This window comes from Wyeomyia smithii, chromosome 2 (genome assembly GCF_029784165.1).
Source record: "Wyeomyia smithii strain HCP4-BCI-WySm-NY-G18 chromosome 2, ASM2978416v1, whole genome shotgun sequence".
Taxonomy (NCBI): Eukaryota; Metazoa; Arthropoda; class Insecta; order Diptera; family Culicidae; genus Wyeomyia; species Wyeomyia smithii.
In genome coordinates, this window is record NC_073695.1 from 11,882,736 (window position 1) to 12,401,363 (window position 518,628).

General features: G+C 38.8%; 6 protein-coding genes and 1 pseudogene across 9 annotated transcripts; 3 read left to right on the top strand and 4 right to left on the bottom strand.

Annotated features, from left to right (window-relative positions):
* Positions 1–35,859: 35,859 nt before the first annotated feature.
* Positions 35,860–42,810, bottom strand: LOC129720967 (uncharacterized). The gene is made up of 4 exons (XM_055672938.1): positions 41,022–42,810; positions 40,762–40,960; positions 40,498–40,689; positions 35,860–36,472 (listed from the first exon to the last, which is right to left on the bottom strand). The coding sequence occupies exons 1-4, from the start codon at positions 41,185–41,187 to the stop codon at positions 36,469–36,471; spliced, it is 561 nt and encodes a 186-aa protein (XP_055528913.1). The 5' UTR covers positions 41,188–42,810; the 3' UTR covers positions 35,860–36,468.
* A 9,903-nt stretch (positions 42,811–52,713) lies between these two features.
* LOC129720966 (uncharacterized) lies at positions 52,714–54,912 on the bottom strand. The gene is made up of 5 exons (XM_055672937.1): positions 54,088–54,912; positions 53,819–54,026; positions 53,555–53,746; positions 53,085–53,489; positions 52,714–53,020 (listed from the first exon to the last, which is right to left on the bottom strand). Exons 1-4 carry the CDS (start codon positions 54,137–54,139, stop codon positions 53,339–53,341), a joined length of 603 nt encoding a protein of 200 aa, XP_055528912.1. The 5' UTR covers positions 54,140–54,912; the 3' UTR covers positions 52,714–53,020; positions 53,085–53,338.
* Positions 54,913–63,579: 8,667 nt separating this feature from the next.
* Positions 63,580–64,689, bottom strand: LOC129720963 (uncharacterized). Its single transcript, XM_055672932.1, has 5 exons — positions 64,532–64,689; positions 64,239–64,473; positions 64,018–64,178; positions 63,827–63,953; positions 63,580–63,768 (listed from the first exon to the last, which is right to left on the bottom strand). The coding sequence occupies exons 1-5, from the start codon at positions 64,581–64,583 to the stop codon at positions 63,648–63,650; spliced, it is 696 nt and encodes a 231-aa protein (XP_055528907.1). The 5' UTR covers positions 64,584–64,689; the 3' UTR covers positions 63,580–63,647.
* Positions 64,690–64,870: 181 nt separating this feature from the next.
* On the top strand, positions 64,871–80,533 carry LOC129720964 (uncharacterized). Of its 4 annotated transcripts, none has more exons than XM_055672933.1 (6): positions 64,871–65,004; positions 65,253–65,388; positions 65,439–65,592; positions 65,649–65,806; positions 80,135–80,261; positions 80,320–80,533. In XM_055672933.1, exons 2-6 carry the CDS (start codon positions 65,334–65,336, stop codon positions 80,462–80,464), a joined length of 639 nt encoding a protein of 212 aa, XP_055528908.1. In that variant the 5' UTR covers positions 64,871–65,004; positions 65,253–65,333; the 3' UTR covers positions 80,465–80,533. The 4 variants fall into 4 exon arrangements, with proteins under 4 accessions (XP_055528908.1, XP_055528911.1, XP_055528909.1 ...); XM_055672934.1 differs by having other exon boundaries at positions 64,905–65,046; positions 65,125–65,388; XM_055672935.1 differs by having other exon boundaries at positions 64,915–65,004; positions 65,320–65,388.
* Positions 80,534–179,148: 98,615 nt separating this feature from the next.
* On the bottom strand, positions 179,149–486,738 carry LOC129720961 (ecdysone-induced protein 74EF-like). The gene is made up of 6 exons (XM_055672930.1): positions 485,195–486,738; positions 325,612–325,679; positions 287,880–288,887; positions 287,644–287,814; positions 287,101–287,584; positions 179,149–180,589 (listed from the first exon to the last, which is right to left on the bottom strand). Exons 3-6 carry the CDS (start codon positions 287,955–287,957, stop codon positions 180,531–180,533), a joined length of 792 nt encoding a protein of 263 aa, XP_055528905.1. The 5' UTR covers positions 287,958–288,887; positions 325,612–325,679; positions 485,195–486,738; the 3' UTR covers positions 179,149–180,530.
* On the top strand, positions 290,415–291,438 carry LOC129720962 (U7 snRNA-associated Sm-like protein LSm11). Its single transcript, XM_055672931.1, has 2 exons — positions 290,415–290,830; positions 290,891–291,438. Exons 1-2 carry the CDS (start codon positions 290,524–290,526, stop codon positions 291,352–291,354), a joined length of 771 nt encoding a protein of 256 aa, XP_055528906.1. The 5' UTR covers positions 290,415–290,523; the 3' UTR covers positions 291,355–291,438.
* On the top strand, positions 463,828–463,921 carry LOC129726211 (U6 spliceosomal RNA; annotated as a pseudogene).
* Positions 486,739–518,628: the final 31,890 nt, after the last annotated feature.

The following is a 518,628-nucleotide window of genomic DNA, read 5'->3' on the forward strand; positions in this document are numbered from 1 at the left end:
TAAGTGTTCAACTGTCCTCCTGAATAAATTTATCATTTTCAAATTTGAACACTTTCCACCCATCGGGTCGTGGAAACTTGCTAACGGAATGATTCATTTTTATTGCCTCAACCAAGCCCTATAAACATCACGCTCATTTTCCGGTTACGGCGGTCTCGTTCTTTTGCTGGCAGCCGGAAAAAGACTTTCCCACGCACACGAGCTTGCCGCAGGGGGTTGAGCTTTTCCACCTCCTTCCTTGCCTACCGTTTGGCCTCGAAGAAGATGAAACAGAAAATACCATGACTGACCGGCCGGCCGGCCGGCAAAAAAAAAAGAACTAAAGAATTGTGCGAAACGTCAATCCATCAGGCAGGCAAACTTTCTTCACCGTTCCGGTTTGACCGAAAAAGGTTCTTTCGCAATGGTCTATGCCAATTGCCTATGGGGCTGGCCGAAAAGCGAGTGTTCTTTACCACCCCCAGCGCCATCCCCCTCCCTGTTCCGGGTGGGTGGTCTTGGATAATTTGTAAATTGGAGAAAATTTCATTTCCTCACGACCTTGATTATGGGGTGGTGGCGGCAGTTGAAAAAACACTTTTTCAGGCATCCCGGGACGTTCGAACCATTGCGGCCACGTTGTGTCTACGGTGTCCTTTCCAACTGCGCTCGCACACAAATTGTTGGCTGTGCGAGGGAGTGCGAACATTGTGAGAAATGGGAAAAATATGAACAGGCCAGGTTTCTCAGTAGGTGATGAATAGTGGGCAATGTATTTGGTTTTGATTAATATTAATTGAATAATGATATAATTTTCAGTACTTACAGTTTTTCATTAGGTTGTTAGATATTTACCTGTAATAAAGAAATTTCAGTTAATTATTTGTAGAAAGTACTTATACAAGATGCTCCGTGGAATCAAAAATGGGACGCAAAAAGGAACACATTTTTGTCCGTTTTTCGAAGTGGGAGGGAAATTTAAAGAAAAATAGGAACAGAACAGAAAAGAAGTATTGTTTGAAACAATATTTTATCGCAGTTTCTCTCAGCACCCGGAGAACGACGGCGTTTCCTGGCCCCAGTTTCGTGCGATACAGATCTTAGCACAGGTGAGATTGCCGGAATCATAAACTAAAAACGAAAGAAATTGAAGCAAAAAAAAAACACAGCACACAATTTCCAGGTTATTCAAGCCGCGGGGCCACGGAGAACATGAAGGCAACCAGCAGCGTACATGGAAGCTTATTTAATATTCAATTACAAATGGTATTCTGGGTTCCAGGCTATTTTGGCCAACTGGCACGCATCTTTTTACTAGCTCTTGGTCGGCCCCTGGTGGAACGAGCAGCTGGTGGATTTTTGTTACATTATGGCTTATCTGGAATTGGCTGAAACCGAAGTTTGCCATTGAACACGCACGAAACTTCTTGTTTGGAATCGATTGCTACAAGGAGCCTTGCTGGCACTGTACAAGGTACTTGAGAGTGACGGGTATGAAAGACGTAATAAATTTTTATGCCTTTCGTATAGATTAATTGATATTTATTTGCATTGGTCGAAGTTTTACTTTCACCTTCCCACCCATTTTTTTTTTGGGGATTCAACAAACAGAAGGCAATAAAATCTTGGCACTGTTTCATTAATTAATAATTTTATTAATACAAACAAAGCAAACAGCTTGAACATGAACAGATTAGCTTGAAATACATGAAATATATCAAGACGCTATAAACAAAGAAGTTATTAAACTTTTTAACAGGTCAATCAGGTAATCATCATCACTGATAATGCAATGCTAGTAATATTGGATTACAGATAAAAACAAAATCAAATCGACTATTGGATTGTTTGAAATTTCTGTAATAATAAAATTTTTAGTGTATTTTTTTAATTATCAGGTGCAATTTTCTTACACTCTGATGCTTTTTTGTTGATATTCAAATATCTGATTTTTATCATTTCGATGAATTCTAAAAAAAAAACTGTTAATCTTCGATTGTTATCATCAAGTGAAATTGGATTTATGAATTCAATTGGATTAATTGTTTGTGGCTATAATTCTGCTCACGAGCTTACGTGATTGTTCAATTGCAGATTTTTATTAATGTTATCAACTTCAGAGCGGTATACTAAAGTATTTTTCATAGCAGTTTTTTTTCACGTGGATTACGGAAATCACGTATTTTTTATGCGGATTACGAAAATTCTGTGGTTTTTCACAATATTTCTCAATAATATTCTTACGTGGGAAGTTTTTATTTTACCTCGTTCATTCAGTGCGTTAGCTAAATCTCTAATATCCACTTCCCAAATGTGCACTAATTTTTTTTACCCTTTTCGAGTATAAAAATGCCAATTTTAAAATATTTTCGCGAATCAAAATTAAAAAAAAATTAACAAAACATTGTCAAATGGAGTTTTAAACAATGATTTCAGAATTTTGCGAGTGTCTCACGCAAATTAGGAATTTACGAGGATTTTGAAATTTGCGCGATTTTTTGATTAGTTGCCTGATAAAATCCTGATAAAATTTAAAATTTGATTTATTGTAAGCGGTCTTATAAGTTTGGGAAATTTTTGTTGTCATTTTTTTAGTTGGAATTCGAAAATAACTGAACAGTATTTCAACTCCAATGAAAGCTGTAAAATTTAAAAAAGTAAGTTTGTGGAAATTAAGACCAATACAAATTAGAAATTGTTTCTATGTCCAAGGTTATCAAAGTTAGCCAAGGAGGAGTCAAATATTGAATTGAACCCAGAAGAAAAATAGGAACATCTTCAATAAAAACAAACGTCGTAACTTGCTTGAAAATGATTGTTGAAAAAGTAACACATTACTATTATTATTGATAATAATCATTTGGCTTGCCTTTTGAAGACACTCTCACTTTCAGTAAACTTGTTTATTGCTGAATTGAGCACATATGGTGTCGAAAAATACAATAATATTAATAAAACCACTGCATTGTTATTTTTCCGTTTCAATTTTTAACATTCCTAAAAAGGGAAAGGGGGGGGGGTCAAAAAAGGGAATAAACAAAAAAAATCCGGCAAGACTACTACCCCCCCCCCCCCCTTGGCTGGCAATAGCGTATAACGCACAGTGGAGCACTTAGAACATCAAACATGGACAAAATTGTTTTAAAAGATTTTTGGATTGGACACGTATCACAGATTGAAAATATAGTATAATAAATAATTGTGACTAAAAGTTTCATGGAACAACTCACCTTTGAGTGATTTGTTACTTTTCTGATTATGTAGTTCGGATTCAATGGTAGTTTCTTTTCTACAATAAATGACTGAGCCTTGATGAATGAATCGTATAATATTTTTAGATCAGTGAGGTTCGGGCGTAAGACTGTTTTATTTATTAATCAGTTTGAGCACTCAGAAAAATCTGAAGAGTCTCTAGTATTATTATCATTGTCCGTGTACGAACATTTCACTCGCAACATTTGCATTGCTTCGGACGAAAAAGCTTGACCGTTTTTTTGGATTTTGGCCTAGAGCTCATAATCGAAGGATCCGAAATCAATAGAAACCTGTTGAGAATATCTCAGAACATTCATTCATTACATGGCAGAGGCATGTTATTGGAACTAAGGCAACAACACTGCCGGAAGCTGAAAAGTTGAAATTTTTCGATGATTTTCACAATGATGTTACTCACGAGTTCGGATTGGTTCGGATAATCTAATACCATCAGTTAAACCAGAAACATACAGGCTTTGACTGTTTACATTGAAACTCATTGATACTTAACTTACTTCATATAATATGACATATGAAAAAACACATTTACAGAATTTTTGTGTTTATAAAAATGTTCCCTGGAATATCTAGACTATTTATAAGTCTTCTACGTTTACAGATTGATTAAACTAACCTTCTTTGACCATCTCCATAGTTGGTTTGATGATAAATCACTACGTTGCACTTGATTGTTTAGAAAAACAGTGAACAGTACGAGAGCATCAAATGCAACAACAGAAAGCTAAAATTTTAACGAGTTCAACCAGCTGTAACAAAGGTTAACAATACTTCTGGATGCTCATGAGCTGTCAAAAGCTTCAGTAGGCATCACACTTCAAAATTAGACTGTGCAGAACATGGTTGATAAACTTTTGCTTTTTTGACTTTTGATCAGGTTTTTACTTGATTTACTCCTATGTGTAACGGTCAGACGCTGTTGTGAGCCGCCCCTAACCTTCTCTTGGTTCTTGCTCAAATTTCCTTTTCTACCTGTCAAACGCCTTGGAGAACTAGACTTTCTCTCACACAGAGTGAGAAATAATCCACATTTAGGCGTAGAATATTTCAGTTGCAGAGTTTCTTTACACTCTAAATCATCATGTGTTAGGGGTAAACATTTGTTTGCTCTCTCAGTTTAAGAGGGAGTAGTTTTCGTTAGCTTCTCCTTCACTAGAAGAGAAGTTATCCAAAGAACAAAACATTTAGGTTCACATTGAAGCTACATCTTAACCGTTTTCGAATTTTATATTATAGGAAAATTCATAACTCACCATGGGTGCGTATTCTGCAGAAGGTTCATTTTTATACTGTTTTGCCGCACCCCAGAGCGATGAGAACGGTAACACAACTCTCATTTGATCGCCGAGCAATTTATTTCTTGCTTGCACGGATGAGGAATTCAAGCTTCACTGGACTTTTGCTTTGTCAAATTTTAAGCGTTTTTTCGTTATAGAAACCCTTACTCCGCGCTCTCTCTATATCAGATGGTGTGATGCACATTGAATGTAAGCTCACAGTTGTTGAGAGGGAAGAAAACTGTTTTCTTTTTAAGATGAAGATGAGAAAAACGAAGCCTGTTGCTATGTAGAATACAGCGTACCACAATGGGGTCTATTTTAGGCCTGCAAGTACACGTACAAGTACTGATGTTACGCACTGTCCAGCCATTTACCTACCAGTTGGAGCTACTGGGCTAGAATATTGGTATTCTACCCAGCAACTCATGTCCCTACCTCCTCATGGTACCAGTCGAGATACGAGTAACCAAGAAAAGGTTAGGGGCGGTGCACAACAGCGTCTGACCGTTACACGCTATAGCCAAGATTGCAGCCTCATCACGAGACTCAGTAGCGTGGTCCTAGTAAGGCAACCTACCTAAATAACTACCTCAGGCACAATCAAGAAAACATAACTCGGAAGATTCGGTAGGATCTTGACAACGAAAAACGGACCACGAGTGGAAACTCGGTACTTAAATTTGCTGCTGATTGAGCAGTTAGAACCCTGCAAAATTGGCATCGTGGCTCTGCAGGAGATCTGTCGCAAACATGAGAAGGTGTGGAAAGTCCGTGGTGACTAGGCCCAGTTCTACCAGCGCGTTGGGAGCAACCAACGAGCTGGGAACAGGTTTTTGAGTGCTATGCAGCATTTAGAATCGCGTGATCAACTGGAATACGATCAACGCGAGGATGTGTTTGTTGAGGATTAAAGGCCGTTTCTTCGACTACAGCATTGTGTTTTGAACCACCATACTAAAAATAAATGAACCTACTGTCGTGCTTGTCCCGTTTGTCCGTCATTTTCTGCGTCCGTCTTTGTCAAACTTAACCAACTGAATGAAGAAAGGAATCACTCTTTCTCCGAAGTCCTTCTCACCCATTAGTTGTCTGGCATGCATCCTCTCATCAAAGGTATACGATCATACTCACACTCATACCGAATTTCTTGTTGCGTATAGCCTACAGACTGTACACTACCAAGATCGTTCTCTTTCGCTCGCACCCGTTCTCTCCCAGTTTATTCAAGCCAGACTTGTCTCATTCTCGTTATCACGAAGACATGTAACTCGCGCTTCGAACCGTTCTTTTCAGTGCTCGAATCTTGATTTCCAACAAAATAGGGTTGTGCGGTATTCGTCAGGAATGTTGCCAACATTCGCACTCCTATTAGGATTTGTGGAATAACTCACACAATAACTCTGTCCACCACACCTACCTCATGAAAATCACGTTTGAGATAAATAATGAACATTAAAATAATTTACATCTGGTCTGGAACGAGCTGTGAGTCATTTTAGAAACCTGTTTTAAAATATTCCATATTAGGCCTCCGGTTGCTCAAAAAACGGCTAAGTCCCAGAAGGACGATTTTCGGTCAAAAAAGTTTTTTGTCACGAATTTTCAGGTGATCAATTTCACCCCATTCCACAGTGCTAAATGACAAGGTTACGAAAAAATAAACTAAATGCCCGACGTACTGTACGGATACGCCCTGTCTTCGTTACTACTCAGAGTCATTTTCAATTGAAAATCGTCAGGGGACAGTGACACTGTTAACCGTTATGTGCTTGTCAGGGTACCCGAGTGCTCTATCTGACTTTATTGCTTAAAAAAAAAACAAGGTTGTCCTCAGCTCGGCCAGCTGAAACTCATAGAATGCTCCTAACTAGTGGGAATGAACCATTTTACATCATCACACTGCAGGGAGGGGACATGGTTCAAAGGAAAGGACTCTGAATTTTTTTTACCCCATAACGGCTCGGCAGATTACCCGAGTACCCACCCAAATGACATGTTTCTAACTTTTTCAATTATTGACCGATTCTGGATTTTGGCCTGTCAACAGATTAGAAAATTTGTTTATTTTTAGTATCCGGGACTAACAGGAAGCTGAGACTACATCTGGTTCCTGTAAATCCGGATCTTCGGGAATATGTTTCGGAGGAACAAAAAAGCGGTATGGTAACTGATCTTGGTGCAAGAGCAGAAGACATCAGAATTCCAGCCCCCGATCTTCTGGAGGTGGAGGAGGAGATTGGTCGGCTGAAAAACAACAAAGCTGCTGGAGTGGACCAACTTCCCAGCGAGCTATTGAAATACGGTGGAGAAACACTGGCTAGAGCCGTGCACTTGGTCATTGTCAAGGTTTGGGAGGAAGAACGAGTACCGGAGGAGTGGATGGAGGGTATTGTGTGTCCCATCTACAAAAAGGGCGACAAACTGGAGTGCTGCAATTATCGGGCAATCACTCTGTTGAACGCCGTCTACAAGGTACTCTCCCAAATACTTTGCCGTCGACTATCACCATTTGCGAAGCAGTTCATGGGGCATTACCAGGCGGGATTTATGGGTGCCCGCGCCACCACGGATCAGATATTCGCGGTTCGGCAGGTTATGCAGAAATGCCGCGAATATAACGTGCCTACACATCATTTGTTCATCGATTTCAAATCGGCGTACGACACAATCGATCGGGACAAGCTATGGCAAATTATGCACGACTACGGGTTTCCGGACAAACTGACGCGGTTGGTCAAAGCGACGATGGATCGAGTGATGTGTGCACTCTCGAGCCTCTTCGAAACCCGAAGAGGGCTGAGGCAAGGTGATGGTCTCTCGTGCCTACTGTTCAACATTGCCCTGGAAGGTGTCATTAGAAGAACGGGGATTAACACGAGTGGCACGATTCTCCAAAAGTCGATTCAACTGTTTGGTTTCGCCGACGACATCGACATTGTGGCTCGGACCTTTGTGAAGATGGCGGATACGTACATCGGATTAAAGGCTGAAGCCAAAAAGATTGGACTGGTCATCAATGCATCGAGGACGAAGTACATGAAAGGAAGGGGTTCACGTGAAGACAGTAACAGTATCAGTAACCTCCCACCTCGAGTACAAATTGGTGGTAATGAAATCGAGGTGGTCGATGAGTTCGTGTACCTGGGCTCACTGGTAACTGCCGACAACGATACCAGCAGAGAAATTCAACGGCGCATTATGGCAGGAAATCGTGCATACTTTGGTCTCCGGAGGACGCTTCGATCGAGTAGAATTCGCCGCCGCACCAAGTTAACCATCTACAAGACGCTGATCAGACCGGTAGTCCTCTACGGGCATGAGACATGGACTATGCTTGTGGAGGACCAACGCGCTCTTGCGGTGTTCGAGCGGAAGGTGCTGCGTACCATTTTCGGTGGACTGCAGATGGAAAACGGAGTGTGGAGAAGGCGAATGAACCACGAACTGCAGGAGCTGCTTGGGGAGCCATCTATCGTCCACACCGCTAAGATAGGCAGGCTGCGGTGGGCTGGGCATGTTGTAAGGATGTCAGACGACAGCCTGGTAAAGATGGTTCTTGAAACCAATCCGTCAGGGACGAGACGGAGAGGTGCACAGCGGGCAAGGTGGATCGATCAGGTGGAAGACGACCTGCGGACCCTACGCAGACTGCAGAGCTGGCGAACTGCAGCCATGGACCGAGTGGAATGGAGACGACTCTTACGTACCGCAAAGGCCACACCACGGCTTGGGACTGTTTGGTAAGGTAAGGTAAGGAACGAAAAAGTACAATTGTCAATAAAACCGAACCACATTGGCTTGATGCCATATCATAAGTTGAAGCATGTTCAGATTGGAATAGGAGGCAGATTTCCAATCTTGAACAGATTCGGATTTACGGGACCATGTGGAGCCAACGGTTCTTTAGGTTTTGTATAATAAAAGTAGACAAATTTTTCACCTTTTTGATGAAAAATCTGTCAAGAATTGAAAAAGTTAGGAGTACTTCATTTTGGTGAGTACCTGGGTATCCTGCCGAGCACTTACGGGTGTTCAAATTGCCGATTACATAAAAGCTAATTTTCGCTTTTCAAATAAAAATTATTTATTTCCTTTCCGAGACTTTCAGTAGTCAAAACCATTGCATTAGAATAGTTTTCATGTGACTTACAAAGTGCTCGAAAATGTAAGAATGAACTTCAACTGCAAGTGAAGATAAGCAGCGTCACTATCGCCTGGCGATTTTCTATTGAAAATGACCTTGTAGATCCTGCTTTTGAATCTGACAAACTTCTGGTTAAATTTTCCACCCAAAAATTTCTGTTAAAAGCTCTAATCTAATGATACTGATCGTATAACATTGAATGATGTTTACGCGTCCTCAAGCACAACTTTTACTTTTTTCAACTTGTATTGAACATTCACGTACCCGTTTCAGTTAACCCTTGAATGCCCGTTATAATATGATTGTTCTCAAACAATCGTGATCGAACAAAGGTTTAAAAATGCCAACAATTTATTGAATTCAAAATTCAAGTAAGTCTTTATATCGGAAGATAAGCTTTCCAAAATTTTCATAAAGTTCAAACAGTTCATTATCTACCGAAGACTGTACCACTTATGTTACTACTCGATTTACTATGAAACTTCAAAAACTGTTAGTCGTCTCTTTCTTTTGCTCTTTTACAGCAAATTTTATTGAAAGCAAAATCAGTCGTTTCGTAAGCAAGAATAGATTGGTACAGATTAATGAATAGAATTCAACTTACAGTATCACTTTTTGAGAGCAACGACCGCACATTTCGTAGTTGCTTCTCCGTGATCTGAACTAGAGAAGTTGTACGAAAAACCACCGTATAATGGCTGATTAGGGGTTAATTTACCATCTTCAATGTATAACAATTCAAGAGCTTCCACTTTGTATAGATCGATAACGGTGCCGGCTACATCCTTGAGCTCGGTTAGGGAAGGAAGGAAGGAAGTGTTACAATGTTGTTGCCAAAGACTGAGTTTACTTCTGCATCTCTAGCGACCATAACGGAAAGGATAGATACTTTATCTCCGGGGTAAGTTACGGATTTTTATACTTTTATCCTTCCCTCTACATGCTTATATATAGGTCTACTGCTCTTCCCAAGTAACACGGCTAGTCTTTAATAAGTTTAGGTAATTGATGTATAACAAATCTCGTCACTGGTACAATAACCTATAAACTTATGTACAACTTGTTAACCACTCAAAAAGCGCAAGGGGCGGAGCCAATATAACACATATATTAAAATTTAAATGAATTGTTCACACGACTTATATAAAGCAACTTCAAAACGACTATAACCACCACTCTTACATTTCCCAACAAATGGTGGCCTGTTATTAATAGGTCATAAACAAATTGCACAAATGAGTTGAAATTTCACTCACTGATGATTGTTTCTGTTACATACAAAACAGATGACCCACGAAAATAATCATGGCTCTTCATTTGAGAAATTATCAAGACAATTTATTGATAGAATAGAGTGTTGGTATAGTGACTAGATACAATAAATCTACGTGTGATGTCAGATTTGTCGTGAATATTTGCCTTGTACTTCGTTGAAATTGACGCGCTTTGCAAATACCACCATATTTTTTTTTTAAATTTGAAATAAAGAAAAAGTAACAGATGAACTCTAAAGGAATGAGCCTTAGGTATTTATTTTCAATAGGATTATATTATGAATCGTGCCTTTAGAACAGAAAAATGGCGTTGAATATTATTTTAGCTCTCCGCTTGCGCTAACGAGGCAGCCATGTTGATTATTAGCATTCGCTGAATGGATACACCAATTGCCAAAAGATTTTATTCGTATCTATAAAGTTAATTTAGGGAAAAATTACGCAAAATAATTTTAAATACCTAAATTAATCCACCTAGCGGTCAGACCCAGCCTTTCTCATTCAATTTTTTATTTGTAAAAATAGATTTACATGACCGCTTCAATTCAATAAATGTATATTCACTCTTTAGGTTCTAAAATATTGATGTTGTAATCTTTACATATAAAAATGCAGTCAAGTCTGTCTGTCTGATCCATATAGGCCCGAAAACTACCGAACCGATCGACGTGAAAATTTGTATGTAGGGATTTTTGGTGCCGATAAAGGTTCCTATGATAGTTTGAGACTCCTCCCTATTCTGGAAGGGAGGGGTCCCATACAAATGAAACATAAATTTCTGAACAACTCAAGAACAAACCAAGCAAATGAAACCGAATTTGGCATGTGGATGTTTTAAGGGGTAACTAATATGTCCATAATAGTTGGATGAAACACAAATTTGTGCACATCTCGAGAACTAATCAACCAAATGGAAATTTGGCAGGTAAATGTTTTAAGTGGTAACAAATATGTACATAATGGTTTGATACCCGAATCCCTCTTCTATAAGGGAGGGATCCCATGAAAATGAAACACAAATTTCGCACAGCTCAAGAACCAATCAAGAAAATACAACCAAATTTGGTATGTGAATGTTTTAAGTGGTAACAAATATGTCCATGATGGTTTGACGCCCATCCCTCTTCTGGAAGTACATTTTTCTTCACAAATTTTTGCACATCTCGCGAACTAATCAACTAAATGGAACCATATCGGCAGGTGAATGTTCTTAGTAGTAACAGATATGTTCCATAATAGACCTCAGACAACATTTTGGATTGTAAGATGGCAACTTCCGGTTTCTGGAAAATAGCCAAAAATGGCCGATTTCCACCCAATATAATAATATCAGGATCTAGAATAATACACAGGAGCTAAAATCGACCACAGATAGCATTTTAAATTCTAAGATGGCGACTTCCGGTTTCTGAAAATAGCAGAAAATGACCAAATACCACCCAATATGAGTTTTTCTTTAACCAATATGCTGTTCAAAATCCAGAAATTGTCTTCAAATGCCATTATGAAATCCAAAATAGCGACTTCCAGTGTCGGAAAACAGCGGCAAATGACCAAATACCACCCAATATGGGTATTTCCGGAACCGTAATGATGCACTGGAACCACAAATAGACTTCAGACAACATTTTGAATTGTAAGATGGCAACTTACGGTTTCTGGAAAACAGCCTGAAATGGACGATTCCCATTAAATATTAGTATTTCTGGAACCAGAAAGATGCACAGAAGCTAAAAATTGATCACAGACACAATCTTGAATTTTAAGATGGTGTCTTCCGGTGTCTGGCAAATAGCCGGAAATGACCAAATACCATTCAATATGAATGTTTTCGGAACCAGAACTACGCCCAGATGACAGAAATTGATTTCACAGGCAATTTTAAAGTCCAAAATGACGACTTTCGGCTTCTGAAAAACAGTCCAAAGTGACAAAATATCACCCAATATGAGTTTTTCTTTAACCAGTATCCTAAATACAATTTTGAAATCCAAGATGGCGAGAAACAGCCTAAAATAAACAAAAACTATCCAATATGAGTATCTCTGGAACCAGAATGATGCAAGGAGGTAACAATTGACCTCAGGCACCATTTTGAATTGCTAAATGGCAACTTATAGGCAACAGTCGAAAAGGACTGAATAATACTCAATATGGATGTTTCCGTAAACGTTATGATGCATAGAAACCAAACATTGACCCTGGACACCATTTTGAATTTAAAGACGACCACTTTTAGTTTCTGGAAAATAACCAAAAATACCTCCCAATATGGGTATTTCCGGTGTCAGATTGATGCCAGAAAGTCTGCTGAAAATGACAAAATACCACCCAATATGAATATTTTCAGAACTAAGGCGATGTACAGAAGCCAAAAGTTGAGGATATTGTCATTTCGATAAAACCAATCATTTCAAACGGTTTGTTATTTGACTTTGATTATATCCTATGACCGATTCGTCCTGCATTTGCAGACTGTAAACACATTGCAAGGAATCAATGAATTTAGAACGTTCAAATAGTACGATACCACATTTAAATTATGTTGAGGCCACATATAACAATCAAAGCAGGTATAGTTTTAAATAGTCTTTGAATTTCTCTTCTTTCCATAACTTTTGAGCCACATATCAAATTGTTATGAAGTTTGTTATTTGTAAGTTTGAGAGATGACTCGTTCGTATGACACTAGTTATGTTCAAATAAGTCATGTAATCTTTGAGATAATAGACATTCGATGTTTTATTAACAATTTAATATATAATGCTTGCTTAAGTTCGATTATAATCAAATGAAATGGGAACGTGTAGGGCAGCCAAACTTTGAAACCACGTGTTCAATCATAATTCATCAGTTAATCCTTAACTAGCCCGCTCATCTGATAATAATAATCAAATCGGTTGTGTAGTTTCTGAGATAATGAAGTTTCGTGATTTTCACAAGTCGGTACATTACAAATGAAGTTACAGTTCGATTACAGTAAAATTCAATAGGGTCTTCTGAGGCAGCTAGACCATTCATTTGACACTAATTTTGTGGAAATCGGGTATGCCATCTCTGAGATAAGTGAGTGAGTCCAAGTAGTCTACGGAATATGTTCCTTTGCATAGCTGGATTTTACATTTTTAAACATAACAGGCAAAGTAATAGTCCGATTGCAAAACAAATCAATAGGGTTTTATGGGGCAACTATACCTTCCTTTTGACAATGATTTTATGAAAATCGGTACAGCCATCTCTGAGAAACATGAGTGAGATTAAACAGTCTTCAGAACACGTTTCTTTTCATAACTTTTGAACCACATGTTCAATCTTCATGTTCAAAAGTCAAGGGTTTTTTAGGTAGCCCGTTCTTTTGAGACCAATTTTGTTCAAATCGGTTGTGTAGTTTCTGAGATATTGTTGTTTCGTGATTTTCACATTTTTAAACATAACCTCTAAACTAAAAATCCGATTACAATAAAATTCAATAGGGTCTTATGGGGCAATAAGACCTTTCATTTGCAATTAATTTCATGAAAATCGGTCCAGCTATCTCTGAGAAAAGTGAGTGTGATTAAAAATTTGCACATACACACACACACACACACATACAGAAAATGCTCAGCTCGTCAAGCTGAGTCGAGTGATATATGCCATTCGGCCCTTTGGAGCACTTTAATACTTTCGGTTTTGCAAGTGATTGCTATACCTTTCTAGGAGAAAGGCAAAAATGTACATTGAAACATCACCCGTACGAGTAAAAGGTGAACTAAGAAGTTAGGCACTGTGTACTAATTAGTTGAACTTTCTTTTTCTTTTAGCAAACAAAACAAGGAGTAAATTCTGCCACAATTTGGAGATGGAATCGTGAAACCAATTAGGCAAGGTTATATAAAGCTACTACAATCTATAAAAAAAATCCCCGTCACCATCGTGATTATTGTATCAGAGAAAATAATATAAAAATTCTTCAAACTAAACCACGCATTAAGTGGTAATATATTTTGAAATTTAAGAAAAACAGAAATATTCAAACGTTGATCTGAGGTTATTAACGATGTTCAAAATAATAATAATAAAACCTACGATCGTTAAGCAAAATAAAAAAGAGAATTAAAACAAATCATTAAATCAAACGATTTTATTTTTAATGTAAATTGAATGATAAATTTATTGATTATAATTTACTGTCAAATTTATTATTTATGTTTATAAAAATATACATTGTCTGGGTGTTTAGTATTTCATTATAATTTTGACTATTATAACAGTATTTTTGATCTGCCCTGTATTTGATGAAGAAGAAATAGTTCACTCCATCAAATCACATTTACAACTGATTTAAAACTGAATTACTACTTTTGCGGCCAATTTTCAATTTTGTCTCCACTATACGTTTTGCTGTCAAACGCATATTCACTACTGTTGTCTCTTTTACATTCTCAAAATAATAAATCAGTTTTTACAGCAATTCGTAATGTATTTACAACTTCATTATTTCGATTTGAAACATCAATGCGAGTGAATTAAAACCTAATGTTTTCCCGGTAACTTATTTATGACTTATTTATAACTTTTTCCTTTCATTTTTTGCCTTTCTCCTAGAAAGGTATAGCAATCACTTGCAAAACCGAAAGTATAAAAGTGCTCCAAAGGGCCGAATGGCATATATCACTCGACTCAGCTCGACGAGCTGAGCATTTTCTGTATGTGTGTGTGTATGTGTGTGTGTGTGTGTGTGTGTGTGTGTGTGTATGTGTGTGTGTGTGTGTGTGTGTGTGTGTGTGTGTATGTGTGTGTGTGTATGTGCAGATTTTTATTCTCACTCACTTTTCTCAGAGATGGCTTGACCGATTTTCGTGAAATTAATTGCAAATGAAAGGTCTTGTTGTCCCATAAGACCCTATTGAATTTTATTGTAATCGGATTTTTAGTTTAGAGGTTATATATCAAAATGTGAAAATCACGAAACATCATTATCTCGAAAATTACACAACCGATTTGAACAAAATTGATTTCAAATGAACGGGCTACCTTAGAAACCCTTAACTTTCGAATTTTATGAAGATTAAACGTGGTTCAAAAGTTATGAAAAGAAACGTGTTCTGAAGACTGTTTAATCTCACTCATGTTTCTCAGAGATGGCTGAACCGATTTTCATAAAATCAGTGTCAAATGGAAAGTCTAGTTGCCCCATAAGACCCCATTGATTTGTTTTGCAATCGGACTATCACTTTGCCTGTTATGTTTCAAAATGTGAAATCAGGCTATGAAAAGGAACACTACTTGGACTCACTCACTTTTCTCAGAGATGGCTGACCCGATTTCCACAAAATTAGTGTCAAATGAAATGTATGGCTGCCTCATAACACCCTATTGAATTTTACTGTAAGCGGACTGTAACTTCGTCTGTAATGTATCGAAATGTGAAAATCACGAAACTTCATTATCTCAGAAACTACACAACCGATTGGAACAATATTGATATAAAATGAACGAGCTAGTTAAGGGGTAACTTATGAATTATGATTGAACACGTGGTTTAAAAGTTTGGCTGCCCTATACGTTCCCATTTCATTTAGTTATAATCGAATTTAAGCAACCGTTATGTATTAAATTATTAATAAAACAACGGAAGTCTATTATCTCAAAGATTACATGACTTATTTGAACATAACTAGTGTCATACGAACGAGTCATCTCTCGAACTTACAAATAACAAACTTCATAACAATTTGATATGTGGCTCAAAAGTTATGGAAAGTGAAGAAATTCAAAGACTATTTAAAACTATACCTGCTTTGATAGAAATATGTGGCCTCAACATAATTTAAATGTGGTATCGTACTATTTGAACGTTCCAATTTAATTTATTCCTTGCGATGTGTTAAAAGTCTGCAAATGCACGACGAATCGGCCATAGGATAAGATCAAAGTCAAATAACGATTCGTTTGAAATGATTGGGATTATCGAAATGACAATATCCTCGACTTTTGGCTTCTGTACATCGCCCTAAGTCTGAATATATTCATACTGGGTGGTATTCGGTCATTTTTGGCAGATTTTCTGGCATCAATCTGACACCGGAAATACCCATATTGGGAGGTATTTAGTTATTTTGGTTGTTTTCCAGAAACTAAAAGTGGTCGTCTTTAAATTCAAAATGGTGTCCAGGGTCAATGTTTCGTTTCTATGCATCATCTCGATTACAGAAATATTCATCTTGAGTATTATTCGGTCATTTTCGACTGTTTCCTAAAAGTTGCCATTTAGCAATTCAAAATGGTGCCTGAGGTCAATTGTTAGCTCATTGCATAATTCTAGTTCCAGATATACTCATATTGGATGGTATTTGGTTATTTTAGGCTGTTTTTCACAAACCGGAAGTCGCCATCTTGGATTTCAAAATGGTATTTGAGATAATTTCTAGCCTCTGAGCGTCATTCTGGTTGAAGAAACACCCATATTGGGTGTTAATCGATCATGTTCGGCTGTTTCCCAGGAACCGGAAGTCGCCAACCTGGAATCCAAAATGGGATGTGTGGTTGATTTCAGCTGCTGTGTATCATTCTAGATCCGGAGATACTCATGTCAGACGGAAATCGGCCATTTTTGGCTGTTTTCCAAAAACCAGAAGTTGCCATCCTACAATTCATAGTGGTGTTCTTGCAACATTCTGGCTCCGGAGATACTCATATTGGGTGGTATTTGGTCACTTTGGGCTGTTTTTCAGAAACCAAAAGTCGTCATTTTGAACTTCAAAATTGCCTGTGAAATCAATTTCTGTCATCTGGGCGTAATTCTGGTTCCGAAAACATTCATATTGAATGGTATTTGGTCATTTCCGGCTGTTTGCCAGACAGCGGAAGTCACCATCTTAAAATGGCATCCCTCCCTTCCAAAAGAAGGAGGGGTGTCGAAACATTATGGACATATTTTTTACCCCTTAAAACATCTACATGTCAAATTCGGTTTCATTTGCTTGGTTTGTTCTTGAGTTGTGCAGAAATTTATGTTTCATTTGTATGGGACCTCTTCCTTCCAGAAAAGGGAAGGGTCTCAAACTATCATGGGAACCTTTATCGGCACCAAAAACCCTTACTTACAAATTTTCACGCCGATCGGTTTGGTAATTTTCGAGCCTATATGGATCAGACAGACAGACAGACCGGGTTGCATTTTTATATGTATAGATAACAACATCAATACATTTATTGGATTGAAGCGTTTATGTAAATCTATTTTTACAAATAAAAGTTTGAATGAGAAAGGCTGGGTCTGACCGCTAGGTGGATTAATTTAGGTTTTTCGTAGAAGATGTTGCAAGTGTTACTTGGGATCTTTACCGAGTCTCGTTAGCTACCAAATTAAGCTCAGAATGGCCGAAATCGCTTTCTAAAGGCCAGAAAAGGCCAAAAAAGAAAATGATCCCAAATTTAGCTCAGAATGGCCGAAATCGCCTTCTAAAGGCCAAAAAAGGCCAAAAAGAAAATGATCCCAAAATAAGCTCAGAATGGCCGAAATCGCTTTCTAAAGGCCAGAAAAGTCTAAAAAAGAAAATGATCCCAAATTAAGCTCAGAATGACCGAAATCGCCTTCTAAAGGCCAGAAAAGGCCAAAAAAGAAAATGATCCCAAATTAAGCTCAGAATGGCCGAAATCGCCTTCTAAAGGCTAAAAAAGAAAATGATCCCAAATTTAGCTCAGAATGGCCGAAATCGCTTTCTAAAGGCCAGAAAAGGCTAAAAAAGAAAATGATCCCAAATTAAGCTCAGAATGACCGAAATCGCCTTCTAAAGGCCAGAAAAGGCCAAAAAAGAAAATGATCCCAAATTAAGCTCAGAATGGCCGAAATCGCTTTCTAAAGGCCAGAAAAGGCCAAAAAAGAAAATGATCCCAAATTTAGCTCAGAATGGCCGAAATCGCCTTCTAAAGGCCAAAAAAGGCCAAAAAAGAAAATGATCCCAAATTAAGCTCAGAATGGCCGAAATCGCCTTCTAAAGGCCAAAAAAGAAAATGATCCCAAATTTAGCTCAGAATGGCCGAAATCGCTTTCTAAAGGCCAGAAAAGACCAAAAAAGAAAATGATCCCAAATAAGGCTCAGAATGGCCGAAATCGCTTTCTAAAGGCCAGAAAAGGCCAAAAAAGAAAATGATCCCAAATTAAGCTCAGAATGGCCGAAATCGCCTTCTAAAGGCCAGAATAGGCCAAAAAAGAAAATGATCCCAAATTTAGCTCAAAATGGCCGAAATCGCTTTCTAAAGGCCAAAAAGAAAATGATCCCAAAATAAGCTCAGAATGGCCGAAATCGCTTTCTAAAGGCCAGAAAAGGCTAAAAAAGAAAATGATCCCAAATTGAAGAAAGAACAGCAATGGCCACACCACGGTTTGGGACTGTTTGGAGACTGTCTGGTAAGGTAAGTAAGTGACTAGTGTTAAACAAATAGGAACAAATGGAAACAAGACGGATGCTAGCAAACTGAGTGAAAGTCTTACTTTAAGTTACAACATTTGATCAACCTAAGATTGGATAGAAGTTGTTGTGAGAAGGCATAGACTTAACATAGCGACCAGAAAAGGTTGATCTACACTAAAGTCGCTTTTTACGCGGGGGATTTTTTTTTTCTGTGTGGACTCATCACTGCGACCAGAGCTTAGATCTATTGTGATATTGTCCAGGTGTTTTCTGTACTCCGCACTTCATATTATTAGCAGTAACACTATTGAAGTAAGTGATACGCTCCTTTTCATTCATATCAGTGCTTGTGTGTAATTACCTTTCCGTTTCAAGCTTACTGCTCTACTATACCGAGCCTCTGTCCATCCTAACAATATCGCCTAATTAAAATTCCCTGGAGGGAACTTTCATATGTTACTCACACCAGTTTTATTATAATAGGGACTTATTTTTTTAAGGAGGAGAGTCACCAGGGGTACTGTAGAATTCCAGATTGAAGGAAGGGTACGTGGTGGGGAGCCTGAGAATAAACTCATGCTTAAAATCCTTTGACAACCAAAATGGCCTGATTCTACTAAGATTCGAACCCACAACCACCCGCTTACCAAAGCGGACTCTGTAACCTTGCGACTACGGAGCTCCTCGCGGGGGATACGTGCCGCGTAAAAAAACCGCGTAAATTCCGGAATCCGTGTAAAAAAACCGCGTAAATTCCAGAATCCGTGTATCGCTTATTCAGTTGCACCAAAAAACTGCTAATTTTGGTCACTGGGAAATCGATCGTGTGCATCATTTAACGTTCAGTTCAAAAAAGTGCTTGAATTTTGTTGGTATTGATCATTGTGGTAACAATCACTGGAAACTGAACACGTTTATGATTTCTTTCGTTTATTTTTTTGTTAAGCAAAGTGTTTTGTTTTATGACTCGTAAATTGTAGAACATTTTAAGTTTTGGCAACTCAACGCTCCAACGAATTTTCGAAATTTCTGTTCTCAAACGCTGTGTAATAAAATGTAGTAATGCTGTGTTCTTGTATTGCCATATTTCAAGACCTTGGTCTTCCCATATGATTTAATTATGTTCGATAGAGCAATTTTTACTCGAAGTTACTTTGCCACTCCTTTTTGTACCTTGTTTCTTTGAAGAAATGATGGTTGAAAACTTGAGGTTTATTTTTTTCAAAACACTCACTTGCAAGATTTATCATGTGTGGTTTTGCTTAGCTCAGAAACGTTCACTTATGGTCGAAATAATGCAAAATATGAATTTCTTAAAAGCGATTAGCTTGTAGTTGATTTTAGTGGTAAACTTTTAAATTTGAGCCCGGTTAAAAAATCCTCATTGAACCATTTACAATTTTTTATTATTTTTTGATACTTATTTGTGATCTTAAGTAACCGGCATTTCTGGTATTTAAACAAGCAACAGATAAACGTAAAGTATATAGCTTAAACTAAATCACTGAACAAAAAAAAAAAAAAAAACAACATCAAATTGTCAAGATGACAAAACCCCTAAAACTATGTAGAAACATTCGAATCTTTGGGCGGATATGAACAGAACTAGGTTTATGTTTTGCAATTTGGACCGGTTCAACCGAACCAGGCGCAAAATCATCGAACAGGAAACCTTTAATCTTTTCGCATTCCACTGCCCAGCCACAGTTCGCACAAGGCCAAAAGGAAGAAACCCAGAAATCATCACCCCAAATTTCCGTTTCTGGCAGCTTATTTAATATTCAATTACATCCGTTATTCTTACCATTATGGATCACAGTAATTCGGTTGTGTTCGCGTTGCTTGACACGCACTTCCTGCTGCCGGTGACCTGGCCCGCCCCGTCGTGTGGAATAATGAATCGAGCCGATAGTTTAACGCTTGTTTGTCGTTTAGCTCCTGAAGTTCGTGACAAGTAGGGAAATAGAATCTACCAGTCGAATCAACAGAGCCGAGATTTTCTGCTACACATTGTTTACAGGTTCACAGTTCGCACGCACGCTATTTGCATTGAATCGATGACTGTTATCATATTTGGAGCTTGGAAAAGCCCTGTATTCGACCTAATCGATAATCTTCAATTGTATTTTGGGTGTACGGTACTGTAAGTATTTTTAGAGGGTCTGAAATGTTTAATTACCGATAACAAAGCACAGTCGTTTCGAACTCGTGTGGCAATCTCGCTAGGTGTGGCAATCAAGCAAGCAATATTCACCGTTAACATGCGAACGGGTTTGCTAAATCAAAAATAATTGTTATGGAAACATCCGATTTCACTCTGAATGACAATCACTGAGAATTATATTCGTTTGTAATTCGGCGCGACTCCACTCTTCGCTAGTCGTTTCGAAATGTTTCGTTGGTGATATGGGGTAGGCATAAAATATGGTATGATTATTATATAGGGACAAGCGTATTCTTCTGTGCTGATATGTTGTTGATGATTTGTTTTGGATTTGTGTTTGTCAAATAACATACAAAACAGCAAATTGAGTGGAAACGATCTTAGATGGCTTCCTTGGGAAACATTCAAATTGATTAGCATGAATTTTGGCACTTTATTCTAAAACCAAAGACTATTGCTTACAGCTTCTGTATTGAATTTCTTGTTATGAGTCGAAGCAAACATTTGAAACCTCCGTATTTTTATGTACCTAATGGCTTTGATTTATTAATTATTAACTCGTTATTGGAACGACAATATAATCATCTAGGGGAGGAGTACCAGTTATGGCAATACCCAAAAAATGTACCAGTTATGGCATGAACCAGTTATGGCCTATGGAGTTTAAATGGACTATTGCCATAACTGGTACCATTGCGCTTATGCGATATAGCCATAACTGGTGCACTTGCCATAACTGGTTCACCTACCCTAGGTGATTAAACCTTTTTTCATTTTCGGTTGATTTTCAACCAATGAAGCTCCATCCATAGCATAATTGTTCGATATTCGAATCACAACGGTATGCTTTTTTCACTTCAAATCACCAATCGAAGCAACGCCATCACCGCCGCTCGAAGGCACAACTCGTCATAACAACGCAATATCGAAAAGCCAACACCCATTAAAGGACGTACGTCATTCTCCACCCGGTCGGAGAAACACCACGAGCGCTCGTTTCGTTCCGTCTGGGAAGTGCAAACCCATTTCACCGATACAGTCACACAAAAGCCAACCGTGTATATCGCTGCTGCTGCTGCTGCTTCTCTTCCTGTCTGCCGTCACTCCGGTCTCCGACCGGGTGAAAAAAAGCTTCCACCCGTCACGACAGGAAAGAAGCTTTTTCCCGTTTTATATACGAAACCGACGACCCCCATTAACCTCCTCCGGTCGGTACTGCATACCGGCTTCTGCTTCCTCCCCCCCCCCAGATATCCCAGTAGCCGACGGCAGGATCGATGGCGGCGACCCAGACAGAACCTGACGCGTGTCCTTGGTACAACCTTGGGAGCTGGTTTCAAAAGGGAAAGCTTTCGGTTTCGCTCTCGCTCTCGCGTCGTCTTGCGAGGCGTTGACGGTGGGTGGCGTCGGGCTGGATTTCGCTTTCGTGCGCTCAGCGGAAAACTTTCACTGCAACTGGAGAAGACCAATACTGATTCACAGGGCTTTTGGATGGCGGAAAAGTTTTCGTGCCTTGGCGTGCCATTGGGAAACGTTTCGAGCGAGTGAAGGCTAGGGACGGAATGTTCACCCCGTCTCGGGGTGCAACCAAGTTTGATTGAAGGAATGCTTCGAAATGGTGCAGACGGTACCGTTCGTTGTTTCTGCAGGCTGTTGAATAAATAATGCTTCATACTGCAGCACAAGTTTTATGGGTTGTATAGTATAAATTCTAAAGCTATTGGGCGTAAATTAGATGTTGGATCTTAAATTTTGAAGTTGAAACATTCCGAGCAGGTTTAAAAGCGACTCTGACGCATTTTAAATCAAAAACTTAAGAAAAAGCTCTAATTAATTTCCACTTTCAAGTGCGGAACAAAATTCCAACGGAAAATGAAACTGCGCCTGCAAATGGAAGTCATTGCGTAAAAAAGAGTAATCCTGGCCTACCCCAATCAGCGGCCGATTGATGCAGCCACGGGCTACTTCGTTCGGGTGAGACAGGCGTACACAGACACACCACCAAAAGACAGCCGGAGAACGGAAAGAATTGGGTGTGAGGCCGCTCTGGTCGTCATTATCGTGTCTTTCACTCTTACTGTTCCGTAGTACGCACGCCGCCCGTTTGTTCGGCTTGTGCAGTCTTTCTCCTTTCACTCAAAAATTCAGCTTCTGTCGGCGGATCGGCGGAAAAGGATGGCATGACGGCTGATGACGACGGTGTGATTGGGGTTTCGCTGGGGTGTCTATATTTTGGCGACTCGTCTCTTACAACTGTTGGGCCGGGTGTCTTGCCGATGCCTACACTTGCACGCCGTTGGGGAAGGACAGGGGGTAACGTTGTAGTGATGGGTTTAGGGCAGAGAGCGGAGTTTGCACTTTTGGGTGTCCTTCACGATACACTTGCAAGGGGACGATGAACTTTTGTCGGAGCAAATATGATTTTGGAATAGAGATTGGATTATGTAAATTTGCCATCATTTTATGAGACACACGATTGACCAAAACAAAGCTTCAAAAATTATCTGTTTATTAGAACAGCGTTTTCGGGTATAATTTCTAGGAACAACATCGTTTAATTTTGTTAAACAGTTCTACTCAAAATGGGTTGAAAGTATTTAAAATGTCATCCGATAATCTTATATGTGTCAAAACTTTATATGAAAAAATCGCAGATTTACGAAAGCTTATACAAACTCTTTTTTCAAAAATAAACAGAAAATTCTGGTGCCTTAGAGAAAAATACTTTTCGTTTTATATAATAACCCTCTAGTGCCCGGTGCCGCCTTTAGACGGTCTATAGTTGAACCTCTAAAAAGCTTAAATAAAAACATAAAAAGTGTTTATAAAGCTTCATAGTGATTTTTCCGAAGTCCATCTGAAAACTAATTTGGGCACTGGAGGGTTGATGAGGTTTACATTTTTTTTATGAAAGATGACCAATAAAACGACATAAAATATTTAAAATACTACAAGGTATACAGCCGTAGGGGTTGTATGAAATGGTGTCGTAGGACTAAATATATATATATATATATATATATATATATATATATATATATATATATATATATATATATATATATATATATATATATATATATATATATATATATATATATATATATATATATATATATATATATATATATTTATAAGCTGCGATAAACTGTTCATAGGCAACACTACCGTTTATATTTGATGGTCGTTATTGTAAAAAAAACGATGCATGAATACATGAACATTTCACACTAGTAGTAGTTGTCTTATCTGCCCATAATCTTCAGCTCGAAATGCGTGCTACAGAACGCTCATGATCGCACCCTCGGTAGCATTGAATATTTTGCTTGGCCGCGCATAATAAAATTTGTTCTCCGCTGTACGATGGTAACTGTTGCTGCCGTATGCAAAATAAAGGTAACATGTTCCGCAGTGCCTGGAAGTTGAGTCGTATGCAGCTCTCGTTTCTCAATGTCGCGTACCTCTAACAGCTATACTCCACTCGCTATTGTGTGACAAACTAGACTGAAGCTGAATTTTCTACACGCAGTCTTTTGAATTGAGTTCAGCGTAGATTTTTTGCCGAGGGCGTGGCCACTCAATTTCGAGAAAGAGAAACGTAACAAAACACTTTGTTGAGTCAGAATATGTAGGCAGTGGACTTTATTCCGTCCATGCTATTGTTATCCGTGCTCGGGAAGCAAGCCAATAGCGAGGGAAATGTATGACAAAGCTTGACCTTGGAACTTTTCACCTCTTTTCACCATTAAGCAGTAAAGCAACAATTTTAAACATTATATCAAACAATTGTTACACAATTTATCTATCCACCAACATGTGAATGACTAAGATGCATTAAGTCGTTCGCATGCTATAATCGTTTGAAAACTGACGCAAAATTGCCAGTTTCATTTACAATTTCACAAAATGTAATCTAGTATAGAAAACAAAGACGTAGTCCTACGTCAAAATATCATGACATTTATGCGCGAGGAATTATTCCTAATTAATTGCAATTTTAGTCTCGATGTTTCTTGCTTTACGCTGGTTGGTGTTTTGGAATTCATTGTGACGATTTTTGGTCGAATTATTCGGTATGGTTTTCACTCAATAATTAGAGCTTACGTTTATTTTACACAGAAAACTAAATGTCACTCGAATTAGGATACTTATCGCCTCTAGCGAAAGCCGAAAAAGTTTGATCAATTTTATTCCAGAGCAAAATCATTTCAAATCGCCTGGAAATACGCGAAAATTTAATCGACCATTTTTGATTTGAATGAAACTTTGCACACGTATTTGGCTTAGCAAACTGAGCATTTTTCACAGGGGGGAGATTTTTTACACCCATGAGTTACATTCTAAAAGGGCATATGCCTTTTGGCATAGGTTTTATTCGAAGCATTGTAGCCCGGAAACCGTTGGTTGTATAGAAAAACTGTCTGAGAATGAGTTGTAGGGAATAGAAAATGCACCATAAAAAAATATACACTGTACAAAAGAATTTTTTTTTATCAAAAAAAAATTAAAAATAAACATTAAATTTCAATTTAAAAAAAAAAGAGTTGAATTTTTTTTTCAAAGAAACTTGACGTTAATACGCAACTTTAAAAAAAAAAAGTCCAGGATGGAGAAATGAAAAATAATTTTTTTATGGTAGATTAATTTTTTTATGAAGCTTTTAATAAAAACATTTTTCAAAATTTTTGTATTCTGATGATTTTTAAAGATGCAGAGAGTCATTTTGAATCAAAAAGCTCTTGGTAGTAAACATTCTAAAGGCATTGGTTTTCGAGTTATTTCTAATTTAAGCTCGAAAAATTATAATTATTTAGGAAAATACACGTTTCTCCTAATTTGTCTATAAAATATAAGGTGAAACTAGTTCTGTAAAGTATCAATGTCATAAAAAATATGTTCCTAAGATAATAAAACTCGAAAACAAATATTTGATTCTTATATATATTTATTTCACTTAGAACATTTAACTCTTTTCTTGAGAACCGTTCGCCCAATCGTTTTGTTGTCAAAGAATAAATTGTATATTTTTGATGAAGCATCCCAATGAACGTATGGTTTTTGCTGGAGAACCAAGGACAAATTAAACAAACCTAAATTAATCCACCTAGCGGTCAGACCCAGCCTTTCTCATTCAATTTTTTATTTGTGAAAATAGATTCACATGACCGCTTTAATCCAATAAATGTATATTCACTCTTTAGGTTCTAAAATATTGATGTTGTAATCTTTACATATAAAAATGCAGTCAAGTCTGTCTGTCTGTCTGATCCATATAGGCCCGAAAACTACCGAACCGATCGACGTGAAAATTTGTATGTAGGGGTTTTTGGTGCCGATAAAGGTTCCTATGATAGTTTGAGACCCCTCCCTCTTCTGGAAGGGAGGAGTCCCATACAAATGAAACATAAATTTCTGCACAACTCAAGAACAAACCAAGCAAATGAAACCGAATTTGGCATGTGGATGTTTTAAGGGGTAACTAATATGTCCATAATAGTTGGATGAAACACAATATTGTGCACATCTCGAGAACTAATCAACCAAATGGAACAAAATTTGGCAGGTAAATGTTTTAAGTGGTAACAAATATGTACATAATGGTTTGATACCCGACTCCCTCTTCTATAAGGGAGGGATCCCATGAAAATGAAACACAAATTTCGCACAGCTCAAGAACCAATCAAGAAAATACAACCAAATTTGGTATGTGAATGTTTTTAGAGGTAACAAATATGACCATAATGGTTTGACGCCCCTCCCTCTTCTGGAAGTACATGTTTCTTCACAAATTTCTGCACATCTCGCGAACTAATCAACTAAGTGGAACCATATTGGCAGGTGAATGTTTTTAGTGGTAACAGATATGTTCCATAATAGACCTCAGATAACATTTTGAATTGTAAGATGGCAACTTCCGGTTTCTGGAAAATAGCCAAAAATGGCCGATTGCAAAACAAATCAATAGGGTCTTATGGGGCAACTAGACCTTCCATTTGACACTGATTTTATGAAAATCAGTACAGCCATCTCTGAGAAACATGAGTGAGATTAAACAGTCTTCAGAACACGTTTCTTTTCGTAACTTTTGAACCACATGTTCAATCTTCATGAAATTCAAAATTTATGGGTTTTCTAGGCAGCCCGTTCTTTTGAGATCAATTTTGTTCAAATCGGTTGTGTAGTTTCTGAGATATTGTTGTTTCGTGATTTGCACATTTTTAAACATAACCTCTAAACTAAAAATCCGATTACAATAAAGTTCAATAGGGTCTTATGGGGCAACAAGACCTTTCATTTGCAATTAATTTCATGAAAATCGGTCCAGCTATCTCTGAGAAAAGTGAGTGAGAATAAAAATCTGCACATACACACACACACACACATACACACACACATACAGAAAATGCTCAGCTCATCGAGCTGAGTCGAGTGATATATGCCATTCGGCCCTTTGGAGCACTTTTATACTTTCGGTTTTGCAAGTGATGGCTATACCTTTCTAGGAGAAAGGCAAAAACGTGTATTTTCCGAATTACTAATTATTTATTGAGCTTAAATTTAAAATAACTCGAAAACCCATGCCTTTAGAATGTTCACTATCAAGAGCCATATGATTCAAAATGACTCTCTGCATCTTTTAAAATCATCAGAATACAAATATTTTGAAAAATGTTTAAATTAGAATTTTTATAAAAAAATTAATTTACTATGAAAAAATTGTTTTTCATTTCTCCATCCTGGACTTTTTTTTAAAAGTTGCGTATTAACGTCAAGTTTCTTTAAAAAAAAAAAATCAACTTTTTTTTTTAAATTGAAATTTAATGTTTATTTTTAATTTTTTTTGGTCAAAAAAAAATTTTTTTTGTACAGTGTATATTTTTTTTATGGTGCATTTTCAATTCCCTACAACTCATTCTCAGAGAGTTTTTCTATACAACCAACGGTTTCTGGGCTACAATGCTTCGAATAAAACCTATACCAAAAGGCATATGCCCTTTTAGAATGTAACTCATGGGTGTAAAAAATCGCTTCATCTGTGGAAAATGCCCAGTTTGCTAAGCCAAATACGTGTGCAAAGTTTCATTCAAATCAAAAATGGTCGATACTCGACCATCGGTGATTTGGCGCGATCTTGCTCTCCAGTGATTTAGATGGCCTCTCCTTGATTTTATAACAATACTTTGCATGTTCTTTAAGTATATTTTCAAACTTAATTTTAATTTGTTCTAGTGCGGTCGATATACTAATTTTTTAATTGGTTATCAATCTCGTTACGCATTGGTGTTAATTAAAAATTATTTTTCTGCTTTCGAGCATGATATCAATTCTTTTTTTCTCCTTCTTCCTAATTAGCAATCATGTGTCATAATTCAGTCATTTAGAATTTATACCAAAAATTTTGATTTTTTTTTTTTAAATTCAAATATTTTTTTCTCAATATCGGCATGCGCCCAATGCCGCCTTTAGACGGGCTTCAATCAAACCTCTAAAGAGCTTCAATAAATACCTAAAAAATGTTCGTAAAGATTCATAGTGATTTTACCGTAGTCCATCTAAAAACTAACTTGGGCACTAGTGGGTTGAGTGTGCTTCAAGATTTACTTCCTATCTAGTTACTGAATACTTGTTACTTTGCGGGTGTTCTAGAAACGGGTTGCTCATTTCTTTTCGCTCGGGTGCTGTCAGTACGATCAAAGATGGCGTCGGAACAACAAGCACTCCGCGAGCACGTGGTAGGGTTCTTCGAAAGTCAAGTGAAAAAGTTTACAGTGGACCACTTTCAGGACGAAACAATGCCCTTGAGCGCTGTTTACCGGATCCTGGCAGCCGGAACATCGTGCGGAACACTGTTTGTGGCTGGTCGACGAAGATCATGACGCAAAATAAGTAGGAATCTCTAAAAACGCCGTTCGACAACAAGGACGGGGAGCCGAATCTGCTCCACCAGAAGAAGTGCATGGAGAATATTCTGCTTTCTTTCTTGGAGAAGCATCATTCTGATGGGAAGTACGTCTTCTGACCAGACAAGGAGTCTTCCCTTTACGATAAGAAGATGTTGGCGTACCTCGAGGAAAAATAGATAGAACCTTCCCAAGCAACGGAACCCGACCGACCGAGAATTTTTTCGGCTCCTTGAGTGCTCGATAATGTCGTTTTCGTTTTCGCGGTGTAGCTACACTCAAACGACACTTTTGACACCGAAAATGTTTTATTTGACTTTTCGGACTACCCTTTTTCTGTCTCTCCCTACACTTTTTCTATCCCTGACGACACCCGAAAAAAGCAGAGTGTACTGTAGGAAGTTACCAACACATTCACACGTATGTGTCAAAACTGGTTTGTTTTGGTTTTCGTTCCACGTGGTAAAGTGTCAGGTAAATTTTTTCTCAGCACATTTGCGAGATGGACACATGAAATGGAAACGAGACAAAATGACGAATGCGATAATGACCAAAACAAAACGAATTGACAGCTATCCCATTATTACGCATACCAATACAATGACACTGAAAATGTTTTATTTGAAGCTGCAAAGTATAGCACGGAAAAAGTGTAGCTACACCGCGAAAACGAAAACGAGATAAGAACAATTGGTGGCCCATAGACACCAAGCAGCTGACGACGGGAATCCGGAATTGCATGCGGAAGGAGCATGTCAGTGCCGTCCAGTGCTCTTGTGATAGCATCTCCATCAAGTTACTCCGCACTGTTGTCCCTAAATGAAAAAAGGTGGTCAAAAGTCATTTTCTCGAAAACGTTACATTTTAAAGCAATACTGTCTTCAGGAAAATAAAATAGCCCCTCCTTTAGACATTAACAGATCCGTGATGAATCTAATAAGTGAGATTAAAAAAAATCTCAAAAAATCAATATATTCCATCACCGTCTTTGGCAAAGTTTACCAAAATAACATGACAAAAAACTTTGAAGACACTAGGTAGCTATTTCTCAATCTTACCGAGCTATCTGATTATGTTCAATGATGTTTTAAAAAAAAAGGTATTTGACTTTAAAATTCATATTTTTTACCAGTATACCTCTGATATTCTCACTTAAACAACATTAGACCTTCATTTTTTATATCTTACAGCAGACTTTATTTTATGATAATTAGGTTTCTATCAATTTTTCCTTTTTTACACGGTACATTTTAATCGTGTGAAAAATACTTTACTGTACAGAGAAAAAACTGAAAAACTGGTCTTAAAACTAGATTGGTGAAAAATTATAGAAAATTTGAAAAATCCGGATATATATGCTGAGATTAAACTAATTAATGTACAGAAAAGGCATCACTGAGCTGATATAAAACACTCAAGAAGCTCTGAGGGATTGAGAAAAAAAACGCAACTCTGAGATGTAAAAATGAAAAAATTAAAAGTTAGCCTGGGTACAGTGAATAGCATGAGCGCTGCGTGTAGCGATTTTTTGTACGACACTTCTTCCTTCTGCTTTGTGCTGTGTTTTTGCCGCTCGCAGAAAATTATTACACAGCTGAGCGAAACAAAAGTGATGTTGCATTCTAGTAAGCATACACAAAAGTACGCTGCGGTGTACAGTGCTGAGATAAATTCGTTAGCATTCGAAGAGCAAATATGCGTGACGGGCGGCTGAATTTATTTTTCTCCTAGTTTCGAGTTGCAAAGCAAACAACGCAAGCTTCTTTTCTACCTAGTTGCTCACTTATTTGACACATGATTAAAAGACAAACAGTGGAAGCACTGCAGTGACCTCTGTTGGGTAGTAATTGAGCGTAATGTCCTTTCGTGTGAGAATACTCACACAAGTTTTTTATCTGTCTAAGCATATATTTCGGATACTACCGCAGTGTTTTTGCTCACAATCCTCACAATTCGCTCTCTCTTCAAGCAAGTGCGTCGTTTAGCTCGCCATTGTGAGAGCAGTTGTTTCGGCAGTAAAAGATATTCTTCTACACGTTAGTGATTCTCTGAGAAGAAACGGCAATCCTGCAGACGAAATTGTGTTTAAATGGATACGAAAATTAAGAGTAAGAAAAAATCAACCCAAATGGGCCTGACCATGTTTTTGTTTTTTTTTATCATCTCGTCTCAATTTTGTCGTGTCAGACTGCTTTTCATAACTTAATATCATTTGAAAGCTGTGTTTTAATATTGTTTAAATATTGTTTTGATTTCCAATGCTATATTCAGTAGAGGCTATTAAATTAAGAATAATGAATAAGGCATAATCATCGAAAGACCGAAACGTCGGACATAAAAATAGTAGCGGTTTGTTGCACCGTTAAGACTTAAAAAGCCGTATTTTCTTCGGAACAAATAATAATATTAAACTAACATGTGCAGTTTTTTTAGAAAAACAATCATTTTTTTAACACAAGGATATTTTAAGACATTAAATTTCTAATTATATTCTTGTGTTTTTTCGTATTATCTTTTGGCTTTACGGTGTTTATTTTCTCTGGAAGGATAAAGTTATTATCAACAACTTTGCTGAAAACATCCATTCTGGTCTTTTTTTTTTGTTTCAAATTCGAACTTTTTTGTTTCAAATTTTTCAAACAGTCTCGTATTATTTTTAGCCTTACACTTGATATTTAAATTCGTTAGAAACAGAAGTACGAAATATTGATCATTATTCATTGAAATTTAAATAATATTCATTCGAATATAACCAACAATATTAAGAAATTAACATAAAAAAAATATAAAAAAGTCAAAAAAACAAAAAAATAACGAAAACCAGAAGCAAGAAAAAACAGAGAAACATAACAATAATTATACTCGCGAAAAACTAAATGACAAATGTGTCAAAAATTTTAATAATAGAGATAAAAAAGCAAAACATATTTTTCTTTCATTATTTTGGAGCAGAATACTTTAACAAAACAAAAACTAATGAATGAAAAATCAACAAAAATACACAAAAATTGAAAATAAAAAAATAAGAAATTAAAAAGATTTACGAAGATGCGAGACATGAACGAGAACATGCACGAGTTGTGACAAATACTTACAAAAAACTTTAATAAACTAAAAATTTAGATATAAGACAAAAAATGAAATCAGTTCGTGAAGAAACTGAAAATTTAAACGACGTAATAGTCTTGAGAGATTATAATAGAACAAAGCCAGAAGTTTTCTTCTGGAAGGATTTTAAATAAAACAAAACTGGAAGATGAGAAAAAAAATTAAAATAGAAATACAGAATAATAGAAAGAAAGATGAAAAACAACAAAGAAAAGAATAACAGATGGAAGTCTAGCGAATGGGAAAACATAGAATAGTAGCACATTAAAACAGAATAACGAATGGTAGTAACAGAAAAGCAAAATATGGCAGTACAGAAAGACAAAACAACAGAAGAATTACCAAAACAGGAGCAGAAGGTTATAAGAACAGAAGAAATAACCTAAGAATAAAAGAACAGTAGAGAAAGAAGGACAGAAGAACAAGAAGAAAAAAAGAGTAGAATAATTTCAGAAATGCAAAAAAAGGCAGTAGTGAAAAGTAGAATGAAAACAGAAGAATAAGCAAAACATTAAATGAATACTAATAAAGAAGAACAGAAGAATAGGAAAAAAGAAGAACAGTAATAAAAAAGAATAGAAGAAGAAGACAAAGAAAGGACAGAAAAACAGAAAAACAGAAGGATGGAAGAACAGAAGAACAGAGAAACAAAATAGTAAAATAACAACAAAAACTCAAAAAATGACAATACAAAAAGACAAAAAAAAAACAGAAGAATAAGTAAATAGTAAAATAAAAAGAGTAGTAAAAAGAATAGAAGAATAGAAAAACAGAAAAACGAAAGAATAGAAGAACAAAAGAGCAAAAAAACAACAGAAAAGCGAAATAGGACAGTACAGAAAGAGGAAAGAACAGAAGAATAAGCAAACAGTTAAAAAAACAGAAGTAGAGGAGAATAGAGCAACAAAGAAACAGAAGAACGCGAGAACAGAAGATTAGAAATACAGAAAAACAAAACAACAGAAGATTAGAAGAATAGAAAAACAGAAGAATAGAAGAATATAAGAACAGAAAAACAGAGGAACAGAAAATCAGAAAAACAGAAGAACAAAAAGAGAAAAGAACAGAAAAATAAAAGAACAAAAGAATGAAATAACGTCAGAAAACCAAAAAATGACAATACCGTAGAACAAATAAAAATCGGAATAATGAGTAAACAGCAAAAAGAAGAACAGAAGAATACAAGAACAGAATACAAGAAAATAAGAATGGAAGAAGCGAAGCACGTAAAAGTGAAACAATAACAGAAAAGCAACAAAAAGGCAGTACAGAACGACAAAAGATTAGAAAAAAAAGCAAACAGAGAGGAACAGAAGTAAAGAAGAATGAAGTAAATAAGAATAGAAGAACAAGAAAACAGGAGAACTGAAAAACAGAAGAACAGGAGATCAGAAGATTAGAAATACAGTAAAACAAAAGAACAGAACAACAAAAGAACAGGAGAGCACAAGATCAAACGAGTAAAATGACAAATGAAGCTCAATACACTGAAAACTAAAAATGACCCAAGAAAGAAATCTTTGTCTGATTCTGATTCTAATACAGGTCGGACTCGATTATATAGAGACTCAATTATATATTGACTCGATTATATATGTTTCGATTATATATAATATTAGACTCGATTATATATAGAAGCAAAAAAATTCTTGAATTTGAAATATGACTTATCTAGAGCTTATATATCGTTAGAGAATATCTACAAAATACGTAACGCTTGATAAGAAGGGGAAAAATAGAAAAAAAATTAAAAAAAATTTAAATTATGAAAATTGTTTAAAAATATTTGAAATAAAAAAAAACAAAAATACTTGAATAAAAATACCTGAGAAAAAAAGTATTTCAAAAATAAAATAAAATGAAAAATATATTTAAAAAAATTAATTTTTCGAAAATTTGAGAAATTATATACAAACAAGTTGACAAATACTTTTATAATTCTTTCCATATACTTTTATAATTCTTCTAAATAATTTTTCTTTACATTTGACTGCAATTGCACCAGGAATAACTACAAGATATTTTTGTAAGAAATGTGTTTTCTGCCTTTTAGGGGGATGAATCAAAAATAAAATTCTGCTTATTTATTCGAAAACAACAAATCAATTATGAAAAATAAATATAAAACATTTTTTTCTCTGATCCGAATATATATAAAATTCGATTATATATGGTGAAACAAAATCGGAGACTATATATAATCGAGTCCGACCTGTATCTGATCCATTTTGCTATAACAACTCATTGAAATGTTTTTTTAAGACGGATTTCGCACCAACTTGACAAAATTTTAATCCTTTTAGAATTTTTTTTACTTTTTTGACGTTGGACTAACGTCTATATCGAAGTTAGGCACCTGAATTTGAAAATCTAGTAATTCAACCGGGGAAAACCAGGGAAAAGTGGTCAGGTTTTGAGCGCTTATATATCAGTCATTTCTTTTCAGAATTTTGAGGTTTTGGCATCAACCGATCAGAAATTCTTTAACGGTTGAATTTATATAACAAAAATAACCTATTGTTCGAGATACACTATTGAAAAATTGATAAATCACATCGATTGTCTAAATCATAACGAGCAACCAATCACCACCTCTCTTCACAAGCACAGTCGACACTAACGGATACAACCGATCTGACTTTGTAAACAGTCTCACAGCTTTCAACCAATAACGAGCTCGCTTTCGGTAGCTGCAACAGGTGTTTCAACACCGTTTTAAAATGCTTCTTTTATCATTACCACTGAACAGATTCTAAACACCAATGGCTTGATTGATAGGGGAAATATTGCGCAAGATTGTCATATAAAAATTTAAATATGTTTTCGATACTAAACTAGTTAAAAGTTGTGTTAAAAGTCATGCACATTCAACCAATCACAAGCTCGCTTCTTGTTTGCTCGCGGATGGATTTTTGCTTTGGGCTATATAATAGCCTGTGTCGTCTCATAGCAGTCTTCAGTTAACAAGTGAAAGGCCACCAGGCCGGTCTTGTATATTCAGCAGCGGTGGCTGATTCCAGCGGCCAAACTGAGCTGCAGCAGAACCAGAGCGGTGGTATCAGGCAGCAGCGGCGAAGGTAGTGGGAAGCTGCATTTCTTCATTCAGTTCGGTGCTCCTTCGATCTGAGTTGGACCCCACCAGCGGTAATCCAATTCAGATATCGTTGGGTGAAAACGTTGGGTGTGTGTGCAGTGTGCACATATAGCGTATGTGCATCTGTATTGCTATGACATTTGCGATGATAGGGATGGCGCTGTTGCGTGTGTATGGCTAGCTATAGCGTGTGTAAGACACTAGCATGTGTAGCATATTATGGCTATTGCGTGTATATCTTCAGCGTGTGTACGGATAGTTATAGCTTATGTGTGGATAGCTGCTGCGTGTGTAATGATTAGTTATAGCGTATGTATGGATAGTAATAGCACATGGTTGGATAGCTTATGCGTGTGTATAGATAGTTGTATCGGATGTATGGAAAGGAATAGCGTGTGTATGGATAGCTATAGCTACAGCGTGTGTATGAATAGTTTTAACGCGTGTTTAGATAGTTATAGCATGTGTGTGAATAACTAGCGGGTGTTTTTCGAAGATTATTATTGTCATTGAAAATATTAAAACGTCTTAACGAACACAGTTGTGAATTTGATTTTACAGCAGCGATTTTAACTTTTTCAGCCAGTCTTTATTCATCGAGGAAAAATTACTACCTATGAATGATCAACACTTATTTACTAGAAATTTGATTTAGATCAAAACGGGTTCTTTTGAGTATCATAAGTTATTGGTAAAAAAAGTTGCAAGTTTTCTCAATGAGCATTCATTAAATTTTCGTTTTTGTTTCTCGGTGCGCGGTTTTGATTTTGTTTCTCGCACACAGAGAAAGAAACAAACTTGTCGCTATCGTGAAAAATAACAAAACAATTAGAAATGCTCTAAATTACAACTGAAGAAGTTAAGATATTTTCCTGTCACTCGCCCCAACCTTGATAACAACTACCGAAAAACGTGTGATTGAGCTCTTGCTATATTGAGCTATTGAACCAAACGTTTTTTTTTTTTTCAAATACATGAAGTTATATGCTGGGCTGGAACTAACCTAGCATGAGTTTTATCGATTAAATGTCAAACAATTTTCAAATTTAAAATTTTCGGTTGAATCGTTCTGGGCTCCAATTTCAGATAGTTTCGTAAAGTTTGCTTTTTGCTTAGATAGGAAAATTTTAGCAAACAAAGGGTTGATTCGAATATGTATGAAATGACAGCGATTAAATAAAAGATATCCATTCTTTTAGTATATATTATTATTTATAACGTTTTAACGTCTCAGCATCCAGAAATGCACTGTTAGATAAAATTGCAGCAAATACTAGAGTTGCAATTCTCTCTATTATTTGTTTTAATGGAATATAAGAATACCGTAGTCCAACGTCATGCGGTCGTGTCTTGAATACCACCCTCCTACTTTTTTCTTAACAGTGTCTGTTTCAAAATGTTAAGAGAAGTTTTAGACAGTTCAATTGCTTATTAAAAAATCTTGAGTTTGGAAAATTCTGAAATGACCGTTTATCCTAAATCAATTCGTATTTTTTAACTAATTTTGTCAGTGTCGGATCTCAAATCTATTTTCTTTAAATGTATTTAAAAAAAAACTCTTGTCATTATTTGAGTATGGTAATTCAAGAAAAGATTTGAGAACCCGTTATGCTAAATAAATTTTCGAAAAAAAGTGTTCAAAACAGCTTATAACGCCTACACACCCAAAATATTTTATTAAATTCTGAGAGGTAGCTGTTAGACCTCCCCTCGTCACCGCGAAATCCGTCATAGCTAGATGGAGTCCGAGAGCTTATTTGCTTTTCCTAAACAACTTTTCAAACAACATGTGTGACGCACTCAAAACAAACTTGTAACTTACATGGAATCACTTTGCTATCATTTCCAACGCTTACCTAGAAAGAGAAAAACAAACTCTTGGTAAATTTTGGAGTAAAATCAAATACATCATCTAGCAAAGAAAAAGAAAAAGTCAAGGAAAAGACCGATATTTATGTGTCTGGAAACTTTTGCTACAGAATTTCCTTCTCCGTCCAACGAAGATCATACAGAGGTGATTGATGTTTGTTCTCTTGCTCAGGTCAGCCTTTGTTTAGGACAGATTGTCTGTTGTTTCTAATTGACTGATTACTATTAAATCAAAACCCCTGTCCACTAAAAGAAACATCGGTAGGTAATGACAGTAGGGGCGACGACGGTGAAAAATAGGGAACGAGCGCAAAGCCAGTTGCAAAGTTGCGAACATTCACGCAGATTGCGGTATTCATCTGCTGCGCTCTCCGGTAGACGACGACGACGACGTAAATGGGCCGTCAATTCTCGAACGATTAATTCATGCCAATCCCAAACAGTCACAACTTTTGCGTGCGGTGACACGGTAAAGGGGGTTGGTGGTACGCACTCTGCCTGCTCGCTAATAAACATTTCTTCCCAAACAATCCCCAGCGACTGTGGTGCCCTGCTGCTGACGACGCCGTAAGTAGACGGGTGAACGCGTTGGAACCATTGCCAGAGCGGAGATCGGCATCAGCAAAATGACGACGACGACGACAACGCGGCCTATGACCAATTGATATACACCGCAAGTAACGCAACTCAACGCAATGCAACGGGTTCAAGAAGTAGATTGTGTGCCGTTCATATCCACTGCTATTACATAATATCGACACTGTCGATGACCGAACTAAGCTAAAGTCGGTCTCGATCTCGACGGAGACCCTCTAGAAGACCTGCGACCGATTGCGCCTCGCGCAAAAGCTTTTTTTTTGTTTTGTTTTGTCGAACGAAACTTGCGCTGCACCTTCTCCGGAGCAGTACAAAGAGCGTGCTGTCATGTCAGTGGGCACGCAGAATAAGAGAAGTAAATAAAAAAGAATTACTAGAAAAAGTGTAAAGGGGAAAAAACGCGCAAGAGCATGACGGTGCGAAGTGCAGATTGTGAACAAGTTTGTCCTGCCTGAGAGTGGCTCTACACGATCAGAATGTGCGTGATTTCCGTGAATTGCAACTATCTTTCCCTTTGCCTTGAAGTTTTGTACGTTTACGCCGGGTGAGGTAGAGGTGGAAGGCAAAGTGTCTCGTAATGAATAATTGGTAATGTATCTGGTTTTCGCCATAGTAACCACGGGGTACTTTGTGTGATAAGTTTTGCTTATTCGAAATTCTATCTAGTAGAAGTTAGGGGCAAGTCATAAGCTAAAATTGAGAAAGCTTTTGGTTACTTAAATTACTGCAACCATAAAATAAGATGTTCTTAATGCTGCAAGAATGGTTTTTGACTAAACCACCATCTTGAAATCCAGAAAAACTCGGAAAGAAAATAGGATTCAAAAATCGATCTTCTGGACAACTTTGCTGAAGATCACAATCTTTTTGGAAGTAGAAATCGTGCGATAAGTTGAGGACAAAATACGACGAATCCGACACCTGAGCATATCGATTTGTTCACTATCTTTTTCTTTGTCAGCACTTATTTTAGGCTATAAAACCGATTTACAAGCTTGTAGGATAGTCAATTTAAGTTCCCAATCCTAAAAGACTATTTCAATCCCTACGAACGTATTTCAGACAGTTTGCGTGGAGTTTTCTTCAGCACCAGGAAAATGATTACAATTTTGGTTGATTTTTTACGATTGATATTTGTTTGAACATTTTTCTGTGATACACGTTTTTTTGTAAATACGTAAGTCAGCTTCTCGTCGTTAAGACTATCGATATTGAGGAACATTCAGGAGATCGAGGCCTATCTCTCTTCGGCTGATGAAAATAGGGGACTCCTTATTAATCCCCTCTCTCCCCTTCTTATATTAGAACCAAACGGGTTACGTATGTTCGTATTTGAAACAAAACCAAAACGAATTTCATTTTCATTTACATGGTGTTAGACTCACCAAATTCTGATATGTCACGTTGAACACCTTCAGATAGTTATTGTCGCAAGGTTCTATCCTGGGCCCGGTGTTGTGGAATGTCATGTATGACGGAGTGTTGAAACTCAAGTTCCCTGTAGGGGTTGTAATCGTCGGCTTTGCAGACGACATAACGCTGGAGGTTTACGGCGAGTCTATCGAGGAGGTCGAGTTGACGGCCGCGCACTGTATACGCAAGGTCGAGGACTGGATGCGCTCCAGGAAACTGGAGCTCGCGCATCATAAGACGGAGGTCACGGTTGTGAACAACCGTAAATCGGAGCAACAGGCGGTGGTCAGAGTCGGAGACTGCACCATCACCTCGAAGCGATCCCTGAAGCTCTTGGGGGTTATGGTGGACGACAAGCTCACGTTCGGGAGTCACGTCGACTATGCCTGTAAGAGGGCCTCATCGGCTATTGCAGCACTATCTCGTATGATGTCCAATAGCTCAGCGGTTTATGGCAGCAAGCGAAGACTTCTTGCCAGCGTGGTTTCGTCCATACTTAGGTATGGTGGGCCAGTGTGGTCCAGAGCGCTAGGTACTAACAGTTACCGTGGTAAACTGGAAAGTACCTACAGGCTCATGTGCCTGAGAGTTGCGAGTGCGTATCGTACGGTGTCATACGATGCAATCTGTGTCTTGTCCGGCATGATGCCTATCAGCATCGCCATCAAGGAGGACAGAGAGTGTTTCGACCAACGTGACACAAGGGGCATACGAGGTACCAGAAGGTCATTCTCGATGCTCCGCTGGCAGCGGGAATGGTCCAACTCCACAAAGGGCAGATGGACGCACCGACTCATACCGGAGATATCCGGCTGGGTCGGGAGACGACATGGCGAAGTGAACTTCCACCTGACACAAATCCTGTCAGGCCATGGTTGTTTCAGGCAATATCTGCATAGGTTCGGACACGCGGTGTCCCCCATGTGTCCCGAGTGCGTGGAGGAGGAGGAGACTGCTGAGCATGTCTTCTTCGTATGCCCCCGTTTCGCAAGAGCGAGGAGCAACATGATGGCTGTGAGCGGGCCTGGCACTACTCCGGACATTCTAGTCCGGAGGATGTGCGACGACCCGGGCATCTGGAACGCGGTCTGTGCGGCCGCCTCTCAGATTGTTCTGGAGCTGCAACGTGTGTGGCGGGTCAACCACCAACACGCCAGTGGTAGCTAATTACCAGTCTCCAGGTAGTTAGCTAGGAGGTTATAAGAGTAAAGAGGGCGCATCACGCACAAAAGCCACTCCCCGACGTAATACTTAACCGTCGTTCCGGGAAGACCAGGGCTGGAGACTGGAGGGGTTTTAGTGGGTCGGGACAGGGATCAGTAGGTGTCTGGGCGAGTGTAACTATCCCAGCGTCTCTCCCCTAGTCTCATCCCCACACCCTGAGTTCTCTTCTCAGGTGTCTGTTTGCAGATTTCCCCGCCACCTTAAAAAAAAAAAAAAAAAGATAGTTATTGTCTCCACAATACTCGATACTATTTTCGATGCAGTCCCGCACTTCGTAGATTTCGCTAGTGGGTAAATTCAACTTATTTCGAATACGGCGAAAGCAGCAGAATGTCATTTTGAACTTACTTGCACTCAGTAGTTGTGAACTTCTCCAACTCCGTGCCGAAAGCTTTTGCCGAAATCGAGTTCAAGCAGACCCTCACACCAGCGTCAAGCTGTACGGCACACGTTTGGGACATGAAAATGCCTAAAAACAATCACAGCAACAACCCTTGTACCTTTACTGAAATCGATAATCAGAGAATAGAATAAAATAAAAACACAAACCTAACAATGAGGTCGGATTGTTGTTTCAAATCAGACTCAACGCTTCCGGTAGCTTGTCGACAACATTTTGCAACACTGTCTTGGCATTGCTGCTTACTAGCTTAGGTTCGGAGACCCACGGTTTTAATTTATCAATGATGGGATGCAGGGTACGACCGATGCAGGAGAACGTATTCGGCAACAGTCCGCAAACTCTACATGTGATTAAATGAAGTTTGTTCCAACTCACTGCTTCAATTCCAAGGATTGCCTCTGTTTGACCGCACTATTGTTGCAAATCAAACTCGACACTTCCGGTAGTGTATCGACAATTTTCTGCAACTTTTCCACCGCGTTTCTGATAGGATCGTTAACATACGGTTCTAATTTATTGATGATGGGTTCGATGCAGGAGAACAAATTCTGCGATTGTTCGCAAATTCTACATGCGAGTGAACGAAAAAAAAAAACGAATTAGGTTTCACTTTCCGAAGAACAGATTGTTCAAACTTACTCCTTCGGTTTCAATGGTTGGTTGTTCAGCAAAGATGAAGACTGTAGAATTATCGCGCTTACGTGATCATCAAAACATTTTAGAGTATCCTGTTCTACAACACGCCTCAGTTGGTTGAAGGCTTCGTCACTTCCGGTAACACTTCGGCATTCGTTTGCGATCTGCTGCATGATTCTCAACGCTGGTGATTTGGCCGCTCCTAGGATTAAAACGAGGCGTTCGTAAATTGGTCATTGATCTACAAGGAGAAAGGAACGAACCTGCCAGAGAAGCCGCCAACACAATTGTAATTAGTACTTTGTCAAGTGTCATTCTGGGGGCGACACAACTGCTCGAACTAATCAACACCACAGTTCTCGAAGTTCTGCTGAAAGCTTGGAACTCGGAACCCATATATGGTTGAGCATGAAAGCAGTGGTGCGTCATGATATGCGTTTGCTGGTTTAATAGTCCGACGGATCGCGGTTGATGCGTGTTTACGTCAGAAATATAAAAAAAGCACAGTGCAACATTGTTGCTTATCAAAGCAAAGCAAAGTAAAGCAAAGCGAAATGAAATCTTGGTGCTACATTCCGCTACCAGAACTTAACCCTTTGTTTATTCCACCCAGCATACTGATACTAACAGTCTCTCGAGAGCCGGGATTCGAACATATGAGTAGTTGTCATATCAGTATCGTACCAGCTGGGAGGCTATACATATACAACTGGTTTATTTTGGGAATATGTATGGACTGGCCGGAAATATATTTCGATTTGACTCATGCAATTTACTCATTCTTCCGGATCTTCTCACAAATGTTTTCATAGGTTGAATAGGTAATTTTGTGTTATTGGTATTTTTTCTGGTTCAAGGAGTAAATGTAGTAATGGAGATAGACAATTGAATTATTTAACTGAAAATATGATAGTAGAAACTACGAAAAATGTAATTCAGCAGGTGGGACACGAAGCCACAATTTTTTTAAATCAAGACAAATTACTGAAAAGAACTTGCCAGAAAGGTTCGTTTGATTGATGGCTTTAACAAAATTCAGCTAGTAGTTCTGGTAATCCAAAAAATATACGCTGTGAAATTTTCTTTTATTTAAGTAATAAAATCAAAAATATACATTTTATCATTTGCTTAGTTCCGAAGTTCAAATCCAGAAGTCGCACAATATTCATTAGATTTGCTTCAAACTACCAATATAAAAATCGGCAAAGTTTTATGCATAAAAAATCTGCTTGCTAAGTTGTATTGTCTTGGTGTGCCTTCGAACGTTGTCCATTGGTTTGAATCGTATTTGAGCAATCCCTGACTATCTGCTGAACTAGGTTCCGTTCAAGGGACCGTTCACATTCCACGTGGACACAAAAATCAAAAATTTTAAACTCCTCCTCCCCCCTTTTTGTCACGTGGACATTTTGTTCTACAACGTAAAGTCTAAAAATGTTTATTTCTGTGGTTTTATTTAATGATTAAAAAAAGTTAGCAAAAGAATAACAAAAAACAAATTAAAAGCAGCCCAAAGCAACCTAAACCTTTAAAGCCATGAATGAGAAAAATCCCATCGAAATTTAGCCTGAGAGAGCCAAGAAATGCACTAAATAAACACGGAAGGGTAAAGCAAATGCCTATATAATTCAAAAGAAACCCAAAAACAAATAAACACAAATTATGGCCCTATTACCCTATTACAAAAGACGGTGCGAGCGGCGAGTTACTCGTCTGACCAATTTGGTCATGGCGAGTCGGCCGGATTTTGAACGAGTAGCTTGTCTGTCACTCAGCTGTCACCAGCCAAGCTTCACTCGCGTTACCTTATACAACACTTTTAAACGCCAGAAAAAAAACAACACATAGATGTAAAAATCCACTCAAAAAATATTTTGATTCCCGAAATAGTTGTAGACTGTTCGAAAAAAAAAACAATAAGTGACCAAAACAAAACGGATTCAATATGGCGAAAAGCATCTGCAGAAACTGGAAGGATAAAGTGAAAAAAAAATCTGCAGCATGCTGATTAAAAACATTTTACACAGGAAATAAAAAGAAATAAAATATACATAATTTTAGTTTCAGGGAAACAGGTAAATCTTGAAAAAAGCAGAAAACCCGAACAAATTGACCTCAAATATATCTTACGAAAAATCCGTCAACTTGTATCAAAAATGTTTCCAAAAATTAACGTCAAAAAAATCTAAAACGTCTCTAAAAACTAGAAAGAAAGCATGCAAAAGTTTTCATTGGAAAAACATCCCTGATATTCTGAAGAAGCCTAGAAGGAAATAATCCTGAATATAACTTTAAGTGACTTAACATGGTGACGGTAAGAAAAGTTCAGAATTAGAGCAATTATAATTTTTTAAAGCTATTCTAAACAAAAAAAGTTGAAGAGGTTATTTATAAGACACGACCGCAGTGTTACGACAGCCTGTCTTAAGTCAATGTATTTCTTGCAATAGGTTTGGGAATACAATCAATGGGGTTGATCAATTCAATGGTCTCTCTGCTCCAGATGACGTTTACCTATACAGACGGCACCGGTAACGACAATGAACAACAGCAGAAGCTATGTGTAGCTATGCAGTTTACTTGCTGCCGTATCCAAAAACAAGAATAAAATTGAATTTTGAGGCTGTCTTTTGTATCGAATTGCACTGAGATAGCTTAGTTTAGGCAGAGGCTACGAAGAGGTTATAGACTTTGATAGACTTTGACGAGATTTGATTTCGCTTTGAATGTTTTACTGTGCTATTTAAAATCAACATGAGGTGAATTATTTGAAACTATTTCGTCAGTTGAATCCAATACTGGCACAACTCAAAATTTTGCAGTTTTGAGTTATTGATGGCAAACGATGTCATGTCACAAAGACCCGTTTCAAAATTCACAATAATTCCAGATATATAAGTAGAGGTGCACAAATCTGAAATATACCTAAAAGGACGGAAAAATGAGGTTACAACTCTCATTACTTGCTTATTTCATGCACATGATAGACCCAAACAAGTTGAATAAAAATAAGAAGTCTTTAAATTCGAATTTTTCACGAAAATGAAAAAAATAAATTTTTGACGCAAATTTTCAAACGCGTTTTTCTCGAAACTATGAATTTTAAGTTGTGCCAGTATTGAATTCAACTGACGATATATGATAATTTTAATCGCTATACTATTAGCCACACACGCTATATAGCTAGTCACGCAAGCTGTAGATATGCACACACGCTATATATAGCTAGCCAAACACGCTATAGACATGCACACGTTACATAGCTAGCCACGCACGCTATATAGCAAGCCACACACGCTAGACATGCAAGCGCTATATAACACGTTATATATGCGCACACACCCTATATATACATACACGCTGGATGATGGTGGCTTCTCAAACCACCTGACGGTGCGAGTCTCATTAAGTTTCTGGCTGTATTCACCCAACGATATATGAATTGGATTACCCCTGGTGGAGTCCAACTCAGATCGAAGGGGAGCCGAACTGAAAAAGGTAGAACTGCAGCTAACCACTACCACAGCGCTGTTGCCCGCTGCTGCTCCATGCCGCCTTTGCCCACTGCCATCGCTGCTACTGTCCGCCGCTGCTGCCCGCTGCTAGTAAACTGAGATTGATTGATTGACTCCTTTTGAAGGGACTTTAACCCCAAGCGGTCATTCGTCCCTAAGAGCTTGCTTGAGGAGAATCAGTCTCTTATATAGGCCAACGAGTGCATAGGCTAACTAGGTACACCATTCTGTAGTCCTTTTCAGGGAAAGGCAGCAAGCGACCAATCAAAGGTCGACATTTACGTTTCGACAAGGTTCAACAATTTTCAATGATAAAATAGTTCGAACAATTAGAATACAATTTTCTGCATTTGGATAGGTGCTTAGATGATTTTTTAATCGATTGCTGCAAAAATGACGGAAATCGGTTGAAAACTGACTGAGTTTAAAACGTTTGAAATTGGACAACTTTCGTGACGCCCTCGATGTTTTCGGTTTTCGGAATTGGACCGAATTGGTATTGAAGTTGGACCCCAGTACATGTTGCCGTAGGACGTATTCTACGTCGAAGAATCTAAATGTAGTACAAAAAACGAATATTACTTTTAAAAACAGTTGAGTTCAAAACCCAAAATAATATGAAGAATGAAATTTACATGTAATTAACAAAAGGAAATAGATTTTCATTTCCAAAACCCATATCGCACGCATAGGAACAAACCAAAAAAATATGGCTCCAAACGCGACCTAAAAATCATGAAGATAAAATCATCTCAAACGTATCTCCAAATTTAAGAAGTCAGAACGGTCAGAAATTTACATGATCAAATTTCAGCTAAAATGCCTAAAAACTGTAAAACAGCGGAGAGGCCCCAACAGAAATAAATTTTAAATAAAAAAGGAAACTCTAGTTAATGTAGCTTTAAACATCTGGAAACACTTCATTTAAATAGAAAAGATGAGTATTGAAGTTAGTTCAAAGTGAATAAAAAACGTTACTGATCTCTAGAAAAAACCAACAACGGAAATAATGGATTATGACGCTTTATTTGGACAGAAAAGATTGAAGTAAAATATGATCATAAATCAACTAAAAAGGGTCGTAAAATGTTTCGCAGGTAAAGGAAGAACAGAAGAAAAATAATCTCTAATTGTCCTACAGACAGTGGCGTAGCTATGGTTTGATGAGCCTGGTGCAGTAACAAAAATGTGGGGCCCCAATGAAAATGACTGGGCAGTTTTTTCTTTCATGAATGATCTTCATTGATTCTTTCATGAACCGAAAGTATAGAAGTGCTCCAAAGGGCCGAATGGCATATATCACTCGACTCAGCTCGACGAGCTGAGCATTTTCTGTATGTGTGTGTGTGTGTGTATGTGTGTGTGTGTGTGTGTGTGTGTGTGTGTGTGTGTGTGTGTGTGTGTGTGTGTGTATGTGCAGATTTTTATTCTCACTCACTTTTCTCAGAGATGGCTGGACCGATTTTCATGAAATTAATTACAAATGAAAGTTCTCGTTGTCCCATAAGACCTTATTGAATTTAATTGTAATCGGATTTTTGGTTCAGAGGTTAGGTATCAAAATGTAAAAATCATGAAACATCATTATCTCAAAAACTACACAACCGATTTGAACAAAATAGGTTTCAAGTGAACGGGCTACCTAAAATACCCTTAACTTTTGAATTTCAATTTGAATTTGAATTTCATGAAGATTGAAAAGTTATGACAAGAAACGTGACTACTTAATCTCACTCATGTTTCTCAGAGATGGCTGGACGGATTTTCATAAAATCAGTGTCAAATGGAAGGTCTAGTTGCCCCATAAGACCCTATTGATTTGTTTTGCAATCGGACTATCACTTTGCCTGTTATGTTTAAAAATGTGAAATCAGGGAATGAAAAGGAACATATTCCGAAGACTACTTGGACTCACTCACTTTTCTCAAAGATGACTCACCCGATTTCCACAAAATTAGTGTCAAATGAAATGTATGGCTGCCTCATAACACCCTATTGAATTTTACTGTAAGCGGACTGTAACTTCGTCTGTAATGTATCGAAATGTGAAAATCACGAAACTTCAATATCTCAGAAACTACACAACCGATTTGAACAATATTGATATAAAATGAACGAGTTAGTTAAGGGGTAACTTATGAATTATGATTGAACACGTTGGGCTTTGGCTGCCCTATACGTTCCCATTTCATTTAATTATATTCGAACTTAAGCAACCGTTATGTATTAAATTGTTAATAAAACAACGGAAGTCTATTATCTCAAAGATTACATGACTTATTTGAACATAACTAGTGTCATACGAACGAGTCATCTTTCGAACTTACAAATAACAAACTTCATAACAACTTGATATGTGGCTCAAAAGTTATGGAGAGTGAAGAAATTCAATGACTATTTAAAACTATACCTGCTTTGATCGATATATGTGGCCTCAACATAATTGTAATGTGGTATCGTACTATTTGAACGTTCCAATTTAATTGATTCCTTGCGATGTGTTAAAAGTCTGCAAATGCACGACGAATCGGCCATAGGATAAGATCAAAGTCAAATAGCGATTCGTTTGAAATGATTGGGTTTATCGAAATGACAATATCCTCGACTTTTGGCTTCTGTACATCGCCTTAAGTCTGAATATATTCATATTGGGTGGTATTCGGTCATTCTTAGCAGATTTTCTGGCATCAATCTGACACCGGAAATACCCATATTGGGAGGTATTTAGTTATTTTGGTTGTTTTCCAGAAACTAAAAGTGGTCGTCTTTAAATTCAAAATGGTGTCCAGGGTCAATGTTTGGTTTCTATGCATCATCTCGATTACAGAAATATTCATCTTGAGTATTATTCGGTCTTTTCCGACTGTTTCCTAAAAGTTGCCATTTAGCAATTCAAAATGGTGCCTGAGGTCAATTGTTAGCTCATTGCATAATTCTAGTTCCAGATATACTCATATTGGATGGTATTTGGTTATTTTAGGCTGTTTTTCACAAACCGGAAGTCGCCATCTTGGATTTCAAAATGGTATTTGAGATAATTTCTAGCCTCTGAGCGTCATTCTGGTTGAAGATACACCCATATTGGGTGTTATTCGATCATTTCGGTGTTTCCCAGGAACCGGAAGTCGCCAACCTAGAATCCAAAACGGGATGTGTGGTCGATTTCAGCTGCTGTGTATCATTCTAGATCCGGAGATACTTAAGTCAGACGGAAATCGGCCATTTTTGGCTGTTTTCCAAAAACCAGAAGTTGCCATCCTACAATTCATAGTGGTGTTCTTGCAACATTCTGGCTCCGGAGACACTCATATTGGGTGGTATTTGGTCACTTTGGGCTGTTTTTCAGAAACCAAAAGTCGTCATTTTGAACTTCAAAATTGCCTGTGAAATAAATTTCTGTCATCTGGGCGTAATTCTGGCTCCGAAAACATTTATATTGAATGGTATTTGGTCATTTCCGGCTGTTTGCCAGACACCGGAAGTCACCATCTTAAAATTCAAGATTGTGTCTGTGATCAATTTTTAGCTTCTGTGCATCTTTCTGGTTCCGGAGATATTCATATTTAACGGGAATCGTCCATTTTAGGCTGATTTCCAGAAACCGGAAGTTGTTATCATACAATCCAAAATGTTGCCTAAGGTCGATTATGGAACATATTTTTTACCACTAAAACATTCACCTGCCAAATTTGGTTCCATTTAGTTGGTTAGCTCTCGAGAATTGCAGAAATTTGTGTTTCATTTGTATGGCATCCCTCCCTTCCAAAAGAAGGAGGGGTGTCAAAACATTATGGACATATTTTTTACCCCTTAAAACATCTACATGCCAAATTCGGTTTCATTTGCTTGGTTTGTTCTTGAGTTGTGCAGAAATTTATGTTTCATTTGTATGGGACCACTTCCTTCCAGAAAAGGGAAGGGTCTCAAACTATTATGGGAACCTTTATCGGCACCAAAAACTCCTACATACAAATTTTCACGCCGATCGGTTCGGTAATTTTCGAGCCTATATGGATCAGACAGACAGACAGACCGGATTGCATTGTTATATGTATAGATTACAACATCAATATTTTTTAAGAGTGAATATACATTTATTGGATTGAAGCGTTCATGTAAATCTATTTTTACAAATAAAAGTTTGAATGAGAAAGGCTGGGTCTGACCGCTAGGTGGATTAATTAAGGTTTTTATACTTATTTATTCCTTTTTTCGCAAAATCGAAAATAAGGTTAATTTAGATACTCACTTTCCGTGCTTTTTAATTTGCAAAATCAGAAATTATATAGTCACGCACGAACGCGGATTATTTCCCTCGCTCTGTTTTATGTTAGAAACACAGATAGGGGAACTGTTCCATTATTCATCTCAGCCCATAATTATAAAACGAAAACTCAATTGAAAACTAGAAAAAAAACGCATATTTCTAACTAAACCAATCAACTAATCCATGGAATGGATTCTTATTAGTTCATTTTAGAATCCTTAAAAAAAATTATCTAAAATCTCTGAATTTGTTATTATAGTCGGGCATCTACACTGAAAAACTTATTTATTACGATCATCTAACCAGGAAAACGAAATCTACCCATTGCTTTACACGGCTACAACGGGATTCATTCAGCAGCCAACAACATTTTTTTTTCATCATTTGTGAACTACATTCTGTATTAATCACTAAACAAAATCACTCACTACACTAAGAATACTTTCATTTTCAAAATGTTCACCTTAAATTTCCAAAAACAAGCTTTAAAGTTGAATAATTCCGACATAACTGACATAAATCGACAGCACTGCAGTGGATACCTAGACTGTGTACCAATTTGCGCGTAAACAACTACAGCGGATACCTACGACGGTATGCGGATACGATCATTAACAAACTGCCAACAGATCAGACACAGTTGCTTGTGGACTGGTCTTTGACTGCCTATAGCTTCAGAGTTTGTGTTTTGTCAGTGCGTCTTTTAAAGACGAAACCTGAAAGTTATTTTACATCAGTCTTTATCTAGACCACCTACTTTTGAATTTAACATTTTTTTTAAACTTTTTTCGTTTCACCTGAAAGGACAGGGCAAAAAAAAAGAAACAGCGCATCACTACGAGGAAAGAGAGAGATAGAGAGAGCATTCTCTCTTGGACAATTCGAGTGTCTGCAGCGAAAACCGTTTTGATATTTCGCCTGAGCAAGAAGCCGGTGAAATGGAAGTTATTGCTAACGAAACCAAACAAAATGTAAATTCTTTAAAAAAGGAGAACGTTCCGTTAATTGTGGTTACTATTTCTTCGGAATTTAATGTGTATTTCAACGTTTGTTTATGACGTTAAAGTCACCTATCAAATTGGCCGTGGAGGCGAATGCCGCTTATTAGCCGACTCAATAAAGGATCGTGATCGTCTTGTTCAGTATATAACTGACAAGATGTACAAATTTTTTTACCTACGACACCAAGAACGCCAAGCCGTTCAAGGTTGTCTTGAAAGGTCTGACCAACGCACAGTGCAGTGGGGCGACTTCGTACAAAAGGCTGGCCAAGCAAAAAAAGTTTCGATAAATGCGACAGAAACATGGTATTTACCTTTCTCATTTTTCTATGACTATAATGCAAGTCATGCTATTTTTATTTCTATTTCAAGCAGTAAATGTAGAGCTGATGATTGAAAAATGTACTTACTGGGGAAATAGTTATTTAGAAATTTACGAAAAATATAGTCCAGCAGGTGGGTTGTGAAAGAATTAGAAGTTGTGGGTTCGAGTCCCACCTGCTGGACTATATTTTTCGTAAATTTCTAAATAACTATTTCCCCAGTTAGTACATTTTTCAATCGTCAGCTCCATGGTATTTACTTAATTTTGGGGTGCTGAACACGAATCTGGCATCCATTTTTTATTTGAAGCCGTCCATAAAGCGCGTAATTCAATTTTTGATGATTTTTTGCCCCTTTTTTTAAATTTTTTCTTAAATAGTATTATATGATCTTTAACCACAAGCAACGCCGCTGGGCGTCCTCCTCACTGAAAAATATTACGTAGTTTTTGGACGACTCCTCGAATAAACCAAATTTTGATAAAACAAAATGATTTTTGTAATAAAATTTAAAAAAAAAAAGGGAATACAAACTAATTACAAAACAAAGCAATCATCATCTTCGTCTTCTTTTTCTTCATCTTTATAACTGTGTTCAGATTCATCATCAGCTCTCCCTGATTCATAAATTGTTTTCTTCAATAGAAATATGACTTCATCTTTAAGTTTTTTACAAATACTTTTCACCTTTTCAAAATAAGTGTTAACTACTGGATCAGTGGTAAAAATAAGATGATTGAGTATATAATAATTAGAATTTTTTGACTATTTTTGCGAGTGAAATGTTCTCGAGCATATTTAGTTATTTAGTTACGCTTCTCTTGAGCCTCGTCGATCATCCTTCCTGTAGACAGTATTGCGGTTTGATTGATATTGCTGACCTGATTTGGTTTAACCCGATTTTTTTTCTTAGACTGCTTCATACTGTGTTTTCAACCCAGATTTTAATCAGCGCTTAAACCCCAGCCGATATAAAACATAAATCATGCACTCGAAACAACTTATCCAACCATTAAGCGAAAATATTCCGTAATTCGAGCAATTTTCGTTGATTCTATGAAGAGGAATTCAGCCAAATGTTCAAAGAATAGAAGCGTTTTTAAAGAAAAGAGCAATCAGAAAATGATTCCAAATTTAACGAAAAGTGGACTGATAGATGGATGAGACTAAAGACAAAACATATTCCAAATTGAGCTTAGTTGAAAGTACCGCAAAGACCTATGCTAACGAGAGAAAATAGGGGACTAAATGATTTCATAAGAGCACGTAAGCATATTTAGTTTATTTGTTCAATAAATTCGTGAAAATTTGGTGTTTAATCCGTGCATTCTTCGTGAATATCGGCTTGATGCGATGAATAATGGAGCAGTATTCATCTCATTAAGCCGATATTCACGAAGAACGCACGGATTAATCACCAAATTTTCACGAATTCATTGGACAAATAAACTAAATATGCTTACGTGCTCTTATGTAATCGTTTAGCATTATATATTTAGTAAAATTAGCTGGATTTATCTTGAATTTTGTAGAACAAACCATATTTCACAACGCTTCCATATCCATCTCAAAACTTGAATCACTGCTCAATTATTCATCTCACGACGCCCCCATATTCATCACACTGTTAATCATAGATGATTCACACTGTCATGAATGAACGTAGCCGCAGCCCGTCGTAGTAGGATATCCGCTGCAGTTATTTACGCGCAAAATTGGTAACCTAGGTAACCACTACAGTGCTGAAGATTTATGTCAATTATGTCGGAATAATAATAATAATTATTATTATTATTGGTTTATTAATTCAACATATTCAGTATGATTTTTTCGTATTAACAGAAACTGATTTGGCAACTTTTTATTTTCTTCAACGCAGTAAAAACAGATGAAAATACATACAGTTGAAATGTAGTAATTGTAGAAATTATTCTCATATATTTCTGCTAATTCAAGCTTGTTTTAGGAAATTTGAGGTGAACATTTCGAAGATTTACGTATTTTGAGTGTAGTGAGTGATGTTGTTTAGTGTTTAAAATAAAAAGTTGTCCGCTAGTGACGAAAAAAACTTTGGTTGGCTGCTGAACGAGTCCCGTTGCAACCGTATAGAACAATGCGCGGATTATGTTTTCTGAGGTAGGTGATTGAATTAAATGTGTTTTCGAGTGCAGAAGTCCGACTATAATATCAAATTTAGTGCTTTAAGGTGAGTTTTTGAGGGATATACTTTATGAGGAATCTAAAGTGAACTAAAAAGAATCCATTCCATGGATTAGCAGATTGTTTTAAGAAGAAAATATGCGTATAATCTAAAACCAGAACAACTGTAGATTTTTCATCGCAGGGCAATATTTTTTCGGCAGAATTCCATTTTTTGTAAAAATGTGTCCACGTGGACATTATTATTTATCCCTCCCCCCTACCGTGGACAAGCGTGGACATTTTGTACCCCCTTTCTAACAACCGACTGCATCAACTCCAAAAACGACTCCTGCCGTTTCTGCAGCATCACACCGGTTCCGTGCTGTTTGGGCTGGAAAGGTTCTGGAGGGGTATACACCCCAGAGCTTCTCCCGATCGAACAATAATGGGCCATCGTAAAGCGGAACTCACGGAAGACAAGAAATAAGTCGTCGGGAGCGAGCAGCAATCCAAGGTGAACTGACGTGTAGCAGCAGCTGAGAAGGTAGAATACTCTCGCAAATCTAGTTCCGCCGTCTATCACCTTTAATCAGGAGATTCGTGGGCCAGTAACAAGCAGGTTTCATAGGAATCCACTTTTTACTTGTAGTTTGCATCAGTTATGCAGAAGGTTTTCTTCAGCACTCGGAAACTAGCTACAATTCTGGTTGATTTCTTCGATTGATGTTTATTGAAATTTTTTTTGTTATTAACGCTGTTTCATATATTCGTCAGGCAGCGTGTTGATCGGAGTTTAAATTTCCGCCGTTGAGTTTGTCGATATTGAGCAAAGCTCAGGAGTTTGAGGCCCGTCTTACGTTCATTCGTATTGAAAATAAAAATATAACGAATTTCGTTCATTTACAGGGCGTCGGTACATTTTGCTGATAGATCAAATCAAGCAGCTTCAAATAGTTCAAGTCTCCACAAGACTGGATGCTATCTTTGATGCAGTCCCGCACTTCGTAGACTTCTCTAGTGGGTGAATTCAACACAATTCGAATACAGTGAAATAAGGCCAATGTCATTTTGAACTTACTTGCACTCGGTAGTTGTGAACTTCTCCAACTCCGTTCCGACGGTTTTTGCCGAAATCAAATCCAAGCAGTCTCTCACCGCAGAGTCAAGATATACGGCGCAATACTGGGAATGTGCCGTAAGAAACTCTAGAAACGATTACAAGAAGATTACAAGAACAACAACAACAACAATGTTTATCTTTAGTGGAATCAGCATTCAGAGAATAAAATGACAAACTCAAACTTAACAATAAGGCCGCATTGTTGTTGCAAATCAGACCCAACGCGTCCGGTAGCTTGGCGACAAATCCTTGGCATTTTTGCTAATAGGCGTGGGCTCGGAAATCCACGGTTTTAATTTATCAATGATGGGTTGCAGGGTGCGACCGATACAGGAGAATGATCCGGGCAATTGGCCGCAAACTCTACATGTGAGTAAACAAAAAAACAATAAACTTTTCTTGTCCAAAATTAGTTTGTTCTAACTTACTGCTTCGATTCCAAGGATTGCCTCTGTTTGACCGCACTATTGTTGCAAACCAAACTCGACACTTCCGGTAGTGTATCGACAATTTTCTGCAACTTTTCCACAGCATTTCCGATAGGATCATTAACACATACATCTAGTTTATTAATTAGAGGATCGATGCAGGAAAGCGAATTCTGCACTTGTCCGCAAATCCTATATGAGAGTTAACGAAAAGACCGGATAAAGTTTCACTCTCTGAAAAAAAAACAGATTTTTCCAACATACTCCTTCAGTTTCAAGGATTGCTCCTGTTTGCTCAGCTGATTAACGGATGATAGCAGAAAACTCATGTTCACGTTTTGATTGAAACAGTGTAGAATATCTTCTTCCCAATCATGCTTCAGTTGGCGAAAGGCTTCGTCACTTCCGGTGACACTTCGGCACTCGTTTGCGATCTGCTGTATGATTCCCGACGCTGGTGATTTGGAAGCTCCTAGGATTAAAACGAGGCGTTCGTGAATTGGTCATTGATCTACACGGAGTAAGGAACGAACCTGCCAGAGAAGCCGCCAACAAAATTGTAACTAGCACTTTGTCAAGTGTCATTCTGGGGGGACACAACTGCTCGAACTAACTAACACCACAGTTCTCGAAGTCCTGCTTGAAGTTTGGCGCTCGAAATCTCTTTGAGTGTTCTTATATTTGTGAGCAGAAAGGCAGTAGCGCATAATTGTGTGCGTATGTTGGTTTGATAAGGCTGGAGAGGTCAGATTTGTTCACTGTTGTATTTGATAGTGCGGTTAATTCCGGTGAGATAATTTTCAACATCGTTGCTCATCAAGTCAAAGCAAAATCTTGGTGCTACCTACCGCTATCGAAACTCAATATTCTCTTTATTATGTTCAGATTTCGCGGCCAAGAACCGGGATTTAAATATACAGGGTTGTTAGTTCAGCATCATACCTCGAGACCAGTGGAAGGGCAATACAATGTTGCTTATCATGGCTTCAAAAACTAGGTTTTTCCTTGGATTAGGTCGTTGCTACAACTAGATTACGCATCGAATGGTCGAATACAGATTTTGATGTGACTCATGCATTTTTTGGTATTTTTCTACTATTTTGAGCTATCTTCTCCGTAAGGTAAGATATTATGAAACTTGTCCAATTGAGTTTCAAATTAAGATTTACCTATGACAACATCGACAATTCGATGCAGATGGTCAACGCTGTATTTAAACTCAACTATTATTTAGCTATCTGCATATCATGAAAACTCATGAATCATGAACGATACTCCGATATAGTCTGACACATGATAAATAGCGTATGAAGAGTCTGTTTCTCGAGTTTAAGCACAATGACGATTGTTCCTGGTTCTAATCATGAAATATAACGATAGTATCTTCACATTGAACCGTGTCCGTGCTGCAATTAGTGCTCATAAATATATTTTTCACTTTAAAATTCTTCAAAAAATTGCAGCCAATCTTTTCTAGTTTGCACTTCCGATGAACACATCACCCTTTCAGATACATTAGATTTTCATCCTTGTAACAAGCTGTCATACTCCGGTGAGATTTTTCACACACATCGTTCACTATTGCTGAGAATCCAACGAACTGATTTTTTTCGTTCCATTTGGTAAAGCGAAAATGAAAATCCAAAAGTAAATAGCAAGCGTCATCAAATGAAACGTCATGATTGCATCTTTCAGGGTCATATTTTTCCCATCTACCATAAGTCGCGTAATGCCGACTTTACAAAATAACAGTTCACACAACAAAACTCAGGGTAATAAATATTCAGGAAATTAAAAACGGTGAAAATCCCACAAACACGTTATCACTGAGACTGACGCGGCTGACGGATGATTGACTTTTTGTTTTGTTCGTAAATAATGAAAAAACGAAGGACGCGATAATGTACATTGCATGAAAGTGAAATATTTCCTTGTGATGGTATTGAGGATATCGGGGGAATTAGGCTAAGTGGTCTTTTAATTTGGAACAATTATTTGATTCTGTCCAACGTTTCAACACCGGTTGGTGTCTTCATCAGGAAAAAAATAAAAAGGTTCCTCGTCCTATGGCTTTTTAAAGCTTACAACTGTGTGTTTGGTGCAGTTGTGTGGTAGTGACATTGATAATTTGGCTAATGCTATTCTGTTTTGCGATTTAAAAATCTGTGGTTGTTCTAACTGGCTACGTTCACTTTTGGCTATTGGGAATTAATAATTAATTCCCAATTAATAATATTTGTCATCCTGGTGGCTGATGGTTGCGAACCAAGTAGTTGAACCTACGGTTATGGTCTTCCAGAATTCCATCTTTTGCTGGTCGGTTTCATTGAAGCCAAAAACGACAAACCTGTTAATTTGATTTTTTGCGTGACGTAATTTATGGATGTCACCTCGAACAGTTTCCGCGCGGGAACATATTGGTATCTAGCATATGAAGTGAATGAACCCCGTTTTTGTACGACCAGAACATGCTCGGATAGTCTGTAGAAGGGACGTAGTTTACATTTATTTTACTATGAAATTTTAACTGTAATGCGTTACAATTGTGAATACAATCCCGGAAGGAAACCGTTAAGCTACGGAAAAGTTTGAGAAAAGTTGGAAGAGGGTGTGCTTCTTTAAGTTGTTCCGAAAGTGTTATATAGTAAACATGCCATTTTGGGTTATCCACTAAGTAGGTAGGGTAGTAAGGATAGATAATGCTTTGTGTGGTGCCTAATGGAATTCTTCAGCACTGGATTCACGGCTTAAAAATGGTTTGAATTAGAAATTAGAATTCGGGTTACATCGAACTTTATTATTGTTACGTGGGGTGGTGGGCGTAGGGTAATAGAGTCTGAAGTACAGGTTCTTAGCGTTACTTAATATGTGTATGACACTTTAGCTAAATAACTAACATGTCCGGACGAGTTTAGCAATGCTATGCAGTGCTGCGGTCCGCCAGTTGGTTCGTTTGGAACACTGTGGTTGAATGTGCAACTGTCAGCCTTGCTGCGCTAAAATCAAGTACTGCTCTGCCGCGTTAACAATAAAAAAAATCACAATTTTCCGCATTTCGGTGGAGACATAACTAATTTTACAATCGATTGCTGTAAGAATAAAGAAAATCCGTTATAAACTGAATGCGTTTCAAGCAAGTGGATATGCGAAAGAGGACAATATTCATGACGCTCTCAATGATGTCGGTTTCTAAATTAGTTCCGCTTATTTGTCCAATGTCTCAAATAAAGCAAACGGGAAAAACGATTTCAAAGTTATCCAATACTTTTACGTATTGCGTCAGTACGATAAATGCAAATATAGGTTTCATATCCGTTTTACCTTGCAATATACTGTTTTCAATCGATCTAGTTGAATGTTTTTCGATTTACCCCTTCCGGATTTTCAGATTTAACTCTATAATTTTTCAGGAAAATGAATACGCTAATGTTATACTTCTACGCAAGGGACGATAGCTAAGATGAAAGTTCAGTTCAATGCATCTCATGCGTTTTTTTTTGAATGATAATGCATCCAGATGACAATCTAGCCCAAAAGGTTTAAAACATCCCTAACAAAGAAAAAACGGGTCGCATTGAAATAATCAATCAAAATGGTGCTCGGTAAAGAATTTCTGGAGATCTGAAATGTAGCCAAACTTTTTTAAGAAAACTCCATAGTGTTCCGTAGCATTTCTCAAATAGTGAATAATTCTTTTATTAGGGTGTAGGGGGAAAATTTGGAATAGGACATAACTAGTGGGACATATATGCGTATAAAATCATCGATGGAACAAAAAATGGGACTTGGTATTGTTTTTGAAGATTCTCAGAACAAACAATGTTATTATTCAAAGTTATCCAACTTTTTGGTGGAAAAAACGAAAAACTCAAAGTAACATGGGACAACTATGCGTAGATGTTACCGTAATACGTAATTCTACGTAAAACAAATGCCGACTTTCCCTGAGTTTACCTTCAAACGCACTCCCGAAACTACCCATGCAGCATCAATCATAAAAGCAAAGCCTTGGTGCTACATTCCGATTCGAAACTTGACCTTCTGTTTATTTATACACAGACTTCGCAACCAACTGTTAAGTGTACAGGACAATTGCGGGGCTGGTGCTTCGATCCTATTGACACTAACAGTCTCTCCCGAGTCTAGACTCGAACCTACGACGACTGGCTTGTTGGGCCAGCATCGTACCTCGAGACCAGCTGGGAGAGCTAGCATCAATCATAGTAAACCATGAATTAGCAGAAAAAAAATGACAGCTCTCTCAGTCGAACTCTAACCGCGCTGGCGAAAACAGTGAAGCGTTCAGAAGTGTGTACGTTCAAAGTACGGTACTGCATCGAAAACGGACATCGTGCGGCACTTTGTGGACGCCGTATACGCCCGAGCTGGCATCTAGAACATTTTGGCACTATAGGACAACAATCAGAGTATTGCAAGAAAACCCGGTTCCGGACGACCGACGACCCTGAGCGCCAAGAAACTTCAAAGGATGCTGAAGAGGAAGATCGACGGAAAGGTGGCTTGACTGAGGAGTCGGTGCAGTCAACCAAACAGTGTAAAAATACCTGGCGAACATGGACATACAGCGACAGTTCCGTATACTGGAGCTGCAGGCAATGACGCAGCGGCAGCGGCTGAGTAAGATGCTCAAGTTGATTTTCCCGATGAAACGCGATGTGGTGGTAATGATGGACGGCGAAACTTATCTCACCACGGATGGCAACGACTGGCTCCCCCCATAAAGTGTGTGAGCGCAAAGATGAAGTTCATTTCGCACACCATATTCCCCAAGAAGGTGCTCATTTGGCTGACAATCAACTAGAAGGGGATGTCACAGCCGATTTTATTTCGTTTCGAACTGGCCGTGAACGGGAAAAATTATAGTACGAAGTGTTTGCCGCAAGTTGCATCGTTCATCAAAAAATACCATAAGGCCGAAGATGCAGGTGTCAGGCCGGATCTGGCGTCGGCCTATTATGCGAATCATGCGATTATTGTAGGAGATGAAGAGGCTGAATGCGATGTGGTACCCAGGTCGACGAACCCGCAGAAATTTGTGTTTCATTTGTATGGGACCTCTCCCTTCCAGAAGAGAGAAAGGTGTCGAACTAACATGGACATATTTGATGCTTCTAAAACCATCTAAACGCAAAATTTGGTTCCATTTGCATGGTTAGTTCTCGAGATGTGCAGAAATTTGTGTTTCGATTGTATGGGACCCCCCCCCATATTTGCGTTATTTTATAAAGGACTCGAACTTTACCTATTGTTACGTAGGAGAGATGGAGAGAAAGAGTCTCAAATCTAGGTTCTTAGCGTTACGTAATTTGTGTACGACACCTCAGCTAAATTGCCAACATGTCCGGACAAGTTTAGCAATGCTATGTAGTGCTGCAGTCCGCCAGCTGGTTTATGTGGAACACTGTGGTCGAATGAGTCGGCTGCCCAGTAGGGCGTCCCAAAATTGCATCAAGTCTGGAATCCTTTCACTCACCAGCTGATAGAAAATGATGTTACAAACAAACTTTTCTTTGGAGGCAGCTCTAGAAAATAATGTTTTCAACTGGCTCCGATGACTTTTTTCGGTTTTTCCTATGTTAAATCCCAAAAACATATCTAGTCATTTAATTTTACGTGAAACTTAATCCTCTTATATTTTGTGCAAGTTCCTTAGGGTCCAAACAACGAGAAAAAATTGTTTTGGTTTGTTTATCGTCAATTTATTTTTGGCTATCATACCTAATACTGTAAAACTACGTGATTTTTAGTTGTTCGAGATTAACTGTGGAATGAAATGTTGCTTTTTAATGTTTTCCTACATTTGCCTTGTAAGATAGTAATATAAAAGTATAAAAAAAGTTTTTTGAACTCAAAAGCAATAAAAGTACCAATAAGCCAAGAATGTCCCATCTTTTACGATATTTAGTTGGGAATAGCATTCTGCTTGATATCCACTTTTATCGATTGAATGTCAAAATTTACTAGAGAAAAGATTTTTTAGAGGATAGATTATTTTTTTTAGAAAATTAATTGAAGATAAACAAGCCAGAACCATTTTTTCCTTATAGTTTGGGTTCTAAAGAAAAATAAAATGTAAAAAGATCAGGTTTCATGGAAAATTGAACATTTAGACATGTTTTATTTGGATTTAGCATAAGAAAAATCATTTTTTTTTCAAAGAAGTCTTCGGGGCTAGTTTTAAACATCGTTTTCTATAGCTGCTGTTTGTTCAGCTTTGCTGCGCTAAAATCAGTTGCAACTCGATGACAGCGTTGCCAGGTTTATGCTGGATGAAACGTCAAATAGAGACGGTAGCAACGGCCGGTGTGGAAACGGGTGAGTGAGCAAAATAGCCGTGCTGTACACAGATGCCATAGCAATTTAAATAAGATGGATTTAAAAATCCATTTAAAATTGACGGCGTTTCAAGCACTCGAAAGTAGACAATTTTCGTGACGCTCTCGATGTTTTCGGTTTCTCAATTTGTATCGCTACAGAAAGTACCGTAAAACGTAATTCTACGTGAAAAATGCCCATTTTTCATGAGTTTACCTTCACACGCACTGTCGAAAATACCCGTGCAGCATCAATGATAGTAAATCGTAAGTCAGCAGAGAAAAAAATTACAGCTCTATCAGGCGTCGTACACAAATTACGTAACGCATGAAGGGGGGGGGGGGGGAAGGTTGGTTAAGTCTGCGCTACTAATTGTTATATAGGAGGAGGGAGGGTAGTTGAGATCGTTGCGTAACTGTGATGTTTGCCCAAAATTGCAAATTTGGGGGGGGGGGGGCAGCTTGTCCAGCGTTACGTCATTTTAGGGGAGAGAGTCATACCGAACGTTACTTATCGTTACATAGGATGGGAGGGGGTCTCAAAACTAGTTTTTAAGTGTTCCGTAATTTGTGTACGACGCCTCAGTCGAACTCTAACTGTGATAACGAAAAGAGTGAAGCTTTCCGGTCCAAATGAAAGCCGGACGGACGAAGAGCCTGAGCGACAAGAAGCTTCGAAAGATGCTAAAGAGGAAAACCTAGGGAAAAGTGGCTACATCCCTGCATCCGCTTGGCAGGGACGTCGTTGCAACCGGCCAAACAGTGAAAGAGCACCTGGCGACGATGGACATACATGGCAGGAAGCAGCAGTCCCGTCTACTGGTCTCGGAACGGCAGCGGTTCAATAAGGTGGTCAAGTCGATTTGCTCGGTGAATCGCGACGTTTGCGGTGATGATGGACGACTAGACCTATCTCACGCTTAATGGCAACGACTGGCGGGGCACTTCGTATTTTACTGCCCCCACGAAGGCAGTGAGCTCCGAGGTGAAGTTCATTTCACACACCAAGTTCGCCAAGCAGGTGATGCTTGGGCTGATAACCAGCGAGAAGGGGATCTCTTTCGCTCCGGACTGGCTGTGAACGGGGGAATTTATAGTACAAAGTGCATGTCGAAAGGTGCGTCGTTTATCAAGCAATACCATAAGGGTGAAGACACAGTGTTCTAGCCGGATCTGGCGATGCCATACTACTCGAAGTGATCGTTGAAGAAGATGGAGCGACATGCCTACCAAATGCTTTCGTCCGTCATGGCGAATGTTACGGTTAACTGTTGGAAAGCCGGATATTCGCGTTGACGATATTGCTGATATTTGTTTTTTGTTTGGTTTTCGCATACGAGAAAGAAGGAAGGAAATATTTATACTTTTGTCATCCCACACATTTTTAGAATTACATGAGAGTTCGCGTAGATGCGAGCACCGTCAATGCGAAATAAAGTGGCGCCATGTCATTCAAGGTAACGCTGGTAACATTGAACTTCTGTTCTCTTTTTTTCGCACGAATTTACCTAATAGGTTTGTTTGCTCGATCGACATACAAATGGTTTTTGTTTCCTATTTTGACAAAGTCGAAACTCTATATCCAGGCACTCTACGTTAATCGATTTAAAATATGTGAGTGTACCTGGAATTACACGTAGGATGACAGATAAATAATGATCATAATTTATCTCTTCTTCAACTGTCTCCTTTGCTCAATTTTTGAAAATTGGAAGACTTCATGCTGATATTCCAAAATTTCTAAATGGTATTACAGGACTTTTTGAACATATTCTATTTATATAAAAGATAAGCCTTGGGTATATGTGACATAACTTTTGAAAGCCTTAACTGATTTCCACCCAACTTGGCATACGGTTTTAGACGCGTTGGGAAAGAGGAACGGGTCTTAAAGCTTGCTTCATTTAGAATCCGGCAATAGTTGAAGAGTAGCGCTCCTAGTGGTCGGATTTCAAATGTTTTGACAGTTATTAGTTTGGAATCTATTTCGGCGTTGAAAGTTGCATCTTGATACGTGTAGTTTAAAGAAAATTGTGTTAAATGGAAGACGAAAGAAGTAAGTAGAATATTTTTCGTAATACCAGGACTCTTGCTTATGAACCACGAAACATAGATAGATTTTGGACAGCTTCCGGAAATGAAATTATATCGCTTCACAGCACGGCGCGATGTCCCTATCAAGCTCAAGTTTGTTTTCACTGATAAATTTGCACGACAGGAAATTGAAAAAACAAGACGCAAGCAATAGCGCCTCAAAAAGCAAATTGTATCGTTGTTAAAAACACTCAGAGATCCTGTTGAGTTTTGGCCTGATTTAGTGAGCTCGAGAAAGTCCTATCCTGAGAGTACCCGAGAGGTAGTTCAGTGGTACAGTATCAACAACATAGATTTCGTTACAGAGAGTATCAACCTACCTAACCGCTCGGTCGGAAAGAACTGGGCAATAATCAAGAGGAAAATAAAAAAACTGGAAAGGTAGTATGGGATGCTGCACAGATGGCGAGAAAATGGAACAAACTAGCCGAAAAGGTAACCCAAGTGCACACACACACTGAAAATGATGGCACGAATTGCAAAAAGAGTTCGCGATTTCATTCGACGACTGACGAAATAATTTTCTTAAGGTTTTCTATGAAAGTACGATAAAATACCTTCCTTTTGACAATTCAATATGTTTCCTAGGTCAAACCGATCCCAAGATAGAACTTCCGGATACTGAATAAAGCAAGATTTTAATGATAAAGCCAAGATCAAGCCAAGATTTTTCGTACGTACTGATTGAACTCGATGATTTTCAGACCCCCGGTCATGTCTCTAGGCCAGAAGGTGATGTCCAGAGACTGGATAGTATCGGTGTCCAAAGACATTTTAAAATCAAGATGGTGATTTCCGCTTTCAAAAATTCTTCGAAAACTGACTATATACCTTGCCATAGGAATATTGATAAAGTACGTTTGAATACTCCCTAACATTGATATTTCTACAACCCGTAATATATGCAGAAACTAAAAGCTGGTGACCAACGCCATTTTGAAATAGATGATAGCGATTTCTGCCTTCTAAAAATGTTGGGAAAACTAAAGAAAATATTTAGTTGCTTCCTAATACAGTGGAATTTAGATTTTCGAAATTAGTATTTTTCGATAGTTTTCACTGCTATGCAACAAAAAATACTAACCTTCATCATTCCCTTGAACCCAAAGTTTCGCTAGATTAACCAGAAAGTGTTTTTTTGACCGTGATAAAATCGAAATTCCACTGTATTAGTATATCAGAACCGTCAACCCTTAAACTAAAAATTAGTGTCCAAAAGCCAAGCTAGTTGTTTTAATACATTGGAAAATCTGGAAAATTTGAAGCCAAATTTAAAAATGAAAGTATGTACACAATAAGGAAAAGGTCCCCAGTGAAGAGAAAGGGGGTCCTAATTGGTTAGGAAGTCAAGATTTTTCGTGTATTATGGGAACTTTTTGAATGAATTCGATGGTTTTCAGATCTGCGGTCATGTTTGGGAGCCGAAAGTTTTTATCTAGAGACCGGAACATAACGTTCGACGCTAATTTAAAGTTTATGATGGTGAAAAACTGGGATAAACCGAAAAAAAACCTTTTGAATTCAATATGACTGCTTTCATTATCTGGAAATTCGTAAATCGTTCAATCATTTTTTAACAGCCTCGACTTATAAAAATACAACTAATAATTCGGGTTACATTTATTGGTACATACAGCTTGAAACAATATCAAAACACATTTCGCTCATTTACAGGGCGTCAGACTCAACAGATTCCGATAGAACAAGCTAAACAGCTCCAGATAGCTCAGGGCTCCACAATCCCGGATTTGATTGTTGACGCAGTCTCTCATTTTGTAGATTTCGCTGGTGAGTAAATTCAACTCATTTCGAGCAAAAAAATCCAACGTCGTTTTGAACTTACTTGCACTCGGTAATAGTGTACTTCTTCAAATCCGTCTCGATGGTTTTGTTCGAAACAAAATCCATACAGTCACCCAAAGCCGGGGCCAGTTCTATGGCACACGATCGGGAAAGAGGCTCGCGTAGTTCTAGAAGCAATCACAGCTTTGGTGAAATTAATATTCAGAGCACAAAAAACGGAAAAACACAAACTTAACAACATGGCCGCGCTGTTGTTGCAAACCAGACTCAACGCTTCCGGCACCGTATCGACAATTTTCTGCAAAATATCGTCGAGATCGGTAATGCACGGTTCCAGTTTATCTACAATAGGATCGATGCAGGAGAGCGATTTCTGAAATTGGCCACAAACTCTGCACAAGTAAAAACTAATAAACTTCTCTATCCGAATGAAACAGATTATTCCAACTCACTGCTCCAACATTTTAGATTGCTCCTGCTTACTCAGATGATCGACCGATGTTTGCAGAATACTCATGTTCACGTGACCACTGAAACACCGCGGAGTATCATGGTGCAAAACATGCATCAGCTGGTGAAAGGCTTTGTCTCCTCCGGTGGCATTCCGGCATTCACCTGCGATCTCCTGCAGGATTCCCGTTGTCTCCAGGAAATCCGGATGTTCATGTGACGCCGGTGGTTTAGCTTCTAGGATTAAAACAAACCGTTCGTAAATCGGTCATTGACCTACACGGAAAGAACGAACCTGCCAGCGAAGCCGCCACCACAATCGTAATTAGCACTTTGCCCAGTGTCATACTGCGGGGGGACGGACACAACTGATCGAACCAATCAACACCACAGCTCCCGAAGTTCTGCTGAAAGCTTCAGTTTGGAACCCGGAACCCATTCCGTGCGCTTATATTGTTGAGCAATTGCTCGTACGAGCAAAAAGTACACTGGCCCTCTGTAAGCTTTGTTCTCGATCTAGATCAGAGGCGGGTATCCGGGACGACGGTGTACGGGCGTTTGGATTGAGCGGTCAATAATGGAGGCATTTTGTATTGTCAAGTGGAGGAGAATTAAGGTGACAAATTACCACCCATTTGAATTGGCTGCGGTGCGTCATGATGTGCGTTTGTTGGTCTGACAGTCGAAGCTGGATCCGAACCGGGGAAGTACAGTTTTTTTCGCGCAGGTTTTTGCTGTGTCTGATTGTACAGTGATAGCGGAGTTCCGGTGAGATTATTTAGTGGTTAAAAATGCTATCGTTTTGCGGAGGTATTGTTCTGGTTGATAATGAATAACCCAGCGGAACACAGTTGATTATCATGGCCTTGAAATTTAAATTTTTTTAAGGTCGCGGTTTTCTGCAGTCAAATTATTGAAAACAGATGCAGTTTTTTTGTCTTAACAATACAATTATGTGTTTTATATTATTTTGAGCTATGGATGACTCACCAAAGCTAATAAAATTTATATAACAGTTTTTTTGTTAATAATGTGGATCACTTGATTGAATTACCTGGACTAAAAAACGTAAACGTACTTCAGCCTACAAGAAAAAAATGCTGACCTTCCACTATGAACTAGCAGTTTTGTTGTTATGGTTACTCTACGGCTGTAAGTGATTTCTTTCTAAAAATGTTTCGTTTATTAATGTTTTTCTACAGTATCTAGAACCATGCTGAACGAAGAACATTCGTTTCGTAGGAATGGCTTTGTAACATCATGCCAGCCTTCCACGAGTGTTGTGGATCAGACAGCCGATGGAATCACGCTCTGTTTTGCACAGCAGCAATGGGATTCCAGTTTTAGCGAGTATAAGTTAAGGGAGTGTAGAAAAGTTATTTCGTTTCGTTTGAAATTAGAAATCATTACAGGCCCTGTGAAAGTCTACGAGCAGCACTCCAATGCAGTGTGGACTTAGTTCAACACTTGAAAACTTGCTTCCCGGAAAGCGCAACGCTAATAATACTCTCAAATACTCTGGCAGTAGTGGAAAACTCAACATGCAGTGGAGCAAGGAACAACTCTACAAGTAAGATATGTTGTCATAATTAAGGTTTAAAAAGATATAAACAAGCAAAAAGAGTCTCGATGGGTAATCCACTTTCGCTTCTTCCAAGTGCTTTTTTGAAGAATTTTAAAATTTAGAATGGCTACTTACAGTTGCTAGAAATTTCCAAAAATCAGTAAAATGCGCTTTAAGGTGCCAGCGAAAATGGTCATGTAAAGTTTTAAAAACCGACTTTGTATATTGTCGAAGCATAATGACCTGTGCAAATTTAACCTCAATCGGACATGATTCAAAGGAGTCTCAAGCGCTCAGATTTGATTTTTGAGCGTTGAGAATCTTCTAAAACTGACATTAACAAAATCAAATTTAAAATAAAACGACGAGATCTTGTGTTATTCAGGAGAACAAATTTGACCGGAAACGACCTTCTGGGGTTTAGTCGTTTTTTTTGGGCAACCGAGAACTAATTATGAAATATTCCAGAACTGGCTCCCAAAATGACTCACAACTCGCTCTAAACCACACGTAAATCATTTTCTTGGTGTTAGGCATCTTAAACATGATTGTTGTTAGGGTGATTGATTTATTTTCTTACTTAAGGGCCCCGAAAATAATTGAAATAAAATGCAAAGCGTACATGTACTGTAAAAAAATTTGTGGATGCAAACTGCAGCTCGGTTAAAGCGTATCTCTAATGGATAGAATTGCGAACCATTGCGTATTTTAATAAAAGAATTGAAGTAGATCATCAACAACTTTAATACGAATGAAATTTTGGCCTCAAGCCAAAACCGCATGAAAATCATTAACACTAATACATATGCAACGCAGAGGTGTCGTCAGCACCTAAGGAAGGACAACTGGGTTTCGTTGTTTTGATTTATGTTTTTCATGATGTCACCTATTATAATCTATAATATTTTCAAGTGAACATTCAAAATAAAGTACAAAGCGTACAAATACGAGTGTAGTACGAGATCCGACTTGGATCATGACTTATATCGGTTACCAAAAGATCTAAAAGTGCCCAAGGAGTTAATACGGTTTTGCGTGAAGCATAAGAACAGCATACCGCTGCACAATGTCGGAAGTAAATAGTGTAGTGTAAGCTCATTTCTTCCTTTGAATCCGTTCTGGATTAAGTTTGGAACATACCTGTTCAGGCATATTCCTTGTGCGGAGAGTACAATTCAGATGGGTCAATGAATGAATCATAATCATTGATGGATGACACGTTTGATTTTAAGGATATTGAAGATGCAGATTTTCCGATAACCCTCAGACGGTAAAACAATCGCCTGCAGGAGGGATTGTGCATATTGCTGATGAAAAACATTAAAAACATTCAAGTATTTTCCGAGTGAATGGCATCACATATGAAAAATACAACAGGGATCATGGAGGTGGGCGAGGAAGAAGAGTAAGAAGCCAAATATCTTCCCTTAGGTCAGCATATGTTGTTTGTAAGCCCGTACTGACATGATATATTTGCGAGAACTATTGCCAGCCCTGATTTGTTACAAGCATTGTATCGCGTCGAAAGATGATCAGCCGATCGGTGTTTACGAATAACCGATGTCAGGGAATAGGGTGTTGTATCATGATCGGACCAGTCAGAAAATGTACCATGATCGGACCATTTTTTTATATGCGAGATTTCTCAACTATTGAATAATAAAAATGTATCGAATATGTACCCGCATCATCAAAACACTTCTTCTGATGATGTTCAGAAGTTTTCATTCAGATTACTTAAGTATTACTATTATTAAAAAAGTTTTAAAAAATCGTCTATTTTCGAGCACAATTGTTTCCAAGTTTTGGTTTCAAGCAGTGATTTTAAAATCGAATATTTAAAAATTCCAGTATATTTTCCAGTAATATGCTTCTGTAACTTTTAAATTCAATGTAGGAATACTTTTTATATGAAATATTTGCTCTAAAGTTTGAATTATTGGTGAAACGCGAAAGCATGTTTTGTATCATGATCGGACCAGCCTACTTCTGAGACATCACCGTTTCACTTTGCTTGTGCTTGATTTACCCAATGAAGGATTTCACGTTTATTTAATTGGAACAGAATATAAATGATGAAGCTTATTTTCTATAGAATATAACCTCTCAAAAACGATGTAAGGTTCGCAAACTGAAGCAAAACCATTTAAACTTCACTATAAATAGCCCACTATACTTCAAATAGAGGAAATATAACTCAGTGTCAGCCTTATATAGGAAGCACTTTTTAACGCGAATTTTCGAAGTTTTCGAGAGAGTAATGAATTAAAATATATGAAAATTTATATGTGACGTTTTGCGTGGAAATTTTTCACGATTATTTTGAACGGTAAAATGATTTCACGAAGGTGAGAAAGGTTTGAAAATTGATTTGTGATCTTATGATATATATATATATATATATATATATATATATATATATATATATATATATATATATATATATATATATATATATATATATATATATATATATATATATATATATATATATATATATATATATATATATATATATATATATATATATATATATATATATATATATATATATATATATATATATATTTTTTTTTTTTTTTTTTTTTTTTTTGTTTCAGGTGGAGGGGAAATTTGCATCCAAACCCCTGAGGTGACCAACCTCAGGGAGTGTGGGGTTGGTTTGAATCAGTGACCGGACCCACTAAAACCCCTCCAGTCTCCAACCCATAATACTCCCCGGGACCACCGCTAGGTATTGCTTCGGGGAGCGGCTTTTGTGCTCTGTGCACCCTCTTGGTTCTATAGATCTCTTTGCTAACTTAGCTAACTTAGCTAACTAACCTGGAGACTGGCCGTTAGCTAACACTGGCGTGTCGGTGGTCAACCTGTCGCCTGTTTTGCAATTCTAAAACTATTTGAGAGGCGGCTGTACAAACCGCCCTCCAAATGTTTGGGTCTTTACACATCCTCCGAACTAGGTTGTCCGGAGTGGTGTCTGGCCCGCTCACTACCATCATGTCGCTCCGCGCATGCACAAAACGAGGGCACACGAAGAAGACATGCTCAGCAGTTTCTTCCGCATCCGCGCGGTCGGGACACATGGGGGGCCCCGCATGCCCGAATCTGTGTAGATACTGCCTGAAGCAACCATGACCTGACAGAATCTGTGTCAAGTGGAAGTTAACTTCTCCATGGCGCCTCCCGACCCATCCGGATACGTCCGGAATAAGTCGATGCGTCCATCTACCCTTTGCGGAATTGGACCATTCCTGCTGCCATCTGATCATCGAGAATGACCTTCTGGTGCCTCGTATACCCCTTGTGTCACGTTGATCGAAGCATTCTACGTCCTCCTTAATGGCTATGCTGATAGGCATCATGCCGGACAGGACGCAGATTGCGTCGTATGACACTGTACGGTACGCGCTCACAACCCTCAGGCACATGAGCCTGTAGGTACTTTCCAGTTTTCGACGATGACTGTTGGTACCTAACGCTTTGGACCACGCTGGCCCACCATACCTAAGTATGGACGAAACCACGCTGGCAAGAAGTTTACGCTTGCTGCCATATACCGCTGAGCTATTGGACATCATTCGAGATAGTCCTGCAGCGGCCGTTGAAGCCCTCTTACAGGCATAGTCGACGTGACTCTTAAATGTGAGCTTATCGTCAACCATAACCCCCAAGAGCTTCAAGGAACGCCTTGAGGTAATGGTGCAGTCACCGACTCTGACCACCGCCTGTTGCTCTAATTTGCGGTTGTTCACAACCGTAACCTCCGTTTTATGGTGCGCTAACTCCAGTTTCCTAGAGTGCATCCAGTCTTCGACCTTGCGTATGCAGTGCGCGGCCGTCAACTCGACCTCTTCGATCGACTCGCCGTAGACCTCTAGCGTGATGTCGTCTGCGAAACCGACGATCACAACCCCTACAGGGAACTTTAGTTTCAACACCCCGTCATACATGACATTCCACAACACCGGGCCCAGGATGGAACCTTGCGGTACCCCTGCGGTGATTGGGACGCACTCCTGACCCTCCTCCGTGTTGTAAATTAGTACCCGATTCTGGAAATAATTTTCCAAAATCTTGTACAACGACACCGGTACGTGGATGCTCCTAAGCGCGAGCGCTATGGAGTCCCAACTGGCGCTATTGAATGCATTCTTCACGTCAAGCGTGACGATTGCGCAATAGCGAATGCCCCAACTCTTACGCTGGAGTGCTACCTCTGCCGTCTTGGTGACAGAGAGAATAGCATCCAGCGTGGATCTACCTTTCCGGAAGCCGAACTGGTTACTTGCTAGACCGTTTACACCCTCTGTGTACTTCACCAGTCTGTTGAGGATAATCCTCTCAAGCACCTTGCCCGTAGTGTCCAGCAGACAGATAGGTCTGTATGCCGATGGGTCCCCTGGCGGTTTCCCAGCCTTCGGCAACAGCACCAATCTCTGTCGCTTCCACCTGTCCGGAAAGAGGCAGTCATCCAGGCACTTCTGCATGACTGCTCGAAATAGATCGGGGGCCACTTTCATGGCCGTCCTGATGGCCAAGTTCGGGATTCCATCCGGTCCCGGTGCCTTGCTCACCTTTAGGGAGTTGGCGATCACGATGAGTTCCTCATTCGTAACCCTTACCTCCTCCACAACCTCTGCACGGCTGCCGTCTCTCACGGATTGGATGCCCGGCAGGTTGGCCGACCATCCCTGGTCTGTGTCTGAGATACTGGAATGTCGGACGTGAGACTCAGCAACCGGAGGCCAAGGATTTGGCTCGTGTCGTGGAAAGAGTCCCTCGATGATACGCTCCAGCATCGCTGGTGGTCGCTCTGCAGGCGCCAACACGCCTTCGGTCTTCGCCATTACGACACTCTGTAGGCGTTGCCCCACGGATTCGTATTGGCACTCGCGCATAGCCTATCGAAGCAGGCCCTTTTGCTCGCCTTTATCGCACTTTTAAGCGCCGATCTTGCAGATCCGAATACTACACGACGCTCTACCCTCTGTGCATCGGTACGTGCACGTTGCAACATCCGTCTTGCACGGAGGCACGCGCTACGGAGGTCCGCTATCGCGTCGGTCCACCAGTATACCGGTGACTTACCATTCCTAGGTTGGCGGGTCCTAGGCATGGTGGCGTCGCACGCCCGCGATAATGTGGCAACTAATTGGTCAGCACTCGGGCGGAGCCAACTGCCCCCCTCGCGCTCTCTTCTCATTGCTTCTGCAAATACCTCGGCATCGAAATGCGATGTCTTCCACCCGCGGACGGTCGGAGTATTGGCTCTACCCGTCGCCTGCCGCCTCACGTTCTGGACTACGCTATAGCAGACCGACTGGTGGTCACTATAGGTGTAGCCATCGTCTACCCTCCAGTTCACGATCAGTCCTGGGCTGGAGAACGTCACGTCGATGATCGACTCCGCACCATTTCTGCTGAAAGTACACTTGGTTCCAACGTTGGCCAGATCTAGGTTGAGCTTTGCCAAAGCTTCCAACAAGATCTGACCCCTCCGGTTCGTGCGGCGGCTTCCCCACTCAACAGCCCAAGCGTTGAAGTCGCCCGCCACTACTAAGGGTGTTAGTCCCGTCAGCTCCATAGATAACAAATCGACCATCTGGGTGAACCTTTCGATAGACCAACGCGGCGGAGCATAACAACTGCAGTAGAACACTCCGTCCACCTTGGCAACCGCGTATCCTTCATTTGAGGTTGACACAACCTCCTGATCCGGAAACTTGCTGGTCGTGCATATGGCCGCCGTACTGGACTTATCTGCAACCCAATTACCGTTTCCGGGAGGAATGCAGTAGGGGTCCGATACGATTGCGATGTCCGACCGCGACTCAGACGCTGCTTGGTATAGCAGCTGCTGTGCCGCATAGCAATGGTTCAGGTTCAATTGTGTCACCCTCACGCCCGTGGTTTCGTGGCCGCCTTACCGGCTGGGCACCGTGGGCCTCCCATAAAGTGCTTGGCGTCCCGTTTTCCAGTACATACCAAGCACTTGGGAGGCTCCCCGCAGTCTTTAGCTTTATGGCCAGCACCACCACAACGCCTACATAACTGGCTCCTATCGGGCCCCTTGCAGGTCCAGGACTTGTGTCCTCCCTCGAAACACCTGAAGCAAACGTCCGGCTGCTGGAGTATGCTCAGGGGACATACTGACCAGCCAACCTTAAGTTTGGCTGTCTTCAGGGCCAGAGTTGCATCGGCCGATGCAAGCCGGAAAGTGGCCACCTGGGTCCCCGCTGGACCCTTTCGGAGGCGAATTACCTCAGTGGCTACTTCCACTCCGCACTTCTCCTTGAGGGCCTGTGCAATATCGCACCTCTCGGTGATTTCATCCAGGTTTTTGAGCTGGAGAGTCACCTTTGAGGTGAGTGCCCGAATTTGCACATCTTTCCCGAGGACCTGCTCGGCTACCGTCTTGTAGGCAGCGCCCTTGTTTTTAGCATCCTTACGAAGCTCAAGGATCATCTCGCCGGTGCGAGAACGACGGATGGTCCGCACATCCGCTCCCAGATCCTTGAGCTGGGTTTCGCCTCTCATTTTCTTCAAGACTTCGGAGTACTTGGACCCCTCCGTCTTGAGTATGAGGGCGTCGCCCCTGCTTTGCGCCTTCTTTCCCATTTTTGGACGATCTGTCGCCTTCTCGTCGTTGCGCTTGCTGTCTTTTTGGCGCTTCCTTCCTCCCACGGTAACCCAAGGGTTTCCCGTAGCTGCCACTTCGGCAGACTTTTCGGCGGACTTGGAGGCCGTTGGTGTGCTATCTCGCGGGCTTAGCACAACCAACCGTTTCTTGCTGTTCTCGGGGGCTTCCCCCGGAGACTGCCTTGCTCTTTTTGCGGCTGACCCGGAGGCGCAAACCGCTGGAAACATGCAGGTGTCCGTTTGGACCGACTTCGTCGCCCTTCCGGTCACCTCCGTTGCATTCTTCTCTGCAGCCACCGCTCTTGCCTTGAGCTCGGCGTGCTCCTTCTTCGCAGCATCGACGGAGGACCGAAGCATGTAGAGAGCCTGCTTCAGGTACTTCGTCGTGTTGGTGCGACTTTTCGCAAACTCGATTATGGCATCGAGCTGCTCCGACAGCGCTACTACCTTCGGTAGCGTGTCTCGCTGTCTTCCGACCGCCTTTATCAACAGTGCACCAGCCACTGCGATGTTTTGCGTCGATCCGGTAGGCGTACTGCCTTTGCCGTCTTCGCAGGCGTCCTTTACTGCATCCATCTCCGCCTTTCTCGGCGGAGACCTCTGGATGCCTCCTCGTGCAAACGGGTTTTTCAACCCATCTGCGCCCAATTGTTGATCTTCATTATCACTGTTCATTTTTGTTAAGTGGGTCCCCCTTCCAGCCGCTATCCTTATCCATACTGGAGTGGTCGCCTATCTGGTCCCATGGTAGTCTATGCCGAAGCAGTGAGGCCATGGCTAGGGGTGGCTGCCATAGCGCCTTATGAGCAACTATGACACCCCCGACCGGCGCAAGTCAGGAAAGGACATCTGATCCCACTCCTGCCCGGTTCCCACCGGGCAATGAATTTGGAACGTACTGGAAGGCCTGCCAGGTTTTACGGGACGGAGACCCCTGCACCGGTTGTTGTCTCGCCGTTTCAGGCCGTTGTCACACGACCTTACTAAGGGAGCTCGGCGCAGGTGCCAGCCCAGAATCGTGGTACGAAAACGAAATCCGACTCTTATCATATGGCGTTGCGACCAGTTACCGTAATTGGGAACTTACTGGCATCAATCCCAATGGGCGAATTAGTGCATTTGGGTGGTGGGAGCGGCACTATTCGCTCCGTCAGAGCTGCTTCCGGATAATGTGGCTTTTGTGAGAATTCGGCGGCCCAATGCCTGAGTCTCACCACAACCTAGGCTAGCTCTCGCTGATGGTCCGGGACTGCGTTCTTACAGTTAGCACTTCCGTGGCCTACGGTAATCGCCAAATACCGACCCGTGGTGGCATACAGCTCTGCCAATATATATATATATATATATATATATATATATATATATATATATATATATATATATATATATCGAGTAACAAGACTCTTTTTGAGACTAACTGTTTTTTGAGCTGCGGCAAAGGAAACGTAAGGCAAAAACTAATCTTTGAATTTTGTTTAGCAGTAGGGCTTAAAAGTTTCGTCTCTCCGAAAAATATCCTCATACAAAATTTCAACTCAATCGAACTTAAGGAAGTAGTTTCGCCTGATGGCGAAAAGCACAGTTCATGCAATTATCGATAAGGAAATTTTTGTTGATACCAAATATCTTAGACTTGCGAAAAACGCCGAGATCTGGTGTTTTCTCGAAAAAAATAAAAATCGGAAAAAACTCAACTTTCTGGGACTTTCACTCATTTCATTTCACATTCTCATTTTCACTTCACTTTCAATCTCACTTCACGGAGCTAATTTTTGTCACTTCACTTTAGGTGGAATCGGAAACAGGTATCAAAAAATGAAGTGAGCGTGAGAGTGAAATATATTTCACCGTGAGGTAACTCCCGTAACAGGTACCATTGGCTGAATATCGCACTTCAGACATAAAAGTTATAGCATTACCATATTCGGAAATTTGTAGTACTACTTGGGGACTACAAGTTGGTCATACATCGCTTCTCTAAATTGTGCTGGTGGAGTGAGCTATCGGTGAAACGAAACTGCAACCGAAAAAACACCCACAAATTGAGTAAGCAAATTTGCCGTATTGGAAGCTCAAATATAATTCATAACGTTTTCGCAATAATATGAAAAATGTTTGAAAATAATTCTAGAATCACGAAAAAATTTCTAATTTATCAAGCCCAAACCAAACACCGTGCATGTAAAGCCCAGCACGCGAAGCGAACAATCGCTTGAAGTCTCAGGGGCACACTGGTCCGATTATGATACATTTTTTGGTCCGATCATGATACAAATTCTATGGTCAGGAAAACCGATATATTTAAATGAAAATGTGACATGAAAAGCATTATACATTCATACATGATACATTACCCTAATCGTTATCAGAGTCATGCTATAGACATCAAATCCGATTTCACAGTCGCGTTACCAAATTTTATAGCGGTACTACTGACACAGCAAGATACGACAAGCAGTGCTAGTAATGACCATTTTTATTGTAATAATTTACACGGTAATACCTCTCGATATAAGTATTGCACTGTTTATTCAATTGGTCGAGAAAAAAAAGGGTTTCAAGTTGTTTAGTAAATAAGTGACGCCATATTGCATTAAAATATTGGTTACAGGATATTCATTAAACGTCATACAACACAGCATGTAAACAGCATGCAAATAGCAAGCGGTCGTTATAGGCTAACTGTTTGCGTTGAACGAAATATAGTGCAGAAAGAATCGTGCTGAAAGTGTTGCGGTCATACACACACATACGAATGTTTGGATTATCTAGTTGCAAGAAGATTTGAGCCCCGAAATCAAGTGTTGTAAGCAGGTTACCGCCTAGAGGATGGAAATGATGCCTGAGAAATTGATTAGATGTATTGATTATTTAAAGAAAAGTTATCAAAACGTCGCTAATTACCTGGCAACCAGGTCCCCCTTTCTATGTTTATTTTTTTTTGTCCGCGCAACAACGCAACCATCTAAGCAGCCACAGCGCTGTCAGTCGTGTTAACAGAAACAAAAACATTGAAATAGTTCACGCAGTCCAGTATCTTCTGTGATAATGGACGAACCAGTTGGGTAATTATGCACTCTCTGATACAGTGTTCATATGAAAAACGCATTTTACATTGCAGGAACAACGTCTATTCCCCATGTCATTGGCGGCTCAAACAGCGACTGATTAATGAACTATGCAATGCGGTGTTTCGCCACCCAAGAAGGCAGCCCTGTCACGAGACTAGGCATCCTCAGCTCTACTAAGGCAGCAAGTTGGAGAATTGTATACTTCAACTACCTCAACAATAGCTCAAAGCGGTGCTATCATCGGCGGAGAGGCTCGTTGCATCGTCTGTCGAAGACGCCTGGTGCAGGATTTGCTCAGCTATCAAGGAGTCAACAACGGCGACACGATGAGTGGGGGCATTGATCGGCAGAACTGACTGCTGTGACGGGGAATGCGAGGCAGCGTTGAATGAGAAGAACCGGACCTGGGCAGCTTATTAAGAGAGAACAAGGCCAAGTACAAACGGGCGGGGAACGACATGACTATGATTTTCGGATGAAAGAAGCGCCAACAAGAGAAACGTGAACAGGAGGTACTGCCCAGTACCAATTCTGACGGATGCCAGCGAGGTGGTCGACAGGAGGAAGGAGTACTTCAATGAAAATCTAAATGGAGGTACAGCAAGCAGAAGGAACTGACCTAAGAGCACAAACTGCCGATGTATATGAAGCTCGTGAGAACGGAGAGCTGAAGAACAACAAAGGTGCCGGCAAAGATGAAGTGGCGAGCGTTGTAAAGAGGTGCAGATTATCACGCTGCACTGCTTCAATTCCAGGACCTGGAAGAAGGAATAGTTGCCCAGCCGTGTCAAATATACGCCAGACGAGAGTGGAGGGAGTCATCTGCTCTATCTACAAAAAGGCGACAAGCTGGAGTCACGACACACGACACAGTACGAGCCACCACGGCTCTCATTTGATTGGTAAGCTTTATTCGAGGATGATACTCTCGGATGATCGGAGAACACTTAGCTCACAGTAAATGATACCGGTGATTTCATCATCATCAGCAATCATTTTGAGGGGCTAGAAAGACACTGGGCGTTTATGTCTTCGTTTAATCAAATAGTGACAAAAAACTTGAGCCTATCATCAAGCCATTCAACGTAAGCTGCTTTCCTTCCAAAGCCCCGATCGAGTTCTGTTAGAGATGATTGCGCTTTTGTGGATGAATTACGTGTCAAATATTCTCATCTGGATAGTGACTCCCGCATGTTGTGGGCAAATATGATTCTTTCTTCGCAAGACATAACGGAAAATGCTACTGCTCCACCAATCCAACTCTCGTCATACTTTCGATGGGTCACATTCTTTGGACCGTGCAGACTGAAAGTCATACACAGATGAATGATTGTAGCGCAAAATAACAACAACGATGGTTGAGAAAAATTGGCGACGTGAAAAAACTCCTGATGGACTGATACAAAGTATTGGGGGAGCCTAGATCCAAATTCAATCAATTCCATGGAATTTTTTGTTCGACTGGAGGAAAAAGAACTAGAATCTTACTGACGTAACGGGTAACGGATTTCAAAGACGTGAGCCATAAACAATCAATGCGTAGGACAAGTGTCTCATGTTTTTTTCTGGAAGGCTGATTTAATTTGAGTGTTATTTTTCTTCGATAAAATAAGTAAAAACGGTTGCTTCTGATCTATCTACAGCTACAACATTGAAATCTAACCGAGTTATGTCATTCTGGAGATCCAAATTCTTGCACAGATTGTTGTAAGTTTAGCGCATAAGCTATCTTTAAATCCTTGAAAAAGCATGCAGCAAACGGCCGAAACGTCGGATGTAAAAAAATTCCTTCTGGATTGTTTACTGAGACTGCAAATATATGAATATAAAACTGCTTTTTGGGATAGACAGACAGGTTTTACTTTCAACAGGATTCAGCACCAGGCCAGAAGGCATTGATCGTTTAGAGATGGTGTTTCATCAGTTCATTTGAATGTCCTGCATCGTCACTGGATTTGAACCCGCTAGACTTCAGTATCTGGAGATCCATGCAAGGAAAGTTGGACGACGTTGGTCATTTGAGTTGGACACACTGAAAAAACGTTTGGTGGAGAACAAACACAAAGGTGAAAAATTTGAGCTTAACTAAGTACATTGTAATTTTACTCCTGATAGAGGTTATTGAAATCGATTCCGGAGAGAAATAAAAACTCTGAGTTTTATGTTCATCAAGCAGACAGTATGTGCAGTAGGGAAAGCGAAAAATAAGGGAACTGGAAATATGACACAGATTTGGAAAAGTATTTCCAGTTCGCTTATTTTCCGCTTTATCCTACTGCACATACTGTCTGCTTAATGAACTTGTGTGTTAACAGGTAAAAGTCGTTGTTAAAAATAGAAATTTAGTTTGAAAAATTTAGCCCAACGGAGCACCTTCCTGAGTATCATGACATTAAAAAAGTGTATCACGTTGCCACCGTGTAGTCTGCGTGGTTATCTGTTGTGAGCAAACTATCTATACAGTTTTTGTCGTACTGGAAATCATGCTGCAAAATTAAATAAAAATGTAAAATGTATTACACAACGCGTTTGTAGACGATGGCCGAATATTTTGCTACAAGTTTGCCGGCCATCTTTGGCTATTTCTCATAAACCGGAGGTCGATATGACTTTCTAACCCGTTTCAACCGAACAAAATCTCTAGTAGAACAAAAAAAATCTGTAGAAAATTACGACATTACCTGCTTTTCAATCTATTAAACTAAAACATTTGGAATTGGACATGCTTGTGACATAAAAACACAATTTTTTGTTTCTTTGAATTAATTGTTTGATCGTCCTCTGAAGGACAGTTTTATATTGCATTTGAAATCGGATAGTCAGCAATTTTTTAATTTAGCTCTTAATTTACCCTCAGAAGGATAATTTTTTATTCGATTTTAAATCGTATATGATGTTGCTTGCATCACTGTGCTATTCCCGACAGTGGGCATTCTTCTGAAAACACAGTGGAAAGCTGTTTTCAAACTGAAAATTTGAAATGCACCTACCGCTGATGCTACCGCTAGGTATATAATTTTGTCGACCGTGTTAGGGAAAGCATTTATTAAGCAACCAATCGGAGTTTGAAACAAGCCTTGACAATTTTCAATAGTACAGTACAGTGGTTCAAATAATCAAATTATGAATTTATGCATTTTGGCGGATGCATAGAGAATTTTCCAACCGAGTGCTGCAAAAACGAAAGAAATCCATCGAAAACTAATCGACTTATTAGCATTTGAAATTGGACCCATTTTTCATTTTTCCGTTTTTAGGTTTTTATTTTACATCCCTTGTAGCCAAACTTACTGAGAGACGTAGCTCTACGTCAAAAACAGAACACACAATTATATCGTGTCCCATTTCGGTTTCTGGAAACAAGCCATGTTCACAGAGAAATAAAATAGATATCTGCGTTGTTTAATACTATACCATATAATCCTTTACATCGAGCTGGAAATCGCATACCTGAAAGAGAGAAGAAAAAAAGTAATGATTACAAAATGCAATTTGTGTGAAATAATGTTTTAAAACTATAAAAAACTATTCGATTGCACATCGGGAGGACTAAAACAAAGATTTCCCTGTCAACACAGGTGTGGTCCTGGGCTCAGACTAGGAAAAAAAGTAAGATTATAGGTTTTTAGCCATTCCTCTGAATTTTGGTGCCCCCAGCCACCAATTATTTTTTCAAAGACTCGAATGCGTTTTATCTTAACATACCGTTGAGGCAACGAACCCGGCGGGCAATTACCATGCCATACTGTCACGTAGGTTGACGCATTCATACACTGGCTAGAGGCACCAAATTTTACTGGAATGGTTAAAAACTAGAATTTTGCTTGGGCAGCTATTTAAAGTTTTAGGGTAGCATTTTTCCATTTTTGTCGATCAGTATTAATTACAGTAGGCGGATGACTAACATTATCTGCTATAACGTTTACCTAAAGCCACTCGTGTTTTTTTTTTTTTTTTTAAACGACTGCGTTTAACTAAGAATATATGATGGATACATAGATGATTTTCCAATCGATTGCTGCACGAACGAAAGAATAACCGACGTATTAGCATATGGGCATATTTTTCCCTGTTTCCGTTTTCAGATTTTCATTTTTCATCTCTATGTATCCGAACGTCTTGAGAGACGTAGTTCTACGCCAATATTATGCAGTTTAGAGAGTCTTGGTAGAGAATAAGTTCTTTGTTCTAACAAAAACCGTTACAATTCACAGCTTTCAAAGCAGTAGCAAAGGAAACGAAGACAAATACGAAGGATGGGGCGGAAGATAACAAGAGCGAATGATTTCTGCTCTGTTCTTCTCGATTTTATTTCTTTCAGTAGAAGCAGATAATACTGACAGCTTAAAATGGCGGATAGTGACTGCTGAAGCTGAAGGTAACAGAAGCGTCAAAAGGAAGCAACAGAAGTGTTGCTCTTATAGTTCATCCAATCGGTTTTTATTCTACAGCAATGTTTCTTGGTGTAATAAAAATATTAATTTTTTGTCCTACACTTTTATATCAAATTGAATGCCCATTTTTGCTTAGCTAATAATATACCTTTTCTTTGGAAAATGAAAATTATTACAGATCAAAAATCCCCTACGTTTTCACATATTTCAACCGTTCAACTTGTTTTTAGATCTAATGAAACTAACGCAAAACTGGACGTGTAAGTTCCGACCGAACTTCATATTTCAACAATGTTTGTCGAAAATATCACAGATAAAGAGTACCGACTCGGGTCGTTTCACTTTCGCTGAGTGCCAGTAAGTTTTGTTTTATTCCCATTCTGTCTTTTAATCATATGAACCAAATTTCTTCCAGTGACATCCAATCATCAAGAGACTGTTTCAATCACTACGCGCTCAATTGTAAAGCATCTTCCATCGTTGGCTGGCTGAAGTTTGTCTATCGAACCATAATCGCGGGCACCCCTTGTGACATGCCGGAAAATATTAATGAGAAATAAAATGTTTCAATATCTAAAGCGGCCGTAAGTCATGGTAAACCGCAACAAAATTGAGCTCTAAAAACTAAATCCTGAATAATTGCGTCATTTGGTATCACATTCCAAAAGTCGGTTTTACTGCTGTATTACCTATAAATAAATATATAATCTACACTCTGCACCCTTAATGGTTGTTCCGTTTTTTTATTATTAACTCAACCGAATAAACCGAGCCTCTATCAGAAGCAGAACACGGTTCACGTCTTTTTCTCGCGTACCCCACAAGGAACGGAATATCGCGCGGCAAATATGTAACGGAAATCGATAATCACCCTTGCGATCCGGAGACCGGTCCAGAACCAGACCGTAGCGGACATTAAATTTCAATGAAAACCAGTCCGGCGCAAGGAAAGAGCTGTCCGCTGCTGCGTTCGTTGTCCGTTCCGAGTGGGGCAAGGAAGAAAAACGAATTAATAAAAATCAAGCGAAATAGCATCAATTACGCATGCGGTTGCGAGACTTAGCTGGAAGGAACTTGAAGCTCACGGAATAACCGCTCCAAAAACAGCCTGATCAACTTTTCGCCGTCGATTGGTTCGCGGGTGTGTGTGCGGGCTTATGTGAATGTAGTTAATGTACGGGGAACGAACGCACGTCGTAATCGATGTCAAGGTGCACAACACCACTTTTCAAAATAAAGGAAAAAAATCACTTCGAGAGTGTACACCTTTCGGTGCTCCTTTTTCTCGTAGTTCCTTCACTTTACCCTGAGTGAGCCCGCAGACGTGGCCAAGGAGTGTCATCTGGTGTTATTTCGGTGCCGGGCCCTTTCTCGACGCACTTAGCTAGAACCAGGGTTCAAAACCTGCCGTCGTTGCTAAGTCGTTGGAGTTCAATCCTTTTGCGGTGCACTCTACACCCCCGGACTAACAGAAACAACAACAACAACGTCAGTAGCGTTGATAATTGAGGTGAAAAAACTAAACCGTTTAAAAATATGCGTGAGCAACTCTATCTGATCGTAGAGTTTAAGCCCGCGTTGCTTGGGCCAAAGATCGACCGCGCGCTGCGCTGCCTGCACATTTCAGCTTCTAACCCTTTGAGTTTGTACTGAGTAAAACTCCTCGTTTGCCCCATCCACTCCACTATCAGGCGTAACTATGCCAGGTGATCTTTGCACTGTGTGGAATCTTAACCGATCGGATGTGGTTTAAAAGTACACGCGCAATGCGACCGCAAAAATTCTACTGGATTTGTAGTGAACATACAATAAAGTTACCTACTTACTGAAAGTTGAGTGCGTTGGGTTGTTCAGCTAGTTACCGGTGATGCTGGGGCTGACTATTTCCAGAGTAAACATGAGGCCAGGATATATATCGGCGGGTGAAAAACCCAATGTGAATATTTCTTGAGTCGGGATGATGACCACAGGCCAAGAGACTCGATGTAGATTCAATGTGGAAACAAATTTTGACCACCTCCGCAGATTTTTAATATTTTTAATATAACAAATGTTTGTGTTATTGATGCTAATAACAATTCTTTTAAAAACACGAACCGGTTGCTGCATAAATCAGAAAAATGGCACAGAAAATGTATGCGTCAAAATGTAGGTTAACAGCAATCGCAAATTGCTTGTAGTACTTCTCAGTTATTCCGTTATGACTTCAGTCATAAATATTGTGAAATAACCTACGAAAGCAATCTACTTTACGAGCAGATTCTTGAAAAAAAAAAGCAACTACCTTAACGTACAAATAAAACTATTTTTTACAAATATTTCAATTCAAACCCAGCAGTTGTGAGCAAAACCCCCAGTAAAACGATATGAATATAGATAAGAATTATTTTCAATAAATTTAGAAAAAATTGCTTGGGAACAACAGTTCCTACATTATTTCAAAACAAGATTTTCAAAAAAAAAATTTTAGAAAAAAAAGTTGAAGTTTTGTATGAGACACGACCGCAGGATAACGTAGAATTACAACCGATAGTACAAAGTTTTTACCAAACGGAATGTACAAAAGTTAGAATCATACAATCACACTTTTACGCATTTTGGTGAACGCTTCGCTAATTGTTTCATCGACTGATGTAAAAATGAAGTAAATCCGTTTGTATTGAAGTCGTCACGAAAATTTCCCAATTTCAAATGGTTATTAGCATTCATCCGTTTTAAGCGGATATCCTTCTTTTTTTGTAGCAATTTAAATGAAAACCAGCCACGCGTTCACCAAAATGCGAATATATATAATACCTAATCGTAATATTTCTGGAATAAGAGTGATGCCCCGAGTCCGCGAATTGACTTCAGACGCCATTTTGGAATTCAAGGTGGTGATTTCCGGATTCCAGATAACAGCCTAAAATGATCGAATACCTACAACCTAATATGAGTTTTTCTGAAACCGGGATGATAATTAGGTAAATCGTTATTTAAAGTAGTTTTATTTTCACTACAAAATTTCAAGGGAGTTTTTATACGAGAGTTTTTTTCCGAAATGTTTGAAATCCATCCTTATTATAATGGGGCTTCTTTTGTTTTTAAATCTTACGTACGTTTTTATAGGTATTAGTAAGAAATTTTGAGAGCCCTCTTCCCTCCTCCTCTTTTCATTTTGCTTCTTTCTCAGAATGTTGCGGTAGAACGTAACTCTGCGTCAAAATTTGAAAAAGGGTACAACTTTAGTGTGTTTGATCTTCCTTATCTACAATTTTGATTTTGATCAGTTTTTTGACGTAGACAGCGGCATTTTTGAAATATAAGTGCCAAATAAAATACCGAAAACATTCAGAGCGTCACGAAATTTGTCCAAATTCAAATACTTATAACTCAGTCAATTTTAAACGGATTTACTTCATTTTTACATCAGTCGATGAAATAATTAGCTAAGCGTTCACCAAAATGCGTAAAAGTGTGATTTTATGATTCTAACTTTTGTACATTCCGTTTGGTAAAAACTTTGTAGCCTTTTTCTAAAAGTTAAAGCAAGTCCTCGTTTTGTGTTAAAAAAAAAAGAAATAATACAAGTAGTATTTGTATAAATTGGTTGGAAAATGGCTGAATAGAGCGAATCAGCAAGGATACGAGCAGGCAAGAGAAGATCGGTGAACCGGTGGGAACTTGGTCGTATGCTGACAGAGAAGAGGGAGTTGTTTTCCTCGCAGGGCAGCTTGTCCGAGCGTCTGTTCCTCATGCCAGGGGCGTCTCAAACAGCAACTGATCCGTAGCGGACGGCTAAATTATGAAATGCTGTCTCTCGCCAGCTATACATAAGACGGAGATCGGAACAACAGGTAGGAACCCAGGTGAACGAAGAGGGAGGTGGAAGTCGCAGCCATCCAGGAAGTCAGATGAACGAGAGTTCCGAACAGTAGATCCTATCACGGGAACGACTCTCAATTACCACATCAACCACACTTCCGTCCCATTATTGGTGGACACAGCCTCCATGCTACCATGAGAATGGTCTGAGGTTGTTGAACTTCGTGGCAGCCAGAGGAATTGCACATACTTTGCTCGAAAAGATATCAGGAAACATACAAGGCAACACCCTAGTAGCAAAGCCTGCTCTCAATTCGACCATATTTCGGTTGAGGGTCGGCATTTCTCAGATGTCATCGATGTGCGATCCTTCCAAGGCCCAACGTCGACCCAGACCACCATCTCGTGGTAGGAACGATTCGCGTCCGGCTGGCCAACGTATGCAAGACGAGCACTTCAAAAAGGATACGGCTGGACATCTTGAGATTGTCAGCTGACGGAGTTGCTGCTGAATACACTCGGAAAGTTGATAAGCAGATTGGTGATCCGGTTGGAGACCTTAATGAACAGTGGAGGCACATCCACGATACGGTCAGCAATACAGCGCGAGAGGTATTGGGCTCGACCCCAGGAACTAAACACAACACGTGAATCGTTACGAAGTGCAAGAGGTGAGGGACGAGAATACAAAACCCGTGCTCCATCCCTCTAGATGAGGGGTAGTTATCGAGAGGCTAGAGCGGCCGAAAAGAGACTCCATCAACGTAAGAAACGTGAGCACTGCGAACGATCTCTTGTGGAGGCGAAGGCTAGCTTCTCCATTCTTCCATTCCGAGAAGTTTCTATATAGTGGTGAACGGAATCAGGAACCGGACGGTACCAATCCCTGCCCTGTGTAACGACAAAGAAGGGAACCCAACCACCGATGAGACGAGACTGGTGACCATGCGATGGAAACATCAATTCGAGGCGTTGCTGAACGGCGAAGAGGATAGACCCATCATCTGTTCATAGACTTCAAGGCATACGATTGAATTATGGCAGACTATGCTTAAGCAAGGTAACTAATTAAGCTGATTCGTACAACCCTTGACGGTTTTCACTATGCGCTAGCCGTAATTTCGGACCCGTTTGTGGCGTTAGTCTGAAGCAGGGTGACCGCAGATCAGTGGAAGAGGCATTCGTGCCCAAAGCTCTACATTTTCGAAACAAAACAATGAAACTGAATATTTCGCGCTGTCATTTCGAGTCGAACAGTTTCATTTTCACTTGATTGCTTCCGGTTACTGTCATCGAATCACTTCTTTCTCTCTTTCCCGTCTGTTGTTAATCGGATCGTTTCAAGGGAAACTGATGACTATTTCAATTGACGGAGAGAGTAACGGAAAAGAGTCTCTTTCCTTTACTTCAGCGTCTCAATTAAAATTAGCACCGCATCGCATCGTTTGATGATAGTTTTCCAATACCGCAAGCCGTAGTTAGAACGGCAATGGCATCTAATAAATAAGTCACGCAAGTTCCGATCAACATTTCCTCCCTCTTTCCTATTAATGCGTGAAGTACTGCATGGGAGCCTCCTGTCTCCGTCAGCGCTCATTGTCATTTTCAATTGAGATGAGTGATAATCTCCGCTTCCAATTGAAAAGCATGTGTATCAATTTCAAGCCCTTCAGTTGTCAAAATCAAAGCAAGAGCTTTCGACTGAGTTTCATGTGGTTCACGAAGTGCTCGAAAGTGATACAAAAGCTTTGCAATTGAAAGCGACGGTTCAAAGCGTCACTATAACCTGATAATTTTCAATTAAAAAAGACTTTGCCAGGCTCTGTTTGTGCCTTTCAAAAGGGAAGCAGCGATAATTGGACTCACCATCAACTCTACCAAAACAACGGTGGTTGGTGGTGGTATATGGAAATATCTGTGAAGTAGTCGACGAATTTGTGTACTTTGGTACACTCTACGTTAGCCGCGAAGTGAAGCGACGGATAGCAACGGCAAACAGGACCTTTGACGGTTTACGCAGCCAGCTGATATCTCTGAATATCCGCACGAAATTTGCGCTCTACAGGACGCTGGTGCCTATTCTACGTCCATTAGTGATGGTCAATGAAAGATGCCGACCGGCGAACACTTGAAGTCTTTGAGCATAAAATCCTGCGTTCAATACTTAGCGAAAAACTGCAAAATTGAGTGTGGCGCAGGCGCATGAACCACGAGCTGTACCAAGCAGATCAACATGCTGAGATCAGCAAGCTGATAAAAAAACGGCAGGCTACAGTGAGCTGGCCACGTGGCCCGAATGCCGGAGGAGCGACCAGCGAAGACAATATTCAGCAGCGAGCCCGACAGAGGTCGGCGACTCCGTGGTAGACCCTGTACTCGTTGTATGCGTGGTGTGATTGAGGATGCCCGATTGGCGGGGGTTAGGGACGAATGGAGAAGATCGTGAGATGTGGAAATGTATTTTGGATTCAGCAGTGGGTCGCTGACGATCTGTCACCATAAGAGTGAAGTAAGTATTTCTATAAATTTGTATTAATATTTAAGGTTGATTTTATGGCAAATTCAATTTACAACAAAAACTTTGTCTTAATAAATACTGGTCGGCTCCCATTTAAAAAGATATTAGTCACTCTTTTCTGGATTTTTGCTCAATTCTTCTACCTCGTTTTCGAAAGTGATAATACATTTTTTCGCTACATGGGTGCAAAATGAAAATCTGTAAACGGAAAATGGGACAAATCTGGTTCCTTTGTAAATTCCAGTTTACTAACTGGTTAGTCTCTTTCGATCTTGCAGTATTCGACTGGAGAATTATCTACGCATCCATTCAAATACCTAAAATTTTAATTTAATCATGCGATCTATTGTACTATTGAAAATTGGCAGCCTTGTTGAAATGCCGTTTTCTACCTCTGATTGGTCATTTATTTTTTCTTCAACAAGGTCGACAGAATATTGTACCTATTGAGGCGCGGTATGCAGTTGAAAACAAATTTCTTTTCCTATCTCAATCCCATGTATTATTCAGGCAATGAAATTACTTATATGAACAGTACGCAGCTAAAAAGATATTATAAACCGAGAGTGTCAATAAAGTTTTCTTGGTGTAAAGCTGTAAAGCGAAGTGTGGGTTGTTTTACGGTACAGAATAGTGAGTATTCAGGTGGCTGATTGTTTGCTCATGTGATCGTCCCTCAGTCCCAAGATGTTTGAACTTGCAAGGAAAAAAATCGGAAACCAAGTGGAACCGCGCTCACTAACGGTAAATAATCTTACTGTGAAGTATTTAGCTTATAACATTTCGTTTGGTAAAAATGGCAAAACTGCTTGACCTCCTGTTTTTAAAAAAGCAATACCTATCTTAACCCGGGAAAGCACTTTCTGGACTATATAAAAACCTGTTTTTGCTCAAACCAATCATTTTACTATCCGATGCTACGACGGTCGGTCATAATTCAGCAGCGGTAGCGGTATCGACCAACTTTCCGAATCTGCTTCGGTCAAACAAATCAATCTATTAGTGAATAGTAGGACGAACGCTTACTTCCTCCCGTATGTATCCTCACGTAAATTTTAGTCTTCCTCTGTGTTGTCAGAGTATCTTATATCCACTATCACGTAGGTGCGAATATGATCGATTTAAATTGAACAACAAACTGTTCTTTTCAGGACAAAGCAAAATAATAAGTAAGGACTTAGTATTTTCTCAAGAGGTTTTCTCTTTCATTCTTGTTCAGTGAGCCCGTATTTTTCAAGTAAAATAAAATTCGGTAGTACAACACTTCGTTTCGATTTCCAAACCTCTTTCCATCAATGAATGAATAAAACGTTGTTTTGTTATTTTGAACCAATTTGTGGCTTAACTTTGCTACGCATGGTTTTAACGTTTAAGAAACTGGTATTGCACATCAGATTATATACAGGATTTGGGTTTGACTTGGTCATTTTCAACCTTGGATTTTCATCTGTTTCGTGTTTTTGATAAACATTCTTCAACTATTTTTTATCTAACATCTTTAAAATTTTTATCTGCTATAGACATTTTTTCTTCTACGATCCATAAACATGAGAGTGCAAATTTATATATTCTTTATGGTTTTGAAAAAAATATTTTATGATAAAAAGGCCTTATTTTTGGTTCACATTAACAAACTACTCTTTTTAAACTAATAGATCGGTTTTAGAGTTCATTAGGGAACCAGGTAAAGGCCGGCGGCTTCGTGGATGGCCCCACACGCAGGCTGCATGCAGTGGAAGAGAACCTGGAAGCCCTGAACGTTCGGGAGAACTAGAGGAGTATTGCCCAAGACGAAGATGGTGTCCTACGATACGCCCGGCATTGACGTGAGGACATGCTGCAGCTATCAAGGTAAGGTAAGATCGGGTTTAGAGTTGTAAAGCATAAATTGGAATAATCTGCGATCAACTATTCACATCTTTCAGGGCGACTTTTCAACTTGTATTCTGATTTAGATTTGTGGCGTTTGTTGGTTTCTTCCAAAGTATTTTTTGTCGCTGTTGTTTTTTCACTTTTCTTATAAAGATAAACTGTTTTTGTGAAATCACTTAGAATCTCTATTAGCTTTTTTTGTCTGAATTTGAAGTAACTAATGATTATATTTGTACATCTATGATGTTATGCTACGGTTTACGCAAAGCTTATGATGAGTTTTTTTCTGGTAATCGATAAAATGTTTCTGAAAGAAAAATCAGGTCAAAAATGAAAAGTAAAACGCTTCTAAAGGAGTAAAGAATCTCAAGCTAAGGACAGAATTGAAAAAATACCTTCTGAAGACTGAAAGAAAATGAAAACAAATGATAAACTGAACTCAGAATAATGAAAAATTATAAATCCTTGTTTGAAATCAGAGTGGAAAAATGCTTGTGTGCTGGCGAAAAAAATATTCTTAAAGGCTAAAAAAGACTCCAAATTGAATTTAAAACAACAAAAGAATATTCCTATGGACACAAAATGGCAAACGAGTAAAATGTTATCGACTTCCAAATCATTATCTGTTTTCAAACAGATCGTTCAAACAACCCAGAAAAAATACTATTATCATTTCAAAAAACTAAATCCGAGTATTGATGCTCCAAATTGCATTGAATATTTCTGGAAACTCTATTTCATCAGGAAAAAAAATGGGTTATTTACCGGCGTAAAGCTTATGCTTTTAAAGAATTTTATTTCATTTGGGCGCAAAATTCTTAGCTAAACGAGCAGCTGAAAAAAAAACTAACCAAAAAACCTATGCAGCAACCGATAACCATTTCAACAGGTGCTTAATGCTTATTATACAACTTCCACTTAATTCTAATAATGACACTACACAAGCACCATTAGGCGGACACCTTCGTGACAGATTTTCAATCGAGATCCGCCGGTTGCTCCTGCCTGTTGCTGGCCGCCCGACGGCCGACAGTGGACCAGTGGAAAGCTCATTTTGTCAAGTCGACTGTTTTGCATATCGGTCTAAACACATCTCGGCGTTGTTTTTCCTCGCGTCGGACGTGCAAAACGAGCCAAGCGGCCAGTCGGCAAGCCTTGGCAGCAGCTCAGCCCCCGCAAATTGTCTAGTGCGGCCTTAAACATGTGCAATTGAGAAGAGAGAAAAAAAAAACGGTCTTCGATGGCGGTAGTCGAAAGCTTTTTTTGCTACGTGGGCCGTACAGTGGCTTGTGGGGTTCCACCGACCCGTGATGATCCGATCCAATGATCCGCGGGGCGAGAGGTGGTGAGAAAGCATGATGTTATTATTCAAATTGAGAGCCCACGTTACCGTGGGACTAGTGCCGGGTGGCTCACGACAACCGACCAACGACGCGCGCGGTAGTGACAATTTGTCAAAATTAATTTCAGCGTTTTTATTTTGTTTGCTCAGTTACCCGACTGGGTGACATTTTGCGGAAATCGAGTGTGACAATCTGGCGCTGTAAAGCGGCTGCTTGGCAGTAATTAACCACGATTGTTGAGATGCTGAGAACGCTTTTGCAATTCGATTAGTTTTTTTTTGTAGAACACAAATCCTTTCATCACTCCACACGAAAACCGTCGAAAATGATCGAGCTACACGATTTTCATTAAAGTTTTATTTATTCATACCATGGGTAGAAAACAAAATTGTCTCAGTTCGGGCGTTCGCGGCACGCAACCATTTTGCGTTGGTGCGGTCAGCCAGCTTCACCGGACACGCAATAGATGGCAGCAGCTGGTGCAATGTTGTGACAACAATGAATGGTTCGATCGGTTCGGGGCTCCCCTTCTGTTTGCTTTTTATGTTTATGGTGACAGAGAGGTGGCGAGGGTGGAGGCAGCAGCTAGGGCTGGGCTGCCGTGTGCGATCAATGTCGCATGAATTACATGCAGCAGAAATTAATGCGCGCAGATTTGGTGCACTAAGCAATGCATTGGCGGCGGTACCACTTGTGGGGTGTGTTCCAAATACTCACACGCAGGTAGAGCGATTAGGAGGTTCGGAACGCAGTGGACAGGAGGCGGTGGAGTGACTAGACATCGTTAATTTATGTTATTCATAACAAGTGACATAAGCCTAGCTCTAACTAGAGTGCATGCGATCTATTGAGACTGATCAGCCAGCTGTCTGCGGCGGTGTCTGCACCGTGTTGGAAGGTCTCCCCATGAAAGATATGTTTCTTGAAGGGCTCAGCTTTTCGCGCGCGCAAGAGAGCGATTTGGGAAATGATTTATTGGCGGAGGAAATAGCTGACGCCCGGCTTGCGTGCTGCTTGCGCTTTTTTACGTTTGCCAACAAAAAGAGATCGCAGCGTGATCGCTCGGATTTGGAGTGATAACTGGCATTACCATTTCACATGAGCTCGTGTGTGTGATTACAAATTTTATTTCTGCAGTTGAGCTTAAGACTTTGGATTATTTATCTAATCTAAGTCATTGACAGTAATTCAAACAAAAATGGATGTGATGGATGCACAGGGTACCTCATATATGCCCACTTATCTTCAATACAACAATTCAGTAGATTCCGTTTTGTATAGATTGATAACGGCACTATTCACGACCTTACGGTCTCTCAAATGAAGAAGGATATTATAAGGAAGGGGTTGAAGCAGTCGATGTTGTCAAAGATCGAATTTACTTTTGCATCTCCACAACTGTGACGAAAAGGAAGAGTTATGTCACCGTGCTTAGTGACGGAATCAAACGATGTGGCGTGAGACGTTAACCTATTACGAAAAAAAGTTTGTGGTTGATGGACAGCTTAGTGCACAATTCTGCTGCTATGCTTTATATTTTGACCTCAAATTATCTTACGACTCCTACCTGCGAGGAAGTTATGGTCTTCAGCAAAGTTGTTCAGAAGGTTAAGGGCTTCTGTATGCTGAATGTTTTTTTTTGCAGAATTTTACCGATACCGGGAGCTAGTGTGCATGCTATTTCTTGTATTTTGACCTTAACTTATCCTGCGACTTTTGCTTTCTAGAAATGCCAGTGCCTGCCAAAAAAAATTCTCCAAGAGTACGTATCGCACGTTTAACGCAATTGTTCTCATGCTGGGGAGTTCTTGTTCCAAAAGTCTTGTAACTCTACAGAAAAAAACTCTGATCAAAACAGCCTTATCTAATCGATTCTGCAAAAAATATACCATTATTTCTTCTGAGAAATTTGAACCGCTAAATTACTGAATATCAATCCAAGTATTTGAATTCTCGAGATTATTTTCTTTTCATAACAATTGGAAGTAAACGCATGCTAGCGCAACCTTGTGATCTGCATCACAATCAAACTATTCATAAATCAAAAGTTTCTGACGTTCCGAACAATTTTGCTGTTCTGACGTTCCGAACAATTTTTCTAAGTGGTTAAAGTCACAAGATAAATTTTGGAGAAAATTTGGAAAGTTGGAGATTGCTGCACTTTTTGATACAAGATGTGAATTTTGAGGCTTCAATAGGGTAGTTTCTAAATTAAAAAGTTTGAATTATGGATTCGATTTTTAGGTTTACCATTCTGGAAGACGGGGGGGAATGTAGTGTGCCTTCACGTGGTTCTACCTAACAAACAAAAACAATATCTCACACTAGCCTGTGGGGCTATTAGCGGTCTCGATCAACTATATTAGTTGAGAGAATTCGTTATCGATATTGTTTTTGGCACATTTTGCATGTTGTAGGGATAAGTATAACGATACACCATGCCCCAGCGCTGAGTCAAGAATGTTTCTATATCGAAAAGATCCTCGACCTGATCGGGAATCGAACGCGATATCACAGCCGTATCGAAGAGCTAGCCAATCAATATCGCAAACCACAGAACCACGGAGACCACAACTGGTGCCACCTAGATAACGTTATGATTCACCTATAAGAAACGCCATCGGCTAAACTGCAGAATTTACTACATTCTGCCTACAAAGAGCTCTTCTGTTACCTTTTTTACCAGGCTAGTTTTCGAGAGAGACGCTCTACGGAATGAATCTTCCGGGAATACAACCTGCAGACTATTTGTGGATTTTAAAGCGGCATATGACAACGAAACTGGTTAAGCTTATTCGAATGATGTTGAAGGAATCAACATTATGCGTACGAACAGCGGACGAGACATCGGTCGTCTGGGACTCCTTAAAAGATTTTACCACCCACACAGTTGTATGGGTGATTCCCAGTTGTCTTCCGATCCATTAGTCGGACTTTCTGTGATGGTGCGCAAATTTGTCCGGCGACTTTCTTCTTATTTCGATGGCATCTCGAAATATTTAAAAAATAAGCTTATGTAGATAGTTAATTTTTGATAATTTGAACTTTTCATTCTCAAAAAAAAAGGAATAATCCACCTATTGGTGAGACCCAGCCTTTCTCATCGGAACTTATTATTTGTTAAAATAGATCTACACGAACACTCAAATTTTTAGAATAAATACATTTTGATAATTTCTGCTGGATTTATTTTTCACTCTAAATAACACATTTTTGGTAGTCAACAGTGAACCTATATATGAATTTAACTCTATAATCATTTTGAACACGTCTAATGACATACTTCTTGGAAAATTTACTAACGGAGAATCCAATCTAGCGTTTTGTATGAAAAATACGTTTGAGAAAATTGTCGAAGCTGAATTATTGCTGAATAAAAATTTAATCAAGAACATCGATCGATAAGGCGGCATCTAAAATTACGTTACGCTTCTATTGAGGAGTACCGTTGAGGGTTACGAATCGTTACATAAGGGAGGGAAGTTAAACCAAATCATAAAAGTGCATTTTCTATTATTATTCTGCTAATACTATTTTTGTCAATTTATGTATGTTCGTTCACACTTATCCCGTTTTGTTTTTTGTTTTTTGTTCTTGCTTTCTTCTCAATACCTTTTTCATGTTTGTTTATTATTTCTTTGTTTTTCTAATAACTGTTTTCTCGTATCACTATCAAAAACATTTTTTATCACGTTTCCTACTGGTTTTGTCTCGTTTCATCATTTTTCATCCTATTTTTCGGTTTTTTGATTTCCTCGCACTTTTTCCATTTTATTTTATTTTTTTATGTGTTCCTTCTCTGACATGATTTCTAATTAGTTTTTTCGCTATTTTTCATTATGTTTATTCTAGTTTGTTTATTTTCTTACTTATTTTTAGCTCTGTAATTATCGTGTTTATATTTCTTTATACAAATTTATAGTTTTCTGTTTCAATGCTCTTCTGGAGTCTTGTTTTCTGATTATCTGTTTTCCTGTTTTTTTTTTAGTTCTCTGATTTCATCGTTTGACTGTTTTTCTTTTGTTTATCGCATTTCTTGCTGTATTTGTTTCTGTTGTACAAAATATGTTTAATGCTTTATTTCTAACTCTTTTTTCCGGTTTTTCTGTTTTTTCTTGTTTATCTCTTTTTATGTTTAATCTGTTTTTTTTTGCTAATATTTTTTTTTTCAAATTCTGTATGCCTGTCTTAATTTTTTCCATTCTATTTTTTGTTTCTCATTTTTTGTAGGATTTTGCAGTTTTCCTTAGTTCTGCTTTAATTCCAATTATCGGATTTTGTTTCTGGTTCTGATTCGTTTTGTTTCGTATCACTACCTCTTTAGTTGCCTGTTTACAAAAATTGTTTTTTAGTTTTTGGTTTCCATGCTCGTTTTTTCGGTTTTATTGTGTCCTTGATTTATTTTGTTTTGTTTATTACTGAAAATGTTCGATTTACCGTTTGCTTATAACTATTCATTATTTTTTGTATATCTATGTATTTTTTCACATTCTTCTCTGCATTCGTTTTTTTTATTTTCTCGTTTGTTTTCTAGTTTCTCCATTTCTCTGTTTTCTATCTGTTGTTTACTAATTTTTAAATATTTCACATTTTTTGGTGTTTTTTCCGTGACTCTGTTTCAATGTTTTCCGGATCGCGTTTGTTTTGCTTTGCTTTTCATGTTTTGATGGTTCTTATTTTTACTGTGTTTTCCGTAATTTTCTATATTCAGCTTTTTGTTTAATATTTTTACTTTTTTTGTGGGGGGGATAGCTTATAAAAACTTCCGGCCCTCTCTTTTAACTCTCACCACTCTAACGTTTAACGACACAAGTAAATTCGTCTACTGCGTTACGTAACTTTTATGAGGAGGTAGATGGCGGCGTTACATTTTATTACATGTGGGAGAGGGGGTCAAACTTTGTTTTTTGCGTTACGTTCTGTATGGATGTCGCCTAAGAGCTTCTGAAATCTAACTATGTATAAGATCAGGTGAAAAAGTATTACGAAAAGTAAGTGATGGGGAGAGAGAAGGTGGAAAAAATAGTGCGAGGTTTTGATGAAAAAAGAGGTGATGGAATTAGTTGATTGAGCTGAGCGAATAAAACAAAGAAAACAAAAAAGAAAAAAATAGAAAGAGAAGAATAGAAAAACAAAAACAGAAAGAAAAACGATTAAAACCTAATTCCGGGAAAAACTAGCAGAGAGATGGAAAAGGATTTGGTAATTATTTGCCAAAGGTGAAATTCTTTCACATTTATATTTCTTAACAAACCTTGCAATGCGATTCAATAGAGACAAGGAACATCAATTTTCGAGTTTAACCAGTCCTCAGTAACTTCTAATCCATCATAATAACGAGAGCTAATATTATATCCCGAACAAGATCGAGTATTCAGCTAGTTTAGAATAGAAACAAAATTTTTGAATGATACAAACTTTTTCGCATTTGCCATTTTGAAAGCTTGTAGAGATTTGCGATTGTAAGCTTAGATGTGAATATTTGTTATTTAAATTTCCTAAATATTTGCGATCATCTAATTAATCTGTAAGTTGCATTTTTCATTATCGTCAATTAATGAATGTTTTTTCGTTCGTCTTTTTAGATGAATTGCTCTTACAGATAAACAATGAACATACTTCAAGTTGAAGGTTACTTTGAAAAAATTTAATATGTTTATTTTCGGCGATTTAATCTTCAATTAGCAATCCAAAGCTTCAAACAGAATCAAGGCCTTAAGAGGAATTTATTTGCCTTGCGTGGCCTTCTGAATCCGTTTCGGGAATTTTTTTATTTAATTATTAGATATTATATTTCCTTTCGCAAAAACCGTTTTAATATTTTCAGCCTTCATTTAAGTTTGTTGCCATTATTTGGTATCTAATTAAATAAATCTGAGAAATAATCCAATCTGAGATCTTTCTACTTCTCAACTTCTGTGGCAGCTTAGATTGATTCTGGTGAATCTGATATTGTGTGTTTCTAGGACTTTTCAGCGATCTTAGGACTAATGTTAGGGGACATTTCTTCCTAGCCCAAGATATGCCCACATACTTTTTACAGCGTGCTATCCTGCTAAAATTAGACGTTTTTCTGCTTTTGTAACAGCTTTCCAGCATTTTCAGTCATTATTTCTACTAGCAAATTTAAAATTTTAACGATCACAAATGTTTCATTGTAGAGTAAAATTCGAAAATTTTAAACTTTGAACATCTGTCGAAATCGCTCTGATATTATGTTTTAAGTACCATTACTGGTTTTGAGTCTTCTTCACGGGTTTTGATTTCCGTCTCTCGACTCATAATTGTTTTATTCATTTTGGACCAACCTCTCCCTAACCAAAACTTGATATGCTAATGCAAGCCTCCATCAAAACATTATCATTTTTTGACGATGGCGGTATCCAAGCTGCTCTCGAATCAGTGTTTCAATTTAATTGAACAAAACTTAATTCATAATGTTGCTGTTACCAAAGAAAAGGGTCAACCAGTGGGGGAAGGTAGGGAATTAAAAAAATAGAGAGTTTTTTGGTAATTTTTGTGCTTCATTGAGTTCAAACAGATCAATTGTCCGGTTGGATAAGTACTCGCTACTCGGTTCTGATAATAATTATCGTTGTGAAAATTTCGTTTGTATTCCTAAGTGTTGAAACAAAAGCTTCTCCAACCTGCTAGGTGAGTTAGGTTCCCCTTTCCGACCGCCACCGATCGGACAGAAGCACGTCAAATCCGCAGCTAGTCCGGCCCTAACATGCCCTTACACCCGTGAGGGGGCGGTTTCACCGTCGCTGTTCCTGTTTTTTTTTCAAGCCCAGAAAATTATTCATCTCTCAAAACGTCAAAAAACTAAAACCTGATGACCGGCGTCTAGTGCGAGCGAGACAAGCACACAGGAAGGTGCGTGCAAGTTATTGAGTTATGTTACGCCTAAACTGGTTACGGTATGCGTGTTGGTTTGCCCGGTGCAGGATGTCGAACTTAAATGGACTCCGCGCGTCCGCCGCCCGGTACAAAACGCACCTAATGAGAATTGCCCTCCTTTTCAGGGTGAACCGGGTCGGGGCGGCGCGGTGGGGGCACGGTACGTAGCAAGCTACGTAGAACAGTGGATCGGGTGGACCTCAAGACTTTGAACATAACGGAGTGATGGGATCGAATTGGGAAACACGGCAGATGGAACTTCTGGCTGTGAGTGTGGTGGACGTCAAGCAGCCGATTTCAACTAAATGTTGAGTTCGTTCAATGTTCTTTCAAATGAAGCAACAGATACTGCTTTCACCGTTGTTTGAGAGAACTGATTTATTGCAAGTTTTTCGGAATATCGCTGTTTGTTTCCCAGGATTCTATATTTTCTGATTTTTACTTTCAACAAATGCCACCAACTTCGTTACTAGCTGCATGTTGGGTTTGTTTAGAATGATGATATAATAACTACCAGGAAAATGGTCTTTATTGACTTAGTTGGAAAAAAGACTCATTTTCTGCTTAATCAATAGATATTTCGCATCACCTTGTTTAATATAAATTGAAAGTGGAATATGCCATAGCTGGTTTTTCATGAAGTAGAGCTGGCGAAATGTCGTCTTGGCATACAAGCGCCATTGAAATTTCTCGAAAAAAATTACACTATTACGGTAACAGTTTTTGTAATTGTTAATCGTCGCTCTCAGCACTGCATTCAGGAGTTCATTGATAAATCGAGCGGATTCATAATAATACATATGTATCAACACATAACCACATGATGTATTTTTGTTGAGAAATTGCGAACAATCGTAATTTTCTGGTGCATCACTCTGCCATTTTATTTTATGCGTTTTATAGTAGCCGTTTATATTATCCAGCAAATCTGTATCATCCAACTCTAGCGTTGCTTCTCAGGTGCCAATGTTTTCCCGAAATAAAATTTGTAACTTAAATGGATCCGTCCGACCGTTAGTCACACGAACGGTAGCATTTTGGAGCATATACGAAGATTCATTGAGAAATTTCATCGACAAACAAGATGAATTACTCAGTCGAACGATGGCCCGAAATGAGTGAATAATCTGGTCCACCTGCACCGGTCGAACTTCACGTTTCTGCAACCGATGCTCAAACGACGTATTGGGAGATATACCAAAACCTTCACCAACTACTCGTTCAGGACATGGAGGGATTTCCAATCTTAACAGCGATGACACAGTCGACAGAACTGATGCGAATATGAGTGTCAGTAACATTTTGTGGCACAGCTCAGAACACAAACGGTTTATATTTTATTGCTTTCTATTTTTTTCCCTATAAAATTACCTTATTCAAATGATTAAAAACTCGTTAGTTGATGATGCTCAAAACTGTTATCTAACTCGCTCTAAGTATCCGTCCACTCGGAAAGTATTATTGAATTAGTGAGGACGATGTGTGATCTGTGATTATTTGGCATTTTCAACAGTTTCAACACACGACCGCATGACGTTGGAATACGGTATTTTTATACTCTATTGAAACAAATAGTAGAAGGAATTGTAACTTTAGTATTTTCTGCAATTTTATCTAACAGTACGTTTATAAACGCTGAGACGTTAGAGCGTTATAAATGATAATATATTTTAAAAGAATGGATCTCTTACAGCGCTTCAGAAAAACCTTTGTTCGTAGCTGCACTACCAAAACAATCATTTAATTTAGCGAATTGGGTAAAATTTCCCTATCTTAGCAAAGAGCAAACTCAACGAAACTATCTGAAATTGGAGACCAGAACGATTCAAGCGGAAATCCTAAGATTGGAAATTGTTTGACATCAAACCAATAAAACTCATGCTAAATTGGCTCCAGCCCAGCATATAACTTCATGTCTTTCAAGAAATAACGTTTAATTCAATAACGCGATCAATATTTGCCACCACCCGCTTTCTACTGCTCCAGAAAGTACTGTCCGCGTTGCCGGTCAGTGAACGAATGACTGGTATGAACAGATACAGGTTCTCGGTGCTACCACAGACCGTTATTATGAAAAATGCACCCAAAAAATCTAAGTATACCATCCGATTCGATAGGACGTCCTAAATCTCTGGTCGAAATTTCAAAATCGTCGTACTGTACATTTTTGAGTAATGCCCTTTTGATGGTCGTGAAGTACATAAAAGTGATGTAAAAATAACGAAATACTTATTCTAAAGCACGTTTTTCAACCACCATTTTATGAAATAACTTTCAAAATAGTTTCTACACTTCCCGAACATTACATTCCATGGCATTTACAATTGGTGTAGAGATTTATATGAAAATCCCACAGTGCACAGGGGCCATCCACATACCACGTGGACAGATTTTTAACGATCATGACCCCCCCCCCCCCCTCGTGGACAAATGCCCAAATAAATTCTTTTTTTTTTGTAAGGACCGTGGACATTCCACTACCCCCTCCCCCTCCCCAAGCTGTCCACGTGGTATGTGGATGGCCCCACAGTAGTTTAAGCTCGAAAAATTGTAATCATATTAGATTTGACTGCGAAAAATTGATTTTATGTACTCATTGTCTTTAGTAAAATTGTTTCATTGAACAAGGCCCTACTTTCTGTGTTTTTGGTTATTAGATTATTCAATCTAGCAGTTAGATAAAAAAAAACTTCAGCAAAGTTGTGTAAAAATTGAAAAGAAAAACAATTGCTGAATACAGCGTACACGTCGCTATAAATTACCTTACCTTACCAAACAATTCCAAGCCGTGGTGTGGCCTTTGCTGTACGTAAGAGTCGTCTCCAATCCACTCAGTCCATGGCTGCAGTTCGCCAGCTCTGCAGTCTGCGTAGGGTCCGCAGGTCGTCTTCCACCTGGTCGATCCACCTTGCCCGCTGTGCACCTCTCCGTCTCGTCCTTGACAGATTGGTTTCAAGAACCATCTTTACCGGGCTGTCGTCTGACATCCTTACAACATGCCCAGCCCACCGCAGCCTGCCTATCTTAGCGGTGTGGACGATAGATGGCTCCCCAAGCAGCTCCTGCAGTTCGTGGTTCATTCGCCTTCTCCACACTCCGTTTTCCATCTGCAGTCCACCGAAAATGGTACGCAGCACCTTCCGCTCGAACACCGCAAGGGCGCGTTGGTCCTCCACAAGCATAGTCCATGTCTCATGCCCGTAGAGGACTACCGGTCTGATCAGCGTCTTGTAGATGGTTAACTTGGTGCGGCGGCGAATTCACACTTCGCTATAAATATGGTTTACAATTCTCAAACTTTCGGGCAATTTTTAATAGATTTGTACACTTGGTGGTGAGTGAAAAAATTGACCGAAAGTTTAAAAGTTGTTTTCATATTTATAGCGATAAAACTCATCTGACGTAGAGCAATACAATTATTTCTTCCCTGATGAAGGCACCAACAAGTGCTGAAACGTTGGGATGAATAACAACAAGTTGGTTCTAAATCTAGAGTTTAAAGATTGTTAAGCCGAAACCCTATAATTTTAAATTTGATTTCGTTAACAGATTAGAATTACGTTCGCAGTTGAGTGATTATAATTGTGCGTGTGTAAGTGTTTACAATTCATGTCTCACTGGCCGGCAGTGCTTTTATTGAAGAAAACCTATCTGGATCCATGCCTTTTCGAAACAGATTTACATTTTAACTTTTAAGATATTACATAACGTACAGATGCGAATATTTTTAGTCCTGGAGATGAAAGGTGACAGCTCTAGTGTTCATCCAACGACCCATTTCAAAAATGCCTGGTAATACACGTACATTCCGGGATCGCCTTCATAAACACTAAGCCCCACATGAATACGTTGTTATACCTATTAGACCAGTGGTTCCCAACCTTTTTGGCTTAGCGTCCCCTTTTGCTAAACACAAAAAGCTCCGCGGCCCCCTTTGCGATGCACTGAGACTGAGTGTTTCTTAGTCTCATATCGTCTTGCGAGTCTAATCTGTATCACATCTTAGTCCTAATTCGCAGACGAGTTGAAAATCTTGTTTCACAGAGATATCTAGAACGAAATTTTAAATACCACTGTATTAGACATAACATTATATTCAGACTTCCAGTCTAATTTTGATTTGTGGCTCGTATTTAGTTTTACTTGAACATATAAGTTTCGATGTCTCTAATATAGATAAGAATGATCTTAACAACTTCTCCTTCTTCTCCCCTTCACCTGTTATGCATCTAAACATATAGTTGAGTATGGAATAAAGAAATTCCTCGCTCTTAGTATACAGATTCGAATCTGCGTAGCTTTTCCATGGCGGCTAATTCGTTTACCTGCCAGCCAACGGCAGTGGCGCTGCGAGCGTATTTAACTTTACTTCTCGGTCGATGAATTTTGTGGCTGGTTCAGGTGATCTTAAACAAACAAAAACTTCAAAAATATAACACTATACTTATCCTGTCCAGAGCGGTTTGTTGAGTATCTTCTTCGCTTTTCTAGGTGTCATGAAAACCTGAACTTTGCGAGTTCACCAATTATTTCTTTTCAATTTGCGAAAAACTTCCTTTATTACTCAAATTTTACGTTGAGGCAGAACGCGCACAACACTTAGTTCGATCATGAATGACAGGTCATAAAGCACGCGTAGAGCGAATTTCTCTTCTAGCAAAACGCTCTACTGCGAGGCTCTCAGTCTCGCTCGCGCACAACCAACTCACACAAACCATCACCAAGGCAACAAGAGAAGCATAAAATAACAGTCGGTAAGCCAAATGAAGCCACATCTTCGATCTAAATATTCACTCACAAACTAGCTTGTTTCGAACGAACTTCACATGTTTCACACACAATACCTCGAACTAGAAACACCTACACCAATTTTTCAAATTGTTAACACATAAATAACGGAGAAATCACTATTTAAAGAAATCATCGAAAAGCACGTTGCAGCCATTCAGTTGACACAGTTGAGTGAATATAATTGTAGAAAAATTGCTTGCCTACTTGTCAAGCAAAAAATGAATTTAAAATTGAACCTTAACCTAATTTTACTTCTATCTTATCGACTATAAAGCGAGCTAATCGTTGTAATTGAGGATTGCAACGATTTTTGTCAGAACTTTTTGATAATTTGGTTAGACATATTTTCTAATGTTTTCACATTAGTAGTTCACTGGTGCTAAACCAGCGAGAACGCTTCAATATCATTTTCAGAAGTTTATTCTGAATCCTACGAAGCATCTTCTTGAGACAAATTTGTTGTACTTTGTTTGGATATTCTCAATGTGCTCCTTGAAGGTAAGATTATTATCATAAATTAGCCCTAAGTATTTAACTTGATCAGGCCAACTTAAGATTGCACTGTTCACCTTAACAACGTGATTATTGGTGGGTTTGACAAACGAAACTGTTGGGTTATGAGGAAAAATAATCAGCGTTGTAAAGCGAGCGAGAAGCAAAACCGTTCTCCTCCTTTCTGCTTGTGAATGAGACCTATGCAACGCTTCTCAAGTCTTTTGTACACACGCCTCCGAGATACTCTTTCTTCTTCATGCATTCCCCTGAGTAGCAGCAAGCACGCACCGACGCGCAAAAACTCCTTTGTTTTGCTACTCAGCGACTGTGGAAGAGTACGCGAGTTCCTGCTAGCGAGTAGAAGTACTCCACTTAAATTGCTCGACTAGGAGGAGTGCTAGAAAAACTGCAATCGAAAACGAAAATGTTTCCTTGTCCTTGTATGACAAATATAAATAGATAGTAGAATTTGTCATAACTAGTTCTACTCAGCTCCACCTTCATACAATATAGCTGGTGAAATACCGCCTTGGCATATAGGTTGCCATTCAAAATCCTGGAAGTAAATTATATCATTACCAGGACAATTTGTGTAATTTTTAATCGTGGCTCCAGCACTGCATTCAGTAGTTTCTTAATATTTCGACCGGAATTATTATAAAACATATGTAATAACATGAAGCCACATGATGAGTTGTTGTGATTTTGCGTACAATCGAAATTATCCGGTGCATCGCTCTGCCAGTTTATTTCATACGTTCTATTGTAACTGTTCACATTATCCAGCAAACATGTATCATCTAACTCTAGTGTGGCTTCCCAGGTGCCGATGTTTTCCCGAAATAAAATTTGTAATTTGAATGGATCTGTCCGACCGTTTGTCAGAAGAACGGTAGCATTTGCGAACAAATACGAAGATTGATTGAGGAATCCCATCGACAGGCAAGGTGAATTCTTCAGTTGAACCTGCGCTTGAATAACTTGGTCCACGGGCCGAACTTCACGTTTCTGCAGCCGATGCCCAAATGACGGATCGGGCGAAATACCAAAACCTCCACCAATTGTTCGTTTGGGACATAGAGGGATTTCCAGTCTCAACAGCGAAGTCACGGTCGACAGAACTAATGCGAATATGAATGTAAGCAACATTTTGTGGCACAGCTCAAAACACGCACGGTTTATATTCCCTAGCGTTATCATTTCTTCCTTTTTTCCCTATAGAATAATTTTATTCAAATGATTAAAAACTCGTTAGTTGATTACGCTAAAAACTATTGTCGTTTCACTCGGAAAGTATTTCTGAATAGGTGAGGACGATTCGTGATTTGTGATTAATCAACACTATTCGGCAAGCGGGGGACCTTCAAAATAGATAGCCTTTCTTTTTTTCGGGCCCCACTGTTGTTGTGCCAATCACCGACGCCTGGGCAGGCGACTCTACCCAGGACTCTTACTTACGATCCGTTAATTAACGGACCGGTGCCAACGGCTCGACTTCCTCATACGCTTGAAGGAGTGATTCCAGAGATTTTTCTCTCAGAAAATCGTCCGGTGTCGGCTAGGGTTAAATCTAGACCAGTTAGGTTGGTTGTGAGTGGATCACGCCACCCCACAACCATCGATACCTAAATGTCGGCGTTGGGATCCGAACCCAGGCCACCAGCGTGGTTGGCGAAGATGTTACCAATTACGCTAGGCCCTCCGTCTGTTGGATTTTCTTGACGCGGACCCTTTTGCAGGTAGTCTCGGGGTAAGATATCGAAAGGAACTAATGACAGTTAAGTTCAAGGTAGAAGATGCCCAAACTTTCCACAAAGTAGTACAACATAATTGCTTCAACTCAAAGTTGAGTCTCCTAGTTTGAAAAGAAGAAAGAATGGTTCGGAAGAGGTGCAGCAATAACTTACAATAATACAAACCATAATTTCTATCAAATAATGTATTTTTCTAGAATAAAACCCTAATTACTCTTGACAGAAAAGTCCACAATCAATCATTTTAGTTTCATTATAATTACGATTTTTTATACAGTAAACATAGAAGTACTACTGGAAAATGTCACAACTAGTACTGCTCAGCTTCAATTCCATATTGTAAAACTGGCTGAAAGTCGTCTTGGCATTCAAATACTCCACTCAGCTTTCTCGAGTGAAATTATGTCACAACCACGACAGTTTGTGTAGTTACTAATCGTCGCTTGCAGTACGGAGTTTAAAAGATCCTTGATTTTTCGTCTGCTTTCGTATATATGTATCAACACGTAGCCACATGCTGTATTGTTGCTTAAATATTGTTTACAGTCGTAATTTTTCGGTGTATTGCTTCGCCAGTTTATTTCATGCGTTCTTTTGTAACCTTTCACATCATCCAGCAAATGTGTATCATCCAGCTCTAGCGTGGCTTTCCAGATGCCGATGCGTTTCCGACGAAAAATTTTTTAACTTAAAGGGATCCGTTCGACCGTCAGTTACACGAACGGTACCGTTTTGGAGCACATTCGGTAATCTATCGTTGAGAAATCCCATCGACAAACAAGGTGGATTCTTCAGGTCAATCATGGCGTGAAAAACTTGCTCCACTGGCCGAACTTCACGTTTCTGCAACTGATGCTCGATCCGTCGTTTAGGAGGAATACTAACATATTCATCGTTGTTCCGGGAGCATGGAGGAATTTCCAATCTCAACAGCGACGTCACAGTTGACAGAACTGACGTTAATACGACTAAAAGTAACATTTTGCGGCACAGCTCGAAACGCGCACGGTTTATATTTCAAATTTTTCGTTGTAAAATTACAATCGACAAATTGGGTTATTCAAATGATTAAAAACTCGTTAGTTGATCATGCCTTAAAGCCATCAACTAATTCGCTCTAAGCGCGGATTTCCAAGCTGGTGGAGGCAAACTTATCATAAATCTCACAACAAGCCAATCCATCTCTTCGTGTCGAACTATGATGACATGTTTATCTTCTCGTCTTCTTGACTAAGTATATGAAATCTCTAATTAAAAAAGGGCTGCCATCCCGTTGAGCCACCCTAACTGCCGGTAAAAAATTAATGACTTTTCAAACCGCTCGAAATCATATTCAGTCCTTTGCATCTGTCAAGTCGAAGTCGAAGACTCTATGTCAATCAAATAAACCTTTTTGGCTGTAGAAATATTTTTAATTTTCCGTAGAGCACTCTATGGGGATTTAGAAATATTTTTACAGTCAAAACGGTTCGTTTGATTGGCATAGTATCTTTGACAAAGTTGTAGATAATGATTTTGTCCTCCCTATTAAAAATATACCCTATGAAAAAAAAATATCAAAAATTGTTTCAGAGAATTATAACTTTATTTTTCTTAATTCTCCAGGTTTGGACCGGTTTCGTTGTTAAGGTAATCTTTTGTAGTTTTTTTTAGAGTGTATATTTTTTTTTTTGGAAAAACAAAATTGTTATCTACAACTTTGCAGAAAACGTCATACCACTCAAACAAACTGTTTTGGCCCTAAAAATATTTGTAATCATCAATACCTTCCCAGAAAAGCATTTTTTCAATAGCTTCTCAAAAATGAGTTGTGATCAAAAAAAATTAAATGTATAGCACAAAATGGCATCTTTTGCCTGTATAAAAGTATATGCGAAGTTTCAACCATATCAAAAATGACAATTTAAAAAAAAAACCAAAACTGGGACATTTTTTGTGAAACTGCTCAAATATAGAAATTGTAAATCTTATTTTTCAACACCTTCTACCAATATTAATATTTGAAAAATTGAAATAATTTTTGAAGCGATGACTTTGATAACGACTTCGTAAGGGTGTCAACTGGGTGTTCCTGGGTAGGGATATAATCAAGCTTCATTTCGCGGTGCCTCTCTGGGTTCCTCCGGGAATCTAATATAAGGTACGTTGTTTTCCAAAAGAATAACTTGCAGTTCTGACAACAGGTGTGATGACCAAATTCCTTCCTTAGCGGTTGAATGGAAAGCAATCAACTCTGCTTTGTAGCGTTGTAATTCCACCACATTTTCGAAACACTGTCTTTGTATCTCTGCTTTCTTCTAAAAACCTCCGAATGCGTTCATACAGACCGTCAAAAAGAAACGCAGTCTTTAACATCCATCTGATGGATCAAGAGACGCTTCTCGTTTGCAAGTAAAAGCATCATTTGGATGCTTTGATGCTATCAGTGCAAACATCGTTGGATAAATTGATTTCTGTGAACAACTATGTGCAACCAATCTAGATTTGAATCTTACATCACCTTTCACGGTGAATACCAATTCTGACCTTTTAGAATGATATCAATAATTAGCCACCATTTAATTATCATCCAATGATTTCATTTCTCCATAGATGGTGTTTTTCTAATCAATCCGTTATAACGCTCTATGAGTAAATCCAAGGACTGTGAAACGTCATCGACGAAATCGTAGTCGATCAGCCTTCTTGGCTTTCTATGCTTTCTCGTGCTGGTCATAACATCCATGGAGGTATCTTCTTTTGGAATTGGAAGATTCTTGGTTTTCCTCATCATCAGGATGATCTATGACTATGATTGCAAGCACCGTTAACACAAAATTGGTAATATCATAGATACTGCTCCTGCTACTACCTTGCGGGATTCTGGGCCCATAACCTATTAAAAAATAGGCAATGCAATTTCCTCAAAGATGACTATCTTCGTGTTATTGATCGAATTGAACTGAAAATGACCTCTACCTTCTATTTCTACTAGTGACTACTAGAAACCTGAGATTCAATTTTGAATTTCTCAGACAAATCATGCTTTGCTTCCTCATTCCTACCGGCCCTGTTACGTTAGAGATTACTACCTTAAGCTTCACGAAATCTCTCTTCTTTCGCTGTACGAACACTAACATATTTTTTCAGTGACATACAAAAGTAGGTACATAAATATTAGTGTGGGGCAAAGTGATAGATTTTCCAGAACCAAGTTTTTTGGTTCCTTTTGGGGCCCTAAACAACCCTAAACTTACCTGAAGTCGACTGGTTTTGTCTCCGCTTGGCGCATTTCATTTCAAATTTGTATGAAAATTCATATGGGAAAACCTACTTTTTGGCATTTACCTTTCTAGAGAGCTCAATAATGCTCTAATAATGCTAAAGTATAAAGTCTAATTATGTTAAATAGTATTTTAGAAGCCTAACAACTATGCAGAAGACACTGAAGAGCTAAAATGTCCTTAAGTAGAGCTAAAATGTCCCTAAGAAGAGCTATAGCTGTTCAAAGTTGAGTATGTCCATTTAAATGCAGACAAATCTTGTTTTCTGCCAACATTACCAATGTACTGACGTCAGTAGGATTCTCATCAGAAGTAACCTGTCGTAACGAGTTTATACACTCAACTGGATCAAACAAACAAATTCAGGTCAACTTTCGCGGCGTAGGTATAATCTACAACGTGTTACTGAGGTTACTTCTGATGGAAATCTGACTAACGCCGGTACACTGGCAGTGTTGGCAAAAAAAATGATTTGCAACATAAATTTCGACATACTTAACTTTGAACAGCTCTAATATTTTTTTTGGGACACTCTAGCTCTTTAGTGTCTACAGCCAAATTGTTGGGCATCGAAAAATCTACCATTTTAAGTTATGGAACCTATGGTTTGAGCCATTTTGAGCTCTTTAGAATGGAAAATGCAAAAAAGTTGATTTTTCCACACACAAATCTTTGCCACACAAATCTCCATATAAATTTGAAATGCAATGCGCCAAGCGGAAACAATACCAATCGACTTCCGATAAATTTATGATTGTTTGGGGCGCCAAATAGAAAAAAAAATTGATTCTTGCTTCCTGCTATCAAGTTTCGTTTTTCCCATATAACGATTCCACGCCCTAATAAATATAGCAGACATGGCAATTTGCCATTGGCCGTTTTTGAAAATTCAAAAATTGCCAAAATGGCAGCCGCCATTTGTTTCATGAAAAATCACTGTTCAAAAAATCATAAAACATTGTAAAATTCAGATATTGAAAAACGGCAATGTAACAAATGAGATAATGCATTTTTACATGCTGGAAAAATTTTCATTAAAATCGGTTCAGTAGATGCTGAGAAAAATTTACCACCAGCTGAAAAAAACACGGTTTCGAGAAAAACTCTGCCAACAGCATCCACGAAATACAATACACATCTTCAAATATACCTTAATCAATCGCCAAAATACAAAAACACTTCACCTTGCTCCCAACATCCGAAAATGACAAATTACACAAACAACCAACAAATTACACAAATCAGCACAAAATTATTTGCTACAAAAGTTACCGACAAGCAATGTGCAGCGCAGTAAGTCCTCTTTTTAGAATTCTCTCATTCTATCGTCTACGCCGCGCCGCCTACTTGTTGCGTCAGACCTCTTCGTACGTACCGTGCTGGATCGAAATCCGTACACCTAAGCACATGATAATCTTCGACGGTTAATATAAAATCAATAAATCACATATTGCTTTAAACTGACATGTTCACGTATAGGTCTACTTATATTTTGTCACTATTTTCAAGCAAAATGATTAAAATCACTTCGAAACTCGGCAAAAATCATGTTTAAATAAAACATGTTTTGAATCGAAATCCGTACACAGTTTTTTGTCTGAATCAAAACCCGTACACTTTTGAATCGAAATCCGCACAAGTCCATACAACAATAAATCGAAATCTGTATATCTATATATAGAAGTACAAAAATAAACATCTTTTATTTATACTTTATCTTTAAATTTACGAATAAATATGTTTTGAGGATCAATTGGTTCCTAAAGTTTCACACGGTTTCCTAATTTTTGTATATCAGCTGAAATAGGTCAATTTTTGTAGCGTTTCGTTGCGGCACCCCTTATTGTAGTAACGAGAACGCCGGAACCTCTCGAAGCTTCCCGGTACGACTTTCCCTTGCGTACCTCAATCACAGCTCCTTCGAAATTGTTTTCCGTATATTTATACTAGTTGTCTTTCAAAATATGCTGAAAACATAAAGAAAGTTCAACAATATATGCATGATACACACGCTGTACGGATTTCGATTCAAGCAATTAACAAGAATCAAAATCCGTACGGCACCGTTTTATGTTGAATAAATACAATTTACACTATTTACCAGACAATATACAGGTCGAAAATGACAAAAACTTACGTTTTCAATCAATTTCTAAAAGATTCACAGAGTAAAACAGTTATATCCCACTTGAAAATCGTTTTTATCTGAAGAACGTTTCCTTAGTAAATTCTCTAACGATACAACGAAATGACAACTGAAACCGACACACGATTGATTTTTCATTTTTAATATTTTTATTTCATGGCCTACTGGCACATAGTTTGATTTAACAGAAGGCTAACAGCTCAACGGATATGCACATGTAACTATCATATAAATTTCCATTTTTATAATGCTTAAAACTGAAGAAAAACATCAAGGTGTACGGATTTTGACACTGTACGGGTTTAGATCCAGCACGGTATTTCAGACAATCACACGGGTTTCTTTTTTATCATACAAGTTTGCAGTTTTGTTTATCGTTACATCGCTAATCCGTTCAATCAAAATTTTCAAGTTACATTGTCTGGGTAAAAAGCAACTTAATTTCAATCTACATGTTTTCCAAATAATGTACGGTGCCGTGAACATAAATGATTTTCGTGCTGGAATATCAATGACCCATCACGGTGCTCCCACAGACCGGTGTTATAAAAAAATGCACCAAAAAATCTGACTACACCAATTGATTCATTATGTTGTCCAGAATCACCGGTCAAAATTTCAAAACCATCGTACGGTACATTTTTGAGTATTGCCTATTTGAAGATCGTAAAGTACAAAAAGTGATATGAAAATGACGAAATACTTGTTGTAAAGCAAGGTGGTTCCAAGACGTACTTTACAACAAGTACTTCAAGTCAAATAAATGTTGTATGAACAAAAAAAAACAAGTATTTCGTCATTTTTATATCACTTTTTGTACCTTACGACATTCAAAAGGGCATTACTTAGAAATGTACAGTACGATGATTTTTAAATTTTGACCAGAGTATCTGGACGTCATAACGAATCGATTGGTGCACTAAGATTTTTTGGTGCATTTTTTTCATAATACCGGTCTGTGGGAGCACCGTGCCATTTTATTATCTACATGTTTGAAAAAAAAAATAAAAAGAAAAAACGCTCAAATACCAAATGAAAAAATATTTTTTTACCAACGCCTAAGTCTCTAAGAGGCGGAAAGAAACTAGTGAAACCATCTAGAAAAACTAGGGATGACCTCAATCTTTCGAGTATAGATTGTTGTTCTTGTAGCTTTTTGTTGCTTTGCAAGATATTCTATATCTACAAAACTTTGTCGAATACACCATACCATTTGAATGGCTGACGATCTCGTTTTTCACATTTCGAACCACTGTTAAAAGAAGGCAAAGCCAAAGGAAAAACTAGTGCTGGACTTAAATTCGAGATAGGTCGAATTTATCGTCCGCTGCGTAATGGAAACTATGCGCGTTGGTGCTGGTATACCTGTTATAGAGGCAGTAATGGAACATCCTATTGCAGACATTGGCGGAGAACGCTGCTGAAGATTATAATAAAATGAGAATCACTCAGTTGGAAATCTTTTGTCCGGCGTCACTATTACCAAGGGAGGTGTTCTGTCGAACCTCTAAACTGTTATGCTCCCGGAAAAAAAGGAAAAATAAGGCCTATTTCGAATAATTCCCAGGTTTGTAAAAACTAAAACCAACTGTCCTATTAAGGACGACCATGTATTTTCAATTTAAGTAATTGAAATGAGTTTCAAACTCGGTGCTGTACTTCCGTTCTACGCATAGTAGTTCAGCTTCTAAAGAGTTTCCTACGAACATGGAACAATTATGCGAAGAATGTCAGTAGAGTACTCGTAAGTTTACTGTCTATTAAAAAATCAACGCAAATATTAAATTACACATATTGATAAAGTTGATTGAGCACAGCGTAAATATTTATTTGACAACCTCACACTTGGCAATTGTTTCTCCGTGATCTGAGCTAATGAAATTGCACAGAAAACCACGTTTAAAGCAACTGGGGATTAGTTTACCATCTTCAATGTACAACAATTCCGTAGTTTCTGCTTTGTATAAATCGATAACAGCGCTGGCTACGTCCTTACGGTCATTAGAGTAAGGAAGGAGTTTGTTTGGAACGAGGTGTAACAGTCGTTTTTGTCGTAGACCGGCCTTACTTCTGCATCTCCACGACTGCGACGGAAATGAAGGGTTGTGTCACTGTGGTAAGTGACGGAAATTACGAACGGAATTACGAAGGCAATCGAAGAGTATCTTTCTGGTTAAACACTGCGAATCTATGCGAGCGGCGCACGCGAAAGCCATCCACTACTTGAAGCTCCCAAATGTTTAAATATCTGTATTTTACTAATCTCGAGAACGCTTGAGAAAGCAAACGCACTACGACAGACGCGGTCCTCTGAAAGACATACATTGCGTTTATCATTAGATAAATCACGATATTCATCGATCGAACGAAATCTACTCCAATTTGTAACACGCTAATATGAAGGTAATGGCTGAGAATAGGTATTACAAAAGTATAACCTTTTTACCTTTGTTATACTAAACAAAGGTTATAAAATCGGTCGAAAACCGCAAAATAGATCCAAGATCTAGAGGGCCGAATCGTATATACCATTCGACTCAGCTCGACGAACTGAGCAATGTCTGTTCGTGTGTATGTATGTTGTCTGTATGTATGTGCCGCAAAATACTAACGCACCTTTCTTACAGAACGCAATATCCGATTTTGATGATCTTATACGCAAACGAAAGCTACTGTGCTCCCCCAGAATGCTACCGAGTGGATTTTTGATTAGTGGCTTAGTTCTCAAATAATTGATCAAAGAGTATTTTTTACATTGGATATTTAACTTTTTAGGCAAACTTAATGGCATGGAGAACCATGTGTTATACACCAATCGACTCAGATCGACGAACTGAACAATTTCTGTATGTATGTGTATGTGTGCTTGTATGTATATATGTGTGAATATGTTGTTTATAACAGAATCGAAACAAAAAAATTACAAAATCAACGCTCATTTTACAGAACGCATAGGTTCTCCAATTTTGATATTCGCATGCTCAAATGAACGCCCTAGAGCTCTTTAAAAATCATACTAAGTGCGAATTATTATTGGTAGCTTGAACTGTAGAAATTAGACCGAAGTATATTTCAGACATGGGATATTTTACTTTTTGGATAATTCATTTCTCTCCCTGCTCTCTCTTTTCTTCTCTATCCCTCTCTTTCTTTTTTTCGTATCGCTGTTTATTTCTTAAAAGAAAACAACAATCATCGACAACATTGCATAATTTTTACACTCTTCGTAGTGCGTCTTAACTGGTGTGAATGAATTACCCTTTAGCTTCTTCTTAAAAATTTGAATTGGATTTTAGAGTAAACTGCAATGCTCACTTAGCTCCTTCTCTGCCTTGCGAAGCTTCCGTCCTCACCTTCTTTAAAATATTTATTAAATTGTACGTTGAACCCAGATTTGCGAAGAATAAGAATCTTCTACAGCTTTCGGGAGCCAAACATTGTAGCAAAATCTGATCTCACAGTGTTCAAATGTTACACAATTAGCGATGCAGATATTTTGAAAAGCTTTACCAAAGATGTATAGATCTATTTAAGTACGAATATGTTAGTACCACCCGTTTGCAATGCTGAATTTTGAACAGCTGGAAAACTTTTCAGTTGAACACTTATTCTATATTTTAAATTCAGTTCTGAATATACTTTTCACTCGTGACCAGGAATCTACAGTTGATGGTGAACGTAATTGGCAAAATGTTGAGAAATTGTGAACATCGAGATGCGGTGATTCACAGTTTGGATGAAACTGAAGCAACTTTACATGGCTATACACGTTTACTAGTGTGCGCAGGTGAAAAGTTACTTATCTCTATGATATGATACACTATGCTCATGTAAGATATAAATATTGCTTTCTAATTTTAGACTAAGTGCATATAGAGTATCCATGTTATTTTGCTTCTCGTAATCGCAGCAAGTTTTGAATTATATAGAATTAAATTGATAGTATTAAATTGACAACTTTCATGAATAGTTTTTTTTCCTGTATAATTCTGAACTATAATTTTTAGAGAACAGGTTTGTAGAAATTTGCTTAAATTCGTAAAAAATATAAGATGTTGCTTTATAATTCTAGGTCCTGCGATTTCTAAAAATGAAGCGAAAGTGATATTCAAAACTGGATTATGGGTATTTATAAAAAGAGCTGCATCAAACTAACATACATATATGCTGTTCTAGTATGAAATCAGCATCATTGATGTCTATTACTGTTTCCTCACGTTCGATTTTTTCAAGAAAAAATTTGAGTTGCTTCCGGCCAGCATTTAAAAATTGGTTTGTGATCGAAAAAATAACACTCATATACTCCAGTGACAACTTCCATAATATTTGCGAAACCCACGTCAAGCTTTAACTCAATGATCGTATTTGGTTCACCCTCTGAAAACTATCTTTTAAATTCGTTTCATTCATTATTGGAATTGGACGATATGAGGTTTGCTGGTCTAATAAGTATAAAGTAATAGGTAGTTAGTATAACAAAGGTTTCTGCACCAATCTGTATTAACAAACGGCTTGTCTATAATGATCATTGAACTGCTAATTTTTTTTTCTCTTTTCATTACTGGAAGTATTGCGCTAGGATTTGGGGTTAACTGGCGATAACCAATCTTATATTGACTTTGGTTTCATTGTTTTTCGTGAAGCCAGGCTTCCATTTAATAAAAAAATATTCGAAAAATAAACCTTTTGTTTTCACTCCGCTCGATGACGTTTTGCGACCTTGCGTCAGTTTAATTGAAATTTAATTGAAAGTGACGTTCGACTGGTTCATTTGCAGTTGAAACTTTACTCATTGAGGTGAATTGTTGGATTGTTGGACTGTAATAACTAACAAAATTGAGTTGCCCCGTTTTTTTTTTGTCTGATGATGTCTGATGTAAGTGGTAGTAAAGAATTACTGACGCGCTAACGTTTCTCCATTAATTGAAAAAAACTGATTCCATGAGGATTTTCGGATTGTTCATGTTCTTAAATCCCAATTTTTACATTTGAATTTCTAGAAATTCTTGTTATGATCCCTAGTGTAATTAGTATAAAAACCATAACTAGTTTTTACACGGAACGGAAAATACCATACCGTAACTGGCTCTCCTCAACTGTGCTTGAATAAACTAGAAGTGGTGCAGTCTGGTTTTGACATTCAAAACTCCATAACTTAATTTTCTCGAAGGAAATTAAATCACAACTCTGACAAATTGTGTGATTGTTGACTTTCGGTCTCAGCACTGCATACAGTAGTTTCTTGATTTTTCGTCCGGATTCGTAATACGGCAGGTGTATTAACACGTAGCCACATGATGTGTTGTTGGAAGGTTGTGTACAGTCGTAATTTTCCGGCGCATTGCTTTGCCAATTTATTTCATACGCTTTATGGAAACCGTTCAACAGATTGGTATATTCCACTTCTAGTGTAGCTTCCCAGGTGCCAAGGTTTTCCCGGAAGAAAATTTGTAACTTAAACAGATCCGTCCGACTGTCAGTCACAAGAACGGTAGCGTTTTGGAGCAAATACGACGATTGATTGAGAAACCCCTCCGACAAACAAGCTGGATTCTTCAGGTGAACTATGACGTGGAAAACTTGGTCCACCGGCAAATTAGGGGTTTCAGGTTTATGCAAGTGATACTCGATCCGTCGTTTTGGAGAATTATAAATAGCCTCAGGACATGGGGGGATTTCCCATTTCAACATTGACGACACTGTCAACAGAACTGATGTGAATATGACTATGAGTAACATTTTGATGTACAGCTCGAAACGTGCACGGCTTATATTTGGTTACTATTCCATTGTCTATTGTTTCCCTTGAAACTACATTATTAAATGGATTGAAAACTCGTTAGTTGATAACGAATAAAACTATTATCTAATTCGCTCTAATTATCCGTCAACTCAGAAGGTATTTCTGAATAGGTGAGGACGGATTGTGAACTGTGATTATTTGCTACTATTCAGTAAGCGGAGGCCTTTAAAATGGTCATAACGGAGTGATGGGTTCGAATCGGAGCAGAACAGATGAAACTTTTGAATGGTTGGTCGGCTGTGACTGTTGGATCACCTTGATGTGAACCCTTTTGCCGGTAGTCTCAATATAAAATATCACAAGGAGAATAAACGAGCTGAATTCGTCAAGTGCAGCAGTTAAATGCAAGTACGGGTAATCACAGTTCCTAATAGTGTGCTTGAAAGCCCAGCTTGTGTTCTCCAAGAATCAATGATTTAAAGTTTGAGGACAATTTACGTTTTTGTAGAAAAAGATGATACAAGTTTTTCACTTTTCATGTAAGATTTGAATTTTTGGGTGATTGATCAACGAAATTCATTGTATATCGTACGAATTTGGTCCAAAACACATAAAAAACGTAGAATTAGTATAATTTTTCGTTTGTATACACTGACGATTTTTTTTTATTATTTCAAAAAATAATAAAATTTGCCTCAATTCACGTGGTTTATGGACAACCCCATGTCACCACAACACTTTTCTCAAAGAACAAAATCATCTAAAATAGAAAACTAACAATTTGACACCAAAAAATTAATTTTAATTTTCAAATCTTAATTTTCCGACCATTGTGACCATCCACAACCGAGTTTTTCACAGATCGTTTTACCGAACAATGGGCCAATGTGTGAAAAAAAAAAATTATGAAGAATCCTGGTAAATATGATTTAATGAAAAAATTTGTTCTTTCTGTGGTGCAAAAGCTTCAAAACATTCAAGAAATAGTGCGAGTTTGTGACAATGTCTAAATTAGGATCCCAATGAAATGTGTGAGAAAAACGAAATCTTTAAATTTCGTTTAGCGATAGGTCTCAAAAGTTTCGTCATCTTGAAAGGAGTTCCTATGCAAAATTTCAGCTTTCAGTTTTTGAACACACTTGCGCGAGAGGGGTAACCGGTTGTTTTTTTTTGCACCTAACATTCCCAACTATCCAATACAGAAAGCGGAAGTATTATACATGAAAAAAGTTCTGAAGTACTATTCTATAAATTGAACACCTGGACCATAAGGGGTTGAAAACTCTTTAGTTGAACTCGTTAGTTGAAAAAAATGGTCAATTACGACTGAGATTTAACGAATTATCAATTCGTTTCAATCAGAACACAGTAGAAGAAACTAGTGACTTATGGACGGCCTTGATAAAATCAACTAAATTTCCAATACTGACAAATCCCACGAGCACAAAATTATTGGCTACAAAAGTTACCCACCAGCAAGGTGCAGTGCCGTCTGTCCTTTTTTTTCGAATCCTCTCATTCTATAAGCTGCGTCGTGGCGCCTATTTGTTGCGTTAGTCCTCTCTGTAGATAGACGAGACATTTACACGGGTTTTCTTTCATCATAGTCTACTACTTGTACATGGTCGATTTTCAAGAGATAGAACCAAACTCTTTTAAGCAAAGTTTCTCTAAAACCTTGCTGAAGATTTCACTTTGATTTTATAAGTGACAAAAGAAAACAAAAGAACGACAAAGTCCCGTTCATCTAGTGCTGGACTCTATTTCGCGGTAGTTCGCATTCTCCGTCAGCTGCGTAATGAAAATTAGGCGCGTTGGTGCTGCAGTACCTATCGTTGCAAACAACGGGGAACGCTGCTAGCGAGAATGATGAAACGAGAATCATTTCGCGTCATCTGAAGTTTGCAATCCGCAATGACGAGGGACTATTTCCCAGGGAGGCTGTTCTGCTCCCAAAAAAAATGGGCAAGAAGGCATAATTCGAGTAACTCCTTGCTTTGTAGAAACTAAAACCAACTGTTCTTTTAAGAACGACACCATTTTTCAATTGAAACAAGAAAAATGAATTTGGCAGATCTAAGGACTGCACTGCCGTTCTATACATAGTTGACCGAGCTTCCTGCAAACATCGGACAACTATGCGTAGACCGTCAGTGGAAAAATACATGTAATTATTGAATAACACATATGGGTCATTCGACTTCCTTAGATTTGACTCAAATTTTGTGGGATGGTTGATTTAGGGTGATTATGCCAGAATCCCAATTTTGCTGATCAGTCCACCCCTCGCCTCGTGAGACTCTCCACTTTTCTGAAAAATGTTATTTTTCGTCAACAAGTCTTGTTTTCTTTCAATTATAGCTTCAAAAGCACTTTCTCTAGAAATCAATTGATACATGGATATTGACTTTTATTTCTGAGGATTCCTCAAAAACGTATTAATTTTGAGTGGCAGTGTTGCCAGATAATTGTTTTTGCATTTGAAAAATGAAATTGTATTTTTCGACAAATGAATAGATTTGGATTTCAAATAAAATAATTCCATCGTGTTTCTTAAAAAAAAAATTCTACCTAAAGAACACCTATCCCCCCGAGGTATTATGAGCAAAACTCGAGTTATAGCATTTCTTATTAATATTCTGCTAATATCTCTGTACCTGGCTTGATGGACATTCTGAATGATACAATTTGGAGAAAATTGTTCAAGATATCCAGAAAAAGTAACAATTTGAATTTCAAAAATAGGAATTCAAATTCAAAATTCAAAAGTTTTTTAAGAATGCCATATGAGAGCGGGGGCCTAGTGTGGTTGGTAACGTCTCCGCCAACCACGCTCGACGCCTGGGTTCGAATCCCACCGCCGACATAGGTGTCGATGGTTGTGAGGTGGCGTGATCCACTCACAACCAACCCAACTGGTCTAGATTCAATCCTAGCCGACACCGGGAGATTTTTTGAGGCGAAAAATCTCTGGGATCACGCCTTCCATCGCATGAGGAAGTAAAGCCGCTGGCGCCGGTCCGTTAATAAACGGGTCGTGAGTTAGGGTCCTGGGTGTGGAGTCGCCTCCCTGAGCGTCGGTGATTGGCCACAACAGTGGCGGAACTAGACCGACGGAAAATAAGTGAGGAAAAAAAATAAGAATGCCATACTCGAGTTTTGCTCTGAATACCTCTACGTAATAAGTGTTTTTCGGGTTATATTTTCTCAGCAATTGCAATTGCAAATGCAATTGTCGAATTTGCAATCAAAATACACTTATTGGCCGAAAAATGCAATTTTATTTTACAACTGTAAAAATAACATATCTGGCAACACTGTCGGTCAAAATCGTTATTTTTTTAGAATCTTCGACTAATTTCCTTCAAAATCCATGTATCAATTTAATTCTAGACATAATGCTTTTGAGGCTATAATTGAAAGAAAACAAGACTTTTTGACGAAAAATCGCACTTTTTTAGAAAAAAGAAAGGTCTCACGGGGCAAGAGGTGGACCGATCGGCACCAAAATTTGGATTTGGGCACATTGACCCTAAATCAACCATTTCACAAAATTTGAGCCAAATCTGAGAAGGTCGCGTCCATGAGGTGTGCACACTTGAGATGGAATGAAATGGCATTCATAAAGTTGGACAGCGTAACAGTGTAAATACTTTTAGGGGCACAATAACATATACTCCCGTAATTAGTATTGACTACCTATTCAATTTTTCGAGCTTGAACTTGAGCTTGATGACCTCACATTTCGTAGGTGCTCCTCCGTGATGAATCTGAGCTGGTGAAGTTGCACAAAGAACCTTGCTTGAGATTAGTTTACCATCCTTTAATGTACAACAATTCAGTAGCTTGTGCTTTGTATAGATCGATAATAGTGCCGGCTACTTATTTACGGTCATTAGAGTTAGGAAGGAGATCATAAGGAACGAGGTGTAACAGTCGTTGTTGTCGGAGACTGAACTTTTCTCTGCATCTCCACGACTGCAATGGAATGAAAGGGTTGTGTCACCGTGGTAAGTGACAAAAAATTAACTTATTACAAACGATGAGTATCTTTCTCGTCAAACATCGCGAATCTATGCTCGCTGTGAGCGCGAAAGCCTTCCACTACTCGAGCCTTCCAAGTGTTTAAATATTTGTCTATTACTAATCCTGAGTACGCTCGAGAAAGTAAACGCACTTCGGTAGACGCGGTTCTCCGAAAGTATACATTGTGTAGTCGTTACTCCCATTTGTAACACGCCTATATAAAAGTAATTGGTGAACTAAACGGTCAAACCGAGACCGAGTTTATTCTATAACCTCTACGAATGCGGCTGAAAGGATGGTTTTTGCTATCATGTGTCCGTGAAAATTGATGGAAGCAAACGATGAGTATTTTCTTGTTAAACATCGCGATCCTATGAGAACTATCTAGAAATTCAAAACGGCATCTGGAGTTGATTTTCGACGCACGTAAACGTAAACGTATTGTACATTTGAGAGGTCGTTGAAACTGTATATCGTACCATACATCAAAACGCTCACAATTTTTTTTCGAAGCTCAGGTTGAAAATCGTATCAGATATGTTGGAAAACAATATTAGGCAACCATTCAAAGGAACAATATACTTGTTTAAACGAAACAAATAAAAATCTAAAATGGATAATCTAAACATGAACCCCCGCAAGGTACTATATCAATCAAAGGTCAAAACGGCCAGCGGCAAACCAATGATTGTTTGCGTGTTGCTGCTATCGCAAAAACAACAACAAAAATCAAAAAAAATCTGACACTGTCGCGCTTTCACGATTGTTGCTGATCCCGGTGCAGACCCGATTATACCAAATAGCCAGCAACAACCCCTTGCTCCGAGGGAGCCAATCAAATTAGCTCGCAAAATCAGAACCGTCACGCGAAACAACGCCCTTTTTCCCGAGCCTCAAAAGACCACAGACCGCCGCCGCAGCCAAACGTTTAATGATCACGATTAAAATATGTCGATATATTTATTTGCAACTCGACAGCCAGCAGCAACAGCAGAACGGGGACCTGACGAGGAAGGGTGCCAAATGGATTAGTCTCTTGGCGAAAAAAACATTGTTATTGGAACTTTTTAGCACTTTAAGTGGTACCATAAGAGTTAGGGACAGCGAGGTAAATGGTATCGCTGATACACATGTCATTTATACCGCTCGATCGCGTGCTGGCTGAGCGACCGAGACTTATGATGCTTATTAATTTTCAATAAATTCCACAGAACCGTCGCTGCACTGGCAGAAGGAGCGCCGCCGTTGACATAATCGTTTCTTGTCTGCCCGTTTATGCTTCTCTAGACGTAATAATTTGTATCTCATACGCGGCCTTTGTCTAGCAATTGTCTAGAACGGCTCAAGCCGACGCTCTCTCAGTCAGCAGTGCATTCACTAATGATCTCACTCAAATGCACGAGTTAATCACGTCACAAAAACAGATATTATTTGCCCATTACAATTTTTACCTCAGTTTCCGTCAATCATCTCCGCTTGCGGTTATGCAAACTGGAGGAGTTTTTGAAACGGCTAGCAATTTTGTTATGAAATGCGGATCGCAGTGTTTTGATAGTTTTAATAAAACAAAATGATTTTATTCGGTTTCTGCCCGTTACCCACCTGTTCCCAGCCCTAATTTTAATCTTGATAAAACAGTTCGGACCGGCAGGCAGGCAGGCTATCACGAAAGGGCACACAGCCGAGACCCGGGTTTGGCGTTCTAGCCATTTACCTGTCAACACAGAGCGTTCCGCGAGCAGCTTTGAAGTCGTTCAACTTTTAACGAGAGGATTTGCGCGTCTGGGTCTCTATGCCGGCCAAGTTGCACAGTCAACGCGCTGCTGGATCCGCGATTGCATCTGGTAGTGCACTGCCGGGGACGGTAGCGATTTTGCTAATAATAAATTCACTCGTTAGAAGAGGAAAATTTTTATACGACACGGACGATCATTAGCGTTAATAAAGTTTACTGGGTTACTTTTTCTCCATTTGGTAACCGGGAGGAAAGATTAGTTTGCACAGTAAAACCGTTCAAGGTTTAACGATAGTCAACTGGATTAGGCGGTGTTCAATGACAATAGTGACACGAAAACTCATATTAGCCGCTTCGTTTCTCAAGAATAATGTTATTTTCTCGACCCTTAAAGGGTTGATGAATAATAACAAATAAATAGAGGCCAGGCTACCATCAGGGCGAGGTTTCCAGGTCAGATATTAGCGTGAAATCACTGCTCAAACGCTCCGGAATAAACGTGAAACGCAGTACCCGCCATAAAATGCTGACTGTCTTCGAGAGGCAGGGGTGTAAGGTTTCATCCACTGCACCCATCATGCGATGGGCGCGGTGGCGTGGTGATGTTTGCGGCGGCAGAGATAGACAGGGAAGAAAAGTCTATTTTTGTTGACATTCGACACCGACACTTACTTCGGCTGCGTTTGCATTGCGCGCCAAGCAAGCCTGCCAGCACCGGCTCTGCCATTGACCCCGTTTGTACCGCTATGTGCGCACTTCACAACCGCCCCTAAACGGTATCCTTATTCGATGCGTGCGAATTGGAAATGCCGATGGTTGGGCGAAATCGAAGCTCCCCCTGCTCATGCCGTGTCGCGTCTCAGGATGAGTTGACGTTTTGAAATGTGAGCGAGCTCAAACGGTTCGCAGTTTTTTTTTTTTCGCGTTGCCCCATGCAATCTTTTGCGATACGTGAAATCATGGTAGAACATGTTTTGCATATTTGGTGGTTAGATAAAAAATGGGTTTCTTTTCTCAATTGTCACGAAAATGGTTGAGATCTTAAATTGGGAAATGAATTTTGAGTGTACTCTGATTATTTATTTAATGCCAGCAATAGGATGGAAATATAACAATATATTTTTTTCTGTTTGTGAACAGTTGATTGAAGTTTCTGTTTTCCTGATAAATAAAAAAATGGACATCCCTCGAAAATCTGGTCAACGGATTTAGATAATTTATTTTTTTGTTCGTTTCATATGGTTCTGCGTCAAAGTCATAATCTTACTCTAGGTTTCTTATAAAGTGTGGGCAGACTTAGGTTTCTTATGAAGTATAAACCCCGAAACCGAACTTAATAGCTTTAAACTTGACAAGATTTGTTTATTTTAATCACCTGCCTCAGATTCGTCGCACTAATTAACACAGCTACTAAGAGATTTGTTCGATGACCGATTACAGTTTTCCTTTTAATAGTGGATCACTTTGCACTTCAATTGTTCAACATTGAAAATACGAAAGTCTTTGAGGTAGGCACACATCTAATATTCTCGAAAAGAAATTCATGTATAGGAAATGAGTTATTACAAATTTGAAATTTCAACTGAATATATTCTTATCTGTTTATTGTCTTAACTAATAAAAATAACTTGTGCTATCTCTGATCAATACTAACTACTGAACAGTGTACATCAAAAACAAAACTCGTTGTTTTTGTACAACCAACAAGTAATGCTGAATACCTATGTTACCGAAGTTGTACGTGATCAAAATCAGCGGATATCTACGTTACCTGCTGCGATGTTATACCGCGAATACATTCCTTTGCAGTAACTACATATCATTGCACGAAGCGGTCTAACCTAACTTTTAGAAATCCGATTTTTTTGTTCTTACCAAGATCGTCACCTATTCCATTTGAAGGCGCATGAAAAATTATTAACAAAGAACACATTTTGATCATAATAGCTGAGTTCCGAATTGTGTTAGAAAACAAAATCATTGTGCAATGATCTATTAACAGTGTGATAAATATTGGAGCTTCGTATAATGAATGTTTGAGCAGGGCGATTCTATTAAAGCAGATAAGAATATTTTTGTTTCGTTTTCAATTATTTCATGAAAATTTTTATCCAATTGGTGCATTCTCATCGAACGTCGGCCGGATGAGAAGAATATTGGAACAAATCCGGAGTGATTCGTGCTTAGGGCGCAACTAACAAAATGTAAACAAATCGTTTTATTACACCATTGGTTTCGGGCAAGAATCCTTTCTTTTCTAAAAATCGATAAGTTTTCCCAAAACAAAAGATACTTTGGAACTAGGCCCTTTACATTGTTTTGAAGCAACGGGCTTACTTGTGAAATATTTCGTAAACAGGCGTCAGTAAAGGGCGGATCAACATTGTTTTCAAAATAAAGGCGCATTCAAAGGGGCGCAACCAGGGGTGTATGAACGTCAAAACTTTGCCTACCAATCATGAATTCATCATGGTGTCGAAATTTCATTTAAAATGCTTACTCAAAATATCTTATTTATTGAAATAGCATATTGTATTGAAAACAAACGTTGAATCTTGATTTTTCACATCTATAAACGTATTTTGCCGAGAATAAGTCAATGAACAATCATGGAACGTCAACTCTGTTCCAAATGTTTTAGGGCAAGCCAACCAAGAAGTTGGTACCAGAATCGCTGGCACCAGAATCAATGAGTGGTACTTGAAAAATGCATGGAGTTTGACAGCTACAAGAGCCCCCTGGGCGCAACTGAAAAAAATTTAAACAAGGCGAAAAAAAGGTGGGCGAATCTCGTTGTCAGAATGATTTAAGGCTCATTTGAAAAGGGTTAGAAGAGAAGCGCAGATTTTAGCCATAAATGCACGAATTTAATGGAATATTGTTAAGAAACTATAAGACAGTGTTATTTTACGTCGATTTTTCGTATTGATGTCAATGTTAGTCGCTTCCTTTGAAATTACGATTTGAAAATGTACTTGCAAATATTCAAACTGATATTCCCCAATGTTTATCTTTTGCCAGTTGCGCCCTAATCGCAAATCACTCCAGAAATACCTTATAAGAATACGTACCACAGACAGAGCTGCGGAAAGTCAATATCATACTACTGACAATACGCCAAAATGATGCAACACCAGAATCAGCCAACTACGATGCATGGTTCATTACAAAAGAGTTTACGATGTTACAATGATTCTCTTAGCGTCAACTCTCACTCTAATTTTTTTCTTGGCATCTTTCTCGATCATTCGGGTATGGCTGTACTGAGATTGAACTAGCAGAAATATCAAGTTCATTTTGACAGCATGATGTTATGAGGATAGCAAACATAAAATCAATGATTTTTCTTCAATTGATATGTTTGATATTGATATATGGTCGGCGTGCGATCAGACCGAACTAAGCGCCGTTTTCTCAGATTGAGTTATTGATACCCAGTGGATATGAGAAGTAATAATCTATCTATTATGAAGTAGCGAATCGTTTGAGCATTTGATAATGATATTATAACAAAAAATTCTCTGTAACAGCTTGTACACAGCAATTGCGGCGGTAAATGTTTTTCAACGCTTGGTTCGATTTGGCTGCACGCCGACTAGAAGCATTGTCAATAAACAACTATTACTTCGTTTTTGTAACTGAGCGTATTTTAGTTTGGTACATTTTTAATCTGTATTATCATTTATTTTTATTCTTAGTAGAGAATATGCTTCTTCATAACACCAATTGTAATAAAAAGAATTCTATTAATATTTTTCAAATGATCTCATATCTGAAAAATAATATTGCATTTTTATTTGTTTTTTGACAGTATGAGTTTATTAATTTAATTCTTGAATATTGTGCTTGTTGTAGGTTAAACTAAAGACAGTGTCAGTTCGCGGCAAAAAATGAATCGCGGTTGGCAAAACAGGAAACTTTTAAATATGTATGGGTATGTATATTTATATACAGATCCTGTTAAATTTTGGCACGGTTCACCTTTGAAACTGTTCAATTTCGGTTCGGAACGGTTTTGCTTCTCCTAGTTTTCATTCATATTTTCTTTTAACGAAGAGGATGGCCGGAGTTAATCGACTGGTTTCGGATATTTGGCCGGAATATGTTTCAGTAACATGGTAACGATGATTAAAGCAGTGCCTAGAAGTGCTTAAAATCCCACCATGCCTCTCATTGAAAAATGTAAAAATGCGGACCTGTTCCGGTTGTGTTCCGAATACTCGGGGTTGTTGTGCCAGCCCACCAAGCGACACCTATAACCACTGGTTTGAAATTATAAACCTAGCTCATTGTGGCCATATCTTGTGTTGGGATCGTCACGGACCGCAAAGCAGATCAAATTTAAAAAATCCTGATAGCAACGAACTTCAAGCTGGCACTGACATAATCACGCTACTAAAACGATTTTTGATATTCCAAAAATCATCTTGATTTGCATTGCAGTGATATTTCCCAGTGAACTCTGTATATTCACGACGATTGACAATGCGAACCCGAAAATGGCAACAAAAGAGACAAGATATTGAATCACTTGTCGGATCTCCACGCTTACTATGATGGTTACTGGCTATTCATGACAGAAAAAAACGAGTGCGATGATATTTTCTCCCTCGTCATAGTCAGCATGTTGCTTGGATTAATCGCAGCTCTGACCACAGACAACAATTCATGAGCAACATGTTGAAAGTCAGTGCGTCTTGAACTGTCCTACAGATCAGACGTTTTTTTTCGGTTGCTTGTGGACTGGACTTTGACTGCCTATAGCTTCAAAGTTTGTGTTTTGTCAGTGTGTCTTTTAAAGACTACCTGAAAGTTATTTCCCATCAGTCTTTCTCAAGACTACCTACTTTTGAATTTAACATTTTTTTTTAACTTTTTTCGTATCACCTGAAATGGCTGGACGGAAAAAGAAACCTCGCCTCGCTGCGGGGAGGAAAAGAGAGGCATCTCTTTCTGACACATCGAGTGTCTGTAGTGACAATCCTTTTGATATTTTGCCTGAGCCAGAAGCTGGTGAAATGGAAGTTATTAATAATGAAACTATACAAAATATAAAATCTTCAAAAAAGGAGAAAGTTCCACCTATTGTGGTAACTATTTCTTCTGAATTTAATATATTCAAAAAGGAACTTTCAACGTTTGTTTCTGACGTTAAAGTTACCTATCAAATTTGCCGTAGAGGTGAATGCCGCTTATTAGCCGACTCAATAAAAGGTCGTGATCGTCTTGTTCAGTATTTAACTGACAAGATGTACAAATTTTTTACATATGACACCAAGAACGCCAAGCCGTTCAAGGTTGTCTTGAAAGGTCTCACCAACGATCAAACCGTTGATGAGATCAAACTTACTTTAACAGAATTACTTGGCATAGCCCCTACCCAAGTAATTCTAATGAAACAAAAATCACGAGGCGAAAACAGTCAGAGAACTGGGATTTCCCTTGTTAATTATTTAATTCATTTTAACCGCAATGAGGTTAACAACTTAAAATTTTTTGAAAAAGCACATGCTTTGTATAATGTGCGTGTAAAGTGGGAAATTTATAGGAAGTATGGCGGAGGTGAAAAGCATATCACCCAATGCCGTACTTGCCAACGTTATGGCCATGGTTCCAAATTCTGTAACATGGACCAAAAATGTCTTAATTGTGGAGACTCTTCTCACAAAAAGGACACATGTCCTGTGAAAGAGAGTAAAAATTTTCGCTGTGCGAATTGTAACGGCAACCATATGTCAAATTTTTATCAATGCCCAGTCCGTTTAGCAATTGTTAAGGCAAGGCAAGGTAAACAAAATTCAATATCTCAATTAAAACCAACTTCAAAACAAAATTCTCTAAGCGTACCAGTGACGCATAGTTTACCTACTCCTTTGCATACCCGTTTAACTTATGCACAGGTTACAGGTAGTTCGAACATTATACCGCCTAGTGTTGGTAGTTCGAAAATGACCGTTAATATGGGTAAGCAAAACACGCTAGAAAATAATTGTACACCTATCACTCCAGCTAATATTGCTACCGAAAATATTTTTTCTAATGTCAACTGCCTGGGGCCTATTACGGCAGGTAAACTTTCTTTTTTGCAACAGGCAATGTTCGATCTTATGAACGCCATGTTGCAGGCAAAATCAATGTTTGAAGCCATTCAAAAAGGCACAAATTTTACTATTAAAATTGTTTCTAATTTAAAATTTTGCAATGATTTTAAATAAACAATTAAAATATTAAATTGGAATGCTCGCTCATTGAAGGTCAATGAGAATGAGCTTTTTAATTTTTAAACAGTAAATAATGTGCATATTGCAATTATTACTGAAACATTTTTGAAACCCAACATAAAATTAAAATATGATCCCAATTACGTGGTTCATAGATATGATAGGATTCAGGGTTCCGGCGGTGGAGTTGCAATTGTTATTCATCGCCGAATCAAACATCGTGCTCTTCCCCATCTTGAGACGAAAGTTATTGAAACTTTGGGAATTGAAGTTCAAACTGAACTTGGGATTTTATTTATTGCCGCAGCATATTTACCATTTCAATGCACACGCGAGCTCAAAAATTATTTTAAAGGTGATTTACAAAAACTCACCAGGAATCAGTTTTAAACCCTATGAGCTCTGTTTTTAATTATAACAAGGCTAATTGGGAAAGATACAAAACTCACATTGAGAGAAATTTCAATAATGAGCTTGATTTGCAAAACGAAGTGAATATTGATTCCGCTTTGGAAGCATTAAAATGTGCAATTGTTGATGCCAGGAATTATTCTGTTCCAAAGGCTCAAGTGAAATTTGATTCATCAATAATTGACGAAAATCTTCAACATCTAATTCGTTTGAAAAATGTCCGCAGACGTCAATATCAACGTTCTCGTGACCCTGTTTTTAAAACCATTTATACAGATTTACAGAAAGAGATTAAGCATAGATTTACTCTTCTGAGAAATCAAAATTTTAAGACTAAAGTTGAAAAATTGAAACCATATTCAAAACCATTTTGGAAGCTGTCGAAGATTCTTAAGAAACCTTCAAAGCCTATTCCAGTTTTAAAAGATGGTGAACGTTTTCTTGTATCCAATGAACAAAAGGCTCAAAGACTTGCTCAGCAGTTTGAGAGTGTTTATAACTCAAATTTGAATTTTGTGAGTCCAATTGAAAATGAAGTCACACGTCAATTTGATTTAATTTCTTCCCAGAATTTTTTACCTGCAGAAATAATTGAAACTAACTTGAATGAGATTAAATCAATTATTAAAAATTTCAAAAATATGAAAGCACCTGGTGATGATGGAATCTTTAATATACTAATCAAACATCTCCCTGAAAGCACAATAGAATTTTTAGTGAAAATTTTCAATTGTTGCTTCAAAATTGCATATTTTCCCAAATTATGGAAAAATGCAAAAATTACTCCCATTTTAAAACCGGATAAGAACCCAGCTGAAGTTTCAAGTTATCGACCAATCAGTTTGCTTTCTTCAATAAGTAAACTGTTTGAGAGAATTATTCTTAACAGAATGATGTCACACATCAACGAAAATTCAATTTTTGCAAATGAACAGTTTGGATTTCGCCATGGGCATTCCACAACTCATCAATTGCTCCGAGTTACTAATATGATATGAGCTAACAAATCTGAAGGTTTTTCCACTGGAGCTGCTCTTTTAGATATAGAAAAAGCATTCGACAGTGTTTGGCATAAAGGTTTGATTGCGAAATTGCAAACTTTTAATTTTCCAATTTTCCTAATCAAAATTTTAAAAAATTATCTTACTGATCGAACTCTGCAGGTTGTCTATCAGAATTCCAAATCTGATAGATTTCCTGTCAGAGCAGGTGTACCTCAAGGTTCAGTCTTGGGTCCAGTCCTGTACAACATATTCACTTCAGATCTTCCTGATTTGCCTCCAGGATGCACAAAGTCATTGTTCTGCGATGACACAAGCATTTCCGTAAAAGGAAAAAGTCTTCGTGTCATATGCAGTCGATTGCAGAAAAGTTTAGATATTTTTTCTTCCTACTTGCAAAAGTGGAAAATCTCTCCCAATGCTTCTAAAACTCAAAGGATAATTTTTCCGCATAAGCCTAGGGCTTCTTACCTCAAGCCAAACAATAATCACGTTGTCAAGATGAATGGGGTTATTTTAAGTTGGTCCGACAAGGTTAAGTACTTGGGACTAATTTATGATAAAAAACTTATTTTCAAAAAGCACTTTGAGAGTATACAAGCCAAGTGCATCAAATATACGAGATGTTTATATCCTCTCATTAACAGGAATTCTAAACTTTGTTTAAAGAACAAACTTTTGATTTACAAACAAATTTTTAGACCAGCAATGCTTTATGCTGTACCGATCTGGTCAAGTTGCTGTTCAACAAGGAAGAAAACGCTCCAAAGGATTCAGAATAAAATTCTGAAAATGATTTTGAAGCGTCCTCCTTGGTTTGGTACACTCGAATTACATAGACTTACTGGTGTTGAACCATTAGAAGCTATGTCAAATAAAATTATTAACAATTTTCGACAAAAATCGTTGCAATCCTCAATTGCTACGATAAGCTCTCTTTATAGCCAATAAGTTAGCAATTAAGTTAGTTGTAAGTTTACTTCCCCTTTCCTGACAAGTAGGTTTAAATCCCTACGAATGATAAGTCCTAATTGCGAAAGCAAACAAATCCTAACAATTAAAATTACAAATTTCTAACAGTGTTGAGAAGTCACCATTTGTGATTGGACACACATACTCATTATTTACTAATATTTATCATAAATACTTAAGCTACTAACAAATCCCCCTTAAAAAAAAAAAAAAAAAAAAAAAAAAAAAAAAAAAAACATGTTGAAAGTTCGTATGTGCAAACGTAAACGAAACGAGTGAGAGATTTATATCTCACCAGCAAAAATCATCTCTCACTGGTTTTGTTTCTACGTTGGATTTAGTAGGTGTTCGGAATAACCGTGTAGAACCATGCAAAATAGATCGCGCAACCCTGCCACTTCGCCTCTGTTTATGTCACAATGGCTATTGTTTAACACTTCGGAACGGAAACGTATTCGAGTATAGGTCTATTTTGGTTAGCTACACGCAAATGTTGGAATGTGCGTAACCAGATCATTTATAAGCGAAATTAGCGCATTTACTGATTAAGTTTGAAACAAATGTGTCTAGCGTATTTTGAATGTATTAAGCACCTTCCAATCACTATACTTAAAAAGTTTCAACCGGTGTTGGTAGAGTCATGATGATTTGTACGGGTATTGGTAATGTTCTTTGAAGGGCTGCTACCGTTGAAGCAGTGCAACCAACAACAAAAACTGATGATGAAAATATTAACTGATCCTTTTGCTTTAATGAATCCGAACATTTAAAAACATCATCAAATCAATACCAATTAAACATTGGGCTTGTTCAAAACATTTTGATTTTAACCATGACTCTGTTTTTATTCACATGTATTCGGTTCCACAATACTGGCACCAGCGTCAGTAAATCCTGTTGCAACAAGGCTCGCTATTGGCTATTTCATTTGTCAACAGTAATTAGGGATGCACTAGCCGTTGATACGCACCGGCTCGCGAAAGTTAGCAGCGGTTTTTTGAGCGTCCCAAAACAGATCGTTCGCCCGAAACCGAAATTTACCGGAACAATATGTTTCTCGTGTACATGATACATATTCTGATTTTGATGTCTGTCAATGTATTCCTTGTAGTGATGCGTTATGCATTTCACACATTTGTTTTGCGAAATCAAACAATCATTGTGCGTTTTGAAAGGACACATTGGATGATTAAAGCTTGAGCTTTTGCGTGAAAGACGCGAAGTTCTTAAAGTTATCATAGAAATTTATTATATAATAAATACCTATCTGATCACATTAAAATTTGGAAAAAAAGAATTTAATTATCTATCTTTCTAAATTTCGTAAATTAGCAGCTTAATTCCGGAAAAGGGGTGCCTTCTTGCCAGCTGAGAAAAATTAGAAGATAAATAATTTTTCAAGCTGTTACCATAACAACTGCTCCAAAGAAAGTTTATCTTATATTGGAACAGTAGATTTAGCTACTTTCTGCTGTAGGATAGCGAGATATTTCCGAAAGAACAAGACTCTTTCGGTTGTATAAAAAAGGGAGATTGTGTTGTTGCTACACAGTAAAAAATCTTCATGTCGAACCCCAATAATATTCCACGCAAATTTAAATGATATTGCACATAATTTCCAAACAAAATCGTGGTTTACGTCAGAATCAACTGAAATTTGAATGATATTGCACATAATTTTCACACAAAATCGTGGTTTACGTCAGAAGTAACCAAACATTTTGGTTGATATCTGTTGCCGCCAAAGTGATTTCGGCTGTAGGTTGGCTCGTTAATGATAATGTTGCGTAAAATTAAACATTTATGACTTGAAAATTTGTGAAAAAGTTCGAGAACAATGTCATAGAAGTGACCATTCTAAAAAGAAACTACAAAGTTAAAGACATTTTACGTCCGCTTAACAGACTTTTTGTTTTATTTCTGTCAAAAAAAGCTCACAGTCAGGTACAAAAGTCCAACAAAATAAGCACACCAAATTCAACGTTCCAAAGTATACCCCGTTTTCTGATCAGAAATGACTTTTTCAATAGAATAAAAATTAGAAAAAGTTGAGTTTCGCTAACAATTTCTGAAGTTATTGGCAAATTTGATTAGTTTTCACGCTAGTGATGTTAAAAAAAACTGGTAAATACTATTATACAGGGTGATTAGTTTATTTTTAGGAGTATTTCAGACGCTGACAGAGGGCTACATTTGATGAAAAAAAAAAAAACTCTTCTAGGCTTATGCCATAACGTTACTCTTCTCGGAGTTACTTTCAAAATTCATGATTCATTCATTCATTCATAAAGTGGCTCTAACTTTGAGTGTGTATCACTTAGAGCATCGTTCTAGATTTCATTTGAAAGCAAAATTTTTTTTTTATTACTAGATTCAGCTCCTACATGTCTAAATGAATGTAAAGAATGACTTTCTGGAAGCAAAAATGTTCAGAACGAGTACTGTGTTAAACGTATTTTATTGTTTTCTCATAAAAAAAACGTAATTAACACTATTGTTTTTTAAGCTCAAATGGATAGTTTTTAACCGATCAACAGTTTGTTTTTCGACACCAACTCTCTATCTGCTTTAGTTTTCGATAAATTTCAATTGAAATTCAGCATTTTTGATTGCCAGTTTTATGTTATGGTTCGCCTCAAAATATGCATTAAAATTGTAGTTTGTCGAAGACTAACACTGATAGAAAGTTCATGTCAAATATCAACTGTAGAGTAGTTGAAAACGTTCGATTTGGGTTAAAAATAACAATAATGTTAACCATGTTTTTGACGAAGAACTTCGGCTCATAGGGAGTTTGGATGTGGGAGTGTAAAATGAAAGTGAAAAGGGGAAAAACATGTCCAATTTCAAATGTTTATAACGTGATTTATTTTCAACGGATATCCTTCTTTTTCGCAGCAAACGATTGGAAAATTTTCTGCGCATCTTCTCATATACAGTAAATTGTAATTTAATCCTGCGAACTATTATACCATTATTATACCATTATCATTCCAACCTTCTTGAAACGCAAATTTCGACCTCTGATTGGTCGCTTAGTGCTTGCTTTCTCTGACAAGTTCAACAGCATATTGTACCTAGTTAATCGAGAAAGCACTTTGTGGACTATATCAGAGCCTGCTTTTGCTCAATCCAATCATTTTACTATTCGATACTGCGACTGTCGGTCAGAATTCAGTAGCAGCAGCGGTCGACTTTTCGAGTCTGCTTTCGGTTTGAACAAATCAGATTACTAGCGAATGGTGTGATGGACGGCCATTTTGGCCCTATTTTGGCAACGAAATCTCTGCCGGTTGTCCAATTTTCAGTGTAAAATAGATTTCCACTGTGTTGTCAGAGTGCGATTATATCTGATCTAAATTGAACAGCAAGCTGTACTTTAAAGGACGAAACAAATAAATGATTGGAGATTTGATATTTTCTCAAAAGGTTCTACGCTGGAATTAAAAGTGGAATGTTATTTTAATCTGCACGCATTCAGACTGTTAAAACTTGTTTGCACCGCATAGCAAGAATGAATCATGCTCAGTGATGCCGATTTTTCATTTGCAAAATAAAATCTGGTAGCACTTCAATACTTTTCAATCTTGAAAACTGTTGTTATCAGAACAGCCAAATGAATGGTTTAAACGCTGTTAAAAACTTCTACATCGACCTTGCGGTCGTGACTTTGCACATAACCCTTCCGCAATGTTTTGTGAGAAAACAGCAAAAATTCAAAATAGTACTACTTTTGAACATTTTCGGTTGCAGAATATTATTTTTTACATTCATTACAAGACATGTAGAAGCTGAACCTAGCAGAAAAAGTTTTCAGCTTTCAGATGAAAACAATACAGTAGCTCTGAGCGGTATACACTCGAAGTTAGAGCCACTTTAAGGAAGAGTATTCGAAGGCTTTCTGTTGGTGCAAGTTTTGTTTTGAAATTCGACCGCAACACGTCAAAACTCAATCAAAGCTTGATAGTTTATCTCGTAATAAATTCAACTACTAAGGAAGCTACGGCCTTCACTTAACTTGTTCAGAAGCAAGATATTTTAGTTTATGGAAAGTTTGGTGGAAATAAGACCTATGAACTAAATTATCTCCAAAATTCAACAACTTGGAAAGTTGCAGTACTCAGCAACTCAGCGATTCAAATTTCTTAACAGAAGTTATGCTATTTAAATTATGTTGTTTTCTATTTCTTTTTAATGATTGATTTAATATGGAACTGTGTTCGTGTTAATGTTAATGTTGTAGATATTATAGCCATGTAGATATTGGCGTCATCCATCGGTCAGCAATACCCTCCGCAACTATGTTAATGCATCTTGCAACAATTGTACTCAGCTGGTTGTGCTCGCGAGAAGGGGACGTCACGCGAATAAAGAGTAGGCGCGCGTGTGTGCTGTGCATATGATCTTGGGAGCTAATGCGAGCAAGGAAGACAGCGAGAAAGAACGAGAAAAAGCTTGAATGGAGAGTGCTCCAGTATGCGATATCGGCAGCCACGAGAACCTCACTTGAGGTGTTGCATGCTGTTTATGAGTGAGACTAACAACACTGATTAAAATTTGGTCTCTACTTTTGTACCCTAAGTTGTCTCTGTTCTCTGGTCGGATCTGTAGTTTAATTTCTAATTTGCAGAAATCAGAAGAAAGAATAATAAGTAGGGTAGAAGAACCAGTTTTGGTCATGATAGAATAAAATTGATAAATGTGTAAAAGTATCCCAAATTACTCCTATTTTGAAGTTTCCTATCAAAACTGCTGACATTATCCGACCAAATTATTGCAAACTGTAGCAAATAAATATGCGTATTTTACTTTTAATAAAGGAACTAATTACACTTTCCCCAGTTTACTTTACAGTCTAACGTTTGGGTAATTTGCAAACTACTTTTCATAAAGCATAACTTTTTTTTGAGTTTGTCAATTTTTATAACAAATTTCATTACCAGTATCAGACACAACTTACTACACTGCCCATCATCGCATAATTGTAACATTTGCAAAATAGGTTGTTCGAGGAAATGACACTTTTATATTTTGACCTTAAATGCATTGTTCCTCATAAATTCTTGCAAATAGACACTTTAAGTAAACTTAGTATTTTGAAGAAAGCACAACTTTACCCTATGTATACATTGAACATTACTTTTGAAGTCAAATTGGTTGAAATTTTTGCAATGATACTTTTATGCCGTCACTTTCATGGTACTTTTGGAATATATCACAAGGGAAATGAAGTTGTTCTTGTATTCAACAAGCATGAGCTGAACATCAGAAACGGATCACCGGTGGTAGGTTACCGGACCAGAATAACTTTCGAGTTCCAAAGGATGTAGATGTGGATTTGGATGGAAACTTTTTCGACAAAAAAGTTGAAAAAGTTAAGTAGTGTGACAATTATGCGGCTATTTACGCTATGTGACAAAACAATTTGGTATTTTTTACGACTTTTTTCAAACAAACATAAGTATATTTTTTCAGATTTAGAAAATACATACCATTTTAAGCATTTCCCAATAAAAAGCACGAAATCCATGAAATGTCGAATGTTACAATTATGCGATTACAGGCAGTACAGCACATGGATAAAAAAATAAACATTTTTGTATGATTTTTCTCTGCAATATCAAAATTATCAACAGCTTCCAAAAACGTTCACTGATCCATTCTTGGCCACATATCAATGCAACTTCATGATTCATAATCCTGATATTGGCCATATGTAAACAAAACCATGGTAACGTATTGAAGTTTATGCAAAACATGAAATGTACGGAGTTTTTCGGGCTGTCATAAGTTATTGTATGAGATATGTGACAAAAGTGGTTTTGGATACGAAAGACTGCATTACTTAGTACCACTATTTGATATAAGGCAAATCAAGTAACAAAACTGGTTTCATCCATGTTCATAGCGCTGCTTTCGCTGTATTAACCGCTATAAAACTTTCATAAAACCAATACTGTTACTAGGGAATGAGAATGGTATTTTGTCTCACTCTTTTCCAAAATAAAATCTGTTCTCCATTTTTTCAGATTATTTACAAAACTGTAACTTCAGTTGTAATTACCACAACTAACGCTTCGTACTCTTAACCTGGTGACTACAGTAAGTGGCACTCGAGTTACCAAGGTTGATGTTAGCAAATAATACGAATAAGTTTCTACATGAAAAAAGCAAAAAGCAGAAGCTAATTTATATAAATCAATGATATGATGTCAAAGTTAATAAACATCCTACTCATGTGTGAATAGAATAATATTATTTAGTTAGATTAACAGCTATACTGGCATTTTAGTTAATTCAATAACGAGACTTGTCTACTGATAAAATATATCTAGATGGTAAAGTCAAATTATAAAATAAATTCGTGTAATTTAAACTTTTTCTGCGAATTGGCCAAAATAGGAGCCTCATGTGGCCAATTTAAAAATGCTACGGCCAAAATAGAGAGCCTAGAGAAGTTTTTTTTGGTTGGAAAATAATTAAACAAAATAACATAATATAATTATTTAAATTCAATGTTAATGCAGAATATGAGCGAAATCATCCGATTTCTCCGCTGAACTGATTCAATTACATATTTTTCGAAGGAAGAAGGACAAATATCTCTTATGTATAACATACTATGGCCAAAACCGGTGCTTTTACCCTATTCCGTTAGACTCTACTAAAAATTTGGGAAATAAATATTGCAATTCAGTCCGCGCAAATACGTATTTCGACTGCGACATAAAGTCATCATCAGTGCTTATGTGGACAAATTTCTAGTAGAGTCTAACGGAATACTTTTAATTCTTTCTTCTGATTGCTTAAATCACTCTGCTAAGACGCTCAGTACAGATTTTTTAAATTTTAATTTGCATCTTACATTGTTCTTCGGCATAAGCTCTGGTATGGTCTCTGTAATCTGGTCGTTAAGTACAGTCTCTGGCTTTGTCTGTGAATTTTTTCTGTACTCCAGTATTTGACCTGGTTTTTAATTTGGCATATGATTTGATCTCTATTCAGATACCTAATTTCTGTTACAATCGTGGCTTCTGGTTTGATCTTTTTTTGACCTGAAATATTATCTCTAATTTACTCTCTGATCTGATTCTGGCCTGAGATTTAAATTTGAGATAAATTTACTTTCTGATCTTCTTACTCGTTCGCTCTCTGGTTTGTTCACAAATTTGGTTCAGTCTACTGCTAACTTTCTTATCCCTTTTGGTGGCCTCTGGTTAGATTCCTGGCCTAGTCTTTGATATATCCTAGTCTTCTGTTCTGGACTTTAATTTAATGTCTAGTCTGTTCTTCAATTCAGTCCCCGATTTGGTTTCTGGTCTACACATTGGCCTTGATATAACTTTGTTCTATAGTCTGGGTCCTAGTATATTTTTGATACGATCATAACTTTTGGTTTCTATTCTCTGATTCTGTCTGTGGCTTGGTCTCTAATCTGCCTTTTCACATAATCTACGGTTGATCTTGATTTCTTCTGTAATGAATTTCTTGGCTCATTATCTAGGTTGCTTGAGCGATTTTTTCTGCTCATTAGAATGTCTGTATCAAAGATAGGTATGCGAAATGCATTTCACGTCCCGAAGTACCCCAATTGCCAGGTAGTAGTCTGTTTAATTACAATTTTTCATAATTTTTCAATAATCTACTCTGATCTGGTTTATGGTCCAGGCTGGTTACTGGTAGGTTTTCTAGTCTACTTGGTTTATGATGCTGTCGTGGTTTCCGATTTCCAATCTGAATCAGAGCAGATTATCTGATGGCTAATTTGTTTACTGATTACTCTTGGGCTGCTCTATGGTCTCCACGGTCATATCTAGTCACTAGTTTCTTTTTTAGACGGATCAGTGGCCTAGTTTCTGTCCTGATTCTTAGATTGACTTCTATGTAGTCTGATCTTGTCTGTGTATTTTTTGACGTAGGGCTACTTCTATCTGGAAGTAAGGTGCCTGAATTTAAAAATCTAGTAATTCACCCAGGAAAAACCAGGGAAAACTGGTCAGGTTTTGAGCGCTTATATTTCAATCACTTATAATCAGGTTATCGAGGTTTTGGCATCAATCGATCAGAAATTCTTTTACGGTTAAATTTATGTAACAAAAACAACCTATTGTTTAAGATACACTATAGAAAAATTGGTAAATAACATCGATTGTCTGAATCATATCGAACAGCCAATCACTACCTCTCTTCCCAAGCACAGCCGACACTAACGGATACAACCGATCTGACTTTGTAAACGATTTGTTGTTGTTGTTTCACTTGAGGTCACTTTCTGTTTCCGATGTTTCTGAACTTTCCTTATCATTCACTATTCTTCTTAATCCCTAACTCTTTCCAAATAACTGACGAAACCTTGATATATAAGGTACCATTCGTACATTTCAACCCACCATTTACATTCCAAAACCGTACCAGTGACATACGGACGCTAGGTGTTAGCCGTTGAAAGGAGGAAAGACAAAAGAGTACCAGTCATCTCGTGCCAGGTTTCACCTGTAATGCTGATGGCTGTTAGTAGTACGTGGCTATTGCAAAGTACTAAAATGGCTGGAATTCTGGCCGGAATAAACAGAGAACAAAAATCATCGGCAACTGGCACCTTTTGGTGCCTCAAAGTGTTGTAATTAAAGTGGCTATTTGAATTCGTATTTGCTGCTTACTGAGAAAGGAAGAATACACCGAATTCGTTAATTCTAATGTTTGCCTTGTCATTACAAGCTACGAACAAATGCTTTTCTAATACGAATATCTCCGGAGTGGAGATGCCAATATAAATTAGGTTTCATTCATATATTTTATTTATTATGTGAAGAAAAAAAAAAATATTTTATTTATATTAATTATTGTTCAAAGCGCTCTAAAGTCTCAGCAAATAAAAATGTATGTCTAGGTAATAAATAGAGAAAAATACCGTAGTTCTACGTCATGCGGTCGCGTCTTTGATACCCCCTTCTACTATTTATGTTATACAAGTATCGCTGGATCTCGCAAATTCTTGTATTGTCACCACTTCGTGACTTCAACAGCAAAACATAACTATTCTTCATAGGAGAAATGTAACTATTACTAGTGAAATACGTACTATTAACGTGGGTACTATAAACCATACAGAAACCAGTTTATAATTGAAAGAAAAAAATAGGGGAATATTGTTTTTGGTTTGGCGCAGAGCCTGACAAAGTCATTTTCAATTGACAATTATCAGGTTATAGTGACGCTTTGACCCGTCGCTTTCAATTGAAATGCTTTTGTATCATTTTCGAGCACTTCGTGAGTCACATGACACACAGTCGAAAGCTCTTGCTGTGATTCTGACAACTGAAGGGCCTTCAATTGATACAAACGCTTTTCAATTGAAAGCGGAGATTATCACTATTACTCTCGTATGACGAATCTCAATTGAAAACGGCAATGAGCGCTGACGGAGACAGTATATATATATATATAGGAAAGAGGAAGGAAATATTGATCGGAACTTGCGTAACGTATTTATTGGATGCCATTGCCGTTCTAACTACGGCCTGCGGTATTAGAAAATTACTATCAAACGACGTGATGAGGTGCTAATTTCAATTGAGACGCTGAAGGAAAGGAAAAAGTCTTTTCTTCCGTCATTCTCTCCGTTGATTGAAATAGTCATTAGTTTCATTTGAAATAATCCGAAAGAAGAAAGAGGGAAAGAGAGAAAGAAGTGATTCGTTGATAGTAGCCGAAAGGAGAAAATGAAACTGTTCGAATCGAAATGACAGCGCGAGTATATCAGTTTCATTGTTTTGTTTCGAAAATGTACAGCCCTGGTTTGGCGTATCTCATGAAAGCGAAATTTGGTTTTAAATTCAAATAATTTCGGATTTTTCTCCGATTTGAAGCCCTTGTGTACGGCGTCGGCTGTCTCGCGAAGCAATGCTTTCTGACGAAAATCTTTAAGGTATTCAAAAATATCAATCGATGAAAAAGGTAGCCTAAGTGGGCCAGAACCTACGGACCTGCCATCTTAGGATGACAAATTTATTATTTGTTTTGGTGGAGGGCAACTGTGGCTACGGAACCACTGACTGACTGACTGACTGATCGCGGCTGTCGCAGAACAACGCCACCGCCGCTGGCCACGTACTGCAAATGATTAATTGTCGGCTATAAAAGTCGGCTTTAATTGGGCGCTACCTAGACAAATGATTTAAGTGCACTTACAACGATTGGGCTAAACAGCTGTCAGATTAGCGATTCGTCGGCTCGGGCTTACCTGGAATGCAGAGAAAAAAAAGGGAAGTGTTAGTTTGCTTGTTCACTTTGATAGTTTAATTTAAATTCCGATAATCGAAAAAAATATTTCATGCGGCTGAAATCAACTAGTAGCTAATTACTGATCAGAAGGTTCGTATCTCGTACCGAGATGTGTACAGATAGCAATCGAAGCGTGTTCTAACCAGAGCACAAAGCATACAGCAATCGCATTCCAAAATCATGTTTTCGGCCCACTTACCGAACTTATCTTAAACGCAACCACCCAGATTAGACGCTGGAAAGCCACATTCCATTTCCGCCGTCAACGGCGTACCTACGGATAGACCTAAACACCAGTTGCTCTTACATCGATACTTATCTAAGGGCAGCACCTGGAGAACAAAACCAACACGACACTCAGCCCACTCCGTTTTGGCCCCGGCTGCGGCAGAGCCGGGACCCGCGGCGACTATGAAGTTATTATTATTCATATATTAATGTAGGTACGTACAGCAACTAGTCAACTAGTTGGCCTGGCCGTTGATTTCTGGAGCTGATGTTCAAATAATCTGACGCGCGTTTATGGGCCAAGAAAATAGAGGTACATGATTTCTCAGGCGGACGTCAAGCGAACAAGAATGGTGAAAATTCAATGTCGGACACCTTTTCTGTATGATTGCAGAGAGCACGTAAGAGAGGCTGGGTGGCTAGGTCGTCACACGCTTTGGTATTTTATTTCCGCGGGGCACAATCAATTGAAATCGATTATATGTGGTTCGGATGTTTAGCCAGTAAGTGGTACTGTCGATATGTCGATAAGTTGATATGTCAGTAAGCTTAGACCCGTTGGCGGAGATGTGGGAGAATGTGTTCGCACTGACTGGTATAATCATTACCGTTCAAACACAAGGCTTGAAATAATTAAAATACAAGTACAACCTAATATTACAGTCAAGATTGAAGTGTATGAATGTGATCGAAGATTTCTGTTTTTTTTTTGGAATAAATACAAATAAGTATCACGTCGATCGGATAAAACTGAACTCAATAAATTTATTATGAAAGCCATACCAGACAGTTGAAGGGTCAGTGCGGAAAAAAAAGCAATCCTGGCGGGTACATCAAATACGAAATTACAATGTTACCATTTTGTTCATTCAGGTTAACAGAGACATGAAGCGTAAGCTGCGCAACATTTTGGCGGCACTCGTAGCTCATTCCGAATGCGATCATCCATCATTGGGCTAAGTAAACTCGGTGCACCTTAAATTCATGCTTGACTGTTACAAAATAAATCCTTCACTACTGTTCCACCACAAAGCGCAGAGAGGTGCGAAAAGTCATGCCATTGTTTACGGACATCATCAATCGCCAAACTGTACTTTCTGTACATTGAACGACGACTAGGGGAGGCAAAGGGTAACGGACGAATCACAATAACGAATGGTTCAAGATATATGTAGCGAAATAGTTCTACTGGTGATATCGATTGAGATAAATCGCTTTCGGTCGAAGTCCGCGACACCATGTGTACCGCTGCCGACTTGCAGCAGACCTCTGAACCCGTGAGGTCCGAACCAAAACCGTGCCGCGCGCGCTGTTGGTTTGGTGTGAAAACCACGCGAAGTAAAAGGTGACCACTAAATCATTTTATTTCTTATCTACATCTGAAAATCTGCCTAGTTTTTTTTCCTTCTACTGTCAGCGATTAATTGTATGGGAGACTGGCTGGACTTGTTGGAACTCTACTCAGCAGCGACCAAGTGAATTGTTACTAAATCTGCAAACTACCGAAGATCCTTTCAGTTAAGTTAAGTTCACCGCGGTGTGTTGCAAATCATGATGAATCACAAGCCGATTGAGAAAAAAAATTGTTATAAAATGTAGTCCCAGCGAGAGACGACGCCCCTTCTAATTCGAAACAAACCGCGTCGGTTGCCAAACGGACGTCTCCTGGGGGTCCATATCCAGCTGCGGCGCGTAACGCATAGTTGACATTCCTTCGATTTGCTGCAGCTTAGCATAAAAATTCACTTAAATTTGTTTCCCTCGTGTGCCGTTGCGAGCGGACTCTCGGCTGGCTCGGGGTTTTGAAACATAAAACCTTGAATTGCGCAGAGCGTTCCAAATCAGTATATCTTCGATTCCCTCCGTTGACGGTGGTGGACGCGGGAGGTCCACTTAAATCAAACCTTCTCACTGAGACGAGATTAGATTCCAAGCGACGCACTCGCACTCAACCCCCGCGGATCCCCAATCATTGACTATAGGCTGTACACACATATGATAAATGTAAAGGAGTGTCACCTGGTTTGCAACGGGTCGGTCGTGCTGCCAATCTCCACGCAAAGAGATATGGAAGGATTTGCGCACTTCGACGCAGTGCAACCCCCGATAGCCGCGGACCAGTCAGATGTGGACTAGATTGTGTTCGACAGGGACCCAGCAGCAGCAACAGCTGCATTTGTACTAAATCAAAATCGAAAGCTTTGACAAATGCAACAACTAGCCATGTTACTAGCGGGGCGCGAATGGGAGTTTTGTTTTTCGCCGATTGCCGGACGCGAGAGGGTTGGATTGGAAGATATACGCGCCAAAGCCGAGATTAGCCTCCGACCGGGGCGACCCAAATTGGATTGCGTTTAAGGTACAACGTACGTTTCGTGCCACTGGAGTCCGGATAAAAATACAGGAAAGTCTATGACACAATCTGTTTTTCAGCGCGGTGCGTTCTGAGTCTGACCGACAGACAGCAACACCGATGTCGGCAGTTGTCACCAGCTGCGGGGCCGTTTGCAATTTCGATCGTAATTCCGCGCACATACGGACGTAAATGTTTGCCATGGGCGCTCGGATTGCCCTCCTTGGCCCAAACACCAAACATGGCACAGCGGGGGTTCACGCAAGCAGGCAGTTTGAAGTTTCTTTCTTTTCGTCAATCAGCACACATACACAACGGAGCTGGGGGCTGTTTGTTGACACTCGTATGCTGATCAGTCTCGCGCTATCTCTTTCTTTCTGACGGATCCCAATATGCACATTTTCCGTTCGCTCATCGGACGCAACGCAAGTACTACTGGCGGTAATCAACACAATATTGTCCTCATTTTCAATCGCCAATTTATAGACCGCTTGTCAGCGTTGCACTTACCTAGGCCTAACCCATGTGCGCGACCCCCTCCGGCCGCGTTCCAAACTGCTTCGTCACTTTTAAATAGGTAAATGCAGTGATTATACACTTATTGGCAAACAGATGGATATTCTAACACGTTCACCAGCGGGTAATTGCAATACTACTGCTTCGCAGGCAAATGACGGATAATATTGTGATAATTCACTGCGAACGATTTCAATTGCGTTTTGAATCTTAAAATCCAGACTTCCAGTCACCATATTTTGAACATTCAGTATCACGAGCGTCTTACTAATATTGATAGTGACAGCATCGCTCATTATACAAGTTTGACAAGTATGAAATGAACAGAAATGAGTTCACTGATACAGTCTATTGTTTCTACAGGGTGCGGCAGGAGAAAGGAGAAAATTTATGGTATGGTAATGTCAAAATTTTCGAATTCAGTTATAAGATTATTTCAAACAAATTTACTCGATGTATTCTCAATTTTTAAAAAATGACATCGTCAAGATACCGCCGGAAGCAAAGCATGACTTTCGAAAGTAGTCCTCCGGTACATACGCGTTATGACAGATTTCAAAATCTTCAAACTAGGATGAGATGTTTTGTACACCTGTATTACAAATCCAAATCCATATCGAATTACCAAACGATTTACAGTTCGGATCTCTGAGGAGCCACAAAACTTTCGACCACTTTATGTTAACTTTATGCTTTCCATTCAGGCCCAACATCATGAAACCAACCGTATGTTTGATTTGGAACTTTAATAACACTTACCCCGGAACATTCGCAAATTTCTTCGACGTATGATCCGGTTGTGCAACACAATATCGATGCTGAACAGCTTCTTGTCTGAGAACAGGATTATATTTTTTTCCTTCTTTAACAAGAGAAGCATTCTCTTCGAAAGAGTCACTCATGTCTCCTTCACCCGCTTCGCAATGAAGTGGCGTTTCACTCCTACTCTGGAAGATAATTGCTAGTCTTCTATAATGATTCTTAGCATTGATTTTTAATATGTAAATGTTGGCTCCTGATAGATCGTACCGAGCTGACTTGAATACGTTTAGCGTATGTGCGAAACGCTGCCTCCACTTGCCGAATTCCGCTACACAGGACCATCCTGTGGAAACTTTTTGATGCAACAAACTGTGGTCAAACGACATTTTACCACCTTGAAAACCTTCTTCGTCGTTTCTTAGGCGAGCTGCAAACTCATAATACCTTCTTTGGCGTACATTTTTTTTAAACTTGTGAAAAACATAATTCTAATTCTGATGTAGAACTTGAAAGTAAACGTAATCAAATATACTGTAAAAAAATTAGTCATAAGTTACACAAATCAACCAAATATTGAAATTCAAACATTTTCGTATTTTGTATTTTCGAGTAATGTGACGATACTTGAATCTTAATGGGACGCTGTATTAGTCTTGTGGAACCATACGAGATCTTCTTCCAAAATAACGAAAGGAAAAGTTTTTCGGTTCTTTTCGTAAATCTTGCCAGTAACCTATGAAGCCCTCGGGTCGAAAGCCACACTTTTTTTTTGTTTTTGACGTAGAACTACGTTTTACTTTAGCATACCACACAGGGATGCAAATGGAAAACTGGGACGAAATTTGTCGCTTTTCAAATGCTTATAGGTCGGTTGTTTTTCAACTGATTTCCTTCATTCTTGCAGCAATCGATTGGAAAACTATACACGCATCTGCCCAAATGCGGAAAAATGTTGTTTGAATCTGCGAACTATTGCACTATTGCAAATTGTCAAGCCTTGTTGAAATGAAAATAACGTCCTCTGATTGGTCGTTTGCTGGCTTTCCCTAAAAAGGTCGACATACCTAGTTAGCCGTAGCGTAGCAGTTTGCGCCAGTATCAGCTAGTTTGCCGAATTTGCTTTCGGCTTGGAAAAATCATTTGCCGGTTGGTCACATATAGCAGCAGCGCGGTAGCAACGAACGTTTCGGATTGCCGGTTGAAGGCTTAGGCCTTCTTCCACACGATTAAGCTTGGTCTTATTTTGGCAAACAACAGCATGCTGTGCTATCCAGCTAGCATAACAATCTGAATTTACTATGTGTGAAAACAGCTTTTACAGTGTGTTGTATGAGTTCCTTATTTCCCCACTGTGGGCAGCACAAAGGTTGCGTTCAGCAAATCCGATTTTGCACAGCAAACTACATTTACCAAGGTAAATTAACATAACGGATTCGTGCCGGACAGTCGGATCTCAGTCAGAGTACGGTTCAAACACGGAGGCAGTGTGAATGCATTAAAATCCTGGAGAGAACCCGGCCCGGAGCAGCGTAAGGAGAGTTTTAGCGTGTGTTGATAGCTGTAGTATGTGTGATATTTGATTTGTGGGATGTGTGTGTATGATATGCTATGATGCGTGTTTGTGTGTGTATGATATGTGTGTGTTTATGATATGTGTGTGTATGATATGGTACGATGTATGTGTGTATGATATGGTATGATGTGTGTGTTTATCTGTATGATATGGTATGGTATACTGTGTGTGTGTGTCTGTATAATATGGTATGATGTGTGTGTTTATGATATGGTATGATTTGAGCGTGTGCGCTGTGTATGGCTTTTAAGTCGGCACGTTCTGCTAACAATGCTGAATCCTATTATAACTCATTTCCCAAGTAAAAATATTGGTTTTATCAAAGTTTTATGGCGCTCGATACAACCAAAAAAGTGCTATAAAACTTTGATAAAACCAGTTGTGTTACTAGGGTAATAAAACACTCAATGCATTTGTTAATAGTGTACGTAGTTCTACGTCATTTATGCGGTCGTGTCTTGGATACAACCTCCTACTATTTTTTTTAAATTGCTAACGCAGGCATTAAAACAATGGAGTGGAACGCTTCGAACACTGTAACTTTGGAGTTTTCGAAATGATGTCATATTGAGGTCTAGAAATAAACTGTCTTATTCGAAACGACTAAATCTTTCAAATGAAGACCGATAATTTTCATGCACAAATTCTGCTTCCTTAGCAGAATATAGCCAATCTGTATCAATTTCATTTCGGTACGTCAGGGGTTTCCAGATCTTTTACCCGGAGGCGCACTTTCGAAGCCAAAATATTTGACGGTGCACCTGCACTTTTTAATCGATCTGCTAATTGATGCAAAAATCCAGGTTGGTGTGCATGCTTTGATAACTGTAAAACAAGATCCCGCAGCGAGTGCTAACTAGGACACAAGTAACTCTAGTGAGGATCCGGTCCCAACACCGGAAGAAGTCTTGGTCCTATGCTAACTGAGGAAGGTTTTGATAATCGTTTCTTCTCCCTTATTGGGCGGCGTGTAACTGCGTCTGATTCGAAGCTGACGGCTGAGCTATGGCGTGCGGTGTCTTGCCAGTTATAGCAGAAAGCAAGCAGAAAGAATTGTCGACAGAAACGGAAGAGGTATTGAGTAATATTGACAAGCTGTGGACCGTCAGGCTTGGATGAGGTCAAGAAAGCTTGTGAAGAATTAAAAAGTCACAAAACAGCTGAAAAAAACTGCATCCCTGCCGAATTGTTCAAGGTTTTTCTATGATTTTAAGATGCATGTGCTCCGCTTAAGATTTAAATTCAGAAAAGTGTTCCGCCAAAGGATGTGGAAGCTGAAGAAAAAAAATTTGCGGTTGGATTCAATTTTATCTAGAACACGAATCAATTGCAAATTACCCGCGGAGTACGATTCCCTACGTGTTTCAATTGGTGAATAAACTTTACTTTAGAGTTAATTGAATAATAACTTGCGTAGATTAGAAATACAGCCAAAAAAAGGTGATGTCTGAAAAATCGAAAAAATCCAGGAAAGTTGACGACCGTGGTTCGATAAAAACACAATGATATACTAAATCGAAATAGAAAAATAAATTTGGACCTCAACAGAAAAGGGGAATTTTGTGGAAAATGTGCCATTATTTTTTGTTGTCTTTTTATATTTGGCTTAATTTCTTCACCGATGGGCTAAAGATGTCATTTTGTGTTATTGGTATTTTTTTAATCACAACTAATTTTCAAAATGAGCTTGTGTGAAAAGGTATTGACAATCAAAAATTTTTTAGCGCTTGAATTACGTGTTTGACTGATGTGATGTCTTAGGCGAAATTGTTTTTTTTTTTTTTTATTCTCGCTTATTTTCCGGCGGTCTAGTTCCACCACTGTTGTGGCCAATCACCGACGCCCAGGGAGACGACTCCACACCCAGGTCCCTAACTCACGACCCGTTTGTTAACGGACCGGCGCCAACGGCTTTACTTCCTCATGCGATGGAAGGCGTGATCCCAGAGATTTTTCGCCTCAGAAAATCCCCCGGTGTCGGCTAGGATTGAATCTAGACCAGTTGGGTTGGTTGTGAGTGAATCACGCCACCTCACAACCATCGACACCTATGTCGGCGGTGGGATTCGAACCCAGGCGTCGAGCGTGGTTGGCGGAGACGTTACCAACCACACTAGGCCCCCGCTTAGGCGAAATTGTTGATAGTTGCTTTGCCCTTCCCAAAAAATATACACCGAATTTTTTTTTGAAGGAAGTAAACAGACAAAAAAATTTGAAATTGAATATCTCCAAATGCTCATTTTTCAATTTTACCATTTTAAGGTACATGTTACAAAATGGAAAGTGAAAGCTGAAAAAATTAATATTAATGTATTTAAAAAAGTTAATAATAATATATTATGTATTAATAATTTATGACAGTAATGTTGTTCTTTCAAAAAAAAAAAAAATCATCATAAGACAAAAAAGACATGAGAAAATCACAAAAATATTAGTATAAAAAAAATATCCCTAAAAAATTTTTTTTCATTAGTGTAAACGCAGGGGACCTCCGTAGCCGAAGAGTCACAAAGTCTGTTTTGACAAGCGGGTGGTCATGGGTTTGTATCTTAGTAGAATCAAAAGAACTTAAACATGGGTTTATTCTCAGGTTCCCCACCACATACCCTCCCTTCAAGCTGAATTCTACAGTACTCCTGTTGACTCTCCTCTTCCTAACATAAATAAGCCCTTGTTATAACAAAACTGATCTGAGTAACGTATGAAAGTTCTATTCAAAAAATTTTAAATGGGACGATATTGGTAGGATAGAAAGAGGCTCGGTATTGTAGAGCAGTAAGCTTGAAACAGAAGGGTAAAAACTCACACACAAGCACGGATATATATGATAACCGTATCACTTACTTCAATAGTGATACTGCTAATAATATGGACTGCGGGGTACAGAAAGCACCTGGGCAATATCACAATAGATCAAACGTCTCTGATCGCAGTAATGAGTCCACACAGAAAAAAAATTATAAAAGCACTCAAGTTCTTAGTGTCATTGTGAGTGGTAAAAGCTTAACTAGAAAAAAAAAAGCCAGAGATACCGAATCAAATATCCCCAACCCATTGTGCTTTTTGATATGGTACTTAGAGGAGAACTCGTTGTTAGCCCGATCGCAAACCTGTATACGCTGAGCGAAAATATTTAATAAATTTGTAAATCTCCTGAGGAGGATGGCCGAAACGTCGGACATAAAAACATAGTAGCATTTGAATCCAAAACTTCTTCACGTAACATTCGTTTTTTGAACTTCTGCGAAAACTACACAACGTTAGCCAAACATTGTTCGAGCTTTGAGGAATAAGATATGAAATTTCACTAAAAAAAAAATAAGGTCTTTTTTACACGTTTTTTTAACTCAAAAATGATACAAGATATCGACCTCATTTCAATCAGTTTTTCGTTTTTGGCCAAAAGTTATCATATTCAAACGAGGTTCAAACATTTAAAAATGTTTATTTTTGGTTATATTCGCAACTCAAAAAAGTCTTTTTTACCCGATCCCATAAAAATTTGGAACGCATCCTTCGGGTAAAAAATACCTTACTGTATTTTTTTTGGAAGGATAAACATATTTTTTACAACTTTGCCTAGGACTCTATATAAATCAAACCAACCGTTTTAAATCTAAAAATAATTTTATCATTGATAGGCACTTAACTAACAAATTTGATTTACATATCTGCACAAATTTCTTTGTGCTAACGGAAATCAAACTTCTGGAATATTTCCTCAGTAGAGTGCCTATTAACATGGTCGACAAAAGCGAAAAAAATGCTGCCCTACAGCTTAAAACAGTTTTCCTTGAAAGGTTATAGCTTTTCAACCTGGTAAATTTTCTGCCTCTAACCAGTGTAGAAATGCGTCAACTTACTTCAAAGTGTCGCTCTTTAAAGATGGTCGTGGCTTGGGATACCCCTTTTCAGATAATCGGAGAGATTTTCCTCAAAAGAGCGTCCAATAATGATGCAGCGCTATAAATATCTTTCGGCCTTTTGAGGATATTGGAAATTAAATTTAAAATAAAAGAAAACGCAGTGTTGGCAACACTGCAGAAAAAAAAGTGGAAGAGGTTGTTTATAAGAAACGATCGCAGGGTTAACGTAGAATTACGACAGCCTGTCTAATGTCAATAATTTTTCGCAATATCTTTGGAAATACACTCGATAAGGGTTAATCATTTTAATGGTGTGAAGCGATATATTTTCCGTATATGTTTCGTATATTATTTTTGCTTTAATGGACAGGAATGGGATAACTGGAAAAATAGGTGTGACTAAATTATTTTCAGTTATACCGTTCTACAACGTTCGAAAAAAAAAACATCTCATTCATTCTGGCTCAGAGCGATCATTTGATAAGCTCCACCTTTATTTTTAGTTTTAAAGTTCTTCCTCAGTTTCGTAGCACGGATGTACAAAAATGATTTCTTGTGGACATTCTGTCGAGCCGGACCGATAGCACTCTCATGGAGGCAACAAAATTACATGTATTGTGTCGTGTTGCGCGGCTTGGAAGGAAAAACATGTTTCCTTCCCCGTGTCGCATGGAAGCAGATTGTTGCGTGTTCGATACTGCCGACGGCAGACATTAGTATGAAGGTGGAAATTCTGCTGTGATGTCAAGCAATAACCGTCTTCTTCAAGACGTTACATCCTTGTTAATGAAGTAAAACGGACTCAGCACCGTGAGCAGAACTTGCTGAACTTTTCTGATTGAAATCGGATTTGCTTCGCGTATACCGCTTGTGATGCACAGTATCAATGAATCGCAGCAGCATCAAACTGCAATCAAAGTTGCAGTTTAGTAATAACCATTCATTATGCTCTTACAAATACATTTAGTAGCTTTGAGAAAGGCTGGTTGCTGCAGTTGCAAATTTCATTCAACTATCGCATAAATGCTTCATGATCTAGATAGCGCGCGATATCGTCTCTGACATAGATTTTTCGCACGTTGTGGAATGGGATAACTGGAAAAATGGGTGTGATTAAAGTCGCATGGAAGCAGATCATGCGTGTTTGATACTGCCGACGGTAGACATGAGTATGAAGGTGGAAATTCTGCTGTGATGTCGAACTATAACCGTTTTGTTTCAAGATGCAATAGCGTGAGTGCTGCATTTCAGTTATCTGCTGCCATCCAGCACTAGAACAAGTATATATTACAACCGGCCACCAACACATTCTTGAGGCAATGTTGAATTTTTCTCGTCTTGCGAATGCTGAAATTAGCGGTTTTCCGTCTACACATGATGAAAAATCTTAACTACTTCAATTACATAATTGTGGAGCACCAACAGGTGCTATTATATTTGACAACAGTAACAAACTGGCAAGTTTGTTCAACTATCATCATTTCGGATGACCATTCGCCGATGATTCTAGTTCTCCCGTTTTTTTAGTAGAATTGCCTGCCATTTCCAATAATTCTGCAGCTACCGAAAACTCCATAACAGTCGCCAAATAGTCAGGTGCTTAAGTATCAACGCGCCCAGCGCGATCAGGCCAGAAATTGAAACCCGTTCTTTCTTCTTCACGATCAGCAACCAACGTCCGTGTGGTATCGGCACAATCATGGAATGAATTATACATAAAACACAGAGCGCGCATTCTTAGTCAACTAGGTATATTCTGTCGACCTTGTTAGGGAAAGAAGCATTGTGCGAAGTCGACATTTGCGTTTCGACAAGGCTTGACCATTTTCAATAGTACAATCGTTCGAACAATCAGATTACAACTTTCTGCATTTGGACGGGTGTTTGGTTGATTTTACAATCGATTACTGCAAAAATGACGAAAATCGGTTGGAAACTGACTGAGCTTAAAACGGTTGAAAATGGACAATTTTTGTGACGCTCTCGATGTTTTTGGTTTTTGAAATTGGTTCCCTGTAATGAAATTGGTCCCCAGTATATGTTGCCGCAAGACGTAATTCGATGTCAAAAAATTGACCGCGTAACTTGATTCTACACCTGAAACCTTTCAAGCTTATATGTCAAGATCATTTGTAGCTCTTCAGGATCACGATATAAAAAAGTTATTTCTTGAAATTCGCAAAAGAAGAAGGAGTCCCATTGGCCGAGGGATTCACCAATACATCGGTTTGTTGTGCATGCAGAGAAGAATCGGAAGCGACAGGTCGCTCGTCTGACAAGGATTTTCCAGCGAATTTCTTAGTATTTTAATATAATGTAGTCTTTGATTCAACATAAAATGTCTCGAAATATGCGACTGTGATATTTTCTAATAGTTTTGATTGATTTCTAGTCGCACAACTATGTCAATTTAATCAAAGAACATTACAACTGCATTGTACTGTGCGAGAAATAATCATACAAAATGACATCGCTGGAAATCTTCGCGTCGCTGGACTCAACATCGAATTGCAGAGTAGTGCTGCAGCGACAATACAACTTTACCTGTGGTTGATGTAATGGTAGATTTCACGTACAACTCTTGGAAAAGTTTAAAAAGCTATCATCTTTCATCCCTAGTCCAATTTAGGCTCTAGCTCATCAAGAAAAAATTGAAAATTTGTTGTTTTTTCCATGAAAAATTATCTCCATCTACAACTTTGTTGGCAACGGTCACAACTCTACTTACTAGTGAATGAAAAGATAGAGCATCGCAAACTGCTTTTCACAATGCAACGTGTGGAAAATGAAAATTGCATATACTGTGACGACAACACAGCTGAAACACTCCATCACAAATTCTGCACATGTGCACTAGTCGGTCCAGCTTGGACGGCTCTTCGGCGGAGGACTACAGAAATCATGGGAGGATGGAGACGGTTCGATTTCGATGATTTAGTAAGGCCTGCTTTACCAGGAATAAACGAAAGGCGGAGAATAGAAATCCTAAAAATTTTTATAAAATATATTTGTTTTGTTTATGCATGTAATGCCGCTAGAATAGACTTAGCCGAATTGAATTTTTACCTAGATTTAGACAATTGACAAATTTTGCATTAAAAACTCAGACTAATAAACAAAATTATAACAAAAAAAAAAAAAAAAAAAGGGTACATAGATAAAACAAATCGTTCTGGTTTTGAAAATATTTGTAGTCATCAATACCATTTTCAACCCCTTTTTAAATATTAGTCGTGATTCAAAAAATATCATAAATACCAATAGCACAAACAATTTCAGCTCATAGTAACACCAAATTGCTTCAAATATCTTCCCCATATCATCAAACAACTTCTTCTTGTATTCTCGATGTATTTTGGGCCAGAACTTCTAAATCCAAAGCTTTGTACCAATTGCCGAAGTAACACACGTTGTTATAGAATAGTTGACGTTAACTATTCCATGACATCTCTATCACCAGAGAAGCGTTAAAAATTGAAGACTACTAGAACAAGTACCGATACTAGGTATATGAATGCTTCACATAACTGCATGAAAGCAAGCCAACTTGATAGAATGAAGTAGCAAAATACATCTCGAGTATTGATACGATAATGCGCAAATCTGTTGCAATGACAACTGTTAATCAACGCATGCGTAAATGCGATGTCATGTGCAGTTGCAGTTTTAATTGATTATAAATTGATGGTAACAAATAATATTCAACCTTTCAAACTTAGTAATTTCTTTTGCTTGAATAATAAAATTTTTTTCGCATAGTTTTAACGTTACCTGGACATAAAATCTAACAAAACTTGAAAACGTTTTTAGATAGACGATAACAAAAATTAGAGTGATATTGGTTACACTGCAAGCGTTTTGTTTATCTTCTGATGGCGCATTTTGACCCGCTTCGAATAAATATAGAAATCATTGAAATAATTTAAATAATAATTTTATCAAGTGATTTTACGTTGACTGCTGAATACTACGACCATTGTCCTGAGGAAAAGCACTTTACAGGTACGTAGTTTTGTTACGAGATGGTGTAATGTCCTACGAAAAAGCATAGTAAGAATAGTGTTATTAAAAACATCTTCGAAATCAGGAAAAACGAGCTTTTTTCGAAATGCGGTTGTTTTACTAATGAAAAACAACTTTGAACACAATATAACAACATAAGTTTTCAATTGCGCTTGTAGTACACTTATATGACTACTTTCATTGTTACTTATTTTCTAACATGTTTTGTGTAGAGCTACAAGGGATATTAATATACCATTTTGAAGGGTTTCAGATGTAGTTTCGATTTCTCGAAGACGTAATTTCCTCAACTAACTAAACTAGAATGTCTATCAGAAAAAAATGTAATTTGTATCAAAGACACGCTAAAATCTGCTATTGCTTGCTCAAAACAAGAAACTCTTCATTAAATAAACGCTGATAGTCTACTGTACGAGAAGAATAATACAACACTTCAAAGTAATACTGCATTACCTGGAGTAAGAGACAATTTGTACGTTTTGTGCCGTGCTGGGTACGAAATATTTGTCTGTGATCAGGATCCTTCATGTGTAAAGCAATTTTGCCTATTGTAATATATGACTAAAATGTTGTAAATTTAGAGATATTGAGAAACGCTCATGTTACTTTCGATGTTCTGCAGAGATTTCAGTGTAACAAAACGAAATTTGAAATTAAGGGTCATAAATACCTTAGTCTCAATACAACATCGAAATTGCATAGAAATATAGAAATCATCGAAATTCACAAAGTAGGTAGTAAACTTTAAATTCGCTCCTCTAGAAATGATCAAAATACTACTTGGTTCACTGCTTAAATATCGACCAAATAATTTCAGGCAAAAACAACTGAGTCAGTTGAGGTTACGTTAATTTAAAACCTAGTTTGGAGTAAAATGCCCGAAGAAAATACGAGTGTTTTCATTCTCGATTTGTAAAAATTTATTGAACACAACAAATATGCGTGTGTAATATTTATAGTTTTAAGGCATATACTCGGACTTCCGACAGCTGTCTTCTGAAATCACTTCGTATCACTTAGCATATAATTCGGTATAACATAACAAACATAGCACAGCATAAACCAAACTCCAGCATTAGTTAGACGAGTAAAACCGCACAGCACTAATGATTTTCGAAGCATACAAGTACCGTTTACAAGCTCTCCCCACGATTGGTAAACATCCGGCACCCAAAATGACCCTAATTTCGCTCAAAACCACCAATCTTGCAGCACACTGTTTGACCCCACATTCACCGCCCTCCGCTCGGTTTGTAATGGTCAGCAATCAAATCGGTTTATAGCGGTTTGAAAATCACCGCCAAAATGACGAATGATTAAAAACCGCTTGCAAAGCACATAGTTCACGGGCGCTAACCATTAAAAAGCGGTATCCGTTGTTCGATCCCACCAAGTGCGAGATGCAGATTCGTAGTGACCATTTATGCACATTTAACGCAGTCGAAAGGCGCGTGCTGCGACTTTGCGCATTGCGGTCAAATTATCTGCGCGCCCGTTGTTTTCCGACATGTTGATGGTGCTGCTGCTGTTGGTGGCTAAAGGCAAACGGTTGACAGCGAGACTTCTGTTTGAACCGTGGTGTACAGCTTTGGTTTTGACGCTGGATCCATCGATCCGAAACCGTTCACCTTCTGCTCGGTTCGTTACAAAACGAATTAATCTATTCGATCACCATTTGTCCTCGTGGCCTCCGGAGTCGGACGATTTGACAGACAGCCGGCGTGGCGGTTGTTGATTGTTGGAGTTTACCTGTCTTGAATGCAGTTTCAATCAGTCGCTCTCTTTCTCCGCCTGTAGTTGGGCCTCATTTGAATAGTATTTTAACGAGTCAGCGGCGGGAATTTCGATTGTTACTATACGGTTGGGTTGGTGTGGTTCCGAAAACATTTTTTTTGTTTTCTCAGGATGACTACCACCGGGTAAAAATTCTCACGAAAAGTCACGCAATAGAGAGCTGTCATTAACGTGTGTATATTGCTTCATAAAGTGCATTCACGACCTCGCACCGAACGAAAAGTAAGAAAATCCATTAGTGACCCGAGCAAACCTTCGGGCCATTAATCCTTTCGAGAGCAGCACACAGTGGAGGGGTAAAAACCGTCAATCCTTTCTGGCTTCCTCTAACAGCGGTGGGTAACGAACGAGTTAGCTCTAAATAAATCAGCACCGTTTAAAACTCTTGCTTTCCCATCGAAAATCAAGGGAACAGGAAAGAAACACTTTTCCAACTTTCGGGCCCTAGTAAAGATTGCGTCCTACCGGTTGAAGTGGCAAACGATAATCGACTTCCTGGCACTTGTTTTTCCTTCTCAGCTGCTGCCTGATGTAATGAGGATGAGGCGTGAAGAACTGGCGGCTCTCGGCAGTGCTGTTGCCGGTGATTGATTATAGAAACGTGACAATTTGTTCCTTTTTTGTCTTCACTGGGAACCGGATAAGACGTATCGCATAAGTATAGTGTTTACCCGCAATCAATTAGAGAGCGATTATTTGCGTTTCGGGTGAACGAAGCCAATCGCTTAGTCAATGAGTGTCAAACAAATGCCAAATACTTCAAGTCACATATTTTCAAAGGCAAATCGGGTCACTTGTTGACAACAGAACAAGACTCTGTCCGCGCTGGAATTGGCAACAATAAGCGCCGTTTCGAGAACAAGAAGGACCTTTTCACAACATGTCACCTCATTTGGGAGTGAGCCTGCAGCAGTGATTGCGGTTATGTGTTGTTACACTAAAATGTGTGCCACCGCCAGCAGCAACTGCCCTCTATACCTATAGCAGTGGTGCAGCCAGCACAGGGACCCCGAAAAGAGAAGTTGCGTTTGGAAAGGAACTAAACGCAACCTCTAACTGAAGTGCTACACACAGCGACAAGAACACAGGCAACGGGCAAATGTGTGTCACCGAGAGGTCCCAACTGAGAGCAGCAACAAATGACAGCGCGACAAAGTGACAAAGTGCAAGCATGTGTTTCATAAAAAGCAACAAAAAACTAACGTGCGGTTCTAGCATAGGAACAAGATTCCTATAATAGGATAGATTGCCGATCGGCGGTGGTACGAATAGATGCAAAGGATAGGTCGAACAATCTTGGCATAACTGCTGCATGTGCACACACGTGTTACTCAAGAGGGCTGGTTTTTCCCTAACCGTGTTGTTATCCTTTGTCCTATAAGTGGAAGCTGTCCGAGTGTCGACGCAAAGGAATGCGGGAATTATGTTTGCGTAATTATGGGTTTCACCGCGCGACACTTGAGATTTGACGCGTTCGACTTTTCGGGCTCCGTTTTTTTTGGCGTGTTCGACTGGTTGATGTTTCTTAGAATCACAAAAAAGGAAAATAATTGTTATAACACGGTAATGATAGTAATGAGAAATGTAACCTTTAACTTTTTGACCTAATATTTGGGTCTATTCTAAGGTGAAAAAGGCTTATTTATAACGGCTCAAGTTCGTTGCAACATTCCTGTAATATCGAAATAAACGCTCAAGTTAGACTACCTTATTCACGCTTGATGATCTATAATGTTTTCAGTTACTTGAATATATATGTTTAATATGTATTTTCTAATAAAATGGCTGTACCTGGATTTGCCTTAGTTAAAATGATTTTTATCAACATTTCTACTTTCTACCTCATGTACTTTTCTACCAATCATAGCATTTCAAGTTTTGAGTTTAAATTGTATTGTTACCATAATTGTTGCTGAGAATTCGACCGTTGGAATGTTATGTGCGTAGGGTGTATATTCGGCTAAGCAATATCAAAAAAGTAGAACGATTATGTTTAATACTGACCGACGTTTCGTCACTGATCAGTAACATTTTCAGGGGAGATTTTGGTTTTTGCTCAAAGCATCAAATAAACTAAGGCAAGGTTTCGAGCTAAACTACTCTGCTTTTCGACTCTGCATTACTTCAATAGATTTTTGCATATATTTTTCTTAAAGTTCTTCCCCCTTCCGAAAATACTTATATTGGCGGATATATAATTGGTTCCCCGCAACCAGAAATTGCCAGCTTGGATCTAAAACTAACTTGAACGATTTCAATAGTTTTGTATAACTTTCTAGAAACCAGAAGTCGCCATTTGGGATTTATCAATCTTGTTGTTATTGCACTAGAAGCAATAAACCCAAGTAACACACGTATAACAGTTGAGATAACTCCTCTAATACAACCTTCAGTTATAGATTTCAGTTGAAATTACCTTTTTCATGTCATCTCTATCACTAGAAAAACGCAAAAAATAAAAGCTACTATAACAAGTGCTGGTGCTATATGAGGTATTATATAACTTTATGAAAGCAAGCCAACTTGTTAGATTGAAGCTGCAAAATACATCTCGAGTACCAATACGGTAAGAAAACGTTCAAAACAGGTATTTTTCAGGCTGTAATTACTAACTAATCAAAACATCATTGCCGTAAGCATAAAACTTCAAAACAAAAATATTGTAGAACGGTGTTGATTTATATTAGGAACAATAAAAAAAGTGATTATGGCGTTTCGAATAATCACCGAAAAATAAAAAACAATATTAGATCAACGTTTCGATGCTTGTAATACAAAGTTCTACGTGCGCGTCAAATTTCATGGTGAAAGATTGTGTTTTACTTCTGAAAAAACCATGCGCCATTCATTGGATACCGTTTTCTATATGGCAATCTGTGGCAAAAAGATTATGCATTACAGAATGTGCGCTGATTTATTCAATTGCAAAGAGTCAATTTAGCCCACCACCGCAGGGGCTTAGTTCGTAAACAATTATCTGGCATCTCTTTCTTACTTGCGTAGTAAATCGCAATTTCGTTTCTTTTTTCTTGGTTAGATCTGCACTGACCCAGTGGAATAAAAACATTCGCGCATTCGTGGGTCAGAATCCGCCACAACAAAGCGCATGCGCAAATGCGTTGCTAAGACAACATTTACCCAGCGCATGCGCAAATGTGGTGTTATGCGCAGTGCAACAAGATCGACAATCGTCCCGTCAATGGCACTTCTAATTAATTTAAAATTGATTATAAAAATCAATGTACAACCTTTTAAAATGACTTGTTTCTTTAGCTTAAATAATAAAATTGTTTTCGCATAGTTAACCGTTATCTAGACTTAAAATATAACAAAACTAGAAAACATTGTCAGATATACGGTAACAAAAAATGAAGTGATATTGGTTGCACTGCAAGCGTTTTGTTTATTTTTTCATGGCACATTTTTACACACCTCGAAAAGTTTTATTGAAATCTGAAATATTGAAAAAGTTTAATTGAAATATTTTAATAACAATTTGATGAAGGCTGCTGAATTCTAAGATCAATCATAAGAAAAGCACTTTGTAGGTACGTAGTATTTTTATTAGGCGTGTAATATTGAACAGACGCGGCTGCCCCGACATTTTATACACAGCTTTTCTAATAGTGCAAACATTCATGTGATAGTTATTGTTCGTTTAACCCATGCTTTTGAAAAACATCTCCAAAACCAGGAAAAAACGAGCTTGTTTTCGAAATGTGGTGAAAAATAACTTCTCGCAAATGATGTATTTTAAGTTGTTTTCTGTGCAGTTTTGATAACATCATAAACAAAAGTTACGGACAAGCAGCGACAGTTTATATTCAATAATCTATGAGACACAATCATGGTATAAAAGAACACCTCGAGAACAAGAATATAACAACACAAGCTTGCAATTGCGCTCACAGAACTCTTATATGACTATTGTCATTGTGAATTCTTTTCTAACATGTTTTGTGTGTTACTTGGGAAACTAAATACACTATCAAAACTCGAAACTGATGTCGTCAAAATGTATAGCAGTCTTAAAGTAAGCATTACACGAAGCAAATGTTTGCCTGGAATGACGATCATTATTAAAATCAGCTTTGCTGGTGAATTACGTAGGTCTTCAAATGCTCTAAAGCTGACTTATTTTGAGTCGATCATTTAGTATTCTATGGTTTCCTTCCGTTCATTAACAGAAAACTGCCGACAAGCGGGAAAACGTTTCAGCTAATCAGCTAAAGTTTTCTCACTCTTTTATTGATAAATTTTATTTGAAACTTCATTTTTGCTAAGAAATTTCTTCCATTCCCAAACCCCGGGAATTCCAGGGAAATGAAGTTTTTCGTTCCCGTTTCCCGGGAAATCAATTCCCGGGAGTGTTGCAAATCCTAATGTGGAGTAATCGATTGGAGTATTTGAAAAAAGCTGAATCTTCATTTCGCAGTCATTTTTCGTTACTCAAAAATATGTTCTTCAATTATCCAAATTTTGAAGAAAATTCAACGCTGACATCGTTTCCTGAGCATGAACTTCAAGAGAATTGCCTAAAGTTAAATTTATGTGATTCGTGCCTCCTGAAATTATTCTTTAAATTTTTTTCGCAATCAAATATAAAAAAAAATCGACACAAAACTGGAATAATCATTAGCTTTTAATAAAAATTTTGCTAAACGAGCATACATTTTTCGGAATAAAAGTCAAAATATTGGCTATTGAACCGCCCACTTTTAAGCTAAAATTTTCTACAGATATTTCTATGATGATGATGTTTACAAATATTTTTTTAAATTCAAAACGGTGTGACGTTTTTGGCAAAAATGAGATAAATAATTTTGTCTTTCAGGAAAAATATACGCCGTGAAAATATTTTTTCGGAAAAAAATCATCAAACTTTTAAATTTTTTTACAGTGTATATAATTTTTGGAAAGACAAAATTATTATCTACGACTTAACCGAAGACCGATATTCGATTTTTGTTCAGTCAAAGAATTTTATGCCGACATAATCCGATTTACCAAGCCGAGTGCCTATTAATGATGAAAACATTACTAGAGATAAAACGGTTTGTTCGATTGCTCTAGTGTCTTCAGTAAAGTTAAAGACAATAGTTTTGTCTTCCCAGAAAAAGGAGTTCCAGAGTAGGAAGTTGTGTCAAACCACCATAAAAACATGCCTTGCTCTCGAAACCTTCCTTATACTAAATTTGGTTTTATTTGCTTGACTAGTTTTCGATTTATGCAAAAAATTGTGTTTGGCTCCAGGAGAAGAGATCATAACACCATAAGAACCCTTCCTGATTCCAAAAACCCCTACATACAAATGTTCACGCCGATCGGTTCAGTATTTTCCAAGTCTATATTGTCAGGCAGACAGACAGAACTCCGTTTTTATAAACGTTTTTTTTTTCTTTTCCTAAAAATATTTTTCCTGCGGTGTATATTTTTTATATTTTTTTTACTGGAGAGAAAAGTAATCTATTGTCTACAATTTTGCCGAAGACATGGTACCAATGATACGTGGTCCCCGTGGCTCTGTGGTTAGCGATGTCGGTCGGCTAGCTCTCCCACACGGTTGTGATATCGGGTTCGATTCCCGATCGATTCGAGGATCTTTTCGAACTGGAAATTTTCCCGACTCAGCACTGGGGCACGGTGTATCGTTGTACTTATCCTAACACATGCAAAAATGTGCCAAAAACAATATCGATAACGAATACTCTCAACTAATAATCCAGTTGATCGAGTCCGCTATTAGCCCTCAGACTAATCGTGCGATATTGTTTATGGTAATCAAAGAAACTGTTCTGGCTAAATTTTTTTTCTTTTTTGAATTTTACCTCTTTTAATATTTTTTTAATTATCAAGCAATCATCAAAGTTTAGCTAACATTTTATAGTTTTCATAAAAAAATTCTTATGGTGTATATTTTTTTGGAAGGGCAAAGCGGCTATCTACATTCTGCAACTTTGTTCAAGACATCATACCATTCAAACAAACCGTCTTGGCTCTAAACAAAATTTCAATGCATGAGCCGTTAAGAGCAAATGTAGTATATGTTCCATTATTACACTTTTTGTATTTTTTTGTATAAATTGATGCAGAACGAAATGATATACCATAATATCCAAGAAAAACCGGGATCTGATAACTTATACCAGAATTACAATCAAGCCAATTTTAGCAATTAACATAATCACTATTTCGTTGAGTGCCGAAGTGGTGCAAGTTCGATCTGAGCAAGAAGCCCAGTTCGCACAAATGACATGTTGGTGACCTTAAAGAGAAGATTCATATTCGTATGAAGAATATGTTCTGTAAATGGTCAGGAATGCTGAAAAAGCGTCGAAAAGGCGTGGCTTAGAGCCTTATACATACTTTTAGTAATTGTCACAAAGTGGTTTGTTAGAAATTTTCTACATTTACATATTTTTAACTTGGTGATATTTATAGGAAAAACCAGAAACATTTCTATTTTTTTTAAATAGTCACCGCGAGACACATTTTTATCAACACATTCATGAATATTTTTCGTGACAAAGTTCTAAAATGAAACATACTATTTGTGACCAACTCACGAACATTGCTATTTTAGTGTTTTTTTATTTCGCCGATGAAATTTAGAAATGATTGAGTGTGTGTATGTAAGTAATAACATAGAACAAATGGAAATTTCGATAAATGCCAAGAGCTATTTACAAATGCAATAACATTTTAATGGAGAAAGTATATCGCCTACCCCTTAAAATTTTCACGCGCCTTCAAAAAAATTAGGTTTTAGATAGTATTCGTAAAATTTTCAATATTTTATAAAGACGAAAAAATAATTTTGTTGATCTCTTAAGGCAAATGTCTGTTTATAAGTGACTACTGTTGTAATCTTGCTACAAAATACATGAAAATTTTCAAGGAAAACGTCTAAATCATATTATGGTTTAATTTTTTAATGGACTACTTTCGCCGCTTTTGGTAAGTATTTTCCCCATTTTAGTGAGCCAACAAACTTCAGGTGTTCGTCACCAATTATTCTTGGTAACTTTTGTAAACAAGATGCATTCCTCCGGATATAGATCATTTATTGATTCTTTAATAAAGATCAACTGATACGGGGACTCATTTGAGACAAAACCAATCGAACGTTGGTTTCAGGGAATATGTAACCTCATTAAATTGAACTTTTTTTTGTTATTTGGTTAAAAAAGGATAGTTACTCAAATTCCGTAGAACTTTCAGAAAGATCACATATTCTTCAATGACAACATTTGGCATATGTTTCCTTACAAAAGTCACGGTGACTAAATAGTAACATTTGTTGGTCAAAGCCCGATGTTTACTTTTTCTGATTTTTATTTAAACCAAAAGAGATGATTACCAAAATCACTGTGACAATGTTATTAACTTATAAGTTTTTTCAAAAGGTCACGAACTCTATTGAACAAAACTTTCGTCAAATATTTTCTTACAAAAGTCACAGTGACTAACTGGGGAAACTATTTCTATAAAAAGTCACTGTGCATTTGTCAGAAAAGTTTAAATGTACCTCTCAATTTCTTGGTGACTATTCTAAGACAAAAAGCCATTTGTACTTAAAATTGTCACCGTGACTACATAATGGAAAAAAATACTTTCGTTTCACAAGTGAAATGATTTCGTCTGTGACTCTTCAGAGAAAAATGAATAAATTGTAGTTCGATGATCACGGAAACAAAATAAAAGAAATATTTGTTTTTTGATCATAGCTTTAGTGTCTTTTGCAGGAAAATAAACACAAGTTTTTCTATAAAAGGTAATGGTTACTCGATTACAAAAACTATTTCCATATTGTTTTTAAAACGTTCGGGGGACAACTGTAAGAAAAAAGTCCTATTTTATTTGTGACTCTCGTGCGGATTGGGAGGATACATTATATCCATGTCTTCAGCAAAGTTGTTCAAGTTATTGTGTACTTTAATAAGATGATCTGCTTGTTAAGGAATTTACCCCCAGTTCAGGTTTCGGTAGACTACCGGTGGCCCTCCAGATCCAGAAATACCGTAGAAGAGGCAGAGGTAATAAAAATTGTTTTCACTACCGGAATTCTGTGAAAATTACAGACAATCCTTTTCAATTTTCACCTCCAAGGAACGCAGCGCCCTTTCAAACACACTAGAATTTCATTCTGGTCATACTCCGATGAAAGATTTCACGTGCGTCGTTTGCGGTCACGAAGAAAATCTCCTGAAAATCCAACCAAATGATACACGCCGTTCCTTTTGTATAGCGTGAAGTTATCAACGCTTGCTGTCCTTATCATAATGAAACGCTGAAATTTCTTTCGAGGCAGTATTTTTCTTATTCATCACTAGTAGCGTAATGCTAATGTATAGCACATAAACCGAGTTTTCAACATTACAGTCCACACAATGAAACTCAGAGAAATAAATTTTCAGAAAATTTGAAACAGTGAAAATAAAACGAACACGTTTTCACTGCGCCTGACGGATGAGTTGGGTTTCATGATTTTTCGAATGATGAAAAAACGGAGGAAGAGAGAATGAACCTTGTGATGGTACACTGTAAAAAAAAAACGACACGTTACTGAGAAGTGGTTTTCACTTACAGCTGTGTTAATATATGCAACATTTCATATCTACGTGGAATACACCTGCGTTTCAGTTCAGAGAACAAAATAAAGTGATTTACATCTCAGTTTGCTATGTCATGCATACCGAAATCAATCTTCTTACACTCAGATTTCAATACTTGAACTCGTCAAATGACAAAACACGTTGAAATACCGTGGATTCCAATAAAAATCGATATGGGTCGACATAAAAGAATGATTAGGTTTGTTTTATGGCATTCATACGTAAAGAGCATTAGGGATTAGCGTGCGATTCATTTTTAGTGTAGAAAAAAGCACTTACGTTTATGTTGGCTATTTTTCACTTTCATGCAAAAGCGCTGAAACTTTTCAGTCCTAAGAAGAGGCCAATTTTTAAAAGCGGTCCTGGAGCTCCCGGTTCTCTCTTAATTATTCCAGGGTGATTCATTATAAAAGAAAATGTTCTTTTGACCGATATATGAGCCGTTGCGGAACAGAGTGGTCTATGTGCCATCGAACAAATTGTTCAGGAGAAGCAATTTTTGAAAAATCTCTGAATAAAATTCTGTTCAACGGATTCTTTCAAACAAAATGTTCTAATATAAAGGTTATGAAGTAGTTTAACATGGGGATACATAAAATTAACAGTTTCTTTGCGAAATCGGTGATTTTATCTCACCAATGTACATAGACCACTCTGACTTCATATATATATTCACTGGAATCCTCGAATCGTTTCGGAACAGAGTGGTCTATGTACACAAACCCGGTAAATGACAAAGAAAATGGCGGTAACACGTATAAAATGACTAGTGTCACATGTTATATGGTACATATGGTCGGTGTTAAGTCAGACCGGACCAAGTGACATTTTGATCATTTCGAGAAAAACGAGTTTGAAAATTGTTGCTCTGGGAATTTTAAAGTTTTCAATATTTTTGCGCAGTTTTGATGTTATAACTTGGAGTAACCTTCTAACTGTATCATGCAATGTGACAATTGAAGAAAAGAAGTGCCGTGAGCTCAAAAAGCACAGGTTTGTAACTGATTAAATGTACTTGGTCCACTCTGATTGAATCAAAGAAGAATCATTATTGACTTGGTCCATTCTCATTTCCGTGTTCAATCAGAGTGAACCATGTACATTTTCCTCATTTACTGGTAAAGTAAACTATTTTGACTAACGGGCAATGAAGCATTCCGATAAGTTGCCTGATAGTGTTGAAATTCATTTATGTTGACTTCAAACCGATGCTGTAAATTCCGATAATTTCATCTTTTTTCTGCCTAACACATGGTTAACTTTGTCTGCACACTATAAGGCATGATATCAGGTTATGTTAGTGACTGCAATAAACGGTCCAGAAACACATCCAAAACCACGGCAGTGCGTGAAACTTTACAGATTCCGATGGGGGGGTGAGTGAAAAAGTTCTCTGATACAAAGAAACCTGGAAAAACGCTTGAAAATTCTTCCGTTCGTTCGCTTTTATCAATAGCTGACCGAAGGCAGTTTCCTTGAAAATAAACACTTGGTCCATTCTGACTGAACACTGTAATCACTTTTCATTGGTCATGCTGACAAAAATCATGCTGTTATTTCTGCTGTTTTAGAGATAAATAAAATCTGATTCTTGTGTGATGTAGCTTAGGGCATCTTCAGCGGTGGTCCAAATCGTTGTTTTGTTCTATTTTTTTGGAACAAACTCAAATTCACTGCTGCACCGGTGGTGTAAATTTTGTTTTATACCAGATCTGAATTGAAAAAATTTGAAACTGGTATACGTTTTGGTCTATTTTTGTCACTTCTTAGAATAAGAAATAGATCGTTCTAAAACCCTTTGTACGCTACCAATAGGTGGGTAAAATGTCATATTTTAATTGAATACCTCATTTTTAGCTATTTCCATATAAACGTTTTGCGAGTGTTGGGAAATAAACAAACAAAGATTTTTCATGACAATTCACAATATGTTTTTGTGGTTTTTCTGAAGAAGAAAAAGAACAGGTTTGTCGTTTTTGGCTTCGAGGAAACCGACCAGCAAAAGGGGGAATTCTGGAAGACCATAACCGCAGGTTTATGTAATCAGCCACCAGGATGATAAATATGTTGGTCATTCGTTAATCGCCTTAATTGTAGTGGGACTAGAGGAGACCTCAAGAGGCCAGAAAAATGTTCCTCGAAAACACTGAACTGAAAACGCTTACAATGCGGACTTGTTTCAATATCCTCAAAACCAAATCCAAGTTTAAGAACTGCAAGATTTTGAAAGATTGATGAGACGAAAGCGGAAGATGAACATCTTCGCGATCAAATAACTTTCGCTATCCTCCGAAGCCCTACTTGTAGCAGAAATTTTTCGATCATACTAATCCATCCAGAGAAATGTCACTGACGCTTGGGTCAAACCGTCAAATATATAAAGTTTTGAGGATATAAAGTGTCTTGCCAAAGTAATCGTTTAATGTGCGTAAAAATTATCCAATTTCCGTTTGTTAAATATTGAGTGCTTTTCATTATAACAAGTCTCATAAACTCATAACATGGGGTATTGAATTGTTGACAGTGTGACAGATGTCAGCGGTTCTAAAACAACGAGATATACAAAACCGGTGCGGAGAACGAAAAGTTGGTCTATATTAGCTGGTTTTATTCAGGTTTCGCTGGTGTAAATCTAGTATAAAATTGTTTCAAAAATAGACCACCGCTGAAGATGCCCTTAAGAAAATCTTCATTCAATACTATCGTTAACTCGTTTTTTTCAATTTTGCGACTTGGTCCGGTCTGACTTAACACCGACCATATAGTATGTCACATGTAAGATAACACGTGTAACATTACAATTTACACAACATGTTACATATTACATAATACTTTACATGTTACATTTTTCGTGTTACATTACGTGTAACATGTTACATATTACATGTGACATGTACAGAACAAGTGACATGTTACTTATCACGTGTTACGTGATTTATGTACATAGACCACTCTGTTCCGAAACAGAATGGCCATTTTGTTTCGGACGAAATTTAAACACGGTATAAATCAGCTTTAAAGTTCGATTTTTCGAAATTTTCTTAATCTTCCAACTTCAGTTTCTTGAATAGATGCTGTTTACGCAAAAAACTCATTTTCGAAAAAAATGGTCTTAAGACCACTCTGTTCCGCAACGGCTCATATGATTCAAGGTGGCCACCAGGGGATCATAGCAAAGGTCAACTTTCAAAAGTGGTTCTGGGGCTTTTCTTTTTTTCGAAACCTCTCCTGGGTGGGTAACTAGAAGAACATGATTTAAGGTGGTCAGCAAGTGAACCACACCGAAAGATTAAAACTACCGTGAAAGAGAACAACTTTTGAAAATTCTCCCAGTTTTTTCAAAACCTCTCTAAGTGGTCGAATAGAATGCAAATGGTCTTATGATTGAAATATACTTAAAATAGTGTCTGTGAAGTTATTCTACACTCTGACAGTTTATAATTATGTTACGTTAGGTAACGCTGTGTTATGTTATGCAACGCTGTGAACTTGCATAGCGTACAATATGTAACATTGATATTTAGCTCTACAAACAGTTTTGAAAATTGGCCACCATGGACTATATTTCAATCAAAATATATCCTTCTATTTACCCCGCATAAGCAGTTTCGAAAAAAAAAACAGAAAGCTTTAGCATCGCTTGTTAAAATTGACCGCTTTCACGGTAGTTCTGCATCTTCCAGTGGGCCACCTAGTCTCCTTGAACCATAAATTTCAAGAAGATTTCAAGAAAACCGGGAAGCCCTAGGACCACTTTTGAAAATTGGCCTCTTTTACTCTGCATCTTTCGAAGTCCACCCACCTTGGATCATATTTCGGTCAAAAGATTATTTTTCTACCAGTTGACCCTGTAGAAACAGTTTCGAAAAAAACTGGAAGCTCTATGACCACTTTTGAGAATCAACCGCTTATACGACAGGTCCAGACTTTCTGGAGGGAGCTTTTGGATTACCAGATTACAAAAATATCCGGCGTTGAATATTTCAGACACATGTACCACATTTGCTGTCATTGTTTTTTGCTTTACATTATTTTTCTCATAGAACAAAAGTGGTACATGTTTTTCCATTAAAGTTTGTGCAAGTTTCTCAACCAAATTTTGTTCTGTTTTCATGCACAGTATTTTGAAACCTTTCCAGCAATTAGCGCGTTTTCGTTTATTGCGTTTCTAGAAAAATTTATGTAATGGTACATGTAGTACTTTTGCTCTCAACAGCTCATATGTTTACACAAACCCTTTTCAGGAATTTATCATGATTCAAAAAAAAAAAAAAATAAAAACAGCCCAAAATGACTTTTACTTATAGGAACATCTATGCAAAGTTTCAGCCAAATCAAAAAAAACTGTTGAAGGAAAATAAATAAAATTGGCACATATTTTATGGAATTGCTCATCTATGTTTAGGCTTATAATTATGCATCGATTTGGCACTTCACTTGCGTTTATTTTTTGTCGTTCCCCGTATCGTCAACTTTTCTGTTTTTATTATTTTTCGGGTAATATCTTTTTTTTTAACAAAAATGAAGGATAGTATTGGAAAAACGGCTACATTTTTGACGCAGGACTACGCAAATGGTTATTCAACAATCTCTTTAGCAAAGTTCGTATTCAAATAGATAAATGAATCATCTATCTATTTGAATACGAATTTAACGCTTTTTTTAATTTTATAAAATAAATCCGATGTTTTTCGAAAATTCCTAGAAACTTCTAGAAACGAAAAAGTATGAAGTTTCCAATAATGCTATTCAAAAAAATCCTTATATGAGCAATTCTCGCTGAAACCAGGCCACTAGGTGCACAAGGTCTTTCGAATTTGATATAAATGCACATATTGGTTGGGAATAGAGAAAAAATGATTATGCCATTTTTGTTTGATTGAACCCCTCGGTCACCAACGGGTGAAATAGTTTCTAGAAAAGTGGAAATTTTAACAATTTTTGATGTTTTATTTGAGCTATATCTCTGAAATTCGTTATGGAACCTACTACAAGTAGCATTTTTCTGTAAAGTGGAATGATAGGGCTTTCATTTGGAGTAATCAGAATTTTGGCCGCCATCTCGAATTTAGCCGCCATCTTGGATTATATCAGATAAATGCAATTTTGGCCGTGTTCACAACTACCGATTTTCAATCTAAGACCAGCATTGGAAAGCTGAGAAAAAATTCTATAAGATGCAAGAAAAAAATTAGGTGAGCATCAGTGTTAACCTACGAATTGAACGAATTTTCCGAACGAAGTTTCAAAATATCCAATGCATTCCGTTCAATTAACGTAGTAGCCATATGCTGAGACCAAGTGGATGCGCGTGTCATAACCCTACTATAACAATATATATCATAATCAGTTAATTATGCAACTAGTACGCCCATACTATTTGCATTGAGATTAGTGAGAATAATATAGGCAACACGAACATGTTAGATATTAATTTGTTTTAATAATGTTTATTTCTATTCTTTTTCGTGGGTTATTTTAATTCTCGGAGCAAATTGAGTATTGTTCAACATTGATTACGGCATGAATATTTCACTCTACTTACATATGAAAATCGTTCATCATAAACGGGTATGGGTAAAGTTATATTTATTTTTGGACCTACTTTATTTTCCGTCAGTGTGAACGTACTTTCTTGATATGTGGTAGAAGATTTATCTTAGTACATGAAACAGTATTGTGAAGCAACAAAAGACAAGTACAGAATTATGGTCCAAAAAGGAGGATCAATGTATTGTGATGTCAAACCCGTTCGGCATAGTAGTAGATCGTATGAATAATGACAATTTGCTATATATAATAGTGAGATTGAATCTCATATTGAATCGTCACCCTATAGTCTTCAGCAAAATCGGCATACACAATGGATTCATTCGGTTTAAGATTGATAATTTTGTGGATTTAAAAGTGAGATACGATATAGTCTTAATAAGTTTCATTTTACTTATGCTAATTTACCTTAGGGACAGAAAATGAGCTGAGCATTGTTTCAATGAATTACTAAAGTGTCTACGCACTCTTCAAATGAACAGTTCTTTCGAACTGATTGATATTGATTCTTAACCTGGACGAGTTTTGTTCAGCAATTCATTACTGAACTCATAAATATCCGGAAATTCACCACATTTTAAAAAATAACACTGGAGGGAAGAGTTTCTACATATGGCTACTACGTTAATTGCACGGAATGCATTGAATATTTTGAAACTTCGTTCGGAAAATTCGTTCAATTGGTAGATTAACACTGATGCTCACCTAATTTTTTTCTTGCATCTTATAGAATTTTTTCTCAGCTTTCCAATGCTGGTTTTAGATTGAAAATCGGTAGTTGCGAACACGGCCAAAATTGCATTTTTCTGATATAATCCAAAATAGCGGCCAAATTCAAGATGGCGGCCAAAATTCTGATTACTCCAAATGAAAGCCCTATCATTCCACTTTACAGAAAAATGCTACTTGTAGTAGGCTCCATAACGAATTTCAGAGATATAGTTCAAATAAAACATCAAGAATTGTTAAAATTTCCACTTTTCTAGAAACTATTTCACCCGTTGGTGACCGAGGGGTCCACAAATACAATCAAACAAAAATGGCATAATCATTTTTTCTTTATTCCCAACCAATATGTGCATTTATATCAAATTCGAAAGAACTTGTGCACCTAGTGGCCTGGTTTCAGCGAGGATTGCTCATATTAGGCCTTACTGCGAAGAATTCTTTTGTTTTTCATTAATTTTGGATCTTACGGATTTTTGAAGAATTTTAAAATTTTCATTTTCAAATTAAAAGCAAAGCTTTGGTCCTGGTTGGAATCTCGTGTATTTGTAGTCATAACAACGCTTAATATTCTAGCATAATTTCACAATGTAAGTAAGCGTCAACCCATATATATATATATATATATATATATATATATATATATATATATATATATATATATATATATATATATATATATATATATATATATATATATATATATATATATATATATATATATATATATATATATATATATATATATATATATATATATATTTATATATATATTCAAATTTTCATAATATTTTTAAGTTTTCTGTTTAAGTATTTTGACTGCTTATCTTAATGGAAGGTTAACTTGTGACCACCTCGAATGAGCTTTTCCCCATCCACATTACATTTCATGTAGATCGTTGTTGATCAGATGGAATTAATCAAATAAAATAAAATAAAATAAAATAAAATAAATTACAATGTTATTCAATCACAAAATTTTTCGGCATTGATTCATTTATTTTCATTTTTATTCAATTCCTGTGTCATTCCCGGAGTACGAATATTTTGAATATTCTAACTTCGAACGCTTTGATTAACATTTTCTAGTCGAATTATTTGCCTTCAATTTCAGGTTTGAGATATCTCCCACACTATAGATCTATCACACTGTGTTTCTGAAGCGTACCAGATGCAGGCTAACCTAATTTTTACTTATAAGCCTTTTTGTAAATTTTGCCATGCTGTACCTTTCACAGGAATTTCATGACATTGGCTTATACATAAAATTGAATAAGCTTCTGTTTAGTTTCTTGTTCAACTATCTCATTAAATGATTTTTTTTTCTTCCGTCCTCACAAAAATTACTCCCGTGCGCTAAATTAAAAAAAAAATTAATCTACCTCCGCATAGTCCCTTTGCGTTCAGTAGTAGAAACTAACCAAACAGCAGTAAATACCGATTTTACCTTGACGGAAGTGAGGTCATTGTTTTCGCGCGAAATCCGAAAGGAACTCAAATTAATCGGTATCCGAGTGCGCACCTGACAGACGAAACCAAAATAAAACTTTCCCAGGCAAAGCGCAGCAGGCAACCGCTCCAACACGATCGAACGAACCGCGCGCAGCAAAAATTCGACCGTCCACGAAATTCTACCCCCCTCGGATCGGACCGGCTAGAATTACAACCAGAACCGTTATATCGCTTCCTTCTGTGAGCGTGTTTTGTTTGTACAACAAGTTGATACGCCGTTGATTTGCCGCGAGCGTTCCAAAGTACAGCGAAAATTTCCGCTGACTGAGACACCCTCTTTTTCTGATACACTGATTTGATCGGAAGAACGAGTATTTAAGTATGTAGAGCATACCGCCATCGATCGATTGTAGTTCTGAGAATAGCTACTAAACAAAACTATTAACGTGACTTGCGCTTCCCTGATGTAGGTACCTACAAACGAGCCCACGAAAATAAAAACGCCATCTATTTCTCGCGTGCACGGCTTGGATCGGAACATTTCATAACCGGTGACTACAAACTGTTGCAAAACTGGTTGTTTCATATTTTTGGCGAATCGCTTTAGCTTCTCGAGCGGCACTAGGTCAACAACTTGGTATAGCTGGAAGTCATATTTTTGCTTCTTCGACCCGGAGCTGGAGACACGGCGACGGCTGCCGCGGCTTTTGTTGCAAGATATACTGTTGTCGTGAAGCCTTCTGTCTCTCTCTCTGCAAGGGGGGTAATCAACGCGATATTTATTAATGAGAGAACATGCAAAATCATTAAAAAGCAGTACAATAGCGGAGCGGATCCCGTATAAGGAGGCCTGGCCTGTGGTTTCCCAGAGTGGCATCGGGCGTGATGGGAGGCGCAACCGGAGGAGAGCAGATAGAAAGAGATTTAGCGAGCTTGGCGGCAAAATATTGCAACATCAAGTACCTGCTGCTGCTGAACGTCTGTGTTAAGTTTTGCTCTAGGGGAAAGGGTAAAACCGAAGACCTCTAAGTATTCTCCGGTCACCGCGATGGGGTTGGCTTTTTTTTGTTGACGGCGACGACGACGACGACGACGACCGCGACCGGCAACAGCAATAATAACAACAGCCAGCGACCTGTAGCAGCCAACAACAATGTTTCACGGTGGAGAATTTCGCAATTTCCTTTATCGAGACCTGTTGCCCTTTCCGAAAAACTGAACCATTGGTGCGGAGGTTTGCACTTGTATCGTGAGACGGATTCTGTTTTTTTCTCTGCGTGTATTTTCTCCGCCTTGCTGGCGGGAAGCCGACATGCAACACAGAATTGGTTTAATTTAACGCAAATATTTTGATCGAGCAATAATAATAACAGGGGAAAATGGTAAACCGTGTATTTTGGCAAATTTAGAGTACTACTTTCGACCTTCGATTCAATGGTTTTGACCGATAAGTTAAAATAAAACAACAATCGAATGTTATACAACAGCAGAGTCAAATAACTATTGAATGAATGTGAACTTGAGCGAAAAGAACGTTGTATAACGGTATTTTGGTGGACAGAATTTCTGTGCATTTATTTTTAAGTAATGAATTAGAAATTTTTTCAAAGCAAAAAAAAAATAGCGCTATTATTGAAAATATTTCTAATAATTTAATTACAGGTAAGTGAATTAAATAGTGACAAAAAGTCGAAAGTAGTGTTTTGGAGCATCTAATCTTTACAACAATTTTTCCAAAATTTGTAATGTTTACTGTTCAAACGTTTGAGGCGAAGGAAAATTGGATTTCAATGTCGATAAATTTATCACTAAAATAATGGAAAAGTAAAACAAAATCCAGTATAAATTTACGCCGTAATAATAAAAATGTTCAAACGGCAAGAAAAAACGGAAAGGTGAAGGAACAGAGGATACTAATCAATCAAACTTCATATTTTTTGATATTTTGTAACACAAGCTATTTTTAAATCTTTTACATTGTTGATTAGTATCCTCCGTTTCTTTTCCTTCCCGTTTGATAGGATTTTGGAATATTTTTGTTTTCAATCGCTGATAACAGGTAGTGGATATGTGAAATTCTGGTTAACATAATAACTTTTTTTATCAGCAACCATTTGTTTGCAATTTTTAGCTTATTCATTACATCGAAAAGTATATCCTTTCCATCAAACAAAAACTCTACGCAGGATTATAATCACGCACTGCAAAACTACATGCAAAAAATCTAGCTAAAAGTATTCAGTAAAACTCGGATTACCAATCAGTAATCATCAATCATCCCAAAAACTAACTTCAGATAATCTCTTCTTCCTATTCTGTTGCTACCGCCCTGCTCAAGTTCTACCGATATATATGAACTTCCAATCAACGGTACAACGGAACGGGGCACCGATTACTTTTTATCGATTTTCCGATCAGAGTACGTCCTCTAACACAGTTCAGCATCAATCGCTTGTATCGCCCGGAGGGACTTTCACTATCCCACCTTCTTAGAAGGAGTAAGCAACCATTCTCTGACCAAAACTACGAACGTCAATCTTGTCTTGCACTGCAGCAGCATTCTACTGTGACGCCATTCAGGAAAGTCGATTCCTAAAAGTAGCAATATTATTATTAGTCAGGGAACTCGTACCTAGAGGTACGATGATTTATTACATTATCAGCACACCATCATCGTCGTTCGAACAGGTAGTTTCGATTTTCCCTGATGTTAGTCAATATTTTTTGCCAGGAGTGTGGACCGAGAAGCATCAAGTAGGAGGAGGATTGAATCGTCACTTGTGAAAAAGGAAAACAACCTGCTATCGACTATATGGTATGCGATGTTCGGATTACTCGTTATTGTTCGCTCGTGCTAAGGGAGTCGCCGTCGCTGCCGCCGCCACTCCGAACCAGTTGGGAAGAGTTGCGCTTCAGCAAATTTTTCTTTATTGTTATTTCATTAGCACATTTCCACTCCAAGATTCGTCCCCCGGACGAATCTTGGGTGGAGACTTCAATGGCAAGCGTGATTTAGTGTAAATTTGTCAACTTTTGATAAGACGGCAGGGTCGATTTTTATGAAAGGAGGGTGTTCGCCATTTTGTGGTTTGTTGATTTGATGGATATTTGACGCGGGATGGAGTTTTATTTTTTTTCGAGCGTCGTAAAATGTGACATATTCCCTCGTAATGTCTTTCTTCCCTACGTTGTGGCTATTTCGATTATCGCAGCCCGATTGCATTTATGGTCAAACGTTCTTTGGGTGATTAAATGGCTTCCGTCTGTGAGGAGTGCAGTGAAAAAAAAAGGAAAAAATGTTTTATTTCTTTGCGGCTAGACGCCGGCAAAATGTGCTGATTGGACGATGTATTAAAGAATGTGACGGGAAAAACAGTAAAGGATAGAATGTTCCTGTAGCATATCGTTCCCATCAAAATAATCAACAGACGAAGCAAAAAGGTGAACTGAAGTCAAGTGGCTTGTATTACATGAAACGAAATTGGCACGAGTCTTTAAAAGACTGAGCAGCTGTAGAAATCGATACAAGAAATATACCTAAAAAAGATTGTTGATTTCGTATGTAAATTGCCTGTCCTGTTTCTGTATCTACTAATCTTGCTATGGAATACTAAAATGCTGAGCAATTTGTTTGTTGAAATGTAATGCTATTTTATTGTTTATGTCGTATTAAACTATTGGGAAATTTCCAAATCCGACATAGCATTCTATTATTTTAATGAACTAGTTTTGAGTAGGTACGACTTGAGAACTAAGAAACGATTCCACTAACAATTTGAAAAAATATCTCTTTCGTCATGATGCTCATTCAAACGGACCACCACCAAGTATTCAAAAATTAAATTATAAATACAACACACACAATTTGACATGATAAAATCACAACTAAATCTAGAAAACATTTTCACGTCACTCTCGAAATCAGCTATGAAAGGTTAAACGCAGAAATTTAAACGAAATCTTGTATAGAAACTGTCCTAAAAGTCTAAAGATTTTTGCTCGTACATATTTTTTCAATTTTTCGGAAAAAATATGTTTTAAAAGTAAGTATAGGCTAAAAGGTGGAATTTTATACGTGAAAACCTTATTTCGTATCATTACGCCAAAAAAGTTGTACCGTAAACTGGGGTGATTTTGATCACTTTACATCTATTTTGAATTTGTACCAAAAAGCGCTCGTGTAGCTTGGGATTTGTCGTAATATTCCCTGATAGTGTTTAGATATGTGTACATTGCCACTTCTCATGCATTTCCTGCTATTTAAAGAGTGTTTTTAATGCTAAAATAGGAATTGAAAATAAACTGGATTTTGAGCGATTTTTATTGCATATAAACAATCGGTTCAAGCAGATACAAAACAACAAGCTGCGATACGTAAAGAATTAATTTTGTTTCCAGATTAGAAGATATGAAAATATTATCACAACGATTTTCATTATTTTTTTTGCAATATTTTTCCTCAAAGGCAATTTTAAGTCCCAATAATCTCAACAGCGTATCACATGTTTTCTTCTTAACGACAGCCTAAGACGTCACTTGACATGCAACTTTGGACTATTGGATGAGCAATATTCTACATGAACTAGTTTTTGGTGATTTTAGATTCCCTTTACACTCCGTGGACAATTGTTCATAAATATTTTAAAAATTTTGTATGAATCTTTGACATTCGCCAACATAAACTGTTCACGTGAAATGTGAATGGCCCCCATATGGCTTCTCATATTTATTAACTCGTGTAAGTCGTTTTAGACTGTTCAAATCTTTTAAAGCAATAAAGTCTCACTTCAAATTAATCAAAATAATGAAGTGATCAAAGTCACCCCGGAATGATGATTGATAAAAAAAATTTAGAGCATATATAAAAACAGCAGAATTGTTGCTTAACTTTTGAATTAGTAACTGGATCTTGAGCAATGCATGCCAGTACTCATTTTAAAAATATCAAACAGTTTTGTATTTAGTACATTTTTAAAATATTTAGGAAATATTAAAAAAGTGATCAAAGTCATCCCAGTTTACGGTACTTGATAATAAGCGAAACAGTAAAAAGTCATAGATTTTACGAAGAGAATTTATTTGAACTTCCAAGGTACTCTTTTAAATGGAATCCTACTCTGGAAAGTAAGAAAATTTATTTTTTATTTGCATTTTTGGGATTCCTATACACTCAGAAATGTTGTGCCAAAAGGATTATTTGATATTTGATCACGTTGAAAAGTTATAGCTATAAGTATGGGGTCAATCATTACAGTATTAACGTTGTTTAAAACTTTAAAAGCGTTTTTCTCGAAACCATGCTTTTTCAGCTGGTGGTATGGTTTCTCAGCATCTACTGAGCCGATTTGGCTGAAATTTTGGATTATCTAAATTGTTGTGTAGCTGTTTTTCACTGTCTGAATTTCTCAACGTTCTAAGATTTTTTAAATAATAATTTTTCATGAAAATAAACTATTTTTTCATTAAAATGACTACCATTTCGGTAATGCAGAAACGGTTATGTAACAATTTAGATAATTATATATTATAATATATTTTTATATGCTGAAAAAAATTCTGTCAGATCGATCCACTAGAAGCTAAGAAAAACGTTCTACCAGTTAGGTACTGATTTAGGGAAAACATCCATGGTCTCATCTGCCAACAGCGTAATACTCACTATATTTGCATTCACGACATGCAAAATACATCTTCAAATATACCTTAATCAAAAGCCAAAATACCCGGACATTTCGCTTTACTCTAAACATCCAAAAAATATGTTTAGACCTTCTAGAGTAGGATTCCCCCTTAAAAGTAAATAAATTCTTCCTTTTCATATGAAAAATGTAAAAATTGTTCTAAGAATTTAAATTTTTGGATTTTTTATCTTTATTCTTCTTTTATTCTTCTTTATTTGTAAAAAATTCATCTGACAAAAATAGTCTTCAACTTAAAAACTACGACGAACTCTCATTGCGAAATTGTGTGATGGTGTGCCAAAATCAAAAAGGTCTTCCACTTTGGAGAATGATCGAATACAGCAAGCTAACGGGTCGTTAAATCCGAAATTAGTACGGTGAAAGCTAGGTTGTAGCAGTCCAGTAGAGTGAAGAAGGCGCTGTGAAGCCCGGAAATTCAATTTGGAAAGGATATTTGGTGAATCGATTTCAGAGTTCAGAACTTTAGCTACGAACACCGCTTGTTGAACTTCTCTGCGCCGTTGCAATGTGTCAATCCCAAGAAGACGACAACGGTCAGGATATGGAGGTAGGTTAATCGGGTCACGCCACGGAAGATTTCTTAACGCAACTCGCACGAATCTTTTCTGCACTCGCTCAAGTCGCAAATTCCAGACTAGTTGTTGAGGACACCAAACCAAGCTAGCATTTTCGAGGAGTGGCCGAACGAGAGCACAATACAACGCCTTCATGCAATGGGGGTCCCTGAAGTCGCGAGCAATTTTCGAAACGAAACCAAGTTGTCAAAATATTATTGAAATTATCATCAGATCTTTCAAGATTAACTGAAAGTTTGTTTGAAAATTGAATATATTGAGACATTATTGCAATTTTATCTTCGTTTTAAATTGAGTAAATGGTGATGTCAACCTTCCTTAATTTGTTACCGTTATTATTCTTTTTTTTTTCGATTAAAACTGAAGCTCTGTAACCATCTCAATGCGATGGTAAAAAATTGTGATGCCTATATTGTGTTTTATTTCAGAGCTCATTCGAGTTATAGCCGTAAAACCACTGTTATTTGATTACATATGAATATTATAACATTATATTCGACTGAAGCATCCTGTTTTAAAAAATCAATCAAAATACATTGAATAATTTTATTTTTCATCATAAACCTTCCAACAGTGTGACATGTAAATTTCGGTGAGGTTCTTAGCTGTCAAAGAATACCTAGGATACTTGACTTTAAACTGTATCAACTTTCTTTCGTTTTAAATTAAAATATTTATCGGATATGTATTGCGCACTAGGCAATTTTTATATATTTTTTGTTATCATTTTATGTATTACCAGGATTATTCAAAAATATCCTCCGTTAAAATAATTAATAGTTTTAAATATTTAAAAGTTTTAACAAAGTTCTCATTTCGAAGATTCTTTCCATTTTCCTCTCTCGGTTTAAATCTAATTCTCCACCTCTGAAATCTCCAATTCTCTCTATCTTTTCGCTTCTTTCTCTATCTCTCTCCTTTCATATATTTTATTCTCGTCATTAATATTTTTCGGTGGCATGTCTTCCTCTCCTCCTAACGCATTCTTTCCTTCTCTCTCTGTCTCTATCGGCTATCACTCTCTATCTATTACTTACTGTCACACTTTGTTCAACTCATAACCTTTTTTAATCAATCTTTCTAAAGCCTATTCCTCCTTTTCTCTACCTATAGCCTAACCCTCTCTCTAGCTTATTTATCGATCTTGACTGTTTTTTCGCTCTCTCCCATCTTTATTTTTCTCTCTAGTTTTTTCCTCTTTTTTCTCTTTCTTTGTATCTTTTCCTACTCTAGCCATCATTCAATTCCAATGATCTCTCTAGCCAATCTATTTGTTTAGCGCTCTATTTCCCTTATCTCTTACTCTCCAGCCAATCTCTCTTTTTGCGCTTTCCTCTTTCTCTTTTTTGCTCTAGCCTATCTCTCTTTCTAACTGTACCCCTTTTTTCAGCTTAATTTCCTATCTCCTTATTATTTTACCTTCTCTCTCAAGGCCACCTATCTCACCCATCAAAACCTTTTCTGGTCAGCCCTTTTTCTACCCTTTTTTTGCTATCCCTTTCTCTCACGGTTTTTTCTCTTACTCATCCATCACTATCATTGACCCATTTCCTTTCTACCTTTTTTTTTCATTGTCTCGATATCTATTTTGCTTTTCGTTTTTCTCTTACTATTCTATTTTTTCTTTTTAGTCTAGCCTATCCGTCTGACCAGCTCTTGTCTTTGACTTGGCTTTTTGTTTCCAACTTATTCCTCTTTTTCTCTAGTTTATCCTTCTAACTTTTCCTTAGTTTATACTACCCGTCTCTATTCTCTTCATCTCTTTATTTTATCCATTTCTCTAGCCTCTCTTTCTCTCTCTCTCTCTCTCTCTCTCTATAGCCATTCTCTCTAAAGCCCATTTTTGTCTCTAGCCTCTTTCTTTCTCCCTTACTCACTTTCTCTCTGGCTCTCTCAGTCTCTCTCTCTCTATGTCTTTCTCTTTCTTTTTCTGTCTCTCTCTCTTTTTCTGTTTCTCTGCCTTTTTTCTCTCATTTTTTTTTCTATTTTAATCTACTATATATCTATTTCTTTCTCACTATCATGCTCTCTCTCTTCCACTCCCCTTCTCTCTCATTATTTCTCTCACTCTCTCTCTCGCTCTCACTCCCTTTTTCTCTCTCTATCTCTCTTCGTCTCTCTCTGCCGCTCTCTCTTTTTCTTTCTTTGTCTCTCTTTCTTTGTCTCTCTTTCTTTGTCTCTCTTTCTTTGTCTCTCTTTCTTTGTCTCTCTTTCTTTGTCTCTCTTTCTTTGTCTCTCTTTCTTTTTCTGTCTCTCTTTTTCTGTTTGTCTGTCTCTTTTTCAGTCTCTCTGTCTCTTTTTCTGTCGCTCTGCCTCTCTTTCTACTCCATCTATCTATTACTCTCTCTAACCTTTCTCTCTCTCGCTCTAATAGATCGCTCTCTCTAGTGGGTGTGTCTCTCTCTTTAATAGGTCTCTCTCTCTCTCTCTTTAATAGGTCTCTCTCTCTCTCTAGTAGGTCTCTCTTTTTCTCTCTTTACTCTATCTATTTCTTTCTTTCTAGCCTCTCTCTCTATTAGATCTTTCTCTCTGTAGTAAGTGTGTCTCTTTCTCTAATAGGTCTCTCTTTCTACTAGGTCTCTCGCTCTCTAGTAGGTGTGTCTCTTTCTCTACTAGGTCTCTCTCGCTCTATCCAGTAGGTCTCTCTCTTATTAGTAATTCTCTTTCTTTAGTAAGTCTCTCTCTCTCTCTCTAGTAGGTCTCTCTCTTTATAGTAGGTCTCTCTTTCTCTAGTAGGTGTGTCTCTTTCTCTAATAGGTCTCTCTCTCTAGAAGATCTCTGTCTCAAGAAGGTCTCTCTCTTTCTAGTAGGTCGCCCTCTATTGGGCCTCTCTCAATAGTAGGTGTGTCTTTTTCTCCAAAAGGTCTCTCTCTCCAGTAGGTCTCTTTCTCTTTAATAGGGCTCTCTCTCTCTTTAGTAATTCTCTTTCTCTAGTAGGTGTCTCTCTCTCTCTGTAGTAGGTCTCTCTCTCTCTAGTAGGTCTCTTTTTCTATAGTAGGTCTCTCTTTCTAGTAGGTCTCTAGTAAGTAAGCTTAACATTTGATTTCGCCCATGTCTTTCTTTTTAGCTTCCTCCTCTTTCTCGGTTTCTTTCGCTCTCCAATCCGTTTTTCTCTGTCTCCTACTTATCCTTTTTGATATTTTCTCATTTTGATTCTTTCCGATTCACCCATATCTCTCTGATTCAAATATTTCTAGCCTATCGCTTTGTCTTGGCTATTCTTTTTTCTCCAGCCTATCCATTTGTGATTCTGTATTGTTTTTTTTTTGTTTCTTTTCCTCTCTTTCTCCCCATTTTTGTTTATTTACCACTTTCCGTCATAATAGTCTCACTCTGGTTTATCTCTGCTTTTTGCTATAATCTGTGAGTTACATTGAAACAGGAGAGCAATATCTCTACTCTTGATATAAGGAGTTACAGAATATGTTGTGGTAATGTTAGGAGTTGTCGAATAAGTTAAAGTGGCAGGCATAAATAAATCAGTTCAATTTCTGTTTAGATAGAAATATATAAATATATGTAAAGACTTACCCGGATTGTATCCATCCCAAAAGGTTGAAATTTTCGAAGGTTTTTCTATGATTTAAACTATGAATGAACCATCAGGGCAGCTCAAAGAGCTTGGTATATCACGTTCGCTCCAGCGAGGTTGTCCGGACTCTTATAATTACCTGAAAAGAGAAATAATTCAATAGGTTAGATCATTTTGTCAAGTAGAGTTTAATTACAAAATTGTGTGGTCTAAATGAAATAATCCTTTAAGTTTAGCGGTCGAGGATACGAAAAATGAACGAGAATAGAAGGTGTGACCTAGACTCTGAAAAATTTTCCCGATCAGAGGAAACTCGAACCCGCAATCTCCGATGTCTCCGGCATGATGTTTTTTTTTTGCAAACAGACTACTGGAAAGATAATTTTCCGTAATACCCATACCGAATCACCTCTTCTATTGTGTCTCGCTCCTAGCACGTCACGATCAACCACACTCACTGCCTTGTGGGAGTTATTTTTGTAACTGAAAGAGTGTGTCTCTTCCCACACTGAGTGTGGCGAATTACCATATCTATGACCTGTACGTAATCGAGACGCTCAGTTTGTGGCGTTCCTTGCCGAACGCGTTTGACGGAAGAGCTTCGTTTTGCTGCGATTATTTTACGAACCATCTTTATTTTTTGTCTCATGGCTACATTTTTAATTTAGCAAAGCGAAAAACGTATGTGGGTTTACCAGGATACGACAAATGAATTAGAATACAAGGTTAGTAGTAGACGGTGTTCTGTATTAGTCTCAGGGGAACTTACCTTCCCAGTAGATAAATTGGTGAAAAACAGCATGACATTGGGGATTGCGGGCAGAAGTCCCGTCCCGTTTTTTATGTCTGAGCTACATCTTCTGTTTTCGTTCATTTTTTGTACCCTCGTAAAACTACATAACGGGTGACAACTAAAATTTAAATTTTTTCCCTAGGCTCTCTTGCTACACAACAAACACGATCGGAGAGAAATGAGAGAATGTATATGTGAGCTCTTTTTCTCCTTTTTATGCCAGAATTTTGTTTTGTTTAAAATGGAGTCGAAACAGGTAGCATTGCGCAGGCGCAATTTACATTTCTAATTGAACTGCACAAAAAAAATCACGGTAAACTAAATTGAACTCTGTAAGTGGTGACTTTTTTGAGTAATCCCAAGTTTCTTATTATGAACACTAGGGTGGCAATGTCTCATGCAAAATGATCTGCGCAAAATTTCAGCTCAATCGAAGATGATTTAGAGGTGCCTCGAAAATTTACCAAGGGGGGAGAACATGAAATTGGAAAAATCGAATTTTTTTTTCGATGCCAAATGACTTAACTTTCTGTTGCCAATGCCGCCATTTGGCGGGCTTCAGTCGAAGTTCTAGAGAGCTTCAATAAATACTTAAAAAGTGTTTTTAATTATTCATAGTGATTTTATCGAAGCTCGTCTAGCAATTAACTTGGACACTAGAGGGTTAAAAATGCATAAAACGGCGAGATCTAGTGTTATATTCAAAATAAAAAAATTTTGGCTTAAAATCGACCTTCGGGCATATTCTAAAACTGGCTTCTAAAATGTCCCACAACTCGTTCCCAGATGCAAATTATTTAATGTTCATTAGGGGCCATCCACATACCACGTGGACAGATTTTTAACGATTTTAAGTGAATGTATTCTTCTGAATTTTATATCTGTCAGAAAAAAGACTACTGGGAATACATTCGTACTCCGAAATTGCTAATATGTACATGAACTCTTTCTAATTCAAAATCTCGATCTTGTTTCTAAACATATGCTTTGCTCGCAACCTTGTGTTTTAAAATATGCTCGATTTAGACCACTTTTTCTGTTACTTGAGCGACTTCTGTTACTCTAGCGACTTGTAAAAATATAAGTATCGAAAACTTTTTTCAAACAAAAGCTGCCAACAAAATAATGAAATTTTATTGGTCGGTCCCGAAACAGAGAGGTACCATCAAAACGTATCACTGTGTATTCTCAAATTGGAAGGGTATTACTGCTTATGTAACAGTGTTTCGGAAATAAGTTCATCAACAGCTTGGAATATGGAAAGTAACCATTTGCGTTGAAATTCTTGTAATGAGAGTTACCTTCAGAAAACAACAATCTATTATCGGCCGAATTTTGGTATTTTAGTTTGGTGAGAATGTTTAAAACCTCACACCTTATTTTCGAAATAAGTAGTTTTATAGGAATCTCTTCACAAAATCACAAAATAATTTCATATTTTTATAAGTTATGCTGGTGGGATGGAAAATTTTTCAAGTTTCTACTCAGTTAAACATTAAACAAATGCTGCCTGGCTTACGATAAAGTTCGGCCCCTCATACAAATATGATCTTTGGCCTAGAAGATTAAGAGTTCCTCTCGGGAAATAGAAGGTTGTGCCTTTAAAAATAGCTTATGTTTCTCAACTAGAAATTTAGAGAAAAAACTAAAAATGATCTTCGAAGAACAAGAACATGAGTGCAGAAAAACACGATAGAATGAAACTTAAAAAAATATATAAAAAATGTGTATTTTAAGTTGTTTGATGCTATTCCGGGTTTCTAACACCGCCATCCACTTTCGACCGCAGAACAGATGTTTGTCTCCAGTAGAAAATAAAACAAAGATGAAGGGAAAAAGTCATTTCCAATTCAGCATCGCAGGCAATCCGGTAGCGCCAACAAGACCCTTAGCCTTTCCCACTTGCGACGACAAGTGGTTATCGGCTAAGGGCAACAAGTGCATGCTTCGTATCCAGTTTCGAAAATAAATCTTACATCGAAGTGGTTGACACGCTGATCATCGTTGAATTTTACGACTTTAGTGAGTGTTATTTTTTTCTTTCACTAACCAACACGAAGAGAGAGAAAGGCGTTCAGTTCATATCGTAGCGGCTCGCACTGCTTCGAATCAGAATCGAGTAACTTTCCAGAATGTTACATAACCGAAATTCAATCAGTATTTCAGGTTGCCAACACGCACCGTTTCCCATAAATTTGCCTATCGACACGGTCGATGTAAAGCACCGCACAGCCTGTCCTTTTTGCCTACACGGACCAAATTGCATTGCGAGCACAACCGTCCATTCGTCCCTCCAACACGTTGCGTTGCGTTGCACCGCCCCATATACGGGATAATGGATGGAAAACAAAATCCCGAGCACCAGAGTACCAGCCCATTCGACGCATAATTCGATACTGAAATAAACATAAATAAATAGTCAGCAGGAAACGAACGCAACGCGGGAAGGTGCGACGCGAGAAAGCCCGCTAGCAGTGACAAATTGAAACCGATATCGTTAATATGCATTAACAGCAGCGGTATAACAGAACTGTTTCGGCAGCTGCACCGGCATAAATCTTAATCCCTGGAAGCGGAAGGGTTGAACCTTGGTGTGGATCAATTTAGCAGCTCCTCGCGATAACTAGTCGCAAATCCACACGCTGTAAGCCTCGCTGTAAATATAATTAAAAATTTGCGGCTACGAGCAACCCGCACCAGATTACACCCATGGCCAGTAACCAGTTCAGTGATACGAACTGCAGGTAAGTGGCTCTCCGGTGCTAGAATTGCCTGCCCCGAGATCAGCTGGTCGGCATCTTTCCGTCGGTGAGCCCGTTAAATATTACATAAATATGTGTCCTGCAGTTGGTGATTCGGAATCTTACGCACCATTGGCCGGCCGCCTTTTGCGTACAAGAGTTAAGCCAGCTGAATTCGTTTGCAATCACCGCCGGTTCGAGGTTTAAGGTTTGGATTTTTCCATTGCAGTGATCCTACCCCGGTGGGGAAAGGGCCAAACACGTTTCCAGGGTGAAATATTTGCATATCAAGCGGATGGCAAGGAAGCCTTGCAGGGTTCAGAAAAAGATTTGGATGTGGAATTTTCCAACACGAGGTTGGCGTGTGTGATCAGGTTTTGGGGTTAATCCGATTCCAGTGGAAGTTTACGGCCGATTGTGGAACGGTTTGTCAACCTGCCTTAGCGAGGATGCTCGATTGATTTATTCTTTGTTGGTTGCGTTACGTGGTGATGGTTTGAATATTCACGTACATCATTGGAAATTCCAAGACACGTGACCATCATCAACAACATCAGATTTTCGGAACTTAGATAAACGGTAGTGCTTTTATTGTTGATTTCTAATGAGACAATAGTTTTACTAGACTTCCTACTATTTTTTTTATTTATTTATTTTTTTTTTTATTTATTTTGTTTATTTATTCATCGGACTGAATGTGTCTGAATGAATGCTTAAAATTAATTAACTAAACATAATTTGGTTGGCAGATGCAGTTACACGTTGTCGGAACAAATAGGACGGCTCGTTAAAACTAAATAAATTTGCATGTCGGTTAAACTGGCGAACCATCGAAGCTAAAGGCGAGTTGGCAGCATATTGTGTCGAATAATTTCCTTCCTGCAACATCATTCTCGGTCGCAAAGCTCGCGTGGGAGCATAAAAACCAATCTGTGACAGTAGATCTGGTGCATCGTACTCGCCAGTCAGTAATTTGGAGATAAAACTGACCTGGGACACATGCCTCCGTTTGTCAAGCGTATCTATGCCCAGTAACCGACAGCGATCTGCATACGGTGTTAAAAACTGTTGATCTCTCCAAGGAAGCTGCCTTAGCGCATAACGGACGAATTTACGTTGAACACTTTCAATTCTGTTTGACCACATTGTCTCGTGAGGACACCAAACAACATTTGCGAATTCTAGTGTCGAACGAACGATGGATCAATACAGCGCTTTAAAACAAAGTGGATCGTCAAATTCGCTTGCTATCTTGAAAATGAAGCCAAGACTTCGATTTGCCTTATCGATCGTAGCCGAAATGTGAGACTTCATAGTTAGCTTCTCGTCAAGTATTACTCCGAGATCTTTTACCTGGACTACTCTGTCCAGTTTCACTCCAGAGATTTCGTAGTCGAAGCGGATAGCCTCCCTGGTTCGATAGTAGCTGATGACACAACATTTCTCCACACTCAGAAACAAGCAATTTCTCATACACCAACTACCAAACAAATTTAGAAGTTGTTGCAATTCTCTGCAGTCCTCAATACGCCTAATCACCAAGTAGATTTTCAGATCATCCGCAAAAAACAGTCTTCCACCTCGGTTGAGTAGTATTGCTGCGTCGTTTATATACAAACTGAATAGCAATGGCCCTAGATTGCTACCCTGAGGTACACCAGAGCTATTTATGAATGGGCTGGAACGGCAGTTACCAAGCTGTACGAATAGTTGCCTGTCCACGAGGTATGTCTCCAACCATTTACAGAATCGCGTAGAACAACCCAACTTGTTTAACTTGTTCAAAAGAATTGTATGACTAACAGTATCAAAAGCTGCTCTCAGATCTGTATATATTGTGTCGACTTGAGCTTTTTCACTCATGTTTTTCGTGCAAAAAGATACAAAATTTACCAGATTAGTTTCTACGGACCGCTTTGGAAGAAAACCGTGCTGTACTGTACTGATATACTGTTGGCAGGCCGAAAATAATGTATCCTTGATAATTGTCTCGAACACTTTAGACTCGGCACACAAGGAGGTTATACCTCTATAATTCGTTACGTTGCATTTATCACCTTTCTTAAAAACTGGAAACATGCACGAAACTTTCCATGCCACCGGAAAGCGTTGCTGCTGTAGTGATAAGTTGAATAAGCATGTTAATGGAACCACTAGGTAATCAGAGCATTGCTTGAGAATAGCTGTCGGAATTATGCCAGGTCCGGGCGAAAACGACGACTTTACTTTGTTAATTGCTGACGAGACGGATTGCTCATTTACTCTAAAAATGTCCATGCATAGCGTATCGGCCGGTACATCGCTCAAAGCTTGCTGAATCTGTGTTTCAGTGGGTGCAATATGGCTATAAACGGTAGAAAAATGTTTCGCAAATAAATTGCACTTTTCGGAAGGCGCTTTCGCAGACATTTCATTCAAGAATACCGATGATGGAAGCCCAGTCTCTTTCCGTTTTGTATTAACAAACGCCCAGAACTGTTTGGGGTTCTTCCTAATATTTTGCTGGAGCCGATGAACGTAACGGTTGTACAGGAATTTATTGTATATGCGATAATTGTTGCTTGCAACTGCGAATTTATTTTTGGACAATGCACACTGCGCTTTAGAATAAATTCTTAGAGCCTTGGCCCTCAATCTTTTTAACCATCGAAGCCTCGCGTTTGTCCATGGCGGTTTTTTTGTTGGCCGATATGGTGGGACAGCAGCAGTGAGACAGTTATTCAGCATTCGTTCATAATACGCCACGGCCTCATCGACATTGGTAAAATCATAAAGAGTACTCCAGTCGATTTGAGACAGATTATTTCGTAACAATTCGAAATTCGTTTTACGATAGTTGAGCTGGGGCAAGTTATTCGCATCCTCAAACCTTACAGGGTGACGAACCGCGAGGTCGATAGACAGAGCAGGATGATACTCGTCGCGAGAGACAACTGATTCAGGAGCTTCGGAAACGGTGCAAAGAGGATAACAGCTTTCGTCGGCAAACACGAGATCAAGACAGCGAGATTGATGATTACAAATTAAATTAACTTGTCGTAATCCCAGGAACGCAACTCCGTCAAGCAAAGTTCGACTGGCAGGCGTAAACGATGAAAGCAGTGGGTCAGCAAAGGCATAACCAGCATTGGACGATTTCCATACTAGGCCAGGTTGATTGAAATCGCCTAGCAAAATTACCGCATCTTGATGATTTAGTTTGGAGGTAACAGTTTCCAACACATTCAGCTCAGCATTCATGACGTCACAATCAAGTCGCTTCTCGGGAGGAATATAAACCGCGCCAACGATCACGGATTTATCTGCACGGATTTACATGTCTTTTGTTGTTTTCTTATGCAGCGAAAAAATTTAGGCTTATTTGGAATAAGGATGATATAATTTCAAAGTTTTAATTTGAAATTTCCAAATTTTAAATCGTGATATCCCCTAAAGGTGGTTCCTAAGCAAAAAAGGGCGCTAGGACCAATCCTGGATCCGAATTCAAGGTACAGAGCCAAACATTCTAGATCCAAGGTTCAAAATTTAAGATAGAACGTCCAATAGTTGAATATCTCAAGATCAACTGAAATGCTATTGCAAAATTTGAATACAAAATTTAACCAATATAATATGAATCAAAAGTAATTAGTATTCGTAATTTTATAACAGACTTCTGACAAAACACAAAACTTGGCAAACAATTGCTTGTGCCAGTTTTCATGAAAAGACGTTAACAGCATTCTGTTCCCTGTACTGAAAACACTCAATTCCAATTTGCTTTTCACCAGACACCACAAACAAGAAACAAACTGATCCCAAGCCAAGCAGGTGGCATTTCCGAATTGGCATCCGTGCGAACCGAGCCAGCAACGTAACTGCCTACCAGACCAAGTGCGGCGCAGCCCTGCACCGGATTCAAATTAGACACACTTCAAAACGGTGAACCTCTCGTAGCCATGAATAAATTTCACGGAACGGGGTCCTTTGTCGTGAACTCGTTCACCCACTCGTCGTACCTCCCACGAGTGAGCTCCAGTGTGTGTGGCGAGTGGGAGGGCGTGCGTCTAATTTAAATGTCATTCTTGTAGATACAAGCGGCTGTCGAGTGTGTAACACCGATAAAAATTATCTTTCCACTGACTATTATTGCCATGCAAGTGCTATTATTATGATTGTTCCATATAGCAGCAGCAACCAGCAAGTATCGCGTATTAGTTGGCCAATAAGTTGCGCGAAAAATGAAAAAGAAGGATTGGCCGGCGTATCACGTGCCCATGTTACGCTGAGAAACACACCACAGCGACGATGAATCGTGTTTGCAGGTGGAAAACCGAACGCACGATTCCCTCCGCTCTGGTCTGGTCTGGGTATGGGATCAAGCACCAAGCAGCCCGACTGTGGCAGACCGAGATTTATCGGTGCCCGGGCGGTAAATATCACTGAGCGTCGTCAACGTTGTGAACATTGCGAGCTTCGTAGGGGAGTTTCGTGGTTTCCACATGACGCAGACCTGCGTGCTGTCGAAGTGGTAACTTCGAGGAACTTCGAAAGGGACGTGTTCGATGACATTCCGTGATTGACCGTATATGGTGAGACGGTTACGGTACATACCTGCCGATACGGTCACAGAATCCACAGTTCGACAGCAAGCGCAAGCGCCAGTTCCTTTCGATACGGTTGTCATTTCGGGCTGGGTAGGTTTGTTCGAAGCACTCCTCACAGATGGAAAATGTCGGACACATCTGTGATTTTTTATTGAGTTCTACTTTTTTTTCTGTCATCAGCAGAACGATTAATCAAAACTTACAGGAGGTATACGTAAGTATTTAAATACGCTGCTAATTAGAAAAAAATACGCAACATCTTCTCCACTTTTTTTATTGTATTTAACATGCGCCAGTTTCACAAGTGTACACGAGGATGGTTTTTGGGGTCAAAATCATAGCCGAAAGAGAACAAAAACGCTTTTAATGAAAAGGCTGTAAAAAAAACTGAACAGTAGGTAATTAAGTTATATGTGCACACCAATGTCATAAGAAAAGTAGGAGGGTGGTATTCAAGACACGACCGCATGACGTTGACTACCGTATTCTTATATTCAATTAAAACAAATAGTAGAGGGAATTGCAACTCCAGTATTTGTTGCAATTTTATCTAACAGTGCATATCTGAATGCTGAATACTAGAATGGATCTCTCTTATTTAATCGCTGTCATTTCATACATACGGCATGACGTAGGACTCTATATTTTTCATCTAACAGTGCTTTCTTATTTGCTGACATTAGAGCGCTTTGAACAATAATTAATAAATAATATAAATGACATATATGGATGAAACCTTATTTATATTGGCATCCCCGCTTCCCAGGTATTCAAATTAGAAAAGCATTTGTTCGTAGTTTAAAATAACAAGAAAAACATTAGAATTAACAAATTCGATGTATTCTTCCTATTTCAGTAGACAGTAATTACGAACATATTTGGTATTTGAGACCAGAACGATTTAAGTGGAAATTCACAGATGAAAAATAATTTGACAGTAAATGAACTTCATGCATGATTAGCTTCCACTCAGCAGCACTAGACGAAACTGCTAGCAAATTACTATAGCTGTGAACCTTTATAACAAAAATCCGTATCGTCCATATGTCACTGGTGCGGTTTTGGAATCAAAATGATGGGGTGAAATGTTCGAACGGTACGTTTTATACCAAGGCTTCGTCAGATAAATAAAAAGAAGGAGGGGCTACATAGGTGATGGAATGGTAAGGAAAAATTTTTCTTGAAAGCTGCGCTGGCCGCTGTCGTAATATTAACACCAACACAAACATGCATTTATGCAAGGTTTTTTCCGCTTGCAGCAGCATTTGGTAAAACAGAAAATTCAATTAGCCGCTTCTGTAACAAAATTTCGAGGCACCAAAAGGGGCCAGGTGCCGAATATATTTTTGTTTTTGGTTAGTCCGTCCAGAATTCCAGCCATTTTAGTATTTTGCAGTGCCATTTATTACTAATAGCCACCAGCATAACGAGTAAAACCGACACGAGATGACCGGTACTCTTGTCTTTCCTCCTTTCAGCTGCTATCACCTAGCGTCCGCATGTCGCTGGTGCAGTTTTGGAATCAAAATGATGGGGCGCCGGCCGCTGTCGTAAAATTAACACCAACAAAAAGATGCATATTTGCAAGGTTTTATCCGCTAGCAGCAGCATTTTGTAATAAAACAGAAAATTCAATAAGCCGCTTCTGTAACAAAATTTCGAAGCACCAAAAGGGGCCAGGTGCCGAATATATCCATGTTTTTGGTCAGTCCGTCCAGAATTCTTTCAAGATAGCGTCCGTATGTAGCCGGTACGGTTTAGTAATGAAACTGATGGGGTGAAATGTTCGAACGGTACGTTTTATACCAAGGCTTCGTCAGATAAATAAAAAGAAGGTGGGGCTACATAGGTGATGGAATGGTAAGGAAAAATTTTTCTTGAAAGCTGCGCCGGCCGCTGTCGTAATAATAACACCAACACAAACATGCATTTTAGCAAGGTTTTTTTCCGCTAACAGCAGCAATTGTAAAACATAAAATTCAACTAACCGCTTCTATTATAAAACTGCGAGGCACCAAAAGGTGCCAGTTGCCGATTTTTTGTTTACTGGTTTCCGTCCAGAATTCCAGCCATTTTAGTATTTTGCAGTAGCCACCAGCATCACGGGTCAAACCGGCACGAGATGTCCGTTACTATTTTGTTTTGCCTCCTTTTAGCTGCTAACACCGAGCGTCCGTATGTATCCGGTACGGTTTAGTAGTGAAACTGATGGGGTGAAATGTTCGAACGATACGTTTTATACCAAGGCTTCGTCAGATAATTAGAAAGAAGGCGGGGCTACATAGATGATGGAATGGTAGAGATAAATGTTTCTTGAAAGCTGCGCCGGCCGCTGTCGTAATATTAACACCAACACAAACATGCATTTTTGCAAGGTTTTTTCCGCTAGCAGCAGCATTTGGTAAAACAGAAAATTCAATTAGCCGCTTCTGTACCAAAATTTCGAGGCAACAAAAGGGGCCAGTTGCCGATTATAGTTTCCTGGTTAGTCCGTCCAGAATTCCAGCCATTTAAGTGTTTTGCAGTAGCCATTTACTACTAAAGCCACCAGCATAACGGGTGAAACCGGCACGAGATGACCGGTACTATTTTGTATTTCCTCCTTTCAGCTGCTATCACCTAGCGTCCGCATGTCACTGGTGCGGTTTTGGAATCAGAATTATGGGGCGCCGGCCGCTGTCGTAATATTAACACCAACAAAAAAATGCATATTTGCAAGGTTTTTTCCGCTAGCAGCAGCATAAACATCGGAAACAAAAAGTGACAACAACAATAACAACAAAGTCAGATCGATTGTATCCGTTAGTGTCGACTGTGCTTGGGAAGAGAGGTAGTGATTGGCTGCGCGGTATGATTTAGACAATCGATATTAATTACCAATTTTTCAATAGTGAATCTCAAACAAAAGTTTGTTTTTGTTACATAAATTTAACCATAAAAGAACTTCTGATCGATTGATGCCAAAACCTCGAAAACCTGATTATAGATGACTGCAAAATAAGCGCTCAAAACCTGACCACTTTTCTCTGGTTTTCCCTGGTTGAATTACTAGATTTTCAAATTCAGGGGCCTAACTTCGATATAGACGTTAGTCAACGTCAAAAGCAAAAATGAGACAGCTGTGCAAAATTCATAACAGCGTGTACTACTGTTGTGCCGAAAATTCATGCAATTGCCTAAGATGCTAGGAATTATACGGTTTTACTTAACTGAAACAAAAATCCGAAATTAATAGAAAAAAAAACAGGTCGTGAACAGTCAAAAATGTTAATATAGGGTAAAGAACGGGTTAATCAGGTGTTCACTATTTTCATTATTCAAGGAAAACGGGTTTCAAACTCTTCAATGGCAGGGTCGAAAGCTCTAATCAACTAGTGCGCTCTAATCAACTTTTTATCAAAATCTTTTAATAAATATCAGTCGAAAAATATCAACCTAAACTGTATCCATATATTTTAGCTGATGAAGAAAGCCCCCAGCAATCTGCTTAAAATACGTTCGGGAGAATGAAAAAATCTTCCTCGATTGGGAACTTTCTTTGATTATTATTGAAGAAAGGTTTACCAACTTAGTTTTATAATCTGGAGATAAGTGTTGACAGAGAAAAAGTAAATAAATATTTAAATATATTTTTGTATTTTACCTCACACATTTCGAGTATTTCGTCTCAACGCACAGGAGGCTACATAAGCTGCTTAAAATTGGTTCCTCACTCAAAATTAAAACAAAAATGGAGGAACAATATCGATGGCAAATGTTAAATAAGTGAACTGACAATGCGTGAAACTTAGAACCACGAAACGGTAATAGTCGGAAATTGTTTAAGCTTGAATGTAAGCAGTCAAAGTTTTCTTTAATATTAGGTGATTTAGAAGAACATAAAAAAAAATATCAGAGCACAGAGATATTGGCATTTCTACATGCGATGAAAAACGAAGCATTTTTACAAAAAAAAAATCCACTAAAGCTCAATATCTCCATTGCACAGTGTTTTATTAAACCGTTTTTGTGCGAATAACTAAAAAGTGATTCAAATGATGATTATAACGTATGTCCGGAATGGTTTCAGGATATTCAAAAATACGTCTTTCAACGTAGAAAGATGGGTGATTAATCCACCAGATGAATGGGATAGAAATTTACTTTAGTTTAGTTATATTCAGTTATTTAGTTATCAGCCATTCAAAAATGCATTTTTTAAGCGTTGTAATTTTTCATATCCCTCATTGAAAAAGTCATTAGAAACTTTTGTTTGTAAAATGCTTGGTTTTCCACCACATGTAAAAATGCCAACATCTCAGCTCCCCGATTAAATTTCAAGAATCTTTTTAATTTAAATTTTCGTCATAAATATCGCTTTGCAATATAAGTTTCAGCTCTTTACCTAATTTTTCCTCCAGGCTCTGTAGTATGCGATGGTGAACTAAATCATGCAAAATATTCAAAAATAACTCTACAGAAATAGAAAAATATACGGAAAAAAAATCCGGAATCGAAAAGAATTACAAGAAGTGCAGAACGGTAATTTTTTAGCTAGAAAAAGTCATTTTTTCATAAATCACGTTTGGTCAACCTGTTGACAATTTTTCAGAAAGTCAAAATGTTCAAGAAAAAACTATAAATAACATAAGCTTCCGTCGACTTTTCAATTGTTTCGTTTTCCTTTCATATTTCATACTGTTCGTTTTTTTATTTTCATTTTCCATAGATATTTTAAAAAATTTCCTCCCAATTTCGCATTTGCTAATCTCATCGTTTAATTTTAACATAAACATCATCAAAACAATCGATAGATGAAGAAAAAAAAAATCATCAAAACAATAGAGTACTATCGATAAAATGACAAAGCACCGCTGATTTGTTTTGTGGAGAATGGCGCGAGCGTGGAACTGCATACAGCTTGTTGCTGTTACTGTCTTTGTGTTGGTGAAAGCGAGGGAAGGCTGCTCCAGTGTTCCTGTCTTTTATTTTGGGTGGCTTCGATGAGACGGTTTCTACTTTGTCGTAGAGAGGGTTTGGTTCCGGTGCGTCGTTAGATTGCTGCTGTCTGGGGAATGGAAGATGGATGGCGAATGTGAGGTTCCGTAAATGGTGAGCGGCTTCATGGAGTGCCTTATATGGAGTGCCTATATGTTCTATCATCCCAATTACTGTGTACGGCAGACACGGCCGTGCGGGAAATTGCTCAGCAGTGAGAGTGGTGTCGTACAGAGGGGCACGAGAGGCGCCCCACTTGACCTGTTCCAGCAGAGAAATTTTACTGAAGCGAGTTTGACAACACCAATACAAGAATACCCGTCGCGATCATATACATCTTCGCAGTGAGTAATGAGTGTGTGTGTGAGACGAGTGAATGCATTTATTGCGTGAGTCGAGAGTATGAAAGGATGTGTGAAAGTAGACGAAGGTGATCACGAACACAACACCCTGATTCCTGTAACGTCTATGGGTTCCCTGCACCTTCTTAAGTAGACGTTGAACTAAAATTCCTACTTCCTTTCCCCGGCGATTGTAAGGACGTAGCCAGGTATCCAATGAAAGGCTTAGTTTACAACTCACATCATCTGTAGGAAGGATACTAGTCCCAAGTTTCTTTCCTGTGACAACAGATGATGTGTTTGTGAAGTTATTATTATTATCACTATATTTATCCTAAGCTGATCATTGTATAGCCATCTACGATGTGTGCAATCCCTTTTGCTATGCTATGCTATGCTTTGCTTATGTCATTTTTGCTGGTTTGACGTTGAGTTTCGTGTTTATTTTACAGCTTCTCTCCTTATTGGGTTTTCCTTGCGCCTTGATTGATTTTACATTTCTGTTCTTTCATTTATTGCTGTCATCGTATTTTGTGGTCACCTTTCTATTTGTTATCATTTCCTGTAGTTTTCGCCTGGAAATCAACTGTTTTGATCGGAAACCAACTTATTTTGAATTTTACATTTTTCATCTCAATCACTTCTTCTCTTAATTTCAGTTTTCGTTCTGATTTTCCTTATTAGTATACACTTCTAGCTTTTTACTTCATCATTTCCCATTATTCATGCCTATTTTTAGTCCCTTAGATTGTCAATTCCCTTAGCACATTTCCTTATTCCAGAACATTTTTTTCGTATTTTTCTTGTTTTTTTCCTCGTGTGTTATATTCTGAGTGATTTCTTTTTTTTTGCACCTATTATGTTTATTTTTTTCTGTTTTCTTTCGTTGTTTCTTTGTTCGTTCTTTTAATTTTTTTTTCAAACATTTATTTTGTTCATTCTCCTTTATTTTTAGACCTCAAGCTTATCTCGTATTCTTTCGATGGCTCTTTTTTCTTATCTTTTTCACTCTTTGAATCATATGAATTGTTTAGAAATCAATTTACTTCCTCACTTTCTCTAGTCATCAGGCTTGTCATTTTTCCTCAGAGAATCACTAGCTTGTAGCAGAGTATCATTCACTGCGGAAACAACTGCTCTCACACTGATGGGCAAAGCGACGCACTGGCTTCAAGAGAGCAACGAGTTGTGTGTATCTAAGTAGCTTGAAAAAAACACCGCTGCACAGAGGAGTAACTCGAGTGAAAACCAGGCCAAAATTATTTTCGCTGCTATTTAGCAAAATTTTGGGAAATATTTTAGTGAGAAGTGGAAGTGGCTGGTTCGAGTATTATATCAAAAAGTAACTCTAAATATCACACACACAACACATTTACATAGCATATGTGTCTTCATTAATGTTAGTGAGCAGATGAAGTAATACGCTCGAATGATTTGTTTTCGCAAAACGGGCAGCGAAACAAATTGAAGAATTCACCAGAAAAACGATGTAGCAAAATATCTTCATTTAGACCTACCAATTTGATGCTCACAAATTATATGATGCCTCGTGGAACCTACGTAGGTTGGAAAAAGCCTTTTGTACGGAGTGTTATTTACCTGGATTATTGATTCTGTGCATCAAGTTCTTTTTAAGTTAACTTAAATCAGTTGAAATTCATTCACTAAACTAATCTCATTTCATCTTTGTTGAGCTGAAACACTGTTTTAAGCGTGAGACAGGCACCCCTCAGGGTACCCATCAGGTTTTTTTTTTAATTTCCCGTGAACACTTAACGTCAAAATTCGTCATAAACAACATTTTTCAAACGGGTCGCAAATGCCAATCCGGACGTTACCGGATGAGATATTTGCGAGGATGTGTTCGTGATGTCATGAATTTCCATTCCTCCGATGATTATATAATCGGATTCCGCGAGATTTGATAGCTTTTTTAATATTGAAAATGCTCGAAAATACGTAAAAATCACTAATTTCTAGAATTTCTTAAGAGTAGTGCTTCTTGTTTTTAAGTTTTATTTTTTTTACATTTTCTCCCCATTTCATATTTGCTTCTCTTATACACCTTTTTCCTGTTTTAAGCGCAACTAATTTATTTTCTATTTATTTGGTTTTTTCATACCTTTTGTCAAGATCTTTTATTTGATCTTTTTGGCTTCTGGATTAGTTTTTCTTCATGTTTTCAGCCTCGCCTAATACTGTAGAAAATTTTAATAGCTTCAATGGTTGTTTTTTTTTTTTCGTTTCACTTTCAGATCCGTTTTTAGCTCACCTTCTCTTTTTTTAAATGGGGTTTCTTTGTGCCTTTGTGTTTCATTTTCTGTTTTTGGTTCTTCAACTATTCTAGCTATCTGATTTTCGCTGTTCTTTTTCTCGTTCTCATTTTCATATTTATATTTACCATATTTTCATATTTAAGCATCTTTATTTTTTACTTTATACCATTTTTTTTTTTCATATTAATTTTTTCAACTTTTTTTGTGTCTTTTCTTATTTTGCTATTCTCTCTTACTTTTTCGTTCTTTACTTTCCCTCTTTCTTATCATTCCCTTTTTTTCGACTTATTTTTTTATTTTTATTTTTACTCAGTATTGCATGTTTTAATATTTTTGATTACTTACCTTACCAGTCAGCTCCAGGCCGAAGTGTCCCTTGCTGTTTGAAGAAGTCGTCTCCATTCAACTCGGTCCTGTGGCTGCAGCTCGCCAGCCATGTCGTCTGCGGAGGCCCCGCAGGTCGTTACCACTTGATCGAGCCACCTTGCTCGCTGCGCGCCCCGTCGCCTTGTTCCAGTCTGGTTGTTATCAAGAACCATTTTCACCGGGTTGTCGTCCGACATCCTAACGACATGCCCAGCCCAGTCTCCCGACTTTCGCCGTTTGAACGATGAGTGGTTCTCCCAGCAGCTGATGCAACTCGTGGTTCATCTGCCTCCGCCATGATCCATCTTCCATCTGCACTACACCACAGATGGTACGCAACACTTTTCGTTGGTCCTCCACGAGCATAGTCCAGGTTTCGTGGCCGTAGTGGACTACCGGTCTGATCAGTGTTTTGTAGATGGTTAACTTCGTGCGGCGGCGGATTTTATTCGAGCGGAGCGTCCTCCGGAGTCCAAAGTAGGCACGATTTCCTGCCATAAGGCGTCAACGAATTTCTCTGCTGGTGTCGTTGTCAGCAGTCACCAGTGAGCCAGTGATTATAAAACATTTTTTGTTTTCTTCTGTCTTTTACTAAAACATTTTTATATTTTCCTTTTTTCCTCCAAGCGTGCCATGCGTTGTTTTGCTTTCGTCTCGATTAGACGCAAATTGTTTATCTCCGTTTGAGCTCGCAAAATAACAATACACGAGTTATCGTACGGGTGTTTTTTGTCGATAAGTTCTTGTGTTGCGCGATAACAATAGCCTGTTGTATATCGACAGGAACATCTGCACACTGGTAGGGGCAGGCTACCCCGCCAGTGATTCGATACGCAGCTGATATATCAGCAAGAATAATTCTCCCGCACCGCTGTTACCCCGCTAGCAGCACGGACCATCATACGATCGAGCGAGTGGAAGTCAACTACAAGTGGCATCTACAAGGTCGCGTGTAAGATACGGCCACTGTGTCACAACACGAAGCTGGATCGTCATTGTTTGTTCTGCGGAGACACTCGATTAATCCAACTATCAGCCGTGAGGTCGTGACTTAGACGTTCGGTGAAGTATTACATTTAGAATTTTTACTATAACTATCAATATTATTACTATGTTATAATATTATTATTAATATTATTATTGATATTATTATTATTGTTATTATTATTATTATTACTACAATTATTATTATTATTATTATTATTATTACTATTGTTATTAGTATTAGTATTACTGTCTTTTGTTTTATTTGATCCATTGTAGATTGAAAAATTGTTTTTAAAATTTAATATCAACTACTTGAACCCCCCCCCCCCACCATATTCGAATATTTATCGTTTGTGTGCGGTAGAGCGTAACGCTCCCGCAAAATGGACGACGTGCAGGTGCAACTTTTCCTGGATGTGGAAACAAACGGGGAAGAAATTGAAATTTCTCCCATCAGCTCACCCCTATCTTCCCCTGTGCCCTCCCCTTTGCCAAGTCCTGTACCAAGACTACCGGAAGTACGGGTAAAAGCTTACCCAGATGCCGCTGGCGGTCCCTACGTTGTTTTTTCCGGCCCATAAAGAAGCCATTGAATATTATTCAAATTGGCAAAGACCTGGCAAAACATTTTTCGGCCGTAACCGAGATTACGAAGGTGAGGCCGAACAAACTGCGAGTTGTCGTGAGTAGCTTGAAGCAAGCAAACGAAATTGCTGGCTACGAGCTCTTCACGAGAGAGTATCGCGTGTACATCCCTGCCAAGGATGTAGAAATCGACGGTGTGGTTATCGAGGGGAATCTCACTGTCGATGACATTTTGCGTCATGGAGTTGGCTGTTTTAAAAACCCCTTGATGCAAAATGTAAAGATACTGGATTGCAAGCAATTGCATTCAGTATCCATCGAAGAAGGGAAGAAGAAATTCCTCCCTTCGGATTCCTTCCGAGTAACATTCGCCGGATCCGCGCTACCGAACTACGTCCGCTTGGACAGGGTTCGTCTACCTGTACGCCTGTTCGTACCGCGGGTCAAGCATTGCCAAAACTGTAAGCAGTTAGGTCACACAGCCACCTACTGCTGCAACAAGGCACGCTGTAGCAAGTGCGGAGGCAATCATGCTGAGAACGCTTGCAGTGGGGATACTAAAAAGTGTCTTTATTGCGAGGGAACTCGGCATGACCTTCCAGCATGTCCCGCGTACAAACAGCGCGAGGAAAAAATTAAGCGTTCCCTCAAGGAACGATCAAGAAGGCGCTCTTTCGCAGAAATGCTGAAGAGTGCTGAGCCACCCTTGACAGGAAACATCTTTTCCTTCTTGCCAACTGATGAGGGTACATCTGACGATCCCGTCGAAGGGTGTTCCTATGCCTTGCCAGAGGGATCTAGGAAGAGGAGAATGCTCAACTCTCCTAATCTTTCTCGCAAAGGTCGTAAGATAACCCCTAGCGGAATGACCAATAAGACAACACAAAAAGGAAGCGGTGAAGAAAAACCGAAGCAAGTACTCCCCGGTTTCAATTTCAAATCAAACCAGGAGTACCCACCGCTTCCTGGGGCACCAAAAACCCCTCGTGCACCCATTTCTCGATCAGAAGATAAAAAAGAAACAGGGTTCATAAAATTTTCTGATATTGTGGACTGGATATTTAAAACATTCAACATACCAGATCCCCTACAAAATATTCTTCTTGCCCTTCTTCCTACAGTGAAAACCTTTTTGAAGCAACTAGCAGCAACTTGGCTCCTCATTTCAGCTATTATATCTTTCGATGACTAATACGGCGAAAGAGGTTAGGAATTTGTTCACTGTATTACAGTGGAATTGCAGAAGTATCATCCCCAAATTCGATTTATTTTCTCATTTGATGAATACATACAATTGTGACGCATTCGCGCTCTGTGAAACCTTTCTCAATTCGAACGATCAACTCAATTTCCACGATTTTAACATTATTCGTCGAGATCGAGACTCACACGGTGGAGGGGTACTTTTAGGGATCAAAAAGTGCTATTCTTTTTTCAGAATCGACCTCCCCTCGATCTCGAATATTGAAGTTGTTGCCATTCAAACGAATTTGAATGGAAAAGACCTTTGCCTTGTTTCGTTATATATTCCCCCATCCGCGCGGATTGAACAGAAGCAACTACTTGATATAGCAGAATTGCTTCCCGCACCTTTTATGATTTTGGGAGATTTTAACTCTCACTGTTCGCTATGGGGGTCGCTGTACGACGACAACCGATCTTCTTTAATTTGTAACTTGATCGACGACTTCAATATGACACTTTTGAATACTGGGGAAGCGACACGTGTACCTAATCCTCCAGCACGTGAAAGCGTGCTTGACCTATCCCTCTGCTCGACATCACTAGCGTTAGATTGCCAGTGGAAAGTAATCAACGATCCCCACGGTAGTGATCATCTTCCAATCGTTATATCAATTGCTAATGGTTCAACTCCCCCGAACCCAATCAATATTTCCTACGACCTTACACGTAATATTGATTGGAAGTGTTATGAGTCTATTATAGCGCAATCTATCGAGACTCACGAGGAACTTCCTCCGGAGGAAGAATACGCGTTCTTGGCTGGCTTGATAATCGACGCTGCGACTCAAGCTCAGACGAAACCGATACCCGGGGTAACGATTAGACAGCGCCCTCCCAACAAATGGTGGGACAAAGAGTGCTCTGAGCTGTACGCGCGAAGGTCCGCGGCGTATAAGGACTACCGGGAGTACGGCACTGTCAACCTGCTTCGAAAGTACGAGGCACTGGGCAGGCAGATGAAGAGCTTAGTAAAGGCGAAAAAACGCGGGTACTGGCGGCGGTTCGTAAACGCGTTGTCGAGGGAAACAGCGATGAGCACTCTTTGGGATACCGCCAGGCGCATGCGGAACCGTGACGTTTCGAATGAGAGTGAGGAGTATTCAGATCGCTGGATACTCGATTTTGCCAAAAAGGTCTGTACGGACTCTGTACCGGAACAGAAAACCTTTCGCGACGCGTTTATAGTAACTACGGAAGAGCCTCCATTTTCGATGTTGGAATTTTCAATGGCTCTCCTGTCGTGCAACAATAAGGCTCCAGGGTTAGATAGAATACAATTCAACCTGTTGAAGAATCTACCCGACTCTGCAAAAAGACGCTTGTTGAATTTGTTCAACAAGTTTCTTGAGCTCAATATTGTTCCGCATGACTGGAGGGAGGTAAAAGTCATTGCTATTGGGAAACCCGGGGAACCTGCCTCTGATCACAATTCATATAGGCCGATTGCGATGCTCTCTTGCCTCCGGAAATTAATGGAGAAAATGATCCTCTTACGGTTAGACAAATGGGTCGAAACAAACGGTTTACTTTCAGATACTCAATTTGGCTTTCGCCGGGGCAAAGGGACGAACGATTGCCTAGCGTTGCTTTCTACTGAAATTCAAGTCGCATTTGCTCGGAGAGAGCAAATGGCTTCTGCGTTCTTGGATATTAAGGAGGCTTTTGACTCTGTCTCTGTAGAAGTTTTAAGCGCGAAACTTCATTCGCAGGGACTTTCACCAAATTTGAATAACTTTTTGCTCAACTTGTTGTCAGAAAAGCATATGTATTTCTCACATGGCGATTCGACAACTTCCCGAATTAGTTACATGGGCCTTCCCCAGGGCTCATGTTTAAGTCCTCTCTTATATAATTTTTACGTCAATGACATCGATGAATGTCTTGCAAATTCATGCACGCTAAGGCAACTTGCAGACGATAGCGTTGTATCCATTACTGGTAGCGAGGCTAGCGATCTGCAAGGACCATTGCAAGATACCTTAGACAATTTGTCTGAATGGGCTCTTAAGCTGGGTATCGAATTCTCTCCGGAGAAAACTGAGTTGGTCGTTTTTTCTAGGAAGCATAACCCAGCTCAGCTGCAGCTCGTACTAACGGGTAAAACGATCTCTCAGGTTTTAGTCGCTAAATATCTCGGGGTCTGGTTCGACTCTAAATGCACCTGGGCTTGTCATATTAGGTATCTGACACGAAAATGCCAACAGAGGATTAATTTTCTTCGTACGATTACCGGAACCTGGTGGGGAGCCCACCCAGGAGACCTTCTGAGGTTATACCAAACAACAATACTGTCAGTTCTTGAGTACGGTTGTTTCTGCTTTCGCTCCGCTGCGAACACGCATATTTTGAAACTAGAAAGAATACAATATCGTTGTTTGCGTATTGCCTTGGGTTGCATGCAGTCGACCCATACGATGAGTCTTGAAGTGTTAGCGGGTATTCTTCCGTTGGAACATCGTTTTTGGAATCTCTCTTACCGGTTGCTAATTCGATGCACAGTTATGAACCCATTAGTAATTGAAAATTTCGAGAGGTTGGTCGACCTTCAATCTCAATCCAGATTTATGACTTTATATTTTGACTATATGGCTCAAGATATTAATCCTTCTTCATACGATTCCTCCAATGTCGCACTTTTAGATACTTCTAATAATGCTATATTCTTCGACACCACCATGAAACAAGACATTTCTGGTATCCCGGACCAATTGCGACCCCAAGAGATCCCTGAGATTTTTTCCAATAAGTTTAAACATGTTAGTTATGATAAAAGGTTTTACACTGACGGATCTAATCTAGATGAGTCCACTGGCTTCGGTGTTTTCCACGAAAATTTTACCGCCTCCTACAAACTCGGTGCTCCTGCTTCCGTGTACGTCGCAGAACTTGCTGCTATTCAGTACTCTCTTGGAATCATCGAAACCCTACCCATAGACCACTACTTCATCTTCACAGATAGTCTCAGTGCCATTGAGGCTCTGCGATCGATTAAGCCTGTGAAGCACACCCCGTATTTCCTGGGGAAAATACGGCGGTTTTTAAGTGCTTTAACAGATAAAAATTACCGGGTTACCTTAGCGTGGGTCCCTTCTCATTGCTCGATTCCGGGTAATGAGAAGGCTGACTCCTTAGCTAAGGTGGGTGCTATTGATGGCGATATTTATGAAAGACCAATTGCTTATGATGAATTTTATAGCATTTTGCGTCAGAGAACACTCAACAGTTGGCAATCATCATGGAACTCAGATGAACTGGGACGGTGGCTACATTCCATTTTTCCTAAGGTATCGACGAAACCATGGTTCAAGGGGTTGGATGTAGGTCGGGACTTCATTCGCGTGATGTCCAGACTTATGTCCAATCACTACACGTTAAACACGCATCTCTTTCGTATAGGGCTTGTAGACAGTAATCACTGCGTTTGTGGCGATGGCTACCATGACATCGAGCATGTTGTTTGGTCGTGTGCCGAATTCTGTGATGTTAGGTCCGAGCTTATAGATTCCCTCCGGGCCCGAGGAAAACAACCGAACGTACCCGTTAGAGACATTCTGGGAAGCGGTGATCTCCAGTACATGACACAACTGTACTGTTATTTGAAAAAGACTGACATTAAAATTTAATATTCTTTTGTCTATTTGTCAGAATACCCGTATACGACGCTGGAGACACGAACACGAAGAGCCTAAATCTATGTTTAAAAAACAAAATAGAACACCAGTCGAAACACAAATAGATCGTATATCTTAATTAGTTTTAAGCAAGAATTGTATTTCCCTCCTCTCACCTTAAATCCCCACTAGCCCGTAGTCGGCCGCGAGAATAAATAAAAGGCCTCCCTCTTTTCCCTGCTAACGTAGAATTAATACGAATTGTACTTGGCTCAGTAAAACAGAAAATGTATCGTGCCGTGTCAAATAAACTAATTTTAAACCTAAAACCTCCAAGCGTGTCTATACGATTGCAGAGTCAGTGTTCATTGAACAAAAGGTCAAGCTCCAACAGCGGAACGTTGGTTTTGCTTTGCTTTATATTGTTTTTTTTTTTTTGCCTATTATCCTTACTAACATACATTTCTAGCGTTAGGTTTAACCTTTTCAGAATTGTCATTTTAATATTTATTGTCATTTCCTACTCCTTAGTTTCCTAATTCCAAACTTTTTTCTGTATCTCATTCTCATACTTTATTCTATAGATTCTAGAGCAGATTCCGGTAGCGACAAAAGGTTGATTAGAAGTTGTGGGTAGGGGAATAAATATTAAATTCAAAGTTCTGTAGCTTAAGCATCTGATCTTAAGAACAAATTTGATCAAATTTCATTAATTGATAATATGATATTCTATCATCGATATCCAGTAAAATGATGAATTCCTCAATACACTTTTTTTTAACGACCCCGTGGTTTGGGTTTGAGGTTAGTATCTGCGATAATCTAGAGAGACGCTGTAGCTCTAGAAATATATCAGTGGAGAAAAAAAAACAATTTGCGAAAAAGCAGGATTTGCTTAAAAATGAGAATTAACTTTTGTAACACTTGCGTTAAAAAATGGACGATATTTGACGATTTTTCATGGGTTTACCTTTACACGCACTGACAATACTACGCATGCAGCATCAACCATAGTAACCCATGAGTCAGCAGAAAAAAATTGACAGCTCTATCAGTCGAACTCTTAACGAGATGGCGAAAACAGTGAAGCTTCACCGTTCAGAAGTGTGCGTGTTTAAAGGACGGTACTCTGTCGTGTCGAAAAAAAACATCGTGCGGCAGCTCCTGGGCACCGGTTACGCCCGTTCTGGCATTTATAACATCTTGGCACTTTTGGACAACAATCAGAGCATTGAAAGGAAGCCTGGTTCCGACGGACGGCCGACGACCTTTAGCGACAAAAAGCTCCGAAGAGGAAGACCGAGGAAAAAATGGCTACATCGCTGCGTGGGACGGACAGGAAGTCGGTGCCACCGGCTAAACAGTGAAAAAGTACCTGGCGAACATGAATATTCATGACAGAAAGCAGCAGTCCCGTTCACCAGAATCGGAGCTGCAGGCAGTGACGCAGCGGCAGCGCCTGAATAAGATGGCTCGTCGATTTTCCTGGCAAATCACGACGTGGCGGTGGTGATGGACGACGAGACCTGATTCACCTTGGATGGCAACGACTGGCAGGGCACTCCGTATTTTACCTCCCCCACGAAGGAAGTGAGCACCGAGGTGAAGTTTTTTTCACACACCAAGTTCCCCAAGAAGGTACTGCTGTGGCTGACAATCAGCGAGAAAGGGATGTCAAAGTTGCTCTTGTTTCGCTCCGTACTGGCCGTGGACGGGGAAATTTATAGTACAAAGTGCATTCCATGAGAAATTCATCAAACTCAATAATCTGTTTTAGTTTTTTATCACCATCCGAAAAAAGTCCATTTTTCTAACGCATACGTTATTCGAAAAAATATTTTCTGACTATGAAAAAGAATCCAAGAAGGGACAAGGAGGTGGCAGAAAAGCTTGGAAAATAGGAATGGATTCTTTTTGGAGTTACAATAATTCCAAAACAGACTTGTGATTAATTTCCGCGTTTCAAGTGTCATGTGTTGTGTACAGTTCCAGAGTATCCAGCTTATAGCGTATGTAGACCTTTAATAGTTATTTTAATCTATCCAGATGTTACGGACCGGATCGCCGTTTGAAATTAATGATTTTTACCCGTGTATCGATGAAAATTGATTGGGACTGTTATGCATTTATGGGTAGTAGTGACATGGTGTAACGGCATGTCAAAAGTAGAACCGGCAATATTTAAAACAAATTTAATTGCGAAAAAGTTAGCGAATTTTCGCATCGTTAAATATTATGATATATAATGCAATATGATAATATATACTACAATACTTCTTATCTTGCTATCAAAATTCGTGCTTCTCAAAAGCTAAGACACTGAACATTGAGACATTCCTTCTTCTGGCGAGCAAGGAAACATAAATAAACGAGAGAACATTTTTTCTATTGCATGGTGGTACTTCGTCTCCAACTCCCCAAAGCTAAAAAATGCTACCTCACTCCACGTCTACTTTTTGATCAAACCGTTACACCATGTTCTACATATCATAGTCTCCACTATAACTCCCAAGGTAAAAAAATCCTTCTTTGTTTGAACCTGTACGTTTGGAATTTTGAAAGAATGGCTTAATGTTAGTGATCTGGATCAGATTTCTATAGATTTAAGGTTTATGTAGAGTTTAATGGAAATTCATCTTGATTTCCTGGAGCATGGACTCCGGAAATTTAAATGTACGTGAATGCCGAATTTTGGGGCTCTCGATTGCCAGGAACAGAACTTGTATTCTTTCGAATCGAGATTTTTGAATATTGTAGTTTAAGAATTGTAAAAACTGCAAGCTCAAGGTGTCTTTCATTCTTATCTTTCACGGATTTTAGAGATTCCTGATTTTATTATGTAATGATTTCAGATTTCCACGTATTTTGATATTCCCAAGTCGTCGGCATTTTTATATCTAATCACAAGACTGGAATTCAGATTGTTAGTGATACTGTATTTCGTTGAGCCGATCTACGGGCACTGCTTTTTCTAGATTCTTGATTTTGAAACAATTTTGCAACTCTTCGTATCGTGATTTCCCTAATTTCTTTTTATACTATGATATTCAGAACGTTCAATATTTTGAGTTTTCTTAACTTCCAACTATCATGCTTAAATTCTATGCATGTTTTCTATGAATCCAATATTTCAACATTCAATGGTTATAAATTTATATAGGCATTATTTGAAATTCTTATTATTCCGTATTCCGTATCCCAAATTCTCATTGCTAAGATTTTTAAATTGTTGAAATCTGGAGTTTTATGAATTTTGACTACTCCAGCTCCCAGGTTTTCTGTATGCTGATGCTGTGTCTTGTTAATCAAGTTTGTTTTCAAATATAATGCATTATTTACCCATTTTAAACATAGTTTAATGCTTTGCAGCACTCTTCTATTTTTTGTTGATTTCTGACTGGTAGACTGTAAATTTTAGACATTGTGCCTCAGGCTTTTTATCTTTCACTACTCCAATATTTGCTAAAAATTTTTATCTCTCAATTTACGGTCAAGGTCATTGTTTTTCCATGCACTCTTATTTTCTGGCTGTCAACGAGCTGTCTAGCAATCTCGATAAACACTGCCTACTGCGGTTGGCAGAGAGCTTGAAATTAAATTTTTCAAGCTGTTCATGACAAATTAAACACTAATAATGCTTGGTTTTTGGAGCAAACCAAAAAAATTAATAACTTTAGCCCGAAATAATACCGTTGAGTTCATAGAATCAGTGTCAAAACGCCACAATATAAGACAAGAAACCATGCCAAACTTGTGTAAAATATTCAGGGTCAAAAAAAGTTTGTCATTGAATTTGACCATAGTAATAGTTATAGTTTCAAGAAAATCATTAAAATAGAAAGAAGAAATATGGGAATAAAACATAACACAATAGAGCTTCAAGAGTTAGAAATTAAATTAGCTTTGGTACATGTTTGGCCTCCAACTGATCGCCGCTACACGACGCAACCGGTGCGCGGTGGTTGCTGATTGGACGGTTACCCAACGGTTTCCTGTCGCTGACATTACTCGCAAATTTTTGGTGCTACAAAACCATCATAAAAACCCACTGTATCAATCACTCTCTCATAAAATGTCGCAATCGTGTCGCAAAGCCAGCAGCAGCAAACGAGCAACTTATTTCATAGGAGAAAATTCTCAATACGGCGAAACAATTCGGTTCGCCCTGAGGGGGGTGAGCAAAAAGCCGGTTTCGTTGCGCCACGCAAGAGCCTGCCCTAATACGGACGGCTTAAAATTGCCAAATCTTTTAGGTCATCTTGTGAAGCCTGTCACCCTCTTCCCTCTCGCCCCTTCGTGTGAGGCGGGTGAGCTGAAATCGAAAGTGAATCCCACCGCTTTGGACAGGTACACTAGCCGAAACTACTTTTCCCACAGCCCGACCTCCTATTAAAATCAACTCTTAGTTTATTTTTTGCAGCCGATTTGTAGTCACTGCGACCCGCATATAAGGGAGAGCTGGGGCTCTCGGTGCGGTTTGTACTGCTTTTTTTACAATTCTATTTCTTTTTTTTGGTGCTGAACGATTACAACATCCCTGCCTGCAACCAGAGCCCGAGCCCGGGCGTGTGCGTGGTCGCCTCGATCGCATCAGTGAGTGCGCGGAGTGCGAGTTCGTTCACGGACGTTCATTCACTTTTGGTGACCGGCGGCTGCTGCTGTTGCTGCTGCTGCCGCTGTTGACCCACTGTTGCTATCCACAGCAGTTTGCGCGTATGTACACTACACTTGCATCGCAATGAAACTATAATGAGGGTTCATACGGGGGCCTTCGTGCGGGTGCATCGGAGATGTTTTGGCTGCTGTGGGTCCAGTTGATTAGATAGGAATGGGAGGTTGATAAGCAGTTTAGCAACCATAGAAAAATAACCATAAAAAATAATTATCCTAATTTTAGAAAATTTGATAACTATTCTATTTAACTAATTTTCTCGTTAAATGGTGTTGCTGCTTTAATTCAATAAACATTCCCATGAGCGATTGATCTACCGCTTTACTGTGTCTCGTATTCATTTTTTCCCGCTCAAAGACATGATCGATTGTAATTTTTCATGGAATAGTGAAATCTTTGATAGTCAGGGAAGGATGGTTTAAAAATGTTTTGGTTGAGTGTAACATAACTTAATTTTAATTAATATTGAATATTAGTTAACAATGAGGCAAATTAAAAAGCGGGGAACATTCGAAGAGATGACGTAAGCTACGTGAAAATTATAGACCATTATAAGTTTTGGCTATGTACCTTCCGACCGTCACGCACAATTGACTAGAGCAATTTGACACCCTTCGTATCTTTATTCGTATATAATCTCACTTAAAATCCGAATTAAATAACTATAATTTCTCATAATAATATAATTTTTCATAAATATCGCTTCTCAGCCTAAAGGCTTAAATTAAAACGTTATAATTCCCCCATAATTGTTAGTTCAATGATTATGGCATATCATTGGAGAAAATTTGATTCCAGCGTCAACCATTCCAATTCAATTCCAATTATCTTAATATAACATGTGGGATAAACGAATAACTTTCTGAACTAAATATGAAGATGTCGGTCATTGAGATTAGGTGGTGGGGTAAAGTGCGGTCATTTGTGAAAAGGTAAAGTTTATTAGTTTATTACCACCGATATTACATGTCAAATTGAAATGGAAATTGTATTGCAAGCAAATTTTTCGATACTAATCACCGTAACGTAACGTGTCGCTTTGTCCGCCAACCGTACGTACCAACATTGGATACTGTAATTTTCTAATTACGCTCCCTGACAACCAAGATGTCATCGACGACTTGTTTGGTTTGCTTTTTTTTCTTCTGTTAAAATTAGCACAGTCAGCCGGTTGGTGGGGAACCATTTGAAAATGATCTGTGGCCACCATTTCGGATTTTTTCACACTCCGGCTTTTAATTGTCCCATAAAAATAATAATTTCGCTTGAACTATTTTTCCGCAACCGAATCCGGAGTGGTACAGGGCGAAACAGAAGATCATGCTTCTAAATGGAACATGCAGTCTGACTTCCATCGTCAATTGTACCCCACATCACCCAAAGTAAGCTCAGCAACGATCGACGGTGAGTTGAGAGTGCAAGAAAACACACTGAGCTGCTGCTGCCGAATGGGATATTAATCGTTGAAAAACGACCGATCGTGTCACGTTGCCTGGTCGCCTGGAAGAAGTGTACCTATAGAGCGTTTAATGGCAAGCAGTAAAACGTATGAGTCGCACAAAGGAAGAACGAGAGATAGCGCGAAACAGATTTGAAAGTTAAGCCCGTCGTGTAGCAACAACAACAACACGGAGTGCGCGTCGCGCGTCGGTTTGCCACTTCATTCCGCACATAAAAGTCATCTGTCTTCTGGGCTGATGCGACCGGCTGCTGCTGTTGCTGTTGCTGTTACTACTGCTGCCGGTGCAGTCAGGTTTTGCTGTGCAGAATGTAGGTCAAGGTCATTCGGAGGGTTATGCGAAAATTTGCAGCACGTTTTCGGATTCTCGGAATCGCGACTGAATGTAAATGCATATTTGAATATCTCAATCGAAAACGGTACGCGGGGAATTGAAATGTCAACGAATGATCGCTTCGATTCGAGCCGTCATTTCAAATGTGCAATTTATTAACCAGCTGAACTGTGCGCTTCTGTATAGAATCCGGCTGTAGACGCGGACGCCGCTAGTGGGTTGATGAATCTACTGCCCTCCGAGTTGTGATATGCAAGAGAATGGTAGCTTTAGCAGAGTGGTGCAGTTTGTTGGTATTGTTTTTTGGCATTCATTGAGGTGGTTAACACATTGGAACGCCATGTTTTGATTAAATAAGCTTTTGTTGCAGTAACCAGTATTTTAATAGAAAAATAACAGTGAATTTTGCATCATAATGTGAGTGAAAAACTCACCGATTCTCGAAAGGCGACAGTGGTAACACGTTATGATTAATGGACGCACGGTCCAGAGTACAAATATGGCAACGTAAAAAGAACCGCCTTCCTTACCCCGCACTCACAGCTGTACACCTCACGATTTCTCACAGTCCACTAAATTGAGCTATTTTTACAAAACTACTTCAACGTTTTTACAGAATTTGGGTATTGGGTGTTTTACACGTTTTTACAGAATTGTGACAAAACTGCCAGGTAACCAGGCTTGTAAATGGTCACTGTAGAACCACTTTTCTCTGCGATCGTCTTCTTTTTCTTCTTGCGTCGTCAAGGCTTGCTGTCTAAATACATTCTTGAACAAACATGTCAAACGAATACTTGCCAACACGACGTTTTTTTTGCTCGTGTTTTGCCATTTTTTTCTAGAAATGAAAAATCTTTATCGACATAAATAAAACGAAGTACACAGAAATAAGACAAAATAACACCGCCAAATCAATGACAGTGTGCATCTCTTAGAATCGCGAGTGTCAATTGATCATCTGTTCTTTGTGTGAGAGGCGACGGTTGTTCTACATTTACGAGCGAAAGCCTACTTCGAGTAGGGATACCATCTGGTCGAAGTTAGAAATATGGACACCTTCCTCGGCAAAAATTTGACTTAGCCATTCTAGTCTTCGATGTATGAGCAAATATACGTATAATATGTGATTTACCCTTTTAAATACAATATAAAACTCTTTATTCACTGTATATTAAGTAAATAAGTTTTTTTAGTTTTTTACGCGTTGGTATGTACCTCGTGGAAAGACGCGTTGATTAAAAAAACCTTCGATTTAAAAATCCGCGTGAAAAAAACGATAGTTCGAAGCCAAGTAGAAAAACACCTAGATAGTAAAAAACTGAGTGTATCTCTGACGAGACACTTTCATCAAACCACTTTAAATTGTTACGCATTAGTAGATACTTTATAAATTCAACACTCGTAAACTGTTTCAACTTAAACTTAACAAATGCCAGAAGCCTAATGGTAACGGTCAAAGCGTGAAAGATTCTTCTTATTACTCTACTGAGATTCAACCAATGGAAACAATTCGATCGCAGTGAGCGTTGCGACCTGGAATCGAAAACACTTATTAAGCAATTTTCAAGAATTCTGCTCATTACTACACAACAAAACTAAATATCTTAAGAAAATCAGGGATTTATCCAGTGTTTTTACAAAAAACCAAGGATATTATAGTCCCCTGTCTGGTGGAGATGTTCAGGGCTAGCATGACACTAAGCTACATTCCGAGTAAATGGCGAGAAGTCCGCGTCATATTTATTCCTAAGGCTGGAAAACGTGATAGGACGAGTCCCAAAGCATATAGACCAATCAGTCTAACTTCTGTCATTTTGAAAATGATGGAAAAAATCATTGATCTACACATCAAATAATCTTACTTAAAAAGTAGACCATTAAACAAATTTCAGTTTGCCTATCAAACTGGTAAATCAACTGAAACAGCACTCCACACGCTGGTTTCAAAACTAGAGAAGTCTTTTGAGGCTAAAGAAATCTCACTGACAGCCTTTCTTGATATTGAGGGAGCATTTGACAATGCTTCTCACGAATCTATAAAAAATGCTATGAAAAAACGCGGTTTTGACATGTGCATCTTGAATTGGACTATCGCTATGTTAGCAAACCGGTTGATAACATCCAATTTAGGAAGATCAACTTTAACGACAAAACCAACAAGGGGCTGCCCACAAGGAGGGGTTTTATCTCCCTTATTGTGGTCTCTTGTTGTCGATGATCTTTTTAACAACTTAACGAACCTAGGATACGAAATCATCGGTTTCGCTGATGACGTTACTATTTTAGTTAGGGGTAAATGCGGATCTACTATTTCCAATAGAATGCAATACGCCTTAAACTACACACTTAAATGGTGTAACCTGGAAGGACTAAGCGTCAATCCTTCTAAAACAGTCATTATCCCATTTACAAGAAATAGAAAGTATAATATTGCAACTCTTAAGTTGGGAGACACACAGTTGGTGCTATCCAAGCGAACCAAGTACCTAGGTGTTATGCTTGACCTGGAACGACCATCTAGAGTATGCGATCTCAAAAGCAAACAACGCTCTTTGGGCTTGCAGCAATACATTTGGAAAAAAATGGGGACTCAAGCCGAGGATGATTCACTGGATATACTCGGCAATAGTGAGACCCAGAGTAACTTATGCCTCGCTAGTGTGGTGGCCTAAAACTTCACAATTATCAGCTCAGAAAAAGTTAGATAAACTACAACGTCTGGCATGCTTATCAACAACAGGAGCAATGGCCAGTGCACCATCCAAAGCCTTAGAAGCTCTTTTATATCTTCTACCCTTACATCAGTATGTACAACTTGAAGCCGAAAAAGGTGCTCTTAGGCTAAAACGTGTTAAATTCTTTCAGGAAGGAGATCTACAGGGACATTTACAAATCCTCAAAAATTTCCAACTGAACACCTTAGTAACCATGAATGAAGATCGAATGGACTCTAAGACTAACTTCAGTGTTCCTTTCGAAGTGATTGAATCCAATCGCACCGAATGGGATGAAGGAGGTCCTAAGGTTCGTCCAGGATCAGTCATTTTTTATACAGATGGCTCTAAAATGGGCGAGTCTACGGGCGCTGGGGTCACTGGACCAGGAATCAATATATCAATTCCAATGGGGCAGTGGCCCACAGTTTTTCAAGCGGAAATAAATGCTATTCTAACATGCACAAGTATTTGCTTGGCTAGGAAATATAGGTATGCCAATATCTGCATTTTCTCAGATAGTCAAGCAGCTCTCAATGCTTTAAAAGCATACACATGTCAGTCGAAGTTGGTATGGGATTGTATTCAATCCCTACGACAACTAACTGTAACAAACGTTGTCAATCTATACTGGGTGCCTGGTCACTGTGGTATAGAAGGAAATGAAAAAGCCGATCTCTTAGCGAGAATTGGTTCTTCAACTGCTTTCGTCGGGCCGGAGCCATTCTGTGGGGTATCTTCATCCTGTTTGAAATCTGAGCTAAGAGGCTGGGAATCAATGATGATTGATGCCAACTGGAAGGCTTATTCCAAAGCAAGACAATCTAAACTATTCATTACACCATGTAAAAGAATCACACGGAACCTACTCAGTATGAATAAAGCTGATCTGAGTACGTTAACTGGCCTACTTACTGGGCACTGTCCGAGTAAGTATCACCTTAAAAAAATAGGTAAACTGACAGATGACTTATGTCGTTTCTGTAATTCTGAAGTAGAAACCTCGGAACACTTACTGTGCCAATGCAGCGCATTAATTCAGCAAAGACTGCGTATTCTTGGAAAAGGTATCCTCACGCCTAACGAGATATGGTCTGCTGAAAAAATGAAAATAAGGAACTTCATCAAAGAAGTCATACCTTCTTGGGGTGAAATGCAAAGTCTGGGTGCGACTATCACTGATACCCATAGTGATGGAACGAACTGACAGTGCATAAAAATTAACGCGGAGTATACCACAATATATCTAACTAATGGTAGCAGTGGTCATAGGCTCCTACAGGAAAAAAAAAGTAAAATCAATCCAGTACCACAATAGATCAAACAATGGTCGCAGTGATTCAGTCTTCTACAAGGGCAAAAAAAATCACGGTAAACGGTAAACCTAAAGAGTTAAGTAAAGTTAAAGTAAAGTTCAACTAATATAACAAATAAAATTTTTGATCATATCATACCATCAATGTAATAACTTATGATTTACCAGAAAATTATAAAATTTTCAATTTCCAAGCTAATTTTTAACCTTATGTTACGAATCGAATTGAGGCTTCAAATGGTGAGTCGACAGCTTGGAAGGAGCGTCAAACTAAGCTCCGGTCCTCACAAGTTCCTATCTCACGCCTCCACGAGTCATATGATACAATAGACTACCACTTAAAACATGGACACAACTGGTTGGCGTTGCCTGGGCAATGTTGTCATCCGACAATAGCTAAGTGAGAAGGTGCGACGCGATCGTTGGCACGGTAACCATATCTCGGCTGTAGAGGAAATGCTTCGCCAACCCGAGCGTCTGTCCACCAAGATGGTGCGGCTCAAAACAGCGTCTGATCTCCATGTCAGGAGCGGCTGATCAACGTCCTGGTGTCAGCGAAAAACACCAAATGTTGCAAATATCGAAGAAGTTAATACGGATCGGAACAATCGGCACAGACCTAGGCGACGAAATAAGGACTACGATTGGAAACTCGGTACATGGAACTGCAGATCGTTAGGCTTTCACGGCTGCGACAGGATCATATATGTTGAACTAAATCCACGCAACTTCGAAATCGTAGCACTGCAGGAACTTTGCTGGTCGGGACAGAAGGTATGGAAAAGCGGACATCGAGAGGCTACCTTTTATCAGAGCTGGTGCACTACCAACGAGCTTGGAACGGGCTTTGTAGTGCTGGGTAGGATGCGCCAACGCGTGATCGGGTGGCAGCCGATCAGTGCGAGGATGTGTATATGTTGAGAATTAAGGGCCGGTTCTTCAACTACAGCATTTTCAACGTGCACTGCCCACACGAAGGAAGAGCCGACGATGAGAAAGAAGCGTTTTATGCGCAGCTGGAGCAGGTGTTTGATAGCTGTCCGCAACGGGACGTTAAGATCGTCATCGGTGATATGAACGCTCAGATAGGACGGGAGGCAATGTACAGACCGGTGATAGGGCCTGCACGCCACATCAAATGGTAACGGCCAACGATGTGTGAACTTTGCAGCCTCCCGCGGTATGACATCCACAAAGCCACCTGGAGATCACCTGACTTACAAGTAGAGAACTAAATCGACGTCGATGGTAAATTCTTCTCTGACGTCATCAACGTTCGCACCTACCGCAGTGCGAATATTGATTCGGACCATTACCTTGTTGCAGTATGCATGCGCTCGAAACTTTCGACGGTGCGAAACACGCGTCAAAGTCGCCCACCGCGACCAAACATCGGGCAACTACAGGACGCCGAGGTTGCACGGGAGTACGCGCAGCAGCTGGAAGCAGCATTACCAACGGAAAAGCAGCTTGGCGCAGCTACTCTTGAAGATGGTTGGAGGGACATTCGATCAGCCATTGGTAGTACTGCTGTAGCGGCGCTTGGTACTATGGCTCCGAACAGGAGAAACGACTGGTTTGACGACGAGTGCAAACAGTTAGTGGAAGAGAAGAATGCAGCACGAGCGAGAATGCTGCAACAACAAACGAGGGCGAACGTGGAGCGCTACCAACGCGCACGGAACAGGCAAAACTCGGTCTTACGGAAGAAGAAGCGCTAGGAGGAAGATCGAGATCGCGAAGCGATGGAGGCACTGTACCGTGCGAATGACACACGAAATTCCTACGAGAAGCTGAACAGATCCCGCAAAGGCTATGTGTCACAAGCCGACATGTGCAGGGACCTGGGCGGCAACCTTCTCACGAACAAGTGTGAGGTGATTGACAGGTGGAAGCAGTACTACGATGAGCACCTTAATGGCGATGAAGCAGATGACGACAGAATCTCAGCCCCTGACTTTGATATCTTATCGGGGGGCTGAGATAGTGTCACAGTACTAGTGTAATATATAGTGATATGCGTGAGGAGTATAGGAGGCAATTCTCGCTGAAACCAGGCCACTAGTGACACGAGGTCTCTAAAAATTGATTTTTTTATTTTAGTTCGATTAAACGCAGTAAAAAATTAATAACTGCACATAAATTTGTTCCATTTGGTGGACCCCTTGTTCGCCAAGGGGTGAACAAATTTTCAGAAAAGTGAAAATCGAATGTTTTCTTCGAGCTATATTTCAAATATTTGTCACAAAACCCTCTACAAACAGTATTTCATTATACAGAAAACATCTAGGGCTTTCATGTGGAGTATTCCAAAATTTGACCGCCATCTTGGATTCGCCGCCATTTTGAATTTTATCATAAAAACGAGTTTTTGAACAGGTTGGCAACCACCGATTTTAATTCTGAGACAACCATTGGAAAGCTGAGAAAAAAGCCTACAAGATACGTTTGAAAAATCAGGTGTGTCGCTAAAGAAACGTGGCCGTCGAGCCAATTTTCTATACCGAGTTTTAACATTTCCAACGCGCGACGCGCGATCGATATAGCAGCAAGCGATGCTTGCCACGCAGCGCACACTGAACGCACATCGTTTAGTATGCGCGAAGTACATGTTTTGAATAGGTCCTTATAAACAACTTTTTTGAATAGGGTAGAACTGCCATAGATGGACTACTTTCTTTAGTGGACAAGATACTTCGCCAGACAAATGGGGTCCATTAACCCATTTGTAATTTACTACTTGAAAATGGGAGGTTAGAGCAAAAAAGTTTAATCATAATAACACCTGTTCTCGACCACAACTATGTGCTTGTTCACTGTTGCTTCAATGAATTGTTTAGTTACATAAAGAGAAATCTGCCACACGTATCAAAAACGCATATTTTCTCTGACGGCGATGAAAGTCAATACAAAAATAAGTATAATTTTACAAACATTACGTTTATGAAAGATGATTTCCAAATGGACGCGGAGTGGAATATTCACGCAAGCTCGCACGGGAAATGCCCATGTGACGGAGTTGGTGGAACCATCCAGCGAGCTGCCTGTAAATATAGCTTATCTCCCAACAGAGACAGGCTGATTACAGATGCGGTATCGTTCTACGAATGGGCTGTGGAAAACCAAAGCAAAACTATGGCATTCGCTTGCGTCGAGCAAGCGGATTACGAAGCGGCTCAAACTAAACTTCAACATCGGATGGAAAATGTCAAAACTATCAAAGGAACGCAGAATTATCACTATATTTTACCTCAAGAACAATATAATTTGTTTGCTAAACAATATTCCAATAAGTTTTAGTAGCGCGGGCAATGTATGCAGTTTGCGAGGATGCGAAAATGAACAGGAATAGAAGGTGTGACTTTTAGGCTTAGAAAAATTTTTCCCTCGTCCAGACGGGACCCGAACCCGCAATCTCCGTTGTCTCCGGCAAGGTGTTTTGGCCAATTAAACTACTGGGAAAGGTATAAATTGTTCTAAACCAAAGTCGAATCACCCTCTACTATTGTGTTCCCGTATCTCAGCACGCCAACGATGAACTGCACACACTGCCCGGTCGGAGTTTTTGAAGTAGAATACTTCTCTCAGGAAGTTCGGCTACATAGGGATGTGAAATGAAAATCTAAAACCGAAAAAAAGTGAAAAATATGTCCAATTTCAAATGCTAATAAATCGGTTAGTATTCGATGGATTTCCTTCGTTTTTGCAGCAATAGATTGGAAAATCTTCTAAGATTCTTCCCAAAATAAGATAATTGTAATTTTATTATTCACACTATTGTACTATTGAAAATAGTCAAGCCTTGTCAAAACGAAAAATTCGACCTCTGATTGGTCGTTATATGCTTGCTTCCCTAGCGGTAGATGCAGATGCAGCCGGTACTTCCCTGAGGCCGATGTAAAGGTAAATGGGAGCAGCACAGCGAAACAGTTCGGGTTATGTTTAGACGTGCGTCATTTTTCGTTGTTGATATTCCCCACATGAAACGACGCGCTTTCGTATGATAGCGGTGGTATGAGCGGTAGATGCATTTGCCAACACTTCCTCCAGTAAAGCCGTGTCTAGTTTTCAATGTGAAAACACCTTTCTCATTGTGTTGACCGTGCGCCTTAGTCCTCACTATCAATAATAAATTGAACAATTGTCCTTATAAGGACAACAAATGAATTAATGAAAAGTTAATTTTGAATTAGAATACTTTTCTCAGGAAGTTCGGCTGCATAGGGATGTAAAATGAAAATCTAAAACTGAAAAAAGTGAGAAAAGTTTCAAATGCTAATCAATCGGTTTGTTTTCGATGGATTTTCTTCGTTTTTGCAGCAATCGATTAGAAAATCTTCTAAGATTCCTACCAAATGCATGAAATTGCAATTTTATCATTCGAACTATTGTACTATTGAAAACTCTTAAGCCTTGTCAAAACACAAAGTTCGACCTCTGATTGGTCGCTATACCGTGCTTTCCCAAGCACGGTCGGCAGAGTTATGGACCTAGTAAATTGGGAATGCATCATTTGGCCTATATAAGAGCTTCATCAGATAATAAACAAACATTTCATCGGATATTAAATTGAACAACTGAAATTTGAGGAACACAAATGATTATTTGAAGAGTTAATATTTTCTCGTTTTGCGCTATAATCCAAAGTTATTTATCTTCATCTACATGCATACTCTGACTATTATTACGTGTTTGCGTCGCTTAGTGTTTGGCTACGGTCATGTAGAACGCAAATAACGGCGCGATGCGATTCGGAAAGACGAAATCTGTTGAAATGTATAGCTCTACTTCGCCTTAAAAAGAGCTGTACATTTCACCACGGTAAGGCGAATCGCATCGCGCCGGCATTCGCGTTCTGCATAACCGTAGCCTTTGTTCCGTTCCCGTTTAATGATGTCCTATTAAATGTGCATATTACAATTCGGCAGCACTTCAACTTCTCATTTGCACAAAATTTAAAAATATCCAATGAACTTCATTCAAAATATCAGACAAAAAGAAATTACAATACTGGTCTCAGAATTAAAATCGATGGTTGCCAACCTGTTTAAAAACGCGTTTTTATAATAAAATTCAAAATGGCGGCGAATCCAAGATAGCGATCAAATTTTTGAATACTCCACATGAAAGCCCTAGATGTTTTCTGTATAATGAAATGTTGTTTGTAGAGGGTTTTGGGACAAATATTTGAAATATAGCTCGATAAAAATATTCGATTTTCACTTTTCTAAAAATTTGTTCACCCCTTAGCGAACAAGGGGTCCACCAAATGGAACAAATTTATGTGCAGTTATTAATTTTTCACTGCGTTTAATGGAACTAAGATAAAAAAAATCAATTTTCAAAGACCTCGTGTCAGTAGTGGCCTGGTTTCAGCGAGAATTGCACAGGGTAATATTGTTATTTATGCAAAATATCGCGGCCTAGAATCAAATAAATTGATGTGCTTTTGATCATTTTAGGTACACGCAAAAGTTCATGTCTTGTACAATCAATGTGTCTTCCAGATTCGCACAAATTTTGCACTAAATTCGCACAATAAATGTGTGCAATGCATAACGCAACAGTTGTACTGCGACTACATTGACATAGTTTGAAATCAGAATATATATCATATACACGAGAATCATGATGTTCCGGTGAACTTCAGTTTCGGGCGAACGATCATTTTGGGGCGCTCGAAAAATCATGCTTTATTTTCGTGCGCTGGTTCATATGAACGCCTTGTTCATCCCTAATAATATTCTGCAGCCAAAACAACCTTCAGCGATGCATGTTCCCCTACACAACTCAGTGACGCTGGTGCCAGTAACATGGAATCATATGCTTATGAACAAAACCAGACTCATAGTTGAATACAAATTGTTTTGAACAAACTTAATGTCTGTTTAATTGTTAATGATTCAATGATGTTTTTAAATGACCGGATTCATGAAAGTGAACCGATCAGTTAATATTTTCATTAATCTAGTAAGTATCCAAATTATCAGTATTGATTGCTAATTGCACTGTTTCAACGAGAGCAACGAGAAAACATTATCAATACCAGTACAAATCAACATGGCGATACTAACATCAGTGGAAACTTTTCAAATGTGTAGTTTGGAGCTGTTAAATACATTGAAAAAACGCCAGAGCATGATTTACGTTATGCCCAACACGCAATCATTGTACAGGTTTCAAACTACATCAATATTTGCTCTAAAAACGCACAATTTTGTTCTGGTATCGCACCATCCAACTTTTGCGTGTAAAATCAAGTGTAGAACCTCTAATTTATGAAGTCAGGACTGTTTCCCACATATGTATGGTTGTTTTTTTTTTTTTTTGTAACTAGCTGGTACTTAGCTGATCTTCGAAGCCAGCGCCATTTGCGAATCACTTCCAGTTTCATCTTGAAGCACTGTTAACAATTGTATTGCCGTAGAATTACGTCTTACTTTAGTAGAGTGAAAATCCAAAAAATCAGGAATGGAGTGAAACGGCAGAGCCCGCTATGATGCAATTCAAGCACTTCCCCAGCACAGCTGACACTAAAGTATACGAACAATTTGACTTTGTAAATGGTGCCCACCAGAAGTGTACCTCTCAGAAACCACAGCAAGTGTACAGAAAATTCGGTTTTATTCCAGTGAACGGTGATTAGTAGCAAGATTTTTTCAATTATCTTCAATACCACTGGTAGTACTAGCTGAAGACAAGCCATCTAAAGCAGGAAGCTGGATTTTCTGTATCGGCTGTGGTGCCGGTAGAGGTTCACGACTTCGGGGCAGAGTGTTTATCTTGAGATATATTTTAGTGCAGCGGAGCACCAAATCCAGTTCTGTGCTAACGAGAAAATATTACAACACTACTGATCGACAATGAATATGGCTGAAAATTTTTCCAGATGAAAACAAGTTCTTTTGAGTTTGAGATTCAACTTATTCACAAACTTGCGTGATGATTCACCAAACCTAAACAATTCTTCTACGCTCGAATAGGTTTCAACTGCTCCGATAACAGGTTCGTTAAATCCAATTCTTAACTGGAACAGAAGAGACGGTTATGTATCTCGCGATTTAAAACTTCCGCAACTAATGCAGCTTGCTGGATTTTTCAACGACTCCCTAGCGTGTGTGGCAAGTAATTGACAGCGGTCAGGATACGGTGGAAGATTTTCGGGATCATGCCGGTGGGTTACGTAATGCAAGACGGACAAATCTCTTTTGAACACGTTCAATCCGCAGACATCAAATTAACTGATGAAGGTATCAAATCAAACCACAATTTTGGAGGAGTGGTCGTACTAGTGAACAATACGAAGCTTTGAGGTAGAGAGGATCTTTGTAGTCACGACTAACTTTTGCAATAAATCCCAACTATCGAGTCGGTTTCGTTATCAAACTGACATGATGTAAGTGGCTACTTTTGCAACCGACGGCAGCCGTCGATTGTTCGAACTACCAGATACAACTTTAGGTCATCCGCGTATACCAGCATACAGCTGCCTTTAATCTTGGCATTGTATCATTGAAGAATAGCGCGAAAAACAAAGGACCTTTATTACTGCCTTGCGGAACTCCCGATTTATTTGTGAATTATGATGAAACGCAAGAACAAAGCTTCACACGTAGTACCCTACGAAAACAGAAATACGAACTTAACTATTCAACAAATGGGCGCGATGCTCCTAGACATGAAATTTTATGCAATAATATGCAATAATATGTCAAAACGATCGAAAGCATTTTGTCCGATATGTGAAATGCTCATTGAAGCAAATAAGTAAGGAAACAAATCAGTCAGTTAAAACTAAGTGACGTTACTAACTATAACTGCTTCGATAATTACTGACATTTTCACGATCACCAGATTTTAAAACTCGGGGAATTTCCGCAGCTCGAACGATTTGTTGAAAATGCAGGAAAATGGATTAGCCAGCACATTAGCACAGCGACTGAAAATAATAGCGGGGTGCCATCAGGTCCGCTTGAGCTTGTTTGCAGTATCCAGTATAAAATCAATGGTAATTTTAAATGCGGCTAATCCAATCAGATCAATCTGATCATCCGCTGTTGTTATATCCATCTCAACATCAAGGGCATCACGGAGGCGAAAAATGTTGCGAAAAGCTTACACGATTCCGATTCAGGGGTCGAGTCCTAATCATCCATGCAAATATTTACAGGCACCGAAGAAACGTTTTTAGGATTTTTCCGAAGGTCTGCCTGCACACGTTAAACGTATGATTTGTACAATTCTCTGTTGAGACAACGTGCTTTTGGAAACACGTCTCGTTATCTGCGTCTTTAAACGGCAATATTTCCGCTGGGCATAGTTCAGAAACCGTTTTAATTCACGCAACCGACATTTGCTCCTAGCAAGGTTGTTAGGTAGTACAGTTGCATTCAACAACTGACCAATAATATCGCAAAAAGACGTAAAAAAGACGCTTTTCTTGATATTAAGAAAATACTTTCTCGAAAAATCAATGATAATTCAAACTAAGGTCTTGGGCAAAGCTCTTCAAAATAACTTAACAAATGAACATCGCTGAAGACACTAGGTATCTATTTCTTAATCTTACTGTGCTATCTAATGATTTTCATTTGTAACTTTTGTTTTATACCGCTACACCAGCGGTTCTCAACCTTTTTTTGTCCGCGTACCCCTTGGCGATATTTTCCAAATCAATTGTACCCCCTGGCTTGGAATGTTCTCGCAGAGTGGGAGAGAGTAGTGGTAGATCATGTTGTAGACTGTTCAGACAAATTGAACTGTGATTTGTTTGATTGATACAGTCATGTTTTAAGAACAAGTTTGAACAACAAATAAAGTATATGAAAAAATTGCTTTGTCCGCCATTACTGATTTTTCATTCGCGTACCCCCTAAAGGCCTAGGGGGTACGCGTACGCCAGGTTGAGAACCGCTGCACTACACCTTTGATATTCTCACTCAAATTTTCAGACCTTAAATGTGTAAATGCTACAGCAGACTTTATTTTATTATAATTAGAATTCTACCAACTTATCCTGTGGTAAAAGTCAGAATCGATTTATCTACTGTGTATATATGATATTCATTTTTCGAAAAAGTATTTTTTATCGCAGGGGGAATTAATCACGGATCTGTGATTTCAAAAGACGGATCTTTTTCACTCTCGTACTTCCCCAAAGTCATCATTGCTCTGAAAGGTAGCGTTTGCAAAATAGTGACTTTTGACCACCTTTCTCCTTCAAAAATCCATGATGGCGAATTGTGGTTTGGAATGTCGAAAAAAAAAAAAGAATGACAATATTAGTATTACCATAACTGGAATGACCTGTCGTCACTGAATTTGATGTTATTTTCAACCCCAAGTGACGACTTCTAAGATGGTTTCTGGAAAACTGAAAACGGTCAAATGTCGGTACTCTTTAGCAGGGTGATACCGGTAGACTGGAAAAGGATGTCTAAAAGATTGATAGGGGTGGTTCCTGTGAATATTTCTTGAAAAGTATTTCAAAAGAGGTTTTTTGTTCTAACTCCCACTTACCATCACGTGTTTAACGTTTCATGGCACTATTTTTGCACAATTTGGTATCGGAAGATCCAATCTGGAGTTCCGAGCGAAAAACTATACTCCACTGTTCCATTCATGACTGTAATTAAGCCTAGCAAATCACGTTTGACGAAGAGTTTTCTTTAACTGACTATAATTTAAACAACTTAGCCGTCCGTGTTTTCTCAGTTTATTTTTTTCTTGCTGAATTCGGCTAAATATGATTATTACCGCTGACTATAATAATAGCAAGAAAGCTTCGTAGCCGCAAGGTTACAGAGTCCGCTTTGATAAGCGAGTGGTCGTGGGTTCGAATCTTAGTAGAATCACGCCATTTGGTTGTCAAAGGACTTTAACATGGGTTCATTCTCAGGCTCTCCACTACATACCCTTCCTTCAAGCTGAATTCTATAGTACCCTTGCTGACTTTCATTCTAACAAAAAAGTCCCTCTTATAATAAAACTGTTCTGAGTAACGTATAATAGTTCTCTTCAGGGAATTGTAATTATGACGCGGTCTTGGCTGGAGGAACGAGGTTCGATAAAACTCCTTCCTCTTGACAAAAATATAAGTCCTACTTATAATAAACCTGACCAGAGGTGAAGCATTGAGTGCCTCTTCAGGGAATTGTGATTGTGACGCGGTGTTGGTAGGAGGAACGTGGTTCGATAAGACTCCTTCCTCTTGACAAAACAAGTCCTTCCTATAATAAAACTGATTTAAGAAATATTTACTCTCTACTGGGAATTGTAATTGGCGATATTGGCACGGAGGAACGAGGTTTCGATAAGACTCCTTCCTCTTGACATAATAAGTCCCTCTTAGAATAAACCTGGCCAGAGAGGAACGTTAGGTGTAGCCTCAGTTCAGGGAACTGTAATTTGGCGATATTGGTAGGATAGAAAAGAGGCTCGGTATAGTAGAGCAGTAAGCTTGAAATGAAAAGGGTAATTTCTCACACACAAGCACGGATATAAATGAAAAGCGTATCATTCATTTCAATAGTGATACTGCCAGTAATATGAAGTGCGGAATACAGAAAACACCTGGGCAATATCACAATAGATCAAAATGTCTCTGGTCGCAGTGATGAGTCCACACAGAGAAAAAAATAATAATAGCAATTTAAGTTAGTTCAGTAATAAACCTAGACTTATTTCGTGTTATAAAAACTATCTAGTAAGACGGAAATGATAGTGCTCTCAAACAATTTACCGTTGACCTCTTAAACACAAGAAAGCCAACTGCAGTCAAATCTGTCGTCCAATTATTCTGTGCTGTCGTTTGGCGATCAGGCGAAAACTAACCTTAAACATGGCACGACACGGCATCCGCATCGTCATGCTCATGCATCAAGCGGATTTGTCTCCATGTCATCATCACCATCAACAATATTATTATCATCATCATTACCGTCATTGAAAGGATGCAGCGAATCGTTGTGTACCGACTGAGCGGTGAAGCCGGAGATTGACGGAGAAACCTGACAATAAAATCTAATATCACTGGTAAAAGTGGAACACAATGACAAGGAGCAGACGAAAGCCGTAAACTTTACGAACCAAACCAGCAGTCCTTCCTGTCAGTCAGCCAGCCAGCGTGTGTCACTTCACTGTAATTGCCGCCGCGCAGCAGAAATTACCAAACGGAGTTACCAAGCTAGCCGAGGAAGTCGCAGACAAATGTCACCCGAAATTGTTGTAGAAGTTTCCGCTTTAACGGCCACAAAGTCGAAATTCAGCACCCGTGGCGCACTTGTTAATATTTGTTTCTTATTCTGTTTTTTTTTTTTTGCCCCTTTCTACCGAGGCCGTAAATTTTGATTGCAATTGAAAGTACACAGTGTCACATTTGAGTAAAAATATTTCGAACAGCAAATTCATCGTCTGCGCGCCGCACATCCTGTCAAAACTAATGGACGCGGTCGTAAAGCTATTCTAATTTATCGCTTCAGCGAACTGTTTTTTAGACTATATTTCAAAAGTGGGCAATCAGGCGAATGATGGAGATAAACTTACCATTCAAGCTGACGTGTAGAATCTAAATGTTAGCCCGGTTATTACTGTCGGATTGGCTGGCGGTAGGACTTAAGACGGCAGTGCGGTACAAGCAAAGACAATTGAAGAACAATTTCCATCCCGTCCGTGACTGCGACTGCAAGACCCCCCCCCTTCCCCCCTCTCCCACCTGGCGAGAATGATTCTTCGGTTTCCACATTTTTATTTGCCATTTGTAATGCAATGACGAGTTTGCCATTGTCGTCGTCGTCGTCGTCTACGTTGACGACGTTTTCCTTTTCCCAGCCAGACAACGATTGCATGACAATTTTCAATTTTTCCTAGCCCCAGACAAATGGCACAGTTTTGGGCACTGTGACTGTGCTGCAGCTCATCAGTAAACGGCAGCATGATGTCGGTACCGACAGCATTTTCCCGCTTTTTATTGCTCCTCTGCATTTTCCCGCCATTCACTTTCCATTTCAGTTCTCGTTATGGAGTTTGCAATGGCAGAGTGCCATAGTCAGCCCCCAGTAAGTCTCGTTCTGGTCTGATGGCATTTCCCTTTTACAGCCCCCGTGTCAGCTAGGTGAAGGGTTTTCGGATGATAACACGAGCGATGCGAAGTGGGAGGACAAGTTTACGGTTAGTGCAATGACGTGATCCAATGATGGCGTTTGTGCGAGAAAATGATTGTCACCAGCCCGTAAGCTAGTCAATCAGCTTTTCCGTTGCCGGGAGTAGCATCGATCGAGTTCAAGTGTAAATTCGCCTAGATAATGCAACGCGTCAGGGTAAAGTTTCCCCACCTAACGGTAGCAAATATCGGAACAGGTAGTTGCACTTGCTTGCTTCTCTGATACCTTCAGCGTAAATAGAAATGAAACTCAAACAACCACCGGCAGCCCCATTCGGAGCGGATGCATGATTAGAGTTTGCCCTTGAAAGTTCATTGGCTAAGTTGCGCGTTGCAACCGGCGCACACTAACTGCAACTGCTGCAGCCATCAACTCCGACTTCGACTTCGGTTCCCCCCTAGCCCTAGCCTGGTGATGCCATGTTGCGGCGGCGGCGGCAAACGATGATTAGCAATGTCGAGACGATTCTGCTCTGGCGGCGGCGGTGGCTGCATTAGGCCTACTTTTGAGACCTTATATGTGCATAAATCAGATGCTGTTAACCGTTCCGTGAGCTCGTTGAACCGGGGCTGGTGAGGTTGTTGCGAAGATTAGAGGAGAGGTAGAGGAGAAGTACAAAAAAACTAGATAAGAAAAACATCATTCTCATGGTGGCCGGATGCGCGATAAAATATTAATATTTCTGTCTAGTTTTATTTCTTTCGCTTTTTCGACCGCTCGAACCTTGTACCACCTAGCGAAGGTGGGTGCGTGCATGCGTGCGTTCTGTGTGAGCGGATTTCGATGCTCTAGAGCTAGAATTAACATCTAACTGGGGGTTTAATTACCTCAAAGTGTAATAAGCATATGCTGAATAATTCAATTGTTTGATATGTAACGTATGAATTGGGTGTTGGCAACCTATACGAAATTAAAATAGGAAAAAATCGCTATCTTGTCACTACCCGAACTGCCCACCATTGATGTCAAAGCAATCTAAATTCTTTACGCGAGAGGTTGTCATCAATGTTCGGCTGAGAACAAAAGTTTTTTTCGATTCGATTTTGATGGAAGAACCATGTAAAAAACAGTTTGATTATAACATAGCAACGCAAACCAAATTCAACTGTTTGTTTTTCAAATGTTAATTTTTTTCTTGTCTTTGTTTACAGATTTATCCAAAAAAAACTACATTATATATTTACAAGTTGAATCATAAGCAAATCAGATTTCACACATTGTTTTCGTTCAAGCCCAATCGTGTATATCATATGAAGAAACTTGAAAGCAAATTTCGATTTTTTTTAGATTTGCAGTAACCTGAGCACATGTCAATGAAAACAATATTTATTGCGATATTTGGTGAAAATGTCTAATTTGGACATGGATTTAGATAAAATTTTATTTATGCACAGTTAACTGTTTTAATGTACAGGAAAACTGCGAGCTCCTACTGACACTAACAGTTTTTCCTAAACCGAGACTCGAACCTACGTTAGGCAGCCCTAGAGGTTGTATGAATTTCTAACTAATTCGACATTATATACGCCAGGATCCGCTGTTAAACAAAGCATGTTTGTGCAGTTCAACGCATTAAATCTTATTGCAATAATTTAATAACGATTGATTTCAAAAAATGACAAGAAATAGGTCGTCAGTAAATATCAAGACTAGCACAAATCTAAATTTTAGAGGTTTTACGTTATGGGTGGCCAGTGTGGCCAAATACTGCTAAGTTTCATCCCACGAAGACCCGTTTCAAAATTTTGCAAATAACCTAGAGTTATAATTATCGTAACGATTATATCTCTCAGTTGGTCTCGCCTAACAAGCCAGTCGTCGCAGGTCCGAGTCTCGGCTCGGGAGAGACTGTTAGTGTCAGTAGAGTTGTAGCGCAAGCCCCGCAAGTATCCTGTACACTTAACAGTTGGCTGCGAAATCTGTGTAATATGTGAAGAAGGTCAAGTTCCGAATCCGAAAAATAGCCCCAAGGCTTTGCTTTTATCGATCTGGAGTTGTGCTGCTCTTGAAATCAAATGACGATATAGCTGCATATGCTACGGAATGACTACCACACTTGTTGCAACGTGTAAAATAGCAAACGAGAATCAGAATACCAGAAGATGGCACAAATCAAAGAAAGGCAAAAACAATATCTAAGAGCCGCTCCACGCTCAATGCAACCGTAGGAAAGGCCCAAAAAAGAGATAGTCACTGCATGGTGCTGTTCTTCATTCGTTGCGTGCCGATGTAAAGGCGAGCATCAAGCACATGTTAGATAGAGAGTAAGAGTTACATTTTGGCTGGGTCACAGTGCTGTGTGTGCTTCAGAGATCATTCTCATTCCATGTGGATAGCTTAAGGGAGTGGGTTGTAAAATATCCACGCTTCATACAAAATTTTCAGAATTTTGATAAGCGGTTGTTTATGGAGGGAGGAAGGTGGGTTCAAAATTTTCAAAAATCTGTCCATGTGAAATGTGGACCGTCGGTTCAACTGTTTGACTTCGCCAACGACAACGACATTGTGGCTCGGACCTTTCGGAAGATGGCGGATACGTACATCGGACTAAAGACCGAAGCCCAACGGATTGGACCGATCATCAATGCATCGAAGACGAAGTACATAAAAGGAAGGGGTTCACGAGAAGACAGTACTAACCTCCCATCTCGAGTTCCAGTTGGTTTAAAATTAGTTTATTTGACACGGCACGATACATTTTCTGTTTTACTGTACAATTCGTATTAATTCTACGTTAGCAGGGAAAAGCAGGGCCTTTTATTTATTCTCGCGGCCGAGTACGAGCTAGTGGGGATTTAAGGTGAGAGGAGGGAAATACAATTCTTGCTTAAAACTAATTAAGATATACGATCTATTTGTGTTTCGACTGGTGTTCTTTTTTGTTTTTAAAACATAGATTTAGGCTCTTCGTGTTCGTGTCTCCAGCGTCGTATACGGGTATTCTGACAAATAGACAAAAGAATATTAAATTTTAATGTCAGTCTTTTTCAAATAACAGTACAGTTGTGTCATGTACTGGAGATCACCGCTTCCCAGAATGTCTCTAACGGGTACGTTCGGTTGTTTCCCTCGGGCCCGGAGGGAATCTATAAGCTCGGACCTAACATCACAGAATTCGGCACACGACCAAACAACATGCTCGATGTCATGGTAGCCATCGCCACAAACGCAGTGATTACTGTCTACAAGCCCTATACGAAAGAGATGCGTGTTTAACGTATAGTGATTGGACATAAGTCTGGACATCACGCGAATGAAGTCCCGACCTACATCCAACCCCTTGAACCATGCTTTCGTCGATACCTTAGGAAAAATGGAATGTAGCCACCGTCCCAGTTCATCTGAGTTCCATGATGATTGCCAACTGTTGAGTGTTCTCTGACGCAAAATGCTATAAAATTCATCATAAGCAATTGGTCTTTCATAAATATCGCCATCAATAGCACCCACCTTAGCAAAAGAGTCAGCCTTTTCATTACCCGGAATCGAGCAATGAGAAGGGACCCACGCTAAGGTAACCCGGTAATTTTTATCTGTTAAAGCACTTAAAAACCGCCGTATTTTCCCCAGGAAATACGGGGTGTGCTTCACAGGCTTCATCGATCGCAGAGCCTCAATGGCACTGAGACTATCTGTGAAGATGAAGTAGTGGTCTATGGGTAGGGTTTCGATGATTCCAAGAGAGTACTGAATAGCAGCAAGTTCTGCGACGTACACGGAAGCAGGAGCACCGAGTTTGTAGGAGGCGGTAAAATTTTCGTGGAAAACACCGAAGCCAGTGGACTCATCTAGATTAGATCCGTCAGTGTAAAACCTTTTATCATAACTAAAATGTTTAAACTTATTGGAAAAAATCTTAGGGATCTCTTGGGGTCGCAATTGATCCGGGATACCAGAAATGTCTTGTTTCATGGTGGTGTCGAAGAATATAGCATTATTAGAAGTAGCTAAAAGTGCGACATTGGAGGAATCGTATGAAGAAGGATTAATATCTTGAGCCATATAGTCAAAATATAAAGTCATAAATCTGGATTGAGATTGAAGGTCGACCAACCTCTCGAAATTTTCAATTACTAATGGGTTCATAACTGTGCATCGAATTAGCAACCGGTAAGAGAGATTCCAAAAACGATGTTTCAACGGAAGAATACCCGCTAACACTTCAAGACTCATCGTATGGGTCGACTGCATGCAACCCAAGGCAATACGCAAACAACGATATTGTATTCTCTCTAATTTTATAATATGTGTGTTCGCGGCGAAGCGAAAGCAGAAACAGCCGTACTCAAGAACTGACAGTATTGTTGTTTGGTATAACCTCAGAAGATCTCCTGGGTGGGCTCCCCACCAGGTTCCGGTAATCGTACGAAGAAAATTAATCCTCTGTTGGCATTTTCGTGTCAGATACCTAATATGACAAGCCCAGGTGCATTTAGAGTCGAACCAGACCCCGAGATATTTAGCGACTAAAACCTGAGAGATCGTTTTACCCGTTAGTACGAGCTGCAGCTGAGCTGGGTTATGCTTCCTAGAAAAAACGACCAACTCAGTTTTCTCCGGAGAGAATTCGATACCCAGCTTAAGAGCCCATTCAGACAAATTGTCTAAGGTATCTTGCAATGGTCCTTGCAGATCGCTAGCCTCGCTACCAGTAATGGATACAACGCTATCGTTTGCAAGTTGCCTTAGCGTGCATGAATTTGCAAGACATTCATCGTTGTCATTGACGTAAAAATTATATAAGAGAGGACTTAAACATGAGCCCTGGGGAAGGCCCATGTAACTAATTCGGGAAGTTGTCGAATCGCCATGTGAGAAATACATATGCTTTTCTGACAACAAGTTGAGCAAAAAGTTATTCAAATTTGGTGAAAGTCCCTGCGAATGAAGTTTCGCGCTTAAAACTTCTACAGAGACAGAGTCAAAAGCCCCCTTAATATCCAAGAACGCAGAAGCCATTTGCTCTTTCCGAGCAAATGCGACTTGAATTTCAGTAGAAAGCAACGCTAGACATCGTTCGTCCCTTTGCCCCGGCGAAAGCCAAATTGAGTATCTGAAAGTAAACCGTTTGTTTCGGCCCATTTGTCTAACCGTAAGAGGATCATTTTCTCCATTAATTTCCGGAGGCAAGAGAGCATCGCAATCGGCCTATATGAATTGTGATCAGAGGCAGGTTTCCCGGGTTTACGAATAGCGATGACTTTTACCTCCCTCTAGTCATGCGGAACAATATTTAGCTCAAGAAACTTGTTGAACAAATTCAACAAGCGTCTTTTTGCAGAGTCGGGTAGATTCTTCAACAGGTTGAATTTTATTCTATCTAACCCTGGAGCCTTATAGTTGCACGACAGGAGAGCCATTGAAAATTCCAACATCGAAAATGGAGGCTCTTCCGTAGTTACTATAAACGCGTCGCGAAAGGTTTTCTGTTCCGGTACAGAGTCCGGACAGACCTTCTTGGCAAAATCGAGTATCCAGCGATCTGAATACTCCTCACTCTCATTCGAAACGTCACGGTTCCGCATGCGCCTGGCGGTATCCCAAAGAGTGCTCATCGCTGTTTCACTCGACAACGCGTTTACGAACCGCCGCCAGTACCCGCGTTTTTTCGCCTTTACTAAACTCTTCATCTGCCTGCCCAGTGCCTCATACTTTCTAAGTAGGTTGACAGTGCCGTACTCCCGGTAGTCCTTATACGCCGCGGACCTTCGCGCGTACAGCTCAGAGCACTCTTTGTCCCACCATTTGTTGGGAGGGCGCTGTCTAATCGTTACCCCGGGTATCGGTTTCGTCTGAGCTTGAGTCGCGGCGTCGATTATCAAGCCAGCTAAGAACGCGTATTATTCCTCCGGAGGAAGTTCCTCGTGAGTCTCGATAGATTCCGCTATAATAGACTCATAACGCTTCCAATCAATATTACATGTAAGGTCGTAGGAAATATTGATTGGGTTCGGGGGAGTTGAACCATTAGCAATTGATATAACGATTGGAAGATGATCACTACCGTGGGGATCGTTGATTACTTTCCACTGGCAATCTAACGCTAGTGATGTCGAGCAGAGGGATAGGTCAAGCACGCTTTCACGTGCTGGAGGATTAGGTACACGTGTCGCTTCCCCAGTATTCAAAAGTGTCATATAGGAGTCGTCGATCAAGTTACAAATTAAAGAAGATCGGTTGTCGTCGTACAGCGACCCCCATAGCGAACAGTGAGAGTTAAAATCTACCAAAATCATAAAAGGTGCGGGAAGCAATTCTGCTATATCAAGGAGTTGCTTCTGTTCAATCCGCGCGGATGGGGGAATATATAACGAAACAAGGCAAAGGTCTTTTCCATTCAAATTCGTTTGAATGGCAACAACTTCAATATTCGAGATCGAGGGGAGGTCGATTCTGAAAAAAGAATAGCACTTTTTGATCCTTAAAAGTACCCCTCCACCGTGTGAGTCTCGATCTCGACGAATAATGTTAAAATCGTGGAAATTGAGTTGATCGTTCGAATTGAGAAAGGTTTCACAGAGCGCGAATGCGTCACAATTGTATGTATTCATCAAATGAGAAAATAAATCGAATTTGGGGATGATACTTCTGCAATTCCACTGTAATACAGTGAAAAAAATCCTAACCTCTTTCGCCGTATTAGTCATCGAAAGATATAATAGCTGAAATGAGGAGCCAAGTTGCTGCTAGTTGCTTCAAAAAGGTTTTCACTGTAGGAAGAAGGGCAAGAAGAATATTTTGTAGGGGATCTGGTATGTTGAATGTTTTAAATATCCAGTCCACAATATCAGAAAATTTTATGAACCCTGTTTCTTTTTTATCTTCTGATCGAGAAATGGGTGCACGAGGGGTTTTTGGTGCCCCAGGAAGCGGTGGGTACTCCTGGTTTGATTTGAAATTGAAACCGGGGGGTACTTGCTTCGGTTTTTCTTTACCGCTTCCTTTTTGTGTTGTCTTATTGGTCATTCCGCTAGGGGTTATCTTACGACCTTTGCGAGAAAGATTAGGAGAGTTGAGCATTCTCCTCTTCCTAGATCCCTCTGGCAAGGCATAAGAACACCCTTCGGTTGGCAAAAAGGAAAAGATGTTTCCTGTCGAGGGTCGAGTTCCAGTTGGTGGTGATGAAATGGAGGTCGAGTTCGTCCCAGTTACACTGGTAACTGCCAACAAAGATACCAGCAGAGGAATTCATCGGCACATTATGGCAGGTAATCGTGCATACTTTGGTCTCCGGAGGACGCTCCGATCGAGTAGAATTCGTCACCGCATCAAGTTAACCATCTACAAGACGCTGATCAGACCGGTAGTCATCTACAGGCATGAGAACGTGGGGAAGTCGAATGAATCACGAAGTGCAGAAGCTGCGGGCGGAGCCATCTATCGTCCACACCGCTAAGATTGGCAGGTTGCAATGAGCTGGGCATGTTGTAAGGATGTTGGACGACAGCCCGGTGAATATGGTCCTTGAAACCAATCCGTCAGGGACGAGACGGAGAGGTGCATAGCGGGCAAAATGGATCGATCAAGTGTCAGACGACCTGCGGACCCTACGCAGACTGCTGAGCTGGCGAACTACAGCCATGGACCGAGTGGAATGGAGACGTCTCTTACGTACAGCAAAGGCCACACCACGGCTTGGGACTGTTTGGTAAGGTAGGTAAGCTTGCAGAAGTGCTTGATATCCTTCCTCCACTCTCACCGTGGTTCCACGCTGTTTTGGCCGGATCTCTCTTCGTGCCATTTCGCCAAGCTTGTAATGGATTAGTACTAGGCGAAGGGCGTTAATGTGGCTCCGAAGGAGGCGAACTCGCCTATAATAAAGAAGAAGCTGAAGAGAAGCGAAAAAACATTCAAAACCGATGAAGCTTTTAAGAAAAACTGGGAGAAATTGTGTAAGGACGATGGGCAAAGTTTCGCCCAAGAACATAGAGCAGTGTCAAGAGAAACGTACGAGCATTAAGCTTAGAGGAGGAAATTCAATGAATAAATTATGCCAAATAATAGCTAATATATAGTTATTCAATCCTTGAAAATTTAAAAGTATCTGATTTAAACTGAATTTTAGTTACCATTTTTGTGTGTTTCATTTTTTTTCGAGTCCAATCTTTAGCTGCTCAAGCTGCGGAATGACTACCATACTTTTTACAACGTGTGAAATAGCATACCAAAATCAGAATACCAGAAAACGGCGCAAAGCAAAGAAAAGATAAGAAACAATGTCTCAGAGCCGCTTCACGTTCTATGCAAACGTAGAGGAAGCCGAAAAAAGTTTGATCCGCTGTGTGGTGCCGTTCTTCATTTGTTGCGTGCCGTTGCGGAGGCGAGCACCAAGCAGCGAGTGCTTGTCAGAAAGGAAACAAGAGTTACATTTTGGCTCCACTCAGAGTGCTGTGTGTGCTTTAGGGCCCATCCACATTCCACGCGGAGAGCTTTGGGAGCCGAGTTGTAGAATATCCACGGCCCACATAACATTTTAAGAATGTATAGGAGCGGTTGTCCATGTGGTAAAAAGAGGGTTCAAAATCGTCGAAAATCTGTTCACGTGGAATGTTGATGGTCCCTTACCGAGCTTGCTGTTGGCTGTACCAGCATGTTTTCGTTTGAGACATCAGTACATTTTTCACAATGAATCATTAAATTGTTCACTAATGTGGTTGTCGCTCCGAAAGCCATATTTTTACAATTGAATGATTTAATGTCGCTTAGAAGCGAGAAAAAATTATAAGATCGCACTGCAAGAGGCCATAAGACACGATCGAGATGATTAGAAGCATGCTAAATCCGCGCGAGACCTCTAGAATAGAGGTATGATAAGGAACATGAAAACGGTCTCACGCGTAGAATGTGTATTTTAAGAGTTTTGTTTGGTTAGGACTTTAGGATAAGCCACTCCTATGTGAAGGGACCAAGGCGCATTAGAAGTTTACTTTCTCTTTCTAACGTTAGGAATTAATAGGAGAATGAACAACATTTGTAATGTGTTGGGAAAGAAAGGAAGGACCCGTTAGAGCCAGAAGGAAAATAAATAAATTTTCTCTAATTTTAATGAAAACTCTGGCATCTGAAGGGATAGTTATAGATAAAAGATTTTTTGAATAATTATAAATTGCGTGTTCAACTCGTAGTGTCAAAAAAATGTAAAAATTTTGAATAAAATTAAGTTTTTTTTAGTATAACAAAGTGTTCTCCTTTAAAAGAAAAGCCAATTTCAAAGTATCAGTCGCAAAATTGACTTTAGCGCAAAATTAATAACAACTTCTCCTAAGGAAGTTTCGGGGGTTGTTACAAACTTCTCAGGAATAAGAAATTTCATGGAAAATGTGCCAATTTTATTTTTTTCATGAAATGTTTTATTATTTGGCTGAAACTTTGCACAGCGTATGGGCTAAGGATGTGCTATTGGTATTGTTTTTGAATCGCGACTCTTTTTTGAGAAGGGTTTATGCAAAAAAGATATTCATGATCACAAAGTCAAAAATAGTTAAAAATAACACTGATTAAAACAGTTTTTTTTTCGAGCTCAAACAGCCAGATTAACCATTCTGTGAGCTTTGGTCACTCTACTGACGATTCATTCTTGCGAATGTACTTTGTTCGTTCGGAAATCGACTGCGGCTGTCATTGATGATATTGGAATCGCACTCCTTCGTTTCTCTTTTTTCTCAGGCTGATGCCATAATGAATATACATATATTTTTCCACTGTTGATATTAATTGTTATGAGAAAAAATGTGCTTCGCTTTCATTATAGCATAGGTCTTACTTCCGTGAGTCATAATCCTCTGACAGCCCGCTCTGATTTGTGTTGAAGGATGACGCGCTGTAAAGGCTGTCATTTGCGCCAGTTTTGAAGAAGCAACGGACAGAAGAAGTTGAAAAATAAAAGTCCGTTTGGCATTGCATGTCTGCGCTGTCGTCAGTGGCTGTCGGGCTGTGTATCGAGCGTATGAGGAGCAGGGAGAGCTGTACAATACAATGAGAGCCGAACTAGTTTGAATTTTGCTGTCACGAAAAGACACCACTTCTCTGAAGACTGCTTCTAGGGGCACTAAAATAGCTAAAAGCTGTTTTAAAGCAACTTGTTTGAGCTTTAGTGTGACGCAACACCCCGCGAAAATTGCCCAATGTTTCGTCACGATGCATGAGAATTTAGCCTTTCGCTGAATTTTAGTGAAACCAAGTAAAAAGTAAACTGGAACATCAGCTTGCTACAGGCAGGGCCGGCGGTTCATGTGGGTAGTATGGGTAGTGGTAGCCACTCGGAAAATATCCATGTGGGTACTTACCCACACGGAACTATCGGACAAAACCAAAAAAATGTAATGTTGCGAGCGACAGATTTTTCGATTGATATCGTTGAGCGAGTGGTTATCTGCAGATCTACCAATTTATGTGCAGTTGTAAAGTTTCTCAAGGAAAAGGATTATTCTTTTAATTGTATCATTTAGGATAGAGTTCTAAAGTATTGTTTTCTCATAAAAATTTCCCATGCCAAATTTGAGCTCAATCGGACTTCGGGAAGTAGAGCCTCAAAGTGGTTCGATCGATGGAAGGAATGTTCGAGCTGGGAGTGTCTCTGGTTTTTCAAACAATTTTTCATGGAATAACATCAGATCTTGACATTTAATTCATTTCTAAGAGATTTACTATCAAAAAACAATCAATTTCGGAAACTTCAAGAGCTACTCTTGTGCATTTTTTGGATGATCAAAAATGTAAGACTTTCACGACTGTAAGTGAAACCTTTTCAGAAGTCCGATTGAGCTCGAATTTTAGATGGAGACTTTTTTCGAGAAGACAAAATTTTTTAGCCCTAACGTTCGCATTGAAGAAATGTTAGAAAAATGCCGATTTTTCATGGGTTTACCCTTACACGCACTGACGAAACTACCCGTGCAGCATCAATCATAGTAACCCATGAGTCAGCAGAAAAAATTAACGCGAACTCTAACCGTAATGGCGAGACAGTGAAGCTACTCCACTCAGAAGTGTACGCGATCAAAGAACGTTACCCCGCCGCGTCGTATGCGGACATCGTACGGAAAAGGGACACCGGTTACGCTTGTTTCGGTATCTACATTTTGACACTGTTGGACTACAATCAGAGCATCGAAAGAAAGACCGGTTCCGGACGGCCGACGACCCTGAGCGACAAGAAGCTCCAAAGAATGCTGAAGAGGAAGAACGAGGGAACAGTGGCCACATCGCTGCGTACGCTTGATCAGAAAGTCGGTGCAACCGGCCAAACAGTGGAAAAGTACCTGGCAAACACGGACCCCAGAAAGTGGCAGCCCCGTCCATTGGTGTCGGAGCTGCAGACAATGACGCAGTGGCAGCGGCTAAATAAGATGGTCGAGTCGATTTTTCCGGCGAATCGCTACGTGATGGTGGTGGTTGACGTCGAGACTTATCTGGCAACGACTGGCAGGGCACTCCGTATTCTACTTCCCACACGAAGGAAGTGAGCTCTGAGGTGAAATTCATTTTACAAACCAAGTTCCCAAAGAAGGTGCTGCTGTGGCTGACAATCAGCTAGAAACGCCGTATTAGTCGTGAACGGGAAAATACGAAGTACCTGCCGGAAGTTGAGTTGTTCATCAAGAAATACCACAGGGGCGAAGACGCTGTGTTCTGGCCGGATCTGGTGTCGGCCCACTACTCGAAGCAATCGTTGGAGGAGATGAAGCGGCTGAAAATTAATGCGTTACCCAGGGTGCGTCCCAAACCAGAGAGTAAGACCCACTCCAACCATTTTGTCGCGAAAATTGAGGAGGAATTGATAAATAAAACGAAGAAAGAACTCAAACACCATGGCGAATGTTCCGGTAAACTCCCGGAAGGCCACTCGCGAGAGCGTGGAATTACTTTTGCAAGTGAGCTTATATAATTACCTTCCATGGGAAATTCATTAAAATCATTTATCTGTCTTGGTTTTTTGCTATCACTATCACCATCCGAAAAAAGTCATTTTTTTAATGCAAACATTACTACTGAACAAAATCCAAAAATTTAATTTCTCTTAAACATTCCATTGGCACTCTTTTGTTCATGAACTGTCGATTTTTCGTAAAATTATGTTCAGATATTAGTAGGTGAGAGTCTCTCGTTCTGAGTTACCCGTAGGTTAATATTTAAGCCAAATTGTAAAATCAATCACTTCCATCATTTCCACCCTCTTAAGGAGGTGATTCCGCGTAAGTGCGCGTACAGGACTTCGTATGTTTCATTTCTAAGTAATCACAAGTCCTGGTAGGGAATGCCCCTACATTAGAACAACTTTTTTCGTTTTTGTCGACCAGTGTGATTATTCAAAAAAGCTCATTTTATTAAAAGAATTTCTTATGAAAACAACAAACAATAAGCTAAACTTTGGTGGAAGTCTGTTCAAGAAGAAACGTGAGAAAATTTCCAGAAAAACTTTTTTTTCATCTGAGCCATAACTGAACAAGGCGTTCAGTATATCTCATGTCGTCAGGAAAGTTGTAGATATTTTTGTCCCTCCAGAAAAAATGTACGCCTGAGGAAACAAAATTTTTCTAAGAAAAATATCTAAAAAAAATAATTGAAATCCGAATATCTGAAAAACCCAGCTTTTTGAAGATCTGAGTTTTTTTTAAATTCAAATAAATAATAACATTCTAAAAAAAAAACCTTGTCAGGGACGTCACACTGTTCAAACAAATCGTTCTGGCTCCAAAATAAAATTTGCGCAAGCCTTTCTTAAAATTGAGCCGTGGCTAAAAAACACAACTAACATCAGTGCAAAATTTCAGCCAGATCAAAAGTAGTTAGTCGATTAAAATGGTTATTCTTTTTTGGGAGGAATTTCACAAATGCTTTACCTTCGAGACATCAAAAAGTCTGATTTGTGTGAAAATTTAAAAAAAAATCAGAAAGTCTGGACTCATGAAGCCTCATGAAAAACCCAGCTTTTTGAAGATCTGAGTTTTTTTTTAAATTCAAATAAATAATAACATTCTAAAAAAAAAACCTTGTCAGGGACGTCACACTGTTCAAACAAATCGTTCTGGCTCCAAAATAAAATTTGCGCAAGCCTTTCTTAAAATTGAGCCGTGGCTAAAAAACACAACTAACATCAGTGCAAAATTTCAGCCAGATCAAAAGTAGTTAGTCGATTAAAATGGTTATTCTTTTTTAGGAGGAATTTCACAAATGCTTTACCTTCGAGACATCAAAAAGTCTGATTTGTGTGAAAATTTAAAAAAAATCAAAAAGTCTGGGCTCATGAAAGCAAACATTAGTTGACCTGCTGGAACGGGGAGATTTTGTCAAATTTAACCCTTAAATGCGCACGATGTTAAAAAATTATCTAATACCATAAAATTTTTGTTTAACAGGTTTACTGCTCTGAAACTAACAAATATGCATAAAAAAATTGAAAGATTTACTTTTCAATGTGCAAATATTACCATGTTGTTTTTAAACAACACTGTGACTTTATCGCAGAATAAAGTATAAACAATTACTTTTGTTAACAGTCACTTTAAAATTGTACTTTTGTTAGTATAATTACTGATGATCCAGCAATTTCTACTAACCACTAACCTTATATTAAAATTTATTTTCAAAGACAGTCAGCACCAGTCGGGAATCTCGCCATGTTCTTTTTCGTTTCCAAGATTCTGACAGCAAAAATATAAACAAAACATTTAAATACAGTACTTCCAGCTGTAAAGTTTTCTTCGTTAGAGTTTAGAGAGCTGTTCTAATGAATTATATGTCAAAAAAATACTGAAATACGTATATTTTAAAACGTTTCTAGTAGTGTTGTTTTAAAACAACATTGTGCATTTAAGGGTTAAATCATGGCGTCTGTGCTGTCCCTCATTTTATCAATCCATCTACATACATGAATTGTTGTTTGAAATCTTTCACTCTGATTTCATACCTTGGTTTCAGTTTCCGCAGAATATACCACGAATCTAGTTCAGTGAGACGTTAATTCGAGTATTCGAAAAAGTGGTTCAGAAACTGTTGAAGAATCTTTGTGTATTATTTTGGATTTTATTGTTTACTAAGTTAGGACTGAGCTGACGTGTGCTACAAAAGCAGGCTTTCGTACCGGTTCTTGTTGATTTTTGACTTAGAAATACGTCTTACTCTAGCCGGGAGGGGCTTGTTGTGGAAAGTATAACGAAAATGTGCTGTCTCAACATGCATGTTATGTTACCGCTGAACGAACTTTAAATGCCAATATTTTGATCAAAAAGTGAGGATTACACCAAACTTGTGGTATAATATTTGGCATATTTTTACAATAGTAGATTAATGAAGAGTAGAGTTGAAAATTGCTTTAGTTTTGCAGTATTCGCTTCCATAATTGAGAACAGAATGGCTTAGAACAGAATCGTACGTGGCATGTGCCATTATGGATTCACGCTTTGTTCTTACTTCACACCTTGAATACTAACGTCATATATTTTAAATTGTAAAATGAACTAAAAACTTATCGGAAAGCAGCGACTAACCAATAATTAGGGTCCTTTCTGTTGGCAATGTGTATTTTAGACGCATATTGTAAGAGGCTCCGCCTTTTTTTCAAGTTTTGTCATTTCCTCAGTTTCGCAAGACATAACGAGGTTTTTTACCGTATGTAGTACGAGTGTATGAAACATGATTCTCATTTCGTGTTAGCAAACAATAGAATCCATGATGAAGCTCTCAGCCACGCAACATAATAACACGTTGTAGCGTGTTCCGGCTTGAAAGAAAGAAAATCAAATTTTTCTTGTGCCGGATGAAAGCAGATAGCAGAAGTACAATACTTTGAGCCACGCACCAGTATATCACACTGTTGCGTGTTACATCCTGCAACTGCGGCTGTGGGATAACAAAAATCTGTACTAAATTTGAATTGATGCTGTAAAATTAAACTATGTTTTTATATTTTGAATGAGGCGTAATGAATTATTTAAAACGAAGCCAGTATTTGTTACACAATAAGTGGTCATTGTTTTTGGAAGCAGTCATTACCATTTTCGTTTAGAAGAACATCAAAACTGAACAATAAAAGAAGCCGAGAAGAAAAAATTATCATCTTTCAAAAATTGTATACAAGCTAAGACGTTTGTAACATGCATGCTAATAAGTGCTAAAAACACATTTTTATTGTTTTTAGTCATTTGGCTTGGCTTTTGACGACTCTCTCATTTTTTTTGCTCAATTAACCCTCTAGTGCCCAGTGCCGACTTTAGACGGTCTTCAGTTAAACCTCTTAAAAGCTTCAATCAATACTTAAAACATGTTTATAAAAATTCATAGTGATTTTTAACTTGAGCACTAGAGGGAAACCAATATTATTAACATAACGATTTAATTTTTTCCCCTTCCAATTTTCAATATTTCTGAAGGAAGATTACATAGGATAAAAATGAAATTTGTACCGGCTTTATTTTATTCAAGAAACATTTATTATGTCCTGAATCCAAATCAAAATCCAAACACTACATCAGAATTCTGACACCGTTATGCTCTTATTTTTATCGTGCTACAAGTAGGAGAATGAGAGTCATATTTCAACTAACGTTCCTATTTTTTCCGTGTTGGGTGTTTTCGTCAATGCGGCCATTTTTTATCTTCTGTGGCATATTTAATTAAAAAAGTAGTGGCTAATGAGACTCCTCTCTGTTCGCGATGTTTGTTTTGGACTCATGTTGTAAAAAGCTCCGCCTTTTGTCAAGTTATGTCATTTCCCAGTTTCGCAAAACACGAAGCGATTTTATTCCGTATTTAACACGTTCCTCCTGGTTTTGTTTTTACACAAATTGCTTATCGTATCGTCCGAAAAACAAATATTCGAGCAGCGTTGAAACAAATGGAGTTTTTTACGATGGGTCCGGAGAAAATTTTGGAGAAGATTTACGGATTTTACGAGGCTCAGGAGAAGAACTATTTAAACGTTTAAACGAACTACAATAAGGCTGATACAAATTTCGAATTCTTTTTATGTCCAGGGTTATCAAAGTTAGCAAAGGGGGTGGCAAAAAATAAATAACACCGAGACGAAAAAAATGAAATATCTTTGATCAAAGTTTGTGTGCAAGTTATGACGTTTGTAACTTGCGCTCAAATAAATGTTGAAAAATAACACTTTATTATTATTATTATTATTTATTTCGCTCACCTTTTGACGACACTCTCGCTGTCACCTGACTTGTTTGTTGCTAAATTAAGCATTTATGCTGTCGGAAAACCAATGAAATGAATAAAACGGTTTGAACTTTTTTTCTTCCACTTTTAATATTCAAGATTTTTGAAGGGTGAGGGGGGGGGGGTGACATAAAATGAAAATAAATTTGTAACGGCCTAATGAGAAGCTGTTATCCGCTCGGCATGACCGTAAATCGTAAAAAATAATTTATTCAAAGGAATATGAATAGTAATTAAACCCAAATAAAAACAGTATCAAGACAATTTTCCTTGGATTATTAAGATATTTCGTACAACACTAATTACGTTTATAAACCTCCAGGAATTACATAGATAAAAATAATGAAATTGTTATGATATCAAGTAATGAAATGAAACAAACTGAACGATTATTTTTTCTATATTTTTCAAAACATAGTAGAGCTAATCTTTTTTTTTTTGTTTAAGTTGGCCCAAATTCGTTATGGGTAGAAAAGTCTTTGGTCATAAACAGAGATGGTGTTGCAAATCAAAATTTTTTGCGGTTGCCCGATTTTCCCAACCTTAATTATAATATAAAGTTGCCAAAATTCCATAAGAAGCCATCCACATACCACGTGGACAGATTTTAAACGATTTTTCACGAAGTTTAAATTTTATTAGCGTAGCGAATAAAAACTTGTCTCTCAATCATTAAGAGAACCGAACTACCTGTTTCGAAGGAAATCGGTTTCTGGCAGAAACATTCCTTTCCACCTCCTCACAATAGACGATAGCCTCAGTTTCGAGTATCCACACAAAATTACCTGAAACGAAAAAACAAGAGAAAAACAACAAGTCAATAAACTAGCTTTGCTGCAAATATGTAATACGTACGAAAGATACGCATAAATTTAAATCGCGAGCTAACTAGATAAACTGTGTTCGTAATGCCATTTTTACGCCTCATTACTCATAATGCGAAGCAAATGCAACGGCGGCGGCGCACAAACTTCCACCATTCAGGCATTTTTTCAATCCACTCTGGCACCAGATCGATCACGCATGTCTGCCCCGGCTCGGACTGAAGAGAGAAACCACGAACCGACATTGTATCAGTTAATTAAAAAGTCATCTATTCGGGCTCGACTCATAATCGTACCGGACAGGCCCACTGATCGATGATTAGCAGCGAATGAGCTTTTTTCTCCTTCTACCGTTAGATGGTCGACTGTAATATTCTATAAGACCTGGTGTCGTTGTTTATGAAGTAAAAATGTAAAATAAATAAGTGCATAAACGCACAATTGCCCCCCTTCTTGGAGCGCGCGCGCGGGTGGATTGTTATAAGCACCGGAATTTGCACGTTTTGTGGTTGGTGTTATTCCGATGGAGACGAATGGTATCCCATAGTTTGCTGCTGTCCACTCGGCATAGGCGTTTTAGAACGTTTGCAAGCTTGTTCGACATCGCAGATTTTCAACGTGCGTGTTATTCTCAGCCAAGGGCCGACCGAGGTACAGAACGGCATGTGTCAGCCAGCCCTTCGACCGAAGTGACAGCTCCGGGTCAAGTGGCTAACACAGGCTGTGAGTTGCGGTGATTGAGGTAATCTTTTCAGCTTGGTCAATTAGAATTTTCGCGTTCACGTTCCCCTGACACAGGTCAGCTTTATGAGGAATGTGTGTGTGTGTGCTTCAGGAGTACCGCGGCAGCAGCCGTGTGCGCTGCTCGTGATGCTGCTAGTGCTGCCGTCAAAGCGGATAATTTATGCTTTAGAATGGCTTTTGACATTGAGCGAACTCGATTTGAAATATGCGGCGGTCGAAGCGGAGTTGTACATAATTATTCTTGTAGGCTGAATGTAGATCGCAAAGCTTACGGTGGTGGATCGGAAACGGAACAATATCATAAACGACCAACATGAATGATTAGCCGGCTAGAAAGAACTGACACCTCCCCTAAGAACGGTCGAGGCATTGATGTGTGGGGTGGTTAACTAAAATAGCTTTCGGGGTGATTTGTCAATTGATGACAGGTTATTGAAAAAGACATATTAAATGAATGCTCGTGCCGTTTTGAGGGCGCATAGAGATATTGCAAGAGGCAAATTAGTGTTTTTATGAGATTTAAATAAACTTCTGAGACATTTACATACACATAATTTTCAAAATGTAATTCGAATTGCGGTTTAGTTTCAATTTTTTAAAATTTTGTTCCTGAAGTGTTAAAAGAAATCAAATATCTGCCGCGGATTGATCCTTTTTAGTTATCTCGACCCAGACCACAAAAAAGATACCAAAATCAGGCAATAAAGAAAGACGATAAGGATTCATCCAAAATTTTGTATCTGAATTTTACTGGGTTCCCCACAGAAGGCAGAATCATAAGCCAGCTTGAAAAGCTCGGAATCGGAGGCCCACTACTACTTTGGTTTAAATTCTACGTAACGAATCGGTGTTTAGCAGTGAACATGGACGGAGTTTCTTCGACTTCGTTTTTCGCTCACTTTCGGCATCCCTCAAGGTAGCCTCTTCGAGCCATTGATGTTTCTAATCTTCATGAACGATGTCAACTTCCGGCTCCAAGGTCCTCGACTGTCATTCGCCTCTTTTCGTAAGACGGTGACGGATGCTTGGGTACACCTCTACGACGCATAAACTGTGTCAAGGACTGCTGACCTGGCCCTGAAAGAGGGCAAGTTGAAGGTCGGCTGGTCTGTATGTCCTCTGGGCATACTACAGCAACCAGACATTTGCTTCCGGTGCTTCGAGGGCGGACATAAGTCCTGGACCTGCAAGGGGCCCGATAGGAGCCAGCTGTGCAGGCGATGTGGAGGTGCAGGCCATAAAGCAAAGGACTGTGGGGAGTCTCCCAAGTGCATGGTATGTTCCGGGAAACGGGACGCCAAACACTTTATGGGAGGCCCCAGGTGCCCAGCCGGTAAGCCGGCTGCGAAACCACGGGCGTAAGGGTGACGCAATTGAACCTGAGCCATTGCTTCGCGGCTCAGCAGCTGCTACACCAAGCAGCCACTGAGTCGTTGTCGGACATCGCCGTCATATCGGATCCCTACCGCATCCCTCCCGGAAACGGTAACTGGGTTGCGGATAAGTCCAGTTTGGCGGCCATATGTACGACGAGCAAGTTCCCGGTTCAGGAGGTTGTCTCAACCTCAGAAGAAGGGTATGTAGTTGCTAAGGTGAACGGAGTGTTCTACTGCAGTTGCTATGCTCCGCCACGTTGGTCTACCGAAAGGTTCACCCAGATGGTCGACCTCCTATCCATGGAGCTAACGGGCCTAACGCCGTTGGTGGTGGCGGGCGACTTCAACGCTTGGGCTGTTGAGTCGGGAAGTTGCTTCACGAACCAGAGGGGCCAGATCCTGTTGGGGGCTTTTGCAAAGCTCAACCTAGATCTGGTCAACGTTGGGAACAAATGTACATTTAGCAGAAATGGTGCGGAGTCGATCATCGACGTGACGTTCTCCAGCCCAGGACTGATCAAGAACTGGAGGGTAGACGATGGCTACACTAATAGCGACCACCAGGCGGTAGACAACAACGAGAGGCGGCAAGCGACGGGTAGAGCCAACACTCCGACCGTTCGCGGGTGGAAGATATCGCACTTTGATGCCGAGGTATTCGAAGAGGCAATGAGAAGGGAGCACGAGGGGGGCAGTTGGCTCCGCCCGACTGCTGACCAACTAGTTGCTATGCTATCGCGGGCGTGCGACGCCACCATGCCTAGGACTCGCCAACCTAGGAATGGAAAGCCACCGGTTTACTGGTGGACGGACGCGATAGCCGACCTTCGCAGTGCGTGCCTCCGTGCAAGACGGAGGATGCAGCGTGCGCGAAACGAAGAAGAGAGGACAGAGCGCCGCGCAGCATTCAGTTCGGCAAGATCGATGCTAAAGAGTTCGATAAAGGCCAGCAAGAGGGCCTGCTTCGATAGGCTATGTGCGAGTGCCAATACAAATCCGTGGGGTGACGCCTACAGGATCGTAATGGCCAAGACTAAAGGCGCGCTGGCGCCTGCAGAACGATCACCAGCGATGCTGAAGCGTATCATCGAGGGACTCTTTCCACGCCACGAGCCAAGTCCTTGGCCTCCGGCGGTCGAGTCTCACGTCCGACGTTCCAGTATCTCAGACATAGACCAGAGATGGTCGGCCAACCTGCCGAGCATCCAATCCGTGAGCGACGACAGCCGTGTCGAGGCAGGGGAGGAGGCAAGGGTTACGAATGAGGAACTCATCGTGATCGCCAAATCCCCAAAGGTCAGCAAGGCACCGGGACCAGATGGTATCCCTAACCTGGCGATCAGGCTGGCGATAAAAACGGCCCCCGGGCTGTTCAGGGCAGTCATGCAGAGGTGCCTGGATGACTGTCTCTTTCCGGACAGGTGGAAGCGGCAGAGACTGGTCTTATTGCCGAAGGCTGGGAAACCGCCAGGGGACCCATCGGCATATAGGCCTATCTGCCTGCTGGACACCGCGGGCAAGGTGCTTGAGAGGATCATCCTCAACAGACTGGTGAGGTACACGGAGGGTGTACACGGTCTGGCAAGTAACCAGTTCGGCTTCCAGAAGGGCAGGTCCACGCTGGACGCAATCTCTTCCGTCATCAAGACGGCGGAGGTAGTAATCCAGCGCAAGAGAAGGGGAATACGCTACTGCGCAATCGTCACGCTCGACGTGAAGAATGCGTTCAATAGTGCCAGTTGGGACTCCATAGCGCTCGCGCTCAGGAGCATCCATGTACCGGTGTCGCTGTACAAGATTCTAGAACTATTTCCAGAATCGAATACTTGTTTACGACACGGAGGAGGGTCAGAAGTGCGTCTCAATTACCGCAGGAGTTCCGCAAGGTTCTACCCTGGGCCCGGTGTTGTGGAATGTCATGTATGACGGAGTGTTGAAACTCAAGTTCCCTGTAGGGGTTGTGATCGTCGGCTTTGCAGACGACATAACGCTGGAGGTTTACGGCGAGTCTATCGAGGAGGTCGAGTTGACGGCCGCGCACTGTATACGCAAGGTCGAGGACTGGATGCGCTCCAGGAAACTGGAGCTCGCGCATCATAATACGGAGGTCACGGTTGTGAACAACCGTAAATCGGAGCAACAGGCGGTGGTCAGAGTCGGAGACTGCACCATCACCTCGAAGCGATCCCTGAAGCTCTTGGGGGTTATGGTGGACGACAAGCTCACGTTCGGGAGTCACGTCGACTATGCCTGTAAGAGGGCCTCATCGGCTATTGCAGCACTATCTCGTATGATGTCCAATAGCTCAGCGGTTTATGGCAGCAAGCGAAGACTTCTTGCGAGCGTGGTTTCCACAAGGGGCAGGTCCAACTCCACAAAGAGCAGATGGACGCACCGACTCATACCGGAGATATCCGGCTGGGTCGGGAGACGACATGGTGAAGTGAACCTCCACCTGACACAAATCCTGTCAGGCCATGGTTGTTTCAGGCACATCTGCACAGGTTCGGACACGCGGTGTCCCCCATGTGTCCCGAGTGCGTGGAGGAGGAGGAGACTGCTTCGTATGCCCCCGTTTCGTAAGAGCGAGGAGCAACATGATGGCTGTGAGCGGGCCTGGCACTACTCCGGACAATCTAGTCCGGTGGATGTGCGACGACCCGGACATCTGGAACGCGGTCTGTGCGGCCGCCTCTCAGATTGTTCTGGAGCTGCAACGTGTGTGGCGGGTCAACCACCAACACGCCAGTGGTAGCTAATTACCAGTCTCCAGGTAGTTAGCTAGGAGGTTATAAAAGTAAAGAGGGTGCATCACGCACAAAAGCCACTCCCCGACGTAATACTTAACCGTCGTTCCGGTAAGACCAGAGCTGGAGACTGGAGGGGTTTTAGTGGGTCGGGACAGGGATCAGTGGGTGCCTGGGCGAGTGTAACTACCCCAGCATCTCTCCCCTAGTCTCATCCCCACACCCTGAGTTCTCTTCTCAGGTGTCTGTTTGCAGATTTCCCCGCCACCTTAAAAAAAAAAAAAAAGGACTGCTGTCTAAAATCTTTATATTGCGCTTTAGGACGATCTAGTTTAGAATACTGCGCTTCAGTGTAAAAGCCCTACTGTCTGAATAGAGAAAGCAGAATCTGCACTATCTGAATGGAGTAAGCAGAATTTGATCTCCAAGGCTACTGTGGACTGACCGCCTTCAACTACCAGGCTACGAACAGCAATGTAGACGATACGGTTTAGACACCCTGCAAATTCGTCGGGATGTAATTAGAGCTATATTCGTCTCGGATGTGTTGACTTCACGGGTAGACTGACATATCCAATTTGATTATAGTTCAACCAGTCGTGTGCTCGCAATGATGCAACCCAAGCACTTCTCCAACACAGTCGACACTCAAGTATACAACCGATTTGACTTTTTAAATGATTTGTTGTCGCTTTGTTCGCTCGAGTGCACAACGACACGCCCACCGGATGTATGACCTTCATTAGTCTGTAGCAAAAGGATGATTTACTGGAAACCGGATCGACCAGTTGTAGCAAGCAGACTTGCCGCAGCGCAGCAGGCAACGATTTTATGTTTGCATGATTGATTTTTGTTGGTGAGAAATAATTATCCGTGTTTTTTGTTTCAGTGTATAACTAAGATTGGACAGATGTTGAAATGAGCTTACCTATGCAAAGGCAATTTTTAACCTTGGCTATGTGTAAATAAAATCACGAAATTCCCTTTGAAACAGTGTGTATTGAGTGTCATAATGAAGTCAAATCCATTACGCAGTGCGGTGATCGAATTGTATAAACAAGGAAAGCGTCCAGTAAGTATCGATAGTATGTTAAAAATGCCTATACAAACCATTAGAGACGCTAGGAAACGATATAATGAGCTAGAAAATTCAAAGGACTGTTCAGGAAGAGGCAGAAAAAGAACCGCTAGAACCCGTAGGAGCTGGATAATTATTCGTCACCGGATTAACCGTGATTCTATAAGGTCAATTCAAAAAATGGCAAAATCAATAAAAATTGACCCGAAATCTGTACGAACTGTTCTTTACAAGGATTTAGGATTACGTTGTTACAAATTTTCAAAAAATCATTACCTAAATGACAGGATGAATGAATATCGGTGATCGAAGATTCTGTTGAAAGAATTTATCGATGGACACCATCGCACAATTTTATTCCCCGATGGAAAAAAATTTCACTGTAGATCAATTTCATAACCACCAAAAAGACCGTCAGCTTTTGCCTAAAGGCTCTTCTAAGCGTATGGACGTAGCTCGATCACATTATCCAGTTTCGGTGGTGGTTTGGGCGGGAATTACGGCTACCGGGGAAACCCCTTAATATTCATTGAAAAGGGTGTAAAAATCAACCTTAGGCACGTGTACATTTCGGTAAAACTAAATGGACATTACATGGACATCTCCTAGATGGTCTCGAGGTACTATGATGGCCTAACAAGCCAGTCGCCGTAGGTTCGAGTCTCGGCTCGGGAGAGACTGTTAGTGTCAGTAGGATCGTAGCGCTAGCCCCGCAATTATCCTATACACTAAACAGTCGGCTGCGAAGTCTGTGTATAAATAAACAGAAGGTCAAATTACGAATCGGAATGTAGGACCATGGCTTTGCTTTGCTTTAAATGGACATTACAACAAGATTGAGCTCTATCAGACTCTGTAGCAGACTTTTTCCGAGATATTTAACTAAAGATGAATGGTCTTCAAACTGATTTAAATCCACTGGACTATTCCGTTTGGTCTATTCTTGAATCCAAAGCCTGTACTGAACTACACAAAACATCAAAACATCAAAACTATCGTCGATCATTGATAATTTCCCTAAGCCAGCGGTTCTCAACCTGGGGTACGCGTACCCCTGGGGGTACTCGAAAGCCTTCAGGGGGTACGCGAAAGAAAAATTAGTAATGGCGGACAAAGCAATTTTTCTTTAAAATACTTCATACGTTGCTCAAGCTTGTTCTTAAAACATGACTGTAGCAATCAACCAAACCATAGCTCAATTTGAAACCTGAAGTAGACTACCACAACATGATCTACCACCACTCTTTCTCACTCTGCGAGAACATTCCAAGCGAGGGGGTACAATCGATATAAAAATATCTCTGAGGGGTACGTGGACAAAAAAGGTTGAGAACCGCTGCCCTAAGCGATTGAACTGCAATAGAACAGAAGGTTAACTAAACAGCTTTGCCGTTTATTCGCAGCCCGCTTGTGTCGTTGGTGCCATTTTAATGGCTTTTTATTTGTCAACGGAGACTTTAAGTCCCTCGATTCATTCAACTCCGCTAATGCACTTCGCTTGTACATTCGTCTTGGTACTTAAAAAAACACACCACGCAACCCAACCTTTTTTTTACTTTCTTCCATATTACCGTGTGCGCGGCCCCGCCCACTTGTCGTGGTGGATCTCTCCGTAAGTATTAAAGACAATCGCACGGGTTTATAACACCTAGCATAGTTCAAAATCTGCGCAAGTATCCATACTTGAATATCGGCTTTGCTTCGGCAATATCGATACCATTCGATACATTGAACGCCGAGGATCGATACCAGCTGTATTTTAGTCTTTTTTGCGCGTTTTCCTATGAATGCCCAACGTCCCCACGCAAATAGGACCTGAGTGTATTTAAACCACGCAAGCCATAACCAAAACTAGTTTTGTTCTGGAGCTGCGCTGCTGAATTTTTATTAAATAATTATTGGGATACTACGAAATTTATCACAAAATGCTTGTCACTTGGGTGACTCGGCGCTTCCGATTTATAGGGTGGCGAAAACCTGGAAAATCTGGCAAGTCAGGGATTTCATTTTTCAATGAAAAATCAAGGCAATCAACAATATGTTCCGATTTTGTAGTTTTCCTTGACTTTCAAAAAATTATCGGCGCGAAAGTATCGATCCAGCCTGGTATTGATATCGCTCATGACAATAAAAAATAACGATATTCAGGCCTCGGGGTATCGATACCGACAGTATCGGCCAATGCTAATTTCATCACATTGTTCGTCCACTAACTTTCACGCGATTCGGGTGTATATTTTAGAATTTGCTCCAGTTTACAATTATTCTTCGTGTTTCTCGTTATAACGTTCCTACCACGTGGGTGGTAAACGTAGAGGGAGACGCACCGTCTGTCCTACGGCTGCAAACTCCACGGTCAGTACCCGGTAATTATACAGGTTGGTACAGAAATGCTGCTAGAGATAATATAACGAGAATTATCCTGCAAGTGGCGATTTGCAGTGACGAGAAACTAAACGAGCTTCTATCCGGCGTCACTCATTGCCCAGGGGAGTGTTCTTTCAAATATCCAAGCTATTCCGTCTTCCAGGAAAACAGCAAAAAGGTATTATTCGATTGATTCCCACCTCTGTAGAAAATTAACCCAACCGTCCTTTTAAGGACAATTACGTGCTTTCAACTGAAGCAGCTAATGAGTTTTTCACATCTTAGTACTATACAGTACACGTGAGTTTATTATCTTGAAAAAGAAAAGTCAATCAAAAGCATCATAAATACCATGGAACGGGGTGAAATTGATCAATTTTTATAACATTTTTCAATTGACTATCTTCATGTACATTTTTCTCGAAATAGTATAATTTTAAAACAAGTACTGGTATGTGCTCTAGTAAACCTTGGTGAAATTGGTGAAATTTCTATCGTCTACTTCATGAAATAAATTCGATAATTATATAAGGTACAATGAGGTAAAATGGGGTGAAATTGATCACCATTGAAGTCCATACATTCTTTTGGCAATGTGCTTTTTTTCGATATGCTAAAGATAAAAGATGATTTCTGTACTGAAAAATATCATTTACAGCTAGTTTGAAAACGAAAATAACGATATTTCAGGTTGAAATTTGTTTATTTTGGTTCAAATTTGCTCTTATTTGATCGTCGTTAGACCGATTTCAATTCGGTTTGTTACAAAAGCTCAAAAACTAGCTCTGAAATTAATATCTTTGTGGTTTCCTGCGAATTCATCAGTATTTAATGGTATGGAACGATCATTGTTGTAAATTTCATTTTTTGAGCTTTTATCAAACTTTACCCACTTCTCCAAATTTAACGTAACTAACCCTCAACTAAGATTACTTTAAGTAAATTCAATTTTTTTTTTTGTTATGGGACCATCCACATACCACGTGGAAAGCTTTGGGGGGGGGGGGGGGGGGCTGATGTCCACGGTCCATACAATTTTTTTAGAATTTATATGGGCAGTTGTCCACGGAGGGGGATGGGGGGTCAAAATCGTTAAAAATCTGTCCACGTGGTATGTGGATGGCCCCTATTTGGAAACTTGTTTGATCAAATTTGATTGAGTTTTGACTGAGTTAGAAGAATTTTTCGAAAATATGAAAAAATGCACCGGGCATGCAAGGGTTAACTTCGACAGGTATGTGAATCATGCAAAAATTGCGTTGAAGGACACGTTAACATTGCCTAGTGTTGTAAGAGCAACATCTTTTGATTAGTATTTTTTATCACGAATTTTCAGGTGATCAATTGCACCCCACTGATCTATTTCACCTCATTCCACGGTACCTATCTATAAGGCATAATAATGAATACGACCAAGCCTACGACCAATTTTTCGAATGAGCTTGTCAACTTCTCGTGCGAACGTGCTTGAATACAAATAGAATAAAACCTAATTTTTATAGATTTCCACGCAAAAAGCGTAATAATAATATGATAAGCGAAAAATTGGCATCAGTTGCGTTGTTCAACAATTTCAAGTTGAACAAATCAAGATCCATGTGGGCTTTTAAGCGAAGAGTTACTTGATTGGAACAAATAATAGTAGACTCTATGACTCATTATCATAGGCGTAGCCAGAAGGGGGCAGGGGGCCGTTGCCCCCCCCCCCCTAAATGTTGACATTGGTGCAGAATTTTGTTTTCAATAATTCTAATAGCACAAAACGACATCTTTTTAGCCCATAGAAACATCTGTGTAAAGTAACAGCCAGATCAAAAATAATTGATTGAAATGCTTGCGCTATGTTGCGTGGAATTGCACAGGTTTTTCAGTTGATCCACCAAGGATATTGAAGCGGCAAAATTACCGGGCAAATCCACCTGCATCAACTAACTTGGAGTATTGGAGCCGAGCTGTGACAATTTCTTACCTTGATTCTCTTGTATCCTCACTGGAAACACGGTTCGATGAAGATAGTGCACCTGCCTACGCGTTATCCCTGCTTCATCCCGCTAACGTAATACGCATGTCGCTGGAAGATTTCAAGCGCAAAACCGAAAATTTCGTAATTTTTTATGAAGTTTACAATTTTGTTGGAGAGGTGGAATTTTTGTATTACTATGCAGCAGTATGAGAGCAGATCGTAAGAACTTGAAAGAGTTAAAATTGCACTTGCTCTACCATGGAAAAATGCACGATTGAACGCCCGTTCAGCACATTACGTCGAGTGAAAACCTGGCTGAGGTCAACAATATTTGAACAGCGGTTGAGTGCTCTCTGCTTGCTGAGTGTTCATCGGCAGATGGCCAACAACAATCGTGAAAAGACACATGAACCGCTTCCGGAACGTTTGACGTTTGATACCCGAAGATTTTATTGAGAATCTTGACTGTGTCTTCAATCTTCACGTCCTTGGGAAGCTTTGACAGGATGTAGTTGAGATAGCGGCTGTGCGAATGGATGTCCAGCTTCCGGAGAAGTAAACGTACCTTCGCCGCATCATTCAACTGGCCTGCATCGTTCTCAAAGAGATCCTGGTAGCGGTTAAACAACAACGTCCGAACGTAATTTCGTTTTCTTCGTCGAAGACAAACTCGATGATGTTCGAAGAGAGGAAATCCAAAATCTTCTCCGGGGTTTGATACTGACGCTGCTGCTGCTGGACCGCTATCCGCTGTAAAATTTGGGCCATCTTGTGAATCATATCCTGAATTCCCGGTTGCGGCTGCTGATCAACTTTATCTTCTGCCATGTTCGTGGATTCTTGAGATCCTCGTCGCCAAAATAATATGTCCAAAGGTTTGAATGAACTTAAGAGTTTTTAGTGAAGAGCATCTATTGTCAAGGACAACTTTTCACTGGTTGCCTTGATGTAACAATTACTAAAGACTAGTATTTATTTCTATTTTTCATAACACACTAAAGTCGCTTTTACGCGGGGGATACGTGCCACGTAAAATAACGCGTAAATTCCGGAATCCACGTAAAAAAACGCGTAAATTTCGAAATCTGCTTAAAAACCCGGTAAATTCCGGAATCCACGTAAAAAAAATCCGCGTAAAAACAACCACGTAAAAAGCGACCTTAGTGTACCATTTTTTAACTTCTAAAATTTTGAAAAGCTTGCCCCCCCCCCTATTTGAAATTCTGGCTACGCCTATGCTCATTATTGAAACACTGTCAGCAAGGCTTTTGTTAATACCGGGCTTGCAAAAGGCCAACACGTTCATTTGATTTTGCTTCCTTAATGTGCATCGCAGTAGGCTTTCCCTTGTAAATGTAGAACAACCTACGCCTTTCACACAAAGAACAGATGGTCAATTGACATTCGCGAATCGAAGAAATTGAAAGTGTGCGTATTCAACGTCACTTATGCACACGTGTCTTGGATAAAACCTCCTACTACTTTTGACGAATGAACAAATCTTTCGAATAAGGCAAATTTTGGAAACAATCCTTCACAAGTCAATAGGCTGCTTCTAATCTTTTTGATATAATTCTGAGTACGTTCGTTTGGTCTCGTGCAAAAAACTATACCTCTAATTACCAGGGTGGATTTATGTCCGGACGATCCGTTAACACGAATCTTTTTGATTTTACATCTACATGTATTTCCAACATCGAACGAAAAGGTCAAATTGATGCAATATACACGGACCTGAAAGCTGCGATCGAGTACTGCGAGTGAAAACTGAAACTTGCTGTTCATCTTAATTTATGAATAACACCGCACAGTTTTCCAGTGAGGCAAACAGTGGAACTTAATTCCACTCCAGAAAATGCTATAACTTTGTTAGGAAAAGTCCTGGAGATGTGTGGTCTTCAACAAAAACGTGTGTTTTGTATGCTCAAATGCTTCTTTAGAACAACGTTTTCTTTTAAAATGTAACTAACAAAGGTTAGGTACAAAAAACTAACTTTTAAGTAACTTTCATAGAATATACGCTGTAACACTGTACCCAATGAAGGTAGGAATTGTATTTGTTCAGCAAAGTTTCATATTTTTACAAGTTCTAAAACTTTGCCGAATAAACCATTCCTCTATCTCTTAACACAAAAAAGTTATAATTTTTGATATATGAAAACCTACTGTAACATATGCTCGCAGTACTCTAATATGGGTGGATTGGGACGAATGGAACCTTAAGGAGTTTATAGTGCTTCAGCTTAACTTCAAGGAAAAGTATTGACATCATGATTCCACTTGCCCCTTTTCAACCTACACGTTCTTGAAGTTATTGAAAAAATGAGCTGAAATATGATATAACATTGTAAGAAAAAGTCCTGGAGATGTATGATCTTTGACAAAAATGTGTGTTTTTGTGCCTTAACAATTCCTCCGATGAACACTTTCGTGTAGATTGCAATGAGTTAAGTACAAAAAACTAAATTTTGAGTAAGTTCAATATAATATACTTTATAACTCTTTATTCAATGGAGATACGATTTTCATTTTTCCAACAAAGTTTCATATTTTTAAATCTCCTACAACTTTCCTGAACAAACCATTCTTTTATCTCTCAGCACGGAAAAGTTAGTTTTTTTATTTTTAGTATGGTAAATTTTTCATAATTTTTGACAATTTGCAGTTATGTGGGTCATTTATACAAACAATTGTTCTTAAGACACTATTAAGCTAGGATGAATGTGAAAGGCGGTATGGAATTTAATTCCACTTTTTGCCTTATTGGACCACTGTGCAATGTGATAATGGCCGTTACAACTACTCAACTGGGTAACCCCTAGGATTTGGGAGGAAGAAAGACTACCGGAGGAATAAATGGAAGGAGTTGTATGCCCGATCTATAAAAAGGGCGATCGGCAACAACGCAGCAACTACCGAGGCATAACGCTGATCAACGCTGCCTACAAAGTTTTCTTTCAGATTCTACACCGCCGTCAATCTCATTTAGCGAAAGAACTCGTAGGGCAGTACCAAACGGGCTTCACACAAGCACGCGCTACTATGGATCAAATTTTCACTCTACGGCAGATCCTTCAGAAATTCCGGGAGTACAACGTGCTTTCACATCATGTTTTCATGGACTTCAAGGCAGTGTATGATACAGTTGATCGAAACCAGCTATGGCAAATAATGCACAACTACGGCTTTCCGGATAAACTGACATGACTTATCGAGGCCACCTTAGACGGTGATCATAGACGGCGATGAACTCGAAGTGGTAGAGGAGTTCGTATACTTGGGATCTCTGGTAACCGCCGACAATAACACAAGTTAGAAGGTCCAATGACGTATTCAAGCTGGATATCGAGCCTACTTTGCTTTTCGAGGGACGCTTCGGTCCAGAAGCATACGCCGCCGCACGAAACTGACGATGTACAAAACCCTAATTGGACCCGTAGTTCTCTATGGACTCGAAACCGTAACGCTGGCCGTATTTGAACGGAAAGTGTTGCGGACAATATTTGGTAGAGTACAAACCGAAAGCGGAGAGTAACGCAGGCGTATGAACCACGAGCTGCAGGCACTACTTGGAAAGATTCCCCTTGTGCTCTTGACGAAGGTCGGGAAACTACGATGGGCCGGGCATGTCGCGAAGTTGCCGAACGACAGTGCGATAACATCGGTTTTCTTCAAGGACCCCACCGGCACCGGGAATAGAGGGGTCTAACGTGCTAGATGGCTTGACCAGGTTGAAGCGGATTTGCGTATAGCGAAACGTCTGGACTGAGTAGAATGGAGGAATATTCTTGATACGGTGCGAGTCACCACTGCTGAAGTGAGTCTGTACAACTACTTGCAAAATTTTTACTCGTTACTTTGAAAGCAGCAACGAAAATTTCTCCTTTTAGTGACAAATTTGTTACGTAAAACCTACATACTTTGACTTATCAGGGAACATTTATGGCATTTTGTCTGATAAATTCAATTAATATTAGAAACTATGTGTGCGCCATCGAAATAAGATACCTAAGAACATAATGCGTTAGTTTTCGGCATAATACTAACTTTATTCGAACTAATTTCTCCCGTCTCCCGTCTTGATGCGGTATATTTTTCCAAATCTGTATCATATTTTCAGTTCGTTTCCTCTGCTGCACACATTGTCTGCCTTAATGATTAACACTAGCTCTAGGTAGCATTAATTTTGAAATTAGGTACACATGTTCCAAATTATGCCTGAGTAGATCCAAAGTCAAGAGGAGGTGATAATATTCAACGCAACTTTCAATAGCGATTGTAACAAATATGTGTGCTTTTGGAAATATTTTCATCAAGGATTTTCGTGTTGGTCAGACTCTCGAAAAAAAAAAAAATTTGGAATACTTAGTTTGGGGCCATTCACATACCACGTGGGCAGCTTTGGGGGGGGGGGGTTGGCTAATGTCGACGGTCCATAGAATTTTTTTAGAATTTATATGGGCAGTTGTCCACGGCGGGGAAGGGGGGGGGGGTATCAAAATCGTTAAAAATTCGTCCACGTGGTATGTGGATGGCCCCTTTAGTATTCGTGAACAGGAATTTGTGGTTCTAGAGTGAGTTTTAAAAATTTATATTTCAGCAAATTTGTAATACTGCATTGAAGCTGAAAGGTTATGTTAAAAATTTTCAAGCCGAATATTGTTTGGGATCAAAATTTATGATTCATAAATTTTGGAATCAGGATTTGCTTGGGTATTTTGAATTTACCGGTATTGTTATGATATTTTAGCAATCCGACTTCGTAGATGGAATTGAGTGTTTGAAATCTCTAATTTGAAGAGTTAGGTTACGAGTCTTTCAACAAGGTTTCTAGTGTTGTAAACGGAATGAAGGATTATCATACAAAATAAACTCTAGACTATACATTTCGGATCAAAAATTTTAGTTTGGTGCTTGAGATTTGAAAGTTTAAGTTTCCAATCTATGCGTCGACTCGATTCGTGAATCAAGATTGTCAGTTTCAGATGAAGAAAAGAGGCCGTTTTGCCAAGTTAGCTTCAGTTCATCCATTAGAGGTATTCTGCAATTACTAGAAATGTCACCTCATTTCGGCTAGAAGAAATGTTTTTTTCATTTTATGAATTGAACTTCATACATTGCTACTTTATTAAACTTAAAATGAAGTCATTAGTAAAAAAAATGAAATTAGTTCGTAAAGAATAAATTCATTTGATTGATGGCTCTGTATTTCCACGATGTAGCGCGAGTCTCACTAAATTAGATTGAATTGGACAATCTCAAAACTTAATTCATCTAATATTGAAACACATTCTTAAGGTATTCAATTTATTTCTTGCTATACTGCAGAAAGGCACACGTTGCGTTGCGAATAAACAGTATATTTCGATTGGTTCCATCCTTGCAGGTTTGCTATTATTGACTCAATCACGACATCATAAATATCCAAAAGGAATTAGCCGAAAACTACTTGACGGGTTATCCAGAGCTATACTAAAATCCAAAAAAGTACTCTATTTTACTGGATGCTTTCGTAAGACAACTGAGTGGATGGATACATACTGCATACGCATACTCCAAAAAAATAAAAAAATTTGTACTCGATTATTAGCTCTGATTACACAATGTTGCCATAGAACTGTTACCGATACCGTAATAAACATAACTGCTAGAAATACTAACGGAACTAAGAACAAACCAGGGGGGACTGTCGGAGGTACCTCAAAATAGATTACGTACCAGGACATATTGTAGGCAAATTGCAAAACATACTGATATTCGCAGCCGCCACAATGAGCTCTGCGGATGTTTGTTCTCAAATTAGGCATTCGCACTAACGCCTTGTAGTTCCAGTCCGAAATTTCGTAGTACACAAGATGAACATTAACTTGCGTTAAGGCCGGAATATCGCCTCCACTATGCTTTCCGCTGTAAGTGTTCAACCGAGTATCGTTCCAAAACACGTTGCTGCCACGAGTGGAATTCTGCTCCCCACATTCCGGGGCTGCCCGCTCTAAGTCTGCCACGAAAAGGGATCCTTGCCAGAGCTGGTGACGCTCCGAGTAGATCACATGAGTCGGAAGACCTCTCTTGTTTGGCACCGCTCCCATGCGGTCAAGATGAGCATTCGATACGGATAATATTGACGGAACTTTACCACTATGCAAGGTTTTATTTTCACCAGTATCAGTACGTAGTGCATTTGTCCATCGACGGAGTTGAATGAGAAGTCTGTTATGCTTTTGAATAGAGTTAAAACTGATTTATCACATTGGTCTATGATTGTTACATTCCTGCTTACGACAGATGGCACGGCAGTTAACAGTATCAAGTTGATACTGAACGGGAAAAAGTTCTGAAGTTTTAATGAGACTAATGATTAATGATGAAGACTAATGATTAGGTATTGAATAGTTGGTAAGCTTTAGTACTGTAACGAATTTCATGGCTAATCGGTGGAATGAATTATCCGGCTAGCTTTTGTTGACTGCCTAATCTATATTTCGTTTGAATCAAAGTCATGAAACCAGAAGATAGGGTAGAGCGGGGCTAGTTGGTTACGGGGTAAGTTGGTCAATGAGAATATCTTCGAATCTACGTATCAAAAAAATCGTGTTATATGGGTGATACGTAGTAGATAACTAGAATAACTAAATGACAAAATGGAGTACAGTTCTAATTAAGACGTATAATAAATACAGGTTGGTGCCAAATTAACCATCAATTCTACACGGTTTTCAAGTTGAAATTTTTTGTCTAAGCAAAGCTAGCCAAATTGAAATGAACATGGCTCAACGTATTATGAAAGTCATTTTCGTTAATTTTAGGTTGTGCATAGCAAACTTTCACCAAAATTTTATTTTCATATATTTCAAGTAATTTTCATATTCAATACATGAGGGGCTAGTTGGTCACATACTTGCGGGGCTGGTTGGTCATATGCACATCATAAATGAATTCAAGTAACCAAGTAAATGCAATTTCAGGAACAGTGCATTTCGTGATGCAAACTTAATCCAGGTGAAAACTGCATGTGCTCTGTTTAGCAAAACCATTTATTTGAAGCGATAAAGTAATTGGTAAAAGTTATCTCCATTTCATTGTCATTTTGATGAATATTTTATTGCACACTATAAATGCTAAGTCATTGATCTAAAATAACTATAACGTACACTAATGCATCGACAAATGCCATCTACCTGATGAAAATTTCTGCGAAAGCAAGCTTTTAACAACAAAAAAACTAATGTAGCTATAGTTTTGTGCTTCTGATTGCAGATGCGAATCTATAATTTGGCTCTGGTTCTCAATTTAATCCTTATTGTCTTTGATTTATTTCCCAACCAAACTATTAGAGAGATTTCAACATATACTTCTCGTCAGGTATGAAAGAGTAACACGATTTTTTTCATGCAATTATGAGTTACTTTTCTCATGGTTTGGGATTTCGGAAAGCAAACGCATAAACAAAAAAACCGGATGCGGTTTGACCTCCGCTGAGACACTACAGGCTGCCGCAAATGCAGTGAGGAATGAAAACTGAACTGCCCTTCCGCAATATAAATGGTCAATTTACCCCACACCCTGACCAACTTACCCCAGCTGAGGGGCTAGTTGGCCAGTTTGACATCCATTCAAAAAACATAGAATATCCGCAAAATCATGAACTATTCTGTACAGTTTATATTTTTTCTAGATGCTATAGACTTAACACATTTCCATGTAATGAGTTTTTGCCATAATATTTCCTACAAAAAATTACAGAACATTTTGACTAAAAGTGGCCAACTAGCCCCGCTCTACCCTATAGTAGAGAAATTCGGTTTATGTATGTTAAATTGTAGCATTTGAAATTTGATGAGTTGAATGCTCTGATTCTGGATCTTTGGAATTTAAGCTTGATAGTTGAAATCGAAAACATACTATTTCAGATATCCGACCTTGTAACTGGATTTTATTTTATTTTCTGGACCAGGAAATTTTAATTTGTTCAAATGTTTAGGTTTGGTACTTGAGACTTGAATTTTCAATCTATTCTATTCAACCAATTTCAGATGATGCACTTCTGCTATACCTACTTCTGATTTTTTGTTTGGTTCTATTCGTGCATGTTTGCTATTGGAGCCTCAATCACGACGTCACACAGTGCAACGTTCCATAGACAAAAATCAAAAAAGTGGATTTCTTATTGAACCAATTCTGTATGCTAGTATGTTTTATACATGTTTGAGACATACTGTAATGATATTAGTAATCTCCCAAGTTCACTCATGCGATTATGGCATGCATCTACTGCGAAGTGGTTTCAACTATTCACGTAACACGTTATTTAAAAAAAAATCTTAGTTTTCAAATTAATTTTTTTTATATACTCTATATCTTTTCACGTTAAAACCAAAATGGCAACGGTAGAGGCATGTAACTACTACATTTCACATGTTACTATTTAGACATAACGTAGCGCATTTGGAAGTTAAAAGCTTCTTAGTCATGCTTATTTATGCTAAGAGAAAAAATTCGATTTAAAATCGATTGTCAAAACAAGTACCCCAAAGTACCTCTCTGAATTTCACTTTTTCCTCTTATTTGGAACGTCTTTCAAACTTTGGAAGTGATTGCCATTGCTCAAGTTTGCTCTTTCAACCGAAATTCGCGTTTTCGAATGGTACCTCTGGAACCAAGAGTGAGCGATTTGTCGGACATCTGTCCCTTATTTTTGTGTATAACACGTAATTTATATGCAAAACACATAAAAAATTTCTGAATTAACAATGTCTAGATGTTTTGCAACAATAAACTGTAAATAAACACAATTAAAACAGAATAAAATAGAAATAATCATGAAAACTGAATGTGATGGCGTTTAGGTCACTTTTTCATCGCCTAGAAATTATTTTGAAATGCTTTTCAAGCCTTTTATCTCGAAATGGATAATATTCTTGGAAAATCATCACTCTATGCTTCTGTACAAAAAAATTGCGTTTGAGACATTTTTGCGATGACGTATTTGACATTCGTCAATTGTGCAAATAGTAGCTCTCATCGGTACTAAACATTTTTTGTGTCACACCAATTGGAAAAAATACTAGAATGGCTGTTTTAATTTTTTGTCCCGCGTTCCAATACATTGAACGCACTGTGCGTCATAGATATGCTGCTTTTACCCATGCTGAGCAACCTAAGCTGGACAGCTAAAGCCCTTGGTCTCCCCGGGACCACCGTTAGGCATTACTTCAGGGAGAGGGCCCGTCGTGCTTTTCGCACTTACCTCTATGGGTAGCAGAGCAGCCTATACAAGCCAGTTAGTTAACCGTTAACTAACTGGGGCACGTCGATGGTTTCCCGTCGATTGGTGCCCTGCAAAATACTAACGATCTGTGATGCTGCCGTGATGACAGCATCCCAGATTTCCCTATTTTCGCACATCCTACGCACTATATTATCTGGCGTGGTGTCCATCCCACTTATTGCCAGCATTTCGTACCGTACCCGCTCGAAGCGCGGACATGTGAAGAACACATGCTCTGCGCTTTCTTCCGCACCCGTACAAGCGGGGCACATAGGGGACTCGGCGTACCCGAACCTATGCAGGTACTGCCTAAAGCAGCCATGGCCTGACAGGATCTGTGTCAGATGGAAGGTTACTTCCCCATGGCGCCTATTAATCCAGCCTGCTAACTCTGGAATGAGTCGGTGTGTCCATCTACCTTTTGTAGTGTTGGACCACTCCCGCTGCCACCTGGCCATTGAGGATGACCGTATGGTGTTGCGAATACCCCTCGTGTCGCGTTGGTCGAAGCACTCTACATTCTCTTTGACGATGATGCTGATGGGCATCATGCCAGCCAGGACGCAAACCGCCTCGTACGATACTGTTCGGTATGCGCACGCGACCCTTAGGCACATTAGCCTGTACGTACTCTCGAGTTTGCCGCGATGGCACGAGGTACTCAATACCTTGGACCACACTGGTCCTCCATACCTGAGTATGGACGTGGTCACGCTAGCAAGGACTTTGCGCCTGCTGCTACGAACCGCCGAGCTGTTTGCCATCATGCGAGATAGCGCTGCCACAGCCATGGAGGCTTTCTTGCAGGTATAATCGACGTGGCTCCCGAACGTGAGCTTGTCGTCGATCATAACCCCCAGAAGCTTCAACGAGCGTTTTGAGGCGATAGTGCATGTACCGGCACTAATCGATGCCTCCTGCTCAGACTTTCTGTTATTTACAACAATAACTTCAGTCTTATGGTGCGCTAGCTCCAGTTTCCTGGAGTGCATCCAATCTTCTACTACGCGTATTGATAGCGCGGCCTTTAACTCTACCTCTGTAATAGACTCGCCATAGACCTCAAGAGTTATGTCATCGGCAAAGCCCACGATCACCACCCCTGGAGGGAGTGTTAGTTTTAACACGCCGTCATACATAGCGTTCCACAGTACCGGACCCAGGATGGAACCTTGCGGTACACCTGCGGTAACCGGAACGCTTTTCTGACCCTCGTTTGTGTTATACACTAGCACTCGATTCTGAAAGTAGTTGCCCAGAATCTTGTACAGCGGCGTCGGCACTCTGAGACTCTGTAGCGCTAAGGCTATGGAGTCCCAGCTGGCGCTGTTGAACACGTTCTTCACGTCAAGCGTGACGATCGCGCAGTAACGAATGCCCCTCCTCTTGCGTTGGATTGCAACCTCAGCCGTTCTGGTGACGGAGAGAATTGCATCCACCGTGGACCTACCTTTTCGAAAACCGAACTGGTTGCTTGATAGACCGTTCTCACTTTCTGTATATATCACCAGTCTATTGAGGATTACCCTCTCAAGCACCTTGCCCGCCGTGTCCAGCAGGCAGATTGGTCTGTATGCCGATGGGTCACCTGGTGGTTTCCCAACCTTCGGCAACAGCACCAGCCTCTGGCGCTTCCACACGTCCGGGAAGAGGCAGTCGTCAAGGCATTTCTGCATGACCGCCCTGAACAACCCGGGGGCTTCTTTGATGGCCGTCTTGATGGCCAAGTTCGGGATTCCGTCTGGTCCCGGAGCCTTGCCTACCTTCAGGGAGTTTGCGATCTCGATCAATTCATCTTCCGTCACCCTTACCGCATCGTCAGCCTCTACACGGCTGCCGTCACTCACGGTAGGTGGTGACTCGTCAGCCGGAGGCCAGGGACTTGGTTCGTGGCTTGGGAAGAGGCCCTGAATGATCGTTTCTAGCATCGCTGGTGATTGTTCGGCCGGGGCTAGCGCACCTCTAGTCTTGGTCATAACGATCCTGTAGGCGTCACCCCACGGGTTCGAATTGGCACTGGCGCAGAGTCGTTCGAAACAGGCTCGTTTGCTGGCTCTGATTGCGCTCTTAAGCGTTGCCTTAGCGGAACTGAATGCGACACCGCGTTCCGCTCTTTGCTCGTCGGAACGTGCGCGTTGCATCCTCCGTCTTGCACGGAGGCATGCATTGCGCAGGCCTGCTATCGTATCGCTCCACCAGTATGTCGGTGGCCTACCCTCTCTAGGCGGACGAGACCTAGGCATCGTGGCGTCGCACGCCCATGACAGCATCGAATTTAGATGGTCCACATCCGGGAGCAGTTCACCCCCTTCGTGCTTCCATCTAATTGCCTGCCCAAAAACATCTGCATCGAAATGCAATGTTTTCCAGCCGTAGAAGGATGGAATATTGGCCCTACTCGCTGCTTGCTTCCGCACGCCTACCTCATAGCGGATCGATTGGTGATCGCTATTCGTGTAGCTGTCGTCTACCCTCCAGTTCGTGATCGATAATCGATTCGGCACCGTTTCTACTGTAGGTGCATTTTGTACCAACGTTAGCCAAGTCTAAGTTGAGCTTTGCCAAAGCTTCCAACAAGACCTGGCCCCTCTGGTTTGTACAGCGACTCCCCCACTCGACAGCCCAAGCGTTGAAGTCACCCGCAACCACCAACGGCCATAGGCCCGTCAGTTCCACGGTTGCTTGATCGACCATCTGCGCGAACGTTTCGGTAGACCAACTTGGCGGAGCATAGCAACTGCAGTAGAATACTCCATCCACTTTGGCAATAACGTACCCCTCTCTGGAGGTCGACACAATCTCCTGAACCGGGGACCTGCCTGTCGTGCAAATGGCCGTCTTCCCAGACTTGTCCGATACCCAGTTACCGTTTCCGCTTGGGAAACGGTATGGGTCCGAGACGATGGCCACGTCCAACAACGACTCAGCAGCCGCTTGGTGTAGCAACTGCTGCGCCGCATAGCAGTGGTTCAGGTTTAACTGTATCACCCTCAGGCCTGCGGCTTAGTAGCCGGCCGTGCAGCCGGACACTTGGGGCCTCCCATGGCGTGTTTGGCGTCCCGTTTACCGGTGCATACCAGACACTTGGGAGGTGCACCGCAGTCCCGTGCCTTGTGGCCTGCGCCACCGCAGCGGCGGCATAGATTGGACCTGTCGGGCCCTTTGCACGACCAGGATTTATGCCCCCGCTCAAAGCACCTGAAGCAAACGTCAGGCTGTTGGAAGGTGCCCAGAGGGCAGACCGACCAACCCACCTTCAACGCGGCCTTCTTCAGGGCCTTGTTACCCTCCGCTAGTGGAAGCTTTATGGTAGCAACCTGGGTGCCGGCCGGGCCCCTGCGGAGACGAACTGCCTCTGCGGTCACTACCACTCCACACTCTCGTTCGAAGGCTTGTGCTATGTCGCACCCTTCGGTGATCTCGTCCAGGTTTTTAAGCTGGAGAGTCACTTCAGGAGTGAGGGCTCGGATTTGAACCTCCTCGCCTAGCACTTCCTGGGCCGTCTTTTTATAGGCACAGCCCTTGCCCTTTGCCTCTTTGCGGAGTTCGAGGATCATCTCGCCGGTGCGTGACCGACGAATTGACCTGACGTCCGTGCCGAGGTCTTTGAGCTTGGGTTCGCCTCTCATGGCCTTCAAGACTTCGGCGTACTTAGACGCATCGGTCTTGAAAATGAGCGCGTCACCCTTGCTCCGCCTACTCGCCCCTTGCGGCTTCTTATTGCGGTCGCCGCGCGTCGTTCCCGCTTCTGCCGCTTCTTATTCACCACGGTGGTCCAATCCGTGGCTTCGCCGTTTGCCGGTTCTTTGCTCGGCTGGACCGACGAGCCAGCTTCCTGGCTGTCACCGAACAACCGCCTTCGTTGCGTCCTGGGGGCCGTTTCCCCCGGAGAGCCCCTCGCACGTTTGCCAGTCGGTTCAGTTGAACAGACTTCGGCAAACGATGCTGCAGCTGTTTGTGTGTATTTAGACACAGCTGCAGCACTCCCTTTTTTAGGCTGGTTGAGCCTCACCTCTAGCGCGAGTGCCTTGCTTTCGGCATCGTTAGCCCGTTTAAGGGCTTGCGAAGGCTCGGACTTCGCGCTGCAAACGTTCATACGTAACAACAGAAGACATTGTTTCAGGTCTTTTGATATGTTGCTACGTTCGTCCGTGAACTTGAGTATTTCATCAAGTTGTACGGACACCGCCTCCACACTTGGGAACTTATTCATGTGGCTTTCTACCGCAGAGAGTAGCATAGCCCCAGATATATGTTCCCGCTCCTTGGTGGTTTTAGGTGTTTCCACCTTGCCACCAGTCTTCGCCGTTCCGGTCGGTGCTGGCTTAGGCGTGCCCGCCTTTGCCCCAACTCGGAATTCCCCTGTCGCTGTCGCAAAAGGTGTACCAACCTGTGCGCGCCTTTACCGGCATCGGCCAGTCTTGGTGGAGACCGGGCGATGCCCCGCCTGGTAAACGGGTTTACTAACCCGTCCGCCCCATCCACTACCTTCGCCTCTTCGTCGATTTTATAGGTACACATTTTGGTTAAAAGGGTCCCCCTTCCAGCCGCTATCCTTGGTCATGGTGGAGTGGTCGCCTATATGGTCCCATGGTGGCCTATGCCGGAGCAGTGAGGTCATGGCTAGTGGAGGTCGCCATAGCCCCTCATGAGCAACTATGACGCCTCCCGACCGGCGTAAGTCAGGAAAAGGCATCTGATCCCCCTCCTGCCTGATTCCCATCAGGCAATGACCGCGGAACGTACTGGAAGGCCTGCCAGGTTTTACGGGACGGAGACCCCTGCAGCCGTATGCCACCTCGCCGTTTCAAGCCGTTGTCACACGACTTTACTAAGGGAGCTCGGTGCAGGTGCCAGCCCTACGTCGTGGTATAAAATCGTATTCCCTCTCAAAAACCTAAAAACACAGCGACCAGTACACCATAATTGGGACCTTACTGGTATCAGCCCCAATAGGCAGGTTAGTGCATTTGGATGATGGGAGCGGCACTACTCGCTCCGTACGGGTGGCCGTGGCTTTTACGGGGAATCGACTGCCCAATGCCCGAAACCCCACCACTCCCTAGGCAAGCTCCCGCTGCCGGTCCAGGACTAATTGATGCTATCACACACCTATCGGTGGTCACGCACGCGAGCATGGCCTCGACGGTCGCCAGGCGTCGACCCGTGGTGGCCTGCAGCTCCATTTGCGTCATAGATATGATCGACTTGAGCTGTCCTACAGTACGGTCGCATTTTACCAACGGCTCGAGGCTAAGTCTTAGACTACCGAGAGATATTGAAATTTGTTTTTAGCTTTCAACAGGCAATCTTCTTGAAAGACTACCTGTTGAAACGCAAAGTAATAAATTTGTTTTTAACGTTAACGAGTGTTTAGTGAGTAAATTTGGTTTGAGGTATTTCTAATTAAATTCTATAGTGAAGTGAAAGTGTAGTGAAGTTTTCCAGTTATGCCTGGAAAAAATAAAAAAGCTCGCTTTGATGCGGCTTCAAGGAAACGTGAGGCATCTCCTCCAAGTGACACTGAAATTTTGACTAACAGGTATAATATTCTTTCTTCCGTTGGGGATCAAGAAATTCAAACTTCTCATACTGAGCATAAAGCCGTTATGAAGAAGGTTAAAGTTACACCTATTGTGGTATATGTAGCAAATTTTAAAGCATTTCGATCAGAGCTTTCATCGTTTCTGTCGAATGTGAAAGTTAATTTTCAAATTGGCCGCCAAGGCGAAATTCGTATTTTGGCCGAATCTCTTGATGGCCATAAACATCTTTTACAGTATTTGACTGAAAAGATGTATAAATTTTATTCTTTTGATGCCAAAAACGAGAGACCGTTTAAGGCTGTTTTGAAAGGTCTTTCAAATGACCAAACTATTGAGGAAATTGAAGAATGTTTATCAGAATCACTTGGTTTTGCTCCCAACCAAGTAATTTTGATGAAACGAAAGGCAAATGCCAAAATTAATCAAACTGGAATACACCAGGAAAATTACTTAGTACATTTTGATCGTACCAAAGTAAATAATTTGAAATGTTTGGCAAAAGCACGTGTTTTATTTAACGTGCGAATAAAGTGGGAAAATTTCAAGAGACATGGAGAAATCCATAATCTTACTCAATGTCGGAATTGTCAAGCCTATGGTCATGGAACTCGAAACTGCCATATGGTAGCAAAATGTATGATTTGTGGTGACACTGGTCACACGAAAGATATCTGCCCCGTGAAAGAGACCACTAATAGTTTCAAATGTGTAAATTGTGGGGGAAATCACAAATCTAATTTCTTTAATTGTCCTATAAGGTCAAAAATTATTGCTTCCAGACAACGTAGGAATTCTAAGCAACCTGTTGTCAATGTGGGTATACAAAAAACTTTTAATACTGTTCAGGCATCACCAGCACGGGCTGGGTATGTCGTTAGGATGTCGGACGACAACCCGGTGAAAACGGTTCTTGATAACAACCCGACTGGAACAAGGCGACGGGGCGCGCAGCGAGCAAGGTGGCTCGATCAAGTGGAAGACGACCTGCGGGGCCTCCGCAGACGACATGGCTGGTGAGCTGCAGCCATGGACCGAGTTGAATGGAGACGACTTCTTCAAACAGCAAGGGACACTTCGGCCTGGAGCTGACTGGTAAGGTAAGTAAGCATCACCAGCACTTTCATTAGCAGGTGTGTCTGTAGGTAATAATTCAAATTCAGATAACAAATTTCAGACAAAAAATCCTATTCAGGCAAAACCAGGCTGTTCATATGCCAGTGTCCTTACAGGTAATATTTCAAATTCAAACAGTAACAAACCATTCGTGTTTGGTGCTGAAAAGTCAGCCAGTATTGATTTAGGTAGTCCAACTCCAGAAAAGATTGAATACCTACAACAATCCATGCTGCAGCTAATTTCCGTTTTGTTGAACAGTAACTCGATGTACGAGGCTGTTCAAGAAGGTATAAAATTTACAACTAATATTGTTATGAAATTGAAATTCAGCAATGATTTTAAATAATGCTGTAAATTTTCTAAATTGGAATGCTCGCTCTTTTTTTAACAGCCCACGATGTGCATATTGCAGTTGTGACTGAAACGCTTTTGAAGCCAAATATTAAACTAAAAAAGAACCCAAATTACATGGTTCATAGGTTTGATAGAATTGATGTTGCCGGTGGTGGAATTGCAATAGTTATCCACCGTCGAATAAAACATCGTGTTTTACCCCATCTTGAAACCAAAGTTATCGAAAGCTTGGGAATTGAAATTGAAACAAGTATTGGCATTTTATTTATAGCCGCAGTGTATGTGCCTTTTCAATGCACTGGTGAGCGAAAAAATTATTTCAAGGGAGATTTGCAAAAACTCACAAGAAATAAATCTTAATTTTTAATCATCGGTGATTTTAATGCGAAACATCGATCTTGGAATATTTTTTAAAGATGGTGATTGCATTTTTCTAACTAATGAACAAAAATCTCAAAAACTTGCTCAGCAGTTTGAGAGCGTTCATAACTCCAATTTGAACGTAGTAAGTCCTATTGAAAATGAAGTAAACCAAAAGTATGATCAGATCACCACCCAAGAATTTCTTTCTGAAGAGGTATTGGAAACAAACTTGAATGAGGTGCGAACTATTCTCAAAAAATTCAAAAACACGAAAGCACCAGGAGATGATGGGATTATCCTTATTAAAAGACTTCCCGGAAACTCTTTAAATTTCTAGGTAAATATTTTTAACAGATGCTTTGCACTAGCACATTTTCCTACGAAATGGAAAAATGCCAAAGTCACTCCAATTTCAAACCCGAAAAGAATCCAGCTGAGGCATCAAGTTATCGACCAATTAGTTTACTTTCCTCTATTAGCAAACTTTTTGAAAGAATAATTCTCAATAGAATGATAACACATATTAATGAGAACTCAATTTTTGCAAATGAGCAATTTGGTTTTCGCCATGGGCATTCCACTACTCATCAGTTACTTAGAGTAACAAATATGATTCGAACTAATAAATCTGACGGCTATTCGACTGGAGCAGCTCTACTAGATATAGAAAAGGCATTCGACAGTGTTTGGCATAAAGGTATAATAGCTAAAATGTAAAATTTCAGTTTTCCGCTTTACCTTACAAAAATGATACAAAGTTATTTAACTGACCGCACTCTTCAGGTTAACTATCTAAATGGTAAATCTAATAGATTGCCTGTTAGAGCTGGTGTACCTCAGGGGAGTATCTTGGGCCCAATCTTATATAACATTTTTACTTCTGATTTTCCTGATTTTCCACCAGGTTGTGAGAAATCTCTGTTTTGTGACGATACAAGCATTTCCGCAAAAGGAAAAAGCCTTCGTGTTATATGCAGTCGGCTACAAAAAAAGTTTAGATATATTTTCTTCATACTTGCAGAAATGGAAGATTTCTCCTAATGCTTCTAAAACACAGTTAATTATTTTTCCTCATAAGCCAAAAGTTTCATTTCTCAAACCCACCCATAGCCACGTTATTAAGATGAACGGTGTGGTCTTAAATTGGTCTGATCAAGTTAAATACTTAGGGCTAATTTATGATAAGAATCTTACTTTCAAGGAGCACATTGAAAATATCCAGTCAAAGTGCAATAAGTATATCAAATGTTTATATCCTCTTATCAACAGGAATTCTAGACTTTGTCTCAAGAATAAACTGTTAATTTACAAACAAATTTTAAGGCCAGCAATGTTATATGCAGTTCCCATCTGGACAAGTTGTTGTACAACCAGGAAGAAGACACTTCAAAGGATTCAGAATAAACTTTTGAAAATGATTTTGAAGCGTCCTCCCTGGTTTAGCACGAACGAGCTACATAGGCTCACTAATGTAGAAACATTAGAAAATATGTCAAGCCAAATTATCAACAAATTCCGACAAAAATCGTTGCAATCCTCAATTGCAACGCTTAGCTCACTTTATAGTCAGTAAGATAGTTTTAAGTTTATTTTTAGTTTAGTTTTATTCCTCTTTTTCCTTGACAAGTAGGTTTAATAATTTCCCTACAATTACATTAACTTAACTGCGAAAGCTAATAACATTCAATAATATAAAAAAGCGTACAAATACATATATATAATAGTGTTGAAATGCCACCATTTGTGGCAGAACACACAATACTAATTCTGAATAGATATTAGTACATAAATAAATCATTATAATCATTCCCCCCCCCCCCCCTATTAAAAAAAAAAATAGATATCTATAAAAGGAAGTTTGAGTTTAAATCATGCATAAAAACTGGTTACTATTCCAAACTGCGTTTTCAGCCAGCTTCTTCGAGAAGTTGAGAGTGCCATGAACAAGACGTAAAGATGCTTCACTTGGATGCAGTTTAGAATTTATCTGTGTTGACAAAACGAGCTCATTGCGTTGCATTCGATGATGGCGAAAATGTAAGGTAATTTGGTGGCACAAATATTCTAATTACTAGTTGGCCCGTAGTGGCTAGCCACTGTCAAATGCATTTTGGACTATTAAAAGTTGGTATTTAATCTAAAATGATAAATTATTTTTTTTTAATAACGAGTTGAAGTTCAAGATGTAACTATGACACTATCGACAATTCAATGCAGATGGCCAGCGCTGGTTTAAAACTTAATTTATCATCTAAACTGCGATAAATCCTTCGTTTGGTAGATCGTGGATTGATTGCTTACTCGAAAACGAATCTGCATCTCGCTTCATATACGAATCCACCGCACAGCTGTTTTTTCCAATATCTAAACACTTTTTCTCCATTATTTGATTATTTTCGAAAAAAAATTTTCTAACGATTTAATTTTTTTTTTTGTTAATTTCATAACTTGAATAATAGTTGATTTTCTCAATTGTTTGCTGTTACATATGTTATATTCAAACTAAACTTACAAAATAACTAAAAATGAATGTGATTGAAAAAAAAAAAACAATTTACAAAAACCATTGTTCATGAAAAAATACTGGATTGCTCAAAAAAATATTCACACATGCAAAAGTTTGTCTCTGCAATTTGTTGTTAACAATAGCAAAGCTTGGAATAACTAAGTACTGTCCTCTTTTAATCATTGATGGGTAGTTCAAATTTATCTCTAATACTCCGATATAACTTCACACATGATAAATAACGCGCATGAAACATCTGTCATCTGCGTTCCATCACAGAAATCTTTTCTAGTGTTGCGTAACAACATAACAATCCTCATCCCATCACCGCCACCTTTGTCTACTACTTTGTTTTCGTCTTCTTCTACATAAGCTTACTGTGGCGCATTTGCAGGATAGTAGATAAACTATAATAGTTAGTTATATATTACTATAATAGATAGTTTGATAAACTATGTTTGATTTTTAAAACTTTGAAAATTTTATGTCGATATATCAAAATGTCTTAAATCAAAACAGTTGATCAGATTTAACATAATGTTTAAAAATAATGACCAATAGCTTAACCCGATCCAGGCGGAGAGAAATCAGTTTTTACCTCAAAAAATTAACTTCAAGCTCTTATTACTCATCAACTATAAATACAATTAACACAAACTGTATTGCATATTACAGATCAGTCTGTACCTTACTGAATAATTTCATCGTGAAAATTTTCAAGTCTAATTGTTGAACTTGAATCAAAGTTTGAATGTCACCCGTCGGAAATGGGTTTATCTTATACTCTAAGTTTTTTTGAGACAGCTAAAATTTTCACGTATCAGCAAAATAATCTCCGTACTTCTTGAATGTCGTAGTATACTTAAAGAATTAATTTGGGGTACAATATGTGCAGCATGCCTTGTGTAGGTTAAATGTCTTTTCTATTTTCAAAAATATCGAAAAAAAATTATATTGCTTCAACTTTAAGTACAACTTCTCGCGAACATTTTTGTAAATTTTGTTAGAGCTTTGAATAATAGGTAGAAAGTTGGATAGATTTGCGGCTTATCACGCGCCATAAGCTAAACTTGAAACTCGACATGATGTTTTGCATGAAATGGCTTTGCCGAGTTACAGCCGGTTTTCTTCGATTTCTCATAAATGTTCGTTATTAACGTCTTCGGTCGTAATTGATTTTCTAATAAACAAATAACTTTTTGCTATCGAGCTGTACTATTGAAAAATTACAATTTCAATGCATATAAAAATTGTTACACACTCTCAAAAATCCAAACTGCTTATTTTCTCGAGCAGAAAGGTTTATAATCCCCATCATGTTCTCGACTTTTTCATAGTCTATCCTCAATGAAACAGGTACTACCATAATCCATCACTTGACAAACTAATTTTGATGGCAATGCCATGACATTACAGAACTTATCGGACATGTAACTATACAGTAACGTTCATAATCAACCGTCAGTGGTTAGGCTAACTTAAAATATCATTTAGATGCTTGATATCTTTGATACTATGTCTTTCTTACATCTTAAAACTGCCTTCCGCCCTTTATTAAGTTTTTGGCGGTTTTTGCCGATGCACCTTCATCAGAACCTATAGCCATGTGCTAGTTTAACACGTGTGCCGAATATTAGTTAAGACGCAGTTAGCTTTGATTTCCTCACGACTGGCTTCATACCAAGCGAGAGGAGGTGAGTGGAGGTCTAAAAGCAAAGGTAACTTGTAGTCAGAACAGAAGTGTTTGCGTTGGCGTCTTGAACTGTCCTACACTGCCTATAATCGCATAATTGTAACATTCGACATTTCATGGATTTCGTGATTTTTATTGGGAAATGCTTAGAATAGTATGTACTTTTTACATCTGAAAAAATATGCTTATTTTTGTGTGAAAAAAGTCGTAAAAAATACCAAGTTGTTTTGTCACATAGCGTAAAAAACCGCATAATTGTCACACTACTTAGCTTTTTCAACTTTTTTGTCAAAAAAGCTTCCATCTAAATCCACATCTGCATCCTTTGGAACTAGGAAGTTATTCTGGTCCAGTAACCAACCACCGATGATCCGTTTCTGATGTTCAGCTCATGCTTGTTGAATACATGAAAAACTTCATTTTCCCTGTGATATATTCCAAAAGTAGCTTGAAAGTGACGGCATAAATGTATCATTGCAAAAATTTCAACCAATTTGGCTTCAAAAGTAATATTTAATGTATACATAGCGTAAAGTAGTGCTTTCTTTATGATACAAAGTTTAGTTAAAGTGTCTATTTGCAAGAATATATTGGGAACTAAGCATTTAAGGTCAAAATATGAAAGTGCGATTTGCTCGAACAACAAATTTTGCAAATGTTACAAATATGCGATTATGGGCAGTACAGATCAGACGTTTTTTCGGTTGCTTGTGGACTGGTCTTTGACTGCCTATAGCTTCAAAGTTTGTGTTTTGTCAGTGTGTCTTTTAAAGACTACCTGAAAGTTATTTCCCATCAGTCTTTCTCAAGACTACCTACTTTTGAATTTAACATTTGTTTTAACTTTTTTCGTATCACCTGAAATGGCTGGACGGAAAAAGAAACCTCGCATCGCTGCGGAGAGAAAAAGAGAGGCATCTCTTTCTGACACATCGAGTGTCTGTAGTGACAATCCTTTTGATGTTTTGCCTGAGCAAGAAGCTGGTGAAATGGAAGTTATTAATAATGAAACTATACAAAATATAAAATTTTTAAAAAAGGAGAAAGTTCCACCTATTGTGGTAACTATTTCTTCTGAATTTAATATATTCAAAAAGGAACTTTCAACGTTTGTTTCTGACGTTAAAGTTACCTATCAAATTGGCCGTAGAGGTGAATGCCGCTTATTAGCCGACTCAGTAAAGGGTCGTGATCGTCTTGTTCAGTATTTAACTGACAAGATGTACAAATTTTTTACATATGACACCAAGAACGCCAAGCCGTTCAAGGTTGTCTTGAAAGGTCTCACCAACGATCAAACCGTTGATGAGATCAAACTTACTTTAACAGAATTACTTGGCATAGCCCCTACCCAAGTAATTCTAATGATACAAAAATCACGAGGCGAAAACAGTCAGAGAACTGGAATTTCTCTTGTTAATTATTTAATTCATTTTAACCGCAATGAGGTTAACAACTTAAATTTTTTTAAAAAAGCACATGCTTTGTATAATGTGCGTGTAAAGTGGGAAATTTATAGGAAGTATGGCGGAGGTGAAAAGCATATCACCCAATGCCGTACTTGCCAACGTTATGGCCATGGTTCCAAATTCTGTAACATGGACCAAAAATGTCTTAATTGTGGAGACTCTTCTAACAAAAAGGACACATGTCCTGTGAAAGAGAGTCAAAATTTTCGCTGTGCGAATTGTAACGGCAACCATATGTCAAATTTTTATCAATGCCCAGTCCGTTTAGCAATTGTTAAGGCAAGGCAAGGTAAACAAAATTCAATTTCTCAATTAAAACCAACTTCAAAACAAAATTCTCCAAGCGTACCAGTGACGCATAGTTTACCTACTCCTTTGCATACCCGTTTAACTTATGCACAGTTACAGGTAGTTCGAACATTATACCGCCTAGTGTTGGTAGTTCGAAAATGACCGTTAATATGGGTAAGCAAAACACGCTAGAAAATAATTGTACACCTATTACTCCAGCTAATATTGCTGCCGAAAATATTTTTTCTAATGTCAATTGCCTGGGGCCTATTACGGCAGGTAAACTTTCTTTTTTGCAACAGGCAATGTTCGATCTTATGAACGCCATGTTGCAGGCAAAATCAATGTTTGAAGCCATTCAAATAGGCACAAATTTTACTATTAAAATTGTTTCTAATTTAAAATTTAGCAATGATTTTAAATAAAACAATTAAAATATTAAATTGGAATGCTCGCTCATTGAAGGCCAATGAGAATGAGCTTTTTAATTTTTTAACAGTAAATAATGTGCATATTGCAATTATTACTGAAACATTTTTGAAACCTAACATAAAATTAAAATATGATCCCAATTACTTGGTTCATAGATATGATAGGATTCAGGGTTCCGGCGGTGGAGTTTTTATAATCGGCGATTTTAACGCTAAACATCGTTCATGGAATAACTCTCAGAGTAATTCCAATGGCAAAATTTTATTCAATGATTGTTCTTCAGGATACTATTCTATTTTGTCTCCGAATAGTCCTACATGCTTTTCTTCTGTAAGAAACCCTTCAACAATTGATTTGGTGCTAACAGATCAAAGTCATGTATGTAGTGATTTGATCACACATGCTGACTTTGATTCTGACCATCTTCCAATAACTTTTTCTTTATCACATGAATCAGTTTTAAACCCTATGAGCTCTGTTTTTAATTATAACAAGGCTAATTGGGAAAGATACAAAACTCATATTGAGAGAAATTTAAATAATGAGCTTGATTTGCAAAACGAAGTGAATATTGATTCCGCTTTGGAAGCATTAAAATGTGCAATTATTGATGCCAGGAATTATTCTGTTCCAAAGGCTCAAGTGAAATTTGATTCATCAATAATTGACGAAAATCTTCAACTTCTAATTCGTTTGAAAAATGTCCGCAGACGTCAATATCAACGTTCTCGTGACCCTTTTTTTAAAACTATTTATAAAGATTTACAGAAAGAGATTAAGCATAGATTTACTCTTCTGAGAAATCGAAATTTTGAGACTAAAGTTGAAAAATTGAAACCATATTCAAAACCATTTTGGAAGCTGTCGAAGATTCTTAAGAAACCTTCAAAGCCTATTCCAGTTTTAAAAGATGGTGAACGTTTTCTTGTATCCAATGAACAAAAGGCTCAAAGACTTGCTCAGCAGTTTGAGAGTGTTCATAACTCAAATTTGAATTTTGTGAGTCCAATTGAAAATGAAGTCACACGTCAATTTGATTTAATTCCTTTCCAGAATTTTTTACCTGCAGAAATAATTGAAACTAACTTGAATGAGATTAAATCAATTATTAAAAATTTTAAAAATATGAAAGCACCTGGTGACGATGGAATCTTTAATATACTAATCAAACATCTCCCTGAGAGCACAATGGAATTTTTAGTGAAAATTTTCAATTGCTGCTTCAAAATTGCATATTTTCCCAAATTATGGAAAAATGCAAAAATTACTCCCATTTTAAAACCGGATAAGAACCCAGCTGAAGCTTCAAGTTATCGACCAATCAGTTTGCTTTCTTCAATAAGTAAACTGTTTGAGAGAATTATTCTTAACAGAATGATGTCACACATCAACGAAAATTATTTTTTTGCAAATGAACAGTTTGGATTTCGCCATGGGCATTCCACAACTCATCAATTGCTCAGAGTTACTAATATGATACGAGCTAACAAATCTGAAGGTTATTCCACTGGAGCTGCTCTTTTAGACATAGAAAAAGCATTCGACAGTGTTTGGCATAAAGGTTTGATTGCGAAATTGCAAACTTTTAATTTTCCAATTTTCCTAATCAAAATTTTAAAAAATTATCTTACTGATCGAACTCTGCAGGTTGTCTATCAGAATTCCAAATCTGATAGATTTCCTGTCAGAGCAGGTGTACCTCAAGGTTCAGTCTTGGGTCCAGTCCTGTACAACATATTCACTTCAAATCTTCCTGATTTGCCTCCAGGATGCACAAAGTCATTGTTCTGCGATGACACAAGCATTTCCGTAAAAGGAAAAAGTCTACGTGTCATATGCAGTCGATTGCAGAAAAGTTTAGATATTTTTTCTTCCTACTTGCAAAAGTGGAAAATCTCTCCCAATGCTTCTAAAACTCAAATGATAATTTTTTTCCTCATAAGCCTAGGGCTTCTTCCCTCAAGCCAAACAATAATCACGTTGTCAAGATGAATGGGGTTATTTTGAGTTGGTCCGACAAGGTTAAGTACTTGGGACTAATTTATGATAAAAAACTTATTTTCAAAGAGCACATTGAGAGTATACAAGCCAAGTGCATCAAATATACGAGATGTTTATATCCTCTCATTAACAGGAATTCTAAACTTTGTTTAAAGAACAAACTTTTGATTTACAAACAAATTTTTAGACCAGCAATGCTTTATGCTGTACCGATCTGGTCAAGTTGCTGTTCAACAAGGAAGAAAACGCTCCAAAGGATTCAGAATAAAATTCTGAAAATGATTTTGAAGCGTCCTCCTTGGTTTGGAACACTCGAATTCTTAGACTTACTGGTGTTGAACCATTAGAAGCTATGTCAAATAAAATTATTAACAATTTTCGACAAAAATCGTTGCAATCCTCAATTGCTACGATAAGCTCTCTTTATAGCCAATAAGTTAGCAATTAAGTTAGTTGTAAGTTTACTTACCCTTTTCTGACAAGTAGGTTTAAATCCCTACGAATGATAAGTCCTAATTGCGAAAGCAAACAAATCCTAACAATTAAAATTACAAATTTCTAACAGTGTTGAGAAGTCACCATTTGTGATTGGACACACATACTCATTATTTACTAATATTTATCATAAATACTTAAGCTCCCCCCCTTAAGCTAACAAATCCCCCCTTAAAAAAAAAGTGTTTGCGTTGCCACACGCAAAAAATAACAAACTTTAGTGTACCTCAGCTTCAAAGTTTGCTTGGGAAAAAGGCAATTTGAGTAACTTTCGTTTGTCGTGCGCGTGACTGAAAGACATGCAAACTATATATATTCCAATGGTATTGATGTACTATTCACTGCTCGCGATTGCCAGAACCGAGTTCAAGAAGAACGGTGAACTGATCGGTGTGGCGTACCTCCGACGTGACGCTCAACGGTATGATCTTTGGCAAGAGTCTTTTGTAATCTGAAAATAACTGAAGCCCTCTCTATAGATTCACACATTTGAAGCCAAGACTTCCTTCTAGATTTCCTGATATCATTGCTGTATTCAGTCAAGCACTGCTATATGAAGCCAGGTTTGAAGTACGTTTTCCTTTATTAAAAAGCTTTCGCCTATTTTCTTTCTTTCTTCCAATTTTTTTATTTTGGTCGAGAAAAGTTTATTTATGTCTTCTATATTTTTTTACTATTCTAAATAGGACAAATGTGCAAAAGTGTTTGATTTCACACTCACATGTTTGCCATAAGTGACTCAATCACGACATCATATATATATATATATCCATTAGGAATTAAACGAAAACTACCTGATCGATTACATAGTACCTACTTTGGCACTTTGCAGTTCAAGGTTCTCACAAGCATTATTCTAAAAATTTGGTCAAAACTAATTTTGCCTGTATTTCATCTCGATAACAACTTGCACCTTATTATTAGCTTTGGTAGCATTACGTGGCCATAAAGCAGTCACCAGTACAACAGCTATGTCGTAGGTACCGTGAAACGGATTAGCTTCAAGGACTCATTAGGGTGAAAATGCAGAACATACTGATATTCGCAGCCGTCACAATAAGCACTGAGAAGGTTTCTTGGCGTATCAAGCGTTCGCGCGTAGGGTTCGTAGTACACAAGATGAACATAGACGTTCGTAAAGTGTGGAATATCCTGTTCCCTATAGTTTCCTGTCGAGTCGTAAGTGTTCAGTCTAGTATCATTCCAAAACACCTCACTGCCACTAGTGAAATTCTGCTCTCCACATTTCGTGGCTGTTGGTTCCAAGTCCGACACGAAAAAGGAACCATGCCAGAGCTGATAACGTTCCGAGTAGGTCACCTGGAGTCGAAAAACTTCTTTTGTAAGACATCTTCCCCATGCGGTCAAGTTGAGCATTCGATTCGGATAATATTGACGAAACTTTACCATAATGCAAGGTTTTATTTTCACCAGTATCAGTACGTAGTGCATTTGTCCATCGACGGAGTTGAATGAGAAGTCTGTTATGCTTTTGAATAGAGTTAAAACTGATTTATCACACTGGTCTACGATTGCTACATTCCTGCTTACGACAGATGGCACGGCAGTTAATAGTACCAGGTTGATCACTAGGAGAAACATTGCTTACTGAGGCGCAGCTGGAAATACGGTAGTCTTTGCTAATGCTAGACTACTTAACGGGGAAAAGTTTGAAAGTTTTGTTGAGACTGATGCAACTTGAGCGACTAATACTTGTGTACCCGAAAAACTTCACAATCATTACTCATCGATTCGTCGTTGAGAACTGAAAGTGCCAAAGGAAATGTGTCGCATTCCATGCATTCATGTAATTCGAAACTCTATTTTCTGTGGATGGTGGAATTCCGTAAATTGTTTCATACACAGTGTCCACAATCGAAAATTGCGACTAAACATTGATCGTTCGCTATCGTAACTCTAAGCGCGCGAATCGGTGCCATTGTCAGGTACAAAGGCCTCTATCCAGATTCGCTGATTTGGCACTGGCCGACTTTTGGTGCGGTTATTCTACTAAAGAAAGCTTTCGATGGAGTCAGTTACACTCTTCAAATTCTTGATAATGACTCTATCGAAAAAAAAAAAACACACACACGAGCGAATCAAAACAACCCATTCAAATTTCCGTATCCGATAGCAGCTGGTTAAACCTGGGCAGCAGTTTTGCTGAACTCATGAGAATGCAGTTCATTTTCTATTGTTTTTGTGTCCGTTTCGTTCTTCAGCGTTTCCTCTTACGACGAGCAAACCAAATGCACTGTTCTCTGCCGTTTGCCGTAATTTAAGGTAGCAAAAAAGCAAGGCGTGAAATTGCGCAGGGGCTTAAGTCCGAACCGGAGCTTTCGCGAAATAATGTGGAAATCTGAGACTTTTCATTTCGAACGCACTAACGCTGTTACTAGTTGTCACTCCGGTGAACCTTGAGAGATAACGGAGTTCCGAACGGTTTGTTAACCTTACGGCGAAGAAACACAGAAAAAACAACACGCTGATGAAACGGAAAATGCGACACTCGATACAGTTCGAGTTAGTTGCTAGCCTTTTCTGAGAGTTGTGATCGTATGACGGTGGAAAGAAGTTCCTGACACGACCACATGTTGTAGGGAGGAAGGACTACGGTTGAGAATTTGCTTTTAGATTGATAACGAAACGTAGTTTTAACTCTTCCAATATTGATATTTCAGATCAAAACTGATATAACTGATCAGATCATGCTGATATTTTCAGATGTTTGGCACCCCAATATGAAAAGTCAGATGAATCTAGAAAAATCATCGATAAACAATTTTTGTTACTAATTTGCCGTGTAAGAAACGTGAATAAAAGCAAAAGAAACCTCTATGGGAAAAACAAATAAGATGAAATTTCCACGGAATGTTTTCCTTCAGAACATTAGTTAAAGATGAACTCTAACAGCAAATCATAAAATAATTGCGAAAGGACGGAATATATCAACATCTTTTTAAACGAGCTCAATCGAATGACGGCAGTGAATGTTCTGCTATTAATATCGTACGAATTCCAAAAATCGCTTAGATTTTGGTACATTAAACAAACTCAGATGAAGTCGTACTTTTAAAAACAGAAATGTCATATTTTTCTTTGAATGATGTTAATACAAGTTTCCGGTTTTTCAAAACTTCAAAAAAAAAAGAGGAGGCACAGATAAGAGCTTCGTATTAAGAGCAGGAAGAGATGTTTTCTTTTTTTGTTTTTCTATATAGTTTATCCGTTCATATTTTATTCATATATGTAGGAATGCTGAACATCCCTAGTATTACTGTTCAACAACTCGTATCAATCCTCCACCGATTAGTACAATGTTCTCGTTCATGAGCTGCTATAACCAAAGGTTTGTTGCCCCGGAATGTATGCTTCAGTCTAAGACACAAACCCGTCCCTTAAAAAGGTGCAGCATAAGAACAGTACGATCAACTAGTTGGCACAATGTTCGCTACTCGAAGTATTCAGAAGTATTCTGTTTTATTGCTTGAGAATTACTCCAAATTCAACTCAGAAAATTATAGCGCTTGTTTCTAAAACTATAACTTCCGTTGATAGCAATAATAAAGGCGATTTAACTGTTAGAAAATGGCTACATCGAGGAGGATAGATTAACCATAAAAAGTTACATATCAAAGACGCAAACCGATTCAAGCTGAAGACAATTTGGCTGAAATCTGTACACCATTCAGATACAACCGGTTTATGTATATTGAAGACCACGTGGTTTATTATTTTGGTTAGCTGATGGAATTGGCGCGAATCTTTGTCTAGTACATTTTTAACCCTGAATAGATACGTCAATTTGACTCCTCGGTTTCAGCAATATTGCCTATGTTTTTGCTGACAGTGTGTTAGTTTTTTTTCTCGTTTTTTATCAATTAATAAAGAAATATCAAAACCTGAATCCTGGTGTTTGTTATTTATCGAAAAAATAAATTGCAAAAGGGAAGCAATAGGTTTGAGATTTACCGATATACAGGGTGTTGGAAAGCTCACTTAAAATCTTTCAATGCGTGATGAAGGACCCCATTTGATGGAAAAAATCTTTCTACGCATATAGCCAGAATTTACTTCTTGTGCTAGATCTTGTGATCATCGTACCGACCTCCCAGCTGGTCTCGAGGTAGGATGCTGTAGGTAGCGCTAGCTCCGCAATTGTCCTGTACACTTAACAGTTGGCTGCGAAGTCAGTGTATAATAAACAGAAGGTCGAGTTACGAATCGGAATGTAGCACCAAGGCTTTGCTTTTTTTTCGCTAGATCTTGTTAAAGGCGAACATAACCGAAAGCTGAAAAACGTAAATTATTCTGCAGTAGTTAAATTTTGGCCATCTGCGTAGAGGGATTTTTCAGTAAAATGAAAAAAAAAATTCTACGGGTCAAAAGAACTTTTTTTTTATTTTCAATACAACTCCTATTTTAATAAATAAATCATTATTGATTTTCGTTATTTGCGAAGCCTTTGCAGGGTTATAGAGAATCTTCGTGATTTGTCTTTTAAGAAGCTCATCTCAGCTCTTAAAGATTTTCGAACTTTCTGGATTGTTTCAGAAACAATTTGTTCAGTGTGGAATTGCCCTTGCATAATTGGTAGGTTGCATGCAACAATTTCTCATATCTAGAGGAATATTTCGAAAGGTCCTATCTGCTTTGATCGATCTCTTTCATCCAATCACCACAACTTATTAAACACTTTTTATGACACGTTATTTGCACAAATTGATAGCGGAGGAATCACTCTAGCCTTCTGAACAAAAATTACACTTGGAAGAGTTACTAAAGCTGAACCATTACCAAAATGAAAAGAGGACCGACCTTTTGTAATGATTATCTAGATATGGAGTATTGAAAAGCCAAATCTAAATGTTTCCGCATTCGGTTTTTCTTGTTAGATTATTGAAATGTTTGGGCGTTTCGTTACGAATTACGATGCTATACATAGCCGATGAGGTGTTAATTACACACCTTGGCATCGAGCATAGTAGGTATTAATACATGTGTAACGGTTATGGAAATTGCCACAAAACTTTTCAATTTCCGTTAAGAGTGCTTGTGAATCTTAGCGGTGTTAAGAATTTTCTTAAGTAGTGGCCTGCCTTAGCACTTCTAAATATTGGCATAGTTATAAGGTAGTATGATCTAGTAAAGATTGAAGACGTATTCCAGCAATTGTTTCAGTGACAATGATATCATTTGAGTAACATTCGTCTTTCGCTTTCTGCAGAATCAAATAACACGGGTTTAAATTTTATTTGCATTCTGTTATTACACTACCTTCTACTGAGGTTAGCTTCAACAAAAATAGCTAATGCTTGTTTGGCTAAATGTTTTTGAACTTCGTAACCACTTTTTATTTGGATAGAAGGGAAAAACTCGATGGGGATCTGTTTATTTTATGGTTGCACGCATCATCGAACAATACGTGTTCTTACGAGAATCACTATCATCGTAACTTAAAAAATAAATTTAAGAACACATTTTGAAACATGGTTGACCGTTTATTTATTTATTTATTAAATTGACGAGGTTTTAACCATATGTTGGTCATTCGCCTCGACCTAGGTTGACCGTTTTGTAATAGCTACAAAACCAGATATGTGTTAACAAAACGCACCCAAGAAGAGAACCTTACGTGCGATAGCATGTTCTTGTATTAGGAGGAATGTTGCTTGGAATTAGAAGACAGCGTCACCGAACACAAGCGTTAAGGGCCCGAACAGCAAAAAGCTCCGGGACTTGGCATGCGCGAAGCCCCCTGCACCGCGACAAACTACATAGGTAACTTATAGTAAGATGCTGCAGACCACAAGCATGTCAAGCACATCGATCGACTATCCAGCTTCCCTTCTTACCCTTGAATAGTTAAAAACCCTTCGCGGCGCTATTTCTAGATTGCTGTTTCAACGACACAGTTAGATGGCTGGATACAACGGCGTCTTTTCTCAAAGCACACCTTTGTGTCTTGCACGCAAAGGACCTGCCAAGGGCCCCAAGGTTCATAGGAAGTACTCCAGGATAGTGTGGACACCACGAATGAGAACATTTTCCGTCTACTCCAATACCAGAACGACGGTTTCTCCACGCGTGCATGGCGAGTATGTCATCGTAATGTACTGGAAAGACTGTCGAACTGATGGTGGAGCTGGACCAACAGCCTGCTACCTTCAGAGCGGCACAGAGTTTCCTGCTGAACTATTAGTACAATAAAGCACGCATGCAGCAGGACAGGCGCGAAAGCCTCTGGTGCAAAGGCAGCAAAGGTACGTGCACCGCAACCACCTGCACGATGCACTCCCGCGAGAGCGAAGAAGGTTTCCCCAAAAAATCGACAGAAGAGTAAGCGTGAAAATCTAACCAGTTGCGATCCTTAGAGCCGGAGGCTCACCGAATCCTTTTTTCCGATCCTTTTTTTTGCCGGAGGCTCACCGAAGATCAATTATCTGTCGCGCTGATCTAGGAACCATGGGCCCCCGACACCAAGATCCTTTGTTTAGCCAACAAGAACGATAGGTTGATCAATTGCAACCAACAGTCAAACCCTAGGATTGCAATTTTGTTGAAGAGAAGTATTAAATTTGTTCCCATTACAGAATTTATTCAATGGGTTTTTTTTTTTATTCTCGCTTATTTTCCGTCGGTCTAGTTCCGCCACTGTTGTGGCCAATCACCGACGCCCAGGGAGGCGACTCCACACCCAGGACCCTAACTCACGACCCGTATATTAACGGACCGGCGCCAACGGCTTTATTTCCTCATGCGATGGAAGGCGTGATCCCAGAGATTTTTCGCCTCCAACTTCGAACCAACTGTCACTAACGCTATTATATAAGAAGTTGTAAATCGCACTCTATGTAGAGCCTCTACAGTGGAGAGGGTCAAAAACTGGTATGTCTCTGATGAACCCAGTTTATCAGACCACAAATACATCAGATTTGAAGTTGAGGCTACCCCTCTGAGAAAAGAACACTACAGGAATCGAGAACACGACTGGAACTCTTCTAAGGAACATTTGGTTAACTTCATTTGAACTGGACATCGCAGCAAGTGAGCTACAGTACAGAACCAACAGAATTCTTCAGCTTTTCTCGAGCTAGCTTCATTCTGGGACATATCCCAGTCAGCTGGCGGAATGTTGAGATTGTGATTAGCCAGGTAAAAACGACCAAACATTGTCCAAAACTTTCAGACCTATAAGTCTAACGTCAACTCTTCTCAAGTTGATGGAGATATTAACGGATAACTACATCCGCAGCGAGTTTTTGAAGGACTTACCCATGCATAAGCATCAATATGCTTATCAACAGGGTAAATCTGCTGAAACCGCTTTGTATTGCCTAGTAACAAATATCGAGAAGTCTCTGACATATAACAAGGCAGCGGTCCGCGCTTTTCATGATATTGAGGAATTTCAATTTCATTTCGAATCAATTTACACGGCTTAACAAAATAAAGGAGTCGATAATACTACAATGAGCTGGATTCAAGCAATGCTTTTGAGAAGAAAGATCACAGCTGCATTGAAAGATACGTCTGCCACTGGGGGTAGACGTTATCTTAACCAAGCTATCGTAGCTAGACTACGAAATCATTGGTTATGCTGATGACGTAGACCTTATTCCGAACAATGCAACTCCACTGTATGCAAACAGTCATTATACCCTTTACTAAGTGAAGTATGCATTCAATCACTCGTCCGCTATTGGATGGGATAGGACTGAGTTTCAGCAATGAGACCAAATATCTTGGAATGTTTCTGGATAAGCAGCTGAACTGGACTGCTCAACTAGAAAGCAACTTTAGCTACCTGGGCTTGCAATACATCTCCATGTGAAAAAGGAAGCTGAGCTTGGCACACTAAGGCTGCGAGAAAATATAACGATGCTCGAAGGTGTCCTAACGGGACACCCAAGCATTCTGAAGAAGTTCAAGTGAACACCTTCAGTAACAAAAGTCTCGGACTGGATGGAAGCGAAGCCATATATGGATGTCAATCACCACAAAGATTGTTCAATGAGAAACAATGGAGGGCTGAGTCTTCCTTCGGGTACTATTCCTTTATACACGGATGGCTCAAAAATTGGATTTCAGACTGGATCAAAGATCTACGGACCTAAATAAAGAGGTATAATAAGGTATAAAGACCATTATCTCTTTAAGTTTGTGGCCAACCGTCTTTAAAGCAGAGATACACGCAGTATGCATCTGTGCTACGATATAACAGTTAGGCTGCACTGTTGGCATTCAAGTTTGCCACATTTGTTTCCAGACTAGTCTGGGAGTGTATTGCAACACTCAGGGAACTTTCTCGGTTTAACAAAGTTATGCTACTTTGGGTCACTGCAGAATCGAAGGAAATGAATACGCTAAAAACCTATCAATACAAGAATCTGCTCAGCGATTCATTGGACCTAAATCGTTCCTGGGTACCTTCATATCCGCTATTAAAGGCGAACTAAGTAAATGGGCAAAGCTAAAATAGCGTCTCATTAAACAATTTAGCTACCCCAACCTTGCGGCTACCAAAAGGCTACTTAGTTTAGGTCGTAGTGAACTACGCAACATCACGGATCAAACAATGCAAAGACCCCCCCCCCCTTCAGATTTGGGGGAGGGGGGGTTGATTTCAATCCTGATTGTTGCTGAATTTTTCCAAAATTGTTGTAGAATATAAAACCACCTACCTTTAATTACGATATCCGGTGCCTTTCCGGCTCGTCCCGAACCATGCAGCTGGTTTGACGTTCCCAGTCCAAGAGCGGCCGTCGTCACCGTCGTCGGTAATCCTCCGCCATCGAGGGCGGTCAGCGTGGTTTGATTCTGCAGCAGTTTCTCAGCCAGCAGTGTATTTGTAGCCAACTGCTGGAAGCGAGTTTGCTGCTGCTGTAGCAGATCTTGGGCATGCGCTAGCAGAAACTGTTCTTGCAATTGACATTCGGCACTACCGGCACCCCCACCGCCGGCTGCCTGTACGAGCATGTTCGTTCCATTGGCAAGTACGAGGGCGCTGTTACCGTCGCCCAGATTGCCACATTCTCCTGCCAAGGCATTGAGTTGCGAGTTTGCCACTGCAACCGCTGCAGCCGAAGAGAGCAACTGGCTGCAGCTTTGCAGAAAAAGTTGGCCACTAGTTTCCTCATCGAGGTTTAGGTCATTGTTGTTTTCCTCCTAAAAATAAATACAATTAGTAAAGTTTCCAAATTTTCATTAAAAATCCAAATAATTACAACTTTAATCTCAGTTACGGGAAAGTCCTGAAAGAACTGTTCGAGTTCAAAGGTGTTTTCCGTCAATTGTCGTAACAATTCATCTGAATCGTTACAAAGCGTTTCTTCCAGGTTATTCAAATCACAGCCGTTGCCGCCAGTGTCTGATTGTTGGTTGCTACCATTTGGTTCCTGAAAAGTTCAAAAAAACGTTAAAATCATGAAATTAGGCTAAAATAATGACATGCGGTTTGAACCTGAAGGCAAGACTGCAAATCCACCATTCGGCCATCGTTCTCAGGACACCACAACAAGTCATCGTCGATAAATGGCATTGCCACGATGGCAGAGCCACCTCGCAGACTTGCTAAAGCCAGCGTAAGGCTCGTTATATCACACTTAAGTCAATTCGGGCTTCTATCACTCGATAAAATCGAACCGGTTGGTATCAGCGATTTTCCGGTCTCACAACGCGGTTAGCGTACTATAATTCTGTTCGAAAGCTCCAGTCTTTGCTTTACAGTAGGACAACTTCGTGGTTGGTTTGCTATAATATGGATAACGTCGGCATGTAAACTTGCAGGGGTAAAACACTTATGTTGTATAGAACTTTCGACCATAAAAGAGATCCCGAGCGGTAAACTGTAGCAAAAATACGAAATATTTGAACACATCTATTTGCACATATTTATCTGCTTTCTGCTGGTAGCTAGGCACTTGTTTTCTTCTTTTTCATTGGTTTTGAAAATTTTGAACAATTTTGCCGAAACGTTGAATGAACCAAAACGGTTTGCTTACTTTCTAACCCATTGGGAATTTCGTGTTAGCCTTGATTATCACAGATGTTTGCCACGGAACGACACCAAAACGGTACGTAAGGTTTAGACACCAAATCCCGCTTAGTCGGTCCTTCCCTTTGTTACCCCCTTTTGGTTACAATCTCATTCGTTTCTCTCTAACTGCTATCACCCGCAACATAGTGTTTACGAAAATTTCGTCTCTTGGTTCGATGGTTTCCGGTGATTGCTCTAACCGAACGGATGGGATAGGTGTTGTGTTTAACTACTACTCGCAAACAATTTTCAGCCGAACAGTATACGATGATCATTTTTCATTCGTCCAAAGGTAGAGATGAGTCGAGAGGTGAACTTGAATTATTGTGATGGTTGGTATAATTCAGCAGTCACAGTCTGTCTTGTTGAGCATTGCTGCATTTAAGGCAACTAATTTTGTGGAGGTTGTTGGTAAAATTGCAGATTGAATAGCTGAAATAGGAAAGAGAAAACAAAATTAGTTATGCATACATTCAAATGGTGTTGACAGAATGTTAATAGTCTAGAACTTCATGGTAAAATGTATTGGACAAAGTAAATTTTATTTTACCTTGGTCAGAAAAAAGAATTTACTCTTCATCTGCTCCCTGAAGAAATGTTAAAGCAAATTTACACCACTTGCAGAAAACTGAAAGAACATCACCATAGATCCAGTAAAAAATCAGTCCTTTCATGCTAGGAGGTAAAGAAAAACATATATATATATATATATATATATATATATATATATATATATATATATATATATATATATATATATATATATATATATATATAAATATATATATATATATATATATAAATATATATATATATATATATATATATATATATATATATATATATATATATATATATATATATATATATATATAAATATATAACAGCTATCTAAACAAGCAATTTTGTTAATTCAATTCAATATTCTAGAAAAGGTTTCTTGCGATTTTTTGCTTTTAAATCCTGGTAATTAAAAAATTATCAAGATTCGAAAGAATTAGGTCATTATTTTTGATAACAAATATATATCAATTAACTTTTGTAAACAATTCACTATGTGGATCAACCATTAGTAAGTCTACCTTAACATGTGAGAAACATATTGCTATAAAAATGTAACGCCTCTAGTTGTCAAAAAACGAACCAAGCAAATAGGAATAAACTGAAAAGTGAAATCAATTTCGCTGTCAGCAGGGCTGCCAAGTATACAGATTTTTCTGTATTATACAGATTTTTTGACCACGATACAGAAATGATACAGAATACAGAATTCATACAGAATTTTGATTTTCAATACAGATTTGTACAGAATTTTAGCAATCGATTTTTTTGTTCTTTCTTATTTTCCGTCGATCTGGTTCCGCCACCGGTGGAGGCGACTCCACCCAGGACCCTAACTTACGACCCGTTGTTCAACGGACCGGCGCCAACGGCTTTACTTCCTCATGCGATGGAATGCGTGATCCCAGAGATTTTTCGCCTCAGAAAATCTCCCAGCGTCGGCTTGGACTAAATCTAGACCAGTTGGGTTGGTTGTGGGTGGATCACGCCACCCCACAACCATCGACACCTATGTCGGCGTTGGGATTCTAACCCAGGCGTCGAGCGTGTTTGTTCGAGTTCTGCTGGGCGTCTGGCATTTACTAAGCGGGAAATTCCTTTTGTTTGATTTCTTCTGGACATTCGACTTTTGGCTAAGCGGGGAAGCTTTGGAACAAAAATACCGGATTCTATTGCCTCTCTAGCAAAAAAAAAACGGTTATAGACCTGAGTTTTCTTTCAGGAATTTTACCCAACCTTTTTACGGTTCCAGGCGAAGTTTAGGGTTGGAAGCCAAGCCCAGTTACCCCAAACCAGAGCACTTGTAGGCACACGAACAAAATACAGAAAAATACAGATTTTTTTACGGGTGCATACAGATTTTTCAAAATAAAATCTGGCAGCTCTGGCTGTCAATTCAATATTTACAAACTTTGGAAGTGATAACGAATTTCGGCTGTGTCCATTAGAATTCTAGCTTTATAATTTTCTAAATTAGTGTTTAAATCGCTTAAGTTAACTATTGGCAATGAGTGATAGCGAAAGCGATTCGCAAGAGTCTAGCAGCTCAACAGGTAGTCCGACGGAGTTCGATCTCGCCAGCACGGGTTTCAAACCACTGCGGGTGCTTTACTCTCGCAAAGCGCAAGTTCCAGTTCCAGCTGCTACCCTACTGGATAATGTATCTCAGTTCGAGTCCAAGTTTAAGCTATTGGGTGGATACGATCAAGCTTATTCACTGGAAAGGGTTAGCGAGGCACAAGCGGCATCTTCGTCGAAAAAGCTTGCAGTGCCACAGGGACAAGTTCCGGTACGACGTTTTCAACCCCATCAAGGTTGTTTTTTGATTATTTGCTAGTTCTCTTGAGTGCTAATATTTTTTTTCTCGCTAATAGGGCTAGTTGAAGTATCAAGACCAGCACGCTTACGGCGAAGCATTTTCACCAAATTGGATCTTTTCGAAGGGCCAATGGAGTGTCTTCGCGGCTGGATGGAGAAACGAGTGAGGGTTAAAGTTTACACCAGAAAGCAGAAAGGTGTCCGCGGGTACGTCACAGGATTCGTGGAGATTTTTGACAAACAGTGGAACATGGCTCTGACGGATGTGTTCGAATCCTGGAAGCGGAGAAAGTATCGCTATTCGCAAAACAAAGTTTGCGCCCTTGGCGAGCCAACGGATTGCAGTGAGCAGCTGCGGAAAATGGGAATCCGGGTGCCGGATGTTAGTGTTAAAGCGATCGATAGAAAGTACGTGCAGTGTACCCGCAGGGTACCCCAGATTATGATCCGCGGCGAGCAGGTCGTGCTGGTGACACCAGATCCTAGTGAAGAGGCCAAGCAGGTTGATCCGGGTAGCTAGTTATCAAACAAATTATTGTTATGTTGAGACAGTTCAATTTATTAAATAAAATGAAGTATATAATGGAAACATTCCGTGAAGAAATTGTTAACGACCGTACAGCATGGTTTTTTTAGTTATTGTTTCAACATTACAGCATAGCGATGATGCATTGCTAATGCTGCAAAACGATGATGAAACCATCCATGTTTGCTGTTAATCAACGTTACACGGTGATGATTTGCCAGTATGGTTTACGGGTGGGAAGCGATTATTCCCTTCACATCCTCTCTTCGGTCGAAACAAAGCATTAAACCTACCCTCTGTAAAAGAGAAAAATGTATCATTTTTCTACCGTTTCTGTTTTGATCATTCACTTCGTCCATTATGATGAATTTCATCAAGGTGAGAAGCATCGAAAACTCGAGCGCTAGTAAAAGTTGGTTTATGAAGTGTTGTTTTGTTCCTATCTCGAACCGGTAGAAGAGGGGAAGAAAGGCTACAGCGAATTTCTTTCGCTCTCCATCTCCTTTGCAATCTCGCGGGCTCACGCCGGTTCGTTGACGTCGTCCATTAACCGGTCGATGGCCATAATAGTAAGCATGTCCTCCGCTTATTTGATCCGACATCGGTCGAAGTGTTGGTTTTTTTCTGCAGTGCTACCTATAAATGTTCTCTGTTTAACCGATGAAATCGAGAGTAAGAAAAGACCGTACCAGTGTCATTCGTTGACATGAGGAAATGTGTTCCGATGGTAATGTCCGATTGCGTAACATTGGATATCCCGTTGGATACGTTGGAAAAAGAATATTTCTAGCAATTTAGACTGAAGCAAACTTGGAACCAAACATTAGTAAAAGTGTTGAAACAAAGAGGTTCTATTGATGTCACTGTCCTTTCATTTCGAACCTAGAACTATTTATTAATTTTGAAGGCTAGTGAAAGTAGCAGTGAAGTAATAATAATTATTAATAATTATAAAGGGCCTAGTCGTTGAGATCGTCAAACATCTGACAAATGTTAAGTTTAATTTGAAACAGTCTACGTGTGCTGAATTTTTTAGGTAGGTATCTAGTAACTAGGGATATCATCTGAAAGGAGATAAAAATCAGGACCTATTTTTTCGTCACAAACTTGATATGCATTATTTTCGTTCTTTGAGGTTCTAATGAATTGAACATACCATGAGCTATTTGCTCTTAAAAATGCTATCCAGATGTTTATTTAACGTGTTTCTTAGACGATCCAATTTTATCAAGCAACTTTGAATTTACCCAAAGAATTCAGCACACGTTGTTTAAAAATAATCCTAACAAGCATTAACCAAAGAAATAGTGAGCGTTGTGTGGTCAGGTATCATAATTTATCTTGATTATTCAGATTTTTCAACATGTATCCATATTGGATGTCCAATCTCCCAAATGTTTTAGATATAATCAAGATTTTTCCAAATTTGATTCCTTCTGATCATCACTGCAAATTTTGCATAAAAATTTTATCAGAAAAAAAATTGCACACGAAATGAAATTTTTCTCACATTCACTTTTCGATCAGGACATGGAGGCAGGGTTTAACATTGACAGCGAGTCGCTTCGAGGCTGCCCATCAGCTCTTTCCATGATCCTCGATTCCCCAAATGAGACACACGCAGACGCACCTTCTAGTCTGCCTGCTCCCCGCAAGAAGAGAGTTAAGCGTCTCTCCAAACACAAAAGTCTCGGGTCCGCCATTGAGATACTACCTCGGTTCCAAGAAACTCGATGGAAGTAACCTACAGGGAAATGGACACACTTGACGGCTATCCCACCAAACTTCTTTCCAAGGAGCAAATTGCGGCATTATATTCTCCCCTTCTCAGGCCCAAGTTCAGGAGTTGCTAATTCAAACACGGCTACCTTTACTTTGCCTGTGCCGATAACGAAACAATTGTGTGGCTGGAGAAAACAATCCCAGACCTAACTTTCTGGGATGGAGCACAACTGCGAATTTACAACACGGATAACCTGCCGAAAGCTATCCTGTTCGCAGGTTATTTTTCTAACAGCGTGGACATCTCAAATGGGAAGATACTGCGATTCATTCAGAATCAGAGCGACGCACAGTGCGTTGAGCCATAGACAAAAATCGTTTTTCTTTCTTTTTTATTTGGATGCACCAAGTATCCAGAAGTGTTCAGCGATATCTCTTGGGTTGTGTACAAGTATTGGTGAGCTTTGGGAAGCATCACACATACTAATACAAGCATAGCAAGCGTTAGCGTCAAGAGCAATCATTAGTTTCACATTTCGTGCGAAATTGTCGCGCGTTTTCTAAACGTTGGTAAAACTTAATTACTTCGTGCATTCCAATAACACAAAATGGAAAATAACAATCAAGGTTAGTTCAATATACTTCATTGATAGAGAGACTTGGTTTCGATTGCGTGTATGATTAATCGGTATGATGAGTTGGTGAAGGTATTAATCATTAAAAAGACGCGAACTCAAACTTTCGTCAGCGTTTTAAATAAAGTTCCACCGAGTTCTTCTCTAAAACATACATCAAAAGTTTGCTTAAAGTGTCCTCTACAAAATATATAAAAATTAGCTGCAACTTCCTGCAACTCTGACAGATTTTTTATTTTTCGTATGTCAATGCCGATCGCTCGTGAAGCGGCAGATATTTGAAAACTGGTTTAACTGCAATGCAAGCAAAAGAACATCATGTGTGTTTCGATATTGTCTCTACCAGAAGACACAGTCGAGCATGTTTATGAAAATTTGCACAAGTTTTCTGCTGTATATTGTCCGAAATTGAACTCGAAATGGGAGAAATCCAATAGAATAAAAAAGTATTTTATGAAAAAGCATGAAATTTTGTTGGAGTCACCGCTTGCTCTTCCTCGATTCGGTGAGAATAATAATTATGAAATCATTCTGTGCCGAACACGCATCCGTATCGGACGTGTGATCGGTGATCGCTCCGATAGAATATAAAACAAAAGACGTGTGAACAAGTGTTGGCATTGTGTGTCTGGTCGAGTGAAATAAATCCGGGTTCAAGGTCGCGCCTTTGTGCAAATGTTTCGCATCGTGACTACCAGCTGGTGCGTAAGCCGATTTGGCTGCTGGCTGAATTGTGCTACAGCAGTGGACGAGACACAAAAGAGGAAAAAGAAGAAGCCATCAGTTGACAGTGAGTTGTATCGCTGTATTGGTGCTGCTGGCTGTAACGGCTGCAACTTCGAACGATCGGACAACCAACCTTACTGGAAGGGAGAAGTAAAAAGGTACGTGCTCTTGTCGGCGCTAGTGCGCTAGACTTAGCGGGATGGATGTAGATCCCTCGCCTCCCGCGCCACCATCCCCGAACCCCTCTGACCCTGACCCTTCTGTTACCCCCTCCCCTGTTCATTCTTCAGTCCCCCCTCGCCCCAGGTTTTACCCAGACGGAGCCCAGGGCAGCTATACTGTCTATTTTCGGCCAAAGGCGGGACCGAAATCGAAACAGTTGAACCTCTTGCAGATTTCTAAAGACCTGACGAAGGAGTACAAGGGCGTGACCGAAATTTCCAAGGTCCGGCCTAACAAGCTCCGTGTCGTGGTCAGTAACCTGAAAGAGGCCAACGATATAGCTTGCTCTGAGCTCTTCACACGCGAGTATCGCGTTTACATACCCGCACGAGACGTGGAGATCGACGGTGTCATAACCGATTCGAGTCTGTCCGTCGAGTGTATACTGGCAAGTGCCAAAGAGTGCTTTAAAAACAAAACCTGTCCCGATGTAAAGGTGCTCGACTGCAAGCAATTGCGGTCAGCATCGATCATCGGTGGCAAAACAGTATACACCCCGTCAGACTCGTTTCGAGTTACGTTCGCCGGGTCAGCGCTACCAAGCCACGTCTCGATCCACCGGGTCGTCTCCCTGTGCGATTATATGTGCCTCGCGTCATGAACTGCCTGAATTGTAAGCAGTTAGGCCACACCGCCGCCTACTGCTGCAATAAGGCACGTTGTGGCAAGTGTGGGGAGAATCATGCGGATGATTCCTGCAGTAAAAATGCTGAAAAATGCATTCACTGTGGGGAGAGTCAGCATGAGCTCTCGACATGTGCGGTGTACATGCAGCGCAGGGATAAAATAAAGAGGCCTCTCAAAGAGCGTTCGAAGCGTTCTTACGCTGAGATGCTGAAGAAGACCGTTACCACTTCTCCCATTTCATCAAACCCTTATGATCTGTTGTCCTCTTATGAAACCGATTCTGTCGATTCACCAGCGGGAACATCTTACGCCAATCCTGGGGAGTCTAGAAAGAGGAAAAATATTTCCTCTCCTAAACTTCCCAGAAAAGGTCCTAAGATTTCTCAAAGTGAAATGAAAGTTACAAGCAAACCAAACAGTGCTGCGGAAAAACCGAAGCAAACTCCTCCTGGGCTTGCAAATTTAAAGTCCCAGAAGGAGTTCCCAGCACTGCCAGGAACATCTAAAACCCCAGTTGTTCCTTTTGCACATCCAGTTGATGAAACAAACTCTGGATTAGTGAAATTTTCTGACATTGTGGACTGGATTTTTGAAACTTTCAATGTACCCGATCCAATTAAAATTTTTCTTACAGCTTTTCTCCCAACACTTAGATCATTTTTGAAGCAGTTGACTGCCCAATGGCCCCTCCTTGCAGCGATTGTATCCTTCGATGCCTAATTCAACTGTGTATATGAAGGATTCTATCTCTGTCTTACAGTGGAATTGTAGAAGTATTTTACCAAAAAATGATTCGTTTAAAGTTTTGATAAATAAAAACAAATGCGATGCATTTTCCCTTTGTGAAACTTGGCTTACTTCAAATATTGATCTCAACTTCCATGATTTTAATATTATTCGCCTTGATCGAGACACCCCATATGGAGGAGTACTTTTAGGGATTAAAAAGTGCTATTCTTTCTATCGTATTAACCTCCCCTCGATTCCAGGCATCGAAATTGTCGCATGTCAAATGACAATACAAGGTAAAGAGCTTTGTATTGCCTCAATATATATTCCTCCCAGAGCACAGGTTGGGCAACGGCTGCTCTTTGATTTAATAGAACTTCTTCCCTCGCCACGTTTGATTTTGGGAGACTTCAACTCTCATGGCGTGGCTTGGGGTTCCCCTTACAAAGATAACCGCTCCTCTTTAATCTATAACCTTTGCGATGACTTCGACATGACTATTTTAAACAACGGTGAAATGACACGTATCCCGAAACCTCCAGCGCGCCCAAGCGCTTTGGATCTATCCTTATGTTCGACGTCGCTACGGTTGGATTGCACATGGAAGGTAATCCTCGATCCTCACGGTAGTGACCATTTGCCTATTCTTATTTCAATTAATAACGGGTCAACTCGCATGCGACCAGTTGACATTCCGTATGACCTCACACGGAATGTCGATTGGAAGTTATACGAGGAAATGATTTCAAAAGCGGTCGATTCGATTCAACATCATCCACCACTTGAAGAATACAACCTCCTCGCGGGCTTGATTCTCGACGCCGCGTTGCAAGCCCAAACGAAGAAATATCCCGGCGTAACGATTAAAGAACGGCCTCCCACTCCGTGGTGGGACCAAGAGTGCTCCGATGTCTACACGCAAAGATCCGACGCGTTTTTGGCCTTCCAGAAGGGAGGTATACCTGGCGACTATTTACGGTATTCGGAGCTTAATACCAAGCTTAAAAGCTTGGCTAAAGCAAAGAAACGCGGATATTGGCGTCGGTTCGTGAACGAGACGTCGAGGGAGACATCGATGAGCACTCTTTGGAACACAGCCCGACGAATGCGGAATCGCGTAACGGTCAACGAAAGCGAGGAGTCTTCAAGTAGGTGGATATTTGATTTTGCCAGGAAAGTATGTCCGGACTCTGTTCCTGAGCAAAATATTGTTCGTGATGCGTCTCCGGGCCACGACGCGATAGAATCACCTTTTACGATGGCAGAATTTTCAGTTGCCCTCCTGTCCTGTAACAATAACGCGCCTGGGTTAGATAGAATCAAATTCAACTTGTTGAAGAATCTACCCGGCAATGCCAAGAGGCGCTTGTTGAACTTGTTCATTAAGTTCCTGGAGCAAAACATTGTACCGCAGGATTGGAGGCAAGTGAAGGTGATCGCCATCCAAAAACCAGGGAAACCAGCTTCTGATCACAACTCTTATAGGCCGATTGCAATGCTATCCTGTATCCGGAAATTGATGGAAAAAATGATACTCCGTCGTTTAGACCATTGGGTCGAATCAAATGGCCTACTATCGGATACTCATTTTGGCTTCCGCCGTGCCAAAGGGACGAATGATTGTCTTGCGCTGCTTTCAACAGATATTCAGCTGGCGTATGCTCGCAAAGAACAAATGGCGTCTGCGTTCTTGGACATTAAGGGGGCTTTTGATTCCGTTTCTATTGACATTCTTTCGGGCAAACTTCACCGACAAGGATTTTCTCCAATTTTAAACAATTTTTTGCACAATTTGTTGTCCGAAAAGCACATGCATTTTACGCATGGCGATTTGGCAACTTTTCGAATTAGTTACATGGGCCTTCCCCAGGGCTCATTTTTAAGCCTCCTTCTTTACAATTTTTATGTAAATGACATCGACGAATGTCTGGCAAATTCATGCACGATAAGACAACTTGCAGACGACAGCGTGGTCTCTGTTCCAGGAGCCAAAGCTGCCGATTTGCAAGGACCATTGCAAGATACCTTGGACAATTTGTCTGCTTGTGCTCTACAGCTAGGTATCGAATTCTCTCCGGAGAAGACTGAGATAGTAGTTTTTTCTAGGAAGCATGAACCTGCTCAGCTTCAAACACAATTAATGGGTAAAACGATCTCTCAGGTTTTGGTGCATAAGTATCTTGGTGTCTGGTTCGACTCTAAAGGTACCTGGGGTTGTCACGTGAGGTATCTGATGAAAAAATGTCAACAAAGAGTGAATTTTCTTCGTACAATAACCGGACAATGGAGGGGAGCCCATCCAGGAGACCTTATAAGGCTTTACCAAACAACGATATTGTCTGTTATTGAATACGGGTGTTTCTGCTTCCGCTCCGCAGCAAACACACATCTGATCAAACTGGAGCGAATACAATATCGTTGTTTGCGTATCGCCTTAGGTTGCATGCAATCGACCCATACGATGAGTTTGGAGGTCTTAGCTGGAGTACTACCATTGAAAAAAAGTAGGAGGGTGGTATTCAAGATACGACCGCATGACGTTGGACTACGGTATTCTTATATTCCATTAAAACAAATAATAGAGAGAATTGCAACTCTAGTATTTGCTGCAATTTTATCTAGCAGTGCGTTTCTGGATGCTGAGACGTTAAAACGTTATAAATAATAATATATACTAAAAGAATGGATATCTTTTATTTAATCGCTGTCATTTCATACATATTCGAATCAACCCTTTGTTTGCTAAAATTTTCCTATCTAAGCAAAAAGCAAACTTTACGAAACTATCTGAAATTGGAGCCCAGAACGATTCAACCGAAAATTTTAAATTTGAAAATTGTTTGACATTTAATCGATAAAACTCATGCTAGGTTAGTTCCAGCCCAGCATATAACTTCATGTATTTGAAAAAAAAACGTTTGGTTCAATAACTCAATATAGCAAGAGCTCAATCACACGTTTTTCGGTAGTTGTTATCAAGGTTGGGGCGAGTGACAGGAAAATATCTTAACTTCTTCAGTTGTGATTTAGAGCATTTCTAATTGTTTTGTTATTTTTCACGATAGCGACAAGTTTGTTTCTTTCTCTGTGTGCGAGAAACAAAATCAAAACCGCGCACCGAGAAACAAAAACGAAAATTTAATGAATGCTCATTGAGAAAACTTGCAACTTTTTTTACCAATAACTCATGATACTCAAAAGAACCCGTTTTGATCTAAATCAAATTTCTAGTAAATAAGTGTTGATCATTCATAGGTAGTAATTTTTCCTCGATGAATAAAGACTGGCTGAAGAAGTTAAAATCGCTGCTGTAAAATCAAATTCACAACTGTGTTCGTTAAGACGTTTTAATATTTTCAATGACAATAATAATCTTCGATAAACACCCGCTATAGTTATTCACACACATGCTATAACTATCTAAACACGCGTTAAAACTATTCATACACACGCTGTAGCTATAGTTTTTTATACACACATGCCGAAGCTATCCATACACACGCTATTCCTTTCCATACATCCGATACAACTATCTATACACACGCATAAGCTATCCAACCATGTGCTATTACTATCCATACATACGCTATAACTAATCATTACACACGCAGCAGCTATCCACACACAAGCTATAACTATCCGTACACACGCTGAAGATATACACGCAATAGCCATAATATGCTACACTTGCTAGTGTCTTACACACGCTATAGCTAGCCATACACACGCAACAGCGCCATCCCTATCATCGCAAATGTCATAGCAATACAGATGCACATACGCTATATGTGCACACTGCACACACACCCAACGTTTTCACCCAACGATATCTGAATTGGATTACCGCTGGTGGGGTCCAACTCAGATCGAAGGAGCACCGAACTGAATGAAGAAATGCAGCTTCCCACTACCTTCGCCGCTGCTGCCTGATACCACCGCTCTGGTTCTGCTGCAGCTCAGTTTGGCCGCTGGAATCAGCCACCGCTGCTGATTATACAAGACCGGCCTGGTGGCCTTTCACTTGTTAACTGAAGACTGCTATGAGACGACACAGGCTATTATATAGCCCAAAGCAAAAATCCATCCGCGAGCAAACAAGAAGCGAGCTTGTGATTGGTTGAATGTGCACGACTTTTAACACAACTTTTAACTAGTTTAGTATCGAAAACATATTTAAATTACTATATGACAATCTTGCGCAATATTTCCCCTATCAATCAAGCCATTGGTGTTTAGAATCTGTTCAGTGGTAATGATAAAAGAAGCATTTTAAAACGGTGTTGAAACACCTGTTGCAGCTACCGAAAGCGAGCTCGTTATTGGTTGAAAGCTGTGAGACTGTTTACAAAGTCAGATCGGTTGTATCCGTTAGTGTCGACTGTGCTTGTGAAGAGAGGTGGTGATTGGTTGCTCGTTATGATTTAGACAATCGATGTGATTTATCAATTTTTCAATAGTGTATCTCGAACAATAGGTTATTTTTGTTACATAAATTCAACCGTAAAAGAATTTCTGATCGGTTGATGCCAAAACCTCAAAATTCTGAAAAGAAATGACTGATATATAAGCGCTCAAAACCTGACCACTTTTCCCTGGTTTTCCCCGGTTGAATTACTAGATTTTCAAATTCAGGTGCCTAACTTCGATATAGACGTTAGTCCAACGTCAAAACCGCTTTTGGAGCCTGTCTTCTCGTATTCTTATCAAATGTGAGGTCTTGAACCGTCCCGTGATTGAAAATTTTGAAAGGTTAATCGAACTTAATTCTCAAACCCGTTTTATGACATTGTATTTCCATCACATGTCCCAAAATATTAACCCTTCTTCGAATATTCCAAATCGTGTCGACTTATCAAATACTTCTGATTCTACTGTGTTTTTCGATACATCCATGATAGAAGAAACTCGTGGAATCCCGGATCATTTACGCGTGCAGCAGATCCCCAAAATTTTTCCAATAAATATCGAAACATCAACTGCAACAATATGTTCTACACTGACGGATCACTTCTTGATGGGTCCACTGGCTTCGATATTTTCAATAACAATTTAACCGTCTCCCATAAGCTCGATAATCCTGCTTCTGTTTACGTCGCAGAATTGGCTGCAATTAAGTACACCCTAGGGATTATCGAAAAAATGCCCACGGACCATTATTTCATCTTTACGGACAGTCTCAGTTCCATTGAGGCTCTCCGATCGATGAAAGATGTTAAGCACTCTCCGTATTTCCTGGGGAAAATACGGGAACATCTGAGTGCTTTATCCGAAAAATCGTTTCAGATTACCTTAGCGTAGGTCCCTTCTCACTGCTCGATACCGGGCAATGAGAAAGCGCACTCTTTGGCTAAGGTGGGCGCAACAAACGGTGGAGTTTATGAAAGACCAATTGCTTTTAATAAATTTTTCGCACTTGTACGTCAGAATACGATCATCAGTTGGCAAAATTCTTGGACCAAGGGGGAACTGGGAAGGTGGTTACATTCCATAATCCCCAAGGTATCGACGAACCCGTGGTTCAAGGGGTTGGATGTAGGTCGGGATTTCATTTGCGTGATGTCCCGGCTTATGTCCAATCACTATAGATTTGACGCGCATCTCCGTCGTGTTGGGCTCGGGGAGAGTGGTATCTGTGCTTGTGGTGAAGGTTATCACGACATAGAGCACGTTGTTTGGTCATGCCCTGTACACCGTGACGCCAGGTCTAGATTAATAGCTTCCCTGCAGGCCGAAGGTAGGCAGCCGGCTGTTCCTGTTCGTGATGTCTTGGCGAGCCGTGACCTATCCTACATGTCCCTTATATACGTTTTCCTGAAATCCATCCACGCCCCAGTTTAATCCTATTCCCTTCCGCCTACATCCAACCAAACGACAAGAACACGTTAAGACCCCGGATCCGGAAACAGCAACTAGACCCGCACGATACTCTCAGGTCCCGAGGGAGACAACCCAATATGCCAGTCCGTAATATCTTGGCCCAGCAGCGGAACATATTCAATCCCGATCAGAAAGACAAAACAAAAATGTAACAGAGGCTGTTAGTTTGTTATGTGAAAAACCTTTCAGGTTGTGTTATAATTTTGATCCCGTTAGGTGTTAAAATAACAGATATCATAACAAAAAAGTAGGAGGGTGGTATTCAAGACACGACCGCATGACGTTGGACTACGGTATTCTTATATTCCATTAAAACAAATAATAGAGAGAATTGCAACTCTAGTATTTGCTGCAATTTTATCTAACAGTGCATTTCTGGATGCTGAGACGTTAAAACGTTATAAATAATAATATATACTAAAAGAATGGATATTTTTTATTTAATCGCTGTCATTTCATATATATTCGAATCAACCTTTTGTTTGCTGCACTACCAAGACAATCATTTAATTGAGCGAATTGGTGAAATTTTCCTATCTAAGCAAAAAGCAAACTTTACGAAACTATCTGAAATTGGAGACCAGAACGATTCAACCGAAAATTTTAAATTTGAAAATTGTTTGACATTTAATCGATAAAACTCATGCTAGGTTAGTTCCAGCCCAGCATATAACTTCATGTATTTGAAAAAAAAAACGTTTGGTTTAATAACTCAATATAGCAAGATCTCAATCACACGTTTTCGGTAGTTGTTATCAAGGTTTGGGCGAGTAACAGGAAAATATCTTAACTTCTTCAGTTGTGATTTAGAGCATTTCTAATTGTTTTGTTATTTTTCACGATAGCGACAAGTTTGTTTCTTTCTCTGTGTGCGAGAAACAAAATCAAAACCGCGCACCGAGAAACAAAAACGAAAATTTAATGAATGCTCATTGAGAAAACTTGCAACTCTTTTTACCAATAACTTATGATACTCAAAAGAACCCGTTTTGATCTAAATCAAATTTCTAGTAAATAAGTGTTGATCTTTCATAGGTAGTAATTTTTCCTCGATGAATAAAGACTGGCTGAAGAAGTTAAAATCACTGCTGTAAAATCAAATTCACAACTGTGTTCGTTAAGACGTTTTAATATTTTCAATGACAATAATAATCTTCGATAAACTCCCGCTATAGTTATTCACACACATGCTATAACTATCTAAACACGCGTTAAAACTATTCATACACACGCTGTTGCTATAACTATCCATACACACGCTATTCCTTTCCATACATCCGATACAACTATCTATACACACGCATAAGCTATCCAACCATGTGCTATTACTATCCATACATACGCTATAACTAATCATTACACACGCAGCAGCTATCCACACACAAGCTATAACTATCCGTACACACGCTGAAGATATACACGCAATAGCCATAATATGCTACACATGCTAGTGTCTTACACACGCTATAACTAGCCATACACACGCAACAGCGCCATCCCTATCATCGCAAATGTCATAGCAATACAGATGCACATACGCTATATGTGCACACTGCACACACACCCAACGTTTTCACCCAACGATATCTGAATTGGATTACCGCTGGTGGGGTCCAACTCAGATCGAAGGAGCACCGAACTGAATGAAGAAATGCAGCTTCCCACTACCTCCGCCGCTGCTGCCTGATACCACCGCTCTGGTTCTGCTGCAGCTCAGTTTAGCCGCTGGAATCAGCCACCGCTGCTGATTATACAAGACCGGCCTGGTGGCCTTTCACTTGTTAACTGATGACTGCTATGAGACGACACAGGCTATTATATAGCCCAAAGCAAAAATCCATCCGCGAGCAAACAAGAAGCGAGCTTGTGATTGGTTGAATGTGCACGACTTTTAACACAACTTTAACTAGTTTAGTATCGAAAACATATTTAAATTATTATATGACAATCTTGCGCAATATTTCCCCCATCAATCAAGCCATTGGTGTTTAGAATCTGGTCAGTGGTAATGATAAAAGAAGCATTTTAAAACGGTGTTGAAACACCTGTTGCAGCTACCGAAAGCGAGCTCGTTATTGGTTGAAAGCTGTGAGACTGTTCACAAAGTCAGATCGGTTGTATCCGTTAGTGTCGACTGTGCTTGTGAAGAGAGGTGGTGATTGGTTGCTCGGTATGATTTAGACAATCGATGTGATTTATCAATTTTTCAATAGTTTATCTCGAACAATAGGTTATTTTTGTTACATAAATTCAACCGTAAAAGAATTTCTGATCGGTTGATGCCAAAACCTCGAAATTCTGAAAAGAAATGACTGATATATAAGCGCTCAAAACCTGACCACTTTTCCCTGGTTTTCCACGGTTGAATTACTAGATTTTCAAATTCAGGTGCCTAACTTCGATATAGACGTTAGTCCAACGTCAAAATAATCTACTAATATCCAACCCACATCAAACTTTGTTACTAACGTATCAGCTTTCTAACAAAATGAGATAGCACATAGAACAGTACAATAACAACCATTGTTAAAAACAACAGGTTTTGCTAGAGACGAAAAAATTGTTAGATTTGTTTCAGAACAACTCCATTTCATGATTTGCTATTATAACTCATTCAGATTCAACTTTGTTATCCAAAGCAAATGGGAAAATACTAAATCGTATCAAAATATGTTATTTGTATCTCCCGTTGATAGAATTTTGTAATTTTTTAGTTATGCTCTTCTGATCGGGATATGCTGCTTACCTATGGCGATGGAAAACCATCAAACAACAAATCAGTGCTTTTAATGCAAAACATTCTAGCTTTAAGTTAGATTTAGTTTCAGCTCGTAGTCGGCAGCGAGGATAAAAAATTTGCTTTTAGTTATTAAGATACTTTAGAAAGTAAGCTACCAGGTATAATTGGCGCCGTTAAACATTAAATTGTATTTGTGCTGTGTCAAATAAATTATAGATGAAGAAAAAAAAAATAATTATGAATACAACCATATTTCTTCTCGTGAGCGTCCTCAGAAACTCCTTGAAAGCTGCTCAACCAGAATTAAAAAACGGCGAGTTGCAGAGCTCGTTGAAAATAACTCCCCAAAAGAATTAGTATTTGCTGCTACCGTTTCGAACAACTATTTCAATTTGTATAAAGATGACCCGAAACTTGACTTGATAATATAATATGCATCATGAAGAATTTTAAATTGTTTGTTACTCTAGTAATTAAATATATAAAAAATATAAAAATTATACGTAAAAGAATACCTAAAAAATCTTTTTTTTGTCGTTATAATTGCGCATAAGTCACTTTTGCAATTATGTAAAAGTAAGTAAAACATAGAAACCGCAGTTTTCGTTACGATGTACAACTTTTACAAAGAGATTAACGGTTTCTGGTATAGGATGAGTGCGTTGGCGTTTGGGACAGTTTTGTGATTTAGTGTATCACATAAGACCTTTATGCATTTAGTAGCTCTGAAGGTAACGAACAAGTTTTCTTGTTACATCAACATGTTTTATCGACAAAATCGTGTAGTTTTGATTTTTGTCCCGTCTTACCCTACATTCAACGCACTGTGCGACGGTATCTCTGCACTGGTGTGGCGCGTAAGGTAGCAGGGGAAACCGTCGAACTGTTTCTGGAGATGGACGAACATCTCGCCACCCGTATCACCGAGACACGCTTTTTATTGAACTTTTTATTGAATGAAGAGTAAGAAGGTACATGCAGAACGGTCAGCTCAGGCACTCACCTACGCAATCTCGCAACGAACAGGAAGGTACAGACGGAACGTCCAGCTTCGTCATCACTACCTGCTCAACATAACCTTGCAATGGAAGATAAGGTTCAGTCGATTCATTAGCTCGACGCCTCAACCACTCTTCATTCGCTAACCCGCGTTCCAGAGGAAGTTTCCGCAGATAACTCAAACCGGATAAGGCAAACCGGTGTCGGAGAAAAGTAGGAGGGTGGTATTCAAGACACGACCGCATGACGTTGGACTACGGTATTCTTATATTCCATTAAAACAAATAATAGAGAGAATTGCAACTCTAGTATTTGCTGCAATTTTATCTAACAGTGCATTTCTGGATGCTGAGACGTTAAAACCTTATAAATAATAATATATACTAAAAGAATGGATATCTTTTATTTAGTCGCTGTCATTTCATACATATTCGAATCAACCCTTTGTTTGCTGCACTACCAAGACAATCATTTAATTGAGCGAATTGGTAAAATTTTCCTATCTAAGCAAAAAGCAAACTTTACGAGCTATCTGAAATTGGAGCCCAGAACGATTCAACCGAAAATTTTAAATTTGAAAATTGTTTGACATTTAATCGATAAAACTCATGCTAGGTTAGTTCCAGCCCAGCATATAACTTCATGTATTTGAAAAAAAAAAAACGTTCGGTTCAATAACTCAATATAGCAAGAGCTCAATCACACGTTTTTCGGTAGTTGTTATCAAGGTTTGGGCGAGTGACAGGAAAATATCTTAACTTCTTCAGTTGTGATTTAGAGCATTTCTAATTGTTTTGTTATTTTTCACGATAGCGACAAGTTTGTTTCTTTCTCTGTGTGCGAGAAACAAAATCAAAACCGCGCACCGAGAAACAAAAACGAAAATTTAATGAATGCTCATTGAGAAAACTTGCAACTCTTTTTACCAATAATTCATGATACTCAAAAGAACCCGTTTTGATCTAAATCAAATTTCTAGTAAATAAGTGTTGATCATTCATAGGTAGTAATTTTTTCCTCGATGAATAAAGACTGGCTGAAGAAGTTAAAATCGCTGCTGTAAAATCAAATTCACAACTGTGTTCGTTAAGACGTTTTAATATTTTCAATGACAATAATAATCTTCGATAAACTCCCGCTATAGTTATTCACACACATGCTATAACTATCTAAACACGCGTTAAAACTATTCATACACACGCTGTAGCTATAGCTATCCATACACACGCTATTCCTTTCCATACATTCGATACAACTATCTATACACACGCATAAGCTATCCAACCATGTGCTATTACTATCCATACATACGCTATAACTAATCATTACACACGCAGCAGCTATCCACACACAAGCTATAACTATCCGTACACACGCTGAAGATATACACGCAATAGCCATAATATGCTACACATACTAGTGTCTTACACACGCTATAGCTAGCCATACACACGCAACAGCGCCATCCCTATCATCGCAAATGTCATAGCAATACAGATGCACATACGCTATATGTGCACACTGCACACACACTAAATGGCGGTAGCTTTCCTAGTGGCGGTGCTGGCTCGTGCAGTGTCTGGCTGTTTTCACCCAACTCAGATCGAAGGAGAACCGAACTGAATGAAGAAATGCAGCTTCCCACTACCTCCGCCGCTGCTGCCTGATACCACCGCTCTGGTTCTGCTGCAGCTCAGTTTGGCCGCTGGAATCAGCCACCGCTGCTGATTATACAAGACCGGCCTGGTGGCCTTTCACTTGTTAACTGATAACTGCTATGAGACGACACAGGCTATTATATAGCCCAAAGCAAAAATCCATCCGCGAGCAAACAAGAAGCGAGCTTGTGATTGGTTGAATGTGCACGACTTTTAACACAACTTTTAACTAGTTTAGTATCGAAAACATATTTAAATTATTATATGTCAATCTTGCGCAATATTTCCCCTATCAATCAAGCCATTGGTGTTTAGAATCTGTTCAGTGGTAATGATAAAAGAAGCATTTTAAAACGGTGTTGAAACACCTGTTGCAGCTACCGAAAGCGAGCTCGTTATTGGTTGAAAGCTGTGAGACTGTTTACAAAGTCAGATCGGTTGTATCCGTTAGTGTCGACTGTGCTTGTGAAGAGAGGTTGTGATTGGTTGCTCGGTATGATTTAGACAATCGATGTGATTTATCAATTTTTCAATAGTGTATCTCGAACAATAGGTTATTTTTGTTACATAAATTCAACCGTAAAAGAATTTCTGATCGGTTGATGCCAAAACCTCGAAATTCTGAAAAGAAATGACTGATGTATAAGCGCTCAAAACCTGACCACTTTTCCCTGGTTTTCCCCGGTTGAATTACTAGATTTTCAAATTCAGGTGCCTAACTTCGATATAGACGTTAGTCCAACGTCAAAAGGCAACCCAAATCAGCAGTTCTACTGATGGCAACCGTCTGCAAGGTACCGGATTTTCTGATCCAACCACAGACGGATCCAACACCCAATGAACAGCTTTCGCTGCATCCAGTTGAATCTTCACTACGCTAAAGGAACCTCCTTAATAGAAGATTCATCAAGAGAAACTAACTGTTGCTCTGTTTCAGGAACCATGGGTCAACAACATAAGCGTTCTTAGCCTTACGGATTCAAAAAGTAGGTTAATCTACACCCATCCCAACCCTTCCATTCCGTTAAACAGAGTAATCAAATTCACTCCAATTACAGAATTCATTCAACGTGATGTCTTTGCCATAATAGCGGAAGCTCCGACGTCCAACGGGAAGCAGGACATAATCATCGCAACCGCTTACTTTCCCGGGAACCTGGACGATATTCCGCCTCCTGGGATCTGCGCACTCGTGAGGTACTGCAAAGCAACCAACAAGCCGAATGCTCATCACACGATTTGGCCCAGCTAGGATACCAATAATCGGGGTGAGTACCTTATTGAATATCTTACTTCTTACGAGGTCAATATATGCAATGTAGCGAACAGCCCCACTTTTACAAACGCCATAAGAGACGAGGCTCTCGACCTCACTCTTTGCAGCGCGAACATCACTGAGAAAGTCAAAAACTGGCATGTTTCTGACGAACCAAGTTTGTCTGATCAACGGCATTTCATTGTTGATCCTTTGAAAAGTGAGAAATTCAGGAGCTCAAAGAAGACTCACTGGTCCTTGTATAAGGATCATTTAGTCAACTCCCGGTCACTCTGCTCAATCGACATACGCACTTCCGCTGAACTTGATACGGCCGCACGTGATCTTGAACATAGGATCACTGATGCCTACATGGCCAGCTGTCCTTTAAAGGAACGGATGGTGTGTCGAAACGTGCCGTGGTGGAACGAAACGCTCAATAACCTCCGCCGTAAGGCCAGACGTTTGTTCAACAGGGCAAAAAGCACATCCAACTGGGGTGAATACAGAGCGTCGCTCACTAAGTACAGCACTGAGTTACGCAAGGCAAAAAGAATTTGTAGGATCAAGTTCTGGGAGGGCATTCACACGTTGGTTGGAGGGTCTCATATGCCCGATCTACAAAATAGGTCATCGCCTGGACTGTAGCAATTATCGGGGCATAACTCTTCTCAATACCGTGTACAAAATTCTCTCCCGCATCCTGTTCCACAGACTGAGGCCGTTGCAGGAGACCTTTGTTGGCGAGTAGCAATGCGGTTTTCGAGGGGGACGCTCCACGACAGACCAAATGTTTACCTTGCGACAATTCCTCGATAAATTTCGAGGATACAACTTGCAGACGCACCATCTGTTCATAGACTTCAGGGCAGCGTACGATTCAGTCAAGAGAAATGAATTATGGCAGATTATGGTTGAACATGGCTTCCCAACAAAGCTTATTAGGCTGATACGTGCTACCCTCGAAGGTTCTACATCAAGCGTCAGGATAGCCGGTGAGATATCGGACTTGTTCGTGATGTTAGATGGTTTGAAGCAGGGTGACGGGCTGTCGAACCTATTGTTCAACATAGCATTGGAAGGTGCTATACGGAGGGCTGGTGTGCAGAGAAGCGGCACCATCATTACGAGGTCGCACATGCTTCTCGGTTTTGCGGACGATATCGACATCATTGGTATCAACCGTAGAGCTGTGGAAGAGACCTTCGGACCTCTCAGGAGGGGAGCTGCGGGATTAGGGCTTGTCATAAACTCTGCCAAAACGAAATACATGGTGGCTGGCAGAGTGCGTGGTAGTCCGTCTGAGTTTGGTGCTGCGGTGGTGCTAGATGGGGAAACATTTGAAGTAGTCGACGAATTTATTTACCTGGGAACATTAGTGACATGTGACAACGAGGTTAGCCGTGAGATAAAGAGGCGGATAGCAGCCGCAAACAGGGCCTTTTACGGACTACGTAACCAGCTAAGGTCCCGCAGTCTGCAAATCCGTACTAAACTTGCACTCTATAAAACACTGATTCTTCCGGTGGCTCTCTACGGCTATGAATCATGGACGCTGAAAGAGGCCGATCGGCGAGCTCTTGGTGTTTTTGAGCGTAGGATTTTGCGTTCAATCCTTGGCTGCAAACTAGAAAATGGTGTTTGGCACAGACGCATGAACCATGAAGTGTACCAGGCATACAAATCGGCGGATATAGTCAAGCGGATAAAACACGGCAGGCTTCAGTGGGCTGGGCATGTAGCGAGAATGCTGGATGAGCGTCAAGCGAGGGCTATATTTAGCAGGAATCCCGATAGAGGTCGTCGACTTCGGGTAGACCCCGCACTCGTTGGATGTGTGCTGTCGACGAGGATGCACGCGAAATAGGTGTTAGGGGCGATTGGACGATAGCAGCCCAAGACCGAGGGACATGGCGACGTATTCTGGATTCGGCACTGGATCGATAATCGGTCTGTCGTCTTAAAAGTAAGTATGTAAGTAAGCTGAACTGGACGGCTCAAATTGACAAATCAAAAAAGCTACAACGGTAATTCGAGCTTGCAGCATACTATTTGGCGAAACCTAAGAATTGAAACCACAATTGGCACTCTGGTTCTACATAACCATTGCACGGACATAAATTACCTACGCCGCTCTCATGTGGAGGCCAACGGTAGATGAAGTCACAGCCTACGCAGAGTTTAATAAAGTTTAAAGACTGGCTTGTCTCTCCATTACCAGTGACATGCGCACCACGCACCACGAACCAAATTCGATTGTACTGGGTATCTGGACACTGTGGTTTCGAGGGCAATGAAAATGATTAGTATCTCGCAAGGCAAGGATCAGCACAGCAATTCATTGACCCTGAGCCGTTTCTGAGTACCTCCAAACGTGAACTCGAAACATCGGAAACGCTAGAAATAGCTAACCAATGGAACAACACACAGGGCAGCAGACAATCTATGCAGTTTATCTCTCCAAAGCTTGCAACCCTGGTCACAATCTTACAAAAAAACACCTGCTATAACCAAGAGGAACCTCGGTCTCAAGTGGGTGAACTACGTCTCTACACGGGAGTTATTCTCGGACACTGCCCTGCTCTTTATCACCTGATCATGCTTCTGCAACCTTGCAGATGAAACGTCAGCTAACCTGCTTTGTCAGTGTAAAGCCCTTGCATTTGCTAGCCATTACTTCTTCGGACGTTACCTTTTAACTCCATATCAGGTATTAAATTCCAATCCCAAAAAGGTCATTTGTCTCTTTGACTATGCGATACCAGATTGGGGCACAGTATTACTACCAACCAACCTTGTTCATCAATGAATACGGATACTTTGTAACCTGTGTCAAGCATTCGGGGCCTGCCACAAAAGGTAATCAACAAGACGGTCGCAGTGGCTTTCTTAGACCCAACGCCTTTCAGGCATACCAGAAAAAGGTGAATAGGGCTCGCATATACATTAGAGTAGTAATCCACGGAGGAGAGCTCGAAGTGGTTGACGAATTTGGGTACCACGGATCATTGGTAACGTCAGACAACAACCGCAACAGAAAAATCCGTAGACATACCGCAGCTACAAGTCGTGCCTACTATGGACTCCGCAAGACCTTGAGGTCTGATAAACTTCGCCTCCGTACCATGTGCACCATGTACAACATGCTTGTAAGACCTGTAGTTCACAATGCTCGAGGAGGACTTGGCTGTTTTCGAACGACGTGTGCCTAAAGACTGGAACGCGCAAAAATTAGTCGACTTCAAATTGGTGTATTTCTGTTAAAAATGCATTGAAAAAACCATGAAATGTTGCATTTGGAAGTTGATTGTATATAAAATGGTTGCCAAAATGAGTTTTCACCGGTTGCTTTCCAGTTTTCAAAATGGCGTCCAAGCAAGAGGAACAGCGTGTCCAAATTTTGCTCGCACAGCGAGAGATTCCGACGTTCTCGCACGCCAAACTGGCAAAATTACTGGATGTGGCCAAATCGACCATAACATATATTTCAAAAGTGTTCAGGGCGCGTCTGTCGACCGTCAGGAAGCCTAGAAGCGGCGGCAATCGTAATTCGGACGTGGCAGCGACGATGAAGAAGGTGGAAACGAATTATGAGCGGGATCCTAACCTCTCCATCAGGTACGTCACTGGCAAGGTCATTGTATCCCATATTAATGTGCAGCGGGCCAAGAAACCAGCCGCGTTGTCGACGTTTAAGGCGGCCAATGTGGCGAACCCAGATTACGATCAAAACACCTCGGCAAAGCGGTGGTCCGGAAAACTGTAATCTGCTAACAAAGTTCGACCGTGGGTGACGAAACTTATGTGAAGGTTGATTTCGAACAGCTTCCGGGACAGGAATTTTATAACGTATTAGGAAAAGAGAAGGTGGCCTAAATTTTCAAAACCATTAAATTATCGAAATTTCCGAAAAAAATAGCTCGTCTGGCAGGCCATATGCACATGTGGTCTAAAAGCGGCATTTCCATCACTACGAAACCTTCAATTAAGAGATCTACGTCCAGGTAAGCCTGGAATCGGCTGCTACCATTCCTAGAGCAACGTAACACGCCTGTGCTGTCCTGTTCGGACTTGGCAAGCTGCCACTGTGGGAAAAAACGATCGAGCGGTACGATTCGAACAACGTGGTTGTGGTTCCCTACGACCACAACCTACTACCTTCCCTTTAACAGCCCAGATTTCCGCCCTTTCGAACAGTATTGAGACTTGGTCACACAAAATATCAAAAAAATTAACCAATCCATCGAAATCGAGCAACAGAATAAATCTAGCTGGCGTTTGGCGACGAATAAGGTCGATAGGACCACTGTACAAAATTTATTGAAAGGGGTTAGACGGAAAGCACGGCAGTTTGGATTTAGCAAACGAAAATAATGAACGTACATTTTTGACGTTGGACTAACGTCTATATCGAAGTTAGGCACCTGAATTTGAAAATCTAGTAATTCAACCGGGAAAAACCAGGGAAAAGTGGTCAGGTTTTGAGCGCTTATATATCAGTCATTTCTTTTCACAATTTCGAGGTTTTGGCATCAACCGATCAGAAGTTCTTTTACGGTTGAATTTATGTAACAAAAATAACCTATTGTTCGAGATACACTATTGAAAAATTGATAAATCACATCGATTGTCTAAATCATACCGAGCAACCAATCACCACCTCTCTTCACAAGCACAGTCGACACTAACGGATACAACCGATCTGACTTTGTAAACAGTCTCGCAGCTTTCAACCAATAACGAGCTCGCTTTCGGTAGCTGCAACAGGTGTTTCAACACCGTTTTAAAATTCTTCTTTTATCATTACCACTGAACTGATTCTAAACACCAATGGCTTGATTGATGGGGGAAATATTGCGCAAGATTGTCATATAATAATTTAAATATGTTTTCGATACTAAACTAGTTAAAAGTTGTGGTAAAAGTCGTGCACATTCAACCAATCACAAGCTCGCTTCTTGTTTGCTCGCGGATGGATTTTTGCTTTGGGCTATATAATAGCCTGTGTCGTCTCATAGCAAGTGGAAGGCCTCATCAGTTAACAAGTGGAAGGCCACCAGGCCGGTCTTGTATAATCAGCAGCGGTGGCTGATTCCAGCGGCCAAACTGAGCTGCAGCAGAACCAGAGCGGTGGTATCAGGCAGCAGCGGCGGAGGTAGTGGGCAGCTGCATTTCTTCGGTTCTCCTTCGATCTGAGTTGGACCCCACCAGCGGTAATCCAATTCAGATATCGTTGGGTGAAAACTGCACGAAACTGCCAGAACTGCCAGAAACTGCACGAGCCAGCACCGCCACTAGGAAAGCTACCGCCATTTAGTGTGTGTGCAGTGTGCACATATAGCGCATGTGCATCTGTATTGCTATGACATTTGCGATGATAGGGATGGCGCTGTTGCGTGTGTATGGCTAGCTATAGCGTGTGTAAGACACTAGCATGTGTAGCATATTATGGCTATTGCGTGTATATCTTCAGCGTGTGTACGGATAGTTATAGCTTGTGTGTGGATAGCTGCTGCGTGTGTAATGATTAGTTATAGCGTATGTATGGATAGTAATAGCACATGGTTGGATAGCTTATGCGTGTGTATAGATAGTTGTATCGGATGTATGGAAAGGAATAGCGTGTGTATGGATAGCTTCGGCATGTGTGTATAAAAAACTATAGCTACAGCGTGTGTATGAATAGTTTTAACGCGTGTTTAGATAGTTATAGCATGTGTGTGAATAACTATAGCGGGTGTTTATCGAAGATTATTATTGTCATTGAAAATATTAAAATGTCTTAACGAACACAGTTGTGAATTTGATTTTACAGCAGCGTTTTAACTTCTTCAGCCAGTCTTAATTCATCGAGGAAAAATTACTACCTATGAATGATCAACACTTATTTACTAGAAATTTGATTTAGATCAAAACGGGTTCTTTTGAGTATCATAAATTATTGGTAAAAAGAGTTGCAAGTTTTCTCAATGAGCATTCATTAAATTTTCGTTTTTGTTTCTCGGTGCGCGGTTTTGATTTTGTTTCTCGCACACAGAGAAAGAAACAAACTTGTCGCTATCGTGAAAAATAACAAAACAATTAGAAATGCTCTAAATCACAACTGAAGAAGTTAAGATATTATCCTGTCACTCGCCCAAACCTTGATAACAACTACCGAAAAACGTGTGATTGAGCTCTTGCTATATTGAGTTATTGAACCAAACGTTTTTGTTTTTCAAATACATGAAGTTATATGCTGGGCTGGAACTAACCTAGCATGAGTTTTATCGATTAAATGTCAAACAATTTTCAAATTTAAAATTTTCGTTTGAATCGTTCTGGGCTCCAATTTCAGATAGTTTCGTAAAGTTTGCTTTTTGCTTAGATAGGAAAATTTTACCGATTCGCTCAATTAAATGATTGTCTTGGTAGTGCAGCAAACAAAGGGTTGATTCGAATATGTATGAAATGACAGCGATTAAATAAAAGATATCCATTCTTTTAGTATATATTATTATTTATAACGTTTTAACGTCTCAGCATTCAGAAATGCACTGTTAGATAAAATTGCAGCAAATACTAGAGTTGCAATTCTCTATTATTTGTTTTAATGGAATATAAGAATATCGTAGTCCAACGTCATGCGGTCGTGTCTTGAATACCACCCTCCTACTTTTTTTCCTTTAAATATGTGAGTTGAACTACCAAAATAACCATACGAAGTTTTTTTTATTATGAGTTTTGACTGTAAGAAACGATTTTTTTGTCGACCAATTTTTAGGATCATCTGGCGGGGTATATGAGGGTGGCGTATGGAGGCGAGAAATGAACCACGAGCTGACGCAACTCTGCGCCGAATCCAGAGTCCAGAAAGTCGCTGAAGCTGAAAGGGTACAATGGGCGGGACATGTTGTTAGAATGCCGGATTACAACTCGCATAATATAACTTCCGTATTCCCTGTTACCTTGGATGAAAGGCTTACAAGAAGTGTACAATCCACGGCGATTCCAAGTCCACTCAGAATAAAAATAATACTTTCACGGCACGCTGATCATAAGCTATTTTTTCCTGATGAGAAACTATTTGTCCTGGAGTTTAAAAGCGAGATTAGCTTCACCTGGCCTTCATCGACAATGGCGTCAAATCCAATGCTTTTAAACGGAAGTTTTGGAGAAAATCGTTTCCCAAGGTTTCGAAACTCTTCAGAGATGACCACTATTTTTTCCAGTAAGACGGTGCACCAGCGCTTACTGCAAGCAAGTTGGTGGATGTACAATTTGACGGATTTTCTGGATAAAAATAATGGGTCCCAAGCATTTCAGAAATTTTTTGTCTGGTTCTACATGATGTCGAAGCTTGCTGGTGGCAAGATCTTCAACTTGGAACAGTTAAAGCGGATATTCAGAAAATTGGAAAGGAAATACTCATGCGTACCGTCTGCGACGTCTTAGAAAGCCGTTAGAAGTTGGTGGAGCTAATTAAGGGTAGGGGATTTCCAGAACATCTGCTGTAAATGTTCACCATGGGAAGTATTTCCACTAAAAAATACTCAGCCCCCTGAAGTTGGCGCCTATGGTTACCAGGAAAGTCAAGAAAAGTGTTACATGAGCTAAAAAGTCCTTGGAATAACACAGAGATGTCGTTGCAAATCAACATTCTTCGGGGTTGCCCAATTGTAGTTCTCGGTACAATCACGATAACAGTCAATATTATTCTTTTCATCTACTATATAAAAATGGAATTCCGTAACGCTTGATCTTATTGATATTATTCCCTCAGTCTCTGTGGTGTACAGTATTCATCATCATTTTGAATCGTTCTAAATCAAAAATAATAGGCGGTGACATGTAGGTTTTTTATCATGAAAATGTTTGCTGATGTTCAGAAAAGACATTAGTTATAAAAAAAATAGTTATCTAATTACTAATACTTGAGATATTATTCACAAAACTACGTAAAACATGCAAAATTATGACTTTCTGTGCTAAATTTGCCTCTAAATCAAAATTCAAAGCGATGGCATATGATTCTTTTTTCACTAAAATGTTTGTTGATGTTCAGGGAAGACATTCGAGGAAAAATAATTAGTATCTGATTACTAAAACTTAAGATTTTATTCACAAAACTACGTAAAACATGCAAAATTATGACTTTTTATACTTAATTCGTCTCCAAATCAGAATTCAAAGCGATGACATGTGATTCTTTTTCCATTAAAATGTTCGTTGATGTTTAAGAAAGATATTTGAGAAAAAATAATAGGTATCTAATTACTAAAACTTGAGATATTATTCACGAAACTACGTAAAACACGCAAAATTATGACTTTCTGTGCTAAATTTGCCTCTAAATCAAAATTCAAAGCGTTGACATATGATTTTTTACACTAAAATGTTTGTTTATGTTCAGGAAAGACATTTGAGGAAAAATAATTAGTATCTGACAGTGGTGGGCACCGCTAACCGAAAACTTAGCGACGCTAAACGCTAAGTCGCTAACCGGAAAATTTAGCTCGATAATCACTAAACGCTAAACGATAAACCCACATTAGCGGAACCTTCGCTAATCGCTAATCGCTAACTTTTTAATATGTAAATAGTCATATCGCTATATTTATTGCTCGTGTTTTGTAAGATTTGGACCACTTTGATCTGTTTTGGTTAAACAAACGAAAACAATTACTTTTTAAAGCTATTTACAGTAAGAGGTTCACGAAACGGTATTCATATTTGATTTTGTAAAAACAAGAATAACAAGAGTTATTTAGCTTGCATTGAAAATAGATACTCTTAGGAATGTTTTCAAAATATTCAATTAATATCTGAATCGAAAAAGTAGAATCAAAGTTGTCATAATCTGAAGCGCATTACAATTTACCAACGTTCTTGGTGTGCCGAAAATTCAATCTAGACCTTGTGCTTGTTCTTCAAAATGCTCCTGTGCCTTGTACGATAACTCCATTCTAGGGTAAAAAAACTGACAAAAGTAACTTTCGCAGTAAAGTATGTTCATCTTTCGAAGCAATTTACGTACGCCATCAGCAATTCACAGTTTTTCTAAATATTTGTATTGTCGCTTCTCTACAAAATTTAGCGAATTAGCGATTAGCGTTTCGAAGGCCAAAATTTTAGCGACGCTAACAGTTTCGCTAACCAGCTCAAAAATTAGCGAAATCGGTAAATCGCTAACTGAATTTTAGCGTCGCTAATTAGCGAATTAGCGAATTAGCGGAATGGTGCCCACCACTGGTATCTGATTACTAAAACTTGAGATTTTATTCACAAAACTACATAAAACAAGCAAAAATATGCTGAATTTGCCTCTAAATCAAAATTTAAAGCGATGACATGTGTTTTTTTCTACATTAAAATGTTTGTAAACGTTTAGGAAAGACATTTGAAGGAAAGTAACAAGTATCTGTTTACTAAAACTCGAGATTTTATTCACAAAACTACGTAAAACTTGCAAAAATATGACTTTTTATGATGAATTTGCCTCTAACACAAAATTTAAAGCCATGACATGTGATTCTTTTTTCATTAAAACGTTTGTTAATGTTCAGGAAAGACATTTGAGGAAAAATAAATAGTATATGATTACTAAAACTTGAGATATTATTCACAAAACTACGTGAAACATGCAACTTTATGACTTTTTATGCTGAATTTGTCTCTAAATCAAAATTTAAAGCGATGACATGTGATTTTTTTTACATTAAAATGTTTGTTAACGTTTAGGAAAGACATTTGAAGAAAAGTAACAAGTATCTGTTTACTAAAACTTGAGATTTTATTCACAAAACTACGTAAAACAAGCAAAATTATGACTTTTTATGCTGAATTCGCCTCTAAATCTAATTTCAAAGCGATGACATGTGATTCTTTTTTCATTAAAATGTTTGCCAACGTTCAGGAAAGATATGTAAGGAAAAATAATTAGTATCTGATTACTAAAACTTGAGATATTATTCACGAAACTACCGAAAACACGCAAAATTATGGCTTTCTGTGCTAAATTTGCCTCTAAATCAAAATTCAAAGCGTTGACATATGATTTTTTCTCACTAAAATGTTTGTTAACGTTCAGGAAAGACATTTGAGGAAAAATAAAGTGTATATGATTACTAAAACTTGAGATATTATTCACAAAACTGCGTGAAACATGCAAAATTATGACGTTTTATGCTGGATTTGCCTCTAAATCAAAATTCAAAGCAATGACATGTGCTTATTTTTTCATTAGAATGTTTGTTTATGTTAAAATATAAAATGTATGTTTGAAGATGATTTTGTGTATACAGCACAACAATATTGCAGCCTTCTAATAGCGGATGTTGTAGGATAAGAACAACGATACACCGTGCCCCAGAGCTGAGTCGAGAAAAATTGCAGTTCGAAAAAATTCTCGACCTGATCGGGGATCGAACCCGATATCACAACCGTGTGGGAGCCAATCGACATCGCTAACCACAGAGCCACGAGGACCACATACAGCATACAGAATACAGAAAATCACCGAAAAATATTTTATTTTAATTTATACGTTTTTATACGATTACATGCGAAACTTTGACTTTTTATGCGCAATTCGCCTCTGAATCAAAATTCAATGATTTGTTTTTTTTTTGCAATAAAATGTTCGTTGTTCTTTCATCTACAATTTTTTTTGCAGAATAACCCATATCTCGAGCATGAACATTTTACATTTCTGATGTTTTCGTAGTTTTGTGAATAGTTACATTTTACGGCATTCGATTTACTTTTGTACTTTTGAATTTGAATTTGATTTTTATTAGAGATATTTTAACCAGAAGGTCATTCAGCTCTTAATTTTACTGTTTTACTTTTTTGCGTTAATCCAAACTAAAACTCACATTTAGCTGCGGGAATGGTTACGATTCATTTGTTTGAATATCGACTAAGAGGCAGCTTTAGCATTAAAAATCGTTTATTTTCTTATTTTCTACAAAGTTTTGTGGATTAAAAAATGGCGACTTCCGGTTGGCCATCTATTTCAATACTTCCGAAAGTGGACCTCCATACGTCATTTTATAGCGATGACACAATTTTTTTTCATTAAAATGTTTGTTAACGTTCAGAAGACCATTTGAAGAAAAATAACAAGTATCTGATTACTAAATTTGATATATTATTCACAAAACTACATGAAACATGCAAATTTATGACTTCTAAAGTGATATTTGGCCAACAATTTCAATACTTTCGAAAGTGGAACTCCATACGTCATTTTGAAATCCAAAATGGTGACTTCCAGTTTCTGTAAATCAGCCCAAAATCACAAAAAACAATCCAATATGGGTATTTCCGTTCTGCGCGTTCTCAGAATATTGAAGTAGGGTATCGAACGTCTTCGTCAGTGGTTTTCTTCGGTAGTTTTACTGGCGCAATCTTATGAAAAAAAGGTCCGAAGAAAACCACTGACGAAGAGGTTCGACACCCTACTTAAAGTGATGATGGAAGTATAAGATGTAAATTATATTTTTTAAGTGAGTTGAGCTAATGCAGCAATGAAATATAAAAAAAAATCTGTCTTTGAAGCCTTTGATCCCGAGCATCGCCGGGAATGTTCAACTAGTTTCCAATAAACGAAGGGCCCTTTCAAACATACTAGAATTGGATTCTTGAAACGAGCTGTCGCACTCCGATGAAATATTTACGTGCACTGTTCCCGTCACAAAATAAAAGCTTCTGAAAATTCAAACAAATGATATTCACAGTTCCTTTGGTGAAATGAAAATCACGTTATCCATGTTACTATACAGTACACAAACCAAGTTTACAACATTTCAGAAAAGAAAAAAATATACATAGTATGAGTGGTTACTTGATGCATACGTACAGGTTGAAAAAATATTCTGGTTCACCGGTGTGAAAATGTATACAATAAAATAGCAAGTTAGATTTCATGAAAGATCCAAAATTGCACATTGATAAAATCAAATGCTGGTGCTTGTTTAGCAGTTTGGTAACTACTGATTAAGGTAGGACGAATAAATTACAATAATTCATGAGGAATTTCCGAAATGCGGTAGTATGCAAGAGAAAGCCATCTCCCATGCTTGGATTCCATTCCGTTCAACATTACACTTAGGTAACCTTAACTAGAATGCTGTAAAAATTTCATGACATGTTATTAAATTGTTATAAAAGTTATTGCTCTCGCAGTGATATAATTCCTGTTATTTTGGCTGCCATGGAAAAAAAGAAGTTCAGGTTTTGATTAAGCATTGCGACCTTATGACAAACTCTACGCTAAGAAAAAAAATCGATTCGGTTGGTCACATCACTTATGAAACGCAAAACCAGTCGGAATTGTTTTGGCTAGTATTTTTTGGGATCAGCAAGGAATAATATTCGCTGACTACCTTTAACATGGTGAAATATCCAATAAACAATAATATTATTGGATAGATTATGCGTTGAAATTAAGGAGAAACAGCCGCATTTGGCGAAGAAAATAAAGTGCTCTTTCATAAAAACAACGCTCCCGCTTATTTTGCTTGCGATATGACTGCTCAATTGAGTTGTTTAGCTATATCAGTTTTTAATATCATCTGAAAGATCTGCATTTTCTGAGTAAAACGTGATTTAAATTTTTTTCTATCGTTGTCCTTCGCTTTTTAAATCAAGATTTAAAACTGCTCGAAATGTGTTCGAAATCGCTACAATGACAGTTCGCCCATATACCAACTGTCATTGTAGCGATTTGGAGCGAATTTTAAATCACGTTTTGCTCAGAAAATTACACTCTTTCAGATGGAATTGCCAGGAATCGCGCTCCGAATTGGTTAAATTGTGACTCTTTGGCAAGCGATTTCACTCGAAAAAAGAGGTAGATTTGGAAACTAACGACTATTTCGAAGCACTTGACGCGCAGCACTACAAAATGCTTGGTTTTCCATCACATGTAAAAATGCCAATATCGCAGTCTCCCGATAAGATCTCAAGGATTTTTTTCCTTGTAAATTTTCGTCTTCAATCCCACTTTGCAGTGAAAATTTCAGTTCTTGATCAAAAAATTTTTTTATACGTGTTTTGAAGGCCTGTATCTGAAATATTAAGGCAAATTAACTTTTTTGAGATGTTCAATGGGCTCTGTGAGTCAAATAATTGAATGCGATGCTTAACTAAACTATGCAAAATATTGAAAAAAAAAGTAGGAGGGTGGTATTCAAGACACGACCGCATGACGTTGGACTACGATATTCTTATATTCCATTAAAACAAATAATAGAGAATTGCAACTCTAGTATTTGCTGCAATTTTATCTAACAGTGCATTTCTGAATGCTGAGACGTTAAAACGTTATAAATAATAATATATACTAAAAGAATGGATATCTTTTATTTAATCGCTGTCATTTCATACATATTCGAATCAACCCTTTGTTTGCTGCACTACCAAGACAATCATTTAATTGAGCGAATCGGTAAAATTTTCCTATCTAAGCAAAAAGCAAACTTTACGAAACTATCTGAAATTGGAGCCCAGAACGATTCAAACGAAAATTTTAAATTTGAAAATTGTTTGACATTTAATCGATAAAACTCATGCTAGGTTAGTTCCAGCCCAGCATATAACTTCATGTATTTGAAAAACAAAAACGTTTGGTTCAATAACTCAATATAGCAAGAGCTCAATCACACGTTTTTCGGTAGTTGTTATCAAGGTTTGGGCGAGTGACAGGATAATATCTTAACTTCTTCAGTTGTGATTTAGAGCATTTCTAATTGTTTTGTTATTTTTCACGATAGCGACAAGTTTGTTTCTTTCTCTGTGTGCGAGAAACAAAATCAAAACCGCGCACCGAGAAACAAAAACGAAAATTTAATGAATGCTCATTGAGAAAACTTGCAACTCTTTTTACCAATAATTTATGATACTCAAAAGAACCCGTTTTGATCTAAATCAAATTTCTAGTAAATAAGTGTTGATCATTCATAGGTAGTAATTTTTCCTCGATGAATTAAGACTGGCTGAAGAAGTTAAAACGCTGCTGTAAAATCAAATTCACAACTGTGTTCGTTAAGACATTTTAATATTTTCAATGACAATAATAATCTTCGATAAACACCCGCTATAGTTATTCACACACATGCTATAACTATCTAAACACGCGTTAAAACTATTCATACACACGCTGTAGCTATAGTTTTTTATACACACATGCCGAAGCTATCCATACACACGCTATTCCTTTCCATACATCCGATACAACTATCTATACACACGCATAAGCTATCCAACCATGTGCTATTACTATCCATACATACGCTATAACTAATCATTACACACGCAGCAGCTATCCACACACAAGCTATAACTATCCGTACACACGCTGAAGATATACACGCAATAGCCATAATATGCTACACATGCTAGTGTCTTACACACGCTATAGCTAGCCATACACACGCAACAGCGCCATCCCTATCATCGCAAATGTCATAGCAATACAGATGCACATGCGCTATATGTGCACACTGCACACACACTAAATGGCGGTAGCTTTCCTAGTGGCGGTGCTGGCTCGTGCAGTTTCTGGCAGTTCTGGCAGTTTCGTGCAGTTTTCACCCAACGATATCTGAATTGGATTACCGCTGGTGGGGTCCAACTCAGATCGAAGGAGAACCGAAGAAATGCAGCTGCCCACTACCTCCGCCGCTGCTGCCTGATACCACCGCTCTGGTTCTGCTGCAGCTCAGTTTGGCCGCTGGAATCAGCCACCGCTGCTGATTATACAAGACCGGCCTGGTGGCCTTCCACTTGTTAACTGATGAGGCCTTCCACTTGCTATGAGACGACACAGGCTATTATATAGCCCAAAGCAAAAATCCATCCGCGAGCAAACAAGAAGCGAGCTTGTGATTGGTTGAATGTGCACGACTTTTAACACAACTTTTAACTAGTTTAGTATCGAAAACATATTTAAATTATTATATGACAATCTTGCGCAATATTTCCCCCATCAATCAAGCCATTGGTGTTTAGAATCAGTTCAGTGGTAATGATAAAAGAAGAATTTTAAAACGGTGTTGAAACACCTGTTGCAGCTACCGAAAGCGAGCTCGTTATTGGTTGAAAGCTGCGAGACTGTTTACAAAGTCAGATCGGTTGTATCCGTTAGTGTCGACTGTGCTTGTGAAGAGAGGTGGTGATTGGTTGCTCGGTATGATTTAGACAATCGATGTGATTTATCAATTTTTCAATAGTGTATCTCGAACAATAGGTTATTTTTGTTACATAAATTCAACCGTAAAAGAACTTCTGATCGGTTGATGCCAAAACCTCGAAATTGTGAAAAGAAATGACTGATATATAAGCGCTCAAAACCTGACCACTTTTCCCTGGTTTTTCCCGGTTGAATTACTAGATTTTCAAATTCAGGTGCCTAACTTCGATATAGACGTTAGTCCAACGTCAAAAACTCACAAAAATAATAAAATATAAGGAAAAATGTAGCAATCGATTAAATTTGGAAAAAGTGCGGAAGAGTGGGTTTGTAGCTTGAAAAAGTTAATTTTTCATAAATCTCGTTTGGGCAACCTGATAACAATTTTTTACAAAGTCGAAATGTTCTAGAAAAATGTTATAAATATCATCATCTTAAAAATAAATTTAGCAATTTCTGATCTGATTTATTATGAAATAAGAAATATAGTAATACTTTTGATTTAGTCACAAAGGAAAAACTCTTCAATTCTGCTTGAATAATTCTATAACTCCAACAAACAAATCACAATACCATCCCGGGTAGTCAACAATCCCCACCCAAGGCGTAACATTCTCCTCATGCCGCTCACATAATGTGAGATTATTATTTCTATACTTCAATCACTTTCACTGACGGAGCGCGGCGATGCCACTTGCGATTACCTCGCAGGCGGCTTGGGAGCCAGCTGTATAGACGCAACAACCAACATCATCAACACTGGAACGGAAACTGCAGTCAGAGTAAGCCTTCTCCGCCTGCCGCAGAATATCCGTTAGGATTGATGCAATTTGTATTTACTTCTCATCGTGCATTTGAAGTACACCCTTTACAACCTGTCAGCATTTCACAGCCGTTGGAGAAGCAGAAAAAAAATCGCGCGTAGTTCAGTAGCCGAGCACAACTGGTTTCGATAGATAGAAGCACTCGGATCCGACCGACGATGATGGCATTGACTTGCTTGCAATTCGCTTCCTTCCTCCTCCGCGTACGGTGATCTTGACCGTAACTGACTGCTTGCCTCCGCAGTCCTACTCCCCGCGCCCTGACACCGAGGAGTTGGGTGCTTTCAGCCCGATTCAAATTTCGCTTCCCAAGGCAAGTGGAATGCACTTTGATAACCAACTCTCGTTGCCCCTAGTTCACCCCGGTGGGGAGAAAGAGACGCGCAATTGCCACCTCTTTGGGAGAGAAAGTTGGAACGGTTTTCTATTGCAAACATTACCCTACCAACACGGGCACCCGGCCGGTCGCTCGGTCAAACATTTCGCCGAGGGTTGGTCCATCACCTTGACTTAGCCCTTTTTCTTCTATGCGATTTCGCTACTGCCAGCAGCCAGCAGCGAGCCAAACAAAGCAATAGAGGAAAAGGAGACAGAAACAGATAGACAGATTGGTCAATATGGTTGGCCTTTAATGCACTTTTTGTTTGTTTCGGTTTCGGTTTCGGGTCTACCAGTGGATAAATGGTCATGCAACACAACAAGAGTCGAAAGCTTTCAAACTGACACTGATTGGGCGACGATGACCTTTACGGAATCCTGTTTTCGGGCGGCGATGCACGATGTCTATTTATAAGCCGGATTTGTCCGTGATCGCGACGGCGGTTTGCTTCGCTAATTGTGGCTATTTTCGATGGCGGGGGTTTTGGGTGAGTAATCTATTCGGAAGTAGCGTTGTCTTTTTGTTGTTGTGTGTTAACTCGATAAATTCGCTAAAGGCGCTCAAACTGGGTCCATCGAAAGTGAAACCACAGCGCAGATTGCGCTGATCAATCAAAAGACATTACAGTTAATTGAAATTCAACCCCATAATGGGAGCCATTCTAAAACCAGGATTTAACTCACCTTGGTGGCCGTGGTTAACTAGAGTAGCAATCGTTCTTTCGCTTCCATCACCCGAACGGTTGAAATATCTGAAAAAGGATCGTAAAATTTATCATCAGTAAACGATCACAGCTTCACGACCACAAACAACGGCTAGCTCTCGTGAACTAATTAGTATTCAATGAGCTACACCGTTCCATCCATCAGAGAGTAATCTATTAACAGTTGGTAGTATTTATAGGCGTACTTATAGTACTCTTATAGCGGTAATAAATGTCAAAAACATGGAAATGAATCATGCTATTGAACTATGTCTTAGAAAATACCGACATTGCTGGAAGGCGTTAATTGTTGTAATTATACTTTATGGCATTTAACATTTATCCTATGGCTTGTGTTGTATAAATCGTGCAATTTTTGCACATAAATGCGTTTACCCTAGTTTTAATTTCGCTCTAGTTATTTAAACATTGACATAGATTTTAGTTACTTTTAAGGTTCTATTGTATACTCGACAACGCCTTGAATCAAGTATAAATTGCATCCGAATCAAAAGTACACTAAAGTCTTTTTTACGTGGAGGATACGTAGCGCGTGAATTCCCAAACTTGCGAGAAAAATATATTTGGTTAATTGCATTTTTCTAATTTTGTACTTGATAATTTTTCCCTTAATTTCACTGTAGGGTAGGACTTTTTTTCCTGTTCATGATCAAAGTACATGTTACACAATTCAAGTTTTTTTTACTGTCTAGAGTTAAAAGTTAGACGTGATTGCTTTGTCAAAATATCTACTACTTCTAAATATCTCTATCAAATCTATCAAAATATCTTCTATCAAACGAATCTGTTGAAAACAATTGGTTCCTTGGAATTTCAGTTGAAGGAGGCATGACGATTGGAAACTTCGGACTTTTATATCACTCCCCTAGTTCAAGTAACCAGCGTTTTTTAGAAATATTAGATAACTGGTGGGATAACTTCGTTGATTTAAACAAATTAAATGTCATTGCTGGTGATTTCAATATTGATTGGTTAAATGATCCGAATTCGAATCAATTGAAGCAGTTAGCTAACTTTCACAATTTAACACAAACGGTTTCAGAATTTACGAGAATTTCCAGACATTCGCGTACATTAATTGATCACGTGTTTGCCAATTTTGACAACGTTCATTCTGTTACAGAGGCCGATTGTAAAATTTCAGACCATGAGACAATTTGTATTTTGATAAAGAATGATCGAAACCGTGATGAAAAGGTAAAAATTAAGTGCTGGAATAGATATTCAAAGCAGGCATTGTCTCAGCTTGTTTTGAGAAGCTTGGATTTTCTTCCAATAACTGGTTTCACAATTTAACACAAACGGTTTCAGAATTTACGAGAATTTCCAGACATTCGCGTACATTAATTGATCACGTGTTTGCCAATTTTGACAACGTTCATTCTGTTACAGAGGCCGATTGTAAAATTTCAGACCATGAGACAATTTGTATTTTGATAAAGAATGATCGAAACCGTGATGAAAAGGTAAAAATTAAGTGCTGGAATAGATATTCAAAGCAGGCATTGTCTCAGCTTGTTTTGAGAAGCTTGGATTTTCTTCCAATAACTGGTTGAATAATAAAGCAGCTGTTCTCACCGATACGCTGAAAGAGTGTACCAGTAGTCTAGTTTTTGAAAAATACATTGAATCGGATAAATCGAACAGCTGGTACTCTTTGGATCTTTTACGTTTAAAACGTAAAAGAGATAAAAAGTACAAACAATTTTGCCGAAGTAACGATAACGATGATTGGAATAGGTACACTGTCGCGCGTAATTTATATTCACGCGCCTTGAAAAAGGCCCGTTGTGAATATATACAGAGGAAGATCGATCAACATCAAAATAACAGCAAAGAGTTATGGAAAATATTAAAAACATTAATGAAAAATAAAGATCGTTTTCCGCAATCCATAACATTTGACGGTTTGAGAGAACAATCAGCGCGAGTAATAGCAGAGAAATTCAACAATTATTTCGTTGATAGTGTTCAATCGATCAATCAAAGCATTGATTTGGTCAATGAACCGGACGAGATAATACAGCCGATCAATAATAACTGTAGCTTTGATGGTTTTCATCCAATTACTTTTGCAGAGTTGAAAGATATTTTTTTTTTTTTTGGAAAGATCGGCTGGTATCGACAATGTCAACGCAAAAGTCATACAAGATTGCTTTTATGTTATTGGACACGACCTGCTGGACCTTGTTAATGAATCATTACAAACGGGGCATGTGCCTGAAGTTTGGAAGGAATCTCTTGTGGTTCCTATCCCCAAGATTACTGGGACGAATAAAGCCGAAGAGTTCCGTCCCATTAACATGTTGCACACATTAGAGAAAATATTAGAACTTGCTGTAAAAGGCCAGCTGATGAATTATTTAAATAGTAATAACTTGCTAATCCCAGAGCAATCAGGTTATCGAGAGGGTCACTCTTGTGAGTCTGCTTTGAATCTGGTGTTAGCAAAATGGAGAGAAAAAATCGAGGCTAAAGAAACTATTTTTGCGGTGTTTTTGGATCTAAAACGCGCTTTTGAAACAATTTCTAGGCCCTTATTGTTACAAACATTGGAGCGCTTTGGTATCGTAGGGACAGCATACAAATGGTTTGAAAGCTATTTGTGTGCTAGAACTCAGAAGACTCGTTTTAACGATTTTGATTCGGATTCCATTGCTAATACACTTGGTGTACCGCAAGGAAGTGTTCTAGGGCCGATTTTATTCATTATTTACATCAATGACATGAAGCGAGTTTTACGGTTCTGTGATATTAATTTATTCGCTGATGACACTGTTCTGTTCATTGCAGCGAAGCATCCGCTTGATGTTGTAGCACTTCTAAACCAAGATTTACATTATCTAGCGAATTGGTTAAAATTTTAGCAACTAAAGTTAAACATTTGTAAGACAAAGTACTTGATAATTTCTTAAGCCAACTCCAGACTAGACGTAAATATTGAAATTGATGGTGAGACGATTGATCGCGTAAATGAAATAAAGTATCTTGGAGTAATTATTGATGACAGATTAACTTTTAAGTCTCACATTGATAATGTCATCAAAAAAAATGGCCAGAAAATACGGTGTCTTGTGCCGGTTAAAGGATGAATTGACTATTAGAAGTAAAATTCAGTTGTACAAGTCAATTATTTCACCACATATAGATTTCTGCTCATCCATTTTATTCCTGGAAAACAATACGCAAATATTGAGATTGCAACGTTTACAAAATAGAATTATGCGATTAATATTAAAATGTAATAGATACACTTCCTCGAGTTTTATGCTGGACGCATTGCGATGGCTTTCTGTGAAGCAAAGAGTATATTTTTTGACAATGGTGTTTCTATATAAAATTTTTAATAATTTGTTGCCTCGATATTTGTGTGACCGGATTGATAGAAGAAGAAATTTGCATAGGTACAACACTAGAAACGCGGAAGATGCCAGAACACCAAATTTTCTTTTTGGAAGATCACAGAACTCTCTGTTGTACAAAGGAATAAACTTTTTCAATTCGATGCCCAGGCAAGTAAAACGTGCAGCAACAATGGCAGAGTTTAAACGGCTTTGTATTTCACACATAAAGTCAGTTTTGTAGACAGCATAGATTTTTTGTAAATTTATAAAGAAGATTGTAAAATTGAAATATTTTTTTTTAATTTATTTGGTACATTAAGTTATTATGTTCATTGATGATGATGGATTTTTTGTTTGAATATAGTTATATAATATTAAATAGTAGAGTAAAAAAAAAAGAGTCGGCTACACATGTTTGAGTCACGCGCGCGGAGACTGACATAGATAATCTGGATATGAGTACATCAGGTTTAAACCTCTGAAATGGAAACAAAAAGCATATCGGGTTGACAAATTGCTTTTTGGCTTGTAATATTTTCTAAATTATTTTACTTTCTTTTTAACAATTCATCTGTTTTCACAATTTAAAATAGGGTTTGGAGCGAAAACTGAAAAGGCTTGAGTTTGCCTGTGATCTGTAGAGCTCGTTATCAAGAACTATAGTATCATTGGATCTCTCTCGTAGTTCTAGATCGTTATCTAGAACCAATTCTGATTAGTGCACGCTCTTAAACATTAGGTTCAATTCCTAATCAAGTCCAGCTAATTTTCGGGTTGGAAACGTTCTGGATGAGCCTTGGATTGGAAATCCGTCAAAAAATTTGTTTTTAATTATTGGTATTCATTTGAAGGGTTACTATGTCTGAAATCAATAACCAGTCCGTTATTTGTTTGCCAACTGGTTACATTGCATGTTTTTAAAAATATCTCATATAGATAAATCGTCCAGCTCAAACCGATGTAGGGGTATGAGGTGGGACCATCATCATCATCATCATCATCACTACTCAATTATCGCTAATTGCAACGTTTCAGAATCAAGTACAAATTGTATGACAATCTGAAATTGTTCTCATTATCAACTTTCTAATTCGCTGTTTCACACACTTAGGAATATCGCATAAAAACGTAGCCGACTCTAAGCGTTCATTTCCCAGAATCCTCCGTCAACGCTGGCAAAACAACTTGTCTACCTCACGACTTTTCCCAGCGTTCCTTGCAGTGAGCTACCGAAACACGCCATCTGCAGCACCATCGCAATTTTGAGTCGTCCCTGCATCCATCAGGGACCGGTTTATGAGTGCACATACATATGTCCATTCTCCGTTCTGCGCGGTTGACAAGCTAAATTAAAATTAATAGAATAATTATCGGTCGCACGGTCTGGCGTGCAGTAATCAGTTGCAGCTATTATCGTCACCGGCTTCGCGCATTCTTTTGAATCATCAAAACGGGATAGACTTTTGTATTCTTATCGCCAAACTAGGACTCCCTGGCGGGTGCCATTTCGCTCGAATACTTCTGGCAATCTGTCAAAAAAACAAAGTACGAACATTTTGAAGAATGAAATTCACACTCAATAACAAACGTTACTAATAGTGAATGCACCTGGCTGCGATGTGAACCGTTGTTAGCGCGCATATGTTAATCACAGCTTGAACGCAAGGGCAACCGGTCGAGGTGACAACTGACTGGACAGGATTTATGACCCGACGAAGGTTCAGTGCCGCCTAGAACATTAGAAACGGGAACTGATCGTTTTCAATAATCAACACTCTAGGTAATTGATACTGTTGAGTTCAATGAGTCAACCAAGGCAGTGATGTTGTGATTCCATGACTATCCGGGAATACCGTTTACACTAAATCTATTTCGCGAATATTTTAGACGGCGAGACTGGTAGAAATGTTCTAGCAGCTGCTGCTTTAGACAATTTCCTTATGGCCTTGGCTCGAGTGACCAGATGAGATTTTCTCCTAACAGTCATCACGCAGTATACCACAAACGCAACGATTTATAGATTTGATGTGTTTCCTTATTGTCGCACAGTGCACCAAAGGGCCAATCGGTGTCATTCGCCAAGTCAACCAACGAACGAGCGGTGATTGTTTTAATTGTGTGCTCATGACGTGCGTGTGCCCAGGCTAGGGCATGTCACGTTTACCCTCCATTCCCGACACTCTGCTTCCACGCTATCACTCATCTTCAATGCGACTGTAAACCCCCCGTGACTCGGAATTTGATATATTTATAACCCTGGTTGCATTGCAGTTTAGTTGACAGTTTGCTGCTAATCAACCACCGCACTGCACCCATTAGTCATTACAGTGTCTAACCGGCTTAACGTTTTTTGTTTCACTATTTATCTTCGCTCGTATCTAATTCTGGATGCGTTAGAATTTTTCCACTCTAATCGAGACGTTCAACTGAGACGTCATCTAACGGGAAAAAGTTGAACACAAACTTGAATGAAAGAGGTTCGAAAATTGCAATCGATAACTGAATCAAACACTCTTTCGTAGGAAGCAACAATCAATGTTTTTTTTTATCTAAATCACGACAGGTGAATCGCGGTGCTTTTGTGGTGTTGGGCTAATGAATCTTGGCGATTGTTTGTAACAAGCGAAAGATGAGTATGCATCTAACAATTCTAACGCCGGGTGAATGCCGGTTGGCAGAAAAAGCAATCCCTGGTTGCTTAAATGATCTTTTTTGCCCGCCTGTGAAGCAGCTTAGAGCATTCGGTATCATTTTTTTCGAACCATTCTGTTGAAACATTCCGCACAATCTGATCGTGCGTCCTTGCCTTGCCTCAATTCCGCCCATTTGGGTACTGAGCAGCAATGCACTGAATCAGCTGTATTTTGTGTTATTAATAACTGTAAAATCACTGTTTACTAGTAGTACCTTCTAAATAGGATTTCAACGCGAAACAGTCATATCTATACCTATTATCGTTGGTACAAGAAATTGTCTACCAATTTCGAAATTGTATTGAAAATTGTTGTGCTCATTTCCACGGGGAACAAAATCGCTGAGCCAGTTTCAAAATAGTAATATTTGTTTGTTTTATCGTGTGCTTTGGTTTTAAGCTATGCCGATGCTAATCAAGAGTTGGGGGATAGCATTGCTATTCTACGGTTATTTTCGATGTATGATATATAAATCGGAATAAGAAATATTTTTTTTCTAGACTGATCATAATTTTTCGGACTGGAGAGGGAAGTGAAAAAGTCACAACAACGGATTTTCCGAAAGCTGGAGCTAAATTTTCACATGGAAACCCATGATTCCATCTGGCTCTGGAATTTTAGCATCGTGAGGACAAAGCAGTTGATAATTAATAAATAATAATAAAATTTTTATATTTTCTCTGTACGTTCAACAGAGAAAATATGAAAATTTTATTATTATTTAATAATTATCAACTGCTTTGCTAGTTCGAAAAGACAAACTCTTTTCGACGTGATTGCAAACGCAAATATTGGATGGTGCGAAACCACAACAATATTTAGCGAAATTAGCACAACTTTTGTTTTAGTTTAAAATTTGAATTATTGATAATTGTTTTTCAGAAGGCTGTTATAATTGAAGTATTGTAAACAGCAATCCATACTGATGATTTGAAGATCTTCCTGCTGCTTATAATTGTACGAGTAGATGCATCCTTCTAGGTGATTCTCAACACGATCAGTTCTACTGTCAAAATAGAATCGGACTTTTCCGGACCCTGGGAGCATTGTCCGGACCGGTCCAGAAATAACATCGGACTTTCTGATGTGATTTTGTCAAATTGTTTAAATTTTGAATGCGTAGAACATTGCCAGATTTTACATTTAGTGCCTATCGACGAGAAAAACACGAAAAATATAGGGTAGGGAACCTATTTTCAGACGAAATACTTGAAATGTGTAAAAAATGTGTTCACTACCTTTCTCTCTGTCAGTACTGGTTTTCAAATTGTAGAACTGATTTAGCAAACTTTAACAGAGGGACACTATTCCAATCATCCCGAGTCTATTTTAAGCAGTTTGCATCTGTTTTGCAGGGGATTTTCTTCAGCACCCGAATGGCGCCTAAATGGCTGCAATTTTGTTGATTTTTTTTTTCAATAGATGTTTATTGACATTGATCACAATTCGGTAGTTTGAGGCCCGTTTTCTTCGACTGAATAAAATAGGCGCAACTGCTTAAGCCGTTCCTCACTCTATATATTGATATAGAGCATTTTAAGCTCGAATAGCGAATCGGTTTGCCTCGGCTATTTAAGGTGAAATGTTGTTGTTATGTCGAGTTATTTAATAAGTATTATTGTTGGTGTCGAAAGAAACTTTCTTAAGCGTATTTACAAACGTTTTTTTTTTAATTATAGCTCAAAATCTGCTTAGGTGACATTCTTAAATTACATAACACAAAAAACCAAATTTTCGGACCCCTCATATGTAACGAAACGTAACGCTAACACCAACCCCCTATAAAAATTATGTAACGCTAATGCTTAATAAAAATGCTCGTTTTTGGAGAGTCTCTTCAAAGAATTTTTGCTACGTAAAACTGATCCTACCCTCCCCTATGTAACAAATGGTAACGCTCAAGGATACCCCCTCCCCCTATGAGCGTCACGTAATTTATGAATGTCGCCTTATCCGATCAAAATCAGCCAGTACGGAGAGTTCTTTTGTTTTTTTTTCTGGAAAATAATTTAAGATTTTACATTTTTTTAAACAAATTTCCTGAGCATCATTGAGATTTCCCAATCAGGAAACCATGTCGTTCTCTTTTAGTCCCACATTTTCTTTTCCGCTATTCTTTTTCTCTGTTTTGTACCTCTCTACCTCCTTCTCTTATTGTCTTTTCTTTCATTCTCTTACTATTTCTCTCTCTTACTTTCCCTTTATCTCTTTCTCTTTCTCAACCTTCTTTTCTCCTTTAGAGAGTGAAGAGGAAAATTAGATGATCTTTCCCTCTTCTATCTCTCCTTTCTCTCTCTTTCTCTTTCTCTCTCTCTCTCCCTTTTCCCTGTCCTTCTCTTTCCCTCTTATTCGCTTCTCTCTCTCTTCCGCCTGTGTATTGAGACGAAATACTCGAAATGTGTTGGGTGAAATTCAAACAGAAGTATATCAATCTGTTCTCTATCTTTGTCTCTGTCAGAGCTTGTTTTCAGATTGTAAAACTAAGTTAGTAAACTTTAACAATAATCAATTAAAGTTACCAATCGAGGGACACTATTCCAATCACCCCGAACCTATTTTAAGCAGTTTCCATCTGTTTTGAAGGCGTTTTTTCAGCGCGCGAAGTCTCTCCTGAATGGCTGCAGTATAGGTCGATTTGTTTCGAATGGTGATTTCTGTGTGATTTCTTTGTGAATAACGGTATTATTTATATTCGTAAGACAGCTAGAAAATCAAAGTTTTCGTTTCTATCATTGAAATTGTCGATATTGATCAAATTCAGGAGTTTAAGGTGTGCTTTTTTCAGCTGATTAAAATAGGCGCCACTGCTTAAGCCGTTCCCTACCCTACAAACGTTTTTTTCTTCAATTATACCTCAAAATCTGCTTAGGCGACATTCATAAACTACGTAACACAAAAAAACTAATTTTTGGACCCCCATCCCCTCATATGTAACGAAACGTAACGCCAACAACCCCCCTATAAAAATTATGTAACGCTGTAGAAGAATTTGCTTCATAAAAATGCTAGTTTTTGGAGAGTCTCTCCAAAGATTTTTCGCTACGTAACACTGATCTCACCTTACCCCTCCCCTATGTAACTAATCGTAACGCTCAAGGATAACCCCCCCCCTCCCCCTATGAGCGTCACGTAGTTTTTGAATGCCGCCTTATCCGATCAAAATCAGCCAGTACGGAGAATTCTTTTGTATTTTTTTTCTGGAAAATTAATTTGAAATTTTACACTTTTTTAAATAAATTTGCAGAGCATCATTGAGATTTCCCAATCAGGAAACCATGTCGTTCTCTTTTTGTCTCTCATTTTCCTTTCCGCTCTTCCTTGCTCTGTTTTGTACCTCTCTACCTCCTTCCCTTATTGTCTTTATTCCATTCTCTTACTATTTCTCTTTCTTTCTTTCTCTTTATTTCTTTCTCTTTCCTTTGCTCTTTCTCTTTCTCAACCTTATTTTCCTCTTTAGAAAGTAAAGAGGAAAATTAGATGATCTTTCCTTCTTCTATCTCCCCTCTCTCTCTCTTCTCTCCCCCCTCTCCCTGTCCTTCTCTTTTCTTCTTATTTGCTTCTCTCTCTAACTTCCTCTTCTTTCTTTCACTTTCTTCTCTCTCACGCTTTTTCTTTTCCTTTCCTACTCTCTCTCTTCCTATCCTACTCTCTCTCTTCTTCTCTCACTCACTCTCTTCCCCCTTCTTTTTCTCTCTATCCCCTCGCTCTCTAATCATCTCTCTCTCTTCTTTCTCTATCTCTCTCTCCTCCTCTTTCTTTTCCCTTCTCTCTGTCTCTTTCTCTCTTTATCTATTTTGCTTACTTTTTATCTTTTTCATTCTCTTCCTATCCCTTTTTTCTATGTCTCTCTTTCTATTTATATCTCTCTTTCTTTTTCTTTTTTCTCTTTCTCTTTCTGTGTTTCCTTTTCTCTCTCCCTTTTTTCTCTTTCTCTCTTTTTTACTCTTTTCTCCTGTCTATTTCGATTTTTCTGTCAATTTTATTCCCTTTCTCCCGAAACGAAGCACTTTTAACAGGTGAAGAGATTTTTTAGACCTCTAAGCAAAATATATGTGCAAAGTTTCATTAAAATCAAAAATGGTCGATTAAATGTTTGCGTATTTCCAGGTCATTCCGCAGGTTTTTGCTCAATTAAAACTCAAAATCAGCGAATCCGGTCAAAATCCGGCAATGAAAAGGTTAAAAGAAATTTACCTCATTTTTCTATCTTTAACTTTCTTCCCCCCCCCCCCTTTTCTCTCTCTCTGTCGATTTTTTCCTCTCTGTCTGTCTTCCTCTATTTCTCTGCTCTCTATCTCTTTCTCAATCTTGCTCTCTACCGAACTCTCTTTCTTGTTCTATATCTCTCTTTCTCTTTCTACGTCTCTTTTTTTCTTTTTGTTTGTTTCTCTTTTTTTCTCATTTTCTTTCTCTTTCACTTTCTATCTCTTTTTTTCTTTCTATCTTTCTCTTTCCCTCTCGTTTTTTTCTTTTTCGATTTCTTTTTGTTTATTTTACTCTCTGTTTTTTTTTCGCTTTTCTGTCTCTTCCATTCGCCTACTCACGAATGTTGTGTTACGATCAAATAAAAGCCTGTTTCTCGCATGTAGTTGGCTAGAGAAGAGAAGCTCCAAGCTCGGGAGGAAAATTGATCACTTGAGTTTTAGGTTGAAGCATTGAGAGCAATTTTATAAGAAGGAAGTGAAAATATCCAAGTTGTTCTGCATTCGACTGCTTATGACACAAAGACTTTTTTCTTTTACGAAATGTCTGTATCATCGCGTCATTTTTGAGGTAAATTAGGAAGATCTGAATTGAATATGTTGTAATATTTTGAAATTATCGAAACATTTCCTTTGAAAAAGGCCGGATCGTCGGGCAGTAGTTAACACCTAACAACATTGGAATGGCAACGACTGGCAGGGCACTTTGTATTTTACTTTCACTACAATAGAAGTGAGCTCCGAGGTGAAGTTCATTTTACACACCAAGTTCCCCAAAAAGATGCTGCAGTTACTGGCAATCAATGGGAAGGGGATATCAAAGCTGCTCTCCTTTCGCTCCAGACTGGCCGTGAACGAAAATTTACAATAGAAAGTGCCTGCCGGAAGGTACCGAAGACGGTAAACTCACCCAACGTCCCTTAGCTGCGTCCCAACGAGAATTTTTGAGCAAACCTGAAGCATAAGATCTAATCCAACAATTTGATCGCGAAATGTTTTCGTCCGCCATGGCAAATGTTCCATCCATTTTTCTTAATGCAAACGTTATGGCATACGTTGTCAAATGCCTTTTCTATGTCTACAAGAGCAGCTCCAATGAAATTAATTTCAGATTTGCTCGTGTCATAGGGTAACGGGGGTATTTTGTCTCACCCGTTAACATTTTACGCATTTTATCTGAAAAATTCAATGAATATAAGAAAACTATGCATGCATCATTGAAATAACACACCTTATCATTGAAATAACACACCTTAGAAAACTGACTCTAGTTAGCATTATTTTGGAATTAGTTCATACATATTCTAAGTCATGGCTGAGTCAACCTAAAGTCAAAAGGGAGTGGTAATATTCGACTCAACGTCCGGAAGCTATTGTAACAAATATGTATGTTTTTGGAAACAATTCGTTGTTGTAGTAACATCAATAAAATACCATAGAAACAGTTTGTATGCTCTAACAAGTTGGAAAAAGTTAAAATAGTAGTTTAAGACATGGCCGACATACGATTGTCTTTTTCTAAAGCGAACATATTTTGGCCATGCCAAAATATGTTTTTAATACTCCGTAGAAATTTTGATATTCCTAGGGTATTTTTCAATATATTGCATTGTAGAACGATGTATGTATAGGCACTTAGCTCTTAAAAATGGTATTATAGAGTAAGTATTTATGTTGAAAAATTATGTTTGTTTTTAATACATTGTGCGTTCACTTCCCAAAGCTGATTTAGAAAATCTATACCGAGCATCTTAGCAGAGTGATTTAAGAAATCAAAGAAATAGTTATCGGTTTCCGTTAACTACCGATTACTATTTCTTTGATTTCTTCCCAAAGCTGGTCAAAATACCCCCGTTACCCTATTAGTAATTTTGGAGAAATCATGAGTTCTAGCAAAATCTTGACTGTGCGTCTGCGAAATTTGAATTTTCAGTTATGTGTGGCATCATAGGAAAAATAAGAATAAATAAGAATAATTCTCTCGAACAAGTTATTCATCAAAGAAAGCAAACTTATTGGTCAATAACTTAAAGCATGTGTTGGATTCCTACCCAGAAGAGGATTTTTTGCGTTTTCCCATAATTTGGAAAAATATTAAAATACTAGTTAGCCCGTAGTGGCTAGCCACTTTCAAATGCATGTTGGACTATTAAAAGTTGGTATTTAATCTAAAATGATAAATTATTTTTGGAAATATCGAGTTTAAGTTCAAGATGTAACTATGACACTATCGACAATTCGATGCAGATGGTCAGAGCTGGTTCAATACTTGATTAATTATCTAAACTGCGATAAATTTTTCGTTCAGTAGATCATGAAAACGCGTGGATTGATTGCTTACTCGAAAACGAATCTGCATCTCGCTTCTTATACGGATTCATTACCCAGTTGTTTTCTCCAATATCTAAAGAATTTTTCTCCATTAATTTACTATTTTAGAAAAATTGTTTTCTAACGATTTAATTTTTTTTAAATTTCATAACTTGAATAATAGTTGATTTTCTCAATTGTTTGATGTTACAAATGTTATATTCAAACTAAACTTGCAAAATAACTAAAAAATAATGTGATTGAAAAAAAATTTACAACAACTTACAAAAACCATTGCTCATGAAAAAATATTGGATTGCTCAAAGAAATATTCACACATGCAAAAGTTTGTCTCTACAATTTGTTATTAACAATAACAAAGCTTGGAATAACGAAGTACTGTCCTCTTTTAATCATTGATAGGTAGTTCAAACCCCTCTCTAATACTCCGACATAACTTAACACTTGACAAATGACGCACATGAAACATCTGTCATCTGTCAACAATCCTCATCCCTTCACCGAAATTGAAAATTTTATGTCGATATTCCAAAATATCTTAAATCAAAATGGTTGATCAGATTTAACATAATGTTTAAAAATAATGACTAATAGCTTAACCCGATCCCGGCGGAGAGAAATCAGTTTTTACCTCAAAAAATGAACTTCAAACTCTTATTACTCATCAACTATATATACACAATTAACATAAATTAATCTGTTCTCTAAACTTACTGTATAATTTCATCGTGAAAAACTTTCAAGTATAATTGTTGAACTTGAATCAAAGTTTGAATGTTGTGCCGTGTCAAATAAATGTTGTGTGAAAAAAAAAGTTTGAATGTCACCCGTCGGGAATGGGTTTATCTTATACTCCAAATTTTTTTGAAACAGCTAAAATTTTCACGTATCAGCAAAATAATTATCCCTTTCTCCGTTCATCTTGAACGTCGTAGTATACTTAAAGAATTAATTTGGGGTACAATATGTGCAGCATGTCTTGTGTAGGTTAAATGTCTTTTCTATTTTTAAAAATATCGAAAAAAAATTGTATTGCTCTATCTTTAAGTACAACTTCTTGAGAACATATTTGTAAATTTTGCTAGAGCTTTGAGTAATAGGGAGAAAGTTGGATAGATTTTAAGTGCGGGTTGTTACGCGCCATAAGCTGAACTTGAAATTCGATATGGTGCTTTGCGTAAAATGGCTTTGCCGAGTTACAGCCGGTTTTCTTCAATTTTTCATAAATGTTCGTTATCAACGTCTTCGGTCATAATTGATTTTTTAATAAACAACCATTTTTTTTGCTATCTAATAACTGTTCTATTGAAAAACTACAATTTCAATGCATATAAAAATTGCTACACACTTAACAAAAATCTAAACTGCTTATTTTCTCGCGCAAATAGGTTTATAATCCTCATCATGTTCCTGACTTTTTCATAGTCTATCCTCAATGATTTACAACAGGTACAGCCTTATTCCATCACTTGACAACCTAATTTTGATGGCAATGCCATGAAATTACAGAACTTATTGGACATGCAATTATGAAGTAACGTTCATTATCAACTGCCAGTGGTTTGGCTAACTTTACATGCTTGATATCTTTGATACTATGTCTTTCTCACATCTTAAAATTGCCTTCCGCCCTTTATTACGTTTTTGGCGGATTTTGCCGATGCACCTGCATCAGAACCTATACTGCCTATAATCGCATACCAGTCCCATATGGATTTTCATCGTTTTTGAGTTAAATATCAGATTCCATCTATTTCCTACTCTACCATCGATTAAGGAAATAAAAAAGTATGTTTTATTTGAAAAAAGTCAGAAAAAAATGTTAGGTAAAATTGTCCCATCTTAAAAATATTCGCATATCAGTCCCAAGGATGGGAAAAATCGTATCGCATAACAATCATTCGGGTATCATTTCTGAACTTGCTATTCATAAGCTTTTAATCCCAGCAAACCATTGCTATTAAAAGTTACACATTCTCACGCATGCAAGAGACAACTTATAGCAAAGAAATATGTGGTAGCTTTCTTTGATGATTTTGTTTCAGTATTGCCTGCTTTAGGGGGAGCGAGCAACATATAGCGAGTGTTTCACGAAAGAATCGTATACGATTGCACTCGAGCGATCGCAGCGATTCTTTCAAATGTTGGTTGCTTGCAGGCGTAATTCGGTTACTCCACGTCGTGCTTTCACCGTGATATACCGCGATGATTCTTAGTGATTTCAAATATCACATGCTAATGCGCCATGCTACCATTTCCGTAAGCATTGATGATACCTATTTGCCCCGGAAACAAACAGTTAAACGCAATCTAACGTTCATTTGGATTCATAATTTTGTATCACTGGCGATAATATCCCTAAGATTCTTGCGATACCGTTGAATGCAAGTGAACTTGGATACAATAAATACTATCGTGTTTGAATCATCAGTCTTCTCCTATGTTATTCGGAACTATTAAAAGCGAAAAACAATCAGCAGCGTTTCTATGGAAAACTTGTACGCGAGTGGAAAAAATTGAACGATAGCTGATGAATCAAAGAACACATTTGCATTGAATATTGCTGGTGAGTGAAAATTTCCATGCTTGATCAGTCCCACCGAATGTTTTTCCCAAGTATGGCCATATTTTTTTCTTCAATCCTTATAATAAATACTTGGTGCTGTTTCTCAAGCTTTTTACTGTTGAAAAATCATCAAATAGTTAATAATTGCAAGGCTATTTCAAATAAATTCTACACAAAAAATATTTTTAAGTAGACACTGGAACTGCAACTTTTTCTGAAAGTTCGTTCCCAAAAGGTTATTGGTTTCGTCAATCAGAGGGATAATAGCCTTGAGCAAAGCTGCTTTCTGTAAGGGGTTAATTTCCTGTGGATGATCTGCTCACTTCAAATAGTTATTCAAAATGAAATTGTCAAAACTCAAAAGTTTTTATTTGACTAGCTAAAAACAGTTTGTACCTCTTTTCATCGCCGTCGTCTTCCGTCAAGTCACTGTTGTAATGAAATTGGAAACTTCCCTTTCTCAATACAACTTTTCCAATATGCTAAATGCACGGGCTAGAAGCTGTCTGCGGCCATAAACGTCTGCCCATATTCAAAATACTTGAGAAATATGACTACTCCTACACCGAGTGGCTGAAAGTGAGACCGGTATGCGATTATTTTGCAACTCAATGGCCTAAAAAATCATATCATAAATAATCATATAGCATATTAGTCTCTTCCTTATTTTTCATTGTAATTTTCACGACAAAGGCAATTCTTCAATGAAGAAGTTATGATTGAGGTCTATTTCATTACATCATGCCGAAAAGATTAGAATAACCCACCCCAAACAGGAGAAATACCCAAAACAAGAAGAATATCTTCAAGCGCTGTTTTCTCAACTTTTTGATTATCCAGATGGGACTGATATGCGATTATAGGCAGTATAGCCATGTGCCAATTTTACACGTGTTCTGAATATTAGTTAAGACGCAGTTAGCTTTGATTTCCTTACGACTGACTTCATACCAGGCGCGAGGAGGTGAGTGGAGGACTAAAAGCAAAGGTAACTTGTAGTCAGAACAGGAATGTTTGCGTTGCTACACTTACAAAAATAACAAACTTTAGTGTACCTCAGGTTCAGAGTTTGCTTGGGAAAAAGGCAATTTGAGTAACTTTCGTTTGTCGTGCGCGTGACTGAAAGATAAGCAAACTATATATATTCCGATGCGCTAAGCATTGCATTTTGCTCTCAGGAAGATGGTCAATTGATATGTAAGTTGTTTCCATATTATTTATTTAATTTTTTGCACGGTTCCGTGCAATCCGTGTAGAAGATTTGTTTACATTTTTTTGTTCCACGGTGTCTCGAAATGCCACGATTACATTTTTGCACAGTTTCTCGTCCCGTGTACATTTGTTTAAGAGCCAGTTCGCGAGAACCGCAACCACCTTTACAAGGGAGGTTGTAGAGAGGTTCTCCGATCGAACTGAAACTTTTAGAGTTTGTTTATCTATATAATAGAACATTGTTCTGTATATTGTCAGGTTTTTTGAAAAGGGATTATTGGGGTAAAAAAGCAAGTCAAAAACTGATGTCGAAAAACTGCTAAAAACGTAAATTTGTTATAACTTTGTGTAAACTGAATCGATTTTCATGAAAATTGGCATGTTTATTCTACTCTATAAAGGGTACAAAATGAGAATTATTGTATATTATTTATTGCTATCGAGAATACATACAAAAAGAAGGTGATTTTCAAAGCAGTTTTTCTCTTGCCAACAGATCTAGGATTAAAATCAAAATAATACGTTTTGTAGTGCAACTCAAGAGCTTTCATTTGATATTTTAAAAAAATGCGCCGTTATAAAGATGCGTGAGAAAATCCAGTTTTTCGATAACATGTTTTTGACCATCATTTGGAACCCATTGTGCGAGAAGCGAAGCTCCGTTTTGTGTCGTTGTTCTTTATGCACTAATTCACTAATGCAGAATTTGAGGAAAATTTCTAGTATGAGCGAATGTTACACTCAACAAAACCTACAACCTACACTAGGTCACTTCAGAAGTTCTAAATCGCTGTAGCACAGTGTTATTGATGTATGAAATTTAACTTTAGTTTTTGGAAAAGAAAAATTTCTGACATCAACAATCGCACCTTTCAATGCTTCCAAAGCGGAATTCATATTGGTTTCATTTTGCAAATTTTACTCAATACATATTAAAATTGTTCTATATAGTTATGAGTTTATTATCTTACCCAGTTAGCCTCGCGATAACAAAGTTAGTGGAAGATGATCAGAATCGAAATCACTATTTGTTATAAATTTTCTGCATATAGTCAGGTTCTTTTACGCAGATGTTTTCACGAGGTATTTTTTCACGCGAATTTTTTTGATGCGAGTTGTTTACGCGGAATTTCGAATTAATGCGGGTCGGGAACTAAAAACGTCTAAGTGTTTATTGAGTAAAAAACTTAGTCAAAAACAGCCTCCGCCCTCCGAAGGATCCGGGATGACCGTGAAAGAGGACAATTTTAAATAGTAGTCGTTGGGCGTCTCGGTTTTTTTCTAAAGCTTTTCTTGGTGGTTTACGTAGATTTTTTATTTACGCGGTTTTGTTTTATACGGATTTTCGAATTAACGCGGTTTTTTTAACTTTTTTTACCATAACTATCGTCACAAGATGGGGAAGAGGTAAACCTTGCCGTCATATTCTATCATAAAGAACGATTTCCCACATTCCAACTATAAAACTCATTCAAAATAACCCAATCAGTGCAGATTCCAACTTCCTACTAGGGCTGAGTCAAAAAGCTTCTCGAACAAAGTGAAGGTTTTTCACTAGTTTTAAAAAAACACTAAATGACTCAAACAGCAACTGGTCTGCAAACGCTTAGTGCACCAGGCTCAAATTGCTCCCATTATAGCAACGCGTTTAGTGTCACGCTCTACACTGCTCAGGACTTATACCTACTCCACTATTACGTGTCCGTAGTAAATCAAGGCAGACACGAAAAGTGCGTCATCGTCGTCCATGCACCGTGCGGTGCAGTTGTTGTTGTCGGCGGTGTAAGCAGAGACGATACCGACTAAATACGTCTGTCATTCGTCCGTGCGCACCCAGAATTGCCAGTGCTTAGTAGAATAAACCGTACGACGAAATAGGAAACCCCGCGCACACTCCATAATGGAATCGGTACATAAGCCGTACAGCAGCGCTGTCTACGAGCTTAGTCTACGGCTTAAAACTCGGGGGTCTACTAATAACTAGAAATTAAAATATGAAAATTTTTTATGATTATTTTTCCCAGAAACTTAAAAAAACTGCGCCTTCATAGTTGCTAAATGTTAATGTAAATGTTCGCAATTTTCGAATAACCCCATCCTCGCCGCTTGACTTAGGAAAGTGCATGGTCAAGTCAGTGAATAGGAGCTAGGAGCTAGTGCGCTATTAGCTTTGATGGCAGTAGAATCCGTCGCAACGCAGCACCAATAAAATGCACTTCAGTGTTAGTGAATGCCATGGCAGCTTGGAGGTTTCGAGGAGGGGCGGCGTGCGCGATGTGTGCTGGGCCACCGATTCAGGAAGTAAATAGACTGTTAGCCATGCAGCCGTCGCCACCGCTGCGGCTTTGGCGCAACGAAGTAAACAATACTTTTCCAAGGATACACAGCCGATCGGTGCCCGCCCGCCACCACCAACGTCGTCGTCGTTGCCACCGCCGGTTCGCAAATTGACTTTACGCGTGTGGGTATAACTTGAACCGTGCAAGATACGGGTAGGTAAGACGTTTTAGACGCCTGGTTCGAATCGATGAATAAGAGTACGCAACGCGCAGTAGGAAGCGGCGTCAATTTGCTGTAATAGGCGCTGGCTTCGTAGAATGTAATTTTGGTTTCACGGGTGTCTGTGTACGGTGACGCTAGAGATTAGATTTGTGGGGTCAGCAGGAGGGAAGGAATGTGTGCCGGGGCGAGCTGCTGACTCTTCAGTAGAGTTGAGGGTCGGACAAACTGAAGTACGAATTAGGTGATTGAGCCCTACGGTACGTAGGGTTTGGAAGCGTTGACAGGTTTAAAATAGTGAAACAAAAAAAAAATCGGTGGAAAATGTCTAAAAACAATGTAATGTAAAGCGAAAACGTGTTTCTCTTGGTGCCAAAAGTAATTAAGACTCGAATGTTGCAGCTGCGATTGTTATCTTGTATTTTAATTAACGGTTCAGACTCCTTCGCATTTGTAAACCGCAATCTTGATAAGTGGATAATTTATTTTGAGTATTTTTTTTTATTTATACCTTTACACTAAATAAAAACAATCAAGTTCTAATTCTAATTCGACAGATAAAATTACTATCAAGGCATTTGATACTTAGATTTAATAGTTATGCCTTTTCCTTCCCTCCACGTGATTTCCTAAACATACTGGGGTACATTCTACTACAACGAAAAAGAACATGTAACATGTTACCAAATGCTTATAGTCTCGATACAACTCTACGGAATTCAGTGATTTTTTTTATATGAAAACTATTACTATTATTTTCTTAGTAAATGGTGAAAAGTGAGATTTATTTTCAGATATCTCCGTATGATTTCTATACGATATGCTTATTAATATAAGACAGAAATCAATACTGTAGATAGAACAATTTCAAACTATTCACTTTTTCTTAAAGCACCCAACAAAAACATTCGCTTTTGTGAACTTGAGCACAGATTATTGTACTTTATTCAGGGTGACGAAAAAGTTTTCAAAAATAAATTCTCCGATTTTTCCTGATATTCTCTGAAATGTTACATTATTTCCCCTGATATTTTGCAGCATTCAGAACAAACAAGGCAACGTAGATGAACAGAACTACGATATCCCAAAGAAAAAGTATTCGATCGGATACAAAACCAAACAGTGCAGAAAAAATCAGTTCCAGCGCTGAAAATCCGTTTAAAAAAATCTCGTCTCGGTAAAAAAGTATCCCTGATTGTTTTTCAGTTTTCCTCGATATACCTTGATTTCCTTGACCTAAAAATTGTATTCCCTGACATTCCTCGTTTTTCTAGGTTTTTCCAGGATTTCGCTGTTTTTCTAGGTTTTTCAGGAAACTGCTACGAAATCATACCATCACGTCGGAAAGCTTCTTGCTAATCGCTAACTTTAAATTTACCTTCTTTATATATCTATATAATACACTATCAAAAACTCGAGTACTATGAGTTGTTCTTCAAAATCTGACTTGTTCCTAATTCTTTAACTATAATACGGAAACAGGAAACTAGGAATAGTGATTTATTCATTCTGAGACAATACTTCTGAATTAACATGTCAAGCGAAGAGAAGAAAAACTGACAGTACAAAAAAGCCATATCTTTTTCTATCGTTCTACTTTAAATTTAGCGATAGAACGATTAACTTTTCGTAGGCTAAATTTTGAAGTAGAAATATGTTTTTGAGGAAAGTCTTCTATAGGATAGAACGAAAATTTAAAATCGGAAATGCCATCATATCATGTCCGATGGCGGTTTATGGGAACCAGTCATGTGGAAAAATAAAACATTTCCAGGTTACTTTTGATAAATTATCAAGCAGTAAATTAAGACGTAACGGTTAAGAGCTTTAGTAATATACCATATAATCCTTGACATCGGATTGGAAATCACATACCTGAAAGAGAGACGAAAGAAAAACAACTATTACAAAATGCAATTTGTGCAAAATAATGTTTTAAAAATGGCACATTCATTTTCAATATAAGGCTGTAAAAATACAGAATAACAACCGATTTTCTCTTAAGATTGCAAATCTAGAAGGACTAAAACATACCAATATCATCAATAATACTTATTCAAACTGCCAATTTACGAGAAAAAATTTACTGAGGGCCTCTCGTGTGTATGTTTTTTAAACAAGCGTTCTACAGGGATTCATACAGTAGGAAACATAATTTAAAATTATCTCTCAAATTGGTTCTAAGAATTTTTTCAAATACAACCTAAATTGCACATATCGGTTGCGCATTTTCCACATAAAATTTAGAAATTAAAAACTTTAAACTAAATAAAATAATAACTTCAATGAAAAATATTACAGTAGTTTCTCGATTTCATTGCTGGCTCTTTTAGTGTCTATATTTTCGCGTTTTCCCGATTTTGTTTCGTAATATCATCGTAATATCGGGTGTTTTTCGGCTTCGCAGTCTTTCAGCAATAAAACGAATTAATATCGCTCTTTCACCAACGTTTCGGTGTATATTGCACCTTCATCAGGGAATCCTGAATTTAGAAGACAAGACAATATAAAATTACAAATTTACACAACAAATGAAATCACAAAACTCTTACAGAACATAAATCGTTTTTGTCATACAAGCTTCGGCATCAGCATTCCTGTCCTATTTACTAGCTACTATTGTGTCAATCTATAAAATAACATGTAAACATTCAAAAACTGTAGCACAAAAAACAATAATCTTACATTTAAACCCGCTCTAATTAAAACTTAACAAATAAACTCTGCCACAAACTTTCTTCACTACTCTTTCAACCGCTAACTCAAATTCGATTCAAAATGGAGCGAAAAAGTGTGGACTAACAGTGGGTGCAATATATATTGGGTATTAGCTATTAGCTCTTACAGTTTGCTATTGGGTTTCGTTTGCTGGTGTGTGCGTGTTCTGTGTTGGGATCTGTTTGTTAAGTGTGTGTAGTACGCCTGCATACATGGAGCTGAGATTGTCAACATCGGACCGTTTGTTGACTGCATGTTTGGTGTTAACAATATGACAGACTTCTAAAATCGGGAGAGCTAATTTTCGTGTGTGCTGATCGATAATTTTTGTTTTTTCCTAGGTTGAAGTTATGATTTGCTTCGACGCTGTGGTAAAGGAGTGCCGTCTTCTCTTTAAGTCGTTCGAGATCGAATTGTGTGCTGGGATCGTCATCGTTTTTGCCGCGGAGTCTTTCCATTTCATTGCATTGCAGAATTTTCACCAACATGAAAGACACTATACCTCCAGAGATGCGACATAACGTGATCTACAGGATTCCCTGCAACGATTGCGAAGCCAGCTATGTCGGGTTAACCACAACACAACTGAAAAAACGCATAAGCAGCCACCGATCAACAATTAATGAAATGGAAAGACTCCGCGGCAAAAACGATGACGATCCCAGCACACAATTCGATCTCGAACGACTTAAAGAGAAGACGGCTCCTTTACCACAGCATCGAAGCAAATCATAACTTCAACCTAGAAAAAACAAAAATTATCGATCAGCACACACGAAAATTAGCTCTCCCGATTTTAGAAGTCTGTCATATTGTTAACACCAAACATGCAGTCAACAAACGGTCCGATGTTCACAATCTCAGCTCCATGTATGCAGGCGTACTACACACACTTAACAAACAGATCCCAACACAGAACACGCACACACCAGCAAACGAAACCCAATAGCAAACTGTAAGAGCTAATAGCTAATACCCAATATATATTGCACCCACTGTTAGTCCACACTTTTTCGCTCCATTTTGAATCGAATTTGAGTTAGCGGTTGAAAGAGTAGTGAAGAAAGTTTGTGGCAGAGTTTATTTGTTAAGTTTAAATTAGAGCGGGTTTGAATGTAAGATTATTGTTTTTTGTGCTACAGTTTTTGAATGTTTACATGTTATTTTATAGAGTGACACAATAGTAGCTAGTAAATAGGACAGGAATGCTGATGTCGAAGCTTGTATGACAAAAACGATTTATGTTCTGTAAGAGTTTTGTGATTTCATTTGTTGTGTAAATTTGTAATTTTATATTGTCTTGTCTTCTGAATTCAGGATTCCCTTTTCTGCAATGCAATGAAATGGAAAGACTCCGCGGCAAAAACGATGACGATCCCAGCACACAATTCGATCTCGAACGACTTAAAGAGAAGACGGCTCCTTTACCACAGCATCGAAGCAAATCATAACTTCAACCTAGAAAAAACAAAAATTATCGATCAGCACACACGAAAATTAGCTCTCCCGATTTTAGAAGTCTGTCATATTGTTAACACCAAACATGCAGTCAACAAACGGTCCGATGTTCACAATCTCAGCTCCATGTATGCAGGCGTACTACACACACTTAACAAACAGATCCCAACACAGAACACGCACACACCAGCAAACGAAACCCAATAGCAAACTGTAAGAGCTAATAGCTAATACCCAATATATATTGCACCCACTGTTAGTCCACACTTTTTCGCTCCATTTTGAATCGAATTTGAGTTAGCGGTTGAAAGAGTAGTGAAGAAAGTTTGTGGCAGAGTTTATTTGTTAAGTTTAAATTAGAGCGGGTTTGAATGTAAGATTATTGTTTTTTGTGCTACAGTTTTTGAATGTTTACATGTTATTTTATAGAGTGACACAATAGTAGCTAGTAAATAGGACAGGAATGCTGATGTCGAAGCTTGTATGACAAAAACGATTTATGTTCTGTAAGAGTTTTGTGATTTCATTTGTTGTGTAAATTTGTAATTTTATATTGTCTTGTCTTCTGAATTCAGGATTCCCTGATGAAGGTGCAATATACACCGAAACGTTGGTGAAAGAGCGATATTAATTCGTTATATTGCTGAAAGACTGCGAAGCCGAAAAACACCCCCTGATAAAATCCCTCAGTCGATAGCATAAATTGCAATTCACAGTTTCGTAATATCGTTATAATTGGAATTGTTGTCTAACTTGACTGTCCAGATAGCGGAGCGCACTGTGCGTGGCTCACAATCCTTTTCCAAGATCCAAGTTCTTGGTAGGACCACCATTAGGATCATGGGCAGGATCATTGTTCTTGCTGTGCTGCTTCCCCGGTTAAATTCTGCTGTGCGACGTGGGTCTCGGTGCCCCTTTAGAAGTGCTAGTGATTTTTGAAACTCTGGAGAACGACGATAGACGAGATTACCTGTCCAAATCTAACAACAAGCCGTCCATCAGTCTAATATTCCTAGTTAATTTGAGAATAGCTCGAACAGTACAGCGAGGTTTGAAAGGTATTACTATCCCGTTGAATTAGATATGTTAATTAATTAAATAATTAATAATAATTATCATTTTTATCATTACATATTTTGAATATCGGTTGTATTTGACTACTTTAGGGCATATATTTTATTATTAACTAACTTTTAAATAAATAATGTTATATCATTATATTTCTCGGATTTTAAATGCCAAAAAGTTAGACAGATTGGATATTAATAAAAGACCTAACATAATAAACTCCACCGTTACTCTAAGGATAACCCGCGAGATTATGATATATCGTAACGCATTGCTCACCACGGTTATTCCTGATCAGAGTGTTAGGCTTTGTAAATATGATAACTTGAGTTTCTCTCAAGTGAACACCACAAATTTGTGAGTGCTCCGAGCGGCCTTTCGGTGGCATATTGGTATAAATCAAAACCACATCTCGTAGAATAGTATTTATCAGACCACTGAAATATATCAATTACTTTTTGTTTATTTGTTGATTGGAATCGGTTTAAAATCGGGAAGTTGAGCAGTCTTGTGCTCTAGTGAATTAAACCACACACACTCGCGCGTGGTACCTACAGCATTGCTGATACTTGCTAGTTTAAAACGGTACCAAATATAAACAAACCAAATGGGCATCTTTAATAAGCCGAATTAACGGAGAATAAACCGGTAATAGTCTAATAGCGACGAGTATAGAGTACATGTATGGTCGCATCACTTATCAAGGTGAATCTTGATCCAATTCACTCTTCCCAACTAACAAAACCTCCTTCCTGTGACCTTTGTGGAGATGCAGAGGTTAACACGGTCTCCGAATAGCAAAGATCACGCCTACATCCTTTCCCTCTTCCCACTTGATTACAAGGACATGGCCGGCGTCGTTATTGATCCTTCAAAATATTGAGTCACTAAAACTTGTACAATGAGAATGGTCGGTCACCCCCAGCCCCGTTCAGTTGATTTATTGTGCAATTTTACTGATTCGAATCAATCACGGAGTGCAACCAATGATATGTGCAGTCAGTCAAGCTAAGCTTCATTGCTGGCTATTTTCCCATTATTCGCGAAATTTACATTTGATTTTAACATGGAGATCATTTCGATTCTATCGAGCATTTTTCATAACGTTGTAAATCAAATAATCCTGAATTTTCTTATAAACAAAATTTAAAATTATACATTTTTTATCTACCGTAAGCCTGAGTGCTATTGTGCCATACAAACCCATTGTTTGTCAACCATCTTATGGCGATCAAAAGATCAATCTTTTTTGAATAAGTTTCCTCGGATACTTAACCAAGAAAGATCCAGAAGAGATGTCTGACAAGTCACGGGTTGGATGGCACAATCTCACCCCGTCTTACGTTAGATAAAAAAAGTATTTTTGTGAATCTTGTTTATGAAAAACCCCTCAACTTTCTAACTGGTCTCGAGGTACGATGCTGATCTAACACACCAGTCGTCGTATGTTCGAAGCCCGGTTCGGGAGAGACTGTTAAGCAGGTATTGGACGAAGCAAATATTTTCTATTTTTGGTACGGATTTTATTTTGTGCAAATAAAATTTGTACCAAAAATAGCAAAAATTTGCTTCGTCTAATGCCTGCTTTAGTATCGTTAGGATCGTAGCGCTAGCCCCGCAAACGTCCTGTACAGTAACAGTTGGCTGCGAAGTCTGCGTATGATAAACAGAAGGTCGAGTTCAGATACGGAATGTAGCACCAAGGCTTTGCTTTTTTTTGCTCATTAGAAAATTTAGGATTATTTAATTTACAACACTATGAAAAATGCTCGCGAGCTTTCGGGCGTATAAACAACCGTACTTGATTGTGGTTAAAACACAACTGTTCTTTAATAAGCGATTGATTCGCGTGGAAAATGTTGGATTATTCAATTTTAATACTGATGAATAGATTCTGCCACACCTTCCCCCTTTGGCAGGAATAACGTAGCAGTGCTAATAATTCTAAAATACATTAAACGGAATTTTTGAAGGAGTTTTTTAATGTTCTGTATCACACAAACAACAAAAACTAAGGAGATAACTGAATTTAATTTTAATATTCCAATACAAATTACAAAAAAAAATTGTAAATAGCAGTAGTTTTAAAACTGATGACGTGATTGGATTTTTGCACACCTTCCCCTTTTAGAAAGAATAATGTAGCAGCGCGAATAAAACCAAAAAAATTAACAAAAACTTTTTTTAAGGAGGGGGGGGTAGGGTTTTGAGGGTTAGAAAAAAGTGATTTGGATGCTTCGGACATTCTTGACGAAAGTTCTATACTCTATGGTCCCGGCATTGATGATTCTATGTGAGTAAAATGAAAAATAAATGGCTTACTAAGTTTTATCGGGGTCTTTTAGCTACGAAAAACTTTAAACGCGTTTTTCTCAAATCGATGTTTTTTGAGTCGGTGCACTCTGTATCTCAAAATCTATTCAACCGATCGTTCTCAAATTTTTTACAGTATTTCCTTACATAATTTATGAGGTAACCCTGTTGAGATTTTTTCGTTTTTGATTTTGTTTTTTTTATTATTAACAACAATAGTCATGAATTTAGGCCAAAAATCGGTATTTTCACTTTCAAGTCTTGTAAAAAGTTCAAAAATTAAAAAAAAAATGGAAAAACTCGACAGAGATACCTAGAGGGACATAAAAATTAAAGGAAAAACTTTGGTTATTTAATTTCAGATGATCCAGTGCTGAGGTATGACGTGCACCGCAAAAAGCATTTTTTCTGAGGCGCCTGCGAAGAATTGCTACCATTCGGTCAATTTTCAATATTTTTCAACAAATATTTTACAGAATATAGTTCAATTACTACACTTTAATGTACAATAATCAGAAATAAATTCACTTTCACCGTACGCCCAAAAAAAATCTGTAAAAACCTGTTTTTTTCTGCCTTCAAAACCCTACCCCCCCCCCCCCCTAATTTTTTGTATCACAGAAACAACTAAATCGACAGCAAAACGAAACAAAAAGCCCACCAACAATGAGGACTGTCAGGCTTACTTCAGCTAAAATAGGTTTAAATGTTACTCCCAAACATTGTTCCTCAAGCAATCTTAGTGGAAATGATAGTAATCAGTCTGCAATCTACGAAATATACCGTGCTCATGCTACGCTATAGGCATTTTAATCAGAGCGTTTTGCCGTGATAAGAATTCAAATATCTAAAACAATAACATTGAAAATAGCCACGAACCCCCATTTCGGAAAAAAGAAGGAGGCGCCATATCCGTGACCAATTTACATAATCCCACCATGCAAAACAGTACCATTTTTCAAATAATGTATTTTTTCTAAACAAAACAAAGACGTTGAAGTCTAAAACCTTTGTTTGTCTGCTGTTATCTCAACAGTTGGATAGAAATAGTCACAAAATAATTAAAAAGCTTAGAAAATTCGAAAGCATTTAAAAAACTTAATTGTTTTTAAATAGTTTATTTGTCACGGCACGATACAATTTATGTTTAACTGAGCCAAGTACATTTGTTTTAAATTCTAAATTAGCAGGGAAAAGAGGGAGGCCTTTTCTTCATTCTCGCGGCCGACTACGAGCTAGTGGGGATTTAAGGTGAGAGGAGGGGAGTTACAATTTTGATTTTAACTATATTGAGTTATACGATTTATTTATTCGTACATGGCTAAGCAGTGATGTTCTATTTGAGCAGTTTGGACTGAGGTGTCTGCGTGAACATAAAGATGTATAGCTGTGTCATGTACTGGAGATCACCGCTTCCCAGAATGTCTCTAACGGGTACGTTCGGTTGTTTTCCTCGGGCCCGAAGGGAATCTATAAGCTCAGACCTAACACCACAGTATTCGGTACACGACCAAACAACATGCTCGATGTCATGGTAGCCATCGCCACAAACGCAGTGATTACTGTCTACAAGCCCTATACGAAAGAGATGCGTGTTTAACGTATAGTGATTGGACATAAGTCTGGACATCACGCAAATCAAGTCCCGACCTACATCCAACCCCTTGAACCATGCTTTCGTCGATACCTTAGGAAAAATGGAATGTAGCCACCGTCCCAGTTCATCTGAGTTCCATGATGATTGCCAACTGTTGAGTGTTCTCTGACGCAAAATGCTATAAAATTCATCATAAGCAATTGGTCTTTCATAAATATCGCCGTCAATAGCACCCACCTTAGCTAAAGAGTCAGCATTTTCGTTACCCGGAATCGAGCAATGAGAAGGGACCCACGCTAAGGTAACCCGGTAATTTTTATCTGTTAAAGCACTTAAAAACCGCCGTATTTTCCCTAGGAAATACGGGGTGTGCTTCACAGGCTTCATCGATCGCAGAGCCTCAATGGCACTGAGACTATCTGTGAAGATGAAGTAGTGGTCTATGGGTAGGGTTTCGATGATTCCAAGAGAGTACTGAATAGCAGCAAGTTCTGCGACGTACACGGAAGCAGGAGCATCGAGTTTGTAGGAGGCGGTAAAATTTTCGTGGAAAACACCGAAGCCAGTGGACTCATCTAGATTAGATCCGTCAGTGTAAAACCTTTTATCATAACTAACATGTTTAAACTTATTGGAAAAAATCTTAGGGATCTCTTGGGGTCGCAATTGATCCGGGATACCAGAAATGTCTTGTTTCATGGTGGTGTCGAAGAATATAGCATTATTAGAAGTATCTAAAAGTGCGACATTGGAGGAATCGTATGAAGAAGGATTAATATCTTGAGCCATATAGTCAAAATATAAAGTCATAAATCTGGATTGAGATTGAAGGTCGACCAACCTCTCGAAATTTTCAATTACTAATGGGTTCATAACTGTGCATCGAATTAGCAACCGGTAAGAGAGATTCCAAAAACGATGTTTCAACGGAAGAATACCCGCTAGCACTTCAAGACTCATCGTATGGGTCGACTGCATGCAACCCAAGGCAATACGCAAACAACGATATTGTATTCTCTCTAATTTTATAATGTGCGTGTTCGCGGCGGAGCGAAAGCAGAAACAGCCGTACTCAAGAACTGACAATATCGTTGTTTGGTATAACCTTAGAAGGTCTCCTGGGTGAGCACCCCACCAAGTTCCGGTAATCGTACGAAGAAAATTAATCCTCTGTTGGCATTTTTGTGTCAGATACCTAATATGACAAGCCCAGGTGCATTTGGAGTCGAACCAGACCCCGAGATATTTAGCGACTGAAACCTGAGAGATCGTTTTACCCGTTAGTAGGAGCTGCAGCTGAGCTGGGTTATGCTTCCTAGAAAAAACGACCAGCTCAGTTTTCTCCGGAGAGAATTCGATACCCAGCTTAAGAGCCCATTCAGACAAATTGTCTAAGGTATCTTGCAATGGTCCTTGCAGATCGCTAGCCTTGCCACCAGTAATGGATACAACGCTATCGTCTGCAAGTTGCCTTAGCGTGCATGAAATTGCAAGACATTCATCGATGTCATTGACGTAAAAATTATATAAGAGAGGACTTAAACATGAGCCCTGGGGGAGGCCCATGTAACTAATTCGGGAAGTTGTCGAATCGCCATTTGAGAAATACATATGCTTTTCTGACAACAAATTGAGCAAAAAGTTATTCAGATTTAGTGAAAGTCCCTGCGAATGAAGTTTCGCGCTTAAAACTTCTACAGAGACAGAGTCAAAAGCCCCCTTAATATCCATGAACGCAGAAGCCATTTGCTCTTTTCGAGCAAAGGCTAGTTGAATTTCAGTAGAAAGCAACGCTAGGCAATCGTTCGTCCCTTTGCCCCGGCGAAAGCCAAATTGAGTATCTGAAAGTAACCCGTTTGTTTCGACCCATTTGTCTAACCGTAAGAGGATCATTTTCTCCATTAATTTCCGGAGGCAAGAGAGCATCGCAATCGGCCTATATGAATTGTGATCAGAGGCAGGTTTCCCGGGTTTCCGAATAGCAATGACTTTTACCTCCCTCCAGTCATGCGGAACAATATTTAGCTCAAGAAACTTGTTGAACAAATTCAACAAGCGTCTTTTTGCAGAGTCGGGTAGATTCTTCAATAGGTTGAATTTTATTCTATCTAACCCTGGAGCCTTATTGTTGCACGACAGGAGAGCCATTGAAAATTCCAACATCGAATATGGAGGCTCTTCCGTAGTTACTAATAACGCGTCGTGAAAGGTTTTCTGTTCCGGTACAGAGTCTGGACAGACCTTTTTGGCAAAATCGAGTATCCAGCGATCTGAATACTCCTCGCTTTCATTCGAAACGTCACGGTTCCGCATGCGCCTGGCGGTATCCCAAAGAGTGCTCATCGCTGTTTTACTGGACAACGCGTTTACGAACCGCCGCCAGTACCCGCGTTTTTTCGCCTTTACTAAGCTCTTCATCTGCCTGCCCAGTGCCTCGTACTTTCGAAGCAGGTTGACAGTGCCGTACTCCCGGTAGTCCTTATACGCCGCGGACCTTCGCACGTACATCTCAGAGCACTCTTTGTCCCACCATTTGTTGGGAGGGCGCTGTCTAATCGTTACCCCGGGTATCGGTTTCGTCTGAGCTTGAGTCGCGGCGTCGATTATCAAGCCAGCTAAGAACGCGTATTCTTCCTCCGGAGGAAGTTCCTCGTGAGTCTCGATAGATTGCGCTATAATAGACTCATAACACTTCCAATCAATATTACGTGTAAGGTCGTAGGAAATATTGATTGGGTTCGGGGGAGTTGAACCATTAGCAATTGATATAACGATTGGAAGATGATCACTACCGTGGGGATCGTTGATTACTTTCCACCGGCAATCTAACGCTAGTGATGTCGAGCAAAGGGATAGGTCAAGCACGCTTTCACGTGCTGAAGGATTAGGTACACGTGTCGCTTCCCCAGTATTCAAAACTGTCCTATTGAAGTCGTCGATCAAGTTACAGATTAAAGAAGATCGGTTGTCGTCGTACAGCGACCCCCATAGCGAACAGTGAGAATTAAAATCTCCCGAAATAAAAAAAGGCGCGGGAAGCAACTCTGCTATATCAGTGAGATGCTTCTGTTCAATCCGCGCGGATGGAGGCATATATAACGAAACAAGGCATAGGTCTTTTCCATTCATATTCGTTTGAATGGCAACGACTTCAATATTCGAGATCGAGGGGAGGTCGATTCGGAAGAAGGAATAGCACTTTTTAATCCCTAAAAGTACCCCTCCACCGTAGAAAAAAAAAACTTAATTGTTTTAGGATTAAAAAAATGTTTTCACAGAGAAAAGTTCTACCTAAATATTACACAGATTCTCGTAATTTAGAACAAGAAAAATGAGTTAATTTTTTAAAAAAGAAATAGCTGGTTAGCAAACTTTATCAAAGAAACCCCGCAGAAATATTGAAAACAAACGAAATAAAAGTTGTCATATGAATTTGCCTCAAAATATTTTCAGTAAATCATTTAAAATCTGCCAAATATTTTCACCAGAATCCTATCGTAATCGGAATTATTCAAATTAATTTAATTAATTAAATTAATTATAATTCGGGTACATAAAAGTTATGACAGTTTTCATAGTTCTTATGCGACGATGTGATCAGTATTCCGGGAGTAAGTCGAAGAGCTAGTCTAAAAAGGCCTCGTACACAAATTACGTAACGCATGAAGGGGGGGGGGAGTGTTTGAATCAGCGTTACTTATTGTTACGTAGGGGGGGGGGTGTAGTAGAGACAGTTACGTAACTGTGATGTTTGCTCGAAATTGAAAATTTTTGAGGGGGGTCAGACTGATCAGCGTTACGTAATTTTAGGGGAGGGAGTCATGTCGAACGTTACTTATCGTTACATAGGGGGGGAGGGGATCTGAAATCTAGATTTTTAGCGTTACGTAATTTGTGTACGACGCCAAACTTCAACACGGAAAGACAATATTATTTATATGTTCTAAGTAAAACAAGTATATTTTTTAAAGTTTCCAACGACTTGGGAACAGGTTTTCCAGCTTTTCATTGCATAGTTTTTGCAGAATTAAAATATTAGGGTAGATGATCCAATAGTTGTGGTAGCACCAATAGTTGCGGCATCGCTTTTAAATTCATCGTTTAAACTAATTAGAACCGAATTGCTTATGCTACATGTTGAAGAAATAATAGATTAAACATAAGTACATATGTTACTACAACAATATATACTGAAAATATACAAATTACTGAAGAATACTGTATTTTTCAGAAACTTACCCGGAAGGCACCACTCACCACCCATTTTCTTATTTTGTCCACGAAGGTTTTAAGATATGTGTGTGGTTTTAGTACGATTATTACTCATATAATTATTTTCCCAGATAATAGTTTATTATGGAAACTATTTCACAGGTGAAGTTCGTTAATAGATGATCATATTCTTTATAAATTACTTCCTCTACTATTGGATCACAGGATACACTGTGCTCTTAGAGTTGCGGTATGTTTCGCAATTCTGATTTACGTTTATCAGAACATATGCATGTGGGACTACTTGTGTATATTAGGGACAAGCAGGTACTAGGGGACATACCTAAATGATGTAACTTATTACTGTTCAATTTTTGAACCCCACCTTCCCCTGCCACCGTGTATTTACCGATACTTCATACATGATCGGTCAAAAAAGCTATCGCTCTCACCCCTAAAATGCTATATTATTTATGTATGATCGATGCTTACCCACTGCTTTTGGTCTTGTAATTCTTTTAATGAGCCTTTCACAGCTTCAGTCGCTCTTTGAGTAAACACTAACGTCGAAAATGTAGGCGCAAACATGGTACGAAGCGGAGGTAATAGACTCTAACTTCCAGTGTTGAGAAGTCACCATTTGTGAAAAAAAAAAAAATCTTCTGAATATTTCAAAATGAGCGCCATTGGTCTTTCTCTTCAGCCAACTTCAGCCCTTTTCGAATGTTAGTCTAAAGACATTTTTTAAAAAGTATGCAAAACTTGTTTTATTTTAATAAAACCTACCCTCACTGAATTTTGCCAACATCTGACTAAATTGGCGCCAAATCCGTCTCTTAGTTAACTTCGTGCATTTTTGTATTTACTTGCAAACCGACTTGTCAACCTTTTGAAAAACAATATGATAAATAGTAAAACAATCAAAAATCACTTCAAGCGAGGCAAATACCTTCATTTAACCAAGCAAACACGAATGTTTTATATACCGCAACTACAGGAACACCCATTCACAACTATAGGAACTCTACCACAACTATTGGAACGAAAGCGTGCAACATATTTTATTTAATTTCAAACCTCAAAGTGGGTTCAAACTCAAATTTAAGGTGTAAAATTATCAAATAGAACCCATTTCAACAGAAAATAGTGAAACGTAACAGGTAGATTCGTTTTTCTTAGCCAAAACATGGCTAAACATGCATAACTCGTGCTTAGCTCCTCCACTATTGGGTCAATTACCCTAGTGTTTTCTTTCAGATTATATATTTTCTGAATTGGGATGGAATTCCTACGTAAGCTGAAGATTCAAAAGGCAAAATTCCGAAACGCAGAATCATTTTATGCATTGACTGATTTTTCCAGGGTGATATTACATGGTTTTAATTTTTCCATTTACTTCATTTTTTTCACTGCGTTTGCAATTTTGGCAATGTATTTTATAAATTAAAAAGTGATTAAAAGTTAGGTAATTTCGATAATCGGTTACAGGTTAACCAAACATCATGACCGGTATCGCTAATAAAATTTGTCCTAAATTATAGCACAACGTGTTTTGCTTTGTCTCTGGAAGTGCTAATAATTCTACATTTTTACTGTTTTGGATCCTGCTTTTCGGGTGAAAGTATAATGAATAAAGTACACAAACGCTTATTTTTAGTCATTAATTTAACCTATTTAATCATTTATTCATAAACATCCGTGATCTTGCGGCTCGTTAGGACCGTAACGTAACGTAACGTAACGTAAAGACTATAGCGTACAACAATTAATTAACAATTGTTGAATTGTTCCCGCACACACGATACCGTGAATTGTTTTGACGATAAATCAACCCATCGTGATTTTTATAATAGTTGATTGTTTGCTGCTAAGAGATTGTCTAATTTCGATTTTTGAAATTCATCATACTCTAACATAATTGACAGATTTATTGCAAGGCTTACGGGTTTATGAAATCCATCAACCTTACGGTAAACAACAAAATGCGCTGTGGCAGGATCGTTTAGACCGTGCGAAGGTTCCACGCATGGGTAATCAAGGAGCAACCATAATCGCACGATTTATTAACCGTTTACGAGAATTGACGGTGTAAATAATTTTCTTTCATTAACCTGAGCCCGGCCGCTGAACATATCGTAGCAGCTTGTTTTAAGTTGAGTAAAACCAGTGTCACATGGCGGCGGGGAAAGTTGGCGAACCTCTTCGGATCCGGTATTCTACCAGATCAAAGTGAAAGTTCTGCACCTTCTCCGTGATTTATTACCTATTGGTTTAATCATTTAATTGCGTCAATTATCGCCCTAGCTGTAAATATTCGTGCACGTGGAGGCATACTGCTGCACCTTAGCAAAAGTGAACAAATAGATTAATCTGGTGTAATTTCGAGAAACAGCATCGGATCAGGGGCTGTCGGGTAAGGGGAACCGATGGGACAAGAACCCGTGCTAATGACTCTATATAAATTATCTATCCTTTCATGTAGCGGAGTGCACTTGAAAGTAATCCTGAGGAATTCGCACACTTCTAGGGAATTACTTATGTCAGTTTAATTGCGAGTGAAAGGCAACTACTACTGGATTCAAATTTCAAACGAACTTTTTAATACTGCTAATAGAATAGAACCACAGATAAATTTTGTCATAGCTTGATCCTGACAGGCGTATATTTCCATGGTTCTAAAAACCATGCTGTGTATTATTTTTGCTTTTAGAAGTGTTTAAGTGTTTAGAAGTGTAAAAAAACACAACTTGACAAGGTCATCCACATTAATCAGCAAAAAAAAAACGAACTAGCGCACGCGATCCGCTATTGAGCAAAGTGCCGCTTTGGCAGGCAGGCCGGCAGCGAAAGAAACAGACAGCGAATAAATGTTTTTTTTTTTGCCTTCTAAATCTGCCACTCGCAAGAGGATTGTCAGCAGAGAGTGAGGCAACCTGAGGTGACGTCACGTGTCCTCACAAACACGAAGCACCAAACCAAACGGCCGCCGCGCCGGTGCGCTCCGAAAAATACACACTTCGATAGACCAGAGTGTGAATATTCATCGCTGGGGATAGGAGTCATCGGGAGGGGGATGGAAAAATTTGTCACGATCAAGGTCCATCTCCTCCATGATGCTGACCGTGAAAAACCTTAATGGCGGACTTGGTTGTGCGCGATTTCTGCGTCTTAACGGCGGCGAACTGCGTGGGAAGTACACACAAACTTGGGCTGTGTGTTGTGTATTAGGTGGGTAGGTTCTTTGATGTTTTGGCAGTGGACGATGCTCGAGAGATGTGTTGTTTGTTTTCGTTCCATGAATGGTAGTAAAATTAGCTGCAAATTTTAAGACAAAGCTGCGCAAGTGTAGGAACTGAACGCGGTGTGGGCAAGGGTAACTATGCATGGTAAAATATTATTTAAATTCATATCACATGCGAAGCATTTCAATAAATGCTCATTTATTAGTTACTTTTTGCAGAACTATTTCTGGGTTCGGCGTATCAGAAATTGCTCGATCGCGAGTTTGATTCGTTGCGAGACTAAACTTAGTTTGTTTACCCTTTTGTTCAGAATTGATATTACAAGCTTCAAGGTAACCAACAGTTTTAGAGAGACCACACGTGTCGATTCACCAGGACATGGTTTTTTGTCTAGTTTTTCTTTAGCTAGGTATAACGATTTTGTAGCTCCAATTTGAACTCACTGTACATGCGCGATAGCGATGATGTTCATCAAAACACTGTGCAAAAGAACGGTGATATTGCATACCTATGTTATTTTATTTCGACTTCAATAAGAATGCAGAACCTATGTCGAAAATATAAGAAATGTTAAAAATGTAATAAAAGGCACAAATGTTAAAAATTTTAAAAATGTTAAGTTGTCAGAACCTTCGAAATACCTAAAAAATAATATCATTCTGTATGTTAAAATTGATGAAATTATCACAAAATATACCAAATATTGAAGAAGGCTCAGCTGTCAAAATTGCCATAAGCGTCGAGGATGTCCAAACTTTAGAAAGATGAAACATTCAACAAATATAAAAAAAGTTGTTCTGCGTATAAACCAACATGAGACTTTTTTTCGAGTCTTGTGAAACTAATTACTAAGCATAAATCACGTGACCGCTGAATGTTATTTCAGATATATACGTAGGATTTAGGAGAATTCCGTTGAAACACACTGTTCATAGTCAAAACACGTTCCGCAGGGCGTAGGTTCCCTTTTCTGTATGATCACTTGCTAGCCCTGCGTGTTTGTTAGGAACTGACCAAACAAACCATATTAAGCCATCATCATGTTCCGTGAATCTCAAAATGGTAATCTATATTACGTTTTACATGGCCCATAACACGCGGATTACAACCGCCCAACTCACGCCACCTATCAACCATAGAGGAGCCCGTTCCGCAACGGTAAACAAATCTCCACTTCGAATTATGTGGTGATCGAAACAATCTGTCTTCCCACAAGCGTTATATCGGTTCTCTTATTTCCTGGTTGCCAGTTCATCAGTCTCTCCATCGGACTGCGGAAGCCCTGACTTGAGTTGAGTGCCCATAGAATCTCGAACCGATGATGACGCGGCTCGGCCTTGGCAATCAAATGTCGTGCCGTCTAATTCAAAACCGCATCTCACGCACACACACACACCCCGCGTTACTAAATTGCTCGCTAGGGGGACGGGGGTAAGCAGAACATGCTCCACTAGCAACTGAAGCCAAGAGTTTAGAATGTCAATGTCAATAACACTGAATCTACCACAACGCAACCCCATCAGAGAGTACCGTGGTTACCAACACAGCGCCACAACCGTAATCACGATCGATCCGAACAACACATTTTTTTTTGTAGTGAAAATGCCATTGAGTTTAGCAAAGATACACGTAGGTACAATTGGTTAAATCCCCCTAAACTTCGCTCTCACCGGTGTTTCGCTGCTGGCGATGTGGCGGCTGTTCATGGCATTTCTCAAGTCTTTCGGTATAGTAGGTATATGCAAACAGTCAACTGCCGTGCGATCATGCATAATATGGAATCGACTGACAGCTTTGCTAGTGGTGCACTTGGTGCAAGGAAGTGACACCGGGTAAAGCCACCGGCTGGCACGATCTGGTTGGTTGAATTTTCAAGATCAAATTCACGGCCTTCCCATAAGCATGACTACGCAACAGCGAAACCGGCGACGGCGATGTTGTCGAAACAGATTTCTTGATTTTCCTGTAGTGGTGCGATGCCATTCGCCGGGGTAGTTGTTTTCGGGGTAGGTGTTTTGTGTGCAAAAAAAAAACGAATGAATAAATTGCTGGTTACATTTCTGGCAATGAAACCTTGAGACTTCGACATAACCTGTACGTGGCTGTGGGGTGCATGGTGGGGTTGGAGCTCGAAAGCGGTTTACTTGAGCATGACTAATGTTTTAGTTTTTTTAGTTTTGCGGCTTTGAATGTTTTTGGTTCGAGCTACGATATTGACAATTGTTGATATTAATAGGTCACGGTCGATGATAACACACGTTGGATACATAAATCATGAATTTACATAAACAACAGACGAAGAACATACCAAATTAATGATCCTTCCTTCAACCTTCAACATTCGTTAGGTTAACTATTAAACTAGTTATTTTAGAACCTTATTTTGGTAGCAAACCAAACCTGTTTGTACAGAACGTAGTCTCCGACCATAACGAGTATCACAATTCAACAAGATTTTTGTATACCCTCCGTTATCCATTTCATCTATGTAAACTGAAACAAGCGAGAGTAATTCTAAATTTATGTCTATTTAAAACCGACAGTTTTCGTAACTCCTTGTCCCTGAGTTAAATTTACAGCTTTACAAATGTTTGGTTTTGCCGACTTGTCGTGCTTACTCTGAGTAACACTGTTAGTTATTAACCAATTTACGTTTTTATATGAACGAGCACATAACGAATAGAAATGTCTCTCTTTGAAAAATCCGTGCAGGAATACGAAAGTTAAAAAAGTTGAATCTAAAAAAAATAGATCTAAGTTGTAAAATCACATTGCTTATGTTGTTTTTTGTACGATGACATTTTATGTATAATAACCCGAAAGCCACAAAGAATTACATGGAATTGCAATTTTGTATATTTGATATATTTGGCCATAAATACATGAAACGTCGAGGTTTGATGATATCTTGAAAAACTTTGCCTAAAAAATTCGATTTTCTGGAAGTCGTTTTGTAAGTGAAGGGCAAAATATGGAATATTCATGAACTGACCCAAAAAACGGTTTTTGGTTATGGTTATGCAACAGCAGCTTTATTTCACAATCTACTTTGAAGGACAGTGATATTTAAATAATAAATATAATTTAAAACAAATGGATTAAACACTCACGGTCTTCTAGCGAATCAGATTAATATTCTAAAGTTTGAAAGCATCTATGCTTTCTAACTTATTAGAATAAGCCAGAACTAGTAAATACCATCGCAATAGCTTATAGAATCACAATAGGGAAAAATATTTTTTCATCATCATCAAACTGTAGCCATTTACTTTAATGAGAGACAAGCTCAAAAATAAGTTTCACTGAGGAGGTTTTCTTTTTCTAAGACATTTTTTTCATCACAGACCTTGTTGAAAAAATGAAAATCACAATTACTTACTCAGTGAATTTGGCATTTGATTTGAATGCTTTTGATTACTTTTGAAAGACTTAAGCAGGTATTATACGAAGCAAATATTTGCTACTTTTGGTACGAATTTTATTTTGTGCAAAAAAAATTCGTACCAAAAGCGTGGTACGCAGGTGAAAAGAAAAGAGGTTCCCGAAATTTGGGCCTTTTTACCAAACGGAATTTTGACAGCTGAGAATGCTTCACAGTGACAATATGTGACATCAGTGAGCGCATGATTCTAGCTTTTTTGACACTTGAACACACTTGTTTACCAAACGCGATCTGGTGTGAGAGCAGGGATGCCAGGTAATTTTTTCAAATGTCCTCATGGTCCGCTAAAAATATGTCTTCCTACCCGAAGCCTGAAGGCTGAAAAAACTGAAAACTGTTGAGCAAAAAAAAAAGGTCACCACTAATGCAAAATTCGGATCATTATCACATATCTTTCAATGTCTTCATATGTTTTCTCCAATGTTTTCACTTTTTCGTCAAGAAAATGGATGTCTTCATCGTACACTCAAAATATTTTTCACGTTATTGTTACGTGAAAGTTCCTATACTTGTTCATTTTCTGTCATTTTGCATGATTTATGTGACAAACATAACATCTACGTGAAAATTCTTATGCATACCATGGTTAATCACGTATCATCTACGTTAACTTGACAACGTCAAACAGGATGTATCGCGTGAATACTCTGTGCGAAAATAACCAGGAATCAAAATGGCGAAGCTGTTGTCTGATTCTGAACATTAAACAGAATTTCTGGATGGCTTGCAAATAAGTGAATTTTCGAAAAATCCTAATAAACTTGAGACTTGAGCTTACAGGTTTCACACAGCTTCAGTTCAAAGGTGGAAAAATTACCTGAACAAAAACAGCTGCAGCGGACAATAACAATCGCCGGCGAATGTCGTAATATTTATCAATTTTTATGTTGTTTTATCCATTTACGGATTATTAATTTGCATACCTGAGTGATTTATTAGGCAACATATTTTGATAATTTCTAAAACCCGTTTCCTAGCTCATCAGAATTAAAGAAATAAATGAAAATTGTTCATCTCGTAAATCGTGATTGCTATTAGATATCCAAATGCCTTTCACCTTACCAGTAGATGATCTACTGAAAGGATAATTCATCTCACCAGGTCATGATGAACTCAAATGACAATCACGTAGTAGGTATCTACTAGAAAACGATGGTGGAAAATATTCACGTAATTTTTCCGGTAACTATAACGTGAAAAGTATTTTAAATGTAGGCTAAATATCTTCCAATCTGGCATCGCTGGGTGTGAGACGACCAACCAACTGCCTGACAATTTCAGTACCTGAATAATGTCAGTGCTCATTATCCCGTGCAAAAACAAGTGAAATTTCGCTTCACAGCAGTGTTCACAGCAAGTGAACTTTCGGTTTATGATTTCTTTTTAGCTGCGTACTTGCTACTAGAAAAAATTTCATTGCCTGATTAAGTGCCTGAATTTTACATCGGATTGAGATAGGTAAATGAATTCCTTTTTGACCTGCATACTGCGCAAAAAATAGCAAATATTCGCTTCGTCTAATACCTGCTTCAACTAAGATGCGTAGCTCCCTAAATTCAATATGATTTAGTAGGATGCATCACATCAGACGTAGACGTCGAGGTCCCAACTTTTCTCGTCACATTCCGAACGGAAGCCGATGGTTTCTGCTTGTAGGCATCCCTGATTTTTTGTCGATAACAGGACTTACAGGGCCTGATTTCCGACCACTCCTCGGTGCATCTTTAAAAGTACACTGTTCTGCATATTTTGACGTAGAATACGTTTTAAGGCAACATCTACAGGAGTCCAAATTTCAATACAGGGATCCAATTTCAAAAACCGAAAACATCGAGAGCGTCACAAAAATTGGCCACTTTCAAACGTTTTAAACTCAGTCAATTTCAAAGCGTTTTCGGTCATTTTTGCAGCAATCGATTGGAGAAGTATCTAAGCACCCGTCCAAATGCAGCAAAATTGCAATCTGATTGTTCGAACTATTGTACTATTGCCTTGTCGAAACGCACATGTCGACCTTTGATTGGTCGTTTACTTCCTTTTTCTAAAAAGGAAGACAGAACAGACTACCTAGTTATCCGGGAATGCACTCGTTGGGCTATATAAGAGACTGCTTCTGCTCAAGCAAATCAGCTTTCTAGCAGCAGGCATCAGGAGCGAACAGTAACGATGGTAGTGGGCGAAGGCGGCGTGGAGCAGCTAGGTGGTCCGAGAAGCCTTTATCATCAAGCGTGTATGTATATATAAGGTGTGTGCACATATATAACTTGTGTGCATATCTATAGCCTGTGTCGCTAGCTAAATAGCAAGTGTGGCTAGCTAAAGTATGTCTGTAGCGTGTGTGGCTAGCCATATAGCGTGTGTGCATGTCTATAGAGTGTATGGCTAGCTATAGCGTGGGTGGCTAGCTATATAGCGGGTGTGCATACCTATGACGTGTATGTGCATGTCCAGTAGATACCTCCTCAGTCGTGTGTGATGTGTGTTGGAAGATACTGTTGTAGTGTAGATAACCAACAGCAATTTAACACCAATGCACCATATTTTGACGAGAACTTGTTTGTTTTGTTTTTGCCCTGAGGACGAGGAAATATATCCTTGATACGTCGGCTTTGACATAATAAAACGTGTTTTAAAGTAACCCGTGACCGAAATTGCCATCATCGAACCCATTAACATGTCTATAGCGGTAGTGTGCATGTTTATTAGGGTGGGGAATATAACGATATATGGAAGAAACGAAACTTGATAGCAAAAAGCCAGAACCAGTTTTTTTTGTTCTTTTTGGGGCCCCTAACAATCCTAAATTCATCGGAAGTCGATTGGTTTTGTCTCCGCTTGGCGCATTGCATATCAAATTTATAAGTAGATTTGTATGGAAAAACCAACCTTTTTGCATTTTCCATTCTAAAGAGCTCAAAATGGCTCAAACCAAAGGTTTCATGACTTCAAATGGTAGGTTTTTTGATGCCTAACAACTTGGCCGGAGACACTAAAGACCTAGGGTGTCCCAAAAAAATGCTAGAGCTGTTCAAAGTTGAGTATGTCGAAATTTGTGTTGCAAATCAATTTTTCTGCCAACACTGCCAGTGTACCGGCGTCAGTCAGATTTTTATCAGAAGTGACCTCAGCAACACGTTTTAGATTCTACCTACGCATAGAATGTTGACCTAAATTTGTTTGCTTGATCCAGCTAAGTGTATAAACTCGTTACGACAGGTTACTTCTGATGGGAATCCTGCTGACACCGGTACATTGGTAATGTTTGCAGAAAACAAGATTTTCTGCATTTAAATCGACATACTCAACTTTGAACAGCTATAGCACTGTTTATGGACAGTGTTCAGTGTCCTCGGCAAAGTTGTTAGGCATATAAAATACTATACTTTACCATAATGTAGTGCATTATTAGATCATTATTGAGTTCTCTAGAACGGTAAATGCAAAAAAGTAGGTTTTCCCATATAAATTTTTATACAAATTTGAATGCAATACGCCTAGCGGAGACAAAACCAATCGACCTCCGGTAAGTTTAGGGTTGTTTTGGGCCCTAAAGGGAACAAAAAAAACTTGGGTCTGGAAAATCGATCACTTTGCCCCACCTCAATGTCTATAGCGTATGTGGCCAACTATATAACGTGTGTGGCTAGCTTGATAGCGTGTGTGCATGTCTATAGCGTCTATAGCGTGTGTGGCTAGCTGTCTAGAGTGTGTGACTAGCTATATAGCGTGTGTGCATGTCTATAGAGTGTGTGGCTAGCTATAGTATGTCTATAGAGTGTGTGGCTAGCTATGTAGCGTATATGTGCATGTCTATAGTGTGTGTGCATGTTTATGAAGTGTACGGCTAGCTATAGCGTGTGTGGCTATATAGCGTGTGTGCATTACTATAACGTGTATTTGCATGTCTATAGCGTGTGTGGCTAGCTATAGCGTGTGTGCATGTTTATAGCGTGTGTACTTGTCTATAGCACGTGTCTTGATGTCTATAGCGTGTGTGTAGATGTCTATAGCGTGTGAGGCTAGCTTTAGCATGTCTGTAGCGTGTGAGGCTAGCTATAGCGTGTGTGTCCAGTGAGTCAATCTCGAGATATATCATTTTTACGAAACCAGTTTTGATTTTCTTCATATCATATTTAATCATATTTATTAAAAATCTGTGAAAAACCAAACAAATAATTTTTAAGATTGTTCTGGCTATTAAGGAACTTTGTTTCGCAGCAGTATTGCCAGATTTTTTCCCCGTTCAATTAACTCAATCGATAATTTTTGAACGTTGCGAATAAAATAACAACATGTTGTTTGTGTTGTGGTGCTACTTCTTGGAGCAAAAGATCAAAAGATTTGCCATAGTAATTAATTGCAGAACGTTTTCAGAGAAATATCTTTTTGGATTAGTTTGCTAAGAAATAAGGTACTATATGATTTTTTTTTGCACGAGGAAAGTGCAGTGAGGAGACAAAAAGAAAAAGAAAACAAAAGGGAGTGAGAGAGAGAGATAAACCCATAGTTTTTAATTGAAAAATTCAATTGTTGGGAAATATTCGAGAGAAATAAAATGCCCAAACTACTGCAAAAAAAGGGAAAGTAAATGTGACTGTCGGTATAATTTCTATTTAAGAATGGTGAGAGCATCGCGCGAGTAGAGTAAATTCCAGTAGAATGTCAAGAAATTTCAGGTGGGATCTGATTGCCAGACGTACCCTCCCACCCTATCTCTGATGAAGCATGCAGCCGCAACGAAACAGCTTCATCTCACCCACCACCAGGGGGCGGAAAATGGAACTAATCTGCAGATGGGTGGTGATAATAAGGCGAAAAAAAAACCTTGAGAGAGTAATATTGTTGGCGCGAAAAACTAAGGCGTGAGAGCGAGGACAACTAGAAGAGTTGGTGATTCCAATTCAACCGCCTAAAAGATAGGAAGTTACTTTATAGAAAAGTGGAGAAGTGAAAATCAAGGAAAAGAGGAGAAGGAAGTTTATTCAATAGAAGCTTGGAGAAGGAGAAACAGGCGGTACGCAAAGCAAACGACAGGACCCCGTATTTTTACCCTGGAAACGACGCCCATCGTGCATCACCACCACGCCGCCATTGCATTGCCCCCATCACCAGCCGCTGTTACCCACCACCAAAAATTACTGCTACGGTTGCACCCGGCAACCTCGCCCAACCGTTACCAAGAGGCGACCCACCAGACCGCTGCCCGCAGTCCCAGCTTCAAAGAAGGTACGCCACCGTGTTTCGAGGTAGGAGTAGCGTGATTAAGAAATCCAAAAGTAGATATATTAAGAATAAAGCGGGAAGTTTTGGTGAAAGAGAAGTCATAAGTGTTTTCTTGGCAATAAGTCGCGAACCTGTGCCGACCCTGAGGCTTGTTTGGGGGTTCTCATAATTGCTGAATAGCAATATATCCCGTTAGTTACATATATGTGAATTCCTAGAAAGGCAGTAATATCCTTAAAATCATGGTTGGGTTAGAAAATTAACAGACTTTTTCCAATAATTATGATTTTTTGATACAAAATGGCGAAATTCCAAACTGATAGTGTGCACCAGATCAGACTAGACTATACAAAATGGCGAAATTCCAAACTGGTTCCGTAAAAATGGTGTATCTCGAGATTGAATCATACTGCATCAGGGTGATAGTTGTTTCTTTCGCGAAATTTCCAAGAAACACGATGAAATTATCAAATCGAAAACAATGCCGAAAAATATAAATTTAGTTTTAAAATACAAAATTAATCTATCTGGCAACACTTCTGATTAATTTTTTTTCTAAATTCCTTTAATTTTTTTTTCGAAAATGATGAATCAGCTTTTTTTTTCATCTATAATTTATTTGACACGGCACAATGATGAATCAGTATATTGGTAAAAAAAAAAAAGATTTTACAAAAAAAACCGGGGTCGGGTTATTTCAATCGACACCAAAATTGGAATTTTTTTTTGAAGTGAACCTGGATGAATAATTCTCCCAACTTTACTTGTAACTATTGTGCTTACGCCGTGCTTATCGTCGCGTGTAAAAGAATCTTATAAATCATGTTTTAGGATCTGAAAAACAAAGCTATAAGCAACACCGTCATATTGCACAACCCACTTTCTCGAAGTAATCTCTTATTCTCCCTTTTGACATAGAATTACGTCTCACGGCAACATTTCGAGTTAGGGGTGCAAATTAAAATATCGGAAACATCGAGAGCGTCACGAAAATTGTCCAATTTCAAATGCTAATAACTCAGTTAGTTTTCAACTGATTACCTGCTCTGTTGCAGCAATCGATTAGATGATTAGCCAAACGTACACAAAAGAGATTTTATGATGCTAAATATTGTACTATTGAGGAATGTCGACCGTTGATTTGGACACAGACAGTGGGCATTTTCGGAGACGAACTGGGAATCGACCCCAGACGCCATGTTAATGTTCAATATGGTGCCCTTTGATTATGTGAAAGTGACGAATATGATCAAGTAAGATGGTAAATGCCTACTTCCGGATACGGGATGATGCTCGAAGACCTGAAATCGACCCCAGACATACGCAATTTTAAAATCCAAAGCTCCTGGAAAACAGCATAAAATGACTAAATACCGCCGAATATGGGTATTCCCGTAATAGGGATTAGGCACAGAGGCCGTGAATTGACCCCAATTGATAATATAAATTTGTTTTTTTTTTTTGTATGGACCCCACTGCAAACGGGTTTTTTCTTTATTTTTTGTGGCATCGAACGTTCGAACCATTTCTGTTGTTCGCACTTTTTGTTTTTTCCTTTTTCAGTCCCACTCATTGAGAAGCCTCCTTGCTACGTCTTATAGTGCTTGTATTTCTTCATCGACCTTATCATCGCACAGTGATCCAATAAGGCAAAAAGTGGAACTTAATTCCATAGCGCCTTCCAACTTTATTCTAGCTTAATAGTGTCTTCGGAGCATTTGTTTGTATGGATGACTCGCATAATTGCAAATTGTCAAAATATATGAAAAATTTACTATACTAAAAAAATAACTTTTTTGTGTTAAGAAATAGAAGAATAGTTTACTCAGCAAAGTTGTAGAAGATTCAAATATATGAAACTTTGTTGAACAAATGAAAATCTTATCTTTTTTTTCGGTACAAAGTTATAAAGTATATTACATGGAACTTATTTAAAAGTCAGTTTTTTGTACTTAACTTTTGTTAGTTGCATTTCACACGAAAGTTTCGTTCAAAAAAATCGTTGGGGCACACAAAACACATATTTTTGCCACAGACCATATATCTCCAGGACTTTTCCTTACAAAGTTATATCTTATTTTAGCTTATTTTTTCGATAACTTCAAGAACGTATAGGTTAAAAAGGGGCAAGTGGAATCATGATGTCAATACTTTTCCTTGAAGTTAAGTTGAAGTACTATATACTTCTTTAGGTTCCATTTGTCCCAATCCACCTATTTTAGAGTACGGCGAGCATATATTACAGTAGGTTTTCATTTATCCAAAATACTAACTTTTTTGTGTTAAGAGATAGAGGAATGGTTTATTCGTCAAAGTTTTAGCACGTGCAAAAATATGAAACTTTGCTCAACAAACAAAATTCCTTTTTTTATTGGGAACAGAGTTACAGAGTATTTTATGTAAAAGTTACTCAAAAATTAGTGTTTTGTACTTAAGTTCTGTTAGTTACATTTTACAAGAAAACGTTGTTCTAAAGGAGAATTTGGGGTTTTGAATGGACATAATAAGATTAATTTCTTATTATGTCCATTCAAAAATGTTTCGAAAGTTAAATAGTATTTTTAAATTTAACTGAATAAGTTTACTTTCACAGTTCCAGTCCCTTCCATCCCCATTGCGTTCTCATCAATATTCAGTTTTCTTCGTCATCGAGCTTGAGCTTGAACGACCGCACATTTCGTGGTTGCAAAATATTGGCAATTAAAACTGCCTGGAGAGGTATTCATTCAAATCTGTTCGAGTTTTCTTTCTAGAACTTTGCGTGAGAGAAGGGTCAAGCAGGGAAATGGGAGGGAGCGTGAGGATAAACCCTTGCATGAAAAAGTCCATCTGACAGTTAACGGTCTGATTATACTAAGATTCGAACTCATAACCATACCAACTCATGCTTCCTTAGATACCAAGAAATATATTTCTATTCTTAATTTTTTAGGTATGTTAAACTAAATCTCTTATTTGATTCACAACGTGATTTTTTGTGTATGAATACAGAAATAAAACTATTTTTTTTTGCAAATTAATGAACATCATGCAAAGGTTTCAACTGCCATAAATCTCGCATTTTGCAACAAAAAAGGCTTCCGCTCGTTCTGGCAACCAAAATACCATCAAAATGCTGTGCCGAAGGAAACGTTTTATTTACTTGAAGCTAAATTTTCTTCTGGTATTTATCCCGAAGCTTTCGGATATCGTAAGCGTTCAAAGTACCCAAAGTACGACGAAAATAGGGTTTTTCCAAGGTGAATAATTGTATACTTCAGTAAAAAAAAACAGTTTAAGCTTATTTTTGGCCTAGTTTTAGTTATTACAGCTTTAGTTCAGTTTCAGTTCTGTTCCAGTTCAGTTTCAATTTTTTCAGTTCAATTTTAGTACAGTTTTGCATAATTTCATCTCACTCTTCGATTCAACTCAGTTTAAGTTTCAATTTAGTTTTTGGTTCAGTTTTAGTTCTGTTTTGTGTTCAAATCAAATACAATTTCAGTTCAAATTCAGTTCAGTGTTGGCAATTTAGTACAGATTCAGCTGAGTTCCAGTCCAGCTTTAGTACAGTTTAGTACATATTGAGTTCAGATTATTTCAGGTTTACACAGTTAGAAAAAAGTGCCAAAATTGATGTCGAATTGCATAGAAAGATTTTCTCCCATCTTTTTTGATTCCGTGGAAAATTCCAGAATATTCCACGCAAATTTGAATGATAGTGCACATATTTTTCAAACCAAATCGTGGTTCACGTCAGAAGTAACCAAAATTTAAATGAGAAAATAACACTGGCCAACACAAATGTGGCCCTAAAGCTCAAACTAAGAAGCAAGGAATTCGGTGAGTAATTACTTTGCAAACTCTGATATCAGTTGACGCGTTTTGGTAATGGCTAGGGGCACCAAAATTTCCAAGAATAGTTAAAAACGTATAGTCTTTCTAGTGCAACTATTGCGAGCTTTAGGGCAGCATTTTCTCGCTTTTGTCGACCAGTATAATGCACGTGACGTGTAATATTCAGTATTCTTTACTGTGTAGTTTTGTTTTAGTTTAGTTTTAGATTAATTTCAGTTCAGGTACAGTTTAGTTTAACTACAGATTCAGTTCAGTTTCAATTAAGTTTCACTTTAGTCTTAAATTCATTTCAACCTTATATTAGTACAGGTCCGGTTGATTTTTGGTTCAGCTTTATCTGAAAATCAGTTCAGTTTAAGATAAGTTTAAGATCAATTCCATTTCAATTTCGGTGAAATTCCAGTCTGTTTAGTCTGAGTTTTAGATTCAGTTTTAGTTTCAGTTCAGCTTCACAATAATTATCAAATAATTTAGAATCGAAAGAACAGCACGCTCGGTTGATTGTGGACCACTTTGTATTGACATTACTCAAAATATGTTTATTTATTATTCGAAGCGCATTATCGAAGCTAAATTTGGTTTCGTTCACCTTCACAAAAATGCTTATTAAAATCCTTCCATTACGTTCGTTCGCTTTATTTCTGTATAGTCGCAGGTTTTACTTCGATTACGTCTAGAGCTATACATTTAGAAAATTTATGCATATTCCTCATCCTGTTACGGCAAGCAGTAATCGACCGCTAAAAACCCATTGAACGATATCTAAATGCACTTTACATCAAAATCGCACCGCTAGGTAGGTGCACAGTACATGTATAAATAAAACTCGCCCCGAGATTGCCCAATCCGGCATCTGCTGAACTCGCGAATCAACTTTCCATTTCATTCCCAGTACGTCAGCGCCGTCATCCCTGACCATACCCAACAGCAGCAACGCGAATGCTACGCGCTCTCAACCCTATTTATTCCCGCTTCACGTTCCCGCTAGACAACCCGAACGCCAACACCGGCACTCGCAGCCATCCACCGCACCGCAACTCAGGCAATGCTCCCGGCTGGGTTCTCCCGCGGGTTCTTCGACTCGTTTGCGAACGAACAAATCGGCGACGGAGGCGGCGGCAGACAGCCAGCCTGAAAGTAAACGTAACCTGAACCTATCCCAACATGAAGACGAATGTTACATTCATCCCACTTTCCTGCATCTCAATAGCCACAGTGCATAGCACAGCAGCATAGATTTATTTTTGTAACTATTACCTTCATCTTGCTGCAGCTCTCTTCCATGCACTCTCTGTTTGTGCAATTTATAATCTTTTTCTCCCTCTCTCTACATACATACAGACTTGAAACCTTTCCCGAAGGAAGAAGCAGTGGCAGTATGCCGAATAGCGGACACACGGAAGAATGCGAGGAAAATTTTTCCGCTCATTCAAAACAAATCAAAAATATATATACTAACACGACTTTGCTCTCAGTGGTAGAAGAAAAAAAAACTAAACAAGTGTAGGTACGATCACAATCGTATCGGCGAGTTGACCCTCGAGCATGGCCATCATACTATCAATGTGTTTGCCACTTCCCCCACACTACCAGCAGTTAGTGTACAAACACCCAGAAAGTCGCTTCGGGTGAGCTTGAAAGTGAACTTAACTTCCCGAACCCCACACGCGATCGTATTCGATCGGGTGAACACATTGCTCACTCACACCCAACTCCCACAATTCATGCTCTCTCGGCTGAGCTTCGTGCCGAATGAACCAAAAACCGAACCGAAGCCACGTGTATGCGAAAATTATGCACAAAACAGAATCATTGAAAACAAAAACAACCCAACAACATACACACACATGCATAGCAGAAAGGTGATGGGGGAGGAAAAAGTGCACGCGTGATCCTCCACCCGTCCCAAGTTCGACTATGTTTAGACGCTTTCAGCATCGGCATCAGTCTCGGCGCACTCACGTTTTTCTCAGGTGCAAGGCAAAGCTGAGGCTGCTCTAGCCGGCAGGCGTTGTCGTCATCGTTACCGCTGCTGCCTTTTGCCGTTATGCAGCACCTAGCTATTCGTTAGCCGGTGGGTTTTCGGGGTGGCTGCTTTTAATAGCATTATCTTGGAGTCGGTGTCAACGTCGCGCTGGCCGTTCGTTAAGCTTCCGTCTTGTTGAGTCAACTGCGCTCGTGGTTGTGTGTGTTTGGGTCTGTGGAGGTGGTCGGAAAAATCCAAAGAATTTTTCATCCACACTTCTTGGCGTTCGATCAATGGCGTTACTGTGCAATCGAATGCAATCCGAGCAGGTGATGACGGATATCGAGTATTTTTAGACTCCGACAGGTGGATTTAGTTTTTCCTTCGGTAAATTGGACTGGATATAAACGGAAAGCTAATCACCTGCTGGAACAAGCGTCAACACGTGATGTATTTTTTCAGCGTGTTATGGAGCATAAATGTCCAGTAAGAAATATGAAAAAAGAACAGTGAAACCTGTCAAGACTGCGACGGGATTTGAATGTAATTCTGTTCAAGGAAATGCGATCGATTTATTTCAATCACGTTATACAGGCAATTTTTATTGATAAATTGAATAGTACAAGAAAGTTTCTTGGGCTTAAGAAAATGCATTTTAAATCAATTTACTACCTCAGCAAAATAAAATACGTTTTGCTTTTTTTACACCGGCAAACAAAGTGCATTCTTCTCCGCCAATCCAATTACAGTCTTGCAAACTAGATATTTTCTTTTGAATCTCTTTATGCGACGGAATTTATTTCCAGCACGAAAGTCGTTGACGCAGAGGTCTTTCAACTGCGAAAGCATTGAAGTGATGCTAACTGCACCACTTGACTGCTATAGAAGAAGACGCTGGCGGTCATTGTCGCCCTTGCTGCCGGAGCTTCTGTGCCTGCTGCAGTAACCCGGGACCCGTTGTTGCCACACTGATAAGTGCAGCAGTCTCGAGTTACCCGCCGAGTTACTTGTGTCTTTCGACATTTTGTGTTTATCCGTTGGCGATGCAGTGAATGAAATGAATGGCAGTAGAGTCGACGGAAACCGCTGCCGGGGACTATTAAAAATCGCGCAGCAAATTTCATTAGTGTCTAACGGATGTGCGTTTGATTGCGGTGGACAATTTTACTTGTTCGGTTGAAGTGTAGCAAAAAGTGCCTTTAATGTTGTACCTTTGGGATTGATCAAATTTTCACAAATAAACCTTATTTTATCAGCAGATTTCATGCGTTTATATCTCAGCGATTTCTTATAAGTTACTACCAAACTATCGATTTTTGAAAATACGCTCTTGATTAAATGGTAAATCAGTAGCACTGTCTGAATCATCGAAACAACCAACTACTGCCTTTATTCTCTATCACAATCGACACTCACATGCACAAACGATTTGGCGACTTGAAAACAGAAAGTGTATTCTTTCGTTTGCCATTCTATTATCTGCGTGACCCCGCCTTTTCTTAAAAACTCTTCTTCTTCTTTAGTATATTGTTCGTATCGGTTCGCGGCTGGCAATTTTCTGTCAGATTCTCGATATTGCATCAGATAAGCAAGAAAAAATCAAAATCGTCCAGATTTGTTGGCCGTTCCATTGTTTGCCTTTTTTGTAAAATTTCTCATAATGGCCTAACATACAAGATATCGTATACAAAATCTGTTCTCATTGCGACTGGGTTGCAGTGGAATTTTACACAGCGGTACCAGTAGACATAATTCAGCGAAAACAATATTTTTAAATTTCCGAAACCACCTTGTGAAATATTTTAAATCTGTCAAAATTTTTCATTCTGATGGTTTTGTTTCAATGTCGGCTTACAAGAAGTATAATCCATGATTTTTAAACGTTACATTACCTTTTGTATCCAAAACTGTAATAACTTGATCAAAATTATTTCAAAAAAAATGATTTTAGAATCGTAATGTCTTCAGTAAAATTGTTACATTCATCATTTTCATTTTATAGAAGTTGAAATTTTAATTTTCGCATTTTGGAATATAAAACTCCTTTTTATTTAGCAAAGTTGTACTACATTTTAAGACATCATGGTTCTATTAACCAATTTAAACTGACTTTAGTGGAGTTTTTCCTATAGATTACCCCCTAGAATCAATTTTTCCATGTAACTTCTTATGGTGATTTTCTAGATTTATTTTATGTTTTACAATATCGCTTGCTATAACAAAACAAACAATTTCACCAATGAAAGTTTATTTTTATCACTCGTATTTCTTTGGTTATTGATGATTTATATTAAAATAATGCACTTATTTACTAACAGATATCTACAAAACCTGCAAACACCTGCAGACAAAACCATTTTTATATTGAAGTATAAGTTAAACATCATTCAATCCAGTCATTTGTCTCTCGATATCTCTTGCATTCTTTTTGCGTATATATCTGTAAGTAAATAAGTGCATTTTTTGCATAAAAAACTTTGATAAATGAATGAACATAAAAGATTAAAATAAACTTTTTTCAGAGATTCTGAGTGTTTTATTGTTATAAAATAGATCATTGAAAAATTTTAGAACATCACTCCAGAGAGTCATATTATTTTATTTTTTGAAGAAACTACGGCCCTAAAGTCAAACGTTGTGGCGACTCGAAAACAAAAAGTATATTCCTCCGTTTGCCATTCTATTATCTGCGTGACCCCGCCTTTTCTAAAAAACTCTTCTTCTTTCTCTTATTATTATATTTTTGTCAAATTTTCGATAGTGTATCAGATGAGCAGAAAAACCTTAAATCTGGTTGCCATTTTTGTAAAATTTCTCATAATAACTTAACATAAAAGATGCCGTATAAAAATTTGTCCTTTTTGTGACAAGGTCGTAGTGGAATTTTACACAGCGGTACCAGTACACATAATTAATGGAAAAATGACTGAAAACATTTCGTCATGCCAACCGTAGTTCTACGTCATACCTTTGTTTGTCTACTTAGGCTCTTGCATTTTTTAATGCTTATCGTCAGGCGCCCTTAAAATTTTATTGTTAAATTAAAGCCAACGGGTTTTTGTTCCAGCGAGAGTAATATTTTCAAATTAGTGTCAACCTGTTTCAGCACTTTAAACAATTATTGCTAAGAGTTCGAACTTTGGAGTTACTAGAGTGTTAGGTGTACTTTCGGATGAGCAGTCGCAAGAAAGTAGAACGACTTTTGTTTCCTGTTGTCCAATGTTTCGTCACTTCAGGTAAAAATAAATCTTTACTTTTTCAAGCATATTGACAACAAACGATGAGCAACAAGGACGATGAGCTTTGAAAAGCATACTGACAAGGAACGAACAAGATTTATTTTTTGCTGAAGATGTCACTGACCAGTTAAACAAAGGCTGTCGGTAAAATGCCGAGCAGTCTGCATTTCACTTGTTACGCTAGTTCTTCCTTCAGACTTTTATAACAGCCGTCTCACGATATTCGTGATAGGCAAATAAATAAAGGGGAAAAATCTCTACGGTGGGTTTGGGCTGTTACCGAAAAGCGCTATTTGAGTAGTCTACATAAAAATCAACTTTTTTCTTCTGCATTCGCTATTCAGAATAATGCCGAATCGACATAAAAGCGAAGCCTGCTACATTCCGTATCGGAATTCGACCTTCCGTTTTACTATACACAGACTTCGCAGCTGACTGTTAAATGTACGAAAAATTGCGGGGCTAGCGCTACGATCCTACTGACACTAACAGTCCCTCCCGAGCCGGGACCCGAACATACGACGACTGGCTTGTTAGGCCAGCATCGTACCTCGAGACCAGCTGGGAGAAGTTGCCGAATCGACACACGAAGTACATTTTTCGTTTCCTTTTTTGAGACGCGCTGTTGCCAATCAATTCTTAATGTGATTATCCAACTACTGACGCAGGTAGGTACACACAGCAACAGAAAAAGTATTTTGAGGAGACAGTCAAAAAGGCTGTACTCTTGGAATGCCTGGTTCCGCTAATTTCAATTACTTTGTTTTAGGTTTAAATAGAAATTTCACACCATTTGTTAAATCATAAAGAAAGTATTTTGTTCTGTCCCTGGCCCGAGCTATTCTTTTGCCATATTACTTTCATCTCTTTGGTCACAACAAAGGCTGAATTAGTAGAGCTTTCTTGTATTGTAATAGATGTGAGAAAGTTTGTTGAGCTCTGAATAAGTGTTTGTAATTAACTAATTAACTTAGTTTAGTTTAAAATCGCTTGTTCAGTTTTAATCCAGCTAAGGTCCAAACATAAAAGAATCTGTTTGGAATACAGTGGTACACATAATGGTCTGACATATACGTGACAGAAGTTATTTTTTTGACGTAGAACTACTTCTTATTTTAGTACGGTGGCATGCTGTTGAAAGTGTGACGAAAATGTGCCCTCTTAAAATGCATATTATGTTACTACCACTGAACGAATTTGAAACGTTAATGTTTCGAAAGGTAAAGGTTCTCCCAATCTTAAGGTCTAATAGTTGATACATCTTTTCAACAGAAAATCAACGAAAAGTTCAGTTGAAAATAAATCATTTTTGGTTTAGTTTCGCAACACTCAACCTCTTTAACTCCCATAATTGAGATAAGATGATATAGTGTAGAATTGCTCATGCCATGTGCCGTTTTGAATTCATGGTTGTTACTTTCACTTAATAAATTCTGAAATCTAATGTTTTAATCGATAGGAGAAGTTTTCCCCAAACTTTTTGGTATAATAACTAGCAAATTTTTTCAATTGCAAACCACTGACAAAAAATGAACTAAAAATCAATTGAAAGAGCACGTCAATGACAAGCTCACTTGCTGTTCGCGATGCTTCTTTTAGACCCATGTTGCAAGTGGCCCCGCCTTTTTTCAATTTATGCCGTGAGGTTCAATTCCATATGTAACACGAAATACGAAAAATGAATCTTATTTCGTGTTGGCTAACCATGGAACTGTGGATCAATGGAGCTCTCAGTCACGCAACCAAATAACCCTTCACATTGCACTTTTAATCTACTTCACTTTTTAATTCTATCACTTTCACTTATAACTTTTCATATGCAAATACGCATTCCGATGCTTATTCAGCACCTCCGCACTGCTAAGGATGGACTGAAAATTTTACAAACAAACGACAGGGGCACCGATGGAATCCTCTTCCACCTTTGCTATGTGAACTTTTTTAAGGTATTTGAAAAATAAATTAAAAGAAAAAGACTCCAGATCGTTGGTGGAGGTATGTGGATGGTATTTTTGCATTTTTAAACAGGACGACTAGGACAGTTTTTTTGAAATGTTGAATGGTATGCATCAAAACAGCCGGTCTACTTTGGAACAAAACAACAGTCTTCCTTTTTTTTTTGGATGCAGTCGTTGTTAAAAACTCCAACCACTTTGAATTCGAAATCTTAAGGAAACACACGCATGCGAAACGGATAATACCTAACCTAATATGATCCACGATATGGAACCTTTGCCTGTCAGTAATAAGGAAAGAAAAATGAAATGAAATATATTTTTGAAACTGGTGAGCAGAAAGGATGTGAAAAAAGAACCATCCAAACTATTTGTGACAAAAAAATGAAGCCAACACCGTTAACAGAAGATCAAAAAAGAGTAGTTGTTGAATACGATGTAAATTTTACACGTCAGCTTCGTAAAAAAAATCAGGAAATTTGATATGGATATTTTCAACAACAGTGTAAATAATCATATTAGAAAAGATAAAGGTATTCTTGACAAATTACATAGAGCAGGTGTTTTTGAAGTTGCATGTCCACATTGTGATAAGGATTATATTGGCCAAACCAAGAGGAATTTAGACATTCGTTTTAAGATGCATATTTCAGAACTCGTTAATGCTAAAAACACTCGGAAAAAGGAATAACTCGCCATGTCAGATTCAAAATAGCCGAACATATTTTTGTATTGTGTTGCGGCTTGGAAGGAAGACAATCCAATTCTTTATGTGTCGAATGGAAGCACTTGGCAAGAGTGCAACACTCTGAGCCACGCAACATTTTATTAAGCTGTTGCGTGTTGCTGATTGCTGCTGTGCGGCAAGGAGACAACAAAATTCTGTTTCTGCTGACGTTAACTGCTGGCAAACATGAGAATGGAGTGCAAAATGCTGTTGTGAGGTCGATTTATTCCAAAATTTTCGGAAGAAATTCAATATTTTCAGTAGAACACGCAGGGCCTTTGGTTGAAATCGAAATATTTTGTATATACCGCTGTTTATGCACAGTGTTATTAAGTCGTGGTGTCAAACTACTGCATATTTGTAACGGATTTTGGTCGCAGTTGCAATTTGATCAAAATCGTTCATTAACGTCTTCTAAATATGTTTAATAACCTGAAAAAAGCCGATTAATTCAACATCAAATTTTTTTCACTTATCGCATAGCCCTTTCCGACCGAGCCTACACAATTGTGTAGGTAAAAAACGACGGGTAACAAAACCTAAATCGAAGCAGTTCCTATATAAAAACACTTGCTTGCTCCGGGTTTTTATTTTTCGTAGCAGCTGCGATGTTGACACTAGCGTTGTGAGCAATAAAACAATGAATAGGACGTTCAAAAAGCAAAAGAGAAGATTTTGTATAAGTCGCCTTCTACCTACGCAATTTTATGGGCCCGGTAGGAAAGGGATAGGGAAACTGTTCTATTATTCGTCTCAGCCCATATATTTATCTCAGACAACATGGAAACACAATTGAAAACAAGAAAAAAGCATTTTTTTTTCACTAAACCAATCTACTAATCCATGGAATAGATTCTTCTTGTTCACTTGGAGCATGGTGCTACATTCCAATTCGGAACTTGACCTTCTGTTTATTTATACACAGACTTCGCAGCCGATTGTTTAGTGTACAGGACAATTGCGGGGCTAGCTCCACGATCTTTCTGACAGTAACAGTCTCTCCCGGGCCGAGACCCGAACCTACGACGACTGGCTTGTTAGGCCAGCATCGTACCTCGAGACCATCTGGGAGATTTTTTCTTATAAAGTAGAATCCTCAAAAACTTACATAAAAGCTCCAAATTTGATAGTATAGTCGGGCATTTGCACTCGAAAACGCATTTATTTCCATCCAGCATTTCTCTATACGGCTACAAGGGAATTCGTTAAGCAGCCAATCAAAGTTTTTTCATCATTAGCGGACCACGTTTTATTTTAATCACTAAACAAAATTACTCACTACTCTAAGAATACTTCAATCTTTGGAATGTTTATCTCAATTTTCCAAAGGCAACCTTTAATTAGCAGAAATTTATGGGGTGAATTTTTGCAAATCCCAAATGACAACTGTATGTATTATCATAGTATGTTTTCACTGCGTTGAAGATAATCATCAGTTGCCAAATCAGTTTCTGTTAATACGAAAAAATGTTGAATGATCCCGACATAATTGACCTAAATCGACAGCACTGCAGTGGTTACCTAGGTTGCCGATTTTGTGCGTAAACAACTACAGCGGATACCTAGGTAATCTACTACGACGGTTTGCGGCTACGTTCATTCACAAAGTGATTAGAGTACGTGAGACATATGGGAGCGTCGTGAGATGAATAATTGATAAGTGATTAAGCTTTGAGATGAGTATGGGAGCGTTTTGAGAAACGATTTATTTTACAAAATTCAGGATAAATCTAGCATTTCCAATGCTGGGCGATTCCATAAGTGCATGTAAGCGTATTTTGTTTATTAGTTCAATGCTTTCGTGAAAATTTGGTGTTCAAACCGTACATTCTTCGTGAATTTCGGCTTAATGAGATGAATAGTGGAACAAATACCCTATATGCATCATAGTTGGACAGCTACGATATCCCCACATAATATCATCCAACTTCGTGATGCTTATTTTATACCCATGTTGTAAGTGGCTCCGTCTTTTTTCCAAGTTTCACCAGACGCCAAGAGATTTCATTCCATATGTAATTTGAATAAATGGAAAATCTCATTTTGTGTTAGCAACCCAGTGAAACCGGACCAATGAAGCTCTCAACCACGCAACAAAATAATCGTTGATAGCAGGAGTTCAGCCCTTTTAACCACGCAAGAGTATATCACGCTGTTGTGCGTTGCATGCTGCGGCTGAAGTATGACGAATTTATGCTCTGAGCTCGAAATGCTATTGTAGAACTATAACCGTCTTTTTCAAAACGTTTCAATACTTTGTATGAAGGGTAATGAATTTTCCAAAACAAAGCCGGCATTTTTAAAAGTGACTAGCACTGTTGGAATCCATTATCATCGTCCACAAGAACAGTGAAACTGGTCCTTATCGCCTCATACATAACTAAAGAGTTTAATGAATAAGAATTTACGTTAATCATGCGGTCGTGTCTTGGATACCAACTTCAATTCTGACGTAGAACTACGTCTCTGAGGAAGTTCCACCGATTGGAAAATCATCTATGCTTCCGCTCAAAATGCAGAAAATTTTAAGCAGATAATTCGAATTATTGTACTGTTGAAAATTGTCAATCTTTATTGAAATGCAGATTTTTACCTCTGATTGGTCGCTTAATGCCTACTTTCTCTAACACGGTCGACAGAATGTTATACCTTGTTGACGGGGAAGGCAATCTTTGGGCTATTAGGAAATAGGAGATTTGAAGCGTTTTAGGCTACTGAAATGGAGTCTACAAGCTACATTATCAGCGCGCGGTTGAAAATTTTAACATAAAATTTTACGGATTTCATAAAGGCTGCGCCTGCATTTTTTAAATATTTTTTTCGAATAGAGGATTCAATATTCTACCACAGGTATTTGACCTTTTTTACTTAAGGCTTTTTTTCAGAAAGGCGCATATGTTTTAGTGGGGGAAAGTCTTTAAAAACATGTACGTAAAAACTTTAATCATTACTAAAATATTATCTATGAACGAGTTCTAGGAAATTTGTTTCCGGTTTAGACTAAACAATTCACTACTTTGTTTCAATAATGCGAAAAATATAAACTAATTCGAAACTTCCTAATTAACTAATTCGAAATTCCTAAACTATACATTCTGACTGAAAATACATTCTGACTGAAAATACCATAAATACCAACAACTCTTGGTGAACACATCCCTAAGTGTAATCGTTTACGAAATTTTCGAAGAAAGCAATTCATTTATTATACATTTCTATTTTACATACGCCTTTTAGTCGTAAAGCTTCAAAAGATTCTAAACGAAACTTATTTGAGGTAGTTAAAAACAAAATATGTATTTTTTTCTTCATTTAAATTTTTCATTAATGTTTTGTCATTTACCTATTTCAATCAGTTGAAATACAGCATTATTGGTAGCTATGGAAGAAATACCAAAATAAAATAAAATTTCAAATAGTTTTCCGTGTTTATTCAGCTAATCATACCGACTTAGATTCCTCGTTGCAAAAACTAAACGCATTTGTTTGTTCTTGCACGAGAAAGACATTTTATTTTATTATCTTGGGAAACATAACATCTCTCTGTGGGGTGAAATTTTACAGTATAATTAATCGAATACAACTGCGTAAGGAGCAGATCCATTTGGATTAATGACAGAGAATTCAAATACCAATTTAATTTCAAACCTCGGCTGACAGTAACCAAAGTAATTTCGATCGGTAATAAATTGGCTACTCCGCGAGTAATAAAACTTTTATTCACGGTGTTGGACATATAATTTTCCTCCCATGATTAGGACCTAACTCTCTTCCAACTACAACTAGATGGTTCTACTGCATAGCTACGGCAGGACCATCAAATCAAAGGTGGAAAAAAATCACAAACCACTACCTATCTACCAAGGAGAGGTAAACAACAAGAAGCCCGAACGATGCAACAGCTGAAGTCGCTGAACCTTCATGCGCTGCCGGCCATTTCACCCGAGTGCAATGCGCTGATATTTTAGAAAATGAAAATTTTAACTCATATTACACATAGCTACATCGCTTCCTAACAAACACGAGCTGGCTCTCTGCTGCCGCCCCATTCGATGACGATCGAACATGCTAATATATGCTCACATCGCAAGCAAACGCATAATTTGGCGTGCAGCATAACTAATTAAAGTGCAATCGTGTAAGCAATCTTTTTTCCCATGCAAGAGCATCCAAGTCCCAAGCACTCTGGTGAAAGGAAATTTTCCCGATGAAAACGAAATGCGAATAACAAATTTAATTAATAATAATTAAATCCCAACAACGTAATTGACAATATGAAAGCAATCCAGAACGGTTAATTCTAGAGTGACTCATTCATGGTGAAAGGTGTACTGAGTTAAACGGCAAAAGATACACAGAGGCGAACCCATAAGGAAATCCACTAAAAACAGAGTAGCGTCTGTGAGAATCTGCGTTACCTCCTTTATGCAACCGATCCGCTGCAGAAGCATCGCTGCAATTGAAACCGGGACTGTGTTTACTGCGCAAGGCAAGGAACGATTGCATAATACAAACCGTAATGAGCGAACGAGAAGAACACGGTTCGGTCAGAGTCTCGGCCATCGTCCGGTTCGATCCGATCTAGGCTTGGTAAGCACGATTCGCGCGATCATGTTTTGCCTCTTCCCTGCATACTGTCTGCCGACGTGAAACATGCTGTGGACGTCGTCGTCGTCTGCTAGAACAGCAGCATGGCCGGAAAGGGATTACGCAACGCAGCCAGCAGAGTACATAGAGGGAAGAAAAAGTCTGCGATAAGACCCAGACCAGCAGAGCAGCGCGCGAGAATGGAATGCCAATTGCAGTCTGCCGTGCTGTGGAACGATGCAACCGAAACGGCACAAAAAGGAGAGTGCACTGCCGCACAAGCAGGCAGAAGTTTAGTTCTAGTTCTGGTGTTGTGAATGTTTTTTTTTATTTATAGACGTCGTCGTCGCGATTATTGCAGCCCAAGCAGAACTGACCCACGTAATGCCCGGCACTGTGATTCGCTAAGCAAGAATTATTGATTTTGTTGAGTGGTTTTAGAAGTACGTTCTAGCAAGATGAGAATTGTTCTTGCTAGGTTTTGATTAGAATCTTTTATAGTATATTTGACATGAATAGAGTCTAATATCACAAACTTTTGATAGTGCCTGCATTTCTATTCACCGCCAACTAAAAAACATTTTTTTATATAATGCAAAATTCAAACCTTTACTCAACTGAATTAAACAAATTTTCACCTCACTCTGAATCATTTCTCTGCCTACCCAGCGAACGATTTTGTTGTATCACTGCTTAATAGTTCAGTCAAAATCCACCGAATAGCAGCTTAATGAGCTATAATTCAACAAAACTGTTCGTTGGGAACTCTCTAATATTGTTTCCAAACTGTCACAAGTAAAAAAACGACTTCAACGAATATTGTATGACCTTCAAAAGATTACTTGGTTTTCACTTTCAAATCATTCAATAATACCTTTTAGGTGAATCGAAGATGTAACCATTGCAAACTTAACCATCACTCACCTGAAAAGAAATAAAAAAAAAACATTATTAGACATAAATTTCTAGATTAGAAACACATTTTTCTAATTTCACCGAAAGGTGAACAACCACGCGTCTCCCTAATTTAAAGTACAAATAATTGAATGCCGCAGCAAAACATACGTGTGAGCACGCTAATCTCATGTTTTATTGCCCATGAAAATAAGATGAACGTTTCGCTTTTCGGCAAAAGGTGCCGAATATGCAAAAACAATCCATATTCCTGACAGCACAACGTCAACAACCTTGTGAAATGAAAGAATAGGATACATTAACTCTCCCCCTCCTCCCGTCACTAACACAAGCCCCATCCATACATACATAGGAGCTCTCCCCGAGTGCAATGTGAAAAATATGTGGCAATAACCGAATGAGATGCTTTCCACGACTTTACACCGTTTCCCAGCCGGTTGTCTTCGACAAACGAACAGGGAGGAGGAGGAGGAGAAGGTGACGTGGATGGATGCGCAAAATATGTAGAACTTTCTGCTGCAGCGAATAAGGTGATAAACAATGAAATCCATCAAAATGATAGATGCCGTAAATATTTTCTGTAGATGGTAGAAATGCTTAAGTAAGTTACCCTGTTGATACTTGACGATATGTACAGTTTTCAGTGGGATGTTTACTAACTAGCTTGCTTCCATGTGTCAAACATACATGGTGGGGATTTTTATTTCCAAGAGTGATTGCATTTACAGAACTGATTCACTGTTTCAGGTTGATTTCGTAGAGGAAAAGGTCATTGTATTTTTTTTACACTGAAAGCAAAATTGCAGCACAAAACGGAATCTAATAGGGTTTCGATCAGGCTTCAAATTATGTACCTACACAATAACATAGGCTGCGTCACTAAGCAACGGTACACTAGCCGCCTGTCGGTACTGTGTTTACCTTAATTCAATTGAGTGCATTTTTTCACACATTTGTCCGTTCCCGGTGTTTTCGCCCTCGCGCCCACCCCGGCGGAATGGCCCTTTTTCTCTAACACATGGACCGTGCGTTGCTCTTGCACTTCAACATTGTGCTAGGTCGACGTCGTTGCCTGTGAACTTCGAAGAAACGCGCGGGGGGGAAGGGAAGGCCGTAACGTCACAACCGAGCCCGGAGGTCAATGGCTTCCTCTTTGACGATGGTGGGCAACGACTACGCGACGCTGTAAACAACGCTCTTGTTTGTCTCCCGAAGGGCGCATGTATAGGTAATTTATGCGTTCGCTTTTTATGCTGCTCTTTCATCCGGTCGCCCCGTGCGGATAAATTGAAGTTTATTGCAATTTCGCGCGATCCCAATAAACCGCAGCAATCTTTTGATGAATGGCTTTCGTAGGATGCTGTTTACTGCGGTCTGGAAGGTTTTACGCACTGTCGTGAGTTTTCCACTAGAAGTGACTACGACCGGAGAATAAATCGATTGTTTAAAGGAGTGGAGTCTTAGCGGTGCGATGGTGAGGAGCATAATTTTATTTTCTTCAAATTACAGGAGCAGAAAGAAATTTCTCTCTGAAGTGGCTTTTGGTACGGCAAACTGTAAAATTGTTCACTTTATATTTATTAGCAATATAGTTGAATTTGATCGTTCAATGCCCCTGGCAACAGGCTAATAACAAAGAAGACAGATTGTAAATCATAAGGTTATATTTACAAACACAGGAATTCGAAGCGTTATACAGACAACACATTTTTTTCCTAGCGAAATCAGAAATTTAATGTTTCATATGTTGTGCATGTCTAAGTTATGACTAATCAAGTCACACGGTTTCGCTTTATTCTTGAGACGCTATTTTTTGAAACAGTTACTAGACATTCGCCAAAGCGACATAAACCAGAACTATTATGATTTATGGCTGTTTAGAAATCGACCTGTAAATAACTTGTTAGGAGCTACAAAACTTCTGATTTGCGTACATACTAGTAACTCGTCAGTGTTTACTAATTCACTTCATTTGTTTATTCGTTTGTTGTTTACTAACTGTTTCCAAATACTTTTAAGAATAATTATTATCATATTTTGCTAGCGCAGTCATTGCAGAATTTTGGGACATTTTTTTTAAGAGATAAATTGCATTTTGTAAACACACTCAACAATTATATGTCGATTATAATTATGATTTACTTTTATAAAAAAATATCTATTTGCTTAACAAAAAAGTATCTCTTGTGATGATTTATGACGATCTCACATACAAAATGATCTCTATGTATCGACTGATTTCTACAAACTAGTCGCAGGAAAACACAGTGAGATCCACAAAAATTACTTGAAGGAATATTGGCAGCATACTTCTCTGATTTAATATTTGTATTTTAACCTGTGGAACCTTCCAGTTTGTCTCGAGGTACGATACTCGCCTAACAAGCCAGTCATCGCATGTTCAAATCTTGGCTGGCAGAGACCGTTAAAGTCAATAGGATCGTATCGTTAGCCCCACAAATTGTCCTGTACATTACCGAATAAACAGAAGGTAAAATTCCAGAAGGAATGTAGTACCTGGGCTTTCTTTGCTTTTCTTAACATGCAGGCTTCACAAAACACTTATGGTTCTTACAAACGGAAAAAAGATGTTAAAATTACCTTATTTGAGTTAACCGGTTTCGGGCACGTCATTGCTCATCAACAGAATATGTCTTGTCATACGAATGTACAAAATTGAATCTTTTTCGTGTTGGCAATCAATAAAATCAGACTGAAGAAGAATTCAGACACGAAACAGAATAACACGTTGTAGCATGTTGCAACTTGGAAGGAAGACAGTACTGTCAGCCACGTGACAGTTTATAACGCTGTTGCGTGTTGCATATTGCTGCTGTGCGGCTGGGAGATAACGAAATTCTCCTCGTGCTGACTGGTGACAGACAATAGAATGGAATTCGAACAAATGCTGTGAAGTCGGATCAACGATTTTTCTCAAGATGTTCCAACAGTTTTGATGTAATGTTAACGAATTCAGCGTTTTTATACGCTTTTGATTGAAATCGGATTAGTTCCGTATATAACGCTGTTTATAAACAGTACTATCGAGTCGTCGTGAGCAACAAACTTCTGCGTATCTGTGGCGGATTTGATCATAGTTGCAATTTGATGAAAACAACACTGGTCAACACAGGTGGACTCCAAAAGCTCAAACTGGAAAAAAGAAAGACTCTATATTTTAAACCATTCCTGTGAATTTTGGTGTCCCTAGCCACTAACTTTTTTACAGAGACTTAAATGAGTTTTTTCGTGAACATAACGTTGAAGTGACGAACCCGGCGAGCAAATACTATGCAAACTCTTACGTAAATTGACGCGAAATTGTTGAAAAGTTGTAATCTTTCATTTTTTCCAGTTTGAACTTTTGGAGTGCACTTTTTCAATTTTGTCGACCAGTGTAATTTAAAAACGTCTTCCAAATATGTGTATTAACCTTGAAAAAGGCTGAATAATTCCCTTGCTAATTTCATTCTGATATAGCAGAGTCAGGGAGCGCACGATATCCACACTGACATAATATCATTCTTTGTCTTGTCTGATTTTTGTTATAGAGGGATTTTAATAATATCATCACGCTTCGCGATATTTTTTCCACACATATGTTGTAAGTGGCCCTGCCATTTTTTTAAGTTATGACATTTTCCCTGTTTCATTCCATAGGTAATACGAATGCATGGAAAATCTCATTTCGTGTTGGCAACCAATGTAACTGGACCGATGAAGCTGTCAGCCACACAACAAAATAAACGTTGATAGATAAAGTGCAACACTCTCAGCCACGCAACAGTGTATCACGCTGTTGTGTGTTGCATGTTGCGGCGGGGGGATAACAAAATTCTGTTCTAAGTTCGAAATTATGCTATGTAATAAAACAATAATCATCTTTTTCGAAACGTTTAAATTTTTTGTATGAAGCGTATTGAATTTTCCAAACACCGCCGGTATTTTTAACAGTGACACTTCTGAAATCTTTAATTACCATAGTCCAGCTACAATAAAAACTTTCCTTTTAAACTGTTTACCTTATATATAGCTATAGAGTTTGATGCATAATAATTTACGTAGTCCTACGTCATTCATGCGGTCATGTCATGGGTGCCTGAGCTTTTTTTTTTTTTTCAATGTATAGTGTTTGTTTTTAAAAGCAAATTCTTTGGTAAGCAATCGAAAAATTCGTGATGGAAACACATTTTAAGAAGTGTATGTTAAATGTATGTTTCAGAACATGACTCTATAACCAATAATCAAAGAGCTTGTTGATAAGACACAACCGCAGGGTTAACGTAGAATTATGACAGCCTATCTTATGTCAATGTGTTTTTGATGCGACAAATTTCAGTGACAGTTCTCTTTCTCTCTCTTTTAATAATTGATTGGTACACTTGAAGAAAAGCGTTGATTCTGGATTGACATGTACCGATAAAACGGGTCGATTGTAATTCTTTTGACATTCTTCGCTCCGCAGACACTTTTAGCAAGCAAACAACACATAACGATCAAACACACGCTACCGGCACACTTACAGCTATTAGCAGCGAATGGCTGGAAGCATACGCGACGCGACAGTTCCTGATAAAATTACTATCATGTGCAGACATGTTAAGCAATGCTGTACAGTGCTGCTGTCCGCCGGTTGGTCCATTTACTGTGGAACGCTGCGATTGACAGCTACTGCTCGGCCTTGCCGCGCTAAAATCAACTGCTGCTCTTGCTGCGATTTTTTTCATGCTGGCTTTTATACGTAACTACTGCGAGTTAAACTTCCGCTAGGCGTGTCTTTGTGGACTAGAGCGAAGAAATCCACAACAAATCGGTTATAAAGTCAAATCGTTTGTATACTTCTAGTACAGGACAAGGGGTGTCCGTTACATGGAACCAATTGCGACCAGGCTGCTGATTGGCTGAATCTGAAATCTGACCGTTACGTAAAAAATACAACCAGGTTACTTTCTGATTGTAACGCAGTGTTGCTGGAAACTCATAACTTAGCTATTAGCTGTTCGTTGTCGATAATAGATGATGTAAGACTAAGCAAGCGTATTCATGGCTCATTCGTAAGCTTTTGTATCGTGCGGTCGGTAGAGTTTATTCGTAATTTTGTAGGGGATTAAGTGTTTTGAAGTAGAATACTTTTCTCAGGAAGCTCGGCTACATAGGGATGTGAAATGAAAATCTAAAACCGAAAAAAGTGAAAAATATGTCCAATTTCAAATGCTAATAAATCGGTTAGTATTCGATGGATTTCCTTCGTTCTTGCAGCAATAGATTGGAAAATCTAAGATTCTTCCCAAAAGAAGACAATTGTAATTTTATTATTCACACTATTGTACTATTGAAAATAGTGGAGCCTTGTCAAAACGGAAAATTCGACCTCTGATTGGTCGTTATATGGTTGCTTCCCAAGCACGGTCGACAGAATCATATACCTTGCAATTGAAAACATGCTATTTGGCCTATATAAGAGCCTGTTTCAGCCGATAATAGTTCTAGACAGCGACAACAGCAGTCGTCCTTCCTTAGCAGCAGCACTAGCCCTGTGGTTGGTCACCACGTCTCAGGGCATCGCGGTTCTTCTCAGCGTGTGTCGCCAGACTGCCATAACTCCCCCCGTGTTGGGGCAGCATGAAGATTGCCATCAGGAAATCCAATTTTGAACAGCAAAATGCCTTTTTCAAGGCAAATAAACAAGTCATTGAAAGTTAATAATTTTTGACAACGCAAGCAAGCATTCTGTGTTGGATCTTAGCAATGTAACTCTGTCGCACCCTTCCATTGTACTGAATGTGAAATAGCTTACACAGTGCATGTTGTCCGTGTATCTCAATTCCCCCACTGTTAGGGCAGCTCAAAGGTTGCGATCAGCAACCGATTTTGAACCGCAAAGTGCCTTTTTCAAGGCAAATAAACAAGTCATTGAAGGTTAATAATTTTCTGGCATCAACACAAGCATACATTCTGTGCGGGTTGCAATCAAATTCTGTTGTAGTTGTCTAATTTTTACTTTATTTAGTAAACCCCCACTGTGGGGACAGCGCGAAGGCTGCGATCAGCATAACCGACTTTGAATAACAAACTGCCCTGTTAGAACGCATTCACAAAGACAGTTAGGTCTCTGCCATGGTGAATGCGAACGCGAGCGATGGGGCGAGAAACTTGCCGTAGGTAAATAAACGACTCTCTTCACGGCTGTTCGGCATTCTGGATTTTGGCAATCAAAACTTCTGCTGACTGTCTGATTTTCAGTGTGAAAACAGCCTTCACCTTTGTTATCAGAGTGCCTGACTACGATTTGGTAATATTGTTTGAGTTAAATGTTCACAAAAATTTACAATATTCCTGTTTATCCCATTCAATAAAACAGGTAATACGATGCCTTCGTTTCAACTTGCGTACCCACAACTCCCGCTATCGGTGTAACACAAAGATGCAATCAGCGTCATATCCGATTTTAAATTCAACAACAAACTGTCTTTTTCAGGACAACCAAACAAATTAATTGAAGATTTAATATTTTCTCGTTCTGAGCTTTAACCAAAAGTTAATTATCTTAATTTGAATTCACATGTACGTATACTCTGACTGTTGAAACTTGTTTGCGCCGCAAAGAGTTTCAGTGAGATCGTATTTATATGTGCAAACTCAAATTGAGTAGTACTTCAACTTCATTTGCACAGAATTTTCAATACTGCCAATGAGCGGTCAACATTTATTTGCTTGGAAAAATGACTGACACGCAAGCAGCCGGGTTATCTTTCATGTAAAAGTATTCTACTTCAACCTTGCGGTCGTGGCTTTGCACTCAACCCTCTTGTGATTTTTTGTCCGAAAAGAAATGCAAAGCAGTTTTTTGTAAGAAAACGGAGAGTAGAAATCCAGAGTTTCTAAATATATTCAATCTGTCAACAACGAAGTGGAGCGTTTCAAAACATTTCAACTGGTGTAGCGACCATTGCGTAAAGAAAAATAAGAAGCTTATTGTCGCGTCTTGTCTTAGGTATACTTCAGCACCGGCTGTGCTAGGGAAGAAGGCCTGCGAACAATTTTATTCTAGTAGAAAATATATTCGGTGTGCAACAAAGTTCTCGTTATTTGTCAATGGATGGCGCCAGTAGTAAAATCATATAACTATAATTGTGTGAAAATGTTTATTTTTTTGACAAAAACCGTCATTTCCGGAAAATGTTACTTTTCCCATTTCATTTAAAGAAAACGGTGCAGCATCAAGATTTAAAAAAAGTTAGTGAAATCCGCGTGATGGGTTGCGACGATAATTTCGATATTAACAAATGTCCGCGTGAGGGAAGGCCAAAACCTTCGAGGACGTTGAATTGGAAGAATTGCTCGAGGAAGATACATGACGAACGCAGGAACAGTTGCTTGCTAGTATGATTTACTTGTGTGCTTTGGGAATGATTCATAAACAAGAAACCATGGTATGACTATGATTTAAGAGCCAGTTCGAAGAACCGCAACCACCTTTACAAGAGGGGCTGTATCGACGTCCTCCGGTCGGACTGAAAATTGCAGGGTTTGTTTATCTAGGGTAACGGGTGTTAAATAAAAAATGAGAATTTTTTCAATACCTTTCAGTAACTCAAATACAGACCGTAAAATTTTTTGGTTTTGCTAGTTTCAATTTAGTCGAAGCAAAGATGGCGTCGAAACAGCACGTGCTCCGCGAACGCATTGTACGGTTCTACGAAATGCATTTCCAGCAAGGAAAAAAGTTCACGGTGACACATTCTAAGGAAGAAAATGTACCTGTCAGTACGGTATATCGTATCCTGGGTTCCCTGAACGTAGAGCGGAAGGTCGGAAGTGGTCGTCCGGTGACGATAATAACGAAGCAGAGGAAGACATTGTTAAAGAAGCTGTTTGACAACAAGGACGCAACCAGCCTGCGAGACACCGGTCGGAAATATGGCTGCTCCCACGTATTGATCTATCGGATTCTAAAGATGGAAGGAATCGTCTGCAGGAAGAAGACGAGGTCGCCGGAGTACACAGAGGAGCAGATTGAGACGGTTAGAACACAGTGTCGGTGGATGACCAAAAATACCGCGGGACGTCTTTCGTTCTGGACGACGAAAGCTATTTTCCGCTGTCCAAAACGCATATTCCAGGAAATGATAATTACTACTCCAGCGACAAGTCATCCATACCACCTGAAGTGAAATACAAGTTCAAGCACAAGTTTGAAAAAAAGGTTATGTTGTACATCGCCATTTCCGACCGGGGCATTTCAAAGCCTTGGTTTAAGCCGAGCGGTCTGGCAATAAACCAACAAATCTATCAAGAAGAGTGCCTCGATAAAATCCTGCTGCCGTTCCTGAACGAGCATCACGCGGATGAGAAGTACGTCTTCTGGCCAGACAAGGCGTCTTCCCATTACGCCAAGAAGACGCTGGCGTATCTTGAGGAGAAAAAGATACCGTTCGTGCCGTAAGATCGTAACCCAACAAACTTGCCCCAGTGCCGCCCAATAGAGGATTTCTTTGGCTCACTCAGTGCCCTAGTATATAAAAACAATTGGAGGGCCAAGGATACGAAGCAACTGACTACAAGAATCCGAAATAAAATCCGGAAAATGGACGTAAGTGCCGTACAACGTTCTTGTGAGAGCATCGCAACAAAGTTGCGTCGAACAGCAGACCACGGCCCTTACTCAAACATTCACTGATATTTTTTTTTGAAGAAAATACATTACGTTATTAATAAAAAATACTGAAATCGATGAAAAAAAATTTTTTTTTTATATGTGATTGAAAAAATTCTCATTTTTCATTTAACACCCGTTATTGGCCTTATTATCGTCGGGTTTGTCGATTATCGTCCGAAGTAGAAGAGAACTAACTTTTGCAGGAAGCTGCTCTGCCTTATGAAGAACTATCATGCGAGGAATTAACACTTTGACACATCATTTACCCCCCCTACGATAATAAGTAAAACCCGACGATGATAGAGCCAATATCACTGTGCTACAGAGATTTTGAACTTCTGATGTGACCTAGTGTAGCTTGTAGGTCTTGTTGAGTGTAACATTCGCTCATACTAGAAATTTTCCAAACATGTCTAAAATCTGAAGTTATGGTCAAAATAAAGTTTTTTGGACCTCAGCGCATTCCTTTTCTTTTAACTCGGTTATTTTTTAACCGATTCTCAATGCTTTGGCAGTTTTAATAAGAAAAAAAAATAGAGCTTTCAAAATATATACAGGTTTGTACTAATTTCACCATAACATGTTGAGTTATTTGAGTTTAAATCTAATTATTCACACACTGTTCATTTGGAACTGAGCGATTGCCGCTCTCACACTTTGTATAGCGACTTACTACATCTGATGGAAAGAGACGACTAGATGATTCAGTCGACTGCGAATCTTCCACCGAAACGCATCTTACGGAAGAGCTAAGGGGCCATTAACATTCCCCGTGGACAGATTTTTAATCATTTTGACCCCTCCCCCTCCCCCGTGAACAACTGACCATATAAATTCTAAAAAAAATGTATGAACCGTGGACACCCCCCAAAGTTGTCCACGTGGTATGTGGATGGCTCCTTATTACTTTTTTTGTCCTTTTACATTTTAAGTTATAAAGTAGGTCCTGCTTGGTCGAGAGAATTTTTTTTCTATGTCTAAATCACCCTTTCAACTAGTGTTCATTTTTTGCATCCTCGAAAAAATCACATACATTGCCTACTTTATAACTTAAAATGTAAGTGATAGGACAAAAAAATGTAATTACCTTATGAAATAAAAGCTTTTGAGTTGCACTACAAAACCTATTGTTTGAATTATGGACTTGATCTGTTGGTAAGAGAAAAAAAAGCTGTGAAAATCACCACTTTTTGAAAAAAGGTAATTTCTCATCATGTAATCTCGCCATAAACATAGAATAACCGTCATTTTGTAACCATTGTATGGAAGAACAATCATGCCAATTTTCACGAATTTCGATTCTGCGTACTCAAATGTATAGCAGTTTTCAAAAAAAAATGAGATTATGCAGAACATTGTTCCATTACAAAGATAAACAAACCCTAAAAGTTTCAGTCTGATCCTAGTCGCGGTCTTCGCGAACGGGCTCTCAAAAGTATACTCATCGGTGTTTTTCTGAATGTTTCTTTCATGTAGATATCCTAACATACAGAAAACAGATTTTTGCAAAAACACGCAGATGTTTCACCAAATATACAAATTTAATACAGATTTATAGACTAAACATGTGTAAAAACAATTTGTAAAATCCAGAACACCAATAAAAATAGCGGTTTCTGTATGCGGTGCTGTTCTTCATTCGTTGCGAGCCGAAGACGAGCATCAAACAACGATTGCTTGATGCTCGGCTTTGGCTCGGCTTAGTAAAACACGCACCGCTCTTAGTGCTGTGCGCGTTTCATCAAGTTTGTTGTTGCCTGTACCAACATGTTTTCTTTCAAGATATAAGAAGCAATGACATTCTCAGAGCAGTCGCTTAAATTGTCTTCAAAGACGGTTGTTGCGAACTTTTCAGAACAACTTCCCCTTTGAGACTATCTAAATAGTCTGAACTTTCAGTAAAACATTATTATTAGACGAGAAGATTTTGCCGATTTTTTTTTTTGATACTGATTTAGAGGATATCACAATTTTACCAAACTATCCATCATTTTATCTATCCAACAACATATTGATTAACAAAATCCATCGTGTGATTATACAGTAATCACAGTTTTAAATCTAACGCTAAATTAGGTTGGTTCCATTTTCACTTTTACAGAAAATAAAGATGTAGTCCTACGTCAAAAAAACGAGATTTTATTTGCGCACCTTATCATTGATATTTTGCGTATTTTGAGGTCGTTTTGTTTGAAAACGATATAATTTTTCTTAGGATGCGAAAATCACACGCTTTGGGGAACACACCATGAAGTTAGAATTAGTGATGGGAAATATCGCCCAAAACGTACATCGATAACAATCGATAATTCCGGGGGTTTTATCGATATTATCGATAAGTATCGATAATTTGACAGCTAACGTTTGCGGTAAAAAAAATTTTTTTCAGATGATGAAAAAAAACTATTTCAGATGGTGATGAAAAAGAAACTATGACAGATAATTGAGTTGGATGAATTTCCCATGCAAGGTTATCATGTTAGCTTCCTCGCAAAAAAATATTACGTCCTTGCGTGCGGCCTTCCGGCAGTTAACCGTAACATTTGCCATGGCGGACGAAAACATGCGTGTAGCCATGTTTGTAAGCTCTTTCTTCGTTTTTTTTATTAATTCCTCCTCCGTTTTCGCGACAAAATTGTTGGAATAGATCTTGCGCTTCAAATTTGCCCAGAAATTTACGATGGGAAGCAGGTGGGGGACATTGGACGGATTCGCCGACTTCGGTACCACATCGATATTCAGCCTCTCCGTCTCCTCCTACGACCGCTTCGAGTAGTTGGCCGACGTCAAATCTGGCCAGAACACCGTGTCTTCGCGCTTATGGTATTTCTTGATGAACGACGCAACGTCTGTCAGGCACTTCGTACTATAAATTTCCCCGTTCACGGCCAGCCCGGAGCGGAAGAAGAGTAACTTTGACATCCCTTCCTCGCTGATTGTCAGCCACAGCCACACCTTCTTGGGGAACTTGGTCTGTGAAATAAACTTTACCTCGGTGCTCACTTCCTTCGTGGGGGAGGTAGAATACGAAGAACCCTGCTAGTCGTTGCCATCCAGGGTGAGACAGGTCTAGTCGTCCATCACCACTGCCACGTCGCGATTCGCCGGGAAAATCGACTTGACCATCTTACTCAACCGCTGTCGCTGCGTCATTGCCTGCAGTTCCGAGACCAGTGGTCGGGACTGCAGCTTCTTGTATGCATGTCCATGTTCTCCAGATACTTTTTCACTGTTTTAGAGCATGCACCAACCTCTCGGCCAAGTGCACGCAGCGATTTAGCCACTTTTCCCTCGGTCTTCCTCTTCAGCATCCTTTGAAGCTTCTTGTCACTCAGGGTCGTTGGCCGTCCAGAACCGGGTTTTCTTTCGGTGCTCTGATCATTGTCCAATAGTGTCAAAATGTTGTAGATGCCAGAACCGGCATACCCGGCGTCCACAAAGTGCCGCACGATGTCTGTTTTTGACGCCATTTTGAAACCCATGAAATCGGCAATTTTTGTCCATTTTTTTACCGCAAACGTTATTGCGGTTATAGTAACGGGCCAAACAGAATGAATACGTTTGCGTTGCGTTGGCGTCAATTTGACAGTAAATGTATGGGCTAACTGTCGAATTGCCGCAAACGCAGCCGCAACGTATCCATTGTGTTAAGGCCTTGAATGACAAATCTTACGATACTGCGAATGATAATTCAAACTACCGGACGAGTTAAACAGTTTGTTTTGGAAAGTCTTTGAGTTTTACACCGGGAGTGCTTTCTACGAAGTAGTTTCAAGCCGAAGTTCATTTTGAAGGTTGCGTAATAAGGGAAATAATTGAAGCCGGCAAAATTCTGTCAATTTTCAAATGGCCAAAACTTCACGAAAAATGAATCAATTCAGACAAAACAGGTTTCATTTTACTGGAAAACTGTCCTAGATTCCTAGTATAACTTGAGAACTTGACGTGACCAAGGGTCACTGGAAATGTTTCAGATTTCCGGAGTGTGTGCCAAAGTGTACATTTTTGCAACGCGTAGAACTTTTTCTGACATTCTGTTTCACATAGGTTTATATGTTGTCAATAAATCAGAATTTATTTCCGGTTCATTGGTAGCCAAAGATTGAAAATTCGCCAAGGAATCATCGAGGTATGAATTTATTAAGTATGGGTGTTGATTTTGGCGGTTTTTCCCCTGTTGGGTACTAATTTTCTTTGAGCTTGCAGCACTCTAGCAGAATTCAATCGAATATTGTGGGTGTGTAGGTCTTATTAAACCAAGCAACTTTGCAAACTTGCGTTTGAAAATTTATCTGGATTAACATTTAAAAAGGTCAGGATACTTTTTTTTGGCGCAACAATTTCGTTGATTTGGATTTTTAGTGGAACTAAAAATTGTTTGTTGGGTAACAGATACTTTAAACTTAAACAGTTCCAAGTAAATCTAAACAATTACCAGAGAATTACCAATAGACTGCCGCTATGCATGTCCATCATATTATAAGAGTTGGCAAGCCAAAGAAAATGCATTTTATTACAATTTCGTGTCATTGCTTTTTATGAGATGGTGCGAAAAGTTTGGATATTTTTTTAAAGTTCTCCAGTACTGAGTTGTCGAATTCATCTGTTCATAGGAAACTAAAAACTATAAATACCTTTTTAGTTACCATTATTTCTCAGAAACTCAGTGACATCCGGGGGGAACCTTTACACCACCCCCAACAATGCTAAATCTTGTCGAATAGCAACAAATACCCAGCGGCAAAAGCAACTCCTGGGGAAGGGTAGGTGAGGTCTCCTTCTTTTGGGTCTCCTCCAGTAACCAGCCGCACTGACTTGTGCTCACCCTTATAATATCGATAATTATCGTTAACGTCAAAAAATTAACGATAATATCGATGTCAAGCGCTTATCGATATTATCGATAAGTATCGATAAGTTTCCCATCACTAGTTAGAATTGGCAATGCAGGTCACACACAACCCTACGTGTCAGCAGGCATACGTTGAATGGAAATAACCAAAAAAACGGCTTTGTTAGTCAATTTTATCTAAATTTTAAGCTCAGCGTTGGGGAAATAAGCCAACCTTATTTGTTAATTTTTTTAAAATCTTCAACGTCCACCATAACCTCCATGCATTAAAATTTTTAAAACTTAAGACCGTTCAACCGGTTTTTGCCATTTTGAAGGGTTTGAGACCCACGAAACCCTATAGTTTTTTTTGGATTCCTCAGTAAATTTTACACAAAATATCAAATTTTCACGAATATATTTTTTATTTTGGAGGTAAAATTTTTTAAACCTTCAATGTTCACCAGAACCATAAAAAAATCTATCTCCAAACTAAAATTATACAATCGTGAAAGTTCAATCATTTATATATAATTGCGTAAGAAATCCAAAAAAATCTAACTGTACCCGATCAGAAAGAAAAAAACAAAAATGTAACAGAAGCTGTTAGTAACGTTAGTTAAGAGAAAAACCTTACAGACTGTGTTTTTAAGTTGATCCCACAAACAAAATCGCACGCTAGCCTGGGGGCTTGTGCGGTCTCGATCAATTAGATTAGTTGAGAGAATTCGTTATCGATATTGTTTTCAGCACATTTTGCATGTTGTAGGACAAGTACAACGATGAATCGTGCCCCAGTGCTGAGTCGAGAGAATTTCCAGCTCGAAAAGTTCCTCGACCTGATCAGGAATCGAACCCGATATCACAACCGTGTGGGAGAGCTAGCCGACCGACATCGCTAACCACAGAACAACGGGGACCACTTTTAAGTTGATCCCGTTAGGCGTTAAAATAACAGAAATTATAACAGAAATGATTCTACTAGTATCAAACACATCAAAATTTGTTACTAATGATCAGTTTTCTAACAAAATAAGATAGTATATAGAACAATATAATAACAAACATTGTTAGAAACAACAGGTTTTGATAAAAACGAAAAATTAGATAAACTTGTTTCAGAACTACTTTATTTCAGGTTTTGTTATTATAACTCTTTCAGATTCAATTTTGTTATCAAAATTATATGGAAAAATACAAAATTGTATCAAAATATGTTATTTGTATCTCGCGTTGATAGAATTTTGTAATTTTTTAGTTATGCTCTTCTGATCGGGTAGGTTCTCCTGGTTATCAAACCTTCCAAAACGACAGAAACGATTTGTTTTATAAATTTCGCATAATTATTGTTGTTAAAAGTTCAGTTTGAATTACATATATCCTTAAAGTCGCGGTGCTCCCACAGACCGTTATTATGAAAAAAAAAAGCACTAAAGAATCTGAGTACACCATTCGATTCGTTATGACGTCAAGAATCTGTGGTCCAAATTTCCAAATTACCTACGGTACATTTTTGAGTAATGCCCTTTTGAAGATCGTAAAGTACAAAAAAGTGATCTAAAAACGACGAAATACTTATTGTGAAGCACGTTTTCAACCACCATTTTATGAAATAACTTCCAAAATAGTTTCTACTTCTCCCAAGTATTATATTTCAAGACATTAACAATTGGTGGAAAGATTTTTTTGAAAATCCCACAGTGCACAGTGGTCCAAATTCTAAAAATCATGATCGTTTTAGATTTGACTCAATGTCTTCAGCAAAATTGTTTCATAACACAAGGCCTTACTTTTGACGTTTTCGGGTTTTCGATCAATCCACCTAACAGTTAGGTTAAAATAATGTTTTTTTCTAATTTTCTATATTTCAGATTGCTTCCTTCAGTAAAGTTGTGGAAAATAAAAAAAAAACAATTGCTGAATACTGCGATGTCCTATCTGTACGTTGGACACGACAAAATAGAGTTTTTTGTGGAACACCCCTCAATTAAATCAGTTTTTTGTCTATAATTTCGTCTGTCGAACAGCGAACACCGAAACAAAACGATGCCCAGAGGCCAAAAAGGCAATTTCGATTTTCAAAATGGCGACTTCGGATCTCTGGAAAATACCCTAAATGCTAGTCTGCCAATATCTTCAATACTTCCGAATGTAGAATTCCAGATTTAACTGAGAAATCCAAACTCCAGACCCCAGATGTCATTGTGAAATTCAAGAAAGTCATCTTGATTGTAAGTTTTGATAGCTACACCGAGCACGTTTGACTAGACTAGGCAATTCCATAACGCCGTGGACCGTATTCCTCTTGTTTATGAAATGTATTTGACAGTAGAATAGCCAATCACCATTTAGTATGAGTATTTTCACAACCCCAGATGCTATGTTGAAATCTAAGATGACGACTTACACTTTTTTGAAAGCAGGCCAAAATGAAACTCAAAGGTCTGAAATTATCTTCGGGTGCCATTGTGGATTTCTAGTTGATCTTTTCTTGTTTCTGAGAAAGCCGAATCTCAGAACCCCCACCCAGCCGAGCATTAACCATAGCACAGTAATTTCAGGTTTCTAAAAACCGGCCGAAAGTGACCGAGGATCATCCAATATAAACATTCCCGGAGTCCAGATGGTGCTCAGAAGCTGGAATCAATTTCAGGTATTTTATTTCACTTGCGGTGTCTGTAAAAAAGTCTTACATGGTCACTCTGTGCTTTCTGGGAATAATAATTCTAAGAAAAAAAGATGGAAGTAGAATATGTGAAATCTAACTTTTTATTTTTGAGTGCTTTGTGTTTAAGTTGTGCAAAATCGTCATATACATTATTACACTCTGTTTAGTTGTCTATAAGCATTTAAAAACTTCTACTTCTAACACAGTACATGTTCATTTCGCTTTTCACAGAAGTACCCAGGAAGACGTAGTTCTTCGTGAAAAATTTAGTTATTGTTAGTATGATTATTACAATTCAATCTTTGAATGGCAAGCATATAATTCTATTAAAAAAGATTGCTCTTCTGGTTTGTTTTTTTTGTGTGTTTGGTAAAACTTATAGCCAAACCGGCAAATTTCACACAGAAAACTGTATCGTTTAAAGTGTAGTTAAACTTTAAACGTTACATCGCATTAATTCATTAATACACGAGACTGGTGGAACGATGGTCAAACTTTATGACCCGTATCCGATGTGGCATTCGTCATCCTTCGATAAGAGCCGTTTTGTTCGACTTTATGACCTGCATCCGTTGGGCCGTGTTCCGACCACTTTGTTGGCCATTTGTTGCCCGGAATCATGCTGATAATTTTTTTTATCGGGTGATAAAATCAAGGCACCATTGTTTACTACTTGTCATTAATCAATAGAGACTAATAGCTCTGTCGTTGCAGTTGAGAAACAAACATAAACTTTACTACGGTTGAAATAGGAAAAAGGATCTGTTTACATTTGAAACCTAATGTGCGTCTTCAATTGTAAGGTTCGCTATATTTTAGACCGGAAAAGAAGCATTATTCAGTAATATTAGGTAATTTGACTTCAACTTGGTTGTTAGTGAGCATCTTTGATTCGGAAGCAATTTATCGTTAAAAATTTAATAGTTTGCGGAACACAAATCCGAACAAAAGACAATGCTGAGATGTTACATTTGGAAATTTTGGCAATCTCAATGTAGTTTTGAATTTGTAATAACATACGTAGATTGTACGGTAGCTTCCTAATAAGTTTTTGTACTCAAACTTACCAAACTATCCGAAACTAAAACTATCGCGCACACAATTAGGCATTCCCAAAAAAAAATTTCTCGTGAAATCAACGTTAAGGTCTGCGCAAAGACCGTGAAGGTCATCCTGCACTTAATATGTATGTGATTCAACCATACAACCTTGCCCCATCGGCATTGACATAATCCATACAATTATAACTTCTTCAGTTCAACCGGAAATGGGTCACAAAGCTGACCGTGGTTCCCAGCCAAGCGTGGCAACCACCACTGCTGGAGCCTAAATTGGCCAGCTTGATGACAATACCACAGGTAGCGCTACCAGAAAACCGACTCCTCCAGCAGACAGAAACCTCAATTCGCTCTTGACCCACAGACTGGCTGACCGAGACGAACAGAGTCTGGCAAGCTGTCAAAACGTCTTGGTCTACAACTCATTTACGGCACGCAGACCGCGATCTAAATGCAAGGTAGAAGTGAACATAAAGCCAAACCCAAAAAAAAGATCTCGCGTCGAAGAAACCACCAAAAGCCTATTAATCACCTGGGGCTGCGTTTCGAACAAAACCTCGGCAGCCGTCTGCGAGCCGTAGCACTGCAATGGGCAATCGCTCAACCGGTACGCACTTGGCGTCGGCCGCCGGGTGCTCTAGGAAATCTAGGTCAAAGACAAGGTTATTTAGTGGCTCTATTAAATGGGGTCTCTCAATATGCGCTCGATCATGCGCATAGCAACAGCCAGTGGAAACGTCATCGCAGATTGACGGTGGCACATGTTTAGGCTTGATGAGCCTTTCGTATTAACATGAATGCGTTTCGTACTTTCGTACTTCCGCACCTGCTCTACCCTGTGGAATCCATCATTTGTTTGTTTTGGTTTTCTCCCCTTACTGGTGGAGCTTGCTACTCGCTTCGAACCTAACGCATCAATCAATCTTTTCCCAAATAGTGGCCCCTGGGTACGTTCATCCGAGGGGTATAATTTGCTTATAACACGATTGATTGACGCCTGCACGGAACATATCAGCCTTCGTACGAATTTCGCCTCTGAAACGGCAATTTCGTGAAGCACTCTCGATGAGCCACTTGCCGATGATATGTTGTTAAACGCAAAACAAGACTAAATTTTACAGTTAGTAAAACGTGTGAAAGTATTTTTTTTTGTTTGGCTTTAGCAAGTGAAACCGACGGCGGGAAACATTTGAGGTCGCAGTGCATTATATTGTGTGGGAAAACATTTTCTGAAGTTTGGAATAGTTTTAGGTTGCTATTCATTTATTTGGTTTTTTTATTTTCATTTTTACGTACGCTGTGACTGGCGACTGTAAACCATTAGCTTCACGAAATCTTATCGAATTTGAAGCGATTCAGATGCGTAGCCGATAACATTTTTCTTATCAGCCCCCAATGAGGTAGTGTTTCACGCAAAACATAGCACCAAAAAAAAACGACCTATACGTCGTCGTCGCTATCGTCGCAGACCCACACAGAACACAGAAACGTTTTAAAAATAGCACTGACAACAATGCGAAACTGGAGCAAAAACCGACCCACCACAACGGCTCTTACTTAGCATAGGCGCAACATACGACGTCGGTCGTCCCCGAGATTCCACGATTTCGCGAATCAGTTGTGGTTCCACTTTCGCAAAATTAGCTGCGTCAAAGTGTGCGAATTTTCGACGCTCCGATCCGAGCTTGCGGACGCGGACGGTGCGGCTGCGAATTTCGCCTACTTTAATGGTGATTGCGTCTTGAATACCAGAAACCAGCATAAGAAATTGCTCGTCTAAAATACCGGATACGAGACAGCGAGGGTGAACTGCGTTCGGTGCATATTTTACGCTATGGTTGTAGAAACTGAAAGTGGAGAAAATTTATTGATCTTTTCTACTAATCATAGGAAAAAAAAACTTTAGCATAACCAAAATTTTTTTTTACGTGAATAGAGTTTTTGTGTAAAACTCATCGTTTCACATATACAAAACTCTTTTTATTCTTCATTTCAAGATAAGGTTGTAATTTATCGTTTCGGTTGGAATGGCGAGAGAAGTAATTCTAGATAGCGTAAAGTAACATTGCGTGAGAAGTACAGTCAAACCTATTTTTTTGTGGTACTTTTTTGTGCGATTTCTAATTATTTCGATTTCTAATTATTTCGATTTCTAATTATTTCGATTTCTTCTATTTCGCCATTTCTTGTGCGATTTTTTATGCGGCTTATGAAAAAGAAATATATATGATGAAGTTTCGGTCTACAAGTATGCCGATCCTGGATATGCATTTCATCGCAATACGTAAATATTGCGTCAGCTAATTACTGTTTGAACCAGTTTTCCACAAGTAATGGTTGCAAAGTTTCATGAACGTTTTCTCGCATTTTATATTTCTATATTCAACCTGGATTTTTATTATTGCGCTCTCTATTCACTACATTATTATATTTATAGTATTGCAAGAACCTTTTTATGTTTGCACAACCTTTTTAACTTGTTGGTTGGTAGTTTTTCCATGTTTTCCAATGTCGTATAGTGTAATTTTGTCCTAATGTAAGTCAATTTGTACGTAATATATTAAATATATTGTAGGCCCTAATGATGGACCCATAGAAGGACCAAAACGTCGGTGATGAGCAGATGAATATCAACGCAATTCATTGGACTGCAAGACGACATATCAATTTCTTCAATCATACATCAATTCCAGTCGAAAATTTAAGTTACAATAACTATCGCGAGAACATTTGTATAGCAGCTCGCGAAGTTTTGCTCGATTTTTTCAACCCTTTTTTGAGCAGTCTCTACCCACCTCACCAAAACAATTGAAATACAATAGGAAGACCAGTGGTCTTAGGTGACTGCCTTGAGCGACTTCAGATTCAATCTAACACTGATTGTTCGATCTGTTAAATAAGATTCCATCCAGCTCAAAAGACTACCGCTTAAGCCATAGCGTTCCAACTTTGCGACAGAAATGCGATGACTAACTTTATTAAAAGCACTAGAAAGATCAGTACAAATCGCAACTCCGTGGTTTGCAAGGGTAGTTTATTCGTACTATTGCAGACCGTTTTTGGAACAAATTGTTCCAATAATCTTGAGATTACGGAGGGAAATTTGGTTATAGCCATGCCGACATCGGTTTCATTAAAAGTGGTACTTCAATTAAAGTTAGGGCTTGAATCATCTCACTGTGACTCTTTGTTCGCAAATCGTAGCGACTAAGACAAGAAACTTCCTGATTTTTGTTGCTGTTGTTCAAGAGCAATAGTAAGAGGATGATAACTCTATGTACGAATTGAATATTTTGACCCTGGCGAATTTTAAAATTCGGCGTACCACAGGGTAGTAACCTGAGCCCATTATTGTTCTTGGTCGTCGTCATCAGCCGGGGTGATAGATTGCTTTTTATCGATGATTTTAAAATATCTCTGATTATTTACCGGATCGTTGACTGCAGACAACTGCAGAACCTATTTAATCCATTCACGACTGATGCGTGAAAAATCTATTGCTGCTAAGTGTTGATAAATGCTGTTGATAATTCAGAACAGAACATAGTCCAGTGTGACTATGACGTAATTGGAGCCAAGATAGGAGGTGTTGAGCTAGTCGAAGACTAGGGAGTGATAGTAGATGAGCAAATATCTTCCAAGCCTCATCGATCTACGACAATTGATCATGCTAGCCGACAGCTGGGATTCATATAAAAAATTGCTCGAGAATTGAATTATTCATTATGCTTCTTCATGCACGAGGTTTCCTACCGTAGAAAACGAAGAAATACAGTTTTAAATGTAGATTACTTACGAGTTCCAAAAAATCGTGTAGAATACCATCCCTGGAGTTCAGATACTCCGCGGGAAACGTTGTTGTCTCGCTTCCCTACAGAACTACCGGCCTGGTCAAGGTTTTGTGCAGAGTCAGCTTCGTACGTTATCGCACCTGATGCGATTGAAGCGTTTTTCGAAGTAAAAAATACGCATGATTTCAAGCCTGAATGCGTCTCTGGATCTCTTTGCTGGTGTTAGACGACCATACATTTTGTAAGAGGAGCAACGTAGCTAATGGATCTGAGCTAGTGAAGTTGCACAGAGAACCACATATCTGGCTTCTGCTTTGTAGATCTATAACGGCGCCGGCTACGTCCTTATGATGATTGGGGTGGAGAAGATGATTGTAGGAAAGAAGGCGTAATAGTCGTTGCTGTCGGAGACCGAGTTTATCTCTGCATATCCGTGATTGTGACGGAAATAAAGAGTTATGGCATCGTGGTGAGTGCCGAAATCTAACAATGTTGCGCGTTACCTCATTACGAAGGCGAACGATGGGCATCTATTTTCTCAATCACCACGAATCTATGCGAGCGATGCGCGCGAAAATTACCCACAACTAGAAGCTGCTAAGTGTTTCACCGATAATTTAACCACGAAATCTCAACAGTTTCCAGTTTGAACGACAAAATATTAAAATTAGACTTCGATAGGAGCAAACAAATAAATTCAAATTAACAACCGATGCTTAACTATGATCGTCAGGATAAAAGAAAACGCTGTATACAATCAGGGAATAGTTCCCAATATTATTTCATTGTTCTTATTTGTCCAGTTTATCGTACAGTAAAACTTGAGACCAGCCGAGTAAATCACAAGATAAAATTAAAATTACCTTTACTTTAAAAAAAAAAAAACTGTGAAATTTGATAATAAATTGGACAAATCTAGCTAAACATTTCAAAAGGTCCTATCTGCTTTCATCGTTTTTCCGGAGCATCATTTCATTTTGGTAATGGTTCAGCTTTAGTAGCTCTCCTAAGCGTAGTTCTCGTTCAGAAGGCTAGAGAGATCCCTTCACTATCAACCTGTGCAAATAACGTGTAATAAAAGGTGCTTAACAAGTTGTGTTGATTGAATGAAAGTGATCGATCGAAAAATCGATTGAAGCAGATAGGACCTTTTGAAATGTTTCTCTAGAAATATGTACGAGCAATGAATATAGGTTGAAACATTGATGAAAATACAACTTATGACAGTGTCGGTATAAAATATGTTTATATGTTTAAAATATACAAAGGAATTTCCAAAAATACAGGTAATAAGGTAATAACAATTCGATAAATGAGAAATGAGAAATGAATAATCCGAAATCAGAGATGAGATATGAGAAAAGAGAAATGAGAAATGAGAAATGAGAAATGGTCATGAGAAATGAGAAATGAGAAATGAGAAATGAGAAATGAGACATGGGAAATGAGAAATGAGACATGGAAAATGAGAAATGAGAAATGAGGAATGAGAAATGAGATATGAGATGTGAGATATGAGATATGAGATATGAGATATGAGATATGAGATATGAGATATGAGAAATGAGAAATGAGAAACGAGAAATGAGAAATGAGAAATGAGAAATGAGAAATGAGAAATGAGAAATAAGAAATGACAAATGAGAAATGAGAAATGAGAAGTGAGAAATGAGAAATGAGAAATGAGAAATGAGAAATGAGAAATTAGAAATGAGAAATTAAAAAAGAAAAATGAGAAATGAGAAATGAGAAATGAGAAATGAGAAATAAGAAATGAGATATGAGATATGAGATATGAGATATGAGATATGAAATATGAGATATGAGATATGAGATATGAGATATGAGATATGAGATATGAGATATGAGATATGAGATATGAGATATGAGATATGAGATATGAGATATGAGATATGAGATATGAGATATGAGATATGAGATATGAGATATGAGATATGAGATATGAGATATGAGATATGAGATATGAGATATGAGATATGAGATATGAGATATGAGATATGAGATATGAGATATGAGATATGAGATATGAGATATGAGATATGAGAAATAAGAAATAAGAAATAAGAAATAAGAAATAAAAAATAAGATATAAGAAATAAGAAATAAGAAATAAGAAATAAGAAACAAGAAATAAGAAATAAGAAATAAGAAATAAGAAATAAGAAATAAGAAATAAGAAATAAGAAATAAGAAATAAGAAATAAGAAATAAGAAATAAGAAATAAGAAATAAGAAATAAGAAATAAGAAATAAGAAATAAGAAATAAGAAATAAGAAATAAGAAATAAGAAATAAGAAATAAGAAATAAGAAATAAGAAATAAGAAATAAGAAATAAGAAATAAGAAATAAGAAATAAGAAATAAGAAATAAGAAATAAGAAATAAGAAATAAGAAATAAGAAATAAGAAATAAGAAATAAGTAGTAAGAAATAAGAAATAAGAAATAAGAAATAAGAAATAAGAAATAAGAAATAAGAAATAAGAAATAAGAAATAAGAAATAAGAAATAAGAAATAAGAAATAAGAAATAAGAAAGAAGAAATAAGAAAGAAGAAAGAAGAAAGAAGAAAGAAGAAAGAAGAAATAAGAAAGAAGAAATAAGAAATTAAAAGTTAGAAATTAGAAATTAGAAATTAGAAATTAGAAATTAGAAATTAGAAATTAGAAATTAGATATTAGAAATTAGAAATTAGAAATTAGAAATTAGAAATTAGAAATTTGAAATTAGAAATTAGAAATTAGAAATTAGAAATTAGAAATTAGAAATTAGAAATTAGAAATTAGAAATTAGAAATTAGAAATTAGAAATTAGAAATTAGAAATTAGAAATGAGAAATAAGAAATAAGAAATAGGAAATAAGAAATAAGAATGAGAAATGAAAATGCGGAATGAGAAATGAGAAAGGCGAAAGCACTCAGGAATAAGAACTAAGGAATGAGGAATGGGAAATGGAAAATGAGAAATGGAAATGAAAAAAATATAAAGTATGAGAAATCAAAAGTAGAATATAAGAAATTGGAAATGAGGAATGAGAAAAGTGAAATAAGAAAGGAGAAAGGAGCTATACGAAATAAAACAGCAGAAACGTATATACAAATTTTTAAGATGATAAAAACAACTTTTTTTTAATTAAACAAACGCCGAAACGTCAAAGACGCCATCCTCCTATTCTTTTAAAGTTGTCTCATAATTGCGAAAACTTCTCAAAATTATATCAGAAATTATGTTGAAGTTACGTAAAATTATTTCTAATTTTTTGAAAATTGATTTGAAATTGCCTAAAAGCTGTATAAAACATGTATTTTGCCTTGGGTGCTACCTATATTCCGATTCGTAGCTCGACCTTCTGTTTTTATTTGTACACAGACTTCGCAGCCAATTGTTTAAGTGTACAGGACAATTGCGAGGCTAGCACTATTATCCTACTGACACTAACAGTCTCTCCTGAACCAGGATTCGAACATACGACGACTGGCTTGTTAAACCAGCATCGTACTTCGAGACCGTCTGGGAGAATTTGAACGTGTCCTAAAATTTTCTAAATATCCTCAGAACTATCTACAAATTGTTTAAAAGTTATCAAAAACTTGTTTCACAATGCTTGAAAATTGTCCCAAAACAGTCTTGAATTTGTTCCAAAATTGTTTTAATATATCTCATGTTTGAAAGAAATTTCTCAAAGTTCAGAATAAAATGTCCTAAAATCATTTTAATATTGTCTTAAATTTACCATTTTATTTAAAAAAAAAGTTAAAAATAAGTTGGAAACTGTAGAAACTATTGCCTAGATTATTTTCTAAGCTGTCTCAGAATTGTTTTTGATAGATTTAGAAGAATGCAAGTCATATTTTCCCTTCAAATACAATGGCTAAACATATATGAATATATACGTTTCAGCAATAAATTTATGTGTTTATGTTTCAATAATAAAACCATAAACCAATAAGTAGCTATCGCAACTTTACACTGGAGTATAACAAGCAACAGAAAATCGATCCATTCAAGGGTAGGCGCACGTTTTGTCTAACCACAAGTTCCGACACACTTCCGCCTAACGGTGACCGTTTTGCACTGTATTCGTATTGCTGCTAAGGCTCACATCGTCGTGGCTGCAATTTAGCCAGCAAAGTTCTCCACGGCTCGTTTAACACATCAGGTGTAAATAGGAAACAGCTTAGACTTGAAGCCTAAAGCCGCGCGCGTTTCGGTCATCGCCGTTGTCGCCAATCAACAAGCGATCAAATGAGCGTGAAATAGACAGAGATTTGACGCGGTATCTGTGGCTAACATGTAATTTTTGATTTAATCGCCTTCTTACTGAGTACATGAGGAGGTGCCACTATCATTTAGACAGACTTTATGTTTACTCTGAATGTCAATTAGTAGTTTTAATCGGATTATTTTTTTTTTTCTTACCGTACAAATAGAACCATTTGGAAACTAACCTGAAAAGAAACAAATAAAAATCAATTAGTGATAAACTACAACAACACGACAAAAAGGAAAACGTCATTCACTCTCAGAAGGAAAAAACCCATAATGCAATGATTACTTTCCTCTGTTACATCGATCTCTGACGCAACTGCAGTCGAAATCGCCATCTTCGCTGGATCTTGCCAAAGCCCATCAACCACGATGCTGATTGCGTTAATCGTGAGTGAATTTCATGGTCAATCCCGGACCGCAGCCAGTCAGAGTGCGATCCGCACTGAATGCCTTAAAAGGCAACTGGACTCGGCCGGAGACTGGCGCACTGCCGGCAGAAGAGAGGACCTCAAGTCACAGACAAGTTCCTTAATTGCCAAACAAGGCGTGATATTTACTCCATTCAAACCCTATTCACTGGCGTCTGATAGTCAGCATGATTCGACTCGATTCGTTGCTACCGGGCTTCGCCCGCTCTATTTGGAACTGAACATTCCGCTTCGAGCAGCACACAACATGACCGACGCTTGACGCTCGGGTGCATATCCTGAAGTGTGGCATTGCCTGATGAAGTTGAATGAATGTTTTCACTTCTGCTTTTTTATCGACGGATGGAAGCGCCCAACCGCTCTGGCAAGGTCTACCACTGCGCGCTGGTTGATGGCTTTGTAAACATGTGTTTTTGTCGCATCGCGTTATTGCACGGTTCACTACTTGTACGCAAGTTTACGCTACGAGTGTAATTCCGCGGGACTTCTTAATTATGTGTTGATTGGTTTTATTATCATTCAAGGCAGCTAAGGATGCGTGCTGATTCCGATCAGCAAGGGGTGTCAAACAGAAAATCGTTCCATTTTGCTTCTTTTCTGCGAAAAAGCTTTGGCTAACATTTCTGACATTTTTGAATGCAGAATAACTCCCCACGTGCCACCATACTTGCAAAATCATGATCGGTAGCAACATGTACCATCAAATTGAATTAGACATTGCTGGCGGAGCACGAACGCCTTTGAAAGTTGTTAGCATGATCGCCAAAACCAGTGAGACCTCGGGCCATTAGCGTCTGAAGTCTGAGCGTCTGACGGCTCTGCGCATAGCTGTGCGTGCCCTGAACCAAATTTCGACGGTGCCGGCACTCGATGCAAGGTTGAACTGATTTTGACATTGGCGTTTGGACTTCGTCATTCACGCTGCATTTATGCAAGCATTTGCTGCTATTTGCTTTATTAGATTTTTCTTTTATTGTGGAGCTTAAATTTTTACTTGGCCGTCGATCGAATATGTAATACTTAACACCTGTTTAACAATAAACTAAAACCAAGTTTAGTTGAGAGTGCAAAATTGAAGTTCATATAGGAAAATAACCGATAAGTGGTACAAGAGCTGGTGAGAAATTAATTCGTCCACTACTCTCATGTATGAGAAATTATCTGCGTAGATGTACGTACATGTTCAAGTAACGCACCAAGTGCGCTCCCACTGACAGGTTTGAAATTTACATGCGTATCACCTAATTCAGCGCCGGTTTGTTGTGAGTATACTGCAACACGCCTACCTCTTATCGATGTTAATTGAATTTCCAAACTTGCCTGAGCTTAATACCGAGGCATTTTTTTTGGAAATGCTTCCGAGGCAGAAGAAATACGTTATTGAAGCCCCGAGACCGAAGGTCAGCTTTCTCACGCCGCACAGTGCGTTGAGCCATAGACAAAAATCGTTTTTCTTTCTTTTTTATTTGGATGCACCAAGTACCCAGAAGTGTTCACAGATATCTCTTGGGTTGTGAACAAGTATTGGTGAGCTTTGGGAAGCATCACAAATACTAACACAAGCATAGCAAGCGTTAGCGTCCAGAGCAATCATTAGTTTCACATTTCGTGCTAAATTGTCGCGCGTTTTCTAAACGTTGGTAAAACTTAATTACTTCGTGTATTCCAATAATACAAAATGGAAAATAACAATCAAGGTTAGTGCAATATATTTCATTGATGGAGAGACTTGGTTTCGATTGCGTGTATGATTAATCGGTATGATGAGTTGATGAAGGTATTAATCCTTAAAAAACGCGAACCCAAACTTTCGTTAGCGTTTTAAAAAAAGTTCCACAGAGTTCCTCTCTAAAACATACATCAAAAGTTTGCTTGAAGTGTCCTCTACAAAATATATAAAAATTAGCTGCAACTTCCTGCAACTCTGAGAGATTTTTTATTTTTCGTATGTTAATGCCGATCGCTCGTGAAGCGGCAGATATTTGAAAACTGGTTTAACTGCAATGCAAGCAAAAGAACATCGTGTTTATTTCGATATTGTCTCTACCAGAAGACACAGTTGAGCATGTTTATGAAATTTTGCACAAGTTTTCTGCTGTATATTGTCCGAAATTGAACTCGAAATGGGAGAAATGCAATAGAATAAAAAAGTATTTTATGAAAAAGCATGAAATTTTGTTGGAGTCACAGCTTGCTCTTCCTCGATTCGGTGAGAATAATAATTATGAATACAACCACATTTCTTCTCGTGAGCGTCCTCAGAAACTTCTTGAAAGCTGCTCAACCAGAATTAAAAACGGCGAGTTGCAGAGCTCGTTGAAAATAACTCCCCAAAAGAATTAGTATTTGCTGCTACCGTTTCGAACAGCTATTCCAATTCGTCTAAAGATAACCCAAAACTTGACTTGATAATATAATATGCATCATGAAGAATTTAAATTGTTTGTTACTCTGGTAATTAAATATACAAAAAATAAAAAAAATATAGGTAAAAGCATACCTAAAAAAATTTTTTTTGTTATAATTGCGCATAAGTCACTTTTGCAATTATGTAAAAGTAAGTAAAACATAGAAACCGCAGTTTTCGTTACAATGTACAACATTTACAAAGAGATTAACGGTTTCTGGTATAGGATGAGTGCGTTTGCGTTTGGGACAGTTTTGTGATTTAGTGTATCACATAAGACTTTCATGCATTTAGTAGCTCTGAAGGTAACGAACAACTTTCCTTGTTACATCAACATGTTTTATCGACAAAATCGTGTAGTTTTGATTTTTGTCCCGTCTTACCCTACATTCAACGCACTGTGCGCCGCCCCGTTGCCGTTGCGCTAAATGGCAACGCACGTTTCACGAGGCGTGTTATCACTCGTATGTTGGTGGGTAATCTGCCGGATCGAGTAACACACACGAAATTTCGCTCGTAAAATGGTATGAGCCGTGACCTACATCTTGTTCTGCGTTTGTAGTGGCCACAGGGGCGGCGCCGCGGCGCTTACTGGACGAATACATCTCTGTCTGTGGCCGTGTATGTAGTGTCATTTCCTGCATCCATCGAAAGTGCGGTGATGGCCAACTGTTTTCAACTAGCAATAATCGCACCTCGGTTTGATGGCCAACTGATTGACATCAGGTTTTGAAAAAGAATTTTGATACACTCGTTCGAGTGAATGGTGATAACTTGATTAAACGTGAAGTCCGAAAATACATCTTCGTGAAAGCGTGCAGTCATTACTTGAATAAAAATACAGGTCTCGTACTCTAACAAGGTCAAGGAAGAACGCTAATATTTTCACCTAAAGTCGCAAAAAGTGCAAACACATGATTTATAGGAAGAAATGTTACGCTTCGAAGTGATAAAAATAATGCCATAAGATTTTCTTCTAAAATTTGTTTCACGCTGTTTCGACGCAGTTTAGAAGTTTAAAAGTTTTATACAAATTGTTGAATCATTCAAATTCTTTACGTTTATCTTTCATGTCACTTAAACGCTTACCGTATATTACATCTAAACTTTGAACTGAAATCTACAAGAATAGATAATCTGAAATAACTACTGAACTAAGGCTTAGTAGCTGCAAGGTTACAGAGTCCGCTTTGACAAGCGGGTGGTTATGGGTTCGAATCTTAGCAGAATCAGTTAGTTAGATTTTTAAGCATGGGTTTATTCTCGGGCTCTCCTCCACATTAAAACTTCTCTCTAAATTTAAAAAGTCCTATCTAACCCTTCGGAAACCTTCTTCCCTCCATAGCATGGTATTACGCTTTGGTGACATGCTTGAGGCGATGATAAGGTCGATAAAGAAGATAAGAAAATAGTAAGTCTGGGGAAATACAAGCACTGTAACACGTATCAATAATTTATAATTTATTAATAAGTGACACTACAAGAAACTTTCGGACAATTCCACAAAAGAACATAATTACTGGTCGTGAAAAAAAAAATTAATCTACTGCAATAACCAAAATTGCAAATATAATGGTTGTGACAAAAATTATAGGGGTGACAACTACAATTTTTTAATTTTTTTCTACTGCTGTCAAAAAAGGTAGATGTACTTAAAAAAACACTGGTTTATTTCTCAAGAAGATACATTTATTTCACTGGTCGACAAATAAAGTTATCCTAAAAATGTTATACCTTTTTATCCGTTCCTGTGAATTTTGGTGACCTGAGTGAATGCAAAAGTACATCAAAATACAGCAGAGTAATTGTTCGCCGGGTACGTTTGCTTACCGGAAAGCTCATTTAACTCTCTAGTGCCCAGTGCCGTCTCTAGACGATCTTCATTTGAACCTCTAAAAAGCTTTAATTAGAACTTAAAAAATGTTTATAAAGCTTCACCTTGATTTTTTTCGAAGTACGTCTAAAAACTAATTTGGGCACTAGAGGGTTAAGTTTTTGAAAAAGATATCCTAGATAGGGGCATCAAAACTCACCGAAATTGTTGAAAAGCGGAAATCTTTAGATTTTTTCCCAGTTTAAGCTCTACGGAAAAATCAGTTGTTGAGATTTGCGGTATTATATACACCATCGAAACCGAAATTTTTACGATTTTAAAATGGTTCACCAAGAATTTTTACTGAAATTTATGTGCAATTAGAACTGTATATGTAGGCTGCGCTTGCGCAATGCTTCTTGTTTCGACGCATTTTATAAACTTTTTTAAATTTTTTAACGGAACTTAGCATATATGAACAAAACAAATAATACTGACCTAAAGAGGAGAGAGAGAAAGAGAACAGAGACAGCGACAGCGAGCGAGGGAAAGAGAGAGAGAGAGAGACAGAGCGAAAGAGACAAAGAGACAGAGAGAAAGAGATAGATAAAAAGAGAAAGAGATAGAGAGATAGAGGGAGGTAGAAAGAGATAGAGAGAGGGAGAAAGAGAGAGAGCGTGAGAGAGAAAGAGAGAGAAAAAGAGAGAAAGAGAGAGAAAAAGAGAGTGAGAGCGAAAGAGAATGAGAAAGCAAGAGAGAGAGAGAAATAGAAAGAAGAAAAGAGAGAGAGATAAAGGGAGAGAAAGAGAGAGAGAGAGAGAGAGAGAGAGAGAGAGAGAGAGAGAGAGAGAGAGAGAAGGAGAGAGAGAGCGTACATTTATAACGAAAATGACAGATACACTGAAGTCGCTTTTTACGCGGGGGATACGTGCCGCGTAAGAAAAACCGCGTAAATTCCGGAATCCGCGTAAATCCCAGAATCCGCGTAAATTCCAGAATCCGCGTAAAAAAACCAGCGTTCATTTTGCATTTCGAGTGAAGGGAAACCGAAATTCGCGCAAAAAAAAATACCGCCTAAATTCCGGAATCCGCGTAAAAAAACCGCGGAAAAAGCGACCTTAGTGTATATGTATTACAAATATCACAAAAATTTTATAATTCCAGAAATCCCAAAATATACAAAAACTACAAAAAATTACGAGAATAACAAAAATTACTATATATACTTATTTTAATAAATAACAAAATGCACATATACTGGTCGGATTCGATTATCCGGAACATAAAAAAAATTTTTTGTTCCGGATAATCGAATCACACAAAAAATACTGAAAGTTTGCGATTAACGAACATTAAATAAATATTTCTTTTTATTATTTACTTGTATGATGCAGTGGTGTAACCAGAAGTTATTTCGGAGGCAAAAAGAGGTAAAATCTAAAGAAGCGAAAAAAAAAATTGGACATTGATTATTTTCACTTAATTCGAACATGTCCCAAACATGCCGGAAGTGACATAAATGCTAACAAATATGCCAGAAGGCATGGTAAAGGTAAAATTTCGGAATAAAAATTAAAAACGAACACCGAAAAAATTAAATTCCGGATAATCGAGTCTAAAATACCGGATAATCGAATTCCGGAATTCCGAATTAATCGAGTTGGACCTGTACTACGAAAGTCAGTATGAGTTACAAAATTTTCAAAAATATACAGACACAATTGAGAAAAATTACAAAAACTGAAAAGGACAATAATGACGAAAAGTGTGAAAAATAGGAAAATGGCGAAAAGAAATAAAGACGCCAAAATAAGAGATCGTGACGAGATCGCTACGACAAGTTAGTGATTTAGTTGTGCCGTCATGTAGTTCTAGTTGTGTGAAAATGATTGATTTTGTGCTAAATAATCGTCATTTGTGGAAGTGCTACTTTTCTCATTTCGTTCAAAGAAAACGGCGACTGAAGCGAATCGAGAGTTAGAAAAAGTTTCTGGAAATGCTACTCCTAGCAAAACAACTTGCCGTGATCGGTTCTGTCGCTTCAAAGAAGGTAATTTCAATGTGTGCATGAAGAAAAATCAAAAACCTTCGAACCCACTGAATTGGGAGGATTGCTTGATAAGGATCCATGCCAAACGCAGGAACAGTTTGCTTCTGTATCTGGAGTTATACACCGACCAATTTGGAAGCGATTGCATGCTTTGGCAATGTTTCAAAACAAGCCTGTTCTAGCGGTAAAAAAGGAAGGGTTTTCTTCATCGCATCGTAATGGGTGATGAAAAATTAATTAATTACAGCAACCCGATTAGAAGAAAGCCATGTTCGGGCGAATATACCTACTGTGAAGTAAATGCGGCATATATGGTGGGACCAGGTCGGTGTTATTTATTATAAACCGTTGAAACCGACCGTAACCATCACTGGGAAACGTTTGCGACTCAAATTAAGCTTGGCTTGCACGACCGTTTATTACTTAGTTTTGTAGTTGCTCCTCCGTGATGGATCTTAGCTAATGAAGTTGCACAAAGAACCACATAGTTGGGATTAATTTATCATCTTCAATGTACAAAATTCAGTCGCTTCCGCTTCGTCAAGATTGATTACGACACCGGTTACGTCCTTAGGGTCGGTAAGGGAAGGAAATAAGGTCACCGTGGTCAGTGACGGATTTTTAAACTTTTACCTTTTCTTTCATATTTAGGCCTATTTTTAGACTCAACTGCTCTTCTTTGTCGAGCTTCGTTAGTTACTCTGCAAAGTATCGGCAATTATAGCTGCCTGAAGAGGTATTCATTCCACTGTATACTAAGGTCGCTTTTTACGCGGATTCCGGAATTTACGCGGTTTTTTTACGCGGCACGTATCCCCCGCGTAAAAAGCGACTTTAGTGTATGTGAGTTTTTTTTCTGGAATTTAGCGCGGGATAAGGGTCAAGTAGAAGGATTGGAGGTAGCCTGATGATAAACGTATGCGTAAAAGTTCTTCTGACATCGAGGTACTAAGATTCTAATTCAACACCATTCGCTTGTCAAAGTGGACTTTGTAACCTTGAGGTTACGAGCTCTTTTTGGGGAACGGAGTGTGTTTCAATTAATGCGATTGATCGACCACAATACGAGCAAATACACGCAAAAGTGATTTTACTGCACGACCACACTCGAACTCATGCTGCCAAAGTCGTTAAAATGTACATAGAAACCCTCAAATGGAAAGTCCTGAGTCCACCTGAGATAAGGCATAGTAAACTGACATGATTCTTACAATAGCCTCGAATAACGAATACCTTAATCTTAACGGTATTCGAACTCTGCCAGAGAGATGATAGAAAGTTGAAGCTAGCGATGGACAATACTTTGAATGATTTATAGGTGAATATTTTTTTTTTTTGCAAAATAAAACTGCATTTTTATTATAAAAAAAAAACAGTAAGATAGTTAAGAAAAATAAAGAAAAGATTATAATTGGGCGGCATCCATAGATTATGTAACGCTCATAGGAAAGGGGAGTACCTTTGAGCGTTACGAATTGTTACATAGGAGAGGGGGGGCAGATGAGTAAGTAAGGTTACGTAACGAAAAATCTACGGAAGGCTATACAACTTTTATTGAGCACACGCAAAGTTATTCCTTATTATTTTAAAAGCGATAGCGCTAAATGGCCCTTTAGGTAACAAATCTGTTACTTAAAAAAAATAAAGTTCTTCCTCAGTCAAATAACAACACACACTGTCTAATATTTTGCTCGTGTTACGGGAGTACGACTATCTAATAATGGTCGTTCCAACCACATGCAAATTTTTTTCTGTCGAAAAATGCTTACTTTCTATCTCCAGTCAAGAAACAATTTATACTCTCGCATATATTGCACATCTTACTAGTTTCTTCTATCTCCAATTCATTTGGTGTGCGTGTATTAGTTTGTTCGTTGTACGCATACGGAGTAGAGAAAAAAATATGACAAGAGCTGCCGAGCATCATTTTACCCCGTCATACAATAAGCAAACGTTGATGATTTCGAAAAATTCAAATGCATCTTGAAATCACATCACGATCTGTAAACTGCGTTAGAAAAAAACACAAATATTTTTTTGCAAGCTATCTAAAACACACACTCATCGCTTCATGGAAACTCATTTAGACCTGTTTGAAGATACAAAACTCGTGCCCGTCTAGAACAACATCCGCAACTCTGGTCACACGGTATTACATATTTCCATTTCAAGTAAACACTGGGGAACGGGTTTCTAATTAGACATTTGAGGTTGACGGGTGAGATTCCAATTATGTGTGTATAAAGGGGACAGAAAAGAACCTGATCGTTGCATAGACACAAATGCAGCGAGTGAAGTCTCGATACACATGCATTGCGGTTCTTGGTTGTATTTTCACCTGCAGAAACACATACAAGTGTGAAGCCGTCTTTTATTTTGTTACTTTCTGTGTCTAGTGCGCAGTCATAAGACACACAAAGTAATAAAATGTTGCTCAAAAGTAACAAAATCTTTCCCGTTAATGTTGGGTGCACGTTTTTCTACTGATTTACGTAACTTATAGAAAGGGATAAGCGGTGGCGTTACGTTTTGTAAAATAAATGGGGGCGGGGGCAAAAAAAATTGGATTTTTTGTATTACGTAATTGCCTCGGCTCTAGTAAGACAAAATTGTATAAAAACTTTTCGTTCCGCTTTGTACAATACTGACTGAATGTTACTATTTGTGAAGGAATGCAAACCAGCAAGGATTGCCAAGCTTGTAAAAATAACAACAATACTAATAAGAGTTGAAAAATAGAATGCAATTGTTTAGTACGAGAATTTTTGCTATGAAAACAGTCAGTCAAAATCTTGGATTTAGATCAGGATTCCACAAAATCTTTGGATACTTATAAGAAGTTTTTTTTTTCGGAGAACTAGTTCATAGTATCGTTTTTGGTCGGTTCAACATCGCGTTTCAGAGGTTTTAAGCCTCTATTGGAAGATAAAAAATATATAAAACAAAACTCCTTAAGCCTTTGAGATTTACTTGTTTTTTTTTTTCAAAATAAAATCAAATCTAAAGTTTTAACATGGCTTTTATATTGCCTGAAAAAACCTTGAAGAATAATATAATCAGTACCTGCGAACCCGCAAAGTCAAGCACACTCGCTTGCATGCTTCACAGCGCACACGAGTTCTCATTATTACCCCAAACTTCGAATTGACCTTGAGTCTATTTATGTCCCTCGATTTTGCATTCTAAGTCAACCGGACGGACAGTCGAACCTCCACTTACGCTTTTCGATCATTTTTGGCATGGAGATCAAATCGATCAAAGTGCGTGCGCTCAGCTCAGTTCTTCCCGAGCGTCGTCGTGGTCTCGTGGTGCCTCCCTTCATCCACCAGGTAAGTCAATCAGCCAGAAGAAAAAAAGCCGTCCGACTGGTTTCTTCAGCCGGCAGCATCGGCAGGATCGGACCATATTCGTCGTCGCACCGCAGCCTTTAATTGTGCAGATTTAGTATTTTGTGTATGCTTCCTCTGGTGACGGGTTTGCGATTCGAGATCTTTTTTTTGTGTGTTCGCGCTGCTGATGACCCTGACACAAATACGAAACGCGAAACAGGGCCATCCGATGGAACGATCGACGACTGTTTTGGTTTGCTAATTCGATTCCGCGTATCGTGTTTTATCGCGTCTAGATGTAAGCTTGCTGTAGAGTTTAAATTAATCTTTTATACCTACTCGTGGTTTCTTCCGCCATGATGACACGAACTGTGACGTAACGGTTTCTACTCACGAAAACAATGTAAATAATTAAACATCTAAATTAACGCTCCACGAGCCACTGCCGGTTTTTTTCTGTGTCAGGTGACTCGAAGACTAACCAAATTTTCGGCTGCGTTCAAATGTTTCCCCTCCCGCTCGCTACAGTCGGGGGCAGATACCTTCCGAAACATCGTTGTCTTGTGGTGGTCTCAGCTTTGCGAATCACGCTCCAGCAGCGGAGGGTGCCGTGACGTGACTCAACACAAGAGCCATATTGACTCCACATTGGTACAAGAGGGTAGTGGATGCGCCGATGGCGGTGCTGTTTGTAAGTTGTTTGGCAATCTGTCTGGGGGTCTGGGCCAAATTTGCGGCGGTCGCGTATTGCCGCATCAGACAGTTTACGTAACACGGTGCTGCATGCGGTATAGCAAACGGAGGCAGAGGCGGTGAAGGCGGGTACTCGTGTCTCCAAATGCCACCTTCGTTACTAACGGACTGGATGGCTGACTGGAGTCACGTCTGGAGATTTGACGTGAAATTTACACTTCAATTACACTTTCAGTTTCAAGGGCAAACCGTTTGAACGAGGAGCTGTGATAGTAATGGTTTGTTGGTGTTAACAGACGGTAGTTTTTCAGCCGCTTTTGGTGGTCCAGCCTTGCTACATGGATATGTGTTTGTACGTGTCTTAGTTGGCGAGGGATAATAAAGCCCGAAGGCGTTTCAAGCTCTGGATGACATTGAGATTTGTACCAATGCTGGTGGCGATCACTTCTGCTTGGATGGTTGTAATATAGCATAATCATGCGCTTCTCAATGTAACCTTGAGTTATGTATTAAGCTCTAGGTTGCATAAAGATTCAGTTCAAGTGTTAAAAATGTTCTCATGGATAATGTAATTGTAATTTTTGTATTTTTTTAAAGATTTTTAATAATATCATAAAATTTTGTTTTTGGAAAAATATATGAAGCCACTAAATTAAATTAAAAATTCAATCACTCGCTAGTAAATCCATTTTACAAAAAAAAAAGAAAATGTCTGAAATATAATTAATGAAGTACAATTATGCATAATTAGTATCGCATTGCAGACAGAAAAACAAAAAACCACAAAACAGCTCTGAAACCATTTCATCATCACCCTCTCCGAAACAAACAAACGAAAGAAACGAAAAAAAAACTCACTTTCAAAAAGCTCGATTCTCATACGCTCCGTACCCCCGCCTCTCAGTCGCGCCACACCCCTCCCGGTCCGCCGGAAAACAATAGAGTCTCTTCGCCGCTGCGATGGGTGCAAAATTTCCAGCGCTCACATAAAATCGGCAACCGTCACAACAGCCATCGAATCGGCGATGTTCAAGGCATCTTCCATGGCAGCCCAACTCTAGCAGCAACATGCTATGCACTATGCTGCAAAAAGCTCACAGATACTACGAAACGGAGAACGCAAAAAAAAACATTAAACAAACGCCAGCCAAGACGAAGCTCCGTTTCACGGTTGCAACCGAATGGCCCCCGCATGTTTCTGCCACTACCGCTGTTGTCGGGTAGTGTTGCTCACGAAACAAGATCGTGTAGCGCCGTCGTCACCGTCATACCGTACGTGATGGAGAGGGGAAGAAGTAACGCGGGTGTGGAGCAGCGGCAGAAATTTAAACTTAACACACTTTTAAATTTCAATAGCAGGCCAGGGTTATCTTGCATTGAAAAAATAAAGTTTATCCTCCCCGCGCTCCCTCGCACCAACCGCGCAGCCAATATGCAGCTCTGTCTTCACCTTTGGTTTCGAGCGCCGATCGAGAGTTCCGATTGGTCTACTGGTGGCTGGTGCGTACGCTTTACCCGCGAGCGAGCGAGAGGAGTGATTTTTTTCTTTCTGTCAATACATGGAGTGCGCATTCTCTTTCGCTCCCTCTGTCTATCTTTACCTTACTATTTCTTGGCTTGATCAATTGAACCTCACAACAGCGGCGAACAGCGCGCGTACGGAAAGTGAGGGTGGAACCGTCTGCCCGGGGCGTAGGGGTTGATTCGCAGACACACGCAACGATCACGGTGGGTGTGATCTACTGCACGGGGGAAACGGTGGCAGCAGGGAACTGCATAGGTGGTAAAATTTCAAGTTTACACACAGTCGCATTGTAAGTGAATGCGGAGCAGAAGATGGTGAAAAATTATTTGCATGTAATAACGACAACTTTAATTATTGTGAACAAATTGTTACACAAATTCTTTCAGTAAAGTTGACAACTTTAGCTATAAAAACAATACATGCGTACGACTTCACCCACTATCCAACTAGCGACGTATGCCGGTGCAAATGACGTCGAATATGTGAATGTACCTCCCGGGGCCCCCCAGTAACCAGTTCTAATCGCACAAGTAGTGGCTTTGATTCCGCGTACGTCGATACGCCGCCGGTGATGCATTCTGTTATCAACCTTGGCGCACCACCGGTTTTGCACAGCCCTTTTTTGCATGTAGGAAGGTACTGCATGTAGGGTACGTACACGCATTTCTACATTAAAACCAGATAGTACACCCAAAAGTTGGCTACCAGTTCTTTAAAAAAATAAAATCTGGAACGTCTGTAGTCAACAATAAAAACACGAGTTGAAGTTTAGTCGAATTGCAACCTGAATTGTGACCATCGTTCGCTATTGTGCATGGCCGGCTAGTTGATAGCTGATGGCGGAACCATCTCACCGCTATAGGTAATTGACGAGTAGTACACGAAGTGGCGTTAGATTTTCATTGACGCTGACCTTACACACGCATACATTGAAGCGAGTGTTGCACGTGCGTCTAGTCATGAGTGGAAAAAGTAGGAGGGTGGTATTCAAGACACGACCGCATGACGTTGACTACCGTATTCTTAAAAAAAAAAATATTCCATTGAAGCAAATAGTAGAGGGAATTGCAACGCTTCTTTTACAAAACTTCTGTAACAAAATTTCGAGGCTCCAAAAGGTACCAGTTTCCGATTATTCTCGTCCAGAATTCCAGCCATTTTAGTATTTTGCAGTAGCCATTTATTACTAACAGCCACCAGCATAACGGGTGAAACCGGCACGAGATGACCGGTACTATTTTGTCTTTTCTCCCTTCAGCTGCTAACACCTAGCGCTGTCGTGAAATTAACATCAACATAAACATGCATTTTTGCAAGGTTTTTTTCCGCTAGCAACAGCAATTGTAAAACATAAAATTCAACTAACCGCTTCTATTATAAAACTGCGAGGCACCAAAAGGTGCCAGTTGCCGATTTCTTGTTTACTGGTTTCCGTCCAGAATTCCAGCCATTTTAGTATTTTGCAGTAGCCACCAGCATCACGGGTCAAACCGGCACGAGATGACCGGTACTATTTTGTTATTCCTCCTTTTAGCTGCTAACACCGAGCGTCCGTATGTACCCGGTACGGTTTAATAATGAAACTGATGGGGTGAAATGTTCGAACGATACGTTTTATACCAAGGCTTCGTCAGATAATTAGAAAGAGGGAGGGGCTACATAGATGATGGAATGGTAGAGACAAATGTTTCTTGAAAGCTGCGCCGGCCGCTGTCATAATATTAACACCAACACAAACATGCATTTTTGCAAGGTTTTTTCCGCTAGCAGCAGCATTTGGTAAAACAGAAAATTCAATTAGCCGCTTCTGTACCAAAATTTCGAGGCACCAAAAGGTGCCAGTTGCCGATTATAGTTTCCTGGTTAGTCCGTCCAGAATTCCAGCCATTTGAGTGTTTTGCAGTAGCCATTTTCTACTAAAGCCACCAGCATTACGGGTGAAACCGGCACGAGATGACCGGTACTATTTTGTATTTCCTCCTTTCAGCTGCTATCACCTAGCGTCCGCATGTCACTGGTGCGGTTTTGGAATCAGAATGATGGGGCGCCGGTCGCTGTCGTAAAATTAACACCAACAAAAAGATGCATATTTGCAAGGTTTTTTCCGCTAGCAGCAGCATAAACATCGGAAACAGAAAGTGACAACAACAATAACAACAAAGTCAGATCGATTGTATCCGTTAGTGTCGATTGTGCTTGGGAAGAGAGGTAGTGATTGGCTGCGCGGTATGATTTAGACAATCGATATTAATTACCAATTTTTCAATAGTGTATCTCAAACAATAGTTTGTTTTTGTTACATAAATTTAACCGTAAAAGAATTTCTGATCGATTGATGCCAAAACCTCGAAAACCTGATTATAGATGACTGCAAAATAAGCGCTCAAAACCTGACCACTTTTCTCTGGTTTTCCCTGGTTGAATTACTAGATTTTCAAATTCAGGGGCCTAACTTCGATATAGACGTTAGTCAACGTCAAAAATACCCGTAACTACCCGAAATAGATCTGGCAATATGATTGTGCGATTTTTATTTAAATATATTGATATATCAACAACCATACACTAACTTTTTTGCCTTTCTCCTAGAAAGGTATAGCAATCACTGGAAAAACCAAAGGTATAAAAATGCTCCAAAGGGTCGAATCTCGTATATCAATCGACTTAGTTTGACGAGCTGAGCATTTTCTGTATGTGTGTGTGCGTATGTGTGTGTGTGTGTGTGTGTGTGTTTGTATGTGTGTGTGTAACGCTCTCCCAATCTCACTCGATTTTCTCAGAGATGGCTGGACCGATCTTCATGAAATTAATTGCAAATGCGAGGTCAAGTTGCCTCATAAAACCCTATTGAATTTCATTGGAATCGGATTTTTAGTTTGGAGGTTATGTTTAAAAATGTGAAAATCACGAAACATCATTATCTCAGAAACTACTCAACCGATTTTAACAAAATTGGTTTTAAATGAACGAGCTCTTTAAAAAACCTTTAACTTTTGAGTTTCATGAAGATTGAACGTGTGGTTCAGAAGTTATTCAAAGAAACGTGTTCTGAAGAGTGTTTAATCTCACTCATGTTTCTCAGAGATGGCTGAACCGATTTCCACAAAATTAGTGTCATTTGGAAGGTCTAATTACCCCATAAAAACCTATTGATTTTTTTTGCAATCGGACTATTATTTTGCCTGTTATGTTTAAAAATGTGAAATCCAGCTTTGAAAAGAAACATATTCCGAAAACTACTTAAACTCACTCACTTTTCTCAGAGATGGCTGAACCGATTTCCACGAAATTAGTGTCAAATGAAAGGTCTAGCTGCCTCATAACACCTTATTGAATTTCAATATAATCGGTCCGTTACTTTGTCTGTAATGTATCAAAATATGAAAATCACGAAACTTCATTAGCTCAGAAAGTACACGACTGATTTGAACAATATTGGTATCAAATGAACGGGCTAGTTAAAGGTTAACTGATGAATTTTATGGTAATTAAACACGAGGTTAAATAATTGTGAAAAGAAACATGTTCCGTTCAAATTCACTCGTTTTCCCAAAAATGGCTGGACTAAATTCAACCATCTTAGTGTCAAATGAAAAGTTTGACTTTCCTATAGGTTCCCATTTTATTTGACTATAATCTCATTTTTATTCTAACCGTTATGTATTAAATTATAAAAACAACGAAAGTCTATTATCTCAAAGATCACACGACTTATTTGAACATATCTAGTGTAATTTGAACGGGTTGTCTTTCAAACTCACAAGTAAGAAATTTCATAGCAATTTGATATGTGGCTCAAAAGTTATGCAAAGAAACGAAATTCAAAGACGATTTAAAACTGTAACTTCTTTGATCAAAACATATGGCCTCAACAAAACTTAAATTTGGTATTGTGCTATTCGTACGTTCCCGGTATTGCTCGTGATTGAAGTGTACGAAATTCAAGGTCATTTCTTTTAGTTCGCCATTTCTTCAGCACGAATATTTTACTCCTAATTAATAATTTTTTTAACTTCCTGCCTTTCTCCTAGAAAGGTATAGCAATCACTTGCAAAACCGAAGATATGAAAGTGCTCCAAAGGGCCGAATGGCATATATCACACAACTCAGTTCGACTCAGTTCGACGAGCTGAGCATTTTCTGTATGTGTGAGTGTGTGTTTGTATGTGCAGATTTTTATTTTCACTCACTTTTCCCAGAGATGGCTGGACCGATTTCAATGAAATTATATGCAAATGAAAGTTCTAGTTGCCCCATAAGACCCTATTAAATTTCATTGTAATTTTATTTATTTTTATTTTAGAGGTTATGTTTAAAAATGTAAAAATCACGAAACATCAATATCTCAGAAACCACACAACCGATTTCAATAAAATTGGTATCAAATGAACGGGCTATCTTGAAAACCCTCAACTTTTGAATTCTATATAGATTGAATATGTGGTTCAAAAGTTATGAAAAGAAACGTGTTCTGAAGACTGTTTAATTTCACTCATGTTTCTCAGAGATGGCTGGACGGATTTCCACAAAATCAGTGTCATATGAAAGGTCTATTTACCCCATTAGACCCTATTGATTTTTTTGCAATCGGACTTCTACTTTGCCTGTTATGTTTAAAAATGTGAAATCTAGCTATGAAAAGAAACATATTCCGAAGAATACATAAACTCACTCACTTTTCCCACTGATGGCTGAACCGATTTTCACGAAATTAGTGTGTCAAATGAAAGGTCTAGCTGACTCATAACACCTTATTGCATTTTACTGTAATCGAACTGTAGCTTCGTCTGTAATGTACCGAATTGTGAAAATCACGAAACTTCATTATCTCAGAAAGTACACAACCGATTTGATCAATATTATTATCAGATGCACGGGCTAGTTAAGGGTTAACTGATGAATTATGATTGAACACGTGGTTTCAAAGTTTGGCTGCCCTATACGTTCCCATTCATTTGATTATAATCGAACTAAGTAACCGTTATGTATTAAATTGTTAATAAAACAACGAAATTTTATTATCTCAAAGATTACACGAGTTATTTGAACATAAAAAGTGTCATACGAACGAGTCATCTCTCAAGCTTACAAATAACAAACTTCATAACAATTTGATATAAGTTTGAATGAGAAAGGCTGGGTCTGACCGCTAGGTGGATTAATTTAGGTTTTTTTATTTAACTAGACACATTTTCGTTGTCTTTGGCATAATGTGACAATCCGGTTAAATATTATACATTTAATTTTCAGGTTCAACCAATCAGTTCTTGATAACTTCTCAGCAGCCATGGGGTAATCAGCTATTACAAACATATCTCATGCATTGACAGTTAAAGTAGTGGTTGAATAGTTCACTGACTTTCGAAACAATGATCGCGGGAGAGAAATCAAACGCAGGTTTGGATCGAGGACCGGCAGATTCTAAAATCTTCAGCATAACCCAGCTTAGATCCATGTGAAATGTCGTAAAAAATATAATACCAACATAACACGGAAATATAATCAAAACTGTGAAAATTATGAAGTTTTCATACGTTGGCAAAAAAATTGGCGTATGGATATCTTTACGCAAACTTTCTACTTGATATTAAAGTAACGGCTCAGTATCACAGCGTGTGCAATACAACCAGGAAACAACGCAGTTTGAAGTGCTAATGAAAATCCAACACCTAAAGCAAACATACCTTGTACAAACACTACTACCAATAATTTCGAATCGAGCTGCAATTTCGCATTTATCCAAGACTTCGCCCCAAATGCAGTGTCTCTGCTTACATGCTATAGAGGCGGAGGAAGTTTGTCAGAAGTGATTGAATGATTCTATACAATAAAAATATCAAACTGAACCCATGCACGCCCACATCGAAACGGAGAAAGTCTCAAAGGAACAACTTAACCGATAATTTGGCATTCAGCCTATCGTAAAACAATTTATACGATCCGCTAACCGTTCGACGGTAAGCTCATGAACTTGACGTACCCCCCGATTTCGCCTCCCCACAGCCGACAGTCTAAAACCGCGCCGCTGTATCGCTTCAATCGATGCTTTATCTCAGGGTCACCAGCAGCAGCAGCAGCTTAGTCGAATGTTGGCTGTTGTTTGGTTTAGTATAGTGATTAATGGAGAGACAGAGAGAGAAAAAAAATTGTTTGCTAGTGCAAGCGGTTTTGCATTGAGTATGGATGTACTATTGAACTTGGACGCATTCGATCAGGGTAGCGTAACTCGAGGCAGCTAGCGGCGGCAGCAGCGGCTGTGGGTTGCCCCTGCCTGCGTGCTTGATGGCAAATTAGAGGCTGCCGTTGCGTGTCTAGCGCTGACTTCCGAGTTTGTAGTAGGAAACAAAGTTTTCCTAGCCGGTAGATCTAGAGATTGTTATAATTACGCGCGCGTTTCGGAGGCGATGAAGTACCTGAAAAAATGGAGAAGAAAATATTTTGTTAGAAATTACATCAATCTGTTAGAAATTACATGAATCTGATCGTTGATAAAGTTTCTTAATTGATAAATAAAATGATAAGAATGATGAAATATGAATAATAATTTCTCGGGAGTGACCAACATAATTCGTTCAGTAGTATAACTAAAACCGCAGATGTTTGGCTGGAAGCGATCGTTTAGCAACGCGTCTTACTCATTGCATTCGACGCGACAGCCGCGTAAATAACGCTTCGGGGTGTCATTTCCAACAATTAGGGCACACAAAAATAATCCTTGTCCCAATAATTACATGACTAGCAGAGAAAATTTCGCGACGAAAACGTTTACTATAGATATGAATTCATTTCCGTTTACGACACATATATATATATTTTAAGGTTTACGATTTTCGGTTTTACGATACAATGGCCTTAGCTGTCGGCACGTAGTGCAACAATGCGACGCAATTATTATGCAAGCAATTCAACTATGCAAACGTGAGCAGGGCGCAGTCCAATGCATTCACACGTTCTTGGAATGTTTACGTTCTAACGAGGAGTCGGCACGATATGTTTACTGGCGAAGCACATTCTATTTGGGTCGAAATGCAATTTCTGTTACCAGTTCGAGTATTGTACCAGTTGAAAACATGAAGGTGTACTAAATGTGACAGTGATTTCAAGCATAATCCTTCATGAGAATGGCAGTGCTATTTCAAAATTCATGCATAGTCTTGTATCTCGTGGAAAGAATTGGGACTTCGAAATACTTTTTTCCAACCACTGACTTGGAAAGACCGTCAGTATTGCTAGACAGATTACTACCTTCAATCATGCTTTGATGTGATAACGATGATTAGAAAAAGAAGACGAATACTGAAACCATTTTAACGATCGTTCGGACAGACTAAACATACATACATTGTTTTAGCAAACTTTCTGGCGGCGACTTTCTTTCCACTAGCGCTCAAAGGAGGAGAATCGTTTACGGTCACGATTTGTGCTACTGTGAAGCGGTAGACTTTGTTCACAAGCGGTGAAAGTCAGCTCGGACGAAGCGACGGAAGAAAAAATCAACGCCAGACCACAAATCTAATGGCAGCTATCGAATCGGGCAAAGGGTTTCGTCAATGCGCTCAAATAATGGACAATAATTTCTGCCAAACTATCGACCCGGACACAGGAAGAAAGCGAACGTCAGACGTCATAGAAAGTAACAACGTTTTCTTTTGAGCTTCCACAGATCGAATCTTTCCGCGAAATGTGCACTAAGGTTAGCTGCTTCTGCGTCATGCCCTAGCGTCGTAGCGCAGTAATTGGAACAAACTCTGACTGTCAAGACATTGACACTTTCGATGATCCAGGGGGGATTTACCGCTGTCAAATTTCATATATGTGTGCGTTATCGCAGATCAACTCTGGTCCATGAAGTTTGTTGGTCCATGACGTTTGATAAATTACCAATGTGACGATAATCCATCACCAATTTTCGTTAAAAACTTGTTGCTGTCCCAAAATTTCACTACGGAACGCATTATTAATAAAAGTTTTCCGCTATTTCCCGAGTTTTGTTAAAAGAAAACGTTCCATTTTACTTCGATCAAAACGACAAAAACTAAAACATACAGACGCCTTGTTGCCAAATGTGCTGGTCACGGTTTCACGATATTTGACAGATAGATTCCTCCTGCGATGATCACTGAGTAAGGACTTTTCGCTCGTGCTGAATCGAAGGGAAACAAAACCCTAATCTTAGGCCTAGTCTAGAGTTCGTGAGCGGTAGAAAGATCGCGCGCCAATCATTTGTGCGATCATTTTGCACACAATCGCAAATGGGAACGACAGTCACCCGACAGACAACAGCGCGAGTCGAGTAAGTGGAAGAAAGGAACCGCACAAACTGTAACACAAAGTAGAAGCAGAACTAAATATAGGTCAGTCGAACGGTAGCTCATCGTGACGTTCCGGCGAAGATCGTAAAACGAAATATTCTGTCCCGATTGAGGATCGCGAAGCGCGGGGACTAGCTACAATGTAGTGGCGGCTAGCGGAAGCTACCGGCACTGATGGCGCTTGATGAAGAATAATGAGACGCCACTTGTTTGGCAAAATATGTACCACACACACGCTCTACCGATTCCACCCATCTGCGCGGCCAGTTCTTAGCTAGTGTGAGAGTGTGGTGTCATTTAGTTTCCCTTCTACATTCCAACGCCGAAGTGATAAATAAATCAAGGCGAGACATTTTTGCTTTTGCTACGTCAGAATTCGATCTTCATTCACATTCTTTGGATAAAGAGGAATAAAGCTGAGCAAACAAATATCAGTAAAACCGCAGATGAAATTAGATTGGTCGGAAAAGTAATAATACGTTGGCAGCACCCTATCAAATTTCAGTGAAACCTTGCGCGATTTATGATTCAAGTAACTTTGAACAGTTGAAATCTCAAACAAACATCTAGCCATTTTCTTTAAAAAAAGATCCAAGTTTATTAAAATCCTATTTAAAACTGGTTTTACTAAGAGGTTACAAAATTTTTGTTAAATATTGAGTGTGGAAGACTATGCTTCTGCTCGAACCAATCAGTTTACTAGTAGATGGCCACTAGGACGGTGTAAACTAAGCAGCAGTGGGTAGCAACAATAGCAGCAGCAGTATTGGGTATCTGCAGCGGTTATCAGCAGCGTTAATGGTAGTAGCGTCAGTACTCATAATGTGGAAGTATCTATTGAAATTGTAATTTATTTTTCAAATTAGTAAAACTAACGTCGAGAAGAACCTATTTTAGTATTGTATGGGAATCGGGGCAAAATCTACCTGTTGCTGACATTTTACGTGGATTAGACACCTACCAATCGATTCCTAAGACTTTTTCACGCAATATAAGACAAAATTTGACTTCCCCTTTTGGATACTAGCGCATTACCATTAATGCTCACACGTACTCGATATTATTTTGCTTTGTGAAATGTACTGGAGCCATGTTAAAACCGGTTTCGAGGAGTCACCGGTTTGAGATCAGTTTTTGTCAGATTTAAGATCTGTTTCTTTTAAAGATCGATAAGAAGATGCTCATATGTGGACAAACTCTCAGAATTTTGATATATGGTCTTAAAATAAAATGGCGTCGAAAAAACATCGAAAATTTCCGATTTTTCAATAATTCAAAATGGAGCCATTGTTGCCCTTAAGTTGAACTATGTTCAAACTCGGGAAATTTATTTTCGCATCAAAAAATCGCATCAAAAAATCATACATAGAAGTCAAGGCAAAAAAAATGTTGCGCAGTGAAATTGCTCGTGTCCCACTCCCAAGATTCATCTATATAAAAACAAGCGTATATTTTGTTGTGTGGATAATGGGCTTATAGAATACTAGCCGACTATTATGATCGGTTCACTTTTATGATCGCACAAAATATGCACAGGAATTGTCGATATGAAATTATCGATATGTGAGTATCGAAAACGTTTTCTTTTTTGAAATAAAATCTCGCGTAATTTTTCAAAAGGATCTATCTAACATTGAGAGACTCTCTTTGTTTACTTTCTCTTTGATCAATAACTATGTTATATTTCCCATATTTCATAACACTCAATGCATAGTAAGCAAGACAGTATTACAATCTCTCGGTTAAGGGGAAAAAAGCTTGGAAAATATTTATATTGACGACGTAATTAACGAAACAAAGTGAGAGAGGAGAGAATCTCTCATTGTTACTTAGGTCCTTTTAAAAAATTACGCGAGAGATATTGAAATCTGGTATTGCCTCAAAAAAATGTTTGTAAAAAAATTTACTTTAATAAATTTTTTGACTCCCAGAGGGTGAATTTAAAAAAAAAAAATAAACTAGACCTCCAAATCTCGACGATTCATACATTTCTAAGGCATTTGGCATCAACATTTTTTTCTGATATCGAAAGTTTTCACGGGGTAAACAACAACCACCTGGATTCAAGTCTGTTGCTTGCAGGGAAATCAGATGTGCAGATTTGTCTGCAAAACGCAGATTTTTTCGAATCACGGATAGATTTTTTTCTGATTTCAAGCAGATTTTTCCGGTTTTTCGAGCAGTTGCAGACATTTTTCAAAAACATCTGGCATCTCTGGATGCTTGATTTATTTTATCGAACAAAATCTACTGAAACCAAAAACTACTTCCACCCCCGGAAAGGAACATGCTTCCAATTTTCACCTCTCCCTTTTTTTAGCTCCGTTATTCTTGGATTTGAAAACATTATCGATTTTTTTCTGATGGTTTTTGGTAGTAGTTGAGTCTCTTTCGGAAAACAAGGTGCCTCGTATCAGCCTTTTGTTCCCTGGCGAAGGAATATTGAGAAAGTATATTATTTTCGACTATGCAATAGAGGGTTGCATCCAACCCTCAACGTCTGGGAATAGAATTTCGTGACCTGGTTCTGGGAAAAATACTGCTGAACGATTGAGAATACAAAACTTTTGAGACCAACCACTGAACGAAGTCAGAGAACGGTGTCGCTGATGATAGCAGGAAAACACTTCATCATTTACGTTGTTCTCTCTCTCCATATTCTTCCGCAATTATATTTCTACTGAAGCGCAAGCCACATTGTGAGTGACGTGAGCACACCAAGCCATTGTGTTTTTTAAATCTGGTTTTGTGACAAGACATTGAATTGGATTATTCTCTCTAAACTCTCAACCACTCAAAAAATTCACATTGTTTTCTTAAAAACAAAATTCCTGAACAATCACTAATTTTCTCTGACGATTAATTTTTCATACTGATTTTCATTGACAGTAAGATGCGTGAATTAACTCTGCTCTTCAGTCTTTTCCGCAAGTATTTGACAAATGCTGTGAACAACTATTTAGCTTTCTGTATTAACGCTTTTAATTTTTACCATTTCAACTAAAATAGTAAAAATGAGAAAAATGTCATTAGATACAAAAAAAAGTACTTTTTAGGAGCAAGGGATTTTTTACCACATCACATGTAGAAGGGCCTTGCGACGTTGTTCGTGAAACTTTCAAATCAATGCACAGTGCACAATGGCCCAGACACTAGATATAGGAGGAAATTTGGATCCTGAGCTCGATATAAATATAGTAGAGAAAAACTTACTTCTTCGAATTTGTTACGTATGATGACGCGCTTATTGAAAAATCATCAGAAATTAGGGTGACCCAAATATTCGATGAAATCAGGTATCTTTTTATTATTTTTAAAGATAAAAGAAAAAATTGTTTTACAACATTATAGCTCCGTTTATTTTTAAGCAACATTGTTAAAAAAATGCATTTTTGAAAATAACCGATTTAGATTGAAAAAAAAAAACGTATTTTCGCTCTAACTTTTATATTTAAATTTTTACATCAAAACTGTCTTTGAACAACTTTTAGGGTTTTTCAAGAAAAACAATTTTCAATGCTGATATCGTAACGATCTCAATTCTACTCGAAGATATTATTGTTTTTTAGTAAAAAATATGCTTTTTCATTTGCTTGTCGTTATTTTTGAGGCAAACATAAAAAATATCTCTTGGTCTCAATTTAAAGGGCACATTTGACTATATACGAGGATAGTTTTGAAAAAAAAATTGTATTATTTTTTATATATTTTGCAGGTAAGAGCCAGTGCTGTTAGTCTCGCTCGTGAGTAGCATGCAATACCTCTTGTGAGTTTCCCGTTGCTACCGCTATCACACACTGTAGAATTCTCCATTCAAGCCTTTTCTCGTTAGTTTTTGCTTTCTTTCTTGCTCGCATTCGCTTCCGAGATCATATGCACACAGTCCCGTCTACTCTCCTCGTGTGTACTCGTGTGTGCTTACTCCCCTACTCGCGAGAACGATCAGCCGAAGACAATTGTTTCAAGATGCTTTGCGATGGTTGCAGAGGGACAAAAAAATAATAGGGTATCGAACTACTTCGGCAGCTGTTTGCTTTGGCTGGTTTTGCATTAGACTGCTGTGAAAAAAAAATTAACCAAAGCAGACCGATACTCTCTTCGCTCCACTGTCGGCTGTCGGTGCATGAAGCAATACCGGGTAGATGAAGAAAGCATTTTCGTTTTCGAGCGCAGGAACTTGCGTACTCTTTTACAGTCGCTGAGTAGCAATACAAAAGAGTTTTTGCGTGTCGTTGCGCGCTTGCTGCTACTCAGAGGAATGCCTGAAGAATGAAGAGTATCTCGAAAGCGTGTGTGCAAAAGACTTGCGATGCGTAGCATATGTCTTGTTCTCAAGCAGAAAGGAGAAGAAAGGTTTTGCATTTCGCTCGCTTTGAAACGCTGGTAAGAGCACTCAGATTGATTTTTGGGTGTTTTTTTTTTCTTAAAACTAGAAATAATTACACTCAATTTGACCCTGGAAGATCGAAAATCGATCGAATGGTTCAAAAGTTATGAATTTTTGAAAATCCAGTACGTCGTATAAAGCCGTTTTTATGGTCATCCTATTTCGAAACTGGTCACGCAAAGTGCTTCAATTGTGCTCGAAATTGCAAGGAATGAATCTTCGTTTTTATCAAACCCGTATTTTTCCGTTGGGTCGTTAGGACGACCAGCTACGAAACAGAGTGACTATGAAAAACGGCTTTTTCGATGTATTTTCTTTTCAAAAATGAATAATTTAATCCAATTGATCGATTTTTTATCTTTTCGGATCAAATTAAAGGTTTGTTTTTGGTTTAAAGAGCAAATACAAAAAAAAAAAATATTCTGTTTGTTTTTACATGCAAAATTTATGAAATTGTTACATATTGTTTTTTTTTTAAAGCAAATTGAGTGATGTGAGCATACCAAACCATTGCTTTTCTAATCCCGTTTATTTACAAGATGATCATTCCTTTGTGCTATTCTCTCTCTGAACCTTAAAAAAAATGAAATTTTTTGCCGAAAAGAATCAAATTCTTGAATAACCACTGATTTGTATAAATTAACTCTGTTCTTTAGTCTTTCGCGAAAGAGTTAGACAGATGCCGTTTATTTATTTAACTTTTTAAAATTATGCGATTTGTGCTGACGCTTTAAATTTTACTGTTTCAACTGAAATAATAGAAACGGAATAAAATGTTATCAGGTAACAAATAAAAATATGTTATAGCAATTGGAAGAAAATTTTCATCACATCACATGGAGAAGGGTCTTGTGACGCTTTTCGTTAATGTTTTGAATTTATGCACAGTGACACGAGAGCCCAAAATTGTGAAGTTTTTACATTTACTCTTCAAATATTGCTTTCATAGACATACTATCTTCAGAATCAAGGTAGCATATAAAAAGATCCAAAGAATGTCAAAAGGTTTCAGTTTGGAACTCCGCCGTTTGGAGGTGGCACTGCAAAACCTAACTTTTCAGTTTTGCAGAAATGGCGTCTCCAGCAAAGTTGTAAATAATATAGTTTCAAAACACTTCGCCTCTTGTTTTGGAGATGAGCAATTCTCGCTGAAACCAGGCCACTAGGTGCACAAGGTCTTTCGAATTTGATATAAATGCACATATTGGTTGGGAATAGAGAAAAAATGACTATGCCATTTTTGTTTGATTGAATATGTGGACCCCTCTGTCACCAATGGGTGAAATAGTTTCTAGAAAAGTGGAAATTTTAACAATTTTTGATGTTTTATTTGAGCTATATCTCTGAAATTCGTTATGGAACCTACTACAAGTAGCATTTTTCTGTAAAGTGGAATGATAGGGCTTTCATTTGGAGTAATCAGAATTTTGGCCGCCATCTTGGATTATATCAGATAAATGCAATTTTGGCCGTGTTCGCAACTACCGATTTTCAATCTAAGACCAGCATTGGAAAGCTGAGAAAAAAAATTATAAGATGCAAGAAAAAAATCAGTGTTAACCTAAGAAATGAACGAATTTTCCGGACGAAGTTTCAAAATATCCAATGCATTCCGTGCAATTAACGTAGTAGCCATATGCTGAGACCAAGTGGATGCGCGTGTCATAACCCTTCTATAACAATATATATCGTAATCAGTTAATTATGCAACTAGTACGCCCATACTATTTGCATTGAGATTAGTGAGAATAATATAGGCAACACGAACATGTTAGATATTAATTTGTTCTAATAATGTTTATTTCTATTCTTTTTCGTGGGTTATTTTAATTCTCGGAGCAAATTGAGTAATGTTCAAAATTGATTACGGCATGAATATTTCACTCTACTTACATATAAAAATCGTTCATCATAAACGGGTATGGGTAAAGTTATATTTATTTTTGGACTTACTTTATTTTCCGTCAGTGTGAACGTACTTTCTTGATATGTGGTAAAAGATTTATCTTAGTACATGAAACAGTATTGTGAAGCAACAAAAGACAAGTACAGAATTATGGTCCAAAAAGGAGGATCAATGTATTGTGATGTCAAACCCGTTCGGCATAGTAGTAGATCGTATGAATAATGACAATTTGCTATATATAATAGTGAGATTGAATCTCATATTGAATCGTCACCCTATAGTCTTCAGCAAAATCTGCATACACAATGGCTTCAGTGCGTCTTGAGCTGCCCGACAGATCAGACGTATTTTCGGTTGCTTGTGGACTGGTCTTTGACTGCCTATAGCTTCAAAGTTTGTGTTTTGTCAGTGTGTCTTTTAAAGATTACCTGGAAGTTAACTTACATCAGTCTTTCTCAAGACTACCTATTTCTTTCTTTCTCAATACTTGCAATTTGATATTATTTCTGAACTTTTTTCGTATCGCCTGAAATGGCAGGACGAAAAAAGAAACCACGCATCGCTACGGGAAGGAAAAGAGAGGCATCTGTTTCAGAAACTAGCTTATGCAGTGAAAATTTATATGATATTCTGCCTGAGCAAGAAGCCGGCGAAATTGAAATGTTCGAAAGTAAAACTATTCAAAGTGAAATTTCTGTAAAAAAGGAGAAAAGTTCCACCTATTGTGGTAACTATTGCTTCTGAATTTAATATTTTTAAAAGAGAACTTTCTACGTTTCTCTCCGACGTCAAAGTTACTTATCAAATTGGCCGAAGAGGCGAATGCCGTTTACTGGCCCAAACATTGAAAGATTGGAATCGTCTTGTTCAGCATTTAACTGAAAAGATGTATAATTTTTTTACATATGATACGAAGAGCGCCAAGCCGTTCAAGGTCGTATTGAAAGGCCTCACCAACGATCAAACCGTTGATGAGATCAAAATTACTTTTACAGAATTACTTGGTATAGCCCCTACCCAAGTAATTCTGATGAAACAAAAATCACGAGGCGAAAACAGTCAGCGAACTGGAATTTCCCTTGTAAATTATTTAATTCATTTTAACCGCAGTGAGGTTAATAACTTAATTTTTTTTGAAAAAGCACATGCTTTATATAACGTGCGTGTAAAATGGGAATTATATCGAAAGTTTGGCGGAGGTGAAAAGCATATCACCCAATGCCGTGTTTGCCAACGTTATGGCCATAGTTCAAAGTTTTGTAACATGGACCAAAAATGCCTCATTTGTGGAGACTCTTCTCACAAAAAGGACACATGTCCTGTGAAAGAGAGTAAAAATTTTCGCTGTGCGAATTGTAACGGCAACCATATGTCGAATTTTTATCAATGCCCAGCCCGTTTAGCAATTGTTAAGGCAAGGCAAGGTAAACAAAACTCAAAACAAACTTCAAAACAAAATTCTCCAAGCGTACCAGTGACGCATAGTTTACCTACTCCTTTGCATACCCGTTTAACTTATGCACAGGTTACAGGTAGTTCGAACATTATACCGCCTAGTGTTGGTAGTTCGAAAATGACCGTTAACATGGGTAAGCAAAACACGCTAGAAAATAATTGTACACCTATTACTCCAGCTAATATTGCTGCCGAAAATATTTTTTCTAATGTCAACTGCCTGGGGCCAATTACGGCAGGTAAACTTTCTTTTTTGCAACAGGCAATGTTCGATCTTATGAACGCCATGTTGCAGGCAAAGTCAATGTTTGAAGCCATTCAAATAGGCACAAATTTTACTATTAAAATTGTTTCTAATTTAAAATTTAGCAATGATTTTAAATAAAACAAATAAAATATTAAATTGGAATGCTCGCTCATTGTAGGCCAATGAGAATGAGCTTTTTAATTTTTTAACAGTAAATAATGTGCATATTGCAATTATAACTGAAACATTTTTGAAACCTAACATAAAATTAAAATATGATCCCAATTACGTGGTTCATAGATATGATAGGATTCCGGCGATGGAGTTGCAATTGTTATCCATCGCCGAATCAAACATCGTGCTCTTCCCCACCTTGAGACGAAAGTTATTGAAACTTTGGGAATTGAAGTTCAAACTGAACTTGGGATTTTATTTATTGCCGTAGCATATTTACCATTTCAATGCACACGCGAGCTCAAAAATTATTTTGAAGGTGATTTACAAAAACTCACCAGAAATCGTTCGAAACTTTTTATAATCGGCGATTTTAACGCTAAACATCGTTCATGGAATAATTCTCAAAGTAATTCCAATGGCAAAATTTTATTCAATGATTGTTCTTCAAGATACTATTCTATTTTGTCTCCGAATAGTCCTACATGCTTTTCTTCTGTAAGAAACCCTTCAACAATTGATTTGGTGCTAACAGATCAAAGTCATGTATGTAGTGATTTGATCACACAAGCTGACTTTGATTCTGACCATCTTCCAATAACTTTTTCTTTATCACATGAATCAGTTTTAAACCCTATGAGCTCTGTTTTTAATTATAACAAAGCTAATTGGGAAAGATACAAAACTCATATTGAGAGAAATTTCAATAATGAGCTTGATTTGCAAAACGAAGTGAATATTGATTCCGCTTTGGAAGCATTAAAATGTGCAATTGTTGATGCCAGGAATTATTCTGTTCCAAAGACTCAAGTGAAATTTGATTCACCAATAATTGACGAAAATCTTCAACTTCTAATTCGTTTGAAAAATGTCCGCAGACGTCAATATCAACGTTCTCCCGACCCTGTTTTTAAAACTATTTATTAAGAGCACAATGGAATTTTTAGTGAAAATTTTCAATTGCTGCTTCAAAATTGCATATTTTCCCAAATTATGGAAAAATGCAAAAATTACTCCAATTTTAAAACCGGATAAGAACCCAGCTGAAGTTTCAAGTTATCGACCAATCAGTTTGCTTTCTTCAATAAGTAAACTGTTTGAGAGAATTATTCTTAACAGAATGATGTCACACATCAACGACAATTCAATTTTTGCAAATGAACAGTTTGGATTTCGCCATGGGCATTCCACAACTCATCAATTGCTCAGAGTTACTAATATGATACGAGCTAACAAATCTGAAGGTTATTCCACTGGAGCTGCTCTTTTAGACATAGAAAAAGCATTCGACAGTGTTTGGCATAAAGGTTTGATTGCGAAATTGCAAACTTTCAATTTTCCAATTTTCCTAATCAAAATTTTGAAAAATTATCTTACTGATCGAACTCTGCAGGTTGTCTATCAGAATTCAAAATCTGATAGATTTCCTGTCAGAGCAGGTGTACCTCAAGGTTCAGTCTTGGGTCCAGTCCTGTACAACATATTCACTTCAGATCTTCCTGATTTGCCTCCAGGATGCACAAAGTCATTGTTCTGCGATGACACAAGCATTTCCGTAAAAGGAAAAAGCCTTCGTGCGTATGCAGTCGATTGCAGAAAAGTTTAGATATTTTTTCTTCCTACTTGCAAAAGTGGAAAATCTCTCCCAATGCTTCTAAAACTCAAATGATAATTGTTCCGCATAAGCCTAGGGCTTCTTTCCTCAAGCCAAACAATAATCACGTTGTCAAGATGAATGGGGTTATTTTAAGTTGGTCCGACAAGGTTAAGTACTTGGGACTAATTTATGATAAAAAACTTATTTTCAAAGAGCACATTGAGAGTATACAAGCCAAGTGCATCAAATATACGAGATGTTTATATCCTCTCATTAACAGGAATTCTAAACTTTGTTTAAAGAACAAACTTTTGATTTACAAACAAATTTTTAGACCAGCAATGCTTTATGCTGTACCGATCTGGTCAAGTTGCTGTTCAACAAGGAAGAAAACGCTCCAAAGGTGACAACAAGGAAGAAAACGCTTCCAAATGATTTTGAAGCGTCCTCCTTGGTTTGGTACACTCGAATTACATAGACTTACTGGTGTTGAGCCATTAGAAGCTATGTCAAATAAAATTATTAACAATTTTCGACAAAAATCGTTGCAATCCTCAGAGCTTCTTTATAGCCAATAAGTTAGCAATTAAGTTAGTTGTAAGTTTACTTCCCCTTTTCTGACAAGTAGGTTTAAATCCCTACGAATGATAAGTCCTAACTGCGAAAGCAAACAAATCCTAACAAATAAAATTACAAATTTCTAACAGTGTTGAGAAGTCACCATTTGTGATTGGACACACATACTCATTATTTACTAATATTTATCATAAATACTTAAGCTACTAAAAAATCCCCCATTGAAAAAAAAAAAAACACAATGGCTTCATTCGGTTTAAGATTGATAATTTTGTGGATTTGAAAGTGAGATACGATATAGTCTTTATAAGATTCATTTTACTCATGCTAATTTACCTTTGGGACAGAAAATGAGCTAAGCATTGTTTCAATGAATTACTAAAAGTGTCTAAGAACTCTTCAAATGAACAGTTCTTTCGAACTGATTGATATTGATTCTTAACCTGGACGAGTTTTGTCCAGCAATTTATTACTGAACTCATAAATATCCGGAAATTCACCGCATTTTAAAAAATAACACTGGAGGGAAGAGTTTCTACATATGGCTACTACGTTAATTGCACGGAATGCATTGAATATTTTGAAACTTCGTTCAATTGGTAGGTTAACACTGATGCTCACCTAATTTTTTTCTTGCATCTTATAGAATTTCTTCTCAGCTTTCCAATGCTGGTCTTAGATTGAAAATCGGTAGTTGCGAACACGGCCAAAATTGCATTTATCTGATATAATCCAAGATGGCGGCCAAATTCAAGATGGCGGCCAAAATTCTGATTACTCCAAATGAAAGCCCTATCATTCCACTTTACAGAAAAATGCTACTTGTAGTAGGTTCCATAACGAATTTCAGAGATATAGCTCAAATAAAACATCAAGAATTGTTAAAATTTCCACTTTTCTAGAAACTATTTCACCCGTTGGTGACCGAGGGGTCCACAAATACAATCAAACAAAAATGGCTTAATCATTTTTTCTCTATTCCTAACCAATATGTGCATTTATATCAAATTCGAAAGACCTTGTGCACCTAGTGGCCTGGTTTCAGCGAGAATTGCTCAGATATAATGTTTCATATTAGACTAGTTCTTAAAATTCGATTGTTTCAAATATCTAAAAACTGTAGCACTTGGAAGGTACCAAAATTCAGCATATATTTGCATATCATCGAAACACACAATTTTGTAGAAGCCATAAAAATATTGCTTCTGCAAAGACCAAAAATAAAATCTGTATTTGGAGAGTAAACGAAAAAAGTTTACGATTTTGGCAGTTCACAAGCTGCTTTCTGGCGAATTTATCGGCGAAAACAAATTTTTTTGGTCAATAATTTCAGCTTTAGTGTCCTGTTTGATTGCTTATTGGACCGAAAAGTTAAAAATCCTTCTGACGGAGCTCTGGCATTGATATTATTAGCAAAACCATAATTGTATTGCCTTGGGTTTGGCCTACTCGTTCTCTACACCTTCGGATGCTGCTTCCGGTTCTTAGTCCCACTTTGACGCTCACAACGCTCCTTCTGGCATACCATGCCTCTCACGTTTTTTTTTTTTTTCAATTTCAACGACTTTGCAATTTTCCAACCTGATCACGTTGAATTTTCGAAGTGCGTGTTCCATATTAATTTCCGATTTGCAGCTTCTATCAAGTATCAGTCAATCATGAAAAAATTTCTAAACAAATCGCTGTCAAAACATTTTAGTAGAACGAATAGTGCACCCATATATTAAAAGACTCGTATCGAACGACGAGTAACATGATTTGAGATCACTTTGGCCTAGAACAATTTTTTCAACTCTTCGTAAAAGCGTAATCCAGGCATGTCTATATTTGCGGTTTCATAAATTGCTATATTTTCAGAGACTGCGGGCTTCAAAAAAATCATAGAATGGAGGAAAATTGACTCGGATGAAACGATGGAACTAAAAACAGTTTTAGAAAAATCCTGCATACGTAGTTTGAATATACAGCAACAAAGTTTGAAACTTATTTTGAAACTGAATTTTAACTAGATAATAATTTTCGAAAAAAGTGATATATTTTATAGAAAATCATGTTTCACTAAAAAAATAGATAATACGCTGCCAACAGCCGCTTGAATTGAAAAACCCTTCAGATTCCAACCAAACTATTCACCCGAACGTTTCGGCGTCCATCCGTCCGCTGGTCAGCAACTGGTCGGCTACCGTTCGGCGCCGCTGAAGGCTACCAGAACGCGGTACAAATCATGATTTCTATCGCTTCACCTTGACTGTGGGCCAACCAAACACTTGTCGTGGTCGCCAAACGATAAGATAGTACACGTACCAGCTCCCCGCTAAATCGTACACACATCATCGCCAGAAGTGCGAAACGCAGATAGTACATACGGGGCTGGGACGGACGAATGTTGTTACCCACCCGTGGTGATATACTCTCTCGTATGTATACACGTATTCCCGCCTGTGAACGCGTGCCATTTATGCGACTAACGCGCGACCAAGTTCTAAACAAAGACTTCCATCAACAGAACAGGGTATTTGCATGATGGCCGGGAAGTCACGAGCAAATGTTTAACGAAAGGCTTAGTCGCCTCACCGACCGGTGTTGTGTGTGTGTTTTGATAACCACTGCGGCCAACGGACGACGACGGGGTTGGGTTTCAAGTGCAGCTTGCATATTCAATTAATGCACATGATAAGGAGAGCTTCCTGGCAAGCGATTGCTATAATGAGTAATGTTTCGAATGTTCAAAATTTTGTAGCCATGACCTGTTCTAACTTTTTGGAACAGTGTAACTTTCAAAACAAAAACATCCGATCGATTCCCCACTCCAACGATAAGCTTATTTCATTCGTGTTAACCTTCGTTTTGTTTTCTAGGTTATCACTGATAAGACGATAAGTTTAAACGACGGAAACCTATCAGCTGCGGTTAAACAATGCCAGTCGGTGCGAACCAGATCAGTTTATTCCACGGAAGAAACTATTGCTAAACTAAGCTACTTTTACAATCATTGTTTTCAAAGCTGGGATGCGCTTAGCGTTAATCTTCTAACTAGGAGAAACGGTTCACTCTATCGGTGATCGCAGGGATTTTCAGCTACTCATCATAAAGTTGACCTACATTATCGATCCCGGGGATTAATTTCAAGTGCAGTACACTACTACTAATAGCCACATTTTTTTTCATCGTCAGCCGCCGTCGTCGCCGCCAATGCACCGAGCGGCCGTGGATTGTGCATGTAAATACACTCCCGCCCGACAGTTACGCGCGCACTCGTTGCGCTGCGTACATATTTTATCTTTACTTTATAGGCGACCTTCAACCGGGCTGACAGTGAAATGGGAAAATTATTGCAGCTTATATCGTTGGTGCGAAGTTGATGAGATCATTGGTAGTGCATTATGGCCCCTTTCTTCTCCCCGTTCCAATAAACAGATACAAGATCAAAGCACAAGGGGATGATTTGATGTTGTTATTTGACGGATTAAACAAATTGAATTTATCTTGCTTTTGTGGAAGTATGTCATAAACAATGGAAAAGGTTAGTAACAATGCAAAAAAAAAAAGATTATCCACCAAAATATGCTTAAAACTTAATAGGTACTGAGCATATTTGGGTGGATTATTTCATCGAAATTTTCAAATTGTGTGTTAGTTTAGCCATTTCTGTCACTTTGTCGAAGGTGAACATTGCATACAGGGTGATGCAGTTGTCATTTTATTGCATGGAAGCTATGGTTATTTTTTTTTTCAAAATGCCCAAAAAACAACAAATACCAGTAAGTTTTCTAAAACTGATTCTACGGCAATCAATTCCAAATAAACTGAATAATTTCAAAATGTATTATTATATTTTGATAAATTATTTAAAAATAAGTGTTAGGCAATTTTAAACAAATTTAATAATAATTCTGACAACAATTAGCCAGATCTTTTGCAATCAATTAACAACTAACTTACCGTTCCAAACAACATTTATTCGGGTAGACATCGAACGGAAAAAATGCCATAAAAATCATTATATCGGAAATGTCAATACTTACAAAAATGTCAAAACGCATGTTTCGACCAATCAGTACTGAAACAAGCCCTTCTTACCCATCACTGTCGACGATAAAGTATACAAACGATTTGATTTTATGACCTATTTGTTGTTATTTTAGTCGCTCTAGTCCAAGAAGACAGGCCTCTCAGTAGTCACGTATAATAGCTGGCGTGCAGAAATTCAGACTACATTGTATAACCGGCTACTGCAACAAGAGGACGGTTGACTGTTACTGGAAACTGGCTCGATCCGCAGCCGGCAGAGCAGCAGCTGATTTTAGCGCAGCAAGAATGAGTAGGCGACTCATTCGATCGCAGCGTTCCACGTCGGACAGATTAACCGGTGGACCGCAGCACTGCACAGCATTGCTGAACACGTCCGTACATGGTAGTAGTTTTGTCCGGTTGTCGCGTCGCGTTTGCTCTCAGACATTTGGCTACTGCTAATAGCTGTGAGTGTGCCGTTAGCTTGTGTGTCCAATCGCTACGTGGGTGTGTGTTGTTTGCTTCCTTGCAGTGTGTGCAGAATGTAGTTCCGATAGAGAACTAGATTTATCTCGTGTAAATAGCAATCCAAAATTAACACTCTTTCTTCTTGTCAAAAATCAAAAATCAGAAACGTTGTACACAAATTTTGTTTCTGTGATTCCGAAATTCATAGTTTTTCATCACAAATTCCCAATTTTATGATTTTATTGCATATTTTGAAATTTACAAAGTGTTTCTAACGTGGGATTCAAAATTTACGTATACCTTTTTTTACGCGTCGGAACAGAGTGGGTTTCGAAATTATCGCGGATTTGAATTTTTCTTTCAGATTTCGGAATTCACGAGGTTTGGTACATGAATTTCTTCTTGCTTTGCGAATTTAAAAATTGTCGTTGTTGTCGAAGCTCACGTGTGATTTAGAGTTTATGCCTTCTTAACGAGAATATTGGGATTAAGGTGGATTTTGGAATTAACTCGGACTTTGAATTTTTGTGGTTCACACGGAATTTGGAGTTTTTTTTACTCGATTCGCCAAATTTACGCTGTTTTCATTGAGATTTTAGAATTAGGCAGATTTAAAAATTCACCGTGATTTTAGGATTTTGGAATCCATGCATTTTTTTACGTGTTGTGCGCGTATTTTTACTCTACGAATTTAGAAATTTTTGGTGGTACCTGGGGTCCACGCGAAATTCGGAATTAAAAGTTAAACCTAGGGGTTTTATCATTCACGCGGAGATTTTGGAATTTTGGCGAATTCTAGAATTTATGCGGAGTTATACTTTTATCAATGTTTAATCGAAGTTTGTTTCAGGAATATATTGAATATTTGTTCGTGAATTTCGGAATTCAGGTGGATTTCGAAATGTATGCGTTTTCAACCAAAATTTTGAAATATTCCAGGGTTGTTGAATTTGGAAATTTACCCGGTTCCTAAAGTTACACTGTTTATTACGAAGATATACAGTTTAGGCAAATTTTGAAATTTACGAGATTTTTTTTCAATTTACGCGGATTTTGGCATTCAGGTGGAGATTCTGCGTGAATTGGGAAAACCACCGTTTTTTTCTTGTTCGTGGATTTTTTTACGAGAAAAATAATAACATTCTTATTTATGAAAATATTATCCAACAAACTTTGCGCCGGAAAAACAACGTCAATAATCAAAATAAGTGGTAATCGTATAAAGCGGGGTCAAAAGAGTAGAGAAGAAGAGATAGGACGTCTCATTTCAGCATTCCCAGATGCCTTTTGATGACGTTAGTGGCCATCCACATACCACGTGGACAGCTTGGGGGAGGTTGTGTGATGTCTACGGTCCTTACAAAAAAAAAAAAAAGAATTTCTATGGGCATTTGTACACCCCCCGTGGACAAATGCCCATAGAAATTCTTTTTTTAATCGTTAAAAATCTGTCCACGTGGTATGTGGATGGCCCCTTAGTAATATGTGGTCAAACGTTGTCGTGCAAAAGAATCACTTTGTCGTGTCTATTCTTGTAATGTGGCCCTTTCCCTATAAAGTTTGACTCAAATACATAAATTTAACGTAGAATTACGTTTTTTAAGCCTATCACTTAGGGATGTGAATTGGAAACCTATTGACGGGAAGAGGACAAAATTTGTTCCTTTTAAAGGCTTATAAGCAGTCGATTTGATTTCAACCGATTTCCTTCATTCTTACAGCAATCGGTTGGAAAATTATACACGCATCCGCACAAATGCAGAAAAAATGTTGTTTGATTACACCAGTTGTTCCCAACCTTTTTGGCTCCGCGGCCCCTTTCGCTGAACACAACAAGATCCGCGACCCTCTTTGCGAAGCAGAGAGCTTCGCGGCTCCCCAAAAGCATTTCAGATACAAATTTTACAATACGAGTCTGCGTATCTCAGTCTCATATCGTCCTGCGTGTCTAATTTGTTTCACGTCTTGGTCCTAATTCGCAGAAGAGTTGAAAATCTGCTACCACAGAAATATCTAGAAAGCAACTTTAAATATCTGGTCAAAATTACCAATGGCTTCGCGGCCCCCTGGATGAGCCTCGCGGCCCCCCTGCCGGCCGTGGACCCCCGGTTGGGAACCACTGGATTATACGAATAGTAGAATAGTATTGAAAATTGTCAAACCTTGTTGATACGAAAATACCTTCTATGATTAATCATTTGCTGACTTTCCTTAGAAAGGTCGACAGAAAAGTTTACCTAGTTAGCTGTAGCGTAGCAGATTACGGTAACAGCAGCAGCGGGTTACGCTAGTATCTGCTGGTTAACAGAATTTGCTTTCGGCTCAAACAATTTACCTGCCCTGTTGGTCAAATGTTTCAGCAGTAACGTGGTTCGTTCCAGTGTGTGTTGTCCGAGTGCCTCTCGGAGTGTAACATAGGTTTCGATCAGCATATGCGATTTTGAACAGTAAACGCCTCAATAATTTGACTTTAAATCAATATTTTGAAATCACCAGTATGAGCACAATTTTGTCGTCTTCCAGCTGTTCAGTTGCAACATGATACAACACGCAACAGCGAGCAAAGAAATCACTTGACGTTTCAAGTAGCAACACGATATGGGTTATATCGTTGCATGTGTAAGTGCACCATCGGTCTATTTCCGCTGATCAAAAAAATTAAATGCGAAAAGTGGAATCTTTCGTCTAAAGAAGATTCGAGAATGTGGTGAAACCTAACTGAAAGACGGATCCTTGTTCTGGTAGAATTAGTTTAGATTAGGCGGAAAGTGAGCCGGGCGAACGGCACAACATTGATAGTAGCAGTTGGCTTTCCGAATTTGCTTTCGGCTTAAATAAATCTCTTGCCCGGTTAATGTCACATGTCTCAATAACAGTAGGGGTCTTTTCAGTGTGTGCTGTCAGTGTGCTTTCATCCTCTACTGACGAGGCATGACAACGGTTGCGATCAGTGTATCAGATTTTGAACAGCAAACTGCCTTTCTCAAGGCAAATAAACAAGTAATTGAAGATTAATTTGTTCGAAAGGTCTCGAGCGTTTGAAAATAAATGCTTTCTTATTATGTTCTGTTAGTGATATCGTATTCTTATGTGCGAATTGAAAGCCAATAGAACGTGAGAATCACGGGGACTGATGCCATATTGCTTAGTTGAAATAAGTTGATAGATATGGAATTTTTCACAACCGCGTCAAGGTTCCCGATCAGAGCCATATATTTCGTACTACAGAACGGCGCAAAATGTGCAAAGTGTTGTATTATTTTCATAAAATAGACTCCCAGCGTTTATTCAACAAAGAGTTACTTGATTTAAGAAAGCAATAATAGATTTTATGACTCAATAAAAACCCAAATTAATCCACCTAGTGGTGAGACCCAGCCTTTCTCATTCGAACTTATTGTTTGTTCAAGTAGAATTACACAACACTCTCATTTAAAAAAAAAATACACCTTGAAAATTTGCTGCTGGATTTATTTTCCACTTTTAATAACGAATTTCTGGTAGCCTACAGCACAACTATAACGAACATTCAAAACCTAACATTCACACACATATGAGCATACATTAACACTTACACATGCAAATACCATGAAATAAATATGTATCACGCGAAAAATCCACTGCCGACTTATTCTATTGCTCGCCCCTAACTACATAAACTGCTGTGCAGGCGTTGTTTATGCGACTGAAAGGAATGTCTCATCACACACTGGAGAGTCCGCTGACGATGATAACTCTTATAGATCTGTGTGATCGAGACCAAAGCCAGTCTGAGTCATGCCTGCGAGTGCAACACAACAACGGAAAGTGCTCCGTAGGGCTAAATTTTTTCGAATTAATTTCTATTTTTAACAACGGCTTTTACCATTCAAAATTCATTAAAGGCAGACAGTGTGTGCAGCCGGAGAAGCGAAAAATAAGCGAACTGGAAATATGATACAGATTTGGAAAAACACACCGCATCCAGACGGGACTTGAACCCGCAGTCTTCCTGGCTACTTCACTGGTTGCCGGAATACTTCCTAAAATGGCCAAATTCTGCCCAATCTGGTTATAGTACAACATCAAATTTGAAAAATGTTGAGGCCACATATTTTGATCGTTGCTATAGTTTTAAACAGTCTCCGAGCCACTTTTCTCTTCATAACTTTTAAACCACATGCTTAAACATTATGACAGTTTTAAAGACAAGTTTATTTGGTCCATTGAATCCAACTATGTTCAGATCGGCTGTGTAGTTTCTGTGGGCCTAATTAAGTTTTGCGATTTTTACAATTTGATTCGTAACGGACAAAGTTGAAGTCCGATAACAGTGTAATTAAATAGGATTTTATTGCGCAACTAGATCTTTTATTTGAGACTAATTTAGTGAAAATCGGTCCAACCATTCTGAAAAAATTGAGTGAGCTTAAGCAGTCTTTGGAATATGTTACTTTTCAAAACGTGATTTTGTTTAATCATTAGTTAAGGATTTTCAAGACAGGCCGTTTATTTGGCACCAGTTTTGTTTAAATTGGTTGTTTAGTTTCTGAGAATGGAATTTCGTGATTTTCACATTTTGATATACGGTGCCTAAACTAAAAATCCGATTACAATGAAGTTCAATAGGGTGTTAAGAGGCCACTAGACCTAAAGACTAAGTGAGTTTAAGCAGTCTTGGGTATATGCTTTGCTATTATAGCGTGATTTGTCATTTTTATAAATAATGGACAAAGTAAAAAACCGATTACAATGAAATTCAATAGCAACCTATGGAACAACTAGGCCTTTCATTCGAGACTAATTTTGTGAAAATCAGCCCAGCCATCTCTGAGAAAAGTGAGCCTCTGGAAAACAATTCTTTACATAACTTTTGAACCATATGTTTAAAATTTATGAAATTAATAAGTTAGGAGTTCTGAAGATAGCCCGTTCAGTTGACATCAGTTCTGTTAAAATCGGTTGTGTAGTTTACAATGAAATTCAATAGCAATCTATGGGGTAACTACACCGTTCATTTGCAATTGATTTCACGGAAATCGGTCCAGCCATCTCTGAGAAAAGTGAGTGAGAAAAAAAATTTACACATACACACACACACGCACGCACACACACATACATACATACATACAGAAAATGCTCAGCTCGTCGATCTGAGTCGAGTGATATACGACATTCGGCCCTTTAGAGCACTTTCATACCATTAGTTTTTTCAGTGATTGCTATACCTTTCTAGGAAAAAGCCTCAATACGATCTACAGGAACCTCGAAATTGTTTCTGCGTGGGCAAAGTTGCGCCAATTTTTAAATAAATTATTGGCACTGCTTCTACATGTACTCATGTCAAGATTTCTTGTTAGAAATAAGATAAAAATTCAACAAATAAACAGAAAGCAGGGAAAAGAGTTAAAAATAATGTAAAAAAAAAGAATGCGATAATAAATCACAGAAGGCAACACTCAATATTCAGTGCAATTCAAATCAATAAATTCCTGCTCCAAGGTATACACAGACACACAGCTTCACGTCCAAAACTGCTGCAACTGTCAGCCACAGAACCGCTTGAGGGAAAGCATTCGAAAGATCACACCCACGTAGAGCAATCTGGCTGGCTTATAGACTACCGGTGTGCGCCCCATGTACTCTCCTTCCCACTGCTGCAGCAGTGACAGCAGTGGCAAACACGCTTCGCAAAAGTTCGCACTTGAGCAGATTTTGACACATGGGCTTGTTTGCACCGTGCGGCAAAAAAAGGGAATGGAAAGGCAAACAGTTTTATAATTTTTGCTATTGAAATTGAAGGCTAAACTCCGATGTTCCCGCATGGCGACGACCGACAGCAGCGGCGACGGCGACAACAACGACGACTACGATAGATGCATTTTATTTCTCGCAAATCGTGTGTTGCTGTGCATTTATAAAACGTACATTTCTATTTGCCCTCCCCCTCCCCGCTCGGGTGAAAGAGAGACAGAGATGCTTGTTAGTTGTTTATGCAAAAGGTTATTCGAAGCGATTAGAAAAGATGCAATATGACCGACAGACGCGCGAGTGCGAGGGGGTGGAAATTTATGGCATTTAGTACCACCACTTTACAGGCACAGAGAGCCGATGCATTGCAGCCGAACATGCACTCGTTTGCAGTTGGTGTACGCGATACCGCCCGTCCGCCATCCGGAGTCGATTGTTTATGACATGATGACGCGTCGTCGTTCGCTATCTGGTTTGTTTCCGGGGTTCCGGCGGGCAATCGACGCTAGCAACAAAGCCGCGCTTCGTTTGAATAATTTTGAAGAACTTGTAGGAATATTTTACCGCTATAATGAAGGCGAAGAATATCTTCAGTTATAAAGCTGCTCACCTCTGCTGGAAATAAACCTCAGTCAACCCTTCTTGAAACTGGTTCTCCAGGTCGGCCGAGTCATCGGATTTTCTGTATTACATTTACATGATGCCTAGACGTAGGCTTTTGCGTTGATCAGGAAGTAATAGTGCGGCAACCGATCTAATCGAAGAATCTTATCACGTTCCTGCGAGCTTCTAAGTTCTAACCTATAGTCATTACTTGTTCCTCGGCGCGTCTGACAAGGCCAAGTACCTTCCCCCTAGCCTCGCCTCCTGACTTCGCCGCTGGTTGGATGAAACGACTTCATCAGCCAGCCTCGTGAAGGTGAATCAGGTATCGACTAATTCGAAGTTATCGTACCGACCGACCGACCGGTCAACCTAGGAACTACACCGCGTCTTGTTGTTTGTCGAATGCAAATTAGTCCCTACATTAGCATAATTAATGTGTTATTAGTGAGTGATGCTTTATCTCACCTAAACGGTTTTCATTCCTCCCCCTCCCCATCTCTCGTTCACAAAGCAATTGTATAATGGGAGAACTTTCGTCGATGTTTCGTAATAACTAACAACCCGCGGGTGACGTGCAGAAATACCTTCAAGCCGATATCGATCTGATCTGACGAACTTGAAAACTGCCAACATTATTATCAGTAGCAACCGGTTTGCAGTTGGTATTGGCGTGATAGCAAGCGTACACAGCTACAGGCACTGATAAAGATGATGACAACGGTGTGGATTAAGGGCAAGCTGCCTGATTGACATGATGCCCAAGTCCACCTTGAGTGGAAGTATCCTGTTATGCATCGCGTTGCGTTCGCTGCAGCATGATTGCTGTCGTTATTCAAATTTGATTAAAGCGGCATACGATAGCCACCACCAATCTGCATAAATCACATTAAAAATGAATCGGTTTTAAGAGTTTTATTAGGGCTTGCGTGCAGATTGCGCGCGCCGTCCAATTAGGGGAGAGGGGCAGCATCTGAATGGGGCTTAAGCCCCTGTTTGAATTACATTTATGTAATAGGTGGATTGATGCTTCAAATTAATTTTGGAGTATAACATATGGATTGAGCATTTTTGAACCACTAACGTTATAGAAATTGGTGTGAATGTATGGCTTCAGATGAACAAATGGTAAATCTCCCAATGGAATTCATGAATTATCGAAGAAAAATATCGAAACAGATAAAATCTAACATTCAACTAACAAAAATTATAAACTCTCAAAAGAACACCAAAATGGCGCAAAATGCTAGAGAAATTTACAAAAGTGACACAAAAATATCATAAAAATCATACAAAAGCGACAGACAAATGATGTAAGAATATAATAAAAACCCCAATATGGCCCAAAAATAATAATCTACAACATAAAATTGAAATACCTCAACAACACACTGTGGTCTAAGAGGGTAAAAAGTAAAACTGAATTCCATCCACCTCCATCGGTGCCCTCAAAGGTAAAAGGCGATTAATGACCCGTAGCAGTCATTACCCATCAGCCACACATTGTTTTCAAACAACAAAAATGTCAAAAACCTTCCAAAGAGTAATAATGTTCTCGCGAGGGTAAACGCGATCGGCTTCACGAAACAAAACTGCAGTCCGTTCTACCTAACGGACGGGCACTTAACGCATCGGTCATCAAAAACCTCATTCTTCTACTCACAAGAAATGCCGCAAAGCCGCGACCGCGGCTAATCGTTCAACCGGATGTCTTTGTACCAGCACGAATGGCCCGGCGATTTATTTCACCCCAAAAACCCTGCCCATTTGTTTGTTAAACTTGTGCCCCTCTAGGGGCCATACTCAGCAGAATAGCCGAAGACATCGTTCGAATTGTTTTCATTCGAGTAATTATGCCAACCGAAGACGGCAATTAAATAAACATCGCACCATTAATATTGGCGAAAGATTGAAACGGACGAGGGGAATAACTATACCTCCCTTTCCCTCACATGCTTTTACACCGACGAAAGCTTCGCTTAGCTGGCAGATCTGGAATGTAGACCAGCAGTTCAGTGGAGTTGATCCAGTTTCGATCATTAATCATTTAGTCAGCGAAACCCGGCTAGTCTTGCGTGTCCCCACTATAATTCCCACCAACTGTCGACTTTTCTGCGAATTCGAATGTGACTTAGTACATTGTCATCATTTGTTTGTAGAGCATTGCATAATTTTGTGCATTGTTTTTGTTTCCTCCAATAGTAAATCACGCATTTTGGGAGTCGCGATCGAGAGACGCAGTGTTATCTGTGTTCACACGCGTCACTCAAAAGAGATGAACTTGACCCGAAAATTAATTCAGCAGTCGGTCAGATTTTTTGGAGCGGAAAGCCTGTGTGGGTCTTTTGGACAGAGCAAATTCAAGTTCACACGAAGTGTGAAACGTTTGCATTGCCTGGTAGGGTGATAAAATCATATATGCTCAAGGTGTCTCACTTTACCCATCTGACTGAGATCGATCAATCGTGATATCGATCCGTTCAAAGATAGACTAATACCCACCAATCGACCGGTTATGAAACTAAACTAGCACGTAGATCAATCAAAATGCGCAAAAATATCAAATCCATACTAGGTCCTACATACAAAACAAATCGTGGAGACGAACAGCAGAAAAAAAAAAACGCAAACTCCTTGTCGCCCGAATCTGGGTCAAGGTTGTGCCGGTTTCGTTTCGAGCAATTTTTACAATTTACTCACTCCGGCACTGCTTGTGATTCCGACCTGCTGCTGCTGCTGTGGCTGATGTCGATTTTTTTGGTCGTTTTTGGTCTTCTTCTGGCCCCCTTTTTGCGCGCCCGCTTGCCTGCAGTCATCAACAAGCGAGTAGTGTACGCATAGTCCAGCCAGCCGGTCTGCTTGTACGTTTGTCTGTCTGTTTGTCTGCGGTTTTGTACGTAGTTGCACTACCACTAAAGACCACAACTTTCTGCGAGAGTCTGCGAGCGCGCATGAGAAAACGCGAGCTGTGTTTGCAAGTGAGCAGCAAAACTTTCGACATTGGATCATTTCTGTGGCCCCCCGATATGTAGGTACTAGAAAGGGGCTCCTCTCAACTATCCATTTTCAGCTGATCTGTCGTTGTTGATGGGTCTGACCCGGTGGACCCATGTTAACCGTGCGGTACTGAAAGGGTGTTGAGGAGATTTTGCAAGTCGCTTACGCACTTTTTTTTCGTACGCACTGCTGGTCACGCCGCCGCAATGGCCAGGGTCTGACGGGAGACCTTCGTGTCGCAGATGGTACACCAATTGTGGCTTGTAAAAAAATGATGTTCGGCAATCTGTCGAATTGGAGTGGCCAGTTGGCTTGGGTGAATTGATTAATATGAAGAAGGGTCATTTGAAATTGGAACGAAATTGACTTTTATTGCGTTGTGATCGCATTATTAGATAGAAGATTATTTCAGGGTCATTATAGAGCCCTCATACCATTACAAATAAATTATGAGATTATCAGTATTTGCATATCGGTTCAGCCATCTCCGAGAAATAGATGATAATTTGCTAGGGAAGTAGCATGCATCAAAATGCAGGAAAAAAGATATTTTTGTCTAAGACTACTCTGCTGTTAATAAATATTGCTATATGCTGGCTATTTTATTATATTTTGACAATATTTTTCCCTCAAGAATAAAATTCTGGAATAGCATATTCAATTCCTTGTAGAAATAATTGTAACTTCAAAACTACCACTTTAACCCAAAACAAAATTGGGATGTTTAGCTATATCAGTTTTTTATATCATCTAAAAGAGCTGCATTTTCTAGGCAAAACGCGATTTTCAAAAAATTTCTATCATTGTCATTCAATTTTTAAATCACGAATTAAAACTGCTCGAAATCGCCACAATGACAGTTCGTTCATATACTAACTGACATTGAAGAGAATTATAGTGATTTATATTCTTCATTTAAAAATCGAAACACAATCATATAAATGTTCAGAAAACCACGTTTTGCTCAGAAATTTACGCTCTTTTAACTGATATATAAAAATCAGAAATCCTTGAGCTAAACAACCCAATTGTAGATAGCTTGTAGAATGTGCTCATAAATTTGCCTATTTTTTTATAAGAACAATTCTAGATTACCCATAAGAAAACCCGAAAATAGCGCTCTTTTTAGTGCTAGACCGTGCAATTCCTTACCTGCTGTCACAACAACCAATCACACAATATCATACAATATTTTGTTTTATTATTGAGTATGGAAGCTAACGGGTGCACAACGAGTATATGCGTTTCAATCCAAATTTTAATTTTGAGCATGAAGGGAAATATCACGTTTTTTTTCGGCAGAGATACATTAATCCAATTATGGTTTTTACAGTTGTAAAAATCATTCAAATTTCTTTTATAAGCAGGTGTCCTCAAGATACTCAAGCTGCTTTTCACCGATTGAAAAACTGACGTGACTGCCAAGAACTAAGTGAAAAACCAGCCTGAATTCAAACATTTCTGTAAAAACTTTGATTGAGAAATCTTTGTGAAACGGCGAGAATTCCGAATTTTACAGTTACACAATTTCGACAGTAGCTTTTCATCGCTCTAATTCCGAATTCCTCGTGAGCTCCGAGCACTGCAAAAAGTTTAAATTCCGCGCAGTTAAAAAATGCATTAGTTTCGATTCTTTGTGAATTGCGCTATTTTGGAAGGCGCGTACAAACAAAACACGATAATTTTAAATTACGCGTGAGTTCCGAAAAACACGAATTTTTTGAAATCCGCGTAGTTTTGATTTCATGTCAAAAAAGCCACAAATACTCGTTCAAAAATAAACGAGTGGATTCAGAGATGTACAACAGCGTAAATTTTGAAATTCAAGTTAAATTCAAGAATTCCGCATGAACTCCGAAAGCCCCAAAATTTCTGGCTTTGCGTAGTAAAATACGCTTAAATCCCAAAAACTCGCGTGAAGAGTCTAAGTTAATTCCAACATTAAATAAGTGAAACTCCAGATTCTGTCGAAATTCCGCCATCTCCATCAGAAAGACATTAGAAATTCAAGCTATAAAAAACCGCGTGAATTGAGAAATTTGTATTTTAGAAATTGTTCCAAAATTTTCATTAAAAACGCATCTACATGCCACGCGAATTTCGGAAATCGCATAACAAAACCGCTTAAATCGAACTGAAGCCATAAATAAATTATGAACTCCAAAATTTCAAATTTCAAAATTCGTGTTAAAATATCATAAATGCCTAACTCCGCGTAAATTCTGAAATCAACCAAAATTCCGAAATCTGCGTAGATATAGCGTAACTTTAAATTCCAAACTTAAAATGTTAAGCGAATTCCATGTGAACTTTAAAAACCACAAAAAAAAACAAAAACAATCAAATTCTGAATTCCGCATGAGTTCCAAAAACTACGCAAATTTCAAAATCCTCGTAGTGAAAAAATAGTTAAAATTCCGTGTGAATTACAAAATCCGTGATCAGAAATGCGTGTTAAAAAAACTCTAATTTGTAAATATGCGTGAGTTCCAAAGAAGAAATTTTTTTTTAATTTGCGTAGTACAGATTGAAATCTGAATTCCCAAATCTATGGAAATCTTCTTAAAAACCGCGTGAACTTTTGAAACCAGCCGCGTAAATTGCGGAATTCACGTTTGAAAATAAACGCGTGAATTACGAATTCTGCGAAATTCCGTTTAAAACTCGAAATTCGCAAAAAAAAATCCCGTAAATTTTGAAATCCAAGTTTAAAAACACGTTTGATTCCAGGGTCCCCATGAATTCCAAAAGCAGCAAAAATTTCCAACATGACATAGTAGTAAACTGCGTGAATCTCGAAATTCTCGTAATGAACCTGATGAACCAAAATTTGAAAAAACTCCAAAATCCGTCGAAATTCTGAAACCTTTATTAAAAACAGTGCAACCTTCGGAATCTAAGCAATAAAAATATTCATTAAATTTCAATACAGTCAGGTTTCTTTCACGCGGGGGATACGTGCCTCGTAAAAAAAAACCGCGTAAAAAAACCGCGTTAATTCGAAAGTCCGCGTAGAAAAAAACCGCGTTAATTCAAAAATCCGCGTAAAAAAACACGTTTTTCAAAAAATCCGCGTAAAGTAGTCCAGCAAGAAGGGCTTTAGAAAAAACCCGAGACACTCTAGAACCAGTATTTAATTGTCCTCTTTGACGGTCATTCCGGATCTTTCGGTGGGCGGAGAGTATTTTTTGGACTATGTCTTTTACTAGATAAACACTTCGTGAAAATTTTTTTGAATTAGCGCGGTATCGCGTAAAAAAAACCGCGTTAATTCAAAAATCCGCGTTAATTCAAGAATCCGCGTAAAAAAAAACCTCGTAAAAAACCGCGTATAAAAAAACCGCGTAAAAAAACCTGACTGTATTATTGGTTAGAATAATTGCGTATTTTCTGACTTTTGATAAAAACCTATCTGATTTCTTCGTGAATTGCAAAAACCGCGTAACAAACCACTTAAATTCAACTAGAGTCCAAAATACCCGTAAAAACGGCTAAAATTTTGAAATGCAAGGTGAATATGAACTGCGTAAATTCATAAATTAGTATTAAAAGAAGCGAAATGCCTAACTCCGCTTCAGTTTCGAAATTCGTCTGAATTCTAATCAAATAAATAAATTTCAAAACCCAAGTTTAAAAAAAACGCACAATCGCAAATTGCAAATTTCAACTCTAAAACCACAAATTTATAATATCCGCTTAATAAAACACCGCGTATATTCCGAGAAATTTGCCTGAATTATAAAACCTATTGAAATTCCGATAACTCCGCAAAAACCGTGTAAGCGAAGAAAAAAAGGTGTTGGTTCCGCATAAACTCCAAAAACCACGACAACTTGAAATCCGCGTGATAAAAACGGCGCGAATTTTGAAGTTTTGAAAATACACGGGGATTTTAAAATCCGCTTAAATTTTGAAATCTCGGTAAAATCCGTGTAAATTGTGAAATTCAGCAAAATAACTATAAAAGTTTTTTTTTTTTGAACCACGCAAACCACGCGGATTTTTAATCCGCAATAAATCCGCAAACTCTCGTAAATTCTTCTTAAAAAGTGCTTGATTTTCGAAATCTGCGTAATGAAAAAGCGCGTCAGTCACGAAATCAACGATAAAAAACGCATGAATTTTGTTGATAAATACAGATGTGGCCCTATAGCTCAAAAAAATAAAGAAAGATTACAACTTTTCAACCATTCTTGTGAATTTTGGTGCCTCTAGAACAGAAAGCTTTTTCAGAGACTTAAGTGAGATTTCTCGTAAACATAATGCTAAGGTGACGAACTCGGCGAGCAATTAGTGTGCGACACTCTGACGCACTTGGACGCAATCAATAGGGGCTCCAAAATTCACAGGACTGGCTAAAACGCTATAATTTTTCTAAGGCAACTGTTTTGAGCTTTGGGGTCGCATATTTTTCCTCTTTTGTCGACCAATCTTATAATTTCCGCGTGAAAAAACAATTTGCTCGTTTGAAATTTTTCTTTCAAATAGCGATGGGACTGCCAAAACAATGGACCACAAAAACCACGCGAATATTGAATCCGTAATAAATCCGCAAAATCACCGAAAGCTTCAAAATGCACGTAGGTTTAGATTAAAAGAAAAATTTCAAGATACGCGTAAATCCCGCATGAATTTAAAACACGTAAATTTCGAATTCCGTGTGAATTCCGAAGACTCCGAAGATTTTAAAATCCTCGTAATAAATCAACATATAACTTCCGAAATTCGCAAAAAAAAACTACGTGGGTTCTAAGCCCGTGTAAATAACAGAATCCACGTAAGTTCCGAAATCTGCAAAAATCCCGAAGTGCTGGTAAAAACCGTTTACATTTTGAAACGTAAGTTAAAAAAGTGAATGAATTTCGAAAACTACGAAAATTTTATTTAGGAAGTCGTGTAGTAAAAACCGTGTCATTTCCGAAATTTGCGCATGAAAAATCCAAAAACAGCTTAAATTGCGCATTAAAATTCCAAAATCTGCTTAAATTCCGATATATCCGCTATAACCAGCTAAATGTTAACAGCCGCGTTAATTCTAAAGTTTTTGAAAAAAAAAACGCTTACTTTTTTAAAGTTTCACACTAAGAGTGTGGTCCCCGTGGTTAGCGATGTCTGTCGGCTAGCTCTCCCACACGGTTGTGATATCGGGTTCGATTCCCAATCGAGTCGAGGATCTTTACGAGCTGGAACTTTTCTCGACTCAGCACTGGGGCACGGTGTATCGTTGTACTTATCCTACGCATGCAAAATGTGCCAAAAACAATTTCGATAACGAATTCTCTCAACTAATCTTCTGGAAGGGAGGGGTTCCATACAAATGAAACACAAATTTCTGCACATCTCAAAAACTAACCAAGCAAATGAAACCAAATTTGGCATGTGGATGTTTTAGGAGTGACAAATATGTCCATATTAGTTCGACACCCCTCCCTCTTCTTGAAGGGAGGGGTTCCATACAAATGAAACTCAAATTTCTGCATATCTAGAGAACTAACCAAGTAAATAGAACCAAATTAGGTAGGTGGATGTTTTTAAGGGGAAACAAATATATCCATTTTGAAATCCAAGATGGCGACTTGCGGTTTCTGAAAACCAGCGGCAAATGACCAAAGACCACCCAATTTGGGTATTTCTGGAATTGTTATAATGCACTGAAGCCAAAAGTCGACCTCAGACAATATTTTGAATTGTAAGATGGCGACTTCCGGTGTCTAGAAAACAGCCGAAAACGACAAAATACTACCCAATATGAGTGTTTCTTCAACCAGATTGACGCTCAGAGGCCAGAAATTGTCTCCTAATGCCATTTTAAAATCCAAGATGGTGACTTACGGTTCCTGAAAAATAGCCTGAAGTGACCAAATACCACCCAATATGTGTATCACCGGATCCAGATGCAAGTAGCTAAAAATTGACCTCAGACACCAGTTTGATTTGTTAAATGGCAACTTCTGGGAAACAGCCGAAAATAACCGAATACTACTACATATGGATATTTCCGTAATCGAAATAATGTATAGGAGCCAAGCATTGACCCTGGACACCATTTTGAATTCGAAGATGACCACTTTCAGTTTCTAAAAAAAAACGACAATAACTAAAATGCATTCAATGTATTTCCGGAATATGGATGTTGTCATTCCGATAAAACCAATCATTTCAAATGATATAAGCAAATCGCAAGGAATCAATGAATTTGAAATGTTTAAAATTATTAAATTAAACACTAAAATAGGCGAGACGAAGTTTGCCGGGTCAGCTAGTTCTCCATAAAAAAGCTCAAGTTTCGAAACTCAGGGTAGAAAAAACAACTGCATGAAGTCCGAAATTCGCATTAGAATGTCCGATCTGCGTCTCAATTCCAAATTAACGTTAAAAACTCATTCCATGTGAACTCTCAGAACCACGGAAATGTTGAAGACTGCGTGAATTTCACGGTCCTCTTGAATTACAAAATCTGCCTTAACTCCAATATCTCCGTTAAAACCACGAAAATTTCCAAATCCGCATAGTAAATGCTACAGGAATATCAAAATACGCGTAAATTCCAAGGTCTCATCATCTCGAAATCCGCCCAAAATTCCGAGTTGTCCGCTGAAAAGGGTTTGGATTTCAAAATCCTTGTGAATTTAAAAACCGCAAAGTAAGAACTTGCGTCAATTTCGGGAATAAACGGAGAAAAATAACTTTCGAGTTAAGAAATTTTGTAAACCGTTTAGTAAAAAATCGCGTAATTTCCGCGATTCGCATGAAAAGCACGTAAATCTCGAAATTAATAAATAATAATCGCGTAATTCCCGCGATTCGCATGAAAAATACCGCGCAAATTCCAAATATACTAAAATTGGAACGATAAAGAGAAGATTAGCATGGCCCCTGCGGAAGGTTAACATGCGAAATTGTGAACTCTAAAAACAACAAAAACCGTTTAAATTCCGAAATCCGCATAAATTCTGAAATATGCATGTAAACCGCGTACATTCTGCGCGGTTCAAAAACACAAACGTAACAGAAAAATGACTAAATTTCTGAATGCGCGTTCAAAATTATAGCGCGTGAAATCATGAACTTTTCACAAATTCCGAAAATCATGAAAATTCCTCAAAAATCGCGTATATTTCAAAAAAAAACGTGTAAATTCCACAAGCTCCCAAAAATTTAAAAAACCGCGTGGTAAAATCCACGCGAATTCAAAAAATCGTCATAAAAATCACGTAAACCACAATATACGCGTAGATTCCAAAATATCCATAAACACTTTGAAAACCATGGAAATTTCAAAATTCGACTCATACAAAGTCACGGGTATTCCGAAATTGGCGTAGAACAAAAAAAAATCCGCTTAAATTCCAAAATTCACGTGAATCTTGAAATCCACAAAAATTTTCTTGTCCCTATTAAAACCGCGAATTCCGCCTGAGTTCTGAAATTAACGTAAAAACCTACGCGAGATTCCTGAATTCCTAAATCTCCGTAAAAATAACAAGTATAATTCGAAATCCAGAATAAAAACTTAATGAAAAAAAAAACAAAAAATCTACGTAAACAACACTTGAATCACAAAATTCGCGTGAAATAGTCTCCAGTAAATTGCGCTATCAATAATATGAATTTTCCTATGAACCCAATCAAACTCTGTGGGAGTATATCTTATTATTCATCAGTAAAAAATTTACCTTTAATGGTGCTATTGTATCGATTTGAAAACAGTTTTTAGATCCACAAAGTTAGTTTTGCTGACAACCAATTATCGAGGTTAAGAGAAATCCATCAACAAACCATCACGAAGACGACGAAGAGCGGAGAACCTCTGGTGGCCATAGCAATTTTTTTTTTTTTTTAAGGCGGGATTTGTTAGTAGCTTAAGTATTTATGATAAATATTAGTAAATAATGAGTATGTGTGTCCAATCACAAATGGTGACTTCTCAACACTGTTAGAAATTTGTAATTTTAATTGTTAGGATTTGTTTGCTTTCGCAATTAGGGCTTATCATTCGTAGGGATTTAAACCTACTTGTCAGAAAAGGGGAAGTAAACTTACAACTAACTTAATTGCTAACTTATTGGCTATAAAGAGAGCTTATCGTAGCAATTGAGGATTGCAACGATTTTTGTCGAAAATTGTTAATAATTTTATTTGACATAGCTTCTAATGGTTCAACACCAGTAAGTCTATGTAATTCGAGTGTACCAAACCAAGGAGGACGCTTCAAAATCATTTTCAGAATTTTATTCTGAATCCTTTGGAGCGTTTTCTTCCTTGTTGAACAGCAACTTGACCAGATCGGTACAGCATAAAGCATTGCTGGTCTAAAAATTTGTTTGTAAATCAAAAGTTTGTTCTTTAAACAAAGTTTAGAATTCCTGTTAATAAGAGGATATAAACATCTCGTATATTTGATGCACTTGGCTTGTATACTCTCAATGTGCTCTTTGAAAATAAGTTTTTTATCATAAATTAGTCCCAAGTACTTAACCTTGTCGGACCAACTTAAAATAACCCCATTCATCTTGACAACGTGATTATTGTTTGGCTTGAGGAAAGAAGCCCTAGGCTTATGAGGAAAAATTATCATTTGAGTTTTAGAAGCATTGGGAGAGATTTTCCACTTTTGCAAGTAGGAAGAAAAAATATCTAAACTTTTCTGTAATCGACTGCATATGACACGAAGGCTTTTTCCTTTAACGGAAATGCTTGTGTCATCGCAGAACAATGACTTTGTGCATCCTGGAGGCAAATCAGGAAGATCTGAAGTGAATATGTTGTACAGGACTGGACCCAAGACTGAACCTTGAGGTACACCTGCTCTGACAGGAAATCTATCAGATTTTGAATTCTGATAGACAACCTGCAGAGTTCGATCAGTAAGATAATTTTTTAAAATTTTGATTAGGAAAATTGGAAAATTAAAAGTTTGCAATTTCGCAATCAAACCTTTATGCCAAACACTGTCGAATGCTTTTTCTATGTCTAAAAGAGCAGCTCCAGTGGAATAACCTTCAGATTTGTTAGCTCGTATCATATTAGTAACTCTGAGCAATTGATGAGTTGTGGAATGCCCATGGCGAAATCCAAACTGTTCATTTGCAAAAATTGAATTTTCGTTGATGTGTGACATCATTCTGTTAAGAATAACTCTCTCAAACAGTTTACTTATTGAAGAAAGCAAACTGATTGGTCGATAACTTGAAACTTCTGCTGGGTTCTTATCCGGTTTTAAAATTGGAGTAATTTTTGCATTTTTCCATAATTTGGGAAAATATGCAATTTTGAAGCAGCAATTGAAAATTTTTACTAAAAATTCCATTGTGCTCTCAGGGAGATGTTTGATTAGTATATTAAAGATTCCATCGTCACCAGGTGCTTTCATATTTTTGAAATTTTTAATAATTGATTTAATCTCATTCAAGTTAGTTTCAATTATTTCTGCAGGTAAAAAAATCTGGGAAGAAATTAAATCAAATTGACGTGTGACTTCATTTTCAATTGGACTCACAAAATTCCAATTTGAGTTATGAACACTCTCAAACTGCTGAGCAAGTCTTTGAGCCTTTCGTTCATTGGATACAAGAAAACGTTCACCATCTTTTAAAACTGGAATAGGCTTTGAAGGTTTCTTAAGAATCTTCGACAGCTTCCAAAATGGTTTTGAATATGGTTTCAATTTTTCAACTTTAGTCTCAAAATTTTGATTTCTCAGAAGAGTAAATCTATGTTTAATCTCTTTCTGTAAATCTTTATAAATAGTTTTAAAAACAGGGTCACGAGAACGTTGATATTGACGTCTGCGGACATTTTTCAAACGAATTAGAAGTTGAAGATTTTCGTCAATTATTGATGAATCAAATTTCACTTGAGCCTTTGGAACAGAATAATTCCTGGCATCAACAATTGCACATTTTAATGCTTCCAAAGCGGAATCAATATTCACTTCGTTTTGCAAATCAAGCTCATTATTGAAATTTCTCTCAATATGAGTTTTGTATCTTTCCCAATTAGCCTTGTTATAATTAAAAACAGAGCTTAAAACTGGGTTTAAAACTGATTCATGTGATAAAGAAAAAGTTATTGGAAGATGGTCAGAATCAAAGTCAGCATGTGTGATCAAATCACTACATACATGACTTTGATCTGTTAGCACCAAATCAATTGTTGAAGGGTTTCTTACAGAAGAAAAGCATGTAGGACTATTCGGAGACAAAATAGAATAGTAGCCTGAAGAACAATCATTGAATAAAATTTTGCCATTGGAATTACTTTGAGAATTATTCCATGAACGATGTTTAGCGTTAAAATCGCCGATTATGAAAAATTTCGAACGATTTCTGGTGAGTTTTTGTAAATCACCTTTAAAATAATTTTTGTGCTCGCGTGTGCATTGAAATGGTAAATATGCTGCGGCAATAAATAAAATCCCAAGTTCAGTTTGAACTTCAATTCCCAAAGTTTCAATAACTTTCGTCTCAAGATGGGGAAGAGCACGATGTTTGATTCGGCGATGAATAACAATTGCAACTCCACCGCCGGAACCCTGAATCCTATCATATCTATGAACCACGTAATTGGGATCATATTTTAATTTTATGTTAGGTTTCAAAAATGTTTCAGTAATAATTGCAATATGCACATTATTTACTGTTAAAAAATTAAAAAGCTCATTCTCATTGGCCTTCAATGAGCGAGCATTCCAATTTAATATTTTAATTGTTTTATTTAAAATCATTGCTAAATTTTAAATTAGAATTTGAATGGCTTCAAACATTGATTTTGCCTGCAACATGGCGTTCATAAGATCGAACATTGCCTGTTGCAAAAAAGAAAGTTTACCTGCCGTAATAGGCCCCAGGCAGTTGACATTAGAAAAAATATTTTCGGCAGCAATATTAGCTGGAGTAATAGGTGTACAATTATTTTCTAGCGTGTTTTGCTTACCCATATTAACGGTCATTTTCGAACTACCAACACTAGGCGGTATAATGTTCGAACTACCTGTAACCTGTGCATAAGTTAAACGGGTATGCAAAGGAGTAGGTAAACTATGCGTCACTGGTACGCTTGGAGAATTTTGTTTTGAAGTTGGTTTTAATTGAGAAATTGAATTTTGTTTACCTTGCCTTGCCTTAACAATTGCTAATCGGACTGGGCATTGATAAAAATTTGACATATGGTTGCCGTTACAATTCGCACAGCGAAAATTTTTACTCTCTTTCACAGGACATGTGTCCTTTTTGTGAGAAGAGTCTCCACAATTAAGACATTTTTGGTCCATGTTACAGAATTTGGAACCATGGCCATAACGTTGGCAAGTACGGCATTGGGTGATATGCTTTTCACCTCCGCCATACTTCCTATAAATTTCCCACTTTACACGCACATTATACAATGCATGTGCTTTTTCAAAAAATTTTAAGTTGTTAACCTCATTGCGGTTAAAATGAATTAAATAATTAACAAGGGAAATTCCAGTTCTCTGACTGTTTTCGCCTCGTGATTTTTGTTTCATTAGAATTACTTGGGTAGGGGCTATGCCAAGTAATTCTGTTAAAGTAAGTTTGATCTCATCAACGGTTTGATCGTTGGTGAGACCTTTCAAGACAACCTTGAACGGCTTGGCGTTCTTGGTGTCATATGTAAAAAATTTGTACATCTTGTCAGTTAAATACTGAACAAGACGATCACGACCCTTTACTGAGTCGGCTAATAAGCGGCATTCACCTCTACGCCCAATTTGATAGGTAACTTTAACGTCAGAAACAAACGTTGAAAGTTCCTTTTTGAATATATTAAATTCAGAAGAAATAGTTACCACAATAGGTGGAACTTTCTCCTTTTTTAAAGATTTTATATTTTGTATAGTTTAATTATTGGTAACTTCCATTTCACCAGCTTCTTGCTCAGGCAAAATATCAAAAGGATTGTCACTACAGACACTCGATGTGTCAGAAAGAGATGCCTCCCTTTTCCTCCCCGCAGCGATGCGAGGTTTCTTTTTCCGTCCAGCCATTTCAGGTGATACGAAAAAAGTTAAAACAAATGTTAAATTTAAAAGTAGGTAGTCTTGAGAAAGACTGATGGGAAATAACTTTCAGGTAGTCTTTAAAAGACACACTGACAAAACACAAACTTTGAAGCTATAGGCAGTCAAAGACCAGTCCACAAGCAACCGAAAAAACGTCTGATCTGTAGGACAGTTCAAGACGCACTGATCAACAAACCATCTAAAATATCTTTTGAACTACGAGCAATTTTTTTTTTTAAATTAAATCTAAAACTAAAACTAGCATAGGAATAAACATCTGCCACAAATTAGTTTAAATTAACTTCCATTCGTGAGTTTAGTCATTTTCCTGTAGATTTATATTTGGGCTGATGCTTAGGTTCAGGTTGTATTTTAGTTCAAGTTGCGATTGTTGCGAAGGATAGTGGAGTTGTGGAGGGGGTTGACGGTAAGATTTTATAGGAATTTACAGCCATGCAGATGAAAAGATTTATAAAATTCTAAATTCAATCTAAACGGTGACATCCCTGGTTATGATTAATAATGAGTTTGAAGTCAAGAATTTGATTATGAATGAGGTTACGTTTCCAGTTATAGATGTGGTTACAATTTTAGAATAACATTTCTGGTTGTAGTTTCGAGCAAAGTTTAATGATAAAGATTTTTCTTTTGAACAATACATGAACACACCAAAGTCTAGTGCCGATTCTGAAGTTCAGTTCATCCTCAAATTATCCTTGTGTTAAACTTATTACATACTTGTGTACAGAATCATATACCAACGCTGCGGCTTGGTTTTCTAAAATTATTAGATTTAAAATGAATACTTATCAATAAATGTCAAAGAAAACAATTTCGCATGAAATACAACGGAAGTTATTCTATTTTTGCGAGGAACTTCAATTTCATCGATGCCATTGCTATTCGCAGTGAACTCTAAGCCACTAAGCTAGCCTTCTAAGCTCATACAAAGTTGCTCGATACGAAGCAAAAAACTCACCAGGCTCACGCAAGGAAGTGATCGTTTAAAATTCCCTCGTGACCACCGCCAAACGGCGACTTGTGGCTGAACTTGACAAACCCCTCGAGCGTGGGTCACGAACACACCAAAAACCGGTTCGCCAACACTATACAAACAAGCAAAGCGCGAGCCGCGCGTCTGTGCAGCATCCTTGCACTATGACCGCCAAATTTGCCAATGCAGTGCCAGTGGGAGCGATCGTTTCGGCCGCTACCGACTCTCGTCGTAACTATATTGACAGTTTTAATTGAGCGTGACGTGTGCGTTCGTGGATAGACTGCCGTGAGTGCCGTGTGAGTTTGTGTGTGCGTCCGAATCGAACATCACATAAGTTAGATGCGTTCGGTTCGCCGTTCAATAGCTAGAGCAGCTCGATCGAACTTCGCGTTGTGCGCGATTGCATGACAGGCGACGGCGACGGTGGAGCGCGGTGGAGGTAGGATTTTCATTCAACAAACGAACAAGCTATAGCTATAGCCCACTAAGGTCAAGTGGTATCCTTGTGCGAATCAGCGCCAACATTCAACGGGCGGAGAGAGAGAAAGAGATAGCAGGACACAACGAGACAAAATAAGAAAAAGAAGCTTTTGCACAAGGTAACAAATTAATGGCGATTTGGCTGTGGTTCGATTCGATTAATAGCTCATGCATTTTGGCTGATCGCGGGGATTTTTTTTTTCGGGGTACTAGAAATGAGCTCGCGATCACGAAACAAACATTAGTAACTAAGACTCACTATTTATCATCATACGGCCAGAGTGGGATGATTCGTGAGTAGTAAGAACTTATAATTACTTCCTATTAAGGTACAATTTCGCTGAGTATTAGGCGAAAAGGCACACAAGTGATCTGTAAGAAAAAAGTTAAAGTATGTTAAATACCAAAAAAGGCCTGAATAATTTCCAAAAGAGCATGAATAAAAATTTATTTTTTTATAATCAAACCTCAAGACATTGTGAGCACTGTCCAACTGTCCTAAGTTGTAGACTTTCTAGACGTAAGAAAGTTTAACTAAACAGTGTAATATTACCGAGCAAAAAACCTGTCGCTAACATGAGCCGCAAACATAAACATCATCCAGGGGTCGTAGGTTCGTGCGCGAAATGCACATTTCATATGGACACTTTCATTTGGACCTGTTGGGTTTCGTGGGAAGGAGACCCGGGCAGCGGGCACCAGACGAGGTTCGTTATTTTGGTTTCGCACATGTCACGTTGTTTTTATAGCGTAGTGGTCTTACAGACAAGCGAGACTCACAAAAGAAAACACGGCGAGCGTAAAACCAGTGCAGCGGAATTGATGATTAGATTTGTTTAGAGTACACTTGGGGAATGATATGACTTTTACTACTTTTCGCAAGCTTGCAAAACGTGACTGGACGATATAAACACACCAGCACAGGATACGCCCAGCCGACCGACGGCGGCTATGCCAGACATGAATAGTTTTGAGTACTCTGATTTACTACGCTAGTAGTATGATACTAACGAATACTGCACGAGCAATCCACGATCCATTGAATAAAAATTCTAAAATGGCACCAGCTAGAACAGCCTCGACAGCTTATTTACGATAAAATAGTTCCGTGTGGAATTTCGTGGCGAGCCGGTGGGAGAAATACATTTTAAACGCTGGTAGCATTCGAACTTCCCGGAACACGAGCGGTACTAAAGTAGTAGCAATTATGCAAGTTTTGTTTCGGTTGGCAGGTTTGAATTGCAACCAGGTCGGCGCTGTAAGTCACGTCCAGCGATAGACACGCTCAAAGAATGATTGAATTTTAAGCACGTTCCGAGTTTTTGGCAGTTTTAAACAAACAAAACGGCTTCCACGTGAAATTCATTAACGTGGGATAAATTGCAGGTATCACAAACAGTGGAACTTCTGCGTTGCAAAACATTATTATAAATGCATGCCGAACTGCACAAAACAATTTTAGATTGTTGAAAAAAACTACTACTAGAAGAGAAATCCCCTTTTGCCTGCAGACGGGGCTGTTGGAACAGTTGCGTTCAGTTTGACCTCGAGCGACAGAGATAAGATTTGTACGTTTACACAAATGTTTCACGTACGAATATAGCACATTCAGTTTCGGCAGGTGAAATAAGCATCCACCACGTTCTAGAAAGGCAAATATGTTCAACAACTTAGCGAACCACGACAGCAGCGGCCCCGAAGAAACTGCGTAACCCCCGACCCTGGCTGTGGTGGGTGTCGGTCAGCACGTGGTGCACCTTGGAGGCTAGTTGAATTGGTAATAAACCTTCAAGATTTTATAATTTTCAAATTAAAACTCGTACCGCACAGCGGACGAACCGATAATTTCAGAGCCACACTGTCCGCGTTCGCTACCGGCCGAAACCGGTGAGAAAAGCTTTTCAAGGCTCCAAAAGAGTACCATCCGATCCGATGACTGAGGTCTTGGATTTTCCACTCACCTTCTACGAGTTGTTCATTGTTTTTTGGTGGTCATCGTAAGTCAGGTGTGAACCACAAACTCGAAGGAAGTTTCTGGTAGTACTTACAACTTAATTCGTTAAATGCGGGAAATGAAACTGACTTTTAAACTGTAATCGAACGCAAAACAACATAACGGCCGCCATTGAAGTCATGACGCATCCGTCGCGGTCTGCTGGTGGTCTGAGAACAGCATTGATGCCGGCGGCTATAATGTTGATAAATTACTGCTATTCAAGGGTGATGCTATTTCAGTTCAACTTTGGCCTGCGATGATGGTGATTGTAATAAGTATACAATCACAAAGACTGATTGTTTTTGAAATCCTATCGGAAATTGCCACACCATAGGAGAACGCGCCCTCGAGCTGCTCCACTCAGATTCTATTGAAATTTGAAATCTGTGAAAGCTTTAGCCCCTACAAGACTTTTCTGTTCCATAAGAGCTCATAGTGAAGTCGGTTTGTTTTGCAGTTGAGGTTGAATTTAAAAAAAAAAATACGTCATAGCTGTTAGCATGAGTCACGTACAATCAACGTGATATTATCATCACCCTGGTTAAATTTAATGACTGCCTGCGAAAATGCTGCAACAACTCTTGAGGTTTTGTTTTTCTAGAGCAACAACACACAGGAACATGACTTCTTGTGATAGCTCAAGTAAATATAAATCCCTAATAATTAAAATCTGTAGTAAATGAATACGAATAAAAAAAGCAAAACAGTTTCAATTGTTATACCTTTTTTCACAGAACTTGACTGTTTTGTTTTGTTTAACTTCACAAAAAGCTAAATCTTTCTTTTAAACCGCTTTTGGTTTGGTTTTCTTTACATGAAATAACCTCTTCAGATCAAATAAGCCCACAAAAGATTTTACTATTAATTTTAGAACAGTACTTAATAGTTTTTATTACTTTTTTTTTATTACAAAGCATGCAATGATTCGTTCAATTGATGTTTATGCTTAAAATTGTATTCGACGACCATAAACCAAGATGGACGGACCACTTGCTCAATCAAATATACGACCAATGACCAAAATTCTTCAATACAGTGGAATTTCGAACGACTGCAAACAATTTTTTCGTGGGTAAAACTTTAAAACTATTTAATTTTTGTTTCGTATCATTAGGAGACTGTTATCCGGTAAATTAGCTTCAATTGACGAAATTCTTTGAGCAGAATAGCGCATATTCTTCTCTAGTTCGTCTTCTATTCTTTCATCAAGTTCAACTGTATCATTTCCTAAAATCATTCTTACAATAAAGATCATTACATTTTGTTGTATACTCGCTTATATTTTGTGATTGGTTCCGTAGTTTTGAGGACGGTAATATTAATTTTCGATGTTGGAAGGCGTTCGACGACGCAGAATTGGAGAGATTGGTCGATGCGGAGTCATTTTCTAAGTGGATGCATATTTTTTCAAAATTAGGCGGCATTGTTTATAAAACAAAAACTGCGCATCTTATAACGGGTGACAACTAAAATTTAGGATTTTTCAGGTTCCCCGACTCAAGAACAAACACACACTCAAAGAGAAATAAGATTATTTATATGTAAGTTCTCTCTCCTCTTTAAGCCAGTATTTGTTGGCTTCGGTTATGCATCCTTAGTTCTGATTAAAATGGCGTCAAAGCAAGAAACATTGCGCGAGCGCATTGTAAAATTCTGAATGAAAACTGCAAAAAACTTGGCAAAAGGTTTACTATAAACCATTCTAATAGCTAAAATCTTACGGTTCCTACTGTCTATAAATCCCTCAACAATAATTCGTCAGAAAATTAGTGGAAGACCGGTCCAAGTAATGGACAGAAAATACTTCATTCTTCTTATCTGAATCATGGTTCAAGGGCAATAAGAAGTGTTCCGGCATCATGGAAAGGCTTCATCGGAAAACCGATTACGGAGCTTTCTCAAATATTCATCTTTAAAAAAAAAAAAATAAATATTATTCCTAAACCTTTTATCTTACAACATTAAAAAAAAGATGTGCTATAAATGCTCTAGAAGTTGGAAAGTATATTTAGGGGATGAGTACCAGTTATGGCAATACCTAAAAAAAGTACCAATTATGGCATGAACCAGTTATGGTCCATGGAATTTACATAAAGTATTGCCATAACAGGCACCATTGCGCTTATGTAATATAGCCATAACTGGTATACTTGCCATAACTGACTCATCTACCCTAGGACTTTAGTTTTTTTTCGATTGTAGCCAATTTTCATAGAATGACTTTTGTTTTATTCATAGTATCGAAGTGCTATTGTATTTTCCTACAACAGTAAGTGGCTAATTTTACGTTAGGTTTAAAAGATTGCGTGAAATAGTATAAAAAATATACTTGATTTCAAATAACTCAACAAGTTAGTAACTTACTTTGGCGAAGTTAGTATAAACCTGAATAGGTGCTGGGGGCTCGGAGCAAATATTTTCGTGGGGCCCTATTTCCTTAAAGGTAAGAAAATTTCAAATTATGAAACGACTTTACGCTGGTGACGAGCAAAAAAAGGTCTTCACTCTGTCTTAACGTTTGGTAAGTCTGGACCAGGTCTCGGGCGGAGCATTTGCCTCCGTTGCCCCCTTAAATCTGGGCCTGGACTGGATATAGGTATATTTTAAAGCTTCACATTTTCTCTTTCCAAAAACGGTATTTTGACCGTAACTTGAAATCTGGGAAGGTTTGGTTTGCAAGGTTGGCTTGATGGTTTGATTCTTAAACAACATTCGTTAGTGCCGCTAGAAGAAGTTTTTAATCTTCTGATTTATACAGGCTCGGAAACTACCGAACCGATCGACGTGAAAATTTGAATGTAGAGGTTTCAGGGGCCGAGAAAGGTTCTTATGATGGTTTGAGACCCCTCCCTCTTCTGGAAGGGAGGGGTTCCATACAAATGAAACACAAATTTCTGCTTATCACGAGAGCTAACCAACTAAATGGAACCAAATTTGGCAAGTGAATGTTTTTAGGTGCAACAAACATGTCCGTAATGTTTCAACACCCTTCAACACCCTTCAACACCCTTCTCCTACCAATTCGAAATCCAAGATGGCGACTTCCGGTTCCAGAAAAACAGCGGCAAATGACCAGATATCACCCAATATGGGTATTTTCGGAGTTGTTATGATGCACTGAAGCTACAAATCGACCTCAGACATTTTGAATTGTAATATGAGTGAGTGTTTCTTTAACCAGAATGACGCTCAGAGGCCAAAAACTGTCTCCTTATGCCATTTTGAAATCCAAGATGGCGACTTCCGGTTTCTGAAAAACAGCCGAAAATGACCAAATAACACCCAATATGGGTGTTTCTTAAACCAGATTGAGGCTCAGGGGCTAGAAATTGTCTCCAAATGCCTTTTTAAAATCCAAGATGGCGACTTACGGTTTCTGAAAAATAGCCTGAAGTGACCAAATACCACCCAATATGAGTATCACCGGATCCAGAATGATGCAAGGAGCTAAAAATTGACCTCAGACACCAGTTTGAATTGTAAAATGGCAACTTCTGGGAAACTGCCGAAAATAACCGAATACTACTACGTATGGATAAGTCCGTAATCGAAATGATGTTACGAAGCCAAGCATTGACCCTAGACACCATTTTAAATTCAAAGATGACCATTTTCAGTTTCTCGAGAACAGCGAAAATAACTGAATTGCACCCAATATATTTTCGGAATAGAGGTGATGTACAAAAGCCAAAAGTCGAGAATGTTGTAATTCCAATAAACCAATCATTTCAAATGATATAAACAAATCGCAAGGAATCAATGAATTTGAAATGTGTAAAATTATAAAATTAAACACTAGAATAGGCGGGACGAAGTTTGCCGGGTCAGCTAGTATTATATATAACACTGGTTGACAAAAGCGAAATAAATGTTGTCCTAAAGCTCAGAATAGTTACCCTAATAATATTACAGGTAGGGTAATTGCTCGCCGGGTTTGCCACTTCTACCGTGGCTTGTAAAAAAACTCATTTAAGTCTCTGAAAAAGTTTTCTGCACTTTCTGCATTTTTTCCAGTTTCAGCAGGTTTGAGCAAAACCTGTGTAATTCTTTTCTTTTTTTTGGTTTCACTTTTCACTGTCTTAGAATTATTGGTGCCGTAAAACGGGTCATAGTCATTTGAGTAGCATCCATGAATTACGTAACGTCCATAGGGAAGAGAGGGGTATCCTTGAGCATTTCGATTTGGTACATAGGAGTTGGGGGGAGGCAAGATCAGCGTTACATAACAAAAAATCTCTGTAGAGACTTCCCCAAAACGAGCGTTTTTATAAGCCAAATTCTTTTACAGCGTTATTTAATTTTTGTGTGGGTTGGTGTTGGCGTTATGTTTAGTTACATATAGGAGGTGGGGGTCCAAAATTTGGGTTTTCTTTGCGTTACGTAATTTATGGATGTCGCCTTGATCACTTCATTTCTGTTTTCAATTTGTGAGAAAGCGCCCTCGTATTGTTAGGGAAGGAATTGGTATAAGTGCTTCTAGTTATTGAGTGTTCCCAAGAATAATATACAAATTGAAAATAAATCTAAAGATTTTCATTATTGTTTTCGTATTTGTTTCCAAAAAAGCTATTCTAAGTCTTGATTAGCTCAACAGTTTATTATATACTTTCTTTGTAACGACAACCCACGACGTTATCTACCCTGCAACGTTGGATTATTGGGCGAGTCACATTAATAACTAGATTTTGTTAAATTTCCTACAAGAACAAATTTTGTACATTTCCGAACTTGATATTTACGGTAGGTAAACAACACAATTTGACTTGAAGGATGATTTCTAATGTAATTTAAATAAGAAATGCTTTTAATTAACTGCTACCGTTTTAGAGATATTTTAAGAAAAGTTTTTTATTTTCCATTGTTTTCATATTTCATACACTCTGTTTACTTATTTCTCGTGTTGTACCACCATAACCTTCAAAGTTTCAAAATGGAGTTTAATTTCCAGAAATTTCTTCAGATACTTTTTTATAACTCAATCACTTCTGGAATAACTTCAGGAACATGACGATGAACAGTTGTGTTGATTAACCCCAATGCTAGTGCCCAGTGCCGCTTTTGGACGGCCTTCAGTTACACCTCTAAAAAGCTTCAATCAATACTTGAAAAATGTTATCAAGGATTCATAGTGATTTTTTCGAAGCCCATCTAAAATGGGCACTAGAAGGTTAAGCTCTTCAAGACACTATTTCGATTGTATTTTTATCTGGTCTGGTAAATCAAATATCATTCAATTGATTCAGTAGTTGATATTTTTATATTTTGTGAGGAAGTATTTGAACATGTTAGTGTACCATTAAATTCTACTTTTTAAAATGCTTTGGTACATGGTAGTGCAAAACGAAAAACGTGTCGAAAAAGAATGTAATACACTAAGGTCGCTTTTTACGCAGGTTTTTTACGCGGCTTTTTTTACGCGGATTCCGGAATTTACGCGGTTTTTTTTACGCGGCATGTATCCCCCGGGTAAAAGGCGACTTTAGTGTATAAGAAAAAATAAAAAGGAATATTTTTCTAAATTATCTCGAAAGCGGCTCAACTGGAAGATATGTGAATAAAAGCATTTCTGATTTGAATTACATTATATGTGCAGTCAAAATGTAAAGTTAACATACATAAAATTGAATTGAATTTCGAAAGAAATTAAATTACACTGGTCGACGAAAGCGAAAAAAAAAATGCTGCCCTTAGGCTTAAAATAGTTGCCCTGAAAGGTGCTTGTTAAGCATTACTGTGGAATTTGGTGCCTCTAGCCATTGTCAAAACGCATCAACTGACGCCAAAGTGTCACATGTTAATGGCTCGCTCGTTCGGTTCGTCGCTTCAACGTTAGTTTGTTTACGAGAAAACTCATTGAAGTCTCTGAAAAAATGTTGGTGGCTAGGGGCACTAAAATTCACAGCAATGATTAAAAAGATAAAATCATTCATTTTTTACTAGTTTGAGTTTTATGATCATTCCTATATTCCCTAATGTTCAAAATCAGTTTAAACATCAAATGACGCTTGGTTTTGTTCATCTTCATCATGAAGATTTTCACATCGTCCACAAAAAGGAGCCGTAATATAGCAGCGACGTTGCTGATGAAGAGTGAAAACAAAAGTGGGACAAGATTGCTTCCTTGCGGCACTCTAGAAGGAATCATTGGACCCAATACTAGCACATACAGATCTGCCAGTCGGGTACGACCAGGGTTACCATCTATAAAACACGATAGAGCCCCGGTTTTTTTTAGTTTCGTAGAATGTCATGATTACAGACACTCGCGTTCGCGGCAAAAAAAAAAAAATAGATGAAATTTCGCGAGTAGCATAAAGTATTGCAAACTCGCGGTAGTTTCGCAGAAGCCTTATTTTGGTGTTGGCAATCGCTAAATATTCTTTTGCCAACCGTAAAAGCTCAAAAATATGTCTGCGATTCAAATACATACCAAATGCAATACCAAGCCGACGCACAGTGGTACGAGAGCTCAAAAACGTGAACCCCATTTGCTCTCCAAATAATAGTTTTATTGATATACTATCTTCCGTAGATATTTAGTATATAAAAAATCTCAAATCATGTCAAAAAATTTTAGTTCGAAACTCAACCACTAGTGGCGCTGCAAAATCTAACTTTTTAGCCTTACACTTTAGAGAAATGGTGTCTTCAGCAAAGTTATAGATAAAGCTATTACAAAAAACTTTGTCGAAGACACTTTTCTTCTAACTCTTCTTGTTTTAACGTTTCTTATTAGACTTGTCTTTAAAATTAGTTTTTCTCGAATATACAAAAAACTGTATCATCAATGTTCAACATATATTCGTATATCATTAAAACACACAACTTTGTAGAAGACGCAAAATAGATAGCTTCCACACAAACTAAGTTATTGCCAAAAAATGTTAAAAAAGCATCATTTTTTGTACACACCAAGAACACAAAAAAGCAAAAACTAGCAGACGAAACCTGCATGGAATGAAATATTATCATAATCACTCTACGAAATCACTTTGATCGTTTGTCCCTTTTAGTATCTTTATTGCCTGATATGAAATTCAGAAAGACAGTTCATAGAGCAATTGCACGGCGAATATGTCATAACTTTAACTAGTAATAGCATTGGACAAATTCACGCAAAGAATCGATCTCACTGTATCGATCTTTTTTTAGTACTGTAAATTTAGTAGGCATTTCCTAGTCCCTAATGGCCTATTGGCTATCCGAGAAGGCACAAGAAAGCCGGGACAAAGTCATCAAGAGATATGGTAAACTTGCTGAAATATTTGAGAACGAAAAATAATAATTACCTTCATAGATACAGATTAGACTACAACAAAAAGTTTTCTAGAACAGCTTTAAATGTTGGTTTACTACACCGTTTTCTGGTATCAACAGATCCACTCATAAGCAGTTTGCGAGACAAGCCACCTAATGAGCTCTGCGGTGATACAAAATACAGGCTAGATGTTAATTAGGAGGATAATGCTAATTCTGATGGGGATGATTTTTCAACTTTATTTCTTTATACATTTATTTTAGCAAAATTATTACATAAAAATATAATTTAATTATTAGAAAAATGCAATAGATGATACAAAATTTTTAATTTGGAAAAGGTATGCAGTGGTCAGTAACCTGGCCAACGCTTTGACGTGTATTGCGGGTTTCGTCTGCTAGTTTTTGCTATTTTGTGCTCTTGGTGTGTACAAAATATGATGCTTTTTCAATATTCTTTGGCAATAACTCGATTTGTGTGAAAACTATCTATTTCGTGTCTTCTACAAAGTTGTGTGTTTTAATGATATACGAATATATGTTGAACATTATTACCTTCTAAATGTTACAGTTTTTTGTGTATTCAAGAAAAACTAATTTGAAAGACAAGTCTAATAAGGAACGTTATATATCCAAAACAAGAAGAGTTAGAAGAAAAGTGTCTTCGACAAAGTTTTTTGTAATAACTTTATCTATAACTTTGCTGAAGACACCATTTCTCAAAAGTGTAAGGCTAAAAAGTTAGATTTTGCAGCGCCACTAGCGGTTGAGTTTCGAACTAAAATATTTTGTTATGATTTGAGCCTTTTTATATACAAAATATCTACGGAAGATAGTATATCAATAAAACCATTATTTGGAGAGCAAATGAATTAAGTTCACGTTTTTGAGCTCTCGTACCACTGTGCGACGTTCGGGTATTTTAAAAAAATCCTTGCTTGTACTTAGTTCATCTTGAAACAACAATTTTATGGCTGCACACTCTATCATGCAGGTCACCAATCGCCACAATATTCACTCACAGAAGATCTAGTAACCGAGCCGTCCGAAGACAATTCAACGCAGGCTGACAAAATCGTGGTAAAAGAAAGCAGCAGTACTGCATAGAAAAAGACGCCCATTGCGTCCGGATTAACGGGAAGCATATGTCGACCAATGGCTCTTTAGGTCCCGCATACTAAAAATAGATAAATTTCCCAATCTTTTGACCGGCTAAAATCCAAAATCGGTCAAACGAAAATGTTAGAAGCATTTCATTTGAGTGGGTACCCGGGCTTGATTATTATGAAACGTCACCATTGTTATCTTATTATCGGAAAGGACAGAGAATTCTTTCGACGATATAACTGAGAGAGCACATACAGTCTTTTCGCTTTTTGGTTTTATATGAGGATAAGAGAGACCGAAATAATACTGCACTAAAAGTAGGTATGAATAGTGTAAATGTAATGAAATTTAAAGTGTAAAACACGTCCTTCCAACGGTCCAGGTCGAGGATCTTTTCGAACTGGAAATTTTGTAGACACACCACTTGGGCACGGTGTATCGTTATACTTATCCTACAACATGCAAAATGTGCCGAAAACAATATCGATAACGAATTCTCTCAACTAATCTAGTTGATCGAGACCGCATTAGCCCCTCAGTTGAATGCATAAATGAATTTTGTGAAACCGTATTTTCAATATCTTGCAGATTCATTCAATTGAAGTACACCATCACTAAATTGAAGAACACAGAGTTAATACCAGTCAAACCCATGTTGTAAGGGGCCACACCTTTTTCAAATTATATCATTTTCCCAGTTTCATATGCCTTAACATGCCATAAACCTCGTTTCATGATGACAAACAGTAGAGCTGGACCTGTGGATCAATCTCATTAACGCAAAAAAATAGCACGAAGTATCGAGCTGTGGGTTTTTTGTAAGTGTAACCTACTGTAAGTTATCAAAAATAATGAAATGCGGAAATCTGAATTAAGGTAAAAATAACAACACACTGTTTAGTAAAACTTCGCAACTTTGCAGAGATAAATGCAAATTGATACAAAAGAACACTTCCATTGTAAACCGTTCTGAAATTGCTAGAAACGAATATTTATAGTTCTGATAAGATTTTGTGTTTATTTTCGCCTATAGGATACATGACTTTTTCGGAATTTGAACAATTTTGACTCCAGCGTTATTTTTGAATAGATAATGGTTTAGCAGGAAATTTTTGAAAAAATGCAGTTTAAAATTCTTGCCTTTTACTGAAATATTATCAATGGACGAGTTGTTGAAAATAGAGTTCCAAACTCGAAAAAATTTACTCTGGGTAAACTTTACGTTTTGACTGCAAATGTCAATTTTCGCAATTGTCTTGAAAATATCTCTGGAAGATTTCATTTAGTTTTTCATTTCAGATTTCATTTTGTTTTTCGATATAACAGATGCATTTTCTGCATGTTTGTCGTATTGTATCACCAGGACTTTGAAGTTTTCAAAATAGAATTTAATATCCGAAAATTTGTTCAGATTCAGAACACATAAAAGATTCAATGATTCTACTGTTTCTAGAAGAAAAATAACACGCCGGCGAATAAGTGATTGGTACAGAAGACCACAATAGTCTGTACAATAACGCAAAACTGGTTCCAAGAACCCAATTATATAATTCTTTTGTACTTCAGGTAGCAGCGTGCTTCTATTTAACGACGATTTTATAATGAAAATCCCATGGAACCGCAGAGAACAGCAAAATTCCCTAACTATTAATATTTTGCTTATTTCCTAGTTTTTCTTTTTTTTCAATGCAGTGGATATAATCCACATTCGATATTATTTTGCTGCGAAATTTGTTGCTTGATTATGTTGAAAGCAAAAACTGTGGATAATCTCATCCAGCTTTCCACGAGTGGTAATGGCGGACAGTGCACGCAGCCCATTTTGACGTTTTCTGTAGGTCATTGGATTTTCAATCGCAGTAACGGAGTAGAAAATATAACAACGTCGTAATGTAGCGTAGCAATTTCAACAATTATTATTTAAATTTCGTCGTGTGCATGCGTGGATCAAAATAAACAAAACTGTTTATCAAAGTTGCTATCCCTAGTAACAATTTTCGTTTTATCAAAGTTTTATAGCGCCTAATACAGCCAAAACAGCGCTATAAAACTTTGATAAAACTAGTTTTGTTACTTGGGATGCTACGTTGCAAAATTTTCATGTTTTTCACTCCGCTACTGCGATTGAAAGTTCTCTGACCTACAGAAAACGTCAAAATGGGCTGCTTGCACTGTCCGCCATTACCGCTCGTGGAAAGCGGGATACTTTTCCTGATGGAATGAAAGATAAATAAAAAACAGTAATCTTCTAAAATCTTACTACCAAAGAAATGAGCATGAAAAAAAACTTTTCCAACGCAAAAATCGCTTAGCGTGGTTTTGTGAAGTCGTTTCATTCGCTAAAGCTCTGCTTGAATAATCAGAATTGCCCCAATAGGTGAGAGCTTTAAACCTTTAAACACGCTGGCGCTCACAACACGGAACTGGTAGAATTAGAATATAATTCAGAAACTTATCGCGGCCTGACCGAACGGTTATGAACATTTGGCCCAGTTTTATACCCTTGTTTTATGATTTTTCTAGCTTTTGAACAAATATTGAAAAACATAGACAATTTTTATTAATTATGTGAAAATCTTGTTGGTCGGAATAGCAACTAAATTTTGATTGCGATTGCTTTGGCATTTTATCAATCAACTTAGAATTCTGTCTTGTTCGATATGCATATTGCATTTTTTTAAATTTTTGAGCTATGAGTGCATGAAGCTTTGCCAGTTTTTATACTCAGTAGGTATCTTAACTTGAATACAAAACAAAAGTTTATCAGGGCGAAGCACAGTGTCCTCTCGCGTATGCGTCGGTGAGAGGGAATAAAGCGGTCGTATATAATGCTCCGATGTAAACGTGTCTTCGGCCTTGGTGAGCTTTGCTCATCTAAGGATTATCGGTGTATTGTGATTTCCGTGATGTACCAAATCATTATTTCGGAGACTGTATGCCCGTTGGTTCTTTTTTAGCACGTTACGATTCAGAGTATGTTTCGTTCGTTCGATAAATATTGTATTGTAAACAAACCCTGCATGGATGCCAGATCTATTCCTGTTTTGCCGGTTCCCTTTTTTTTTCTTTTCAATAAAGCGGGTGTTTTGGGTTTTTCGTCATACCAGTGGTCGGCACGCTCTTGTTTGCTTTCGGAAAAGGCAGTTCAGTTTCGCGCGCGGTATTTTGACTGCGCTCAGTGTGACTATCTTAATACAGCGCTCTATTGGTTATTTGAGCTGGTACCAGTAGTTTGTGTAGCTTGCGTTCGGCGTGCGGTTGATGTGTTTTACGAAATCCATTCGTTTCTAGGTAAATTTGAATTAAGTTCACGGCATTAATAGCGAAGTTTGGTGTGATACAGACTGTTAACGATTGGTAGGTTGCCGAAGATAACTAGATCGTGGCGCGGTTCTATTTATATCGTCTCTTGGTGGCCGGTTGCCCAGAGATCGAGAAGTAACCATGTCGTGCGCGAATTCGTGTAGAAAAGATCGCACCATCAACCTCGATGGATCCAGATCAATTCCTTTCCACTAACACTAATTCCTTCCTTTGATACTTGTGTATGATGCAGAGGATTCCTCGGTCTCTAGTAGCAACAAGTATTAAACTAACACTCCCGATATCCCTTCCTCTATTGATCTGCATTGGGCGTGGCCAGCTTCGTTATTGACCAGTGAAAAGAAAGATCACCAGGAATTGTACACTGAGAATGGCTTGCTACTCCTAGGCACCATTTTGACGGTTCTTTGTGCAATTTAAGCTGATTCTGGTCAATCGCGGGCAACACACGGGCGATCAAATATGCTATGCTGGAAGCTGATTACCTAACGCATTACATGAAATCGTGAAAAATTACATGTTTTCATTCCCATTTTGCGCTTCGCGTTTCACTCGCCATGTTCCTCTGTTTGCTCGGACAAATCTTACCGAGCAATCAATGTCACCAAAACACTCACCGACACGCACGTATAGACAGAATCCCGCACAAAAAAAAAGAGTAAATCCTGCGAAAAAAATGCGTGCCCTTCAGTGCCAGTGTGAGAATAACTAAGCGAAGACAAGTTAGTTTATTATTGTTTCTGTCATCGATCATTTGGAAGAAGTGATGACTTTACGAGAGTTTTCTGGGTTGGTTTTCTTTTTGTTATTTTTATGCTCTAATGTAACAGTGCAAAGATTAACATGATAGGACATTCTGAACAATTTTAAAATGATGACATAATCTAAATGAATTCTAAACCATTTCACGGCCCGCAATGGAAAGCGGTCGTGTCGCTGCACAGAAAGGACACTAATCATCGTGTAAACCCGTATTCACGAAACCGATTAATATGCGATTAAATTCCTCACCTTGACAATCAGCATTGGTGACACGGCGCGCGAAGAGGTACACACAAGTGTGTTTGTATATACGGGCGTCGTCTACTAATGACACCGCCCGCTTCAACGGCAAACAGTAGATATCCTCCTAGCCGATCCGGAACAGATGAGTTCGACTGCTAATCCAAGAGCTGTGTGTCCGCGTTCCTTCGACTTTCAGGGCGCAGTTTTCGCACTTTGTCAAGTATGTCACCGTTACGGTTGTTTTCTGCTCGATGTCACGACTTTTCACACTGTCTTCACACTGTACTCACTTTTTTTATAGTGGCTGTTGTTGTTGTTGTTGTTGTTGCTTTCAAACGCTCACCTTCGGACGGCAAATTACCGCTAATTTTACACTCCTTTAACACTTCACACAATCACTTTTGCCCACGGCGGATGTGTTTAATCCACTTTTACAATCTCTAACGCGTGATCTCTTTTCGCGTATGTGCACACGATTGCTAGTGTGCGTGTGTGTAACACTTTCAATTTTTTTCTCCAAAGATCATCGATATCGGATGATAATTTTTGCTCTCCTTGGCGGCAACGACAGGCGATTTTCCATTCAAAGAGGATGCAATTGAATGTGCACTTATCACTTTGTGGGGGGTTTTCCTGTTGCTTTTTTATCACTTTTGTTTTTTTCTACCACCGGTATTCCACTTGTACTCAAGCACTGAACTTAATTTTTGGAGATTTTCTCCCACCTCTCTCCTCACTCCGCGCTGAGTGCAGCTCGATATCGTGATAATAATCCTCTTATTGTTGGTCAGAAAATGTAGGCAATACTTGGTGTTTAACTCACAGATTCATTTTCAATCACTTTCCATCTCTATTGACGAGGTTTGTATCTCTCTCTTTTTTTTTTTTTTTTGTTTCTTAGTTACTTCTTGTGTTATTCCGCACACTGCAGCCTTGAGGCCTTCGTTTTGGCTTCTTTTTTCTACGCAGAAAACGAGTGCTCTAAAAATCACTTTCTAAATCAGCGCTAGCTGCGATCGACGCGTGTGTTGAAGTTTGAAACGGAATGGAGCGAAACAATCCGGAAAATTTTCACTTTCGTTCAGCACACACCTCGCGCCTGGGGTAAAAGACCACACCATTTGTCAATGAACTCAGGGGTCCTTGTCCCCACCCCATTCGGTGAATCCTTTTTGTCTCATTGCGATGCAGCTGCAACTAAACTGTTTCAATTCCGACCGAATTCCTGCGTTCGTCGAACCTACGCAATCACACTTCAGGGGGTCCAAATCCAGGGAGCGGATCCCCTGAAATAAACTGCTACGCGCAAACCCAAGGTCAGTGAAGTGGTTGTGCCGTACCACCGAAACACAAATTGTCGCGCCAATCGAAACGAAAATAAAAGAAACCCGAAACCGAAATTCAACCGAAAGCGATAGAAACTTAAAATGAAATGAAAATCAGGAAAAAAAACACTAATTAAATTGTGTTTCCCGCGAAATTGTCCGCAGAACCCGACGACGGAAAGGACGACCGAATTAAAATCACAATCAGCGCACGTCAACACGAATCAAAAGTCACAAATTGACTGAGCGCGAGCGGCTCGAGCTGCCCATCGGGTGGCGAACGATGTGGCGTGGCGCTGCTAGGCGGAGAGGCAACCCGAAACCCGACTCCGAATGAACCGAAATGAACTCCCCCCGATGAACAGCAACAAGCACGCTGGCAGGCGGACACGATTGCCACCCGAACGTCACCGAATAAACGCGGATAAGATGAAAATAGCACGATCGCTTTTCGCGCCACCACATGATAAACTGGTTCGCTGTCGTGCTTCCTTGCCTCTGTTCTCTGCTCCGTTAGCAGCATATAAGGACCTTCAACAGGGTCCACCGCTGGAAAATAAAATAATAGAAAAACTGGCAGTAAAGCTTCGGAAAAGTTGTTGAACTTTCACGTTTCTCCGACGAGCAGGAAAGGCTACCCACACTCCCTTTACCGGAGCCGGAGCAGGATTGGGGTGGCGATGATGGTGCGATCTGTGTAATACTGAACACACGGTGGAAGGTGGGCTGGGTGGGTGGTGCAACGCACAGAGCAGCGGTCGCGTTCATGCGGGCTGCCTTGAGCAGATGATGACTTGAAAACTTGACCCACTTTGAATGCAAGCGAGACTCACCAACAACTGGCTGCCCCGAGAGCGGATAGCGTGAGTGAGTGACTGAGTTTTATTGAACAATACGCGTGCCCTCGCCTTTTGAGCATGTATGGGTGAGTGTGTATAGACGCGCAAAAATCGCATGCTCTAGCATTATGCATGTTTATGGGTTGTAACACGCCATCATAATAAAATGTGCAGCAAGTTGGCGACGTCATCGATCATCGGCGTCGGCAGTGATAACCCTTCGCTGCCGCCGACACAAGCTGCATTCATATTGTCAGGCATCCGATTGCACTCTAGAGAAGGCTGCTGCTCCGAGCACGGTTGATTAATAATGCTCCGATCTGCCAAGGCTGATGGCAACTTTTGGAGGACTCCCAATGCAGCCAAATGCAATGTTTGTAGAGGTGCTTTCGTGTGTTGAATTGTTAACGCAAATCATCGATTTTGTATTCATTGACAGAGGATTATGCTAGTGTTGCTAATTTTTATACATACTGCTTCAATCTCTGGATAGCCGGCCACCATGAAACAACATATTACAAAATAGTCACAAAATAATCGTCGTCTAGAAATTGGTCTAAGCACAAAGCCACCCTGAAACACAGTTGAGCATCCTATAATTGTATTTAACTAGTCATACCGGGCACAATCATAACAGCGCGTTGAATCTTTGATACATTGCCCACTATAACAGTAATCCAGTGGCGCTTGAACGGACTAGAATGCCTAAGGTAACTTTTTGAATATAGAAGCAAACAAAGTTCCATGCATTCAAAGCAACGGAACTTGAAAAAAATGCATATACGCATATGAAACGAAGTAAGGGTCTAACTTTATTCAAGAAATTCCAAACCCATCACAATTGGAATACAGTTGTCATGCACTAGTGTCACGTCGAGTTACAGGCATTCAACACGATTGTTCGAAAAATTGTGCGTATATAGCAATTTTTATCCAAAACCTTGTAAAACGTCCATGACCGCCTGATCGGGACTTACCTTGGTATAAGCGATGCGATCAGATATTACCTAATCTCGCGCGTGAGGGATAAATGTGTAATAAATAAATTGTAATCTATTTAACAAAATTATGAGAACTGTGAGATAGAACATAAACGAAAAAACGAATCCCACTTTTTGAGGAAAACAGTATTCAAGTAAAGATTCTACTAAATAACATGATCTATTCAAGTAAAGATTTTACTAAATAACATGATTATACAAAACTAAACGAAACAAATCTCCAGAAGAACATCCATTCCCCGGGGGTTTTAGGCTACTCTGGATTCATATGGGAGAAAAGACCGAAAAAAACTAAAAAAGTGGCGATTTATTTAATTTGGATCTTACTTTTATCCTGTAGGAGAAAAGATTGAGACCCTGATTCATTGATTAGAATTCATAAAAAGCTTTAAAACAACACAACAGATTGAACAATTTTTGAAAACAAACTGATAATTATTTCCAATGTTGAAAAAGGGAAGCGAAGAGGGATAGCTATTCAGGAACAGGGGATTAAAAATTTCGTCTTCTCGAAAAATATTTGAGGAATCAAATGAACATGCAAAGGTTCATTCAAAATCGATTTTTTTATGCCAAATGTCTTAAAAATGCCTTTAACGTAGAGATTTGGTGTTATCCGAAAAAAGTTTTTTTTTAAAAACCTGGGGGTTGGGAATGAGAGACTGCTCCTGCACGAAAATTTTGTTTACCGGAAAGTTTATTTTTTTAAATCAAAAATATGTTTGAGATAACCCCAGATCTTGACTTTTTTAAACATTTCTAAGCCATTTGGCATTAAAAACAATGTTTCGATGTCTATATTTTATGAACTCCACTCCCCGAAGCCAGATTGAGCTCAAATTTTTCATTAGGCTTTTTTCAACTACCGCTAAATGAAATTCGAATGTAAATTTTTTCCCATACATTCTAATAGCGCCCTAAGCAGCATATTGTTCGACAAAAAGTAAAAGCGATGATGCATACCGCACAGTGCTCCCTCAGATCGTTATTATAAAAAAATGCAACAAAGAATCTGAGTACACTATTCGATTCGTTATGACGTCCTGATTTCAAAATCATCGTACGGTACATTTTGAGTAATGCCCTTTTGAAGGTCGAAAAGTAAAAAAAAAGTGATATGAAAACGACGTTGACACAAGCTCTCTCTCTCTTTTCTTTATGCCAATAGTTTTTGTTTTGTTTATGCATGCATAGTTCTGTTCAAAATGGCGTCAAAATAAGAAGCTTTGGCTATCACAAAAAATGTATCCAGAACAAATGTTTGAGCAACATTATGATCCATTTCTTTCGAAACATAAATCCGATGAAAGGTATGTTTTTTGGCCAGATTCAATATCATCACAATACGTCCAAAAAACACAAACGTTTCTGAACAACCAATCGACTCCATTTTTACCCTAAATACGCAACCCAACGAATTTACCTCAGTGTCGTCCATTTGAAGATTTGGTGCAAAAATAACTGGAGATCAATGAATTGCGAACAGCTGATTGATAGAATCAAGAAATGCATTTTGAAAGTGGACTGGAAGGCCGTATAATGCTCTTGTTCTAGCATCATAAGAAAGCTTCGTCGGAAGGCTGGTAACAGACTTTTTTCAAATATTCAATATTTTTTGTTGGTACATAATGACTGTATCTTCATAAGAAATAAGTCATTTTCTATTTAGGTTCATCAACCTTTTATGGACAGCAGTAGAAAAAAATTCCAAATTTTTATTTGTCACCCGTTAGAAGCTAGAAAACGTCGCATTTATTCAAAAGCAGCTATATTGCTTTGCTTGCCTATTCGTAGTTAGATAGCTCAATTTTATTTAATATATTTCAGAACCATCATAAATAAAGAGCTTGATTTTAACCTTGACCGACCACACATCTTGTAGTTGCTCCTCCGTGGTGGATTTGAGCTAATGAGGTTGTCCAGAGAACCACCGAAAGATGGCTAGTTTAAAAATAATTTACCATCTTCAAATCAGTAAACGGCTGGGCACGTGTAACTTAAGACCCTAATGTGGTCATTCACCTCTGTCCAACAACTACTATTCCCACCTCCACGAAGTACCGACCGGGATTCGGGCAACCTTAGGGAAAGGGAGTCGTACACGACTGTCCCCTATTAGGGACGGCATACAACAGCGTCTGACCCGAAACGAGTGGCTTAATCATAAAATGCTGTTGGAAATTGGGTACTTGGGACTTTCGATCCCTCGATGAGCTTGCGCGAGATGGCTTGCTTGCTCTAGAGCTACAGCGGCAGCTATTTGAAATCGCAGCGATTCAGAAGGTTCAGAGGCCGAATCCCGGAGAAAGGAAATTCCGCGCACACACTTCTTTCAATTAACACACTCACTACAATGGCGAAAAAGTTTCGTAGTGCTGGGAAATTAGAAAACAAGAGTCATCTGGTGGAGGCCCGTAGATGATTGTATATTCGTGTTGAGAAATAAAAACAAATTCTTTAACTATACTTTGATCAACACCTACGCACCGACAACAAGAAATCCGAACGAATCTATGGCGCGTGCCCAAAACACGCCGTAACAATTGTTTTCAGAGATACAATCGCACAGAACAAGTTGGGAGGGAGGATTTCTTCTTCCCGATCATTGGAAGTTTGAATGCTCGGGAACACACCTGAAGGCGTCCAAATGGAAACAAAAATTGAAAGATCTCTTTCATTAAAAAAAATGCATTGTGCTCTTTCCGGGATATTGAAGGTGCTTTCGATAACACGCCTAGTCTTCCATGGCGAATGCGATGAAGAAGAGGATGTTTAACACATGCATAGGCAACTGGATTCATACTATGCTTGCACAAAGAATAATCTCTTTGGAGCTGGAGGGTTTCATATATAACTGTAAGAGCTACGAAAGGATGCCCTTCAAGCCGGAGTTTTTTCACCACTCCTGTGGTCTTTAGTTGTGGATGACCTTTTCAGAATCTTAGAAGATAAAGGTTTTGAAGTTGTAGGCTTCGCAAACGATACTGTCATTATGGTAAAAAGGAAAGTTTGATAATGTACTCTTGGAAAAAATGCAACTTGCTTTAAACGTAACCCATCTCTGGTGTAAAAAAGAGGGTCTGAACATTAACCCGGCAAAAGTTACAATGATACCTCTTACCAAAAGGAGAACACTTAATCTAATGCCTCTTAAGCTTGAAGGAAGTTCTGTTCAGTTTAGCGAAAGGTTTAAATTTCTAGGATCAACTCTAGATGCAAAACTTAACTGGAACGCTCATCTAGACGGTTCAAAGGGTAAAGCGGTTCTGGTTATGTTCCAAAACGGTTGGTAGGAAATGGGGCCTAAACCTAAAATGGTCAGATGGATCTACACATCCATCATACTCTCGAAAATAACACACGCTTCCTTAGTGTGGTGGCCTAAATCAAAAGAAGCAAGAACAAAGTTAGCAATGCTTCAGAGACGGGCATATATTGCCGTAACTGGAGTAATGCGCAGCACTCCATCGAAAGCGTTTGATGCAATCCTTTACCTGCCGCCTTTGCATGAATTTGTGCTACTAGAAGCGGAGAAAAGTGCTCTGCAGCTTGAACGTCTTAAAGAGGTATTACCTAGAAACGTTGCAATACCTCCGATACTAACTTGGAATCGATTCTTTTCCCTCCGATACTCGATCTTTGATATCGATGCTTAACAAGCGATCCTTCGCCAGTATCGATACACTACTTTCAGTATCGAAAAAAAAAACCCAAACAACGTTGCTATAAGCAAGAAAGAACACCGTTAAAAACATACTGTTTCTCTCGTACCTCTACACTGCCTGTGGACTAGCAATACTCAGAGGAAGAGATATGCGGAGAGAGTGTGGTGAGCCAAACGAACATGTCAAAATCCGAGCCAAGCGAACAAGAAAGGTAATACATTGAAAGGTATTGCAATCAGGTACAATGAAGGATATAGTTATCTTCACACGTTTTTCATGTTCTATTGCTAAACAATGAATTGAGAATGCTCCAAAACTACTTTATCACATTGATTTTTAAGTGGTGGTTCACAAACCTTTTGTATGGACAACCAAATAATGATCAATTATGGTGAAAGTATATAAAGATAAACATAAACATAAACATAAAATTGAACACAGGGCGGGGGCCTAGTGTGGTTGGTAACGTCTCCGCCAACCACGCTCGACGCCTGGGTTCGAATCCCACCGCCGACATAGGTGTTGATGGTTATGAGGAGGCGTGATCCACTCACAACCAACCCAACTGGTCTAGATTCAATCCTAGCCGACACCGGGAGATTTTCTGAGGAGAAAAATCTCTGGGATCACGCCTTCCATCGCATGAGGAAGTAAAGCCGTTGGCGCCGGTCCGTTAATAAACGGGTCGTGAGTTAGGGTCCTGGGTGTGGAGTCGTCTCCCTGGGCGTCGGTGATTGGCCACAACAGTGGCGGAACTAGACCGACGGAAAATAAGCGAGAATAAAAAAAAAAATTAACACCTTCACGGTTTTTGTGATGCACTTTATTATTCCCAAGGACTTTCACCGTTACCATCCAGTTAAACGAGTCGAATGAAAAATTAGTCCACATTGCGCTTTGAGAGGAGAACTGGCAGCCCTGACATGTGAAACCTAGTTGCCAAATTGGCGGTTTTATTCATCGCTTATCTCTCTCTCTCTCTGAGTATCTCTACTGTAGACATGCATTTTGACATCCAATAACGCTCTGTTTCACAGGTTCGCATGCCAAAAAATCGTGAATGTAGTGAAACGATAGAATGAAAGATATCAAATGCTTAAAAATTTATTTGGTCATCTCGACGTACAAAGAAAAAATTACTCTGATTGTAAGATCATATCATTTTCTGAAACATTTTTTATAGTAAAGTGGTTAAAGTGCGTTGAGTGTGTTTTCGTCTGTGCAGTCTCAAAAAAGTAGAGCAACTTATTTTATATTATCTGACGTTTCGTCACTGATAGGTGACGTCTTCAGGGGAAACTGTGAAGATTTATTAACGGTTAGCGGCTTGGAAAATATTAAATTGGTTACAAAATCTGTGACTCAGAAATATGTTCGTTCTTTGTCAAGATAACTTTTTAACCGTTATAGTTAATTTTGGTGACCACCCAGAAATGCATTAGAGTTCAAAATGAAATAGAACGAGAGCATTTTACCCGTTCCTACGGATTTTGCTGCCCTTAGCTAGCTTAAAGTCTTCAGAAGCTTAAACGAAGTATTCCAAAAGGCAAACTCAGAAACGACGAACTCTGTGGCCTTTTAACACACATGCGAGCTGGCAAGGAGCACAAAAAGTCACAGAAACGGGTAAAAAGCTATAATCTGTCATATTTTCTCTGCTTAGGAAAAACGAAGAGATCACTAATCACTTGGTAGAAAAGATACACTCCCCCCACAATTATGGAACTTATTTAACTCAGTTAAACTAACGGTTCGAAGGCATGTAACATTTTTGCAGTAAAATATGCCATATTTGCTAGCATTGAACACAGTAAACATCGTTTTTATTCCTAGATTGATGTGTTTCGTATAAGCGTGAAATATTGTCTTCCAGAATCTATCAAAATATTTGTCGTTTTTCTCAATCAGCGTAAGTAGCAAGCTCATCATTCATAAGGTTCATATGTGATAATATCGCTAATTCTCGTGCAAAAAATAACTCATACACAAAGATCAAGGTAAGTTCTTCACGATTCATCGAAATGTTGATGGTTGATAACGATTTTTCTGTAAAAACTAGTTATTTTCTAAGCGTTCCATAATAAGGACCGAGACAAGATAGTTCTCTATAAATATGGATCACTCCGATTAAAAAGTGATTTTTACCAATTACAACACCCTCTCAACTTCTATTGAGCTCTAAACGGAAGCTAAACAGTGCTGAGCCTTTGAAAAATATTATTTCCAAGGCACGAAGGACAGGAAAGCTACGTAAAGCGGGAAACTGTTATGATGTACCGTATACAATGGTTCATTGCTATCTTCGGAAGCGACAGACCTGGACTCTCGATCTAACTGCAACCTCAAAAGCCTCAAATGTGGCCAGGCCATGCGGGATCTTTAATACGATTTGAAATATGTTATTTCTTCACATTACATAATTTGAATGAGGTTTATTGAATAAATTCGTTTCCAAAAGCTGTTTTCATTATGCTGATCCATAATATGATGCGAATTGTTTCATAATTAGAACCGCTCTCAAAAGTGATCCATAATTGTGTATTTGGTGAGTTATGAAATAAATATACTTTCTGAGAAATATTCCCAAAATATGGAAACAAATACTCAATGAAGTGAAAGATTACATATTTCTGTGACTGAAAACATTTAGCGATTACTTACAAACAATAAAATTGGTCAGAAATGATTTTTTTAATCCATACATCTTCTTAAGTGATCGATAATCGTGGGGGGACTGTAGTTGGCAAAGAATTGGTTTGTTTAGCAACTCACGGATTTCTGATTTCTATATATCAGGTAAAAGAGTGTAATTTGCTGAGCAAAACGTGATTTTTTAAAACTTCATATCATTGTCCTTCGATTTTTAAATGAAAAATAAAAATCGCTCTAAATCGCTACAATGTCAGTTGGTATATGGACAAACTGTCATTGTAGCAATTTCGAGCAGTTCTTATTCGTGATTTAAAAACTGAAGGACAACGATAGACAATTTTTTAAAATCACATTTTGCTTAGAAAATGCAGCTCTTTCAGATGACATAAAAACTGGTATAGCTAAACAACCCAATTATGACTGAAATTTACCGTTCCACACATCAAATTGATTAACTCTAATCGAATATATCCCCAAACTTATTGCAAGAAATACATTGCGGAAATTAATAGATAAGCACCAAAATTTCAACTCATCACAGGAACAATAAGGAAAACAGATTTTTTATTCAATTCGTATTTGAGTTTTTTATTTCACTTGATATATTGCACGACGCGACTGTTATTGTGAGATACGTGTCATGATAATAGCTCTACGGATCAGAGAAGTTTGTATGTTTTTGAAGAGAATTAACGGCGAAACATTTACAAAAACTATTTGGTTTCAGCTCATTAGGTAAAAAAGTAAGGTTCAATTGAATTAAACAATCTTATTGATCATATCGCGGGCAATAAATATGCAAAAAATAGCAATATGAGTATTACTTCAAATGAGCCTGATATCGAACAACGATTCTTTGCAGTATCGATACTTTTTTCGCGATAATATCGGAGTATCGGCACTCGCTTCCGATACCAGTATCGAATCCAAGTATCGATGCTTAATGATATCGCAATGTCCCTACTTACCTGATGATCTTATTGGCCATCTGAGTATTCTACAATCCTTTAAAAGAGGACCAGTGTTGAGTATGTGCGGAGACTGGATGAAACCTTTGGACAACTATGATATTCTGTACAGGGTGCGTGAAACATCGCGCTTTGACTGGAAGTGCGGAGTTAATATAGTCCGTCAGGGGTCAACGGTATTCTTCACAGACGGCTCAACAATCCGTTCGAAAACTGGTACGCGAATCTTTGGTCCTGGTGTACAGATATCAGTGACAATGGGCAACTGGCCTACAGTATTCCAAGCAGAGATTTACGCTATAATCGAATGTGTCGACGTTTGCTTGAAGAGAAATTATAAACATGCGAATATTTGCGGCACTAAAGGCTCTATGTGCTCACAAGTGTAAGTCATAAATTGTCTGGGAGTGCGTTCTCTTACTGTGAAGGCTGTGTCGTATGAACTCTGTCAATTTGTACTAGACGAAAATGAAAAACTGGCCAAACAAGGCTTCTAACTCGCCCCGAACCCTTTTGCGGTATCTCAAACTGCACTATAAAAATAGAACTTGAATACTGGGAAGAACAACGGGTGACAGCCAACTGGAACAGTTCAAATTTTGATCTTAATAGATGAAAGTCTCCTCATTTTTTTAAAGAAAATACTTCTCCACGCAGAACTTTTGGCCAACTTACATTAGTGCATTGATATCAAATCTTGAAGACTAGTTTGACAATATAATGTTTCATATCGAGTTAAGTAACAGTTTACTTCAATTCCTCGATAAGATCATTAAAAAAAATAACGCAAATTCAACAATGCTATTTGCTATCTTACAACGTTATGTATCGCTATTCAGTTTACTCCCCGGCGATTTTGTAACATTGCAGAAATTAACGCGAACATCAAATCCACCCGCCAGGGAACAAAACTTCCTCGGCCTGAAAATACTGCACACACAAAGCATCTAAACAAGACTCACTTTTTATCTACTGCACCATCACGCTAATCGTGGTTAGAAAACTGGTTTAAAAGTACGTTAACCTTTCGCTCACTTCGTCTTTTTGCACATTTCTTCTTCACCCATGCACCCCGTCCCGTACTGCCTGCCTGTTGGGGTGGGTAATGCCGAAAGGTGATGCAGTGAAAGCACCCCCTTCTGCCCCTTCTGACAGATCGCTCCGTTACTCCATTCTCTCTTTCTCTAAGTACCGCTGCTTGGACTGCATCCATGCTCATCATACCGCAGTGCATCTATGCTGCAGCACGCTATGCTGCCATACATATGCTCGGTTTTTGCACTAGAGGCTAGAGGCATCGCAACTCGGTTGCTGCCACATTTCACCGTGGTCAGTGCGCGAAAAGTGGCCGCCCTAGGGTTGAGTGTATGAGGACTATATGTACGAGCAGTTATCACGATGCGTGTCATACATACGTGCCCGATGCGTTGTAAAATTAATTAACGCATCTGTGTCCTCTCTTGCCTAACGGGTTGGACACTATTATTTAAGTTGGATGTCACTCTTGAACCCTCTGTCGGTTAAATACGTATCGTAGGGAGTCACAGTGTAGTTCACTTAAATGAAATAATGAAATTTGCAAAAAAAAAAATTAATGAATTAATAAAATAAAAAAAAAATTGCTTCGATCTAACTGAACATTTCTCAAAAGTTAAAAGTTGCACTGAATATAAACATTAGAGGGTTAATTCCTCTATGTGGGGATACGATGAAGGCAATGCAACTCGTTGACAAGAAGAGAAATGATAGACAGCAAAGTCACTGTCACTTTCGGTTTCTGCATTACGTTTAGAGTTTTTTTTTGTATGTGTGTGCACGGTCCAACGCATAATTACTACTAACTACGTACTGTTGTACGTCTCGATTAAATCTTGAATACGACGGGAGGTTATGGCTTGGGATTGTTTCTTTTCTTCAATTAATGCTGTGATGTGGTTATGGTGATCGCGATGAACACATCCTGATACATAGGGGGGAGGTCAATGTGCTTCGCAGTACGAGGAAGATCGAAATGTGGTTTCGTAACTGTTAGTATTTTATAACAATGTATTTTCAGATAGTGTGTTACTTAAAGACTTGAAAAAAATGCAGCATACAAAAATGATCACACAAAATTAAACATTGGGCGAAGTTCTCCTTCAGCCCGAAAATAACATCGTTGCCTACATACTCCATTTCCTGTTTGAGATTGTCACCTTTGTGTGACCGAAGAAAGGGCAGCGGGCGCTTGTGGAGGCATACATAAGGCCGTTGTTGATACTGGTCGTGATGCACGGATTACTGAATTGGCCGCACCCACAGCGTCTGCCACACCAAGTACTTCTTGACAAATTTGTCGACCTTCTTCTTCCGGAACATCCAGGCGGGACTTACCGATGGGAAATTTCAGACCGGCGATCTGTTTGGTGTCCGTTTTAACGTATTTCGCCAGCAGCTCACCGCTTAGCAGTTTGGGTCTGCCTCAACGATTTTGCCATACGGAACACGGTCGAATGGTCGATTCCAAACTATTTTGTGATCAAGCTGTAGGACGACCGCGCCAACAATTTTTTTTTCAAAGCTCTTTTTACTTTGAAGTCTTCCCGATAACAAAACATATTGTGACGAACACTCTAAACAAGTTTTACCCAAAATTTCAAAGGGTAAAAAGGTGTACACAAAAGAAAGTCATGAATTTTTTTTCGAGTACCGTCTTTATTTGCGGTTTTATTACAAAACAGTTTGTTTGTTCCGCAGGAACGCCGTAAGAAGTTAGACGCGAAGGCATGGAAGGGCCTTTTCGTCGGGTACGCAGCCAACGGGTATTTAGTGTGGAATCCCAAAGAAGAAATGATCGTGGTGGCCCGCGATATTGATTTCCTGGAACAGCAAACATTCGCCGAAGTGAATGTGAAGAAATCGAACAATGAACCGAAGAATGCTTCAGTGATTCGCATCAGTGGACTAGAAATTGACAATAGTGAAGATCAAGATGTGATCGTGGATGAGTCGTCAATCGAATCGGTTGGTGAATCGGGCGATGAAGGCGAAGATGAACAGTTTTCGAGTTGTCCTGAGGAACCAGACAATTTTCTGGGCAATGAAAATGACAGTGACCCGGATGTGCAACCCGAGGGGCGACCCAATGGGCGGCCGAGCCGAAACCGTAGTGCGCCAACGTGGCATAGAGATTATGAAGTGGACTACGCCGGTTTCGCGTTAAACGCAGTATCATACGTTGAGAATCTACCGGAAACTGTGGCGGAGCTGCGGAAGAGAGAAGACTGGCCGCTGTGGAAGCAGGCCATGCAAGAAGAGATGAACTCGTTGGCGAAAAATGGAACATGGACCCTAGTGAAGCTGCCAAATGGCCGAAGTGCTGTTTCGTGTAAATGGGTTTTTAAAATAAAGCAAACTGATGAGAACGAAACACCGAGGTACTAGGCGCGATTAGTCGCCAGGGGTTTTACTTACTCAATTACTCAGGTTTATTCCGCTGCTTTTTTCCCTACTCCCTAACGCTCTTCTTCTCTCAGCTCAATTCCCCTCTCTCTCCGTTCCAAGGTTCTATCTAATAGGTGCACCCATTCGTACTTTTTCGTAGTGACAGATTCCTACATCCCACCTTAATTTTATTTTTTTTTTCAAAATGGGACATAGTCTTGGAACTTCTTCGGAGCCGAACACCTCCGCTTCTCAGGTACACAAGCACTTGTATCATCTTCGCTGACCTCAATTAATTTGTGACCTTCCGATACAGATTTTGGAAAGTTATTCTCGTCACTCCTTTCTTGTTCTACTGACGTTCCTGGTTGGTCTTCTTTGTGCATCTTGGACCTGAGCTTCTGCTTTTTTTAAATGTGATACGTAGCGTTTATATTCGTTTCCCGAATGCAATGATTTTACCGTAACTTCTGATCCCTTTCGCTTGACAACTTTGAACAATTCCGAAGAATAATCTGTTGCCAATTTGTTATATTTTCTCTGTCGTTTAACATACACCAAATCCCCATTCTCAATTTCATTCCTACGAGCCATTCGTTTGTTATCTGAATACACCTTTCCTTTCTCTTTAACGATTTTATCCCGATCCCTCACCATTTCGTCTTCTCCTCGTTCTGGTATCGAAGGCAGCTTATTTCTGATCCTACGCCCAAATAGTAGTTCCGACGGAGATTTCCCAGTAGTCAGGTGAGTTGTAGAATGATATGCCAGAAGATATTTTCGTAACTCTAGACGCCAATCCTTGCCCAGCTCCTGCGAAATTCGCAAACGTTTCAAGATGCTCCTGTTCTGGCGTTCTACTTCACCGTTTGCCTGTGGCCAGTACGGTATGGTGTTAACCAATGCGATGTCGAATTCCTTACAGAATGCTTTAAGCTCTTTACATTCGCTACCCAACTGAGGCCCGTTATCGGCTCCCATTGTAATCGGAACTCCGAAACGACCGAACATCGTTGATAGCTCTCGGATTGTGTTAGAAGCAGTAATGTCCCACATTTCCACAACTTCTACGAACCGACTATAATAGTCCACCACCTCAAACAGCCATTGACCTTCCGGCAATGGTCCCAGAAAATCGATAGCTATTTCCTTCCAGGGTCCATCCAACAGCTGCCTCCTTGTCATGGGTGAAAGCGTAACGCTGTCGGAACAACTATGCGGGCTCCCCGTAACAGAAGATCCCCTACTTGGCATAGCTCATTAGCGAACACACGAAATTCGATTGGCAGTTCATCACGTTCATCTCGTCCAATAATATCTAAAATCTGCTGGATTTCCTCATCCGCTCTGGAAGCTTCTACCATTTGTTCCCATGACACAGCAACCGCATTTGCGGCTTAATCAATTATCTCTGTAATCATTATCTCCTCTCGCTGATCGAAAGCTACCGGTCTGAGAGTCGACAGTCTCGACAACACGTCTGCTTGGTTTTGATCGCCTGGGATGTGCGTTACTATGTAATCGAATCCTTGCAAACGTAGCACCCATCTTTCAATTCGGGCACAAGGCCGCGATCGCGGTGTAAACAAATAGATGAGCGCTTTGCAATCGGTCAAAATTTCAAACTCAATCCCATATAAGTAGATGTAAAATTTTTCGACACACCAGACTAGTGCAAGAGCTTCTCTTTCAGTATGACAATACCGTTTTTCTGTGTCCGTCAGCGATTTAGACGCATAACTGATAACCCGATGTTGCCCGTACTTGTCTACCTGGATCAGTAAGGCTCCAAGTCCAATGGGACTAGCATCTGCCATCACGAGCATCCTATCCCCCTTTTGGTAAAGACCTAACTTCGACGGATCAGACATTATTTTCTTGATTTCTTTGAAAGCTTTTTCGTGTTTAGCCAGCCAGTTGAACGAGTTTCCTTTTCTTGTCAAGTCTCTCAGCGGCGAGTCTACTGTCGCCAGGTTCGGTATAAACCGGTTTAAGTAGTTGGCCAAACCATTTTGATTTCTGGATTTCAATTTAAAGATTTATATTAATTCAAAATCGCACGCTAGCCTGGGGGCTAATGCGGTCTCGACCAACTAGATTAGTTGAGAGAATCCGTTATCGATATTGTTTTCGGCACATTTTGCATGTTATAGGATAAGTACAACGATACACCGTGCCCCAGTGCTGAGTCGAGAAAATTTCCAGCTCGAAAAGTTCCTCGACCTGATCGGGAATCGAACCAGATATCACAACCGTGTGGGAGAGCTAGCCGACCGACATCGCTAACCACAGAACTACGGGGACCATTGGATTTCACTTGTGAATTTCGATTTGTGGATTTAGAATAAATTAAAATAATTGATCCCGATTATGGATTTTGATTCAAGGTTTTCAATTTATGTATTTCGAGAATTTCAATTAATGAATTTAGATTTATGGATTTCAATTGAGATATACCGATTTATGGATATCAGTTTATGGATTTTAATTTGTGAATTTTGATTTACGGATCTGCCTTTTATTTTTTTTTCTTCATCTATTCTTGTGAATTTTGATTTTTAGATTTTGTGAATCTCGATGTAAATCGATCAAAGATTTTGATTTATGGATTTCAATTTTAGAATTTCGATTTATAGATTTCAATTTAAGGGTTTGAATTTATTTAGATTTACGGATTTTGATTTATGGATTTCGATTTATCGATTTTAATCTTAGATTCCGATTTTTGAATTTACAATTATGGATTTTATTTTGATGTTTTGGACTTGAGAGTTTGGTCTGTGAGATTAGGTTTATAATATTTGATTAATGAGTTTCGAATCTCAGTTTTTAGTAAATGGATTCTGGATTGCGGATTTGAATTTATGTATTACGATTATTGAATTTCTATTTATAGATCTCAATTCAATGATTTCAATTTTTTTTTTTTTGTGAGGATTAAGATTTGTGAATTTTGATTTAAGGATTTGATCTGTGAATTTTTGTTTTAGGATTTTAACTCAGAACTTTCGATTCAGGACTTTAATCCGGAATTTTGATTCGCAACTTTGATTCAGGGTCTTCATTCAAGAATTTGATTCAGGATTTCAATTCAGGATTTTGAATCAGGATTTTTATGCAAAATTTTGATTAGGATTTTTCTCACTATTATGATTCAGGATTTTTATTCAGAATTTAATTTTAGGATTTTGATGAAGGATCTCAATTCAGGATTTGTTGTTGTAGAGTTTTTATTTCCGATTATGATTCAGGATTCGTATTTAACATTTTATTTTAGGGTTTTGATTTAGGATTTAGATTCAGGTTTTTATTCTGAATTGTGATTCAGGATTTTTGATTTCAGATTTCGAATAAGGATTTAAATTTAGGATTATGATTCAAGATTTTTAATCCGGGTTTTGATTCTGGATTTTAATTCCGGATTTTGATTCCGGTATATGATTCAGGGTTTCGATTCAGGATGTTGATTAAGGATTTGGATTCAAAATTTTGAATCAGGCTTTTAATTTAGGATTTTGACTCGAGACTTTGATTCTGGATTTTGAATTCGAATTTTAATTCCGGAATTAGATTCCTGATATTGATTCAAGATTTTTTTTCAGGATTTTGATTCAGGATTCGGATTCTGGATTGTGATTTAGGATTTTGATTCAGGGTTTGGATTCAAAATTTTGAATCAGGATTTTGATTCCGGATTTTGATTCTAGACTTTGATTCGGGATTTAGATTTGGGATTTTGATTCAGGATTTGGAATCAATATTTTGAATCAGGATTTTATTTAAGGATTTTTGGATCTTGGTTCAGGATTTTGATTCAAGATGTGAATTCTGGATTTTGATTTAGGATTTTGACTCAGGATTTGGATTCAAGATTTTGAATCAGGATTTTAATTGAGGATTTTAGTTCCAGTTTTTGATTCTGGATTTTAAATTCAGGATTTTGATTCAGGATTTGGGATCTAGATTTCAATTTAGGATTTTGATTCAGGATTCGGATTCAGGATTGTGATTTGAGATTTGGACTCAGGGTTTGTATTCAAGATTTTGGATTCCAGATTTTGATTCTAGACTTTGATTCGGGATTTTGATTCGGGATTTTGATTCAGGATTTGGAGTCAAGATTTTGAATCAGGATTATAATTAAGGATTTTTTGATCTTGGTTCAGGATTTTGATTCAGGATGTGAATTCTAGATTGTGATTTAGGATTGTGACTCAGGATTTAGATTCAAGATTTTGAATCAGGATTTTAATTTAGGATTTTGGTTCCGGATTTTGATTCTGGATTTTGATTCTGGATTTTGATTCAGGATTCGGAATCTAGATTTTGATTCAGGATTCGGATTCTGGATTGTGATTTAGGATATTGAATCAGGGTTTGGATTCAAGATTTTGGATCAGGATTTTAATTTAGCATTTTGGTTCCGGATTTTGATTCGGGATTTTGATTCCGGATTTTGATTGAGAATTTGGAATCAAGATTTCGATTCAGGATGTGAACACTAGATTGTGATTTAGGATTGTGACTCAGGATTTGGATTCAAGATTTTGAATCAGGATTTTAATTTAGGATTTTGGTTCCGGATTTTGATTCTGGATTTTGATTCAGGATTTTGATTCAGAATTTGTAATCTAGATTTTGATTCAGGATTCGGATTCTGGATTGTAATTTAGGATTTTGAATCAGGTTTTGGATTAAAGATTCTGAACCAAGATTTTGATTCCGGAATTTTTATTCTAGACTTTGATTCGGGATTTCGATTTGAGATTTTGACTCAGGATTTGGAATCAAGATTTTGAATCAGGATTTTAATTAAGGATTTTTGAATCTTGGTTCAGGATTTTGATTCAGGATGTGAATTCTGGATTTTTATTTAGGAATTTGACCCAGGATTTGGATTCAAGGTTCTGGATCGGGAGTTCAATTTACGATTTTTGTTCCGGATTTCGATTCTTGATTTTGATTCGGGATTTTGATTCCGGATTTTGATTCAGGATTTGGTATCAAAATTTTGACTCAGGATTTGGATTCTGAATTGTGATTTAGGATTTTGACTCGTGGTTTGGATTCAAGATTTTGATTCTGGATTTTGATTTAGAATTTAAATTCCGGGCTTAGATTCCGGATTTCGGTTCAAGATTTTTATTCAGGATTTTGATGCAGGATGTGAACTCTGGATTGTGATTTAAGATTTTGACTCACGATTTGGATTCAAGGTTTTGATTCAGGATTTTGAGTCAAGATTTTGATTCGGATTTGGATTCTGGATTGTGATTTAGGATTTTGACTCAGGGTGTGGATTCAAGATTTTGAATTAGGATTTTGATTCTGCACTTTGATTCGGGATTTTGATTTAGGATTTTGATTCAGGATTTGGAATCAATATTTTGAATCAGGATTTTGATTTAGGATTTTCGGATTTTGGTTCGGGATTTTGATTCAGGATTTTGATTCCGGAATTCGATTCCGAATTTACGTTAAGGATGTTGATTCCGAATTGTGATCCAGAATTTTGATTCAGAACTTTTATTCAGGAATTTGATTCAAAATTTTGATTAAAGATTTTGAATCAGGATTTTAATTCAGGATTTTGATTTATGAAATTTTGAGTCAGGATTTTGATTCAGGCTCTTGATTCAGAATATTAATTCAGGATGTTAATTCGAGATTTTATTTCGGGATTTTGATTCAGGATTTTGATTCCGGATTTGGATGGTCGTGTGTTCGAACCTAAGTAAAATCAGGCCATTTGGTTGTCAACGGGACCTAAGTAGAATCAGGCCATTTGGTTGTCACGGGTTTATTCTAAAGCTCCCAACCATGTATCCTTCCTTCGATCTGAATTCTACAAAACCGTTGTTGGCTCCTTCATGAACTAATTACATTTTTTGTCCTAAGACTTACATTTCAAGTTATAAAGTAAGCAATGTATATGATTTTTTCGAGGATGCTAATAATGAACACGGGCTGAGGATGTGATAAAGACATAGAAAACGGGACTCGAACCCGCAATCTCCGATGTCTCCGGCATGGCGTTTTGGCCATTTAAACTACTGGGAGTGGTAGTTTCTCCTAAGACCAATATTGATCACCCTTCTCTATTGCTCTATGCTCCACATAATTTTTGTAACGGAACGATTGCCTGCTCTCACACTTGTATTGCGACTTACTATATCTGAATTTTTTTTCTAAGTCCATATCACATCCTTAGCCCGTGTTCATTATTAGCATTCTTGAAAAAATCACATACATTGCCTACTTCATAACTTACTCTGTTGACTCTCCTTCTTACAAAAAAGGTCCTTATTATAGCGAAACCGGTGTGAGTAACGTATGAAAGTTCTCCCCAGGCAATTGTAATTAGCGTTACTATTATATTGTTAGGATGGCCGGAGGCTCGGTATAGTAGAGCAGTAAGCTCGGAACGGAAAGGTAAAACTTACACACAAGCACGTATATGAGTGATAAGCATATCACTTACTTCAATAGTGATACTGCCGATAATATGAAGTGGGGAGTCCAGAAAACACCTGGGTAATATCACAATAGATCTAATTTCTGATCGCAGTGATGAGTCTACACAGAAAAAAATGCATCAGAAAGTTGCATCGAATGTCTGTCTGTCTGTGGGCATGGTATTTTGTGTCTTTATCTGATTCTGGAAAAGGGGGTGCTGCACGATTGAGCTCGAATTTTGCACAGGGACTATTTTCGAGGAGTCGAACCTCTTAAAACCTACCCTACTATTCATATCATTCCATAAACAACATTTCGAACGTTGTTCTTGAATTGATCATTGACTGAACTACCCAACGGTTTGATCAAACAGCACGTGCGCTGCACGGTAAGCGGTATCGCTGATAATAGGCAACATAAAACTTTGAACGTGTTGCCACCAGCAACCATCCAAGCGTTGAGTTGAATTGTAGCTTCAGTCTGGTAGACATCGGACAACACTATTCCGATTGGTTATACAATTGGCTATTGAATTTTCAATTTAGTCCGGAAGGCATCATAAAAAATTTAAATTTGGACGTGTTGCCAAAATCGAACATGGCCTGTATTTCCAAATTTTGCCCAGCTGCGTTACTGCAAAATTACCCTCCTCAAAATGTAAGCAGATGCTGTAAGAAATCCATCCAGATTTCTGTAAAACTGGAAAATATTCCATCGAATCACGCTGACCAACTCTGTTTCTTTCTTCTTTCAATAATCTGTCCAAAAGAGTCTCAGTCGGCTAGCAAAAAATTTACATTCCATGGATCGAAAAACGAACCCAAATAAGTGCATCTCAAAGCAATGCATCCCGGCACGTTGACTTATTGCCCGATGATACCCCGTCGGCGCGGCCGCCTGGACTGGACCAAGTGAACCTTTCGAATCACCCGGCCTAACAACATACGGCATTAGAGTGTATCGCCGCTCTCCAGATCCCCGAAGAGCCGGCAGTCCGCAGCACCTTCCCCACACCTTACACACCTCACACAGAAAGTGCAATTCGAGTGCGGCCAATGGCCACTATTTCGAGGTGAACGAACGCTGCTGGTCTCTATGTGCCCTGCGCGGCGATCACATGCCTATACTACCGCTCGGCGCATGCAGCTGAGCGCATGTACAGACGAACGATTGCACGTTTGCAGTCGCATAGCGCTGCTCCGGGTCCGATATGAATAGTGATGGGTAGCGAAGCGCGGGACGTCGACAACAAATCCCACTACCGTCGTCCGCTTGCATCATCCGAGCCGACAGAGCTCTGGCAAGCCCTCGCGCCGAGGAAAACAGAAAGAAAAAGGGACTAATACATCATACATTCACCAACCGATCTGGCGAAAATCTAGTGTGGCACAAGAAAAAAAAAAAAGCACAACAACATTTATGCCGCATTAATAAATGAATAATGAAGGAATTATCTTTAATGGTCCACTCATCTTGTTGAGTGGTAGCTAAAAGGGTTGTGGGTGGTTTGGACAGGGAAAGTGCGTTGTCTTGATTGGTGGCTCTACTAAATGGGTTTCGCGTTTAAGTTCACTGTTCATTTTTAATTACATTTTCAAATGGTATTGGACATTATTTTAATGTTTTAATATGGAGCCTGATGGCTATGACAGGTGAACATAGAGATATAGGGATTAAAATTTCCACTACACATTTTCTACTGTCAAGTTCAATGCTCGCCAAGCTCTGCGAACCGATTTACATTGCCGGAAAGTGCAGCGGAAAAATTCCACTTGAATTAAGCCAGCGCGGCTCAACGGCAGCGGAGAGATGCAAATCTCCACACTCACCTGCCGGGCAAAATCTCGATTTTCACCATTTTGCGATTATTACCCCTCTGACATAGTGCAGCGCCGGAGAAAATAAGCGACCGCAAGGAAAGTGTAACAGAACTGCCACCACACCGACCGTTCCTATCAATTTCCTAGGCCTTGTGGGGTGTTAAGAAAGAAAAATAAACTTTCGATTTCAGCTAATCAGCATGATGCAGAAACCACTCACATCTGCGAGTCTTTGTCGTTATCTCGAGAGAAAGAAAGAAAGAAATGTATCTATATAATTCGAATCAAATCAATTTTGCCTTCACACTGATGTCAGTTTGTAGCATTACGTTAGAAGGCGAGAAAGTCCACAGAAACAACAAAGCAGCACAAATTGCACACTGCACTTGGCCGTCACTTAATGTGATTGATGGACTACGCTGCTTTGTTTCAGTGCAAATCGCTCGCAGTGTATTGTTTACAAGATCTTTATAGTGGACTGTATGCGTTATGTGGAATTACAGTACAACTTTCAGGAAATAAAAACTATTAGGTGGGTTGGTAATCCAGGAGATTTCACTCTCGATTGATGAATCATTTTAAATTTATTATCATTTCAAAAATATCAAGCTTGATAAAAAGATTAAACTTTGTATGTTTTAGAGCCTTTTATTTTTCATCATCTATATAATAGAAAATATTGGAACAACAGTAATGTAGGAAATGAGAGAAGAAAAAGTGTATAAGATTAAGAAGAAGATTCGTTTGAGGAAGGAAGTGAATATTAAGGACACTTTTTACAGGAATCGTAACAAAATGTTTTGTTCTGTTCGGATTTTCTGTAACAAAACCTGCCAAGTCTCTTTTGCATTACAAAAGCAATAACAATGGCTCCATCTTATATGAATGCACTAACAGTGAAAGACTACCAGCAGGCACGGAGGGGCGGGAGGATATCTAAGCCGAGAAATGTTTAGATTATTCACCAAAGTGCATTAAACCGGCTTCACGTTCGGGCCTCTTCGTTTCGCACTCGAACCGGCGTGGCGGTGGTACGGATGCAACGTACGGACCAAGCAAAAGATGCCGTGCATGCAAACACAACAGCTCAACATTTCTCGCTGTGGCATCGAGGAAAGGTACGCGCCTCGAGGGGGCCATTTCCCGAACCGATCGTGTGCTTTCCTTTTCTTTGCGCCCGGTCGCTTTTCTCCGTCCGCCTTTCCGTCCGGCCGATACAGCATGGGCCAGCATAGAGCCAGCCATTCTTCTGTCCTTCCGCTGTCGTCGCTGCTCGTAACTTCAACAACTGCCGGAGTCCGCAAATTCGTTTATCGGTATTGCTACAGCTGCCAGCCAGTTTGCTGTGGCTGGCTTCCCCCCTACCCATAATACCGCTAATATGCTTCAGCTATGCTGGCAATGCTATTGAAAAAAGTGCAAGTAGGTAGAGAAAAATGGAATTTGTTTTCGAGGATGAACTTTAAATGGGGAAAATTTTCGCTTGTAAAACTTGTCGTAATTGCATTACTGCACGATGGCTGCTCGGAGCTAGCTTAACCTAGGTTAGTTCACTGGTCGGTGTTGACTGCTGCTGCTGCTAGCTAGGTGCAGTTTGTTGACCTCGGTGCGATTGCATTCCAGGGGTAATAAAACAGTATCATGGTAAATCGATAATTTATATGAATAGTTAAAATTTGGAAGGAGACTAAAAGTTTGATTTTTGAAAACCGTTTTAATTTGAGGTACTTCATGTTAGATTTTCATATAATCTTCGTCTCAGATTTCAGTTTTACATAAAAGAATAAAATGATTCATTCACTGCGGAATTTCTGGTTCCAAAAACGACAATTTTTAACTTTAATAAAGCATCTGGCGTGGCGTAAGCACGGCATATTTCGTAGGTTGCAAACTGATGATTGTCACTTCCTCTCAGATTGCTTGAAAATCCATGTTTGGAAGTAACATTTGAACAAATCTAAGCTGGAGTAGACGGAAGAAGTAATGTACTCTATTTTTTCCTTTTTTTTTGTATGCCTGAAGGGCATTGGGCAGAAGTGCTACTGCGACAGGAGTAATTGTCTTTTGTGGCTGGCCCTGGTTGCTTTACACAGATTACATGATACTCGAACTCATTGATGGAGTTAAGCTAGTTGCTTGTAAGCCTGTGCCCCAATTCGGAACTACATGGTTGATGAAACCAGTGACCGTTTTGGGATTGGTGCTCCATACTTGGTATAGAGTTGAGACGTAATTTCCGAAGAAGTGGAACCTCGATGGAGCAAGAGCTCCACAAAAGCAGAATAAATGCGCTGAGCTCTCAGATTCAGCCTTGCAGAAGCGGCAACTGTCGGTTTGGACTTTGCCGATTTTCATTAAATAATAGAGAGCGGGACAGTGTTCGGGAAGGAGTCCCGTGGTGATGCGTAGTTCACAACGAGTTAAACTAAGTAGCCTTTTGGTAACCGCAAGGTTGGGGTAGATAAACTGTTAAGCTTGTCTACAACCGTGCGCACGTTGCCAATGAGATGCTATCTCTAGCTTTTCTCATGTACTTAGTTCGCCTTTGATGGCGGATATGGAGGTACCCAAAAACGGTTCCGGTTCAATGAATTGCTGAGCACCTTGTCTTGCTAGGCTTTAATTTCCCTCGATTCTACAATGTCCGGGTACCCAAAGTGGCATAACTTTGTTGAGGCGGGAACTTCCCTGAGTGTTGAAATGCACTCCCAGACTAGTAGAAGCTTTACTGCCAGCAGTGCGGCCTGACTGTCTGCAAAGATTTCGATTTTTGCACGTCTATAGTTGCGCTCCAGACATATCGTAGCACAGATATATATTGTGTATACCTCTGCTTGGAAGAAGGTTGGCCACTTTCCTAAATAGATAGTGGTCTTTATACCTGGTCCGTAGATCCCTGATCCAGTCTGGGAACCGGATGATGCCCAATGGAAAATTAGGCCCTCCATTGTTCAGGTTGCTTAGGTCACCCCGCTGAGGGAACTGGGCAAAGATGTTCGAACCATTCGTCGATCTCGTACCGGCGAAATGAACTACGCAGAGATGCGAAAGGCAGGGGAGCTACCTACAAGGAGGTAGTTCAAGAAGTGTTGGGTGAGCGGGGGCCTAGTGTGGTTGGTAACGTCTCCGCCAACCACGCTCGACGCCTGGGTTCGAATCCCACCGCCGACATAGGTGTCGATGGTTGTGAGGTGGCGTGATCCACTCACAACCAACCCAACTGGTCTAGATTCAATCCTAGCCGACACCGGGAGATTTCCTGAGGCGAGAAATCTCTGGGATCACGCCTTCCATCGCATGAGGAAGTAAAGCCGTTGGCGCCGGTCCGTTAATAAACGGGTCGTGAGTTAGGGTCCTGGGTGTGGAGTCACCTCCCTGGGCGTCGGTGATTGGCCTCAACAGTGGCGGAACTAGACCGACGGAAAATAAGCGAGAATAAAAAAAAAAAGAAGTGTTGGGAAAGGACGTGCAAGCTCGGGCCCTCATCCTGGAGGTGACTCCCCAGCTTAGAAACCTGGACTCAATCACTGAGGGGTGCGACATTGCACAAGCCTTCAAGAGGGAATGCGGGGTCACGATGGCCGTAGAGGCAATTCGCCTCCGAAAGGGTCCCTCTGGGACTCAGGTTACCACCGTAAAGCTTCCATCGCCCGAAGGAAGCAAAGCACTGAAGATAAACCAAGCCGGAGGTTGGTTGGTCGCTATGCCCGCTGGGCATCCTCCAGCAGTCCGATGTTTTCTTCAGGTGCTTCGGGCGGGTACATAAGTCGTGGTGCTGTCGGTGTCCAGCTTATGTCGACGCTGCGGTGTATGCACCGGTAAGCGGGACGCTAGGCACGTCACGGGAGGCCCCAAGTGCCCGCCTAGCAAGTCGGCTACTTAACCGCAGGCGTGAGGGTGACGCAATTAAACCTGAACCACTGCTACGCGGCCCAGCAACTGCTATACCAGGCAGCCACTAAGTCGCTATCCCGGTTCAGGAGATTGTGTCGACTTCGAACGAGGGCTACGTGGTTGCCAAGGTGGACGGGGTATTCTACTGCAGCTGCTATGCTCCGCCGCGTTGGTCTACGGAAAGGTTCGCCCAGATGGTCGATCGGGTAACCGTGAAACTAGCGGGCCTAAAACCGTTGGTAGTGGCAGGCGACTTTAACGCTTAGGCTGTTGAGTGGGGAAGCCGCTGCAGTAACCAGAGGGGCCAGATCCTGTTGGAAGCTTCGGCGAAGCTCAACTTAGACCTGGCAAATGTCGGTGCTAAAAGCACCTACAGCAGAAACGGCGCGGAATCGATTATCGACATGACGTTCGGCAGCCCCGGACTGATCACGAACTGGAAGGCAGTCAACGGCCACACTAATAGCGACCACCAGTCAGTCAGCTATAGCGTGGACACGAGGCTGCAAGCGACGGGTAGGGCCAACCACTCGCGGCTGGAAGATATCGCCCTTTGATGCCGATGTATTTGCGGAATCAATATGATTGGACCTCGAAGGGGAGAGGGCTCCCCGGAGGGCGGACCAGCTTGTTGCTATACTATCACGGGCGTGCGACGCCACCATGCCTAGGTCTTGTCAGCCTAAAAATGGCAGGCCACCGGCTTACTGGTGGACCGATGCGATAGCCGACCTCCGTAGCGCGTGCCTTCGCGCGAGGCGGATGATGCAACGCGCGCATCGACGCGCAAAGATCGATGCGCCAAGCGGCATTCAAGTCCGCTAAGGTAACGCTTAAAAGCTCGATAAAGGCTAGTAAACGATCCTGCTTCGATAGACTTTGCGAAAATGCCAACACGAACCCATGGGGTGACGCCTATGAGGTCGTTACGGCCAAGACCAGAAGCTCGTCAGCCCCGGCGGAGCAATCACCAGCGATGTTTTTTTTTTCTCATATCATTTATTTGACACGGCACAAATACAATTTAATGTTTAACGGCGCCAATTATATCTGATGACTTAAAATCTTAAAGCAAATTTTTTATCCTTGCTGCCGACTACGAGCTGAAATTAAGTCTAGTATGTATTTTAAAGTATGTATTTTAAATCAGTGTTTTGTAGTTTGATGGTCGTCTGATGCTCTTCGAATGGCCATGAATGTGCAGCATGTATGGGTTTGTTCTGCTGAGCCACGATGTCATGAGCTGGAACGGGGGATTGTAATCCTCGGGTCCTGAAGGTATTGTGCGGGGTCTAGTTGCTGGTTATGGTTCGTTGTTGTTGTTCACCAGCGATGTTGTAGCGGATCATTGAGGGACTCTTCCGCAAACCGCAAACAGCGAGTGACGGCAGCCGCGTAGAGACGGAGGATGCGGCAAGGGTTTGAGATCGCAAACTCCCTGGAGGTGAGCAAGGCACCGCGACCGGACGGAATTCCGAACCTGGCTATTAAGACGGCCATAAGGTAGCCCCCGGGTTGTTCAGGGCGGTCATGCAGGAATGCTTAGACCACTGCCTCTCCCCGGATGAGTGGAAGCGGCAGCGCCTGGTTCGGCATATAGACCAACTTGCCTGCTAGACACAGCGGGCAAGGTGCTTGAGAGGATAATCCTCAACAGACTTGTGAGATTCACCGAGAGTGAAACGGGTCTGTCAAGCAACCACTTCGGCTTCCGTAAAGGTAAGTCCACGGTGGATGCTATTCTCTCCGTCCCACTGTGGGCCATGATCCTCATAAAATAGAGTATTAACTAAGAGGTAATGTTTTATTAAGACAGTTTTGTTGAAAATAGGTTCGTAGGAGGCATAGTATGTAAAACAAGTTTTTCTGTAATTTTTCCTCATTTTCGGCAATATGAAAAACATAAAGTTATACGTTGTTCTGCTATGACACTATTATTGAATTAAAAAACAAGGTATTGACTAGTACTGAACCAAAAATCAGTTGCTACTAGTTGCGACTTACACAGTAATTCGAGTTTTTGCAACGATTGTTTTCATGTCAATTCATGTTAAAAATCGTTAATCTGCAGTGTCCGTATCTATGTTTTTCCTACAATAGACTTTGCTGAATGCCGGTGCATGCAACTCGACCATAATACGGGGGTCTTTCAAAACTGATGTCCAGTAGTATGAAGACCGCTCGGAAATAATTATTAGTACTAGGAGATAGTTTGTTTTCGGGTTAACAGTGTTTTAAACAAAAGTAAGCATTTAATATTCATGTTAAATGGAATAAAATTAAACAAGAGAAGCTCTTAGATAGGGAACATGACCAACTAATCTTTAATTGAACAATGTACCTATTTGAAACATTTTATCACAAACAATAACATTGAAATTTTATTTTATATTCTTTCTCGCTTTTCATGCGATTGGAAATGTGACAATAAATCAAAATTTCATTCGCATTCTGTTTCAGTGAAAAAATTTTGGAAAGTAGGTCAATTGATTGAGAATTATTTACCTCTTTCTCATCGAAAGGAGTCATTTTTTTTCGAAAATTCGGTCTATAATACTACAAGGTATACAGCCCTAGGGGTTGTATGAAATGGTGACGTAGGACTAAAAGTAAAGGGCGATTGTTTCGCTATTTGGTTTTTCGTGTATTCAGATTTGACAGGTCACGCGGGAATTCTGACAGCTGTCAAAGTCTAATGTACACAGTTTGGTTTGCCATTTCACCAGAAACAGATTTACGCCTGAACAACGCTTACAAATAATCGAATTTTATTACCAAAATTCGTCCTCTGTGAAAAATGTTTTACGCGCATTACGACCATTTTATGGTCGTCATAATCGACCTACTGAGCAAGCTATTCAAGCTATTGTGACGAAATTTCAAACCAGTTTTACTCTGTTGGACATAAACCCACCAATACGTATACAAAAGTGCGTACAGAAGAAAATATTGCTGCCGTATCAGCTAGTGTAGTGAAAGACCGTGAAATGTCAATTAGACGCCGTTCGCAGCGATTGGGCTTGTGCTATTCGACTACATGGAAGATTTTACGAAAGGATCTTGGTGTAAAGCCTTACAAAACACAGCTCGTACAAGAATTGAAGCCGAACGACTTGCCCCAGCGTCGAATTTTTGGTGAATGGGCCTTTAACAACTTGCCGAAAATCCACTTTTTTACGGAAAAATTGTGTTCAGTGACGAAGCTCATTTTTGGTTGAATGGGTATGTTAATAAGCAAAATTGCCGCATTTGGATCGAAGAGTAACCAGAGGCAATACAAGAATCACCAATGTACCCAGAAAAATGCACGGTTTGATGCGGTTTACACGCTGGAGGCATTATTGGTCCGTACTTCTTTGAAGATGATCAAAATCGCAACGTTACGGTCGATGGCGCTCGCTATTGCGCGATAATTTCTGATTTTTTTTTGCCGGAATTGGAAGAGCTGGGTCTTGTTTACATGTGGTTTAAGCAAGACGGAGCAACGTGCCACACATTGCGCGAATCAATGGACATATTGCGGAATGCGTTCGGCGAGCAATTCATCTCACGAAATGGACCGGTGAATTGGCCGCCTAGATCATGCGATTTAACACCGCTAGTATAATTTTTGTGGGGCTACGTTAAGTCTCTCGTCTATGCGGATAAGCCGACAACAATTCAAGCCTTGGAAGACAACATTACACGCGTTATTCGCGAGATACCAGCCGAAATGCTCGAAAAAGTGACCCAAAATTGGACTTTTTGTATGGACCATTTAAAACGTAGCCGTGGCCAACATTTGAATGAAATTATCTTTAAAAAGTAATTGGCATAAACCAATTTATCGGCTCAAATAAAGATTTCATACAGTTTTGTAATTTTAAATAATTCAAAACTCGTAAGATACCGGAGATTGATCCGTTCCGTATTTCTAATTCCGTTGATCGTAGTTTGAAGGAAGGTCTCCTGCAGATGGGGCTGTCATCTTAGGTGTAGCTGGCGGGATACAGCATTCCATAATTCAGCCGTTCGCTCCGGGTCAGACGCTGTTGTACGCCGTCCCTAATATGGGGGCACAGCCACGTACGATCCCCTCCCCAGTCAGCTCACGACCATAGTTGCCATCGGGGGTAGTTTACCCGATCTTCGCCAAGGTTACTCGTATCCCGGTTGGCACCCCGTGACCATTTGCCAACCTGCAAAAAAAGGGTACGATCATCACGAAATCTCGTATGCTCCTTGGTTTTGCGGACGACATTGATATCATCGGTATCGACCCGTGGAGGAGGCCTTCGTGCCTTTCTAGAGGGAAGCTGCGAGATTGGGACTTGTCATTAACTCTACCAAAACCAAGTACATCGTAGCTGGTAGGGAGGGTGGGAGTTCTCGTGGTGATGGTGCTGAGGAGGAGTTAGGTGGGGAACGATTTGAAGTGGTTGATGAACTCGTTTATCTTGGTACGCTTGTGACAACGATATGAGCCGTGAAGTGAAACGACGAGTTGCAGCTGCAAACAGGGCCTTCTACGGACCACGCAACCAGCTAACGTCCCGTAATTTTCAAACTCGCAAAAAACTAGCGCTGTGTAGGATGCTGATACTCTCGGTGATCCTTTACGGACATGAAGCGGCGAGTGCTCGGAGTTTTTGAGCGTAAAGTTCTGCGAACGATACTTGGCGGTAAACTGGAAGATGGAGTGTGGTGCAGACGCATGAATCACGAGTTGTACCAGGTATAAAACCATGTTGATATAGTGAAGGTAACACAGCGGGGCGGGCTTCAGTGGGCTGGACATGTAGCCAGAATGCCTGACGAGTGAGCCACCAACACTATCTTCAGTAGAGAACCAGGAAGAGGTCGTCGACTCCGAGGTAGACCTCGCACGCGATGGCTGTGCGCGGTAGAAGAAGATGCACGATCTGTTGGTGTACGAGGAGACTGGAGGACGGCTGCCCAAGACAGAAATATTACGGAATAAAGTAAAATCCGTTTTATTATTAGATCGATAGTTTTAGGTTAGGTGAAAGAATATGTTTATAATGACATTTGCTCAAAAGGGGTTCTAACGCAAGGTCGAATGTGGGGTATCAAATATATATCTAATAGAGGAATTGCCACTTTTCAACATCCCTGCTCAATTCCGGCATTCCTTGAACCGAGCGCCTCTCGCAGCTTAACAAACGTAAACGTTGGTAAACCCTTGGTTAGAATATTCGTCGTGCTGATCTACCGAAGGGACATACTCAATCCAAATGTTTCCCACCTTGCCCAAATCGCGAATGAAGTAGTACTTCACGTCGATGAGCTTCATCCTTCTTCGGTCGCGCAGCTCCTCTGCAACGCGAAGGTACGATTGATTGCCCTTGCAGTATGTAACTCTACAATCGATACGAATTCCCAGATAGGCTAGAAGACGCGCCAACCATACTCCTTCACACACCACTGTGCCCAGAGAGACAAATTCTGCCTCAGTTGAAGAGAGCGATACGGTCGGCTGTTTACGTGTAAGGCAAACGCTTGTGCTTCCAAAAATCTTGAACAGACCCCCTGTCACAGATCGTAGATCGGTAACGGAATTCGCCTAATAAGCGTCGCTGCAGCCTCTCGATCATCTCCACGAAACATCAGATTTAGCGTCCCTTTTACCTTTTCAGGTGGATCCTGTGTTCCTCCGTCGGACAGCTTTGATACTGGCTTATAAGGTTCACGGATGCGGACTTGTCTGGTCTGCTAGCGAGGAGGATGTACATCAAACAACCCACTAGTTCGCGGTGTCAGGGCTTGTCAGTACGCTGGCCCTCTTTACTTTTGCGTGGTTTCAGATGAAATTCAACTGGCGTAGACACTAGTTTACAATCGTCCATCCCGAATCGCTTCAGCAAACCTTTCAAATTCACGTCGCGTTGAATGCGCATTCCCAAGAAACAGCTCACCATCTGGTTGTTCACCATCAGGTTGTGATCAATGACGAGTATATCGTCCGCACAGACGATACTTTCTCTTGCCCAGAACTCCGAATGTATAGACACGGTTCGTTGTCGCTGCGCCTGAATCCAATGCTGGTGACGAATTGATGAAACCGTTCATACCAAGCCCGCGAAGCTTGCTTTAGGCCATAAATAGAGCGGTTGAGGCGGTACACCAGATTGTTCCCCTGCTGAAATCCGTTTTGTTGGACCAGATAGATTTCCTTTTCCAAAATACCATTTAGGAAGCCGGTCCGGACGTCTATTTAATGCACAACTAGTCGTTCCTGATTCACTACCGCCATGCCAGTAGTGCTCTAAAATTGATCAACCTGGCCACCGGTGCATATGTTCCGATGTAATCATACCCGTAGCGCTGAATGAATCCACGGGCCACTAATCTTGGCTTATGACGGTTATCGAGATTGGCTTTCTTCCAGCAGGCAACTTCGTTAGCACCCAAGCAAGCTTATGAAAAAGACTGTATATAAGGGTGCCAGCCAAAATGGTCATCTCGAATTTCAAAAAAAAAAAATTCCTGTACAAAATGTACAAAATGCTCGAAAAAACACCCTGTGCAAAATTTCAGCTCAATCGGACTTAAAATGGGGTGGCGCAAAGCGATTGAAGTTTGGCCTTTTTGAAAACCGAAAAATCACCCAAGGGGTGGGGGCAGGTGTGGGTACGTGAAATTTCGGTTTTCGAAATTTTGTTTTTGATGCCAAATGACTTAAAAATGCATGAAACGTCGAGAATTGGTGTCATCTGAAAATTTTTCTTTAATGCAAAAATCGACTCTCTGGGACATAGTCGTTTTTTCAATTGTGGAAGGCGGAATTCAAAATGTTTAGAATTTATCTTTTCAAATTGATCACTAGTCTCTCGAAATAGTCTGTATAATGATATACACTATAACTAGCATCGATAACATTATGTTTCATTAGGGTGGTTCATTTATTCGGCATAGGGTGGTTCATAATATTGTGAAAAATGAGTAGGAAATTGAAAAAAACTCTTCGGTTCGTTTAATTGGTGTGACATCTTCGACAAAGTTGTAGATAATAATTTTGTCTTTCCAAAAAAATTACACTTAAAAAAATTATTTATTCAAAAAATAAAGTTAAAAGAAAAGTTAAAAATTAACTATTCAAAAGAGCTCATTTTTAAAAAATCTGATTTTTTTAATAAAACCTACAAAAGATTACCAAAACAATGAAACCTTTCAATCATTTAGAAATGAAGAAAAAAAGTTATCATATTTTGAAAAAATAAATAAATATTTTTTGAAAAAAAAAAAATTTTTTTTTTCAAATTATTTTTTAAAGGCATATTTTTGTTTTGAAAGGACAAAATGTTATCTACAACTTTGCGAAGACACTATGCCAATCAAACAAACCGTTTCGACTGTAATTAAATTTTTAATTTCCAATAGAGCACTCTATGAGTAAT

Coding starts and splice junctions, on each gene's coding strand:
- LOC129720961 (XM_055672930.1), bottom strand. CDS start 287,957: ATGCCATTTATCGACGATGACTTGTTGTGGTGTCCTGAGAACGATGGC. Junction 287,585..287,643: donor CCGTAACTGAGATTAAAGTT/GTAATTATTTGG, acceptor ATTTATTTTTAG/GAGGAAAACAACAATGACCT. Junction 180,590..287,100: donor ACCGGATATCGTAATTAAAG/GTAGGTGGTTTT, acceptor TTCTCTTTTCAG/GTAATTATAAGAGTCCGGAC.
- LOC129720967 (XM_055672938.1), bottom strand. CDS start 41,187: ATGACGCACCACTGCTTTCATGCTCAACCATATATGGGTTCCGAGTTC. Junction 40,961..41,021: donor GTTGGCGGCTTCTCTGGCAG/GTTCGTTCCTTT, acceptor TTTTAATCCTAG/GAGCGGCCAAATCACCAGCG. Junction 40,690..40,761: donor CAACCATTGAAACCGAAGGA/GTAAGTTTGAAC, acceptor ACTCGCATGTAG/AATTTGCGAACAATCGCAGA.
- LOC129720963 (XM_055672932.1), bottom strand. CDS start 64,583: ATGACACTGGGCAAAGTGCTAATTACGATTGTGGTGGCGGCTTCGCTG. Junction 64,179..64,238: donor CAATCTAAAATGTTGGAGCA/GTGAGTTGGAAT, acceptor TTACTTGTGCAG/AGTTTGTGGCCAATTTCAGA. Junction 63,769..63,826: donor TACACTATTACCGAGTGCAA/GTAAGTTCAAAA, acceptor TTTACTCACCAG/CGAAATCTACAAAATGAGAG.
- LOC129720964 (XM_055672933.1), top strand. CDS start 65,334: ATGCTGACCTTCCACTATGAACTAGCAGTTTTGTTGTTATGGTTACTC. Junction 65,389..65,438: donor GTTATGGTTACTCTACGGCT/GTAAGTGATTTC, acceptor GTTTTTCTACAG/TATCTAGAACCATGCTGAAC. Junction 80,262..80,319: donor TTCACTTTCGCTGAGTGCCA/GTAAGTTTTGTT, acceptor AATTTCTTCCAG/TGACATCCAATCATCAAGAG.
- LOC129720962 (XM_055672931.1), top strand. CDS start 290,524: ATGAGTGATAGCGAAAGCGATTCGCAAGAGTCTAGCAGCTCAACAGGT. Junction 290,831..290,890: donor ACGTTTTCAACCCCATCAAG/GTTGTTTTTTGA, acceptor TCTCGCTAATAG/GGCTAGTTGAAGTATCAAGA.
- LOC129720966 (XM_055672937.1), bottom strand. CDS start 54,139: ATGACACTTGACAAAGTGCTAGTTACAATTTTGTTGGCGGCTTCTCTG. Junction 54,027..54,087: donor GTTGGCGGCTTCTCTGGCAG/GTTCGTTCCTTA, acceptor TTTTAATCCTAG/GAGCTTCCAAATCACCAGCG. Junction 53,747..53,818: donor CAATCCTTGAAACTGAAGGA/GTATGTTGGAAA, acceptor ACTCTCATATAG/GATTTGCGGACAAGTGCAGA.